The sequence below is a fragment of the Lolium perenne genome, chromosome 2, assembly GCF_019359855.2.
Source record: "Lolium perenne isolate Kyuss_39 chromosome 2, Kyuss_2.0, whole genome shotgun sequence".
Classification (NCBI taxonomy): Eukaryota; Viridiplantae; Streptophyta; class Magnoliopsida; order Poales; family Poaceae; genus Lolium; species Lolium perenne.
Window position 1 is genome coordinate 317,492,368 of NC_067245.2, and position 576,716 is coordinate 318,069,083.

At 45.3% G+C, this 576,716-nt stretch overlaps 6 protein-coding genes, 3 long non-coding RNA genes and 8 pseudogenes across 12 annotated transcripts; 8 read left to right on the top strand and 9 right to left on the bottom strand.

Annotated features, from left to right (window-relative positions):
* Positions 1 to 55,410: 55,410 nt before the first annotated feature.
* LOC127336715 (kinesin-like protein KIN-14I) lies at positions 55,411 to 62,872 on the bottom strand. Of its 2 annotated transcripts, XM_051363549.2 has the most exons (14): positions 62,397 to 62,870; positions 60,656 to 60,728; positions 60,161 to 60,292; positions 59,784 to 60,013; positions 59,373 to 59,700; positions 58,295 to 58,394; positions 57,981 to 58,162; positions 57,767 to 57,882; positions 57,559 to 57,661; positions 57,040 to 57,192; positions 56,788 to 56,958; positions 56,461 to 56,667; positions 55,744 to 55,908; positions 55,411 to 55,678 (listed from the first exon to the last, which is right to left on the bottom strand). In XM_051363549.2, exons 1-14 carry the CDS (start codon positions 62,513 to 62,515, stop codon positions 55,430 to 55,432), a joined length of 2,328 nt encoding a protein of 775 aa, XP_051219509.1. In that variant the 5' UTR covers positions 62,516 to 62,870; the 3' UTR covers positions 55,411 to 55,429. The 2 variants fall into 2 exon arrangements, with proteins under 2 accessions (XP_051219509.1, XP_051219512.1); XM_051363552.2 differs by lacking the exon at positions 55,744 to 55,908 and having other exon boundaries at positions 62,397 to 62,872.
* Positions 62,873 to 63,098: 226 nt separating this feature from the next.
* LOC127336710 (4-coumarate--CoA ligase-like 1) lies at positions 63,099 to 350,760 on the bottom strand. 3 transcript variants are annotated; one of them, XM_071826809.1, is made up of 6 exons: positions 349,685 to 350,760; positions 65,637 to 65,829; positions 65,132 to 65,274; positions 63,689 to 63,756; positions 63,454 to 63,556; positions 63,099 to 63,311 (listed from the first exon to the last, which is right to left on the bottom strand). In XM_071826809.1, exons 1-6 carry the CDS (start codon positions 350,720 to 350,722, stop codon positions 63,180 to 63,182), a joined length of 1,677 nt encoding a protein of 558 aa, XP_071682910.1. In that variant the 5' UTR covers positions 350,723 to 350,760; the 3' UTR covers positions 63,099 to 63,179. The 3 variants fall into 3 exon arrangements, with proteins under 3 accessions (XP_071682910.1, XP_071682911.1, XP_051219505.1); XM_051363545.1 differs by lacking the exons at positions 63,099 to 63,311; positions 63,454 to 63,556; positions 63,689 to 63,756; positions 65,132 to 65,274; positions 65,637 to 65,829 and adding exons at positions 342,891 to 343,323; positions 343,466 to 343,568; positions 343,701 to 343,768; positions 345,127 to 345,269; positions 345,632 to 345,824; XM_071826810.1 differs by lacking the exons at positions 63,099 to 63,311; positions 63,689 to 63,756 and having other exon boundaries at positions 63,452 to 63,556.
* LOC127336714 (uncharacterized) lies at positions 190,664 to 198,952 on the top strand. The gene is made up of 3 exons (XR_011752839.1): positions 190,664 to 191,191; positions 192,120 to 192,202; positions 198,845 to 198,952. It is a non-coding gene; the product is annotated as an uncharacterized lncRNA (long non-coding RNA).
* Positions 213,357 to 220,496, top strand: LOC127336713 (patatin-like protein 1). The gene is made up of 5 exons (XM_051363548.2): positions 213,357 to 213,714; positions 214,493 to 214,495; positions 219,218 to 219,395; positions 219,508 to 219,669; positions 219,786 to 220,496. Exons 1-5 carry the CDS (start codon positions 213,407 to 213,409, stop codon positions 220,362 to 220,364), a joined length of 1,230 nt encoding a protein of 409 aa, XP_051219508.1. The 5' UTR covers positions 213,357 to 213,406; the 3' UTR covers positions 220,365 to 220,496.
* A 23,496-nt stretch (positions 350,761 to 374,256) lies between the features above and the next one.
* Positions 374,257 to 378,170, bottom strand: LOC127336702 (N-acylphosphatidylethanolamine synthase-like; annotated as a pseudogene).
* Positions 378,171 to 379,446: 1,276 nt separating this feature from the next.
* LOC127336706 (flavanone 3-dioxygenase 3-like) lies at positions 379,447 to 381,882 on the top strand (annotated as a pseudogene).
* Positions 381,883 to 396,060: 14,178 nt separating this feature from the next.
* Positions 396,061 to 399,991, bottom strand: LOC127336698 (N-acylphosphatidylethanolamine synthase-like; annotated as a pseudogene).
* Positions 399,992 to 401,254: 1,263 nt separating this feature from the next.
* LOC127336705 (flavanone 3-dioxygenase 3-like) lies at positions 401,255 to 403,690 on the top strand (annotated as a pseudogene).
* A 14,232-nt stretch (positions 403,691 to 417,922) lies between these two features.
* On the bottom strand, positions 417,923 to 421,844 carry LOC127336701 (N-acylphosphatidylethanolamine synthase-like). Its single transcript, XM_051363542.2, has 5 exons — positions 421,554 to 421,844; positions 420,750 to 420,877; positions 419,871 to 419,956; positions 419,615 to 419,752; positions 417,923 to 418,606 (listed from the first exon to the last, which is right to left on the bottom strand). Exons 1-5 carry the CDS (start codon positions 421,793 to 421,795, stop codon positions 418,319 to 418,321), a joined length of 882 nt encoding a protein of 293 aa, XP_051219502.1. The 5' UTR covers positions 421,796 to 421,844; the 3' UTR covers positions 417,923 to 418,318.
* Positions 421,845 to 423,133: 1,289 nt separating this feature from the next.
* On the top strand, positions 423,134 to 425,715 carry LOC127336704 (flavanone 3-dioxygenase 3-like; annotated as a pseudogene).
* A 14,006-nt stretch (positions 425,716 to 439,721) lies between these two features.
* LOC127336700 (N-acylphosphatidylethanolamine synthase-like) lies at positions 439,722 to 443,651 on the bottom strand (annotated as a pseudogene).
* Positions 443,652 to 444,933: 1,282 nt separating this feature from the next.
* LOC127336703 (flavanone 3-dioxygenase 3-like) lies at positions 444,934 to 447,461 on the top strand (annotated as a pseudogene).
* A 1,441-nt stretch (positions 447,462 to 448,902) lies between these two features.
* LOC127336709 (uncharacterized) lies at positions 448,903 to 450,634 on the top strand. The gene is made up of 2 exons (XR_007873489.2): positions 448,903 to 449,298; positions 450,405 to 450,634. It is a non-coding gene; the product is annotated as an uncharacterized lncRNA (long non-coding RNA).
* A 13,480-nt stretch (positions 450,635 to 464,114) lies between these two features.
* On the bottom strand, positions 464,115 to 468,020 carry LOC127336699 (N-acylphosphatidylethanolamine synthase-like; annotated as a pseudogene).
* Positions 468,021 to 468,286: 266 nt separating this feature from the next.
* LOC139836194 (uncharacterized) lies at positions 468,287 to 474,142 on the bottom strand. The gene is made up of 2 exons (XR_011752840.1): positions 473,946 to 474,142; positions 468,287 to 469,712 (listed from the first exon to the last, which is right to left on the bottom strand). It is a non-coding gene; the product is annotated as an uncharacterized lncRNA (long non-coding RNA).
* LOC127336707 (flavanone 3-dioxygenase 3) lies at positions 469,344 to 471,905 on the top strand. Its single transcript, XM_051363544.2, has 3 exons — positions 469,344 to 469,586; positions 470,782 to 471,020; positions 471,126 to 471,905. Exons 1-3 carry the CDS (start codon positions 469,344 to 469,346, stop codon positions 471,694 to 471,696), a joined length of 1,053 nt encoding a protein of 350 aa, XP_051219504.1. The 3' UTR covers positions 471,697 to 471,905.
* Positions 474,143 to 489,038: 14,896 nt separating the features above from the next.
* On the bottom strand, positions 489,039 to 490,842 carry LOC127330759 (2-oxoglutarate-dependent dioxygenase 21, chloroplastic). The gene is made up of 3 exons (XM_051356863.2): positions 490,571 to 490,842; positions 490,197 to 490,435; positions 489,039 to 489,989 (listed from the first exon to the last, which is right to left on the bottom strand). Exons 1-3 carry the CDS (start codon positions 490,700 to 490,702, stop codon positions 489,362 to 489,364), a joined length of 999 nt encoding a protein of 332 aa, XP_051212823.1. The 5' UTR covers positions 490,703 to 490,842; the 3' UTR covers positions 489,039 to 489,361.
* Positions 490,843 to 576,716: the final 85,874 nt, after the last annotated feature.

Consider the following 576,716-nt stretch of genomic DNA (forward strand, 5'->3'; position numbering starts at 1 on the left):
TTTGGGTGGCACTCCTTCCAACCTTTACTTTCACAAACCATGGCTAACCGAATCCTCGGGTGCCTGCCAACAATCTCATACCATGAAGGAGTGCCTTTTTATTTTAGTTTTATTTAGATGACACTCCTCCCCACCTTTGCTTTCTCAAGCCATGGCTAACTGAATCCTCGGGTGCCGTCCAACAATCACATACCATGGAGGAGTGTCTTTTTTTTTGTAAAATTATGGAGGTTAATTAATTGGGGCTGGGAACCCCATTGCCAGCTCTTTTTGCAAAATTATTGGATAAGCGGATGAAGCCACTAGTCCATTGGTGAAAGTTGCCCAACAAGATTGAAAGATAAACACCACATACTTCCTCATGAGCTATAAAACATTGACACAAATAAGAGGTAATAAATTTTGAAATGTTTAAAGATAGCACTCAAGCAATTTACTTTGGAATGGCGGAGAAATACCATGTAGTAGGTAGGTATGGTGGACACAAATGGCATAGTTTTTGGCTCAAGGATTTTGGATGCATGAGAAGTAATCCCTCTCAATACAAGGCTTAGGCTAGCAAGGCTATTTGAAAAAAAACACAAGTATGAACCGGTGCAGCAAAACTCACATAAAAGACATATTGCAAGCATTATAAGACTCTACACCGTCTTCCTTGTTGTTCAAACACTTTACTAGAAAATATCTAGACCTTTAGAGAGACCAATCATGCAAACCAAATTTTAACCAGCTCTATGTATTTCTTCATTAATAGGTGCAAAGTATATGATGCAAGAGCTTAAACATGAGCACAACAATTGCCAAGTATCAAGTTATTCAAGACATCATACCAATTACTACATGTAGCATTTCCCGTTTCCAACCATATAACAATTAACGAAGCAGTTTCAACCTTTGCCATGAAAATTAAAAGCTAAGAACACATGTGTTCATATGAACCAGCGGAGCGTGTCTCTCTCCCACACAAACATTTATTCAAACAAAAACAAAAACAAAAACATACAGACGCTCCAAGTAAAGTACATAAGATGTGACCGAATAAAAATATAGTTTCAAGAGAAGGAACCTGATAATTTGTCGATGAAGAAGGGGATGCCTTGGGCATCCCCAAGCTTAGATGCTTGAGTATTCTTGAAATATGCAGGGATGAACCACCGGGGCATCCCCAAGCTTAGACTTTTCACTCTTCTTGATCGTAGTATATCATCCTCCTCTCTTGACCCTTGAAAACTTCCTCCACACCAAACTCAAAACAACTCATTAGAGGGTTAGTGCATAATCAAAAATTCACATGTTCAGAGGTGACATAATCATTCTTAACACTTCTGGATATTGCCCAAAGCTTCTTAAAATTAATGGAACAAAGAAATCCATTCAACATAGCAAAAGAGGCAATGCGAAATAAAAGGCAGAATCTGTCAAAACAGAACAGTCCGTAAAGACGAATTTTAAAGAGGCACCAGACTTGCTCAAATGAAAATGCTCAAATTGAATGCAAGTTGCGTATATATCTGAGAATCACTCACGTAAATTGGCATAATTTTCTGAGTTACCTACAGAGAATTAGGCCTAAATTCGTGATAGCAAAGAAATCTGTTTTTGCGCAGTAATCCAAATCTAGTATGAACCTTACTATCAACGACTTTACTTGGCACAACAATGCAACAAAACTAAGATAAGGAGAGGTTGCTACAGTAGTAACAACTTCCAAGACTCAAATATAAAACAAAATTACTGAAGCAAAATAAACACATGGGTTATCTCCCAAGAAGTGCTTTCTTTATAGCCATTAAGATGGGCTCAGTAATTTTAATGATGCACTCGCAAGAATTAATATTTGAAGCAAAAGAGAGCATCAAGAAGCAATTTAAAACACATTTAAGTCTAACCCGCTTCCTATGAAAAGGAATCTTGTAAATAAACAAGTTCATGAAGAGTAAAGTGACAAGCATAGGAAGATAAAACAAGTGTAGCTTCAAAAATTTCAGCACATAGAGAGGTGTTTTAGTAACATGAAAATTTCTACAACCATATTTTCCTCTCTCATAATAACTTTCAGTAGTATCATGAGCAAACTCAACAATATAACTATCAAATGAAAAACTCTTATCATGAGTCTCATGCATAAAATTATTACTCTCCACATAAGCATAATCAATTTTAGTTGTAGTGGGAGCAAATTCAACAAAGTAGCTATCATTATTATTCTCATCATCAAATATAGGAGGCATATTGTAATCATAATCAAATTTATCCTCCATAACAGGCGGCAACAAAAGACTACTATCATTATAATCATCATAAATAGGAGGCAAAGTATCATCAAAGTAAATTTTCTCCTCAATGCTTGGGGGACTAAAAAGATCATGCTCATCAAAGCCAGCTTCCCCAAGCTTAGAATTTTCCATATCATTAGCAACAATGGTGTTCAAAGTATTCATACTAATATGTTCCATGGGTTTTTTAATTTTCGGATCAAACCATCCATGTCTTAACTCAGGAAAAAGAATAAAAAGCTCCATGTTGCTTTCCATTATGCCAAACTAGTGATAAACAAGAAACAAAAAGATGCAATTGCAGGATCTAAAGGAAATAGCTTCGAGTACTTACAACGGCGAAAATAGCTTAGTAGCCGAGATCCGGAGTGTGAGTACCTTTTACCTTTCCTCCCCGGCAACGGCGCCAGAAAAGTGCTTGATGTCTACGCACACTCCTTTTCCTGTAGACAGTGTTGGGCCTCCAAGAGCAGAGGTTTGTAGAACAGCAGCAAGTTTCCCTTAAGTGGATCACCCAAGGTTTATCGAACTCAGGGAGGAAGAGGTCAAAGATATCCCTCTCATGCAACCCTGCAACCACAAAGCAAGAAGTCTCTTGTGTCCCCAACACACCTAATAGGTGCACTAGTTCGGCGAAGAGATAGTGAAATACAGGTGGTATAAATAAATATGAGCAGTAGTAACGGCACCAGAAAATAGCTTGATGCTACAACTGGCGTGCAGTCAATGGTGGTAATATTGCAAAGTGCAATGATGCAAGAAACAAGAAACAAGCAGTGATAGCAGTATTTGGGAACAAGGCCTAGGGATCATACTTTCACTAGTGGACACTCTCAACATTGATCACATAACAGAATAAATTATAAATGCTATACTCTACACTCTCTTGTTGGATGATGAACACCACTAATTGTGTAGGATTGCACGAACCCTCAATGCCGGAGTTAACAAGCTCCACAATATTCGATATTCATGTTTAAATAACCTTAGAGTGCATGATAGATCAACACAACTAAACCAAGTACTAACATAGCATGCACACTGTCACCATCACACTATGAAGGAGGAATAGATCACATCAATACTATCATAGCAATAGTTAACTTCATAATCTACAAGAGATCACAATCATAACCTACGCCAAGTACTACAAGATGCACACACTGCCACCATTACACCGTGCAGGAGGAATAGACTACTTTAATAACATCACTAGAGTAGCACACAGATAAATTGTGATACAAAACACATTGCAATCATAAAGGGATATAAATAAGCACTTCACTATGTCATTCATAACAATGAATAAGTATTCTGTGAAATATAGCCTAAGAGACCCACACGGTGCACACACTGTCACCTTTACACACGTGGGACAAGGAGTCTCCGGAGATCACATAAGTAAAATCCACTTGACTAGCATAATGACATCTAGATTACAAGCATCATCATATGAATCTCAATCATGTAAGGCAGCTCATGAGATTATTGTATTGAAGTACATAGGGAGAGAGATGAACCACATAGCTACCGGTACAGCCCTTAGCCTCGACGGAGAACTACTCCCTCCTCATGGGAGACAGCAGCGTTGATGAAGATGGCGGTGGTGTCGATGGAGGAGCCTTCCGGGGGCACTTCCCCATCCCGGCGGCGTGCCGGAACAGAGACTCCTGTCCCCCAGATTTTGGGTTCGCGATGGCGGCGGCTCTGGAAGGTTTCTCGTACCGTGGTTTTTCCATATCGAAGATTTAGGTCGAGGGGCTTCTTATAGGCGAAGAGGCGGCGTCAGAAGGGGTCTGGGGCCACCAGACACTAGGGCGGCGCGCCCCCTGGGCCGCGCCGCCACCATGTGTGGGTCCCCTGTGGCCCCTCTCTGGCGGCTCTCGGGTGTTCTGGAAGCTTCGTGCAATCCTAAGATGTTGGGCGTTGATTTCGTCCAATTCTGAGAATATTTCCTTACTAGGATTTCTGAAACCAAAAACAGCAGAAAACAGGAACTGGCACTTCGGCATCTCGTCAATAGGTTAGTTCCGGAAAACGCGTAAAAACAATGTAAAGTGTGAATAAAACATGTAGGTATTGTCATAAAACAAGCATGGAACATAAGAAATTATCGATACGTCGGAGACGTATCAAGCTCCAGCCATAGCACCTGGCCCGTGACTCTATGCATCTACAACCTTCCTCCTTGGTTGTGCATGAAGCGGAAGTTCATTATGATATCAGTGCTCATCCAAGGTCCGAAGCAACCCGACAACGACATCGATGTGTACCTAAGGTCATTAGTTGATGAACTCTTACAGTTGTGGGGCAGACTTGGAGTATGTGTGTGGGATGAGCACAAAGAAGAGGAATTTGACCTACGAGCGTTGCTTTTCGTAACTACTCCCTCCGGTCCTATTTAATTGACTCGGATTTAGTACAAAGTTGTACTAAGTTTGAGTCAATTAAAAGAGACCAGAGGGAGTATCAATTATTGGCATGCTCTTAGTAACATTTTGGGACAGACAAATAAGGGATACAATGCATGCACGCATTGCTTACATGAGACTGAAAGTATATATTTGGGTAATTGTAAGAAGAATGTGTACCTGGGGCATCCTCGATTTCTTCCCCGATATCATAACTTAAGAAAGAAAGGCAAGCATTTCAACGGCATGGCAGATCACCGACCGAAGCCTATGGAACGTACTGGTGCTGATGTATTTGATATGGTCAAGGATTTGAAAGTCATCTTTGGAAAGGGTCCTGGCGGACAATCAGTTCCGCAGGGAGTTGACGGGCACGCACCCATGTGGAAGAAGAAATATATATTTTGGGAGCTAGAATATTGGAAAGTCCTAGATGTCCGCTCTGCAATCAACGTGATGCATGTTATGAAGAATATTTGCATGAACCTGCTAAGCTTCTTGGGCGTGTATGAGAAGACCAATGATACAAATGAAGCACGGCAGGACCAGCAACGTTTGAAAGACCCAGAAGACCGGCATCCGGAATGGTTTCAAGGCCGTGCCAGCTACGCTCTTACCAAAGAAGAGAAGGTCATCTTTTTTAAATGCCTGAGCAGTATGAATGTCCCGTCTGGCTTCTCGTCGAATATAAAGGGAATAATAAATATGACGGAGAAAAAGTTCCAAAGCCTGAAGTCTCACGACTGCCACATGATTATGACGCAATTGCTTCCGATTGCTTTGAGGGGGCTCCTACCGGAAAATGTTCAGTAGCCATTGTGAAGCTATGTGCATTCCTCAATGCAATCTCCCAGAAGGCAATCAATCCAGAAGATCTACCACAGTTACAGAACGATGTGGTCCATTGTCTTGTCAGTTTCGAGTTGGTGTTCCCACCATCCTTCTTCAATATTATGACGCACCTCTTGGTTCACCTAGTCAAAGAGATTTCCATTCTCGGTCCTGTATTTCTACACAATATGTTCCCCTTTGAGAGGTTCATGGCAGTATTAAATAAATATGTTCGTAACCGTGCTAGGCCAGAAGGAAGCATCACCAAGGGCTATGGAAATGAGGAGGTATTTGAGTTTTGTGTTGACTATGTTCCTGAACTTATCAGATTACAGAATACCCTCAACTGCTTCTCTACCCTAGAGAATGATTCGATGGAGAAGGATAAATGGTCTTTGATGTGGATTTGGAATTCTGCTTGCTTGCCAAAACACAAATTTTTCTTTTGGCTGCTCTTACAAGACATGCTGAATACTAAAGAGCTTATGAAACAAAAAAAATTCTTTGTGGACAATCAAAGATGTGTACTATGTGATGACAATGCAGAGGAATACATGACCCACCTTTTCTTTGAGTGTGACTTCAGCAGAAATTTTTGGTGGAGAATTGGGATTGAATGGAACACTGACCTTGATATTATTGATATGGTCACTGAAGCAAATGAAAGAACCAGCCTCAGTTTCTTTAAAGAAGCCATGATGGTGGGATGCTGGAGTATATGGAATCAGAGGAACAAGATTATCTTTGATAATGGCCAGAAGGATATTGAGCTTTGCTATGCTTTCTTTAAATTATCTGTGTCTCAAGTTAGGCATAGGGTAAAGCCTGGCCTTAAAGAAGGCATGCAAGATTGGATTGACAATTTGTAATTTTCTTTCTTTGAGACCAGAACATTGTAAATATGTTTTTTATATATAAAAAATGAAAATGGCGCAGTGGGGGCCTTCCCCACTGTCTTTGTCTTAAAAAAAAATGTTCCTGAACTTAAGCCGATTGGTCTTCCTCAATCGCGGCACGAGGGGAGACTAAGTGAAAAAGGCACGATCGGAAGGAAATCAAAGATATGTATGGACGGCCATTCTATGACTAAAGCACTGATACGTCTCCGACCTATCGATAATTTCTTATGTTCCATGCCACATTATTGATGATATCTACATGTTTTATGCATACTTTATGTCATATTTATGCATTTTCCGGCACTAACCTATTAACGAGATGCCGAAGAGCCAGTTGCTGTTTTCTGCTGTTTTTGGTTTCAGAAATCCTAGTAAGGAAATATTCTCGGAATTGGACGAAATCAACGCCCAGGGGCCTATTTTCACACGAAGCTTCCAGAAGACCGAAGAGGAGACGAAGTGGGGCCACGAGGTGGCCACACAACACGGCGGCACGGCCCAAGCCCTGGCCGCGCCGGCCTACTGTGTGGGCCCCTCGTGACGCCCCTTGACCTGCCCTTCCGCCTACAAATAGCCTTCGTCGCTAAACCCCCAGTACCGAGAGCCACGATACGGAAAACCTTCCAGAGACGCCGCCGCCGCCAATCCCATCTCGGGGGATTCAGGAGATCGCCTCCGGCACCCTGCCGGAGAGGGGATTCATCTCCCGGAGGACTCTTCACCGCCATGGTCGCCTCCGGAGTGATGAGTGAGTAGTTCACCCCTGGACTATGGGTCCATAGCAGTAGCTAGATGGTCGTTTTCTCCTTATGTGCTTCATTGTCGGATCTTGTGAGCTGCCTAACATGATCAAGATCATCTATCTGTAATGCTATATGTTGTGTTTGTTGGGATCCGATGGATAGAGAATACTATGTTATGTTGATTATCAATTTATATCTATGTGTTGTTTATGATCTTGCATGCTCTCCGTTATTAGTAGAGGCTCTGGCCAAGTTTTTACTCTTAACTCCAAGAGGGAGTATTTATGCTCGATAATGGGTTCATGTCTCCATGAATCTGGGGGAGTGACAGAAACCCCTAAGGTTATGGATGTGCTGTTGCCACTAGGGATAAAACATTGATGCTATGTCCGAGGATGTAGTTATTGATTACATTACGCACCATACTTAATGCAATTGTCTGTTGTTTGCAACTTAATACTGGAAGGGGTTCGGATGATAACCTGAAGGTGGACTTTTTAGGCATAGATGCATGCTGGATAGCGGTCTATGTACTTTGTCGTAATGCCCAATTAAATCTCACTATACTCATCATATCATGTATGTGCATGGTCATGCCCTCTCTATTTGTCAATTGCCCAACTGTAATTTGTTCACCCAACATGCTATTTATCTTATGGGAGAGACACCACTAGTGAACTGTGGACCCCGGTCCATTCTTTTACATCGAATACAATCTACCGCAATACTTGTTCTTTACTGTTCTCTGCAAACAATCATCATCCACACTATACATCTAATCCTTTGTTACAGCAAGCCGGTGAGATTGACAACCTCACTGTTTCGTTGGGGCAAAGTACTTTGGTTGTGTTGTGCAGGTTCCACGTTGGCGCCGGAATCCCTGGTGTTGCGCCACACTACATCTCGCCGCCATCAACCTTCAACGTGCTTCTTGGCTCCTACTGGTTCGATAAACCTTGGTTTCTTACTGAGGGAAAACTTGCCGCTGTACGCATCACACCTTCCTCTTGGGGTTCCCAACGGACGCGTGTTGTACGCGTATCAAGCTCTTTTTCTGGCGCTGTTGCCGGGGAGATCAAGACGCGCTGCAAGGGGAGTCTCCACATCCCAATCTCTTTACTTTGTTTTTGTCTTGCTTTATTTTATTTACTATTTTGTTTGCTGCATTAAATCAAAACACAAAAAAATTAGTTGCTAGTTTTACTTTATTTGCTATATTAAAAACACAAAAAAATTAGTTACTTGCATTTACTTTATTTACCTTTAGTTTATTTCATCATGTTTCCTCCTAAGTTCACCCTAAAAGACATACCGGTAGGACGTGGATCTATAATTGGGAGAGATAATATAGAAGAATTTTTCACTCATGTTAGTACCGTTGAAGATTTTGAAGATAGACACTTGGTAGAACTTGCTCCTACTTATGAAATTGCTGCTGCTTCTTTAGTTCGCATGTTGGAAACTAAATTTGTTAATCTCAATCCTATAATCCAACACATGTTTCTTACACTCGGTGATATGGAAGAAGGGGAAAAGAAAGATTTTGTTTTAGAAACCCTTCTTAAAGAATTTGGTGGTGTAGCAAGAGAGGCTAGAAAGGTCTTTATTAAATATAAGATGCTTGGCTCTTATACCAATTTTGTTAGTATCCTTGAAAAGATGGACATGGAGAGAGTAAGGTACACTAATAATATTAATGATGGTGGGGAGATTAAGACAACAATACCTTGTAAGCTCCTAGGAATGAGTGACGCTCTAGAAAATAACTATGGTTGGCTTGTACCTGAAAATTTGTTTGACGAGGATAGCAAACCTAAGAATAATGAAAAGGGAGCCTCTAAAACTCACATAGATAAGATAAAATGCATAGTTGAGAAAACTCCAAACCCCGCTGTAGATGCACCATCTTTTGATAACACTTGATACACACTTTCTGCGCCTAGCTGAAAGGCGTTAAAGAAAAGCGCTTATCGGAGACAACCCATGTTTTTACTACAGTACCTTTATTTTATATTTGAGTCTTGGAAGTTTTTTATTACTGTAGCAACCTCTCCTTATCTTAGTTTTGTGCATTGTTGTGCCAAGTAAAGTCGTTGATAGTAAGGTTCATACTAGATTTGGATTACTGCGCAGAAACAGATTTCTTTGCTGTCACGAATCTGGGCCTAATTCTCTGTAGGTAACTCAGAAAATTATGCCAATTTACGTGAGTGATCCTCAGATATGTACGCAACTTTCATTCAATTTTAGCATTTTCATTTGAGCAAGTCTGGTGCCTCAATAAAATTCGTCTTTACGAACTGTTCTGTTTTGACAGATTCTGCCTTTTATTTCGCATTGCCTGTTTTGCTATGCTTGATGGATTTTTCGATTCCATTGACTTTTAGTAGCTTTGTGCAATGTCCAGAAGTGTTAAGAATGATTATGTCACCTCTGAACATATAAATTTTGATTGTGCACTAACCCTCTAATGAGTTGTTTTGAGTTTGGTGTGGAGGAAGTTTTCAAGGATCAAGAGAGGGAGATGATACAACATGATCAAGGAGAGTGAAAGCTCTAAGCTTGGGGATGCCCCGGTGGTTCACCCCTGCATATTTCAAGAATACTCAAGCGTCTAATCTTGGGGATGCCCAAGGCATCCCCTTCTTCATCGACAACATTATCAGGTTCCTCCCCTGAAACTATATTTTTATTCCATCACATCTTATGTGCTTTGCTTGGAGCGTCGGTTTGTTTTTGTTTTTGTTTTTGTTTGAATAAAATGGATCCTAGCATTCATTGTGTGGGAGAGAGACACGCTCCGCTGTTGCATATGGACAAGTATGTCCTTAGGCTTTACTCATAGTATTCATGGCGAAGGTTGAATCTTCTTCGTTAAATTGTTATATGGTTGGAATTGGAAAATGATACATGTAGTAATTGCTAAAATGTCTTGGATAATGTGATACTTGGAAATTGTTGTGCTCATGTTTAAGCTCTTGCATCATATACTTTGCACCCATTAATGAAGAAATACATAGAGCTTGCTAAAATTTGGTTTGCATATAATTGGTCTCTCTAAGGTCTAGATAATTTCTAGTATTGAGTTTGAACAACAAGGAAGACGGTGTAGAGTCTTATAATGTTTACAATATGTCTTTTATGTGAGTTTTGCTGCACCGCTTCATCCTTGTGTTTGTTTCAAATAACCTTGCTAGCCTAAACCTTGTATCGAGAGGGAATACTTCTCATGCATCCAAATCCTTGAGCCAACCACTATGCCATTTGTGTCCACCATACCTACCTACTACATGGTATTTCTCCGCCATTCCAAAGTAAATTGCTTGAGTGCTACCTTTAAAATTTCCATTCTTCACCTTTGCAATATATAGCTCATGGGACAAATAGCCTAAAAACTATTGTGGTATTGAATATGTACTTATGCACTTTATCTCTTATTAAGTTGCTTGCTGTGCGATAACCATGTTCCTGGGGACGCCATCAACTACTCTTTGTTGAATATCATGTGAGTTGCTATGCATGTCCGTCTTGTCTGAAGTAAGGGCGATTTACCACTCATTTAATGGTTAGAGCATGCATATTGTTAGAGAAGAACATTGGGCCGCTAACTAAAGCCATGAATCATGGTGGAAGTTTCAGTTTTGGACATATATCCTCAATCTCATATGAGAAAATTAATTGTTGCTACATGCTTATGAATTAAAGAGGAGTCCATTATCTGTTTTCTATGTTGTCCCGGTATGGATGTCTAAGTTGAGAATAATCAATAGCGAGAAATCCGATGCGAGCTTTCTCCTTAGACCTTTGTACAGGCGGCATAGAGGTACCCCTTTGTGACACTTGGTTGAAACATGTGCATTGCGATGATAATCCAGGTAATCCGAGCTAATTAGGACAAGGTGCGGGCACTATTAGTATACTATGCATGAGGCTTGCAACTTGTAGGATATAATTTACATAACACATATGCTTTATTACTACCGTTGACAAAATTGTTTCTTGTTTTCAGAATCAAAGCTCTAGCACAAATATAGCAATCAATGCTTCCCTCTGTGAAGGGCCATTCTTTTACTTTTATGTTGAGTCAGTTCACCTATTTCTCTCCATCTCAAGAAGCAAACACTTGTGTGAACTGTGCATTGATTCCTACATACTTGCATATTGCACTTGTTATACTACTTTGCATTGACAATTATCCATGAGATACACATGTTATAAGTTGAAAGCAACCGCTGAAACTTAATCTTCCTTTGTGTTGCTTCAATACCTCTACTATGAATTTATTGCTTTATGAGTTAACTCTTATGCAAGACTTATTGATGCTTGTCTTGAAGTACTATTCATGAAAAGTCTTTGCTTTATGATTCATTTGTTTACTCATGTCATTTACATTGTTTTGATCGCTGCATTCATTACATATGCTTACAATAGTATGATCAAGGTTATGATGGCATGTCACTCCAGAAATTATCTTTGTTATCGTTTACCTGCTCGGGACGAGCAGAAACTAAGCTTGGGGATGCTGATACGTCTCCGACGTATTGATAATTTCTTATGTTCCATGCCACATTATTGATGACATCTACATGTTTTATGCATACTTTATGTCATATTTATGCATTTTCCGGCACTAACCTATTAACGAGATGCCGAAGAGCCGATTCTTTGTTTCTGCTGTTTTTGGTTTCAGAAATCCTAGTAAGGAAATATTCTCGGAATTGGACGAAATCAACGCCCAGGGGCCTATTTTCACACGAAGCTTCCAGAAGACCGAAGAGGAGACGAAGTGGGGCCACGAGGTGGCCACACAACAGGGAGGCGCGGCCCAAGCCCTGGCCGCGCCGGCCTACTGTGTGGGCCCCTCATGACGCCCCTTGACCTGCCCTTCCGCCTACAAATAGCCTTCGTCGCGAAACCCCCAGTACCGAGAGCCACGATACGGAAAACCTTCCAGAGACGCCGCCGCCGCCAATCCCATCTCGGGGGATTCAGTAGATCGCCTCCGGCACCCTGCCGGAGAGGGGATTCATCTCCCGGAGGACTCTTCACCGCCATGGTCGCCTCCGGAGTGATGAGTGAGTAGTTCACCCCTGGACTATGGGTCCATAGCAGTAGCTAGATGGTCGTTTTCTCCTTATGTTCTTCATTGCCGGATCTTGTGAGCTGCCTAACATGATCAAGATCATCTATCTGTAATGCTATATGTTGTGTTTGTTGGGATCCGATGGATAGAGAATACTATGTTATGTTGATTATCAATTTATATCTATGTGTTGTTTATGATCTTGCATGCTCTCCGTTATTAGTAGAGGCTCTGGCCAAGTTTTTACTCTTAACTCCAAGAGGGAGTATTTATGCTCGATAGTGGGTTCATGTCTCCGTGAATCTGGGGGAGTGACAGAAACCCCTAAGGTTATGGATGTGCTGTTGCCACTAGGGATAAAACATAGATGCTATGTCCGAGGATGTAGTTATTGATTACATTACGCACCATACTTAATGCAATTGTCTGTTGTTTGCAACTTAATACTGGAAGGGGTTCGGATGATAACCTGAAGGTGGACTTTTTAGGCATAGATGCATGCTGGATAGCGGTCTATGTACTTTGTCGTAATGCCCAATTAAATCTCACTATACTCATCATATCATGTATGTGCATGGTCATGCCCTCTCTATTTGTCAATTGCCCAACTGTAATTTGTTCACCCAACATGCTATTTATCTTATGGGAGAGACACCACTAGTGAACTGTGGACCCCGGTCCATTCTTTTACATCGAATACAATCTACCGCAATACTTGTTCTTTACTGTTCTCTGCAAACAATCATCATCCACACTATACATCTATTCCTTTGTTACAGCAAGCCGGTGAGATTGACAACCTCACTGTTTCGTTGGGGCAAAGTACTTTGGTTGTGTTGTGCAGGTTCCACGTTGGCGCCGGAATCCCTGGTGTTGCGCCGCACTACATGTCGCCGCCATCAACCTTCAACGTGCTTCTTGGCTCCTACTGGTTCGATAAACCTTGGTTTCTTACTGAGGGAAAACTTGCCGCTGTACGCATCACACCTTCCTCTTGGGGTTCCCAACGGACGCGTGCTGTACGCGTATCAAGCACACCACACGGTTCTACAAAATTCCAGCTTGGTGGCTCCGTACTTCGAGGAACACAATAATATTTTACGCTCGAACAACCCAGGGAAGCCTGAATCCCGGATTACAAAGGCCCACATGGAGAATTTCGGCAGTTGGTTGCGAAAACAATTAATGAGTGACAATGATGTTGAAGATCACCTGTACATGTTGGCCAAGTCACCATCTTCGACTATATCGACTTTCCAAGGGTACGAGATAAATGGGAATACATTTTACACGACCGCCCAAGATAAAAAGAGCACCAACGAAAATAGTGGTGTCCGCTTTGATGCAGCAACCGAGAATGGGCAAAAGGTCACATATTATGGTTACATAGAGGAGATATGGGAACTTGACTATGGACCCTCCTTTAAGGTTCCTTTGTTCCGGTGCAATTGGTTCAAGCTAACAGGAGGTGGGGTAAAGGTGGACGAGCAATACGGAATGACAATGGTGGATTTCAATAATCTTGGTTACCTTGTCGAACCATTCGTCCTAGCTAAATATGTTGCTCAGATTTTCTATGTGAAGGACATGAGTAGCAACCGAGGAAAAGGGAAGATAAGAAAACGAGTACATCATGCGATGATCCAAAGCGCCACATAGTTCTTTCAGGGAAAAGAAACATCGTGAGAGTGGAGGACAAGATTGACATGTTAGAAGATTATAATAAGTTTGGTGAAATTCCGCCCTTCAAAGTGAACACTGACTCAAGCATTAGGTTAAATGATGAGGATGCTCCATGGTTACGGCACAATCATAAGCAAGGAACACAAGGGAAGAAATGATGTGTAATAATTTATTGTAACAAACTTTGTTGAGGAAAATGTGTTCCAAACTTTGTATGGATCATGTGAATTATATTATCTGTGATGTGTTTGGATCAGCCCCCTTTTCTACTGGCCCGCCGCCGCTTCCCCATGCCACGTGTCGCTGCCGCTTCCACGTGCCTCGCCCCGCCGTCGTCACCGTGCGATGTGTCGCTGCTGCTTCCACGTGTCTCACCCCGCCGTCGTCGTCGTGCCACGTGTAGCCGCCGCTTCCATGTGTCGCCAAACTTGCCGTGTCGCTTCGCGCGCGCTATAAAGCGCCACGTGCGCGCGCAACCAACCGCCATGGAAACTTCACCTGCCGCTTCCCCGAGCCACGTGTCGCCGCGGCCTCCGCTCATTCGTCTCCGGGATGCCGCCGTGCCGCCGCGGGTCATCCGGTTTCCGTGCCGTCCGAGCGCGTCCGAACGGTAGATTCTACGCCGAGATGCGTGCCGGTCGCTTCCTCCTCACCCTCGGCACGTACAACATGCCGGAGCTGGCGGCGCGCGCTTACGACACGGCCGCGTGGTGATTTTGGCGGCCACGGACATGAACTTCCCGGACGTCGAATCGCTAGAGGAGGCAGAGTTCCTCGCGCGAGCGCCGTGCCTCGTCGATGACGAGGACCATCGCCGCCACCACCAGGTGCAGCGTAGGATCGCCATCGCCGAGAATGACGAGGAGTTAATGCACCAGTGGAGGGCGCAGTTTCCCAGCAACGTGATAACACCGACGCGTTCTTCGCTAACCTCAGGGCACAGCGCAGGTCCGACAGGTGCCACCGTCGGGCCGTCGCCGAGTTCAAGCTCGACAACCTGAATACAATTTGGGCCAACAACGACCCTCGGTGGGACAAAATTTGGACCGAGACAACCTCCGACGACGAGTAGACTAGATTAGTCGTTTATCTATTTTAATTGTATTTTCAATGTTTTTTAGACTATGTTCGATCTTCTATGTTCTACAAAAATGTGTAACCTTTAGTCCATTTTTCAATAGACAAATTTGCCATTTTCATTTTCTATCGGTGGGATAAGGACGCATGTGTAACGCGGGACTAAAGATGTCGCTCAAGTTTTCTATGTGAAGGACATGAGTAGAAAATCGAAGAAAAGGGAAGATAAGAAAATGAGTACATCATGCGATGATCCAAAGGCCTAGGAGTACATCTTGGAATGTTGGATTGATTTAGTCATACTCCTGCCTAGGCCTATAATATGCATACTCGTAGTCTTCGTAGTCGCCGCTGTTGTACTGGTAGTCGCCGCCTTCTAAGTTGCCACCATCGTCGTCGCTGCCGTCGCAGTCGTCGTCGTTGTCATGGGGCGGCGCTCGTGGCTCGAACCTCGACTTGTACTGAGGGTAGCGCAGGCGGGGGATATCGCCGGCCGTGATGTAGTCCATGTCGCTCTGTAGAGTTCGGCCGCCCCACCATAGCCGACGGCCGGCCTCGTGGAAGTTCCCAGGAGGCAGACCGTCCTCCTCATACCTGGCGAGCGCCCTCTCACACCGATTGATGAAGAAGATGAAGGAGATATGCCCAAGAGGCAATAATAAAAGTGGTTATTATATATATCTTTATGTTTATGATAAATGTTTATATACCATGCTATAATTGTATTAACCGAAACATTGATACATGTGTGATATGTAAACAACAAAGAGTCCCTAGTATGCCTCTTAACTAGCTTGTTGATTAATGGATGATTAGTTTCATAATCATGAACATTGGATGTTATTAATAACAAGGTTATATCATTATATGAATGATATAATGGACACACCCAATTAAGCGTAGCATAAGATCATGTCATTAAGTTATTTTCTATAAGCTTTCGATACATAGTTACCTAGTCCTTATGACCATGAGATCATATAAATCACTTATACCGGAAAGGTACTTTGATTACATCAAACACCACTGCGTAAATGGGTGGTTATAAAGGTGGGATTAAGTATCCGGAAAGTATGAGTTGAGGCATATGGATCAACAGTGGGATTTGTCCATCCCGATGACGGATAGATATACTCTGGGCCCTCTCGGTGGAATGTCGTCTAATGTCTTGCAAGCATATGAATAAGTTCATAAGAGACCACATACCACGGTACGAGTAAAGAGTACTTGTCAGTAGACGAGGTTGAACAAGGTATAGAGTGATACCGATGATCAAACCTCGGACAAGTAAAATATCGCGTGACAAAGGGAATTGGTATCGTATGTGAATGGTTCATTCGATCACTAAAGTCATCGTTGAATATGTGGGAGCCATTATGGATCTCCAGATCCCGCTATTGGTTATTGGTCGGAGAGAGTACTCAACCATGTCCGCATAGTTCGCGAACCGTAGGGTGACACACTTAAGGTTTGATGTTGAAATGGTAGAACTTGAATATGGAATGGAGTTTGAAGTCTCGGATGGGATCCCGGACATCACGAGGAGTTCCGGAATGGTCCGGAGAATAAGATTCATATATAGGAAGTCATATTCCAAGTTTGGAAATGATCCGGTGCATTTATGGAAGGTTCTAGAAGGTTCTAGAAAAGTCCGGAAGAAATCACTTTGGAAGGCAGAGTCCCGAAGGGACTCCACCAACCATGGCCGGCCAACCCTAGGGGTGGAGTCCCAGGTGGACTCCACCTAAGGTGGCCGGCCACCCCCTCCCAAGGAAAGGTGGGAATCCCACCTCAAGTGGGAGTCCTAGCTTGGGTAGGTTTCATGTCATATGGAAGGTTTTGGTTTGGGGTCTTATTCGAAGACTTGTAGACCAACTCTTGGGTGTTCCACCTATATAATGAGGGCCAAGGGGAGGGGGCTGGCCACCCCAACACCACAAGGTGGCCGCACCCCTTAAGTGGCCGGCGCCCCCCTCTCCCCAAACCCTAGCCGCCCCACTCCTCCTTCTCTCCCGCACGCTTAGCGAAGCTCCGCCGGAGTTCTCCACCACCACCGCCACCACGCCGTCGTGCTACCGGATTCAAGAGGAGCTACTACTTCCGCTGCCCGCTGGAACGGGGAGGTGGACGTCGACTTCATCAACACCGAACGTGTGACCGAGTACGGAGGTGCTGCCCGATCGTGGCACCGTGATCAAGATCTTCTACGCGCTTTTGCAAGCGGCAAGTGAACATCTACCGCAGCAACAAGAGCCTCATCTTGTAGGCTTTGGAAATCTTCAAGGGTGAGTCTCGATCATCCCCTCGTTGCTACCATCTTCTAGATTGCATCTTGGCTTGGATTGCGTGTTCGCGGTAGGAAATTTTTTGTTTTCTATGCAACGAATCCCTACAGTGGTATCAGAGCCGTGTCTATGCATAGATGGTTGCACGAGTAGAACACAATGGTTTTGTGGGCGTTGATGCTCTTGTTATCTTTAGTTTGAGTACTTTGCATCTTTGTGGCATAGTGGGATGAAGCGGCTCGGTCTAACTTTACATGACCGCGTTCATGAGACTTGTTTCTCGTTCGACATGCAACTTGTATTGCATAAGAGGTTTTGCGGGTATCTGTCTCTCCTACTATAGTGAAGATTCAATTTACTCTTCTATTGACAACATTAGTATCAACGTTGTGGTTCATGTTCGTAGGTAGATTAGATCTCTCTCGAAAACCCTAAACCACGTAAAATATGCAAACCAAATTAGAGACGTCTAACTTGTTTTTGCAGGGTTTGGTGATGTGATATGGCCATAATGTGATGATGAATATGTATGAGATGATCATTATTGTATTGTGGCAACCGGCAGGAGCCTTATGGTTGTCTTTATATTTCATGTTGAGTAGTATTTCAAAGTAGTTGTAATAGTTGCTACATGAGGTGAACAACCATGAAGACGGCGCCATTGACCTTGACGCTACGCCGACGATGATGGAGATCATGCTCGAAGATGATGGAGATCATGTCCGTGCTTTGGAGATGAAGATCAAAGGCGCAAAGACAAAGGGGCCATATCATATCACATATGAACTGCATGTGATGTTAATCCTTTTATGCATCTTATTTTGCTTAGATCGCGACGATAGCATTATAAGATGATCCCTCACTAAAATCTCAAGATAATAAAGTGTTCATCCTTAGTAGCACCGTTGCCAAGACTTGTCGTTTCGAAGCATCTCGTGATGATCGGGTGTGATAGAATCAACAAGTGCATACAACGGGTGCAAGACAGTTTTTGCACATGTGGATACTAAGGTGGCCTTGACGAGCCTAGCATGTACAGACATGGTCTCAGAACACGTGATACCGAAAGTTAGAGCATGAATCATATGGTTGATATGATGAACACTTTGAGTGTTTGCCATTGAAATTACACCTTGTCTCGTGATGATCGGACTTAGGTGTGGTGGATTTGGTTCGTGTGATCACTAAGACAATGCGAGGGATACTGTTTTGAGTGGGACTTCACCTAGATTTTTAATTATGTTGAATTAAAATTTGAACTCAATTTGTCATAAACTTAGTCTAAACTTTTGCAAATATATGTTGTAGAGATGGCGTCCCCAATCAATTTTAACCAGTTCCTAGAGAAAGAAAAGCTTAAGAGCAACGGTAGAAACTTCACCGACTGGTTCTGTCATGTGAGGATCTTCCTCGCTGGCGGAAATCTGCAATATGTACTTGCTACACCGCTAGGTGACCCTCCTGCAGAAACTGAAACTGAGGAAGTAAAGAATGTTTACGCAACTCGGAAAGGTCGGTACTCTCAAGTACAGTGTGCCATCCTGTGCAGTCTGGAATCCGATCTTCAAAAACGTTTTGAGCACCACGATCCTCATGAGTTGGTCAATGAGCTGAAAGCTATATTTGAGACTCATGCGGCCGTGGAATGCTATGAAGCATCGAAACACTTTTTCAGCTGTATGATGGAAGAAGGCAGCTCCATTAGTGAGCACATGCTCGTTATGACCGGGCATGCGAAGAAACTCAGTGACTTGGGAATAGTGATTCCTAACAGACTGGGGATTAATCGTGTCCTTCAATCACTGCCACCAAGTTACAAGAACTTTGTGATGAACTACAATATGCAGAACATGAACAAGGAGTTACCTGAACTCTTTGGCATGCTAAAATCTGCTGAGATTGAGATCAAGAAAGAGCACCAAGTGTTGATGGTCAACAAGACCACCAGTTTCAAGAAACAGGGCAAGTCTAAGGGGAAATTCAAGAAGGGTGGCAAGAAAGCTGCCACGCCTCCTATGAAACCTAAGAACGACCCTAAGCCTGATGCTGAGTGCTATTACTGCAAGGAAAAGGGACACTGGAAGCATAATTGCTCCAAGTATCTGGCTGATCTGAAGAGCGGCCTTGTCAAGAAGAAGAAAGAAGGTATATCTGATATACATGTTATAGATGTTTATCTCACTGGTTCTCGTTCTAGTACCTGGGTATTTGATACTGGTTCGGTTGCTCATATTTGTAACTCGAAACAGGAACTAAAGAATAAACGAAGACTACTGAAAGATGAAGTGACGATGCGCGTTGGAAACGGATCCAAAGTCGATGTGATCGCTGTCGGCACACTTCCTCTACATCTACCTTCGGGATTAGTTTTAAGCCTAAATAATTGTTATTTTGTACCCGCGTTGAACATGAACATTATATCTGGATCTTGTTTAATGCAAGACGGTTGTTCATTCAAGTCTGAGAATAATGGTTGTTCTATTTTTATGAATAATATCTTTTATGGTCGAGCACCTGAAAAGAATGGCTTATTTCTGTTAGATCTCGATAGTAGTGATACGCATATACATAACATTGATGCTAAGCAAATTAAATTGAATGATAATTCTACTTATATGTGGCACTGTCGTCTTGGTCATATTGGAATGAAACGCATGAAGAAACTCCATACCGATGGATTACTTGAATCACTTGACTTTGAGTCACTTGATAGATGCGAAGCATGTCTAATGGGAAAAATGACTAAGACTCCATTTTCTGATATAATGGAGCGAGCTACTGACTTATTGGAAATCATACATACCGATGTGTGCGGACCAATGAGTGTAGCATCGCGCGGTGGTTATCGTTATGTTCTAACCTTCACAGATGATCTGAGTAGATATGGGTATATCTATTTCATGAAACATAAATCCGAAACTTTCGAGAAGTTTAAGGAATTCCAAAGTGAAGTAGAAAATCAACGTAACAAGAAGATTAAATTTCTACGATCTGATCGCGGAGGTGAATATCTGAGTTATGAGTTTGGCATGCATTTAAAGAAATGCGGAATACTTTCACAATTGACACCGCCGGGAACACCACAAAGAAACGGTGTGTCCGAACATCGTAATCGAAATCTCTTAGATATGGTTTGTTCTATGATGTCTCTTACTGATTTGCCGTTATCATTTTGGAGTTATGCATTAGAGACAACCGCATTCACTTTAAATAGAGCACCATCAAAATCCGTAGAAATGACACCGTATGAATTATGGTTTAATAAGAAACCTAAGCTGTCGTTCCGTAAAGTTTGGGGTTGCGAAGCCTATGTAAAGAAGTTACAACCGGACAAGCTAGAACCCAAAGCGGAGAAATGCGTCTTCATAGGATACCCTAAGGAAACTATAGGGTACACTTTCTATCATAGATCCGAAGGCAAAATCTTTGTTGCTAAGAACGGAACCTTTCTTGAGAAAGAATTTCTCACTAAAGAAGTGACTGGAAGAAAAGTAGAACTCGATGAGATTGATGAATCTTTACTCGTTGATCAGAGTAGCGCAGTATCGGAAACTGTTCCTGTACCGCCTACACCGGCAACAAAGGAAGCTAATGATAATGATCATGAAACTTCGAACGAGGAAACTACTGAACCTCGCAGATCGACAAGGGAACGTGCCACTCCTGATTGGTATGATCCTTGTCTAAATGTCATGATTGTGGACAACAATGATGAGGACCCTGCGACGTATGAAGAAGCGATGATGAGCCCAGATTCCAACAAATGGCAAGAAGCCATGAAATCCGAAATGGGATCCATGTATGATAACAAAGTATGGACTTTGGTAGACTTACCTGATAGCCGCAAGGCTGTCGAGAATAAATGGATCTTCAAGAGAAAAACAGATGCTGATGGTAATATTACTGTCTATAAAGCTCGACTTGTCGCAAAGGGTTTCCGACAAATTCAAGGAGTTGACTACGATGAGACTTTCTCACCTGTAGCGAAGCTAAAATCTGTGAGGATTTTGTTAGCAATAGCTGCATTTTTCGATTATGAGATTTGGCAGATGGATGTCAAAACGGCGTTCCTTAATGGAGACATTGAGGAAGAGTTGTATATGGTACACCCCAAAGGTTTTGTCGATCCTAAAAATGCTGACAAAGTATGCAAACTTCAGCGTTCAATCTTTGGACTGAAGCACGCATCAAGAAGTTGGAACCGACGCTTTGATAAGGTGATCAAAGACTTCGGGTTTATACAGTGTCATGGTGAGGTCTGTATTTACAAGAAAGTGAGTGGGAGCTCTGTAGCATTCCTGATATTATATGTAGATGACATATTATTGATTGAGAATGATATAGAACTATTAAGCAGTGTAAAAGGTTATTTGAATAATAGTTTTTCAGTGAAAGACCTTGGTGAAGCATCGTATATATTAGGCATCAGGATTTATAGAGATAGATCAAGACGCCTAATAGGGCTATCACAGAGTACATACCTGGACAAGATTCTAAAGAAGTTTAGAATGGACGAAAGTAAGAAAGGGTTCTTACCTATGTTACCAGGCAAGGTTTTGAGTAAGACTCAAGGACCGGCTACGGCAGAAGAAAGAGAAAGGATGAGTAATATCCCCTATGCCTCGGCAGTAGGATCTATCATGTATGCCATGCTATGTACTAGACCGGATATAGCACATGCTGTTAGTTTGAATAGCAGATATCAAAGTGATCCAGGAATGGAACACTGGACAACGGTCAAGAATATCCTGAAGTACTTGAAAAGAACTAAGGATATGTTTCTTTGTTATGGAGGTGACCAAGAGCTCGTTGTAAGCGGTTACACCGATGCAAGTTGGAACACTGATCCTCATGACTCTAAGTCACAGTCTGGGTACGTGTTTATATTGAATGGTGCTGCGATGGTCGGGCAAGCTCGAAGCAGTGCACGGTGGCGAAGTCTTCAACAGAATCAGAGTACATAGCGGCTTCAGAGGCTTCATCAGAAGCGGTATAGATGAAGAGGTTCATTGTAGAGCTCGGTGTGGTTCCTAGTGCATTGGACCCACTAATCATCTACTGTGATAACATGGGTGCCATCGCCAATGCACAAGAACCAAGGTCACACAAGAGGCTGAAGCATATCAAGCTGCGTTACCACTCAATTCGCGAGTACATCGAAGATGGAGAAGTAAAGATTTGCAAAGTACACACTGACCTGAATGTAGCAGATCCGTTGACTAAAGCTCTCCCTAGGGCAAAGCATGACCAACACCAGAATGCCATGGGTGTTAGGTACATTACAATGTAATCTAGATTATTGACTCTAGTGCAAGTGGGAGACTGAAGGAGATATGCCCAAGAGGCAATAATAAAAGTGGTTATTATATATATCTTTATGTTTATGATAAATGTTTATATACCATGCTATAATTGTATTAATCGAAACATTGATACATGTGTGATATGTAAACAACAAAGAGTCCCTAGTATGCCTCTTAACCAGCTTGTTGATTAATGGATGATTAGTTTCATAATCATGAACATTGGATGTTATTAATAACAAGGTTATATCATTATATGAATGATATAATGGACACACCCAATTAAGCGTAGCATAATATCACGTCATTAAGTTATTTGCTATAAGCTTTCGATACATAGTTACCTAGTCCTTATGACCATGAGATCATATAAATCACTTATACCGGAAAGGTACTTTGATTACATCAAACGCCACTGCGTAAATGGGTGGTTATAAATGTGGGATTAAGTATCCGGAAAGTATGAGTTGAGGCATATGGATCAACAGTGGGATTTGTCCATCCCGATGATGGATAGATATACTCTGGGCCCTCTCGGTGGAATGTCATCTAATGTCTTGCAAGCATATGAATAAGTTCATAAGAGACCACATACCACAGTACGAGCAAAGAGTACTTGTCAGGAGACGAGGTTGAACAAGGTATAGAGTGATACCGATGATCAAACCTCGGACAAGTAAAATATCGCGTGACAAAGGGAATTGGTATCGTATGTGAATGGTTCATTCGATCACTAAAGTCATCGTTGAATATGTGGGAGCCATTATGGATCTCCAGATCCCGCTATTGGTTATTGGTCGGAGAGAGTACTCAACCATGTCCGCATAGTTCGCGAACCGTAGGGTGACACACTTAAGGTTTGATGTTGAAATGGTAGAACTTGAATATGGAATGGAGTTCGAAGTCTCGGATGGGATCCCGGACATCACGAGGAGTTCCGGAATTGTCCGGAGAATAAGATTCATATATAGGAAGTCATATTCCAAGTTTGGAAATGATCCGGTGCATTTATGGAAGGTTCTAGAAGGTTCTAGAAAAGTCCGGAAGAAATCACTTTGGAAGGCAGAGTCCCGAAGGGACTCCACCAACCATGGCCAGCCAACCCTAGGGGTGGAGTCCCAGGTGGACTCCACCTAAGGTGGCCGGCCACCCCCTCCCAAGGAAAGGTGGGAATCCCACCTCAAGTGGGAGTCCTAGCTTGGGTAGGTTTCATGTCATATGGAAGGTTTTGGTTTGGGGTCTTATTCGAAGACTTGTAGACCAACTCTTGGGTGTTCCACCTATATAATGAGGGCCAAGGGGAGGGGGCCGGCCACCCCAACACCACAAGGTGGCCGCACCCCTTAAGTGGCCGGCGCCCCCCTCTCCCCAAACCCTAGCCGCCCCACTCCTCCTTCTCTCCCGCACGCTTAGCGAAGCTCCGCCGGAGTTCTCCACCACCACCGCCACCACGCCGTCGTGCTGCCGGATTCAGGAGGAGCTACTACTTCCGCTGCCCGCTGGAACGGGGAGGTGGACGTCGACTTCATCAACACCGAACGTGTGACCGAGTACGGAGGTGCTGCCCGATCGTGGCACCGTGATCAAGATCTTCTACGCGCTTTTGCAAGCGGCAAGTGAACGTCTACCGCAGCAACAAGAGCCTCATCTTGTAGGCTTTGGAAATCTTCAAGGGTGAGTCTCGATCATCCCCTCGTTGCTACCATCTTCTAGATTGCATCTTGGCTTGGATTGCGTGTTCGCGGTAGGAAATTTTTTGTTTTCTATGCAACGAATCCCTACAGAAGATCTCCCAAGTCTGCTGGTTGTCGGGATGCCTGCGGGGATTCATCCGCTGCTCCGACGTGAGGTCGAGGTAGTAGTGGTTCGTGATGGACGCCCGACGCGCAGTGCCCTGAGGGACGGGAGGGACCGACACGCCTCCGGCGCTTAGGCTCCAGCCAGCGGGGACGCAGTAGCCCGGTGGGCAAGGGTAGTTCGAGGCACAAAGCTCCTCCACCTGCTGGTAGGTTAGAGTAGGTACGGTGGAAGTCATGAGAGACTGATGAGAGATTGTAGAGATGTGATAATGCTGGTCAAGCCGGGCTACATATATATAGTGGGAAATGGTAGGAAAAAATGTGGACGGGAAGACAGGAGGCGGGAAGAAATGGCGGGAAGAAGAGGAATCCAGAGCTGGTCATCTAACATTTAGTCCCGGCTGGTGGGTGCAACCGGGAGTAAAGGTGGTTTTTGTGTCATCTAACAAAACTGTCGTTGGGATAAGGACGTCTGGGTAAGCTTTAGTCCCGACTGGTGGGTGCAACCGGGACTAAAGCTGTCGGCAGGATAAGGACGCGTGGATGGACGCACTACTCGATCAGATAAAGCATGTAGCGCACGAAGCCCTGTCGGAGGAACAAGACAAAGCAGAAGTGGCGCCGTGCCTATAAAAGGAGCATCGATACTCCTTGGCAAGCAGACCAACAAGACAACCTAGCAAGTAGGGATAGTTTCATCCCCATGGATGGAGAAAAGGGTTGGGAAATCTCCCGCGGTGTAGCTTCTCGAAGATGTCGTTGGTGCACACGCCCTACGGCATCTTCGGAAGTTGCGCCTCGGGAAAATTTTCCTGCAAGCCCGTGAAAGACTCCATCTCCTCTAACAGTGTTGGGGAAAGGGTTGGCAAATCTCCCGTGGTGCAGCTTCTCGAAGATGTCGTTGGTGCACACGCCCTACCACATCTTCGGAAGTTGTGCCTCGGGAAAATTTTCCTGCAAGCCCGTGAAAGACAGGAGGCGGGAAGACAGAGACGGGAAGAAATGGCGGGAAGCGGGGGGCGGGAAGACAGGAGGCGGGAAAACAGAGGCGGGAATAAATGGCGGGAAGTGGGGGGCGGGAAGACAGGAGGCCGGGACGACAGAGGCGGGAAGAAATGGCGGGAAGACAAAGGCGGGAAAAAATGACAGGAGGCGGAAAATTATTTGTATTTTTTATGATTTTTAAATGAATTAGCTTTATTTTTCTGATTTTTTTGATAAATTATTTGTATTTTTCTGATTTTGAAATGAATTAGTTTTATTTTTCTGAATTTTTTGATATATTATTTGTATTTTTAAGTTTTTGAAATGAATTAGTTTTATTTTTCTGAATTTTTTGATATATTATTTGTATTTTTAAGATTTTGAAATGAATTAGTTTTACTTTTCTGATTTTTTTTGATATTTTTTTTGTATTTTTACGATTTTTAAATAGATTAGTTTTATTTTTCCAAAGTTTTTGATATTTTTTTTGTAATTTGAAATGAATTTTAATTGGAAAATACCTTTAGTCGCGGTTGGTGAGACCAACCGTGACTAAAGGGTCTTTTCGCGGGAACCAAAAATCCGGCGACCAACCGCGACTAAAGGTCGCATGTACAAAACTTCGCGCGGCCGTTCCGCGCCGATCAGTTCTCTTCTCCATCACTGCATCGCCACTGCTCGCGCCGCGCTGCCCCCGGAGATCGACCTGCTCGCGAACGACGCCGCGCCGCCGCCCCCGGAGTCACGCCGCCGTCATCCGTCGCCGCCGTCGTGTACGTCGCCACCGCTGTCGCCCTTTTTCCCTCTCTGCATCGCCGTCATCGCGCGCGTGTCCTCTCCCCCTGACGGCTACCGGCCGCGTCGCTCGCCATCTCCGACCGCGCCGCTAGCTCGCTCGCGCCTCTCCGTCGTGTGTCCTCGTGGCGCGCCGCCCTCCTGGCAGGGCTCGACGCCGGTGCCCCTCGCCGCGCGCGCGTGCCCCCCTCGGCAGCGACGAAGAGAAGGGAGAGAGAGGGAGAGAACCAGAGAAGGGGAAGAGAGAGGGGCCGCCGACCGGCCAGTTTTTTTTGTAGGAGAGAGAGAAACACACAGACCCCGCGCGTATACGGAGGGGGCAGCGAGGGGGCGGCGCACAACTTTGTGCACCGCCCCCTTCGTATACACGCGGGGTCTGTTTCTCTCTCCTCTCTCTCCTCACAACACCGACCCCGCGCGCGCGCCATCGATCGCCGCCGTGCATTGCCGCCTCCGCTGTCGACACCATCGTCGTCCGTCGATCGCCTCAAACGTCGCCGAACGCCTCTAACACCGCCGAACGCTAGCTTCCGCCCTCTCGATCCTATATGGCGTATACTTAGGGTTTAGGGTTAGGGTTCTCGCCGTCCCCTCGCCACCCTATCCGTATACGTGTGCCCCTCTTCTCCGCCCTCCTCGCCGCCCTCTCGATCCCTATAGGTGTCGTCCTCGCCACCACCACCCCCCCCTTTCGCCAACATTCGGTGTAGCCACACCGCCCCCTTTCGCCACCATTCAGAGTAGTTCCGCCACCACGCACGTCCTCACGCGCAACAATAATGTTTATACAATTAATTTTTACAGATTAGGTTTCTTTACTTAATTAGTTTTTACTACATGTCTTCAGGAGTGACATATGGCGGGTGATAAAGACCCGATTATGGATAACTATGATGCGGAGGCCGAAGCACATATAAACACAATCATAAACGGTGAAATTCCCCATGTGCCGACAGAAGATGAAGAAGACGATGTTTCTTCTTATCTAAACCTTGACGGTGAAGGTGAAGGCGAAGGTCAAGACATGGACATTGTTAACACGTTTGCCGGACGGCAAACGAGAAGCAACGATCTCGAATTGCAAGCAGCCACCTCCGGCGAGGTATATATATACATTGAGCCTCTTGTGATACAGGTTTACTTATTTTAATAAATATGTATTAACGCGATTCTCTTTCTTTTTTTAGCCCTCTGGATCGTTGAAAATCAAGTACAAATCCGCGTGGCAAAACCCAAACGATGAAACAAGGAGAAACATTGACCATCGATGTTGTCGATGAACGAGGCAGGCCGTTGGAGCCCAAAAAGCAGTATACAAAGTTTATCAACCAATGCAGAGTGGTTGTTAGAGACAACGTCCCGATCACCCTCCAGGAATGGAATGAGCCAATCAAGGCACATGTTGGTTTCAGTTTTGTCAACAAGAGAATGAGAAAAGATTGTTGGAGAAAACTCATGGAACATTTCATTCTACCTCCGGAATTCAACTAACACGATGAAGAGGGTAACGTGGTTCCGGATGGACGTGAGAGGAGGAGGCTAGTCAAAGAGTTCGCTTATAGGAAGATGGTCGAAGCATTCCGGAACTTCAAGAAAATTTAGCCCGTGACTATGTCTCGCAGAAGAAGACTCCGGATTTCAAAGGACAGTATGAGAAACTGAAAGATGTTTTGCCTGAATTTGTGAAGCAAAAGCAATCAGATCATTTCAAGGCCATATCAGAAAAAATAAGGCAAATGCGGCTAAGAAAGAGTAATATCATATTATGGGGCCAGGAGGATATTGCACTTCAGAGCCTAAGTGGGAGAAGATGGAGAACGACCTAAGGGCGCGAGGAATCCCTCTAGGTACAGAGGGATGGGACCCACAGGCCAAAAGCTGGTGGTACGGGCATGGGGGGTCGCTAGACCCGGAGACAGGGAGGTGTGTTCACTAGAAGAAAGTGTTTACTCCCACCGCCGCCCTTATTAAAGCAATGGCCAAAGCTCAAGCGGGGAAGATCAAGTTCAACAGAGAGAACGATGCGCTGACAATAACCCTCGCGAATCCTGAACACCCAGCACGTGTACGAGGCAAAGGCGTCATTCCATGGAAAGAAGGGTTTACCGTAAGAGAAAGACGGAACGGGATGCAGATCGTATGGGGAGGATGGAAGTGGAACTATTTGAGGTGAATAAGATGGTGCAGGAACTAGTAAAAGACATATGATTGGAAGGGCCGCATGAAGATCGTGCAGCGGATGTCGGAAGTCAGCAGCGGAGAAGCAGCATGGCTTCCACGGAGGCCCCGGCTGGTGCTAATGCACCCTTGGCCCCGGCTGGTGCTAACGCACCGATGCTCCATATTGGTGCACCGGAGCCTCGCTACCCCGTGGACGATGTACATGAGATGAAAGATTGTGAGCTGCATTATCCAATGGGAACATTTCCATGAAGGTGGTGATCGGCAGCGCTTTACCTTGTATACCTGGAGCACTCCACCAGAACAATCCCATTGCAGATGGCTATGCTCGTGTCATGGTGGATGACATAGTCCAAGGGATTGAGGACCTGCAGATTGACTATGCTACACCCGAAGGGTATGTGAGACTTCCAGATGTCAAGCGCCAAATCGTTCTATGGAAAAAGAAGTACATCAAGTTTCCAGGCGAGGCGCCAAGGCCACCGACCCCGTGGAATCACCCAACAAGTCCACCCCCCTCCGGTGGTGGTGGTGGTCCACCTACACCTCCTACACGTCAGCCGACGCCGCCCCCCAATCCACCTCCGGCGGGTAAGCAGACGCTGCCCCCCAGTCCACCTCCAGCGGGTAAGCAGACGCCCCCCAGTCCAACTCCGGCGGGTACGCCGCCACCCAGTTCACCTCCGGTGAAGAAGCAGAAGCAGGGGGTTACGGGGGGCAGCAAGGCAACCCCCTCCTGGACTATTAACCCGGAACCTTATGTACCTAAGACCACCAGGGTACCAATGCCATCACTGAAGCCTCTCCTCCAAAGACCTTGGGAACTTAGTGTCCAGGAAACCGATGTGGCCGCGGCTGCTCACCATGAGAAATTTAAGGCGGAAGTCAAGTCGAAAAAAGAGCATGAGCCCAAGCCGGTATATACTGAGAAGCAAAAGAAGTGGGTTAAGGATTTTTTGACGACACCGTCCCAAATCCAGCAGAATCTGTTAGACGACTATGAACGTGAATTTCTTAGGAAAAAATCATTACGGGAAAAAGCCTTGGTGGCGGAGAAGAAAGCAAGTAAAAAATGCGGGAAACAAGTTTCCTAGCTCGGGGAACATACAAAACAATCGACCCCCCCGCTCAAAGTGGAAGCCGTTCCTTCCGTTGGGCGTCCCTCAGAGCTGATATGGACAAGGACATGGAACTATTGGACCCCGCTATCCTAGCAGCTGCTAGCGCACAAGGAATGACTGTAACGGCGGCCAAAAAATGAGGGGCCGAGTTCGGTATGACTCTTCGTGCATTGTTAGGCCTTGAGGAGTGAGGTGGCATTTACATATGTGCTGAATGGGCCTCTCGTCGAGTCTACGCAGGAAGCGAGTCTACCACACAAATGCGAAAGCTGCTATATTGGTACATGTATTTCATAAAAAATAAGGCCGGCAAAGAATATATTTATGCGGAAGTTAGAGAGGAGCATCACTTCAAACATTACTATGTACAAGTTCATATGAGTGAATTGTTCCAGTTGTTCAATCTGTGTGATCTCGACAAATCTATCCCGAGTTGCTACGTTTTGTAAGTGATCGATTTATTTCTATAATTAAATCTCTCCTCATCTCGTTCATTGCCTGCACTATATTGTCCTAACTATATTCTTGTGTACGCTATTATGCAGAATGAACCTTGGGGAATGCAAAAGAAGAAACATCCTTGATGTTGGGTTCATTGACCCACAAATCATTAATGGACATGTGTTAGAAAATCGCCCCCAAGACGTGGAGAGAGTCATGTACAAGTTTCTTACAATGCAAGAACTCAAAAGTGATATTCTATTTTCTTACCATTTTAGGTAAGTGTTTCTATCTTGTGCATATTCTTTTTTGTTTACTCCATGTTATGTCTAATCGATGAGTTATGCATGACTGTGCATGTAACGTGTCCACAGGTTTCACTGGATTCTGCTAATAATTCAATTTTACAACTCCAGAGTTAAAATCATGGACTCTCTGAATATGGATCCAAAGCATTGGCTCAGCATGAGATTAATGCTGCAAAAGTAATTATTTTCAATTATTTGCGCACTATATTAGCCTCTTTCATTCATTTCCTGATATCAAGTAACTAATAACTCCCTTGTTCATTTAATTTCTTTGCCCTGCAGGGTTTGGAAACGGTTCAAAGATAACATAACCGGTGAATTTGAAGATCAACTAACATTTAGAAGGTTAGCTCATGTTTCAACTCAGCAAAAGGGGACCAATATATGTGGATACTATGTTTGTGAGTTCATCCGGGGACTCACCTCCGAGCGGAGGGCTCGAGATATCAACTTGCGGAGGTGTGACTTGCGGGATAAGCTTGATCCAGAAGCTCGCTTCCGACCAATTCAAGAGGAGTTAGCAGGATTTTTGATGAGGGAGGTCCTCAATCCTAATGGTCAACTCTATTACGAGGACGACGAATTCTAATGCATCTGACATCCACTTGATAATCGTATATGGAAACTTGTTTGAAGTTGTATATGGTCACCGGCGGCCCGAGATTGAATATTATATATTCCTCTTGAATTGTTCTTGTTTGAAATTTCAAAGTTGTTTGAAATTGTATATTCATATGCATAAACGTGTAACGTGTATATAGTAGCGTAGAATATGTGTACTGAAACTTCTTTAAAATTAAAATAAAACACAAAATAAAATATAAAAGAAATGAAAACACAACTAAATAAAACCAGATTTAGGGGGGTTTAAACCCTAAACTTGCGGAGACCTTTAGTCCTGGTTGATCTAGCCAACCGCGACTAAAGATCCTCCGCCCCGATGAACGCCTGCACCCCACGTGGATGGGCATTTAGTCTCGCATAATTAGTCCCGGTTGCGCAAGAGAGACTAAAACCCATTACCAACCGGGACTAAAACCCCTTTTTCTACTGTGCTAGTTCCCCGAGTTCGCCTCCAGCGACACCCATTGGACAATGTATGGTAGCTCCAGTTTGGCATTCCTTTTTCTTCGAGGTTTTCACGCTTTCTCATGCCTGGTGCATTTAGAACAAGTTATTTAACATGACCCCTAGTAGGAGTTACTGACATGAGCATTTAAAAACAGATCTCAGCATGCCAGTTCATGTAGTACTAGTCATGAAGGACCACAAAGCTCTCGATTGACAATTCAATTTGAGTTTCACTTCAGCCATATGTAGCTGTAACATCTCTTCACAATATTCATATTTGGCCCGATTGTAGCTGTAACATCTCTGCAGCAAGAGCCATGTTTTCCAGAAAAAATGTTACGGGAAATTTTCCATGCTCATTTGGTGCCTAAACAAAAGTGGGTTCGTGATCATAAAACCAAGGGTGGTCACACTGGCACATAGTTGAAATGTACGGAGGGAGTAGATACAATCAAATGGTAAACAGAAAACACCGTTCACAACCAAATATGTAGACATGGAATTGGATCCACCCACTTAGAGCACCTCCAGCCATTAGAGCACCTCCAGCCATTGGCGCTCCCCACATCGAACTTCTAGCCGCCCCCCCAAGCTAGACGCCCGAAGATCGGCGCTTTTGGCTTTAGTTTCACAAATAAACTTAAAGTTTAACGAATTTGAAAAATTCTAATATTCGGCTTATTTTTACAAATAAACGTTACAGTTCAACAAAGTAAGCAAATAATTTAACAAGTTTTGAAACAAATCAAATGGAAATTAATTGGTGTTGCTTCGAAGCCTCCATATGTGCTCCACCAGCCTGCATCTGTTGATGCATTGTGGAGTCTTAAATCTCCTGATACATAGCGATGAACGAAGCCCATGATGCCGACACCTGGTAATTAGGCTGTGCAAAAGGACCCTCTCTGTCATATGGTGCAGCTTGCTCGCTGGAGGAAATGGATACTTTCTCTCATTCTCAATAATCATGTTGTGTAAGCACACACAACAGTTCATCACCCCCCCCCCCCCCCTCCCCACATCTGATCTTTGGACCAAGTCATAGCGGGTAACCAGAGTACAACAAATCTCTGCTGGAGGATACCAAATGCACACTCGACGTCCTTTCGACAACCTTCTTGTTCCTTGACAAACTTCGTCTCCTTCCGGAGGACGGGGCTTGAGATAATCTTCACAAATATTGCCCACTTTAGATAGATACCGTCTGCAAGATAGTATCCGTTGTTGTAGTGCCAGCCATTGATCACAAAGTCAATCGAGGGAGCATGACCCTCAACAAGCTTGGAGAAGATCGACGAGCACTGTAAGACGTTGATGTCGTTGTTGGATCCCTGCACACCAAAGATGGAGTGCCAAATCCAGAGATCATGGGTAGCCACTCCCTCAAGTATCACATTGCAGCCTTTTTCGTGACCCTTGTGCATTCCCTGCCAGGCAAACGAATAGTTATTCCATTTCCAGTGCATGCAGTCAATGCTTCCAAGCATCCCGGAAATCCTCGAGCTTCATTGAAAGCGAGGATCCGGGCATTGTCTTCGACAATGGGTGATCTCAAGTAGATGTCCCCTCCGTTTAATTTTGACCTTGTTATAACTTTGAGGGACGCTGACGCTGCTACCTGATGGGTTCCGGATGTTAGCCTCCTTGTACGAGAAACTTGAGATATCTTGATTTTTTTACCCGTGATATTGCGGGATACTTGCCTTCTTTCAATCCCTTATGTTTGATTTTACATTTTAAAAGTTGAGGGACGCTGCTGGCTGATTGGTCTCCGATATCAGCCTCCCAGTACAAGAAACGTGTAATCTCTTGATTATTTTGCCGGCAATAAACAGTGTATTTCGCTCTGAGCTATTGCAAACGGATAAATTAAATATTTATTTATACATAAACAAACGTATATGTTGAATCTCCTTGTTTTTTGTTTTTTCCGAAGCATAAGACTTTCCTGTTTTGGAGTGGGCTGATAGTTCGAAGGTCCAAATGGCCACATGCATCCCCAATTGAAATATTTGTCACTTCCTTTTTTGGCGGCAATAGTTTTGCCAATCCTCTTTGGAATCAGAGAAAGACATGATACTTCAAATCAAGAAGGTTGCAATTCTCTTTCTGCAAAGGTTGTATTTCTAGATAGCTAAGGTGGATTCGAACATGTCGTGGTTCAAGCAGCTCAGGTAAGCTTTCTTGCCCTGATTAATGGAAGTTGTGTATAGCAAGGTCAAGACATGTGGCTCGGTGTAATGAATCTATTTGAATCATGTTGTGGGTTCAATCTGCTAGGTCTCTAACGTCTCAGCCAAAATACAAATTAAGTCCTTTGTTCTAAAACGGAAATGAAAATTAAGATGAACACAAACATTTGTTACCACAATAGCTAATCATAGATACATAATTGCAAAGAGCAAAATCTTGCCACAGTTTTACCACCCATACAGTTAATTAGCAGTTCAGATAAGATAATCTTATATAACTATTACTACAAATGTATTTGCTAAGGGCTTATGGGACAACAGAACTATACAACCAGGAACTTCATGACCAGCATGTCATAGTGCCATCGACAGATCTTGACCTTGAACTTTGATCCAATGCGAAGTTTGGTACCGTCAATGAAAAATTTCCACCTAGAAGTAACAACCAAGCGGCCATCTGTGGGACTGATGGAGTATCGTCCCTCCACGGTGAGACCTTCACTCTTCATGACGAGGGATATCTAACCCTTCTGCTGGCATTGAGATTCTTAGAGATACTTTTAGGAAATTTCTGATTCAAAGCAAGAGATAGCACCAAAAATTAGTCAATGGCAGTAATGCACTAAACCATGTGAGGCTTTGAGCAGAGAACACATCAAGATAAGAGCAGTTATGCTGTCATATACTCACGAACATAGCCTTCAGATGCATCCTGGTCACCACACGGGTGGATATTGCTATGACCTCAGACCTCGGTGATCTGGCTGGGGCAGGTGCAGGAGCCTGTGCTGGTACACGAGCTGGTGCTGATATAGGAGTCTGCTAGGCAGGTGTAGTAAACGGGGCCTCTAAAGGAACCGGTCCTGATGCAGGAGCGTGCTAGGAAGGTGTAGTATAGGGGGTCTCTACAGGAATCGATGCTGATGTAGGGGCCTATTGGGTAGATACAGTAAACGGGGCTAGTACAGAAACATGTGCTGATGCAGGCGACTGAGAAGCCGGTGCCGGTGCTAGTGTCGGTGCCCTTAGTGACATCCGTTCCTGTTCCGTCAGGGGATCTGAAGCTTTGATCATGTTAGACTCAGCTAGCTAGAACAGAGAGAATGGTTTAGAACAACTGTTTGGAATGCAGTAATTGAAGGATATGAGTACAAGAAAAGTTACATATTATATATTTGGAAGTGTCTCCAACTCTGTAAGTAGTTACGTATATCTGCCCTTTTGAGTTTCCGATCCTCAGTTCGTCGCCCTTCTTTAGACCGTAGTCAAACGCGAATTTTCTCCAGTCATGTCCAAACAAATATGTGATGGCCTGCGTCTTGTAGACATACACCTCACAGACCGTGTAGGTGTTCATCGATTTTCCATTTCCATGCATAGTGAAAGACCCATCATGCGGACACATCTGGTTAATCATTGGACGAAGTTCACAAGGCAAAATCTGCATGTGAAAATTGATACTAAGGTAAGAAGCAGGAAGAATGAAAGTAAGACTTTACTATACGCAGATTCATGCTAAACCAGTGAGAATACATACATGTAACTCCGCGAAGGAGTTATTATAAAGGTAGATAGAGCCATAAGAGGTGTTATACGTGGGGTATGTACATGGACCCGCCATATTCCCGCAATCTCGGCATCGGGATGGTGAAGGAAACATGGGCGGACTACTGGTGCGTAGCGCTGAATGTAAGTGGAAGAATTAGGTTGTGTAAAGAGCATAATTCAGAGCAATGCAAATGTTGATAGAAGAAACCAAAAGAACTCATGGGAGTGCAAACTAAAGAGTGAAAATTTAGTGTATGATGAATATAAGCAAGCTAATTTGGTGTTTTCGAATTCCAAAAAGCATTAGATAGAGCCGCTGATAATATCAGACATAAATCATGGCATGTATATGTGGCTTAAGAAAATATACCCGAACCCTTGGATGGTTACATCCCGACTGGTGCTTGGACTTGAGCTTATATACGCATCCAGAAGGTGGGGCTGACACTAACTTGGTGGCAGCCTGCAGATGCCTCATTAGCAGCAGTTGCAATCCTTTTGACCAATAAAGGCTTAGCAGTTTCATTCTGCATATGAAAAATTGAATAGCAACAAACATCAGCAGTGATATACAGGCCCGTCCATGGGGCAGTGCGGGCTGTGCGACCAAACTGGGCCCCTGAAATTTTGGGGCCCCCAAATCCCAGCCCAGGCCTGCACTCTATCAGTGTCCCAGCGAAATTTTCCAGACCATAATTTCCCTGATGGCCCAACAGCAGCCCACCTAAAAGTCCAGTTCTGAAACGACAAACAGTCCTCTCGAATCACGAGCCTCACCCGCGCTGTAGGTTTCGCGATCGGTCTATTATGAAAACCAAACAAGAAAATGAATCGCTCTAGCCCACGTCTTCCAGAACGGTCGCCCTGAAAACCAAACAAGAAAATGACCGGAAAAAACATCCAGATGCCATCAGCCAATAGCCGGTCGCCCTGCGTCCCTGCATGCAGCCTAACCGGATGCTCCATTTGATGGATCGATAGACGACAGGAGACTGTCCCGATTTGGTTTTGCCAACGCCGTTTCAGTCTGTTTCTTCTAAACTCCAAATCAATCTACCATGTCAGACAAGCAAGGTTTGATCCTATTATCTATTTTTTGTAAAACTAGAATACTCAACTGATTGGCTTATTCGGTGCTCGTAAAAGATTTCATGTAGAATATAAGGTTAGTTCATTTCTTTTGCTTATGATTTTAGCATTAATATTAATAATAAAGTGAAAACATGCTTTACTTAAATTAGGTATTTAATAAAAAAAATTAAAAATAGGGCTCTAGTTTGCATTTTGCACTGGGGCCCCAAATTCCTGGAGACGGCCCTGGTGATATTGAATGAATCTATGAGACACTGATACATATAGTGCTGGATGTAACTGGAAGAATAGGGTTGTGTGTGTTTCTGAACTTTTGGTAAGCATTAGACAAAGATGACATCAAACATATAAAGATCAAATCATGTATGAGAATTAAGAAAATATAACTGCTTCCTGAAAAGGATACCGCCCAACTGGTTCGTGGTCTTGTTCTTGTAGAGGTTTTCATAAGATGGTGGCGGCACCATCGTCTTCACAACATCCTCTTCAGGATCATTTTTTATCCATTTGAGTAGAGGCACAAAAGTTTCATCCTGCATATGAATAGCAACAGAACTCAGCATTGATATCTAATAAATCTATGAGACATACTGATCCATATAGTGCGAGTTGTAAGTGAAAAAATAGGCTTGTGCATAGACAACAGTTCACAACAGTGCAAATGATTACAAAAGAAACCAACGAAACTCAACAATTTTTATACTAGATGAGAAAGACTGAAAACAAAAAATTTAGTGTATGATAATTGTAAGCAAACGTGGTGTTTCTGAACTTTCGGTAAGCATTAAAGCCAACAATAATTAAACATACAATAATAAAATCATGTATGTGGATTAAGAAAATATACCAGATTCATTAAAAGGTCACCACCCAGCTGGCCCGTAGCCTCGTGCTTGTAGACGTTTTCAGAAGATGGTGCTGGCACCATCGTCCTCACATCAGCCTCATCAGCCTCATTTTTTATCCACTTGAGTAAAGGCGCAACAGTTTCAGCTTGCATATGAATGGGAACAGATCTCAGTAGTGATATTGAATGACTCTGAAACAGACAGATGCATATAGTGTCGGATGTAAGTGGAAGAATATAACTGTTTATAGACAACAGTTCACAACAATGCAAGGGTGTGTTCGGTTCAGAAACGGCGTGGAATGGAACGGTTCCATTTCAGTGAAATGGAATGGTTCCATCCCGCGTTCAGTTTGGATAAAAATGGAGGAACGGAATGGTAACTTTTTTGTTCGGATGGAAAAATTGGAGAGTAGACCAAATCGAGGTTAAACTAATATTTTGTCTCAAAATTGTAATTAACAATAAAAAATGACATTTTAATATCAAAGTCATAATTAACAGCACCTAATGGTACTTTTAATCTAAAAATCGCAATTAACATTGTTTTTTTTGTTGGGTTAGGGGAACTTGGAGAGTAGATGAACATTAGTGTATGATGATTGTAAGCAAATGAATTTGGTGTTTCTGAACTTTTGGCAAACATTAGATAAAACAGACATCAGACAGACAAAAATCAAGACATGTATGTGGATTAGAAAAATATACCATATTCATTAAAAGGTCACCACCCAGCTGGCGCGTGGCCTTGTGCTTGTAGAGGTATTTAGAAGTTGGGGTGACATCAACATAATGGCAGCAACCTCATCAGCCGCAATTTTGATCTTCTTTTTGAGTAAAGGCCCTAAAGTTTCAGTCTACATATGAATAGCAAAAAATAAACCCCAGGAGTGATATTGAATTACTATATGAGATAGACTGATGTATATAGTGGATGCTCTTAGCCTTTTGCACCATGAACACTAGCTATGGATAGCCAAAAAAATAGTTGACTCAGCTTTGTCTAGATATGCATGTACTACCTCCATCCCAAAGCTTAAGGCTTATTTCTTTTTGAGAAGTCAAACCACGTAAAGTTTTACCAAACTTTTAGAACATTCTATCAACAAATATAATATTCTATAGATACCGTAGGAAATAGATTTCATTATCTATTTAATAATTTTTGGTAAAAGTTTGGTCAAACATAGCATAGTTTGACTTTCTAAAAATACTATAAGCCCTAAGCTTTGGGATGGAGGTAATAGTATCTAGAGCTAAGGCACATCTAGATATATCTGTATCTACAAATAGTTGAGTCAATTAATTTGGATCTGAGGAAGTATCAGATTCAGACTACATCATGGTAAGTTGGTTAAAAATATTTACCCCTGGGCGGTCCCTACCCAGTTCGGCAGTGGCATTTCGCTTCTTGTGTTGCAGATCGGGTCACGCTCCTGCAGCAGGTGGGGCTTCTTGTTTCACATAGCCTCAGCACGGAACCTGGAGGTACCAACCTGATACAGAGAATATAGAGCATGGTGTCACAAAGCCTTTAAGCACAAACGACTGAAGACATGTGCTACTTTAAGCATCTTCCATCACAGAAATAGATTGAGGATGCAGACAAACACTTAAAAGAAAAATAGTGGATAAGCAAAAAAAAAAGTACCTGCTTTGCGTAGGGGTGGAATCGAGCCGAGCCGAGTCGGTTCGTGGCTCGGCTTGTCCAGGCTTGAGGAAAGTTGAGCCGGGCCTGGCTCGACTTGCATCACAAACAATTCCAGAAAAGAGGCTTGTCGAGCTCGAGCCAAGCCTCGAGCTTTGAGCTTTGTGTCCACCCCTAGCTTTGCGGGTATGGGCGTAGCTAAGGCTCAGCCAACTGCCCCACATGCGTGGTGACCTTACGCTCCGTTGTCCCCCCGAGTTCTTTCTTTTCCTGTAGAAGCTGACAAAAGATACAGTGAGGATCAGCAGAAAACTACAAATGTTGCAAATATCGATAAATAAAGAAAGAACACCCCAATCCAAGCAAAGGTAGCCCCCGCCCCGCCCCCATCCAGAAAGACACCTCTTCTCCCAGAATGGGAAATGCTCCTAGCTAGGCAGCAAGATCTCGAGGTGAGCAAACCAATCTTGAGAAAGGAAAGAACATTACTAGTAGTACATAATCCACTTGGTCTAGATGCAGCTTGCCACTCTGCTTGTGACGGTAAAGCACACGTCCGTTGGGAACCCCAAGAGGAAGGTATGATGAGTACAACAACGAGTTTTCCTTTAGTAAGAAACCAAGGTTATCGAACCAGTAGGAGATGAAGATCACGTGAAGGTTGTTGGTGAAAGAGTGTAGTGCGGCGCAACACCAGGGATTCCGGTGCCAATGTGGAACCTGCACAACACAATCAAACTACTTTGCCCCAACTTAACAGTGAGGTTGTCAATCTCACCGGGTTGCTGAAAACAAAGGACTAAACGTATGGTGTGGAAAATGATGTTTGCTTGCAGAAAATAAAAGAGAACAATGATTGCAGCAGGTTGTATTTCAGATGTAAAAGAATGGACCGGGGTCCACAGTTCACTAGTGGTGTCTCTCCAATAAGATAAATAACATGTTGGGTAAACAAATTACAGTTGGGCAATTGACAAATAGAGAGGGCATAACAATGCACATACATATCATGATAACTACTATGAGATTTACTTAGGGCATTACGACAAAGAACATAGACTGCCATCCAGCATGCATCTATGCCTAAAAAGTCCACCTTCGGGTTAGCATCCGCACCCCTTCCAGTATTAAGTTACAAGCAACAGACAATTGCATTAAGTACTGTGCGTAATGTAAACAATACAAATATCTTTAGACAAAGTATTGATGTTTTATCCCTAGTGGTAACAGCACATCCACAACCTTAGAACTTTCTGTCACTGTCCCAGATTCAGTGGAGGCATGAACCCACTATCTAGCATAAATACCCCCTCTTGGAGTTACAAGTATCAACTTGGCCAGAGCCTCTACTAGCAACGGAGAGCATGCAAGATCATAAACAACACATATAAGATAGATCTATAATCAACTTGACATAGTATTCCATATTCATCGGATCCCAACAAACACAACATGTAGCATTACAAATAGATGATCTTGATCATGATAGGTTGCTCACAAGATCTAAACATGATGGCATAATAGGAGAAGACAACCATCTAACTACTGCTATGGACCCATAGTCCAAGGATGAACTACTCACGCATCAGTCCGGAGGCGGGCATGGTGATGTAGAGCCCTCCGGTGATAATTCCCCTCTCCGGCAGGGTGCCGAAGGAGATCTTCTGAACCCCCCGAGTTAGGGTTGACGGCGGCGGCGTCTCTGGAACTGTTCTGGTATTTTGGCTCTCGGTGCTAGGGTTTTCGGAGACGAAGGAATAAATAAGCGAAGGGGCAGCGTCGGGGGAGCCAGGGGCTCCCTCCCCACATCTTGGCGCGACAGTGGGCCCCCCCGCGCCGCCCTATGGGGTGGGCCCCCTTCTGGCCTTCTTCGACTCTTCTTCGGTCTTCTGGAACATTCCGTGGAAAATAGGCCCATGGGCTTTTGTTTCGTCCAATTCCGAGAATATTTGTAAACCAACTTTTCTGAAATAAAAAACAGCAGAAAACAGGAACTGGCACTGTGGCATCTTGTTAATAGGTTAGTCCCAGAAAATGCATAAAAGTATTACAAAGTGTGAATAAAACATGTAGGTATTGTCATAAAACTAGCATGGAACATAAGAAATTATACATACGTTGGAGACGTATCAAGCATCCCCAAGCTTAGTTCCTACTCGCCCTCGAGTAGGTAAACGATAAAAAGAATAATTTCGGAAGTGACATGCTACCAACATAATCTTGATCAATACTATTGTAAAGCATATGAGATGAATGAAGTGACTCAAAGTAATGGTCTATAGTTTGCTTAACAAAAATATAATGACTAAACAACTGAATCATATAGCAAATTTTTTTCATGAATAGTACTTTCAAGACAAGCATAAAAAAGTCTTGCATAAGAGTTAACTCATAAAGCAATAGATTCTTAATAAAAGGTTTTGAAGCAACACAAAGGAAGATTTAAGTTTCAGCAATTTCCTTCAACTTTCAACATGTATATCTCATGGATAATTGTCAACACAAAGTAATATGATGAGTGTAATAAGCAAGCATGTAACAATCAATGCACACAGTGACACAAATGTTTGCTTCTAAGATAGAAAGAAGTAGGTAAACTGACTCAACATAAAGTAAAAGAAAGGCCCTTCGCAGAGGGAAGCAAGGATTAAATCATGTGCTAGAGCTTTTCAAGTTTTGAAATCATAAAGAGAGCAAAAAAATAAAGTTTTGAGAGATGTTTGTTGTTGTCAACGAATAGTAGTGGGCACTCTAACCCCCTTGTCAAACAGACTTTCAAAGAGCGGCTCCCATGAAGGACGTTATCTCTACCAGCAAGGTAGATCACCCCTCTTCTTTTTTGTTTACACATGTATTTTAGTTTTATTTATAGATGACACTCCTCCCAACCTTTTGCTTTCACAAGCCATGGCTAACCGAATCCTCGGGTGCCTTCCAACATTTCTCATACCATGGAGGAGTGTCTATTGCAAAATTAAGTTGCTTACTGATAAATCAGGGCAAAACATGTGAAGAGAATTATTAATGAAAGTTAATTAATTGGGGCTAGGCACCCCGTTACCAGCTCTTTTTGCAAAATTATTGGATAAGCGGATGTATATGCCACTAGTCCACTGGTGAAAGTCAGCCCAACAAGATTGAAAGATGAAACACCACATACTTCCTCATGAGCTATAAAACATTGACATAAATAAGGAGTAATAAAGTTTTGAATTGTTTAAAGGTAGCACATGAAGTATTTACTTGGAATGGCATAAAAATACCACATAGTGGGTAGTTATGGTGGACACATATGGCATGGGTTTTGGCTCAAGGTTTTGGATGCACGAGAAGCATTCCCTCTTAGTACAAGGCTTTGGCTAGCAAGGTTGTTTGAAGCAAACACAAGTATAAACCGGTACAGCAAAACTTACATAAAAACAAATTGCAAGCATTATAAGACTCTACACAGTCTTCCTTGTTGCTCAAACACTTTTAACAGAAAATATCTAGACCTTAGAGAGACCAATCATGCAAACCAAATTTCAACAAGCTCTACGGTAGTTCTCCACTAATAGGTTTAAACTACATGATGCAAGAGCTTAAACATGATCTACTTGAGAGCTCAAAACAATTGCCAAGTATCAAATTATTCAAGACAGTATACCAACTACCACATGAAGCATTTTCTGTTTCCAACCAAATAGCAATAAGTGTTGTGGCTTTCAGCTTTTGTCATGAACATGAAAAATAAAACGAAGAACACAAGTGTTCAAATGAAAAAGCAGAGAGTGTCTCTCTCCCACACAAGTATGTTAGGATCCGATTTATTCAGAGAATGAAAATAACAAAACGAAAATAAAAGCACACATACGCTCCAAATAAAGCACATAAGATGTGACGGAATTAAAATATAGTTTCACTAGAGGTGACCTGATAAGTTGTTGATGAAGAAGGGGATGCAAGGCATCCCCAAGCTTAGACTTTTCACTCTTCTTGATAATATTATATCATCCTCCTCTTTTGATCCTTGAAAACTTCCTTCACACCAAACTCAAAGCAATCTCATTAGAGGATTAGTGCATAATCAAAAATTCACATGTTCAGTAAGGACACAATCATTCCCAACACTTCTGGACATTACCCAAGGTTACTGAAATTTAATGGAGCAAGAAACCCACTCAAACACGGTAAAAGAGGCAATGCGAAATAAAAGGCAGAATCTGTCAAAAACAGAACAGTCCGTAAAGATGAATTTTTTCGAGGCACTTAACATGCTCATATGGAAAAGCTCCAGTTGAATGAAAGTTGCGTACATATCTGAGAATTACTCTTGAATTTTTTCAGAATTTTTTAGATTTTTGTACAGAGAGAAAAGCTCAAATTCTTGACAGCTAAAAATCTATTTCTGCGTAGAAATCTAAATCTAGTATCAACTTTCTATCAAAGACTTTACTTGGCACAACAATGCAAGAAAATAAAGATACAAAGGTATTGCTACAGTAGTAACAAGCACTGATACGCGTACAACACGCGTCCGTTGGGAACCCCAAGAGGAAGGTGTGATGCGTACAGCGGCAAGTTTTCCCTCAGTATGAAACCAAGGTTTATCGAACCAGTAGGAGCCAAGAAGCACGTTGAAGGTTGATGGCGGCGAGATGTAGTGCGGCGCAACACCAGGGATTCCGGCGCCAACGTGGAACCTGCACAACACAAACCAAGTACTTTGCCCCAACGAAACAGCGAGGTTGTCAATCTCACCGGCTTGCTGTAACAAAGGATTAGATGTATAGTGTGGATGATGATTGTTTGCAGAAAACAATAGAACAATATTGCAGTAGATTGTATTTCAGTAAAGAGAATTGGACCGGGGTCCACAGTTCACTAGAGGTGTCTCTCCCATAAGATAAACAGCATGTTGGGTGAGCAAATTACAGTTGGGCAATGGACAAATAGAGAGGGCATGACCATGCACATACATATTATGATGAGTATAGTGAGATTTAATTGGGCATTACGACAAAGTACATAGACCGCTATCCAGCATGCATCTATGCCTAAAAAGTCCACCTTCAGGTTATCATCCGAACCCCCTCCAGTATTAAGTTGCTCACAACAGACAATTGCATTAAGTATTGTGCGTAATGTAATCAGTAACTACATCCTCGAACATAGCACCAATGTTTTATCCCTAGTGGCAATAGCACATCCATAATCTTAGAGGTTTTTGTCACTCCCCCAGATTCACGGAGACATGAACCCACTATCGAGCATAAATACTCCCTCTTGGAGTTACAAGCATTTACTTGGCCAGAGCATCTACTAGTAACGGAGAGCATGCAAGATCATAAACAACACATAGATATAAATTGATAATCAACATAACATAGTATTCTCTATTCATCGGATCCCAACAAACACAACATATAGAATTACAGATAGATGATCTTGATCATGTTCGGCAGCTCACAAGACCCGACAATTAAGCACAATGGGGAGAAGACAACCATCTAGCTACTGCTATGGACCCATAGTCCAGGGGTAGACTACTCACACATCACTCCGGAGGCGACCATGGCGGTGTAGAGTCCTCTGGGAGATGATTCCCCTCTCCGGCAGGGTGCCGGAGGCGATCTCCTGAATCCCCCGAGATGGGATTGGCGGCGGCGGCGTCTCTGGAAGGTTTTCCGTATCGTGGCTCTCGGTACTGGGGGTTTCGTGACGAAGGCTATTCGTAGGCAGAAGGGCAGGTCAAGGGGCGTCACGAGGGGCCCACACCATAGGTCGGCGCGGCCAGGGCTTGGGCCGCGCCGCCCTATAGTCTGGCCACCTCGTGGCCCCACTTCGTCTCCTCTTCGGTCTTCTGGAAGCTTCGTGGCAAAATAGGACCCTGGGCGTTGATTTCGTCCAATTCCGAGAATATTTCCTTACTAGGATTTCTGAAACCAAAAACAGCAGAAAAACGACAGCGGCACTTCGGCATCTTGTTAATAGGTTAGTTCCAGAAAATGCACGAATATGACATAAAGTGTGCATAAAATATGTAGATATCATCAATAATGTGGCATGGAACATAAGAAATTATCGATACGTCGGAGACGTATCAGCATCCCCAAGCTTAGTTCCTGCTCGTCCCGAGCAGGTAAACGATAAACAAAGATAATTTCTGGAGTGACATGCCATCATAACCTTGATCATACTATTGTAAAGCATATGTAGTGAATGCAGCGATCAAAACAATGTATATGACATGAGTAAACAAGTGAATCATATAGCAAAGACTTTTCATGAATAGTACTTCAAGACAAGCATCAATAAGTCTTGCATAAGAGTTAACTCATAAAGCAATAATTCATAGTAAAAGCATTGAAGCAAAACATAGGAAGATTAAGTTTCAGCGGTTGCTTTCAACTTATAACATGTATATCTCATGGATATTGTCAACATAGAGTAATATAATAAGTGCAATATGCAAGTATGTAGGAATCAATGCACAGTTCACACAAGTGTTTGCTTCTTGAGATGGAGAGAAATAGGTGAACTGACTCAACAATAAAAGTAAAAGAATGGTCCTTCGAAGAGGAAAAGCATCGATTGCTATATTTGTGCTAGAGCTTTTGATTTTGAAAACAAGAAACAATTTTGTCAACGGTAGTAATAAAGCATATGTTTCATGTAAATTATATCTTACAAGTTGCAAGCCTCATGCATAGTATACTAATAGTGCCCGCACCTTGTCCTAATTAGCTTGGACTACTGGGATTATCGCAATGCACATGTTTTAACCAAGTGTCACAAAGGGGTACCTCTATGCCGCCTGTACAAAGGTCTAAGGAGAAAGCTCGCATCGGATTTCTCGCTATTGATTATTCTCAACTTAGACATCCATACCGGGACAACATAGACAACAGATAATGGACTCCTCTTTTATGCATAAGCATGTAGCAACAATTAATTTTCTCATTTGAGATTGAGGATATTGTCCAAAACTGAAACTTCCACCATGGATCATGGCTTTAGTTAGCGGCCCAATGTTCTTCTCTAACAATATGCATGCTCTAACCATAAGGTGGTAGATCGCTCTTACTTCAGACAAGACGAACATGCATAGCAACTCACATGATATTCAACAAAGAGTAGTTGATGGCGTCCCCAGGAACATGGTAATCGCACAACAAGCAACTTAATAAGAGATTAAGTGCATAAGTACATATTCAATACCACAATAGTTTTTAAGCTATTTGTCCCATGAGCTATATATTGTAAAGGTGGAGAATGGAAATTTAAAGGTAGCACTCAAGCAATTTACTTTGGAATGGCGGAGAAATACCATGTAGTAGGTAGGTATGGTGGACACAAGTGGCATAGTGGTTGGCTCAAGTATTTGGGTGCATGAGAAGTATTCCCTCTCGATACAAGGTTTAGGCTAGCAAGGCTATTTGAAACAAACACAAGGATGAAGCGGTGCAGCAAAACTCACATAAAAGACATATTGAAAACATTATAAGACTCTACACCGTATTCCTTGTTGTTCAAACTCAATACTAGAAATTATCTAGACCTTAGAGAAACCAAATATGCAAACCAAATTTTAGCATGCTCTATGTATTTCTTCATTAATAGGTGCAAAGTATATGATGCAAGAGCTTAAACATGAGCACAACAATTGCCAAGTATCACATTATCCAAGACATTTTAGCAATTACTACATGTATCATTTTCCAATTCCAACCATATAACAATTTAACGAAGAAGAAACTTCGCCATGAATATTATAAGTAGAGCCTAAGGACATACTTGTCCATATGCTACAGAGGAGCGTGTCTCTCTCCCACAAAGTGAATGCTAGGATCCATTTTATTCAAACAAAACAAAAACAAAAACAAACCGACGCTCCAAGAAAAGCACATAAGCTGTGATGGAATAAAAATATAGTTTCAGGGGAGGAACCTGATAATGTTGTCGATGAAGAAGGGGATTCCTTGGGCATCCCCAAGCTTAGACGCTTGAGTCTTCTTGATATATGCAGGGGTGAACCACCGGGGCATCCCCAAGCTTAGAGCTTTCACTCTCCTTGATCATGTTGTATCATCTCCCTCTCTTGATCCTTGAAAACTTCCTCCACACCAAACTTAGAACAACTCATTAGAGGGTTAGTGCACAATCAAAATATACATGTTCAGAGGTGACATAATCATTCTTAATACTTCTGGACATTGCACAAAGCTACTGAAAGTCAATGGAATCGAAATATCCATCGAACATAAAAAAACAGGCAATGCGAAATAAAAGGCAGAATCTGTCAAAAACAGAACAGTTCGTATTGACGAATTTTATTGAGGCACCAGACTTGCTCAAATGAAAATGCTCAAATTGAATGAAAGTTGTGTACATATCTGAGGATCACTCACGTAAATTGGCATAATTTTCTGAGTTACCTACAGAGAATTTTGCCCAGATTCGTGACAGCAAAGAAATCTGTTTCTGCGCAGTAATCCAAATCTAGTATGAACTTTACTATCAACGACTTTACTTGGCACAACAAAACACTAAACTAAGATAAGGAGAGGTTGATACAGTAGTAAACAACTTCCAAGACACAAAATAAAAACAAAGTACTGTAGTAAAAACATGGGTTGTCTCCCATAAGCGCTTTTCTTTAACGCCTTTCAGCTAGGCGCAGAAAGTGTGTATCAAGTATTATCAAGAGACGAAGTGTCAACATCATAATTTGTTCTAATAATAGAATCAAAAGGTAACTTCATTCTCTTTCTAGGGAAGTGTTCCATACCTTTCTTGAGAGGAAATTGATATTTAATATTACCTTCCTTCATATCAATGATAGCACCAACAGTTCGAAGAAAAGGTCTTCCCAATATAATGAGACAAGATGCATTGCATTCAATATCCAAGACAACAAAATCAACGGGGACAAGGTTATTGTTAACGGTAATGCGAACATTATCAACTTTCCCCAAAGGTTTCTTTGTAGAATGATCAGCAAGATTAACATCCAAATAACAATTTTTCAGCGGTGGCAAGTCAAGCATATTATAGATTTTCTTAGGCATAACAGAAATACTTGCACCAAGATCACATAAAGTATTACAATCAAAATCTTTAACCTTCATCTTAATGATGGGCTCCCAACCATCCTCTAGCTTTCTAGGAATAGAGGCTTCGCGCTCTAGTTTCTCTTCTCTAGCTTTTATGAGAGCGTTTGTAATATGTTGCGTGAAAGCCAAATTTATAGCACTAGCATTAGGACTTTTAGCAAGTTTTTGCAAGAACTTTATAACTTCAGAGATGTGGCAATCATCAAAATTCAAACCATTATAATCTAAAGCAATGGGATCATCATCCCCAATGTTGGAAAAAAATTCAGCAGTTTTATCACAGTGGTTTAGCTTTTAGCAGTTTCAGGCAGTTTCTCGCGCTTTACATTAGAAGTGGAAACATTGATAACACCAATTCTTTTATTAGTATTAGTAGGAGGTGCAGCAACTTGTGTAGCATTAGCATTACTAGTGGTGGTAATAGTCCAAACTTTAGCTATATTATCTTGTTTTTCATTTTCTTCTCTTTCCCACCTAGCACGCAATTCGGCCATCAATCTTATATTCTCATTAATTCTAACTTGGATGGCATTTGCTGTAGTAACAATTTTATTATGATGATTTTCATTAGGCATAACTTTTGATTTCAAAAGATCAACATCAGCAGCAAGACTATCGACTTTAGAAGCAAGTATATCAATTTTCCCAAGCTTTTCTTCAACAGATTTGTTAAAAGCAGTTTGTGTACTAATAAATTCTTTAAGCATGGCTTCAAGTCCAGGGGGTGTGTTCCTATTATTATTGTAAGAATTCCCATAAGAATTACCATAGCCGTTGCCATTATTATAAGGATATGGCCTATAGTTGTTACTAGAATTGTTCCGGTAAGCATTGTTGTTGAAATTATTATTTTTAATGAAGTTGACATCAACATGTTCTTCTTGTGCAACCAATGAGGCTAACGGAACATTATTAGGATCAACATTTGTCCTATCATTCACAAGCATAGACATAATAGCATCAATCTTATCACTCAAGGAAGAGGTTTCTTCGACAGAATTTACCTTCTTACCTTGTGGAGCTCTTTCCGTGTGCCATTCAGAGTAATTGATCATCATATTATCGAGAAGCTTTGTTGCTTCACCAAGAGTGATGGACATAAAGGTACATCCAGCAGCTGAATCCAATAGGTTCCGCGAAGAAAAATTCAGTCCTGCATAAAAGGTTTGGATGATCATCCAAGTAGTCAGTCCATGGGTTGGGCAATTTTTAACCAAAGATTTCATTTTTTCCCATGCTTGTGCAACATGCTCAGTATCCAATTGTTTAAAATTCATTATGCTACTCCTCAAAGATATAATTTTAGCAGGGGGATAATATCTACCAATAAAAGCATCCTTGCATTTAGTCCATGAATCAATACTATTCTTAGGCAGAGATAGCAACCAATCTTTAGCTCTTCCTCTTAATGAGAAAGGGAACAATTTTAATTTTATAATGTCACCATCTACATCTTTATATTTTTGCATTTCACACAATTCAACAAAATTATTGAGATGGGCAGCAGCATCATCAGAACTAACACCAGAAAATTGCTCTCGCATAACAAGATTCAGTAAAGCAGGTTTAATTTCAAAAAATTCTGCTGTAGTAGCAGGTGGAGCAATAGGTGTGCATAAGAAATCATTATTATTTGTGGTTGTGAAGTCACACAACTTAGTATTTTCAGGAGTACCCATTTTAGCAACAGTAAATAAAGCAAACTAGGTAAAGTAAATGCAAGTAACTAATTTTTTTGTGTTTTTGATATAGCAAACAAGATAGCAAATAAAGTAAAACTAGCAACTAATTTTTTTGTATTTTGATTTAGTGAAGCAAACAAAGTAGTAAATAAAACTAAGCAAGACAAAAACAAAGTAAAGAGATTGGGATGTGGAGACTCACCTTGCAGCGTATCTTGATCTCCCCGGCAACGGCGCCAGAAAAAGCTGCTTGATACGCGTACAACACGCGTCCGTTGGGAACCCCAAGAGGAAGGTGTGATGCGTACAGCGGCAAGTTTTCCCTCAGTATGAAACCAAGGTTTATCGAACCAGTAGGAGCCAAGAAGCACGTTGAAGGTTGATGGCGGCGAGATGTAGTGCGGCGCAACACCAGGGATTCCGGCGCCAACGTGGAACCTGCACAACACAAACCAAGTACTTTGCCCCAACGAAACAGCGAGGTTGTCAATCTCACCGGCTTGCTGTAACAAAGGATTAGATGTATAGTGTGGATGATGATTGTTTGCAGAAAATAGTAGAACAGTATTGCAGTAGATTGTATTTCAGTAAAGAGAATTGGACCGGGGTCCACAGTTCACTAGAGGTGTCTCTCCCATAAGATAAACAACATGTTGGGTGAACAAATTACAGTTGGGCAATTGATAAATAGAGAGGGCATGACCATGCACATACATGATATGATGAGTATAGTGAGATTTAATTGGGCATTACGACAAACTACATAGACCGCTATCCAGCATGCATCTATGCCTAAAAAGTCCACCTTCAGGTTATCATCCGAACCCCCTCCAGTATTAAGTTGCTAACAACAGACAATTGCATTAAGTATTGTGCGTAATGTAATCAGTAACTACATCCTCGAATATAGCACCAATGTTTTATCCATAGTGGCAACAGCACATCCATAATCTTAGAGGTTTCTGTCACTCCCCCAGATTCACGGAGACATGAACCCACTATCGAGCATAAATACTCCCTCTTGGAGTTACAAGCATCTACTTGGCCAGAGCATCTACTAGTAACGGAGAGCATGCAAGATCATAAACAACACATAGATATAAATTGATAATCAACATAACATAGTATTCTCTATTCATCGGATCCCAACAAACACAACATATAGAATTACAGATAGATGATCTTGATCATGTTCGGCAGCTCACAAGACCCGACAATTAAGCACAATGGGGAGAAGACAACCATCTAGCTACTGCTATGGACCCATAGTCCAGGGGTAGACTACTCACACATCACTCCGGAGGCGACCATGGCGGTGTAGAGTCCTCCGGGAGATGATTCCCCTCTCCGGCAGGGTGCCGGAGGCGATCTCCTGAATCCCCCGAGATGGGATTGGCGGCGGCGGCGTCTCTGGAAGGTTTTCCGTATCGTGGTTCTCGGTACTGGGGGTTTCGCGACGAAGGCTATTTGTAGGCGGAAGGGCAGGTCAAGGGACGTCACGAGGGGCCCACACCATAGGTCGGCGCGGCCAGGGCTTGGGCCGCGCCGCCCTATAGTCTGGCCACCTCGTGGCCCCACTTCGTCTCCTCTTCGGTCTTCTGGAAGCTTCGTGGCAAAATAGGACCCTGGGCGTTGATTTCGTCCAATTCCGAGAATATTTCCTTACTAGGATTTCTGAAACCAAAAACAGCAGAAACAAAGAATCGGCACTTCGGCATCTTGTTAATAGGTTAGTTCCAGAAAATGCACGAATATGACATAAAGTGTGCATAAAACATGTAGATATCATCAATAATGTGGCATGGAACATAAGAAATTATCGATACGTCGGAGACGTATCAAGCACCTTGACCCAAATATAAAACAAAAATTGCAGAAATAAAATAATGGGTTGTCTCCCATAAGCGCTTTTCTTTAACGCCTTTCAGCTAGGCGCAGAAAGTGAAAATCAAGTAACATCAAAAGAAGAAGCATCAACATCATAATTTGTTCTAATAGTAGAATTAAAAGGCATCTTCATTCTCTTTCTAGGGAAGTGTTCCATACCTTTCTTAAGAGGGAATTAATATTTAATATTTCCTTCTTTCATATCAATAATAGCCCCAACGGTTCGAAGAAAGGGTCTTCCCAAAACAATAGGACAAGATGCATTGCATTCAATATCCAAAACAACAAAATCAACGGGGACAAGGTTATTGTTAACCGTAATGTGAACATTGTCAATTCTCCCCAGAGGTTTTTTATAGAATTATCAGCAAGATTAACATCCAAATAATAACATTCCAAAGGTGGCAAGTCAAACATATCATAAAGTTTCTTAGTAATAATAGAAATACTTGCACCAAGATCACATAAAGCATTACAATCAAAATCATTGACCTCCATTTTAATGATGGGCTCCCAACCATCTTCCAACTTCCTAGGGATATAAGCTTCAAGTTTTAATTCCTCTTCCCTAGATTTAATTAGAGCATTTGTAATATGTTTTGTAAAGGCAGAAACTCAATTCGGCTTCCGGGTGCGTATGATCCCTCTACCATAAAAACATATTTCCAAGTGTTAAAAAAATTTGACAAAAAAATTTACATGTACATCTCCATAATATATGTGTATTCGTCAAGTTTCACTAAAAAAATGATATTTTTTGTCGTCTAAGCGAAAAAGAGAAAATTTATCTTGTGATAAGTCTTCGTTTCAGCACCGAATTTTGTCTTTTTTACACATGCCATATGACATGCCAATTTTTCATGAAACGACTTTGTGAGCGCATAGCACATGAAGGTGTACGTGCGAAATTTTTGTTTCAATTTTTTTGACATTTTAAAATGCGTCTAACATGTATTTCAAAATAAAGGGAGCATATGCTCCCATGTGCCAAAACATCACTCCCAAGTTTATAGCACTAGCATTAGGACTTCTAGCAAGTTTTTGCAAGAATTTAATAACTTCAGAAATATGACAATTATCAAAATCAAAATCATTATGATCTATAGCAATGGGATCATTGTCCCCAACACTTTGAAAAATTTCAGCACTTTTATCACAAATAGTTTCAGCAGTTTCAGGCACTTTTGCACGCTTTGTAGTATAGCGCTAAAGGCGTACAAATCATAACATAGATAGTACATACTACACCAGCAGAACATAAGAGTACGAATCATAAAGTAGCTCAATATTTTGAATCAGGGCTAGGTGGTCTTGAGACTATCCGAACGCCCCTGATGACCTTCGAACGTGCATCCACTTCAACGCAAAGTTGTGTACTCGGTACATGGCCTCCTTCTGTAGGCTGGATAATCTCAGGTGCATCATCTTCATCTATGAAAGGCTCATCATCAGTACCATCCACGGGTGCATCAGAACCTAAAGAAGTTATACAATCGGTAGCATCAAGGTGCATCTATCTCTTCTGCTGATAAATCGCATGGCCCGAAACCTCAGGTGTAGCTGTCTGATAATCATCTTCATGGTTATTATCAAACTGAGATTCATCTTCAACTCTCCGATCAAACTGAGAGACCTATTCAACTCTATGCTTCTGCAATTAGTACATCAACCGATTAGAAAAACATCTAAGAGATGCAACCTGAACAAATGTCGTTTTACAGATTTACCTTCTCATCTGGCATAGCACATGTCCCAGAGCTGTAACCTGTTTCATGAAGCAAGCGTTTTTTCTCTCCTTCCCGTTCAACCATCTGCAACAAGTTAAATTTGAGTACAGAACATTGCACAGTAATGCAAACTATTGATCAAAACAGCGGCATCATCAATATAAATAATTAACTACATATGCCAGCACACATATAGTGTGAGCAAGATCGCTTCTCCCGCTTGTCCTAGGTGATCTGGATGCTAAATATCTACTTCTCTCGCTAAAGGATCATGATATGGTTCACCATGATAAACCCACCTAACATACGTGCAGTCCATCTCAAAAATGTGGAAACAATCTTCCACTACATGGTGAGGCCTCTTCTCACCATTCATACATGTGCAGCACGGGCAATACACATCCAGGTTGTGATCTTCATGAGCTCTAACAAAGCTCATTCGCCCTAAAACAGGGTCGATTCATCGTCTTCCGCGTTCGCCGCTAGAATGCAAGCTATCGCCCCCGTCCACCCTGCCGCAGCTTGGTAAGTACTCTAGCCCGTTTGATCGCGGTGTTTCTTTAGTCGTGTTTTTAATAGTTATTTGCAGATCTCATATGATATTAACTTTTTTGATGTGTTGCTTCGCAGGAAGTTGGTTTTAGTATTGTACAAAAGCATTATCCAGCCGTTACCATCCTGTCTATTCTACTGACACAAGTGTGCATCCACACATTGATAGACGTATACCCCTTCATTTGATGCCAAAGTTTTTTTTTACTGCTTCTATTTTCACACTGCTTTTATAGTCATGTTATGGGCATTTATAATCTGGTTGCTCTTATACCACATCATTAACTCACCGCTAGCTGCTAGTTGTTTTCTCCTGCCTGCTATTGTCACACTGTTTTTATAATCATGCTATGTGCATTTTCAATCTGCTTGCTCTTATACCATGTTATTGGCTATTAGAGATGTAGGGCCTAGATGGTAGCATCTCTAAGGATGTTTTTTTCTCGATCACACCATCTCGTTCACGTTCTCCGATCGAGCATTTTACGTTGCAGACTCATGAGACCCTTATGTCATTCTCTATGTACAATCAATTTTTTTTCATGGAGTTATATTTGTCACCTGATATTAGGTCACTTGCATTTTCTTTCGATCTCGTGCCGCCTTGAAAACGTTGAAACCGCTGCTGTAAAATGGGACCCGCATATATGTCATCCTGTATGAACAATAAACCTTTTCTTTCTTGGAATTTTTTTTGGCACGTCAATTTGGCCACTTGCATTTTTCTTTCGATTCCATGCCACTCTGGAACGTTGAGACCGCTACTGCAAAATGGGACCCATATATCATCCTCTATATACAATAAAAGTTTCTTTTCTTGGATTTTTTTGCTCATGTATTTGCTCACTTGCCTTTTTCTTTCGATCTAATGCCACCTCTGAAACTTTGAGTAAGTTGCTAGCTAATGCGACCCACATGTTATCCTCTATGTATAACAAAAGCTTTTTTCTTGGATTATTTTTGCTCCTGATATTTGGTCACTTGCATTTTTTCTTTCGATCTCATGCCGATTTTGAGACGTTGAGACCGCTGCCGTAAAATAGGACCCATATATCATCATGTATGTATAATAGAAGTTTTTTCTTAGATTATTTTTGGCTCTTAATATTTGGTCACTTTCCTTTTTTTCTTTCGATCTCATGCCTCTTTTGAAATGTTGAGAAAGTCGTTGGTTCATAGGACTCGCATGTCATCCTCTATGTACAATAAAAAAAATCTTGGATTTTTTTTCATCTTCTGATTTTTGGCTATTTCTATTTTATTTTGATCCCCTGCCATCTTGAAAACATTAAGCTGTTGGCTCTTGGGTCCGCATTTATTCTTCTATGTACAATAAATTTTTTATTTTTTGGAGTTACTTTTTACCCTTAATTTCTAACTACTTTTTTTTTGATCCCCTGTCGCCTTGGAAAGGTTGAGACCACTACTGCAAATGGGACCCAGATGTCACTCTATGTACAATAAAGCTTTTTCTTGGATTAGTTTTGGCTCATATTTGGTCAATTGCATTTTACTTTCAATATCATGCCACCTTTGAAAGCACGCTACTGGCTCATGAGTCCCACGTATCAGCCTTTATGAACAATAAACATTTCCTTTCTTGGAGGTATTTTGATCCCTAATTTCTAGATATTTGCTTTTTTTTTCTTTCGATTCAATGCCGCATTTAAAACGTTGAGAACGCCGCTGGCTTTGATCCCACATGTCAACCTCTATGAACAATAAACCTTTTCTTTGTTGAATTTATTTTTAGCCCATAATTTCCATCCTTAATTTATTTGATAATTCTTTTGATGCATCAAGCTCTTTTTAACATGATTTCAACTCCTCCTCAAGCTTAGTTAACATCTTTTCAAACACAAGATAAATTAATAAACCAAAGCATCTTTCGAAATATATGTTTGGCCACTGAAGTAAGAAGCAAGCCATCCTACAAAACTCAACTCTAAATGTACATGATTGTTTAAGAATACCTCAATGCTGTTGTTGACACTGCCTACGGTTGTCAGAGTATCTCTTTCAGAATGGTTTCCAATTACTTCTAATTTAGAGTTGTTTTCTTGGCCATGCCCACTTGTTAATCTGCTCTCCAGCCTACTTTTCCCCACCAACGCAACCTAATAAAACAGCAAGTTAGATGATTGAAGCAATTTAACTACGCAAATTGTATATCAACATATACCTGCAAAGACGAATCCTTTTCATCACATAGAGATTTTAGCTTATCCCGCTCACTTGATACTTCTTGAATGATATGACGTTCAGATTGTAAGGCATCTCTTAGCCCTTCCAATTCTTCTTGCATCTCTCTTTCTTGTTTTGTCTTTCTTTGTAACTCTTCCCGCAACTAAGAATAATAAAAGGGCAATCATGTACTTAGATGGCTAACCATGTACAAAGATAATAACACTCTCCAATACAACGCAAGACAATTGCTAGATTTTAAAAACATCACCAAACTATTACTGGAATTTTCAGTCGTTTAACTCTTTATGAAAAAAGTCATGGACTGAAAATTGAAAAGCACTTGGGAACACTACAAATTAGTGCCCTGACGTCCAAGTGGCTCAACTTTGTCTACATACAAACACATTTAAGTTATAGATACATCCATATCTAGATAAAGTTGAGTCATTTAGTTTGGGCGGAGGGAGTAGCTAATAATATCAAATATTCATTAGTTAAATGCACGGTATATAAACCTTTTGGCCTACTATTCGTTCATTATAACTTGCAATCCAATGGCAGAGAAATGATTTTGATTTTAATGTTACACTAAAACAGAATCTCTAGTATGCTAGAACATTATTTACAAGGTAATGGGTTATTTGTCACAAAGTTTTGAACTCTAAACACCATGAGGCACCTTGACTGTTTCTTCATGAACAAAATAACTCACCTGGTCTGCTTTCTTTTGAGACTCATCAATTTCTCTTGACAATTCTTGGACACGTTTGTCATACATTTCAACATTTCCTGGCTTGTCTGCTTGAGAAACATCATTTTGAGAAACCATGATAGTAGCAGAGCCAGAGCGCGCTTTTGAATATCTAGGGAGCATCACATCCTTTATATGTGTTTGAAGTGCTACACATATTTCTTCACCCTAAAATGCAAGCACTTGGTTAATTTGGCCCAGTAAAATGGTTATATCGACAGCTTTATGTGATATAACAAGATGGACTAAGCGATGATGTACTATCTCCTGTGAGGAGTAAAAAATAACCTGCTTAGTTTCAAACTGAAAGATATGAAGAACAGGAGCAACTCTCATCTTAAAGAAAACAGCAACTCTCATCTTAAAGAAAACAGCAGTATTGCTGCTCCCAAATTGCTTTATGTCTCTCAGCTCTGCAGAATGTAGGTATTCCTTAGGAACCGGACGAAAGAAGTGAACCTGCGTTAAAGCGGAATTACAAGATCAGCCTCAACTGGAAGAACAGATACACATGTTTTACCATATGATAAGGCATCCTACCCCGCGCTTGTTTATTCCCAAAATGATTCTTCCAGGTAAAAGTCCTATTGGATCATCAATTTTCCGAACGCTGAAGAAAACTGAATTGCCATATAGAAGAGTCCTTAAGATTCTGAGAAATTGGTTCCTTGCATCATCTTTTGACAAGTGTTCCTGGATGCAACAGCAAAGTACGTGGGTGATTGAGGTATCGCATATTCTTTCTAATGCAAATTTAGATCATAAAATTTACTACTCCCTCCAAGTATCAGCATGGATCGAAGGGAGTATTTTATCAGCACATGCATCAAAACTAAAGAAAATCATATCTAACTGGAATTTAAAACAATATCACTTTATTACATGTTAGTAAGGTGTGTGATGCATCTACACATACAGTCACTGTTATAATCAGTGCAGAACATGGAAGTCAATAAGAAAGATGTGTTAAAAATCAAGTAAAAAACAAAAAGTCATATGATGTGTGATACATCTAAGGTTGCTCCGAAATAGCATAAAGTTGCAGAGCTAGATGAATACCATTAACTGATAGCGTGAGATGATGTCAAGCTCCCAGTCTCGCTTTGCTCTAGTAATTGCAACTTGTCTAGGTAGAAACCTCTCTAGAAGAGATATCCATTCGCTAGTAAGAAGAAAAATGGCATCTCAGGAAAGAGATAGGATGAATTATTAAGAAAAGACTATATTGACAAACAAAATAAGAGATCAGGCAGAGCCTTTTACGTACACACAGGACTCAGGATTTTCAATGAATCCAATCTCGACCCATATTTGCAGAGCAGTGAGTTGTGCAGCATCATCCCTGCCTACTGGGTAGTTCCCCAAAATATAATCATGTTGTAACTGCAGAACGAGGGCATTAGTTAGCGCTATCTTGGAAGCATGATTATGTGCATGGCCTAAGGGTTGTAAGTACTTCAACTGGCTCTGCAAACCAGTACCTGGACATATGATAGCTGAACGAACATCGGATCAGTCACAGCCTCATCAGACTCGCGAAAGAGGCGTTTCTTAAATACAAGCTTGCAGTGCAAAATTTCTCCTTTGTTGCGATCCTTAGCTGACTTGAATTCAGATAGCAAGTCACCAATGTATTTGTTATCGTCTAATCCGATGTATTCCTCTGCATGCCAAAAAGTAATAAATGCATGTGCTATGTGAGAAACTTCCATTAATTTATATATTTCCTAAACCCACATGCACTAAGTCAGACTGAAGAGGGAAAAGCGTGCGAGTTGAAAATGAAAAGAAATACCGTTGCCAACTTCTGAAGATTTTGATCCATTAACAATCTTTCGACACTCAAAAAGACTGAAACTAGAATATACTGAGAGTTTGATAATGCCAGCAAGTTCCTGTAGTCATGGAATAGTTTGTTTACACGGAACTTACAACTTCAAGTATAAAAGAAAAGACAAGGAGCTCACAAATTTGCAGCCAAAGCCTAAATAAAAAGTACAACAAGGGAACATGCAAAGAATACTCTGACACTACTGGGATGTGACACATTGTTGAATATCCACTATTTGGTCAACCAGAAAGTACATCTAATGAATTGAAGTCAAATAATGTTCCACTCAAGGATAACAAAGTCTTCTTGTATTAGAGTTCATACTTCATAATATTCGGGAAATAAGTAAGTAGCAGTGTGTCTGCATGACACAGAGCACAAAGTACAACACTTTGTAAAGTTGAGTAACCGTGCTTTCAACCTTTGGAACTTCCCTGAGTGTTGATGATAAGTTGATAACAAAAATGGTCAAAAGCATTTTGTTAGAACTGGTCAAAATTCATAATGACACCTTAACTACAGCCTAATTCTATCCCCTAACGGTGGTTATGCTCAGTCACTTGGTCACGAGGTATCTGAAATTCTGAACAGAGAACAAGTCTTCAGACTGTGGATAGACACCTAGTAGCAATGAGCAACATGCCAAGTGAAACCAGCCAACAGGTTTGATTTGAAACTATTGCCGAGTTGTTCTGGCCAAACGTACGTTCAATCTATGAATGAACAACTTGTATTAAGTGCATCCTTCTGGATAGCACCTTTATGAATATATTTGAGAGGAAATAGTCATGACTTTACAAAACTGGAAATCAACTACAATGAACCACCATGTGCACAGCAAGAGGTAAGTATGTAAGTTATGACTATCCAGGCCCATTATGTGGTCAATATCATTCTCGTTATACCAAAGGTGACAATGTTCAACCAAAATTGCATATATGCCATGCAATGCTCTGGATCTGACTAGGTACATTCTTCTAAAGGGTCATTTGGTACCTATATCAGTTCCAAACCACTAATAGCTTAGGAGAAATGCGGATACCTCAACAGCATCAGCAACAGTTGTTGCCATGTCGTATTTAATCTCTTCAAATGTTTCATCCAAGAAAAATACAATTGTTGTAAGCTTCCGGCTGGTTAAAAGTGTTTCAATCTCTTCTCGTGCAGGAATTGTAACCCGTGGGCCTGCCTTAACCGAACGTTTTAACACATTCAGTGTGTTCAATGCTAGAACTCGAACATCAGAATCAGTTGTGGCTCCATGAGCAATATAGTGAACATACTCAGACAAGTATGCCCCAATATCTTTGCTTGGTGGCATGGAAGATGCGCATAAATACATTAGCTCCCAAGCTCTTATCAACCAGCTCCTGTAAGAATAACAAAACTATGATTCCTATACTAAGTCTGAAATCAACATGTGCTTGCTACACATTAGAAGCCCAATACTTACCGACCGGGATTGTTACGTGTTTGTTTTGAAAGCTGGGCAAAGAGCTCATCTCGAAGTTCAGAACGCTTCAAAGTATGCTTATAAAGCTTTGCAACTAGTTCAATTCTTTCTTCCAAACTTATTATTGAAGGTGAATCGATGCCCATGTACTTTAATATGACATGGAATAATTTAATTGAGTGGCTTACAAGGTCGTTAGTTACTTTCAGTAATGAAGTTGGAATAGGATCCTGCGAAAGAGAGAACAGAGAAGCATTAAATTGATATAAAAAAATATGTTAAAATGACATCATAAGCATTTTGAGTAAGAGAACTTGCTCAGAAATTAGATTGTAGCCAAATGATCTCATACAGGGAATGGGGTTCAACAACATTACCTTTTGGAAGCACAACATATCTTCCAAAGTGAACTTCTCACGAACTTGCGGACCCACAGATTTTTTAATAAAGAACCCACGCTTTCCGGATGATTGGATCTGTTTTTGCATTGCTTTAAGAAATCCCTCCACCTGTTATATTTCAGCACTAAATTTAGCATGGGATAATGTGGATATGGAACCATATTCGTGCTTACTAACTAATGCAGAATAATTATAAACTAATAAATCTGATCCTACTGAAATGTTGTGGTGCATCTATAAAATGATTATAGCAATGCTTGCATTGTGAAAGAAAATACAAGAACGCAGAGAGACCCAACCAAATATTAAAGCATAACTGTTACTTGTATTTGAATGGTAGAGTTAACATTTCGCAAACAAGCATCGGCACCTCTTAACTAGCAACTTTCTAGAGAAGAACGATGAGATTTCTATCGTCTGTTCAGAAGTGCCATGAGATATATGACATCACTGGGTAAAGGAGGCGCGTACCTGGAACCTATCGATCAGCGGGATTGCTCCAGCAAGCTCCGGAGGTATTGGCATGGACAAAGTTGACGGAGTACTGAAAAAAGGAAGCAGCCCAAAGAGTAAACATGGATCCACCACATATCATTATGCAAGGAAAGGAAATGTGACCCGCAAGACAATACACTGGATGGTAACACTGTCTCCAGTCTCCAATCAAAGAAATGGAATGGGGTGGTGTCACTGACATCTCTAGATTATTACACCATCTTGTATATGCTTAATTTTCTTTCTTCCGTTCGTGTTTTCTTTGTGGTGGGATGCATCGACCTACCTCGGGCCATTCTAAACACACAAAAGACCAATGAACTAGTACTCCATGGAAACACTTATGTGTGTCATGTTACCGTATATAAAGACTGTTATTTTTCACTAGAAAAAAAACTGTTGCAATCATGTATAACATAGAAATGCAACTAGAAAAGGAATAGTTGCAACCAATATGTAACTGGTAAAATTTTAGTTGCAACATAAACAAAAATGAAAAAAATATCAGTTGTAAACCACGTACAACTCAAAAAGCTCAGTTGCAACCCATGCATAACTGGAAAGATCTCAGGTGCAACCCACATGCAACTGAAAAAATCTAAGCTGCAACTCATGTGTAACTGGAAAAATCTCAGTTACAACCCACATACAACTAAAAAAGTGTCAGTTGCAACCCATGTGTAACTGAGAAAATCTCAGTTGCAACGCACGTGCAACTGAAAAAATCTCAGTTGCAACCCACATGCAACTAAAAATAAACTCAGTTGCAACCCACCTGCAACTAGAAAAATCTCAGTTGCAACCCACATGCAAGTAAAAAAAAACTCAGTTGCAACCCACATGTAACTGAAAAAAAATCTCAGTTGCAACCCACATGGAACTAGAAAATCCTCAGTTACAACACCATGCAACTAGAAATAATATTATAGATGTGCAACGACAAAATCTCAATTGTGACCCGCATGTAACCGGCAAAATCTCAGTTACGACCCACATAAAACTAAGGAAATATTAATTGCAATCCACACACAATAGAAAAATCCCAGTTACGATGCAACGTAAGGCCGAAGGATGTTTTCTCGGTTTCAACCCACTTATGGTTTTTTTCTGCAAAGGACAACAAGGGAGGACACAAAGATCAACAAACCCCAAAAATTTGCAAAAGGTTACATTTTTTTTGAGAATATGCAAAAGGATACATGTTACAAAGGCATCACAAGAAGCAAAGCAAGCAGCCCGCCACAAAGCAGCGGACACAATAGCCCAAGATAAAGCAATAGCGAGCAGGCAGCCCACGACCAAATTGTTTTTTTTTTTTTTTTTTTTTGCATGTGATGTGCATGCCAGTGGAAAGATGGTAGTCTACGTCACAAAACATGAACTAAATTGCACAAATATTAAAGAAGTAATCAAATGGTTAATCAGGTGACTGAGATTTATTAAATCTCAGACGCTTGAGAACTAGCAATTCCGATATAAAAAACCACTTTCTCCAGTTTAGAAAATAACCACTAAACTGGTACCTAAACCGTTTAACAAGCAGCGAGGTAGGCCAGGATTAAGGAGCCAACAGACGGAACCACTAAACAAATACGTAGATAAAATCTACTTCTGAACCCAACTTTTCAGGTACTTTCCAACAGGCGGGGGAAAATAGCGACGTGGCTATACGAGACGGCGGGCGGGCGGCCGGCGGAGGAGGCAGGCTGGCACTCACGGCGGCGCGAAGTTGTAGCTGGAGCCGAGCAGCGGCGTGGCAGCGGCGGACGGGGTGGTCCCGCCGTTGCTGCCGCCCCCGCCGAGCTGCGCGGCGGGGCCCGCGCCGCCATCCGCCATCTGGCCTCTCCGCTTGTCGGCCTCCAGAGCTTTGAGGGCCGGGACGTGCGCCGCCTGTCAGGCCGCAGCTCCCATCCACCGACCAAGCTCTAGCAGCGGCCGACGGCGAGCAGCCAGATCCAGAGGCACGGGGAATGGCGAGCAGAGGCGGGGAGGGAGAGATGGCGCGCGTGTAGGACGACGGTGCTGTGGCAGAGCGAGAAATGGAGCAGAGCAGATCCCCCGCAATGCGCGCGGCGGACGGCGATATAACTAAGCAGGAGCTCGCGGCGGCACGCGGTAGGGGCTCACGAGGGGAGGCAGTAGTAGTGGCGAGAAGGGCTTGGTTCGAGAACAAGCGAGCACGGGGATACTTACAATTCGACTGAGATAGCACATACTATGCATTCTTTGTATAGATAGATGTAGAATACATATAGCCATAACCCATTCATATTCATTCTTTGCATTCCTTGTATAGATAGTATACAATATATAGCACACAATGGCACATTTGCCGAACAATGTCACAAGCTAGCAAACTTCTGTACAATGTTGAGATTCACATTCGTGTTGCATCACACACGGTGTACAAAAGTCGAAAGTGCGGTTCCGGAACCTCCTAACGTTGCACAGCTGTGAAATTTTAAATTTAGCAGCAAGAATTGCTCAAGCAGCAGATTTGCTATAGTTTGGACGATCTGGCTAGTTCCGATCTGACTTGAGCGATGAGCTCTCTTCTCAAAATCTTGCCTGCAGCTGACTTTGGTACGCTCTCCACGAAGGTAACCCTCTTCAACCTTTTGTAGTATACGACCTGAGATGTGATGTAAGTTAAACAAAATTACAAGTGCATTACCATGGGCAGTACGCAGTTGAGGCATGTTTTATGCTAGTGATGGTGTTCCATTACAGATACTCCATGGCCAAAGTTTAGCAGAGTCCGTAGTCAGCCTCACCTGACTTTCAATAAATTTTTGGACATCAACTTCAATCAATGAACTGGAAGGTGATCGCACAACATAGGCGATAGGAACTTCGCCTGCTTCAGTATCAGGAAACCTTGAAACAAGCACAACTCCAAGTCAAGAGATAAGAAACAGAGACAAACGAGCCCAAACCGACAAGGATGCAAAATTTTGTACTCAAAAGCTGCTAGAGACAATTAAATAAATTTTAAGAAGCGCAACATACGGGATAACGACAGCATCTAGAATCTCTGGATGAGACAAAATTAATCCTTCAAGCTCATCAGGTGCAATCTACAAAATGATCAAGAAAACAATAGTGCAAAAGGATGAGTTCCCATCGCGAGAATTAGGTTGGGTACTAGCACAAAAAGGTTACTATTCAGACAACACAAAAGACCATCATGCTCACGTTAAGAAAAATAGGACCGTTGTTAAAAAGCTTTTTTTTGTGAAACTTTAAAGTCTTGAAGTCATGGACTATGTAACACCATATCAGTGATGTTTGGGCCGTTTGACTACATATTGAACAGAGAAAAGCAATATACGAAATATTGTTGTTTATATGGGGCATGTACAAATGGCTCCCGAGTTATAGGGAGATCTTTTGTTGAAATATTCGAATTAGGAATTTGAAAGTTTCAAAAAAATTGGAATTCTCAATGATGAAACCTACTAATTTTCTCAAAACCAATCCAAAATTCATTGGATTTTAGCCTAAGTAAAAATGTCAAATGTGTGGATCTAGGTCTGGTGAACAATGCACATTTTCAAAACTTGAAAATTTGTCAGATTGCCATTTTAGGTAGCTTAGAATACAACGGATTTTTAATTAAGATTTTGCACACGGGTAGAGTTCAACATTACCCGCACTTAGGGTTTTTGTTCTGAATTTTTTGGAACTCGTATTTAATTTTTTTAAACGTCCACCATGGAGCTCGTGCTTCATTCATGATTTCGGTGGGTATATGACCGTTTTTGGCTTAAAGATCATGCGTGCAATTTGTATTCCTCCAACTGTGCCTTATAATATGAAATTCAATGTTGGCCAACGACTACGATTGAGCCATTGTAAACAAAATCCTTTCTGCTCATTGTTTGTACTCCCGCTGTCCCATGAAGTTTGTCTCAGATTTGTCAAAATTTGGATGTATCTAGACACAAAATAGCATCTAGATATATTTAAATTTTGACAAATATCGGACAATCTTCATGGGACATAGAGAGTAGAAACAATGAGCATGAAGGCTTCAAATTTTGACAAATTCCAGACAACCTTCATGAAACGAATGAAGTATCTGTCTTCAGAAAATCCCCGCTCCCTTATCCTCCTCAGGCCAGCCAGTAAAACTGTGCTTAACCTTAAGCACTTCATGCAACTAATATCAATTTATATTTACTGCATTAACAGCGCTGCAGCAGGCACACATTAAATTTTAAATGGACCCTAACTATGTTGAAACTGATCAACAGACGTTCCCCAAACATTCAGTTGCCAAATCTTCATCAATTAGTACTAAATCTGTCTATTAAAAACAAACATTAGCTTGTCTAGGTGATGAAGGCCAAGGCACAACTGCAATGTATTCTTCTAGTTATGGTTGTTGTATTTTATCTCAAGATTCTATCTACCACTAGAGAAAAAAAAACGAGTATTTCTGTAGGGTACCTGGAAACCTTTGTACTTAATCAGCTCTTTAAGTCTATCAACAACATAAAGCTGGCCTTCTTCGTCAAAGTATCCAAGATCACCAGTATGCAACCACCCTTGCTTGATTGTGAAGTCAGTAGCTTGCACATTGTTGAAATACCCTAGAGAAAATTGACTCAATACTCGAATGATTGTAAAGAAGTGATGCCCCAATACTCCCTTTAGGACTAAATATATGGAAAATTTCTTGTCGGTGCAAAATAGTATAGAAATTTAAATAATAGTTTATTCATGATCACTAGAGTTTCATGTTAAATAAAATCACCAGGTACATTGTCAATAAACATGTGAAAGAAAAACATTTCATTTTTTACCTCGTTGTTTAACTAAAAAAGACCACCAATTACTAAAGTTTCATTGTAACATCATTTACACTAAGGTTGGTATTATGTCATTGTTGATCAAGCAAATGATGCATGACTGTTTGATCTCATAACACATGGTACAAGAACTAGATTTTCACCTTGCATTATATGTGGTCCTTGTACGCAAATTTCTCCTAGTTGATTCGGTGGCAGATGTTTTAGTGTCTCTACATCGACAACTTTTCCTTCAACACCAGTGGCAAGCACTCCAGTTGACCCAAATCGACGAGCCTTCCCATTTGTTGGGAATTCAAATGATATTATCCCACAAGTTTCAGTCATACCATAGCCCTGCCAGAGGATCACAACACACAATATAACATGTGAGCATGAGAATAAAGGCATAGTACTACATGATACAAGCATCTCCAAAGCTTACCAAAAAGGTGGAAATCTTAGCCAAAAACTGCTTTTTAATGGGTAATGTGGCAAAAGAAAACTGCTTCAACAACATAACGAAAAGTGGTTCCACACCCATATTTTTTTTTGGATAATAACCAAAAATTTGACTCCAAATACCCATATATGGGTAAGACCAGCCAATGACCCATATGTGTAGAAAAATTGGGTGGGAGAGCCAAACCGTCGCTCCTGGAATTTTTTCCTTGTCCCTCCCATGGTCGCCCGACCATGCCACCTCGCCATGAACGGCCTCACACACCTCCCACAAGCCTCCTCTGATCCCTTCCAACCCGCTCTTGCCATACAGGAGGGCACCTCCTCGAGCTACATCAGAACCAATGCCGCTGATGGTGCCCACAGCTTTGTTGCGCACCGCTAGCTCTCGCCGGCGGTGCGCTCATGGTGTTCGGCCAAATGGCCACAAGGCAAGAGAAATTTCAAACTTTTTTATACTAAATTTCATTAGAGTGTGAATATGTACTAAATTTTAGGCAAATACACAGTTCATTTCATGATCATGATATAGTTTTTATGCCAACATTGGTCTATATATGTTATAATTTAGTAGATTCATTTAAATTGCATAGGCGTATAAATTGATTGAAATTGCATCGGTTCATTGATTGAAGTTGCATAAGCATGTATAATTTACTAGATTGATTGGAATTTCTTGTCATAGAAATTTATGTATGTATTTTCTAATTTATGTGTCTTTGCATATAGTATACGGATAATGTGGTTGTCGTTGCCTATTCGACGGTACCTCGGAGGAGGGATCCTCACGAGGGGGAGAAGAAGTAGGGGCCATAGGGCGGAGAGTCCTCGGGACGGTGGTACGCGATTTACCCAGCTTCGGAACACCTGCACGGAGACAGGGCCTAATGCTGCTTGTCTGGAATTATCTGGGCGCTTTCGCGTTGTTACAATGAGTTGTGGTTGTGCCCCTTAGGGCTCCCAGGATCCGGCTTATAAAGGCGCACGAATCCAGGGTTTACATGGAGAGTCCTAGCCAGATTACAGGTTGCCTAACTACGGTACAATGTCTTGCCGGGTACGTCAAGGATCCGCCTTCCACTTACGTCGTACTGGATCCGGGTTCCTCGTGGGCCTCCATGGATCCGGCCTCCTCGGAAGATCGGCTAGGATCCGGCTCCCTGATCCTGGGCTGGACTTCATCCTTCACGATCAACAGCAACTGGGCCGCCCGATGGGCCGCACGCCACATCACCGTCTGTGGGCCACCCGGGCTTGCCGGATCTAGGCACTGTCGATGGTACACCCATGAACTATACCCACAACAGTAGGCCCCAGAGTTCTCCGAGATTCACCTCTGGTTTCCGCCTTGGTTGAGCTTTGTGTCTTCCAACATTCCTCTCGGTAACACGGGGAAACTTGAAGAACTCCAACTTCATTTTTTCTTCTTTCCAACTTTTAGTCGGAAAACTCCTTCATCCCGCGGGACTTCATCCATCGACAGTATTGTTACAACGTGTCTCCAGGTTACTTCCCTGCTGAGATAACGGTTGATAATTTTTAAACTTCTACCCGGAACCTCGAAAAGTTCAAACGGTTCCGCCAATCTTGGCGCCATTTTCGGGCGATCTGAGCGGTAACTTATCCTTAGCCATTTTTACCGCTTAGGGTTTACGACACATGTCAGCCATCCAACGGCGCGACGCTTGCGTTCCGACCACAGGATGCGGAGCACGAATCTCCTCCCACGGCCTATAAATATCTCACCGTTCACCCTAATCTCTCATTCACCTCCCTTTTCACTTCTCACCTCAGCGCCGCCTCCGAGCTCCTCCTCCGCCGTGCCGAAACCCACCGGAAGATCGCCGGAGTTCGAGCGCCACCGTGAGCTGTTCATCTAGTTCATCGAGTTCTTAAGTCCGGCGAGCCACCGCAGCAAAAACTTCACCGCCGGCGACTCCGACCACCGCGGACTCCATTCCGGTAAGTCCTTCGAGCTCCACCTTCTGGCCGTGCTTGGTAGGGATGACTAGGGTGTCAACATTGGATCCGGCTAAATATAGTCAACTCGCATTTTCTTTGTAGATGTCTTCTTCAGCTCCGACTCCCTCATCCGAGCCGATCATGGCGCAGCCAATCTCTTCCGCCCCTCCTCCCTTTGTTCCAGTTCATCTGGAGCCCTCAAAGGATTCCGGCAAGAACATCGAGGGATCAGCCAACCCGGAAGAAACCGCGGGAGCTGAACAAATGGAGAAGAAAACGGAGGAGGCAGCCGCCAAAAAATCCAAGGCTCGCGCGCGAGACAGCGAAGCCAAGGGGAAGTGGTGGCCCTGCACCACCACGGAAACTGAACTCCGCAACTTCGAGGCGGAGGGATTCTTGAGGCCCGGATCCTGGCGTACGGTTCCGGGTTCTCTGACTCCTGCTCCTGAAGCCGGAGAGATGGTGGTGACCAAGGCGCTCATCGAGCGGGGCTTCTCCTTTCCGCCCAGCGATTTCTTCACGGAAATCCTGAAGGCGTACGGGCTGCAGCCCCACAACATATCACCAAACAGCATACTGGCCATAAGCAACCATGTGACGCTGTGTGAAGGCCACCTCCGGATAAACCTGGATCTGAAGTTGTTCCAATATTATTTCTCCGTCAAGAAGGAGATGATCGCTCAAACCTCCTCGCTAGCTACCTGCGGGAGTATCACGTTCAAGCTCCGCCCTGGACGCGTCTACCCGCCAACTGACCGCCATGAGTCTGTCCGTTACTGGTCCAGAGGCTTCTTCTACTTGAAGGACATTTCTGATCCGACAAGTTCTAGAGTGCTGCCGGATTTCAAGGACGGCCCCCCCCAGCGAGACACCTGCCTGGTCCCAATGCCCTCACTTCTCCGAGTCGCCTCAGCTAACAAGGGCGGTTCGGTGGATCTGTAAATTGACAGAAGAAGGCCTGACAGGCAAGGACCTGACTATGTCGTGGTTCACGAAGCGGATCCAGCCACTCCAACATCGGGATCGCCTGATGTACCACTACACGGGGCGTGACGACCTCATGCGCGTGTCCAAGGACAACCTTTCCGCCGACGCGTTGGACAAGCGGATCCGGGTGCTGATTAAAGTTCCGCGTGATCTTCATATCCATGCGTGTAAAACTGATATCTACACGAACGGATCCGGAACCGCGGTAAGTCTTTTTGCTTACCAGCAGATTCTTTATTTGCTTGTGCTATTTTGTCTAAGGACTTTTGCCTTTGCTTGCTTAGCTTGAAGCCCTCGAGGAGAAGGACCTCGGAACCCTAACCAGAGTTCCTCATAGCGGAACCACTGATCCTGAGGCCGCATCCGACGCGGAAGCTCCCGAGGCTTCGACTCCTGCCAAGCGGAAGAGAGCCGCGCCCTCCGGCCCAGCTCCAAAGCGTGCCCGCGAAGCGCCAACCGCTGCGGCTACCCGGAAGCTTGAGAGGGAGAAACAACGCCTCAAACTTATTGACACCAGCAAACAATCTCAGCCAAACATCGCACGGTTTTTTGCCCCCTCTGCGTAAGTGCTTGCATTCCGACAACGAACTTAAATCTGCATGCATTCCGGCTTAATAATATACTTTCTCACGTTGCGCAAACAAAGTTCCAGAAGCAAGCCCCCCAAGAACCCAAAGAAGAAAGCCAAACCGTCCCCTGCCTCGATGCCAGTTACCCCAGAGGTGGAGGTTCCGCCCAAAGCCACCGCAACTGCTGCTCTGGAGAAAGATGCCATCAACGTTGATGACCTCCCTGAAGAGCCTGTGGTGGGATCCGACAAGGGCGCCTCCTCGTCCCATCCTCCGCCAGAAGAACCAGACGTTACTTCGACTGAAGCTCCGGCTAAGGATGTCGAAAGGAAGTTAAAACTGAGCGGTGCAACTGGTACTCCCCAGACGCACCCGCAATTTTTTCCAGTTCTCACCAAGGTTCCCCTGTCGCAGCGCCACGCGGAACTCACGAAGATGATGGAAGAAGTATGGGGGAATCCTGAGACGGAGCAGAAGGACCTTGCTGCCTTCGAAGATGGAGTCCGGGTCTTCTTTGCAAAGCACAAGCACTTGCGCCAGGTAACACCAGCCCCCAAGCATTGGTTTAGGCTTTTCCGAATAACAAGCGTGAACTGATGCTTTACTTGTATGAACTTCAATTTATCTTCATGTCCAACGCCCGAATGTAATATTTCCGGCTAACCTTTTTTGTTTGCTTCACAGAACACTCGCAAGCTACATGATGATCTGCGCGTGCATGTGCTAGAGCAGAAGGCGGAGATTGAGGCGCTGCATAAGAGGGACGCGGAGAGCCAAAAGGCAATTTCCATCTTGGAAACTCGCCTGAAGAACCTCGAGGGTAAAGATTCCGACTGACCTCAGGCTTCTCAACGCATTCTCTCTTTGAAAAAATATTATTGTTTGAGTAATTTGCTTGTGCTTTCCGCCTTACAGAAGAACGTGCCAAACGCCCATCCATCGACGAGCTCTCCGCGGAGCTCGAAGTTTTAAAAACTGAGCATTCCTCCCTCCATAAATTCCTCAAGGAGTCTTCCGAGAAAGAGACCAAGGAGAGAAGAGAGCGCGAAGAAAAGCACGCCAAGGAGCTGTCGGAACTTGCCGAGAAGCTGAAGACGAGCAACCAGAGGGTCAAAATTCTGGTGTCGAAGTCGAAAGCTTATGAGACAGAGGCGGAAAATATTGACAAGATGATCTTCCGTAAGGACTTTATATTCTTCCGCCTTCGTTACTGCATTCATCCCGGCTGATACCTGGAAATTGACCATTCGATTCTTCCGACAGCATGTCTTGGATTCGAATGGCCGCCGAAATCTCCGCTCTCTAGGACTGAAGCGTATGAAGAAGCGTGCAATTCCATTGATGACCTCTTTGAGGCTTGTCGGGGCATTGCCGAATCTTTGTCACTGAAGAGAGCCCGCACCACCCTAATCGACAGGATGACGAAGCTTATGCGGGTGGTGCCGGAACTGATCAGGGACTGGCAAGAATCTTCCGCGCGCGGAGCCGCCTCCATTGCCTTAGCAATGTGCAAAGCACACTTCCCTACCATGAGCTTCGCTTCCATCACGCGCGGAGTTCCCAAGGGCACCAACATTAAGGCAGCTCTCGCGGAAACCAAGGGGTACGACACACTGTTTGCCAGGCGAGTTGATCACTCGTTCTGGTACAAGAAGAACGCTCCCCCTCCTGGTTTCTCCGACAACGAAGAAGACGAAGATGAGGAAGACGCAGAGGAAGGATCCGGGTCCAGCACCCATCGCTCCGACGAAGATTCCGGCCAGGGCTCCGGCAAGGACGATTCGTACCAAGCCTCGGAGGAAGATGGTCAATCCTCCGAGTGATTCCTGAAAAACAATTGAATGCATCATTTTGGCCCCATCGAGGGTTTGTAATATAACTTAAATATTCTTAAGTAGCTAGGAACGAAACAAATGCATGTGGGCGGAAAACTTATCCTGCGATCCGTTTAATATATGTGTGCATGTTTCGTTTATTGGAAAAGCAAGTGCTAGTTTCTAAGTTTTCCGGCTTGTTCACTTGACCTTCCACGAGCCGGAAAACCTTTAGCCGAAAACGCTCTCCTGCGGCGACGAAGCCTAATGGCGATCCGTCAACAACCGCGGAAACGAGCCCCCAGCCGAGGTGCTGGAAATCGCTACCAGGAATCCGTGAATTCGCAACAAAAAAAACTTGTCCACCAGAAAACTTAAGCTCACGTCCTCAAGGACGATTTTGAAAAAATCACAACTTTCATACACGCTTAGGCGGAAATCTCCAGCTCTGCGGTTTTATTAGGAAAACTTTACATGATCTAAAAATGAACAACTAAAGGAGGTAAAAGACTCAAAGAGTGAACCATATGCTTTATTTCATTGATCATGTATAACTGTTACAAAGTATGTAAAAACTGCTAAGTGTGGAAAGGACGTAGCTGTGCTATATTCCAGGGGCGATCTGTTTCATCGTAAATGTCACCCGGATCCTCCCGTTTACGTTTCCGGTGCCAATTGGCAGGTCTATCTTTCAACTCACGGAAATCAACGAGGTAATAAGATCCGTTATGCAGCACTTTGCTGATGACGAAGGGTCCTTCCCATGGAGATTGCAACTTATGCTCTTTCACCTGTCGAAGACAGAGGACCAGGTCTCCAGTTGTAAACGAGCGATTCCGAACTCGACGGCTATGATAGCGTCGGAGTTTCTGCTGGTAAATGGTGGAACGCTGGTCAGCTAAGTTCCGAGCTTCTTCAATCAGGTCCACAGAAAGCTGTCTGGCCTCGTCAGCTGTATCTTCATTGTAGGCGGAAATTCGCGGGGAGTCGTGGATGATGTCGGAAGGAAGTACAGCTTCGGATCCGTATACTAGGAAGAAAGGGGTGAACCCGGTTGATCTGTTAGGGGTAGTTCGCAAACTCCACAGAACAGAATCCAACTCCTCGGCCCAAGCTCCGGCTGCGCGTCGCAGCGGCTCTCGACCTGCCCGTTAGACTGCGGATGTGCCACAGATGCCAGGTCTAGCCGGATCCCAAGGTCATAACAATAATCCTTGAGTTCTCCTTGTGCGAAATTCATACCATTGTCTGTGATTATGCTGTGTGGGATGCCATATCTCACTACGAGGCTGCAGATGAATTTTAGTGCTGTAACACCATCAGCTTTTCTCACTGGCTTTGCCTCGATCCACTTACTGAACTTATCAATAGCGACCAAGAGGTACTCAAAACCGCCAGGAGATGATTTTTTCAGCTTTCCAACCATATCAAGCCCCCAGACCGCGAACGGCCAAGTGATAGGGATGGTCTTGAGCTCCTGAGCCGGAGCATTTGGCTGGGTAGCGTAATATTGACAACCTCGGCAAGTTTTTACTAATTTCTCAGCATCTTCTTTGGCTGTGAGCCAGTAAAATCCTTGCCGAAAAGCTTTTGCAACGAGGGACCTAGGAGCGGCGTGGTGCCCGCAATCACCAGCATGAATCTCTCTGAGGATTTCAATGCCATCTTGATGTGAGACGCATTTCAAGAATACCCCAATTGCACATCGTTTGTAGAGCTGTCCATCAACTATTGTGTAGGATCGTGCTCGTCTGGTGATCTGTCGCGCGAGGACCTCATCCTCCGGCAACTTCTGATCAATGAGGTAATCCAGGAAAGGCTGTGTCCAAGCCGGAATGACAACCATCACCTCCTTAGCCGGAGACACTGCCACCTCTAGTTTTTCTGGGTCAGCGCCCTTCACCGAAGGTATCCGTAAGTGCTCGAGGAAAATTCCGGGAGGGATGGGTTTCCTGCCGGATCCAAGCTTGGATATCATATCTGCTACTGTGTTATCATCTCTCCTGACATACTTGACTTCGTATCCGAGGAAACACTTAGCGATCTCATCAACTTCGTCTTTGTAAGCCGCCATGACGGAGTTTCTGGCGTTCCAGGTTCCGGCTACTTGTTGTGCCACCAGGTCAGAATCTCCGCAACATATGATGTGCTTGATCCCAATTTCCTTAGCGATGCGCAGACCGTGTAGTAGAGCCTCGTATTCCGCCATATTGTTTGTAGCTTCGAAGTGAATCTGCAGAATGTACTGCAACTCTTCTCCGGTAGGGGACTTCAGTGTGACTCCGGCTCCTGAGCCTTGATGCTGCTTGGATCCGTCAAAGTGCATGACCCAAGTTTCTGGTTCCGGCTCAAGTTCGGCATCCGGAGCTTCTGTCCAATCAGCGACGAAATCCGCCAAAATCTGAGATTTGATCGCAGTCCTAGCTTTGTAATTTATGTCGAAGGCTGATAGTTCTATGCCCCATTTTGCTGTCCGTCCTGTTGCGTCAGCGTTGTTGAGAATGGTTGACAATGGAGCTTTGCTCACAACTGTCATTGGATGCTCCTGGAAGTAGTGCCTCAGCTTCCGGCTACCTAAGAACACTCCATAGGCTAGCTTCTGAAAGTGAGGATATGTCTGTTTGGATTCCGTCAGCACCTCACTAATGTAGTAGACTGGCCTCTGGACTCCGTATTCATGACCTTCTTCCGTTCGCTCCACCACGATGACGAGGCTGATGACCTTATTGGTGGCTGCCAGGTAGAGGAGCATAGGCTCTGATTCAGCCGGAGCTGCCAAAATAGGTGGGGAAATGAGTAAATCCTTCAATCCCTGAAGTGCCGCATTTGCGGCGTCGTCCCAGACAAATTTGTCCATTTTCTTCAGCAGTTTGTAGGGAGGTAGTGCCTTCTCGCCAAGACGGCTAACAAACCTACTGATTGCTACAACACAACCAGTTAGTCGTTGCACATCTTTGAGACAAGTTGGCCGTTTGATGCACAAGATTGCCATGATTTTTTCCGGGTTTACTTCGATGCCTCTATGAGAGACTATGAAGCCAAGGAGTTTTCCGGCTGGCACGCCAAAGACGCACTTAAGCGGATTCAACATCATCTTGTACCGTCAGAGATTTTCAAAGATTTCTGTGAGGTCGCTGATCAGGTCGGATCCTTTCCGGGTCATGACCGCGATGTCGTCGACGTAAGCGTGCACGTTCCGGCCAATTTGGTCCTTTAGGCACCGCTGCATCGTACGTTGGTAGGTGGCACCTGCGTTTTTCAAACCAAAGGGCATGGTGACGTAGCAGTAAGTACCAAAGGGTGTGATGCATGAGGTCGCCTTTTGGTTGGACTTCTTCATCCGGATCTGATGATACCAGGAATATGCGTCAAGAAAACACAGAAGTTACACCCTAGCCGTCGAATCAATGACTTGGTCAATGTGCGGCAAGGGGAACGGATCCTTCGGACAATGCTTATTCAAGCCGGAGTAATCGATGCACATTCTTAGTATTTCAGAATTCTTTTTGGGTACAAGGACGGGATTTGCGACCCAATCAGTATGGATAACTTCTATTACAAAACCTGCCTCTAGTAGCTTTGCTAGTTCCATCCCTATGGCGCGGCGCTTCTTGTCACCAAAGCGTCGCATAGCTTGCTTCACCGGTTTGGCCCCCGGATTTATGTTGAGGTAGTGCTCGGCGAGTTCCCTTGGTATTCCGGACATGTCAGAAGGTTGCCATGCGAAGATATCCATGTTAACTCGGAGAAACTCGACGAGCGCGCTTTCCTATTTGGGGTCCATGTTGGCTCTGACTGACACCTGTTTGGAGCTATCTCCGACCTTGAGGTCGACCTTCTTGGTGTCTATCGCGGCCCTGAACGAGTTTTTCTGCTCGGAGATCTGTTTCTTCGTGGTCTGCATCTCAGTCGGATCCACCGCGGCTCTGTAGCCTTGCAACTCCTCGTCGGATAACACAGATTCTGCGAAGGCTGCTTCACCAACTTCGCACTCTCGAGCTTTTTTGTAGTCTCAGGATATGGTGATCATACCTTTAGGACCCGGAATCTTGAGCTTATTGTAGATGTAGCACGCCCTTGCGTGAAACTTGTGATAGGTGGGCCTGCCGAAAATGACGTGGTAGGAGCTTTCGAAGGGCACAACTTCAAACGTGATCATTTCTTCGCGGAAATTATTAACATCGCCGAAGGCCACGGGAAGTCTGATACTGCCCAGGGAATTGGCTTTTTTACCCGGAACCACACCGTGAAACTCAGTGTTGCTGTGCTTGAGTTGTTCCTTGGTAAGCTGCATCTTCTCCAGAGTCTCCAGGTACATGATATTCAAGCTGGCTCCGCCATCCATAAGGCACTTGGAGAAGTAATACCCATCAATGCGGGGACTCACAACCAAGGCGTAACACTCTTTTGGGATAATGGTTGGATGATCCGCCCTGTCAAACGTGCAAGGATTTTCCGACCACCTGACATACAGCGGCACAGCCGGAACTGTGGCATTCAGGATCCGGAGAGCTGATTTGCTTGAACGGACTGTGGGCATTTCGAGGAAAGTGTGGTATGCGCCATCACTCTTTTTGACGAAGGGGTTGGGTTTGTTTGCTGCGGAAGCCTCTTTAGGATCCGGCGAAGCATCATCCTCATCCATCGCTTCGGAACTATCCTCATCCTTTTCCTTGTTCTTGCCCTTGCCTCCTTTGCCGCGTGGGCGGTGCTTCCGGGCTCGCTTGTATCCTGCTTCCGGGTCGCCTTTTAGATCATTGACCCACTTGCAGTTCCGGTTAGTATGGGAGGACTTGCCAGTAGCCGGATCCATATGGGCCAGGCACGGCATGTCCCAGTATTCTTCATACATTTGGGGAGCACGGAATCCAGCAGCTGTGACCTCGTCAGTGCGCTGTTGACCCCTGCCGGCTCCGCCTCCATGTCCGCGGCCTCTTCTGCCTCCTTGACCTCCGCGTTGGAACGCCATGGCGACCATGTCGGATCCACCGCTCTTCTGGTCGTCGGGGGGATTTTTCCGCTTGTTGCTGTTGCTGCCGCCATTATCACGATTTTTCTTCTGTTGGTGGAGGGGTATGGCTGTAGCGGCTAGTTCTCCTCCTGCGTCGTCATCGGCGGCGGAGTGAGTACTTGCAATGCCAATCATGTCATCCAACGTTAACTTGTTTTCATTGTTCAGGCAAGTAAGCTTGTGCCGGAGTAGTCCTCCCCTTTGGAGTCCACCGATGAAGGCGTGCATGGCTGTGCTATTATCCACATTCTCACACTCGTTCCTGGTTGCTAACCATCGTGTGAGGAAACTCCGTGATGTTTCACCTTTCTTCTGGATACAGGCTTGCAAATCGCTTGCTGTGGCAGGTCTTTTGTAGGTGCCTCTGAAGTGCTTCTCGAAGGCTATCTTCAAGTCAAACCAACAAAAGATGGTGTTTTTCGGGAGGTTGCTGAGCCAAGTACGAGCTGGGCCAATAAGGTACAACTGGAGCATGTGGCAAGCGATTCTCTGGTTCCCTCCGGCGAAGCTTACTGCATTGAAGTAGTCTTCGATCCAGGTGTCGGGCCTTTCGCTGCCATCATAGTGCTTCAGATTTCCGGGTAACTTAAGGTTCAAGCCTTTCGGATATGGCTCCTCTCGGATCATCCTGCCAAAGCACTTTGGGCCAATGTACTCAGATCTGTACTCGTTGAGATGTTCCCTTGCGTCGCGTCGGCCGGAGCGGGGGGACTTCGAGCGAGAGCGAGATCTCCGGCCTCCGGCCTCCGCCTCCGCCTCCGCCTCCTCCACTGGGTGGTGGGGAGGGAGATTTGCGAGGGGGCCTGTGGGACCTTTTGCTTCCGCCTTCGGATTCGCCACGCCCATCACGCTGCTGACTCCGGCTTCGGTGGCTGCCTTCCCGATGATGGCTATCGCCTCCGTCGTTCCGGCTTCTGCGGGGCTCCGGCTCGCGTTCTTCATTCCGGCTTCGACGAGGTTCCGGCGCATACTCCGTGTTCCGGTTCCTCTGAGGGGCCACGTTGTCGCGGATATTGATTCCGCCAGGCCCATGGGGCCTGGTGTTTCCGACTGGACTACGGCGGCGAGGAGGCGGAGGAGGCGCCTGGCGTCTTGGCGGAGGTGACGGGTTCCGGTACTTGTCTCTTCCAGTGTACATCGGATCCTTTCCCTTTCTTGGGTCCGTCGGAGGTGTTTTCGATGGTACCGGGATCGGATTTGGATGTTCTCTGATCCTTCTTCTGCGCTCCGTGGATCCGGTGCGCGATTCATTGTCACGATGCTGTCTTCCGGAGGCGTCCTTCTGCGCGGTGGATGCACATATATCCGGGTTGGATTCCAACCTGCGCGAAGTGTCAGCCTTACTCTGCTGCTTCATTGCTGAAGCCACCAGCGTGCGGAGGTGTGCGATGTCGATTTCCTCATCTTGCTTGGCCAAGATCTCCGCAGCTTTCTTCATATTGTCCTTTGGAGTGGCGAGCGGCTGCTGGTTCGTGGGAGTTGCAAAGTTGATCTTTCGAGGGCCAATGGCCTCCCGGCGGATTCTATCTGCCTCCTTACCAGCGTCCTCCATCATGGTTTCCCACCGCGCTCGGAGTTTCTTAGCTTCTTCCAAGCATTTTGCGGCTTCGCGCTCTCTCTTGAGGAAACTTTCCATCACTGCTCCTGCCTCTTGCCTTTCTTCCAGCATTGCTGCTACAGTGTTGGCAAATACTTGGGCGGTGGCCAGCATCTCCTTTCTTTTCGCTTCTAGAACTTCAGGATTGGCAGCTTCGTCCGAGGTTATGGGTTTATTGAGGATTTCCGAGTGGGCGATGGCACCTCGGCCGGCCTGTTCGACGAGCTCATCTGCGGTCATGTATTCTGTGTGGCCGGAGATGTGTCCTTCTCCGGATTCCGGGGCGACGTGGTAGCGAGGCCGCGAAGGCGGAGTCTCCGAAGTGGACGGATCCCGGAGTCCAACGGCGGTCGGGGTTTCTTCTTCAGTTTCCTGCTCCAGCCCAGTTATGGTTGCAAGGACCTATTTAGGCGGAGCGGACTCTGCTTCAGCTGCCTCCTCATCTGCCAACTCTTTCATGGCTCGGTCGTACTCCTCTGTGTTCATGGTGGAAACATCATCTGACTCTGGGCTCAAATTGCCCAGGATTGATTATTCTTTGTCTCCGGCATCCTCTTGCTGACCCGGGGCGTCGCTGTCTCCGGCAGCCTCCTGCTGATCCGGGGCGTCGATGTCTCCGGTAGCCTCAACCTGCATGGATCCGGCTTCCTCCGGAGGAGGAGTGGTTCCTGCGGTATGTGCGAGGAAGTGCACGAAGTGGCACCTTTGCTTCTCTAACACCTGGGAGACCCAGGCGGATCTGCATTGGTCTTCCACCGTAATTTCCTGCTCAGGGGCGGATTGGGTGGGCTTTGAAATTTCTGGATCAGAGGCGGAACCTTCCTTAGGAAGCTCCTGCGTCTCAGATTGGATCTTCGCGACAGCGTCCTGCTCAATGGCGGTCGCGTCAGCGTGGCTTACCATAGCGTTTTCGTCGGAATCGGCGGTCTCGCCGATGAAGATGTGAATCCCGCCAATTGGGACTATGGAGAGCTTGACGGGGTTTGTCCTAGCCGGAATCCAGCACTCGTCCTGAGGGACGATTGGAAAGTTACCGGCGTACAAGACGCGCCCCACGGCGATGGTGTCGCCGATGCCTCCGAAGGTAGAACCCTCCCGGTTCCGGCCTCCAGACGCCGTTGGCCCCACGGTGGGCGCCAACTATCGTTGCCTATTCGACGGTACCTCAGAGGAGGGATCCTCACGAGGGGGAGAAGAAGTAGGGGCCATAGGGCGGAGAGTCCTCGGGACGGTGGTACGCGATTTACCCAGCTTCGGAACACCTGCACGGAGACAGGGCCTAATGCTGCTTGTCTGGAATTATCTGGGCGCTTTCGCGTTGTTACAATGAGTTGTGGTTGTGCCCCTTAGGGATCCCATGATTCGGCTTATAAAGGCGCACGAATCCAGGGTTTACATGGAGAGTCCTAGCTGGATTACAGGTTGCCTAACTACGGTACAATGTCTTGCCGGGTACGTCAAGGATCCGCCTTCCACTTACGTCGTACTGGATCCGGGTTCCTCGTGGGCGTCCACGGATCCGGCCTCCTCGGAAGATCGGCTAGGATCCGGCTCCCTGATCTTGGGCTGGACTTCATCCTTCACGATCAACAGCAACTGGGCCGCCCGATGGGCCGCACGCCACATCACCGTCTGTGGGCCACCCGGGCTTGCCGTATCTAGGCACTGTCGATGGTACACCCATGAAGTATACCCACAACAGTGGTCTTTCCCCCTTTCACTTGTGGTGATGCACCGTATATTACTTAACCATTTGCACCACAAGAAACACCATCAAAAGAATTTGCACAAGATGATGTTGCATCACAAGAATTTCCACAATGAAAGGACGAGATGTCGCCTAGAGGGGGGGGGGGTGAATAGGCGTTTAAAAACTCTTACGGATTTGGCTTGTAAGAATGCGGAATTTAAACTATGTTTATTCTACAAGCACAAACCCTAAATATGCTAGGCTCACCTAGGTGCAACAACAACAACTAGAGCTAAGCAAGATAGGCACAAGATATATGTAGAACAAGTGATAGCAAGATATATGTACTTCAAGCACGATGGCTATCACAAGGAAAGTAAGCTCGGGTATAGAAATAACCGAGGCACGCGGAGACGAGGATGTATTCCCGTGTTCCCTTCCTTTGCAAGAAGGTACGTCACGTTTGGAGGAGTGGAGGTCCCACGAAGGATTCCCCAACGCCACGAAGGCTCACCCTATTCTCCGAGCCAAACCCACGAAGGATAATGGCCCTTTCCTTATGGTTAGCTTTTCCTCCACTCCGGAGATGGCAAGCTCCAAAACCACTTCACAAGCTCCACGAAGGAGAAGCCCGGGCCTCTTCACAATCTTCCTTGAAGAGATCACCGGAGCACCAACCACCAAGCCAACTAGGAGGTCTCCCTCCAAGAGTAACAAGCTCACGGTCTCTCACTCGAACTAATCGTGGTGGAGAGCTCAACACTATGCAATGATGCAAAGCAAGAACACTAGAGGTGTTCAAATCCTTCACACTCAAATCCCACCCAAGCAACAAATGCTAGGATGAGATTAGAGAGGAAGAACAATGGAGGAAATCAACAAATGACTCCAAGATCTAGATCCCAAGAGTTCCCCTCACTTAGAGGAGGAATGGATTGGATGAGGTTGTAGATCTAGATCTCCTCTTTCAAATGCCCCAAGAATATGCAAGAATCATAGGAGGGAAGGGAGAGGAAGCAAGCTCAAGAGGTTCAACAATGGTGGTCAAAAACGTGCTCAAGAACCCTAGATAACTGTTGGGGAAGAAGCCCCTTTTATAGCCCAAGGGAAGATATAACCGTTGGGAGCAGATCTGTGAGATTTTCGTGCAACCTGGTTTCAACCGGGCCAAACCGGGCCTGAGACCGGGCTGCCTGGCGTAGGAGCTGGTCGATCGGGCCACAGACCGGGCCGCCTGGTGAGAGGGCTGGTCCGACCGGGCCAGGCACCGGGACGCCTGGCGTGAGAGCCGGTCCAACCGGGCCACAGACCGGACCGTCCGGTCCAAACCGGACCACAGGCCGGGCCAGCACCGGGCGAAGCTGAAAACTAATCTGGAATGAGCCCGGTGTGCACCGGTCCTGGGGCCGGTCGGAACCGGGCCAGCCGGTGCCACGGCCGGTCGGCCGGGCCTATGGCCGGCCTGAGGCTGAGCAGCCCTTTTCTATAAAATAGAAAATGCTCCCGAACTCCGATTGAGATGAAACCAATTTTGTTGGAAAGATAACGACGAATAGAACCCTAACAAAAATTGGAAATATGGAGACTCCTCACAGAATATTTTAGATGATTCTACAGAGGGAGTCTCCCACCGTCAAGAAACGGTGAAGTCGTCCAAACTCGAAAACGCAATAGAAGATGCATGCGGATTCCGTTTTCGATGAACTTGGGCTTGTTGTAAAGCTAGCAACAAGCTCAAGAACCTCACACAGAGAAACACCAAGAAGCAATAGGGATATGCAAAGTATTAAGCTCCCTAAGACGATGTGATCAAGTTACCCAACCGAAAGCCCCTCTTGATAGTGCGGCTATCTATCCTATAATCCGGTCTCCCATCAACCACCTTGAGACCGGTAAAAGGAAAACCTAGCAAGGCCATACCTTTACCTTGCGCATCCCGCTTGATCTTGATGATAACTCTTCAAGCTCCACTCAAGCCAGAATGCCTCATTTGATCATTGTTGCTTCGTGAAGACTCACAAATGCTCCCCCATACACCATGCTGGGAAAGCTCCATTGATGCACATCTTCACATGTCCATTATCACCAAATGGACGGCAAGCTCCAAGCATATGATCTTCTTGAGATGCTCATCTTAAATTTGCCCAACTCAACCTTGATGACGATCACCACTTGATGTCATCCTCTCATGGGCTATATGAGATCTCACTTTTGATGCATGCCCATGGAAAGATACCATACCACATGACTTTATGTGGCACATTCTTCATGCTTCATGTGTTGACCAAACTTGAATCTATTCTTCACTCTTTGTATTGGTCAACCTTGTATCTTCTCATGCTCTATCATACTATCTTGAGGTGTATAAAGAATTCTTCATTTGTTTGCATGCTCTAAATCTTAGTCAACCATAGCTCAACTTATGAGACTATCATGACACCGACTTAGAGCCATAACTTAAATTCTTCACTTGGAATCAAGCACTCAAGATCTTGATCATCCATTGCTTATCACATAAGCTAGAGCATGGCTAATATTGAGTTCCACATAGGAACTCCATCTTCATTTCTTCTTCTTGATCATATCACATATATGTCTTCAAATCGATGATCTTGATGCCAATACTCAAGGTATATCTTTATCTTCATGGCATCCATACTTGAATCCAACACATGGACTACAAGTAGTACCTATGGAATATTCTTTCATATAAACTCAATGAAAACATTAGTCCATAGGGGTTGTCATTAATTACCAAAACCACACATAGGGGCAATATACCCTTACAATCTCCCCCATTTTGGTAATTGATGACAATCACAATAAGAGGGTTTATATAATGAATATTAGAAACAAGTATGCAACTTATCCGAGAATAAGTTGTATACAAGAGGTTGTATTTGATATGGTCAAGTAACACGAAGCTACTAGTCCATATCAAAACCAACTCTACTCACACAACTACAACTAATGCAAGGGATGTGAGTAGAACCAACATATATAGAGCAAACTCCCTCACAATGTATGCACGTGTGATGAACATGAATTCATTGCATACATTGTCAAGAATAAACTTTGGGACAGTTTCCACTATATATATACAACCATGCAAGATATATAAATATGGAATGCATGAGAGGTAAAACACTTAAGCACAAACCAAACTTAAGTATAAACCATTTCCCTTAAACCCTCTAAACTTCTCCCCCATTGGCAACAAGTGCCAAAATGGGTTAAAATTTTAGAAAGCCAATATAATATGAGTTCCTCCCCAAGGTGCGCATTTCTCATAATTTGAGTGGAATCAAATGCACATATCCAATGATGAATACTTGAAGGAAGTCAAACTATATTGAGGATCAAAGATTGCACAAGGATAACATGGTGAAGAAAGCTTTAACAAATAAAGCAAGCAATCAAAGATCCAATTGGACAAACAAAGATATCATGATAAGAGAGATATAGTGCTCTAAATAAAATAAGGAAGCTCCCCAAGGTTCGTGCACAATTTATAATGTTTGCATTTGAATACAATATGCACAAACATGGAATCCTCACTCCCTCTGTATCATTTAGAACACAACCAAGATAAAGAGAATATGCTTATCAAGAACAACTTGTGTCCAACAATTATGAGATATGAGTGCATGAAGAAAAACAAATAAACCAAGCACTCATAAATCTTCTTTACCAACACCACTGAAATCAAAAGGATAAAAAGATGGTCGGCAAAGAACAAGGATATCAAGGTGATGGATTAACGCTCTTATGTATATAAGTTTCTAAAGTGGACAAAGTGATCCATAAAGAAACATGCACACACAAGAGGTTAATAAAATAAATAAGACAAGATATCCAAGAAGAAGTCATAAAATATACCAAAGGATGTTTGCTTAATAAAGCATATATATAGCCTATGGCTCCAATTTTCACTTATGGTATATGAATGAGCTTCAACCAAGAAAATCTCAAAAACATAGCAACTAACAATAAGGGAAGTAAAGCTAGTTGGAATGTTTTGAGAAAGGCAACAAGTATCACAAATACGGATTTATTTCGCAATTTCATCAATATTGCACATAAGAGCTCTTTGAGGAATTGATATGCAATAGATTGCTAGAGGGCATATTTGAGATAGGTGAATCATAAACATGATTTATATATATATTCCTATCGTATGCATCTTCTCAAATTACTCAAATGTACAATAAGAAGTTTTTCTTTTAAAAGGATTTTTCAAGAACCGCAATATTTTCGAAATAAAGAATTTCATGCCAAGATGCAACCTACAAGAGGTTGGATGCTATATGAGTATGCATGAATAAGATACTTGTTACCGAGGTAGCAATGGCATGATGTAGTTAGTAGATACGAGTTCATCGATCATCCTAGCTTGACTCCAATTCTCATATGGTGATAACACCTTCCTTATAGATGAGACAAGCCTCCATTGCATCTCCAATGTACCTAAAACAACATTCAAGTACATCTTGGCCCCCAAACTTATTGGGTCCAACATGGTTAGACTAACCACAATATATAGGACACACTCCATATAAATATGTGCATATTTAGATGAAATTTGAATTTCATGCACATCTTAGCCATTTAGGATTTGATGGAGTATATTCTATATAATGGATCAAAGAAAGCAAGCATGCTACACATATAAACAAATTACATACAAGCACACATAAAGACTTTAAAGATCCAAGGAAGACACATTTTGGACAAAACACCAAATGAATTCAAGAAGGCATAAAGGTGTGACCAAACAAATTTGTTGTCCAAATTATATCAAAGAAGCAAATCACAAAAGATTTGTTCAACAAAGTTCAACAAATGAACTAAGAAGAAATTATTGAGCATAAAAGATGAATATAAAACAAACATGCTCAAAGATTTATCTCATTCAAACAAATAAAACATAGAAGAAGGAATGAGATAGCAAACTCTCAAAAGAGCAAGGTTCGAACAAATAAACCAAACTCTCTACACTTTTCACAATGGCACAATGTACCGTAAAGAAAAGGTTTGTCTTCCAAAACAAATACTTGATATGAATCAAAAGAATTTATCAAAAGATTTTTCAAAGGGACATGGAAGACACATGGGAGCAACAAAGATTTCTTGGAAATAAAATAAGGCAATAAGAAGCAATCCAAGGTGAAGGTGATCCATAGATTCAACCACATACAAGGTTATCAATTGTCAAAGACAATGAGTATATTGGAAATAATTTTCGGTGGTGTATTGACAATGATAGTAAGGATCATCTTCACAATAAATGGCATAGGATTAATATATATAGGATTAAGCACTATGCACAAATGAAGATTCTTGATAGCTTCAACTAGTCAAACAATCACGCACGGCAATGATTAGAATAGCTTGAAGCAAACGGTATCCCAAATAAGATATAGAGATATGTATTTGAGGAAAACCGTACCAAGAATTTCTTACTCAAACAAGAATCCATAAGATGAGCAATAAAAGATTTTTAATAAAAGTGTAAGCTTGTTTGAGCAACCATGCCACTTAGGAATAAGATAATTAAGAGTATCAACTCTAAGTGGCATAACCTCATATGCTCACATTTTCTAGGTTTGTGATATGTACAAAACATATTACTCCCCCATAATGTGATAAAGTATTTCTTCTAATCAAGAGGCAATTAAAATCGACTAGAGATGATTAATGGACATTTAGAATTTGAATTTCTCATGAGTATGACACACCACATAGTGACTAGATAATCTTGCAATATCAATACTAAGTGGTGGTACCCATGTACACACATTTTAAAGGAAGAGAGATGCACAAGGCATATCACTCCCCCAAAATGGGATGTTCCATTAATCACTCAAAGAGAGCCAAATAAGATGTCATCAAGATGCATTAGGCTCAAAACAATACACAAGTAGATGATGAGTCAAACAAACATACTTGAATACACAAGATAGGTAAGTAAGACACAACACCTACAAACACATATTTGGTACAAAACCAAACATGCAAAGGGGCAAGTAACTTACAATAAATATGATGAGTTGAAGTATAAGTTACCGCAAGGAGGAACATTGGATATAAGATATAGATGATAATCCTTATGACTTGGCTTAATAAAGATATAATATATGAAGATCCCTTAATTCTTCATGAAGTAGCCAAGTCTCCAATGCCCTCCACCTACACCTATTGGTCAAGTTTGAGCTTGTTGGTCCCCAACCAAGTTGGGTCCTAAGAGGTTAGTCACAATAGGCTTGGCAACCCAAATGGTTCTTTTCTTGAAACCACTTTGAGTTCCAACAAACTTGGCAAACACATTGCCATCCTTATCATTCCCTAGAGAATAATCATCATCAACAATTATAGGGTTAGATAAGGTACCACTTAAACATGAAGAAGCAAGGTGCCCCTTCTCACGGCATAAGTAGCAAGTGTTCCCCTTTCTCTTCTTTATTGATTTCTTCTCTTGGGGAACTTTATCTTGATTCTTCTTGGGAAGTGGCATATCTTCAACTTGAGGTCGAGCTTTATCTTGAGCTTGACCTTGTGGCCGTTTCCCTTGTTGCTTCTCACTCAAGTGCTTCTTCTTCTTCAATGGGCATGATCTAACATGATGCCCTTGAACCTTGCACTCGAAGCAAACCAACTTGGCGGGATCCTTGACTTTGTCTTGGCCCTTCTTCTTGTTGCTCTTGCTCTTGGACTTGTTCTTGTTATTGGAGTTGAATCCAAGTCCACTCTTGTCATTGGGGGATTGTTGCGCACTCAACATCTTGTCAAGTGTGGATTTCCCTTCATGACGCTTTTCCAAGTCTTTCTTCAAAGAAAGGACTTGGGCCTCGAGCTCTTTGATTTCCTCTACATGGTTAGTAGAAATACAAGTACTAGAGGAAGTAGAAGCTTCATTGTTAGAGCAACAAGGCAAAGCAAGTAATCCAACACAAGGTGTATCACTAGTTTGACTAGAAGGATTACTAGGACTAGCACATGGCAATATAGCATTTTGAGTAGAGGTTGTGCTAATGTCCACATGAGGCTCACAAGATGTTATCTTAGTGATACTTGCCTCATGAGCTAACTTTAGCCCATCATAGGAGATTAGAAGATCATTATGAGAGCCCGAGAGCTTTTCATGACTTTCTTCCAATTTCCTATAATTGCTAGTTAGCAACTCAAGTTGAGCCCTTAGCTCAACATTCTCCTCTAAGGTAGATGCTTCACAAGAAGTAGAGTTAGTAGCACAACCATCATCAATAGGATTTTCCTTTTCAAGCTCAAGGGATTCAATTTTTTGTGTGAGAAGGAAATTAGTATGCTTCTCATTGTTCAACTCATGCCTGAGGAGATTGAATCTCATTCTCCCATTTTCAACATGGGACTCCAACTCCACTATGGTTTCCTTGTATTTATTCAAGGTTTCCATAGAGTGTTCGAGACTAGCACGAGCTTCTTTATTACCATGAAGAGAAGCATATACCATAACCATCTCATTCAACAAAGTATTATATTCTTCATCACAATTATCATCATCATCATCACTCTCCTCATTAGAGGATGTGTTAGGAGTCAAAGTAGGAGATACCTTTGATCCATTTGCCATAAGGCACATGTGCATACCGGAGGATGAAGATGAGGATATTCTTGAATCCCTATTTGAAATCGTGTCTTGATCCATAGAGTGTTCGGTTTCCTCTACATTGTTAGTCAACAAACAACTAGAGGAAATAGAAGCATTTTGATTATGGCAACAAGACAAGGCAAGCATATCATCATGGGATTTATGTAGGGAGTTTATACATGATATGCAAGGACTATCAACACTAGCATGTGAGACATTTTTGGTGCTAGATGTGTCTAGGTCCAAAGATGAAACATTGCAATGGGATAGAGATGAAGGATCACAAATAGTGAGCACAATATCAACATTACAATTTCCATCACCACTCACCATGTCATTACCTTGTGTCTTGCAACACGTTGGTAAAGTGGACGAAGATGATAAATCATCGCGGCCGGAGGTGGAAGCAACTTGGAGCTCTTCATGATGTGAAGGGGAAGAGAGCTCCTCGGAGACACCACCGACCAAATGAGAAATGGATCCACCAAACATTTCTTTAAGCTTGATCCACATCTCATGAGACGACTTTCGCTTTATATATATCAAGAACCTACGAAAATCTGGTCTCAAGGAGAATGAAAGCTCATTAGATACTTGAGCTTCAAGATGTAAGTTTTTCTCATCCTCTAAAGATAGGTTTTGAGGATCCATCGGAGGAGAAAAACCTACATCTAGAAATCGCTCTATATTTGGACACAAGGTCCGAAGATTACAAAGCAAGCTATTTCTCCATAAAAGATAATTTGTGCCATCAAAGATAATTGTGTCATTGTGCACTATATTACTAGCCGACATCTTTACTCTCAAGGCGGTGAAGCCTTAAACAAGGAGAGACCTTGCTCTGATACCAATTGAAAGGACGAGATGTCGCCTAGAGGGGGGGGGGGGGGGGTGAATAGGCGTTTAAAAACTCTTACGGATTTGGCTTGTAAGAATGCGGAATTTAAACTATGTTTATTCTACAAGCACAAACCCTAAATATGCTAGGCTCACCTAGGTGCAACAACAACAACTAGAGCTAAGCAAGATAGGCACAAGATATATGTAGAACAAGTGATAGCAAGATATATGTACTTCAAGCACGATGGCTATCACAAGGAAAGTAAGCTCGGGTATAGAAATAACCGAGGCACGCAGAGACGAGGATGTATTCCCGTGTTCCCTTCCTTTGCAAGAAGGTACGTCACGTTTGGAGGAGTGGAGGTCCCACGAAGGATTCCCCAACGCCACGAAGGCTCACCCTATTCTCCGAGCCAAACCCACGAAGGATAATGGCCCTTTCCTTATGGTTAGCTTTTCCTCCACTCCGGAGATGGCAAGCTCCAAAACCACTTCACAAGCTCCACGAAGGAGAAGCCCGGGCCTCTTCACAATCTTCCTTGAAGAGATCACCGGAGCACCAACCACCAAGCCAACTAGGAGGCCTCCCTCTAAGAGTAACAAGCTCATGGTCTCTCACTCGAACTAATCGTGGTGGAGAGCTCAACACTATGCAATGATGCAAAGCAAGAACACTAGAGGTGTTCAAATCCTTCACACTCAAATCCCACCCAAGCAACAAATGCTAGGATGAGATTAGAGAGGAAGAACAATGGAGGAAATCAACAAATGACTCCAAGATCTAGATCCCAAGAGTTCCCCTCACTTAGAGGAGGAATGGATTGGATGAGGTTGTAGATCTAGATCTCCTCTTTCAAATCCCCCAAGAATATGCAAGAATCATAGGAGGGAAGGGAGAGGAAGCAAGCTCAAGAGGTTCAACAATGGTGGTCAAAAACGTGCTCAAGAACCCTAGATAACTATTGGGGAAGAAGCCCCTTTTATAGCTGCGGGGACCCCGGACTAGCTGTCCGAAATACCCGTTATGTATACCGTTCACGATCCCATGATCAGTGCGCCGTGAACACATAACCGAACTGATATTAGAATTACATCATCCATTACAAAGCGGAATAAGAAAATTACAATAAGGTCTCATGACCAAACTTTACATAATAGCCTCGAAGGCCTAATCTAATCACCAGAGTAGCGGAATCACTTCAGCAGCGTAGAGCCCAAGTCATCTACCTTAACCCTACAGGCAACTGACTGGGAAGACGTTCCTAGCTCGCACAGACGTCGTCAACTCCTTCTTCATTTGTCGAATTCCTCCAAGTCTGGCCAAGTAAATAGCCAGGGACAAAGCCGTGAGTACATTGGAATTGTACTCGCAAACCATCAAGAAGGTAATTTGCAAGAAATTGCAAGATAACAAGTGCTAATCTAAGATGACAAGAGGGAAGAGCTAATTTCTCTTGTGGAAATAGCATGAAGAAGAGAAGCAGTTTCTCTTGTGGATATAACATGAGAAAGAGAAATAGTTTCCCTCGTGGATGTAGCATCCCAACATCACAGTTGAAGGGGACACTAAGAAGGTTCTATGACATCTCTATATCTCTGTTTGAAGAAGATACTTCAAAAGAGTTCCACAACATAAAACACTAGGATGGGGTAACCCAATTTATTTATCCTTCCCGACCATCTCCATATGGTCGACACAACCTTTCCCGTACCCTTCCGGTACTTCAAAACAGGTTCTTTCCTTTCATTTGCCAAACAATTTTTGTAAACCAAAACTCATCAGGCTAAGCAACAGCCATTCCAACTGTCCATGACCGCGGACGCGGCTATTCGAATAGATTTGACTCTGCAGAGTTTGCACACTTTCCCCACAAGATCCGCGAGTTTATCATGTGGGCATCATCCCCGCATATCAACTATGCCATGACAAAAACTCGGACATAGCCTTTCGCCTACTCGACTTAGCACGGGATCCTACCCTATGGAGTATGTACCTCCCCGGCACCGTGGCAGCTCACCTCACTTTGAGCGTGGCTCCACCGCCAAGCCAGGAGACCCATAGTGTCTTCCGGACGGGTAGCCCCGAAGGCATCCCGTTATACTATTGTCTCCACCAACGACAACCCGGACTCGGGGGTAACCTTACCCTTGTATAGTTGTGCGGTGTCCCATGCTGAGAAGAACAAACTACGAGCTAAGCCCCGTGCCCACGTTGGGGTAATGTGGTTGCGCTAGTTAATTGGCATGGGTGAATACTTAGACGCCAAAGTTTTCATAAACACAACCACTTTCTCATCCTCATCATCTTTGTCAAATCTTTTCCTTTCATAAACATCCACTCGAGTAAATTCGACTTACCCAAGGTTTTATCAAAACTTTTACAACAAGGTAAACCTTGAGGGTTTCCCAACCTAAAGTTTCAGGATGGAACTAACACATCATATGGCCGTGATGAATTTCATCATGCCAATAGGAAAATTGATAGAGGTAGAGTCAAAGGAGTCATACTTGCTTAAGGTAAGCATGCATGTTGTCAACATAAGAGGGGTAACACTTTCAGATTTGTGTCATTAACCAACAATATATAGGAAGAGGTGTTGGGGATCAACACACTCTACATACCCGAGGTGGGTAGGCATACTCTTCCCGAGGTGAGAGTACACCAAGATCATGAAGACACTTATCAATTCACTAGAAGGGTGTATGCGAGTGAATTGGCAAGTAGGGTAACATGCTCAAAGTAAGCATGTGAAGATAACCAAGTAAGGTGGCATACTATGATTATTTATATTACACAACACTCATTAAGAGGTGTATAAGATATGACCAAGAGTATTACCATGCTTAAGATTAAGCATGCATGACACAAATGGAGAATAACACACCATAGATCAAGGAATAAGAATAATAACAAAGTGTCAACAATATGTGAACAATAATCAGAGATCAATAGATGGCTTGCCTTGGTTGGCTTATTTGTCCCTAGACTTCTTCAACTCCATCGAATAATAATTCCAACAATATAAATAAAATCCTCGTCCGATTCCACTTCTTCTTCTTCTCCGGAATTGTTCGCATCTATCGCCGAAAAATGTAAAAGGAACACAATCAATCACATTGTACCAACAAAACAACATTCAACAATCAACAATCAAAAGCTAGCCACTCTACAAAGGGCTAACATACAAAGGATTTATGGTTACTACAAAACAACTCTTTAAAAGAAAACCAATTTATTTCACTTAAGAAGAGCATGCGAGCCTCACAAATTAGCAATTGCCCCCTTGGGGTACCACCATGGCATAGATGAGTTACCCCCTGGTAGTTAACACCATAAAGAGGACAAGTGCATTAGTTTGGTAACAAAAACATTCATATTTTACTTTCAAACATTTTTTGGAAAAGTAGAAATCAGTTTTCCTAAATTAATTTGCTCACTTAACACTATACAAAAATAGGAAGCAAGTAAGATACCACACCTTTTAAAATCTTAAGCAAAACAATAGAACTAATTTTAAGTTGCAGAGGTTTTGTTTTGCAAGCATAAAACAAAGGTTGACCATTTCTAATAAAAGAGATGGTTAAAGGTTTTAAAATAAAACAAAAAGTTTTGGTCCAACAACTCATGTAGCACACACATGTTATTATCCGTAACCAATATGCATGAACAGAGACTAGCAGTATTTTTCCTAGATGACCAGTACTAAAACAAGATTAACCCAATTGGATTCACTCGAAAAGGTTAATCCTATAATTTTAGGAATTTTCTTGAATCTGACTGTACAGAAAACAAGATCTGTATGCCAAAAATCGTAGAAAAATCCTAAAAATATGAGGTCAGTTGCCTCTGAAAGGTATTGACAATAAGGTTCTAATGCAATTTGTTTCACTCACAAATTCATCCCCAAGCTCCTGGTGTAAACAGACAAAGTCAGATCTGACCAAAACTTGATCTGTGCACCATTTCAGTTTTATGAGGGCATTTGAAGTGAAAATAATGGAAAAATGAAGCTATAACAGAGGGCTCTCACCCAAAGTTGAGTTTGCCCAAAAATGTTTTGTAAAAAAAATTTAATCTAACAAACAGTGAATCTGCATGTTTTCAGAACTTTCTTTACCGAGGAAGATTGAAAGCGAATTTGAGGGTGGAACCAACGCCAAGTTGTAGATCTTTCCTCTGGTTACCCGTGGAACTTTGAATCACTCGATTCGGAGCTATACACGATTTTTGACGGATTTTACAAGTTCGTACAGAATCTGAAACAGCAAGATAGAAGAAATTACTGCATGGATTTGAACGAACTTTGGTCAAGAACTTCAGATCTGAGGATAGGTGAAGCTTCTCCATGCTTGGTTCAACATGCACCTGCATCAAGATCCAATCTTGTGAGAGGGGAAAAGAGAAGGAGAGCTGGATTCATCTAGGGTTAGGGGAGAAAGAGAGAGAGGGATGCTCTCATGGTGACCAAGGGAGAGGAGGAGCTTGAGGGAGGAGGAGAGCTTCATCTTGGAGAGTTTTTCATGGCCATGACCGGCCAAGGTAGCTAGGAGGAGCAGCATTTTCGTGGGGGAGAGGTAGGAGAGGGATGGGAGGGAGTGGAGGAAGGAGTGGAGAGTGGAAAAGTGAGAGCAAATGAGGAGGGGGTGGCCGGCCAAGCTCCTTTATATAGAGGGAGAGGGGGTTGGCTGCCTCCTCATTGATTGGGTTGGTTGGGAGGTAGCCTCTTCATTGATTGGGTTAGTTGGGAGGCTGGCTTATGGGAGAAGGATTTGACCCAAGCTGAATTCATTAGTGGCATTGGGAAGGGACAAAGGAGGAGAGGCTTCCCAAGGTGGAATAATTATGTGAGAGAGAGAGAGAGAGATGGAGAGGCATGATGCATGTGTGCCATGCATGGCATGGCCGGCCAAGTTTGTGGCCATGCACAAGTGATCATCTAGAGAGTATTGCCACACATGCATGACACCCAAGGTTGAGTGTATCGCATTTTGCAAAAATGGTGGCCTAAAGAGATATAGAATTTTAGGTAAAGTGATACTAATGCACAAGGGTGCTAAAGTAGATGGTGGTGGCATTCTGACCTGATAAAAGATGTGTCCAAGAGATGATGGTGGTGATGGTGATTTAGACAATGGTAGAGCAAGGCTAGGAGAGATGGTGAGTGAAGTAACCATATACTCACAAGGATGAATATGGTGACATAAATCATCAATTCATGATGTCAAGGTGATGATGGAAAAAATAGAGTAGTGAGATGGGCATGATGAAATATAAGTTGTTCTTCAAATAAGAGGTCAATTGGGAGTGGTTTGAATTACTCCCTGAGTCTAGGGTTATTTGAAGGGAGTTCATTTGAAAGTATCAAATGATCATCCACTTGACCAAGAATTGGAGGATGAGGGGATACAATGTGGTAAATCAGAGATGTGCATAAGATGTGCATGAGTTGCCATTTGAAATAGAGTTCAATTGAAAGGTATAGGATACACCTCAATTGTCTAGAGACAATTGGGAATGAACCCAAGTGGAATGGAATTTGAAAATGTTGAGAGAAAACTAGTTGGAACATAGGAGGTCAAAATGTTCTACTTACTTTCTCAAGTAAAGTAGAGTTTTTCTCAATTGTAAAATAAGCAAGAGGAAAACAAGAAATGGTATAGGTACCATAAGCAAGCTTTTTTTTTGTTAAAAAGGAAGCAAAATAGAAAATAATGTTTTTTAGAAATCAGTACTTGGTAGAAATGGGATGAAAACAAAACCCATTTCAGTTCCTTGTTTTCTTTGAAGAGAAATCTTGAAAAGATTTAATAAAACTAGAAGTAGTTTTGTGATCAAAACTAGAGAAGGAAAAACAATAGGGTTTTTGAGAAAGAAAACTAATTCAGGGAGGAGTGTTCTCTAGGGTAGAAGGTGGCTACAAAATGTACCCATCATTCCCACTCTTGGTTTTGTGAAGATTAAACTTGAATAAAAACAAGAGGTAAAAGTGAAGGAAGTGATCTTGAGGTTAAACATTGGATAGGGTACAAGATCAAGTGAATATAAGAGTTGCAAGGGTAGAATGGGACATGCAAGACGTGGAAGTTGCAGATGGTGATGCATAGATGAGATCCATGCATTGAGGTTACCAAAAACAGTTGTGGGTGCTTAGAGAGCAACTGCCAAAGTTTGAATTGTCTAGGGTTTTGACTAGGGTATAAAAGAAGGATGTGATGAGGGGTAGATGATCCCAAGTTTTGAATCAAGGATGATTTGATCTAGATTAAAACACCAAGAGGAATTTCAAGATGGCACCCTCATGTTGCCATCAGGAGAAGGGTTTGATGTAGTAAAAAGGAAAACAATTTTTCCTAAGCCACACATGTGTTTTATTAGGTGAGTTGTTTGTTTTACCACTAGAGATGTCGTTCTTTGGGGTAGCTCAAGTCAAAACTCAACAAGAAATTCAATACAATACATCTACCAACAGATCAAGGCAATTCATCTAATTAGTCTTTAGAAAAAGTTTTTGTTCCCCCTAATTTTTGCGTTAAGGACAACTAAACAGGGTTGCGAAAGTTGGGGTGTGACAATAGCCCAAGTGAAGATATAACCGTTGGGAGCAGATCTGAGAGATTTTCGTGCAGCCTGGTTTCAACCGGGCCAAACTGGGCCTGAGACCGGGTCGCCTGGCGTAGGAGCTGGTCGACCGGGCCACAGACCGGGCCGCCTGGTGAGAGGGCTGGTCCGACCGGGCCAGGCACCGGGACGCCTGGCGTGAGAGCCGGTCCGACCGGGCCACAGACCGGACCGTCCGGTCCAAACCGGACCACAGGCCGGGCCAGCACCGGGCGAAGCTGAAAACTAATCTGGAATGAGCCCGGTGTGCACCGGTTCTGGGGCCGGTCGAAACTGGGCCAGCCGGTGCCACGGCCGGTCGGCCGGGCCTATGGCCGGCCTGAGGCTGAGCAGCCATTTTCTATAAAATAGAAAATGCTCCCGAACTCCGATTGAGATGAAACCAATTTTGTTGGAAAGATAACGACGAATAGAACCCCAACAAGATATGGAGACTCCTCACAGAATATTTTAGATAATTCTAGAGAGGGAGTCTCCCACCGTCAAGAAACGGTGAAGTCGTCCAAACTCGAAAACGCAATAGAAGATGCATGCGGATTCCGTTTTCGATGAACTCGGGCTTGTTGTAAAGCTAGCAACAAGCTCAAGAACCTCACACAGAGAAACACCAAGAAGCAATAGGGATATGCAAAGTATGCAAAGTATTGAGCTCCCTAAGACGATGTGATTAAGTTACCCAACCGAAAGCCCCTGATGACAAGAGCTCGAACAAGGATGATGAAGGAGTGGCCTCCATCGCAGTCTCCACTCCTTCCCACTCGCTCTTTGACTCACCAAATGAGAACCTCGTCATCAACAACTCCCGTTGCCTCATGGCAAAGGCGTCTTCGGAGGTATCATCCTCTCCCAAACCTACTTCCTCATCTTATGCTATTGATGATGCCACTAGTCTTGCTATTAAGCAAGAGGTTGTGGGTTTGGGTGCTTTTCTCACTAACATGCAAGGGGATACCAAGACGCACGTTGAGGCTTTCATGGCTCAACTTGGGGCAGCTCAAGATCTTCTTGAGGAGAAGGAGAGGCTTGAGAGAGAGGCGGCCGATGAGATTGCCTCTCTCACTCAAGCACATGAGGAGGAGCATAACTTACGTATTTCTCTTGAAGCAAGTGTGTTGAATCTAGAAGTGTCTAATAATGCCATCATCTCCCAACTCACCAAGGATCGAGATAATGCTCTTGCCTTGGTGGGAGAGCTCAAGAAGGAGAGGCTTTCTCTTGATGATGACCACACTAAGTTACTTGAGGAATTGGAAATCCTCACCAAGGAATACAAATCCTTGGAGAGTAAATTTGCAATTCTCTCTAAGTCAAGTGATCATCCTCAAGGGGAAGCTCACAAGGAGAAAGAAGTTGAAGTGCCTAACTCTTGTTGTGACGAGCTTGTAGATCAAGTTGCCTCCTTGAAAAGGCATAATGCTTTGCTCTTGGAGGTCAATTCCCTCCAAGAAGAAGCTTTGGATGAGTACTATCGCTTGAGCAAAGAGAAAGTATCGTGTTGCAATCATGAAGAAGAGATCGCAGCTCTAGAGAGGACCAAGGCCAAGCTCTTGGAGTTGAATGGGATGTAAAATGAGTCCTTGATGGAGTGCATCCGCATGAGCAAAGAGAAGGTTATGTGTTGTGATCATGAGGATGAGATTGCCACCTTGAAGAGGAATAAGGCCAAGCTCATGGAGATCAATGCAATGCAAGAGGAAGCCTTGAAGGAGTACTTCCCCTTGAGCAAGGACCAAGTTTGTTGCAATCATGAAGATGATATCGCCACATTGGAGAGGCACAAGCGCTTGCTCTTGAAGATGAACTCTCTCCAAGAAGATGCATTGAAAGAGCATTTCTGGGTGAACAAGGAGAAGGAGGTCCAAGTGTTTGATATCACTCATCCTTTCCCGGAACATGAAGATGAAGTCAATCGTTTGAATGCCAAGATTGATAGGCTCCAAATCCAAGCCACTTACTTGGAAGGAGTCCTAGAAGCTAAACATGGAGCCAATGAGGGCTCTAGCAATGAAGGAGGTGTGGTTACCAAGCCAAAGAGGAAGAGAAGAAGAAGGACCAAGAAGAAGAAGAACAAGAAGGACATTGGTATTACCCGTGAGGAAGGTGACTCTAGCCCAAGGATGGGTGGAGTCCCCGACCCCACCACAAGAGGCTATGCCGGGGCTAACAACCCATCTCATGTTCCTTTAATTGATTACCATGGTCGTATTCGTGCTCGTTTCGTTGGTCCTTATGAGGAAAATGTTGATTGGACTATTTGGGTTCCCAAGCCCCTTGTTACTAACATGATAGGACCCATTGAGAAATGGGTACCTAAATCCAAGACTTGATTCCTTGTAGGTCTATGCTTCCGGTGGTGCTAAATGGGTGGTGGATAGTGGATCCACAAGTCATATGACCGGAAGCAAGAACATTGTTGTCGACCTCGAGCCATCACATTCTACCGTATCTTATGGCGACAACACAAGCTCAAAGGTATTGGGTCTTGGCAAGGTGGTAGTCACACCCGACATCTCACTCGTGAATGACCTCCTTGTTGAGACCCTTGGTTACAATTTACTTTCCGTTCATCAAATTACACGCATGGGTCTTTGTACCTTTTTCGATGAACATATGGTGGTCCTCTTGTGGAGCAAGACACTCCGTGTAGCCTTTGTTGGATATGTGGAGAGCGGGTTGTATGTGGTCGACTTCTCCGGAAAGACAACTTCATCCGCTCTTTGCCTATTCGCTAAAGGTGACAAGGGTTGGTTATGGCATCGCCGACTAGCCCATGTCAACATGAGGACTTTGCAAAGTCTTCACATGGGGGCCACATTCTAGGACTAAAAGAAGATGTTTCTTTTTACAAAGATCGTGTTTGTAGGGCATGCGTTGAAGGAAAAATGCATGGAGCTCCTCACAAGGCCAAGACGACTATATCTACCACAAGGTGTTTGGAGATCCTACATGTTGATCTCTTCGGTCCACCGTCTCATGAAAGTCTTGGAGGGAAGAAGTATTGTCTCGTCATCGTCGACGACTATTCAAGATATTGCTGGGTATTCTTCTTCAAGTACAAGAGTGAGACTCAACGGACCATGATGGAGTTTGCCAACCAAGTTCAACGCAAGTACGACACCACGATTCTAGCAATAAGAAGCGACAATGGTACGGAGTTCAAGAACTACACCTTGGATGATTTTCTTGGTGAAGAAGGCATTCAACATCAATACTCCGCGACCTATACTCCCCAACAAAATGGGGTCGCCGAAAGGAAGAATCGAACCTTGATTGAAGCCACTAGAACCATGATGATGGAGGACAAGTCCAACTACAACTTTTGGGCGGAAGCTATCTCAACCGCTTGCCATGCCACTAATCACCTCTACTTTCGCAAGGGCTTAGAGAAGACACCATATGAGATCCTCACCGGTAATAAGCCCAATGTTTCCTACTTCAAGGTCTTCGGATGCAAGTGCTATGTGCTCATTAAAGATGTGCGTCTATCCAAGTTTGATTCAAGAGCTCAAGAAGGTATCTTTGTTGGCTATGCAACGGATTCTCACGCCTATAGAGTCTTCAACAAGTCAAGTGGACAAGTTGTGGAATCTTGTGATGTGACATTCGGTGAAGAATATAGTTCCCTTGAAGAGCGAAGTGCTTCTTGTGAGAAAGGAGATGCAATTTCCCCGGAGGCCATTGGGAGGATGGGTGTTGGTTTCTACCGACCTCAAGAGCTACCTCCAATGTGCGCCGGGGAAAGACCAAGTTCTACTCAAGTAGAGCCATCTACACCACAAGGCCAAGCTTCCTCAAGTGAACAACCAAGTGCAAGCCAACCGCTACAACAACCTCAAGATCGACAACAACAACAACCGCAAGCTCATCAACAACAACAACCTCCACCAAGTGATCAAGGCCAAGCGTCAAGTTCTACTTCGGACGTCTTGAGGTCGAACATCCTGGATACTACATCTCCTAACTCCCCCGAGTCGTCCGAGTCTCATGATGATGTCCCTACCATGAACAATAATGGTCAAGGCGAGGACCCAAATAATGATGAAGATCAAGAAGCCTCCCAGGAATCTATTCCCGAGATCAACACTCGCCGTGAAGATCCTATATCAAGACATCTACGCCTCAAGTCTCATTCCTTGCAAAACATCCTTGGAGATCTAAAGAGCAAAGTTTCCACCCGGAGGCAACTAGCAAACTTTTGCGAGCATCACGCTTTTGTATCCATGGTGGAACCACTCAAGGTCTACGACGCGCTTGAAGATCCCGATTGGTTGATAGCAATGCAAGAAAAACTCAACAACTTCAAGAGGAATGATGTGTGGACACTTGTGAAGCGCCCGGACCATTGCCGCAATGTTATCGGCACTAAATGGATCTTCAAGAACAAGCAAGATGAATATGGCATCGTCATCCGCAACAAAGCACGTTTGGTGGCCCAAGGATTCTCTCAAGTTGAAGGAGTGGACTATGGCGAGACATTTGCACCCGTTGCTAGACTCGAGTCTATCCGTATCCTTTTGGCCTTTGCCGCTCACCATGGTTTCAAGCTCCAACAAATGGATGCTAAGAGTGCTTTTCTCAATGGTCCTTTACATGAGGAGGTATATGTGAAGCAACCCCTGGGTTTCGAGGATCCACACTATCCGGAACACGTCTTCAAGCTAAACAAGGCTCTATATGTTCTCAAACAAGCTCCTAGAGCTTGGTATGAGCATCTAAGAGAATTGCTTGAAGACCGTGGTTTCCAAGTGGGGAAAATCGATCCCACTATTTTTACTAAGAAAGTCAATGGGGAGCTTTTCATATGCCAACTCTATGTAAATGACATTATTTTTGGATCTACTAACACCATGTTAAATGATGAGTTTGCTAAGTTGATGACCGATAGGTTTGAGATGTCAATGATGGGGGAACTCAAGTACTTTCTTGGGTTTGAGATCAAGCAAATGCGCCAAGGCACCTTCATCAATCAAGCAAAGTACATTCAAGATATGCTCAAGCTCTTTGATATGAAGGGAGCCAACGGTATTGGAACTCCCATGCACTTGAAGTGCCAACTCACCCTCGACGAGACCGGCAAGGTGGTGGACCACAAGCTCTACCGTTCCATGATAGGTTCGCTTCTTTACCTTTGTGCTTCCCGTCCAGACATCATGTTGAGTGTTGGTATGTGTGCATGATTTCAAGCAAATCCGAAAGAAAGCCACCTTGTGGCGGTAAAGAGGATCTTCTGGTATTTGGTTGATACCCCAAACTTTGGTCTATGGTACCCGAAGGACACAGATTTCTCTTTGTGTGGATTCACCGACTCGGATTGGGCGGGAGACAAGGTTGATAGGAAGTCCACATCCGGTGCTTGTCACTTCCTCGGGTGGTCTTTGGTGTGTTGGTCTTCTAAGAAGCAAAATTGTGTCTTCGTCTCTACCGCGGAAGCCGAGTATGTTGCCGCGGCGAGTAGTTGCGCTCAGATTTTATGGATGAGGCAAACCTTGCGGGATTATGGAATTGAGTATAGCAAGGTCCCTCTTTTATGCGACAATGAGAGTGCCATCAAGATCGCCTACAATCCGGTACTCCATGGCAAGACAAAGCACATTGAGATAAGGAACCACTTCATTCGGGATCACATTGCTCGGGGCGATATTGTTCTATCTTTCATTGGCACCAAGGATCAATTGGCGGATATTTTAACGAAGCCTTTGGATGAGAAGAGGTTCAGTGAGTTGAGGCATGAGCTTAATATCATAGATCTGGCGAATTTTGCTTGCCCGTCGTGAACACATACCTCTCTCTAGCTAATGTCTTGATGGAAAGCACGCATGAACATAGGGGGAGTGCGGTTTAAACTTATTGAGCTATCCCTCCCCCCATAATGCATAAAGCAATCAAAAACATACTCTATTTGTCAATCAAGTGACTAATGAGCTTCATGTTGAGTATTAGTTGTGAGTCCTAGATACATTTACGTGACCTCACGCTATTATACTCTTACACGGTGGCCTCAGCCACCAACTCCTCCTTGAGGAGTTTTTGTGTTCTCTTTGGTTCTTCTTTATTTTCTTTAAGTTTATTTTGCTTTCTTTTGCGTTTGCGTTTGGTTTTGGTTTTTGTTTTTCTTTATGTTTCTTTGTGGGAGATTCACCCAAGCTTGGCTTTTCATGTTGATTGTTGGAAGCTTGGTTGAGTAGTACCTTACTAGTTTCTTCATCTAATCCCAAGCCATTCCCTACATCTTGAGCCATTTCCATCTAAAAGCACAAGCCTACACCATAATCTGGGTTTCCTGAATTTTGGCAACCGGTACTACCGGTGACCAGGCCAGTACTACCGCACATGTGCAGTGTCCTCACAAGTGTCAGGATTTTTCCCTGGAGCGGTACTACCGCCTGGGGTACCAGTCAGGTACCGGGAAGCGGTACTACCGCTTTTGCGATCGGTACTACCGCTTTCGGATTTGACTTAAGGTACCGGGTCGGGACGGATCTATCCAATCCCCCACTTTTCCCAACCCACCTCTAGTCAAAGGCGGCACCCAAGCTCAAGGAACCCGAGGAGACCGGCCCCGATCTCCTCCTCCGGCCATCCCCGGCCAAATCTCCTCCGTGGAGAAGCTTCCCCACCTTCTTCCCCGCCATGGCCTCTGGTATGAACTCGAACCTCCCTCTCTAGGGTTTGTTGGATTCCCTAGATGAATAGTCTAGGGTTTGTTGGAGTTCTTGGTGGAGATTCATCCTAGAAGGCTTTTCCATGAGTAGGGATACTAGCTAGCAACATCATGTGAAGTTTGTGACTCAATGCCATGGACCAAAAACTAGATCTAGTGGTGCTGTGCTCGAGCGTGACCGGTACTACCGGTTCAAGCGGTACTACCGGACCTGGTTGCGGTACTAACTCTTAGTGCAAAATCTCACTGATGTTGCTTGTTAGTGTCCTATGCGTTGCAACTCCAAGGCTTGTGCACTTAACCCCTATTCCCTCTACAACCTATGCTGTTCACAGGATCATCCAAGCCCCGTGGCGCCAAAGTGAGGAATCCTCCCGTCCCTCGTCGCCAAATGGATGAAGAAGAAGAAGAGATCATGTCTCCAAGGACTACCAAGCGTCAACGAGCAGCTGCAGCCGCAGCCATGAAGAGGACCACCACAGGACCCGTGAAGCGTATGGATGAGCTCACCAAGAACCAATTCTTCGAGATTCGCAAGGTCAATCCGTACTTGGTGGAGAAGAATCATCGGCTGTGCCCCAACTCCTACTTCTATCACCAAACTCAAGAAAGGATCTACAACGAGATATATGGCAAGAAGGAGTTCAATTGCTGCCCCCAATGTTCTATAAGCATGGAGAAGCTATCCTCGGAGCCTGAGTACTTTGGTGAAGCACAAGAGATTTGTGAGGAGATTGGACTTGTCACCTTGATGACCTTCACTCACAATTACTCCAAGGAGGTAATTTGCCAATTCTATGCCACTGTGATGTTCCTTGAGGATGAAAATGGTGACCGCTCTCTCAAATGGATGACCAAGGAGCATGTCATGGAGGCCACTTGGGCAGAGTTTGCGGAGGGTATTGGTTACCAACTTGCTCACAATGATATCAACTCCTTCCGGATCCATCTTCAAAACAAGCCCATGAGCAAGGACAAAATGGTCAACCTCTACCTCCCCGGGCGTGTGCTTTGCGGCAGTGCGTATGACCTCCTCCCCACCTATGACATCATGAACCGCATCTACCGCAACACCATCAACCCCAAGCATACCAATAAAGATGAAGTTCATGGTTTTCTCGTCAACCTCCTTGTGCGCAATCAAGAGAACAAGGGCAGCGGCAAGCAATTGGACGTCATGGACTACATTTGGCATGAGATGCGTGATTGTGCCTTCCTCCGCAAGCTCCCCCAATATGCCCCATACATCATGAGGCTCATTTGCCTCAAGTGGGATGAAGCTCGCTGTGGAAACCTCCTCACTCAATGTGGCCCGCTCACCACTCACCGTGTGCGCAGCCCCATCATCAAGAACCACTCGCTGCCAAGGTATGGTCCCAAAGCTCCCAAGGACAAGGAGGAAGAGGAGGCCGATAGCGATGACTCCGACTTTGTGCCGCAATCTTTCAAGACTAAGGGGTTCTTTGCCAAGCTAACCGCGCGCCTCAAGAAGTCCTTTTGCTTCAAGGAAGACCTCCAAGACAAGTTGTATGATGCCCATGTGCAAAACAAGAAGATCCGTCGACGCCAAAAGGCCATGATGGTTCATATGAGCATTCTCGTCTCCGATGGCTCCGAGAACATCATCACCCCTCCCGAGGAGTGGAAATCCAAGCACAAGTGAACAAGGTCCGAAGACTCCATCCCCGAGCACCCTTCTCCACCACCTCATGGAAAAGGACATGTTCAAGATGAAGATGAAGACGAAGATGAAGGTGAAGACGAGGAGTTTGGAGATGATGAGGATGAGGAGGACGAGGAGGAGGATGATGAGGATGACGAGTGATCTTCTTGGGATGCTAGCATGCTTCCTCTCTCTTTTGGTGTTCCGATGCCAAAGGGGGATAAGTTGTTCTATTAGGACGGGTATTTGCATGGGGATGCCAAGGGCTTGGTGCTTTGTTTTGGTCTTTTCGGCCTTGGCATCACATTTTATCCCTAGTTATTCGAGAAACTCTATTCGGTGCTTGATACTTTGCTACTCTATTCGTGGATCTCCCGGTTTGTAATAAGACCTATTATGGTAGCCTATGTTGGTTTCGGTATTCATCTATTGTGGCTATACCATCTCTATGGAGGCATAATTGTTGGAGTTTGGGTTTTCTCAAGGCAAAGGTATGAATCATACACTCAAACTCCATGGATCGAAATATGTTGCCTCTATGTTGTGCATATGCTATATAGACATGTCATATATCCTTGTTGCATATGTGCTCAGTTTGTAGAGTCTAGGGGGAGTTATGTCTCTAAGGATGTGTGTATTAGTATTCAAATGCATATTCAAACTATGCACGCATCTAGGGGGAGCTCCGTCTATTTTTTACAAATCTAGAATCGTATCATAATATCTTGTACTATATTGCAAATTCTTATGTTATCATCAAACACCAAAAAGGGGGAGATTGAAAGAGCAAAATCTATACCTCGTGTTTTGTATGTTTGATAACAACACTAGAATGAATTTCACCGTGTGCATAGTTTTCTTTGGATAGATTTGCAGGTGCACGGTGCCCTCGCTGAACGCATCAGGATCGGAAGACTCAAGCGTAGCTTATAGGTTTTCTGGTTTTGTGTGTATGTGTGTGTGTCGCGAGGTGACGTGGTTGGAGAGGAAAAGAGGAAAAACCAGTTTCAGCTTGACTGGTACTACCGGTACCAAGAGCGGTAGTACCGCTATCGCTATTGGTACCGGTCACCAGTACCGCAACAGGCTTTGCACGAGGGAAGGGCTCACAGTATGCATTACGGTACCTTGACGGTACCTCGGCCGGTAGTAACGCTCCCAAGCGGCACTACCGCCCAGGTACCGCTTTGGTACCGTAACTGCAAGCTACGGCACTACCATCTTGGTACCGCCATGGTACCGGGAGGGAGTCTGGGACTCGCAGAGACCCTGCCGGTACCTTGACGGTACCGGCAGCGGTAGTACTGCTTTGAGTCCCACGTGGCAGAGCTGTAGGCTCTTCTCGAACCCAGAGCGGTAGTACCGCTTACCAGAGCGGTAGTACCGGTCATGCGGAAACTGGACATAACGGTTGGATTCGGGGGGCCCTATAAAAGGGGCCCTTCTTCCCCAGCTCATTTTAACTCTTCTCGCTCTCTCTCCTCCATTGTTGCTGAGCTCAATTTCTTGAGGATATCCCTCTCCATCCATCCAATCTTGCTCATATTTTGAGGAGTGGTGGAGGAGGTCCCGATCTATAGTTCTATCAAGAGAGATTTCGCCAATACCACCTAGTCCTTAGTGGATCTTGATATTAGGGTTCCTCTTGTGGAATCCCTTGAAGATGAGCTCCTATGGAGGCTAGCTTGGAGTTGTGCTAGCCCCATAGGGTGTTGGGAGCCTCCGTCGTTGTGGAGCTCTCCCCAACCTTGTGAAGGAAACGCCGGCTCGACCGGCCTTGATAGTGGAAGAGGGAAAGCTCCTTCGTGGGGTTTTCTCGAGGAAGAAGGTGAGGCATGTGTGGCCGTCGGACCTGTGTGGTCCGCACCTCCTCAACGCAGACGTACTCCTTTGGGAGGAACTGCGGGAAACAAACCTCGTGCCTCGTCTCCGCTTCCCCCGGTTGTCCCTCTCCCTCTCTCTACTCCTTTACCATTTCCTTTGCATGTCATCTTGCATCGCATCATACTAGGGTCACCATAATCATCAAAGTTACCACCTTTACTTCCGCACCGCACATAAAATTGAAAAAGACATACAAATAGTGTAGCGACCATTCACCCCCCTCCCCCCTCTAGTCGTGCTACCGATCCATTCACCTGGCGACAACGTCTTTGTGTTTTCCGCAAAATGACATGGCTAACTAATCAAAATTGAAAATTATTAGTATTTAAAAATAAAATCACGGAAAAATTTGGCATGAACTTTGCTAAAAATGGACATACGGAGTGCTAGAAATTTGTCGAAATGGAAATTAATCAACATTCCAACAAAACATCAACAACTCATATTCCTGTAAAACATCAAGTATATCCATGTACGTAATCACCACAACCAATGAAATATATATAATGCAATCGGCAACTCATACGGGCATTTCATCGAACAGGTGAAGGGCGTGTAGTGCATACCGGGTGGGGACAGGTGAGGGAGCGCGGCGCGGCGTGGCGTGGAGGCAAGGAGGTGCGGTGCGGTGTGGTCGGCGGCAAGGAAGGGCGGCGCGGTCGGCGGCCGGCGACGGTGAGGCGCGGAGCGGCGGGGGTCAGAGGCGCGGTGCGTGCGGTCGTCCAAAGAGATTGGCGGGGCGTGACAGATTTGTGAACCGACCGGGGGGCGGGGGGACTGAAATGCGTATCTGGGAATTTTGGTTTAAGTCAATATAATAGTAGAGGGCTGCACAGGGGTACGCTGCCATTATTTGTCGCTCCACTCTGCCCGTGAACTACTAGCCGCATGCCGGAAGCGTCGCACGTTGCGGATAAATTCTGTGCCCAGGCGCAGGTGGGGCACACTTACTAGTCGCGTGCAATAGCTGGCTGCTAACACTACGACACTACTAGTCGTGTATTTTTTTTTTTGGCTCGTTGCTACAAAGAGCATCCGCGTGGGCTGGCAAGTGCCCGCTACCATTAATCGAGTTCCTATAGCCTTTTCTCTACTAGTGCTAGTACGGCCTTATACATGTGGGTATATTACCTACTCATTTCTTGCCAATTCAACATGTAACGTCGCTATTTTTTTTATTTATGATTTAGCGTATTAAATTGTGATTTCAAAAATTTGATAATTGGCATGTACTAAACTATCTATTATTGAGTTGGTACAATCGATTTCTTTTACCAAAAATGCTATCCATAAATATAAAATTGCAAATAACATGTGTGTTATTTGAGCTACCCGTTGGGTATGAGCATGGATAAAGTTTTACATCCATTGGTATGGATATGAATAGAATTTCACCGGCCTCTCTCTCCCTCGTCGCCGGCGGCCATGGTGGCCGGTGATGGGTGAGAGGGGGGGTCTGGTTTCTAGTAGTTTTTGGTTCTTTCTTAGTTAGTTTTCTCCCAGCAAATAAAACGGTGGCCGGATCCAGATCCATGGTTTCTCTACCTCAAGCTTTTCTTCCTCATCTGCGTAGCAACGAGGCGGAGGGTGCGAGTGAGGGAGCTGGTGTTTCCTATGCCGGCACCTCCCTGCTGGTTCCATGGCGAGGATTTTCTTCGGATTTCCTTGCTCCCATGTTCCTTTCTATTTCTTGCTGGAATAAATTCGAGTTGGATGTGTGTTGTTCTCTCTGTCCTTTTCTTTCTTTGGCCATGGTGGCCGAGAAGGAGATTCTCGGAGGGATTCTGCTCCCTAGCTTGGTGAAGTTCTGCCCCAGTTCCATTCGCCTGTGTCGCCGAGGTGGTGGAAGGGCGAAGGGGGAGTTGGGATCTTGTGCTCCATGGGAAGACAAGGCTGATGCTACTGACGGAGTTCATGATTCCAACCAATTTGTTGGGGATAATTTGATGCAGTTGAAGGCCCTTCAAATCTCTAGCTTTCTCCAAGATCTTGGCAGCTCAGGCACAAATGGGAAAACTATGGGCATGGTCAGCGGCGGACTTACCGTCTGGGCACCCTGGGCACGTGCCCAGGCTCGTCACGGCCGCTTGCATGTACTTCAGCGAGGCCCCTAGGCTGCTAGGCAAAGTATGTAGCTGGAAGCCTGGAACGTCATGAATTAGCTGCTAAATACGTGTATCAGTTTAATTGGGCCAACATAGGCCTGTTCGGTTCCCTTCCATCATAACTTGGACCATTTCGATTCATACTCCATAGGCTGCTCATGCTTAGGAAAACAAGCGGAAGTGGCATCGATCGATACGTATGTTTCATACACTCTGTAATTGTTAAAAAAAATAAGCCACAAAAAATCGGAAAGACAAATATCCTACGCCTAATTAGCACATTATTATTGGTATGCTCCATTATCTCCAATATATTTATATTTCAATGCATTGCTATATAATTTATTTACTATTATATTTTTCTACCTAATAGATTCTCGGTGGTGTGTGCGCGGTTGAACAATGAAATGTGCATATTGAACTTGTATTCGCTGCTTGTCAAAAGTTTGGCCGTGTCATTATGTGTGGGAAATATTCAGCAGGATATTTGTTACTTCAATTCATGTTTCTACTTCTGTGATCTATGAAAGATTATTGATTGTATTCACACGATATTTACACAAATATATGATATGCGTCGTTCTTGGTAAATCAAATTGATTTTTTTTATTTGCGGTGTGCCCAGGCTTTGAAAAATTGCTAGGTCCGCCACTGGGCATGGTACTGATGCATTTGATCCAAGGATTGAGCAAACTGTTGCAGGTGAATCTGTACCTGCACACAAGGGTGAGGTGCACCACTTGTTGTGCTGCCCCAGGCTCCTGTGATGCCCGTGTGCTGGAGGCCTTTGGGTTCTGCTGGCTGCAACCTTATGAAGCTGTCAAAGGATGATGTGGGAATGCTGATTCGTTCATGTTTTGGGTCGACGCCGGTGCTTCTGAATATTCAATGGCGTCCTCGTGCTCTTCGGTTGGTCAGCGCATATCAGTTGCCTATGCTTAGAATGGTTTAGCCTAGATGTTGCACATCATACATAATGCAAGTTGCTGTTCATGCTGCCTATTCAATCTTCATGCCGCTCGAGTTGATTCGCCGGAAACGGGTGAGAGCGTTTCCGTTGTCGCTCCTCAGATTTGGCGGAGAAGATATCTTGGTCTTGAGCTCGGTGATGCCTCTGTTTGATCTACAGCTCAACCCTCTACCTCGGTCGAGTCATCCAACGCGATTGCCGGTTGAGCCGCTGGCTCTACGGTTGGAGACTTCGCAGAAGGCCCCTGGAGAATGCGATTGCAGGTTCTTCGAGTCCGAGTTCTCACCGGACACCCTGGCAGGCTCCGATTGCATTCTTCTGTTTAGGTTATGTGGTTCCTCAGCAACTTCTCTTCCACGTGTGCTTCTAGACACTAGATGTTTAGGCTCTGGTTTTCAGAGCACGAATATTTGGTTTGAGCTGTGTTGTAATACTGTTCAATCTTAATATAAAAAAAGAATAGAATTTTGTGCTCATTAACTATACACGTATTGGTATAGTATTGGTTTGTCCTAGCCATATCCCCATATTGCCCTTCTTACGCTTGAAGGTTCTCGGAGGAACCTCGTGTATAAGAGCATCTTCAACAGACATCACCGCACGCTAGGGTCGTGATTATACAACGTCGTTTTCTCAGTTTTAGCGCACGTGTTTTCGAATCGCTTCACCAGACGCTGCAATGTTTAGCGCTCATAAATCGCGTCTATTTCAGACGCAGGCACTGTAAAATGCAGCGCTTTTCTCAAAAAAAAAATGCAGCGCGTTGACACATGCACAAACAGAAAACAACAACCAAAAAATGCTATGGAGATCAAACACAATCAAATAAATTAAATATAAATAGTTTATTAAAACGGTATGGAATAAAAATTTATTTGTTAATAGAACAAACTGTGAATAAATGCAATATAACAACTACAAATGAGATATAATTAATTACTGATGCCCATTCCATGTCCACCACTCTTCGATCAGATCATTCTGAAGATCAAGATGAGTTTTCTCCTTCTGAATAGCTTTGTAGGAGGCAATAAGCTTAGCAACTCTCTCTTCTCTCCTATGCACTCGAACTGGTCGGCCCATCAACTCATAGTGCAAAGAACATGTCGTACTACTTGAACTCCTCTGCAATTCTCTTGAACAAGTTGATGCTCATCCGAAAATAATGACGAAAATAGCTCTCTGAAAATGTGGCATTCTCCGCAAAATAGTTACGCATCAGCTTCTCGGGTCCTTCTATCCGCTCCCGCCAAAATTTATGTCGACCGAGAATCGGAACTACCCTGCTTCGGTCTCTTCCTTGCGCGCATCATAGCATTGCCATCTCTTATTCTTCTTGAATATTCCATTCTTCATCGGATGAATTATATGAAGAGCTCATCTATCCATGAAGCGCAACAAATTCAACAAACGAACTAAAAAATCTAATTCAAAGAAAGCCAGCGCATTCCTTCGAACACCTTGCGGGCGCTCCGGATGCAGCGAGGTCACGACGGCGATTTGGCGACGGCGGAGCGGCGATTCGGACGCCTGGATGCGCGGCGGCTGCAGGGAAGTGGCGCCTCGTCGTTTTTCCGCGTCAGAGTCGCCTGGTAGGCGACGCGAATCCGCCGGAGGAGAAAGGGGAGGAGGTTTCGGTTGCGCACGGAAGTTTCAGAACGGCAGTTGGACTTCGCGCGCTCGCCTTTTCCTTTACCACGCGCGGTGCCACATGCGCCAAATATCCAGTATGTTGAGCCGCAATTTCACACGCTGGGAAACAATTAACGCGCCGCGCATCTGTTGGAGCGAATTATTTCGGTGCTGACGCACTAAACTGGCGGTTTTTACCACATGGACGCCTTTTAGCATGTCTGTTGGAGATGCTCTAATTACTTTTCCCAGTTGTTAGCTCGTAACTCCTTTCTTCCTGTTACCTAAATACCTCTATGTTGCTGCGATAAACAAAAGAAATCGAATTAGTGTGTTCAAGTTGAGGTCTGAACAACTCTGCCGGCATTTGGCAAACTCAGAATATTTAACATCACTAGATTTTGGGTCGTGGCTTGTCCCGTTTTCAGTATAACGCTATGGTAAGCAACAAGACATGTCATGGCATCTAATATCAATTGATCATTTGTAAACAGCAAACATGCAGCCGTAGAGAACGCATGCGAATATACAGTATAACATATAATGGTGGCAGTTTAAGTTAGAGCAAAACACATTGCTCTTTCGTACATAAGGTTCACAGATATAAAAGTCTTCATCAAATAGAAGTCTTTCATACATAAGGTCCATACATAACGCTGAGATAATAACTAACTGGCATGTTCTTCCACAGACACCCAAGGCGGCTCAATAAAGTGTAAACCCTCGAAAGGGTATCTGGTATTGCTTAATCCTTTTTTACTTAAGAAAATTTCAGCTTTGAGGGTCTATGAAAGCACAAGCGTAACTAATATAAAGAAAATATTATTACAAATTCAGTGCATAATTGTATTTATGACTCTCTAGAAAAAAATAGGAAACGTGGTCATTTAATATTTGTCGTGACCTCTAGGGACTAACCCAACCCGGGCTTACACAAGACTTAATAATAAATCAAGCAAACATCAACAATTATTTCTACCAGTTTTTTTGCGAAAAGTTCACCAATCTATTCATATTCCTCAATAGATGTACAAAGAATCCCAAAAGTAATAAAAATTACAAACATATCCCTGGATCACCTTGCGATGACTACAAGTACTCGAGTGACCGAAGGCGCGCAGTCGTCCTCACCCCTCCCTCACTAGAGTCAGGCAAAGTATGCTATTGTAGAGCTTATTGTAGTAGATAGATATGAAGTCGTCGTGCTAGGACCCCAAAGAACCAATGCACAAGAGCAGAAATCGCCGTCGATGAAGGGAAGCGTGCGTAGATAAGAAGGAACATCGACCATAACCAGGGATATCTGCCGGATACGCACCTCCACACGCCCTCCCACGATGCTAGTTGACGCACCTCTAGGACGAGGGCTAGATGGGGAGGACTATATTCCATCTTTAGAGAGCCACCGCCGCCACGCCTTTCTGAAGAGCCAAATCCGGCGCTCATCGGTGCTGCTCACACCGCGCTTGATCCGCCATTATGCGTGGAGGAGCTCAACCCGTTCGTCGACCTGCGCGTACGTTCTCCTCGCTTTCTGAATTTTCTTTTCTATCTACCTTTGGCCGGGGCGTAAAAATGACGAATTTGCAACCAATCTCAATCTCGATGCACAGGAAGACCGCAGAGGCCTTTGGAGACTTCAAGAAGATGCCCATCAACATCGTCGGTAATACTACCCACCTATCTACTGAGAGAATTTGCATCATCCCATCGAAAAACTTAGGTTGGACCTGACCAACACGTTTATCTGAACCAATCGACATCTCGTAGGGAGGGACTGTCAACGCCAAGTGCGACATCGCCAAGCTCCTCGCAAATTCCATAATCCACCGCTATATCTGCAGCAAGGACATTCTGGAGGACGTGCTCGGCGGAAGGGACATCCTCACCGCATTCCGAAAATCTGATGAGAAAGGATACCTCGAAGTCAAGGTGCCCTCTCTCTTTCTCCGAAAGACATTCATCCAGTCATAGCACCATTACGTGTATGAATATGCACCTGAAACTTTTTGTCGGCATACGAGGGGCTAAGCAGCTCACGTACATGGGAAACCTCATGCTTGCCGCGGCGACCACGGCGCCGTCATGCACTCCACAACATGTATGTCAGTATGCTTGCCCATGCAGACATACCTTAAGTACATTCTGTTAGCTTTTAATCTTGATTTGTATTTGCATGTTTATTTCTGTTCTGCATGTAGTCAAGTAGCTGTACATGTGTAGTTCAGTTTTTAGCAAGGCATGCAAGGTGAGATGCTAATGCCTCCGTGCGAGGCGGAGAGCATGGCGAGATGCCGTTGGCGGCGAGAAGCCGCTCTGCATGTACTGGTTATTAGCTGCAAATACGTGTGTGGCTAAGGTTCCTAGAGGGATTCTAGGAGATCATGTCAGCTGCTAATGGGTTAGTCGTGCATGTGTTAGTGGCCGGTGTTAGTGCGAGAGTACAGGGTGCCCAGATTGTTAGTGGATGCATGCACCGTGGAGTGTTTAGTCCTTGTATAAATACCCCTTTGAGTGAATGGAAAAATGGCTGTGAGGGCTGAAGCAAAATGTAGTATCTGTGTTGGCCAAGGAAAAGTGTCATGTGCAAAGCCATTGGTCCTCTTCCTTGGTTGGGTGAGTGTGTGTGTATTTCTCAACCTGTGTGTTCGTTGTGAGAAAAACAAGAGACAACAGATTGTGAGTGAGAGAGGTAGAAGAAGATAGGGGCTGAGAGATTCAGCCCCATCACATTCTTTTGTCACTAACCATTGAATTTATGATCTAATTCAGGGTTTTCTAATGGTTGTGCAAAGTTGTGTGTCGAGTTTGTCCTAGAACTTTTTGTCGGCATACGAGGGGCTAAGCAGCTCACGTACATGGGAAACCTCATGCTTGCCGCGGCGACCACGGCGCCGTCATGCTCTCCACAACCTGTATGTCAGTATGCTTGCCCATGCAGGCATACATTAACTACATTCTTTTGTCACTAACCATTGAATTTGTGATCTAATTCAGGGTTTTCTAATGGTTGTGCCAAATCTCAACTCTCAAGAGCGATACTGAGAATAACTGTATAGGTATGAGGCTATCTTGTACACACAAACGTGTATCTGAATTGTTGTGCTCTTGACTACTGAATTGTTGCTTTTTCGCTGCCTAGATGGGGATTTTATTTTCTATATTGTGCTTCGAGCTATTCAAGTTGGCTCGGAAGTAAGTACTGTATGTCTTTGCTGGGTTTGTATCGTTTTGGGTATCATTGCATTGCTCTTGACTACTTATTATATCACCGCGCACCTTAATTTTTGTCTTTAGCTTTCCTTTCCTCGATCAATATTATTGCTAGAAAATGTCTAATTCATATTTTGCTGGCACCTTAATCCTAAGTAAGGACATGTCATCTCTAACTCTAGCTTGATAAGATATTTTAGATGGTCTAGCCCTCTAGATGTAGCCTCGGTTCTATTCAGATCTTGTTTCCAGTCAATATTCAGTCTTGGCCAACAGTTCTGACTGAAAAGGCATGTGAAAAAATTTCAATAGCTTCTTCCCCCTTGGAACAAATGGCACAGCTGAACACCTGACTAATGCTGTGCGATCTTTTTTGTTAACTTGGCAAAACAATCTGCCCCGTTAGGGGGATTGGTTACATGTTATATAGGATGGAAAAGCCCCATCAATGGCATGTACATGGAAGGTGCCAATCATGGTGGTGTACTACACCATACACGTTGGACACAATAAAGGAAAGTACAACGGTAATGTCTAGCCTGCTAAGGCAGGTCTAACGGTATTGTCTAACACCCCCCCTTAATCTAAGCCTTGGAAGCTATGGAAAGGTTGAGATTACGTTGGAATTCTTCAAGGAGCTTGACCGGCAATGCCTTGGTAAAACCATCAGCAATTTGATCTCTGCTTGACACGAACCGAATAGCAAGTAATTTTCTGGCGACCCTTTCTCGAACAAAATGAAAATCAATCTCAATATGCTTTGTGCGGGCATGAAATACTGGATTGGCGGATAAATATGTGGCGCCAAGATTGTCACACCACAAACAAGGTTTTTGTTTGAGGGAAACACCAAGTTCTTTGAGCAAGGCCTCAACCCATATTTATTCAGCTGTAGCATCTGCAAGTGCTTTGTATTCCGCTTCAGTGCTAGAGCGTGAGACAGTGGCTTGTTTGCGGGCACTCCATGAAATGAGGTTAGGACCGAAGAATATAGCAAATCCGCCAGTGGAGCGCCTATCATCAAGACACCCCGCCCAGTCTGCATCTGAAAAACCACTAAGAAGAGTAGATGAGGACTTCTGAAAAGTTAGGCCGACCTTTAGTGTACCATGAACATATCGGAGGATGCGCTTAGCTGCTGTCCAATGAGCTGTAGTTGGGGCATGAAGGAATTGACAAATTTTGTTAACTGAAAAAGCTAGATCAGGACGAGTCAAGGTTAGATATTGTAATGCACCAACAATACTCCGATAGTGTGTACTATCTTCAGAGCCAAGAGGTGTCCCATCATGCAACGCCAGTTTATCAGAGCTGGATAGTGGTGTGGGGGTGGATGTGCATTTGAGCATGCCAACACGTGCAAGGAGGTCTTGTGCATATTTTTCTTGAGTTAACAATAGTCCGTCCGATGTCTTCTTGACTTCAATGCCTAGAAAGAAATGCAAGTCGCCAAGGTCCTTGAGAGCAAAGTTTTCACCCAAGTCACGAAGCAGCGCCGAAGTAGCCTGTGTAGATGAGCTTGCAACAATAATATCATCAACATAAATTAATAAAAACATAGTGATACCTGACCTATGATAGATGAAGAGGGATGTGTCGGCTTTGGATGTTTTAAATCCGAGAGCAAGGAGCTTGGAGCTTAATTTGGAGTACCATGCACGGGGAGCCTGCTTGAGACCGTAGAGGGCTTTATCCAGTTTGCAGATATGATGCGGAGCGTTTGGATTTTCAAACCCAGGTGGTTGTTTCATGTAAACTTCCTCTTCCAGAACGCCATGAAGAAACGCGTTCTTAACGTCCAACTGTCGGAGGCTCCATCCCCTGGAAACTGAAAGTGCTAGAACAAGTCTAATAGTAGCTGCTTTCACAACTGGACTAAAAGTATCCTCATAATCAATACCATATCTTTGTTTGAAACCTTTTGCGACTAACCTTGCTTTATACCTGTCGATGGTGCCATCAGCATTTTTCTTGATGCGGTAGACCCACTTGCAGTCAATTAAATTTTTGTTCGGAGTAGGAGGAACAAGGTGCCATGTTTTGTTTTGAAGTAAGGCATCATATTCTTCTTGCATAGCATGACGCCACTTGTCATCATGAAGTGCCTCGGAGGTAGTGCGGGGTTCTCCTGTAGAGGTAAGCATGCCATAGCGAACTGTACCATCAGTGTAAATTTTTGGATTGCGGATACCTTTTTATAGGCGTGTGCGAGGTTCAGCCGCAGGAGGTTGTACAGGATCCGAGTCCGCAGAGGATCCAGAGGAACCAATGCTGCTGGGTGTGGATCCCGGTGCAGCAGGAGAATCCGGCGCAGATGATCCGGGGTCGCTGTGTGTGGCCGTTGGCGTTGAAGAAGGCGATGCAGAAGATCCCGGGGAGCTGACCGCGCTGGATCCCGCACCAATCACGGGCTGCTGCGGGGGCCCGCCATGGGACCGTTGCGGAGACGTGGTCCGCGCGGACGCGGAGGGCGCGGTCGACGCGCGCGTCTCGGCGGGAGACGTGGCCCCTTCCTGGCCACGCAGCGAGGCCTGCGCAGATGCAGGCGGAGATTCAGCGGGCGTGCGGCCCGCAGATCCTGACGATGCGGAGTTTGAGGGCGCCTGATCCGAGGAGGATTGGCTGCCAGGAGAATCATTTCCAGGATCAGTGCTGTTGTTGGTACTTTCTTCCGAAACGGAATGTCCTCCATTTTGAGCATTTTCTTCACTAGTGTCGCTGATTGCTTCTCTGGAAGTACTAGTACTGCTTTGTGGTGTAGCAGCGCCACTGTTTTCAAGTACCTGCAAATGGTCAATGAGAGGTACAGCATGCATGTGATCATGATTAGGCATTCCCTCAAAGCTAGGTGGGATTGTTGATAATTCTTTTGGGAGAAGAAGAATTTCTTCACGAAGACGGGAACCTGCGTTGGGATGAAGTGAAGCAAAAGGAAAAATATTTTCGTCGAACACCACATCGCGGGAGATATAGACACGTCCGATGGATGTGTCAAGACATTTGACGCCTTTGTGGAGAGGGCTATAGCCAAGAAAAACACACCGTTTGGAGCGAAAAGATAGCTTCCGTTTGTTATAGGGACGGAGATTTGGCCAACAAGCGCATCCAAAAATGCGAAGAGAGTCATAAATTGGTTTGATATTGAGAAGTTTTTCGGTTGGTGTTTGAAAATTGAGAACTTTGGTAGGAAGTAAATTGATAAGAAATGTAGCTGTTAAGAAGGCCTCATCCCAAAATTTGAGAGGCATAGAGGCGTTGGCTAGTAAGGAGAGACCAACTTCAACGATGTGACGATGTTTACGTTCCGCGGAACCATTTTGTTGGTGAGCATGTGGGCATGAGACATGGTGTGTGATACCAACTTTTTGAAAAAACGAATGGAGTTTTTCATATTCACCTCCCCAATCAGTTTGCATAGTGATTATTTTTCGACCGAATTTGCGTTCAACTAACTGTTGGAAATTAAGGAAGACTTGATAAACATCGGATCGCTTTTTGAGCAAATATATCCAAGTAAATTTGCTAAAATCATCAATAAAGCTTACATAATACGAATGTTTTCCAACAGAAGGAGGTGCCGGACCCCATACATCACTAAACACTTGTTCCAAAGGAAATGTGGAAACACTAGTGGAGATTGGATATGGTAATTGATGACTTTTTGCTTGTTGACATGGATCACACACATATGGATTTATTTCATGCGAGTATGGAAGATTATTTTTCCTAAGAATTTGTTGAACAACAAACGAAGATGGGTGTCCTAGTCGACGATGCCATGTGGACGAAGATGGCTTGTGAGTGACGAAAGCATGCTTGCCAGTTCCCGTGGAGGTTGGAACTAGAGGATATAGACCATCATGACATGGCCCTTTAAACAGGATGTGCTTCGTGGCTTGGTCCTTAATCAAAAAGAAGAATGGGTGAATTTCGACAAAGGCATTGTTGTCTAAGGCAATTTTATGAGCAGATAATAAGTTTTTGGTAGCACTAGGAACATGTAGAATATTTCGAAGATGAAGCGAGCTATGAGGGGTATGCAAAATCGAATGACCAACATGTTTAATTGCCATACCTTGACCACTAGCATTGTGGACTTGATCGTGCCCCTTGTATTGTTCACGGGTGGAGAGCTTGTTCAATTCGCCGGTGATGTGATCCGTGGCACCGGTGTCCATATACCAGTTTGTGTCAACACCATAGGACATCATGTGCGCACTTTTGTCCTTGGTGTGGGAGTCATCATCATCATCACCATCAGCGTAGCGCCACCAGCAATCCCTTGCGGTGTGGCCAGGTTTCTTGCATATTTGGCACAGAAGATCTTGATGTGGTGATGGCGCACGCCCACGGCCACGACCGCGGCCCCCCATGGGCGGCGGACGGCGACCATAGTTGTTGCCATCGTGTCGACGTGGAGGGCGCCCACGGAAATGGTGGTTGTAGCCACCGGCGTGATGTTGATTGTAGCCGCCCCCTTGGTGATGGTTGTTGTAGCCACCCCGACGAGGGCCGCCACCACGAGAGGCGGCGTTTGCTGAAGACGTGAAGGTGCCCGCCCCCTGCCCTGATTCGGACAGCATTTGCTGCCGGTAATCATAGGCAGAGAGCTGGTTGCAGACGTCCGTGAAGGAGGTGGCGGGGTTGGCGTTGGCGGCGGCGACAATGGGATTGTATTCGCCATCAAGACCAGCGAGAAGATACTCCTTGAGTTCCTCATCGCTGATCACACGACCTGCAGCAGCAAGTTCAGATGCATACCCTTTCATTTTGGAGATAAACGCGGTGGCGGTCATGTCGAGCTTTTTGGTGTTGACGAGGGCTGCCCGCAGCATCCCTATACGCGCCCGAGATTGTTCCTTGAACAGCGCGTGGATGGTGCGCCATACGTCCGCGGCGTGCTCGAGGCCGAGGACATGGGCGAGGATGTCTTGCGAGAAGCCTTTGAGCAAAAAGCTCATGACTTGCTGATCTCGGGCGATCCAAACCCCGTATGATGGGTTCGGGATCTTGGTCTTGTTCTTTTCTTCATCCTCAACCTCCAAGGTTTTCGCGGGTGCGGGATCGGAGCCATCGAGTAGCTCCATGACCTGCGCACCTCGCAACGCCGGGAGAACTTGTGCTTGCCAAAACAAGAAATTCTCACGGGTTAGTTTTTCTGGCGGAGGAGCCCCTAGGGCCGCCGCCAATGAAGTTCCTGCGGAGGACGCCATGGGAGGGAGGGAGCAGCGATTTTTTTGTTGGTGTTCTTCTGGTCGGTGGAGAGGGGATCAGTTGGACGTAGGTGGAAGAGTGGCTCTTGATACCATGTTAACTTGGCAAAACAATCTGCCCCGTTAGGGGGATTGGTTACATGTTATATAGGATGGAAAAGCCCCATCAATGGCATGTACATGGAAGGTGCCAATCATGGTGGTGTACTACACCATACACGTTGGACACAATAAAGGAAAGTACAACGGTAATGTCTAGCCTGCTAAGGCAGGTCTAACGGTATTGTCTAACATTTTTAACATTTTTTTTTTGTATTTAGCTGCAGCTAATATTAACAAGCTTTCGCCATGAATTATATTTGGAAATCCATGTGTATGAGGAGGGAGCAGAGAGTTGCCTGAAGCAAAAAAAAAAAAAAAGAATTTCTTTGGGGTGTACTTAGATCCCCATGTATATGACTATATGTCATTGTGCAGCTCATGATCAACCAGGTTATTTATAATGTTCTTGATCTGGTACAAATCTTCAAAGGCTTCAGGTGATAGCGGCATTTGAAATATGTTCCCACACTCACCAGAGGCACAAAGATCAGTCACATCGATATCTATAGATAAGAAAACATACACGCGTATTGGTTAACCATCAAGCCATTGTTCCAATCGTCCTTCCAAAATAAAATAGATGTCTCTAAACCCATTGAATATGTAGTGATAAATCTGTATTTGGGAGAAAATTCATAAAAAATTTCCTCTCGAATTGAAGTAAAAAACTATGTATTTGGGGGCATGATGACCGTAGAGTGGAGTAACAATAACATAGCTGAAGGTAAGGACGTCGAGGCTGAATCGCGCGGCCAGAATCGGAGTTACCCGACAGCCACCACCAGGATGTGGGTAGAGAGGCGGGAGTGACCACGAACAGCCAGATCCATGGTCTCTTATGGAGGATGGACACAACGACGACGGTGTGGCGCCGGTGTCTGGCGATGAGCCTACTAGGTGTGGTCCCCGAAGGTCGCCGAATGCGGAACTGCGGCGGTCCTCGCACCGGTGATGGAGAGGCAGGGGAGGGACCGGTCTCCGCTCGGTCTTCTTGAGAGAGTGGTGGAGCTCGATAAAGTGGGTGAGCTCGGGAGAGAGTGAGGAGGCGGCCGGCTTTACATCGTTCACATTCCTTTTCTGCAAAGGGTTTTCAGAAAAAAGTGTTTGTATTGTGTAACCTGTAACTAATAAGATTTTATTGTAATTCTATTTTTGTTTGGTAGCAATTTTTGTCACAAAGCTTTATTTTATTAATTGCACATGTTATCTTGAGTATAAATTGGTCTATGTTTAGAAAGAGACACAAAAGATAAAGAAACTCCAAAAAGGGTCAACACAAACAAAAAATAAAAAATGACACAGTGCAATACCTATCTTTCTTTCACACATCCTCACTTTTGAGTCTATCCATGGTTCGAGCATAGGAAGTTTAGCAGCCATTTGTTAGTAGAAATAGCAAAGCTAGAGAGCACAGGTGTTGTTTCAAGTGGTACACAAAATAGCATTATATTGTCGTAACCAAGATCATCACAAGTTCACATGCATATAGAGTAACATCAGTCAGATTCATGCATGAAAGGTAAATTTAATTCTTGCTCTTGTCCTTATAATAAATACTCTCTAGCTTTTATGACGATACATAGCTCCCTAAAAAAATTAACATCCTCACCACCGGCATGCCGATGGAGTTTTTTACCCAAGCCATTACTGACCATTTGCTAAGCCCTTTTGTATTTTTGACACAGAAGGTTACGATCCAGGGTTGTCTCCTGATATTTTATGAATATTAAAGTATTGTTTGTACTAATCAGAAAAGAAGTATTCCTTCAGTTATACCTGTGTTTGCAGCACCCACATTTTATGAGACAATAATATATCCAAAATGAGAGGTTGTTGAGTTGACGGCCCAGAACACTGGTGTGGGACTTATCGCGGAAGAGTAACAAGAAGACCTAGAACTTGGAACCACGAACATGCACAACAATGCAGTCTTGTTATTGCGTTCGGTATTATCATGTTGTAGTACATTATAATATCCATGATTTGTTTTGTAGTTTCATAGTGAGTTGTGAATTATATATGTCCACCGAGAAATGGAATTGAGACCCGTTGCAACGCACGGGCATTTTTACTAGTCTAAAAAAAATCAAGAAATGGATCCCTCTCGGCAATGACCGGGATCCACCACGCCTCCATGGCCCTAAGGACACATGAGGCAAGGCAGATCAGTGGCAGCTTGGACGGGAGGCAGGAAACCCTATTCGCAAGTGTCCCGGGCATTGGAAATGAAGGGACAAGCAAGAACGAAAACTAATTCTTTCTACCGGTTGTGTAGTCCTTTTTACACTTCAACCTGCATGTGGTACCAAATGAGTCAAAATATAAGATCAAATAGGAACTCACCTAAATCAATCTCCATGAGCATTCAGGAAACATATTGTGCATACTAAACCTTATTCAACTTGACCCAAGAAATAATAATGTGATTTCTTTCCAGAAACACAACAGATGGTAGCTACAAAAAAACACCAGCAGTATTAGAAACACAAAGCAGCATATGTATTGTGCAAATTGTTCCATTACACCCTAAGGTAGTGTATTGTGCAATTCACTACTAGGGAAAATCATATCAGTGGCGCACCAGCTTTTGGTATCAATAGCGCACCACCAGTGCGCCATTGCTAGCATGCCACTGGTAAGCGCACCATCTAGTGTGCCACTGGTAAGGCACGTACCAGTAGCGTACTACAACTAGTATGTGGTAGCATGTCTCTGTATCGATTAGATAGGGGAGCGGACAACAAAGGGAAACTGGCACGGGGCCACCACGTGCAGTGCTGCTGATGTGGTCTTTTTTAAACCAAGAAATGGCCTAGGTGCTTTTCATTAAAAACAGCGGTGCGGTACAGATTACAAATCAAGAGGTCCACAACATATAGGACTATTACAAACTGTACCTTAACATATACAAAAAGAACCCTGAATAAAAAGAGGAAAACGCGATCAGGTCCTACGCGACCAAAGACGAAAGACTTTTCGAGAGATCTCTTCCAAATCACCGGCAAGAGATCGGCCAATATGTGGCGCCGCATCTCAACAAAATTCTGCTACATGTTGGGCCTAATGGTGGAACTGTCATTTTGGGGAAGAAGAAAGCTGCCTCTTTTGCGGTAGAGTGGGCAGTTGTTTCAAGGTTAATCTATTTATTCGTTCGAGTTTACATGTTAATCTCAAGATAAGGTTAGCCCTAAAACGGGGGTGACGCGTAGCCGTGAGTACTTGGAGGTGATGCGTCGATGAGGTCAATGCGCGGGAAGCGGGCGGCTCGGTTTGGCATTGTGCGGGCTTCTTCGCGGGATCTGGCCGCTGGCGATGGGACGAGGGCCAGGGAACTATCGGTGGTGCATGAGTGGCCAAGGCGCCGATGCGGTTTGCTGCTGCTGTTGCTAGCTCATGGTGTTGAGAAAGTGTGGTGGAGTCCGAGAGGAGCAGCGCCATCACCATAAGGTCGTCAGAGCTTGGTCGGTGATGGCCATCTGCAGCGGAGCTCCACAGTTTCAAAAATGGAATAGGACAATGATAAAAAAAAGTAGAACAAGAAGAGGCTCATGAGATGCGCCACATTACCCGGAGCACGGTAGTGTGGTCGTTGTCACCGGAGGAGTACCAGGGTGGCCGGATACTTCGTCGGAGCAGGGAAGGCAGAGACGTAGACGAGGTCGATTTAGGGCGGCTCAAGCCGATTCACATGGCTAGGAGGTAGCAGAGGTTGAGTAGGAGCTCCTAGGGTCTTCGGTGGGGCGCGGGGTTGCTGGTAGAGATGGCGCAATCGAGGTTTTCAGGACCCCATCGGCGACCTTGGATGCAACCGGTGGCCGCGTGAGGGCTGGATCTGCCGTCCTGGACGTCATCATCGATGTCGTCCTGAAGGCGATGTAGGTTTGGTGGCGGCTGGTGGAGGAGGACACACGGGCATCTAGGGTTAGGGCAGGGGAGTCGAGTGGGGGAGAGGGCAAGGTGTGTGAGGGAGCGAGTGGGCGGTATGTGCATTGCATGTTAGGTGAGAGGGGTGGGTCTTTTTCTTTTCCGTTTCCTTTTGTTTTGTTTTGGATTTCGGAAGGAACGGGTGGGACTCGAGACCGAAGGTCCAACTGGTAAGTGGGGCAACCCTACCTAGCCCCACCCAGAAATAACAGTGGTGTACCATCTATAATGGTGCACCACTGGTAAGTTTCTACCAGTGGCGTACTGTAGTGTGGTGTGCCACATGTATATAGCAGTGACGCGCCACAAGTACAATGTGCCATTGGTATGAAACTCACGAATAGTTACTTTTTTAGTAGTGATTGAAGCACAACCTAAATTATAATATCGTAAAGTAGACCTGCCAACTAAATATGTACACTGGAATTAGCATTGCACAAACCTAACCCGCGAAAGAAACCACATGACCAAAGGACCAGAAAAAAAGGTAAACCCACAGAAAACCATGTCCTATTTTTTTTGGGTAATGCAAGACATATCTATGAGTAGATAATAACTCAAACCGAGCACTATATGTACTTCCCATGTTACAGAAAAGAACCATAATGTATAACCGTATATAAGCTGGTTTGAAAAATATTAATAAAATCGACAACTCTATAAGAGTATTTAACGTTAGCATAACCATTTATTTTGATATGACTATGATTTGATTCCACAAGTGAGTAACTAGACTGCACCAATGGCATTGTAATACATACATTTACCGATGGGTAACAAAAGATAAAGATGCCACTTAGAAGTGCTTAATCAGAGGGGTCAAGGCTAATGAAAGTTTGATTCGAGCACAAATATTTTATCATGTGATGAAAATGCATTTCAGTAGGCGGGTCAAAGAAGATAAAGATTTTGGCATTGGCCCAATGAAGTTCCCGCTTATCACAACACCCACAAATAAGAAATAATCTCAGTATGAACAATCTCTAGAAAAGAGGCACCAAAGCAATAAGCTAGTTTGATGAAAAGTTCATGTTAACAAGGATGTAGAAGTAGGACAAGTGGGATAAGTGGGATAGGTGTGTTGACTTCCATTTTACTATATTTTAGACTCTAGGCTCTCTTTTTTGCTTCTTAATAAATCCGAATTTGATTATCCCACTTACACATCCCTATATGTTAAGCATATCCACCTTGTCATCGGAATAAAAGTAAACAGTTCTAGTGTAGGGGGGTGGAAAGGACTGAAAAAAAGAGTACTCACTTGGTAGTGCAGGTGTGGAAATATATGCTGGTAAGGATTTCTGTGACAGAACGGAAAAAACAAAAGATTGAAATAAAATGGAATACTGGTGACTACCTTAGGCTCCATCATATCCTATCTGCATTGAGATGAAAACAAAAGTTAGAAAAATTGTGGTATTATCAATGTCCACATGTACCCGCAAGAAAATTGTTCTTGTGAGAATAGTCTACCATGAATTAGAGGAGATGAGTCAACCCATATAACCAAAATCTATAGAATATTGTGTAGTTTTTAATACAAAGGAAAACATGCATAAAACTGAAAAAGATGAATCCAAAACAAAACTTAAAGATGGCGTGTTATATTAATCAACATGACATCTGGAGAAACCATGTGGTGCTTCATAGGGCCAAACTAATGGCAACACTACCTGCAGAATTGCAACTAATTAAGTAGAAAATAAATCAGTAGAATTACATGAAAAAAAGTAGGTACATCACTAGCTAACAATACATGTAGACACCTCTATAAGATCTAGCATATATAGTCTTATCCAAGTAAAGAAACTTCAGAAAAAACATAAACCACATAAGAGATAAAGTGACCAGATCACTCACCATTTTTGACTCATACTTCGATGTGAGGCATATTGATTTCTTCCAATATCAAAGTGAACCTGAAATATGAGCACAATAAAATAGTAAAACTGAAAGTAGTAAACTAAGGGAATATCCAAATATCAAATATTATGTCGGAGTGTGGGAAGGGCAATAAGCATACTAACAACAATTTTCAAACAGAATAACAGAGAACTTGATGTGTTACCAATCACCGTAAACAAATTATGTGAAGCACATAAACATGCGAAGACAAAATTAATGTTTATAACTCTTCAAGTCAGGAAGGGTATAATATGAACCAAAATGACTACAATAACTTCAGCGTTCCTAAACTACAATAGCATGCATATATAACATCTCCAATAGTTTGATAACACATAGAAATTAAGTTTACAGCATACCATCTGAAATATCCGAGTGCCTTCGCCTGCATCATCTCCAAGTCGCTATGGGATTATTTTTTAAATATTAAATAGGAGATGCACAATCATATGAAGAATTGTTGCACCCAGAAACACAAGAGCAGTCGAGTTACACCCAGAAAACACCTTGCTATTTATGATATCTTTTACTTCGGCTGAATGTGGCATTTCATGTGGAATAAAATCAAAATAAAAAGGTTCAATGTTCAATAAAAACTTACTTTTAAATATTTTTAAGAATTATTTTGTTACACATGTATCTATTATGTCTTCTATCTCTAAATAGGAGACCCCCACTACAAGATTTTCCTGGTTTCTCCTTCCTCCACGTCATCACAATTTCCGTGTGTATGCTCCACTGCTCACGGTCTCAAACCTAACGACCCTGCTTATCGTCCGCTCAGTAACCTCTGTTGCATGTTCGCCTCCACTAAATACTTCAGCGGAAACACAAAGAAGAACCCATGAGTCACCGGTCTCTATTACGCCTTAAATGCAAAATAAACTGATGGAGGCAATTGATCCGGCACCCCACTCACATTTAAAGACCAGTTTCGACTATCATCGTGAAAGGATCGTATGACACCTAGAGGGGGGGGGGGGGGGGTGTGAATAGGTGTAATCTCAAATTTAATACTTTTTCAATTTAGGCTTGACACAAAGGTAAATTCTCTAGATATGCAACTATGTGAATTTACCTATATGACAAGATACAAGCTAAAATACAAGATACAAGTATTAAATGCGGTGAGAGGATAGAGGTAACCGAGGTGGAGCACACGGAGAGGCGATGATATGATTCCCGTAGTTCCTTCCTTGTAAAGGGAAGTACGTCTACGTTTGGAGGGGTGTGCTGCCACGAAGGCCAACCAACGCCACGAAGGCTCACCCAGTTCTCCGGTAAGCAACGCCACAAAGGCCTAGCCCACGCACCACTAAGCGGTTGCCTTGAGGTCGCAACCGGCACCTTTACACAAAGCTTGGGGCACACATCCACAACCAAATTGGAGGCTCCCAAGATGTAACCACGAAGCTTTACACGAAGAGTAGCTTCGAGGTCACCTCACAAAGATTCACTAAGAATGTTGATGAAACACAAATTCCTTTGGTGGAAGAGTAGATCTAGGTCATCTCTATCAAATCCTCAAGTATGGTGGAGTTTGAGTGGAGGAGTAGAGAGATCTAGGCGATTTGAGCTCAGCAATGGAGGTACAAGATTTGCAATTTCGTGGGTCAAGTCCATTGGAGTAGAAAGGGTAATTTATACCCCCGTGGAGGGGATCCTACCATTGGAGACCTGTGACCGGTAGTACCGGCCAGGTTGGTCCGGTACTACCGGTCATTGCATCGACGTGGCGCGGGGGTGAAGGAGCCGCGGAAGGGAGAGGGGAGGCCGGTACCTCTGGCCGTGATCGAGCGGTACCTCCGACCGAGCCGGGGCGGTACCTCTGGCCTCGGTACCGGTCGCTGTACCGGCGAGCGCCCCAATTCCCCTGGAAGGTTACTGGAAGCCTCTCCCCTTCAGCGGTACCAAGGGCGGTACCGGAAGTGGAGCCTCCGGCCGTGGCCGGGCAGTGGTACCGGCCGCACCCGGCGGTACCTCCGGCCACTGGCCCCTCCATTTCTTTCTTCTTTTTTCCTTTTCTCTTTCTTTTCTTTACTTCTTTTCTTTCTTCCAACCGACCTCACAAGTGAAGATCATTCCATTACCCTGCCATACCAACTTCAAGCTCTTCAACTTTTGGGCAAATATAATCATTGCTAAAACCTTCAATTCTTATACAAAATGATTAGTTAAACATAGCCGTTGTCATCAACACCAAAACCACCTACTTAAGGAGATATGTTCTTTCAATCTCCCCCTTTTTGGTATCTTGATGACAACATAAGATTTGCATAAGAATTGAAATTGAGCATAGTTTATAAAAAGATATAAGCTCCTCCTAGACATGTGCATCCATTTGACATTGCATTTAAACAAAGAGCACATCATCTAGGATCAAAACTCTCTAACATTTTATAGACTTACTAACAAGTGCAAGATTCAAAGAATAATCAATCAAATTCATATCTTGCACTTAGGTAGAGATATAGCATATATGAGTAAAGACAAGTGTTGAGTTTAGAGATCATACCACAAATAGTCCACTTAGTCTTTACCATAGATAGCTAGATAGATAGCAAATGTCTCACACATAAATAGATAGCATATGTCTCACACACATAGATAAGGTCCATAAAACATAACGAGATAGTTCACAACACCTAATAGCCATAAGTCACAAGCATAAAGAGTCAAAGAAAACGCAAGCTTGTGACTTCCCATGCAAATCCCGTGAGTAACCTAATAGAACTCTGCTCCCCCTATGGCATCAAGACGCCAAAAAAGTTGAAGAGAGATGCTAGCGTCCCATGAGCCTCAAAGGAAGTCACTCATTTCTTCGGGAGAAGTGTAAGAGGGTCTGGCTGCACCATCATTTCACTGACTGTGAGGAGAGATCCACAGGTGCTTAGGAATGATATTCTCTTCAGATCCTGGAGGAGTGATGGCGTGTGCTTATCGTACGCAGACTTCACACTGTTGGGGAACCCCAAGATGAAGGTATGATGAGCACAGCAACAAGTTTTCTCTCAGTAAGAAACCAAGGTTTAATCGACCAGTAGGAGAAAGGCATGACTTCTGAAGGTGTTGCTAGCTGACTAGTGGCAGGGCGCACTACCGGCGTTAGCAACAACGTGGAACCTGCACACAACACAACCAAAATACTTTGCCCCAACTTACAATGAAGTTGTCAATCTCACCGGTTTTGCTGAACACAAAGGATTAAATGTATCGAGTGGAAGGAGATGTTTGCAGTAATAAAAGAGAACAGAGCTTACAGTAAGTAAACATAGCAGGATTGCAGTGGTTGAATTTATCAGTGTAAAGGAAAGGACCGGGGTCCACAGTTCACTAGAGGTGTCTCTCCATAAAGATAAATAACATGTTGGGTGAACAAATTACAGCTGGGCAATTGATAGAATATTGACCATACATGACAAGATGATTACTATGAGATTCGTTTGGGCATTACAACATAATACATAGACCATAATCCAACTGCGTCTATGACTAATAATCCACCTTCCGGTTATCGTCCGAACCCCTTCCAGTAAGCAACAGATTATCGCATTAAGCAATGTGTGTAAAGTAAACAATAGAATTACCCTCGGATAAAACATTGTTGTTTTCTCCCTAGTAGCAACAGCACATCTACAATCTTAGAAGTTATTGTCACTCTTCCAGAAAACTAGAGGCATCACTACAACACGATTAGGCGTACAACAACAGATAGCTCGCAATGATGCCAACATGCATATCTATGGTCCATGCCCCCACATCCCCACGTCTAATTGTTTTTTTCCTTTAGAGACTACTATGTCTTTTAACTCATCCCCACGTCCCTGGCCTAGGCATCCCAACTCCCGATCCCATTCACCCTTGTCCATAACCCTAGCCGCAATGCATCGCGATCTCCATCGCTGCCACAATTCAAGACGTCAAGCAGCCATCAATCTCCCATCCTCTCCGACTACCCCTCGCCTCGGCCCTCTTGATGTTCTGTTGGTGTCGCTGTTCGACGACCATACGAGGCGGCGGCCACGCACTGAACGGTGAGGCAGCGGCAGGGGAGGGAGGGGGCAAGGAGAAGGGGTCGGGCAGCGAAGCAGAGCACGGGGGTGAGGCCTACCAAAGGGAAATCCAAGTGCGAGTTATGTTTTCCCCCTTTAGATTGTTGTCTCCAGGTTCGTTGTACAGGTTGTGCGACCACACTCGGCAGAGACGGCGAAGTTTGGGCTTATCCTCCACGCCAAGTTTGCTCATCCATCAGGCTGATCTAAGCCTCTCACACGATTCTCTCTCATCGCATGCAAGGAACGTCCTCGCCCAGTCTCCTTTTTCAAATCAGACCGTATGCTGCTGTTGATATGAAAAGATGAAATACTGTGTAACATATCGCAACCACGGACTATTTATCTTCACTAGTAGAAACAAGGGCTTTGGTTTTTTGCTCCAAAGAGCTTTTGCACCGGATTTGGCATGAACCGGTGCTAAAGGGGGTCATTAGCACCGGTTCGTGCGGTCTGGACGTCCATGGGACCCGCCTGGGCATTTGCACCGGTTCGTGCCGTATCTTTAGCACCGGTTCGTAACATGAACCGGTGCTAAAGGTTCGTCGCCAGGCACGTGGCAGCCGCGGAACCTTTAGCACCGGTTCGTGTTACGAACCGGTGCTAAAGATAGCTCATTAGCACCGGTTCGTAACACGAAACGAACCGGTGCTAAAGCTCCCTTTGCCCTATATATTGAGCTCACCCCCAACCAGCCCACTCACTTCATTTTTTCTTGGAGGAAGGTGTGTGTGTTGAGTGCTTGCTTGCTTTTCTTTGCCATGCACATAAGGTGCTCGATGAAATGTCTGAGAGAATGATGCCGCTTGATTTTATACAAAACAAAAATGATATGAGGTGCCGGAGCGACACTTAAGCTTTCTCCTCTTTCTTCCCTCCTCGATCAAGGTTAAGCAACTTTACCCTTTCATTTTTACGGTGCTAATTTTCACTATTTATATATATTATGATGTTTTGTAATGGTTTTTTGGTAAACTTAATTATTTGATGTAGATGAACCGGTGGCAATGGATGTACGTTGACCGACGCCTACCCGAGTTTACTTCGGGCTTGGATTATTTTATCCGTGTGGCTACGAAAAACCCACATGCGGATGGTTTTATATGTTGTCCATGTGTTAGTTGCCGGAACTTAACGCAATACCCTGACTGGAAAGTCATTCACTCCCACCTGCTTTGGAAAGGTTTCATGCCCAGCTATAATTGTTGGACCAAGCATGGAGAAAGAGGAGTTATGATGGAAGACAATGAAGAAGAAGAAGAAGAGGATGATGATATGTACCCTAACTACGGTGATACTGCAACGGGGCATGATGAAGATGAAGAGGCAGGAGGAGGTGAAGATGAAGAGGCATCAGATGAGCCCGTTGATGATGATCTTCGTCGGGCCATCGCTGATGCACACAGAGAAGCAGAAACTGAAAACGAGAAGCGAAAGTTAAAGGGCATGTTAGATGATCACAAAAAAAAGTTATACCCAAATTGCGAAGATGGCAACACAAAGCTCGGTGCCACACTGGAGTTGCTGCAATGGAAGGCAGAGGCTGGTATATGTGACAAGCCATTTGAGAAGTTACTGAAAATAATGAAGAGGAGGTTTCCAAAGGATAACGAATTGCCTGACAGTACGTACGAAGCAAAGAAGGTTCTCTGCCCTCTAGGATTAGAGGTGCTGAAGATACATGCATGCATTAATGACTGCATCCTCTATCGCGCTGAGTACGAAAATTTGGAAAAATGCCCGGTATGCACTGCACTGCGGTATAAGATCAGGCGAGATGACCCTGGTGATGTTGAGGGTGAGCCCCCCAGGAAGAGGGTTCCTGCCAAGGTTATGTGGTATGCTCCTATAATACCACGGTTGAAACGTCTGTTCAGAAATAAAGAGCATGCCAGGTTGTTGCGATGGCACAAAGAAGACCGTAAGAAAGACGAGATGCTGAGACACCCCGCTGATGGGTCGCAGTGGAGGACAATCGATAGAGAGTTTCCGGACTTTGCAGATGACGCGAGGAACTTAAGGTTTGGTCTAAGTACAGATGGAATGAATCCTTTTGGGGAGCAGAGCTGCAGTCATAGCACTTGGCCTGTAACTCTATGTATCTATAACCTTCCGCCTTGGTTGTGCATGAAGCGGAAGTTCATTATGATGCCAGTGCTCATCCAAGGCCCAAAGCAACCCGGCAACGACATTGATGTGTACCTACAGCCATTATTTGAAGAACTCTTACAGTTGTGGACCAAACCAGGTGTACATGCATGGGATGAGTACAAACAGGAGTCATTTAACCTACGAGCGTTGCTTTTCGTGACCATCAATGATTGGCCTGCTCTTAGTAACCTTCCAGGACAGACAAACAAGGGATACAATGCATGCACGCACTGTTTAGATGAGACCGAAGGTGCATATTTGAATAAATGTAAGAAGGTTGTGTACCTGGGGCATCGTCGATTTCTTCCAAGGAGGCACCCTGTCAGAAAGAAAGCAATCATTTTGGAGGTGAGGCAGATCACCGGGAGAAGCCTGAACTCCGTACTGGTGATGCTTTACTCGATATGGTCAAGGACATAAAAGTAATCTTTGGAAAGGGTCCTGGCGGTCAATCTGTTCCGAATGACGTCGCTACCGGACACGCACCCATGTGGAAGAAAAAATCTATATTTTGGGAGCTACCCTATTGGAAAGTCCTAGAGGTCCGCTCTTCAATCGACGTGATGCACGTGACGAAGAATCTTTGCGTGAACCTGCTAGGCTTCTTAGGCGTGTATGGGAAGACAAAAGATACACCAGAAGCACGGGAGGACCAGTATCGTATGAAAGTCCCAAAAAATAAGCAAGAACAGAATTACAAGATGGATACATGGAATCGCTTAAGTCCTGCCAGCTACGCTCTTACCAAAGCAGAGAAGGAAATCTTTTTTGAAGTCCTTTACAGTATCAAGGTGCCGTCTGGCTTCTCATCAAATATAAAGGGAATTATAAATATGGCAGAGAAAAAATTCCAAAACCTGAAGTCGCATGACTGCCACATTATTATGATGCAGTTGCTTCCGGTTGCACTGAGGGGGCTTCTGCCGGAAAATGTTCGAATACCCATTGTGAAGCTATGTGCATTCCTCAATGCAATATCTCAGAAGGTAATCGATCCAGCTAGTCTTCCAAGGTTACAGAAGGATGTGGTGCAATGTCTTGTTAGTTTTGCGTTGGTGTTTCCACCATCTTTCTTCAATATTATGACGCATCTCCTGGTTCACCTTGTCGAAGAGATTGCCATCCTCGGTCCTGTATTTCTACACAATATGTTCCCCTTCGAGAGGTTCATGGGGGTCTTAAAGAAATATGTTCATAACCGTGCTAGGCCAGAAGGAAGCATCTCCAAGGGCTATGGAACAGAGGAGGTCATTGAGTTCTGTGTTGACTTTATTCCTGACCTTAAGTCGATTGGTGTTCCTGAATCGCGGCATGAGGGGAGACTAAGTGGAAAAGGCACGCTAGGAAGGAAATCAATGATATGTAGGGACGGGATTTCTTTCACTCAAGCACACTACACAGTTCTACAAAGTTCCACCTTGGTGGCCCCGTATATCACTGAACACAAGAATATTGTACGCTCCCAACACCCGGGGCAGTCAGAAGACTGGATTACACATAAACATATGCAGACATTCGGCGGTTGGCTCCGAACACATCTCATTAATAACAACGATATTGGAGATCAGTTGTACTTGTTGGCCGGGTCACCATCTTCGACTGTAGTGACTTTCCAGGGGTACGAGATAAATGGAAATACCTTCTACACGATCGCGCAAGATAAAAAGAGACCAACCAAAACAGTGGTGTCCGCATTGATGCAACAAACACTAACAGTGGGGAAAAGGACACATATTATGGTTACATAGAGGAGATATGGGAACTTGACTATGGACCTTCTTTTAAGATCCCTTTATTTTGGTGCAAATGGTTCAAGCTGGATGGAAAAGGGGTAAAGGTAGACCAGCTGTACGGAATGACAATAGTGGATCTCAACAATCTTGGTTACAGCGACGAACCATTCGTCCTAGCCAATGATGTGGCTCAGGTTTTCTATGTGAAGGACATGTCCTCCGGACCGAAGAAAAGAAAACATAAGGAAACGAGCTCATCCGATGAGCCAAAGCGTCACATAGTTCTTTCAGGGAAAAGAACCATCATGGAAGTCGAGGACAAGACAGACATGTCAGAAGATTATAATAAGTTTGCTGAAATTCCGCCCTTCACAGTGAACATTGATCCAACCATCGCATTAAATGCTGAAGATGCTCCATGGTTACGGTCGAAGCGATCATAATGTATTATTATCATGTACCTTGAGCTCATATTGTGAAGCATTTGTTGTGATGTATCAGTAACATTGGTCGTTTGACCTAAATGCCATGAAACCTCGAACACGGTAGCCCATATTGTGAAGGATTTTTTGTGATGTATGCAATTATCCAAGTTTATTATTTTTTCAGATACACAGGTTGGGAAATTATCCATCTTAGGTGGTCCATTATTTTTGAAAAATGTGTTGGTACCAATGTGAAACTTTAATTTTCGTGCGATGAAATGGAAAACTTCCTGGTCATTGCCTCTCCTCTCTCTGCTTGCGGGAAGAGTTCTCGGGCGGAGCTTCTGAAGATGTCTAAGATGGCCGGCCATCTAAGACATCTTCGAGAAGCTCCGCCGGAGAGGCTCTTTCCTTCGAGGTCGCCGTCGTCGGGTTATATACCAGCTCCCGGGAAGCCCTCCTTACCCTGAGCTACTGGTTGTTGGGTGTATACTAGCAGCTTCCGAGCGGGACTCCTAGCTTGCTTGCGGGAATAGTTACTCGGGCGAAGCTTCCGAAGATGTCTAAGACGGCCGGCTATCTAAGACATCTTCGAGAAACTTCGCCGGAGAGGCTCTTTCCTTCTTGGTCGTTGCCTCTCCTCTCTCTGCTCTCGGGCTGCTCTCTCTACTCTCCCCGGAGGGGCTATATATAGCAATGTGCCTCCAGATAACCCCCCCTCAGATGAGGCCACCCCAGATAAGGCAAACACCAGATAAGCCTCCCCCAGATTTAGCCCCCCCCATCTTTAGCACCGGTTCCAGCCAGGAACCGGGATAAAAAGGGTATATAAACTAATCCACCATCTTTAGCACCGGTTCCAGCCAGGAACCGTGATAAAAGGGGTATATAAACTAATCCACCATCTTTAGCACCGGTTCCAGCCAGGAACCGGGATAAAAGGGGTATATAAACTAATCCACCATCTTTAGCACCGGTTCAAGCCAGGAACCGGGATAAAAGGGGTATATAAACTAACGACAACGACTTTATTGAAATTTAACAAGATACATTAACTAAACTTAAACTAAAACAACGACAATGACTTTATTGAAATTTAACATTAACTAAATTTAAACTAAAATAACAACTTCTACTAGTTCTTCCGCGCATCCACTGCTGCCCTCCTGGCTGCCGCCCCCTGCCGCAGCTCCTCCTCACGACAACGCTTATGCATCTCCTCACTATCCAGATCCACCACACGCGGCCACTTATGCAGCTCCTGGAGACTCTGCCTCTCAAATGCTTCTATGGTAGCCGCTAGCGCCGCCTCCTCCCACTCCTCTATCTCTACGAGCTGCGGGTCCACCTCATCCGCTGCTGCCCTCCTGGCTGCCGCCTCCTGCCGCAGCTGCTGCTGCAGCTCCTCCCACTCCTCTATCTCCGCGAGCTGCGGGTCCACCTCCACCGGCGGCGGGTGCGGCTTTGGGGGCATTGTGAAATGGGCTAGGGTTCGGTGATGTGAGTGAAGTGGGAGAGATGGGGGCGTACTATTTCTAGAGGGCGTGTAGGCGGGAAATCTCCGCGCTGCGCGTCGTGGCGGGAAAATATCCCGCACGGCGTCGCGTGGCGGGAAATATCCCGCGCGGCGTCATGGCGGGAAAATGTCCCGCGCGGCGTCGCGTGGCGGGAATATCCCGCGCGGCGGGAAAATATCCCGTGCGGCGTCGTGGCGGGAAAATATCCCATGCAGCGGGAAAATATCCCGCGCGACGTCGTGGCGGGAAAATATCCCGCGCGGCGTCGTCGCGGGAAAATAACTTGCGCGGCGTCGTGTCGGGAAAATATCCCGCGCAGCGTCGTGTGACGGGAACCTATCACGCGCGGCGTCGTGGCGGGAACCTATCCCGCGCGAAACACCGAAAAAAAAGGCGGCAAAAACCCAAAAGGCAGCCAAAAATTGGGCCTTTTGCACCGGTTCGTGGCTGGAACCGGTGCAAAAGACCCTTTTGCACCGGTTCCAGCCACGAACCAGTGCAAAAGGCCTCGACTATTAAACTGCCGCGCGCGCCCACCTTCTTCCCCAATTTCATTCGCGCGAGGAACTGTAAACACGCCGTCAGGCTGCCCGAATTTGGAGCCGCGCCGCCGCCGCCGTTCGGCCGCCTCCCGCGTCGCTGCGCCGCCGCCGCCAGCGCTACCGCCTCCTCCGCTCGTCGCGCGCGCCACCTCCGCCCAGCGCGTCGACGCCGTTCGCCCTGGCCGGCCTCCTCCTCGCAGACGACGCCAACGCGCGCGCCGCCGCGCCAGCGCCGCCGCCCCGCGCCGCCTTCTTCCCCGGCCCGGCCGCCGGCAAGGAAAGGTGAGGCCGGCCGCCCCAAAAATCCGATTTTTTTTAAGTTTTTTGTTTTGGTTTTTGTTTTAATTAGTTAGATCAATTTAGTTAGATAAATTTTAGTTAGATAATTTAGTTAGATTTATTTAGAAAATTTTAGTTAGAAAATATTAGTTAGAAAATTTAGTAGTGAAATAGTAGTGAAATTTAGAAATTTTAGTTAAATTTATTTAATAAATTTTAGTTAGATAAATTTTAGTTAGATAATTTATTTAGATTTATTTAGAAAATTTTAGTTAGAAAATATTAGTTAGAAAATTTAGTAGTGAAATAGTAGTGAAATTTAGAAATTTTAGTTAGATTTATTTAATAAATTTTAGTTAGATAAATTTTAGTTAGATAAGTTTTTGTTAGATAAAAGGTAGTGAAATATTTATAATGTTAGAAATATTTGTTAGATAAAAAAGTATGTGTTAGAAAAAAGTAGTAATATTTGTTACTAATATATATTCATAAGTACTTTATTCAAATTCAATATTATATTTGTTAGTTTGCATACGATGCCGCGCCCGCCGCGTCCTGGAGCAAGGACAATTTTAGAGCAGATGCAGCTGATGGGGGAGGTTCGGGACTGGGCTCCGCCGGGGTGGCACTGGGAGGTGTTATCTTCCGGGGCGCGCACCTTGGTGCGGAATCCGGGTCCCGTCGTTGACCCGGATATTCTTTGGTGGAGTTTGGCTGATACGTCTCCAATGTATCTATAATTTCTGATGTTCCATGCTTGTTTTATGACAATACCTACATGTTTTGCTCGCACTTTATAATGATTTCATGCATTTTCCGGAACTAACCTATTAACAAGATGCCGAAGTGCCAGTTCCTGTTTTCTGTTGTTTTTGGTTCCAGAAAGGCTGTTCGGGCAATATTCTCGGAATTCGACGAAACAAAGACCCATTATCTTATTTTTCCCGGAAGACCCTAGAACACCGAAGGAGAGTCGGAGGTGGGCCAGAGGGCCACCACACCATAAGGCGGCGCGGCCCCAGGCCTGGCCACGCCAGCCTATGGTGAGGAGGCCCCAGGCACCTCCCTGCGCCGCCTCTTCGCCTATAAAACCCCTTTCGACCTAAAAACGCGAGACGAATCGACGAAACTTCAGAAAGACTCCAGGGGCGCCGCCGCCATCGCGAAACTCCGTTTCGGGGGACAGAAGTCTCTGTTCCGGCACCCTGCCGGGACGGGGAAGTGCCCCCGGAAGCCATCTCTATCGACGCCACCACCTCCATCATGCTCCGTGAGTAGTTCCCCCATGGACTACGGGTTCTAGCTGTAGCTAGTTGGTACTCTCTCTCCCATGTACTTCAATACAATGATCTCATGAGCTGCCTTACATGATTGAGATTCATCTGATGTAATCGGTGTTGTGTTTGTTGGGATCCGATGAATTGTTACATTATGATCAGTCTATCTATATAAGTTTGTGAAGTTATTGTTGCTGCAATCTTGTTATGCTTAATGCTTGTCACTAGGGCCCGAGTGGCATGATCTTAGATTTAAGCTCTATAATTATTGCTTAGATTGTATCTACAAGTTGTTTGCATATGTCTATGTTCGGAACCCGAGGCCCCAGAGTGACAGCAACTGGGATAACTGGAGGGGATGGCTTAGATATGAGGATCACATGTTTTCACCAAGTGTTAATGCTTTGCTCCGGTGCTCTATTAAAAGGAGTACCTTAATTACCAGTAGATTCCCTTAAGGCCGGGCTGCCACCGGCTGGTAGGACAAAAGATGTTATGCAAGTTTCTCATTGCGAGCACGTATGACTATACATGGAAAACATGCCCTACATAATTAATATTCTTGATGTTCTGTCTTAATGATATTTCAATCCTATCAATTGCCCAACTGTAATTTGTTCACCCAACACTTGTTATTGGAGAGTTACCACTAGTATAGATAGCTGGGAACCCCGATCCATCTCTAATCATCATATACTCGTTCTATATGACATTGGAAGTAGTATCAACTATTTTCTGGTGCCATTGCTACTGTGTTACTACTACTGCTGCTGTGTTACTGTTACTATTGCTCTCATATTACTGCTGCTTTCACATCACCCCTGTTACTAGTGCTTTTCCAGGTGCAGCTGAATTGACAACTCAGTTGTTAAGGCTTATAAGTATTCTTTACCTCCCCTTGTGTCGAATCAATAAATTTGGGTTTTACTTCCCTCGAAGACTGTTGCGATCCCCTATACTTGTGGGTTATCAAGACTATTTTCTGGCGCCGTTGCCGGGGAGGCATAGCTCTACTCATAAGTTCACCTGGGGAGTACACTCTACCTCTCTCTCTGTTTTTGTTTTATTTTATTTTGTTTTGCTTAGTTTACTTTTGTCTAGTTCATTTTTGCTTAGTTTATTTCTGTCTAGTATTATTTTTCTTAGTTTACTTTTGCTTAGTTTCTTTTTGTCTTGTTTTATTTTTCTTATATACCCAAAAATCCGTAAAAATTTGAAAAATCAAAAAATTAAAAACTGTTGTTATGGGAGAACCCACAACCTATTTGGAGCTTATTGAAATATATAATAATTATAGAGAATCTAGAACGGGTAAAGTCATGAGTGCTGTGACCAAAAAATTGAATACAATTGCTAAAATCTTGCTTAAACGCCATGATATAAACTGTTGCTCTCAACAGGATACTAAACATCTTAAATTTCAATGTGGCTTTAGTGAGGAAGTTTTAATTAAGAACTATAATTGTAATAGCTATATTCATTTTGGGTTCGAAGAAGTAGAACAATTTATCTTATTTATGGGAGCCTCTGAGATAGAATCCTTCATGGTTAAAAATTATGAAACTTGTGTTGTTTGTAAGGACCTTAAAGATTATGTCTCTTCTATCCTTGATTTTTGCATAGAAAGTTACAGCAATAATCCTTATATCATTGATTATAAAGAGAGACTCATTAATGCACAAGAATGCACTCACAATTTGCAGGAACCAGTGGAAGCAGAAATTGATGAACCTGAAAGCTCATTGGATGAAAAAGAGGAGGAAATTGATGAACCTGAAAGCTCATTGGATGAAAAAGAAGAGGAGAGTGATGAACAAAAGGAGGAAGAATGGATTAGCTACCCATGCCAACCTTCTAATGAGAGTAACTCTTTATCTCTTACACTATTTGATTGTCCTCCATGCTTACCAAAGGAGGATGAATGTTATGCTCTTGTGGATTCTCTTGAAATATTACCTATGAGTAAAACTTGTGAGAATAATTATGCTACTGTTATCTATGATAATCCATGCTACTTTGATAAATCTTATGATAATGCTATGTTTGTGCCTGATGTCGAAATGCATGGTACTAAAGAGTTTTGCTTGGCAAATGTTTATGATAAATCTCTAGATGATGGTCCTATGCTACTTGATAATATTAATTGTACTACTAATGAAAATGGGATTGGAGATATCTTGACTTTATCTAGGAGTCCCATATCTTTTGAGAATGATCAATCATCTTGTTATATTATTGATAAAAGTGGGTTTGAAAGTTTTAATCCCACTATTTTTGAGCTTGATAAAAATTATGTGTTTGTAGATCATGAAAAGCATGCTGCATGTGATAGTTATATTGTTGAGTTTGATCATGATGCTACTGAAAATTATTATGAGAGAGGAAAATATGGTTGTAGAAATTTTCATGGTACTAAAACACCTCTCTATATGCTGAAAATCTTGAAGTTACTCTTGTTTTATCTTCTTATGCTTGTCACTTTGTTCTTCATGAATTTATTTGTGTACAAGATTCCTATGCATAGGAAGCGGGTTAGACTTAAATGTGATTTGAACTTGCTTTTTGATGCTCTCCTTTGCTTCAACTCTTATTTCTTGCGAGTGCATCATTAAAATTGCTGAGCCCATCTTAATGGCTATAAAGAAAGCACTTCTTGGGAGATAACCCATGTCTTTATTTTGCTACTATTTTGTTGTGTCTTGGAAGTTGTTACTACTGTAGAAACCTCTCCTTATCTTTATTTTATTGCGTTGTTGTGCCAAGTGAAGTCTGTAATAGAAGGTTGATACTAGATTTGGATTTCTGCGCAGAAACAGATTTCTATCTGTCACGAATTTGAGTAGCCCCTTCTGTAGGTAACTCAGAAAAATCTTCCCATTTATGTGAATGATCCTCAGATATGTACGCAACTTTCATTAGTTTTGAGTTTTCTGATTTGAGCAACGGAAGTACCTCTTAAAAATTCGTCTTTACTGGCTGTTCTGTTTTGGCAGATTCTGTCTCTGTTTTTTGCATTGTCTCTTGTGGACTTTAAGTAAGGCTTTCTAGACGTGGAGAGCTATAGCTAATGTTTTATTGAGTTCTTGCAATGTGTCACTACAGGACTAAAGTGGATTAAATTTTTTTTTGAGTACTAACCCCTCTAATGAAGTTTATGAGAAGTTTGGTGTGAAGGAAGTTTTCAAGGGTCAAGAGAGGAGGATGATATATGATCAAGAAGAGTGAAAAGTCTAAGCTTGGGGATGCCCCCGTGGTTCATCCCTGCATATTTCAAGAAGACTCGAGCGTCTAAGCTTGGGGATGCCCAAGGCATCCCCTTCTTCATCAACAACTTATCAGGTTTCTTCTATTGAAACTATATTTTTATTCGGTCACATCTTATGTGCTTTACTTGGAGCGTCTGTGTGCTTTTATTTTCATTTATGTTTGAATAAATTTGGATCCTAGCAATCCTTGTGTGGGAGAGAGACACGCTCCGCTTTTTCGTATGAACACTTGTGTTCTTCGTTTTTCATGTTCATGGCAAAAGGTTAAAAGCTGCTGCATTTATTGCTATTTGGTTGGAAACAGAAAATGCTTCATATTGTCTTGAATAATTTGATACTTGGCAATTGTTTTGAGCTCTCAAGTAGATCATGATTAAGCTCTTGCACCATGTAGTTTAAACCTATTAGTGGAGAACTACCGTAGAGCTTGTTGAAATTGGTTTGCATGATTGGTCTCTCTAAGGTCTAGATATTTTCTGGTAAAAGTGTTCGAGCAACAAGGGAGATAGTGTAGAGTCTTATAATGCTTGCAATATGTTCTTATGTAAGTTTTGCTGTACCGGTTCATACTTGTGTTTGCTTCAAACAACCTTGCTAGCCAAAGCCTTGTACTGAGAGGAAATGCTTCTCGTGCATCCAAAACCTTAAGCCAAAACCTATGCCATGTGTGTCCACCATAACTACCTACTATGTGGTATTTTTCTGCCATTCCAAGTAAATACTTCATGTGCTACCTTTAAACAATTCCAAAGTTATTATCTCTTATTTGTGTCAATGTTTTATAGCTCATGAGGAAGTATGTGGTGTTTTATCTTTCAATCTTGTTGGGCAGCTTTCACTAATGGACTAGTGGCTTCATCCGCTTATCCAATAATTTTGCAAAAAGAGCTGGCAGCGGGGTTCCTAGCCCCAATTAATTAACCTTCATTAATAATTCTCTTCACATGTTTTGCCCTGATTCATCGGTAAGCAACTTAATTTTGCAAATAGACACTCCTTCATGGTATGTGAATGTTGGAAGGCACCCGAGGATTCGGTTAGCCATGGCTTGTGTAAGCAAAAGGTTGGGAGGAGTGTCATCCATAAATAAAAACTAAAGTACATGTGTAAACAAAAGAGAAGAGGGATGATCTACCTTGCTGGTAGAGATAACGTCCTTCATGGGAGCCGCTCTTTGAAAGTCTGTTTGATGAGGGGGTTAGAGTGCCCACTACCATTCGTTGACAACAACAAACACCTCTCAAAACTTTACTTTTATGCTCTCTATATGATTTCAAAACTTAAAAAGCTCTAGCACATGATTTAATCCCTGCTTCCCTCTGCGAAGGGCCTTTCTTCTACTTTATGTTGAGTCAGTTTACCTACTTCCTTCCATCTTAGAAGCAAACACTTGTGTCAACTGTGCATTGATTCTTACATACTTGCTTATTTGCACTCATCATATTACTCTGTGTTGACAATTATCCATGAGATATGCATGTTGAAAGTTGAAAGCAACTGCTGAAACTTATATCTTCTTTTGTGTTGCTTCGATGCCTTTACTTTGAATTTATTGCTTTATGAGTTAACTTTTATGTAAGACTTTTGATGCTTGTCTTGAAAGTATTATTCATGAAAAGTTTTGCTATATGTATTCTATTTGATTAGCAAACTATAGATCGTTGCCTTGAGTCACTTCATTCATCTCATATGCTTTACAATAGTATGATCAAGGTTATGTAAGTAGCATGTCACTACAGAAATTATTCTTTTTATCGTTTACCTACTCGAGGGCGAGTAGGAACTAAGCTTGGGGATGCTGATACGTCTCCAACGTATCTATAATTTCTGATGTTCCATGCTTGTTTTATGACAATACCTACATGTTTTGCTCGCACTTTATAATGATTTCATGCATTTTCCGGAACTAACCTATTAACAAGATGCCGAAGTGCCAGTTCCTGTTTTCTGTTGTTTTTGGTTCCAGAAAGGCTGTTCGGGCAATATTCTCGGAATTCGACGAAACAAAGACCCAGTATCTTATTTTTCCCGGAAGACCCCAGAACACCGAAGGAGAGTCGGAGGCGGGCCAGAGGGCCACCACACCATAAGGCGGTGCGGCCCCAGGCCTGGCCGCGCCAGCCTATGGTGAGGAGGCCCCAGGCACCTCCCTGCGCCGCCTCTTCGCCTATAAAACCCCTTTCGACCTAAAAACGCGAGACGAATCGACGAAACTCCAGAAAGACTCCAGGGGCGCCGCCGCCATCGCGAAACTCCGTTTCGGGGGACAGAAGTCTCTGTTCCGGTACCCTGCCGGGACGGGGAAGTGCCCCCGGAAGCCATCTCCATCGACGCCACCACCTCCATCATGCTCCGTGAGTAGTTCCCCCATGGACTACGGGTTCTAGCTGTAGCTAGTTGGTACTCTCTCTCCCATGTACTTCAATACAATGATCTCATGAGCTGCCTTACATGATTGAGATTCATCTGATGTAATCGGTGTTGTGTTTGTTGGGATCCGATGAATTGTTACATTATGATCAGTCTATCTATATAAGTTTGTGAAGTTATTGTTGCTGCAATCTTGTTATGCTTAATGCTTGTCACTAGGGCCCGAGTGGCATGATCTTAGATTTAAGCTCTATAATTATTGCTTAGATTGTATCTACAAGTTGTTTGCACATGTCTATGTTCGGAACCCGAGGCCCCAGAGTGACAGCAACTGGGATAACTGGAGGGGATGGCTTAGATATGAGGATCACATGTTTTCACCAAGTGTTAATGCTTTGCTCCGGTGCTCTATTAAAAGGAGTACCTTAATTACCAGTAGATTCCCTTAAGGCCCGGCTGCCACCGGCTGGTAGGACAAAAGATGTTATGCAAGTTTCTCATTGCGAGCACGTATGACTATATATGGAAAACATGCCCTACATAATTAATATTCTTGATGTTCTGTCTTAATGCTATTTCAATCCTATCAATTGCCCAACTGTAATTTGTTCACCCAACACTTGTTATTGGAGAGTTACTGATACGTCCCCGACGTATCCATAATTTCTGTCGTTCCATGCTTGTTTTATGACAATACCTACATGTTTTGCTTGCACTTTATGATGATTTCATGCATTTTCCGGAACTAACCTATTAGCGAGATGCCACAGTGCCAGTTCCTGTTTTCTGCTGTTTTTGGTTCCAGAAAGGCTGTTCGGGCAATATTCTCGGAATTGGACGAAATCAACGCCAAACCTCCTATTTTTCCCGGAAGGCTCCAGAACACCGAAGAAGAGTCGGAGAGGGGCCAGGGGGCCACCACACCACATGGCGGCGCGGGCCAGACCCTGGCCGCGCCGGCCTAGGGTGTGGCGCCCCCAGGTGCCCCCCTGCGCCGCCTCTTCGCCTATAAAATCCCTTTCGACCTAAAAACGCAGTACCAATGGACGAAACTCCAGAAAGACTCCAGGGGCGCCGCCGCCATCGCGAAACTCCAATTCGGGGGACAGAACTCTGTTTCGGCACCCTGCCGGGACGGGGAATTGCCCCCGGAGCCATCTCCACCGCCGTCTTCACCGCCATCTTCACCGCCATCGCTGCCTCCATGATGAGGAGGGAGTAATCCACCCCCGAGGCTGAGGGCTCCGCTGTAGCTATGTGGTTCATCTCTCTCCCATGTACCTCAATACAATAATCTCATGAGCTGCTTTACATGATTGAGATTCATATGAGTTTTGTATCACAATTTATCTATGTGCTACTCTAGTGATGTTATTAAAGTAGTTTTATTCCTCCTGCACGGTGTAATGCTGACAGTGTGTGCATCCGTGTTAGTACTTGGTTTAAGCTATGATCATGATCTCTTGTAGATTGCGAAGTTAATTATTGCTATGATAGTATTGATGTGATCTATTCCTCCTACATATGCATGAAGGTGACAGTGTGCATGCTATGTTAGTACTTGGTTTAGTCTATTGATCTTTCATGCACTCTAAGGTTACTTAAATATGAACATTGAATTGTGGAGCTTGTTAACTCCGGCATTGAGGGTTCGTGTAATCCTACGCAATGTGTTCATCATCCAACAAGAGTGTAGAGTATGCATTTATCTATTCTGTTATGTGATCAATGTTGAGAGTGTCCACTAGTGAAAGTCTAATCCCTAGGCCTTGTTCCTAAATACTGCTGCGTTACTACTGCTTGTTTACTGTTTCACTGTGTTACTACTGCTGCAATACTACCACCATCAACTACACGCCAGCAAGCTATTTTCTGGCACCGTTGCTACTGCTCATACTTATTCATACCACCTGTATTTCACTATCTCTTCGCTGAACTAGTGCACCTATTAGGTGTGTTGGGGACACAAGAGACTTCTTACTTTGTGGTTGCAGGGTTGCATGAGAGGGATATCTTTGACCTCTTCCTCCCTGAGTTCGATAAACCTTGGGTGATCCACTTAAGGGAAAACTTGCTGCTGTTCTACAAACCTCTGCTCTTGGAGGCCCAACACTGTCTACAGGAAAAGGAGGGGGAGCGTAGACATCAAGCTATTTTCTGGCGCCGTTGCCGGGGAGGAAAGGTAAAAGGTACTCACACTCCGGACCTCGGCTACCAAGCTATTTTCCGCTGTTGTAAGTACTCGAAGCTATTTCCTTTTGATCCTGCAATTGCATCTTTTTGTTTCTTGTTTACACTAGTTTGGCATAATGGACAACAATGAGCTTTTTACTCTATTTCCTGATTTAAAACATGGATTGTTTGATGCGAAAATTAAAAAACCTATGGAATCTTATTTGCATGCTGGTAGTAATATTAGTATGAACGCTTTGAACACCATTGTTGATAATGATATAGAAAGTTCTAAGCTTGGGGAAGCTGGTTTTCATGATCTTTTTAGTCCCCCAAGCATTGAGGAGAAAATTTTCTTTGATGATACTTTGCCTCCCATATATGATGATTATAATGATAGTGGTCTTTTGGTGCCACCTACTATGGAGGATAAATTTGATTATGATTACAATATGCCTCCTATATTTGATGATAGCTACTTTGTTAAATTTGCTCCCACTACAACTAATAAAATTGATTATGCTTATGTGGAGAGTAATAATTTTATGCATGAGACTCATGATAAGAATGTTTCATTTGATAGTTATATTGTTGAGTTTGCTCATGATGCTACTGAATATTATTATGAGAGAGGAAAATATGGTTGTAGAAATTTTCATGTTACTAAAACACCTCTCTATGTGCTGAAATTTTTCAAGCTACACTTGTTTTATCTTTCTATGCTTGTTGCATTATGCTTCATGAATTTGTTTATTTACAAGATTCCTATGCATAGGAAGCATATTAGGCTTAAATTTGTTTTGAACTTGCTTCTTGATGCTCTCTTTTGCTTCAACTACTATTTCTTGCGAGTGCATCATTAAAACTGCTGAGCCCATCTTGATGGCTATAAAGAAAGAACTTCTTGGGAGATAACCCATGTGTTATTTTGCTACAGTACTTTGTTTTATATTTGTGTCTTGGAAGTTGTTTACTACTGTAGCAACCTCTCCTTATCTTAGGTTTGTGTTTTGTTGTGCCAAGTGAAGCCTCTAATCGAAGGTTGATACTAGATTTGGATTTCTGCGCAGAAACAGATTTCTATCTGTCACGAATCTGGGATGTTTTCTCTGTAGAAAAATCAGAAAAATATGCCAATTTACTTGCGTGTTCCTCAGATATGTACACAACTTTCATTAGTTTTGAGTTTTCTGATCTGAGCAACGTAAGTATTTATTAAAAATTCGTCTTTACGGACTGTTCTGTTTTGACAGATTCTGTCTTTTATTTCGCATTGCTTCTTTCGCTGTGTTGGGTGGATTTCTTTGTTCCATTACCTTCCAGTAGCTTTGAGCAATGTCCAGAAGTGTTAAGAATGATTGTGTCATCTCTGAACATGTGAGTTTTTGATTATGTACTAACCCCTCTAATGAAGTTTATGAGAAGTTTGGTGTGAAGGAAGTTTTCAAGGGTCAAGAGAGGAGGATGATATACTATGATCAAGAAGAGTGAAAGCTCTAAGCTTGGGGATACCCCGGTGGTTCACCCCTGCATATTCTAAGAAGACTCAAGCGTCTAAGCTTGGGGATGCCCAAGGCATCCCCTTCTTCATCGACAACATTATCAGGTTCCTCCCCTGAAACTATATTTTTATTCCGTCACATCTTATGTGCTTTTCTTGGAGCGTCGGTTTGTTTTTGTTTTTGTTTTGTTTGAATAAAATGGATCCTAGCATTCACTTTGTGGGAGAGAGACACGCTCCGCTGTAGCATATGGACAAGTATGTCCTTAGTTTCTACTCATAGTATTCATGGCGAAGTTTCTTCTTCGTTAAATTGTTATATGGTTAGAATTGGAAAATGATACATGTAGTAATTGCTATAAAAGTCTTGGGTAATGTGACACTTGGCAATTGTTGTGCTCATGTTTAAGCTCTTGCATCATATGCTTTGCACCCATTAATGAAGAAATACATAGAGCATGCTAAAATTTGGTTTGCATATTTGGTTTCTCTAAGGTCTAGATAATTTCTAGTATTGAGTTTGAACAACAAGGAAGACGGTGTAGAGTCTTATAATGTTTACAATGTGTCTTTTATGTGAGTTTTGCTGCACCGGTTCATCCTTGTGTTTGTTTCAAATAAGCCTTGCTAGCCTAAACCTTGTATCGAGAGGGAATACTTCTCATGCATCCAAAATACTTGAGCCAACCACTATGCCATTTGTGTCCACCATACCTACCTACTACATGGTATTTTCCGCCATTCCAAAGTAAATTGCTTGAGTGCTACCTTTAAATTTCCATTCTTCACTTTGCAATATATAGCTCATGGGACAAATAGCTTAAAAACTATTGTGGTATTGAATATGTACTTATGCACTTTATCTCTTATTAAGTTGCTCGTTGTGCGATAACCATGTTTACTGGGGACGCCATCAACTACTCTTTGTTGAATTTCATGTGAGTTGCTATGCATGTTCGTCTTGTCTGAAGTAAGAGAGATCTACCACCTTATGGTTAAGCATGCATATTGTTAGAGAAGAACATTGGGCCGCTAACTAAAGCCATGATCCATGGTGGAAGTTTCAGTTTTGGACAAATATCCTCAATCTCATATGAGAAAATTATTAATTGTTGTTACATGCTTATGCATAAAAGAGGAGTCCATTATCTGTTGTCTATGTTGTCCCGGTATGGATGTCTAAGTTGAGAATAATCAATAGCGAGAAATCCAATGCGAGCTTTCTCCTTAGACCTTTGTACAGGCAGCATAGAGGTACCCCTTTGTGACACTTGGTTAAAACATGTGCATTGCGATGATCCGGTAGTCCAAGCTAATTAGGACAAGGTGCGGGCACTATTAGTATACTATGCATGAGGCTTGCAACTTGTAAGATATAATTTACATGATACATATGCTTTATTACTACCGTTGACAAAATTGTTTCTTGTTTTCAAAATCAAAGCTCTAGCACAAATATAGCAATCGATGCTTTTCCTCTATGGAGGACCATTCTTTTACTTTCATTGTTGAGTCAGTTCACCTATTTCTCTCCACCTCAAGAAGCAAACACTTGTGTGAACTGTGCATTGATTCCTACATACTTGCATATTGCACTTATTATATTACTCTATGTTGACAATTATCCATGAGAAATACATGTTATAAGTTGAAAGCAACCGCTGAAACTTAATCTTCCTTTGTGTTGCTTCAATGCCCTTACTTTGAATTATTGCTTTATGAGTAACTCTTATGCAAGACTTATTGATGCTTGTCTTGAAAGTATTATTCATGAAAAGTCTTTGCTATATGATTCACTTGTTTACTCATGTCATATACATTGTTTTGATCGCTGCATTCACTACATATGCTTTACAAATAGTATGATCAAGGTTATGATGGCATGTCACTCCAGAAATTATCTTTGTTATCGTTTTACCTGCTCGGGACGAGCAGAACTAAGCTTGGGGATGCTGATACGTCCCCGACGTATCCATAATTTCTGTCGTTCCATGCTTGTTTTATGACAATACCTACATGTTTTGCTTGCACTTTATGATGATTTCATGCATTTTCCGGAACAAACCTATTAACGAGATGCCACAGTGCCAGTTCCTATTTTCTGCTGTTTTTGGTTCCAGAAAGGCTGTTCGGGCAATATTCTCGGAATTGGACGAAATCAACGCCAAACCTCCTATTTTTCCCGGAAGGCTCCAGAACACCGAAGAAGAGTCGGAGAGGGGCCAGGGGGCCACCACACCACATGGCGGCGCGGGCCAGACCCTGGCCGCGCCGGCCTAGGGTGTGGCGCCCCCAGGTGCCCCCCTGCGCTGCCTCTTCGCCTATAAAATCCCTTTCGACCTAAAAACGCAGTACCAATGGACGAAACTCCAGAAAGACTCCAGGGGCGCCGCCGCCATCGCGAAACTCCAATTCGGGGGACAGAACTCTGTTTCGGCACCCTGCCGGGACGGGGAATTGCCCCCGGAGCCATCTCCACCGCCGTCTTCACCGCCATCTTCACCGCCATCGCTGCCTCCATGATGAGGAGGGAGTAATCCACCCCCGAGGCTGAGGGCTCCGCTGTAGCTATGTGGTTCATCTCTCTCCCATGTACCTCAATACAATAATCTCATGAGCTGCTTTACATGATTGAGATTCATATGAGTTTTGTATCACAATTTATCTATGTGCTACTCTAGTGATGTTATTAAAGTAGTTTTATTCCTCCTGCACGGTGTAATGCTGACAGTGTGTGCATCCGTGTTAGTACTTGGTTTAAGCTATGATCATGATCTCTTGTAGATTGCGAAGTTAATTATTGCTATGATAGTATTGATGTGATCTATTCCTCCTACATATGCATGAAGGTGACAGTGTGCATGCTATGTTAGTACTTGGTTTAGTCTATTGATCTTTCATGCACTCTAAGGTTACTTAAATATGAACATTGAATTGTGGAGCTTGTTAACTCCGGCATTGAGGGTTCGTGTAATCCTACGCAATGTGTTCATCATCCAACAAGAGTGTAGAGTATGCATTTATCTATTCTGTTATGTGATCAATGTTGAGAGTGTCCACTAGTGAAAGTCTAATCCCTAGGCCTTGTTCCTAAATACTGCTGCGTTACTACTGCTTGTTTACTGTTTCACTGTGTTACTACTGCTGCAATACTACCACCATCAACTACACGCCAGCAAGCTATTTTCTGGCACCGTTGCTACTGCTCATACTTATTCATACCACCTGTATTTCACTATCTCTTCGCCGAACTAGTGCACCTATTAGGTGTGTTGGGGACACAAGAGACTTCTTGCTTTGTGGTTGCAGGGTTGCATGAGAGGGATATCTTTGACCTCTTCCTCCCTGAGTTCGATAAACCTTGGGTGATCCACTTAAGGGAAAACTTGCTGCTGTTCTACAAACCTCTGCTCTTGGAGGCCCAACACTGTCTACAGGAAAAGGAGGGGGAGCGTAGACATCAGTTACCACTAGTGTAGATAGCTGGGAACCCCGGTCCATCTCTAATCATCATATACTCGTTCTATATGACATTGGAAGTAGTATCAAGTATTTTCTGGTGCCATTGCTACTGTGTTACTACTACTGCTGCTGTGTTACTGTTACTATTGCTCTCATATTACTGCTGCTTTCACATCACCCCTGTTACTAGTGCTTTTCCAGGTGCAGCTGAATTGACAACTCAGTTGTTAAGGCTTATAAGTATTCTTTACCTCCCCTTGTGTCGAATCAATAAATTTGGGTTTTACTTCCCTCGAAGACTGTTGCGATCCCCTATACTTGTGGGTTATCAGTTGCGTGGGCCACAGTCGTTTCAGAGGGAGCCAGCGCCGCCGGAGGTGGTAGCTCAGCATATTAGAGAGGAGGACGAGCACGTTCACTGTTACCTGTATGCGTTAGACACCAGGTATACGGGCGGATGGTCTGTTTTGCAGGGATCTCATGTTAGCTATGATCTTGTTGTTGTTCCGTGGCTTTGGGTGTTCAGCCGGCGCGGCTCAGGACCCGGTCGGCGCCGTTGAGAGGTTCTAGTGATGTATTATGGTTAAATAAAAATGGAGCTATATGTGTAACTCAGATCTTTGATTATGTATTGAGCATTATCCTTAATTAGTACCTATATATATGTGTAACTCTAATATTTGATCATGTATTGAGCATTATTCTTAATTACTGCTTCGTTGTGTTTATAGCATTAGAATAACTTGTAAGTCTTTGCAGAAACTATGGAACGAGACCTAGAAAAAGAGTACATCGTCGAGGACATTATCCGTGGTGATGACGATATCACCTCTCTTTACCTAAACCAATCCGGCGAGGGAGACGAGCGAACCCGTGGAGACGGCTCCGGTGAGGGAGACGAGCGAACCCGTGGAGACGGCTCCGGTGAGGGAGATGAGCAAGACCACCGTGGAGATCGCTCCGGTGAGGGAGAAGGTGACGACTCCGAGGAAGAAGCTCACGGCGCCGAGGTGTATATATATTAATTAACCAAGCCTCCAGATTTGTGCATATACATATATTAACGTTGTTTCTTCTTTTAGACCTCCCGATCAACAAACTCTACTGGCAGAACTAAACGAGGCGCGGCCAGAAAGATGGAAGACCATGAAAGGTGCACCATCACGGAAATCGTTGTAGATGGCGAACCGATTTCTCCCAAGGCTCACGCAAAAAAGTTTGTAAGTCAATGCGGAGTTATTGTTAGGGACACCATCCCAATCACCACTCAAGAATGGAAGAAACCTGCAAAGGGGGATAAAGGAGTTACTTATGTTGACACGAGACCCAAAAATCTGATGTTTAGGAAGCTCCTGGTAAATTTCATCTTACTGGAGCCAGCTGACTCTGATAGTGAGAATGACAGGCCAGACCTTGAGGATCCCGAGCTGAATAGCGTACAACGAAGAGTCAAGAAGTGGGCTCTTAAGAAGATGGCAATACAGTTCAACGACTACAAGAAGAAATTGGACACCTTCTTTGTCAAGAAAAACAAGACTCCGGATTTCAACGACCCCTATGAGAAGATAAAAGACCACTGGGAGGCATTTGTGAAGTACAAGACATCAGAGAGGGCAAAGAAAAGGTCAGTCACAAATACGAAAAATGCTACTAATAAGATGTACTTCCATACCATGGGGCGAGGAGGCTACAAGGCTGGCAGGCCTAAGTGGGAGAAATGGGAGAACGACCTAATTGAAAAGGGGATCCAGCTAGAGGTACTGAAATGGAACCAGCGGTCAAGGGATTGGTTTTACGCGCATGGGGGCACGTTGGACGCACAAGGGCACTGTATATATACACCAAGACATCAGGAAAACCCACTTCCCATCGAAGCCTTTAGAAATGTTGCAAATGAAGTTGAAGAGGGGAAGTTCCGTCCCGAAAGAGAGAAGGACCAGCTCACACGCGCCCTTGGGAATCCTGAACACCCAGGACGAACACGAACCATACCAGGTGGCAAGCCGTGGTGTATTGGGTTTCCTGCAGAAATGAAGAAATATCCCGATAGAAGCCGTCAGAGGAAAAAGGATGTGGTTCAAGAACGCGTTGCTAAGCTAGAGGAGCAAGTGAGGATGATAATGTCAGGCTCAGTCACCCAACCTCAAGCTAATCCGCAGATAGAAGAAGCTGCATTCGATGCTACCGGCTAGGGATCTCAGCGGAAAAGCAGTGTGGCTTCCACGGAGCTGCCGGGTGATGATGCAGATGTGGTTCTGCAGATGGCTCCTCGCTACCCTGTGGATCAGCCGATGGTTCCTCCCTCCCCTGTGGATCCGTAGATGGCTCCTCGCTACCCTGTGGATTATATCACAGAGTCGACACCTTGTGAGCTACATTTCAAAACGATGGGCTACTTAACGCTCAAGGCGGCGATTGGCTATGTCTTACCGCCAGTACCTAATCAAAGATACCACTTCAAACCGGTTCCACATGGCTACGCTGTTGCCGGGGTGGATCAAGTTATGGATGGGTATGGGCCGCTGAGGCTTGACAACCCTGCCGGTGAAGGGGATTTGCTAGAGCTGGGAGAAGCCAAGAACATTACAGTTCTATGGTGAAAGGAATTCATTGTGATTCCGGGTTGGAAGGCGCCAACAAGGTCTCCATCGAGCCAGCATTCTCCACCGATGCAGCCATCTCCAGTGCGTCAGCCTTCTCCATCGGCGCGTGAGCCTTCTCCGCCGCCGCAGCCCACCACTCAGTCTAAGAGCAAAAAGCGGACCGCTCCGGCAATGAGTCATACCCGATCACCGAAACGCAAACAAGAGCCCCTCCCAAGAGTGCCTAAGGTTCCTCCCAAGAGACCTTATGACTATACAAATGAGGAAAATGACAGGATCGCAAAGGAACAACACATGAAATCCATGTTTGGCAAGAAAAAGCCCCAGCCTGAGCCCGAGCCGCCTATATCGAAGGAAAAAAAGTTGAAATTGCTGAAGTTCCTTCATCAACCTGAGCCAAGTCTTTCATCGAACTATGACCGGTCTATTCGCAAGTCAAATGTGGTAGCAAAAGAGCGGTGGGAAAAAAGTAAGGAAGAAGGGAAACCAGTTCCCCAGCTTGGAACCCAGAAAAACTCGTGCCCCCCGCTCCAAGTGTATCCCGATGTCCTACAGTGCCTTGATCCGATGATGGTAAAACTATACAAAGATGAGGCAGATGCGGCCGTTATGAGTATTCCTGAGTACTTAAGCTGCATCGATTTCATGATCACGGGTGATGTCCAAATAGCATACCAGTACAAGTACATGCAACCTCTTGTCAAAGCTGAGGAGTTGCCTCATCTATCAACACAACTGCGAAGACTGCATAATTGGTACTTGGATGCATGTAAGGACGGTCAGAACTGGATCATGGTGGCAATCAAAGATGAGCACTACGGGCGAACTGACGTGATGAACATCGAATTTTGTGAATTATTTTAGTTATTCAATCAAGACGCCCTCGACAAATCTCTGCTGAGTGCCTACTATCTGTAAGTATTATTTATGTAATTAAGTCTCTACCGCGGCTCGTCCATTGCATGCATATAACTATACTCTCACTATATTATGCAGAATGAAGATCCGTGAATGCCGCAAGGGGCAAATCTATGATCTTGGGTTCATTGACCCATATACCGTGAATGGGTATACTGTCGACAACTCTCCCAAGGACACAGAGAATAACTTGGTATATGCCTTAAGGAAAAAATCATACAAAAGGGCAATACTATTTCCTTACAACTTCGCGTGAGTGTTACTGTCTTCACACATTAAATCTTTTTTGCTTACTCCATGTGTTAAGTGTAATTGATGAGTTATGCATATATATATATGTGTCCGCAGGTTTCACTATATCCTGCTAGTCATTGAACCTGACACCAGAGTAGTAGAAGTCATGGACTCGAAGAGTAAACCCCTTGAGGCGTGGGGGGACATGGCTGATATCCTCCAGAAGGCTTGGAAACGGTTCGCCAACAAGGCTCCGGGTTTACGGAATAAAGAGCTTCGAATAAAACCTGTACCGGTAAGTACTACTAGCTAGGTCGCGCATCTCTTTGATTCTAGTTTCAATACCATTATTATCATCCTTGATTATTATTTTGATTGAACTTTGTTCTCGTAAAGTGCTTGAGGCAAGAGGACGGGAATAATTTATGCAGGTTCTACGTTTGTGAGTTCATTCGCCAGAATACCCACCATGTGACCAAAATTTTGGAACAACTTGATGTACGTAAACAACATTCATGACTTTATTTTATCACCTTCTGTTTCATTCACATACACATACACACACACACACACACACACACACACACACATATATATATATATATATATATATATATATATATATATATATATATATATAGGTCTGCTATTCTCGAACCGGTTCGAGAATAACTATTCTCGAACCCTTTCTGAACTTCCCGGTACATGGATCTGAACTTCTTCTTCCATGAATCTGAACTTCCCGACGGACTTCAATATTGTACAAGGCGAACTTCCGAAACTTCAGTCTAGTTTGAAGTGAACTTCAAAAAATATAGCGAACTTTCGTCGCATCTGAACTTCTCTGGAACCACTTGTGAACTTCCGGGTGTTTCCTAGTGAACTTCTCGACGGAATACCAGAATTGCATGTTCGTGCGGACAGTATTTTCATGTTAATTTTCAAACTGCTTATCGGATGGATGCGTACAATATATCGTTGGATTCGTACGGAAATTTCGCAACTTTTCCGTGTTCAGTGTTTTCCCAAATTCTGTATTGTTTAAAACTAATTTGAAATATACAAAACAACGTTTTCACGGATTTCTCTATTTTCGTGCAGTTTTGGTGTTCTGATTTTCAAACCGTTTATCGGATTGATGCGTGTGATATGCCGTTGGAAAGCTACTAACTAGGCGCACCTTTTTCATGAAGAACACTTTTCCAAATTCTTTACCGTTTGAGAGCAGATTTGAGAATACTTGATTCCGCTTTTGAAACTTCTCGGTTTTTTGTACAGTTTTTTGGGGATTTTTTCCGAACCACTCGTCGGAATGTTCCAAGTGATATTGCGTTGAAAAGATATTGATTAGGCGCAGCTTTTTCATATTGAACATTTTTCCAAATTCTGAACGGTTAAAGTTTAATTTCAGAGATATGTAAAATCGGAGATAACGCCGACACGGCAACATTTTGGTATTGGCTCATCTAGATTGATTAGGTGAGGCATTGCGGTGTGTTGGAGTATTAATAGGGTTATATTAGTGCTAATTTTACGTAGCGTCGGTCGATTTGCCCAATAAGAGGTTGTACGAATGATTTCTATGCATATGATTTCCGTCAAAAAAAAATACAGTGCTCGAATATGGAAGTGAACTTCTCGATATATGTTAGTGAACTTCCGATCGCAGTATAAAAGTTTCAAGCATGCTCAAAATATACTTCCTACATGTGTAAAGTGAACTTTCGCGCCGATACAAAGTGAAGTTTGACAAAAGAAAATCTCCAGAAGTTCAATTTTGTACACCCTGCAAGTTTACGTTGCAGCTTAATGGTGTGTAATTGTTTTCCAACCAGTGCAATTAGTGAACTACTAAGGGCACTCGAAGTGAACTTTTTTTTTGGTTTCTTTGAATGCAAGATTTTATAGGTCAACTTTGAGGTGTAATGGTTTATGAGCAATTTACTATATATTAAATTATTTTATAATTTATTTCTGTTTTCATAGTATTTCTCCGTCTAGACTTTGAGGTTTTATATGGTCAAGTTCTGAAGTTCTAAGTGTCACTTCGATTACTCATTTGCATCTGCTTGGAGCCCTGGTGGTTGGACATTTTGCCACCGGGAATCAAGACAGGACATGCCGGGTGTGGAACGAAAGAAGTCTCTCTGTCCTACGGGATAGGACCTACAACGGCAGCCTGATTCAGTATGACCGCCACTAGGCTTGATGAACTGAACTTGCCAATAAATTAAAAGTGAACTGCATTTTGTCAGGGTATTATCACCACTACAATTTTTACACATAGCAATTGTGAACTTTCAAGTGCATATGAATTGAACTCCACTATAGAAGAAAACAAACTGCCCGAATGGAATAAGCTTTCTAAGATTTGTAGACAAAGAGGTTCACTGTCCTCTCTCAAAAAAGTTGAAATGTCAATATACACACAACTGAACCGTCGAGATACACAAAAGTGGATTACTCAGATGCGGAGCTGAGCTCGTCCGTTGCTGATGGCCTGGACAAGCACGTCTACAACCAGCCAAATCCAAGAACATCTTAATAAGATACCAGCAGGAAAGGGATATGGGGCAGCAGCAGGACTGGAGGTCGCCAACTCCTATGGATGCTGACCTACGGCATCACAACTCCAACTCAATCGCAAAGTTCAAGAAAGTTATCCAGAATCTCCTATCATGCTCATAAGTTCAAACACCAATGCGAATTCAAAATAATCTTCAATATGAGATCATGTCCTTTTGAAGATCCACATCTGCACAATTATATAATCCAATATGAATAGCTGATTTTGAAATTTTAATCATAATAGTTCAACTTCTTTTAAATGGGTGATTTGGATTGTATGTAAGCATGTAAACGTTAAAATCAAATCACAGGGACTTTACATGCTTCATAAACTATGCAGATTCGTAGACATAAGAGAGAGCTATTTCATTGGTGATGGTTGGATCATAAAATATGCACACTAGAGAGTTCACATGGAAATGAAATGCAGTACTAAAATTAGCATGCAACATAAACTCACGTAGACCAGAGTGAACTTGAAATATAACCAAAGTGAACTTCAGAAAGATTTTTTGTTTTTATAAATTGAAGAGTTAGTTTCTATTTTTTATCTGACTATTTAGTATGAACAAATGAACTTTTTCACGTGGACGAATTAAAATTCCTAGTAAATGTACTGAAATTCTCACATGGACAAAGTGAACTTCATATAACATTATATACTTTTCTGAGAAAAAATGTGATTCTGTGTGTAGGACAAAGTGTACCTCTAATTTTATCTACCAAACTTCTGTGATTTTACATAGCAAACTGATGTAACCTGAATAGTGAACTCATGTTTTCTTTTTCTCTAGAAGAACTGTTGCATTTTTATCACACTGGACTTCTCAAAACAATAATAGTAAACTTCATAGCTGCAGACACACTTTTGTATTTTTTGTTTGAATTTAATTTTTTGTGGTGTGCTTTTAGACTGAAATAGTGGGAAAGATAAATAAACTCCCGGAAGATATAAAAGGAACTCCCAACTTTGAATATTCATGTTACCTTCCAGCAAATAAAAATTCCATGTAGACGAATTGAACTTTATGAACATAATAACGTAAACATCTCACACAGTAGCTAATGGATTTCTATATTTTATACAGAGAAAAAACATTATAAGAGCAACAAATACGAAGCAAAGAAAATCAATCAGACTAAGCTTCTCGAAGTGTACTCTGGTAAACGTAAAGTAACTCTGACAATATATGAAGTGTACTTCTTGATAATTGAAAAAACTATATGCAAAACGAACTTTACAGGACATCAAGGAGGGGAGATGAACTTCCAGGATAAATTAAGTGAACTTTTTTGTGCTATGTAAATGTGAACCATTTTCTAAGCAGTTGAAATAAACTTTTTTGTTGACGAAAGTGAAACCCCTGTTGAACTAATTGAACTTCATAAATATATAAAAGTGATATGTAAACTTCTACAAAATGATATGTAAACTTCTCTTTGTAAGCAAAATGAACCTCTACATTTTATTTCTTTCCTGCTTGTGGTTTTAACTAAAAAGGTAGACAGAATAAACTTCCTGATAATAAAGACGAACTTCCTTTTCTGAATAATGTGAACTATACTAGTCCATACTTAGGTTGGACAAGCGAACTTGCATTTTTAATAAAAGCGAACTTCACAGTCTATGAAACAATAAATTTTCAAACAAAAATTAGTAAACTTCATATGTGAACTAGGTGAAATTGTTTTTATGTGCAGCTAATGCATCAATGGAAACTGCACGACGGCTAATACATCGCTAAAGATCCAACAGCATATCATGAGCAATGATGAACTGTACCACAACATATTTGCTACTGTACTGTTTAACTGAACGTTTTTCCCCTCACGCAGTGAACTTACCCTAAAAAGAGATGTGAACTTCATAGCCATGTAGTGAAACATGGCACAACATTCCTAGTGGATATTCCATCAAATAAGTGTGATCCGACTTGCTGCAAGAACATTTCCCTTATGCTGATCTAACAAAAGACTAAATCTAATCAGGATCAAATTGATCTTACTTGGACACTTGACTAGATGAAAGTTCGGAAGTGAGAAGGGTTGTTATAGCTCCACCTAAACTATGTCCAGTTACATACAATGTTGAATTTCTAGGAAATAAAATGACCCTTGCGAAAATATGAGACCCAGTTCACAATAATATATAAGAAAATCATGAAACAGATTTATTTCAGAAAACACGTATGTTGCCAGCAATAGAACTGAACTTTTGTAAAGATGCAAGCATACTGTTACAACTGAATGAATTACTGCCTAAAAAAAAAAAATTGAACTCCCTTTTGGTCCTAATCCGACTGCTATAAATAACCAAGAGATCCGCTCGATGCTGCACTCAGGAATATGAGAAAACTACCTGAGCGACCTGCTGCTTCGTGCCCTGCTCGTGATCAAGCTTTACGATCCATCTGCAGCAGTACAACATGATTTTTTACAATCACCAAAAATGCTATAGGGAATAAAAGTGAAAGCTAAGCAACTACCATACAATTTAATCTGCACTTCAATTTAGAAATACAACACAAGTAAAATTGAACATTAAGGATGTACGAGCATATTTAGATTGAACTCTCAAAATATTTTCCCAACATATATGAAGCTGAACTTGAATAGAGAGAGAAACTGAACTGCAATGCAACAGCAGGTTATCATTGACAAGAGGCTCCAGTAGCTGGTGAACTTCGTGACAATAAAATCTGAACTTTTCCCGTGTTGATGAGTTATAAGTATTTGCCGAAAAAAATGAACTCTCCGCGCCAGATGAGATGAACTTTTCCAGCAAATAAACTTGAACTTCGCTTTGTGTTCTTTTTTAAATTAAGGTGCAATACTTTGTGTGTTTTGCCTAAAACTGACGCGAACAAAACAAATTTCCCGTAAATAGAGCGTGAACTTCGTCTCTTCGCTATGTAAACTTTTAGTTTTTTTTTTTTGCTGATTGTTTTATCATTTTTAGTATACTACATTGATGAATTTTTTTAACACTCATTTTTCCTAGATTCGAATTTCCAGGATTAAAAATAATGAACTTCATCAGAGGAAGGAGGGGTGAATGTAAGGGTGCTGCCTACCTTCCCCATTGTGGACTCCCAAAGCGGCGCTCCCTTGATATATTTATCAGAAAGTGAACCTGTCAATAGAAAAGAAGTGAACTTATATTAGTATTGTTTTTACAATCAAACTCCTTTTTGCTAATCAAATTGTTCCAACAAAAAATCATTTACACAAAAGAGGTGAACTTCACGTTAATACAATACTTAACTTTTCTAGCTACCAAAAACTTCATCAAAAGCTGGTTTTTTACTAGTTCTTCTAATTAACATTCCATTGTACTTGAAAACTCCTGAAACCAAAAATACTTGCTTTGCAACTGACAGAACAGAAACGAACGACCAAATTGGGACAACAGAGAGCGGAGACCAGGATATTTTATTCCAATTTCATACTATTATACTAAATCTCTTTCATAACTTCCCTAATTTTCCATCTCAGCAACCCCTACAGCCATTATCATGTTATCTAAGTAGAGGAGATCGTCTCGTACACAATCTGCAACGATGCAGACATCAATAGTATTTGGCCTAATTGAGCTTCTCACAATTAACAGCAGCAATCCCCAAGGATGATGTAGTGAACTTCGTGGTAGAAAAATGTGAACTTTTCTTCCTCATGAATAAATTTCTACTTTTTGCCAATCAAAAATGGTGAAATCCTACGACTGATGAAGGGAACTCCACCGGCAAACAAAATGAACTTGACATGTGCATGTTTTTCACCCTCACTTGTTTGTGTGTTTTAAGTGAGCTACTGAACTCCATGTCTATTAGTAAATAGATGTACACTAGTAGTCTAGTACTAGCTCAACTAGATGATCTAGTACTCCAGCATGTTGAGCCAAAAAATATATGTAGTGCCTAAACACCTCAGGCCATACGACTTAAACTTATCCCTTAAATAAATAAAAATGAACTTCACAGCGAACACCTCTTTTGTTTCTCTTTTGAACTGAAAGAGACATTATGAAACAGCCACCCGGAAAATAATAAGGGAATTTGCCAATGGTGAACTACTACTTTTTTGGGTACCAGCCCGAAGGCATCAATCTCTATTTCTATGTGTCAAATAGATACAAAGGAAGCATCAAAGAACATAGAAACTCTAGAGAAAAACTAGTAAACAACATCAATGCATTGGCTAATTAATCAACGGATCAAGCTGCTGCTTTTGCTACTGCTCAGCTCACCGCTGCAATTGCACGAATGCAAACAAATCAGGAAGTAGGGGCTCACCAGGAGAACTAAAACAACACGTCAGTACAGACCACGCGAGTGTGCATTGGAGGCGAAACAGCCGGCAGTTTGGCCTGAATCCACAGCCCTTCCGGCCTGACTGTCCAACCGAGTTAAGACTGCAACAACAGGTGAGCGAGGCAGGAATTCAAGGGGAGGGCAGAGGCCACCAGTGAGTCCCGTGGGAGGTTGGGGAAGGCCCGCGCAGGGCTGGGTACCAAATTGGATGCAGGGGAGTTCACGGCGGGCGCACGCGAAAGCCCAGGCCCCGCACCCACGAGAATCCACGCCGGGAAGGAGGGGAGGCTGTCGTGCAGGAGGCCGGTGGTCGGTGAGGCGGGCGTGGAGGAGGTCCACATCGCCGGCGACCGTGGGGCGGGGCGACGCGGATGAGATCTCCGGTCAGCGAACGCCGGGTCAGCGAACGCCGCAGAACATAGGGGCGGCGCCGGCCACCGGCTGGAGCACGCAGCGGAGGAAGGCATGGAGGCGCCGTCGGGGAAGAAGGTGCTGCGGGATTAGGGCCAGGTGCGCCGTGCCCCGTCGGTGGGAAGAAGGTGGGGCGGCGGGGCGGCGGTGCGGGAGGTGGGCGGCGGCAGCACGCGGGCGGGAGGTGGGCGGCGCCGCGCGGGCTGGAGGTGGGTAGCGGCCGCGACGGTAGTAGGTGGCCGGGCGCTCGATCTGTTCGTGGTCGTGGTGGGGCGGGCAGCACGATGGAAGTTCGTTTACGGGTCGGGTGGGTTTTTTCCTTTATTGGTCCGGGTTGGTTTTAGGGGTTCGAGAATAGCTATTCTAGAACCCCTCTTAAGGGGGGTTCGAGAATAGTTGAGCTCTATATATATATATATATATAGTGTGTTGTGCACAGCTAGCCACAATGGTAGCCCACTATTTTGGATATATATATATATATATATATATATATATATATATATATATATATATATATATATATATGTCTACATCAACTTTCAAAATAATTTCTATTCAATATTGGATGGCGGCCGGCACATAGTATTCTCCGTCTGGAGCTATGACTTGCTGAAGTAAGAATCCCGCCAGTTCTTCTTGAATTGCTCGTACACGCTCGGTTGCTAGAAGACCGTCCCGCAACCGTTGGATCTAATAATTTCAAGAAGGTACGGTGATCAGTATATATATATACTGATCATATATATATATATATATATATATATATATATATATATATATATATATATATATATATATCCAAAATAGTGGGCTACCATGGTGGCTAGCTGTGCACACCACACCATCCGTTGGATATACATCATACTTTACCGGATGTACACTTGGGATCACATTTTGAAAACAGAAGCAGATGACGCCGTCTCCAACACAGCTGTCCGAGAGCACAAGTTTCAAATTCTGATTACACATCCATTACTTGCAATACAGTTTGCAATACACATATTGCTCAGCTACCAATGTAAGAAATACCGCTATGCAAACTGTACAGCACTATGAAATACAAATCGGCAGATATGACTACCCCAACACCGTTTCTCTTTTGGTAGCCAGTACACACATTCATCTCTTTCCAAAATTCTGGAACACAAGATTCGTTTCTTCATCTGTTTATGTTTCTTCATCTGTTTATATTGTATGCACTTTGCATGGTCAGTTTTAAGGTTCATATGATATGCAGGTTCGATGGTCTTATCCATTTCTGGCTGCTGCAGCGATGGTGATGTCGTCGAGCTCAAGGTTTCTCGGCAGCGCGGGGCCTTCGAGGAATGCGCCAAGTTCTGCTACAACACCATCATCACGCACAACCTCGTCCTGGTCCAGTGTGCAGCCGCCCACCGCGGAAAGCTCGGGATGAGCTCGACTCCTCTTCGCTTCCTCCGCCTTTGGAAGGACAAAACTCACCGTGCTCCGTTGCGAGGAGCTCGGCCTCACTCCCTGCTGCGTGCATGCCATTGCCGTCCTCATCTCCACACCTAATGCCGCCGCCATGCCCGCCAAGTTGAGGTCGGCACCGGCATCGCTGTAGTGTGCACAGAATGTGTCCGAGCTCGGCGTCGACATTTACTGGCGCAATAGGGTGGCCGTCAAGTCGACGGGCGCCATCCCCGAGAAGACCGTCGGTGACGCGCTTAAGCGTACGAACGCTGCTGGCTGCCCAACGTCGCCAAGGACGGGCTATCCGCGGAGTGGCCGTTCGGTGACACCACTCTTGCACCAACGACAACGTGGAGCTGATCACGACCATGCAGCTGCTCATGCTGGAGAAGATTGCGAGCCTTCTTCTGGTGGGCAAGGATGCTGTCTCGTGTGCATTCCTCCTCATGCTCCTCAAAGCGGCCAGCACCCTGTACAAGCCTACAAGGCCAAGCAGGTGAGGATGGCTGCGAACACAAAGCGGATGCTCATGAAGCTATGGCTGCTGGCTAGGAGCATTACTGTCGACCAGCATTAGCAACCGATGGTGCAGAGCAGTTACCAAACACCGAGCAGCAATGTTTTGGTCGATCTGCCAAGTTATTATGCTCCTAAATCTGAACAAAGTTTTGCCATGGACGAAAGAAACAAAGAAAAACGGCAAGTGCCACTACGTGCTGCATGACTGGGCAGTAAGTTTTGACACTGGATTTCAACAATCCATCAGTTTGCTTCGCTGAAAGTGATGCTGATACATTCTCTATCCTTATTTTTTTGTCCGCACTTTGCATTTTCTTTGAGACTTTCCCCTGTTAAATTGTGGGGTTTGTTGTGTACATTGATTTGATGTTTCAGATCGATCAAACCAAAAGCAAGTGATGTCCTCATTTCTGTCTACATGATTTTAGTAGATTCCCTAAATTATTGTACGGGTTACAATTAGATGTTCATTTTGTATTGTATTGAACATATCAGTATCAGTCAGTCTTGTAGTTTACGAATGCTATTTTTCCTGGCCGGTTGGAACGGGAAGGGGCTCTGCCGGCGGCGGCGGTTGGTGGGCAATCAGAGGCGCTCTTAGAGCCCTCTCCACTGATCACCCCTCCATAGACACAAGTTTGTTTATCAATGCATTATCCGCTGTATAGTGTTTGCTTCATCTGCAGTGGTCTTGTGAATTTTTGCCGAGTAGAAAGGAGTGCGTTCTATAAGTAACATTAGCTATGCAAGCTAAAGAGCCAATCCTCACTGAGGGTGTAGAATTAACGCAGGCTTCATGTGTATTCTAAAAGGTAGATTCATCATGTGTATTCCCAAAACGTTGCTTCATCATGTGTATTCTAAAACGTAGACTAATTTGTATTACAGTCGAGGTTGCAGTAACATAGCTCAGATTGTACACTATAGAATACAACTATCAATTCTTGCCAGCATGCTAACGGCTGGAAACGCCCCAACATATTCCGTTAGGTGATTCCACTGATAGCTATAGGAATCTTGATCCCTTGATTTTCTTGCACACTATATCCAATGGCCAGTGGTGGGTGCATAGCTAGCCACCATGGTAGCAAATCCGCGTCGTATATATATATATATATATATATATATATATATATGCATGAACGTGTGTCACTTCGATCGATATATGTAATATAATGGTTTCCTATATATATGTGTCTGCATTATAACGTGTTTCGAATGGAGGCAGAGTCTGCCGCGGCAGCGTTTTAGTGTAAATTTCCTGCCGCGGCAGCGTTTTAGTGCAATTCCCTGCCGCGGCACACCAAAACCCTGCCGCGGCACAACCCTACGAACCGGTACTAAAGGTCCTCCGCCGGCGCTCCACAGCGGGCCACGTGGTGCCCCCTTTAGCACCGGTTCGCAACTGAACCGGTGCAAAAGGGAGGATTTTTTGCACCGAATCGTTTGCACCGATTTGGCATCCGGTGCATATGGCCTTTTCGAACCGGTGCAAAAGCCCTTGTTTCTACTAGTGCTTGTGATCGATCACTGGTTGTTTCTTGGAGCAATTGTCATTCAGTATTGGATAGTGTTTTTTGCTGGAATTCTAGAATTTTAGTTGGATTTCAGGGTATTACTTCTTTCTGCTATGTGTGATTGGTAGCAGAATTTAATCTTGAAGCCCACTGTTAACAAGGCTCCTCTCCGTGCCCCATCACAATACTATCTAGCACTTTGAAACCAATCGCAATCATGCAATAAGTAATCTAGTGGTTAGTTTTGTGCCAACCAGTTTTTTTACATTTGTACTGGTGATTGCATTCTTTATTCTTCGACGGGTTAACCTACCCTATTTTGCATTCAGCTACCTGCAGTAGTAACTAGTAAGACCATGTTTGCTAATTCTCTTATCAACCCATTCTGCTAAAAAAAAATTAATATGCTGCATCCAGCATATCACGTTGCGTGCAACTTATACTTTGCAGTTACAAATGGCAACTAAGTGATTGATACTGCATGGCCAGTCAGATGGCCAGTCTGACAATATATATGACGTGTATGAGTGATAATTTCTATATTCAAACTTCAGATTTCTAATGATTATTTAAAATGATGTTACTTCTGGCTATTAGCATGATTTTCAGAACAAGAAGAACTCAAAAGTGGCCAACCCAGCCCTGCTATTTTTGTAATGTACACACACGCCTTTTTAATATGTTGTTTCTGACATTTACTTGCATTGGACATTGGCGTTTAACATGATATCTTTTGTAGAAACAACAAAGCGGTTCACTAAGTTGGTTGGGTGCCGGCTCACTAGCAGTAAGAGTGCTCAACTTTCTTCCGTACATGATAACATGTAAATAAATTTTGTTATATCAATTATTTGCTCACGTTCATCCTTCTATTTAGTTTCACTTGATGTGAATGGTAATATCATAGACATTAGTTTAATTCTGATTACATTTTTTCTTGAAACTAATCGATTTTATTCTAGTTTTCTTTCCGGATGACGGGCATGAGCAAACCAATCCTTACCTTTTGTTTTTCTAACAGATAGACAACAATAAATTATTCTTGAAGAGCCTATCAAGCGGAATCAAGGACGTTGCTCTTGCTACAATTATAACTTGTAAGTTGCGGTCTAAAATATAAACTTGATGGTGCTGAAATAACAAACCAGATATGGGTTGTACATGTCAATGCCACACTTCTACGTGACTATCTTGGTAACACAACAGGAACAAAAAAATTGCATGGCCTTCAACCTTTGTACGTGACTATTTTACCATCTCGCTACTTGCATCATGTGATGTTTCTACCACTGTTGTGTTAATAATTTGGCCTTATTCTTGTAGACTCAAAATATAAATGGATGATGACATGGGTGACAAGTTGAATGGAAGGAGGACAATGTTGTTGATGTTGGATAATGTAACTTCACATCTCTGCATCTTTTGTTATCTTGAGTGGAGAGAAATGATGTTGTAAACATTATATTTATATATGTATCTGGTGGATGGAGTTCCTCTTGTAATGCTAATATTTTAATCCAATATGCAATATGTTTCTATTCTCTATGAATAGTGATATTGAATTTCTCACTTCACGTATGTCTTGAAAGCAATTCAAGATAATTGCTGAAAAAATTAATATTATGGATCGCATACGTGGACCACTGCTTGAAAGAGTTGCATATATTTAAATGATAAAATTAATATTATACGTGTCATGAATTCAATCCAGCACTACAAGCACCAACATCTGTAAGTGTTTCCCACCCTTAGTTTTAAACGTTGCAGCCTAGCAACGCCAATGTTACCAACGGACCTATATGCGTTGCATTGTACCCTTGCAACACCCAAAAACGCAACGCATCATTATCCGTTGGTAGAGGCACTAGCAACGCCTATATTGGCATTTAGATATAGATATATGCGTTGCAGTAGGAGGGGTCTTGTTGTAGTGCATGAACCTACTATCGAGCATAAATACCCCTCTTGGAGTCACAAGCATCTACTTGGCCAGAGTATCTACTAGCAACGGAGAGCATGCAAGATCACAAATAACATATGACATGAATATATAATCGACCTCAACATAGTACACAATATTCATCGGATCCCAGCAAACACAACATGTAGCATTACATAAAGATGATCTTGATCATGTAGGGCAGCTCACAAGATCAAAGCATGAGGCACAAATTGGAGAAGACAACCATCTAGCTACTACTATAGACCCATAGTCCAGGGATGAACTACTCACGCATCACTTCGGAGGCAGACATGGCGATGTAGATGCCTCCGGCGATTATTTCCCCCTCCGGCAGGGTGCCGGGAAGAGCTTCAGAACCCTCCCGAGATGGGTTCTGCAATGGCGGCCGTGACGGAACTTTTCGTGGATGGAGGCTCGGGTATTCAGGGTTTTCCCGAGATCGTGATTAAATATGCGGAGGGGCGATGTCGGTGGAGGCCAGGGTGGCCCACACCACCCCTAGGCGCGGGCCAGGGTTAGGCCGCGCCTAGGGCTAGCGTGGCCGTCCTGCTGCCCCCTTCGACTCCCCTCTGGACTCTGTCTTCGTCACGGTAAAATATTGACTTCGGCTTTTGTTTCGTCCAATTCCGAGAATATTTCCTGTACAACTTTTCTGAAATACAAAACAGCAGAAAATAGGAAACTGGCACTGTGGCATCTTGTTAATAGGTTAGTGCCGGAAAATGTAGAAAAGTGCAACGAAGTATGAGCAAAACATATATGAATTGGTGTAAAACAAGCATGGAGCATCAAAAATTATTGATACGTTTGAGACGTATCAAGCATCCCCAGGCTTAACTCCTGCTCGCCCTCGAGTAGGTAAGTGATAAAAAAATAATTTTTGAGGTGACTTTAAGCCAACACAATCTTGATCAAGTATTGTAAAGCATTGTGAGCTGGGATCTAAGTACTCTAAACATAGGCATGATAGATATAACTCTAACAATAGAACTTAGCAACTATGTTATAACATGAGAAGTAACTCAAACAAAGGATCATGAATAATAGTGCATTGAAAGCAACTGTTTGTTTATGAGCATAGAGTAAACATAACAAAGTGGTACTCAACATGTCCTTTATGGAGTAGCAAAACATAAATGCTAGGACACCTTCAAAGTTCAAAGGGTGACTAGATACAAGTAATTCAAGAACAAGCAATAGTCATAATCATGAATCAATCAATAAAAGTTTGGGACTATGCACATTGCACTAAGAATGACAACTATGCTCTCTTAATTGGTGCATAAAGAAGAAGGTGAAGACTCAACATAAAGGTAAACGAGAGGCTCTTTGCAGAGTAAGCAAGATTACCAAGTTTTATAAACCTTCCAAAAAGTATGGTACCCATTAGCTTTGAGCTCTCATTACCCCTATCATAAGCATCTTGAATGGTTAAAGTTAATGTGAATCAAATATGAGCTATATGCTTGACAAATCACAAGTTGAAAATCTCATGCCCCTTGAATACGAGTACCTAAACCTCATGCTACTCAACTTAGGTCCCAAATAAGTTCTTGTCATTGTAAGTATACATGTATCATTGAGAACCGCCAATGGGGTACCTCTTGCCCGATGATATGGAGGTACTCTTGTAGGAGCAATCCCATGCCAAAATGACAAGACAAACAGACAATGCGCATCTCAACGATTTTTTATTTACTATGGGTATAGCTTTTTATTGAAAATGCTTCATAGGATGCTCAGTATGGTTCACTGTAAATTTCCACCATGAATGATGCATGGCTTAGATTAGCGGCCCAGGCGTTTCTCTAACTCATATACAAACTCCATGGACTTACAAGTTTCCATATTATTTCGCACCGCTAGGCATCCATAAACAAAAGAACATGACATCAACTAAATATGAATAAGTGCAATGTTGAAAGCATTCCCCATGAAAGCATGGTTATGCTAACTCCCAACTTGCAATTTGCAAACATATAAACTTCATAAGATAGTCACAATGATCAAATTTATTAACCGCAAGAAAGTAAATGTGCCATCAAGTTCGTGAGAGCTTTACTGACTAATTTTCTCATGCCAAAATTTAATTTAGAAGATAAATAAAAACATGATGAATATACTTGGAATAGCAATAATGCTACTAGGTAGAAATGGTGGACACAATTGGCAAACTTTGGTTATTGGTGGTTGGATGCACGAGTAGAGTTCATACTCAGTACAAGCGGAGGCTAGCAAAAGACTGGAAGCGACCAACTAAGAGAGCAATAATGACCATAATCATGCATAGCGACAAAACATTATCAATCAAAGCATAAAGTGATATTACAAGTCAAAAACTAAATGATCATAGAGGCTTTAGTTGACTGGTTATAGTCATAACATGGTATAAGCATGTGCCAAGTCAACCCAATAAAGCATCAAAGGAGAATACCACAATATTATGCTTTTATGATAAAACAACACATGATTCTTTCAATGGCACATTATGCACTCTCAGCTATTTGAGACAAGTCATGCTACAACAATAAATACTAAGCATATGACAAGAATAACATCCAACATGACATGCCAAAGTCTATGCCGCATTGTAGACAAGCTTCCTTTTGCATCACTATTGTAATGAAACATTTTACTCGTATCCAACACCAATCAACTTATTTGAAATAACTCTCAGAGATTAAATACAATATGGACCAGAGAGATAATCATATAGAAATAAAGAATACTAACGAGCTCTGAACAAAATTCAAGTGAAAGAATGTAACATCCCAGGATTTGGGGTTACAAAAATAGAGGAAACAGATGTGTGCATTGCATTCATGCATAGAAAATCCGGGGAATTTTCACGCTTTTAAACAAACCCTGTCACAGTAACTGAAGTTTCACTTGACTTGATGGAATTGAAGTAGCTCATCAAGTCAAGTGCTATAAACCTCAATGTGACCTTTGCTAAAACCTTGTTTTGGGTAGATATGAATTGATCTATGGGTTAGATCAAATGGAACTAAAACTAACCCAATAACACATTAATCAAGGATCAACTACTTGATCATATAAAAGATCATAATATGGTATTCCTTGTCATAACATATGAACATCTATTCAACTGCAAATCAAGTAACAATAAAATGGAGAAACTATTCTTGACTTATCTTTTCCATGTCGTAAACTAACATATGTTCTTACCATGAACCCCATGGTATTCATTCCACTTCATTCTTGGATTTATGACAAGGAGATCAACTCTAGCATTGTTCTCTAGTTTCCTTATTCTATTCTTCTCTATCCAAATTAATATGTATGAAAAAATCTAGAGAAGAGAGAGTTCTAAATCTATTAGAGAAGTAATGCAATGTCAACACTTGAGCCAAACCCTTGGATATATATCCATATGCTCACATCATCATCTTTAAGAATAACCCTAGGATATTATTCAAGACATTTCCTAGAAAGGGAATCCATTTATATTAACCATAGATCTTGATGATCACATCATTATCTTTGGAGTATAACATTAGAGTATTATTAAGTCATTCCAAAATGAGAGAAACCATTCATACAGTTTTAGCTCTACCTATTAAAGGATCAAGGATAACTTTTGAACTAAAGCATTGAGGTATAATTTATCTCATCTTGAGCTGGTGAGATAATCCAGTATTAAATTGAACAAGACCATATCCATGAATTGATGAAGTAAGAAGGAGACTAATCCAACCAATATAGCCAAGTGGAGACTTAACTTATTCATACTTAAGGAGATATTATGAGTACCTCATACACCCTAGAGTAATCTTGTCTATGTAAAATGCTCAAGCTGAAGTGTTACACTCAAGTTATTTGAACAAGCACTTGATCTTGGGGATGAGAGTGAAATCGTCTTAATTGAACCTTTGGAAAGCCAAAACCCTTGATCATCACAACTTGGTAATGATCATAAACCCTAGGAATTGAGGTGAGAAGCTATTGAGAATGAGTTGATTATGCTTAATGCATGATCATGCTTTGCAAACATATTAGTATTAGATAAGACTTTACATGGTAAGCAGATATCATCCATCACATGAAATCATAGGGAGATCACTAGTAAGCAACCCTAGATTTGTATCTCAATCCTAACTTGTGAATCACCTGGTGATCATGATTAGAATCCTACCACATCTATATTCCACTTGTTCCTCAATTAATGAACATAAGAAAAACCTAGTGCTAAATCCTATAATTAAACCCATGTGTGGTGATCAATGACTCATCCTTATAACCAAGACCAAACCCTAGTCAGCTTAACATGGTATCAACACCCACATAGAACCTATGCCTAAACCTTAACTTGTGCATCACTTGGTGGTCACATGTATACTCTAATTAAGACCATACCCTAAACTCAAGTACTAGTACAATAATTAGTTGATCAATCCTAGTATTAAACCCTATCTTTAAAACCATGATATTTAACCAAACACTTATTATATTTTACTCAAGCTTCTGAAACAAGTAAGTACAAAACTGAAAGGTATTCAAACCCTAGTTCTAAGAAAATATATCTTCTTGTGGGAACAATAATAAAACCTCTTAATGATTTTCAATATATTTATGAATCTATAATATCAAAATCGGAGCAACCCACTAAGTTGAATTCTCTTAACATGCAAGCACGCCACATCAGCGGTCCCACAATATCACACCACTAGCGTCCATGTCATCACATGCATGCAGTAATCGGCTAATGTCATTTATTATGTTTCTTTAATGTAATTGGCTAAACTTTTCTTTTCGTTTCCTGACCCCATGCGTTGGAAACGAACAGTATCGAGAATTAATCAGCAAGGCATGCAATCAGGCGAAATTAATCACTGAGCCATACCATCAGGTGGCCACCTTTCTATTTCCGTAGATTGCTTGGGAGAATTAGCAAGAGCCGCAAGAAAATCGTGCCACTTCATGTATAAATACCACTGCGTGGTGCAACCTCAGTCAGCCCCCATTGATATCACATCCTCCTGACATTCAACGCCACTCCACTCAAGCTTATCACTGCGGCCGTCGTGCCCAACGTCTACGAGACGTCGACTCTCCAATTTAGGCGCAGGACAGTCCTCAAAGATGAGGCGTTTGCAGATTTCACGCATGTAGTTCCCATCTGGCCAATCATCTATTGCAGGGTGTTTCTGTTCTGGATTTCTTTGGAGAAACAAGCGCCGGCACGGCAACATCCTTTCCGTTGGAGATCACGAATTACCACCAATTTGCAGTACCAGCGTCGCTCTTTTCCTTCTAAGTAAAAAAATGCAGATTTGTTAAACTAGCTAGCCGCAAGCGGAGCCACCCTTACCAAGTCTGCCGAGTTTTTTCAATTCAATTTCGCACCTTAGTATATGGGTCATATGGTGTTTTCATTTTACCTTAGGAAGATCCCTGCTCAATTCAACCATATGGTGGTATCTGCAGCATTTGGTCAACTCATAGATAGAGGCTGGTATGAATATGCCAGTTTTTTCTGAGATATGTAATACGAGTAAATACTTTTTTCATCTATACTTTATCATGAAATTTTTTGTCTGTGCTTCTTAGTTTCAGAAGTACATCTTGAACTCATAACGAGATTATATACACCTTTTTGCTCATCCCCCCGCCTGTGCGATCAGTTTTGCACAGCTGATGCATACAAACATGGGCACCTACCATACTTTCTTTTAAAACTTTTTTATGTATTTTCTGTGCCACAATAGTTTTACATTATACTATGTGTAAATCATTTGATCATCCAATAAATTATTATTGTTGTTTCAAATTATATTGAATATTCATTCATCAGGCATTTAATGTGTTGGGATATTGTCATTGCAAAAATATAATGTGCCTTCTACCAAAACTAGAATATTTTTTTAACCATCAAGTTCGATTAAATTTCCGCAGCAACGCGCGGGGAATCGTCTAGTTTTATATTAATTGTGGTTCTAATTTTATATAACCCAATGTAGTTGTATAAAGTACTTAGAGATGTTTTTAATTATTAGCCGAAATTTATGCCTTTGTGCTTGTAGTGCAATGATAATTGTGAAACTTCTTTATGATTAAGTGACTTGTCAGAAATAAACCATAGTGATTAAGGCTATCACATATTTTGAGGCAATATTTTAACTAATAATTTGATCAATAAAATATGAGTTATATGTCACCAAAAATATACCGTGAATTTCATTTGAAATAGTTTGCAAATGTTGGTCCAATTATTTGTTCTGAAATATGCATTAGGCCTATATATGAAAATGGAGTTAGTCTCCACTCCCCACAATTGGTCCAATTATCTTCCACGAAACGTCCTCTTTTTCCCCACAGGTCAGACACTACGGGAACCAGCGGAGGGGCCGACGGCCGGCGGCCGTCGGCACAGCATCACCTGCCGTCGGCCCACGTCTGTGCCGACGGCCGCCGTCGGCACACCGCCGTCGGCACAGTATCGCCTCGGCACAAACTGGCTCGACGTCGGCCCAGCCTTTGCCGTCGGCACAGACTCCAGCCCGACGGTCAAACGACGCTGTCGGCACAGTAGCCGTCGGCACAGTCAACATGGGGCCCGCGGAGCGTCTAACGGCCGTTAGGTCAAGGGAGGTACTGTGCCGACGGCCAAGCCGTCGGCCTAGACACTGCCATCGGAGGACCAGAGGCTGCCACGCGTCCACGCCCCTGCTGCTGTGCCGACGGCCAAGCCGTCGGCCCAGACACTGCCATCGGAGGACCAGAGGCTGCCACGCGTCCACGCCCCTGCTGCTGTGCCGACGGCCAAGCCGTCGGCCCAGATGCTGCCATCGGAGGACCAGAGGCTGCCACGCGTCCACGCTGCTCCTGTGCCGACGGCCAAGCCGTCGGCCGGCCCAGTCCTTCGCCCGACGCGCCGCCGCCGCTCCGCGCTGCCGCCGCTGGGCGCACCCTTCCTGTGCGGACGGCATAGCCGTCGGCACAGCCCCTGCCATTTGGCACGTCCAGGGGGCTGTGCCGACGGCTATGCCGTCGGCACAGACCATACCATTTGGTTTCCCGCTGCATTTCCTGGCCCAAAGACAAAGACGCACAGCATATATAGCAGTAATATACATTCAAATGCATCACAAATGTTGCACAGCACATAATCATCATCAAATGTAGCAACAACATCATCGTGATACAAATATGTGTCATGTAGCACACACAATCATCATACATCGTCGACACATGGCACACACGATCGACGCACACCCGCTAGACACCTAGCTAAGGGAAACTAAGATCAGGGGGTCCGACTCGTAAATTCAGGCGTCCGGCCTTTGTCGAGGTAGACCGAAGTAGAACCATGGCCTGAACCATCGCCAGCAGGTGAAAACCCTGAAGCACCGGGAGAATGGCGGCCGGGGTGCATCGGTGTGCCCTCGCGCGACGAACCAGGAGAGGGTCGGTTCCGCGAACTTCCCGTGCCCTACATGTTTGAGAAGAGTTAGCATCTTACACATGGGAAAGGAAAGCGGTGAGAACTGGTTAGGCACAGGACTTACCGGAGTCCGTGCGTAGTATGTGGCCGCGAAAGCTTCCCTCGATGGGCACACTGGAGTCGGCCCCGGCCTAGGTGGCTCCTCTTCCGGAAGTGCGATCCTCTCTCCAGTCTGGAAGAACGTCCTGACCGGCCTGCAAGATAGTTTAGATGTCAAGCGCCGCAGATATAAAAAAAGGGGAGGTGGGACTTGTCATGTCTTCGAACCATAAAAGATTGGAACTTACACGACTCGTCGCCTCCTGGTACTCTTCCCAAGCCGCTCTCTTGAGGTCCCACTCTGCTACAACCGTCAAATAGTTCTCATAAGCGGCCGCGTAGGCGGCCTCAAAGTGAGCCTACAATTTCCAAGAAAAGGAGTCATGTCACTTTAGCCATTCAGGGATGAATGTTGGAAAGAAGATGGAAATGAGAAAACTTACATCCGTACGACGGCAGCCGAGGAGGCGCGACCGGTGGGTCGCCGGCGGTGAGGGTAGACCTGATCTGCGTGAGGGTCCTCTGCGGCTTGATCACCCCACTAAGAAGCTTCGTGCGGCCATGCTCCGTGCCGCTCCCCGCCACCATAATCGCCGTCAAGTCGGTCTCCTGCTCAATAGGATCATCCACCTCCGGATGAAGACCCTTGAACACCGAGCAGTACTTGTCCAACTCCTCTTCGGCAAAGCCGTAGTACTCGGGCAGCGAGGGCTGAGGCTGGCTCAGATCGGGCTGCTTTAGCCTTCATCTTACGCCACCCTCCGACCTCGGTGCGAGGCTCCCCGAGTTCCGCCTCCCGCACAAAGAAGATAAATGTTATGTGTATCAAGTAGTAATATGAGGGGAAATAAATGCAAGTTGTTCCATGTAGATATGGACCTTGTGCTTCCTGTAGCGCTCAGTGCTGCGGCTTCCCGCACTGTGTGTTCCTCCAGTGCCCCGGTTTGCCTTGTTGCGCGCGCTCTTGGCGTTGAAGTCGGCGTCTTCGCCAACCCACCTCGCTACCAAGGCCTCAAATGCGTCTTCCTTATTCTCGCACCATAGGGGCATAACCTGAAAAACCAAAACTCATTTGAAGAACACATAATGCAATCCCAACTATGCAGCAACATAGAGTCTCATTGAATATTTACTTACCTTGAAGTAATCTTCCTTTGTCATCTGAGGATCGTCCCTGATATTGTCAGCTTTCTTGACCCTCGTGCCCCGCTTCAGCCTTGAAGTGCCCGATGCAGGTATGCTTCGATTGTACCACCGTTGCCTTGTCAACCTCTGACAAGCCCTAGTCAGTACCGCCTTCCCTAGCTCAACCATATCATCAGGCACCTTATAATGGGTCTGCAATCATGCATAAGAATAATTGTGAGAGAGACATGAGTTAGCATAGTGTGGTCATCAACTATGAAGTAAACTCGAGAAGCATGCTTTACCCAAAACTTGGTGTACACGGCGTCAGAAGCTGTCCCAAAGCCCGGGCAAGGAGCTGCCTCATAGTCCGCCCAAGTCTCGGCTAGCTTCTTCTCGCCGCCGGGGACCGGAGTGTAAAAGCCCGGCCAGTACTGCCTAATAAGAGCTCCAATCATGCTCGACGGCTGGCGAACCCCCTTGTCATATGTCCAATTGCTGCACAATAATCAAAACATTAGTATGCCAATCAGTTATGCACAATAATGAAAACATTAGTACATAGCAAAATGAATCTAAATGTTCAAAATTAAACTTACTCTTTTTCGTTCGGGATGATGAGGGCTTTCGCATCCTGGCTAGTAGGCTCCCTCCTCTCATCAGGGACTTGCGCTTCACCACGAATGCGCAACTTCTTCGGCGCCATCTCCCTCTCCGCCTCCTCGTCCTGCCCCTCCACCTCCATCTCCACCTCCATCTCCACCTCCATCTCCCCCTCAGTAGACTGTGTGTGAGCGGACTGGGAAGCCACGTCGCCGTGCGGCAGGGTATGTCACCAAGGAAAGGTCCACCTCCACCTCGTCCTCGTCCTCCACCTCCACCTCGTCCTCGTCCTCCACCTCCGCCTCCGCCTCGTCCTCCAGCTCGTCCTCCACCTCCACCTCGTCCTCCACCTCCACCACGTCCTCCACCTCCACCTACACCTCCACCTCCAACTCCACCCGTGTCATCGTCCGCGTAACGCGAGCTGGCACGCGTTGGTCTTCCACTTCTAGTGGTCCCGGTGAACTTCTGTTGGCTCATACTCTTCAAAATGGAGGTCATGGATTGCTTGCTTCCGCTCATATTGATCAATCACCTGCATTGACAAAGAGTAAACAAGTAAGCATTCATGCCTTAATAAAATGTAGACACTAAGCAAAAAATAGATACTAAGCATAAGAAGCATATTGAAAAATAGATACTAAGCATAAGAAGCATATTGAAAAATAGATACTAAGCATAAGAAGCATATTGAAAAATAGATACTAAGCATAAGAAGCATATTGAAAAATAAATACTAAGTATAAGAAGCATATGGAAAAATAGATACTAAGCATAAAGGCATAAAGGACCCTCACCTCGAATCATCACTATCATAATGAGGCATTGGGTTCTCATAACGAGGCATTGGGTTCTCATTTTCACTATCACTTTCAGTATCATGTGAGTAATGAGGTTGGGTGGGAATGTCCGGTGGAGTCTCATCATTGAACCCATTGCCCTCATGTAACTTGGTGAGCATTTGTATGTCCTTTAGGTCCACCACCTGCTTCACCATGAAGATGTGCCTCGTTTCCGAGGTCCTCAAGACCAATTTCTATTTCGAAATCCCCAAAGTTCTCTTGCTCTTGATAAAAAATTCCCTCGTATGTTACAGGGTCAATGTTGTTGTAATCCTCGTCGGAGGGCATGGGTAGCTTACCATGTGGTGATACCTTGAACACGACTTCCCAGCCTTTGAGGTACTCCTTTTGACATGGGTAGGGCAAATAATAAACTTGCTTGGCTTGGTGAGCCACAACAAAGACATCGGCTCCGCTATAGCAGGTTGAAGGCCTAACTTCCACTAACCCAATGGAAGGAGTGCTTCTCTCACCAACTTGTGGGTCGAACCGGTGGCATTTGAACACAACGAGATTGAGTTGTATGTTTGTCCTATTGAATGTCAGCTCGTATACATTCTCTAACCTTCCGTAGTATTCTATGTCATCGGAACCTTTGGTGAAGACCCTCGTATATAGAGGGGTTGGGTAAGGCCGATTCTTCAGGACAAACGCTGTATGGAAGCGATACCCATTCACATAGTACTTCTCATACATTGAGATTCTACGGTTGCAACTCGGGAAACACATCTCAGCTCATCCGTCATCTCAACGTTGGGATCACCTCCCTACAAATTCAGTTCAAATTGTTTCTTTGCATTAGTTACGTGTAATAAGAGGGACAAGTCACGGATTGCAAAAGTATTGGATAAAAGGGACTTGTTAGAAATTACTTTTTCGTAGAACCAATCCAGGAATTTTTTCTTTAAGGACGACTCTCTTTCAAAAGAATCTCCATCTCCGCATCGAGGGATCCGTCGATCTCGTCCAATATTCATCCTTGTATTGGCTAAAAGGAAGAAAAACGTATTAGACCAAAAAAAATCGAAAGTTACTAATAGCAAAGTAATTTGTTCACCATTTTACCTTATGAATTTGAGCACTTCTTGCATGTTCGTAACCACATAAAACATTATGCAATCTTTCTCTTCCTTTGTCAAGATGCCCTTTTTAGAGGCACCAGCCTTGCCACCGTGACATTTGAAGAGGAGGAGCTTGGGGTCATGCTTGGGCTCGTCGATATTGTACCGAGATATCGGGTTATGCATAGTGGGAACATCATCCGCATAGTACGTTGTCGTGGCGTCTGCCATCTCCCGGAGGATAGTTGCCTCAGCTATGCATGATTCAATCTTATTTTTGTTGCCACATTTGTTTCGAATATACTTGAACTCTCTCTCAATGCAAAACTGCCAACGATACTGCACCGGTCCACCCAAGAGTGCCTCGTTCGCAAGATGCACAATGAGATGTAACATCGGAGTAAAGAAACCTGGTGGAAAGATCATCTCTAACTTGCATAACAACTCCGGCACTTGATCATGCAACTTCGCAATCACCGACTCACATATCTCGCTAGCACAGACCGTGCGGAAGAAATGGCTCAACTCCGCAAGCACTACTTGACATGCTCGGGGAGATACCCTCGAACCATCACCGGCATCAGTCGCTCAATCCATATATGATAGTCGTGACTCTTGAGCCCGTTTACTTTTCCTGTTGTAAGATTGACTCCCTTACTCATATTCGAACGGATTCGGGGCGCCGGGGACCAGGGCGGCGGGGCGCAGAGCCGCAGACGCGGTGAGCCGGCGGAGCAGGGGAGGAGGAGGCGGCGACGGTGAGGTGGAGGCGACGGCGGGGTTGGCGCAGCGGCGGCGGCGGGCGGGGTTGGTGGAGGCGGCGGCGGGCGGGGTTGGTGGAGGCGGCGGCGGCGGGCGGGGTTGGTGGAGGCGGCGGCGGCGGCGGGCGGGGTTGGCGGCGGCGGCGGGCGGCGGGTTGGTGGGAGGCAAGTGGCGGCGCGGGTTGGAGGAGGCGGCGGGCGTGCGGGTCGGCCGGCCCGGCACTTAACTAACTCGGGCCGGCGACGGCTAGGGCCGTCGGCACACTTTTTTTTTTTTTTTCTTTTTTCCTTTTTATTTCTATTTCTATTTTTATTTTTTCTTTTTCTTTTTTCCTTTTTATTTCTTTATTTACTTTTGTAGTGGTTGCTAGGAGCTGAGCGCGCGGGGTGGAGGAGCTGAGGGTGGCGACACATAAAATGACTCCGACACATAAAATGACGCCACACATAAAACGGGGCCGCCGGGACATGCGGTATCCCAGTTCCGTCTTTTGCAGTGGTTACTAGGACACATAAAATGACGCCACGCGGCTCCGCTCGATTTTTTGGCTCCGTTTGCTTTGCCAATCGCGCAAAACGGGCCGCCGGACATGCGGTATGGCCGCACCGGGCGCTGCGTTGCACCGTCCGCCAACGCGCGAAACGGAAAACATTTCGCACATAAAATGATGCGTCCTAGACCTAAAACCATTTTTCCCTCCATTTATTGAGCGAAGGAAAGTGTCGCCCCAGTTCAAATCCGGTCAGTTTCCAGCGGATTCGGCGGGGCACCGCAGGAAGCGGGTGGGATTCCCAGATGGCTTCCGCGCGCATATGGCATGTGATAGGTGGTGCGTAGGAGGTATCCTACCGCTGCGCGGAGGTCCCGCGCGATACTGAAATGCGCACCATGTAGCTGCTTCACAAAAAAAAGCCCTTCCGGCACCCCGAAAATGGAAAAACCGTCGCTAGTGGTTCGGATTGGAAATCCGCGACCGGGGCCTTGCTTCCCATCCTAGGGCCCACGCACGTGCCAAATATGGCCTCGTTCCGACAAACTATGTGGTGAAACGGGCCGTTTCCTACTCATTTCCCCTAAAAGCCTTAGAACTCCGGACGAGATAGCCCTGTTCGTGAAGGGTTCTCCAAGATAATTGCTGTATCCCAGTTCCGTCTTTTGCAGTGGTTACTAGGACACATAAAATGACGCCACGCGGCTCCGCTCGATTTTTTGGCTCCGTTTGCTTTGCCAATCGCGCAAAACGGGCCGCCGGGACATGCGGTATGGCCGTACCGGGCGCGCGGTTGCACCCGTCCGCCAACGCGCGAAACGGAAAAAATTTAGCACATAAAATGACGCGTCCTAGACCTAAAACCATTTTTCCCTCCATTTATTGACCGAAGGAAAGTGTCGCCCCGCTCAAATCCGTCGCTTCAAATGGATTCGCGGGGCACCGCAGAAGCGGGTGGGATTCCCCGGATGGCTTCCGCGCGCATATGGCATGTGATAGGTGGTGCGTAGGAGGTATCCTACCGCTGCGCGGAGGTCCCGCGCGATACTGAAATGCGCACCATGTAGCTGCTTCACAAAAAAAAGCCCTTCCGGCACCCCGAAAATGGAAAAACCGTCGCCCGTGGTTCGGATTGGAAATCCGCGACCGGGGCCTTGCTTCCCATCCTAGGGCCCACGCACGTGCCAAATATGGCCTCGTTCCGACAAACTATGTGGTGAAACGGTCCGTTTCCGACTAAATTTCCCTAAAAGCCATAGAACTCCGGACGAGATAGCCCTGTTCGTGAAGGGTTCTCCAAGATAATTGCCGTATCCCAGTTCCGTCTTTTGCAGTGGTTACTAGGATACATAAAATGACGCCACGCGGCTCCGCTCGATTTTTTGGCTCCGTTTGCTTTGCCAACTGCGCAAAACGGGGCCGCCGGGACATGCGGTATGGCCGTACCGGGCGCGCGGTTGCACCCGTCCGCCAACGCGTGAAACGGAAAACATTTAGCACATAAAATGACGCGTCCTAGACCTAAAACCATTTTTCCCTCCATTTATTGAGCGAAGGAAAGTGTCGCCCCAGTTCAAATCCGGTCAGTTTCCAGCGGATTTGGCGGGGCACCGCAGGAAGCGGGTGGGATTCCCAGGATGGCTTCCGCGCGCATATGGCATGTGATAGGTGGTGCGTAGGAGGTATCCTACCGCCGCGCGGAGGTCCCGCGCGAGCATGCGAAATGCGCACCATGTAGCTGCTTCACAAAAAAAAGCCCTTCCGGCACCCCGAAAATGGAAAAACCGTCGCCAGTGGTTTGGATTGGAAATCCGCGACCGGGGCCTTGCTTCCCATCCTAGGGCCCACGCACGTGCCAAATATGGCCTCGTTCCGACAAACTATGTGGTGAAACGGGCCGTTTCCTACTCATTTCCCCTAAAAGCCATAGAACTCCGGACGAGATAGCCCTGTTCGTGAAGGGTTCTCCAAGATAATTGCCGTATCCCGATTCCGTCTTTTGCGGTGGTTACTAGGACACATAAAATGACGCCACGCGGCTCCGCTCGATTTTTTGGCTCCGTTTGCTTTGCCAAGCGCAAAACGGGCCGCCGGACATGCGGTATGGCCGCACGGGCGCTGCGGTTGCACCCGTCCGCCAACGCGCGAAACGGAAAACATTTAGCACATAAAATGACGCGTCCTAGACCTAAAACCATTTTTCCCTCCATTTATTGAGCGAAGGAAAGTGTCGCCCAAGTTCAAAACCGCTCAGTTTCCACCGGATACGGCGGGGCACCGCAGGAAGCGGGTGGGATTCCCAGATGGCTTCCGCGCGCATATGGCATGTGATAGGTGGTGCGTAGGAGGTATCCTACCACTGCGCGGAGGTCCCGCGCGATACTGAAATGCGCACCATGTAGCTGCTTCACAAAAAAAAGCCCTTCCGGCACCCCGAAAATGGAAAAACCGTCGCCCGTGGTTCGGATTGGAAATCCGCGACCGGGGCCTTGCTTCCCATCCTAGGGCCCACGCACGTGCCAAATATGGCCTCGTTCCGACAAACTATGTGGTGAAACGGGCCGTTTCCTACTCATTTCCCCTAAAAGCCATAGAACTCCGGACGAGATAGCCCTGTTCGTGAAGGGTTCTCCAAGATAATTGCCGTATCCCAGTTCCGTCTTTTGCAGTGGTTACTAGGACACATAAAATGACGCCACGCGGCTCCGCTCGATTTTTGGCTCCGTTTGCTTTGCCAAGCGCAAAACGGGGCCGCCGGACATGCGGTATGGCCGCACCGGCGCGCGGTTGCACCTGGCCGTCGCCAACGCGCGAAACGGAAAACATTTAGCACATAAAATGACGCGTCCTAGACCTAAAACCATTTTTCCCTCCATTTATTGAGCGAAGGAAAGTGTCGCCCTGGTTCAAATCCGGTCAGTTTCCGGCCGGATTCGGCGGGGCACCGCAGAAGCGGGTGGGATTCCCGAGATGGCTTCCGCGCGCATATGGCATGTGATAGGTGGTGCGTAGGAGGTATCCTACCGCTGCGCGAGGTCCCGCGCGATACTGAAATGCGCACCATGTAGCTGCTTCACAAAAAAAGCCCTTCCGGCACCCGAAAATGGAAAAACCATCGCTGCTGGTTCGGATTGGAAATCCGCGACCGGGACCTTGCTTCCCATCCTAGGGCCCACGCACGTGCCAAATATGGCCTCGTTCCGACAAACTATGTGGTGAAACGGGCCGTTTCTACTCATTTCCCCTAAAAGCCATAGAACTCGGACGAGATAGCCCTGTTCGTGAAGGGTTCTCCAAGATAATTGCCGTATCCCAGTTCCGTCTTTTGCGGTGGTTACTAGGACACATAAAATGATGCCACGCGGCTCCGCCGATTTTTGGCTCCGTTTGCTTTGCCAAATGCGCAAAACGGGGCCGCCGGACATGCGGTATGGCCGCACGGCGCGCGGTTGCACCCGTCCGCCAACGCGCGAAACGGAAAACATTTAGCACATAAAATGACGCGTCCTAGACCTAAAACCATTTTTCCCTCCATTTATTGAGCGAAGGAAAGTGTCGCTTCAAATCCGGTCGGTTTCCGGTGATTCGGCGGGGCACCGCAGGAAGCGGGTGGGATTCCCAGATGGCTTCCGCGCGCATATGGCATGTGATAGGTGGTGCGTAGGAGGTATCCTACCGCTGCGCGGAGGTCCCGCGCGATACTGAAATGCGCACCATGTAGCTGCTTCACAAAAAAAAGCCCTTCCGGCACCCCGAAAATGGAAAAACCGTCGCTCGTGGTTCGGATTGGAAATCCGCGACCGGGGCCTTGCTTCCCATCCTAGGGCCCACGCACGTGCCAAATATGGCCTCGTTCCGACAAACTATGTGGTGAAACGGGCCGTTTCCTACTCATTTCCCCTAAAAGCCATAGAACTCCGGACGAGATAGCCCTGTTCGTGAAGGGTTCTCCAAGATAATTGCCGTATCCCAGCCCGTCTTTGCAGTGGTTACTAGGACACATAAAATGACGCCACGCGGCTCCGCTCGATTTTTGGCTCCGTTTGCTTTGCCAACTGCGCAAAACGGGGCCGCACGGACATGCGGTATGGCCGCATCGGCGCGCGGTTGCACCCGTCCGCCAACGCGCGAAACGGAAAACATTTAGCACATAAAATGACGCGTCCTAGACCTAAAACCATTTTTCCCTCCATTTATTGAGCGAAGGAAAGTGTCGCCCCAGTTCAAATCCGGTCAGTTTCCAGCGGATTCGGCGGGGCACCGCAGGAAGCGGGTGGGATTCCCAGATGGCTTCCGCGCATATGGCATGTGATAGGTGGTGCGTAGGAGGTATCCTACCGCTGCGAGAGGTCCCGCGCGATACTGAAATGCACACCATGTAGCTGCTTCACAAAAAAAAGCCCTTTCGGCACCCCGAAAATGGAAAAACCATCGCCCGTGGTTCGGATTGGAAATCCGCGACCGGGGCCTTGCTTCCCATCCTAGGGCCCACGCACGTGCCAAATATGGCCTCGTTCCGACAAACTATGTGGTGAAACGGGCCGTTTCCTACTCATTTCCCCTAAAAGCCATAGATCTACCCCTATAGCTTTCTCCGTGTGACGGTGTAACAATGGATTTTTTTATTTGCTTTGGTTTGTTTAGGACATATGTACATGGGAAACCATAGGTTGGGCTTACTTTACCTTAAAATAGGCTCCATTTTAGCCGTACTGTGAGTTTGCACATACGTATCCCGGATTTTCACCAAGTGCTGGCCCATGTCTGCGAAAATCGTCAACGCCGGGTACATGCAAGGTTAGCCAAACCCTACATCACACTTGTGCACATATGCTAGGGACATATGCAAGTTTTTAAGCGGTTCCGACGCTCCGCTGATCTGTATCTTCGGAAACCCTAGGGTGGGGACCCCGCAGATCTACCCCTATAGCTTTCTCCGTGTGACGGTGTAACAATGGATTTTTTTATTTGCTTTGGTTTGTTTAGGACATATGTACATGGGAAACCATAGGTTGGGCTTACTTTACCATAAAATAGGCTCCATTTTAGCCGTACCAGGAGTTTGCACATACAGATCCTGGATTTTCACCAAGTGCTGGCCCATGTCTGCGAAAATCGTCAACCACTGGTACATGCAAGCATACCACAACCCTACATCACACTTGTGCACATATGCTAGGGACATATGCAAGTTTTTAAGCGGTTCCGACGCTCCGCTGATCTGTATCTTCGGAAACCCTAGGGCGGGGACCCCGCAGATCTACCCCTATAGCTTTCTCCGTGTGACGGTGTAACAATGGATTTTTTTATTTGCTTTGGTTTGTTTAGGACATATGTACATGGGAAACCATAGGTTGGGCTTACTTTACCTTAAAATAGGCTCCATTTTAGCCGTACCAGGAGTTTGCACATACAGATCCTGGATTTTCACCAAGTGCTGGCCCATGTCTGCGAAAATCGTCAACGCCGGGTACATGCAAGGTTAGCCAAACCCTACATCACACTTGTGCACATATGCTAGGGACATATGCAAGTTTTTAAGCGGTTCCGACGCTCCGCTGATCTGTATCTTCGGAAACCCTAGGGTGGGGACCCCGCAGATCTACCCCTATAGCTTTCTCCGTGTGACGGTGTAACAATGGATTTTTTTATTTGCTTTGGTTTGTTTAGGACATATGTACATGGGAAACCATAGGTTGGGCTTACTTTACCATAAAATAGGCTCCATTTTAGCCGTACCAGGAGTTTGCACATACAGAGATCCCGGATTTTCACCAAGTGCTGGCCCATGTCTGCGAAAATCGTCAACGCCGGGTACATGCAAGGTTAGCCAAACCCTACATCACACTTGTGCACATATGCTAGGGACATATGCAAGTTTTTAAGCGGTTCCGACCCTCCGCTGATCTGTATCTTCGGAAACCCTAGGGCGGGGACCCCGCAGATCTACCCCTATAGCTTTCTCCGTGTGACGGTGTAACAATGGATTTTTTTATTTGCTTTGGTTTGTTTAGGACATATGTACATGGGAAACCATAGGTTGGGCTTACTTTACCATAAAATAGGCTCCATTTTAGCCGTACAGAGTTTGCACATACGTATCCCGGATTTTCACCAAGTGCTGGCCCATGTCTGCGAAAATCGTCAACGCCGGGTACATGCAAGGTTAGCCAAACCCTACATCACACTTGTGCACATATGCTAGGGACATATGCAAGTTTTTAAGCGGTTCCGACACTCCGCTGATCTGTATCTTCGGAAACCCTAGGGCGGGGACCCCGCAGATCTACCCCTATAGCTTTCTCCGTGTGACGGTGTAACAATGGATTTTTTTATTTGCTTTGGTTTGTTTAGGACATATGTACATGGGAAACCATAGGTTGGGCTTACTTTACCATAAAATAGGCTCAATTTTAGCCGTACCAGGAGTTTGCACATACAGATCCTGGATTTTCACCAAGTGCTGGCCCATGTCTGCGAAAATCGTCAACGCCGGGTACATGCAAGGTTAGCCAAACCCTACATCACACTTGTGCACATATGCTAGGGACATATGCAAGTTTTTAAGCGGTTCCGACGCTCCGCTGATCTGTATCTTCGAAACCCTAGGGCGGGGACCCCGAGATCTACCCCTATAGCTTTCTCCGTGTGACAGTGTAACAATGGATTTTTTTATTTGCTTTGGTTTGTTTAGGACATATGTACATGGGAAACCATAGGTTGGGCTTACTTTACCATAAAATAGGCTCCATTTTAGCCGTACCAGGAGTTTGCACATACAGATCCTGGATTTTCACCAAGTGCTGGCCCATGTCTGCGAAAATCGTCAACGCCGGTACATGCAAGGTTAGCCAAACCCTACATCACACTTGTGCACATATGCTAGGGACATATGCAAGTTTTTAAGCGGTTCCGACGCTCCGCTGATCTGTATCTTCGGAAACCCTAGGCGGGGACCCCGGCAGATCTACCCCTATAGCTTTCTCCGTGTGACGGTGTAACAATGGATTTTTTTATTTGCTTTGGTTTGTTTAGGACATATGTACATGGGAAACCATAGGTTGGGCTTACCAGGAGTTTCCACATACAGATCCTGGATTTTACCCCTATAGTCTATAATCTGCCTGAGTTTTGGGACCATTCCCACCCTCCGATGCTCGATTTCTGACGACACACAATAATGATACACTTAAGAACTTGAGACCCACACACGTCACTAGTAGGAAAAGCCTCATCAGTGGCGCACGAAAATTCGATTCTGTGGCGCATGGAGGGTGCGCCACAGAAACGTCGCCACAAAAATAAGCTTTCTGTGGCGCACCTGGCCGTGCGCCACAGAATTAAGGTTTCTGTGGCGCACTTGTTGTTAGGTGCGCCACGGACATGGGTGCGCCACAGAATTGGTTTTTAGTGCGCCTGCGTAATTTGCTTGTATTATACACGATTTTGTTCGCTCGCTATACACATGCGGTTTATAGACAGCAATACAGATACACGGAGGTTATATACAAGAACATTCAGATATAATATAAATATCATGTACATTGCACAGATATAACATAGACATCATCATCACATTACTTAGAACCCGATCGAGATACATATATAGTGGCAAGTGTCAAATGTTTTGCATACAACTCTTAATTCATACAAAATTCACAATTTCAAGATACAAAGTAGTCTTCATCCGGTTCCTCCTTTGCTCCGTCATCTCTACCCACCAGGCTCACTTGCATCGGGGTCCTTCATCCAGTTCCTACTATGATGAAAATGGAAGAAAGTGAGACCAACAAGTCCGATGCACAAGAGAAATGGAATAAATGCCTCATACATTGTTGGTCAACACAAATATTAACATTCAGGGACGGTGTAAGTGAGACCAAGTCCGATGCACAAGAGATTGATATTTGTGCTATCTTACCAGACTCACTTACGCCGCCCCCGAGTGTACGGTGACCAAACATTTTAATCATCGGCATTTTGAAAATCTCAAAGCAAATGGAATGACAAAATGGAATAAGTGCCTCATACATTGTTGGTCAACACAAATATTAACATTTAGAGATGGCGTCAGTGAGGCCAAGTCCGATGCACAAGAGATTGATATTTGTGCTATCTTACCAGGCTCACTTACGCCACCCCCAAGTGTACGGTGACCAAACATTTTAATCATCGGCATTTTGAAAATCTCAAAGCAAATGGAATGACAAAATGGAATAAGTGCCTCATACATTGTTGGTCAACACAAATATTAACATTTAGGGATGGGGTAAGCGAGGCCATGTAGGATGCACAAGAGATTGATATTTGTGCTATCTTACCAGGCTCACTTACGCCACCCCCAAGTGTACGGTGACCAAACATTTTAATCATCGGCATTTTGAAAATCTCAAAGCAAATGGAATGACAAAATGGAATAAGTGCCTCATACATTGTTGGTCAACACAAATACTATGGTCGAAACCATAGTTGCAAAGATACACCGCCGTATACTTTGCGGAAGGGCCCCTTTCCCGGTTGGCGTTCCGTCAACGGGTGCTTGACGACACAACAACGCCGATCTGCATCTCCGGCGCAGAACCACGCCAGTCCCTCAGCATCCCGATGCGTGAACGAGTCCTTGATGCAAAGACCGTGCCGGCCTGCCCAAAGATTATGCCGGGCCGTGTTGCCGCGCTTCAAACCGTGTGTCCACTGATCGACACGGCCTGAAGCACGACAACAGGGGTCGGCATGATGCTAGGGAGGCTGGCACCGTCTTCGCATTAAGGACTCGTTCACGCATCGGACGGCGAGAGAAGAAAAGTGGTGCTGCGCCGGAGAGGCATGTCGGCGTTGTTGTCTCGTCAAGGACTCGTTCACGGAACGGCGGCTAGGGAAAGGGGAGCTCGTCTACAAAGTATATTGCGGCGTATAGGTGACCAAACATTCTAATCATCGGCACTAAAATGGAAGAAAGAGCCAAGTGGTATCTCAACTAGATATCATATGCCTCATACTTTGTTGGTCGAAAGAAATATTAACATCCCGGGATGGCGTTAGTGAGGCCAGGTAGGATGCACAAGAGATTGATATTTGTGCCATCACACCAGGCTCACTAGCGACACCCCGGAGTGTACAGTTGACCGAACATTCTAATCATCGGCACTAAAATGGAAGAAAGAGCCAAGTGGTATCAACTAAATGGAATGCCTCATACTTTGTTGGTCGAAACAAATATTAACATCCAGGGATGGAGTAAGTGAGGCTGTAGGATGCACAAGATATTGATATTTGTGCCATCACACCAAGCCTCACTTGCTCCACCCCGAGTGTACGAGTGATCGACCAACCATCTAATCATCGACAAGTAAATCACTTGGGGTAATGTTAAAATGTTTGTCTCCATGTTTGGGAGACATTTTTAATATTGGAGTCTAGCTAATGGAAATCAAGAACTAGTCTTGATCTCCAAATGGTGATTAGAGGGAATTTATTCATCTTAAGCAACATTAGGGACAAATGGGATCATGCAAGGGACTTGGGTCATTTGGATCATAAGGCATCAATTAAGGAGGCAACCAGGGACAAAGGGAAACATTTGATGATCCATTATCATAGGCACAAAAGCAAAGCAACTTTTTCCCCTCTAATCTAGCTAGAGTCCTTAAAAGAAATCCATCATAAGCATGGTCAAATACACATATAAAGCATTTGGAGAGCAAACAAGCAGTAGCCATATCACTCAATCCAATAATATAGTAATTTGGATCATAAGGCATCAATTAAGGAGGCAACCAGGGACAAATTAAGGGAAACATTTGATGATCCAAAGAAGTGCATGACACTTTGAGCTACCCAAGAATAAAGGCCAACAAAGTGGATAAACATCTGCTCAACCATTTCTTGCACTAGAGGAAAAGTAACCAACATTGAAACTTGAATAGTCAAGTGACACTACAAGGTCATTTGGATCATAAGGCATCAATTAAGGAGGCAACCAGGGACAAAGGGAAACATTTGATGATCCATTATCATAGGGACATAAGTCAAGATGCTCAAACACACATAGCATGCATGGAGCAAGATGCTCCAAAGGGATTATTCATCACTTGGTATATAGACCAAGTGATGCTGCAAAAGAGAGGCCAATCAAGAACCAAGTAAATCCAAGAAGTGATAGATATGCCTAAACAAGCAACAACACATAGCATATCCCAGCCTAACTGAGATGAGACAAGTCTTGGTAGCCAACTGAATCACCTAGCACCACCTAGCCTTTTAAAACCATCAGAAACAGTCCTTTTTCTTCAAAGGATACCACAGTGGCATTCATTTACATGATCCCCTACTGTGGATATCTCTATTTTCATCAAAGCCAACACAAGAAATAGAAATTTATCATTACTCAGTTGAGTTCAAAACAAAGCTAAGACATCACTGGCTGAGCTAAGACATCAAGCTTCCCCACTAATCAGAGCATTATAAGCATACCATAAGCTCACAAGAATCCATCAAGTAAATCATCAGGGGTCCAAAAAACTTGGGGTCCAAAAACTAATCCCAACAGAGAATTACTTGGGGTCCAGAAAACTAATCCTGTGCCAACCAAGAGCAACTATAAATATGTATGTATACAAGCCCACCGGTAGCATTTCATGCATTTAAATTCCTATGAACCAGTTAACCTCACCGAGCACAACAAGCATTTAAATGAACAAGTAGCATCAAATTCCTATGAACCCATCAAGAAAATTGTTAACAGCTTAACCTCACTCGAGCACAACAAATGAACCAAATAGTAATAAGCCATCAAGATTAACAGTTAACCTCACCGAGCACAACAAATGAACCGGTGTAGCATCAAATGAACCAACCGAGCAGCAATGCATCACTAGCAGCAATGCATCACTAGCAGCAATGCATCCAGAGCCAACAAATGAACCAAAGTAGCATCAAGATTAACAGCTAAGCATCACTAGCAGCAATGCATCAAGATTAACAGCCTAAGCCCACCAAGAGCATCAAGATTAACCAACCGAGCAGCAATGCATCACTAGCAGCAATGCATCCAGAGCCAACAAATGAACCGGTAGCATCAAGATTAACAACTAAGCATCACTAGCAGCAATGCATCAAGATTAACGACTAAGCCCACCAAGAGCATCAAGATTACCCAACCGAGCGAGCATTTCGTCGAGCACGTTGTGCTCGCGCGGGGGAGGAAGAGGGAGGGGAGGGGAGGGAGCTCACCGACGATTTGGAGAGTCGTGGAGGAGCTCACCGACGACGACGGCAGGGGTGGAGGTCGCGGCGGCTCCTCCACCTTGACGCGGCGGCGGCTCCTCCACCTTGACGCCGCGCCGGCCCTCCTCCTCCACGCCGCAGCGGCTTGTGCTGCTGGTGGCGGGGATGGGTAGAGCGTGGCGGCATCCGGCCCTCGCGGAGGAAGGCGGCGGCGGCGACAGCGACGGCAGCGCTCGCCATGGAAGGCGGCGGCGTGGGGAGAGAGGGGAGAGAGGGGAGAGGAACTGTCTGGCGAGGGAGGGGTACGGCCTTGATATAGACACGTTATTTCTGTGGCGCATCCAGACAAGTGCGCCACAGAAAACAGTATTTCTGTGGCGCACCGAGGCCAGTGCGCCACGTAACACGTTTACGTGGCGCACCAGGTGCAGTGCGCCGTAGAAAAGGTAAGACCAATGGTTGGGCGTGGCAGGATGTGGGCCCCACCAAGTTTTTGTGGCGCAGCGTTTCGTAGTGCGCCACAAAATTAAGCTATTTCTGTGGCGCACCCAGTATGGTGCGCCACAAAATAATATTCTGTGGCGCATTTTTAGTGGTGCGCCACAAAACTAAGCTTTGCCTATAAGGGTTTTCCTACTAGTGCGTAACTAGACCCACACACAAACCAAAACACTTAAAGAACTAGACCACACACAAACCAAAGCACTTAAAGAACTACACCCACACACGAAGCAAAGCACTTAAAAACTACACTACTAACACACAAACCAAAACACTTAAAAAACTAAACCCACACACGAACAAAGCACTTAACACTGGGTCGACACATGACCCGTTAGACACATGGACTCGACACACACACATACTAATCAGTTCTCGAAATCTTCGTCCTCGCTAGGGGTGTCCTCTGAAGCGGTACTTGAGAGGTACGAAAACCACCGTTCATCATTTTCCCCCCATGTCGACGCCTCTCCTTTGGCGTACTCCGCGTCATATTCGGCCCTCCTCTGCCGCTTTCCCGCCCTCCTCTCTCTCCTGTACGCCTGCTTCTCCTTCCAGAATGCGCGCGTGGCCGCGACGTCTCCGGGATGGTCTCTGCGCCACTGTGCCATGAACTGCTCGTCCGCCTCGGTGGTATCAATCCGCCGCTGGCCATCTCTGAACCGCTGCGCTTCACCCTCTGAGCGAAGTAGCGGCTCAGTAGAGAGACTCTCGGCTTCCGCCAGAGACCTGACCTCCGGGAAGTTCAATTCGTGGCGCGACCGGCCAAACCTCCAAGCCGCAACGTCGTATGCGCGGGCAGCAGCCTCCTTCGTGTAGAAGGTGCCGAGCCACACACGCACACCACCGGCGGAGATTTCGGACGCGAAATGGCCCGCAGCCCGCTGGCGAACGCCGATGAAGCCCGTGTTGCTACGGCGACGAGGAGCCATCTCGACGGCAGCTGAGCTCAGAGGATTCTGTGGTGTTTTTTTGGATGAGAGAGTTGATGAGGAGAGAAATGTTGTTGCTGATGTTAGTGTTGAGAAGACATGGCTATATATAGGACGACGAGGGCTGAAACGGCGGGAATAATTGGCGGGAGAGAATGGGCGCGAGAAGAATGGCGGGAGGGAAGGAGGGGGAAAAATGGCGGGAACCTGTGCCGACGGCCTGGCCGTCGGCCTACAGAGGACGTCGCGCGCAACAAAGGCGCGAATAAGGGCGGGACGAAGGAAAATTTGGCGGGGAAGCAGAGACGACGGCCTGGCCGTCGGCCCACTTCACGCCGATTGCCACCTGCTGACGCCGTTGTCGGTGGCTGTCTGTGGCCCCACCATATGACCATGTGCCGACGGCTAGGCTACGTGCCGTCGGCACAGATAGTGTTTGTGCCGACGGCCAAAGTGTGCCGACGGCGGCCGTCGGTCCTGGTGGTTCTGTGCCGACGGCCAGGCTGTGCCGACGGCTACTTTGCTGGGCTGACGGCGAGCGAGGCTGTGCCGACGGCGGCCGTCGGCACAGATTCTGGCCGTCGGCACGTCGGCGGGTTCCCGTAGTGAGAGCGGGCCGTAATTTTTTTTTGTCCAGCACTAGTCTCCAATGGAGGTAGTGTCTCCGCTCCCATCTAGTCTAGTGTAGAAAGTAAAAAAGGTTCTCTCCGCTCCCAGGAATTCACCAAAATTAGATCGCGAATTCTCTCCCTCACGTACAAATCGAGCTTCAATTGGAGAAATAGGCACTCGATTTGGAGGATCATGCCGGACGGCCGGCCGGAAGAGTGTGAGCCAGTGTGGACCTTTCGGTCGGACCAGGATCTCGAGTTTTGCGGTGATTATTGGAGCTAAAGGCCGGCGATCTGCCGCTCGTGTACCTACATAAGATAGAGGCCGGACTGGTGCCTTCTGCCTGGTGTTGTTGTGCATCGGCGAGGACGCTGCCAAGAATTGGTACCGTCCTGTTCTTTCTTATTTCCATTCTGCAATGAGAGTACCAATATATTCTGTTGTGATATCAAACGATGCTCCTTTTTTCTTTTTCCTCTCATTTTCTTTTGTAGAGTCAATCTGAGTGTGAGCTTCACATGGTTCTCTTAGGTTCAGGGAGAATCTGTTTAGTTTTAGTTTTGCTTGTGTCATATATAAAGATGCCATAATGTTAATATTAGTCTTTCTTTGTCATAGGTTTGACTGCTTACCTGCAGGATTCCATTATTATTTAGATTCGAGGCCATAAGCTTGATATTCAGTGTTCTCCCTGTATACAGAAAAATATTTTTTTATCTGCACCAAAAGTTTCGCAGTCATTGGATAGATCTAGCCTAAAATTGTCTCAGCCAGATATCGATTACCTGACTTCTATCCATCTATTTTAGAAAGAATAGATTTTTGGTAATTAGAAAAGGAAAACGTATTCAAAATTCAATTGTTCAATTATGATAACCTTTATGTTACTAATATTGGGTTAGTGGTTTTATATTCCAGTATAGCCGATTGCGGCTGTCATTTTATTAATATTAAACCCGCAAAAAAAAATTAAGCAACACATTTCGAATGAGATAGAATCGGGAAAATAACTACATATGAAGTACTCCCTCCGTCCTACATACATCCAAATTTGGATAAATCTAAAACATCTTTCATGGAACGGAGAGAGTGACAAATTTTGTGATGAAACTAACTCCATCTGATTTGTTCTCGCGCTCTCATTATGCGAGACAAAAGGGAAATCTCTGCAGACAAAGTGAATGGACTGTGGAACACTGATTTAGCACTCAAAGTATTTCTAGCAACAAACTGTGAAACGGAGCTGGAGCATACCCTATTAGCTATATCATGCGTGTAGAAACTTGATACCAATTAAGATTTGCGATTACAGGAAAGACAAAAGATAAGTATTGGAATTGAACCTGCCAATATGAGGAACTGCTTCACTGCGAGCCAGTCTTGTATCCCTGAGAGGTATGAAATTTTTAATATGAATAGTATGTATGCCCTTCTATTTAGTCAATTTCCTCTATTTGAGCATATATGTATTCAAAGAAACACTATGTTATTAATAGTAGTGAAATTCAAAACAGATGCTATTTCAACGCAAATATGCACTCTTTTATGGAACATAGAGATCTGTGTAGATACTTTCCTCTGATTGCTTAGGTATATAAATATTTAAAGAAACACTATATTTCGAATAAAAATAGAGAAAATAGATGTTTGAGCAACCACTATTTCCTAATATTTGATGCTTAACTTTTTCCCATGAGGTCTCAATAATTGGATTCCTTAAATAGAAGTCACCACCAAGGATTCCATGCCAAGAACTGAGTAAGAGCAAGTCTGCAAAATATCACAAATCATCAATAGTACTTTCAGTAACATAAATCCCAATATTCTTGCACATGCTGGATAGCATAAAATCATTCTTTACCTTTGAACTCCACTCCGATATATGACCAGTTCCACCAAATGGTCTCTCGCTACTCTTCTCATTTTTATGCTCAAAATATCCCTTAGAGTTCTGTCGATTGACTAAAACCATATCTTGTTTGCCACTGGAGCCTCATACCATAGTATTAGGGATGCATTTTTCAATTTTTTTTGCCAAGTGTGTACATTGTCCGATGTCACATTTTGACTCTTTTATAAGGATATGCGGAATGCGGAACGTTGAGTGGGTATTTCTACCTCCCTGTAGAAGCAGGGCTGCAATACAACACGACGCTACTGATAGTGCTACCTTATTTATATGTAGTGAGAAATCGCATGCATTTTCATCGTTTAAACATGTCTTCCACCATAAATTCCCTTCCATATAAATTTACTTATTTTTGTAATCACAAAAGTCACATGGTGTTGTAGTTTGATCGAGAAATCAAATGCTAATGGAGGAAAACATGCAACCTAAATGCTTTTATTTTGTTATGCCTCATTAGAAAAACATATTATTTGTTCCTAATTAAACGTTACACCAGAAATTCTGTTAGAAAGAAGAAAAAACTATCTGCATGTTCTATCGCTAGGAGTAATCAGAGAAAAAGAACATCCTAGATAACACCTTAGCCATGATAATTATCATGAAACAAAGAAAACCTGATGTCTCTAGCAACCATGATCATTTGAACGGATATGGTGATATTTTGTATACCTAGTGAAGAAGCAACTGAAATGACAAAGCCCTTCATTGCCAGGTCCAAAGTCCATACTCCAGAGCGCTTACATCACCAATAAAACCATGGTATGTTATCCTAATGCTTGTACCTTGGTTGTAGAATACAAACCTACAAAATAAGAGAAAATATAATACTTCTGAAGATATATCTCTAGAGACGTCTCTAGAGCTAACAGGAAAAGAGAAATCATACTGAACTACAGAAGGCAAACAAATCCGTATCAGAATAGTTCCTAGCTACTAATATACTACTTTTTACCTCCATATGCAGAATGAATTAACTGTTTGCTACTTTGGTAGAGACTAAGAATGAATCAAGTGTTTGCTACTTTGGAAGAGACTAAAACTGTGTCGCAAAACTCACAGAGACAGAAATTTAAACTGTGGTCAAGGTTACCGGTGCTAGGGCCCCCAGGAATATCTTTGACCGCGATGCGCTGGTACCAGGCGCGCGGCGCTTGCTTCAGGCCATACAAGGAGCGCGAGAGCAGGCACACATGCTCGGGGTGATCGGCGTCGATGAAGCCGGTGGGCTGCTGACAGTACACCTGCTCGGAGAGGTGTCCATGAAGAAGGCGTTGGAGACGTCCATCTGATGCACCGGCCAAGCTCGAGAGGCGGCGAGGTGCAGCACCGTGCAGATCGTGCCCAGTTTGACAACCAGGGCAAATCTATCCGTTAAGTCGACACCGGCGCGTTGGCGGAAACCGTGAACCACCCAACGTGCCTTGTAGCGCTCGAGAGTCCCGTCAGGCTGTAGCTTGTGCTTGAAGACCCACTTGACGGTGATGACGTTGGCGCAAGGGGGACGAGGAACGAGCGCCCAAGTCTGATTGCGCTGCAGCGCGTCGAACTCTTCCTGCATGGCCGCGTGCCAGTGAGGGTCTCGAAGGGCAGCCCGAGCGGAGGTGGGCACCGGAGAGAGGGCCGACGAGGGCGCCGATGTAGAGGCCGCGCAGATGTACTCGGTGGAGGGGTAGCGAGTGGATGGGCGACGCACACCCGTGCGAGCACGAGTGATGACACCCACGGGAGCGGGGGGCGGAGTGTCGGCACCCGAGGTGGAGGTCGACGCAGCTGGCGTCGAGGCGGGCGACGCAGCCAACGTCGAGGTGGAGGACGACGCGGCTTTGGTCGAAGGCGCGGATGGTGTCGACGAGGACGAAGTCGACGCGGATGGGGACTGAGGCGCATGCCCGGGCGCTGGAGGAGCCGGCGGGGCGGGCGCCGAGGCGGGCGCGGCGAGGGCGGCCCGGCGTCGTCCAGGTACGGCCTCAAGCGGGGCCGCATGTGTCGCCGTAGAGGTCGCCAATACTCCCTGCTGAAATGGAAAAACCAACTCATCAAAGTAAACGTGCCTCGAGGTGATCACACGATGATAGACCGGATCATAGCAGCAATAGCCCTTGGTGTTGGCAGGGTAGCCAAGGAACACACAAGGCAGGGAGCGGGGGGCGAGCTTGTGGGGCGCGGTGGCGGTGGTGCTAGGGTAGCAGCGGCAGCCGAAGATGCGGAGATCGTCATAGGACAGAGGCGCACCAAAGAGGAGATGATGCGGCGCGTAGTGCCAGCGGGAACGGCAGGGACGGATGTTGATGAGAATAGTAGCGGTGGCAAGGGCATCGGGCCAGAACCGTGGGGGCATATACGCGTGGAACAAAAGGGTGCGAACATAATCGTTGAGAGTGCGGAGGATGCGTTCAACACGACCGTTTTGTTGAGAGGTGTAGGGACACGTTAGACGGAAGACGGTGCCATGGGAGGCGAGGAGGGTGCGAAAGGTGATGTTGTCGAACTCTTTGCCGTTGTCAGTTTGGAGAGCATGGATGGGGCAACCGAATTGGGTGGAGACGTAGGTGAAAAAGGAGGCGAGGGGGGTGGAGACGTCTGACTTGCGGCGCAGGGGAAAGGTCCATACAAAATGCGAATAATCGTCTAAAATCACAAGATAGTAATTAAAGCCGGAATTACTCGGAATTGGCGAGGTCCAAACATCACTATGAAGTAACTGAAAAGGAAAAAACGCTACTGTGGAGGAGGAACTAAACGGAAGGCGAACATGTTTGCCGAGACGACATGCTTCAAAAGAATGAGCATCCATTTTATTGCATGTAAAAGAAAATCCTCTAATTATTTGACGGAGAGTGGTGGAGCTAGGATGGCCGAGGCGCGCGTGCCAGAGGTCGACACCGGCGGAGAGGGAGAGGCGGCTGGTGGTGCTGGCGGCGGTGGTGGAGGATCCGACAGGGTACATATCGCCAGAACTGTCACTGCGGTGGAGTAGCATCCGGGTACGACCATCCTTTACAGAAAAACGAAAGGCGTCAAATTCCAGAGTTACAGAATTATCACGAGAAAGAGAACGGACAGAGACTAAATTCTGAATTAATTCAGGAGAGACGAAAATATTATTGAGAGTGAGAGGAGTGGAGTTAGAAGGAAAAGAGGCGGAGTCGGTGTGAGTAATAGGAAGAGCATGACCGTTGCCAACGATGATGCGAGACAAAGTGGAAGTGGGAAAAGAAGTGGAAAGGTTACCGGGGTGAGAGGACATGTGCGCGGAGGCGCCGGTGTCCATGAACCAGTCACCGCCGCCACCATAGGAGCCAGCGGTGGGGGCGATCTGGAGAGCGTTCAGCAACGCGGGATCCCACTGAGTCGATGACGGCGGAGGCGCGGGGTAGTAGGCGGGTGATGGCGCGGGGTAGTAGGCGGGTGATAGCGCGGTGTAGGGTGCAGGCGCGGTTGTCCCCGCAAAGAATGCCTGATGGTTGGCCGGGCGCGAACCCAAGATGCTCGGGTAGGGGGCGCGCGGCACGGGCATCGTGTAGGCGTGGACAACCCCGGTCCAGGGGTTGGTGGCCGTCATTCAGGGCGGTGTCGGGGCGGCCTGCTGCGGTGGGCGGGGCGGGGGTGGATTGGTGGTGCCCCTGTTGCCTCCGTTGCCCCCGTTGCCGCGCCGCCGCCGACGATGACTGCCGTTGCCTCCGTTGCCGCCGTTGGCGGGAGGCGGATAGGCCGGGCTGCTGAGGCGCGGAGAACGCGGGCGGGGTCGGGGCCGGTGCGCGGGAGGCGCCGTGGGCGACGGAGTCGTGGAGGTGCGGGAGAGGCCGGCGGCAAAGGCGGTGTGAGTCGCCCGGGCCTGCAGATGCTTCAGCCGCCACAGCTTGCTCGAAGGTTGGGGTGGTGCGCAGTGTGAGGTTGGAGGCGGCATTGCTTAGATATTCGCCGAGTCCTGCCGACAGCGTGGAGAGGCGAATCTTGTCATCGATCGGGAACTCCAGGTCGCGTAGCTCGTTGGAGAGGGACTTAAGGCGGAGGAGGTAGTCATCGAGGGAGAGATCGTTCTGGTGGGTGCCGAAGAACTCCTACCGGAGGAAGGTGACCCGCTGGAGCTTGTTGTCAGTGAAGAGGCCGGTGATCTTGGTCCAGACCGTGCGCGCGGAGTCGCCGTCCTTGACGACGGTGCGGAAAATCTCATTGGATACGGTCTGGAAAAACCAGCGGATGATGGTGGCGTCGATCGCCAACCAGTCGGGGTCGTGGGGCATGGCGAGGAGGTCGATGGTTCCATCGACGTGGTCGAGGAGATCATACTCGCGGAAGATAAGCCCGAAGTACGTCTTCCACGGAAAGAAGTTAGTAGCTGTGTGGGAGAGCTTCACCGGCACGCGCTCGACGATGGGGACGTCGCGGATGACGGCGACGGAGGGGCCGACGAAGGGGTTGCTGCTGCGGGAGTGGGAGGAGTTGAAGGGGTCGGATGGTCCGGAGGAGGTGAACCCGTCCATGGTGAAGAGGCAACGGAAGCGGAGCCGGCAGCGCCTGAGGAGGAGGCGGCGGCTGGGTGGAGCTCGCGGCTATGGCGGCGCCGAAAGGAGGCGGCGGCAGCAGTGGCTAGGTTAGGGTTTTGGTGGATCGGTTAGGCTGATACCATGTAGAGAGATTATGGGAGATTGCACAGCTCCAATAGGGCCGGCTGTCACGTATATATATAGACAATTACAGGGTACAATCCTATGGTTACACGGAGACCTACTGTAATACAAGTACATCTCAACAGGATCCTACCGTTTCGATGTGTTCTTGCAAATAGACACATAGCTACTAGTGCTGAATGCCCAATCTGCTCTCAAGGTACGGAAGATATCCAGCATGCGCTCTTTACTTGCATGCGTGCAAAGGAGGTTTGGAAGGCCTTGAATCTGGAAGAAGAAGTGAAAAGGGCCTGCAATGAGGATCGTTTGGGATCGGTTACTCTCGAACACCTAGTGTGTTTGAAGCCTAATCAAGTACAGTCAGACGAGTTGACCCACCCGGACCTTGCAGCAGTCGCAGCGTGGTACATATGGTGGCAACGACGGCAGGTAGTCAATGGGGACCACGTACAATCACCTGAACGAACGGTGGTGGCCATCAGGGTGTTAGTGAAAAATTATTCTCGAGCAAAATCTTCTAAGTATAAACCAAAGTCGACACACAAGTGGATGAAACCATTACATGGGCTTGTCAAGATTAATGTAGATGCATCCTTTTCGGCAGAAACAATGACATGAGGAACATGGGCTGTTATCCGAGATGAATGGGGTCACTTTGTTGCAGCGGCGACATGGTTCTTACCGCATGTGAGCAGTGCGTGCTCAGCAGAAACCCTAGCGCTGAGAAACGGTCTTCACCTTGCTAGTCATCAGGGATGCTACCGAATTGTGGTCGAGTCAGATTGTGCAGATGTCATTGAAGCAATGCTGACAGCGGGAATTCACTTTGGACAAGATGTTGCAATCATCGCTGAATGCCATCAACTAGCGTCACAATTCGCAAAGATAACTTTTCAGCATTGCCCCCGCGAGGGCAATGAAGTAGCAGATCTCCTGGCAAAGAAGGCTTTTTAGTTCGTAGAACTCAGCGGTTTGGGATGATAACGTTCCTGATTTTATTTCATCTTCCATTGTAAATGACACTGCTATTATCTGATGAATAAAGTCGTTACCTTTTCAGAAAAAAGTCTAGCAGGTTGTCTAAAAAAACTGAAACTATCGAGCGACGAGTTAACACCCGAAGGCTGCTACATCATCCATGACTTCAGTATCTTCAGATTTTTAGATTGCACTTCTTTACGTATGGGTTTTTAGATTTTATTTCGCAGTATCGATTTTAGATCGTTTACACATAGTTGCTGCAAGGAGATTATTTTTGCAATATTTGCTCCGACTGCTATGTCTTCGATAATGGTGATTCATACGTTTGGCTCTCCATCGACGTCGACTAAGCTTTTTGGTTATTTTATTGGTGGTGGTACTCTTGTAGGTGTTGATTGGCTAGTTTAATGGTTGTGCGCATGTAGCATTGGCATTACGGCTCAAATTAAAATTATGAAAGAACCTTCATTGGTATTATAGATCTATGGTTTGATATCTATCTTGATTTGTTTTCAGAAAAATACAAAATTGTGTCCTAGAAGAAGGAAGAGTTTGAAGACCTTGAAGATTTGCTCATTTTTTATATTTTGGTTTGTAATCATTGAAGTCAGCTCGCGTATCTCAACTATATACTATTTATTATAAAAAATATTCTTCTCTATGTTTTAGAACTTCAATTTGTTTTTTCAGATAAACAAATGAAAATATTATGGCAGAGAAAGGACTCGAATTCACTAGCTGGAAAAAAAGAATCGATCTGATCGGCCATCATACCGCTAGAATCTACTTCCTCTTTTCCAAAACAGAAAATAATTTGTGGTCAAAATCAAACTATTTGAAGTTTGACAAACTATATAGAATAATATAAAAATCTATAATACCAAATGCACACAATATAAAAGTATACTTCGCGATTGTTCTAACAATATTGGTTTACGATTACAAATGTTGACATCCTTTTCTATATAGTTGGTCAAAACTTTAACAAATATACGTTTTATCAATAATTATATGCATACTATTTCAGGAAGAGTAAACCGCACTAGCGGTCCCAATTCTTTTCTCGCCCCTTCACTTTAGTCCCTATTCTTTAAAATTGAACGTCTAGGTCCTAAATCTTTTATAAGTGATTCATTGGAGGTCCTAAATCGGTCTGGCCAGTGTTGACTTGTCTATGTGGTGTTTGACCACTACCACGTTGACAGTGGAGCCCTCGAGACGTACCGGCCGGACTAGCAAATTTGCCAAAAGGCCCACTATTTTGTAATTCTTTCAGAGCCAGGGCAGATGGGCCCACCACCACCACCGCTGGGTACTCCCGCCGACGTACTCCGGTGAGGTAATGGTGCCTCTGGCGAGAAGACGGGACCTGGCCGTGCCGCACCACCCGCTCTGCCGGAGGGCGAGGAAGCTCACAGCGAGCCCCCGTGGAGGACGGCCAGGAGGATGGCGCGAAGGAGAGTCGCGCGGTGGGGGGCGGGAGGGGAGGATGGCGTGGGCGGATTCCAGTTGGCCTCCATCGCGAGCACCGACGAGGCTAGAGGGAGCGCACAGACGTGCGCGGCGGGAGGAGATTGGACGGGGCGGCGTCCGACCGGAGATGGGGAAGAAGTCGTCGGGGCGGCCAATTCTTGGCGCTTTGGTTCGATTCCTTGCACCATAAGGGGGAGGATGTGGAGGCGGTCCTGCTGGGCGATTTGGAAGAGCCTGGGAAGGACCGGGACGGCACCACGACATCGGATTGGAGGACGACGACTTGGCCGGAGCAGGGGACGACGTGCGGTTGAAGCAAGGGGACCCGCGGGCGATGTGCGGGTTGACCAGGGGATGCGGCGCGGGTGGAGCTGGGGCGGCGCCGTCCCCAAGCCGCGAGCATGCTGCACCGCCGGCGACGTGCTCCGGCCGATGAGTCTGCGCGGTGACGTGAACAACATCTCTTGAGGGCTTATTTGCAAATATGGAGGGTGACTGGTACGCCTCCCGGGTCCCACTGTGGACGTGGCATCGGTCAACGCGGGTCAAACCAGTTTAGGACCTCGCGTGAGCAACTAACGATAGAATTAGGACCTGTATGTTCAATTTCAAAGAATAGGGACTAAAGTGAAGGTGCGGAGAAAGAATCAGGACCGCCAGTGCGGTTTACTCTTTCAGGAATCAGGAAGTAGTTTGCATCTGGCTCGGTATAAACTTATAATATTGGCGCATAAAAGCACCAAATTCAAATTTATGGGGGCAAATCCTATATGCCGACCAGGTCGGTGGTTACCGCGCGCCGCACACCCCCGCGTGGCGCGGTATGGGCAGGCTTGGTCGGCCCAGTTCGTGTTATTTTTTGTTTTTTGTTTTACTTTTGTTTTCTGTTTCTTTTACTTTTGTTTTCTGTTTCTTTTTTCGTTCTTAAGATTTAATTTTTAAAATTTAAATAAATTTTAAATGTAAAATGTTCTATCTCAAATATTGGAAAAAAATTCAAATTCAAAAATTGTTCAAGTATAAAAATTATTCAAATGCGAAAATTGTTCAAATTCGAAAATTGTTTAAATATGATATTTTTTCAAATTCGAAATTGTTCAAATATAAAAATTGCTCGAATTCGAAAATTGTTTAAATTTAAAGTTGTTCAAATTTTAAAAATGTTCAAATTCGGAAATTATTCATATATAAAAAATAATAAATTTTAAAAATGTGTTCCAATTTAAAATTTGTTCCAATTTGAAAATTGTTCAAATCTAAAAAAATAAAAAAGATGTTTAGGAACTGAAACAGTCGTTCGAAATCGTGGGCCGGGCCCAACAACGGCTGGGGGTGACAAGGTATTAACTTGTCAATGCCTACAGATTGTAGACTAGGGTTTTAGCGGAAGTAGAGGGCAAGTAGATCTCGAGGGTTTCAGCCGGAAAGGTACTCGACTGCTAGAAAAACTAGGGTTATGTTGACAATGAATCGATCCTCTCTTTGTCCCTCGACTCCCCCTTATATAGGAGGCGGAGCCGAGAGTTTCGTGATGTACAAGTTTACCAAGATCGGGAGACTCTCCGAATTCGTCCCGTAATAGTTACAAGCTCTTATTCCTAATACAATTCTATCTTTCCAAATATGTCGAGACTTAATTGGTCTTTCGGGCTTCATATTCTTCGAGTCATGGGCCTTCAACAAAACCCCGGGTACCTTCTTCGGCAGGCCCATTGGGAATGCCTATGTCAGGGGGGTGTGCGGCTCCTCGCTCGCCACCGAGTAGGTCGGTGTAAAGCACCCCCCATTTATGGGGAGCAGCTAACCATCACCATCGCTAAGGGGAAACCGTTAATGGGCCTGGCCCATTAGTTTGGTTGTTTCAAAATTTCCCAAATTCAAAATTTCTTTAGATTTGAAATTTGCTCAGAATTGAAATTTTCTCATATTCGAAAATTGCTTACATTTCAAATTTGACCAGATTCGAAATTTGCTTAGATTTAAAAATTGCCCAGATTCGTAATTTACTCAGATTTGAAATTTGTTCAGATTAAAAATTTGCTTACTTTGAAATTTGTTCGAATTTAAAATTTGTTAAAAAAGAAAAAAGAAAATTCGTAAAAACCCGAGGCCTACTGGCTCCCTGCCTGTTGATGGGCCGCAGCCCAAAACTTCCCATTTGTTGAAACCACGCGGGCGATGGTTTATACAGGATTCGCCCCATCCCCATTTATCGGACCCCAAAATTTGGGTCCTCCTCCCTGACGCCCGCGCGCCAGGGTTCTTTCCGTTCGCTTAAGCAACGCATGTTGGGCCGAGCGCCTATGTAGGCCTATCGACGCGCATCCTAATGCCCGCACGGAATCTTGGAGGACGCTACTCCTTGTACACAGACTTCTGGGCGAGATTGGTATTTAAGCTGGTCGGTAGCATCTTGGCCGCTCGAGGTGGGACTAAACAAGACAGCCCGAACTGTGTTGCGTTGACTGGCTGGCTGTTGCTGACATGTGCTGCTCCTGCGCACTAAATGCCAGCTAGCTGTTCCCGCTCGCTGGCTGCTCGTGTGTATGCAGGTCTTGCATGGAAAGAGAGCATACTACTGCACGCTTCACTGATTGGTCTGCTTTTCTCTTCACACATACTCCTACGTACCTTGGAAATCCAAACTGGCTCTCGGGTCTATTTGCTCTCCCTACTTGAACCAACCAGCAGACGACAGTTGGTCCCCCGGCTGTGTATATGCTCATGTATTGGATTTCGTATCCAGATTATTGAACAGTAGTATTAAGCTCAGAGTCCAGCACATTTATTACCAGCCGCTCGCCACAGGTGCCAGATGACCCAAAAGACGTGCCGGGCTAGACGACACTGATGAAACACTTGTACAACACGGTACCGGAAGCCGGCGACATTTTATGGAGTGGTGGTCGGAGACGGATAGTGGAAATGTAGTCGTCCTCTTGGACGAAACGTCGGCGGCTGTGCCAGGTCCGGCTCCAAATGAGTAGAACTACGACAGTCTCGAAGACGCATTAGCCTCCTCCAACTACGACGATGGCATGGAGAGCATGACCTACCGGGCCTTCTATTTGTTTAAGATTTTTAATGTTTTAATTTAAATTGCACAATCTTTTGCAAAAAAAATTAATGAACTTCTATGTCTATTTAAATTTATGAAGTCTTCAAAGAAAACTTAAATTTTTGGTGGCTGATATTATGGGACTCCCCAATGTGGAACGGCCGGCCCTATTCTTAAATTTATGAAGTTTTCAAAGAAACTTAAATTTTAATGTATGAACAATGTTATATAAGCACTGCTGCTGACGCTTATTTGGGAATCACAAGTAAAGATGCTCTAAGGATGATTTTAATTATCCCCTAGCCGAAAAGAAATTCCATTGCTTTATACGGGAGAGAGTCTGCTCATGTTTTTCCGTCGTAAATCCACAAACCACAAGGCTGCAAAAAGGGAATTCTCGTTGGATATATATAAATCTGTACCACTCACTCCCCTTTTTTTTTGCTGTTGTTAATTACGAGGATGCAATTTCACGAGTCATTATATACCGACGGTACAGGAATGGCCTGCCCACGCCACGTTCATCTCTCTACCCCTGGTCCATTACATCTCATACGATTCACGTACCTGTAACCAATTTTCTACCCATATGTATTCCTTCACCAAAATCAAGTGGCACACCACCCAAACTGGCTCCCGGGTCTATTTGCTCTCCCTACTTGAACCAACCAGCAGACGACAGTTGGTCCCCCGGCTGTGTATATGCTCATGTATTGGATTTCGTATCCAGATTATTGAACAGTAGTATTAAGCTCAGAGTCCAGCACATTTATTACCAGCCGCTCGCCACAGGTGCAAGTACAGACGACGGACGAACGTGTTGGACCAACGTAAACGTCTGGTACCGGTTTCGCTTGAGCATATCCGAAAACAAAAACAAAAAAGCTGGAGCATTAAATTACACGAGTTCATAAATGATGGAACCTTTTACCTGCAGCTTACTTAAGAGCATCTCCACCGGCGGTCCCGATAGCGGTCCGATAGCGTTTTGAGGGCCGGGAGCGAAAATGGGCTCGCACCGGCGCGCCCAAACGGCGCCGGCCAATTTTCGAGCCCAATAGAATCGCCGGCAACCCCGTGCCGGCCCTTCGCCAAGGGCGCGAATCAGGCGCGCCGGCGCTTCGCGGAACGACGGTTTTCGCGGGTGGGGGCGCCTTGTCAGCGAGAAGACGCGGCGGTTCGCATCGGAAACGACGCGGGGAGGTTGGTCATCGGCGTTAATGGCCTCCCATGCGGAAACCCAAACGGCGAGGGCGGCGACTGGCCATGCGGCGTCCACCTACCTTACCCACGCGCCTTCAATGCGCGTCCGCCGCCTCCCTTAAAACCCCACCGGCGACAGAGTAACAAGTACAGGACTAGACATGATAACAAAATAAATTAAATGCAAGTAACTAATTTTTTTGTATTTTTGATATAAAGAAAGCAAACAAGACAGAAAATAAAATAAAGCAAGACAATAAACAAAGTAAAGAGATTGGGTGTGAGAGACTCCCCTTGCAGCGTGTCTTGATCTCCCCGGCAACGACGCCAGAAAATATAGCTGCTGACGTGCGACGGGGATTGCAACGGCGCTAGAAAGTAGCTTCCTTGTGACGGTAAAGCACTCGTCCGTTGGGAACCCCAAGAGGAAGGTGTGATGCGTACAGCAGCAAGTTTTCCCTCAGTAAGAAACCAAGGTTTATCGAACCAGTAGGAAATGAAGGCCACGTGAAGGTTGTTGGTGGAGGAGTGTAGTGCGGCGCAACACCAGGGATTCCGGCGCCAACGTGGAACCTGCACAACACAATCAAGATACTTTGCCCCAACTTAACAGTGAGGTTGTCAATCTCACCGGCTTGCTGTAAACAAAGGATTAAACGTATGGTGTGGAGAATGATGTTTGTTTGCAAAGAACAGCAGAGAACAATGATTGCAGTAGATTGTATTTCAGATGTAAAAGAATAGACCGGGGTCCACAGTTCACTAGTGGTGTCTCTCCAATAAGATAAATAGCATGTTGGGTGAACAAATTACAGTTGGGCAATTGACAAATAGAGAGGGCATAACAATGCACATACATATCATGATGACTAATATGAGATTTACTTAGGGCATTACGACAAAGAACATAGACCACTATCCAGCATGCATCTATGCCTAAAAAGTCCACCTTCGGGTTAGCATCCGCACCCCTTCCAGTATTAAGTTGCAAACAACAGACAATTGCATTAAGTACTGTGCGTAATGTAAACAATACAAATATCCTTAGACAAAGCATTGATGTTTTATCCCTAGTGGCAACAGCACATCCATAACCTTAGAACTTTCTGTCACTGTCCCAGATTCAATGGAGGCATGAACCCACTATCGAGCATAAATACCCCCTCTTGGAGTTACAAGTATCAACTTGGCCAGAGCCTCTACTAGCAACGGAGAGCATGCAAGATCATAAACAACACATATATGATAGATCAATAATCAACTTGACATAGTATTCCATATTCATCGGATCCCAACAAACACAACATGTAGCATTACAAATAGATGATCTTGATCATGATAGGCAGCTCACAAGATCTAAACATGATAGCACAAGAGGAGAAGACAACCATCTAGCTACTGCTATGGACCCATAGTCCAAGGATGAACTACTCACGCATCAGTCCGGAGGCGGGCATGGTGATGTAGAGCCCTCCGGTGATGATTCCCCTCTCCGGCAGGGTGCCGGAGGCGATCTCCTGAATCCCCCGAGATGGGATTGGCGGCGACGGCGTCTCCGTATGTTTTCTCGTATCGTGGCTCTCGGTACTAGGGTTTTCGCGACGGATAGAATATATAGGCGAAGGGGCAGAGTCGGGGGGCCCACCCCATAGGGCGGCGCGGCCAGGGGTGGGGCCGCGCCCCCCTAGGGTGTGGCCGCCTCGTCGCCCCTCTTCGTCTCCTCTTCGGACTTCTGGAAGGCTCTGTGGAAAATAAGACCGTGGGCTTTTGTTTCGTACAATTCCGAGAATATTTCCTGTTTAGGATTTCTGAAACCAAAAACAGCAGAAAATAGGAACTGGCGCTTCGGCATCTTGTTAATAGGTTAGTGCCGGAAAATGCATAAAAATGATATAAAGTGTATATAAAACATGTGAGTATTGTCATAAAACTAGCATGGAACATAAGAAATTATAGATACGTTTGAGACGTATCAGCGTGTTTTTCGGCTCACACGGGGCGTTCCATGATTCGCCGGTGGGTTTCTGAGTCCAATAAAACCGTCGGTAACCCTTGCCCATCCTACAGATAGGGTGTGAAAGGGCGCGCCTACGCCTTGTGCCACGTAGGTTTTCGATAGTAGCGTTGTCCTGGCAGCGACACAAACTCCACGTTACATTTTAAATGACCGCGTAGAGGAGGCTGATTCTTGTCTTCAATGAACGTGTTGGTTTCCGAGGCGGCAATATGGCGGGATACCACCAGTTCGCTCCACACGGCAACGACAGAGCTGTCGCCGTCTTCAATGCGCACACCGTCCTCAATTATAACCCCACCCTTCTTTGCGTGCCCTTCTCCATTCATTCTTGTCGTTCCTCCAAAAACCATCACCGCCACCCACCTTCTTCTCGGCGATGGCACACAACCACGAAGTCGGGGGCAACGGTGCCGGCGGGCTGGGACGATGAGCACCGCCCAGCACCGCCTGCTAAACCTCAATCTTGTGGAGGCGGCGGTGCATCAAAAAGTGGCCTCCTTGTGATGCGGTATTATCGGCTGCCACACGGTTGTCACATGTATAACGGTGGGTATGTGGTTTCACCGTTGCTGGAGGGGGCATAGCTCCGCGCCCTGATCATGGAGCGAGCGTAGCTGCCCCAGTAGCAGCTGAACGACCCAGCACGGGGGCCGAACATCCAAGAGTGGTTGGGCGTGTTCCAGGGCAAGGGAGAGGTGAAAAGAGCCTGCTTCGCCATCGCCGACTCCGAGCGGTTCAACCGCATCGGCCGGTGAGCGTGGTGGCACGAGTAAGATGTCAACCAAGCGTTCACCGCGCATGGTCACCACCCCCGACACGACCACATTTTCCAGAGAGTGTCCTTTCCCGCGTAGTCCCGACCAGGTTCAAGCTCGTCCAGATCGGTGTCGTGCCATCGTTCCTTGCCGTACCCGCCACCACAAACCTCTAGTGGAATGGTCATCCTTGAGGCACCGCACGGGCTTTCTTCTGCCCCGACGCCGGTGCCCTTCGCTCGAAGAAAGAGGAGCATTCGCCGCCACACGAGTGCATGTACCTCCGGGCTCCCGAAGAAGGAGGTGTCCATGAAAAAGGAGAAGGTCGTCATCCTGGTGCTGCCACCATCAAGGGAGAAGAAGTGGTGGGACATCGAGCTCGAGATCTAAGCGATGCACCATGTGCCAGATGACCCAAAAGACGTGCCGGGCTAGACGACACTGATGAACCACTTGTACAACACGGTACCGGAAGCCGGCGACAATTTATGGAGTGGTGGTCGGAGACGGATAGTGGAAATGTAGTCGTCCTCTTGGACGAAACGTCGGCGGCTGTGCCAGGTCCGGCTCCAAACGAGTAGAACTACGACAGTCTCGATGACGCATTAGCCTCCTCCAACTACGACGATGGCATGGAGAGCATGACCTACCGGGCCTTCTATTTGTTTAAGATTTTTAATGTTTTAATTTAAATTGCACAATCTTTTGCAAAAAAAAATAATGAACTTCTGTGTCTATTTAAATTTATGAAGTCTTCAAAGAAAACTTAAATTTTTGGCGGCTGATATTATGGGACTCCCCAATGTGGAACGGCCGGCCCTATTCTTAAATTTATGAAGTTTTCAAAGAAAACTTAAATTTTAATGTATGAACAATGTTATATAAGCACTGCTGCTGACGCTTATTTGGGAATCACAAGTAAAGATGCTCTAAGGATGATTTTAATTATCCCCTAGCCGAAAAGAAATTCCATTGCTTTATACGGGAGAGAGTCTGCTCATGTTTTTCCGTCGTAAATCCACAAACCACAAGGCTGCAAAAAGGGAATTCTCGTTGGATATATATAAATCTCTACCACTCACTCCCCTTTTTTTTGCTGTTGTTAATTACAAGGATGCAATTTCACGAGTAATTATGTACCGACGGTACAGGAATGGCCTGCCCACGCCACGTTCATCTCTCTACCCCTGGTCCATTAAATCTCATACGATTCACGTACCTGTAACCAATTTTCTACCCATATGTATTCCTTCACCAAAATCAAGTGGCACACCACCCTATGCGCTAGTGGACCAATCACCACGCGGGAGCACGTGCGCCCGAGAGCCAAATCGCTGCTCCCAGCTCGTAGCTGCTTGTGTCACACTTATGAAAAAAAAACATGCATGTATACACATATAGAGAATAGTACCCAAAAATTCCTATCTTTTAGACCAAGCATATAGTCATATGTAAAAAATGAGCATAAAAATTATAATTTGCACAAACTTTAAAACCAAGATAAAATATCTGAGGGGAAAAAATCATTTATAATGCACTCGGAGATATCTAAGGAAACATGCCCCTGAATTATGAGGAACAAGAATATTGCGTCCGAGGAACACATTTCGTCTAATCGGCGAAGAAAAATATTGCGCCAGAGTATCCTCCCATCTATTTGAGAACAAGAGCCTAGACGGAGGGGAACAACATCCTAAACATGGAGGAACAACAACCTGGACGGAGGGGAACAACAGCCTAGACGGTGGGGAACAACATCCTAGACGGCTGGGAACAACAACCTGAACGGAGGGGAACAACATCCTAGACGGTGGGGAACAATAACCTGAACGCAGGGGAACAACTACCTAGACGGAGGGAAACAACAGCCTAGACGGTGGGGAACAACATTGTAGACGGTGGGGAACAACAATTGAACGAAGGGGAACAATAAACTGGACGGAGGGGAACAACAGCCTAGACAGTGGGGAACAACATCCTAAAAGGTGGGGAACAACAACCTAGATGGAGGGCAACAACAACATAGATAGAGAGGAACAACAGCCTAGACAGTGGGAACAACAAACTACACGGAATGAAACAACAACCTAGATGGAGGAGAACAATAGCCCAACCGATGGGGAACAACACATCATAGGCGGTGGGGAACAAGAGCCAAGACGGATGGGAACAACAACGTAGATGGTGTGGAACAACGTAGACGGTAGGGAACAAGAACCTAGACGGTGGGGAACAAGAGTGTAGTCGGAAGGGAACAACAACCTGAATGGAGAGAAACAAACAACCTAGACAGTGGAAACAACAACCTACACATAGGGAAACAAAGAGCCTAAACATAGGGAAGAACATCCTAGACGGTGAAAAACAACAACATAGACGGAGGGAAACCACATCCTAGATGGAGAGCAACATCATAGACGGAGAGCAACAACAGGGGGAGAAATAAAAGCCTTGACTGAATGGAACAACAACTTAGCTGGAAAAAAAATGTAAAAAAGAGGAAAGAAAAAAGCCATGTGTAGAAAAGAATGTAAAAATGAAGAAATAATGTTAAAAGAAATAAAATCGTGTGAAAGGAGAAAAGGAAAAAATATCCTATCTAAAATTACAAGAAAACATAAGTGCAAATGAGAAAGGAACGTGCGTAGAGATATGGGAAGAGCGCGCACTATTAAACAGCAACACCCGACGAGCGCAGTGGCTAGACCACCGATCGTCCAAACAGCGGAGGCCGGTTCGAATCCCTCACGCTAGTTAGCATGCACGGTTTCAGCATCGTAGCATGATACCTTCCGTCGAGCACCTTCCATACTACCAAAGCATGCATCACCGGATCGTCCTCAACACCCGCGCCCAGTCTACAGTGGTGGTGCGAACCGCCGGCTGAGAAAGCATATTGCTGCTTCCAGCATGTGAAAACCAGAGCCAGATGTCCGGTGTTCCTTCTTCCACTGCATGTCTTCAGTTAACCCATTCAAACATTTTTCTTGGCCTGAAACTGTATACTTTGCGCGCTCTCTCACTCCAAAAATAGGGGCAGCGCACGGTAACCGCACAAGCCAACGTTCCAGCCACTCGCTCGTCCCCGATCGCAGTAGCAATCAACATCCGATGATCATTGATATCGATCTACACAATTCACATCTTGAGTGGTGATCGATCTTGTTCATCTTCTTGATCGTCGATCGATCGGGGTGCCACTGGTCTTTTGACGCCCGCGGTGGGGTACGTCGATGGCGGCGAGCTACGCATGCCGGCGTCCCTGCGAGTCTTGCAGCACGAGGGCGATGGCGGGGAGTGTCGTCGGCCAGCCGGTGGCGCCGGGGCAGAGGGTGACGATCCTGACCATTGACGGTGGCGGCATCCGAGGCCTCATCCCAGGCACCATCCTCGCCTTCCTCGAAGCCAGGCTGCAGGAGCTAGACGGGCCGGACGTGCGCCTGGCGGACTACTTCGACTGCATCGCTGGGACGAGCACTGGTGGGCTCATCACCGCCATGATCACCGCGCCCGGCAAGCACAGGCGCCCGCTCTTCGCCGCCAAGGACATCAATCGCTTCTACCTCGAGAACGGCCCATACATTTTCCCCCAAAGGCGAGTCTCTCCATAGATTACTGTTTCGTGGACGAAAACGTACAGACAATCTCATCAATCTGACCTGAAGTGGAGACGGAGTTTTGGCCTTGGGATGGAGCGCCCTCCGCCTCTGCCGGCTAGGCGGCCGGCGGCAGCCGCTCCCCTGTAGCCAGCCCAGCCCCAGCGTCCCCTTGCACCACCATCAGGACCAGTGATGACCTGATGGGCCTTTACCGTGAAATGTCGTTATATCGTGCACGCTAGTTAGCATGCACGGTTTCAGCATCGTAGCATGATACCTTCCGTCGAGCACCTTCCATACTACCAAAGCATGCATCACCGGATCGTCCTCAGCACCTGCGCCCAGTCTACAGTGGTGGTGCGAACCGCCGGCTGAGAAAGCATATTGCTGCTTGCAGCATGTCGTGAAAGGAAAACCAGAGCCAGATGTCCGGTGTTCCTTCTTCCACTGCATGTCTTCAGTTAACCCATTCAAACATTTTTCTTGGCCTGAAACTGTATACTTTGCGCGCTCTCTCACTCCAAAAATAGGGGCAGCGAACGGTAACCGCACAAGCCAACGTTCCAGCCACTCGCTCGTCCCCGATCGCAGTAGCAATCAACATCCGATGATCATTGATATCGATCTACACAATTCACATCTTGTGTGGTGATCGATCTTGTTCATCTTCTTGATCGTCGATCGATCGGGGTGCCACTGGTCTATTGACGCCCGCGGTGGGGTACGTCGATGGCGGCGAGCTACGCGTGCCGGCGTCCCTGCGAGTCTTGCAGCACGAGGGCGATGGCGGGGAGTGTCGTCGGCCAGCCGGTGGCGCCGGGGCAGAGGGTGACAATCCTGACCATTGACGGTGGCGGCATCCGGGGCCTCATCCCAGGCACCATCCTCGCCTTCCTCGAAGCCAGGCTGCAGGAGCTAGACGGGCCGGACATGCGCCTGGCGGACTACTTCGACTGCATCGCTGGGACGAGCACTGGCGGGCTCATCACCGCCATGATCACCGCGCCCGGCAAACACAGGCGCCCGCTCTTCGCCGCCAAGGACATCAATCGCTTCTACCTCGAGAACGGCCCATACATTTTCCCCCAAAGGCGAGTCGCTCCATGGATTACTGTTTCGTGGACGAAAACGTACAGACGATCTCGTCAATCTGACTGAAGTGGAGACGGAGTTTTGGCCTTGGGATGGAGCGCTCTCCGCCTCCGCCGGCTAGGCGGCCGGCGGCAGCCGCTCCCCTGTAGCCCAGCCCAGCCCCAGCGTCCCCTTGCACCACCATCAGGACCAGTGATGACCTGATGGGCCTTTAGCGTGAAATGTCGTTATATCGTGCATGCTAGTTAGCATGCACGGTTTCAGCATCGTAGCATGATACCTTCCGTCGAGCACCTTCCATACTACCAAAGCATGCATCACCGGATCGTCCTCAGCACCCGCGCCCAGTCTACAGTGGTGGTGCGAACTGCCGGCTGAGAAAGCATATTGCTGCTTGCAGCATGTCGTGAAAGGAAAACCAGAGCCAGATGTCCGGTGTTCCTTCTTCCACTGCATGTCTTCAGTTAACCCATTCAAAAAAATTTCTTGGCCTGAAACTGTATACTTTGCGCGCTCTCTCACTCCAAAAATAGGGGCAGCGCACGGTAAGCGCACAAGCCAACGTTCCAGCCACTCGCTCGTCCCCGATCGCAGTAGCAATCAACATCCGATGATCATTGATATCGATCTACACAATTCACATCTTGTGTGGTGATCGATCTTGTTCATCTTCTTGATCGTCGATCGATCGGGGTGCCACTGGTCTGTTGACGCCCGCGGTGGGGTACGTCGATGGCGGCGAGCTACGCGTGCCGGCGTCCCTGCGAGTCTTGCAGCACGAGGGCGATGGCGGGGAGTGTCGTCGGCCAGCCGGTGGCGCCGGGGTAGAGGGTGACAATCCTGACCATTGACGGTGGCGGCATCCAGGGCCTCATCCCAGGCACCATCCTCGCCTTCCTCGAAGCCAGGCTGCAGGAGCTAGACGGGCCGAACGTGCGCCTGGCGGACTACTTCGACTGCATCGCTGGGACGAGCACTGGCGGGCTCATCACCGCCATGATCACCGCGCCCGGCAAGCACAGGCGCCCGCTCTTCGCCGCCAAGGACATCAATCGCTTCTACCTCGAGAACGGCCCATACATTTTCCCCCAAAGGCGAGTCTCTCCATGGATTACTGTTTCGTGGACGAAAACGTACAGACAATCTCGTCAATCTGACTGAAGTGGAGACGGAGTTTTGGCCTTGGGATGGAGCGCCCTCCGCCTCCGCCGGCTAGGCGGCCGGCGGCAGCCGCTCCCCTGTAGCCCAGCCCAGCCCCAGCGTCCCCTTGCACCACCATCAGGACCAGTGATGACCTGATGGGCCTTTACCGTGAAATGTCGTTATATCGTGCACGCTAGTTAGCATGCATGGTTTCAGCATCGTAGCATGATACCTTCCGTCGAGCACCTTCCATACTACCAAAGCATGCATCACCGGATCGTCCTCAGCACCTGCGCCCAGTCTACAGTGGTGGTGCGAACCGCCGGCTGAGAAAGCATATTGCTACTTGCAGCATGTCGTGAAAGGAAAACCAGAGCCAGATGTCCGGTGTTCCTTCTTCCACTGCATGTCTTCAGTTAACCCATTCAAACATTTTTCTTGGCCTGAAACTGTATACTTTGCGCGCTCTCACACTCCAAAAATAGGGGCAGCGCACGGTAACCGCACAAGCCAACGTTCCAGCCACTCGCTCGTCCCCGATCGCAGTAGCAATCAACATCCGATGATCATTGATATCGATCTACACAATTCACATCTTGTGTGGTGATCGATCTTGTTCATCTTCCTGATCGTCGATCGATCGGAGTGCCACTGGTCTGTTGACGCCCACGGTGGGGTACGTCGATGGCGGCGAGCTACGCGTGCCGGCGTCCCTGCGAGTCTTGCAGCACGAGGGCGATGGCGGGGAGTGTCGTCGGCCAGCCGGTGGCGCCGGGGCAGAGGGTGACGATCCTGACCATTGACGGTGGCGGCATCCGGGGCCTCATCCCAGGCACCATCCTCGCCTTCCTCGAAGCCAGGCTGCAGGAGCAGGACGGGCCGGACGTGCGCCTGGCAGACTACTTCGACTGCATCGCTGGGACGAGCACTGGCGGGCTCATCTCCGCTATGATCACCGCGCCCGGCAAGCACAGGCGCCCGCTCTTCGCCGCCAAGGACATCAATCGCTTCTACCTCGAGAACGGCCCATACATTTTCCCTCAAAGGCGAGTTTCTCCATGGATTACTGTTTCGTGGACGAAAACGTACAGACGATCTTGTCAATCTGACTGAAGTGGAGACGGAGTTTTGGCCTTGGGATGGAGTGCCCTCCGCCTCCGCCGGCTAGGCGGCCGGCGGCAGCCGCTCCCCTGTAGCCCAGCCCAGCCCCAGCGTCCCCTTGCACCACCAGCCTCCGTTGGCGCTCGACCAGAGCTCTAGCGCCACCGCAACCGCGCCCCCAGTGCGCAGCACCAGGTCCCATCCCGCGTGCAGCGCCATTCCTGCCGCGCACGTCCACCCCCTGCCCACGGCCGCTCGTCGCCCTGGCGGCTCCTCCAGTCCTCCTCGGTTGGTCCCTCCGTCGAGGGTGGCGGCGCCGTCGCCGCTCGCCGTGCTCGTCTCGCTGCTTGGTCTGGTCCAGGTGAAGTTTTCCAGGACTACGTCCTCTCTCGTTTCTCCACGCTCCCATCCTTCAGTCCCGGTGACCCCCCCCCCATTTTCGTCGCCGTGCTTCTCCCCCACCTACATGGAGAGCATCCTCTCCTTCTGGTCTCGGTGAAACGCAGCTCTCGCCTGGCCTCCAAGGAGTTCCAGCTCTACAAGCCGGTTGAGGTGCGCGCCATGAAGAGTCGGGGGCTCAAGGATGCGCTCGACGGGTGCATCGCCGTCCTGCAGAAGCAGGTGCGGAAGCACGACGCTTTCTCGGCGGTGACCAAGCGTGCTGTGGATGCCCTCTCCGCCATGATCTGTGCTTCGTCGGTGCCCTCCGGTTCCGATGATTAGATGGCTCCCTGTGTCCCTGCTCCGGCGCCGCTGCTGCCGGCCCATGATGGATTGAGCACCTGCTGCTCGGTTCCGTCCTCCCCATCCTCACCTGTCCTCCTTCGAGATCGCCGATGCCATTGGCAGCTCCGATGGGATTCTAACTGCCTGGGACCCCAACCAATTCTCTTTAGTGGCCTCCCGTCGCAATCTCCCTAACCACCACCCTGCATGCAGTCCTCGCTCTCGATCTTGTTGTTGCGGTTACCAACATCTACGCCCTAGCCGATCACTTCCTTTCCTCCACCTTCCTCTCCGAGCTCGAGTCCCTTGGCCCCCTCTTCCCCATCCCCTGGCTTGTTGTGGGCGATTTCAACCTCGTCCGCGACCCCAGTGACAAAAACAACGACAATTTCGACCTGTCTCTGGTGACAGCTTTCAACAATTCTATCTGTAGACTTGCCCTCTTCGAGCTCCCGCTTCTCGACCGACTTTATACTTGGTCCAACAAAAGAGATGCGCAGGTTCTTGCTAGGCTCAATCTCGCCCTTTTAAACCAAGCTTGGAATCTAGCTCTTCCCAACTCTTCGCTCTCCTCCCTCCACCGTCCAACCTCTGACCATGTCCCTCTTCTTATCACTGCCTCCACCACCATCCCTAGAGCCTCTTGTTTTCGTTTCGAGAACGCTTGGCTGTTGGATCCCCTTTTCCTCCCCACCACCCTCCCTGCCTGGACCATGCCTGCTGTCGTGGATGATGCGGCGGGTGACCTCGCCGCTCGCCTGAAATCCTTCCGCACTGCTACCAAGGTTTGGAAACGCCCCCACCTTTTCAACCCCAAATTTGAAAATAACTGCAAGTTCCTTATTGATATGCTTGATCTGTTTGAGGATACTCGGATGCTCTTCGTGGATGAGCTCTCGCTGTGTGTCTTGTGCAAGTCGACGCTCGAGCATCTGGTGCTGCAGCAAGCTGCTCGGTAGAAACAACGCGGCAAATTTAGAGTGGTTTCCGAAGGGGACGAGAATTCGCGCTTCTTCCACGCTCGCGCCTCGCAACGTCTGCGCCGCAACTCCATTCGTGCGCTAGATGTTGATGGCGTGACCATCGTCTCGCACGAGGCCAAAGCCGCCGCCCTCTTTTCCTTCTACAACAACCTGCTGGGGCGGCGCACGGAGGACACCTAGGATTTTGACATCGATGAGCTCTACAATGGCTGCCCCCATATCGACGGGGCTGCCCTTGTTGGGCCGTTTTCGGCCCAGGAAATTGAAGCGTCCGTCAACTCGCTGGATCGTGCAAGCACTCTGGGCCCTGATGGGCTTGGGCCTAGCTTTTACCGCGCCGCTTGGGCCACCATCAACCCTACCTTGCTTGGCCTCTTCAAAAAATTCCACTACCGTGCGGCAGATCTTGAACGCATCAACAAGGCGCACGTGGTTCTCCTTCCCAAGCTCACCGGCGTTCTCACTCCGGCCTCGTACCGGCCAGTTTCGCTCCAGAACTGCTCCATCAAGGCTATCTGCAAGGCTCTGACGACCCGGCTCCAGCGACGCATTGGCGCGATCATCGACGTGGACCAGACTGGCTTCCTCTCTGGCCAAAGCATCTCCGAAAACTTCATCTACACGACGGAGCTGGTCCAGACGTGCTTTCGCCGTTGTGCCCCCTGCATCGTCCTCATGCTAGATTTCGCCAAGGCCTCCGACTCCGTCAGCTGGGCCAGTCTACGCTAGATCATGCTCACGCGTGGCTTCCCCGTCCTCTAGTGCGATTGGATGGACTCCACCTTCGCGTCCTCCCGCTCCGCCGTCCTGCTTAACGGCGTGCCGGGGCAGTGGATTCACTGTTTGCGCGGGCTACGGCAAGGCGATCCCCTCTCGCCGTATCTCTTCCTCATCACGATCGACGTCCTCCAGCGGCTTGTCTGTCGTGACGACGTCGTCCAGCACCCCCTCGTCGACGCCGCCCCTACCCGGTGCTCCAATATGCCGACAACACGCTCATCATCCTTCGCGTCGACGTGGGAGCGGCGCAGCGGCTTCGTCTCCTCCTTTGCCAATTCGAGCGCGCCACCGGCCTCTGCATCAACTATGCGAAGAGCACACTCGTCCCCATGCATGTGACGCCTGCCGTCCTCGCCGGCATCCAGGACATGCTCCAGTGCAGGCTGGAAGGGTTTCCCCAAACCTACCTGGGGTTGCCGCTGTCGGCGGAAAAGCTTCGCCTCACTGCGTTCGGTCCGCTGATCGCCAAGGCGGACAGATACCCCTCGGGATGGCGCGCGCTCCTGCTCTCCTCCGGAGGGCGCCTGGTGCTCTTGAACGCCATCCTCGACACACTCCCCACTTTTTCCATGGGGGCTCTTGAGATGCCACTAGGGGTGATCGCTGCTCTGGACCGGCTTCGCTGCACTTTCCTCTGGGCTGGCTCTGATCGCGTATCCGGAGCGAAATGCTTGGTGGCCTGGGACCTTGTCTGTCGCGCGAAGGAAGAAGGTGTCCTGGGCGTGCGCTCCCTTGTTGAGCAGAACGCTTGCCTCCAAATCAAGGTCCTGCACCGGCTGCACTCTGTGACGGACGCGTCGTGGCCTCGTTGGGTGTGGACAAGTCTAGACGGGGCTCCTCTTGACCTAGTGGGGAGAAACGCCTCGCTCTACGGCTCTCACTGGACCTCCCTCCTTCGTCTTCTTCCGCTCTACCGCAGTGGCTCGCGAGTGCACCTTGGCAACGGCGCGCGCACCGCGTTCTGGTTGGACGCCTAGTTGTCGTCGGGGCCCCTCGCAGCAGTGATGCCCGAGCTGTTCTCCGACTGCACGCTCCCTTGTGCCACGGTTCGCCAAACTCTCGCAGACGGCCTCGACAGCTCTCTGGTGCCACGTCTCTCCTCCACCACCGCCCTCCAAAGGAGCTCCCTTCTCCTCACCCTCCGCGACAGTCGCCTCGTCGAGTCTCCCGACGGACGCTCGCTGCCTCTTTGTGCCAAGAGTGGCGGCGTCCTGCGCACCTCCGCTCTCTACAAGCTCTGCACCATTGGCGGTGAGAGCGATGCCCACTTCGAGTTTGTTTGGCGTAATTGGGCTCCTTCCAAGGTCCATTTCTTCGCTTGTCTTCTTGTGCGGGGACGCATGCAATGCCGCGCCAACCTCCATCGCAAAGGGATCCTCGCCATGGCGGACAGCGGGTGTCCCCTCTGCCCTGCTCCCTTGGAAACCCCCCACCACATCGTGTTTGAGTGTCCCTTTGAGCAGCAATTCTTGGCTGCGATGGGCATCCGGCCCGACCCTGCTCTCTCGGCATCCAACACGGCCATGTGTGCGCTGCCGTCGTCTGCGCCTCCCGCCACCGCCTCCACCCTCCGCCTTCTTTTCCTGTGGCACTTGTGGAAGCACCGTAACGGTGTGGTATTCGAAGGGCTCCCTCCCCCTCTTTCGCTGCTGCGCAAGTGCTGCCGTGATGCTGCCATCCTCTGGCGTGCTAGGCTGCCTATGGAGCACTGCGCCGATGTCGATCTTTGGCTCACCTATTTCCTCCCAGAATGACCATGTTCTGCTCCCTAGTTTTTTTTATAAAGGACGCTTTCATTACTATTATGGAAAAGCATTACACCCGGCCTCTGCATAACAAGATGCACACGCCGCACACACGCAAAGTATCAGTGTAGCGCACACACGTAGTAACAGTCTAGTACAAAACTGAAGGAACAACAACATGGAAACACGCCTAAGACGCAGAAGGCTCTATCCGTAGATTATGCCGCTATCCATGTTGGAAAAAAATATCCTTCGCCACATCTTCTAACCGTGTAGATACCTCCATAAAGAGGTCTCGACTCTCTGTGCGCTGAAGCAAAGACCACGAACGGAGCAAAGCAGTGGATCGGTAGATAACATGCAAACAGGAAGAATTAATGTCATGGAAAATCTTGTCATTTCTACATTGCCAAAGCGACCAAATAATCGCAATCGCCCCCACCCGAATAAAAGTTTTATACCTATGTTCCACCCCATTGAGCCAACTGCCAAAAAAATTAGCAACGCTCTGAGGTGGGTACAAGGTAGAACCTATTTGGGTTATTGACCATATAGATCTCGCAAATTGACACTGGAAAAAAAGGTGATTGATCGTCTCATCATGTTGACAAAAGACACACTTTTTACTACCTTGCCAATTACGCTTTACAATATTATCCTTAGTAAGAATTACCCCCTACGAAGATACCAGCAAATACCTTTGTTTTTAATGGTATCTTCATAGACCAGATTTTTTTATTATTAACAACTGGCGTATCAGATTGGATTAGCGCATTATACATTGAATCAACAGAGAATTTGCCACTCTCATTTAGATTCCATCTAACCACACCAGGCCCATTCGTCAACTGAACCCTTTCAAGTCGTTGAAGCAACGTATTCCAGGATACGAGCCTGGGACCTACAAGATCCCGTCTGAATGGCATATCAACCGGCGAATCTTGCATCACCATTGCAATGGTATCAGATTTGTGGCGTACGATACTATATAAAGCTGGATATTGTTGCCGAAGAGTGGTATCTGCTCCCTAGTTGGTTGTTTTTACCCCGAGCTCGCCCCCTCTTTGCGTTGGGCGTTGTCTCCCCCTCCCCCCTGTACTTTGCTGCCACACGGGTTCAGGCGGGAGCCTTTGTGCTCTCCCGGGTAAACAACAATCAAAAAAAAAAAAATCTGACTGAACAGTGATTGATTGACGGGTCGTTAGTTGTGTCAGGAGTGCGCTCGCGGCTGTGATCGCGTCGCTGCGGCGGCCGCGGTACACCGGCAAGTACCTGCGCGGCAAGATCAGGGACATGTTGGGTGACACGAGGATCTGCGACACGCTCACCGACGTCGTCATCCCCACCTTCGATATCAAGCTCCTCCAGCCCATCATCTTCTCAACATACGACGTACCTATGCTAATTTAAAAGTTTCGACAACTCATGATTATGATCCTATCGATTCGATCCATCGTGGATCAAAACCGGCATTAGGCTAAAAAAAAGTGGATCGATCATGCAGGCCAGGAGCATGCCCCTGAAGAACGCGATGCTAGCCGATGTCTGCATCAGCACATCCGCCGCTCCGACCTACCTCCCCGCCTACTACTTCCAGACCGCAGACGACAACGGCAAGACGCGCGAGTACAACCTCATCGACGGCGGTGTAGCGGCCAACAATCCGGTACGTAGCTAAATGTCCCTATGCCAGATGTTCAGTACATGGTGCCTTGCCTGAGCGCAAATGCTTTACCAGCTGATCACTAATTAAATTGTTTGATTGTGCGCGTGAGATCGCAGACGATGGTTACAATGACGCAGATCACCAAGAAGATGATTTGCAAGGACAAGGAGGAGCTGTACCCGGTGAAGCCGTCGGACTGCGGCAAGTTCCTGGTGCTGTCCATCGGGACGGGCTCGACGTCCGACCAGGGGCTGTACACGGCGGAGCAGTGCTCGCGGTGGGGCATCATCCGGTGGCTGCGCAACAAGGGCATGGCACCAATCATCGACATCTTCATGGCCGCCAGCTCGGACCTCGTGGACATCCACGCCGCCGTGCTCTTCCAGTCGCTGCACAGCGACGGCAACTACCTCCGCATACAGGACAACTCGCTCCGGGGTCCGGCGGCCACGGTGGACGCGGCGACGCCCGAGAACATGAGGGAGCTCGTCAGGATCGGCGAGCGGATGCTGGCTCAGCGTGTGTCGAGGGTGAACGTGGAGACGGGGAGGTACGAGGAGGTGCAGGGTGCCGGGAGCAACGCCGACGCGCTTGCCGGGTTCGCCAGGCAGCTCTCCGAGGAGAGGAAGACCAGGTTCGGGCGCCGGCGCAGGAGTACCATGCGTGGGGCTGGCTGTTCGAGATCCAGCTGCTGATCTTGTAATTTCCTTATGTGTGCCAACGTCTCAGCAATCGATGTACAGATAGATCTTTTTTTTTGCGGGATCAACACCGATGTTGTCCTGTTAGTGATGATGGATTAAAATTTAAACGCCATATTTTTACTAGCTAGGGAGCGGAGGCTTTTTTTTTCCGATAAAGGGAATATATATATACTATTAAATTGAAATAGGTGACCGCCTGGTGTCATACTTGGGCTTCTTTTTTCTATTTTCATCTGGCCCAGAGAAAAAGCGGCCCAACTCTTGATTGGCCGGTATGCTAATCTGATTCTCTTGCCATAGCCGTTTTATTGTCCACTCCGATTTGGCCGGGGTAAATATCACATGCATATACGTATTGCAGTCTGATCCGATCTGCCCAATTCTCATTTGTTAGTGTTCGACTTGAACTCCTTCGTTATTGTTCGACTTGAGCTCGTTTGTTAGTGTTCGACTTGAACTTCAAGTCCAACACGTACGTTCTATGCATTGTTAGTCTTAGCCATTCCTAATAGGAGTATGCAAATTCTTGTTATGGCTATTTACCAACACATAAGTAATACATATGCGCGTGAGTAGCCCGTAGGGTGGCGCGAGCCAGCGACGCAGACGTGCGCGCGGTCGGAAGGTTATGTCGGAGGAGGAGCTCAGCGGAGTCGGCAGGCGACGTGGAGGAGCGCGACGCGGGGCAACCGAAGCTGGGCGCGCGCGTATATGCATACTCATGTATACCGGCACGGCGGGCCGCTGGTGCGGGCGGAGCCGCTGCTTGCCGATGCGGCACGACCAGGTCAACGTAGGAGTGCGGGGCGCAGGGGCTGCATGCGTGCTCGTGCCGCTAGCCTGGTTGCTTGGCTTCATGTGTGCGCACGCTAGCGTGTGCCGGCCGACCGCTGCTTTACTGCTGCCCTACTGCTTTGCCGCCGTGGCATCCTTGGCTGTCAGTTGTGCCTTCAGTGCCTTCTTCCGGTAGCGCGGCAGAGGAGCGGCGCGACGGCGGGCGGCAGAGGAGTAACATCGTGGGGGCGGCGTGACGGCGGGCGGCAGAGGAGTAACATTGTGGGGGCGGCGCGACAGATGAACATCATTGCAGGTGGAGAGCGAGTCGTATTCATACACCATATTTTCCATCCGTACCAAACTGCGGCTGCTGCTGTGGTCCTAAACTCAATAGCTTAGGCCAATAAAAGCTTGCCATCTGCCCGGAGCAAATGCCTCCCGGTTCAACCTCGACTTTTCCGTACGATCCTACCGCTAGGAATCGATCAATACAAAGCGAAAAAAAAAAAAATCCACTTTCATCGTGCTTGAAACGCACACGCCGCTAGAAATCGATAAATACAGCGAAGCGATTATGACAAAAAAAAAAATCCAACGATCTAGAGAGATGCCAATGCACGAGCCACTTGGCAGCCCTACAATACGCACAGTACACAATAAGGAGCGCAGAAAAGTGAGAGGAAAAAAAATTAGATTCATGAATTTGACTATTTATGAATTTTAAATATATATTTTTTACCCAGAAAAAACATTATTTGAAACTTTACGCACAAAGAAATATTGTGATGTGGTCTAGAACATGGCGAACCGTCGTGATGTTGCATGATTGTTTCTGCCAAACACAGTTAAACAATGTTGACTCTACCTTTGAAAGCATCTTAAACATAAGAGCCAATATTATTTACACTCTAATGTACTTTGCAAATTTTGTAAAACATTAACATGGTTATATCAATTTATTTCGGAAATAAGTGACTCGGATTTGTCTATTTGCATGTATCTAAACACTAAAATACATCTAGACATACGTAGATCTTGAAAAATCCAAATCACTTATTTCCGAGCGAAGAGAGTATTGAATTTGTGTAAAGTTTAATACTCCCTTTGACCGTAAATACTTTTGACATATTTTAGCCTATCTTTTACAATTTGCGACAATAGTTGTTTCATCGGGCCGTAGCAACGCACGGGCACTATGCTAGTTATACCTAGTCTCTGTAACAACGCAACACCCTAATGGCAATACAGATGCACACAGCTAAAAAAGAGAAAAGAAAACTGAGAAATAAAAGTCCTGTCACAGTATCCTAGGTCTAGCAACAGCAATACATCCACCACAAAGACAACACCTGAAATACAGACTCTCCAAAAGCGACGCCTCCAAAAAGGGAACAGTGCACCAGCGCCGTCATCGCTCGATCAAAGATCTTAGGTTTTCACCCTAAAGATAGTCACCGCTCTCAAAACAATGCCTCCAACAAGGTCATTGCCAGGCACAACCAGTTAAGACCAGACCTTGGGTTTCACCCTAAAAGGTAGGATTCTGAACTTCACCTGTGCTGCCGCCCCCACTTTCATACCACTGCTGCGAATCCCGGAACACCAAGCAAGTTCCTCACCATCACGAAGACTTGGACCTTCTTTAGCTAATCCACCAATCCCGCCTTCATGATATTCTCTGCTTCTGACTTCACCATGGATCCAAAGTCACTTGATGTCAACTCAGGGCAGAGCTTCACGCCGCTCCCTCTGAAACCAAACGGTTGGAATAAAATCATGGGTGCGCGCGACCGAATACCACCCGAACCTGTGAACTCCAGGCAAAAGATGCACTGTTCTATTCGCTATCGGAGCCTTCCGGAACTCATCACTCCGGCTAGATGAAGAAAAATCGGCATCCAGAACGTCTTCATCTTCGCGAAAGAAGAACCCTAGGACCACCACCATGAAAGCCAGAACGGACGGCCCCACACCGCTGCCATGACTGGGAACCACGGTCCATCTTCCTCCTCCAACTCGGCCGGTGGAGGCCGGCAGCTGTCGAGACAGCGGCTACGCACGCCCATGACGCGGAGACGGCTGGCTGCTGCCCGCCAGGATAGCCTGGCCGAGCCTCATTGCCGCCGCCTCACGACCATGTACCTTGCCACCGCCGCTCGGTCCCGCTCCCGCCCTTCCGCCCGGCCGAGTTCCGCCACACCACCGCGTCTCCCGCCATGATCCACGTGATGTAGTCGAAGGCCACCACCACCAGACCCGCCGTCCACCGTCGCCGCCCCTGAAAGACCCCGCCTCCGCGCGAAGGGGAGTCCATGGGCGCGCCACCACCGCCCCTGCCTTTGGCAGCCGGACGCGGCCACCACCGTCGACCCCGATGGCGGCAGCGGCCGGGAAAAGGAAGATCAGCTGCCTTTTCTAGGGTTTGGGTCGTCGCCGGGAGCCGCCTCGCGCGAGACGACCAGGGGCGAAGATCGGATGGGGAGGGAGGAGAGGGGGAGGGTGTAGGGGAGATGCTGGAGGGAAGGGTTGGGTGGGGAGGGAGGTGGCGGCTGGGTGGGGAGGGAGGTGGCGGCTGGGTGGTAGGCAGGCTACGTATCCTAGAAGCTCGATAGTTTTTTTTTTTTGAGAATTCAACACTTTATTGATTAACCAATAACATTACAAAGTTCAAACCGGATACAATCCGGAACAGAATTGCGGAAAAAAGGACTACCAAAGTGTTGAACTCGACGAGCTAAAACATGTGTTGAATTATTAAGCAAACGACTAATATGATGAACAGTCACTGAAGACATAGTTGCAGCCATTGCTTTAATGTCCTCCACAACGACACCAATTAGAGATCGATCTCGTGCAGAAGAGTTAATGCGCTGAACCACAGAGATGCAGTCCGAGGCCAAGATGACTTTGTTCAAGCCTTCATCACGAGCAAGGGTCAATGCACACCTTACGGCTAGTGCTTCTGCAATTTCTGGCGGTGTAACCTCATCAAGAAGTTGGTTGCAAGCAACCAAACAATTGCCGATGTGGTCCCTGATCACGACGCCTACCCCCATCCGATTCGAAGAAGAGAACAAAGCTGCATCGACATTTATAAAGACCGTACCTTCCGGCGGCGGAGACCAACGAGGCGGAGTAGAGGTCTCACGACTTTGGACAACAAGTTTTTTGAAGAGATGCAACAGTATTATGTGAATATAAGCCTTGATCTGCTCGGCTAGACTGCGAGGATGTTTCATCTTCTCATCATTGCGGACTGCATTCCGATGTTCCCACAGGTGCCAACATGTCACAGCCAAAGTGACAGCTTCTTGATCGCTTGATCGATCCAAGAACTCAAAGAGCCATGCCTTCGACGAGGTGAAGGTGCTACGGCCCAACTTGACCGCAAACTCCTCCCCCACTGATCAGGGGGGGAGCCGAAGCTATATTGCTCATACATGGTTAGGCTTATCTCCCCTGTTTAACCACGTCCTTTAGCCCTTGAAGGCGTTCTTAGACGCTAACTTTTTGGTGAAAACAATTACTCTCTCCGATCTAAATTTATTAACGCATCAAATGTTGCATAAAATCTGTATAGATTCAATGAATATGCATCAACTACTAGTTTGGATCAGAGGGAGAATCTTTCTTTGCAGGGAAAAAATTTCAGTCCTTTTTAGCATAACACATCAGTCTTAGAATCTTCTTTTAGGGCTTTTTTAATTCATAGGATTGGTATAGGAATAGTGTAGGATTTAGATTCTATAGGAATATTTTCTACACTAGTTGTTTGATTCATAGGAACATATCCTATAGGAATCTTGTAATGCAAATCCTATATATAGGAATAAAACATTAGGTCCTACCTCATGGAAAAATTCCTTTGGCACAATCAAACACAACTTAATGACTCATCTTCCTATAGATTTAACTAGCCATGACATCCCAATCCTATGCTTTTCCTATTCCTATGATTTTCCTATCCCATGAATCAAAGGAGGCCTTAGAATTTGTGGCTTTGTCATTTAGTTGCCCTTCATTGGATTCCCTTTTCTTTTTGAGAATGCCCTCCATTGGATTCCTGTTGCGCCCGGAGTACCATTTGTCTAAGATTATCGGCCCAATTACTCAAAGGCTTCCATGAGCTGTACAAGACTAGATTTTTCAATAAAGGGAATATATTAATATCGATAGATACCAATTACACCTAACTTATGCAACAACGCAATACCCCAATGGTAATACGGATGCACACAACAAAAAAATGAAAAAGAAAACTAAGAAAAAGAAGTCCCGCTACGGTACTCTAGACCTAGCAACAACAGTACAACCACCACCAAGACATCACCTGAAATCCAGGCTCTCCACCAGCGACGCCTCCAACAAAGAAACGGTGCACAAGCACCGTCATCGCCCGATCAAAAGATCTAAGGTTTTCACCCTAGAGATAGCCCCCGCTCTCAAAACAATGCCTTCAACAAGACCATTACCAGGCACAACCAATTAAGGCCAGACCTTGGATTTTCACCCTGAAAGGTATGACTCTGACCTTCACCTGTGCTGCTGCCCCCACTTGCATACTGCTGTTACAAATAGATATAAAGACAACAGAAAAGGCGGGTGACTGGGGAGAAAACAATAGTCGCCTTTAATATTGTTCGGTTTATTTAAATCGAAAAATTCAGATCCTCCAATTTGCAGCCTATAGCCCTCGGTTGCAGCATATTTTTTTGGGTTGCAACGTAAAATATCATCCGAATTATCACAACATGGTAATACACCCACAAAGCAAAAAAAAGGGGTATATATAACAAATCCCACTAGTAGTGGCAAAAACATTAAAAAAAGTGTGTTGTCACATGCAACATGATACACCAACACATGCAACATATGCGATCAACATACAAATATCACTAAAATACGTTTATAGCATTAAAGAGTGGAATATATTTTTGCATTTTCTGTTCTTTGATATTTTGATATTTTCATGCACTCAAATATTGTTTGGTTTATATGTTCTAATGTCTCCTCTAAGTTCATTGGTTAACAATAGCTAGCTTTCAAAATAAGATGATATCATCCTTTCAAAACAGAGTCCAAAACTTCAAAAGTCGCTGCTCTTGAGAATCTAAACCATTTGGGCATATGGGTTGTTTCGACGAAACATCACATTTTATATATGAAGATTTTATTCGATGGTGCATTTCACAATAATGTTTACTGTGCTTTACATTAACATGATTAATTCAAATTTGCTTACTACTGGGTAATGCATTTTTACATTAATGTGTATTGTTATTTTGGACTTGTTGCCTGCCAAAATCCACCGGCGAGCAGCGACGAGCAACACGAAGAGCCGGGAGGCTCCCAGGACTGCTGGTGGGCCCTGGTCCCTCGGGCAACGGCCCGCAAAACTCCGGCACGCGTCCTGGCTGTTGCGAGGGCGTGCCACCTGACCTATACCTGGTCAGGAAGGTGATGGATTGCTTCAATTATTTCCTGCATGGCAGACACGTAAACATTAAATCCGAGCCTCGATCGGCTCTCAGGTTGCCCTGTGAATCGGCTCAAAGAGCCGATCGACCCATGGTTCGTACTGGATCTACGATAACATGGGGGTCCTGCTTAATCAAAACCAAGTTAAATCGACCTACGACAGTCTAGGGTTTTCACCGCATAATCGGAACGTCCTACACGTAATTGAGCCTGGTAGATACGAAAGATAACAGAAAACTAGTCCTGGAAAAGGCCTAAAAACCAACATAAGGTCGATTCTCGGAACATCCCCTCTAGGATCGGCAAACCATACCTTACGCACTACTGGATCATTCAACCCGTTTGCAAGGCCTAACCATGCGGATATCAAACTAATCCTTGGAGAACAAGGAACAACCATAACAGATCAGATCTACTAAAATAAAGACTAAGCAAGTTGCTACCTTTACACCTAAGATAGGTGCCAAGGCAGCTAGATATGTAGGGGTCGCCTAACTAAGCAAACATATCAAAATAAGCATCGACGTTAGCCCCAACACATCCAAGATAACAGTGTTACTCGCCATCAAAAAGGCTTCAGTACAAGCAACACAAAATAGCGAATAAGCGATCGCCCGAGATCGCAAGATGCGATCTGGGCAGCATGGCGCTTACCCGGAAGAAACCCTCGAAACAAGGGGTGGCGATGCGCCTAAGTTGTGTTTGTTGTGAACGTGATCGTCTCCTTTCTTCAATAACCCTAGGTACATATTTATAGTCCGTGGACTTCCTATTTTCGGAATAAACCTAACTGTGTACGAACTAAACTCTATCTCGTAATCTACCATAATGTACAGATACACGGGCAATCTAGCCCAAACTCTCGCAGGAGGCCGATTCAGAAACACTTTATGTGCATATCCTCTAAGCCCATCTCAATCACGGCCCAACTCCCAATGTGGCTAAAATCCGTGTATAACACATGCCCCCCTGGTTTTGGCAATGATAATTCCAAAACCACTCTGTTTTTCTCCATCGGGTCACGCGTTGCAGAGCAGAATCGCTACAGTGCCCTTCCATCATGATGCCTTGCCTTCTCAACTTCTCCGTATTGCACGATTTGACAGTTTTGGCACCGCGTCCTCGGAAACCGCCACAGCATTGAATCATCTATCACTACATCCCCTTTATTTAATCTCATTCGAGCAGTTCGCCTCCACATCCTCTTGCTCCACATTAGCAATCGAAACTCCCCTCCTCTGCAACCATGGACTCCTCCTCTTCCTCATCGGGTCTCTCCTTCCAATCCTACTCCTCCCGTGAGCCGACGCCGGAGTACGACCCGATAGCGGCGTACGAGGCCCTCGCCCCACCGCATTGGGACGAGGCGGATTGGGATTTCTCTGTCGGGCCAGAGGATGACGAATCCTTGACCGACGGGGAAGATGACCTCCAGTTCCTCATTGACGGGGAGTTGGAGGGAGAGAGCGACGACGACGCCTTCTCCTGGGGCGAGGACATCTCCTCCGAAGAAGAGGACGAAGCGGAGGACACCTCCTCCGACGAGTACCCGCCGGCGAAGCGCTTCCGCGCCGGGTCGGAGGACGACGATGACGACGACGAAGACGAAGAAGAAGCCCCTGCCGGCGGCTTCAATAGCAGCGACGAGGACGTCGCCGGCAGCAGCGCCGATGGCAGCACGGACGGCGACGACGAGGGCAGCGACGGCAGCGGCGGCGTCGGCCCCTAGACTAGGGACTACTAGAATAGGGCTAGTAGTAGTTCATTAGGTAGCAGATCTTCCTTTTGTGAGCAATCGGCTCTTGTTTGTAAAAAACCCTCTTGATCAATGAAGAATGCTTCCATGTCTAATTTTTCCGATTGTCAAAGTAGGTCAACGCACAAAGAGCTGATAGCAACGCATCGGTCTTTTACCATAAAACGCCAGTAAGGCCAGGTTTCAAACGGTAACCTGCGACCCTCGTCCAGAGGACCAAACTCAGATCCCCAATTGCTCATCGAACAAATTCAACTCGCGGCGACGCGAACCCAGATCCCTAATCGTGCAGATTCATATCCGTCAGCAAATCAAATGGCGGAATCGTCCAACGCCACCGCAACAATCTCTGGCCTGAAGGTAACCTTTAACTGCCCCCGGCCATCCGAGCATAGTGTTAGAATTAATAGTAAACATCTGAATTAATGCCTTATTTCACCATTAATTTTAGGTATCAGACATTCTGTTGCCGCATCCTTCTCTTCAAAACTCCCTTTGTCTTGGCCCCCGAACTGTCGAGAGTCCTGCCCATCTGATTTCTTGCGAGGCCAATAGGATTCCCTTCGTGAACCAGAACTTAGATTTAACTTCTTGGGCCGACTGCTTACGAGCCTGGCCTAACCCTCCTGAAGATTGGGTTTCCTGGTACAGTAGAGTATCCAAAACTCATCAGTCAAAATGGGAAACCATAGGAATAGCCGATGCTCTGTCCTTATCATTGTCTCCCCTTGAGAAGCATGAAAATCTTCTAAAAACCATCGGCTACTTCTGGTCTGATGCCCTGAACTGCTTCATGTTTGGCCACGGCCCCATGACACCAACTCTGCTAGATGTGGTAATGATCACTGGCCTAGACGTCACATCCCCCAGCCCCTCTGCTTTTATGCTGCCAAAGGTTCCCTTCAAACTCTCTTCCAAAACAGAGTGCACAAATTGGGGTGCTTACCTTCGACGCCATATGAAAAATAAAGGCCCTGTAACAGAGAAAGAACACACGGCTTTCCTGAATTTCTGGTTGGAACACTTTATATTCTGTGGCCTTTCACTTGCTCCGACCAAGAATTATCTTCCCTTGGCCTATGAACTTGCCCGAGGCACCCAGCTTGGCATCGGCAAACTGTTCCTTGGAGAGGTCTATCGATATCTCCAACTAATGTCTGTCAAATTATTTTCTCAACGGACAGTCAAAACAGGAGGTCCCTGGTGGTTTATTCAGCTATGGGCTCAGCTGTATTTCCAGAACCATGTCCCAAACTTCCTACTTTTGGCCAATTGCACCTTTCCAGATGCTAACGGGAAGCAGATCCGATGCACTAGCTACGGCCAAGCCTTGTATAGCCTTCCGGGTAGTAAACTGATCCCCAAGGAAGCATCAAAATGGTTCAGGATCTTCTTCCAAGGCCTGGACAATCCTCTCTTCTTCCCTTACACGGAATCTGAAAATTTTGAAAATCCAGTCTCCTTCAGGCTAGACAGCTTTGCCGATGACACCAGCACCCGGCAATTGTATTCCACCATGATCCGTCCCTGCTTCCTTCCAGTTGGCATGAGCACATCCAACAGAATAATCAAACCTGGTTATGAGTCCTATCAGCCGGTCGTAACAGCCCGGCAGTTTGGTCTTGGGCAGGTGTCTCCTCACTTCTTTCTCCATCACTTAACAGAGAGCAGAGCTGATTTGCCCGATATCCTCACCGGTCAGAGGTGTTACTCTTTCTTTGATGCTCTAGCCATCCCAATCCCCAATAACCTCTCTTTCACTTCATCAACCGACGGTTTTGAGACCTGGTGGTCCATGTGGAAAACTCATGCCTTCAGGAGAGCTCTGGGACCGTTGCTGAGACAACTCGATGCCGAATATGATATCCCCACAGAACAGGTACTACCACTCGCAAATTTTCTTGAAGTGGCTTATAATGATTTTTATAACCTTGCTCTGTCTCCTTGCAGCAACAAGATGGTCCAGAACCTACACATGATGACGAATCCCCCTTTGAATTCCTCCCACCGGCTCCGGTAGTCCTCTTCTGCAAAAGCTCGCCACCCTTGAAAAAGGTCGTGATGCAGAGCCAGCCGATTCCACCAGAATCGGCTCCCAAGAGCAAAGTCTCTTCCGGGCCAGCTGCCCCCCGAGCCCCAATCAAGGCGAGAACGGCAGTGAAGAAAGTAGCCGCCAGGAAAACTTCGAAGCGCCGGAACCCTTCCCCAGATCAAGAGAGCTCGCACGTACGTTGATCCATGCACTGACTGGTTTCATCTGTCCTCATGGGCTTCTGCAAGCATACTTGTGCTTACTAACTCTTCTTTTATAGGCTTCCACTGAAGACAACTCCAGCGAGGAAACACAATCCAATCGAGGGGATTCGAGCTCAGGCAACTCTGGGAAAATCACCACGCCGAGCCAGCCAGATTTGCCACCATCGGCTTCCAGGAAAAGATCAGTTCCTGAACCTGTTGTCCCCCAAGCTCCAATCAGGGAGGGGCAGGGCGGTCAACGCACCACGAGCCGATGCATCAAGAAGGCTCGAAAGGAGCCGCAAGCCCCTTCATCAAACCAAAAGGCCTCAAATGTAATTATCCTCCATACTCTCCCCGGTTCATCTTTCTTGCTAATCCATTGCTGCTCGTATCGGCTAACCACCTCCTTTGCAGACTGATGACACTTCTAGTGGGGGAGTCGAGGAAGTATTGATGTCCTCCGCAAACCTGGATCCAGCAATCCCTATAGGTGCTGTTGACAAGATTGCCAATTTGGCCAAGCCCCCAGCTCAGGAGAGGTATACTCCTTTCGTTTGGCTTGCCCTTCCGTTTTGCTGGATACTGACGCTGTTTATGTTTGTCAGGGTTATGACCTCTTGGGCTTGCTAACGTTCGACCCTGAATCCATCGAACCAGCTCCTTGCGATGAACCACGACCCAGCGCCGTCCAATGTCAATTCCAGCGTCTCAAAGCCCTGCTTTCCTCCTCGATCGAGACGTTGGTCGAAGACCCCGCGGAAGTGAAGAGTGTTCTTGAAGAAATCCAGCACCACCTCCCGGTAACGTTGCAGGTGAAACTCTGGCCAGTTGTGACTCTGTCTGCCTACAGGTCAAGGGTGAAGTTGGCTCGTCAGAGAATCGATCTACGCCACGCCCAACTTCCGTTGAAAACCGATATTGCAGACAAATGTCAGCGGCTCAACGTGAAAAAGGCGGCCCTAGATGCCAAAACTGACACCTCTGTCAGCACCGCCGAACTTGAGACCCTGCGAAAGGAATTGGAGGACCTTGAAGAGAGGGTCCAAGCAACCAAACAGCTCATTTCTGATAAGTAAGCTCTCATCGCCCGCTCCCAAGAAGAAGCAGAAGGCCTCAAAGCTCAGCTGAAAACTGATCTGGCAGAAATATGTGACTTGCACAAGCAGCTAGTGACGGGCAAGGACGAAGATGATGAGGCTGAGATCGCCGAGGTGGATCGTGTCCGTGCTGACGCCCTCCGTGCCTTCGAGGCATTCCTTCCATAGAGCCTATCCATGTAACCTGACAACTGCTCGTAACAGCTTGTACCTCTAGAGTCGATGGCTGCGCATCGGCTTTTTAATCTAAAGTCGATGTCTGTGCATCGGCTGTACTTTATGTCCTGTTGCTTTGTATATTTTTCTAAAGTCGACGTCTGTGCATCGGCTATGCTTTATATATTTATTGTTTTTTTACCGGCCGATTTCATGCATCGGCCCCCATGTTTCACTGTCCGTCATCCCACATACTTGGGAAATATTTCTTAGGATGCTGACCATTGACAGCCACTGGAAACTTCACACCGCTCAGCTCCTCAAGCATGTATGCGTTACCCTTTAAAACTTGGTCGACCCTGTACGGCCCGTGCCAATTTGGATACCATTTACCATACACTGCATCCTTAGTCCCCAACGGCAACACAGCTTCCCATACCAGATCACCAACGTGGAACTCCTTTGGTCTCACCTTCTTGTTATATGCGCGAGCTACCTTGGCTTTGTTCTCTTTAATTTTCTCAAGCGACCAAAGTCTAAGTTCCGTTAGATCCTCAATACTATCACTCATCAGGGTTGCATATTCTTCAGTTGTTAGATCATTCTGAAATGTAACGCGTCTCGACCCAGCCGTGATTTCCCAGGGCAATACGGCTTCTTGTCCATAGACCAGATGGTATGGCGAGGTTTTTATCGCTCCATGACATGACATGCGATAAGCCCACAAAGCCTCTGACAGTACCTCGTGCCAACATCTAGGGTGCTCATCGACTTTCCTCTTAATCAGCTTGATAAGGCTCTGGTTGGACGCTTCAGCTTGCCCATTTGCTTGAGCATAGTATGGAGATGACCGGATCAACTTAATTCCCATGTCCTCGCAGAACTTTCTAAACTCGCGAGAAATGAAGACCGAACCTCCATCGGTCGTGATCGTCTGGGGAATCCCGAATCTATGAATGACATGTTCCTTCATGAAATTGATAACATCTTGTGATGCCACTGACTTCATAGGGACGGCTTCCACCCATTTAGTGAAATAATCTGTAATGGCCAAAATCCAATTATGGCCTTTGCTCGATGGAGGATTGATTTTGCCGATCATATCCATACCCCACCCTCGAAATGGCCAAGGCTTGATGATGGGGTTCATCGCTGATGCGGGTACCGTCTGAATTTTCCCAAACATCTGACACGCTTGACACCCTTTATAGTATTTAAAGCAATCCCCAAGCATGGTGGGCCAATAAAACCCCGACCGCCTGATCAACCATTTCATCTTATGAGCCGATTGGTGAGTTCCACAGGCGCCTTCGTGTACCTCGTGTAAGAGCCGATTCGACTCGGCTGGTCCCAGACATTTGAGAAGTAACCCTTCCAAAGTCCTGTAGAACATGTCATCTCCTATAAGGACATACTTCATGGCCTTGTACCTTATCCGTTTAGGTGCCCCCCGAGCCGAATCTTTCAAGTAATTGAAGATATCGGCTCTCCAGTCATCCGGTTCCAGGAACTGTACCCGAACCTCGGCTCCACCTGCTACGTCCTTGTAGCCTGATGCCATCTGTGCGAGATCGTTGGCCTCAGTATTTTGCGACCTCGGGATCCAACTGAAATTTATGTACCTAAATTGTGCCATCAGCTCACGGCATTGCATCCATAATGGGAAGAGCGACTCGCTCTCGCATCTGTAGTCTTCCGTGAGCTGGGAAATCACCAATTTGGAGTATCCAAAAATTTCCACCGCTTCTGCCCCGACCTCCAAAAGCAACTCCATTCCCTTGCGTATTGCCTCATATTCAGCGACATTGTTGGTGCAAGGAGTAGGTAGCCTGATGGAGAAGGAATAAGTTGCCCCCCGGGGCGACACGAGTAGAATGCCGATGCCGCAACCATCATCACAAGCCGATCCATCGAAGAACATGGCCCATGCACGCACAGACAGTGCTGCTATATCAGTGTTGATTCGTTCAGCAATAAGATCGGCCAACGCTTGTCCCTTGACTGCTTTCGCAGGCTGATACCGGAGATCAAATTCCGATAATGCAAACATCCACTTACCGAGTCGGCCTTTCAACACAGGAGCCGACAGCATATGTTTGATGACATCTGATTTGCAAATGATGACAATTTCCGCTGACAGCAAGATGTGATGAAGCTTGGTGCAGGTAAAAAATAGGCAGAGGCACAACTTTTCGATCTCAGGGTACCTAGTCTCTGCATCCAACATCCTTCTGCTGAGGTAGAAAGCAACTCTCTCCAGACCATCATAAAGTTGGACCACTACTGAAGCGATGGAAGTGTCAGCTACTGACAAGTAAATATAGAATGGTCTGTCTTGCTGGGGCGGAACCAACACAGGTGGCTTCGTTAGATACTCTTTAATCTCGTCAAATGCTCGCTGTTGCTCTGCCCCCCAGCGAAACTCCTCATCAGATTTAATTTTTACCAGCCCCATGAACGGCTCGATTCGTCGTGACAGATTGGAGATGAACCTTCTGACGAAGTTGATTTTGCCGATGAGACACTGGAGTTCCTTCTTCGTGGTAGGCGGTTTCATTGTTCGCACTGCCTCCTGACTTTTCAGGCCGATCTCAATTCCGCGTTCATGAACCAAGAAACCCAAGAATTGACCGGCCGTCACACCAAAAGCACACTTCTTTGGATTCATTCTTAGCCCGAATTTTCTAGTTCGGTCTAGGATGCGTCGCAGATCCTCCAAGTGTCCTTTTACTGAAACAGACTTGACTACCACGTCATCAATGTAAACCTCCACCAACTTGCCGATCAGATCATGAAAGATGTAATTCATGGCTCTTTGGTACGTTGCACCGGCATTTTTCAGTCCAAATGTCATGACTACATATTCAAACAAGCCCACTGAACCTGGTACTCTGAATGCAGTCTTGTGTATATCTTCTGGAGCCATAAAAATTTGGTTGTAACCGGCATTACCATCCATGAAACTCAAAACCTTATGACCAGCAGCTGCATTGATCAATGTCTCTGCTACCGGCATTGGGTACTCATCCTTTGGAGTGGCTCTATTGAGATCCCGAAAATCTATGGCGACGCGCCATCGGCCGTCCTTTTTCTGTACAGGCACGATACTAGAAATCCACTCAGCGTACCTGCATGGCCTGATGAACCCGGCGTTCAACATTTTCTCGATTTCTTTCTTGACTTCTTCTAAAATTTCGGCCTTCATTTGTCGTGCTCGCTGTTGGAACGGCCGAAATCCTTTCTTAAGAGGGAGCCGATGCTCAATGATGCTCCTGTCTAACCCGGGCATCTCTGTGTAATCCCAGGCAAAGCAATCTGGGTACTCTTTCAACAGCGCTATCATCAGGCCCCTCAGATGTGGATCTAGCTTTTTGCTGATAAATGTTGGTCGCGGCTTATCCCCAGGACCAATGTCAATCTCTTCTAGCTCATCAGCCGATGTAAGTCCATACCCTAGCTTTCCGTCGCCTGTTAGATCGATGCTGAACACAGGCAAAACGTATGGGGAGGATAAATTGGGCCGATTGCTGGAATCGGCCCCCCTTTTGATTGTATTGCTCAATGAAGGTTTACAACTTATTTGTGCTCTGCTACGGGAGGGAGTCTCCCTACCACAACTACGTGACATGCTTGAGGTGAGATCATTGCTTTTTATATTTTGGGGCCGATCGCAGGGATCGGCCTTGCCACGTACGTCCATTGACTTTGCTCTTGCTACTCTGTCAGGCCGGTGGATAAGACCAGCCTCACCCCATTTTTTGTAGCTTCGATGCGCTCACAGCCGTCCAAACAGACTCCGGAAATCGGCTCTTGGTCGTCTGCGTCCCAAATATTCATGCCAGCTATTGAGATCTCGACTGAGTCATCTGCATGAACGACTTCCGCTTCATCTCCATCCCACTGTATCAGGCATTGGTGCATTGTGGATGGAATGCAGCAGTTGGCGTGAATCCAATCCCTCCCTAGCAGGACAGCGTAGGTGCTTTTGCTGTCGACGATGAAGAATGATGTAGGGATGGTTTTTCGGCCCACGGTTAGATCCACGTTCAGAACGCCTTGCGTTTCTGATGCTTGGCCGTTGAAGTCGCTTAGCGTGACGTTGGTTTTGATCAGATCTGCGTTAGAGCGTCCCAAACGCCGTAGCATGGAGTATGGCATTACATTGACTGCCGCTCCCGTGTCAACCATCATCTTGCTGACAGGCTGCCCGTTGATATAACCTCTCAGGTACAGGGCCTTCAAATGTCTGTAGCTCTTCTCTCGTGGTTTTTCAAAGACAACTGGCCGTGGGCCGCAGTCGAACTGTGCCACCGGCGCTTCTTCGATTCTTGGAGCACAAAACTCTGACGGAAGAATGAACACCATATTTGTGCCAGCCGATGCCTTCGCATCGGTTTTTACTTGTTTGGGGCGCCATTCTTTCTTCTGTGGACGCATCTCCGTGTCCAAGGTTTGCTGAATTTTCACGGCCAGATCGGGCCACGCTTTCCTCAACGTGTGCAGGCACTGCGCCTCGGCTTCCTCCAAGGTACGTAGCCGCTGAACCCTACGCTTTTGGGAGTGACTGAGTCCATCAGGGCACCACCTTGGCCGGTGGTATCTATCTTCTTCTTCATCTTCGGACTCCTCAAAATCTTCCCATCGAGATGACCCAGCTCGCCTGTTCTGAGATGGGAGAGGCCCTAGACGTTTGAACACTGAAACCTCACCTGTGTCCTCCTTCTGCTGCCTACATTCCGGGCAGTTGTCGATTGTAGGCAATCGGCTCATACCTGAGTCCCAGCAGTGCTTAAAGAAAGGACAATCCCAGTGTCTGTCCATGTCTTCCTGCTCTCTTGACTTCCCCTTAGCGCGACGCTCATATCCTTCGTCGTCTCTATCATGCCGACGATATTTTCCATTGTCTACATTAAACCGACGATATCTTTCGTCATCTATATCGTACCGCCGGCGTCGATCGTACTGACGCTCATATTTGTTAAGGAGATGCTCGGAGAGCGGTCGTTGATACCGCACGTTCCTCACTTGTTCCTCGGTGATGTACCGTCTGTCATCATATCGGGGCCGGTCACGTGGGCCGGCCTCCTCTTTTTCCTTGCCACGGGGGTGACCGTTTTCTTCTTTATCCCTGCGATGGTGGTACACAGGCCCTGCCATGTTAACACCGAATGAGAAATCTAGCTGACGCCTCGTGGAGAGATTATGCTCCACCATGTTGACGCCAGGAAACGGTTGCGTGTCCACCTTCATGGCAAACTGACCAAAGATCAAACGGCCTTGTTCTATCACCGTTTGGATCTGCCGACGCAACTCTTTGCAGTCATTAGTGATATGGGTGAATGAGTGATGCCACTTGCAGTACGGCCTCCCGTTCATCTCTTGCGCCGTAGGGATTTTATGGCCTTCGGGTAACTTCAGCTGTTTTTCCTTAAGTAATAAGTCAAATATTTGCTCAGCTTTGCTCACATCGAAGTCGAACCCTTTTGCAAGCCCTTGTTGTTTCACCCATTTGCAGGACACGGGATCTGCCCCCCGAGCCCATTCAGCCACGGCTACTTCCTGGTCTTCTGCAGAGTCCCCAACTTCTTCTGCCTCGACCAGGCCTATCGGTCGTTTGAACTTGTCTTGGTACAATTCTGGGTGGCGCTGCTCATACAATGTTAATTTCTGAGCCAGGTGCGCCAGCGAATTGTACTCTACTTGGAAAGCCAGATCCTTGATCGGCGCTGCGAGGCCCAACACTGCCAGATCGACTGCTTCTTTCTCAGTTAAACGAGCCGAATAACATCGGTTCTTGACAGTCCTGAAACGCTGGATATATTCCGCCACCGTTTCTCCACGCTTCTGCCGCACCTGCGCCAGATCGACAATGCCAGCCTCGGTAGCTTCTGAGTGATATTGAATATGAAATTGCTCTTCCAGCTGCTTCCACGTCCGGACTGAATCTGGTGGCAACGAGGTGTACCACCCAAAAGCTGGTCCTGTGAGAGATTGCGCAAAAAACCTTATGCGCAACGGGTCAGATGCTGAAATCATGCCCAACTGTGCCAAATATCGGCTCACATGCTCAATCGAGCTAGACCCTTCTGATCCATTGAACTTTGAGAACTCAGGGAGCTGATACTTGGGCGGCAGTGGAATCAAATCATAATCATTGGGGTACGGCTTGGAATAGCCGATTGTTCTCCTTTTTGGTAGGATGCCGAACTGGTCTCTCAAGATTGTACTGATTTGTTCCACGGTATTAGCCGCAGGGGCTGAGCTTTCATGACTCATTCCGGTGGCATATTTAGCTAGCCACGCCTGTTTATCGGCATCCGCTCCAGAAATCCCTCCTGTTACAATCTGGTTCGTGCGTGTCAAGTTATTGCAGTCCGACACGTATGTGCACACGTATCCATGTGGGATCTCTTTAGGCGGCTCTTGCAGGAACTGGCAATCGCCAGGATCGCCTCCAATCTTGTAGACGACGTATGCCGGTGAGCCCGGCGGCTCTGGAGCTGCAAACGCGAATGGCAGCTGCGGTCTGGTTTGGAACGGTATCTCTCCTTGGTGAGTTCCTAGGGCAGGCCCTGACGGAGAGTACTGATGCTTCATGATTTCCTGAACCACACGAACCGCAATGCGCTCGAAGGCGTTTACCAGGCTCTCAGAATGACGGTGTAGAGAATGAGCCACCATATAATTAACTTCCTGGCGCAGAGCTCTGGTGCGTTCTTCTGAAGGGGTAGACAGATCCACTTCATCGAGAACGCCATCAGGTGAGAACCCTTTCCACCTAATGCCATGTGTACGGGTCCTCTCGAAAGAGCCGATGAGATCGGCTTCGAAGATAGCTTTAATCTCATCATATTTCTTCTTGTGCTCCTCAGGCAGTTCTTCGTACGTGATTAGTGCGCCTGCCATCTCAGCTGCAGATGTCGACGCAGTGGCTGTAGAAGGTCCCACCGGGCGTGCCAGAATGTGTTGCCTGCCAAAACCCACCGGCGAGCAGCGACGAGCAACACGAAGAGCCGGGAGGCTCCCAGGACTGCTGGTGGGACCTGGTCCCTCGGGCAACGGCCCGCAAAACTCCGGCACGCGTCCTGGCTGTTGCGAGGGCGTGCCACCTGACCTATACCTGGTCAGGAAGGTGATGGATTGCTTCAATTATTTCCTGCATGGCAGACACGTAAACATTAAATCCGAGCCTCGATCGGCTCTCAGGTTGCCAAGTGAATCGGCTCAAAGAGCCGATCGACCCATGGTTCGTACTGGATCTACGATAACATGGGGGTCCTGCTTAATCAAAACCAAGTTAAATCGACCTACGACAGTCTAGGGTTTTCACCGCATAATCGGAACGCCCTATACGTAATTGAGCCTGGCAGATACGAAAGATAACAGAAAACTAGTCCTGGAAAAGGCCTAAAAACCAACATAAGGTCGATTCTCGGAACATCCCCTCTAGGATCGGCAAACCATGCCTTACGCACTACTGGATCATTCAACCCGTTTGCAAGGCCTAACCATGCGGATATCAAACTAATCCTTGGAGAACAAGGAACAACCATAACAGATCAGATCTACTAAAATAAAGACTAAGCAAGTTGCTACCTTTACACCTAAGATAGGTGCCAAGGCAGCTAGATATGTAGGGGTCGCCTAACTAAGCAAACATATCAAAATAAGCATCGACGTTAGCCCCAACACATCCAAGATAACAGTGTTACTCGCCATCAAAAAGGCTTCAGTACGAGCAACACAAAATAGCGAATAAACTGATACTGCCCAGATAGCAAGATGCGATCTGGGCAGCATGGCGCTTACCCGGAAGAAACCCTCGAAACAAGGGGTGGCGATGCGCCTAAGTTGTGTTTGTTGTGAACGTGATCGTCTCCTTTCTTCAATAACCCTAGGTACATATTTATAGTCCGTGGACTTCCTATTTTCGGAATAAACCTAACTGTGTACGAACTAAACTCTATCTCGTAATCTACCATAATGTACAGATACACGGGCAATCTAGCCCAAACTCTCGCAGGAGGCCGATTCAGAAACACTTTATGTGCATATCCTCTAAGCCCATCTCAATCACGACCCAACTCCCAATGTGGCTAAAATCCGTGTATAACAGGACTGTTGACTAATACACTCTTGGACTGTATTTGTGGACAATATGTACTGCATTATGGACAAGGTCCGTCACATTTTTGGAAGAGTGCACTATTATCGATATAGTCTCTTGAAAATTGCAAAATTACTTAACTTTTTCCCAACAATAAAACAACAAATATACAAGATAAATATAGTAAACAAGATAAGTGATAAAAGTGAAAGAGAGATACTAGCTAATGGTAGTTAGCATCTCCTCCTTATACACTAATTAAGGGTTAGCTATCAAAAGGTTTGGACATGGTGATTCTGCTCTCGAGCTCATATAGTCCCGATTCGTGATTGGGTCGTTTGAGCATCGGATGATGTGCCAATGTATTGCTTTGGATGGATACGGCTCACCAAAAATTCTGGTATCCTAGTCGGATATTTTGGGCCTGAGGTGGGGACATGGTCCAGTACCGCTAGCCCGTAACTGTGACATGGGCTTGTGCCGTAGAACAGAGTTGAACAGACTTGCAGTTTCCTCGCTAAAGCTCCCAGGTCAATAACTCAAGATGCAGCCATGGCGATGAGGGGTGAGCCGGCGTCGCCGCCTACCTGATCTCGCTACACCCGTCTCCTCTCCCAGCTCCGTGACCGGATGCGGGTTTCTCTCCCTGCCATCTCTTTTTTTTCCATACCGAAGTCTCTCGCTGCGAGGCGTCGAGGCGCCCGCCATCCCCGTCAGCCACGTCCTGCATCGAAGTTGAAGTTGTGCGGCTCCATGGCTCCGGCAACCTCTCCGGCCGAGGTGGAAGTCGACCTGTATTGGCCTCCTGCTGATGGCTGCATCTCCGACAACCTCTCCGGCCGAGGTTCTACCGTGCTTGCGCCGACGGGGCTGACGCGGAGTCGCTGCAACCTGCAGATCCCCAAAGGAGATAGGCGGTTTCTCTCCAGACATGCTTCAGCTTGGATGGATTGATGTAGCGGAGACGACGGTGAGCTCATTAATGAGCTTTGATGTGCTGGTCAGTGCACTGTTCATAATAATCAATACTTTGAAAAATACATGAATAAATACACTGAAATGTCAGAGAGATGGTGAACCTGATTGGTCTAGAAATAGGGAGTATCTGAGCCCGAGATCAGATAGGCATTTCCGGCTTTTCTAAACATAAGTCTTCCGAATTTTATCTAAGGCAATGCCTTGATCCCTCTGATGTGCCTACGAGTCAATACTAACACATGTCGGGAGGCATCGAGATTAGATTATCTGGGAGCTAGCTAGCTCGTCTTGGGCATAAGAAGACCTTAGTCGATGTAGACGGACTCGTTATAAGATTCTTAGCTAGTGAACGGTGTACTCAGGAGTCGATTTCTTCTAATAATTAGGATGATCTACTAAATTTTCTGTTGGACTTATCTAATTACCTTCCGCCATAACAAGTTAGCACATTGGACTTTTTGTATAGAACTACAAGGAAAAACATCAAAACTCGGATACAAAAGGGAATGACTCTTCGTGAATTATTCAAAGCAAGACTTACTCCCTCCGTCCCATGAAACATGTCTGAGATTTGTCAAATTTTAGATGTACCTAGCTACTATTTAGTGTCTAGAAGCATCCAAATTTTGACGAACCTCTGACATGTTCCTTGAGACGGACGGAGTACAACTTTTGGGCATCATCATTACAAATTGAATGAATGTTAGCATAAAGCCTCAAACACAAATCAACAGAAATGGAGAAGTAAAGAAACACAAAAGGCTACAAACATGTCACCAATACATACATGCGATAACAACGGCGGGATGCATCACGCTGGTAATGTACATGCATACATTCAGAGCCTCCTCCCGGGGTCATTCTTGTTCCTCGAAATAGGCTTTAGTTCCGCTTTATAAATAAAGCAACGACCATACAAGAGTTCACGAACCAAAAAGAAAATGCTGGGGCAACAACATAACATGCCCAACGAAAAGGTAAGATACAACGCTCGAAAAGTAAGGAAGAATGCCACGGAACGACACAACGAAAAGATGCCACAACCTATGCGCCCTCCGAATTTGTCCCACCATGCTACTTGCACCCCCGATCCCCAAGACAGCACCTCCCAAGAAGGGATGCGACGTCGCAACTACGCTACTGCCCGGATCAACGAGCTGATCCTAGGGTTTCCCCCGGTACTCCAAGGAGAGTGTATGGAGGAAACCTCGACGCCATCCAAGGAGGAATGGCGACACCCTAAGGCGCCGCCGCGTCGATGCCGGACCAGCCAGCAGGAATTTCTCCTGTTCCCCTCAACCACATCCCCAAAGGATCGAAAGTGCAGCAGCCGAGCGAAGAAGCACACACACGGACACGGACGGATGCAGCATCTAAAGGGTGGCATAGCAAACAGACAACACTGCAGCCCACAGGGCTCAGGCCCAGAAGGGCCCTTAAGCAGCCACCAGATCTAGGCCCGCCTGACCCAAATCTGGCCCGCAAGCTAGTTGTGGTCACCGGCGCCGCCGCGCTGCCGCCTGCCACCTGCACCCACCCAGCACCCGAGCGTGGCATCACTTCGCAACCGCCATCTCCTCTGTTCGCCAGCATGGGCGTCCTCCGTTGAACACCAGCATCTCCCGTCGTGGCCCGCACCGCGTGGAGCCACCGTCGCGACGCTGCCGACATATCTAGGCCCGTCTGGCTAGATCCGGCACGCTGCGCGCTCTGCAAACCCAGCCGTGAGGGCGCCCGTGACTCTGGTCGGTGAGCCGCCTGCCCACCACCAGCACCACAGCTCCCCGAGCCGCACGCCCGACAGCCAGCGCCGGCCACCACCGTCACCCGACCGCCGGAGAAGAACACCTCCAGAAGCTACACCGTCGCTGTCGACTCCCGCGAGGAAGAAGCCACCGCCGCCGAGCCCCGCCGCCTCCAGCACGAGGAACCGCCTCGCCGCGACACGCCGGCCCACTGCGCGAGGAGTCGCCGGTTCGTCCCCTTGGTCTGCCTACGCCAGGATGGGAGCGCCCCGCACCTCCATCTTGCGACCAGGGACCAAAGATCCGTCGCCGCCAGCACCGCAAGGGCTTTGCCCAGCGGCGCCGGTGGAGGGAATGGGCTAGGAGGGCTGGAGGCTAGGATCATTCTTGTTGATGAAGGCTTGCCCGATTCCAGGGCTATGCCCTGGATTTGATGGGCGGATGTCGTCATTGACTATGGGGCCCTCGTCGCCGTGGATTTCCATGGAGTGAGCCACGGCACCTTTGACCATTCCCTTGGTCAAGGCTCCACTGCCCTGAGACAAGCCATTCATGGTTGGTAAGAAGCCACCATTGGGTGAAAGTGCAACAGCAAAACCAGACGGTGAAAATTGGCTAAGCATATAAGGTTTTTGGATTGTTAGATTATTAGGCAATTTCCGTGTGGGATTAATTACCGAAAACAACATGACAGATGCACAAGCATACTTAACCACACACATCAGACTAAGCACATGCATCAGATCTGAAGATGGAACAAGTAGCAGTGCAAGGTAAGAGAGGAAAAGCACGTACATCGCGACCGGGAAGGTCGCACCAGCAGCAGCACCATGGTCATTGTTGATGTCGCCCATGGTGTAGTCGGATTTGTCGAGGAAGCAGTCGAACCGGCGAAGATGAACACGAAGAACAGCGAGCAGTCGCGCCGAGACGCTCCCCAAAAACCTTATCGCCCATATCCCGGTGCAGGATCTCAACGAACGGAGTTTCGGAGGCCTGCTCTCCCGGATGGCTGTGCACGCAAACGCCGGGATGGGGAATACTAGAGAGTAGCGTTGCAAAAAGAACTTCTTCGTGCGAGAGGCAGACTAGAGAGTTCTGGTTGTATTTCTCCAGATCTGTTCTGTCTCATGGTATAGCCTGGGAGGAGAGCCGACCCGACCGCGTTGCCACGCGTAGGAAGGCAGGGACACGCGCCCAGCCAGGGACACGCGGCCAGCATGCACATGCAGGTCGACACTTACCCAACTCAGTTGGTGCACCAAGCAAAAATTTAGGCTTCCTTGAGTGTGTCTCGAACTCGAACTCGAGTCACGAAACACGACGTGCGTGACGAGGCGAGGCGGGACGGGCGGAGGAGGAGTGCGCGAGGGCTCCTTCTATTCTCACTCACTTGGAAGGACTAGAACAACATCCCTTATATACCACTCCAACTCCCTCCCAACTAGCAATGTGGGACTAAACTTTGTCCTCCAAGGCTGTCCCAAGCTGCCAACATGATGGGCCTTGAGATTTCAGGAATTGTAGACTACATGGGCTGCCTTACTAGGCTGCAGCCCATCTACATTCAACAATCCCCCACCAGATCTCAGAATCACATCAGATGGCACGTTAGTTCCATTCGCTGTTTAATATACATGTACTTCAGTGGAGACTGTTAAGTTGAACTTCCACCTAGGCAAGAGGCTACGTTTGACTACAACTGAACAATGGACTATGCCTTGAATTGTCAGCCTTGTGCAGCAAGTTTCACTCAATGCCGGCACGGTACTAGGCTACCATAGCCTTCCCCTCGGGTGGAGCTTATAAGTCATACTCCTCGGCCCTTCATGAGCTTACTAGAGATTCACCTAGATCTCCCACACTGTGACCAGCTGTGTCACTCATATAGGTGTGTTCTTCAAAGATTGCCCTGTAGGACAGCGTCTTCGCTCATCAAGAGCCGCACAGAACACATTAAGACATTATCAACCTGCCTTACAGTAACTATGAGAGCATTTGCATCTGCAACGGAGTGGGGGTATGTAAATTATTCTCTCAACTCAGTTGCTCCGGTTTGTTTTCCCAAGTCCTACTCCACGGAATTTCCGATCACATAGGTTGGGTTACCCCCTCGGCAACTCACGTGGGTCTCAAACCCATCTCCCTCGATGCAAGGTGTATCATGTTTCTTGATAGTCCTTTGTGAAAGGATCTGCCAGATTCTTAGCACTTTGGACATAATCCAATGCTATCAATCCGGAGTTTTTCAGTTTTCTGACAAACTTCAATCTCCTCTTGACATGTTTGGAACTTTTCATATTATCCTTAGAACTTTTCACTTTGATTATCACAGTTCATGAGGATAGCCGGTATTGGTTTTTCAACCATAGGCAAGTCCATCAAGAGATCACGAAGCCATTCCGCTTCGACAGTAGCTGTATCTAATGCTGTGAGTTCTGCTTCCATAGTTGACCTCGTTAAGATGGTCTGCTTGCAAGACTTCCAGGAAACAGCGCCACCACCAAGAGTGAAAACATATCCACTTGTGGCCTTCATCTTAGCATCTGAAATCCAATTGGAATCACTATACCCTTCAAGTCCTCTTGGATACCCGGTATAATGAATTCCGTAACTCATGGTTCCCTTTAGATAGCGCATCACTCTCTCAAGAGCATGCCAATGATCATCTCCCGGGTTGGCCACAAACCGGCTAAGTTTGCATACAGCAAACGAGATATCAGGCCTCGTAGCGCAAGCTAAATACACGAGTGAACCAATGATTTGAGAGTATCTCAATTGATCTCTAGTTGCCTTTTCATTCTTTCGAAGCATTACACTAGGATCATAAGGTGTGAGAGAAGATTTGCAATCAGCATAACCAAATCTGCTCAACACCTTCTCAACATAATGAGATTGCACAAGTGTAATCCCATTATTCCCATCTCTCAATAACTTGATGTTTAATATAACATCGGCTTCTCCAAGATCTTTCATCTCGAAACACTGAGATAAGAAGGTTTTGACCTCCTCAATCACTTTGAGACTTGTTCCAAAAATTAGTATGTCATCCACATACAAACATAGGACAACTCCCTCACCCCCACCATGGCGGTAGTACACACATTTGTCGGCTTCATTAACAACAAAGCCCACATATGTTAAAGTTCTTTCAAACTTCTCATGCCATTGTTTGGGCGCTTGTTTAAGACCATACAAAGATTTCTTTAATTTACACACCTTTCTTTCTTGACCTTTTAGTACGAAACCATCAGGCTGTTTCATGTAAATTTTCTCATCCAACTCTCCATTCAGGAAAGCTGTCTTAACGTCCATTTGATGAACGAGAAGACCGTGTGAGGCAGCCAAAGACAATAGTACTCTAATTGTGGTCAATCTCGCCAAAGGTGAGTAGGTATCGAAGAAATCTTCGCCTTCCTTTTGGGTATAGCCTTTGGCTACAAGCCGAGCTTTGTACTTCTCAATAGTACCATCAGCTCGAAGCTTCTTCTTAAATACCCATTTGCACCCTACAGGTTTGCACCCATAAGGACGCTCGGTTAACTCCCACGTTCCATTACCCAAGATGGAATCCATCTCGCTTTGAACTGCTTCCTTCCAGTAGTCTGCATCAGGAGATGCGAGAGCTTCTGAAATGGTAGTGGGAGTATCATCCACGAGATACACAATGAAATCATTACCAAAAGAATTTGCAGTCCTTTGTCTCTTACTCCTCGTTGGAGCTTCATTGTCATGCTCATCAGAATCTGAACTCTCATCATCAGATTCGCTAGACTCCTTAGGAGTTTCATGAATTGGATCAGATTCCAAACTAGACATGCCATGCATATCTCTCAAAGGAAATATATCCTCAAAGAATGTAGCATCTCTTGACTCAAAGATGGTGCCAACATTCATTTCGTCAACTCCAGATTTCACCACAAGAAATCTATAAGCTATGCTATGGGTAGCATAGCCAAGAAAGACACAGTCCACGGTTTTTGGTCCAAGCTTTCGCTTCTTGTTGATCGGCAAATTCACTTTAGCCAAACAACCCCAAGTTCGTAGGTAGGAGAGTGTTGGTCTTTTCTTTTCCCATTCCTCATATGGGGTAATCTCTTTATTCTTGGTTGGAACACGGTTTAGGACATGACACGAAACCCGAAACATCTAACATGGCGTTAACCAAATCTGTTAGAGTACGGTTTTTCCTTTCCGCAATCCCATTAGATTGTGGGGAATTGGGAGGCGTCCTCTCATGGATTATACCATGTTCCGCACAGAATAGATTGAACTCATTAGAAAAGTACTCTCCACCACGATCGGACCGAACCCTTTTTTATCTTTCTTTCAAGTTGGTTCTCAACTTCAGCCTTATAGATTTTAAAGAAATCAAGAGCCTCATCTTTAGTTTTCAGGAGATACACATAACAATACCTAGTGGAATCATCAATCAAAGTCATGAAATATTTCTTTCCACCTCTTGTCAACTCACCATTCATCTCACATAGATCTGAATGTATGAGCTCTAGTGGTGCCAAGTTTCTTTCCTTCGCAGGCTTGTGAGGCTTGCGGGGCTGCTTTGCTTGCACACAAGCATGGCATTTAGAGCCTTTGACAAAGGTGAATTTCAGAATTAAACTCATATCAGCAAGCCGCGTCATACAACCGAAATTAACATGAAAAAGTCGTGAATTCCAAACATCAGTCTCATTAACACTAGTGCTTACAAGGTTCACAACATTATTACAGAAGTCTTCTAGAGAGAAGCGAAACATTCCCTCACATTCATAACCCTTTCCAACAAAGGTTCCATACTTAGACAAATACAACTTTATTGGACTCAAACACCAACTTAAACCCATCTTTCATAAGAAAGGAGCCACTAACGAGATTCTTCTTGATAGAAGGGACATGCAGCATGTTCTTCAGTTGCACGATCTTCCCCGAAGTAAACTTCAGATCTACCGTGCCAACACCACGAACAGTAGCATGTAACCCATTCCCCATCATTACTGAGGAACCTCGGGCTTGATAAGAGGTAAACATGGAGATGTCAGCACACACATGAACATTACCACCTGTATCAACCCACCATTCTGTGGGTTGAAACACTGAAAGAACAGTAGGTAATATATTACCATACCCGGTAGTTCCTTCCTGTGTGTTGCCAATGACCATGTTGACGGAATTTGAGTTCTGTCCAGCCTGACCTTTCTTTCTTTTGCGTTGTGGACAACGATGAGCCCAATGGCCCGTCTCGCCACACACCCAGCAAGGATCTTTCTTCTCCGTTTTCCCCTTCTTCTTGAAGTAGGTAGTCTGGGAGACTCCCTTGTTCTTTCCCTTGGACTTGTGGGCATTTTTCTGCACCATATTGGTAGCAGAACATCCCTCGATTGCTCCAGTGTGTTTTTCTTTTGCCCTCGCCTTCTCCTCAACATCCAGAGAGCCCATGATATTCTCAACAGAGAACTCATGCCTCTGATGTTTCAGAGAAGTGGAAAAGTTCCTCCATGAAGGGGGAAGCTTAGCGACAATGCATCCCGCGACAAACTTGTCCGGTAGCACACACTTGCGGAGCTCAAGTTCCTTTGCCATGATCTGTATCTCGTGAGCATGTTCTACTATAGATCGGTTCTCAACCATTCTGTAGTCATTGAAGTGCTCTATAGCATACAGTTCACCTCCGGCATCGGCTGCACCAAACTTAGCGTCTAGTGCATCCCACAGTTCCTTCCCATTTTGGATGTGCAAATAAGCATCAACCAACTTGTCTCCAAGCACACTTAGGATGGCACCCACAAAGATTACGGTGGCATCCCCGAACGCTTTATCCTCTTCAGGAGTAAGCGGACCTCTGGGAGTACCTTTCGCAACTCGGTGCACGCCCATAGAAGTGAGCCACAAGAGGGTCCAATTCTGCCATCTCTTGAAATGAGAACCCGTAAACAGGCTCGGTTTGAGCGCAGCAGCAAAACCAGACGGTGAAAATTGCCTAAGCATATAAGGTTTTTGGATTGTTAGATTATTAGGCAATTTTCGTGTGAGACTAATTACCGAAAACAACATGACAGATGCACAAGCATACTTAACCACACACATATCAGACTAAGCACATGCATCAGATCTAAACATGGAACAAGTAGCAGTGCAAGGTAAGAGAGGAAAAGCACGTACATCGCGACCGGGAAGGTCGCACCAGCAGCAGCACCATGGTCATTGTTGATGTCGCCCATGGTGTAGTCGGATCTGTCGAGGAAGCAGTCAAACCGGTGAAGATGAACACGAAGAACAGCGAGCAGTCGCGCCGAGACGCTCCCCAAAAACCATATCGTCCGTCTCCCAGTGCAGGATCTCAACGGACGGAGTTTCAGAGGCCTGCTCTCCCGGACGGCTGTGCACGCAGACGCCGGGATGGGGAAGACTAGAGAGTATCGCAGCAAAAAGAACTTCTTCGTGCGAGAGGCAGACTAGAGAGTTCTGGTTGTATTTCTCCAGATTTGTTCTGTCTCCTGGTATAGCCTGGGAGGAGAGCTGACCCGACCGCGTTGCCACGCGTAGGAAGGCAGGGACACGCGCCCGACCGCGTTGCCACGTGGCGAGCATGCACATGCAGGTCAACACGTACCCAACTCAGTTGGTGCACCAAGCAAAAAATTTAGGCTTCCTTGAGTGTGTCTCGAACTCGAACTCGAGTCACGAAAAGCGACGTGCGTGACGAGGCGGGGCGGGCGGAGGAGGAGGAGTGCGCGAGGGCTCCTTCTACTCTCACTCACTTGGAAGGACTAGAACAGCAGCCCTTATATACCACTCCAACTCCCCCCAACTAGCAATGTGGGACTAAACTTTGTCCCTCAAGGCTGTCCCAAGCTGCCAACGTGATGGGCCTTGAGATTTCAGGAAGTGTAGACTACATGGGCTACCTTACTGGGCTGCAGCCCATCTACATTCAACAGTTACATTGGCCACATGGTATGTTTAACTTTAACTTGGCCGAACTTGATGGTTATTATACACAGGAACAATATGTGCAAGCAGGCTAAATAAAATGATACCACCTTCTTCCTGGTATCGTATTGCTGTGCACTCATTGTGTTAGCTTTGTCCGCTTTGTAAGAGGATATCTTTGACAGCTTGTATCTTGCGGGCCCATATTTTTTGCTTTACTAACTGAAACTTGGGATACGGAACAAACAGTTCTTCTTGAAAATGGCGTGGATACATTAACTATTTTTTTCGCGAAAAAGCTTTGCGTTTTGATGTATTGATAAAAAAAGAAGTTATATGTACAAATCTAAAGAAGGACCAACACCGCGCCATAGAACTCGACCCAAAAGACCTAATCTAGGGAGTAATTGGCGAAGACCATGGCCACTGCGTCCGCCCACCGTCGCACCTCAGCTCGGATGGTATCGACTAGGGAAGTCACCGATGGGCGTGCATTGTCGAAGACTGCAGCGTTCTGATTCTTCCATATCCACCATACAGTAAGCATGATGAGCGGCGAGGTGTCCTTGCGTAGCTGGTGAGGGACGGTTCGCACCACCAGCGACGACCACTCCACGAAGTTACCCTCAGTCGTGGATGGCCCTGAGGTGGATCGAATCCACCCAGGACCTCATACCAGATAGTCCACTAGTAGAGAACAACCCTTTTGTCCAGCACCCCTGGGAGCAACAGTCTCGGTTATTAAACGGGCCGGAACCAGTGAGGGGCATTGGTCCTGGTTCGTTCGGCGCGGAGCGACCCCACCCTCTGGTCCCGGTCCGTTTGGGGCCTTTGGTCCCGGTTTGTATTACAAACCGGGCCTAAAGGGGTTGCAGCAGGGCGTGGCAGGCCGTGTCAGGCCCCGATGGCCTCTAATCCCGGTTGGTATTACCAACTGGGACCAAAGGCCTACCCTTTGGTCCCGGTTTGCCTTACCAACCGGGACCAAGTGCCCATCTGCCAACATATACCTTGCCCCTGCCCAACTATGAGCCACACTTATTCATTTTTCACTTGTTCGCACAAGAGGGGTGTATGTTGCTTTGCCCTCTTCATATGCACAAGAGGTGTTCGATGAAATGCCTAAGAGATTTTGCCACTTGAGTTCACACAAAACAAGGCACACTTAACTGTATTTTTTCTTCTCCATCGAGGTTAACAACTTTATATATCCTTCCATCTGTCATTGATAAAATGCATGTGTATATATATATACATCGTTTCACTAATCATGATGTTCTGTAATGGTTTTTGATAAGCTTAATTATATCATGCAGATGAATCGGCAATGGATGTACATTGACCGACGCTTCGACGAGTTCACTTAGGGCCTGAGTAATTTTATCGCCGTGGCTGAGGCAAACAAACATGGTGGCTTTATGTATTGTCCATGTGTTAACTGTAAGAATGTCGTAAATTACTCTTCCTCGAGTACCATTCACACCCACCTGCTGCTGTCCGGTTTCATGCCCCAGTACAATTGTTGGACCAAGCACGGAGAAAGAGGGGTTATGATGGAAGACAATGAAGAAGAAGAGGATGATGACATCTATCCCATGTTCCCTGAATACGGTGATACTGCAGAGGGGGGTTGTTTTCCATCAGAAAGCAATGAAGACAATGAAGCTGAAGATCAAGAGGCACCAGCCTGATGTTGATGATCTTGGTCGGGCCATTGCTGATGCAAGGAGAGAATGTGAAACTGAAAAGGAAAGGTTGGCCTTCGACCAGATGATAGAGGATCACAACAAATTGTTATACCCAACTTGCGAAGATGGCCGTAAAAAGCTAGGTAGCACATTGAAATTGTTGCAATGGAAGACAGAGAACGGTGTCACTGACTCAGGATTTGAAAAGTTGCTGAAAATAATTAAGAAGAAGCTTCCAAGTGGTAACGAATTGCCCGCCAGTACGTACGAAACAAAGAAGGTTGTTTGCCCTCTAGGATTAGATGTGCAAAAGATACATGCATGCATTAATGACTGCATCCTCTATCGCGGTGAGTACGAGAATTTGGATGCATGCCCGGTGTGCACTGCATTGCGGTATAAGATCAGACGAGATGACCCGGGTGATGTTGAGGGCGAGCGTCCCAGGAAGAGGGTTCCTGCCAAGGTTATGTGGTATGCTCCTATAATACCACGGCTGAAACGCTTGTTCAGAAATAAAGAGCACGCTAGGTTGTTGCGATGGCACAAAGAAGACCGTAAGAAAGACGAGATGTTGAGACACCCTGCTGATGGGTTCCAGTGGAGAAAAATCGATAGAGAGTTCCCGTACTTTGCAGAGGATGCAAGGAACTTAAGGTTTGGTCTAAGTACAGATGCCATGAATCCTTTTGGAGAGCAGAGCTGCAGCCATAGCACCTGGCCTGTGACTCTTTGTATATATAACCTTCCTCCTTGGTTGTGCATGAAGCGCAAGTTCATTATGATGCCAGTGCTCATACAAGGCCCGAAGCAACCCGGCAACGACATTGATGTGTACCTGAAGCCATTAGTCAAAGAACTTCTACAGCTGTGGTCCATAGCAGGTGTACCTGTGTGGGACGAGCACAAGCAGGAGGAATTTGACCTACGAGCGCTGCTTTTCGTAATCATCAATGATTGGCCTGCTCTTGGTAACATTTCAGGACAGTCAAACAAGGGATACAATGCATGCACGCACTGTTTAGATGAGCTCGAAGGTGAATATTTGGATAAATGTAAGAAGGTCGTGTACCTGGGGCATCGTCGATTTCTTAGCATACCCATCCCGTAAGAAAGAAAGGCAAGAATTACAACGGTGAGGCAGATCACCGGAAGAAGCCTGCCCACCGTAATGGTGCTGATATATTTGGTATGGTCAAGGATCTAGAAGTAATATTTGGAAAGGGTCCTAACGGACGGTCTGTTCCGAATGACGCTGCCGGATACGTGGCCATGTGGAAGAAGAAATCTATATTTTGGGATCTACCCTATTGGAAAGTCTTAGAGGTCCGCTCTTCAATCGATGTGATGCACATGACGAAGAATCTTTGCGTGAACCTGCTAGGCTTCCTGGGCGTGTACGGGAAGACAAAAGATACACCAGAAGCACGGGAGGACCAGCAACGTATGAAAGACCCCAAAAAACTGCATGAGACAGATAAAGGACGTCATTACTCCAGCTACGCTCTTACAAAAGCAGAGAAGGAAATCTTTTTTGAATGTCTGAGCAGTATCAAGGTCCCGTCTGGCTTCTCCTCCAATATAAAGGGAATAATAAATATGGCAGAGAAAAAATTCCAGAACCTGAAGTCTCATGACTGCCACGTGATAATGACGCAGTTGCTTCCGATTGCATTGAGGGGGCTTCTACCGGAAAATGTTCGACTGCCCATTATGAAGCTATGTGCATTCCTCAATGCAATTTCTCAGAAGGTAATCAATCCATAAATTCTACCGAGGTTGCAAAATGATGTGGTCCAATGTCTTGTTAGTTTTGAGCTGGTGTTCCCACCATCCTTCTTCAATATTATGACGCATCTCCTCGTTCACCTGGTCGATGAGATTTCCATTCTCGGTCCTGTGTTTCTACACAATATGTTCCCCTTCGAGAGGTTCATGGGAGTCTTAAAGAAATATGTTCATAACCGTGCTAGGCCAGAAGGAAGCATCTCCAAGGGCTATGGAACAGAGGAGGTCATTGAGTTCTGTGTTGACTTTATTCCTGACCTTAAGCCGATTGGTGTTCCTGAATCGCGGCATGAGGGGAGACTAAGTGGAAAAGGCACGCTAGGAAAGAAATCAATGATATGTAGGGATGGGATTTCTTTCAGTCAAGCACACTACACAGTTCTACAAAGTTCCACCTTGGTGGCTCCGTATATCAATGTACACAAGAATTTTGTACGCTCCCAGAACCCGGGGCAGTCGGACGATTGGATTACACGTGAACACATGTCGACTTTCGGCGGTTGGTTGCAAAAACATCTCATGAATGACACCACTATTGGAGATCAGCTGTACTTGTTGGCCCAGACACCATCTTCGACTGTAATGACTTTCCAAGGGTACGAGATAAATGGGAATACATTTTACACGATCGCCCAAGATAAAAAGAGCACCAACCAAAACAGTGGTGTCCGCTTTGATGCAATAAATAACAAAGGCCCAAATGACACATATTATGGTTACATAGAGGAGATATGGGAACTTGACTATGGACCTTCTTTTAAGGTCCCTTTGTTTAGGTGCAAATGGGTCAAGATAACAGGAGGCGGGGTTCAGGTAGACAAGTTGTATGGGATGACAACAGTGGATCTCAACAATCTTGGGTATAGAGACGAACCATTCGTCCTAGCCAAGGATGTGGCCTAGGTTTTCTATGTGAAGGATATGTCTGCCAAACCAAGAAAAAGGAAACATAAGGAAACGAATACATCATACGATGAGCCAAAGCGCCACATAGTTCTTTCTGGAAAAAGAAACATCGTGGGAGTGGAGGACAAGACAGACATGTCAGAAGATTATAATAAGTTTGATGAAATTCCACCCTTCACAGTGAACATTGACCCAAGCATCAAGTTAAATGATGAAGATGCTCCATGGTTACGGCCGAAGAAGGTTCAATGATGAAGATGCTCCATCATCAAGTAAATTGAAGAATGTTCATGGCACAAATGAGTATCTCAACATGGCAATCAATTTCCCATTTATTTTTGTGTAATCATGTAACTGTATGTAAGATATTAAAAGTGGAGATGGTTGGCTTTTTGTACCATATATATAGGGAGATCCCCCAACACTGTTAGAGGAGATGTAGTCGTTCACGGGCTTGCGGGAAAATTTTCCGAGGCGGAGCTTCCGAAGATGCCGTAGGGCATGTGCACCAACGACATCTTCGAGAAGCTCCACCACGGGAGATTTCCGAACCCTTTCCCCAACACTGTTAGAGGAGATGGAGTTGTTCACGGGCATGCAGGAAAAATTTTCTGAGGCGGAGCTTCCGAAGATGCCGTAGGGCGTGTGTACCCACCAGCCGGGACTAATGGTTGCCCGTACGTCCTTATCCCGCCGATAGTTTGGTACATGGCTTCTAAAACCACCTTAGTCCCGGTTGTACCCACCAGCCGGGACTAAAGGTTAGATGGTCCAGCTATGGCTTCCTCTTCTTCCTCCATATGCTCACCACCAGCTCTGGGTTCCTCTTCTTCCTCCTCCTCATCATCAGCGTTAGCCACGATGAAGCCACCAGCTCTGGGTTCCTCTTCTTCCTCCTCCAGATTAAGCCCCCCATCTTTTGACCCGGTTTGAGCCCCCCACCCGGGATAAAAGGGGTATATAAACTAAATTTAAACTAAAACAACCGACAATGACTTTATTGAAATTTAACTAGATACGTTAACTAAATTTAAACCAAAGTAACGACTACGACTTTATTGAAATTTAACTAGATACGTTAACTAAATTTAAACTAAAATAACGACTTTGACTAGTTCTTCCACGCATCCGCTGCTGCCCTCCTGGCTGCCGCCTCCTGCCGCAGCTGCTGCTGCAACTCCTTCTCACGAAGACGCTTATGCATCTCCTCACTATCCAGATCCGCCACACGCTGCCGCTTATGCAGCTCCTGGAGACTCTGCCTCTCAAATGCTTCTATGGTAGCCGCTAGCGCCGCCTCCTCCCACTCCTCTATCTCCGCGAGCTGCGGGTCCACCTCATCCGCTGCTGCCCACCTGGCTGCCGCCTCCTGCCGCAGCTGCTACTGCAGCTCCTCCCACTCCTCTATCTTGGCGAGCTACGGGTCCACCTCCACCGGCGGCAGGTGCGGCTTTGGGGGCATTGTGAAATGGTCTAGAGTTCGGTGAGTGATGTGGGAGATGGGGACGTAGGAGCTATTTATAGAGGTGTCATGGCGGGAAACTTTCCAGCGCGGCATCGTGGCGGGAAACTTTCCCGCGCGGTATCTTGGCGGGAAACTTACCCACCATATGTTATTTTTTGATTTGAAATAAGGCGGGAAATGAAATTATTTGAAAAAGTCACTTCATATTCAAATTCATATTCATAAGTTATTCAAATTCATATTCATAAGGAATGTAAATATTTAAATGTTCATAATGAATAAATTATACTTTTATTACATAGAGATTTCTTTTCTGAACATTTTGATATATCATATGTCATTTTTTTGATTTGAAATAAGGCAGGAAACGAAAATTATTTGAAAGGGCACATCCAAATTGGCCTTTGGTCCCGGTTCGTGCCACGAACCGGGACCAAAGGGTAATTTTGCGCGGGCAGTGAACAGCCCGAAAAAAGGCCTTTGGTCCCGGTTGGTGGCACGCACCGGGACCAAAGGGGCCTTTGGTCCGGTGCGTGCCACCAACCGGGACCAAAGGGGGGCCTTTGGTCCCGGTGCGTGCCAACAACCGGGACCAAAGGGGTCGCGCCCTATAACTGCTCCCTCTTCATCTCCGCGCGGAATCAATCGCGCGGAGGAACTGTCGAGCGCCGCCAGGCTGCCGCTCCTCCTCTCGGTCGCCGACGCCGCCGCGCACGCCACCGCCGCCGCCGCCGCCATGCGCCGCCACCCTCCGCGCGCATCGCCGACCGCCCGGGCCGCCTCTCCACCTCACATCCGAGCTCCTCCGTCCGTGCGCCGCCGCCGTCCGGCCGCGTCGCCTCCACGCCGCACCGCCCTCCTCCACGCCGTCGATGCCCTCCTCCACGCGTCGCCGCCCTCCTCCACGCCGGTAAGCCCCCCTCTCCCTCTCCTCCGGCCGGCCGCCGGCCGGCATGCGTTGTGTGTATTTTTGTTTTTATTATTATTTTTGTTAGATTAATTAGTGTAGTGAATTAGTAGTATTGGTAAATTAGTTAGAAAAATATAGTTAGTGTAGTGAAAATTATATGTTAGTGAAATTTATAAATAATTATATGTTAGTGAAATTTAAAAAGTAGTGAAATTTATATGTTAGAAATATTTGTATGTTAGAAAAAAGTAATATTTGTCCATTAAATTTTATTAGTTAGAAATATTTGTTAGTAAAAAAGTAGTGAAATTATATATATATATATGTTACAAATATTTGTTAGATAAAAATATTTAAAAAATAGTATTAGTTAGAAATATTTACATATATGATTTAGTTTTCGTAGCTACGATGCCGCGCCAGCCGCGTCGTGGAGGGTCCGTTCTGGACCGGATGCTGTTGATGGGGGAGGTTCGGGACTGGGCTCCGCCGGGGTGGCACTGGGAGGTGTTATCTTCCGGGGCGCGCACCTTGGTGCGGAATCCGGGTCCCATCGTCGACCTGGATATTCTCTGGTGGAGGTCGCGTGGGCCACAGTCGTTTCAGAGGGAGCCAACCCCACAGGAGGTGGTAGCTCAGCGCATTAGAGAGGAGGACGAGCACGTTCGCCGTTGTTATCACCAGAATTTGACCGAGTCAGAGGTGGGCCGCGATCAAGATGGATTTGAAGAATATACATGGAAGAAATACGTGAATTGGCCTGTTATGCAAAGTTTGGGCTAGTTGGCCCGTGTATCTGTAATATAGTAGGATACGTGTCGGTTAGTTAGAGTTTGTCTCGTGCACGGTGGGGATTATTCCCACGTTAGAAAGTCCCTTGGACTATAAATATGTATCTAGGGTTTATGAAATAAACAACAACCAACGTTCACCACAAATCAATCTCGGCGCATCGCCAACTCCTTCGTCTCGAGGGTTTCTACCGGTAAGCATCATGCTGCCTAGATCGCATCTTGCGATCTAGGCAGCACAAGCTTATTTCGTTGTTCATGCGTTGCTCGTACTGAAGCCTTTTTGATGGCGAGCAACGTAGTTATCTTAGATGTATTAGGGTTAGCATTGTTCTTCGTATCATATGCTGTCGTAGTGCAACCCTTATGCATCTAGCCGCCCTTACACCTATTTTAGGTGTAGGGGCGGCACCCCGCTTGATCATTATTTAGTAGATCCGATCCGTTACGGTTGCTCCTTGTTCTTCAAGGATTAGTTTAATATCTGCAATAGTTAGGCCTTACAAAGGGTTGGAGGATCCAGCGACGCGTAGGGTGTCGTTTGCTAGCCCTAGACAGGATGTTCCGAGGATCAACCTCGTGTTGGTTTTTAGGCCTTGTCTAGGATCGGCTTACGATCACCGTACGTGACCGCGAGGCCCAATCGTGAGTAGGATGATCCGATTATGCGGTGAAAACCCTAAATCGTCGTAGATCGTTTTAGCTTTATCTTGATCAAGCAGGACCACCATATATTCGTGCACCTCGTACGAATCATGGGTGGATCGGCTCCTTGAGCCGATTCACAGGATAACCTGAGAGCCGATCGAGACTCGTATTTAATGTTTATGTGTATGCCATGCAGGAAACTAAGCGAGGCATCTCCATCACCTTCCTGACCAGGTATAGGTCAGGTGGCACGCCCTTGCACCAGCATCGGACGTGTGTACCAGAGGCTTTGCGGGCCGTCGCTCGGAGGGACCAGGGCCAGCCGCAGCCCTAAGTTGTTCCCGGCTCTACTGTGTTGCCCGTCGCTGCTCGCCAGTGGGTTTCTGACCGCAACACATTCTGGCACGCTCGGTGGGACAAGCTTCGTCATCAACCACATCGCCATCTACATCTGAGATGGCGGACGGCACCCCAGTCACGTACGAGGATCTGACCGACGAGCTCAAGAAGAAGTATGACGAGGTCAAAGCAATCCTCGAAGCCGACCTCATCGGCTCTTTTCACAGAACCCGTTCACATGGCATCAGGTGGAAGGGGTTCTCGCCTGATGGTGCGCTCGATGGGATAGACCTCTCTGCCCCGTCAGAAGAACGCACTAGGTCCCTACGTCAGGAGATCAACTACATGGTGGCTCACTCGCTACACCGCCACTCTGAGAACCTGATGAACACTTTGGAGCGTGTCGCTCTTCGGGTGATCCAGGAGATCATGAGGCACCAGTACTCTCCGTCAGGACCAGCTCTCGGGACACACCAAGGAGAGATGCCACTCCAGTCCCGTCCACCGCTGCCATTTGCGTTGGCAGCACCAGAAGTGCCGAATTCACCGGCATTCGTCGTCTACAAGATCGGTGGTGACCCTAGCGACTGCCAGTTCTTGCATGAGGCGCCTAAGGAGATCCCTCACGGGTACATGTGCACGTACGTGCCAGACTGCGGTAACTGGGCGCTCACAAACCAGGCCGAGACAGCAGGGACTTCTGGAAAAGCAGGAGGAACGTCAGCGACAGATCTTGAGAAGCAGACGTGGCTAGCTAAATATGCCACCCCGACGAACCTCCAGAGCTCAGCTCCTGCAGTTGGCTCAGAGCTAGAAAAGCAAGCATGGCTGGCTAAGTACGCCACCCCGGCGAATCTTCAGAGTTCGACTCCTGCAGCCAGCACCGCGGATCAGATCAGCACGATTCTGAGGGACCAGTTCGGCATGGTGCCGAAAAGGAGGACAATCGGCTATTCCAAGCGGTACCCCGATGAATACGAGTTGGTCCCGCTACCACCCAAGTATCGGCTCCCTGACTTCTCCAAGTTCAGCGGATCAGATGGTTCCAGCTCCATCGAGCATGTGAGCCGATATTTGGCACAGCTAGGAACGGCCTTAGCGTCGGATCCACTGCGCGTGCGGTTCTTCGCACAGTCCCTCACGGGATCGGCTTTCGGGTGGTACACTTCGTTGCCACCGGACTCGATCCGGACTTGGAAGCAGTTGGAAGAACAGTTCCATATGCAGTTTCACTCAGAAGCTTCCGAGGCCGGCATTGCCGATCTAGCTCAAATACGTCAGAAGCGTGGAGAAACCGTGGCGGAATACATCCAGTGCTTCAGAAATCTGAGGAACCGATGTTATTCGGCTCGTGTGACTGAAAAAGAAGCAGTCGAGTTGGCAGTGGTGGGCCTTGCCTCACAAATCAAGGATATGGCCTCCCAAGCAGACTACCCTTCACTGGCGCACATGGTTCAGAAACTGTCGGCATATGAACAGCGCCATCCGGACTTGTACCAGGACAAATTCAAGCGTGCGGTAGTCCTGGTTGAGGCAGATGAAGACGAAGGCTCTGCGGGAGATCAAGAGGTAGCAGTGGCTGAATGGACTCGGGGGACAACCCCCGTGTCCTGCAAATGGGTTAAGCCACCAGGACCGCCCAGAGGGTTTGATTTTGACGTGACCAAAACTGAGCAAATCTTCGACCTCTTACTCAAGGAGAAGCAGTTGAAGATACCCGAAGGCCTCAAAATCCCCACGGTACAGGAGCTGAACGGAAAGCCATACTGCAAATGGCATAACTCGGTCTCCCATGCCACCAACGACTGCAGGGTGTGGCGTCAGCAGATCCAAATGGCGATAGAACAAGGACGTCTGATTTTCAACCAGTACGCCATGAAGGTCGACACCCACCCCTTCCCCGCCGTTAACATGGTGGAGTACACTTACCCTGAAGGTTGCCAGCCAGGATCCTCGTTCAGCATCAACATGGTAGGACCTGGGCACCACTCTGGCAAGGATGGAGACGAGGGCAGCCACTCTCGTAGCAAGGACACAGAGGAGGCCGCTTCACGCGATCGGCTCCGTCACGACGGCAAGCGCTACGTCACAGAGGGAGAAGTGAGGAACATAAGATATCAGCGACCTCTCTCTGATCACCTCCTCAATAAATATGTGAGTCAATATAGCCAACGCCGATGATCCAGCGACGATGATGAAAGAGATCGTCTGGATAGAGAAGCCAGAAGACATCGTCGGCATGATCGCGATGAGGAGGAGTACGAGCGCCGTGCCAAGGAAAAGTCAAGGGAACCAGACGACGAGGATAGGCACTAGGACTGTCCCTTCTTCAGACACTGCTGGGATTCAGGAATGAGCCGATTGCCTACAATCGGCAATTGCCCAGAATGTAGACAGAAGAGGAAGGATGCAGCTAGTGTGTCCGTGTTCAAACGTCTAGGGCCTCTCCCACCACAAAGCAAACGCGCTGAGTCCCCTCGGATGGAAGATTTCGAGGATTCGGAAGACGAGGGAGAAGAAGAAGAAGACAGGTACCACCGACCAAGGTGGTGCCCTGATGGACTCAGCCGTTCCCAAAAGCGTAGGGTTCAGCGATTGCGCGGCTTGGAAGAAGCTGAAAGGTTATATCTGCACACGCTAAGGAAGGCGCGGCCTGATCTGGCCGCGAAGATCCAGCGAACCCTAGATGAAGAGGGTCGACCACAAAAGATGGTGTGGCGCCCCAAGCAAAGGAAAGCCGATGATGAGACATCGGCCGGCACAAACATGGTGCTCGTCCTTCCGACGGAGCTTAGTGCTCCAGGATTACACGAGGCACCCAATTTGGACGACTGCGAGTGCATCGACGTGATGAAGGGCAGGGTTAGGCTGGTCTTATCCACTGGCCTGACCGTGTAGCAAGAGCAAACCGATGAGCAAATGTGGCGAGGCCGATCCTTGGGATCGGCCCCCAAAGGTATATGAAGGAAAGGCACAACGCCTTCATTGAACACTTCGATCAATATGGAGGCCGATTCCAGCAATCGGCCAAAATTATCCTCACCACATGTTCTGCTTGTATGCAACGTCGATCTACTGGGCAGCGGTTCACGTCGGCTGATGAGTCAGGGAAAATCAACATTGGTCCTACCAGAGCCGACGTGCAAATACAGTGCCTTGGCTAAACTACAGAGCCGATATCTGCAGTTACCTGACAGATTCGGCTCGGGGGGCATCTAATCATCAGATGAACATGTGTGCAGTGAAACATTGGGGGCCGATTAGAGAAATTGGCCAGTAAAAAAAAATCAGCATCACGATATACAGCCGATGCAAGGACATCGACTTTAGAACTAAGAAACAAAGCCGATGTACAGCCATCGACTCTAGTACAGTTACACAAGACCTACCGGCTATGTGCTCAAGGCTCAGATTTTCGCCAGGGTGGTTTTCAGTTCGGCTTCAAGAGCTTCTGTTTCCTTGAAGGGAATGTACGATTGAAGGTCAACGGGGAATCGCTCAATGTTTCATCTACAACATCGGCGTTCAATGGAAGAAAGCTGATCAACGGGGGCAAGTTTGGCTGACTCTTCATGGTGGCTGTCTCGGATTACCAGATTACCTGAGGTCAAAGCCTTTTTGTTTGACCTGTGCATCCTCGCCGGTATCCTCGCCTTGATTAAGGCTCGGGGGGCAGCTGGCCCGGTAGATGCTTTGTTTTAGAAGCCGATTGAGGCGTCATCGGCTGAATCCTTCATTGCAACCTCCTTCAAAAATGGTGAGTTCATGCAGAAGAAGATCGTTGGGCCTGGTCGGAAGAGTTTAAAGCCTCTCCTGAAGACTTCACATTATCCACCAGATCTCAAGGTCATCAGTTGAAGAATTGAAGGATGGATTTTAAAGGACCGATGCGTTGCTATCGGCTCATTACGCATTGGCTAAGGGGACAAATCGGCTAAATCAGCATAAAGGACATCGGCAAAATCAAAGGAAGTTTTTCATTGATAATAAGATTTCTTATAAAGAGAAGCCGATGGTTCAACAAAAAGGGACAGATTACTACTGCTGATCCTATGCTAGTAGGTCCCTACTCTAAGGGCTGTTGCTGTCTTCGCCGTCGCTGGGGTAGCCGCCGTCATTGCTGCTGTAGACGAGTTCCTCGTTGCTACTACTGTGACCTTCAGCGGAGGCTTCTTCCTCGTCATCGTCATCGTCCTCATCTGACCAAGCCCAGCCACGGATGCGCTTTGGCGGCGGTTCGTCGGAGGAGGTGTCGTCCTCCTGTTCCTTCTTCGTGTCGGAGAAAATGTCTTTGTCTTCGTCATCCTCTTCTTCTTCTTTGGTGATGGAGGTGAATTTACCTCGGAAGGGAGGGTCGTCGTCGTCGCTCTCCGCCTCCAGTGCTCCGTCAATCAAGAACCGGAGGTCATCCTCCCCGTCAGTTAGGGGCATGGCCCCATCTGACCAGACAAGGTCCTCGCCCTCTGGCACGAAATCGAAGTCCCACTCCCGCTCGTCCCAATGCTTGGGAGCATGCCGGTTGTACGCCTCCATCTGGTTGTGCCCTGGAATCGACTCGCTTGAGGAAGAGGATTGGAGAGGAACGGAAGAGGAGGAAGAAGACGACATGGCTATGGAAGGAGAGGGTTTTTTGGCTAACGGCTAATTTGGAGCAGAGGGATGAAGAGGTGAACTGTTCGATGCTTTAAATAAAAGGGGATGGAATAGCGATTTATTGCTCGAGCAGTTTTCGAGGAGGTGGAGCCAAAATTGTCAAATCGTGCAGAGAAGTTCAGAAGGCAAGTCCTCATGATGAAGAATACTGCGACGGTTCTGTTCTGCCACGACATGACCCGACGAAGAAAAAGCAGAGTGATTTTGGAATTATCGATTCCAAAACCAGGGGGGCATGTGTTATCACCAGAATTTGACCGAGTCAGAGGTGGGCCGCGATCAAGATGGATTTGAAGAATATACATGGAAGAAATACGTGAATCGACCTGTTATGCAAAGTTTGGGCTAGTTGGCCCGTGTATCTGTAATATAGTAGGATACGTGTCGGTTAGTTAGAGTTTGTCTCGTGCACGGTGGGGATTATTCCCACGTTAGAAAGTCCCTTGGACTATAAATATGTATCTAGGGTTTATGAAATAAACAACAATCAACGTTCACCACAAATCAATCTCGGCGCATCGCCAACTCCTTCGTCTCGAGGGTTTCTACCGGTAAGCATCGTGCTGCCTAGATCGCATCTTGCGATCTAGGCAGCACAAGCTTATTTCGTTGTTCATGCGTTGCTCGTACTGAAGCCTTTTTGATGGCGAGCAACGTAGTTATCTTAGATGTATTAGGGTTAGCATTGTTCTTCGTATCATATGCTGTCGTAGTGCAACCCTTATGCATCTAGCCGCCCTTACACCTATTTTAGGTGTAGGGGCGGCACCGCTTGATCATTATTTAGTAGATCCGATCCGTTACGGTTGCTCCTTGTTCTTCAAGGATTAGTTTAATATCTGCAATAGTTAGGCCTTACAAAGGGTTGGAGGATCCAGCGACGCGTAGGGTGTCGTTTGCTAGCCCTAGACAGGATGTTCCGAGGATCAACCTCGTGTTGGTTTTTAGGCCTTGTCTAGGATCGGCTTACAATCACCGTACGTGACCGCGAGGCCCAATCGTGAGTAGGATGATCCGATTATGCGGTGAAAACCCTAAATCGTCGTAGATCGTTTTAGCTTTATCTTGATCAAGCAGGACCACCATATATTCGTGCACCTCGTACGAATCATGGGTGGATCGGCTCCTTGAGCCGATTCACAGGATAACCTGAGAGCCGATCGAGGCTCGTATTTAATGTTTACGTGTATGCCATGCAGGAAACTAAGCGAGGCATCTCCATCACCTTCCTGACCAGGTATAGGTCAGGTGGCACGCCCTTGCACCAGCATCGGACGTGTGTACCAGAGGCTTTGCGGGCCGTCGCTCGGAGGGACCAGGGCCAGCCGCAGCCCTAAGTTGTTCCCGGCTCTACTGTGTTGCCCGTCGCTGCTCGCCAGTGGGTTTCTGACCGCAACAGCCGTTACATGTACGCGTTAGACACCATGTATAGGACCGGATGGTCAGTTATGCAGGGATCTCACATTAGCTATGATCCTGTTATTATTCCGTGGCTTTGGAAGTTCAGCCGGCGCGGCTCAGGACCCGGTCGGCGCCGTTGAGAGGTTCTAGTAGTGATGTATTAGGGTTAAATAAACATGGATCCGAGCTATGTATGCATGTAACTGCACTATCTGCTTTCACTACATTATCGATCCTTAATTAATAACTATATATGTAACTCCAATTTCAGTTTTCTGCATTATCCTTAATTAATATCTATATATGTGATCATATGATGGTTCCTATAACTTGCAAGTCGTTGCAGAAAGCATGGAGGGACGCAGAGACGAAGCCCAAGAAGAATTCATGGCTAACCTCATAGCCAACGGTACTCTGGATGATGGCGGCGGCGGTATTCCGGATGATGGCGGTGACGATGTCACCGCAACTTTTTTGAATGACTCCGGTGAGGGAGCGGAGAATATTGAGCGAAGAGAAGATGGCTCCGGTGAGGGAGCGGAGAATATTGAGCGAAGAGAAGATGGCTCCGGTGAGGAAGAAGATCATAATGGCTCCGGTGATGGAACCATAGTTATCACCGAGGTATATAAATTAAGCCGCTGCTGACTAGATGCATTAACTAATTTGTATTGACGATGAATTATTTCTTTTTTAGCCCTTCGGATCGAGCAATTCTTCTGTAAAGTCGAAGCGAGGCCCGACCAAAAGGTTGGCCGATGGTGTTAAGTACGACATCACCGAAATCGATCAGAGTGGTAAACCGACTGCTCCCGATAAGGCTGCAAAACATTTTATAAGTCAATGTGGAGTGCTTGTTAGGGACTGCATCCCGATCACCGTTCGAGAATGGCACAAGCCGAAGGGAGAGTCTGATGAAGCAGGTCATTATATCGATGATGTAGCCAAACGCAGCCTTTTGACTAAGCTCATGGCAAATTTCAACCTACCTCCAGAGGAGAATGTCGATAGAAGGGCACAGATGGAGGAGGCAGTCAATGACTTTGCTCTAAAGAAGATGGCCGAACTATTCAAGAACCACAAGAAAAGATTGCACAGCCTTATCAAGAAAAATAAGACTCCGGACTTCCGTGCAGGGTACGAGAAGGTAAAAGATCACTGGGCCGAATTCGTGAAGTACACCACGGAGTCAGAAGAATTTAAGAAAAGGTCGGCAATAAATAAGGAAAATGATGCGTTGAAGAAATATCACCGAATTATGGGTCCAGGTGACATAGGCATCCCCAATGGGCCTGCCAGAGAAGGTACCCGGGGTTTATTGAAGGCCCACGACCCGAAGATTTATGAAGCCCGGAAGCCCAGTTAAGAAATAGTTTGGAAACATAGAGTTGTAATAGGAATAATGACTTGTAAATCTACGGGTGGAACTCAGAGAGCCCCCCGGAATTTGTGACCGTGTGTAATATGAAACCCTCGGCTCCGCCTCCTATATAAGGGGGAGTCGAGGGACGAAGAAATCATCGATTCATTGTCAACATAACCCTAGTTTTTCTAGCAGTCAAGTACCTTTTCCGGCTGAAACCCTCGAGATCTACTTGCCCTCTACTTCCGCTAAAACCCTAGTCTACAATCTGTAGGCATTGACAAGTTAATACCTTGTCAATTGGTGCCGTCTGTGGGAACTAGAGGCGACAAGGAGCTGATCTCGATGGCACGTTCAACATCGTCGACATCTTCGGTGGCAAGCAACGCGATGGATGGAGGTAAACGGATCGAAACTGATCTAGTCGATTTTATTCCTCACCCGCCCTCCCGTGTGGATGCATATGCGTATCTGGTGGAGCCCATGGAGATGGCGTTCGGAAGTTTCCACTTCCGCGTCGGGAAGGAAGGATCTCACCGTCTCGTGGTACCGAATTCTTCGGGATCATTCGCGGTTGATTCTGACTTCTCGGGATTGGCGTCATCGTTCGAGTCAAGCGAAGAGGACATCTCGCCGTCAATCTTCACCAAGCCCGCGTCAAGCGGAAAATTAGTCAAGATCTTCAGCAACATGTCCTTCGGGTCGTCTGCGGACTCCAATATAAGCAGTGACTCAGATAGTGTCGATAGTTTCATCGACAAATCTACCCTTATTCGGGAGGTCTTCGCCGATCGTTACGACGGTGTCACCAACCCAGAAGAAAACAAATCAGGGCCAACATATCATCAAGTATACGTGATTGGCGAGTCCAGCCATCCGGAGAACGAAACATCAGAGGCTTTCGATGATTTGGGAAATCCATACGTCGATCCCGCTGATCTTACACGAGGTTTAGGGACCAAATATGTCGGGACTACACCACGCCAGAAGTTGCAGCTACTACAAGCAGCTTGGGATAGAGCGACAGCAGCCTTAAACGGTACCAACCCGTTGACTACCGCCGCGACGGTGGAAGAGTTGCAAGCGTACCAATATAGGCTCGCACGTGCTGGTCGAGAACTGGAGAAACAAAGGGTGATACTGGAGCAAAGAAAGGCAGCAGCTTCCGCGTCGAGTAGGCGTAGAGCTGAGCTGAGTCGACAATCAGGAACTTCCGGAGGTAGTCACAGAGAAGCTCGCAACATGGCAAGATCTCGGCTGCACAACATACCTGAAGGCGAGAGGGAGCATCTGGTCCAAAACCTCGACATGTCCTTTATGTCGATAGACACAAGAGGAAACATCATCCCCAAAACACCGGAAGCCGGATATATGGCGACTCAGGCTTACATACTGGCATCCAGGCCACCTCCCGGAGATCCAAGGGAAGCGTTGTATAACATGGCTATGGCAGGAGTTGGAGTCATGGGGACAGCGTTCGCAAGTACAAGCACACCTCCCGAAGGCGTGGCAAGACAAAATAGTACACGACCCACAGTAGTGGTTCAGGACCCTCCGAGAACGTCGGCAAGAGATACAGCCACACAGGCACGGGTCGACAGGGCGCGACAAGAAAGGAGAGAACGTCGGCACTCACCAGAGGTCGATGATGAGGATATGTGTGGTCTCCCCTGTTTTACTCGAAGAGTTCGTAAAACACGGGTCCCGTCTGGGTTTAAATTACCCGACAACTACAAGAAGTTCGACGGATTGCAAGATCCTGAAGACTGGTTGGTGGATTACCTGGAGACAGTCAAGCTTACGGGTGGAACCAAAGCAACTGCCATGCAGAGCATCCAGGTACACTTGAGTGGAGCAGCGCGATTGTGGATAAAAAAGTTACCACCTGGATCTATCGACAGTTGGGAAACCTTCGAGGACATGTTCGTAAAGAACTTTTTATCTACATGCAAGAAACCTACGTCAATAGAGCAACTAAGAGCTTGTCGACAGAAATATGACGAGTCGATGAGGACATACATCCAGCGGTGGAACATTATCAAAAACTCGGCAGAGAATATATCTGATGAAAGAGCGATAGATGCGTTCGTCGCCGGGATCAGGAGGAAGGATTTAGTCGAGGACTTGGGAAGGACTAATCCAAAAACAATATCGGCACTCATGGAGATAGCGAATCGTTGGGCAGATGGAGAAGATGTTGTTCACAACAAGCGGCATAGGTCGCCTGAGGATGACCGTAACCGAAATATTCAAAATAGACGACGTTTTTCTCGACAGTTCCCAGATTATGACGGTCCCGACCAAATATCGGCCGGCTTCCGAGGGAATATTGAAGGAAACAGTCGAGATGACTCTCAAAAGAGCGGTGAGCACCGTAGCGATTACAGGGATGGCCCTCGTCCCAATAGGCAAAATAATGGTCCAAGGTTCCAGAGGCCATATATATCTCCCGAAGATATGTTGAACGGACCGTGCCAAATGCACTTCTACCTCGACAATAACGGGAAGAGACAGTCGGGACATTTGCAAAAGGACTGTCGTACCTTCCAAGTATTGAATAGGTACGCAGGGCATGTCAATACACAGGCAGCAAATAGAAACCCCCAGGGGCCAAGGAGTGAGATTCATCTCCCACATCCTCCCGCAATCACGGACGAAAATCGACACCAGTTGCAAATAGCGGCAGCTCCAATGAATGGTCCCTATATCAACACCAATGGGGAGGTATCGATGATTCAGAAGGGCAGGCCATCCAATAGAGCTCAAAAAGTAATTTCGCGACAAGTCTTTATGGCAGAGAAGATGCCTCCACCAACAATTGAATACCTGAATTGGTCGGGGCAGGGCATCGGCTTCACCATAGCGGACCACCCGCAGCAAGTTCCTCGACCAGGACAATCGGCTTTGATCCTGCCGGTGGTGATTGCAGGATTCGACGTTTCACGAGTGTTCATAGATGGAGGCAGCAGCTTGAACCTCATATATGCAGATACTTTGAGGAAAATGAATATATCCTTGGCGAATCTGACACCAACCGACACGCGTTTTCATGGTATTACACCAGACAAGCCAAGTTATCCATTGGGAAAGATCAGTCTCGACGTTCAGTTTGGAACCCCAGAGAATTACAGGAGAGAGAAGCTGGAATTTGAAGTCGTGGATTTCCCGTCACAGTATCATGCTTTGCTAGGGCGACCGGCGTATGCCAGGTTTATGGCGGTACCATACTACACATACTTGTTATGGAAGCTCCCTGGACCTAAGGGTCCGATCACAGTAAAAGGAAGCTTCGCACTAGCGGATAAGTGCGACAAGGATTTTCATCGGCTGGCAGAAACTTTCGGGATGCAAGCGGAATATCTGGCGTCAAAGCTGACAACGGACTACGACGTGTTGCCAGATGGAGGGAGGCCGCTCAAGGAACCAACCTTTGATACCACGAAAAATTCAAAGGAAGTGCAGATACACCCGACAGATCCCAAGAAAACGACAGCTATCGCCACAAATATGGACTTCGCATAGGAAAGCGCGCTCATCGAGTTCCTCCGTGAGCGCTGGGAAATCTTCGCATGGTGTCCAGCTGACATGCCAGGAGTACCCAGGGAACTTGCCGAGCACCCCCTTAACTTGGATCCATTGGCCAGGCCAATCAGACAACCTTTGCGGCATTTTTCGGAACCAAACCGCAAAGCAATGCTGTCAGAAATTAATCGACTCAGAGAAGCTGGATTCATCAAAGAGTTACATACAGAAGCCACGTGGGTAGCTAACCCAGTGCTGGTCCCGAAGAAAAACACGGAGGTCCTTCGCATGTGCGTCGACTTCACGTGTCTCAATAAACATTGTCCAAAGGATCACTTTCCCCTCCCGAGGATCGATCAAATTATCGACTCCACAGCAGGCTGTGAACGTCTTTCCTTCCTGGACGCTTATTCTGGTTATAACCAGATCCGACTAAAAGAAGAAGACGAAGTCAAAATAGCTTTCATAACACCCTATGGCGTGTTCTGCTATAGAACAATGCCTTTCGGGTTAAAAAACGCGGGAGCAACATATCAGCGGATGATGCAAAAGTGTCTCGCCACGCAGATTGGCAAGAACGTCCAAGTATACATCGACGACGTCGTCATTACAACAAAGCAGGGTTCAACCTTGGTTGAGGACCTCAAGGAAACTTTCGACAATCTCGATAAGTTTTGCCTCAAGCTGAACCCGACGAAGTGCTCTTTCGGCGTCCCTGCAGGAGAACTTCTCGGGTTTCTGGTGTCAGCAAGAGGAATCGAGGCTAACCCAGAGAAAATTCAAGCTATAATAACAATGCGGAAGTCAACCAAGCTAAAGGAAATACTGCAATTAACTGGGCGAGTCGCAGCTTTGAGCAGATTCGTCGCCAGACTGGGAGAAAAGACGTTGCCATTTTACGCCCTGATCAAGCAAGAAGAGAAGTTCGAGTGGAATGAAGAAGCAGACAGAGCCTTTGAGAACCTCAAGCGCACAATCTCAACACCTCGAATATTGGTGGCGCCTAAGGAAAAGGAACCCCTCTTGTTATATATTGCAGCCACACCTCAGGTGGTCAGCACAGTACTTGTGGTCGAGAGAGAAGAAGAAGGGAAACTCCATGGAGTTCAGAGGCCGGTGTATTTCATCAGTGAAGTTTTATCGCCTTCAAAACAGCGGTACCCGCATTATCAGAAGTTGGCATATGGAGTGTTCACAACTGCAAGAAAGTTGCGACACTATTTTTCGGCGCACCCGATAATAGTGGTCAATGAGGCGCCTTTGTCAAATATATTAAACAATCCAGAGGCTACGGGTCGTGTCTCCCTTTGGGGAATAGAACTTTCCCCTCGGGACATCACGTACGAAAAAAGAAAAGCAATAAAGTCGCAGATCTTACCAGACTTTGTCGCAGAATGGATGGAGCTGCAAAGCACGGGACCTCCAGACTTGTCGAGAACATGGACCATGAACTTCGACGGGTCCAAAAGGCTAGAAGGAGCTGGAGCAGGCGTGAAATTAGTATCACCTCAGGGAGATAAGTTGAAGTATGTGCTACGGATGACGTTTCCTAACACGTCTAATAACGAGGCGGAGTACGAGGCACTCATACACGGGATGAAGATGGCAAAAGCTTGCGGCGCAACCCGGCTAAAGATATTCGGAGATTCTCAACTAGTGGCTCAACAGGTGATGAACCAGTGTGACGCAGTCAACGACAGCATGATAGCATACAAGGAGGTATACAACGAACTCGAGAAACTTTTTGATGGGTGCGAAGTGAATCATATTAGCAGACTCAGCAACGATGAAGCCGACGTTTTGGCAAACGTCGGGTCGCAATGTTTGGCAAGACCACCCGGCGTATTCTGGGAGGAGATAAGTGAAAGATCAACCAAGGCGAAGAAGCAGCCAACGAAAAAGGAGAAGCTCGAAAAAGCCTTAGGGGCTCCACCAGCAATAGAAGTAAGTACATCGGGAGATGAAGAAAAGTCACATGAGGTGATGGTGGTGCAGGTCCCTTGGATGCAGGTATATGTTGCATATATTTCAAGGAAAGAAATACCTGAGGATCCAGTAGAAGCAAGGCGAATTATTCGACGGTCCAAGGCTTTCACTGTGGTTAAGGGCGAGCTTTATAAGCGAAGTATATCGGGCATCTTGCAGCGATGTGTCACGCCCGAAGAAGGTCGAGTACTCTTAAAAGATGTGCATGAAGGAGTGTGCGGATACCACGCAAGCAGTCGAGCTATCGCAGCCAAGGTTTTCAGAGCAGGGTTCTACTGGCTAACAGCAATCGAAGATGCAAAGGACATAGTACGTACCTGCGACGCATGCCAAAGGTTTGCCGTGAAACCTCATTCTCCGGCAGCAGAGTTGATGCCAATACCGTTGTCGTGGCCCTTTGCTCAATGGGGTCTCGATATGGTGGGCAAATTGCATAAGGCGTGGCCAGGAGGATACGAGTATATGCTTGTAGCTGTCGAAAAGTTTACTAAGTGGGTTGAGGCAAAGCCAATAAACTCGCCAGATGCAGCATCGGCGGTCAAGTTTATCAAAAGTATCGTTTTTCTGTTTGGAGTTCCTCATAGCATCATCACAGACAATGGCAGCAATTTTACCTCCAAGGAATTCAAAGCATATTGTGCAGAGGTAGGCATCAAGTTACATTTAGCGTCGGTGGCGCACCCGCAAACCAATGGACAAGTCGAAAAAGCAAACGGCATCATCTGCAGCGGCATCAAGAAACGCCTGTTAGCACCATTGGAGAAAGCTCGACACACTTGGCCAGAGGAGTTGCCTAGCGTGTTATGGAGCATACGGACGACGCCCAATACAGCGACACAAGAAACTCCGTTTTTTCTGGTTCACGGAGCTGAGGCAGTGCTACCAATAGAGATAGAACACAACTCCCCGAGATTGGCGGTATTTAATGAAGAAACTTCGAGAAAGGCACTGGAAGATGATGTGGACGCACTCGATGAAGCTAGAGATGAGGTGCTGTTAAGAGTTACCTAATATCAGCAAGACCTGAAAAATTATCAGAGTCGATGTTTGCGCCCAAGATCTTTTCAAATTGGCGACCTCGTTCTTCGGCTTACTCAGGACAGCCACGAAAAATTCGAGTCACCATGGGTGGGACCATACATCGTTACATAGGTGATCGCAGGAGGAGCGTAAAGAATAAAGGACAAGAAAACAGGGGTCGCAGAGCCAAATCCATGGAACGTGGCGCAACTTCGGCGTTTTTACGCATAGGAGTCAAAATATAGATGCATGTAAACATACAATGTATAGAAACGCTCGCGAGTTTTCAGACGCACTCTTTTCCTTTCAGGGCACCGAGTGGGGCTGGAAGGTTTTTAATGAGGCAGGCTCACGATGCTGCAATATAGTAAAAATATTGGTGATATAAATCTTTTTCTTCGACATGCTCAGGGGCTTGCAACCCGCGAGTTACACAATATATACTCGGTCTTTACAATATAGACTCAATCAATTTGCCTTGGTTTAAAAACCTCGCAAATAACATAACTATACTCGTGGCTAAAGGAAAAAATACATAGCTCTCGTAACTTACAATATGTTTCTCACAATATACAAGATATCTATGTATTTCAGGAAAAAATTGACAGAAGGAAAAGAACCTCAATCATCCCCTAAAAGGTCATCTATGTTTACCCTCTCTTCTCCCGCAGAAGCACCCATGGAATCAGCATAATGGCTGTCTGTGAATTATGCAGCATCCATCCAAAGAAGATCGTCAATCATCCTTTCGGCTATGGGTGTCACTACTTCGTTGATCTTGTCGACGTTCCTCTTTCGCTTCTTTAAGCGTTCGTGGCAAAGATCAACAACGTTGGACATATCAAGTTTCGGGTAGCAGATCTGGAGCATGATCATAGCATACCTAGCACCAGCCATCAATTGAGCCTTCACAAATCCGTCAACTCGCTGAACACTTTTAAACTTGTTTATCAGGTCGGGCAGAGTCTTGGGTTGCAGATTCCGAGGAAACATGGCGTTGTAAACCATGGAGAGTGTCTTTGTGCAGAAGTCGAGATATTCCCGAACCTGGGAAGCACGATCTTGAAATCGTACAATTTGCCGGGTTCGGTTCGGAGAAGACCAAAAGCTGGAGTTGTTCTGCTGAGCAAGACGAACGAGAATCTCGGTCCTCGCATCAACACGCTGGTCTTCGGTAGCAGCATCCAAGAAAGAACCTAACCGTATCAAAAAATATGAGGACCGAAAAACTCGTATGCAAAGTAAGTAAAAGAACGCATGAGGTGAGACTTACCCGCCATATCCAGACTTGCATCAGTCAGCAGGTCAAGCATATAATTCTCTCGAGACGTAGCTTGCAAAGCCTCGGCAACGGCAGCATCTTTTAACTTCAAAGCCTCTTGAGCCTGCTGAAGAGCCATTTTTTCCCGCTCGGAAGATTTGTGGGATTGTTCCATGACAATAAGGGATTGTTTCTTCATGGCCTGGAGTTGTTGTCGAAGTTCAGCTATTTCTAGTTGATTCAGGTTCACAGACGAAGAATCATCCAGTAAAACGTCGTCAGCTATCCGTTTGGAGTAAGAAGTCACAGGGGAAGCAGAGGATGGTCCAGCAGTCTTAGAGTAGTTATCAAATATCAACTGGAAGAAATAAAATATCGACATCAATAAACAAACAGTGGATCATTCCTTTTCATTGATAAGTGGGGATATTTACAAGTGATGGTCCATTAGAAAAGGTCAGCTCCTAGCGAGTCGACAAAAATAGTCGCATATCGTAAAGATATCGACATCTATCAAAAGAAAGACAGAGGAGTAAGTTGGTCTACTTGACCTCCAGCCTGGTGGAACTGGAAGGAGTAGCTGGCTTGTATCCGAGGAAGGAGAGAATCTTCTTCGAGTGCGGTTTGGCGGCCTTGATTAGAGACTGCCATTTCTCCTTGTTCATCCTCTTCATCTCGCCAGTCTTCGCCCAGTCGATGCTTTGCTGGGCCTCGGCAACCAAAGCTATGGTGCCTTCCACGCCGATCTTCAAGTTCTCTTGCCGGAAAGCAAGTCCAAGATCTTCCTCAGGGATAAACTGCTTGGCGAGATCGGCGAAGGCCTCTGGTTGTTTTTTCTTCGGGAAGAAGTAGGGGAAGAGGCGCGTAAACACGGTCCGCGCATCAGCAATGCTGCGGTGCGCCAGATCCCCATGAATTTCAAGGAGGGAAAGGGCGTCGACGAGACGGTCCCCTTCAGGCTCCTGCAGTTCGAAGTCTTGACCCATTTTTCCTGCTGAAACAAAGTGCGGGTTATCAACAAATATAAGGACACATCTTGGAAGGGACTCGAGAAAAGTGCTTAGTAAACTTACTGGCAAAGCGCCAATTTTGCAACTCAAGGCGGCCGATGATAGCTTCTTCACGTGCTATCTATTGGGTTGTCTTCTCGCTTAAGGCATTTTCAGCTTGGTGAAGCCTCTTCCGAAGATCCCCAACAGAGGCAGCGTCTTCTTCGGCCTTCTTGCAAGCCTTTTTGCTCTGCTCAAGATTGGCGGCAAGATCATCGGCGCGTTTGTTGGCTTTGGCGAGAGCCTCTATCGGACGGAAACAACGCAAGAAAGACAAGTAAAAAATAGCAATATAATCTACGTGATAACGAGTAAAAACATCACAATCGTATAAAGGCTTACCTTTCAAGTCTTCGACAGTGTCACGGTACCCAATAAATTGAGTACCAAGACTGATGAAGTGCTTCATCAGAGGCTGTAGAAAAAGAGGTGATAGAAAGGTTGAGAGGAAAACTCGACTAAAGACACACAAAAAAGAAAGAGGTGATAGAAAGGGTACTTACATCATCCAAGGAAGGAGTCGACGAACTCCCGGCCAAGACGCCTTGTTCTTCGCCAAGTTCAATCCTCGCTTTCTTCGGCTCGGGGGCTGGCGACAGGAGTCGACATTTCTAAGCCCTGATGAGGGGGCGAGGCTTCCTCCGTCGCACGGCGAGTTTCCGAAAGAACTAAAGTTTGTGACGTGCTCGTCGGAGCAGTCACATTGGCAGCGGGTTCTTCCTCTTCTTCGCCACTGTCCACGAAAGAGAATATGAGAATATTCTAACAATATATAAAAAGAAAAAGAAGGCAAGATACCTTACGAGCTAATGAGGGCATCAACGTAAGGGTCGAAGGCACCCTCCTCCTCAGGGGAAGCTTCCTCGGCAGGTGACCCGCTAAGCTTGGAGGTGCCGGAGTCTTCGACATCACCCCTTTTCCTATTGCTCCGGGGGGGAAACAGTGGAAGGAAGAGAATGTGCTGACTCAGAAGCCTCCGATTCAGTCTCTCTTTCAGAGGAACCCGCGGATTTGTGAGATCCAGCGATTTCACTCTCAGGGCGAGAAGTACCCTGTGCATCATCGGCAACGATGACTCGATCTTCGACCTCCCCACCTTCAGGAAGGGGAGGCAGGGAAGACAAAACTTGGCGTTTCTGAAGAAAATAATCAACAGAAAAAGCTCAGCAAAATAGTAGTCGAATCAATAAAAACTTGGGAGGACAATTTATGCAAAATAATAGTCGGAGCAATAAAAACTCGGGAGGACAAGTCATTTACCTCAGGAAGGGGATTGACGCTGTTGAAAGGCTCTACTCGGCAAGAAGATGGAACCGAGTCTTTCTTGCTTAACGATGAAACACGACGGACGAGCTTCTCCAAGTCCTTCACAGAAAGATCTTCGGATATGCGGTCGACGTCTTTATCGCCAGCATACAGCCACAAAGGGTTTTTGCAAGCCTGCAGAGGCTGCACCCTAATCCTAAGGAAATGCGCAGTAATTTGGATACCCGACAATTCTTTGCCTCGGGTATTCTGCAGCTCATGGATTCGCTTCATCAGCGCCTCTGTCGCCGTTTTCTCTTCTTCGGTGGCCTCTGCATCCCAGGATCGGCGGCGAAGGATTTTTGCGCTACCGTCGAAGGGGGCGATGTTGTATTCCAGCGAGTCGGGGCACTCCTCGCGGACATATAGCCATCTCCTGCGCCACCCTTGGATGGAGTCGGGGAATTTGACGTCGAAATACTCGACGTCAGGGCAGATACAGATAACAATACCACCTATGTTGTAGGCGATATTGTGGGAGCCGTTGCGGCGAAGGTAGAAAATGCATTTCCACAGGGCCCAATTAGGTTGGATCCCGAGAAAGCACTCGCAGAGGGTGATAAAGATAGAAATATGAAGGATGGAATTGGGAGTCAGCTGGTGCAGCTGCAGCCCATAAACAAAGAGCAATCCACGAATGAATTCGTAGATTGGAGAAGAAAGTCCGCGGATGAGGTGGTCGACGAAACTGACCCGGTATTGGATAGGAGGCGATGGAAAGCTCTCAGCGCTGGGGAAGATCAGCGCGTCCTTCTTCTTCGTCAGGCCCAGCTTCTTCATCAAGTTGATGTCTTGGTTGGAGATCTTGGACCTCTCCCACTCCGCAGCTACCAGATCTTGCGACGCCATGCTAGCTTCGGGGGAGGTGTGCTTGGTGAGTTTCGACCGCGGTGGCATCTACAATGGCGTAGGTGAGAGTGGGAGTGTGGTTGAGCTCAGGAGATTTTGTTTGCAGTGGAGGATTTTTGGAGAGAGAGCAGAGATGCGGCGCAGCGAAGGGGAGAACGGAGGAGGAAGACGATCCTTTATAGAACGCTTGCGAATCGACGCACCATTGGATACAATAGTAATGGACTAGATGTTCTACACGTGGCTCACAAGGGTAAAAACGTATTTTCACTGAGATGGAACTGGACAGGCGCTACAGCGCGCGTGCCAGAAAAAGTGGAGGATGTGTGCCCCCACTTGCGTAACGTGTCAAATTGCCGCAGATTTTGGGTCCACCAGTCAGTGATAGGACAGAACTCGTGTTTTCCCGATACAGGGATCGTGGCTATCGTCAGCACTGATGTCACTTTGACAAAGGAAAATCTCGACGACGGTGGTATGAAAATTGGTGACAAAATAGAAGTGATGATAATTTCGAGAGCCTTTGATCAAATACAAGTTTTTGATCAAATGCTCAGGGGCTACTTTGGAAAAAGGAAACCTCGAGTTTGGTAAGAAAGAAAAGGCGAGAGCCTATGATCAAATGCAAGCATTTGTCCATAGGCTCGGGGGCTACTCCCATCGGGAGCGCTGGTCGCGCACCCGATAAATATGAAAGATTTCAAAAGGTTGTCAATATAGCGACAAAGAAGATGTTAAAACGGTGAGCCTACAACCAAGCACAAGCACTTGGTTGTAGCCTCGGGGGCTACTCCCATCGGGAACGCTGTTCGCGTGCCCGATGAAATTATAAAAGACATGGTGAGCATATTTCGAGTTATACAAATAACTTCATATACTCCCATCAGGAGGACAGGATAAAAAATATATGCAAGTCATCTGGTGACTCGAATAAATGTGCTATTCCAACACCCGAAAAAGCACTCGACAATATATTCTCAGAGTGCCTCAGTCGCAAATTAATCTCTGAATGCCGCAATACTTTGCGAAGGTAAGTCCCCGGGATCCGTCCTGTGCGGCATGGCACCGCCTCTGACGGCGCTTAGCTACTTTTTTCCGTGTCAACAGATGCGAAGAAAAATCCTAACGGACGCGTTAGGTACCCGATAAAACTATGACTGGAATTCGACATTTGGTAAGACCTTAAGCGGCGCATGTCGAATTACACCAGTATCCCGAGATCATGTCCAGGGACGTGATCTTGAAGTAGGTGTTGGTGGATTGCCACAAGAGCAGTTAACTAGTACCTGATCCGTCAGATGAACTAGCCCCTATTACCATTATCCCTGCACAATATATGATTGGATGTTTAAAAATATATGATCAACTCGAAGAAGTTGTGTCAATTCGAAGAAGTTATATAGAAATTATAAAGTTGGAGATTTTCCCCAATGGGCCTGCCAGAGAAGGTACCCGGGGTCTATTGAAGGCCCACGACCTGAAGATTTATGAAGCCCGGAAGCCCAGTTAAGAAATAGTTTGGAAACATAGAGTTGTAATAGGAATAATGACTTGTAAATCTACGGGTGGAATTCAGAGAGCCCCCCGAAATTTGTGACCGTGTGTAATACGAAACCCTCGGCTCCGCCTCCTATATAAGGGGGAGTCGAGGGACGAAGAAATCATCGATTCATTGTCAACATAACCCTAGTTTTTCTAGCAGTCGAGTACCTTTTCCGGCTGAAACCCTCGAGATCTACTTGCCCTCTACTTCCGCTAAAACCCTAGTCTACAATCTGTAGGCATTGACAAGTTAATACCTTGTCACCAGGTGGCTACAAGGCTAACCGGCCTAAGTGGCAGGCAGCTGAGGCGGAACTGGTCAACAAAGGGATCCGATTAGGGACACACGGTTGGACCGAACGGTCGAAGGAGTGGTTCTACGGGATTGGGGGAAGGTTGCACCCAGAAACAGGGAAGTGTATCTATAATAAAGAACATCTGAAGCAACCCATTCAAGCCCTTGAACAAGCACATAGGGACGTGGAGGAGGGGAGGTTCCACCCCTAAAGAGAGAACGACGAGCTGACACGCGCCCTTGGGAACAAAGAACACAGCGGACGAACACGAGGCACAGAAGGCTCTGCTGGCATGCTACAGGGATTGCAACGGCACCAGGAAGTAGCTTCCTTGTGACGGTAAAGTACTCGTCCGTTGGAAACCCCAAGAGGAAGGTGTGATGCGTACAGCAGCAAGTTTTCCCTCAGTAAGAAACCAAGGTTTATCGAACCAGTAGGAGTCAAGGAACACGTGAAGGTTGTTGGTGAAGGAGTGTAGTGCGGCGCAACACCAGGGATTCCGGCGCCAACGTGGAACCTGCACAACACAATCAAGATACTTTGCCCCAACTTAACAGTGAGGTTGTCAATCTCACCGGCTTGCTGAAAACAAAGGATTAATCATATGGTGTGGAGAATGATGTTTGTTTGCAAAGAACAGCAGAGAACAATGATTGCAGTAGGTTGTATTTCAGATGTAAAAGAATGGACCGGGGTCCACAGTTCACTAGTGGTGTCTCTCCAATAAGATAAATAGCATGTTGGGTGAACAAATTACAGGTGGGCAATTGACAAATAGAGAGGGCATAACAATGCACATACATATCATGATGACTACTATGAGATTTACTTAGGGCATTACGACAAAGTACATAGACCGCTATCCAGCATGCATCTATGCCTAAAAAGTCCACCTTCGGGTTAGCATCCGCACCCCTTCCAGTATTAAGTTGCAAACAATAGACAATTGCATTAAGTATGGTGCGTAATGTAATCAACACAAATATCCTTAGACAAAGCATCGATGTTTTATCCCTAGTGGCAACAGCACATCCACAACCTTAGAACTTTCTCACCCTTGTCCCAGATTCAATGGAGGCATGAACCCACTATCGAGCATAAATACTCCCTCTTGGAGTTACAAGTATCAACTTGGCCAGAGCCTCTACTAGCAACGGAGAGCATGCAAGATCATAAACAACACATATATGATAGATCAATAATCAACTTGACATAGTATTCCATATTCATCGGATCCCACCAAACACAACATGTAGCATTACAAATAGATGATCTTGATCATGATAGGCAGCTCACAAGATCTAAACATGATAGCACAAGAGGAGAAGACAACCATCTAGCTACTGCTATGGACCCATAGTCCAAGGATGAACTACTCACGCATCAGTCCGGAGGCGGGCATGGTGATGTAGAGCCCTCCGGTGATGATTCCCCTCTCCGGCAGGGTGCCGGAGGTGATCTCCTGAATCCCCCGAGATGGGATTGGCGGTGACGGCGTCTCTGGAACTTTTCTCGTATCGTGGCTCTCGGTACTAGGGTTTTCGCGACGAAGGCTTTAAGTAGGCGGAAGGGCAGAGTCGGAGGAGGCACGGGGGCCCCACCCCACAGGCCGGCGCGGGCCCCTCCTTGGCCGCGCCGCCTTGTGGTGTCGGCCCCTCGTGGCCCCACTTCGTATCCTCTTCGGTCTTCTGGAAGCTTCGTGGAAAAATAAGACCCTGGGCTTTTGTTTCGTCCAATTCCGAGAATATTTCCTGTGTAGGATTTCTGAAACCAAAAACAGCAGAAAACAGCTACTGGCTCTTTGGCATCTTATTAATAGGTTAGTGCCGGAAAATGCATAAAAATGATATAAAGTGTGTATAAAACATGTGAGTATCATCATAAAAGTAGCATGGAACATAAGAAAATTATAGATACGTTTGAGACGTATCAAGCATTCCCAAGCTTAGTTCCTACTCGCCCTCGAGTAGGTAAACAATAACAAGGATAATTTCTGAAGTGACATGCTATCATAATCTTGATCAATACTATTGTAATGCATATGAGATGAATGAAGTGATTCGAAGCAATGGTAAAGACAATGATTAAACAACTGAATCATATAGCAAAGACTTTTCATGAATAGTACTTTCAAGACAAGCATCAATAAGTCTTGCATAGGAGTTAACTCATAAAGCAATAATTCCTTAGTAGAAAGTTTTGAAGCAACACAAAGGAAGATATAAGTTTCAGCAGTTGCTTTCAACTTCAACATGTATATCTCATGGATAATTGTCAACACAAAGTAATATGATGAATGCAAATAAGCAAGTATGTAGGAATCAATGCACACAGTTGACACAAGTGTTTGCTTTTAAGATAGAAAGAAGTAGGTAAACTGACTCAACATAAAGTAAAAGAAAGGCCCTTCGCAGAGGGAAGCATGGATTGCTATATTTGTGCTAGAGCTTTTATTTTGAAAACATGGAAACAATTTTGTCAATGGTAGTAATAATTCATATGTGTTATGCATAAGACATCCTATAAGTTGCAAGCCTCATGCATAGAATACCAATAGTGCTCGCACCTTGTCCTAATTAGCTTGGATTTCCATGGATTCTCATTGCATTACATATGTTTCAACCAAGTGTCACAAAGGGGTACCTCTATGCAGCCTGTACAAAGGTCTAAGGAGAAAGTTCGCATTGGATTTCTCGCTTTTGATTATTCTCAACTTAGACATCCATACCGGGACAACATAGACAACAGATAATGGACTCCTCTTTAATGCATAAGCATTCAACAACAGATAATATTCTCATATGAGATTGAGGATTGTTGTCCAAACTGAAACTTCCACCATGGATCATGGCTTTAGTTAGCAGCCCAATGTTCTTCTCTAACAATATGCATACTCAAACCATTTGATCATGATAAATCACCCTTACTTCAGACAAGATGAACATGCATAGCAACTCACACGATATTCAACAAAGGTGAAATAGTTGATGGCGTCCCCAGAAACATGGTTACCGCTCAACAAGCAACTTATAAGAAATAAGATACATAAGCTACATATTCAATACCACAATAGTTTTTAAGCTATTTTTCCCATGAGCTATATATTGCAAAGACAAAGAATGGAATTTTAAAGGTAGCACTCAAGCAATTTACTTTGGAATGGCAGAGAAATACCATGTAGTAGGTAGGTATGGTGGACACAAGTGGCATAGCTTTTGGCTCAAGGATTTTGGATGCACGAGAAGCATTCCCTCTCAGTACAAGGCTTTGGGCTAGCAAGGTTGTTTGAAGCAAACACAAGTATGAACCGGTACAGCAAAACTTACATAAGAACATATTGCAAGCATTATAAGACTCTACACTGTCTTCCTTGTTGTTCAAACACCTTTACCAGAAAATATCTAGACTTTTAGAGAGACCAATCATGCAAACCAAATTTCAACAAGCTCTATGGTAGTTCTTCATTAATGGGTGCAAGGTACATGATGCAAGAGCTTAAACATGATCTATTTGAGCACAACAATTGCCAAGTATCAAATTATTCAAGACAATATACCAATTACCACATGTAGCATTTTCTGTTTCCAACCAAATAGCAATGAACGAAGCAGTTTCAACCTTCGCCATGAACATTAAAAGTAAAGCTAAGAACACCAGTGTTCATATGAAACAGCGGAGCGTGTCTTTCTCCCACACAATGAATGCTAGGATCCGAATTTATTCAAACAAAAACAAAAATAAAAGCACACAGACGCTCCAAGTAAAGCACATAAGATGTGACGGAATAAAAATATAGTTTCACTAGAGGTGACCTGATAAGTGGTCGATGAAGAAGGGGATGCCTTGGGCATCCCCAAGATTAGATGCTTGAGTCTTCTTGAAATATGGAGGGATGAACCACGGGGGCATCCCCAAGCTTAGACTTTTCACTCTCCTTGATCATATTGTATCATCCTCCTCTCTTGACCCTTGAAAACTTCCTCCACACCAAACTCAAAACAAACTCATTAGAGGGTTAGTGCATAATAAAAAATTCACATATTCAGAGGTTACATAATCATTCTTAACACTTCTGGACATTGCACAAAGCTGCTGAAAGTTAATGGAACAAAGAAATCCATCCAACATAGCAAAAGAGGCAATGTGAAATAAAAGGCAGAATCTGTCAAAACAGAACAGTCCGTAAAGACGAATTTTTTAGCGGCACTTAACAGGCTCAGATGAAGAGGCTCAAATTGAATGAAAGTTGCGTACATATCTGAGGATCATTCATGTAAATTGGCAGATTTTTCTGAGTTACCTACAGAAGGGGCTACTCAAATTAGTGACAGCAAGAAATCTGTTTCTGCGCAGTAATCCAAATCTGGTATCAACCTTACTATCAAAGACTTTACTTGGCACAACAATGCAATAAAGTAAAGATAAGGAGAGGTTGCTACAGTAGTAACAACTTCCAAGACTCAAATATAAAACAAAAGTGCAGAAGTAAAATAATGGGTTGTCTCCCATAAGCGCTTTTCTTTAACGCCTTTCAGCTAGGCGCAGAAAGTGTGTATCAAGAAACATCAAGAGAAGAAGCATCAACATCATAATTTGTTCTAATAATAGAATCAAAAGGCAACTTCATTCTCTTTCTAGGAAAGTGTTCCATACCTTTCTTGAGAGGAAATTGATACTTAATATTACCTTCCTTCATATCAATAATAGCACCAACAGTTCGAAGAAAAGGTCTTCCCAAAATAATGGGACAAGATGCATTGCATTCAATATCCAAGACAACAAAATCAACGGGGACAAGGTTATTGTTAACCGTAATGTGAACATTATCATTCCTCCCCAAAGGTTTCTTTATAGAATTATCAGCAAGATTAACATCCAAATAACAATTTTTCAATGGTGGCAAGTCAAGCATATCATAAAGTTTCTTAGGCATAACAGAAATACTTGCACCAAGATCACATAAAGCATTACAATCAAAATCATTGACCTTCATCTTAATGATGGGCTCCCAACCATCTTCTAACTTCCTAGGAATAGAAGTTTCAAGTTTCAATTTCTCTTCTCTAGCTTTAATGAGAGCATTTGTAATATGTTTTGTAAAGGCCAAATTTATAGCACTAGCATTAGGACTTCTAGCAAGTTTTTGCAAGAAATTTATAACTTCAGAGATATGACAATCATCAAAATCTAAACCATTATGATCTAAAGCAATGGGATCATTGTCCCCAATACTCTGAAAAATTTCAGCAGTTTTATCACAAACAGTTTAATGAGCTTTTAGCGTTTCGTGCGCTTTTGCACGCTTTGCATTAGGAGTAGAAACATTGGTAACACCAATTATTTTACCATTGATAGTAGGAGGTTTAGCAACATGTGAAGCATCAACATTACTAGTGGTAGTAATAGTCCAAACTTTAGCTACATTATTCTCTTTAGCTAGTTTTTCTTCTCTTTCCCACCTAGCATGCAATTCAGCCATCAATCTAATATTTTCATTAATTCGAACTTGGATAGCGTTTGCTGTAGCAAATGACTTAATATCTTTATCTTCATTAGGCATAACTTTCAGTTTTAAAAGATCAACATCAGCAGCAAGACTATCAACCTTAGAAGCAAGAACATCAATTTTACCAAGCTTTTCTTCAACAGATTTGTTAAAAGCAGTTTGTGTACTAATAAATTCTTTAAGCATGGCTTCAAGACCAGAGGGTACACTCCTATTATTGTTGTAAGAATTCTCATAAGAATTAACATAACCATTGCCATTATTAGAAGGGTATGGCCTATAGTTGTTACCAGAATTATTCCTATAAGCATTGTTGTTGAAATTATTACTTTTAATGAAGTTCACATCAACATGATCTTCTTGAGCAACCAATGAAGCTAAAGGAACATTATTAGGATCAACATTAGATCTACCATTAACAAGCATATACATAATAACATCAATCTTATCACTCAAGGAGGAGGTTTCTTCAACAGAATTTACCTTCTTACCTTGTGGAGTCCTTTCAGTGTGCCATTCAGAGTAGTTGATCATCATATCATCAAGAAGTTTTGTTGCAGCACCCAAAGTGATGGACATAAAAGTACCTCCAGCAGCTGAATCCAATAGGTTCCGCGAAGAAAAATTCAATCCTGCATAAAAGGTTTGGATGATCATCCAAGTAGTCAGTCCATGGGTAGGGCAATTCTTTACCAAAGAATTCATTCTTTCCCATGCTTGGGCAACATGTTCTTTATCCAATTGCTTAAAATTCATAATGCTACTTCTCAAAGATATAATTTTAGCAGGAGGATAATATCTACCAATGAAAGCATCTTTACATTTAGTCCATGAATCAATACTATTCTTAGGCAAAGATAGCAACCAATCTTTAGCTCTTCCTCTTAAGGAGAAGGGAAACAATTTCAGTTTTATAATATCCCCATCTACATCCTTATACTTTTGCATTTCACAAAGTTCAACAAAATTATTAAGATGGGCAGCAGCATCATCAGTACTAACACCAGAAAATTGCTCTCTCATAACAAGATTTAGTAAAGCAGGTTTAATTTCATAAAATTCTGCTGTAGTAGCAGGTGGAGCAATAGGAGTGCATATAAAATCATTATTATTGGTGCTAGTGAAATCACACAACTTGGTGTTCTCAGGAGTATTCATTTTAACAGTAGTAAAAATAAGTAAAGCAAACTAAATTAAATAAAGTAAATGCAAGTAACTAATTTTTTTGTGTTTTTGATATAAAGAAAGCAAACAAGACAGAAAATAAAATAAAGTAAAGCAAGACAATAAATAAAGTAAAGAGATTGGATGTGAGAGACTCCCCTTGCAGCGTGTCTTGATCTCCCCGGCAACGGCGCCAGAAAAAGAGCTGCTGGCGTGCTACAGGGATTGCAACGGCGCCAGGAAGTAGCTTCCTTGTGACGGTAAAGTACTCGTCCGTTGGGAACCCCAAGAGGAAGGTGTGATGCGTACAGCAGCAAGTTTTCCCTCAGTAAGAAACCAAGGTTTATCGAACCAGTAGGAGTCAAGGAACACGTGAAGGTTGTTGGTGAAGGAGTGTAGTGCGGCGCAACACCAGGGATTCCGGCGCCAACGTGGAACCTGCACAACACAATCAAGATACTTTGCCCCAACTTAACAGTGAGGTTGTCAATCTCACCGGCTTGCTGAAAACAAAGGATTAATCGTATGGTGTGGAGAATGATGTTTATTTGCAAAGAACAGCAGAGAACAATGATTGCAGTAGGTTGTATTTCAGATGTAAAAGAATGGACCGGGGTCCACAGTTCACTAGTGGTGTTTCTCCAATAAGATAAATAGCATGTTGGGTGAACAAATTACAGGTGGGCAATTGACAAATAGAGAGGGCATAACAATGCACATACATATCATGATGACTACTATGAGATTTACTTAGGGCATTACGACAAAGTACATAGACCGCTATCCAGCATGCATCTATGCCTAAAAAGTCCACCTTCGGGTTAGCATCCGCACCCCTTCCAGTATTAGGTTGCAAACAACAGACAATTGCATTAAGTATGGTGCGTAATGTAATCAACACAAATATCCTTAGACAAAGCATCGATGTTTTATCCCTAGTGGCAACAGCACATCCACAACATTAGAACTTTCTCATCACTTGTCCCGATTCAATGGAGGCATGAACCCACTATCGAGCATAAATACTCCCTCTTGGAGTTACAAGTATCAACTTGGCCAGAGCCTCTACTAGCAACGGAGAGCATGCAAGATCATAAACAACACATATATGATAGATCAATAATCAACTTGACATAGTATTCCATATTCATCGGATCCCACCAAACACAACATGTAGCATTACAAATAGATGATCTTGATCATGATAGGCAGCTCACAAGATCTAAACATGATAGCACAAGAGGAGAAGACAACCATCTAGCTACTGCTATGGACCCATAGTCCAAGGATGAACTACTCACGCATCAGTCCGGAGGCGGGCATGGTGATGTAGAGCCCTCCGGTGATGATTCCCCTCTCCGGCAGGGTGCCGGAGGTGATCTCCTGAATCCCCCGAGATGGGATTGGCGGTGACGGCGTCTCTGGAACTTTTCTCGTATCGTGGCTCTCGGTACTAGGGTTTTCGCGACGAAGGCTTTAAGTAGGCAGAAGGGCAGAGTCGGAGGAGGCACGGGGGCCCCACCCCACAGGCCAGCGCGGGCCCCTCCTTGGCCACGCCGCCTTGTGGTGTCGGCCCCTCGTGGCCCCACTTCGTATCCTCTTCGGTCTTCTGGAAGCTTCGTGGAAAAATAAGACCCTGGGCTTTTGTTTCGTCCAATTCCGAGAATATTTCCTGTGTAGGATTTCTGAAACCAAAAACAGCAGAAAACAGCAACTGGCTCTTCGGCATCTTGTTAATAGGTTAGTGCCGGAAAATGCATAAAAATGATATAAAGTGTGTATAAAACATGTGAGTATCATCATAAAAGTAGCATGGAACATAAGAAATTATAGATACGTTTGAGACGTATCAGGCTCCGTTCCGTGGAAGTATGGCTTTCCTTCGGAAAGGAAGAGATTTCCTGATAAAAGCCATGCGAGGAGAAAGGCATGGGAAACAGACCGCATAGCGTCCTTAGAGAATTCTATGAGCGCCCTTCAAGCCACCGTTGCCCAAGTAACCCAAGTACTTACAACCCAGATGGCTCAGGGGCAGCATGTAGATGCTGCATTACTCGATGCTATCGTCCCGCTGCAATCTCAACACCGAAAAAGTAGCGTGGCTTCCACTCAGCAGGATAATGATGATGAACAGGTGATCGAGCCTCCTCGCTACCCCCCCCCCCCGTGGATGATCTCACTGAGAGCCGTCCTTGTGAGCTGCATGTTAAATGCGCCAACCTATCCTTCAAGGCGGCGGTCGGCAATCTCTTACCTACAAGAACTTACCATTGCCGTCCGGTCCAAGACGACTATGCTGTTGTGATGGTGGATGAAGTGATGGTAGGATATGAGCCGTTGATCCTTGAGCAGCCTGTAGGTGAAGATGGGGAAATCAATGAACTGGGAGAAGCCCTTAGAACCACCGTTCAATGGCGGAAGGAGAACATTGTGTTTCCAGGTTCGAAGCCAAGCAGGCCACCTCCAGCTCATCCTCCGCCACCTCCGCAGCCTGAGTCTCCTCCGCGTGATGATTCTCCTGTGCGTGATGATGATTATTCTCCTCTGCGTGATAAATCTCCTCTGCGTGAGCAGTCTCCTCCGCGTGAGCGGTCTCCTCCGCATGAGAATACTCCGCCGCCTCCTCCTCGTCAGGAGACTCTGCCGCCAAGTATGCAACCACCTCAGCAAAAGAGAAAGAGTATCGCGGCAAGTATTAAAGCTTCGAAGAGATCATTAGCTCCGAAGAGGTCCAAGACTCCAGATTTGTTACCATATGAGAAGACTGATGAGCAAACCGACGCAGTCGTAGCCGCCGATGTGAAGGCGTTTTTTGCGCCGAAGAAGCCTCCCCCAAAGGTGTATATAGCACCGAATACAATGAAGCACTTTGTCGAGACGAGACAAAAGAAAGCTGAGTTGGCATGTGATTATGACCGCTCTCTTGGACAGTCCTCTAGAGCGAGAAAAGCGAAAAAATTGCCCAGCTCGGAGAGCAGGAAAATCAGTCGCTACCCCCCTTCGTCGTGCAGTCCTATGATGATCCAGAGATGGCATCGATGATCGAACGGGCGGCTAGAGGGTATGGAGCAGATGTTCTATATGAAGATTACTATTCAATGGCTAGAGTCGTAAACAAGTATCAATGCGGACATGATCTCGTCAAACCTGGCCAGCTCGCGTGTCTAGGGACTCAGATGCGAAGGTTGCATGAATGGTACCTGCACGCCTGTCGGAACTCGGATCGCTACCTCACGGTGGCAGTTAGAGATGAGCATTACTTCCGGGGGAAGGAGGAGATAAACCTTGAGTTTGAAGACGCCCTCGACAAATCTATCATCAGTTGCTACTGCCTGTAAGTGATTTATTTATGCAATTAAGTCTGTAGCTCAGCTCATTCATTTGCACTAACAATTATCCTCACTATATTCTTTTTGTACGCTATATATTATGCAAAATGAAGATGCTCGAATGCAAAAGAGGCAAGCTCTATGACATCGGGTTCATTGACCCAAACACCATTCATGAAGTTACGGTTCGACGGTACGCCAAGGACACAGAGGACAACTTGCTCCGGTTTTTACAGAAGCAAGGAAACAAAGAGGAAATATTCTTTCCTTACAACTTCAAGTGAGTGTTATAATTGTCTTACATACATTCGATGTCGCTTACTCGATGTGAAGTCTAAATAATCCGGTGAGTTATGCGTGTGCAGCTTCCACTATATTCTCCTAATCATTAAGCTTAACAAAGGAGTAGTACTTGTCATGGACTCGAAACGTAAAGAACATGGGGAATGGGCGAACATGGCTGCCCTGCTCCAGAGGTAATTTCAATCAATATCGTATCGGCATCTTCATCTGTTCTAATTCGATGATATCATCAACTAATCAATAACTCATTTAACTCATTTTTTCTTTGCCGGGCAGGGCTTGGAAACGGTTCACCAATACTGTTTCGGGTAAATGGAAACCGGAGCTTACATTTAAAGATCACCCTGTAAGTAGTACTATATATATAGCTATGTCCGCGAATCTCTTTAATATTTTGTTTCAATACCATGCTTGATTATTAGTTTGATCGAACTATTTTTTCATAAAGTGTTTGAAGCAGGAACCCGGGAATAACTTATGTGGATACTACGTCTGCGAGTTAATTCGCGAGATGACCTGTCACAGGGAACCGGACGAGGCTATATCCGCCATTCGTGTACGTGAACAATTTTTTCGTAAAGTGTTTGGAGCAGGAACCCGGGAATAACTTATATTGATCTCCTTTTTTTAAACTTAGATGGAACGCCTGCGGGACTCTCTCCTAACGGAGGATCGCATACGAGCAATTCGAGAGGAACTTGCGGGATTCTTTCTTACCGAGGCCATAGCTCCAACTGGAGAATACCATCGGGAGTTCGTATTTATGAATTATTAGGGATATGAATAGATATGGTACCTTTGGTCCCGGCTTTATATATTGTAAACATGCATCACTTGTACTGTATTTCATGACGATGTCTATATATACATGACGATGTTTGTGGTTTCTTGAATGAAGTATGCATTGCAGATTTGAATGAATAATTTAAAACCGTGAAACGCGGCAGAGAAACGGCCATTTTCTCTGCCACCGCAGAGACCCTCCAGTCCCGATTCGTCTCACGAACCGGGACCAAAGGTCCTCCACCACGAGCCCCCTGGCCGCACCACGTGGCGGGACCTTTGGTCCCGATGTATATTTGAACCGGGACCAAATGGTTGACCCTTTAGTCCCGACTGATTGGTCCCGGTTCAAAAACCGGGACTGAAGGCCCAAATGGACCGGGACTGTAGGCCCATTTTCTACTAGTGGTCCTTGAGAAGGGGACATCCAGTGAGAATGTGCACCATAACTAGGCTCCTCGGATTGGTCGCACAGCGAGCATCTCGTCGCATGTGGTAACCCACGACGCGTGAGCCGCTCGCTCATCCAACACCTATCAAGTCAAGCCAGCTATATGCAAAACTCCACCCTAGGCGACACCCAATATTTCCATTTCAGCCTCCACAAGCCTAAGGCAACCACTCCCACGAAGAGGGTGTTGTAACACGAATGGGAAGAGTATTGTTCATCCGTCGTCCAGCACCATATTAGTCTATCCGGTTCTGTCAATAGTTGCACGCTCCTAAGGCTGCACCACAACTGGACATACTAGAGGGCCAGAGCGCTAGGCGCGCAAACTATGTATGTGATCTACCTGCGCTCCACCAGCTACCGTCCGCTGCCTCCTGCGGCGTTTAGGGATCAACTCATAGACTTTCAGCACAATCTCCTCCTCTCAGAATAGGGTAGACGGACACTAATGCACTACATTGCAACTTAAATGTTTGGTGGTTGTAGTGCTTGATGTATATATATTTATTTCTACATAATATTTATGTATATAACTTCCCCGCATAAAAGAGGTAGGTCCCTTGGGACATTGAGATACTCTTGGAGGGGGTATTTTGACTATTAGCTTACCAATGAATGGTTCCCCTCGTATAAGAATAAATTTTAAATTGTAATCTTTTTCATGGTCAACTTAGCAATATAACTTGATGGTCAATGATAATTATTTCATCATAGATGGTTAAACTTAGCAATGTATAATTTCCCAGTAAGATCTGGTAGTATGACCTATATTTTTTTTACCAGAAGTAGTATACATTAACGTTTAAATCTTTAAATATTCTATCACGTTCTTTTATAAGAACTCTAATTTACTTCTCATTACAAGAAATGTACTTGATGTTTTATCTTTTATCATATTTTAGAATGAGAGAGCCTTATTCATGTTACTTAATTAAAAATATGTTTATCCAATCACGACTAATCCGGTTGCACATCTTTTGCAAAACTGTCCCAAGGAAACCACTTCCATCGATCGTAATAGGCTGAGGGCATCGGGGCATGGTATAGGAAAAGAGTGGATATCAAAAGCGCATTCATATGTGGACTTTTAATGGTAGCTCAGGCAGGTGTGTGTGCATGCGTGAGCATGGTGTGTCTTAATGTACATCTTTGTAATTCGGAAAAGAATGCGAGGGAGCAACTCGTTAGAGCAATTCCAATAGTATAGCCAACTCTTGGCTATAACAAGATGTCATATCATTTGTAGTCATCATATAGCTAATATGTACAATAGTTGGCTATAAGAATGTACTACTTTACTAATATATGGCCCACCTTTCACTCTCACAAGGTGCCTAGGAGCACGTGCAAGAGCTGGCTATTACATAGTAGCCCACCTCCCTTCTCTCTCCTCTTCTCTCTCCTCCAACTCATCTAAAATATATTATTTAATGTCTTATAGTCAGCTGACTGGACTCTATTGTACTTGCTCTTAAGGAACTTGCAACGCTTCAAACAATAAAATCCAACTACCTTCATAATTGGAATCTGCCACCAACTATGCTATATGGGCAGCTAAGCCTAGATGCTATCCAAATATGTCTATTAGCATGTCTGAACTCTGAAGGGACATTTATGACCTACATTTTACACCTTAAACAACAGATGTACATAAACCAGTTGTCTCAGTCATGTGCATGCGGTCCGCAACCTTTTGACCAACAACGGAATATCACAGTAGTATGTTTTTGTCGGGGAGATCTTAAGGATATTCTAAGCTGATGCCCAAAGTAAAGCAAAGCCAAGTAATCAGTAATCAGTTCCGGGCGGATGGGGAGGGGCATAAAGTTAAGTAACATTGGTTACTATTCAATTAAGCTTTAAAGTGATGGAATCTACACATACAGGGAGTATATTCTCCCATGTATAGCATCTTCAAATTACTATGAGAGCAATCGTCAGTAGAGAGAAAATTGTTTTTTTTTTGTCTTCGTACATCTTTTATTTGTTTAGATTCACTCAAGTTTTATACAAGTACATGCAAATTCATGGATGCAGTATATGAAATATCATATGACCTGACCCCCGCACATTTTTTTATCATGTGACCTGAACCTCTACAGAACTTCTAAATCCGAAAATTTCACATTTGTTTTGCATTGTTTGTTCGAACACAAATACTCATATTTTTGGGTATAAATTTAAAGATTTGTAGGTTATATTATACACTACACCCATGATGCGATCTGGAAAGCTTTTTCATCGTCTTCATACGCTGGTCGTGCCTCTGAAGCCTTCATACTGAAGCACCCTGAAGAATCGGACAACATCCATGTGGTGACCTGAAGTTTGAGGCTTCAAGCAAAAAGATGGGAAGAAAAAGAGGTTCCTTGATGAAGCATGATGCTATCTGGTTTATCCTGTTTTAGCTGGAGTCGAGTGTGTTTCTAAGTAGCTGTCGTTTAAAATTTTGAGATGTTTTTGTCTAAGGCCTCCAGGTACTGGTGGGATGGATCTATGCTAAAACCTTGATACATTGTTATGTTTCATTTTCAATGAAAATGGAGCTGGGGAGCACTCCCTGTTCATCTGAAAAAAAAACTACACCCATGATTTTTTTCCCCTATAATTCTTACGAAATCTGCAGCACCCTTAACCCGCAACACAAAATGAGAGTAAGTTTAAGACCTTACGTTCTGGTCACTAGTTTGTTTTAATTTAATTGCGCAATACAAATATAAAATGTGACTACAGTTCAACCACGCAGCAACAGTACGTACATTGAGCAAAGAATCTCGATGCTCGGCTGTATTATTGGAATCTCTTCCTAAAGTTGAGGCCGCAAGTGAATCTTGGAGAATCTTTGAACCCCACTGAGTGTTAAGTATATACTCATACTCTATAGTCTATATACATCTCTAGTGCCTAGTTGGTACTTTCGCTGCCTTTCTTTGCATACTATTTAGTTTTTTTTTTTTTAGATGTGCATACTATTTAGTTAGATGCGCCGTCAGGCATCTCATGCATGCATGCTTGCCCTTGGTGACTCTGAAGTGCCATTGTGCTAACTGAAGACGGCCTAGTTTCATATTTAGTAGGACCAAAACAAAAGTTCATGGCGGCTTAAGTGGCTCTTAGAACTGACTAGGGACATCAGAACTTGAGCAGACAAAGTTGGTAGACAGCCAGTGGCATCTCATGCTGTGTCGTGGGAGCTGAATGCTTCCAAGCAGATATCAAGTTTATATAGCTACGTACGTATCGGTAGAGCTGTCGTCTGACAGTTATGTTGTGTTATATATTAGACTACCAAGTACTAGTGGCGAGTTTAATCATGCTTCTGTACGAACTTTTTTTTGCTTTTGGACTAGTAGTACCAGACTACAAACCATTTTTCTTACTCTAACTTGGAGTTGTACTTGATCGACTTGAAAAATAGATTGATGGGTGGACCCTGAAAAAACCTTCCCAACTGCTGAATCAGGTTGAGTAAAATACTGTAGCAGCAGATCCTCTGGGAGTCTGGGGTAGCTGGCCAGTGCATGCTAGGGTACGTAATTTGTTAAGGCAAGTTGCCAATACTCTCTCCATTCACGATTAACTTGGGTTCTGAGTTCAGTTAAAATCAATTTTTGCAAATGTTTACTAAATACTATACAGAAAAAATCATCACCTACAGTATATAATCAGTATTACTAAAATTCTGAAATATGTTTCATATTATATGAATGTTGTATAATGGATATTTATATTTTTATTACATATTTGGTTAAATTTCATGAAGTTTGACTTTAACTAAACTTATAACGCATTGTAAATAAAAATAGATGGAGTAACTAGATGTCGTCATGGTGAACAGACAGATGTCATGGGATGGCTTAAGTTGGGGCCGAATGTGCGCTAGAGGATCCGAGGGAGGGTTCGGTTATCAGAAAAGATACCGGTTTGTATTGATGAACTTAGCCGATGGCCAGAGGTTGAAGACGTACGGTACAAAACCTTGTCAATCTGTCTCTACTACTCGATGAATCCTCCCGCGCAGGGGTGTGCCCCCTCTCCTTATATAGGGGAGAGGGTGGCTTACGAGGGAAGAAACCCTAATGGCATCTTTGATGAGCTAAACTACTATATAAAGCTACTTTGGCCTCGGATGACACCGGTATCGTCTTTAAACAGGGGCTGATGACCTCCTCCGGTTTCTTTTACGTCATCAGCTCCTTTGGCGCTAGGGCTTCGATTAAAGCTGAAGTGCTTCGCTCATAAAGTGCCTTTAGTCCTTGGAGGAATCTTTGACTAAAGTGCCGACATGCTACAGTGATCCTGTACCGGTTTTGCCGGTACCTTTACCTCTGAGTTCCGGTACCTTGATCCTGGGTAACATGAACTCTTTATTCTGCATACTCCGGTATACCCCTCCAGGGATACCGGTTTGTTCCAGCTTCCCTTAGTTAAACTTAGCTTTAGAATCCGGATCATTCTTTGATCCGGTTTACTGCTACCATTTTATGGCTTATTTGCCATAGTCTTGGCCTACCGGGGGCCATCCCCTCGACATTAGTTCCCAAAGCTGGTATAGTCCGGCGGATTCTAGCCGACGGGCCATGCCAGGTTCCCTCTCCAAACGTACCGGATTAATCCTTCTGGTTTCCATTTAGACGCATCCGATCTCTTGCCGGAACCACTTAGCCAACCGGCCTCTGTAGAGTACCTCCGGCTTCTTTTGCCGGTTTCCTTGCCATTAAGGCTTACCTCGACGAAGTCGAGAATAACTCGAAACCTGCGCCTGTCAGAGACATGCGCACTATACCTGGCGCGCCAGTGTCAGACGTCAAATCCTTCGTCTCCCGCGCGCGGTTAATGCATCACAGCGGATCCTTGTGACTCTGCGTGTGGCCACCTCTAGCGGCGCGTGTATTTTGGTGCCGCGTGGCGGCCCATGAGGCGAAACGGTGCGGGCTGCGCTGTTTTTGGCCCACGAACCCCTCCTCTATTTAAGGGAGCGACGGTTCCTCGTTGTCTTCACGCTTTCACTCAGCCCTTCGCCAACTTCCTGCGCCCTTAGCCCCATGAGCACTTCGCGCCGCCGCTCGTCGTTCTGCCCGAGATCTCCGGCGAAGCTCCGCGGAGACGCAGTGCTCGTGCTTCGCCATCCTCGCCAAGCTTGTGCTCCGCCATCCCTTCTCTGCCCAGAGAGGCACTGCCCCTCTCGATCTGCACCTCCACTCGCCATCGCCGTCCTCCTTTCCAGCGAACTCCGGCGAAACCTCAACCCCGACGGTCCGAAGGACTTCCGCCGGCCGACCCCAGGTCAGTAATCCTGGATCTGGTTCTCTCTTCTTCTTTCTGTTCTTCAGGGAGCGGTAGTGTATTTACTTTCTTTTCCTTTGCATTTTTTCTTATGGCTAGATCTTCGCGAAGAAGTAGATCTGGGGAAAACTGTTTATAGGTAGTTCCAACACTTAGTAAAACATGTCGTCCGAAGAAACCGGCGGGCAGCTTTCCGGAAGCACCCAATTCAGCGAATCCCCCGAGATCTCCTTGGGGGAGGAGCAATCCGTCGAGCAAGCTTCCGACGGGCTCGAGGAGGACCTCGCCCGGATGGAAGAAGAATCCGGCGAGCGTGGGGAAGAAGCCGGTAGCTCGGGTCAAGCTTCCGACGTGAACCCCGCGGCTTATTCCCACGGGGCCTGGAAAGGCTCCGACGTTAAACAAGCCGAAATCGATTGGCTCTACCGGTCCAGAAGGATACCGGAAGAGGTGCTTTACCGGATCCCTGGCAAGGAGCTGGTGCCTTCGCCCGAGCCAAGCGAAGTTGTGGTCGTTGCCGCCCATTTTGATCGCGGCTTTGGCTTACCGGCGTCGGATTTCTTCCGGCGCTTTCTTGATTTCTATGAACTTCAACCCCACCATCTTCCGGCCAACGCCATTTTTTACCTTTCTTCTTATGTCTCTTTCATGGAAGGTTTTGTCGGCCTTCTACCTACCGTTGATACTTTTGCTTGCTTCTATAATCTCCGGATAAAATCGATCCAAGATAAGAAGCTTCCGAACCCCAAACCTATCGTCCAGTGCGGGGCGTGCATACTTACGCCTCGCCAGGGGAGCCCCTTTTATAAGTTTTCCGGTCTCGAATCTTGCCGGGCCTGGCAGCAGACCTTCTTTTATGTGAGGAACTCTGGCCCCTCAGATTTCATCAACTTGCCAGCCTACGTTCCCGGCGCCCCGACCAGAGCCAACTGGAAATATAATCCCAAGGACGGGCATGTGGAGACTAACCGGATTATCCAGTACATGAAGGAGCTCAACAACAACACTAACATCAGCTCTGACGACATAGTGCGCGCGTTTCTCTCGCGCCGGGTTCTGCCCCTGCAGCGCCGCACTCATAAGATAGGCCAAATGTGCGGCCGGAGGGATCCCACAAGGATCACCACTATCGGTCTGCGCAAATCCGATGTGGTCCTCAAAGCCAAGCAGATTCGCAAGACTAAGATGCCGGTAGACTGGAAGTGGGGCCTCCAACCCCTCAGCCGGAAACGCCCTCCTCCGTCCCAAGTAAGAGCTTGGGGAATCCGGAATAATGTTTCCGGTATGTTTTAACCTGTAATCTGACTTGCTTTTTCTCATGTACTGGAACGCTTTCCTCGCATCCTTGCCGAGGTTCCGGAATCTTTCGAGCCGAAACGCTTGTTTCTGGACGACGTGGATCCTGATCCCTACGTGCCCGGAAACATTCATAAGATGGGTCCAACGCACTCCCGGCGCCCCGGTAACTTTTCTGCTCAGAATCCGGCAAATGCTTCCGACACTGACGACGATGTTGTTGTCCTTGAGGTACTTTATCTGCTTTCCTTCTTATATTTTTTCTTTGTGAGGCCAGCTACAGCTGACCAAAACCCCCAGGTGGTGGAGCACGTGACCCCCCTCGCTGTGGAGGTGGGCGATCCTCCGGCTCCTAGAGTCCGTAAGGCTCCGGCTTCGGATGCCGGTCCCAGCGCCGAGCCCGCACCCAAGCGCTAGAAGAAGGGAAGTGCTGGGCCTGCCGGGAGGAAGCGCAAGCACGACATTCCGGTCTCCTCCGGCTAAATGCCAACTTCATATCTTTCCGGCTTACCTTTGTACTCGCCCGTTTCTGCGGTTGACTCTTATATTTATTTTTCAGACCCGCTCTGGAACTTACCAGGAGCGCGACCGGAATGAGGCCGAAATCCTCCAAGGACAAGGCCCAAGACCCTCCTCAACAAAGCCCGGCACGCTCTGGTGCCAGCAAAGCTCCATCCTCCCCTCGGGGAGGTAAAACAAGTTCAGGGCGCGCGGCCCCAAAAAAGAAACATCTCCGCGCGGAGGAGGACACTTTTTCCCCTCTAGATTATGAAGACAACGGCGCCAGCAACACGGGCGCCGGAACAAAAGAAACCGGGCGGTCGGAACCTTTGGTTCCATCTGCCCCCGAGAAGACCCGGCAAGCATCTGCCGCTTCCCCTCCTAAGACTTCATCCTCTGCACCACCGCCAGCCTCTTCACCGGCCAAGGATGCTCCCGTGCCTCCACCTGCCTCTGCCGCCAAGCCTCCTCCCGTTCCACGGAAGGGCTCCCGGCAGGGCACAGAGGTCACCGCCGAGCAGCTCTCCAGTGCTGTCGCTGCCGTGGCGGCTCCAGCCAGCGGTTCTCAGGCCCAAGCTCTCGTCTTGCATACCGGGCGCGCCGCCGTCACCGTCAGCGAGAAGGTCTCAGCTCAGCTGGGCCAGATCGTCAAACTAAATCGTGGCGAGACCAATTTGGGCTCGCTCCAGCGGTATGTTGACAAGTGGAATCTGGCGGACCTTACCGATGCCACCCTTGGCGTCGGTAAGGACAAGAAGCTGGTGGTTGACGCCCGCGGCCCCCGGAACACCGTGCAGCACCTGGCCCGGCTCAAGCAGGCTGTGCGGGAGCTTGACAACGCCTGGCATGATACCCACAACAACATGCTGGTAAGTTCCTTATCTGAATTTAAACTTCTTTCTTTGCGCCGGATTGCTCTCAACCCAAATGTTGTAGATATATCCTCATAGTCCCCGAGTTTCGGGTTAAGCACGCAGTACTTAGCGCGAAACTGCACAGAACAAACCGGCATAGCTAGTCCCCGAGTTTCGGGTTAAGCACGCAGTACTTAGCGCGAAACTGCACAGAACAAACTGGCATAGCTCACTGTTTCTTTTCAATTCTTGCAGGGCGTGTTGAACTCATGCAAGGAGCTCTTCGAGGAGCTGCTGTGGGAGCACCGCGACCACACCGAGGCCTTTGGCGCGCTCCAGCTATCTCACAGACAATGCCAAGGTTTGTTTTAGCCAACCGGCTTCTTTTGTACCGGCCTTTTTCTTTGAATTTCCTTAAAAGGTTTCTTTTGCGCAGCCGTCCTGCCGACATCTTCCTTCGATGACCTTACCGGCCAGGTTGCCACGCTTAAGGGTGAGCCGGATCTGCCGATTTGTTTTTTCCGTCGTTATCTTCTTCCACGAACTCCATCCATTCCGGATTTCAGCTGAAAAGGAGAAGCTGTCCCTTCAGCACCAGCAAGAGCTAAAGGCCCAGCGGGATGAAACCGCTAAACTCAAGGACCAACTGGTCCAAGCTGGGCTGCAGCACGTGAAGGCACTGACGGAGGCCATTGCTGCCAGTGATGCCAAGGTGGAGGAGGCCAAAAAACACTTCGCTGAGGCCGAAGGGGAGCTGCGCCGGGAGCTTGAGGAGGAGAAGAAGCTGCGAGAGATGGAGCGGGACCGGAATGCTGTTCTTGTGGCGGCCCAGGTTTCCCTTGGTCAAATGATCAAGGATACCGACGCCAAGGCCCTGAGTAAGTGTTCTTGCCCCTTGCTTATAAGCTTTATTCCTTTGCCGGTTTGTTCTCACACCGGTTTTTTTTTTCGATTTTTCCGCAGGGCTGTTTCCGGACTCCCAAGAGCGCGCGCAGTCTACCGTTGCCAAGCTCCGGAGCAAGAATTTGTTTCCGGACGCCGACGCTGCCTGGACTACGGAGGACCACCTTGCCGCCCTGTACTCCCGAATTAGCCATATGAGGGCTGTCGACCGGCATCTTGGCGAGCTACCGGCGGCCGCGCTCAAGATCTTTAAGCGCCTCTGGCCCAAGGAGCCCGTGCCGGATAACCTCACTCTTCTCGCCGAGAAGCTTTAGGACGCCGGTAGGAGGCTCAGTAAGTGGCGTCATTCCGCCGCGCGTGCTGGTGCTGATGCGGCGCTCCGGTTCGCTTGCTCATGGTACGAGGAACTGGACCTGGACGCCTTGCATAGCATGCGCGGGGATGCTCCCACCGACACGGTCCCGGAACTGACTGCCAAGCGCCGCGACCGCGCTTACCGGATTGCCCATTACGCCTCTACCAGCGACTTCATTCCTCCTCCAGCTGACATTGTTGAAGAATTTACTGATGACGAGGGAGAAGAAGAAGAAGCCGGAGAGGACGAGGCTGAAGCTGAACTCCTAATCTCTGAGGAAGCAGCCGCTGGCAATCTGGAGCAAGCCCCGGAATCACATGCTGAAGGTCAACAAACCTCCGAAGCTCCTGCCATTTCTGGACAAGCCCCGGAGAGCTCATCTCCGCTTTACCTGTGAACTCTTTGCCCTGACTTATGAAAAACAAAGCTGTTAAATTTCCCCCGGTATGCCGGGGTGGGGAGATGTAAAACTCTAAGTCCTTTTGGTTGTGTGAAACTGAAGTAGTCGTTAGGTTTGCATGCTTGACTCTTTAAGCCTATATGCTAAACCGACAAGTTGGTTTGATCGACACCCTTCGGTTTGTTTTGCTTTTTTATCTTGCATGGTGAAGATTTCGGATTCATTCCTGAATTCAATCCGATGCACGCTTGGTTCTTTTGCTTTGGCTCTGTCTACCTCTTTTGGGTGTTTGACGTATGAGGCCCAAAGTTCTTTTGCCAAGCAAGCATTTTTCTCGAACTTAGAAAAAACTCGAAACTTTTCACAAAAAACTGGTATAACCGGGGTTAGTTAAACTTTCTTCGGATTGTTTGTTCTCGGTTTCTTTTTCGTTTTTCACGTGTCAAATCTTTCCGGTTTGTCTTGCTTGCCATGAAGCTGGGTTGCGGACAGCAGCAAAGTCGAAGATTCACCTTCAGGTTTAGCACACTACTAAACCGGAAAGGAAAGTTTCAAACAAATAAACCGGTATACGGAAAAAATAAACATGTTGCATACGATTCCGGTAGAGGCAGTCCCCGAGATACATTCGAGGTGCCGGATCTTTATTCATAGCAAATAAGGTACAAAAATGAACTTCTTACATCACTTCCTTAGGAATAGAAAGGGCGAAGTAGAGCTATGTTCCACGGGCGCTTGGTTTCCTCTCCTGACCTGTCCTTCTTTCCTTCCTTTGGTTCATGTGCATCGATCAGATAGTAGGCATCATTGTGCAGAGCTTTGCTCACAATGAAAGGCCCTTCCCACGGAGGTGAGAGTTTGTGCCGTCCTTAGTGCGCTGCACTAGACGTAGCACTAGGTCTCCTTCTCAGAACACCCTCGGGTTTACCTTCCGTCTATGATAGCGTCTGAGGTTTTGTTGGTATATGGCCGATCTTGCCAAAGCTAGCTCTCTTTGTTCTTCGAGCAAATCGACATCATTTTCTCGGGCCTCTTTTACCTCTTCTTCGGTATAGAGTTGAACTCGTGGTGAGTCATGGATGATGTCGGTTGGTATGACCGCTTCTGCTCCATATACCATGAAAAATGGTGTGTATCCGGTAGACCGGTTTGGTGTGGTTCTTATGCTCCACAGCACTGATGGTAGTTCATCAAGCCAACATCCTAGCATTTTTTCGAGTGGCTCGATAAGCCTCGGTTTGATACCGGAAAGCACGAGTGCATTTGTTCTTTCCACTTGCCTGTTTCCTTGCGGATGTGCCACTGAGCATACATCCAACCGGATGTTATTATCGTCACAGAACCATTTGAACTCTCCTTGAGCAAAGTTTGTTCCGTTATCAGTTATGATGCTGTGCGGGTAACCATACTGCAGGATGACATCTTTCAAGAACTTGACAGCAGTGTGTCCGTCGCACTTTCCGATAGGCTTGACCTCAAGCCATTTGGTAAATTTATCGACCATCACCAAGATGTGGGTCATGTTTCCCCTCGCCGTTTTGAATGGTCCGACCATATCCAGGCACCAAACAGCGAATGGCCAAGTTATCGGTATGGTCTTTAAACCGGACGCTGGGGTATGATTTTGCTTGGCGTACCTCTGGCACCCATTGCATTTCCGGACTAAGTCCTCAGCATCCTCCAAAGCCGTGGGCCAATAGAACCCATGCCGGAACACTTTTGCCACCAGTGCCCTGGATGAGGCATGGTGCCCGCACTCCCCTTGGTGAATTTCCAGGAGCATTTCCTTTCCCTCTTCCGGTTCCACACATCGTTGGAGGACACCAGTAACACTTCTCTTGTACATTTCACCATTGATGATGGTGTAGGCCTTGGACCTCCTTTGAATCCTCCTCGATTCGGTTTCATCAACCGGCAAGCTGCCGTTGACTAGGAATTCCTTAATAGGTTTTACCCAGGTTGGTGCTTCCCGAACCAGAAAAACTGGCACGTCGATCTCCATGTAATCCACCATCATAGTTTCTTCCGGTTTTGATCCCGAAGTCTCCGGGCTAGATAGAGCAGTCCCCGGGTTTCCTTCGTCAATGTCCATTGGCACCACATGGGATTCCGGTATGAAAATTGATTCGGATTCCGGACTCGGTTTAATCGACGGTTTCCTTAGGTGAGCTAAGGCTATTCCGGAAGGAATCTCTTGTCTAGATGAGCCCAGCTTGGAGAGTGTGTCCGCGGCTTCATTTTCTGCTCGCGGTACATGGTGAAACTCGCAGCCCTCAAAGAATCCGGCAATCTTCTGCACATGAAACCGGTATGCGGCCATGTTGTCATCCTTCGCATCCCAATCTCCGGAACACTGCTGCACCACTAGATCCGAATCGCTGTAGCAAATGACCCGGTGTGCTCCGATTTCCTTTGCGACCTTGAGCCCATGGATCAAAGCTTCATACTCAGCGACGTTGTTTGACGCCCTGAAGTGTATCTGCAGCACGTATTTCAAGTGATCACCTTTTGGTGAGGTGAGAACCACTCCTGCACCGAGACCTTCCTTGAGTTTGGACCCGTCAAAGTGCATCCTCCAGTAATCCACATCCGGTTTGGGTGGCTTGTATTGCGCCTCAGCCCAATCAACCAGAAAATCCGCCAAAGCTTGTGACTTTATAGCATCTCTTCTTTCGTAAGCCGGTACGTAGGGTGACAGCTGAATCGCCCATTTGGCAATCCGGCCACTAGCATCTTTATTGCCGATAATTTCCGAGATAGGTGCCTCGCTCACCACTTTCATCGGATGCTCTTCAAAGTAGTGCTTGAGCTTAGTGACGGCCATGAACATGCCATAGGTCATTTTTTGGAAGTACGGGTAGTTTTGCTTTGAGAGGGAAAGCACCTCGCTCAGGTAGTATACCGGCCTCTGCACGGTTTTTCCTTCCTCCTCTCTTTCTACCACAACCACAACACTCACAACCCAGTTTGTTGCTGCTATGTAAAGCAACATGGGTTCCCTTTCCAAAGGTGAAGCCAATATAGGAGCTGTAGCTAGCATTTTCTTTAGCTCCTTGAACGCTGCGTCTGCCTGTGGGGTCCAAACGAACGTATCCGATTTTTTCATTAAGGCATAGAGCGGCAAAGCTTTTTCCCCGAACCGGCTTATGAACCGGCTTAAAGATGCCAGGCTTCCGGTAAACTTTTGCACATCTTTGAGGCATTGAGGTAAGCCCATCCGTTCGATGGCCCGAATTTTTACCGGATTAACCTCTATACCGCGGCTTGATACCAGGAAACCGAGAAGTTTTCCGGTAGGAACGCCAAAAGTGCATTTTGCCGGGTTAAGTTTCATCCAGAACCTTCGCAAGTTGTCAAACATTTGCCTCAGATCATCGATTAGAGTATCTTTTACTTTTGTTTTTATCACGACATCGTCGACATAGACTTGCACATTTTTACCGATTTGATCATGAAGGCATTTTTGCATGCAGCGCTGGTATGTTGCGCCAGCATTTCTCAAACCAAAAGGCATAGTGACATAGCAATAAGCTCCGTGCGGGGTAATGAACGCAGTCTTTATTTGATCCTTCTCTTTCAGGGGAATTTGGTGGAAACCGGAATAAGCATCCAGGAAAGACAACAGTTCACAACCAGCGGTGGAATCGATCACCTGATCAATCCGGAGTAGCGGGAACGGATCCTTGGGACAGGCCTTGTTCAGGTTTGATGTAGTCAATACACATGCGCCACGCTTTCGGAGCCTTGGGGTCTTCTTCTTTCTTCTTCTCGACCAGCACCGGATTGGCTAGCCACTCGGTATGCAGTACTTCCACGATGAAACCGGAAACCAACAACTTTGTCACTTCCTCTCCAATGATCTTCCTCCTATCTTCAGCAAACCGGCATAAAGGTTGTCTCACCGGCTTCGCATCCTTCCGGACATTCAGAGAGTGCTCAGCCAACTCCCTCGGTACACCCACCAAGTCATCAGTAGACCAGGCGAAGATGTTCCAATTCTCACGGAGGAAGTTGATGAGCGCGCTTTCCTATGCCTCGCTCAGGCCGGCACCGATACGAACGGTGCGCTCTGGGTAAGCCAGATCCAACATGATGTCCTTGGTCTCCTTTGTCGGCTTGAAAGCCGGTGTGCCAAGCTGGCCGCTCATGGCCGCTAAGTTCAGCTGAGAGGATTGAGCCAGCGCGACTGCGGTTTGCATTCTCCTTTTTTCTTCCGCTATCACCAGTGATTCGGCCAGATTTGATCTGGCGGAAGCAGTTTCCAGTGACACTTTGTAGTTTCCAACCACGGTCAAGGGACCGTTGGGTGCCGGCATCTTCATCTTGAGGTAAGCCGTATGAGTTGAGGCCATGAACTTAGCCAATGCCGGTCGCCCCAGCAATGCATGGTAAGGACTGTCGAGATCAACCACTTCGAACAGAATGTTCTCAACGCGGCAATTATCATGCCCGCCGAACAGCACATCAACCCGGACTTTGCCCATTGGCGAACAGGACAATCCCGGAACGATGCCGTGGAAAGTCGTGTGACTTGGCTCCAGCATGTTTGGAGTTACGCCAAGCGTATGCATGGTGTGCCGGTACATGATGTTTATGCTACTTCCATTGTCCACCAGCACTTTGCTGAACCGAACCCGCGACGATGGCCCGTGCATGATCGGATCCACCACCAGAGCGTATCCGCCCGGATTCGGCATCACTTTTGGATGATCTTTAAATGACCAAGTAATTTCTTGATCCGACCACAGCATGTATTTCGGTACCGCCGGTATCACCGCATTCACTTCCATGGAACATCGATGCACACTTTGCCGGTCTCTTGGCTCAGTTACGAATACGACACATCACATATCCGGATCTTGGTAAACATTCTGGCCCAAAGGTGCCGGCGGCGGAGCATGATTATTGCCCTGCGCCACCTGATGAACTTCTTGCTGCTGCTGCGGCCAGTTCTGCGGAGCAAAAACCGGTTGTGCATTTGCCCCGGTTAACGGTGGCGGTGGTAGCAATGCATCAGAGCCTTGAATTTTGGCATCTTTCACTGCGCCCTTTATCATCAGGTATTTGGTCCAAGAGCAATCTTTCGTCAAATGATTTGCCGGCTTCGCTGGGTTAGGAGTGTGCCACTGGCACAGTTGCTCCATTGCGGATTCCATGGTATATTTTGGCTGATCATGCCAAGGTTTTTTCTCCACCCATTGTTTCTTTTTCCCAGCCCACGGCTGGTTTCCGGTTTTCTGTCTCTGGCTGCTACCAGCCCCTGAGTTATCCTGCACAGCGGCAACTTGTTGCATTCCATATCTTCTATCTGGAAAATCTTCCCTTCTTTTGTTGTGATGGTTGTTCCGGTATTGATCTTGACGCGGCGGGTTTTTTGGCGATGGATCACCCGCGATTGCTGATTGCATTGGATCTCCCAATGCGTAGCTATCCGCCACCCGGATCATTTCGGCCAAAGTTGTCGGCATGTTTCTTTGTAACTTTTGCCACAACGGTGAGCCTCTCCGGCACACATTACAGAACCAAGCTATGGCCTGCGCTTCTATCACACCCTCGCAGGAGTTTCTTGTGTTGTTCCACCGGGTCAGATATTCCCGGTCTGTTTCATTGTCACACTGCTGGCACATGGCGAGCTGCTGCGGTCTGTTTGGCCTCCGGTATGTACTGCTGAAGTTGCTCACGAATGCTTCCTCAAAATCAAGCCATCCGTTTATGCTTCCGGCTGGCAAATTGTTCAGCCAGATACGTGCCGGTCCTACCAGGAAAGACGGTATGATTCTCACCGCCCAACGTTGGTTTCCTCCACCGGTTGTGGTTCCTCCGCCTCCAGCAACGTATACCGTTGTGACATAGTCTGCAAGCCAATCTTCCGGCTTAGTGGTACCATCATAAGTTTTTGTATCACGGGGCAACTGAAAGTTACGCACCGGTGGTTCTTCCCTCATGATCCCGGGGCCAAAGCACTTTGGGCCCGGCGGTCCCTCAGACTCAATCATCTCGGACAAGTATACTATGTCCAATCTGTGCCGTGCATCGCGTTCCGGTAAGCATCTTTCCCCGACGCGTTCTCCCAAGGGATTACGGTGGTATCCGGTTCTTTCCAACCCGGAATCAGCTTCATCATACCGGTTTGGCATTGTGCCGTTACCTCTTGGGTATCTTGGTGGCATTTCGTCACCGGCATACGCCGCTCTGGGCGCGCGATAATTTTGCCCGGTTTCGCCTTTCCCGGCATAAGCATTTCCGGCATAGCCGTTTCCGGCGTATCCTGCCCCTTGGCTTTTTCTACCGGCATCATGTTGCTCGGCTTTTTGTTTTCCGGCCAGAACCGGATCATACACAGTCATTTGCTGCGCATTCACATCTTTTTCTTTTCTCCTGTCCGGATGGGGGGACGAGGCCTGCCCATGCGACTTGCTTCCGGCATTTCTTGCCGAACGCATGGATTGCGATGCCGCTTTGTTATTGCGTGCCATCTCAGCATTTTGTGCCTCAATTGTATCAAGTAACTCTTTTACCCTAGCTTGCTGTTTTGCTAGAGCGTCACCGGTTAGCGATTCACATGCTTCTACTGCAGCCCTAGCAGCTTTCAAAGTTTTATCCGGACTGTTGTACTTAGGTCTTTCTATCATGCTCAAAGATACCGACGCGCTCTTACTGGAAAGAACTTCCTGGCGCAGATCCTGATCTAAGTTACGACCTCTAAGCCGGTTTCCCGCTACTCTAGCAGGGTTCGCGCTAACCGAAGCAAAGCCATGTGCAGCGTTATACTCACGTAGGGTCAGGTTGAGCTCTTGCTGGGCTCGGAGGACATCCGCTCCGCCGGAGAGCAGCTTCTGCCGTTGCGCCTCCAGTTCGGCATGGGCGGCCGTGGCGTCGGCGTTGTGCGCGATGGGCGTGGCCAAGACGCTCATGGCCGCTTGCAGCGGGGTTGTTGCTGGTGGCGCGGTGGATGTACCAGCGACGATCTCGTCGCGCCCGGTGGGCGGCTTGGCCGTGCGCGTGGACCTGGTTTGCCCAGCACCTTCCTCTGCGGCTCCTTTGCCGGCGCCTCCCGCGCCAGCTGTCATCACCTCGAAGCTGCCAGCGGCGCGACCGGAGCGTGGCCCGCGAGCAGCTGAAGACCTTGGCGGGTCCAGCGCCACCAGCACCAGCGATGGGTACTGGCGCTCCGGCACGGTCCCGAAGTAGATGCGGTGGAAGCCGAACTCGATGATGCGGCCGTTCTTGGGGAAGTGGCCGGCGTTGGCGAAGCAGCCCGCGTTGTCGTTGACGAAATCCAGCGAGCCGAGGAGCTGAACGAGGCCAGAGACCACACGCTCGCCAGAGACGGTGAGGATGCCCGCCCGGATATGAACTCCAGCAAACGCAGCTGCTGGCCCCACGGTGGGCGCCAGCTGTCGTCGTGGTGAACAGACAGATGCCATGGGATGGCTTAAGTTGGGGCCGAATGTGCGCTAGAGGATCCGGGGGAGGGTTCGGTTATCAGAAAAGATACCGGTTTGTATTCATGAACTTAGCCGATGGCCAGAGGTTGAAGACGTACGGTACAAAACCTTGTCAATCTGTCTCTACTACTCGATGAATCCTCCCGCGCAGGGGTGTGCCCCCTCTCCTTATATAGGGGAGAGGGTGGCTTACAAGGGAAGAAACCCTAATGGCATCTTTGATGAGCTAAGCTACTTTGGCCTCGGATGACACCGGTATCGTCTTTAAACAGGGGCTGATGACCTCCTCCGGCTTCTTTTACGTCATCAGCTCCTTTGGCGTCAGGGCTTCGATTAAAGCTGAAGTGCTTCGCTCATAAAGTGCATTTAGTCCTTGGAGGAATCTTTGACTAAAGTGCCGACAGGCTACAGTGATCCTGTACCGGTTTTGTCGGTACCTTTACCTCTGAGTTCCGGTACCTTGGTCCTTGGTAACATGAACTCTTTATTCCGCATACTCCGGTATACCCCTCCAGGGATACCGGTTTGTTCCAGCTTCCCTTAGTTAAACTTAGCTTTAGAATCCGGATCATTCTTTGATCCGGTTTACTGCTACCATTTTATGGCTTATTTGCCATAGTCTTGGCCTACCGGGGGCCATCCCCCCGACACTAGAGGATGTGACAAAACTCATTTCGGAGGGGAGGCAATTGCGCCTACAAACGCATATGGAGAATAGCACAACTGGATCAATATATCTTAAGTGTCACACCTTTAGTCATTCTTTGAAATATGTTGAACCGGACTGTAGCACGGCGGTTGAGCTATACTATCAATGAGGAACCCACATGTTTGACTCCATTCACTAGGAACGTGTTTGGTAGGTTGGGCCAATTTTTGCGCTCTGTGGGGGCATGCTCCGGGGTGTTAACCCATTCGGAACGAGCTTTGTGCCACTTTTGGCACTTCTTTTTGTAGCCTTTGAAGCGTTTTCCTGCACTATCTTGGCAACTAACCCCTCTTTGTTTGGTGGCCTGCATAAAGCCCATTTTGGCTCTCTTGATGCACAATATTGTTGTTTGATTGCACACATGAGACTTTCATACTCTTACGATGGTTTAAATAAGGTGAGATTACCATGCCATTGCATGTTATATTCGACCATAGAGGAACCAAAAGAACAAGAACTAACAATCACCTCGATCGGGAAGCTGATGATGAAATCTTTCACCCTATTCGGTTATTCCTGATCTGATCCTTCTTCTAAAGGCATAGCTAGAATAGGAATTGGTTGATGCCATAGCCTGAATAGCCATAGCCTGATCGGCCAAGAAGCTTGATCTGGTACCCCTCTAGTGCCTCCTCAAAAGTATCATACTCTCTGCAACCGTTGTTGGAGAAACCATTGACTTTCTCTTGGTAGATCCTCCAGTAATTGTAGATTCATGGATGTCTCCCTTTGAAAACCACTGATGGTGTTGGGACTCCAAGTGCAGAGTGTTGTGTCAGCAGAGTATTTTTTCCACAAGGGTGACTTGATGGTTTATATCGAACTCTCGGGAAACTGAGCAAAGAGTATTCTCGTCTCTCTTCTTCTAGCAATCCTGCAAAGTAAAATAAAACCCTTGTGTCCCAAACTCCACCGTGTAGTTGTCAAACACAAGGTTTCGTGTAAGTAAACAAAACACAAGTAAAAATAAAGTGAGTAAAACTAGATAAAATAAAGTAACTAAGTAAAAACAGTAAATGGGTTGATTGTTTTGGGTGTTTTGGATGCAAATAAGAAAACTAAATGTTCTTGTGTTTTCGGATTAAAATAGTGCAACAAATAGAAAACAAGATAAAAGCAAGATAACGGTATTTCTTATGATAAAAAGTTTACCGGGGTTCATGGGTTCACTTGACTATTCTGTCTTTTAAGTTGTAGTGGACAACTAGCAATTCATCAATGAGATATGAGGATGCAAAATAATAACATGTGAAAAATACCTATTCATATGGGCATCACGTCCTAACATAGAGATGATGCAACACATCTCTCTTATACTTCACAAGAAAGGGAAAACTCCATGCAATTTTGTATTAAGAATTAACAGAGCATAGCCATAAATACTATGACATGATGTTTGAATATCAAATATCCTACCTTGAATAAAGGTGATCATCACTTTTGTCACATGATGAACATAGCACATGCATTCACTTTATCCCTAGTGAGGTAGCAAAAGAAAAGGCAAAACCATAATAGATCATGAATTTGTTGTCACTATTCAATCACTAAAACCATGCTACTCCATCTAATGCACACATCACCCCACACACGCTCTTGCATAGATATTGGATCAGAGCAAATACTTAAGAACATGGTACATAATATGCATCTATCAATACTAGGGATGGCAATGGGTATCCATGACCCGCGTACCCGCCGGGTAAAAACCCAATAAAAGTACGGGTATGGGATAAAATATTACCCATGGGTTTGTAAATAGGAAAATATCATACCCATCAAATAGAGCTACAGGTATGGGATGGTAGAACCCATACCCACATACCCATTTACCCATCTAAATTTAACTAGTGGGTCATTGTAATATTCTAAACTACTTAATTCCCACAAATATGGCCATAATCATGTAGGGCAGCTCATATGGCACTAAGAACTATGAAGAACATGAGAGAAATAGATCAATCTACTGCCACAAACCCGTAGTCCAGAGGTGGACTACTCCCCCTTGATCATGGTGATGATGATAAAGACGTTGGAGAAGGTGGAGATCCCCCCGGCGGTGATCCCAGTGGAGTTTCCCCCACCAATCTTCTCTGTTGTAGGCTTCTGTTTTCGTGTTTCTGTCTTCTGCGGTGCTCTCCTCCCAAGAATTCTTCGGGGCCATATATATAGTGATTTTTAGGTCAAAATACGTCGATGGGCGAAAGAATCAGGTCAATTGGGTGATCGACTGTCGAAAGAGGTTGGGTGGCGCGCCCAACATGTTTGGGCGCGCCACCTGCCTTCTTTTGGGCCTCAGGCCCATCCATGCCTCCTCCATAGTTTCAGGGTGCTTCTCCCGATGAAAAAATGACGCTCCAAAAATCTCAGGTTAATTTGACTCTGTATAGGTCTCTGAAAGTATAAAATACGCGAAACAGGGTTTTCCTATTCTACAGAGTTATAAACCAAATAAAGGAGATCATTGGTAAATCCCCATAAATCAATGTAATACACGTTATTATCATCATATATGTTGCAAATATGTGGGAATTAAATATGATAAAACACAAAGTTCATGTATGCATTTTACATGCATCAACCACGTACCACTAAAATACCACAAGAAGAACAAGTAAGGAAAATGATCATAAGAATCAATGAAGTCATAAGAAAGCATCACAAGTTCACACCACACCAGTAACTAAGAGGAGCACGCATGGCCATTACCAAAAGTGGATCACAAGTTCATCCTACTAGTACAACTATGGTGTGAACCTACCACCACAACAAAAGTGGGTGTCATCCAGACACTGCAAGTTCACCGTCGCATCTGGGGTTAGTATATACCACCTCATGAAAATATACACGCCATCAGAAGTTTTAAGCCCTAGATACAACAAAAATGTACAAAATCATCATCACCTCCATGCATGCATCCCCACCGCCATGCCCGAAGGCCACAATTACATATTGTAGTTGTGCAAGGTAGTCATCAATGATGGATGAAATTGTGCTAACCGAGAAATGGGTATTGTAGTGCTCAGCCTCCAGCATGATGCATTTGGTCTCCTCGCACCACTGAGCTCCGCTAAGATCATCGAGGCTGCTAATGGTGATCTACCTAACCCTCCACTTCCTCAGGTGGTAGTACACATGAGTTGAGCTAACTTCAGCACCGCAGTGGTCCAAGAGAGCCTTGGACATGATAGTCAGATGAAATTCTTTGAAGCCCTTGTCAGTTTGCACACCACTCTTGATGAACTCGCACATATTCTCCAGAACGAAGCTAGACATGAATGGGATCCATTTTATCGTCCCCTCTGTGCAGCCTTCATCGCCTACTCTGCATTAGTGGGTACTTCGTTTTTGTCCTCTTTGTGGTGGCAATCCTTGCCGCCACCTCTATCGTGACCATGGCGATGAGGCTATCCACAAGGCCCTCCGACACTGGCACATCCGACAGTTGGGTCTCAGCAAGGGATGTGAACCATGCACTTGTGAGGGGATCTGCGACTCCCCAAAGCAAATCATCGCCTAGATAAATTTGTCGCACATGAAGTCCTACAATCACCACGTGCCACAAATCAATACAACACTAGCAGATCTAACACTACACAAATTGCACAGCCACTAATCAAGTACCAAATACATGAATCTACATTACTACAAACAAAAAATTGGAAATGCTAAGTAAAGTTTCATCAACTACCAGTACATTTGGACAACACCAACCCTACATCACCGATGAACAAGCAATACACATGCAAAACCTAGACAGATCTGCCCTACCCCTAGAAGATCTAACCTAGTATACCAAACTGGCAGTGTGGTAACTTACAGTCATGAGTGGAGGTGAAGGAGAATTTGAGGAGGAAGACGAAGTAGCCTTGCTGCATGATGGCTCGTAAAACGACCACATTATCTCCATCTGAACCGGGATATTTTGTTACAATATGCATTAAATATATTTCTAGACCCACGAATAAATGCTAATCAATTACAAGATGTGCAAATCCTCTAATTCATTTGTTTTGTGCAGAAATGGAAGAAATTAGGAAGAACCCAAGGGAATTTAATGAAGAATCGTGGGTTGGAATCATCACCAAGTCAACTAGGATCGCGAGATGTCTCACATACACCCTCCATTTCAATGAATAGGACCCCTTTGTTTTCCATGTTTTTTTATTTGACCATGGATTACTTCAAATATATAACATTGGTGGTATAAAATTAGCATAGTTAGAAAATGTTTTCAATACAAATCCAATGATACAAATTACGTACAATATAATGAATATTTTGTTGCTAATTTTTTTGTCAAAGTTCGTCTTGGAATACATGTGCACCTTATTGATCGAAATGAAGGTAGTAGGACCTAACGACCAGTGGTACGGTTAACCGTACCATGTGTCGGTGGCTCTGTCTCGTCAAACCCAATATAAGACATGAAGAGACCTAGGCCATTTTACGAACACACACAGACAAAAATGGCATTCAGTTGTGAGATCATATCTCATCTGCACCAAAGCCTCTAAGCTGCCGTCGTTGACTTTTGAACGCTTCATCAAGGTCATCACCTTCTTCATCCCCTCTTCATCTACTTGTAATATATATTTGATATATGATTGTCTGCATTGTAAGACACGTTATTCATCTCTTTGAGATTCATTATACAATGTTTACTATTGTTGATCTGATAATGTTTGAGTAGTCCACTTGGGCTATGGGCTGAGACCTAATCCTTGCAGCAATATGTGCATCTAACTTCTAATGATATATTGTGCAATATGGGAGTAGAGATCCATTACATGTCTTACATCTTTTTATCTCGATCTTGAAGGTTTGACAGGTGCCCAAATCAACGAGAGAGGTAAATATATTAAAGTTTGAGTAGACTTAAGTTGCATGATTCGGCGCTATGATCAGGTTATAGTATTCATGGTTCAATAGTGTGGTTACATCTAGGGCACAAAGGTGATGTCACAAAACTTAAAGCTATTGTCGGATTCTTCTTAATACCAAGACTCCTTGTGTCATGCGAAGGAATTCAGGGTGGAAAATTGATCCATGAAAGCCGCGGCAGGCGGCATCCTAGTGCACATTAGCATGCACTTCCCACATCAATCTTGTGTCTTTTACCTTGACTATGATATTGTACATGTGTGCTTCATTTTATGTTTTAAATCCCATCTACTAACGCACAGGAGGAACCTCATGCCCATGCCTATCTCGAATCATCGATACACAATCATACACAAGAAAACATTGGTCCTATAAGACAAGAATTAAACAAATACTAGAAGTATGTCTCGCCTGAGTGACGTTACACTAAAAGCAATTTTCCCGTGGATTCAGTAACCTAGGGTATCTATGGAAAAAAGATTTAATACTGCAATTTGTTAATCCGGATTGAAGTTATCACCACCATCGCTGACCGGAATTTGGTGTGTCGCTTACCTGCTCTGGAACAAGAGATGGAGCTTGAAAATGGGGTGAAATGGAGGGTTTGGAATCAGGTGGTGAGAGTGGAGGGTAAAAATAGGGGAGGGCATGAGGCGGGAATTGACAGAATCCTTCCCACCCACTTTTTCCCTTTTTTCCACATCGTGCATCACCTCCTGCCATCTCCAACCTCGGTAGTGCTCGTGCAGACAAAGATGTCTTTTTGCATCGATGAAGCGTGAGACGAGGGTGGCTCCAAAGGAACGACCGATTCGGGCGTTCATCCCGGGTCTGACCCAAGGGTGAGAACCGTGCGGGCCACAAAGCAGAGGGATGCCGGGTAACCAATCAACCCTATTTCATCTCCCAGGGCATGTATGGAGGAGGTGCGACCTACCAAACACGGCCTACAGGAGCAATGATATTTCCCATTTGTTTCCTGCCCTGAAATCGTCTGATTTATTGGTTGAAAGATATTTGTGAACATAATATTATATTTCACTAATTTGAACTCCTGCTCCACCTCATAGAAGTTTCATAATTTCATACAAGTTTCAGAATAGATCGTAGCAACAAACGTTTCATTTAAGTAAAACATATTTTCATTGTGGCTTTCACAACATGTTTCATAATTTTTGCACGGGATCACTAAAAAATAATCCAGATTGGAGAAATTTATGAAATTTGGAATGAATAACTCTCACAGAAGTATCATGAGTTAATTTTGATAAATAATAAGATTTTTTTAATGTGTCTTACCACGGAGCATCTCTGGTAGATCCCATGAAACATGCAAAACCTTAAAATAACCAACATTTTACGGGTTTAAGCAAAAAAAAATTACAGTTTCCAAGTCCTGCAAACTAGGCCGGTCCCTATTTTTTTAAGGTGATCCTTAAATGGATCCTTCTATACCTTGTATCCTGAGTTATTGGTTTTCCAGTGTACCTCCAATAACTGGACGTTTGGCGGGAGAGAACTTTCAGCTTGTGGGCCTCCCGTCCTCGCTGTGGCCACTGCCAGAGGTCACTTACGGCCATCCCCGCTGTTGTCGCTCCAGTTCAAGCCAATTTTTGGAATGGTGCCCTCGCCACACCACGATTATTGAACTCGATCTCGTGGTTGGACTATCGTGTCAGACGGAGCTAGGTTGGCTAGGATTGGGACGGGTCAAGTCGAAGATGGCCATGCGATGGCGCCCTATGCTAGGATTATTTTTATGAAAATTTAACTAGGCTTATAGTGTGTCTAGGCTTGATGAAAATCTTAGGTTTGCCACTATTTAAAGGGAGGGAGTGAGTATTTGAACATGGGGTGCACGTATTGCATGGGTGCTTAGGGCATCTCCAACGCTGCGACCCAAACGGGCGAGCCCGCGCATCCGTTTGTGTCCGTTTGGATGGGCGCGCGAACAGCGGCCGGCGTCCGCTCAGCATTTTGGGTCGCGCGCTGCACCCAACGCGGCCAGATATGGGTCGCGGCCATAGAATTTGGCATTTGGCCTTTAAATTCAATATAAGGAATATAAAATCATAAAAAAATATAAATAAGTTTACATGCTCAAGATTTATTACATAAGATTATTGTCAACATATTCAATGAAAAAGTACTTATTCAAAATGAACATGTAAAATGATACAAATGTCCTAGGCATTGTTTTTTCGGGATTTTCTTCATTGTTGTTGTTTGCAGCATTGTTGCCAACATGCGTCCACATGTGCTCAACCAAATCAGCCTGGAGATGGTTGTGAACTGTTTGATCCCGAATTTCGTGATGCACATGAAGGATATCCTGGAATGATGCCAGACCACCCAACTCTCCCTGGTCATCCCAGTCATTATCAAACAGTGAATCATCCCGCTCTACCTCAACAATCATGTTGTGCATGATTACACAAGCGGTCATCACCTCCCACAGAGTTTGCACACTCCATGCTCTAGCAGGGTGCCTGACGATAGCCCAATGAGCTTGGAGGATACCAAACGTCTGCTCGACATCTTTTCGGGCTGCCTCTAGCTCTTTGGGAAACCTTGCCTCCTGCTCTGAGTTGGGACTGTTGGAGATATGCCCAAGAGGCAATAATAAAAGTGTTTATTGTTATATCTTAGTGTTCATGATAAATGTTTACATCCCATGCTATAATTGTATTAACCGGAAACATTAATACGTGTGTGTTTTGTAAACATAAAAGAGTCCCTAGTAAGCCTCTTGTTAAACTAGCTTGTTGATTAATAGATGATCATAGTTTCATGATCATGAACATTGGATGTTATTAATAACAAGATCATTTCATTAGGTGAATGATGTGATGGACATACACCCACAGTAAGCGTAGCATATGATCAAGTCATTAAGTTCATTTTGCTTCAAGCTTTAAGATACATAGTAACCTAATCCTTCGACCATGAGATCATGTTAATCACCTACACCGGATGGATGCTTTGATGACATCAAACACTACTTCGTAAATGGGTAATTATAAATGTGGCATTAAGTGTTCGGAAAGTATAGGTTGAAGCGCGTGGATCAATAGTGGGATTTGTCCATCCAAATGACGGATAGATATACTCTGGGCCCTCTCGGTGGAATATCATCCAATTAGCTTGCAAGCATGTGACTGGCTCACAAGGGATGTCATATCACGGTACGAGTAAAGAGTACTTATCGATAACGAGGTTGAACTAGGTATAGAGATACCAACAATCAAACCTTGGATAAGTAAAGTATCACGCGACAAAGGGAATCGGTATTGTATGTTAATGGTTCTTTCGATCACGAAGTCATCGTTGAATATGTGGGAGCCATTATGGATCTCCAGGTCCCGCTATTGGTTATTGATCGGAGAAGTGTCTCGATCATGTCTGCATAGTTCACGAACCGTTGGGTGACACACTTAAGGTTCGATGTTGTTTTAAGTAAATATGGAATATGGAATGGGGTTCAAGTATTGTTCGGAGTCTCGGATGGGATCCAGGACATCACGAGGAGTTCCGGAATGGTCCAGAGAATAAGATTCATATATGGGAAGTCACATTCCAAGTTTGGGAATGGTCCGGTGAATTTATTGAAGGTTCTAGAATCATCCGGAACAATTCACTATGGCAGGTGGAGTCCAGCCCTAGCCGACCCACCAAGTGGGAAGGTGGAGTCCATGGTGGACTCCACCATCTTGGCCGGCCACAAGAGAAGGAAAGGGAGGAATCCCTCTTCCTCTAGGTTTCCCAATTTGGTAAGTTTTGGAGCTAGACTTCAATGTGGTTTTGGGGCAAACCCTAGGGATTTCCACCTATTTAAAGGGGAGAAGAGGGGAGGGGCTGGCCACTACTTGGCCGTACCACCAAAGGAACCAAGAGCCGGCGCCCTAGCCCCCTCCCTCTAAACCCTAGCGACTCCCTCCTCCTCATATCTCTCGCACGGCTACGGTGAAGCCCTGCTGGAGTTCTCCACCACCACCGTCACCACGCCGTCGTGCTGCCGGGATTCCGAGGAGGATCTACTACTACCGCTGCCAGCTGGAACGGGGAGAAGGACGTCTTCATTGACACCGTACGTGTGACCGAGTGCGGAGGTGCTGCCCGATTGCGGCACCGTCAAGATCTTCTACGCGCTTTTGAAAGCGGCAAGTGATCGACTACATCAACCACGAGATTTATCTCGTTAACGCTTAGCGATCTTCGAGGGTATGATGATCTCATCTCGTTGCTACCATCTACTAGATTAGATCTTGGCTTGTTATTCGTTCTTGCGATAGGAATTTTTTTGTTTTCTATGCTACGAATCCCAACAGGGACGACGGATTGTCTTCACGAGTGTAGCCCAAAGTGGATAGATACCATCATCAAGGTAGTACCCCTTGTTGTAGTGGTGGCCATTGATCTCAAAATCCACATCAGGGGACTGGCCGTGCGCTAGCCTATCAAACACCGGAGAGCGCTGCAGCACATTGATGTCATTGTGCGAGCCGGGCCATTCCGAAGAATGAGTGCCAAATACATGTGTCATGTGAAGCAACAACTTCAAGAATCACTGTGCACCCCTCAGAATGGCCGATGTACGCCTCTGCCAACCAAAGGGGCAGTTCTTCCACTCCCATTGCATGCAGTCTATGATGCAAGCATCCTAGGAAACCCCCTGGAAGCGTTGATTGACAACAGATGGGTTGTGTCCTCTGCATTAGGTTGCCACAGATATTGTTCACCGAACACAGCGATCACTGCTTTGCAGAACCTGTACATCGCTTCCAAGCAGCTGGACTCGCTCATTCGGATGTACTCATCTACGTAATCACCGGCAATACCATATGCGAGCATCCTAATCGCTGCCGTACATTTCTGATACGAAGAGAGGCCAACCTTGCCAATTGCATCCTCTTTGGCGAAGAAGTAGTTGTCGTAGACCTTGACGGCATCCATTATCCGGTGGAACAACGGTCTGGACATCCAAAAATGACGAGGAAACAAGGCCGGCGTGAACAATGCCTTGTGGATGAAGTAGTCGTGGAAGAGCATGTCGTGGCCCATTCTCTTTTGCGGTCCAAGGCCGCCGCGCGCCCGGGCAAGGACCCCCGGTACACGGGGATCTGCGCGACATTGTGCTCGTGGATGATCAACGCAGCCTCCGTGAGAAAGTCGTCCTCGGACTCGTCGTCTGAGGACGTTTCGATGAAGTTCTTGAAGAAGAACTCGTCGTCGTTGTCCACCATGATCTACAGATGAAATGGGACCAATAATTAGTTCGCCCATTTCATCGAACACCTCGCAGGCGGGGGCAATCCAATGCCTCCGTAGGGACCTGCAGGCAATGGCCGTCCCGGCCGACTTGCGGCCTGGAAGCACGGTGCACGAGAGCTCACCTCTGGCGGCAACGGCGAAGCTGATGACGGCGGGAGGTCTCGCGACGGCGGGAGGACTACAACGTCGGCGGCGGCGTCCTCCGACGCTGCAACGAGGCCGCGAAAGCACAAGCGAAAGCGCCGGCCGCGTCCTATGCTGACGCACCGCTTGTCGGCGTCTCGACATCGGTGGCCGACATCGACAGCGGTCGCAAATCGCCTGTCCTGGGGTGGCGGCGGAGCGGGGAAAGATGTGTGCGAGGGGGCTGTGTTTTGGGAGGCAGACAGGCGGGCTAGGGGAGGACAAGAGAGGATGTGCGAGGCCAGCCCCCGGTTTCTGCGGCCACGCAAACGAGGCCCAGATTTGGACCGGGTTTAGGTCGTCCCGGACGCCGCGGTCATCCGTTTTAGGGATGTGTCCGCACACTGGACCCCGTTTTTATCCGATTAGACCCATCCAAAGCGCGGACGCGGGATAGATCGTCTAGTTGGAGATGGCCTTATACAAATCGGGTGGCCGCCGTCCTGATTTAACGTGCAGCGCACAGACCTGGTAGCGCGCGCCTAGCTGGTGCATGCGCACGTGAAGAAGCTAGCATGCATGCATGCGCCGTTGATGACTTTGGAGTTTGGAGCTGCGTGCATGTGCATAGATGCATGCCCCGCCGCCACCTCCCCGTGCCCGTGGGAATATTCGATTGAGGCTGCAGGAACTGTGCGGAAGGGGATTTGGTACACCCGAGCACCAGTGCTCCCGCCATGTGTCTGTGTGTGACTCGTTGCTGTCAGCCTTGATATCTGTGCCAGAATAGATTTTCATGGAATAAGAGCAGCTGAAATATACAAATACAAGAGGATACGTAGGGTAAAACAGTGGGTACTGCAGAATGTAGGTGGGAATGTGGGATCCTCAATTCAGGTGTGCTAGCATGCTGAAGCTAAGGGACTGCTGTTTTTTTTATTGTTGTGGTCGCTGCGCGCGCACTGATACTTGACTGCCAGCAGTAAATGTCAAAGCGAGCGGGCTAGGCTAGTGCATTTAGAACAGGGAGCAATTAGAGCTGTGGAAACTAATAAGACAGCATCTTAATTTATTTATCAGTACAAAAATGGCTGCTACAACTGAACTACTGATACTGACGCACACATTGACACTAGACGACTAACTGACAAAAGAATGCGACCAACGTAAACTCTGGGCACTAGACCTAACCTAACACTAGTTGACTCATGCTAACCACACGGCTGATGCTTCATTATTGCCTTCCAAACACGCTCCAGTTCATCTGGATCAGGATGATTTTTGGTTATTATACATAAATGTGAAAATTATCGCTCTAAAAAATGAAAAAATAACTTGTTTTTTATTCCATATTTACCCTTTTTGTGTAGATTACAAATGATAATATATTTAGACAAAACCTGTACGATGCACCGTAGATTTGTAGAATTTTCTTAGAATTTTTTAAAATTCTTTTTTTTTGCAGGGGAGAATTTCTTAAGATTCTAAAATGTTGATTTCATATTTTTATCTAATGCCTCAATGGAGCTAGGAACGGGGGACCTAATACCATTTTTCGCTTCGCAAAAAAGCCATGGTCTGAGAGCGTTTGTGATATTTAATCCTATGTTGGAGCACTGTGTATGACACAACTATGAGCAGCGGTTGAGAAGTCTATACTCTGCAAATGGTTGCAGGCGGCAGCATGCTGCCAAGGCACTGACACGGTTGCTGTGGCACAACATTAAATGAGCACCTCAAGAAAATACAGCTCCCCTCAGTTTCCTGGATAAAATACCTGAACATATACACTAAACAAACTACAGATGTACAGTGGACAGGTTGAGCAAACGAGTGGTCGAGAATACTCCACATTGGCGAGATCACTGATGCTCGTGTGCTAAAAGAACTTTTCGGAACTGTGCCTACTACTTACTTTAAGTTACTTTAGGGCTTAATTTAGCGTCTCATGCACTCTAGACAGATTTCCAGCCGACATTCCGTCCGGGTTCCTGCTGCCTATCTTCTCAGCTGTCACGCCCCCTAGCTCTTGATTCTCCTCTACATGTTGCTAACTTTTTATGTATACCACACATATACCGAGTATTGAGTGCAAATTGGTATGCATGACAAAAAAAAAATAGATTTCCTTCTTGAGATGGAAAATGTAAGGTTTCTGATCATAAAAATTTAACATTCTTTACAGAGAAGATTCTCCAGGGCAGTAACCCCACAAAATTCCATTCCAATTCTCTTGTATCAAACGGGTGGGTAATCATGAATTTATATAACTAGTGAACTTTCAAAACCTTGATCTGTGCCACTACTTAATGTGTACTAACTCTGATTTTGGTGAATAAGACGCACACGTATTGACAAACTTTGACCAAGAAAACTGAGCAATCAAATCTTGATTGTACTGTACATAATTAGTATCATTCGATTCTTATTGAAAAATATTTTCTAATGATGTTAATTTTATACCAATAATTTTAATACTATATTTAGAGTAATTCTAATTAAAGATAAAACACACAAAACGAGGATGTCTTATTCATTGAAATGGAGGGAGTAACACATTTTGGGAACTAGAACGATACCCTGCGCGTTGCAGCGGGTATCTCTTTAAAAAATGTAATTGAACACATAAAACTTGGTTTATAGAATATGCAATATTTAGTTGGCCATAATAGTTGAGACACTAAATTTAATAGCCATGAAATGGATAAGTATTTGAAAATTTCAAGATTGTTATATTTCAGAGGTGTACGTGATTGATTTAGATAAGGTGAAATCAACCAACTGTAGAACCAAATGATATGGGTGGCTTGCATGAAAAATGCATGCACATTGCGGCATTACGTTTTTAAAAATATCTTGTATGGTTACATATATAAGAGCTCATAATTAACACTGAATTTAATTCACAAAGAGTTTATTTGGTTGCCAAAATTATTTGGTGTTCAAGTTGCACATGACTTAACTATGTAATGATATAGCATGAGGGTGCGATATTATCAATCGAGTGGCAAATAAAAAAGAATGACATTGTTAGTTTAATGGTTAAAATAGATAATCTAAATATCTTGCATGTAGAGATAGATAATAAATAAGGACTACTATTAGTGGGATGAGATGGACAAATGATTGGCTAAGGAAGTAGATGATGTGGATAGCTTGCATGTTGAGATAGACAAATATTAATTGCACTTAGTGGGGTTTTGTTTTATAAGAAGTATAGATCAGTTATTGAAAAGTGCAAACATAATTTTCTCTCAAGAAACCACAAAGTTTGCGCTTCGATCCATTGATAGAAAACTGTAGTTACAAGCCGAACTAAAAAAATAAAAACCGACCAAACAAGACAAGACCCCGACTAACATTCCCAAGATAGACATTATAACCAACTCCATCAAAAGATCCACAGCCTAGATGAAATCGACACAACTACACGGAACACATCAAATGTACTAACATCTCCGCCACAAGAGTAGAGAATCCAACTCCGCAAAGAAGAACTTGTCCACTTTAGCGGTGGAGAGAAGGCATAAAGTCAATGATGTCGTGGACCGCCAGCTTCACACAATGTCCTCGCAGCACTGAGTAGACCAGATTCAACATGGACCAACATGTAAGGGTAGGTGGCCCCAGCAAGCCGAAAAGGCACGAAAGACACCTCGCGACAATTCAGAGGCCCCCAAAACCACCAGCCATCGGGAGTCACTTGCATCCTTAAGACTGCACAACCACACCTCGCCACACCCATCATCCCTCGAAACATATGCCCACAACCCTCTGCTGATACCCATCGAACGCCCTGAAAATCACCAGACTATTGAAATCACCCGTATCCTGAAAGCACATCATCGTCTGTAACTGTCCGTCGATACCCATCAAGTTATCTCTTTCTTTAGAGAAATGATGAATTGGAAAAATCTGAGAAAACGGCCAAAGCATCCTGGAAGGCGTAGAATCAAAATAATTTTGAGATCTTTTTGAGAAGTTAACGTTCATCTATTTTAAACAGATAGATTATTGTCAAGAGTAAATTTCCTTCTTCTTCTTTCAAACCCCCCCCACCCCCCCCCCCCCCCCCCCCCTTCACGTGAAGGACTCTGCAATTGCAACTCACATATTGTCGTGCTCTGGCCCTACATCCATATTCTGTGGAGTATAATGTAGAACAGTACTGTGCATCTTTACTATTAAACTGAAAAGCGACCGTGGTACGTCGCGGTTTTTTTGCAATTTAGCCCCTGACAAATTGAGAAATCAACCCGACGTACACCATGTCGCCCCGGTAGAAAACAACACGGGGCAGGTCGGAGGAAGCAGGGCTGCAGCGAGATCTCAGGCGGTCCGGCGGAGGCAGGTTACCAAGCCGTCAGCGGGAGATCTAGATCTCGGGCGGTGCAGGATCTTTCCGGCGGAGGCAGATTACCATGCAGTTGGCAGGAGACCCGGTGCGGGATCTGTCCGGCGGCGGTAGATTACCCGGTCATCGGCGGAAGACACAGACAAAACATGGCGATCCACGGAGGCAGAGGGAGGCCGCGCGCAGAGAGTCGCGTGGGAAGCGGTCGACGCGGGTCAGCTCGGGGAACAGGGATCCTCCTCTACGGCCGTGGGGAACAGGGGATTAGGGGTAAAGCTTGTGCTACTGATTGCTATAGCTTAATTTACGGGCAAGCCAAAGAACTGGAAAGAATCCAATCACCGGTCATGAGAAAGGCATGAGGTTTCGTCAACAAAAGAAACGAGTCTTTTTTTGCTTCTTTTTCAGAAGAGACATGTACAGATGACTGTGGTTAGGTTGGTAGTTTACTTTTACACGCAAAGGTAATTTACCGGATGAACCAACAGCTTATTAGAGCATCTTCACCGGCGGCCCTTAAATAGGCGCCGGCACTGCCGTATAGGGTTCAATAGAATTTAAAACTTAAAATAAAATTTTAAAAATGATATTGATACGAAATTTGAACGAAATTTATACAAAAGTAACTCAAATTTAAACTACAAAACTAAAAGAAACATCTAGCGGCGCCGTGAGTCGAAGGCGCTGAAGTCCAGGTCGTCGCCTTCGTCGACGTCGTCGCTGGATAGCCCAAAGGACCAGTCGTCGGTGGTGGCCTTCTCCTCCTTTGGCGCCGGCAGCTCGGAAGGCCCGGCGAGGTTGACGAAGTCGGCGCCGTGGTCCCTGGCGGACCACACCGCCGCCTGCCACGGGTCCATCGTGATCTGCCGGTAGTCCTCGTCGACAGAGCGGCCGACGATGAAGTTCTGGCTGGGGAACTCCTCCGGGTCATCGCCGCCACGGAGGGCGGGCCGCCTGCGCCACCACCTCCATCTCCCACCATTGCTTCTTCTTCGCCGGCGGAAGTGGTGGCGAGGCAGCGACGTCCTCCTCCTTAAGGCGGTGGCCCGACCCTGTCGTCCGACGGGCCGAAGAAGAGGACGCGCGCCTCGCCCTGTCGCGGATGATGACGCCTCCTCTCGCTGACAAGGCGCCCCCACCCACGAAAATCGTCGAGTCGAGATCTGCCGATAGTCCTCGTCGACAGAGCGGCCGGCGATGAAGTTCTGGCCGGGGGGAACTCCTCCGGGTCATCGCCGCCACGGAGGGCCGCCTGCGCCACCGCCTCCATCTCCCACCATTGCTTCTTCTTCACCGGCGGAAGTGGTGGCGAGGCAGCGACGTCCTCCTCCTTGAGGCGGCGGTGGCCCGACCCCGTCGTCGACGGGCCGAAGCAGAGGACGTGTGCCTCGCCCTGTCGTGGATGATGACGCCTCCTCTCGCTGACAAGGCGCCCCCACCCACGAAAACTGTCGAGCCGCGAGGCGCCGGCGTGCCCCATTCGTGCCCTTCTCCAAGGGGCCGGCACGGGGTTGCCGGTGCTTCTATTGGGTTCGAAAAAGCGCTGACGATATTTGGGGCGCACCGGTGTGAACCTATTTTCGCTGATGTCCGCAAAACGCTATCAGGGTCGCCGGTGGAGATGCTCTTAGCATGCACGGAAATAATAAGTGATAAAAAATGTTATAGATAAAAATAGAAGTTATATGAATGAATTATTTAACTATATTGTGCCAACAAAAAAAGTTAGGTATAAAGGAAAACATGACATAATTTTTTGAATTGGGAATTGTAAAGATGAAACACAACAAAGAAAAAAAAGTGACTTTCTAACTATATTTTCAGGAAAATTGCAAGTCAATATTTAAGATTTTTACGCAGCAACGCGCGGGCATAGGGCTAGTATTCCATATTCCCGTTGTCCTTTGACGTGGGTTAGGTATCTAGTCTCCTATAAATAGGGGCACAGGACACGGTAAGGGTTGCATCCATCGATCAATAGCTAGCTAACTAAGTTGAAGTCTTTAGCTAGCTCTCTTTAGTTCGTCTCAGCTCACTAGCTCTTTGCTCGCTGCCCCATTCTTCTTGTGAAAAAAATGGCCATGAGCCATATCAGCAAAGTTGTTCTACTTGAAGTGCTAATCCTTTCCTCTCAATTCATGTTTTCTCACGGCAAAACTCCGACGAATGGAGTGACAGATGGCACGGTCGCTCATACAGAGGGTGAAGGCGACTTTGCGGGTGCGACTGACGACGTCCGGCCCTCGAACCCAGGCCACAGCCCAGGTATCGGACATGAATTTGTCAACAAGAAGCTTGGGAGAAAGCTACTTGCAGTTGCTCGTTGCTGATGATCAGTGATGAGTTTCATCGATCCATGATGTATTTAGATACGCACTTTTGTTGGTGGTTAGTTTTAATTCATTCATTCAGCGTTTGTCCAGTTTAATTTGAGCTTCAGGTCCGTCAATTTGCTTGTTTTCCAACCACAAATGTAATGGAGGAAAATTGAAATTTGTTGCATCATTATGTGCTGTTATGATGTTATCATCATCTTGCGTCTATATATAGAGCCAATGTAACCACGACATTAGGTATTTAGGTATATGGTCTATGTACGCTTGATCGATCATATATCGATTAGCACATGCATGCACGTACGCTTCTCCGTACACGTACGTACGCCGTGCCATGCTCGATCACTTACGTGCACACCTGACATACAGATACAGTACATGCAGGTGTGTTGTCTCGAGATAAACACAGTGTACCTACGGACGCGGTCCCGTGTGATCCCATCAGCGTAAACTATAGCGCCTAGTAAATGATTTAAGTAGTAGCAGGTCATCAGGGTGTGCATGAACGCCAAAGCGGAGAAGAGAATCCTATATATACCTTGTGAGAATGTGAGGCGAGAGGATGTCTAGCGGACATTACCTAATGCTGACCCTCGATTGCTAGACCTAGGAAAGGGCAAACAGCCGTTTGGAAACATTTCACAAGTTATTGGACGCAGCTAGGGTCAAGTAGATCAGATGGCCAGGGTGGGTGCTCCTTTGAGCAAATGCATCCGAACGCTTTTTAGCATTTAGGTTAGTTATTACTTGACAAGCCATTCACCAGGGCTGCTGTGACCAAGGTGCGGTCGAGCGAGCGTCTTAGGGCTCAACCCAGCGATGCTACTCAACTGGAGAGGGCGATGGAGCTAGCTCAACGTCGATACTCCCAACCGATTCCATTTCGAATCTTAAGTTTTACATTTTGTTGTTTACAAATGATAAAATTATAGACGAGGCAAGTAAGTTTGGGGTGTGTTTGGTTGAGGTCACCAAGTGAAATGTAATGAAATGGTTCCACACCTATAGTCCGTTCGAGTGTTTAGTTGAGAAATGGAATGGAACGAGGTGGTTCCGTCAAAACAGAATATACCCTATAGACTCGGAATGCATTCATACCTTCAAATTGGTGGAATCTCTCCGTTCCTTTATGCTAAAGACACGCGTGCTCACCCACCACCTCTCTTCTCTTACAACTTTTTCTGCTAAACGCACCCCATGCATGCTCACATATTCTATTCTTAGAATCAGTTCATTCCACTCTCCAACCAAACACAGGAATGGAACCAACCCATTATATTTTTCAGTTCAAACCAAACACGAGGATGGAATCAACCCATTCCTCTGGAATGAAACCATGACATTACATTCTACTTGGTTACCAAACCAAATACACCCTTGGTGTTTCGTTAGGTCAATCGTCATCACAAATAAATGATTCTGCTACTTTAATCAAAGATACAAAGATAGATAGAACCCTAACTGTACTTCAGAAAACTTTCGAGAATGCATAAAACAAGAAATTGTTGGTATCCAAAATCTCGAACCTATGTGAAGATTTAATTAATGAAGAGACCAAGCAGCTAGAAAATCATCATATAGATGACCTAGTTGAACTGCAAAGGTTCCTCATGGACAAAAGAAAAAAAATGATGTATCTAATCTTCGTCAGAGCAATACAGGTGCAGAATAAACAAAAAAATATATAATATGCAGGGTCTAAACGGAATGACGTGGAACAACGAGGGTTTTCACGATCCTAACAAGAATTTGTTTGTTCATGAGATAGTTAGGGAGCAGAAATTAGATTTCGTTGCCTTATTGGAGACAAGAAGATCTAACTTTGTTGTTCCTTTTTTGAAGCACCTAGCAGTGGGGTCGGATTTTTCAAGGTTTTATTTACCACCTCATAGACGCTCTAGGGGCATTTTAATTGGTATTAATTCGGCCATCCTGCTAGTTAAAAGGGTTGAGATGGCCAACTTTTGGGTCAAAATTTATCTACGATGTCAAAATGATGGCTTTGAGTATGTTTTGGTTCCAATATATGGTGATGCCCAAGATTCACACAAACTAGAATTTCTATCTGAGTTGCGTCACATGTGTGATGAGAAGCCACTTCCTATGTTGGTAGGAGGTGACTTTAATATTATTCGTCAAAGAGAATAAAAGAATAACAAAAAAAATTAACGCATGCTCGCCCTTTGTTTTTAATGCGATCATAGGAAACCTTGACCTACGAATAATAGCTCTCTGAGGTAGGCAATTCACATGGGCAACCCATTGGGAGTTGCCCACATATGAAAAGCTTGATCGGATTATATTAAGTGTTGAATGGTAATAGAAGTTCCCCTTGGTAATGGAGCATGCTCTCACCCATAAGGGGCCAAATCATACTCGACACGTTACTAATTGACTTTACAAATCAGGCTCATTTAGGAAAAAAAACATGTGTTTCTCTTTTGAATTGTCCTGGTTGAGACAAGAAGGTTTCTACAATATGATGGCAGTCGAATGGGATGTTGTGTCATATGGTAATTCAGCCACAAATATATGGCAAATAAAATTAGACATCTTCGCCGATTCCTTAGAGCATGGGCAAAAAATCTTAGGGGTAAATATAAAAAGAGAAGGAATTCTTTGGCTGCAATTGATGAGTTAGACTTTAAGGCTGTAACTCTGGCACTCTATGTTGTTGAGTGAGAGGCTATGAGGTATGCCAACAAATGCATTAATAAACTCACAGAAGATGAGGAAACTAATTGGGCCTAGGGAGCTAATTAATAAGGTCAAACACGTTCAAGAAAGGGGAAATAATTTAAAATACTTCCACCATATTGATAATGTGAAGCATAGGAAGAAGAAAATTTTCCGTTAGAACAAGATGAATGAACCATTGTGGGAGAGAACAATACAAAGGCATATGCTACATTATACAACAAGAAACTTTTTGGCACACTGGTTCCAAATAGTTTCTTCATAATGGAAGGTAACAATCATGATATAAAACACCTCTCTGATCAGGAGATTGGCATTCTTACAACAAACTTCACCGAGTAGGAATTGTTTAATGCCATCTCTCGAATGGAGCATAATAAAGTGTCAAGACCAAATGGGTTCCCGGCGGAGTTCTATCAAACTTTTTGGGAAGTCATTAAAGTTGATCTAATGGCTTTGTTTGCCCAGTTTGCAAACAAGAGAGTTACCTTTGTTCAAGTTTTGGGCCATTACTCTCTTACGCAAGAAACAAGTTGTGGTACAAATACAACAATATGTACCCATTTACCTTCTTAATGTAAGCTTCGAGGTTTTTACAAAGGTAGCAACTAATCGCATTGCTGGGATATCTCATAAGGTGATTAGACCTACTCAAACGGCTTTCATTCATGGATGACATGTCCTTGAAGGGAAGTTGTTCTTCATGAAACTATCCATGAATTTCCTAGGAATAAAATAGATGGGATTCTTTTTTAAATCGATTTTGATAAGGCATGTGATAAAGTTAAATGGACATTTCTGCAACAAGTGATGCGCATGAAAGTTTTCTATCCAATATGGTCCAAATGGATTGAAGACTTCGTGCAAGGTGGAAGCATTAGTATTAGGGTCAACGATTATATTTGCCACTACTTCCAAACGAAAAAGCTTAAGGCAAGACTATCTATTGTCTCCTGTGATTTTTAAGATTGTTGCAAATATGTTGGTCGTTCTTATTGCTAGAGCAAAGGAGGATAGTAAATTTGAAGGTCTAATTACGTATCTTGCTGGTGGAGGGGTCTCTATTTTGCAATATGCATATGGACGACTGTCGGTGCTACTATTGATATGAGAGATGGGATTATTAAATATCAATTCCCACTCAAGAAAGGTATAGAACACTTCCCTAGAAATAGAAAGAAGTCATCTTATGACTCTATTATTAGAACAAATTATGATGTTGATGCTTCTTCCCTTGATAATACTTGATGCTCGCATTTTTACTGCGCCTAGCTGAAAGGCGTTAAAGAAAAGCATTTATGGGAGACAACCCATGTTTTATTTACAGTAATTTTTTCTTTTTGTTGAGTCTTGGAAGTTATTACTACTGTAATGACCTCTCCTTATCATTTTTATTTCGTTTTTGTGCCAAGAATAGCCTCTAATTGGAAGAAAGTAATGTTTGGGAAAGTTGCCGTCCTCAAAACAGATTATGTGCTGTTACCATAAAAATTGTAAAATAGCCAGAGCGTAATTTTGAGCTTTCATTTTTTATGCATATGCCCCAGGTTATTATCTAACTTAAGTTTGTTGAACATTTTTCGAAATAAGCAACAGCGCATTTTTGGAAATTTCGATCTACCTGCTGTTCTGTTTTGACAGATTTCTGCACTATTTGCATTTGCCTCTTAAATCTCTTTCCTTTTGAGTTCTTTTGATCAGAGAACTATTTGAAAGGTTGCTACAGTAGCTTATTCACTAATAGATGTTTGATATATGTTAGTACTGAACACAAGTGGATTCGTTTAATTTGATTGTACTAATGCTGCAATGAAGAATTATGCGAAGTTTTTGTATGAAGAAAGTTTTCAAGTGTCGGGAAAGAAGAATGATGTGATGATATGAAAAATGGACAAAAGCTCAAGCTTGGGGATGCCCCTGCACCCCAAGACATATTAAAGAGGTACAAGCGTCAAAGCTTGGGGATGCCCAAGGCATCCCCTCTTCATCAACAAAGCAACACGTCATCTCTCTATACGCTATATTTTTATTGCTTCATACGCTATATGTTGTTATTGGAGCGTCTTTATTTTTGTTTTTAGTTTAGTTTAGTTTTATTTGCTGTAGCATATGTTGGATCCCGGCACATTTGTTTTGGAGAAAGACCCGCTCCTTTTTAATTGCATAGAACGCTCTAGTTTTCGCTTTTATTATTCTGCGAGTGTTCTAGTTTTCGGGTACTGCGTTTAGCTCTTGTTCTTTCACTTGAATTTTGTTCAGAGCACGTTAGTATTCTTTATTTATGTATGATTAGCTCTCTGGTCCATATTGTATTTCATCTCTGAGAGTTATTTCAAATAAGCTGATTGGTGTTGGATACGAGTAAAATATTTCATAACTATAGTGATGCAAATGGAAGCTTGTCTAGACTGTGGCATAGACTTTGGCATGTCATGTTGGATGCTATTCTTGTCATATGCTTAGTATTAATTGTTTTAGCATGGCTTGTTTCAAATGGCTGAGAGTGCATAATGTGTCATTGAAAGAATCATGTGTTGTTTCTCTCATAAAAGCATAGTATTGTGGTATTCTCCTTTGATGCTTTATTGGGTTGACTTGGCGTATGGTTATAACATGTTGTGACTGTAACCAGTCAACTAAAGCCTCTATGATCATTTAGTTTTTGTTTTGTAATATCACTTTATGCTTTGATTGATAATGTTTTGTTGTTATGCATGATTATGGCCATTATTGCTCTCTTAGTTGGTCGCTTCCTGTCTTTTTGCTAGCCTTCACCTGTACTGAGTATGAGCTCTACTTGTGCATCCAACCACCAAAAACCAAAGTGCCAATTGTGTCCACCATATCTACCTATATGTGGTATTTCACCGCCACTCCAAAGTAAATTGCTTCTGTGCTACCTTTAAACCTTCAAAAATTATCACCTATTTTGTGTAAATTATAGCTCATGGGAAAGTAGTCTAAAAAATGTTGTGGCAAGTATTATATCCTATGCATTTTTAGTTCTTATAAGTTGCTTGTTGTGTGATAACCATGCTGTCATGGGGAACACCATCAATATGTTTTTGTTGAATATCATGTGAATTACTATGCATGCTCATCTTGTTTGAAGTAAGGGATATTTACCATGAGTTGCAAAGATTTGAGTATGCATATTGTTAGAGAGGAACATTGGGCCGCCAACTCAAGCCATGTTCACATGGTGGAAGTTTCAGCTGGGCAAAGTCCAAATATCTGTTGTCCTTGCTTTTCTGGTATGGATGTCCAAAAAAGTTGAGATTCATCAAAATTGAGAAATCAAATGAGATCCATCTCCTAAGGACCTTTGTACAGGAGGCAAGGAGGTACCCCTTTGTGGCACTTGGTTAAAACATATGTATGCGATGAAAATCCATGGAAGTCCAAGCTAATTAGAATAAGGTGTGAGCACTATTGGTATATTATGCATGAGGCAAGCAAACTTATAGGAAGTAATTATGCATAAGTCATACTATTTATCACTACCGTTGACATAAGTAGCACCTCTCAAAATAAATATTTTCAACACTTCTATTGCTTTCAAAATAAAAAGCTCTAGCACATGGGTAATCACTGCTTCCCTCTGCGAAGGGCCTTTCTTTTACTTTTATGTTGAGTCTTCATCTTCTACCTTATGCACCGATTATGAGAGCATAGTTGTCATTTTAGTGCAATGTGCATAGTCCCAAAATTATTATTGATTGATTCATCATTGTGCTATTGCTTGCTCTCAAATTACTTGTATCTAGTCACCCTTTTAACTTTGAAGGTGTCCTTGCATTTATGTTTTGCCATTCCACAAGGACATGTTGAGTACCACTTTGTTATGTTTACTCTATGATCATAAACACACAGTTGCTTTCAATGCACTATTATTCATGATCCTTTGTTTGAGTTACTCTTTATGTTATAACATAGTTGCTAATTTCAATTGAATCATATCTATCATGCCTATGTTAGAGTACTTAGATCCCAGCTCACAATGCTTTACATGCTTGATCAAGATTGTGTTGGCTTCATGTCACCTCAAAAATTATTTTGTTATCACTTACCTACTCGAGGACAAGCAGGAGTTAAGCTTGGGGATGCTGATACGTCTCAAACGTATCTATAATTTTTGATGCTCCATGCTTGTTTTACACCAATTCATACATGTTTTGTTTACATTTCGTTGCACTTTTACATGATTTCCAGCACTAACCTATTAACAAGATGCCACAGTGCCAGTTCCCTGTTTTCTACTGTTTTTGTATTTCAGAAAAGTTGTACAGGAAATATTCTCGGAATTGGACGAAACAAAAGCCGAAGTCAATATTTTACCGAAACGAAGACGAAGTCCAGAGGGGGGACGAAGAGGCACACCAGGGCGCCCACACCACCCCTAGGCGCTGCCTAGGGTTGGCCCGCGCCTAGGGCAGGTGTGGGGCCCACAGGCGCCCAACCGACCTCAATCCTCTGCCTATTTATATATCTTCTCGGGAAAACCCTGGATACCGGAGCCAAAATCCATGAAAAGTTCCGTCACGGCCGCCATTGCCAAACCCATCTCGGGGGGTTCTGAAGCTCTTCCCGGCACCCTGTCGGAGGGGGAAATCATCGCCGGAGGCATCTACATCGCCATGCCCGCCTCCGAAGTGATGCGTGAGTAGTTCATCCCTGGACTATGGGTCCATAGCAGTAGCTAGATGGTTGTCTTCTCCACTTTGTGCTTCATTTATCGATCTTGTGAGCTGCCCTACATGATCAAGATCATCTTTATGTAATCCTCTATGTTTGGTTTGCTGGGATCCGATGAATGTTGAATACTATGTTAAGATTGATTATATATTCCATATGTTATTTGTGATCTTGCATGCTCTCCGTTGCTAGTAGAAACTCTGGCCAAGTGGACACTTGTGACTCCAAGAGGGGGTATTTATGCTCGATAGTAGGTTCATGCCTCTAGTAATATGGGAGAGTGACTTTATAACTTCTAAGGTTGTAGATGTGCTGTTGCTACTAGGGATAACCCAACAATGTTTTATCCAAGGGTAACTCTATTGTTTACTTTACACACATTGCATAATGCGATAGTCTGTTGCTTGCAACTTTATACTGGAAGGGGTGCGGACGCAAACCTGAAGGTGGATTATTAGTCATAGACGCAGTTGGATTACGGTCTATGTATTATGTTGTAATGCCCAATACCAAATTATGATAGTAATCATCTTGTCATGTATTGATCGATATTCTGTCAATTGCCCAGCTGTAATTTGTTCACCCAGCATGCTATTTCTTTATGGAGAGACACCTCTAGTGAACTGTGGACCCCGGTCCTATTTCCTTTACTGATAAAAATTCAACCGCAATCCTGTTCTGTTTACTTTCTGCAAACATCTCCTTCCATTCAATATATCTAATCCTTTGTGTTCAGCGAACCGGTGAGATTGACAACCTCACTGTAAGTTGGGGCAAAGTACTTTGGTTGTGTTGTGTGCAGGCTCCACGTTGTTGCTGACGCCGGTAGTGCGCCCTGCCACTAGTCAGCCAGCAACACCTTTAGAAGTCACGCCTTTCTCCTACTGGTCGATTAAACCTTGGTTTCGTACTGAGGGAAAACTTGCTGTTGTGCTCATCACACCTTCCTCTTGGGGTTCCCCAACAGCGTGTCCGCATACGTCGAGTACACGCCATCAAGTACTTTGATCTCATCTTACAATGCTTTTAGAATAACTTGATCAAGATTGTGTTGGCTGCATGTCACCTCAAAAATTATTTTGTTATCGCTTACCTACTCGAGGACGAGCAAGAGTTAAACTTGGGGATGCTGATACGTTGCAAATGTATCTATAATTTTTGATGCTCCATGCTTGTTTTACACCAATTTCTATATGCTTTGTTTCATTTCGTGATAGTTTATACATTTTCTGGAACTAACCTATTAACAAGATGCCACAGTGTCAGTCCATGTTTTATGTTGTTTTGGTATTTCAGAAAAGTTGTACATGAAATATTCTCGGAATTGGACGAAACAAAAGCCAAACCTACTATTTTTCCCGACCCGAAGACGGGGTCCAAAGCAGAGACGGAGAAGTGCTGGGAGGTGGCCACACCATGCCTAGGCGCGGGCCACCCCCTGGCCCTGCCTAGGGGTGGTGTGGCCCTCCCGGGCGCCCACCGACCTCGACCTTCTGCCTATATATTTCCTCCCGACGCAAAAATCCAAAATTAATCAGCCTCCATCCACGAAAAGTTCCGTAGCTCCGTGCTGTCTACAACTGGCGCGTGGTTGACGTGGGAGGTAGAAATCTCTGTGGTGTAGCTTTTCTTCGTTTCCCGGCAACGGCGCCAGAAAATAGCTTGATGTCTACGCACGCTTCTTTCCTGTAGACAGTGTTGGGCCTCCAAGAGCAGAGGTTTGTAGAACAGCAGCAAGTTTCCCTTAAGTGAATCACCCATGGTTTATCGAACTCAGGGAGGTAGAGGTCAAAGATATCCCTCTCAAGCAACCCTGCAATTACGATACAAGAAGTCTCTTGTGTCCCCAACACACCTAATACACTTGTCAGATGTATAGGTGCACTAGTTCGGCGAAGAGATAGTAAAATGCAAGTGATATGGATGAATATGAGTGGTAATAACAATCTGAAATAAAGATGGCAGCAAGTAAACATGTAGCAGAACAGTAAATAAACGGTGTTTCGATGCTTAGAAACAAGGCCTAGGGATCATACTTTCACTAGTGGACACTCTCAACATTGCAATCATAAAGGAATATAAATATAAGCACTTCACTATGCTATTCTGAACTACTCTCTGGCGGGATAACGAACACTAATTCACCGTGTAGGGCTGCAAAAGCAAACCTTAAAGATGTATTCCCAAGTACTAATAAACACCCCACGCTGTCACTGTGAGCATTCGTAGGAGGTACTAACACACCACAATTTCATAGAGAAATCCAACTCAAATCATAACTCAGTGAATAAGTATTCTGTGAAATATAGCCTAAGAGACCCACACGGTGCACACACTGTCACCTTTACACACGTGGGACAAGGAGTCTCCGGAGATCACATAAGTAAAACCCACTTGAATAGCATAACGACATCTAGATTACAAAGCTCATCATATGGATCTCAATCATGCTAGGCAAATCATGAGATCATTGTATTGCAGTACATGGGAGGGAGAGATTAACCACATAGCTACCGGTACAGCCCTTAGCCTCGAGGAAGAACTACTCCCTCCTCATCATAGGAGTCAGCAGCGTCGATGAAGATGGCGGTGGTGTCGATGGAGATGCCTTCCGGTGGAACTTCCCCGTCCCGGCGGCGTACCGGAACAGAGACTTCTGTCCCCCGAATCTTGGCTTCGCGATGGCGGCGGCTACGTAACTTTTCTCGTATCGTGGCTTATTGGTTTAGGGTTTTCGCGACGGAGTCCTTAAGTAGGCGGAAGGGTAGCCTCGGAGGGGCCCTGGTGGGGCCACACCATAGGGGGGCGCGCCCAGGGCCTTGGCCGCGCCGCCCTAGCATGTGGGCCCCCCTGGCTCCTCTCTGGTCTCTCTCCGGTGTTCTGGAAGCTTCGTAGGAAAATAAGATACTGGGCATTGATTTCGTCCAATTCCGAGAATATTTCCTTACTAGGATTTCTGAAACCAAAAACAGCAGGAAACAGGAACTGGCACTTCGGCATCTTGTCAATAGGTTAGTTCCGGAAAATGTATCAAAACGATATAAAGTGTGAACAAAACATGTAGGTATTGTCATAAAACAAGCATGGCAATTATAGATACGTTGGAGACGTATCAGCATCCCCAAGCTTAGTTCCTACTCGCCCTCGAGTAGGTAAACGATAACAAAGATAATTTCTGAAGTGACATGCTACTTACATAATCTTGATCATACTATTGTAAAGCATATGAGATGAATGAAGTGATTCAAAGCAATGGTAAAGACAATGAGTAAACAACTGAATCATATAACAAAGACTTTTCATGAATAGTACTTTCAAGACAAGTATCAATAAGTCTTGCATAAGAGTTAACTCATAAAGCAATAGATTCAAAGTAAAAGCATTGAAGCAACACAAAGGAAGATATAAATTTCAGCGGTTGCTTTCAACTTCAACATGTATATCTCATGGATAATTGTCAACACAAAGTAATATGATGAATGCAAATAAGCAAGTATGTAGGAATCAAAGCACACAGTTGACACAAGTGTTTGCTTCTAAGATGGAAAGAAGTAGGTAAACTGACTCAACATAAAGTAAAAGAAAGGCCCTTCGCAGAGGGAAGCATGGATTACTATTTTTGTGCTAGAGCTTTTATTTTGAAAACATGGAAACAATTTTGTCAACGGTAGTAATAAATCATATGTGTTATGCATAAGACATCTTATAAGTTGCAAGCCTCATGCATAGTACACCAATAGTGCTCGCACCTTGTCCTAATTAGCTTGGATTTCCATGGATTCTCATTGCATAACATGTGTTTCAACCAAGTGTCACAAAGGGGTACCTCTATGCCGCCTGTACAAAGGTCTAAGGAGAAAGTTCGCATTGGATTTCTCACTTTTGATTATTCTCAACTTAGACATCCATACCGGGAAAACATAGACAACAGATAATGGACGCCTCTTTAATGCTTAAGCATTCAACAACAGATAATATTCTCATAAGAGATTTGAGGATTAGTGTCCAAACTGAAACTTCCACCATGATACATGGCTTTGGTTAGCGGCCCAATGTTCTTGTCTAACAATATGCATACTCAAACCATACAACTCATGGCAAATCACCCTTACTTCAGACAAGACGAACATGCATAGCAACCGACATGATATTCAACAAAAGTTGATGGCGTCCCCAGAAACATGGTTACCGCTCAACAAGCAACTTATAAGAAATAAGATACATAGCGACATATTCTTTACCACAATAGTTTTTAAGCTACTTTCCCATGAGCTATATATTGCAAAGACAAGGAATGGAATTTTAAAGGTAGCACTCAAGCAATTTACTTTGGAATGGCAGAAAAATACCATGTAGTAGGTAGGTATGGTGGACACAAGTGGCATAGTTTTTGGCTCAAGGTTTTGGATGCACGAGAAGCAATCCCTCTCAGTACAAGGCTTTGGCTAGCAAGGTTGTTTGAAGCAAACACAAGTATGAACCGGTACAACAAAACTTACATAAGAACATATTGCAAGCATTATAAGACTCTACACTGTCTTCCTTGATGTTCAAACACCTTAACCAGAAAATATCTAGACTTTAGAGAGACCAATCATGCAAACCAAATTTCAACAAGCTCTATGGTAGTTCTTCATTAATGGGTACAAAGTACATGATGCAAAAGCTTAAACATGATCTATTTGAGCACAACAATTGCCAAGTATCAAATTATTCAAGACATTATACCAATTACCACATGAAGCATTTTCTGTTTCCAATCATATAACAATGAACGAAGCAGTTTCAACCTTCGCCATGAACATTAAAAGTAAAGCTAAGAACACCAGTGTTCATATGAACAAGCGGAGCGTGTCTCTCTCCCACACAAGCATGAATTTATTCAGAGAATGAAAATAACAAAACGAAAATAAAAGCACACAGACGCTCCAAGTAAAGCACATAAGATGTGACCGAATAAAAATATAGTTTCACTAGAGGTGACCTGATAAGTTGTTGATGAAGAAGGGGATGCCTTGGGCATCCCCAAGCTTAGATGCTTGAGTCTTCTTGAAATATGCAGGGATGAACCACAGGGGCATCCCCAAGCTTAGACTTTTCACTCTTCTTGATCGTATTATATCATCCTCCTCTCTTGACCCTTGAAAACTTCCTCCACACCAAACTCAAAACAATCTCATTAGAGGGTTAGTGCATAATCAAAAATTCACATGTTCAGAGAGGACACAATCATTCCTAACACTTCTGGACATTGCACAAAGCTACTGAAAGTTAATGGAACAAAGAAATCCATCAAACATAGCAAAACAGGCAATGCGAAATAAAAGGCAGAATCTGTCAAAACAAAACAGTACGTAAAGACCAATTTTTCTGGGGCACTTAACTTGCTCAGATGAAAATGCTCAAATTGAATGAAAGTTGCGTACATATCTGAGGATCATTCACGTAAATTGGCAGATTTTTCTGAGTTACCTATAGAAGGGGCTACTCAAATTCGTGACAGCAAGAAATCTGTTTCTGCGCAGTAATCCAAATATAGTATCAACCTTACTATCAAAGATTTTACTTGGCACAACAATGCAATAAAATAAATATAAGGAGAGGTTGCTACAGTAGTAACAACTTCCAAGACATAACAAAACAGTAGCAAAAATAAAAACATGGGTTATCTCCCAAGAAGTGCTTTCTTTATAGCCATTAAGATGGGCTCAGTAATTTTAATGATGCTCACATAAGGATGAGAGTTGAAGCAAAGAGAGCATCAAAAAGCAAGTATGAAACAAATTTGAGCCTAACCCACTTCCTATGAAAAGGAATCTTGTACACAAATAAATTCATGAAGATCAAAGTGACAAGCATTGGAAGATAAAACACGAGTAACTTCAAAATTTTCAGCATATAGAGAGGTGTTTTAGTAACATGAAAATTTCTACAACCATATTTTCCTCTCTCATAATAATTTCCAGTAGCATCATGAACAAACTCAACAATATAACTATCACATAAAGCATTCTTATCATGAGTCTCATGCATAAAATAATTGCTACTCCCAACATAAGCATAGTCATTCTTATTAATTGTAGTGGGAGCAAATTCAACAAAGTAGCTATCATTATTATTCTCATCATCAAATATAGGAGGCATAATATAATCATAATAAACTTTATCCTCCATAGTAGGTGGCACCAAAATATCACTATCATTATAATCATCATAAATGGGAGGCAAAGTATCATCAAAGTAAATTTTCTCCTCCATGCTTGGGGGACTAAAAATATCATGCTCATCAAAACCAGCTTCCCCAAGCTTAGAATTTTCCATAGCATTAGCAACAATGGTGTTCAAAGCATTCATACTAATAACATTGCTACTATCATGCAAATAAGGTTCCATAGGTTTTTTAATTTTTGCATCAAACAATCCATGTCTTAACTCAGGAAAAAGATTAAAAAGCTCACTGTTGTTTTCCATTATGCCTAACTAGTGTAAACAAGAAACAAAAAGACGCAATTGCAGGATCTAAAGGAAATAGCTTCGAGCACTCACACACCGGCAACAGTGTTAGGAAATAGCTTAGTAGTCGGAGGATGTGAATACCTTTTACCTTACCTCCCCGGCAACGGCGCCAGAAAATAGCTTGCTGTCTACAACTGGCGCGTGGTTGACGTGGGAGGTAGAAATCTCTGTGGTGTAGCTTTTCTTCGTTCCCCGGCAACGGCGCCAGAAAATAGCTTGATGTCTACGCACGCTTCTTTCCTGTAGACAGTGTTGGGCCTCCAAGAGCAGAGGTTTGTAGAACAGCAGCAAGTTTCCCTTAAGTGAATCACCCAAGGTTTATCGAACTTAGGGAGGTAGAGGTCAAAGATATCCCTCTCAAGCAACCCTGCAATTACGATACAAGAAGTCTCTTGTGTCCCCAACACACCTAATACACTCGTCAGATGTATAGGTGCACTAGTTCGGCGAAGAGATAGTAAAATGCAAGTGATATGGATGAATATGAGTGGTAATAACAATCTGAAATAAAGATGGCAGCAAGTAAACATGTAGCAGAACAGTAAATAAACGGTGTTTCGATGCTTAGAAACAAGGCCTAGGGATCATACTTTCACTAGTGGACACTCTCAACATTGCAATCATAAAGGAATATAAATATAAGCACTTCACTATGCTATTCTGAACTACTCTCTGGCGGGATAACGAACACTAATTCACCGTGTAGGGCTGCAAAAGCAAACCTTAAAGATGTATTCCCAAGTACTAATAAACACCCCACGCTGTCACTGTGAGCATTCATAGGAGGTACTAACACACCACAATTTCATAGAGACATCCAACTCAAATCATAACTCAGTGAATAAGTATTCTGTGAAATATAGCCTAAGAGACCCACACGGTGCACACACTGTCACCTTTACACACGTGGGACAAGGAGTCTCCGGAGATCACATAAGTAAAACCCACTTGAATAGCATAACGACATCTAGATTACAAAGCTCATCATATGGATCTCAATCATGATAGGCAAATCATGAGATCATTGTATTGCAGTACATGGGAGAGAGAGATTAACCACATAGCTACCGGTATAGCCCTTAGCCTCGAGGGAGAACTACTCCCTCCTCATCATAGGAGTCAGCAGCGTCGATGAAGATGGCGGTGGTGTCGATGGAGATGCCTTCCGGGGGCACTTCCCCGTCCCGGCAGCGTACCGGAACAGAGACTTCTGTCCCCCGAATCTTGACTTCGCGATGGCGGCGGCTGCGTAACTTTTCTCGTATCGTGGCTTATTGGTTTAGGGTTTTCGCGACGGAGTCCTTAAGTAGGCGGAAGGGCAGCCTCGGAGGGGCCCTGGTGGGGCCACACCATAGGGGGGCGCGCCTAGGGCCTTGGCCGTGCCGCCCTAGCGTGTGGGCCCCCCTGGCTCCTCTCTGGTCTCTCTCCGGTGTTCTGGAAGCTTCGTAGGAAAATAAGATACTGGGCGTTGATTTCGTCCAATTCCGAGAATATTTCCTTACTAGGATTTCTGAAACCAAAAACAGCAGGAAACAGGAACTGGCACTTCGGCATCTTGTCAATAGGTTAGTTCCGGAAAATGTATCAAAACGATATAAAGTGTGAACAAAACATGTAGGTATTGTCATAAAACAAGCATGGAACATCAGAAATTATAGATACGTTGGAGACGTATCACTCCGCCGCCATCGAAGACAAGTTTCGGGGGATAGAAGTCTCTGTTCCGGTACCCTGTCGGTACGGGGAATTTCCCCCGGAGCCATCTCCATCGACTCCACCGCCATCTCCATCGATGTTGCTGACTCCCATGATGAGAAGGGAGTAGTTCTCCCCCGAGGCCGAGGGCTTTACCGGTAGCTATGTGGTTTATCTCTCTCTCCCATGGTATGATCTTTATGTGATCACGAGCTTTCTAATCTAGTTCAATAAGTAGATGTTACTCTTCATCTATTATGCTACTCAAGTGGTTTTATTATTGTGATCTCCGGAGACACCTTGCCCCACGTTGTGAAGGTGACAGTGTGCGCACCGTGTGTATCTCTTAGGCTAAAGATTACAAAAATATTTATCATGAGTTATAATTTGAGTTGGATGTCTGTATGAAATTGTGGTGTTTGTTAGTACTATCTTTGGATGCTCAAAGTGACAGAGTAGAGTGTCCCTAGGTTTGGAACGCGAACTTTAAGGTGTGCTTTTGTAGCCCTATGCGGTGAATTGGTGTCCGTTATCCAACCGGAGAGTGGTTCAGAGTAGCATAGTGAAGAGATGATATTTATGTATTCAATTATGATATCATTGTTGAGAGTGTCCACTAGTGAAAGTAAGATCCCTAGGCTTTATTTCTAAGCATTGAAACACCATTTATAACCAGTTCTGCTACATGTTTGATTGCTGCCATTTTTATTTCAGATTGCAATTACCACTTATAATCATCCATATTACTTATATTTCACTATCTCTTCGCCGAACTAGTGCACCTATACACCTGACAAGTGTATTGGGTGTGTTGGGGACACAAGAGACTTCTTGTATCTTAATTGCAGGGTTGCTTGAGAGGGATATCTTTGACCTATACCTCCCTGAGTTTGATAAACCTTGGGTGATTCACATAAGGGAAACTTGCTGCTCTTCTACAAACCTCTGCACTTGGAGGCCCAACATTGTCAAGAACAAAAGCGTGCGTAGACATCAATGATGTCATGGCTGACCAGGCCGACGCGGGCGTTGGCAAGAAGAAGGGGGAGATCCATAGGATCAGCGGCTTTACCGACAAGAAGGACCTCATGCTCTCCGATTCTTGGTTGGCCGTTAGACAAGACTCTATATGCGGCGCCCAGCAAAAAGGCAAAGTATATTGGCCAAAGGTGAACCAAGAATTTCATGAGAAACATCTGCACAAGCCCTACCTGATTTACAGCACCCGCAACAAAGAGTCCATAAAAAAGAGGTGGGACTACATCAAACAAGAGACCATGTCGTTAGCCATCTAGAGAGCGGCGTAGGCGTTGTGGTAGTGGTAAGGGCACCGACATCATCATTCCATCAATGCACATGCATTGGCATACCCAACAATCCCAACATTTTACATTTGTAGGTGCCCCGATCCTTGGAGTATTTCGAGGCAAAAACATAAGGGGTACCACATGGTCCAGTGTTGGAACGTGTTGAAGGAGGCTCCCAAGTGGAGTCTAGACATTGCGGCCCACATGGCCAACATCTAGAATGGCATAGTCGGGGTCACGGTAGGCGTCGATGGAGAAGACGAGGCTTCTAGCCAGAATATGCTTCCATCTCATCCAAGGGGCCACAAGTCCACCAAGGCTGTTCTCGCCCGTGAGGCTTCATCCATTGCGTTGAGCGAGACCTTGAAGTCGATGATGGACAAGTCTCCAGGACGCCATGGCCAAAAGGGACGAGAAGAAGCGTCGGGAGAAGGAGGCCTCTACTGCCATCTACATCAACCTCACCAAACAAGCCATAGAGGTCAAAGTCTTGATGCGGAGGCCAAGTCTCGCGGAGAGGACAACCGGATCATGCTCGCCGACTTAAGCACCATGGATGTGAACCAAAGGGCTTGGTTCGAGAAGAAGCGACCTGGAATCTAGCAACGGTACGCCTGATCGCCCGTGTCTACGCTGAGCACTACGGCCTCCTTGTACCTATGCTACTCATAGCTCTGTCGTGCCCCTTTTGGATCTTCAGTTAGTACTGAATTTGGCGTATTTTGAACTAGTTTAAATTTCTTCTTTTTGTGATGCATTTGTTTGATTCAAATACACTTGGCCTGGACGGACAAAATGCGTCGAACCGCTGGGCTACCCCGACGCAACCAGTCATTCAAGATCGGGCAGTAACTTCGTGTCCGCGGCCAGATCCAAACAAACGATAGACAGACACTTTTGGATCGGACCGCTGGATATGCCCTCAATGAATCAAGAAATTGTAGCTGAGCTCTTGACAAGGAGGAACAATGACATTTTCTGTGTACTCGGTACCTAGCTAGCAGAAGTCTCGGTACTAGACTACTAATGATCTATTCGATTCTTCAGGACTTTCTGCCTCCAGTTTGAGAAGGGAACTCCGGAGAGGAGTTACGGAAAGATGACGTACACAGATCCTTCACTGATTCAACTGACGTTGCCTCCTGCCAGTAACGTTAAAAAATTCTAGCCATCTAGGATTCTCCCGAGACAGATTCTCAGGCACGATTTCGCTTCTGCCCTTCAGCACTTTCGGAGAGAGAACGTTTGGTTTTCGCATCATTTCCAGTAGCCAATTTTTTGGCGCATGAGCACGGGGATACTTACAATTCGACTGAGAACTAGCACATATGCATTCTTTGTATAGATAGATGTAGAATACATATAGCCATAACCCGTTCATATTCATTCTTTGCAGATAGTATACAATATATAGCAGACAATGGCACATTTGCCGAACAATGTCACAAGCTAGCAAACTTCTGTACAATGTTGAGATTCACATTCGTGTTGCATCACACACGGTGCACATAAGTGTAAACTGCGGTTCAGGAATTTGTGAACCTCCTAATGTTGGACAGCTGTGAAGTTTTAAATTTAGCAGCAAGAATTGCTCAAGCAGCAGATTTGCTATAGTTTGGACGATCTGGCTGGTTCCGATCTGACTTGAGCGATGAGCTCTCTTCTCAAAATCTTGCCTGCAGCTGACTTTGGTACGCTCTCCACAAAGGTAACCCTCTTCAACCTTTTGTAGTATGCGACCTGAGATGTGATGTAAGTTAAACAAAATTACAAGTGCATTACCATGGGCAGTACGCAGTTGAGGCATGTTTTATGCTAGTGATGGTGTTCCATTACAGATACTCCACGGCCAAAGTTTAGCAGAGTCTGTAGTCAGCCTCACCTGACTTTCAATAAATTTTTGGACATCAACTTCAATCAATGAACTGGAAGGTGATCGCACAACATAGGCGATAGGAACTTCGCCTGCTTCAGTATCAGGAAACCTTGAAACAAGCACAACTCCAAGTCAAGAGATAAGAAACAGAGACAAACGAGCCCAAACCGACAAGGATGCAAAATTTTGTACTCAAAAGCTACTAGAGACAATTAAATAAATTTTAAGAAGCGCAACATACGGGATAACGACAGCATCTAGAATCTCTGGATGAGACAAAAGTAATCCTTCAAGCTCAGCAGGTGCAATCTACAAAATGATCAAGAAAACAATAGTGCAAAAGGATGAGTTCCCATCGCGAGAATTAGGTTGGGTACTAGCACAAAAAGGTTACTATTCAGACAACACAAAAGACCATCATGCTCACGTTAAGAAAAATAGGAACGTTGTTAAAAAGCTTTTTTTTGTGAAACTTTAAAGTCTTGAAGTCATGGACTATGGAACACCATATCAGTTATGTTTGGGCCGTTTGACTACATATTGAACAGAGAAAAGCAATATACGAAATATTGTTGTTTATATGGGGCATGTACAAATGGCTCCCGAGTTATAGGGAGATCTTTTGTTGAAATATTCGAATAAGGAATTTGAAAGTTTCAAAAAAATTGGAATTCTCAATGATGAAACCTACTAATTTTCTCAAAACCAATCCAAAATTCATTGGATTTTAGCCTAAGTAAAAATGTCAAATGTGTGGATCTAGGTCTGGTGAATAATGCACATTTTCAAAACTTGAAAATTTGTCAGATTGCCATTTTAGGCAGCTTAGAATACAACGGATTTTTAATTAAGATTTTGCACACGGGTAGAGTTCAACATTACCCGCACTTAGGGTTTTTGTTCTGAATTTTTTTGAACTCGTATTTAATTTTTTTAAACGTCCACCATGGAGCTCGTGCTTCATTCATGATTTCGGTGGGTATATGACCGTTTTTGGCTTAAAGATCATGCGTGCAATTTGTATTCCTCCAACTGTGCCTTATAATATGAAATTCAATGTTGGCCAACGACTACGATTGAGCCATTGTAAACAAAATCCTTTCTGCTCATTGTTTGTACTCCCGCTGTCCCATGAAGTTTGTCTCAGATTTGTCAAAATTTGGATGTATCTAGATATATTTAAATTTTGACAAATATCGGACAATCTTCATGGGACATAGAGAGTAGAAACAATGAGCATGAAGGCTTCAAATTTTGACAAATTCCAGACAACCTTCATGAAACGAATGAAGTATTTGTCTTCAAAAAATCCCCGCTCCCTTATCCTCCTCAGGCCAGCCAGTAAAACTGTGCTTAACCTTAAGCACTTCACGCAACTAATATCAATTTATATTTAATGCATTAACAGCGCTGCAGCAGGCACACATTAAATTTTAAATGGACCCTAACTATGTTGAAACTGATCAACAGACGTTCCCCAAACATTCAGTTGCCAAATCTTCATCAATTAGTACTAAATCTGTCTATTAAAAACAAACATTAGCTTGTCTAGGTGATGAAGGCCAAGGCACAACTGCAATGTATTCTTCTAGTTATGGTTGTTGTATTTTATCTCAAGATTCTATCTACCACTAGAGAAAAAAAAAACGAGTATTTCTGGAGGGTACCTGGAAACCTTTGTACTTAATCAGCTCTTTAAGTCTATCAACAACATAAAGCTGGCCTTCTTCGTCAAAGTATCCAAGATCACCAGTATGCAACCACCCTTGCTTGATTGTGAAGTCAGTAGCTTGCACATTGTTGAAATACCCTAGAGAAAATTGACTCAATACTCGAATGATTGTAAAGAAGTGATGCCCCAATACTCCCTTTAGGACTAAATATATGGAAAATTTCTTGTCGGTGCAAAATAGTATAGAAATGTAAATAATAGTTTATTCATGATCAGTAGAGTTTCATGTTAAATAAAATCACCAGGTACATTATCAATAAACATGTGAAAGAAAAACATTTCATTTTTTACCTCGTTGTTTAACTAAAAAAGACCACCAATTACTAAAGTTTCATTGTAACATCATTTACACTAAGGTTGGTATTATGTCATTGTTGATCAAGCAAATGATGCATGACTGTTTGATCTCATAACACATGGTACAAGAACTAGATTTTCACCTTGCATTATATGTGGTCCTCGTACGCAAATTTCTCCTAGTTGATTCGGTGGCAGATGTTTTAGCGTCTCTACATCGACAACTTTTCCTTCAACACCAGTGGCAAGCACTCCAGTTGACCCAAATCGACGAGCCTTCCCATTTGTTGGGAATTCAAATGATATTATCCCACAAGTTTCAGTCATACCATATCCCTGCCAGAGGATCACAACACACAATATAACATGTGAGCATGAGAATAAAGGCATAGTACTACATGATACAAGCATCTCCAAAGCTTACCAAAAAGGTGGAGATCGTAGCCAAAAACTGCTTTTTAATGGGTAATGTGGCAAAAGAAAACTGCTTCAACAACATAACGAAAAGTGGTTCCACACCCATATTTTTTTTGGATAATAACCCAAAATTTGACTCCAAATACCCATATATGGGTAAGACCAGCCAATGACCCATATGTGTAGAAAAATTGGGCGGGAGAGCCAAACCGTCGCTCCTGGAATTTTTTCCTTGTCCCTCCCATGGTCTCCTGACCATGCCACCTCGCCATGAACGGCCTCGCACACCTCCCACAAGCCTCCTCTGATCCCTCCCAACCCGCTCTTGCCATACAGGAGGGCACCTCCTCGAGCTACATCAGAACCAATGCCGTTGATGGTGCCCACATCTTTGTTGCGCACCGCTAGCTCTCGCCGGCGGCGCGCTCATGGTGTTCGGCCAAATGGCCACAAGGCAAGAGAAATTTCAAACTTTTTTATACTAAATTTCATTAGAGTGTGAATATGTACTAAATTTTAGGCAAATACACAGTTCATTTCATGATCATGATATAGTTTTTATGCCAACATTGGTCTATATATGTTATAATTTAGTAGATTCATTTAAATTGCATAGGCGTATAAATTGATTGAAATTGCATCGGTTCATTGATTGAAGTTGCATAAGCATGTATAATTTACTAGATTGATTGGAATTTCTTGTCATAGAAATTTATGTATGTATTTTCTAATTTATGTGTCTTTGCATATAGTATACGAATAATGTGGTCTTTCTCCCTTTCACTTGTGGTGATGCACCGTATATTACTTAACCATTTGCACCACAAGAAACACCATCAAAAGAATTTGCACAAGATGATGTTGCATCACAAGAATTTCCACAAGATAATGGAGAGGGTTTTGTTGGAGGAAGATGGCAAGGGTTTTGTCAGTGAACCAACTTCACGAAGGGCGGTGCGAGGAACTAATTTCACTAAGAAAGAAAATGGCGCCTCGTGCAATGCATGTAGGGGTGCAAGTATATATCCCATCGTGGGGATTGAACAACAAAACCCATATTGGGAGTGTTTCCATGACCAAAATCGACTTCACCCCAAGAGGGAAAGGACTCAAGTTTCTCCCCAACACCGTTTGCGAAACATCAACACCAACAGTTTTAAATGGTCGTGTTGCTTGGCTCAAGTTGACTATATCAATCGAACTAGGACTAATGATCAAGATAAACTATGCAGAATATCTAGTTTTTTTGTATGCATAACTTGGTTATTTTATGCTCAAGTTGGTTCTGTTATGCATACTTGGTTCTTTTATCTGTAGATCAACATTGCTCAAAATTTATTCATGAGAAAACTAAAGAAGAAAGGTGGGCAAATCTTTCACTTTACACCATTGGTGGGTACTTCTTGAGAATGATGAGAAACGGAAGAACTTCTCCATCAGCAAAATCCATCTACCTCGACTGGGGAAGGGTTGGCTTTTGACACCGATGATGAAGGCTCAAGCAGTCCCACTCCTAGCTATTTCATCGGTAATTAGAAAGAGGCCCGATGAGAGAAATAAAGCCAAAGAGATGAGGGCAAAGTGATGTGACAATTTGTACAAGGAGTCATTGGCAGGGCCGGTCCTAGGATTTTGAGGGCCCGGGGCGAAATTAGAATTTAAGGCCCTAGCAATAAAACTTCAGGAATTTTGTTGGGGCACGTCCGCATGAAGGCGCGACGCAACCCAAATCGTTGAAATTTGGAACAAGAGGATGTGATTTCCGAATTCCTGCCACCACCTCAAAACTTTTGATTGGGTCATGTAAATTGTTGCCACGCTATATGTCAGTTCTAAAGCTTATATTGTACAGGTAATAGCCGTGGACGCGGTGTGGTCTCCTCTCGCTTTTGTGCATAGCCACGTAGTGTCAGCGATGAATCATCCTCAACTCTTGTTCGAACGACACGTAACGTGCGGATAAGAATTAGACAAGTATACTAGCCATGGCTTGATGTTTCGCCTTTTTTAAAAATTGTTTATCCTCAAACAAATCAACCAACATGCTCGACTCGAAAAAAATGTGTCGATTGGGTGCTACATTCCCTGGATCAATCTATAGGCCAGAATCTATCCCAAGACTCTATCACACCGGCCCCACACAGTTACTCAATTTATACTTTTTTTTAGGGGGACTCAATTTATACTTAACTAATAAGTTTAAAAAGCCCAAGCTAACTGAAGGAGAGAAAAGACCAAGCGAACCAAAGGAAAAAAGGGCCCATCTTGCAGCCCACGTAACGTTTCGTTTTCTTCTACCTCGGAAAGAAACTCCCATCCGCTCCGATGGCGCCGCCGCACATCAGCCGCCTGTGCTCCGCTACTGCATAAGCCTGAGAAAGCTGTGAGTTGGGGCCCCTCTTACTCGCGGGCCCAGGGAAGCCGCCCCGCTCGCCCCCCCTCAGGGCCGGGCCTGGTCATTGGAGAACAATAATGGCGGTGAGGAATGAGCTCGCCTCCGAAAGACGGGAGTTGAGGAACAAAGAAATTCAGGAGAACAAGGAGGCCATGGAGACGAGATTGGGGGCCAAGGAGAGGAGGGCGGCGGCCGAGGAGAAGAAGGCTGAGATGAGAAGGGCCGACCTTACTTGGAGCTACTTCGTGACCAAATCTTGATTTCAAGAGGGTACGGGGGAGACAATGGTGGTGGTGGCTTCAATGAAGAGGGTGGTGCCATTTCAAGATGTTGTTTAATGCACATATAAACTATCATTTTGTGGTATTGTTCTATATGCACCCATGAACTTTTATTTTGCGTTGATGATGCACTTTGTGACTTGTGAGATACACTTCGCTACCAGTTCTATGATTGAATTATGCACTTTTATGATGGACTTGTAATTTTCCTATTTATGCTAAATTGTTTAATTATCTCGTGTAGAAATTTATAGTTAGTTCGAAGGATATATGCTATATGTTGAAGAGTAGTGGGAATTGCTCCCAAATAAGCAAAACAATTTTGGGTATCCAACGTATAGGTAAGCTAGAAAAGCAGGTTTTTTTTTTGCTTACCCAAACCGCCTCTCTCCATAACCCATAACCAGTTTGCTTATCCAAATTATGGGTAAGCTATTGAAGATGCTCTAAGGAGTGCGTAGGAAATCACTTAGCAGCTTAAGATTAGTTTTGAAATTGGCTACAAAGATTGCTAGCATCAGGTTGCATGTACTTCCTTTGCTCACTAATATAAGACACATTAGATATTTGAAAGTAGACTAGATACAAGCAAAATAACTGAATCTATACACTAAAAATAGATTAAATGTAGACTAAAGTGAGTGAATCTAAAAGAAGCTTATTTTTTTTTATAAAAGAGAACGAAGGAAGTAGTTCTCTAAACAAATTGGTTCAACTGCCAATGCAATTAGAGGAAAAACTCTTCTTCCCTGTGGACCACGCATTTTATTATTATGGGGCAACATATATTTCTATTCCTAACTTGATACTACTATTATGAAATAACTGTAGGACGCTGATCGCAAAGGTACCAGGGGTAGTAACACAATATACTCCCTCCGTGTCCATAAATATAAGGCCACGTCGTTTTTTTAAATATAAGTTATATGTAATTTAAATAAAAATGTACCATTGCAAAGTTTATTGAAATGTGGATGAGATGATATAGTTTAAATGACATGCAACTCATATTTGAATTGTGCACTTTTTATGATGGATCTCTGACATTTGAATGTCACTTTCCAGTTTCCAACCGCCAAATGAAGCTGCACAGGACAGCTTACCTGTACAATGTCGGCGTTTGGGAAGTTTTTGGCCACGACCTCCATGACGTCCTTGCCGAGCGGCGCGGCAGCAGACAAGATGAACCTGAGCGAGCTGAGATCGTGGCTCCCGCTCATCCCCTGCTTGGCGAGCGCGATCATCACCGGCGGCACGCACAAGAGGTGGGTGACGCGGTACCGCTCGACGGCCCGCATGACGGTGTCCATGGCGAAGCTGGACATGACGACGACGGCGTTGCCGCGCTGCAGCTGTGCGAAGGTGATTACGGCGAGGCCGAAGATGTGGAACATGGGCACGAAGCAGAGGCACACGTTGGCGCCATCCCCGCGCTGATCTTGGTCGGATGTGGTCATAGTGGAGGTTGCGATGAAGTTGCGGTGCGTGAGGATGACCCCCTTGCTCTCCCCCGTGGTGCCCGAGGAGTAGAACAGCGCGGCCGTGTCGCTCTGCTTTGTCGGCGGGCGGCGGTATGCGGTCTCATCGACGCCGGAGACGAGGTCGGAGTAGCGGGTGACGTTCGGGGTGGCCGGGACAGGTGGGGAGGTGGGGATGTCGGAGTCGAGGAGGATGACGGGGAGGTTGAGGCTGGCGACGGTGGGGAGGAGGTCGGGCACGGTGATGAGGAGCTTGACGCGGGCGTCGGCGGCCTGCTTGGCGATCTCCCGCGTGGTGTAGAGCGGGTTGGCGGTGCTGGCGACGGCGCCGAGCGCGGTGGCGGCGAAGACGCAGACCGGGTAGAGGACGCAGTTGGGTGCGACGAGGAGCACGGCGTCGCCGGGGCGCACCCCCGCGCGTGTGGAGAGCGCGACGGAGGTTGTGCGGACCGCCGAGCGGAGGGCCGCGAAGGTGAGGGACCGGCCCGTGGCGGCGTCGACCAGGGCGAGCGCATTGGGGCAGGCGTCGGCGCGGCGGAAGAGGAGGTCCGTTATGGTGAGGTTTGGGTCCGACGGGATCGGCGCCACCGGGCGCGGCGAGCGGTAGATGCCGTCCGCGCCGTAGCCGGCGGACGGCACAGCCGTTGTTGTGGTCGTCGCCATCGCCGCTCTGGTTCCTGGTCTAGTTTGTTTGTGTCTGTCAGCTCAGCCGCTTGCGTGGTCATAATCAGAATCGATATATCCATCCTCAGTGGATCGTGATCGTATGATTTTAGAATTCATGGATGCGCTCATTCGTACGAGGTCAGTTTGAACTACCGTTTGAAGGCATAGCCTAGCGGTTGAGATGGGCTGACGCATCCCCGTCTATCTAGGTCTGTTTCACACACACAAGTGATGTGTAATTGTAGAGAAACTCGTTTTCTCTTAGCGGGGGAAGGATTATTTCTGTTTTTTTTGGGAAGTCACCCTTCTTTCCCTTCGCTCTCTCTACTCCAACTAAGCAAAAATCTGACATGACGATGGTAAGAAAAGGCTAACGTTAGCCCATTTTACATGCTTTGGATTTCTTTCCCTTAAAAGTGTATACCTATTATGTTATCCTTTTGCGAGAGTCAGTTCCCTAATGTAGCCCTTTTTTCTGTGGAATGAAATAGATGCATCACTTTTTTTGTGCATCCCCATTACCTAGTACACTCGCTCCTTCACGCGCTCTTGACTACATACCAAAACAAGGTTTGCCTTTTGATTTAAACGTGCATGGTGATCGGCTGACTAGTCGGAATGCATGCATGCCTCAATTTTGACAAAACTGGCCCTCAGGGCAATCTATCTCATAAAATTGTGATGCTAAAAAGTGCTCGGAGGCCATGGAACATATTCGAGCCTCCCGTCTCTTTCAAAATAAATAGATGCATTATCTCTTTGGCGAACGTGTTCCTTCTCACGCGCTCTTGACTCTCGAGCAAAGTTCTCTTGATTAAAAATGCGGACTCATCGACTGACTTGTTGGAATGTCTTCCTTGAAAGAAAAGCAAAAGACTTGTCCTCGTTGGAATGTTGCATGCACAGGTTCGCTGTTGCACAACCTAGCTCTACAAAAAAATCATTCGGGGGCAAAAAAACACGATTGTGCGGCACTAGGCAGCCACATGCGAGGTGCTCTCTCATGTTTCCGTGGAGGAAGATGATGGAGCTCACCTTGGAGGCGAGTCCCCCAAATAAGCGTGGCCACCTTGAAGTATGGGAGTGTTGGGGTGGTGAAGTCCCCTCTGGTCGGCCATGGAGTCAAGGAGAGGAAGAGAAAATGTACGTCGCCCTATGCATCTTCAAGCTAGAAGATGAGGATTCTACTGCAACATCGAGCTTACCACGTGGTGGACATGTTTGCCTCTGTGACTTTGATTGCAAGGGTGGCCCTTCCAGGTGCCATGGTAGCGTTCTGCTCCACCTCCCGTTCAAAGACCCTTCCTAGAGTGATGTGGGCATAATCCTTCGGGTACTCAACATTGCCATACCCGGTGCAAACTATGAAGCTGGACCAGCACAAGGACTCGACAAGCTGGACCTGCACACGCCTCAACTTGGACTACAAGGAAAGAAGACTCCAATACGAATCTTACTAGGACTCTTGTAAACCCTAGCTTGGCTGATATATAAAGCCAGGCAGGGGCACCCCTTAGAGGGGGATATTCAGAAACACAAATCATAGAGGCGACACTCCTAGACACCGCAACCCGCGGATTAGAACTAGACTAGATCCAACAACTCCGCATATGGCGGCCCCCTGTATACATATTTTCATATACTGGATTGCTAGCAGGACGTAGCGATCCTCCACCGCGGGGACGTGAACCTGGGTACGTCGTGTACCGCCTCGCTCCCGGAACTTCCGTCGTCGCCTTTCTCTAAAACCCAAGCCCCTCATGGTGGGCATTGCCGAGGAACCGCCTCGTCAATTGGCGCCGTCTGTGGGAATAGCGACGGCTGGATTTTATAATCCGAGCGAGATCCATCGTCAACTACTTCGGTCAGATTGCATCTGGCCAGCTGCGTGCTTCAAAGGTCGTCACCACCGGCAGCTATGCCATGGAAGTCAGTCGACCTGGCAGCCGCCCTCATCATCCAGGTCACATTGGGAAGACGGCCACGTCATCGAAATCCTGGCAGCAGCCGCCGTATTCTCATCGGCGAGACTTCAGTACATATCGGTTGCATCTTGCATGTATGCTTTCGCGGTTACAAAAGTTACCGTCCAAGAGCGCAGCACCAAATCGTACAAGTTTCAAGAAGAAGGGAGTCTAATCAACGCGCGAGTAGCAGATAGCATCACGGCGGTAATGCTCGGCAGCTGCTGCAATACTTGCTTCGGCAGTCACCTCGCGTAACCGGCGGGCCAGTCCAGACCAGATTGATCAATACACACCGCAAGTTTCGTGACCCATACCAATCAGCCGAGCTCATGCTGGACTCGGTCACGTAGAAGGAAGAAGATGAGACCAAGCCAACTACGACAAAAACAGACGATCGTTCCAACAAGGAAAGAAAGAAAAACGGAGAAGCTGCTGAGATCAAGAGATGAAATTACATACCACAGGTCTTTATGCGTGTGCATGGACTAGGCTGTCGTGTGCATGGATTCAGCGGCAAGGATGCTAATCACATGCACAAGAAACCAATCAAGTTACGGCCACGTGCAACACGGAGCGGCAGCAGCTCCTGGTAATAGAATTCTCATCTCGTTGGGATCCATCTACGTCTACCGCAAATTCAACAGCCGAGCATCGGCTACGGTTGGAGGACCCACGTATTTGCACCGCGCATCCGATACCAGAACCAGATTGAAACAAAAGCTTCGGCTACTCCACCCGGTCGACCGCGCCAGCTGTCGCGCAATTGCCGTACTCGGGGGCTTGTGTGTCATAGACCCGACATTACGGACTAAATATATTCGGGTACTCACCTGTCGCGGGTCCGCTACATCGACTGCGTCCTCTTCATTGACCACGTCAGCTAGGCGTTGCATGGACTATCATTGGTGGCGCAATTATTTCGGCTGCGCCCGTCGCGTGACTTATCTTGGATGGCGCAATTATTTCGGCTGCGCCCGCCGCGTGAGTTATCTTGGATGGCGCAATTATTTCGGCCGCGCCCGCCGCCGCGTGGATTATCTTTGATGGCGCAATTATTTCGGCTGCGCCCGCCGCGTGACTTATCTTGGATGGCGCAATTATTTCGGCTGCGCCCGCCGCATGGACTTTCTTTGGTGGTGCAACTATTTCGATTGCCTCGCTACAACAGAACTAAGTGTTCCTCTTCCTTTCGCCACACCCGATGAATGGGGAGGCGCCATTACATCGTTACCTCCGGTACTCTCAATTACTCGGTGGATTTATTTTCCCGACTCAGTGGATTTAATTTCTTCATCACCTATGGTTATCAATGGATTTATCTTCTTCGGCTCTGGATATATGTTCTCCCGATGCACTCTCGGGTCGGTGGATTCATCATCTGGAATATTCAATGGATATCATATTATATAATATTGACCCGATGCGCTCCTGTCGGGAGCGCTTGAATCATTCGGGGGCTCATGGATTATCTTTGAATTATTGAGTACTGGAATTCAAAGAAATATGAAGACTCCTTACACTATTACTCCCATCGGGAGCGCCGGTGTGCTGGAATTACTTGGGGACTCTTTGAAGATCGCCGGTGCGCTGGTTCGCCGGAATTCAAGGAAGATATGAAGACTCCTTACTCCCAACGGGAGCGTCGGTTCACTAGAATTCAAGGAAGATATGAAGACTCCTTACTCCCAACGGGAGTGCCGGTTCACTGGAATTCAAGAAGATATGAAGACTTAAGTTTTGTTTCTTTGAAAAATTGCAGTAATTCGGGACACCCGAACTACATCGTCAGGAACTTTGTTCGTATATTACAACGAATATCGGTTCGATGGAAAATACGCCCAGAGATTGCACTCTAAAAAGCCTCTGAAATTACGAGTGCTATGATGCAAAATCAACGGGGATCTTGCTCTTTTCCTTTGCTATAGATGCCTCAAAGAGTGCCGCAGATAGCAAGGATCATGAAACAACGGGGACCTTGTTCTTTTCCTTTGCTATAGATGCCTCAAAGAGTGCCGCAGATAGCAAGGATCATGAAACAACGGGGACCTTGCTCTTTTCCTTTGCTATAGATGCCTCAAAGAGTGCCGCAGATAGCAAGGATCATGAAACAACGGGGACCTTGCTCTTTTTCTTTGCTATAGATGCCTCAAAGAGTGCCGCAGATAGCAAAGATCATGAAACACGTACGAAAACGACCCACGCTCGATACTTTAAACTACAGAAGTATCAAAGAGCGACGGAGTCATCGGCAGATCTAGTGCCACCGATCTATTCGGGAGCTGCTGTCAAGTCATGCATCGGTTGAAAGCAAAGTTGCACATACAACAGGTTTAGCAAAACCTGCAACACGAGCTGATCACTCAAATAAATTTGCTGCCGATAAACTTACAAACAATGGCATCAACGATGCCCAAGGAGCATTAAGAATTGCCCCTTGAAATAAAAAAACAATGTGTCAACGGCACCTGAAGAAAACTATAAACATCGGGTTGCTCGACTTGAGTCTACTCACGGTTGCAAGCATCAGTGCCCAGACTCGGGGGCTACTTCCATCGGGAGCGCTGGACGCGCACCCGATAAAATTATCGGCTCCTCCAGGATATCACCCAAATCGTCGGCTCCTCCTGGGTATCATCTGAATTATCGACTCCTCCAGGATATCACCCAAATCGTCGGCTCCTCCTGGGTATCATCTGAATTATCGACTCCTCCAGGATATCACCCAAATCATCGGCTCCTCCTGGATATCACCCAAATCATCGGCTCCTCCTGGATATCAACTTCCAAATCATCAATTCCTCTATCTATGATATCATCAGAGTCATCGGCATCATGTTCTTGGAACTCGAGGACATGTACGGTATTCGACTCAACATTTTTTAACACCCTATACATGACTATTTCATATTCATCTACAGGCTCGGGGGCTACTCCCATCGGGAGCGCTAGTCGCGCACCCGAGAAAAAGATGGCGACCTCGCCAACAAAGAAGAATAAAGTTGAAGACGTCGGCATCAACAATCAAGATCTTCGAGTAGTACAACTTGAGTCTATGTGTGGATGCAAGCACCCGCTGATACCTCTCAAACGTATCTATAATTTCTTATGTTCCATGCTAGTTTTATGACAATACTCACATGTTTTATATACACTTTATATCATTTTTATGCATTTTCCGGTACTAACCTATTAACAAGATGCCGAAGCGCCAGTTCCTGTTTTCTGCTGTTTTTGGTTTCAGAAATCCTACAAAGGAAATATTCTCGGAATTGGACGAAATCAACGCCCAGGGTCTTATTTTTCCACGAAGCTTCCAGAAGACCGAAGAGGATACGAAGTGGGGCCACGAGGGGCCGACACCACAGGGCGGCGTGGCCAAGGAGGGGCCCGCGCCAGCCTGTGGGGTGGGGCCCCCGTGCCTCCTCCGACTCTGCCCTTCCGCCTACTTAAAGCCTTCGTCGCGAAAACCCTAGTACCGAGAGCCACGATACGAGAAAAGTTCCAGAGACGCCGTCGCCGCCAATCCCATCTCGGGGGATTCAGGAGATCACCTTCGGCACCCTGCCGGAGAGGGGAATCATCACCGGAGGACTCTACATCATCATGCCCGCCTCCGGATTGATGCATGAGTAGTTCATCCTTGGACTATGGGTCCATAGCAGTAGCTAGATGGTTGTCTTCTCCTCTTGTGCTATCATGTTTAGATCTTGTGAGCTGCCTATCATGATCAAGATCATCTATTTGTAATGCTACATGTTGTGTTTGGTGGGATCCGATGAATATGGAATACTATGTCAAGTTGATTATCAATCTATCATATATGTGTTGTTTATGATCTTGCATGCTCTCCGTTGCTAGTAGAGGCTCTGGCCAAGTTGATACTTGTAACTCCAAGAGGGAGTATTTATGCTCGATAGTGGGTTCATGCCTCCATTGAATCTGGAACAGTGACAGAAAGTTCTAAGGTTGTGGATGTGCTGTTGCCACTAGGGATAAAACATTGATGCTTTGTCTAAGGATATTTGTGTTGATTACATTACGCACCATACTTAATGCAATTGTCTGTTGTTTCCATCTTAATGTTTGGAAGGTGCGGATGCTAACCCGAAGGTGGACTTTTTAGGCATAGATGCATGCTGGATAGCGGTCTATGTACTTTGTCGTAATGCCCTAAGTAAATCTCATAGTAGTCATCATGATATGTATGTGCATTGTTATGCCCTCTCTATTTGTCAATTGCCCACCTGTAATTTGTTCACCCAACATGCTATTTATCTTATTGGAGAGACACCACTAGTGAACTGTGGACCCCGGTCCATTCTTTTACATCTGAAATACAACCTACTGCAATCATTGTTCTCTGCTGTTTTTTGCAAACAAACATCATTCTCCACACCATACGTTTAATCCTTTGTTTATAGCAAGCCGGTGAGATTGACAACCTCACTGTTAAGTTGGGGCAAAGTATTTTGATTGTGTTGTGCAGGTTCCACGTTGGCGCCGGAATCCCTGGTGTTGCGCCGCACTACACTCCTTCACCAACAACCTTCACGTGTTCCTTGACTCCTATTGGTTCGATAAACCTTGGTTTCTTACTGAGGGAAAACTTGCTGCTGTACGCATCACACCTTCCTCTTGGGGTTCCCAACGGACGAGTACTTTACCGTCACAAGGAAGCTACTTTCTGGCGCCGTTGCAATCCCTTCTGCGTCAACAGCAGCTACTTTTCTGGCGCCGTTGCCGGGGAGATCAAGACACGCTGCAAGGGGAGTCTCTCACATCCAATCTCTTTACTTTGTTTATTGTCTTGCTTTACTTTATTTTATTTTCTGCTTTGTTTGTTTTCTCTATATCAAAAACACAAAAAAAATTAGCTACTTGCTTTATTTTATTTTCTGTCTTGTTTGCTTTCTTTATATCAAAAACACAAAAAAATTAGTTACTTGCTTAACTTTATTTAATTCAGTTTTGCTTACTTATTTTTATTACTGTTAAAATGAATACTCCCGAGAACACTAAGTTGTGTGATTTCACTAGCACCAATAATAATGATTTCATATGCACACCTATTGCTCCACCTGCTACTACAGCAGAATTTTATGAAATTAAACCTGCTTTACTAAATCTTGTTATGAGAGAGCAATTTTCTGGTGTTAGTACCGATGATGCTGCTGCCCATCTTAATAATTTTGTTGAACTTTGTGAAATGCAAAAGTATAAGGATGTAGATGGGGACATTATAAAACTGAAATTGTTTCCTTTCTCCTTAAGAGGAAGAGCTAAAGATTGGTTGCTATCTTTGCCTAAGAATAGTATTGATTCATGGACTAAATGTAATGATGCTTTCATTGGTAGATATTATCCTCCTGCTAAAATTATATCTTTGAGAAGTAGCATAATGAATTTTAAGCAATTGGATAATGAACATGTTGCCCAAGCATGGGAAAGAATGAAATCTTTGGTAAAGAATTGCCCTACCCATGGACTAACTACTTGGATGATCATCCAAACCTTTTATGCAGGATTAAATTTTTCTTCAAGGAACCTATTGGATTCAGCTGCTGGAGGTACTTTTATGTCCATCACTTTGGGTGCCGCAACAAAACTTCTTGATGATATGATGATCAACTACTCTGAATGGCACACTGAAAGGACTCCACAAGGTAAGAAGGTAAATTCTGTTGAAGAAACCTCCTCCTTGAGTGATAAGATTGATGTTATTATGTCTATGCTTGTTAATGGTAGATCTAATGTTGATCCTAATAATGTTCCTTTAGCTTCATTGGTTGCTCAAGAAGAGCATGTTGATGTGAACTTCATTAAAAATAATAATTTCAACAACAATGCTTATAGGAATAATTCTGGTAACAACTATAGGCCATATCCTTCTAATAATGGTTATGGTAATTCTTATGGTAGATCTGTTTTGCCTAGTGAGGAAAAGATGCTGGAAATTGAAAGAACTACTAAGAGCGTTATGCAATCAAAATATGAGCAAAATCAATTGTTTACTAAAACTATGAATGAACAATCTGCCTTGTTGAAAAATATAGGGAATCAACTTAAAAATTTGAATATGGAAATTTCCGGTTTGCAAACTAAGCTTTCAAATGCTGAAAACCGAATCTCATATATGTCTGAGTCACAATCTTCTTTAATTAATAAAATGGCTGCTAAACCTGAGGATAATGATAACAAAATTGTTACTACAGCAAACGCTATCCAAGTTCGAATTAATGAAAATATTAGATTGATGGCTGAATTGCATGCTAGGTGGGAAAAAGAAGAAAAATTAGCTAAAGAGAATAATGTAGCTAAAGTTTGGACTATTACCACCACTAGTAATTTTGATGCTTCACATGTTGCTAAACCTCCTACTATCAATGGTAAAATAATTGGTGTTAGCAATGTTTCTACTCCTAATGCAAAGTGTGCAAAACTGCTCGAAAGCGCTAAAGCTACTGAAAGCGTTTGTGATAAAACTGCTGAAATTTTTCAGAGTATTGGGGACAATGATCCCATTGCTTTAGATCATAATGGTTTAGATTTTGATGATTGTCACATCTCTGAAGTTATAAAGTTCTTGCAAAAACTTGCTAGAAGTCCTAATGCTAGTGCTATAAATTTGGCCTTTACAAAACATATTACAAATGCTCTCATTAAAGCTAGAGAAGAGAAATTAAAACTTGAAACTTCTATTCCTAGGAAGTTAGGAGATGGTTGGGAGCCCATCATTAAGATGAAGGTCAATAATTTTGATTGTAATGCTTTATGTGATCTTAGTGCAAGTATTTCTGTTATGCCTAAGAAACTCTATGATATGCTTGACTTGCCACCATTGAAAAATTGTTATTTGGATGTTAATCTTGCTGATAATTCTATAAAGAAACCTTTGGGGAGGATTGATAATGTTCACATTACGGTTAACAATAACCTTGTCCCCGTTGATTTTGTTGTTTTGGATATTGAATGCAATGCATCTTGTCCTATTATTTTGGGAAGACCCTTTCTTCGAACTGTTGGTGCTATTATTGATATGAAAGAGGGAAATATTAAATATCAATTCCCTCTTAAGAAAGGTATGGAACACTTCCCTAGAAAGAGAATGAAGTTTCCTTTTGATTCTATTATTAGAACAAATTATGATGTTGATGCTTCTTCTCTTGATGTTACTTGATACACACTTTCTGCGCCTAGCTGAAAGGCGTTAAAGAAAAGCGCTTATGGGAGACAACCCATTATTTTATTTCTGCAATTTTTGTTTTATATTTGAGTCTTGGAAGTTGTTACTACTGTAGCAACCTCTCCTTATCTTTACTTTATTGCATTGTTGTACCAAGTAAAGTCTTTGATAGTAGGGTTGATACTAGATTTGGATTACTGCGCAGAAACAGATTTCTTGATGTCACGAATTTGAGTAGTGATGTCTACGCACGCTTCTATTCCTGTAGACAGTGCTGGGCCTCCAAGAGCAGAGGTTTGTAGAACAGCAGCAAGTTTCCCTTAAGTGAATCACCCAAGGTTTATCGAACTCAGGGAGGTAGAGGTCAAAGATATCCCTCTCAAGCAACCTTGCAATTAAGATACAAGAAGTCTCTTGTGTCCCCAACACACCTAATACACTTGTCAGATGTATAGGTGCACTAGTTCGGCGAAGAGATAGTGAAATACAAGTAATATGGATGAATATGAGTGGTAATAGCAATCTGAAATAAAGATGGCAGCGAGTAAACATGCAGTGGAACAGTAAATAAACGGAGATTCGATGTTTGGAAATAAGGCCTAGGGATCCTACTTTCACTAGTGGACACTCTCAACATTGATCACATAACTGAAACTACTCTACACTCTCTTGTTGGATAACAAACACCATTCATTGTGTAGGGCTACAAGAGCTCCCTCAAGCCGGAGTAAACAAGCTCCATAACATTCGGAATTCATATTTAAGTAACCTTAGAGTGCATGATAGACCATTGCAATTATACCGAGTACTAACATAGCATGCACACCGTCACCGTCAGGCTATGAAAGGGGGAATAGATCGCATCAATACTATCATAGTAATAGTTAACTTCATAATCTACAAGAGATCACAATCATAACCTACACCAAGTACTACATGATGCACACACTGTCAACATTACATCATGGAGGAGGAATATACTACTTTAATAACATCACTAGAGCAGCACATAGATGATATTCAACTAGATCACAAAGAGAGAGATGAACCACATAGCTACGGTAGAGCCCTCAGCCTCGATGGAGAACTACTCCCTCCTCATCATAGGAGTCAGTAGCGTCGATGAAGATGGCGGTGATGTCGATGGAGATGCCTTCCGGGGGCACTTCCCCGTCCCGGCGGCGTACCGGAACAGAGACTTCTGTCCCCCGAATCTTGGCTTCGCGATGGCGGCGGCTCTGGAACTTTTCTCGTATCGTGGCTTTCCTTTAGGGTTTTCGCGACGGAGGCTTTAAGTAGGCGGAAGGGCAGCCTCGGAGGGGTCCTGGTGGGGCCACACCATAGGGGGGCGCGCCCAGGGCCTTGGCCGCGCCGCCCTGGCGTGTGGGCCCCCCTGGCTCCCCTCTGGTCTCTCTCCGGTGTTCTGGAAGCTTCCGGAAAAAATAAGATGCTGGGCGTTGATTTCGTCCAATTTCGAGAATATGTCCTTACTAGGATTTCTGAAACCAAAAACAGCAGAAAACAGGAACTGGCACTTCGGCATCTTGTCAATAGGTTAGTTCCGGAAAATGCATCAAAACGATATAAAGTGTGAACAAAACATGTAGGTATTGTCATAAAACTAGCATGGAACATCAGAAATTATAGATACGTTGGAGACGTATCAGCATCCCCAAGCTTAGTTCCTACTCGCCCTCGAGTAGGTAAACGATAACAAGAATAATTTCTGAAGTGACATGCTACTTACATAATCTTGATCATACTATTGCAAAGCATATGAGATGAATGCAGTGATTCAAAGCAATGGTAAAGACAATGACTAAACAACTGAATCATATAGCAAAGACTTTTCATGAATAGTACTTTCAAGACAAGCATCAATAAGACTTGCATAAGAGTTAACTCATAAAGCAATAGATTCAAAGTAAAAGCATTGAAGCAACACAAAGGAAGATATAAGTTTCAGCGGTTGCTTTCAACTTCAACATGTATATCTCATGGATAATTGTCAACACAAAGTAATATGATGAATGCAAATAAGCAAGTATGTAAGAATCAATGTACAGTTAACACAAGTGTTTGCTTCTAAGATGGAAGGAAGTAGGTAAACTGACTCAACATAAAGGTAAAAGAATGGCCCTTCGCAGAGGGAAGCATGGATTGCTATATTTGTGCTAGAGCTTTTATTTTGAAAACATGGAAACAATTTTGTCGACGGTAGTAATAAATCATATGTGTTATGCATAAGACATCTTATAAGTTGCAAGCCTCATGCATAGTACACCAATAGTGCTCGCACCTTGTCCTAATTAGCTTGGATTTCCATGGATTCTCATTGCATAACATATGTTTCAACCAAGTGTCACAAAGGGGTACCTCTATGCCGCCTGTACAAAGGTCTAAGGAGAAAGTTCGCATTGGATTTCTCACTTTTGATTATTCTCAACTTAGACATCCATACCGGGACAACATAGACAACAGATAATGGACGCCTCTTTAATGCTTAAGCATTCAACAACAGATAATATTCTCATAAGAGATTGAGGATTAGTGTCCAAACTGAAACTTCCACCATGATACATGGCTTTGGTTAGCGGCCCAATGTTCTTCTCTAACAATATGCATACTCAAACCATACAACTCATGGCAAATCACCCTTACTTCAGACAAGACGAACATGCATAGCAACCCACATGATATTCAACAAAAGTTGATGGCGTCCCCAGAAACATGGTTACCGCTCAACAAGCAACTTATAAGAAATAAGATACATAGCGACATATTCTTTACCACAATAGTTTTTAAGCTACTTTCCCATGAGCTATATATTGCAAAGACAAGGAATGGAATTTTAAAGGTAGCACTCAAGCAATTTACTTTGGAATGGCAGAGAAATACCATGTAGTAGGTAGGTATGGTGGACACAAATGGCATAGTTTTTGGCTCAAGGATTTTGGATGCACGAGAAGCATTCCCTCTCAGTACAAGGCTTTGGCTAGCAAGGTTGTTTGAAGCAAACACAAGTATGAACCGGTACAGCAAAACTTACATAAGAACATATTGCAAGCATTATAAGACTCTACACTGTCTTCCTTGTTGTTCAAACACCTTAACCAGAAAATATCTAGACTTTAGAGAGACCAATCATGCAAACCAAATTTCAACAAGCTCTATGGTAGTTCTTCATTAATGGGTACAAAGTACATGATGCAAGAGCTTAAACATGATCTATTTGAGCACAACAATTGACAAGTATCAAATTATTCAAGACATTATACCAATTACCACATGAAGCATTTTCTGTTTCCAATCATATAACAATGAACGAAGCAGTTTCAACCTTCGCCATGAACATTAAAAGTAAAGCTAAGAACACCAGTGTTCATATGAACAAGCGGAGCGTGTCTCTCTCCCACACAAGCATGAATTTATTCAGAGAATGAAAATAACAAAACGAAAATAAAAGCACACAGACGCTCCAAGTAAAGCACATAAGATGTGACGGAATAAAAATATAGTTTCACTAGAGGTGACCTGATAAGTTGTTGATGAAGAAGGGGATGGCTTGGGCATCCCCAAGCTTAGATGCTTGAGTCTTCTTGAAATATGCAGGGATGAACCACGGGGGTATCCCCAAGCTTAGAATTTTCACTCTTCTTGATCGTATTATATCATCCTCCTCTCTTGACCCTTGAAAACTTTCTCCACACCAAACTCAAAACAAACTCATTAGAGGGTTAGTGCATAATCAAAAATTCACATGTTCAGAGGTGACACAATCATTCTTAACACTTCTGGACATTGCACAAAGCTACTGAAAGTTAATGGAACAAAGAAATCCATTCAACACAGCAAAAGAGGCAATGTGAAATAAAAGGCAGAATCTGTCAAAACAGAACAGTACGTAAAGACGAATTTTTTCGAGGCACTTAACAGGCTCAGATGAAAACGCTCAATTTGAATGAAAGTTGCGTACATATCTGAGGATCATTCACGTAAATTGGCAGATTTTTCTGAGTTACCTACAGAAGGGGCTACTCAAATTCGTGACAGCAAGAAATCTGTTTCTGTGCAGTAATCCAAATCTAGTATGAACCTTACTATCAAAGATTTTACTTGGCACAACAATGCAATAAAATAAAGATAAGTAGAGGTTGCTACAGTAGTAACAACTTCCAAGACACAACAAAACAGTAGCAAAATAAAGATATGGGTTATCTCCCAAGAAGTGCTTTCTTTATAGCCATTAAGATGGGCTCAGCAATTTTAATGATGCTCACATAAGGATGAGAGTCGAAGCAAAGAGAGCATCAAAAAGTAAGTTCAAAACACATTTAAATCTAACCCACTTCCTATGCATAGGAATCTTGTACACAAATAAATTCATGAAGAACAAAGTGACAAGCATTGGAAGATAAAACAAGAGTAACTTCAAAAATTTCAGCATATAGAGAGGTGTTTTAGTAACATGAAAATTTCTACAACCATATTTTCCTCTCTCATAATAATTTCCAGTAGCATCATGAACAAACTCAACAATATAACTATCACATAAAGCATTCTTATCATGAGTCTCATGCATAAAATAATTGCTACTCCCAACATAAGCATAGTCATTCTTATTAATTGTAGTGGGACCAAATTCAACAAAGTAGCTATCATTATTATTCTCATCATCAAATATAAGAGGCATAGTATAATCATAATAAACTTTATCCTCCATAGTAGGTGGCACCAAAATATCACTATCATTATAATCATCATAAATGGGAGGCAAAGTATCATCAAAGTAAATTTTCTCCTCCATGCTTGGGGGACTAAAAATATCATGCTCATCAAAACCAGCTTCCCCAAGCTTAGAATTTTCCATAGCATTAGCAACAATGGTGTTCAAAGCGTTCATACTAATATCATTGCTACTAGCATGCAAATAAGGTTCCATAGGTTTTTAAATTTTCGCATCAAACAATCCATGTCTTAACTCAGGAAATAGATTAAAAAGCTCACAGTTGTTTTCCATTATGCCTAACAAGTGTAAACAAGAAACAAAAAGATGCAATTGCAGGATCTAAAGGAAATAGCTTCGAGCACTCACACACCGGCAACAGTGCTAGGAAATAGCTTAGTAGTCGGAGGATGTGAATACCTTTTACCTTACCTCCCCAGCAACGGCGCCAGAAAATAGCTTAGTTGCCGGGGACCGGAGTGTGAGTGCCGTTTACCTTACCTCCCCGGCAACGGCGCCAGAAAATAGCTTGATGTCTACGCACGCTTCTATTCCTGTAGACAGTGTTGGGCCTCCAAGAGCAGAGGTTTGTAGAACAGCAGCAAGTTTCCCTTAAGTGAATCACCCAAGGTTTATCGAACTCAGGGAGGTAGAGGTCAAAGATATCCCTCTCAAGCAACCCTGCAATTAAGATACAAGAAGTCTCTTGTGTCCCCAACACACCTAATACACTTGTCAGATGTATAGGTGCACTAGTTCGGCGAAGAGATAGTGAAATACAAGTAATATGGATGAATATGAGTGGTAATAGCAATCTGAAATAAAGATGGCAGCGAGTAAACATGCAGTGGAATAGTAAATAAACGGAGATTCGATGTTCGGAAATAAGGCCTAGGGATCCTACTTTCACTAGTGGACACTCTCAACATTGATCACATAACTGAAACTACTCTACACTCTCTTGTTGGATAACAAACACCATTCATTGTGTAGGGCTACAAGAGCTCCCTCAAGCCGGAGTAAACAAGCTCCACAACATTCGGAATTCATATTTAAGTAACCTTAGAGTGCATGATAGACCATTGCAATTATACCGAGTACTAACATAGCATGCACACCGTCACCGTCAGGCTATGAAAGGGGGAATAGATCGCATCAATACTATCATAGTAATAGTTAACTTCATAATCTACAAGAGATCACAATCATAACCTACACCAAGTACTACATGATGCACACACTGTCAACATCACATCATGGAGGAGGAATAGACTACTTTAATAACATCACTAGAGCAGCACATAGATGATATTCAACTAGATCACAAAGAGAGAGATGAACCACATAGCTACGGTAGAGCCCTCAGCCTCGATGGAGAACTACTCCCTCCTCATCATAGGAGTCAGCAGCGTAGATGAAGATGGCGGTGATGTCGATGGAGATGCCTTCCGGGGGCACTTCCCCATCCCGGCGGCGTACCGGAACAGAGACTTCTGTCCCCCGAATCTTGGCTTCGCGATGGCGGCGGCTCTGGAACTTTTCTCGTATCGTGGCTTTCCTTTAGGGTTTTCGCGACGGAGGCTTTAAGTAGGCGGAAGGGCAGCCTCGGAGGGGTCATGGTGGGGCCACACCATAGGGGGCGCCAGTGGCCTTGGCCGCGCCGCCCTGGTGTGTGGGCCCCCCTGGCTCCCCTCTGGTCTCTCTCCGGTGTTCTGGAAGCTTCCGTGAAAAATAAGATGCTGGGCGTTGATTTCGTCCAATTCCGAGAATATTTCCTTACTAGGATTTCTGAAACCAAAAACAGCAGAAACAGAAGCGGCACTTCGGCATCTTGTCAATAGGTTAGTTCCGGAAAATGCATCAAAACGATATAAAGTGTGAACAAAACATGTAGGTATTGTCATAAAACTAGCATGGAACATCAGAAATTATAGATACGTTGGAGACGTATCAAGTAGCCCCTTCTGTAGGTAACTCAGAAAAATCTGCCAATTTACGTGAATGATCCTCAGATATGTACGCAACTTTCATTCAATTTGAGCTTCTTCATCTGAGCCTGTTAAGTGCCTCGGAAAAATTCGTCTTTACGGACTGATCTGTTTTGACAGATTCTGCCTTTTATTTCACATTGCCTCTTTTGCTATGTTGGATGGATTTCTTTGTTCCATTAACTTTCAGTAGCTTTGTGCAATGTCCAGAAGTGTTAAGAATGATTATGTCACCTCTGAATATGTGAATTTTTGATTATGCACTAACCCTCTAATGAGATTGTTTTGAGTTTGGTGTGGAGGAAGTTTTCAAGGGTCAAGAGAGGAGGATGATATAATACGATCAAGAAGAGTGAAAAGTCTAAGCTTGGGGATGCCCCCGTGGTTCATCCCTGTATATTTCAAGAAGACTCAAGCATCTAAGCTTGGGGATGCCCAAGGCATCCCCTTCTCCATCAACAACTTATCAGGTCACCTCTAGTGAAACTATATTTTTATTCCGTCACATCTTATGTGCTTTACTTGGAGCGTCTGTATGCTTTTATTTTTGTTTTTGTTTGAATAAATTCGGATCCTAGCATTCTTTGTGTGGGAGAGAGACACGCTCCGCTGTTGCATATGAACACAGGTGTTCTTAGCTTTATTTTTAATGTTCATGGCGAAGGTTGAAACTGCTTCGTTCATTGCTATTTGGTTGGAAACAGAAAATGCTTCATGTGGTAATTGGTATATTGTCTTGAATAATTTGATACTTGGCAATTGTTATGCTCAAATAGATCATGTTTAAACTCTTGCATCATGTACTTTGCACCCATTAATGAAGAACTACCATAGAGCTTGTTGAAATTTGGTTTGCATGATTGGTCTCTCTAAAGTCTAGATATTTTCTGGTTGAGGTGTTTGAACAACAAGGAAGACAGTGTAGAGTCTTATAATGCTTGCAATATGTTCTTATGTAAGTTTTGCTGTACCGGTTCATACTTGTGTTTGCTTCAAACAACCTTGCTAGCCAAAGCCTTGTACTGAGAGGGAATGCTTCTCGTGCATCCAAATCCTTGAGCCAAAAACTATGCCATTTGTGTCCACCATACCTACCTACTACATGGTATTTCTCTGCCATTCCAAAGTAAATTGCTTGAGTGCTACCTTTAAAATTCCATTCTATGCCTTTGCAATATATAGCTCATGGGAAAGTAGCTTAAAAACTATTGTGGTAAAGAATATGTCGTTTATGTATCTTATTTCTTATAAGTTGCTTGTTGAGCGGTAACCATGTTTCTGGGGACGCCATCAATTTTGGTTGAATATCATGTGAGTTGCTATGCATGTTCGTCTTGTCTGAAGTAAGGGTGATTTGCCATGAGTTGTATGGTTTGAGTATGCATATTGTTAGAGAAGAACATTGGGCCGCTAACCAAAGCCATGTATCATGGTGGAAGTTTCAGTTTGGACATTAATCCTCAATCTCTTATGAGAATATTACCTGTTGTTGAATGCTTAAGCATTAAAAGAGGAGTCCATTATCTGTTTTCTATGTTGTCCCGGTATGGATGTCCTCAAGTTGAGATCTATCAAAAACGAGAAATCAAATGCGATCTATCTCCTTGGACCTTTGTACAGGCGGCATAGAGGTACCCCTTTGTGACACTTGGTTGAAACATATGTAATGCAATGAGAATCCATGGAAATCCAAGCTAATTAGGACAAGGTGCGAGCACTATTGGTATTCGATGCATGAGGCTTGCAACTTATAGGATGTCTTATGCATAACACATATGATTTATTACTACCGTTGACAAAATTGTTTCCATGTTTTCAAAATAAAAGCTCTAGCACAAAAATAGTAATCCATGCTTCCCTCTGCGAAGGGTCTTTCTTTTACTTTATGTTGAGTCAGTTTACCTACTTCTTTCCATCTTAGAAGCAAACACTTGTGTCAACTGTGTGCATTGATTCTTACATACTTGCTTATTTGCACTCATCATATTACTTTGTGTTGACAATTATCCATGAGATATACATGTTGAAGTTGAAAGCAACTGCTGAAACTTATATCTTCCTTTGTGTTGCTTCAAAACTTTCTACTAAGAATTTATTGCTTTATGAGTTAACTCTTATGCAAGACTTATTGATGCTTGTCTTGAAAGTACTATTCATGAAAAATATTTGCTATATGATTCAGTTGTTTAGTCATTATCTTTACCATTGCTCCGAATCACTTCATTCATCTCATATGCTTTACAATAGTATTGATCAAGATTATGATAGTAGCATGTCACTTCAGAAATTATCCTTGTTATCGTTTACCTACTCGAGGGCGAGTAGGAACTAAGCTTGGGGATGCTTGATACGTCTCAAATGTATCTATAATTTCTTATGTTCCATGCTAGTTTTATGACAATACTCACATGTTTTATATACACTTTATATCATTTTTATGCATTTTCCGGTACTAACCTATTAACAAGATGCCGAAGCGCCAGTTCCTGTTTTCTGCTGTTTTTGGTTTCAGAAATCCTACAAAGGAAATATTCTCGGAATTGGACGAAATCAACGCCCAGGGTCTTATTTTTCCACGAAGCTTCCAGAAGACCGAAGAGGATTCGAAGTGGGGCCACGAGGGGCCGACACCACAGGGCGGCGCGGCCAAGGAGGGGCCCACGCCGGCCTGTGGGGTGGGGCCCCCGTGCCTCCTCCGACTCTGCCCTTCCGCCTACTTAAAACCTTCGTCGCGAAAACCCTAGTACCGAGAGCCACGATACGAGAAAAGTTCCAGAGACGCCGTCGCCGCCAATCCCATCTCGGGGGATTCAGGAGATCACCTCCGGCACCCTGCCGGAGAGGGGAATCATCACCGGAGGACTCTACATCATCATGCCCGCCTCCGGATTGATGCGTGAGTAGTTCATCCTTGGACTATGGGTCCATAGCAGTAGCTAGATGGTTGTCTTCTCCTCTTGTGCTATCATGTTTAGATCTTGTGAGCTGCCTATCATGATCAAGATCATCTATTTGTAATGCTACATGTTGTGTTTGGTGGGATCCGATGAATATGGAATACTATGTCAAGTTGATTATCAATCTATCATATATGTGTTGTTTATGATCTTGCATGCTCTCCGTTGCTAGTAGAGGCTCTGGCCAAGTTGATACTTGTAACTCCAAGAGGGAGTATTTATGCTCGATAGTGGGTTCATGCCTCCATTGAATCTGGAATAGTGACAGAAAGTTCTAAGGTTGTGGATGTGCTGTTGCCACTAGGGATAAAACATTGATGCTTTGTCTAAGGATATTTGTGTTGATTACATTACGCACCATACTTAATGCAATTGTCTGTTGTTTCCAACTTAATACTGGAAGGGGTGCGGATGCTAACCCGAAGGTGGACTTTTTAGTCATAGATGCATGCTGGATAGCGGTCTATGTACTTTATCGTAATGCCCTAAGTAAATCTCATAGTAGTCATCATGATATGTATGTGCATTGTTATGCCCTCTCTATTTGTCAATTGCCCACCTGTAATTTGTTCACCCAATATGCTATTTATCTTATTGGAGAGACACCACTAGTGAACTGTGGACCCCGGTCTATTCTTTTACATCTGAAATACAACCTACTGCAATCATTGTTCTCTGCTGTTCTTTGCAAACAAACATCATTCTCCACACCATACGTTTAATTCTTTGTTTACAGCAAGCCGGTGAGATTGACAACCTCACTGTTAAGTTGGGGCAAAGTATTTTGATTGTGTTGTGCAGGTTCCACGTTGGCGCCGGAATCCCTGGTGTTGCGCCGCACTACACTCCTTCACCAACAACCTTCACGTGTTCCTTGACTCCTACTGGTTCGATAAACCTTGGTTTCTTACTGAGGGAAAACTTGCTGCTGTACGCATCACACCTTCCTCTTGGGGTTCCCGACGGACGAGTACTTTACCGTCACAAGGAAGCTACTTTCTGGCGCCGTTGCAATCCCTGCCGCGTCAACAGCACCCGCCCATAGACTCGGGGGCTACTCCCATCGGGAGCGCTTCGCGCACCCGACAGAAAGAAACTTCGACTCTACATCAAGCACAAGATTCAACAGATGATCAAGACATTCGGACGAAGATAACTTTAGTCCCTGCCCGAAGCTTCACTTCGGCCAGACACTCGGGGGCTACTGATGTGGGCATAACCCTTCGGGTACTCGACATTGCCATACCCGGTGCAAACTATGAAGCTGGACCAGCACAAGGACTCGACAAGCTTGACCTGCACGCGCCTCAACTTGGACTACAAGGAAAGAAGACTCCAATACGAATCTTACTAGGACTCTTGTAAACCCTAGCTTGGCTGATATATAAAGCCAGGCAGGGGCACCCCTTAGAGGGGGATATTCAGAAACACAAATCATAGAGGCGACACTCCTAGACACCGCAACCCGCGGATTAGAACTAGACTAGATCCAACAACTCCGCCTATGGCGGCCCCCTGTACACATATTTTCATATACTGGATTGCTAGCAGGACGTAGCGATCCTCCACCGCGGGGACGTGAACCTGGGTACGTCGTGTACCGCCTCGCTCCCGGAACTTCCGTCGTCGCCTTTCTCTAAAACCCAAGCCCCTCATGGTGGGCATTGCCGATGAACCGCCTCGTCATAGAGCTTCCCGTAGGTATCAACGCCTTCTCACCATCAAGTGGTACATCCGTGACGGTGTCAAGGTGGCCGACGATGGAGGCTCGCCGTCGGTACAGAGGACCGAGGAGTCGATCGCGTTTTCTCCTGTATTTTGGAGGCTCTTTGTGCAATAGTTCATGCCATTAAAATGTATACCGCCTTTCCCAGAAATGTATACCGCCTTAAATATGAGATGGAGCTTACCCTCCCTTCTTCAAGAAAAAAAAAAGATAAAAGAACAGAAGCGTGCATAAAAAAGGTCGTGTAAATCGAGAAGGTTAGGTTGCTGGAAAGCTAAGGCCCAACTCCATCTCCACTACCGGCCCGTATAATAAGTCGATTCGAGGCCAACTCCAACCTCTGACCGGTACAGTACAGATTCCTCTTATTTCGGCCTAGGGTAGAAAAAAAAGAAGTTTCGACCTGCGTCCGCCATCTGGAAGGATGTCGCTTTCGCCGAAGCGTGCGCGCCATCAGGCCATCGCTCCGGCTCCCTCTGCCGACGACAGGTCTCGATGGACGTCCCTGCACGCGGACATGGTCCGGCTCATCGGCTGGCGGGTGCTGCTGGCCGGAGACCTGCCGGACTACGTCCGCTTCCGCGCCGTGTGCGCACACTGGCGGTGGAGGACCGTCTGCCCGCGCGGCCAGGGTATCGCCGACCCGCGGTTCCATCCGCGCCGATGGAGGATCTCGCAGGAGCGGCATGGGCTCGGCCCCGGCGACGACGGCAGGAAACGCTTCGTCAACGTCTTCACCGGAGCCTCCGTCTGCCTTCGGCTTCCTCTTCTCGCTGACCATGCCGTCCTTCGATCGGTCGAGGGCCTCCTCCTAGTGCGCCGGGAAGGGCCGGGCCGACGCGACGTGCGCCTCCTCAATCCTTTCACCGGCGACGCCGCGGTTGCGGAGCTCTCGCCGTCCATACCCTATGGAACTTCATACCCATTCGAGCTATCCACGGAGGACGGCCGAACAAAGACATGGTACTACCAGCTGGGGCACGCTTACAAGACCCCAAACAGTCCATGGACACCAGCACCCCCATTGACACATAAACTCGTTTGAGTTGACTTAGTTTTATACCTCAAGCCAGCCAGGTGAATTGAAGATGCAACATCCAACCATTGCTCATCCTGATTGCCCTATTGTGTTTGCCAGAGACGGCCGGACCGAGGCAACATACATCTCCTCAACCCTTTCGATCACCGGCGACATTGCAGCTGCCGAGCTCTCACCCGTCATATCTACTGAAACTGTCGACGGAGTCAGCGCCCAAGTGACACATAAAATCGCTCGAGTTAAAAAAAAAGGGCAGCCCGGTGCGTGAAGCTCGGTGAATTGAAGATATTGTGGGATTTTTAATTCGCTTGAGTTGATTTATTTTATTTTATACGTGAAGCTAGGTGAATTGAAGATATTGTGGGATTTTTAATTGTTCGTCAATTCCTGTGTAATGTGAGCATGTTGGTTTCCACTCTACACATGATTTTTTTATTTTCTACGTGAAGCTAGGTGAATTGAAGATATCGTGGGATTTTTAATTGTTCGTCAATTCCTATGTAATGTGAGCCTGTTGGTTTCCACTCTACACATGAATGCTGAAACAAAATCATATGTTGTTGCAGGTGAGTAAAATACTAGTAGATGGTAATTAATATTAAGGCCTGGAGGTGAAGAAGGATTAATTGTTAGTATAACGTATTGGTAACCTAGGCTGGCACGTACAACTTATTGTTAAATGATCTTTATGTAAAACTCATCACAACAAAAGACAAGAATATGAGTGTTGGTGGTTCAGATAAATATGATTTGGTAGCAAATGTAGTGACCATCAATCAGAGTCAGGTTGTCTGAACTATAATTCTCTAAACTGCTTCTATCGTACATTTAGGCAGGTGCGATGTTCAACCATTACTCATCCTGATTGCCCTATTGTGTCTGCATCATCTTAAACTAGCTAGTGGAGCTATATCCGATTCCAAACCAACCCAACAAGGTACTAGAGAAAAAATGATCAATGTTGCTTCTGGTTCAAAAGCGCTTTCCTCAACCCCTCCATCACAGACCGGATCCTCTCCGACATGATCTTCTGGTAAAGCCATCTCTGCGCTGCCTCGTCTAGCGGCCAGCCCTTACTTTCAAACGATGTCTTAGCTTATCGTTGCTGCTACCTGCTTTAAGCTCGGCAGATCAAATTCTACTGGTTCCCCCACAATAATTTGTATCTCCTTGCCGCAGATCGAGAGGCAATGGTGGACGGTGCCCAAAGAATGATTTCTCTGGCATGACCTACAGTCCAGCAGGGAGATAAGAAATCTTAGTTTTTTTTTTGACGGTGCAAATCTTAGTTTATCAAACGGAATACAGATGAACTAGAGCTGGGGGTCATGTAGTTCATGAACAAGCAAAAAAACCAAAATACACCATTGTAGCAATAAACCATATTTCATCAAGAGTACTATGTATAACATCTAACTTCAAATGTTCCTCATCAATGCAGTGCAAATCTAAGAGAAATAACACCGAAGAAGATTTTTCATTTTACCAAAGAGAATGCGGATGAAATAGTGCTGGTGCAACTCATTGAATAAGAAAAGAAAGATCGACACACACAAAACTGTAGCAATATATCATCTTTAATTAAGAGTACTGTGTGCAACGTTTCATTTCAAATGTTCCTTGTCAGTGCAGTGCAAATCTGTAAAAAAAATGATGGTATCTCAGAGATACAGAGATTTCCATATACCTTTTCAAAACCAGTGTGAATAATAGGCAAAGCTACTGGGGTTACAGGTGCTCGCACAATAAGACTGGCAGTTGCCCACTTCAGTCGTCTGATTGGCTGGTGATCTTGGGCTTGAGGGAATGAATGCAACTGTTTGAATATGTCATGACGAAATTTACAATCAAATAAAGGCCAGTATTTGCAAACATAAGCACACCATCTGTTAATGACAGAATGACTGATACTGAAATGAAGAATATGATCAAAACAGGTCACCCAAGAGCCAAAAATTCACGTCCGTAATATTAATCTCTTTGAACATATTGGCAACATAGGCTGGCATGTACAACTTATTGTTATGTAAAACTCATCATAACAAAAAGACAAGAATATCAGTGCTGCTGGTTCAAATAAATATGATTTGGGTGCAAATATAGTGACCATTAATGACAGTCAAGTTGTCTGAACTCTAATTGTCCTAACTGCTTCTATCGTACATTTAGGAAGGTGCAATGTCCAACCATTACTCATCCTGTTTGCACCTATTGTGTTCGCATCATCTTAAACTAGCTAGTGGAGCTATTAGCTATATCTGATTCCGAACCAACACAACAAGGTACTGGAGAAAAAATGGAGGCCCTCCGTCCTTGGCCCATTGTGGAAGAACAAAATGATCAATGTTGCTTCTGGTTCAGAAGCGTTTTCCTCAACCCCTCCATCACAGACTGAATCTTGTCCGACATCTTCTGGTAAAGCCATCTCTGCGCTGCCTCGTCTAGCCCCTCAGGTGTGATGGTCGGCCAGCCCTTCCTTTCAAACGATGTGTCTTGGGGTATCGTTGCTGCTTCCTGCTTTAAGCTCGGCAGATCAAATTCTACTGGTTCTCCCACAATAATTTGTATCTCCTTGCCGCAGAGGGGCAATGGTGGACGGCGCCCAAAGAATGATTTCTCTGGCATGACCTACAGTCCAGCAGGTGGATGTTAAAGTAGCACAAAAGAAATCTTAGTTTTATCAAAGGGAATAAGCTGGGAGTCATTAAGGGAGATGTTCATGAAAAAGTAAAAACCTGACACACAATACTATTGCAATAAATCACATTTCATTAAGAGTAGTATGTATAACATTTAACTTCAAATGTTCCTCACCAATCCAGTGCAAATCTAAGAGAAACAACAACGAAGAAGATTTTCATTTTATCAAAGAGAATGTGGATGAACTAGTGCTGGGAGTCATGCAATTCACTGAATAAGAAAAGAAATATCGACATACACCACTGTAGCAAAAATCATACAGTATTTCATTAAGAGTACTATGTATAACATTTAACTTCAAATGTCCTCATCAATGCAGTATAAATCTAAGAGAAATAACACCGGAGAAGATTTTTATTTTATCAAAGAGAATGTGCATGAACTAGTGCTGGGAGTCATGCAGTTCATTGAATAAGAAAAGAAAAATCGACATACACCACTGTAGCAATAAATCATACAGTATTTTATTAAGAGTACTATGTATAACATTTAACTTCAAATGTCCTCATCAATGGAGTGGAAATCTAAGAGAAATAACACCGAAGAAGATTTCCATTTTATCAAAGAGAATGTGGATGAACTAGTGCTGGGAGTCATGCAATTCATTGAATAAGAAAAGAAAGATCGACATGCACCACTGTAGCAATAAATCATAGTATAACATTTAACTTCAAATGTTCCTCATCAATGCAGTGCAAATCTAAGAGAAATAACACCGAAGAAGACTTTCATTTTACCAAAGAGAATGCTAATGAACTAGTGCTGGGAGTCAGGCAACTCATTGAATAAGAAAAAAAAAGATTGGCACACACCACTGTAGCAATATATCATCTTTCATTAACAGTACTGTGTGCAACTTTTGATTTCAAATGTTCTTTGTCAATGCAGTGCAAATCTAAAAAAACGATGGTATCTCAGAGATAAGAAAAATTTCCATTATACCTTTTCAAAACCAGTGTGAATAATAGGCAAAACTATTGGGGTTACAGGAGCTCGGATAATAAGACTGGCAGTTCCCCACTTCAGTCGTCTGATTGGCTGGTGATCTTGGGCTACTTTTCCTTCAGGGAATGAATGCAACTGTTTGAATGTGTCATGAGGAAATTTACAATCAAATAAAGGCCAGTATTTGTAAACATAAGCACACCATCTGTTAATGACAGAATAACTGATACTGAAATGAAGAATATGTGCATACCCAGCTGCCAGTGCTAAGCACTTCAAGGGCTTCATTCATATGCTCTTGATAAATTCCAGCCCCTCTTGTGATCGGCACACATTTTCCTGTGCATACAATTAGTTTTCAGTAGCAAAATCATCAAATTATGTGATACACATCTATGTTGACACTGCCTTGCAACAGAACCTGAAAATGCAAGAATAAAGAAAAAACACAAGCACTCAGCATCTAAAGTACCAATTGAACTAGAGGTCAGATGACATAGATGTTAGCTTATCATCGTTTATGTTATACTAGCACAAAGCAAGGCAAGCATCATATCATTTCATTTGATATATGTAGTAGTACTGAAAAAGAAACATGCAATTTCATGGTAAATGCATACTATATGGAAAATGTGAAATACAGAACAAATATACAGTAAGCAACAACATACATAGTGCTTGGAAAAGTTTGATGTTTTTTAGTTAACTTTCTAGAGCTAGTCTTGATAGTGAGTGTCATAAATTAGGACCTCTTAGGTAAACAAAATATCTATGACAGTTGTTAGCGGCTCTGTACACATGATGTGAGTTAGCATAGTAGCAACTCCAAACTACGACGGTATTTGCATTTTAAATGAAAACATATAAGTGAGAGCGAAAAGGCCTATTTATTAAATGGGGTTACCAGATGCTTAACTAAAGGATGCAATAAAATGGCACTGCTATAGCAACATTTCTTATCTTGAAATTGACTACAATCCACGCCGGAGCACGCTGCACAGCATGAGTTAGAACAAGCGAAAGTGATGTTTCGGGGAGATAACTAGGCCAACATGATGATATGTGACAATGTACCATACTGAGTATCATAATACGCAATATAAATAATAAAGAAGCACAAGGAGCCTCACCGACTCTAAACATGTAAGACATGAATGCATTTCTGAAGCAGATATCCTCAGCTGTCAACACCCATCTTGCAAGCTTCGCATCTGTAATAGGGAAACCCTTGAATCCCCACATAAACGGGTCATCTATCCTGTACAAAAAGTACAAGTACAGGATAGCCTCGAGGTTACCAAAACTCCGGACACACAAGAAGCGTATATAGAAAACAATATATGCCGCACTAGTTCGTAACATCTGGCACCTATCCATGGCACGTGTACAATACACCAAATGCTAAGACAACACATCATATATAAGATAGATCTGTCTTGTCGATTGCATACACGGCTTCTAGAAAATCACGATTTCAATCTACACTAAGTCGATGTGGCATGTAAAAAAGAGAGCAATATGCGCCTTCGTGAAATTTAACTAAAATTTCAACACTTAAATTGAAACCCAACATGTGGACGCCTGCTGGCCGATGAGGTTTGTCGAAAACTCTGAATTATAACTGCAGAGTATCTGAGTTCTAATAATGGTTCATAGAAATCCACTACTCATGCTGTTGACCAATAAACCCCAATGAACAGACACGACTGAATGCAATAGCATCAATCCTAAAAGTAAATGGCATCAGCGAAGGGCTCTATTTGCAGGTTACCGACCCACGCAATTTGCACAGATTCGCAACCGGGTGCTGCCACAAGGACAGATCAGAATACTCGCACAAACAGCAACTCCGATCTCTCCGCCTAAATCTAGCTCGAAGCCATTAACAGTAAGAGTAATACGCGGGGTGGCGGGGCGAGAGAGCGGAGACATACGTGGACATGTGGTTGCTGACGGTGAGGAGCGGCGTGCCGGGGGCCGCGACTTGACGACGCGGTGGAGGGCGTCGGCGTTGTGGACGGTGGTGGTGTTGAGCAGCGCCATGTACGCCTTGGCGACGGTGCCGATGGCGCCGATCACCGCGGCGCGCGGGACGCCGCCCAGGTGGCCGGCGCGCCCCGCCCACCGCAGCGTCCGCGCCGCCGCCGCCGCCGCAGCGTCGGCTGACGCCGCCATCTTTTTACCCTCTTTGTCCTTTCTTCTCGCGTGTTTTTTTTTCCTTCTGCTCCTCTGCTGCCGTGTTGGTCGTGGACGGCGGCGGGCAGCGACCCTTTTTCTGCGGCGTGGGCCGCGCGCGGGCGGTGACCTGGGCCCGGCCCGTATCAAGTGCAACAAAACTCTTGTGTTCGATCGTGGGCCGACCTGCCAGCGGTTATTAGGCCTCCCGAATTTGACGTGAACTGGAGAGGATGTACTACAATGTTCTAGGGGAAGACTGGATAAGCTGTTCCGTTTACTTACAGTTAACCCGAGTGCTAAAAAGTGCACGAGTGCTATTTAAACTTAGAAAATGCAAAGCATCACAGATGCCATATGTTTCAGTCCCAAGACAGGTGGCTTCACACGAACCACCAGCCAAAGCATCCAAACCCTGGAACTTGAACACCTTATAACCAAGTAAAAGAAAAACATGGCAGAAAGTTCCATGGTGGACACGTCTGCTGCAAGATAGTAAGCACGGACGAGGCTCATCCACATCCACGGTCTCTGCTACTACAAAGTTTATTGCCACTAATTGGTAACAGGGCAGCCTACGAGAAGCGCCAGAAATAGCTTTTTTTCGGTGGCACTGCACCAAACAATGAGCTAACCAAAGCTTCCATTCAGATTCAGACCGGCAGCAGCTTCTAGTGCCCTCCATCAGCCCCTCCTGGACAGGCACCAGAAACACAAACGGAAGCAAGTTGCCGCTGTTATTCCCATACGATGCTTGTAGTTGAGTCACACGAAAAATCCCCAGTTGCACTTCAACGCGTAAGCAGGAAGAAAGAGTGCAGTGGACGAGAGCGACGCCACCATCCGGGACACTGCCAAAATCAAGCTTTTTCGGACCCTCATACTTGCACCAGGAATCCAGCGTCCATCAGCACAACCCTGGACAGCAGCAAAAACATTGGCAGAAAACAAGTTGTGTCCATATAAGATATTATCGGTATTGCCATTATTGTTGCCTAATTTCTAAACAAAAACCAGTTGCTGAGTTGCATAACAGGAGCAAAAGAGTAGGCTGAAAAAAACGGCCGAGCCTGGAGCGTAGTGTTAAGATATAGTGTTAAGATACTCCAATTTGCCTATGCGGCGGCACACAGGCGACATGCATATTCCCAACGTAGGACCCGCGAAGGAGCTTCCCCTGGACCAGTAATAATAAATATATTGCCAAGTGCATGCATGGATGGTGATGGATGGCTTGACCTCTCATTTGGAGTGAGCACTGTCCAGGTGAGGAGGATCAGAATGTGTATACCGTATTGGTATGCCTGCAGAGGGATGCAGACAGTGGTTTCCTGGGTTACCTGGAATGGACCTGCCTATAAGTAGATGCTATCCCATAGGACAACACTTCATCCTGTTCTGATTCTGGATAGTAAGATTGGACTCTGGTGCCTGTACACTGGTGGTCAGTCAACATGTCTGATGACTCAAAGAGTGTCCCTCAGGAACAGCTGCCATCAGATGACCTCCATCCGCCGCCAATGCCGGTGATCAACCTGGGTCACCTCATTCTTGAACCCGAAACACGATCCGGCGTGGTAGAAGATATCGCCAAAGCATGCCATGATCTTGGGTACTTCCAGGTATGCTCCCCGAGAACATTTCTTGTTTTTTTTTTCCTTTTACCTTGTCATTTCTCTCATTGTCCAAACTCACATGGTTAACATTGCCACTTGTGCACACTGTGCTAGAATGTAGATCAAGGAAGCTGACCTGTAATGGAAAATGTGAGGAAATTAAACTAGATTTGCCATTGCAGAAACGTTCCAAAAAGGGCTAGGAGGACTTTCTTTCAAATCCCGCAGCTAGTTGTGACGGTGTCGTATTTGTTAGTACACGCAGAAGATTCTGACAGGAGCATGGTTTGATGAGCTCCATTCCCACTTTTGGCCCCAAAATGAGGAGTTTGAGCTATGTATAACTAGGTGTATATAGAGTATAACAGACCGCACACATAATTGTATGAGACAATGACGACTGTCTGAAACTAGATCAAATGGAGGACGACCAGTTCCTTTATGTCGCTTGGTTGCAGGGAAACTGACAAATAGAATGACGCGGGAAAGTTCAATGCCCATTTCGCCATTCAGTAGTCCAGTATTCATGGGAATGACAAAACTACTAATTGAAGCTCACTTTAGTACTCACAAATGGTAGATATTCCTATACCTGTCGCATTCTTTATATTTTTTCTCTATGTGCACATATCCAGAAAGCATTGCGCTTCATGTAAATTTCTTTTTATCTGTAAATCCGTCTTCATTAATTTAACGTACAATATGTAACAGAAACCTTCTACAGTCCATATGCAAAGCATTGGTTTTCTTCATTATTAGTCAACAGTTGGTCAAAGTTGTAAACCTGTAACAAGGAAGCAAACATTATTACTGACTGGTTTCAAGTTTAGTTCCTGGGTCCATGTAGGCAGAACAAGGAAGCGAACAGTATTACTGTGGTGTGTTTTCTGACAAAGGTGATCTTCCATTAATGGAAATAAAAAAGCCAATTGATACAAAATGTGCGTTATGTGCATCTAAAAATGCTCAAGCTTCAAGTTTCAAACATAAGGAATGTCAAGGTTCTCAAGGATTAATGATTAAAACATATGAGAAAAGAAAAGAATTCGTCAGAATGTTTCTTCTTCTGATTAAGTAACTACATAATAGGATAACTTAAGCTACTGTGTTTTCCTAGAACCCTTGTTGGACACTAACTAGCAGGTGGTAAGCAAAGAAAGAAAGCTTATATGTGTATCCAGTCTCTGATGATTCCTCCATTTTTGCAGGTTATAAACCATGGGATCAATCAATCTGTCATGGATGGTGCTTTTGAAGCAGCTTTAGATTTCTTCAAACTGCCAAGTGAGATAAAGGAAGAGTTTGCATCAGACGACCTTCGACAGCCTGTTAGATATGACACCAGCTCAAAGGATGGCATTAGTATGTCAAGGGCATTCCTAAAGCATTATGCCCATCCCCTCAGTGATTGGATGCAATATTGGCCAGAAAAGCCACCAATCTACAGGTAAAAGATCATCTTACAAAATCTACTTACATTCTCAAACTACAGAACTAAATGTGTGTGTGTTTCTGTAAGAGCCAGAATAACTCCATTTTTGTTTACTGAAAACAGGAAACACATGGGAAATTTTGCTGTTGAAGTAAGGAGGGTGGCTTTGCAGCTCATGGAGGCAATACTTGAAGGCCTGGGATTGGGCAAGGATTACCAACATGAGAAATTTGAAGAAGGATTGCAGCTAATGTCAGTGAATTGCTACCCTAAAGAATCAGAAGGTGATGTGGCGATAGGGCTGGCACCGCATTCTGATTACGGATTCCTTACCATCTTGCTCACAAGTTGTCGGGGCCTGGAGGTCGTTGATCGCAACAGCAACAGCTGGAAAGTGGTACAGCAACTTCCACATGCATTGAATGTCCACGTAGGAGACCACATGGAAGTTCTGAGTAATGGTCGAGTAAAGACTGTTGTGCACCGTGCTCTTCTGAATCCTGAAGAAGAAAGGATCTCTATAGCTAGCATCCTTGGTTTTGCACTGCATGAGAAGGTCGCATGTGCCAAAGAGCTAGTGGATGAACAAAATCCCAAAAAGTACAAAGAGAGCAGTTTCAACGACTTTCTAGATTTTCTCACAAGTAATATGGACAACAAGGACAGGAACTTTCTTGGGAGCATTAGGATGTGAGGAGCATAATTACTAATTGAGGTATAATCTTTACTTGAAGCCCCAAAGCAGATGCTATGAGAAGCTCTACGCTTACAAAGATTCCCCCTGTCTGTTTGGATTACTTATCTGTAATAGTTCTAAATCATGTATCGGTAGTTTGTTCCCATGTTTTTTTTTTCCCTTTCATCGTTATATTGTAACTGGTCTGTAACAGGTAAAGAAAAATCCACCATGTAAATTTATCCAGTACGATGTATTGTACTATGTTAAAACTTTCATGTTACATGGATGAATTACTTTCTTCTTTGAAAGAAAACTGTAGGGGGAAGCCGTAATGAATTCTCCCTCACTTCCTTCAATGTTTTGACTCTACATGCCACATGAATGGATATATGTCACTTTGATATCGGCATGCAACTTGTAATAGTACCACTCCTGACAGATGCCAGCTTTTAGTTTGCCAGTCTCTCCCTTCGTGACATACTTAGTTTAGTGGTTTAATTGTTTTGCAAATTTTCCAGAGGAAACCAAATCGAAAGTTAAACCCCGACTCGGTCTCGAACACCAGCAAAATTCAGTTAGAAAGGAGATGGTAACCCAACCAAAGTCCAAACTAACGTCGCTAAGCTCACATCAATCCTTGGCAAGGCTGGTCCCCCTAATGCGGGATTAAAGTAGCATGAATGCGGTTTCATTCTGGTTCCTAAAATGTAGGGTTGGGAAATGGAAGAGGAATATGAAGATGAAGAGGAACCTTCCTTAGCAGCACATTCTGAGTGCCAAGTGCCCAATTGGAGTGGTAATAGGGGAATTGTCCTGGAGAGCGCCTAAACCCTGCCTCCAGAGACCCCAACTTGGTAGATGTTGGCACATATACTACTAGGAAAACTAAAGAATTGAAGGACCATGCGATCCATTGCAAGCTTACACACCAAAAACTCTGCATAATAAATAGTTAAATACGCTACGCCCTCGTCCTGTCGTCCACCTTCCTTCGGACCACAACCTCTTCCTGCCCGCTGTTGGCGGCTACAAAAACGCCTCGAGAAGGACCCGTCTACGGGGAGCTCGGCATCGGCGGGGGTGAGCGGATCTAAGAGACACCGGCGCCATACCGTGCCCAGAGAGTTAGAAGTAGCGGGGAGATAGGGCGGCTCCTACTAACCCGCGCGGTGCCGTTGCCGAGGAAGCAGATGTAGGCAAGGTGTAATATGGGGAGGCGTCGGGACGTACCAGTACCGGCGGCGAGATCCCGGGTCGCTGCTCCGCCGCCACACACCGGCCGTTGAGGCATTTCGGCGGCGTGTCACTGGAATCGCCTGCGCCGGTAATGCTTCCGATCTTCCCAGCAATGGCCGCAAATCCGGGCTGGCCTGGAATGAACTCGAGAGTTGGGCTGGGCCTGAATCCAAAGCCTTTCCACGACAGGCCGCCGACTCGAGAGTTGTACCTCGCATTAAATGAGTGATTGACACGTGGCAGATGTAGGACGCAAGCGCGCAACAACCAGCCACGCGGGCGAGAGGGCATGCAAGAAGTACAGCTACGCTCGAGCGAGCACAACTACGCTCGAGCGAGTATACATCCGCGCGGACGAGTACACCGAGGTTTCGTCCATCCACGGGAGGTAGCTAGCAGGAGCACAACTTTCTGAGATCTAATTTTGTAAACGTGATGACGTATATCACGTGCACATATACCGTCCCGAGTACACCGAGGTACAACTATATCAAAGTACAAGTACAACTCAATGAACATCTAACTACACTTGCGTATAACACACGAGTACAGTTGCACACACAGGTGAGTACAAATACAATAACGCACACGAGCAGGTACAGTCGCGCACACGAGTAAGTACAGTCGCGCACACGAACGAGTACACGTACAGTCGCGCACACGAGTAAGTACAGTCGCGTACACGAACGAGTACAGGTACACTCGCGCACACGAGTAAAGGAAAAAATGCAGCAAATACATTCAAAACAGAAATACTAATCAGTTAGGTACACACCACGAGTATAACCATAGTAGTATAGGAAGTACAAAAAAAGTATCTTAAAACCTATCAACATGGGATCTAGTTTTAAAAATCTCGACGAGAGGGTCTCAAAAGTGAAAACGGTTCGTAATTTAAACTTACGGTTCTCAAGATATTTCATTTTGAAAAAACGAATCTAGGAAAAAAAAGGGAAAAACTGACACAACCCAGCTCCCATGTCTTCTCTCTCCTTTCTCATCCCTACCTTGCTTCCCCTTGCGACACGTGGCGACCAGGGAGATCACTTCCCAAGAATTTTCTGGCACCACAGCGCGCCACTTGTCGCGTGCGGAGCGAGTTGTCTTCCCTTCGCGAAGATCGGCCTTTTTCTAACGATTTCGCAAATTCGGCGATTCCTATACCCTCGTTGCGTCTGTTAGGGCATCTCCAACGGGACGACGCAAACGGACGCTGAGCGACCGTTTGCGTCCGCGGAGACCGAAAATGCGTCTGGGCCCTGCTCAAGCGAGGCGACGCAAAGTGACCGGGCCGTCCGCGGCGACGCCAAACTGGCCTAAAAATTCGCCAGGTTTTCGTCTCCGCGGTCACGCCGATTGTCCGCCAAAAAATAAGTCGGACCGGCGCGTCGCGGGCAGGGGAGGCCGATAACATTCCCGCCAAAGGGCCATTCCCGCGCGAAAAATCAAAGTAGACCGGCGCCAGTAGTCCAGAAGCGATGGACGTCCTCGCCGCCGCAGCCACAACCATGGATTCCGAGGGAACCCTCGCACCCGCCGCCGCCACAGACTCCCCCCATAGCCACGACCATAGCGACAATGGAGGCCGCAGGTCCGGCGGACGCAAAGCGTGCCGCCACTGGCTAAGAAGGGCTTCAATATGGTCCATTGCTGGGACAAGCTGAAGGGCGCGCAAAAGTGGCAGACAAGCTTTGCGGCCTACGATGAAGCTGTGAAGAATGGGACATCGGTTAACGTCGATGGCGAAGACGACGATCATGGCCATCATTGACAAGGGATTAACTCGTCAATGCCTACGTATTGTAGACTTAGGGTTTCGTAAGAAGTAGAGGGCAAGTTGATCTCGAAGGTTCAGCCGAACAAAGGTGCTCAACTCAATATTACGGTGGCTAGGTTACAATGATTCGGTCCTTTCTTTCACCCTCGACTTCCCATTTATAGGCGAAGCCGAGGCTTTTCCTTATCGTACAAGTTACAAATTGCCGGGCCGCGTTGGGCCTTTCCTTATATTGATACAAGTTTCCTACAATAACTCTAGCTAGCTTCCTAATCCGAGGACCTCCAACCTCCTGGGCCTCCAAAGCTTCGGGTCCATGGGCTTCCTGCTTTCCTGTGGACCTGGGGTACTTATTCGACATGCCCTGTAGGCATACCTATGTCAGTAGCCCCCAAGATTTTACTTGAGTCGTAGAGTCGAGTGAAATCTCCATCTTGTATCTGTTTAACAATACTTTCGATTTGTATTCAATTTTTACCCAATGTCTATATTGTACAGGGATAATGGTAAATGAGGCTGGTTCATCTGACGGATTAGGTACCAGTTAATTGCTCTCGTGGCAAGCCCGCATAAACCTATTTCAAGTTCAAGTTCCTGGACTCGAACCTGGGATACTGGTATAATTCAATACGTGCCGCTTCAGGACTTACCGTGAATCGAATTCTAGCTATTTTATCGAGTACCCAACGCGTCCGTCGGGATTTTTTTCACATCTGTTGATGTGGATAAGGTGGGAGAACGCATTCCTGTGCGATTCCACGCCACACAGGACGTATCCTGGGGTCTTACCTTCGTAACCCCTTTTGCGAGTCACGACATTTAGAGTTTTTATCGCAGCAGGCGCGCTCTGAGAATATATTGTCGAGTACCTTTGAGCGACTGATGGAATACTCCATTTCTTCGGGTTGATGTACTATATTGAATAATATGTTGACTCCCGATAGGAGTACATGACGAGTTACATGTAACTCGAAGATGTACGTAGATTGATTAAGATTCCTCGGCTTCATTCTATATTGTCTTGTCAATATTCTTTCTTTCTACTTCCGATGGAAGTAGCCCCCGAGGCTACATCCGAGTGTTTGCACTTAGGTGTAGGCTCAACTTTTGCTATTTAACCAACTCTATATTTTCATCATCATTACTTCGTTTTATCAGGAGTATATTCAACACTGCTGATAAGAGTAGCCCCCGAGCATATGGACGGGTGCTTGCAGCTGGACATAGGCTCCCGATTTGTACTTCTGACCATATATTGTCTTGGCAACTCGAAGATTTATTCAATCATGACGTCGATGCTGACGAAAAACCATGTGTTGTCACCTCGGGAAGACACGTACGCTGCTGGACCACCGTTTTGTGGGTCCAAAATCTCTGCTCTTTCCCCACGTCGCGCAAGTGGGCTTGCACGTTCTCCGACATTCTCGGCACGCTCGCAGTAACTTCCTTATTTCCAAAATAAACAGTAAACAAAGTAGCTATCATTATTATTCTCATCATCAAATATAGGAGGCATAATATAATCATAATAAACTTTATCCTCCATAGTAGGTGGCACCAAAATATCACTATCATTATAATCATCATAAATGGGAGGCAAAGTATCATCAAAGTAAATTTTCTCCTCCATGCTTGGGGGACTAAAAATATCATGCTCATCAAAACCAGCTTCCCCAAGCTTAGAATTTTCCATAGCATTAGCAACAATGGTGTTCAAAGCGTTCATACTAATATCATTGCTACTAGCATGCAAATAAGGTTCCATAGGTTTTTAAATTTTCGCATCAAACAATCCATGTCTTAACTCAGGAAATAGATTAAAAAGCTCACAGTTGTTTTCCATTATGCCTAACAAGTGTAAACAAGAAACAAAAAGATGCAATTGCAGGATCTAAAGGAAATAGCTTCGAGCACTCACACACCGGCAACAGTGCTAGGAAATAGCTTAGTAGTCGGAGGATGTGAATACCTTTTACCTTACCTCCCCAGCAACGGCGCCAGAAAATAGCTTAGTTGCCGGGGACCGGAGTGTGAGTGCCGTTTACCTTACCTCCCCGGCAACGGCGCCAGAAAATAGCTTGATGTCTACGCACGCTTCTATTCCTGTAGACAGTGTTGGGCCTCCAAGAGCAGAGGTTTGTAGAACAGCAGCAAGTTTCCCTTAAGTGAATCACCCAAGGTTTATCGAACTCGGGAGGTAGAGGTCAAAGATATCCCTCTCAAGCAACCCCGCAATTAAGATACAAGAAGTCTCTTGTGTCCCCAACACACCTAATCCACTTGTCAGATGTATAGGTGCACTAGTTCGGCGAAGAGATAGTGAAATACAAGTAATATGGATGAATATGAGTGGTAATAGCAATCTGAAATAAAGATGGCAGCGAGTAAACATGCAGTGGAATAGTAAATAAACGGAGATTCGATGTTCGGAAATAAGGCCTAGGGATCCTACTTTCACTAGTGGACACTCTCAACATTGATCACATAACTGAAACTACTCTACACTCTCTTGTTGGATAACAAACACCATTCATTGTGTAGGGCTACAAGAGCTCCCTCAAGCCGGAGTAAACAAGCTCCACAACATTCGGAATTCATATTTAAGTAACCTTAGAGTGCATGATAGACCATTGCAATTATACCGAGTACTAACATAGCATGCACACCGTCACCGTCAGGCTATGAAAGGGGGAATAGATCGCATCAATACTATCATAGTAATAGTTAACTTCATAATCTACAAGAGATCACAATCATAACCTACACCAAGTACTACATGATGCACACACTGTCAACATCACATCATGGAGGAGGAATAGACTACTTTAATAACATCACTAGAGCAGCACATAGATGATATTCAACTAGATCACAAAGAGAGAGATGAACCACATAGCTACGGTAGAGCCCTCAGCCTCGATGGAGAACTACTCCCTCCTCATCATAGGAGTCAGCAGCGTAGATGAAGATGGCGGTGATGTCGATGGAGATGCCTTCCGGGGCACTTCCCCATCCGGCGGCGTGCGGAACGAGAGACTTCGTCCCCGAATCTTGGCTTCGCGATGGCGGCGGCTCTGGAACTTTTCTCGTATCGTGGCTTTCCTTTAGGGTTTTCGACGGAGGCTTTAAGTAGGCGGAAGGGCAGCCTCGGAGGGGTCATGGTGGGGCCACACCATAGGGGGCGCGCCCAGGGCCTTGGCCGCGCCGCCCTGGTGTGTGGGCCCCCCTGGCTCCCCTCTGGTCTCTCTCCGGTGTTCTGGAAGCTTCCGTGAAAAATAAGATGCTGGGCGTTGATTTCGTCCAATTCCGAGAATATTTCCTTACTAGGATTTCTGAAACCAAAAACAGCAGAAACAGAAGCGGCACTTCGGCATCTTGTCAATAGGTTAGTTCCGGAAAATGCATCAAAACGATATAAAGTGTGAACAAAACATGTAGGTATTGTCATAAAACTAGCATGGAACATCAGAAATTATAGATACGTTGGAGACGTATCAAGTAGCCCCTTCTGTAGGTAACTCAGAAAAATCTGCCAATTTACGTGAATGATCCTCAGATATGTACGCAACTTTCATTCAATTTGAGCTTCTTCATCTGAGCCTGTTAAGTGCCTCGGAAAAATTCGTCTTTACGGACTGATCTGTTTTGACAGATTCTGCCTTTTATTTCACATTGCCTCTTTTGCTATGTTGGATGGATTTCTTTGTTCCATTAACTTTCAGTAGCTTTGTGCAATGTCCAGAAGTGTTAAGAATGATTATGTCACCTCTGAATATGTGAATTTTTGATTATGCACTAACCCTCTAATGAGATTGTTTTGAGTTTGGTGTGGAGGAAGTTTTCAAGGGTCAAGAGAGGAGGATGATATAATACGATCAAGAAGAGTGAAAAGTCTAAGCTTGGGGATGCCCCGTGGTTCATCCCTGTATATTTCAAGAAGACTCAAGCATCTAAGCTTGGGGATGCCCAAGGCATCCCCTTCTCCATCAACAACTTATCAGGTCACCTCTAGTGAAACTATATTTTTATTCCGTCACATCTTATGTGCTTTACTTGGAGCGTCTGTATGCTTTTATTTTTGTTTTTGTTTGAATAAATTCGGATCCTAGCATTCTTTGTGTGGGAGAGAGACACGCTCCGCTGTTGCATATGAACACGGTGTTCTTAGCTTTATTTTTAATGTTCATGGCGAAGGTTGAAACCGCTTCGTTCATTGCTATTTGGTTGGAAACGAGAAAATGCTTCATGTGGTAATTGGTATATTGTCTTGAATAATTTGATACTTGGCAATTGTTATGCTCAAATAGATCATGTTTAAACTCTTGCATCATGTACTTTGCACCCATTAATGAAGAACTACCATAGAGCTTGTTGAAATTTGGTTTGCATGATTGGTCTCTCTAAAGTCTAGATATTTTCTGGTTGAGGTGTTTGAACAACAAGGAAGACAAGCAGTAGAGTCTTATAATGCTTGCAATATGTTCTTATGTAAGTTTTGCTGTACCGGTTCATACTTGTGTTTGCTTCAAACAACCTTGCTAGCCAAAGCCTTGTACTGAGAGGGAATGCTTCTCGTGCATCCAAATCCTTGAGCCAAAAACTATGCCATTTGTGTCCACCATACCTACCTACTACATGGTATTTCTCTGCCATTCCAAAGTAAATTGCTTGAGTGCTACCTTTAAAATTCCATTCTATGCCTTTGCAATATATAGCTCATGGGAAAGTAGCTTAAAAACTATTGTGGTAAAGAATATGTCGTTTATGTATCTTATTTCTTATAAGTTGCTTGTTGAGCGGTAACCATGTTTCTGGGGACGCCATCAATTTTGGTTGAATATCATGTGAGTTGCTATGCATGTTCGTCCTTGTACGAAGTAAGGGTGATTTGCCATGAGTTGTATGGTTTGAGTATGCATATTGTTAGAGAAGAACATTGGGCCGCTAACCAAAGCCATGTATCATGGTGGAAGTTTCAGTTTGGACATTAATCCTCAATCTCTTATGAGAATATTACCTGTTGTTGAATGCTTAAGCATTAAAAGAGGAGTCCATTATCTGTTTTCTATGTTGTCCCGGTATGGATGTCCTCAAGTTGAGATCTATCAAAAACGAGAAATCAAATGCGATCTATCTCCTTGGACCTTTGTACAGGCGGCATAGAGGTACCCCTTTGTGACACTTGGTTGAAACATATGTAATGCAATGAGAATCCATGGAAATCCAAGCTAATTAGGACAAGGTGCGAGCACTATTGGTATTCGATGCATGAGGCTTGCAACTTATAGGATGTCTTATGCATAACACATATGATTTATTACTACCGTTGACAAAATTGTTTCCATGTTTTCAAAATAAAAGCTCTAGCACAAAAATAGTAATCCATGCTTCCCTCTGCGAAGGGTCTTTCTTTTACTTTATGTTGAGTCAGTTTACCTACTTCTTTCCATCTTAGAAGCAAACACTTGTGTCAACTGTGTGCATTGATTCTTACATACTTGCTTATTTGCACTCATCATATTACTTTGTGTTGACAATTATCCATGAGATATACATGTTGAAGTTGAAAGCAAATCGCTGAAACTTATATCTTCCTTTGTGTTGCTTCAAAACTTTCTACTAAGAATTTATTGCTTTATGAGTTAACTCTTATGCAAGACTTATTGATGCTTGTCTTGAAAGTACTATTCATGAAAAATATTTGCTATATGATTCAGTTGTTTAGTCATTATCTTTACCATTGCTCCGAATCACTTCATTCATCTCATATGCTTTACAATAGTATTGATCAAGATTATGATAGTAGCATGTCACTTCAGAAATTATCCTTGTTATCGTTTACCTACTCGAGGGCGAGTAGGAACTAAGCTTGGGGATGCTTGATACGTCTCAAATGTATCTATAATTTCTTATGTTCCATGCTAGTTTTATGACAATACTCACATGTTTTATATACACTTTATATCATTTTTATGCATTTTCCGGTACTAACCTATTAACAAGATGCCGAAGCGCAGTTCTGTTTTCTGCTTTGTTTTTGGTTTCAGAAATCCTACAAAGGAAATATTCTCGGAATTGGACGAAATCAACGCCCGTGGTCTTATTTTTCCACGAAGCTTCGGAAGACCGAAGAGGATTCGAAGTGGGGCCACGAGGGGCCGACACCACAGGGCGGCGCGGCCAAGGAGGGGCCCACGCCGGCCTGTGGGGTGGGGCCCCCGTGCCTCCTCCGACTCTGCCCTTCCGCCTACTTAAAACCTTCGTCGCGAAAACCCTAGTACCGAGAGCCACGATACGAGAAAAGTTCCGAGACGCCGCCGCCGCCAATCCCATCTCGGGGGATTCGGAGATCACCTCCGGCACTCGCCGGGAGAGGGGAATCATCACCGGAGGACTCTACATCATCATGCCCGCCTCCGGATTGATGCGTGAGTAGTTCATCCTTGGACTATGGGTCCATAGCAGTAGCTAGATGGTTGTCTTCTCCTCTTGTGCTATCATGTTTAGATCTTGTGAGCTGCCTATCATGATCAAGATCATCTATTTGTAATGCTACATGTTGTGTTTGGTGGGATCCGATGAATATGGAATACTATGTCAAGTTGATTATCAATCTATCATATATGTGTTGTTTATGATCTTGCATGCTCTCCGTTGCTAGTAGAGGCTCGGCCAAGTTGATACTTGTAACTCCAAGAGGGAGTATTTATGCTCGATAGTGGGTTCATGCCTCCATTGAATCTGGAATAGTGATGAGAAAGTTCTAAGGTTGTGGATGTCTTGTTGCCACTAGGGATAAAACATTGATGCTTTGTCTAAGGATATTTGTGTTGATTACATTACGCACCATACTTAATGCAATTGTCTGTTGTTTCCAACTTAATCTTGGAAGGGGTGCGGATGCTAACCCGAAGGTGGACTTTTAGTCATAGATGCATCTTTGGATAGCGGTCTATGTACTTTATCGTAATGCCCTAAGTAAATCTCATAGTAGTCATCATGATATGTATGTGCATTGTTATGCCCTCTCTATTTGTCAATTGCCCACCTGTAATTTGTTCACCCAATATGCTATTTATCTTATTGGAGAGACACCACTAGTGAACCTGTGGACCCCGGTCTATTCTTTTACATCTGAAATACAACCTACCGCAATCATTGTTCTCTGCTGTTCTTTGCAAACAAACATCATTCTCCACACCATACGTTTAATTCTTTGTTTACGCAAGCCGGTGAGATTGACAACCTCACCGTTAAGTTGGGGCAAAGTATTTTGATTGTGTTGTGCAGGTTCCACGTTGGCGCCGGAATCCACGGTGTTGCGCCGCACTACACTCCTTCACCAACAACCTTCACGTGTTCCTTGACTCCTACGGTTCGATAAACCTTGGTTTCTTGCGAGGGAAAACTTGCTCTTTGTACGCATCACACCTTCCTCTTGGGGTTCCCGACGGACGAGTACTTTACCGTCACAAGGAAGCTACTTTACGGCGCCGTTGCAATCCCTGCCGCGTCAACGGCACCCGCCCATAGACTCGGGGCTACTCCCATCGGAGCGCTTAGCGCGCACCCGACGAGAAAGAAACTTCGACTCTACATCAAGCACAAGATTCAACAGATGATCAAGACATTCGGACGAAGATAACTTTAGTCCCTGCCCGAGAAGCTTCACTTCGGCCGGACACTCGGGGGCTGATGTGGGCATAACCCTTCGGGTACTCGACATTGCCATACCGGTGCAAACTATGAAGCTGGACCAGCACAAGGACTCGACAAGCTTGACCTGCACGCGCCTCAACTTGGACTACAAGGAAAGAAGACTCCAATACGAATCTTACTAGGACTCTTGTAAACCCTAGCTTGGCTGATATATAAAGCCAGGCAGGGGCACCCCTTAGAGGGGGATATTCAGAAACACAAATCATAGAGGCGACACTCCTAGACACCGCAACCCGCGGATTAGAACTAGACTAGATCCAACAACTCCGCCTATGGCGGCCCCCTGTACACATATTTTCATATACTGGATTGCTAGCAGGACGTAGCGATCCTCCACCGCGGGGACGTGAACCTGGGTACGTCGTGTACCGCCTCGCTCCCGGAACTTCCGTCGTCGCCTTTCTCTAAAACCCAAGCCCCTCATGGTGGGCATTGCCGATGAACCGCCTCGTCATAGAGCTTCCCGTAGGTATCAACGCCTTCTCACCATCAAGTGGTACATCCGTGACGGTGTCAAGGTGGCCGACGATGGAGGCTCGCCGTCGTCGATGCAGAGGACCGAGGAGTCGATCGCGTTTTCTCCTGTATTTTGGAGGCTCTTTGTGCAATAGTTCATGCCATTAAAATGTATACCGCCTTTCCCAGAAATGTATACCGCCTTAAATATGAGATGGAGCTTACCCTCCCTTCTTCAAGAAAAAAAGATAAAAGAACGAAGCGTGCATAAAAAAGGTCGTGTAAATCGAGAAGGTTAGGTTGCTGGAAAGCTAAGGCCCAACTCCATCTCCACTACCGGCCCGTATAATAAGTCGATTCGAGGCCAACTCCAACCTCTGACCGGTACAGTACAGATTCCTCTTATTTCGGCCTAGGGTAGAAAAAAAAGAAGTTTCGACCTGCGTCCGCCATCTGGAAGGATGTCGCTTTCGCCGAAGCGTGCGCGCCATCAGGCCATCGCTCCGGCTCCCTCTGCCGACGACAGGTCTCGATGGACGTCCCTGCACGCGGACATGGTCCGGCTCATCGGGCCGGCGGGTGCTGCGGCCGGAGACCTGCCGGACTACGTCCGCTTCCGCGCCGTGTGCGCACATGGCGGTGGAGGACCGCCTGCGCCGCGCGGCCAGGGTATCGCCGACCCGCGGTTCCATCCGCGCCGATGGAGGATCTCGCAGGAGCGGCATGGGCTCGGCCCCGGCGACGACGGCAGGAAACGCTTCGTCAACGTCTTCACCGGAGCCTCCGTCTGCCTTCGGCTTCCTCTTCTCGCTGACCATGCCGTCCTTCGATCGGTCGAGGGCCTCCTCCTAGTGCGCCGGGAAGGGCCGGGCCGACGCGACGTGCGCCTCCTCAATCCTTTCACCGGCGACGCCGCGGTTGCGGAGCTCTCGCCGTCCATACCCTATGGAACTTCATACCCATTCGAGCTATCCACGGAGGACGGCCGAACAAAGACATGGTACTACCAGCTGGGGCACGCTTACAAGACCCCAAACAGTCCATGGACACCAGCACCCCCATTGACACATAAACTCGTTTGAGTTGACTTAGTTTTATACCTCAAGCCAGCCAGGTGAATTGAAGATGCAACATCCAACCATTGCTCATCCTGATTGCCCTATTGTGTTTGCCAGAGACGGCCGGACCGAGGCAACATACATCTCCTCAACCCTTTCGATCACCGGCGACATTGCAGCTGCCGAGCTCTCACCCGTCATATCATACAAGCTGTCGACGGAGTCAGCGCCCAAGTGACACATAAAATCGCTCGAGTTAAAAAAAGGGCAGCCCGGTGCGTGAAGCTCGGTGAATTGAAGATATTGTGGGATTTTTAATTCGCTTGAGTTGATTTATTTTATTTTATACGTGAAGCTAGGTGAATTGAAGATATTGTGGGATTTTTAATTGTTCGTCAATTCCTGTGTAATGTGAGCATGTTGGTTTCCACTCTACACATGATTTTTTTATTTTCTACGTGAAGCTAGGTGAATTGAAGATATCGTGGGATTTTTAATTGTTCGTCAATTCCTATGTAATGTGAGCCTGTTGGTTTCCACTCTACACATGAATGCTGAAACAAAATCATATGTTGTTGCAGGTGAGTAAAATACTAGTAGATGGTAATTAATATTAAGGCCTGGAGGTGAAGAAGGATTAATTGTTAGTATAACGTATTGGTAACCTAGGCTGGCACGTACAACTTATTGTTAAATGATCTTTATGTAAAACTCATCACAACAAAAGACAAGAATATGAGTGTTGGTGGTTCAGATAAATATGATTTGGTAGCAAATGTAGTGACCATCAATCAGAGTCAGGTTGTCTGAACTATAATTCTCTAAACTGCTTCTATCGTACATTTAGGCAGGTGCGATGTTCAACCATTACTCATCCTGATTGCCCTATTGTGTCTGCATCATCTTAAACTAGCTAGTGGAGCTATATCCGATTCCAAACCAACCCAACAAGGTACTAGAGAAAAAATGATCAATGTTGCTTCTGGTTCAAAAGCGCTTTCCTCAACCCCTCCATCACAGACCGGATCCTCTCCGACATGATCTTCTGGTAAAGCCATCTCTGCGCTGCCTCGTCTAGCGGCCAGCCCTTACTTTCAAACGATGTCTTAGCTTATCGTTGCTGCTACCTGCTTTAAGCTCGGCAGATCAAATTCTACTGGTTCCCCCACAATAATTTGTATCTCCTTGCCGCAGATCGAGAGGCAATGGTGGACGGTGCCCAAAGAATGATTTCTCTGGCATGACCTACAGTCCAGCAGGGAGATAAGAAATCTTAGTTTTTTTTTGACGGTGCAAATCTTAGTTTATCAAACGGAATACAGATGAACTAGAGCTGGGGGTCATGTAGTTCATGAACAAGCAAAAAAACCAAAATACACCATTGTAGCAATAAACCATATTTCATCAAGAGTACTATGTATAACATCTAACTTCAAATGTTCCTCATCAATGCAGTGCAAATCTAAGAGAAATAACACCGAAGAAGATTTTTCATTTTACCAAAGAGAATGCGGATGAAATAGTGCTGGTGCAACTCATTGAATAAGAAAAGAAAGATCGACACACACAAAACTGTAGCAATATATCATCTTTAATTAAGAGTACTGTGTGCAACGTTTCATTTCAAATGTTCCTTGTCAGTGCAGTGCAAATCTGTAAAAATGATGGTATCTCAGAGATACAGAGATTTCCATATACCTTTTCAAAACCAGTGTGAATAATAGGCAAAGCTACTGGGGTTACAGGTGCTCGCACAATAAGACTGGCAGTTGCCCACTTCAGTCGTCTGATTGGCTGGTGATCTTGGGCTTGAGGGAATGAATGCAACTGTTTGAATATGTCATGACGAAATTTACAATCAAATAAAGGCCAGTATTTGCAAACATAAGCACACCATCTGTTAATGACAGAATGACTGATACTGAAATGAAGAATATGATCAAAACAGGTCACCCAAGAGCCAAAAATTCACGTCCGTAATATTAATCTCTTTGAACATATTGGCAACATAGGCTGGCATGTACAACTTATTGTTATGTAAAACTCATCATAACAAAAAGACAAGAATATCAGTGCTGCTGGTTCAAATAAATATGATTTGGGTGCAAATATAGTGACCATTAATGACAGTCAAGTTGTCTGAACTCTAATTGTCCTAACTGCTTCTATCGTACATTTAGGAAGGTGCAATGTCCAACCATTACTCATCCTGTTTGCACCTATTGTGTTCGCATCATCTTAAACTAGCTAGTGGAGCTATTAGCTATATCTGATTCCGAACCAACACAACAAGGTACTGGAGAAAAAAATGGAGGCCCTCCGTCCTTGGCCCATTGTGGAAGAACAAAATGATCAATGTTGCTTCTGGTTCAGAAGCGTTTTCCTCAACCCCTCCATCACAGACTGAATCTTGTCCGACATCTTCTGGTAAAGCCATCTCTGCGCTGCCTCGTCTAGCCCCTCAGGTGTGATGGTCGGCCAGCCCTTCCTTTCAAACGATGTGTCTTGGGGTATCGTTGCTGCTTCCTGCTTTAAGCTCGGCAGATCAAATTCTACTGGTTCTCCCACAATAATTTGTATCTCCTTGCCGCAGAGGGGCAATGGTGGACGGCGCCCAAAGAATGATTTCTCTGGCATGACCTACAGTCCAGCAGGTGGATGTTAAAGTAGCACAAAAGAAATCTTAGTTTTATCAAAGGGAATAAGCTGGGAGTCATTAAGGGAGATGTTCATGAAAAAGTAAAAACCTGACACACAATACTATTGCAATAAATCACATTTCATTAAGAGTAGTATGTATAACATTTAACTTCAAATGTTCCTCACCAATCCAGTGCAAATCTAAGAGAAACAACAACGAAGAAGATTTTCATTTTATCAAAGAGAATGTGGATGAACTAGTGCTGGGAGTCATGCAATTCACTGAATAAGAAAAGAAATATCGACATACACCACTGTAGCAAAAATCATACAGTATTTCATTAAGAGTACTATGTATAACATTTAACTTCAAATGTCCTCATCAATGCAGTATAAATCTAAGAGAAATAACACCGGAGAAGATTTTTATTTTATCAAAGAGAATGTGCATGAACTAGTGCTGGGAGTCATGCAGTTCATTGAATAAGAAAAAAAAAGATTGGCACACACCACTGTAGCAATAAATCATACAGTATTTTATTAAGAGTACTATGTATAACATTTAACTTCAAATGTCCTCATCAATGGAGTGGAAATCTAAGAGAAATAACACCGAAGAAGATTTCCATTTTATCAAAGAGAATGTGGATGAACTAGTGCTGGGAGTCATGCAATTCATTGAATAAGAAAAGAAAGATCGACATGCACCACTGTAGCAATAAATCATAGTATAACATTTAACTTCAAATGTTCCTCATCAATGCAGTGCAAATCTAAGAGAAATAACACCGAAGAAGACTTTCATTTTACCAAAGAGAATGCTAATGAACTAGTGCTGGGAGTCAGGCAACTCATTGAATAAGAAAAAAGATTGGCACACACCACTGTAGCAATATATCATCTTTCATTAACAGTACTGTGTGCAACTTTTGATTTCAAATGTTCTTTGTCAATGCAGTGCAAATCTAAAAAAACGATGGTATCTCAGAGATAAGAAAAATTTCCATTATACCTTTTCAAAACCAGTGTGAATAATAGGCAAAACTATTGGGGTTACAGGAGCTCGGATAATAAGACTGGCAGTTCCCCACTTCAGTCGTCCTGATTGGCTGGTGATCTTGGGCTACTTTTCCTTCAGGGAATGAATGCAACTGTTTGAATGTGTCATGAGGAAATTTACAATCAAATAAAGGCCAGTATTTGTAAACATAAGCACACCATCTGTTAATGACAGAATAACTGATACTGAAATGAAGAATATGTGCATACCCAGCTGCCAGTGCTAAGCACTTCAAGGGCTTCATTCATATGCTCTTGATAAATTCCAGCCCCTCTTGTGATCGGCACACATTTTCCTGTGCATACAATTAGTTTTCAGTAGCAAAATCATCAAATTATGTGATACACATCTATGTTGACACTGCCTTGCAACAGAACCTGAAAATGCAAGAATAAAGAAAAAACACAAGCACTCAGCATCTAAAGTACCAATTGAACTAGAGGTCAGATGACATAGATGTTAGCTTATCATCGTTTATGTTATACTAGCACAAAGCAAGGCAAGCATCATATCATTTCATTTGATATATGTAGTAGTACTGAAAAAGAAACATGCAATTTCATGGTAAATGCATACTATATGGAAAATGTGAAATACAGAACAAATATACAGTAAGCAACAACATACATAGTGCTTGGAAAAGTTTGATGTTTTTAGTTAACTTTCTAGAGCTAGTCTTGATAGTGAGTGTCATAAATTAGGACCTCTTAGGTAAACAAAATATCTATGACAGTTGTTAGCGGCTCTGTACACATGATGTGAGTTAGCATAGTAGCAACTCCAAACTACGACGGTATTTGCATTTTAAATGAAAACATATAAGTGAGAGCGAAAAGGCCTATTTATTAAATGGGGTTACCAGATGCTTAACTAAAGGATGCAATAAAATGGCACTGCTATAGCAACATTTCTTATCTTGAAATTGACTACAATCCACGCCGGAGCACGCTGCACAGCATGAGTTAGAACAAGCGAAAGTGATGTTTCGGGGAGATAACTAGGCCAACATGATGATATGTGACAATGTACCATACTGAGTATCATAATACGCAATATAAATAATAAAGAAGCACAAGGAGCCTCACCGACTCTAAACATGTAAGACATGAATGCATTTCTGAAGCAGATATCCTCAGCTGTCAACACCCATCTTGCAAGCTTCGCATCTGTAATAGGGAAACCCTTGAATCCCCACATAAACGGGTCATCTATCCTGTACAAAAAGTACAAGTACAGGATAGCCTCGAGGTTACCAAAACTCCGGACACACAAGAAGCGTATATAGAAAACAATATATGCCGCACTAGTTCGTAACATCTGGCACCTATCCATGGCACGTGTACAATACACCAAATGCTAAGACAACACATCATATATAAGATAGATCTGTCTTGTCGATTGCATACACGGCTTCTAGAAAATCACGATTTCAATCTACACTAAGTCGATGTGGCATGTAAAAAAGAGAGCAATATGCGCCTTCGTGAAATTTAACTAAAATTTCAACACTTAAATTGAAACCCAACATGTGGACGCCTGCTGGCCGATGAGGTTTGTCGAAAACTCTGAATTATAACTGCAGAGTATCTGAGTTCTAATAATGGTTCATAGAAATCCACTACTCATGCTGTTGACCAATAAACCCCAATGAACAGACACGACTGAATGCAATAGCATCAATCCTAAAAGTAAATGGCATCAGCGAAGGGCTCTATTTGCAGGTTACCGACCCACGCAATTTGCACAGATTCGCAACCGGGTGCTGCCACAAGGACAGATCAGAAGTACTCGCACAAACAGCAACTCCGATCTCTCCGCCTAAATCTAGCTCGAAGCCATTAACAGTAAGAGTAATACGCGGGGTGGCGGGGCGAGAGAGCGGAGACATACGTGGACATGTGGTTGCTGATGGTGAGGAGCGGCGTGCCGGGGGGCCGCGATCTGACGACGCGGTGGAGGGCGTCGGCGTTGTGGACGGTGGTGGTGCTGAGCAGCGCCATGTACGCCTTGGCGAGGGTGCCGATGGCGCCGATCACCGCGGCGCGCGGGACGCCGCCCAGGTGGCCGGCGCGCCCCGCCCACCGCAGCGTCCGCGCCGCCGCCGTCGCCGTCGCCGCAGCGTCGGCTGACGCCGCCATCTTTTTACCCCCTTTGTCCTTTCTTCTCGCGTGTTTTTTTTTTCCTTCTGCTCCTCTGCTGCCGTGTTGGTCGTGGACGGCGGCGGGCAGCGACCCTTTTTCTGCGGCGTGGGCCGCGCTCGGGCGGTGACCTGGGCCCGGCCCGTATCAAGTTCAACAAAACTCTTGTGTTCGATCGTGGGCCGACCTGCCAGCGGTTATTAGGCCTCCCGAATTTGACGTGAACTGGAGAGGATGTACTACAATGTTCTAGGGGAAGACTGGATAAGCTGTTCCGTTTACTTACAGTTAACCCGAGTGCTAAAAAGTGCACGAGTGCTATTTAAACTTAGAAAATGCAAAGCATCACAGATGCCATATGTTTCAGTCCCAAGACAGGTGGCTTCACACGAACCACCAGCCAAAGCATCCAAACCCTGGAACTTGAACACCTTATTACCAAGTAAAAGAAAAACATGGCAGAAAGTTCCATGGTGGACACGTCTGCTGCAAGATAGTAAGCACGGACGAGGCTCATCCACATCCACGGTCTCTGCTACTACAAAGTTTATTGCCACTAATTGGTAACAGGGCAGCCTACGAGAAGCGCCAGAAATAGCTTTTTTTCGGTGGCACTGCACCAAACAATGAGCTAACCAAAGCTTCCATTCAGATTCAGACCGGCAGCTCTAGTGCCCTCCATCAGCCCCTCCTGGACAGGCACCAGAAACACAAGCGGAAGCAAGTTGCCGCTGTTATTCCCATACGATGCTTGTCGTTGCGTCACACGAAAAATCCCCAGTTGCACTGCAACGCGTAAGCAGGAAGAAAGAGTGTAGTGGGCGAGAGCGACGCCACCATCCGGGACACTGCCAAAATCAAGCTTTTTCAGACCCTCATACTTGCACCAGGAATCCAGCGTCCATCAGCACAACCCTGGACAGCAGCAAAAACATTGGCAGAAAACAAGTTGTGTCCATATAAGATATTATCGGTATTGCCATTATTGTTGCCTAATTTCTAAACAAAAACCAGTTGCTGAGTTGCATAACAGGAGCAAAAGAGTAGGCTGAAAAAAACGGCCGAGCCTGGAGCGTAGTGTTAAGATATAGTGTTAAGATACTCCAATTTGCCTATGCGGCGGCACACAGGCGACATGCATATTCCCAACGTAGGACCCGCGAAGGAGCTTCCCCTGGACCAGTAATAATAAATATATTGCCAAGTGCATGCATGGATGGTGATGGATGGCTTGACCTCTCATTTGGAGTGAGCACTGTCCAGGTGAGGAGGATCAGAATGTGTATACCGTATTGGTATGCCTGCAGAGGGATGCAGACAGTGGTTTCCTGGGTTACCTGGAATGGACCTGCCTATAAGTAGATGCTATCCCATAGGACAACACTTCATCCTGTTCTGATTCTGGATAGTAAGATTGGACTCTGGTGCCTGTACACTGGTGGTCAGTCAACATGTCTGATGACTCAAAGAGTGTCCCTCAGGAACAGCTGCCATCAGATGACCTCCATCCGCCGCCAATGCCGGTGATCAACCTGGGTCACCTCATTCTTGAACCCGAAACACGATCCGGCGTGGTAGAAGATATCGCCAAAGCATGCCATGATCTTGGGTACTTCCAGGTATGCTCCCCGAGAACATTTCTTGTTTTTTTTTTCCTTTTACCTTGTCATTTCTCTCATTGTCCAAACTCACATGGTTAACATTGCCACTTGTGCACACTGTGCTAGAATGTAGATCAAGGAAGCTGACCTGTAATGGAAAATGTGAGGAAATTAAACTAGATTTGCCATTGCAGAAACGTTCCAAAAAGGGCTAGGAGGACTTTCTTTCAAATCCCGCAGCTAGTTGTGACGGTGTCGTATTTGTTAGTACACGCAGAAGATTCTGACAGGAGCATGGTTTGATGAGCTCCATTCCCACTTTTGGCCCCAAAATGAGGAGTTTGAGCTATGTATAACTAGGTGTATATAGAGTATAACAGACCGCACACATAATTGTATGAGACAATGACGACTGTCTGAAACTAGATCAAATGGAGGACGACCAGTTCCTTTATGTCGCTTGGTTGCAGGGAAACTGACAAATAGAATGACGCGGGAAAGTTCAATGCCCATTTCGCCATTCAGTAGTCCAGTATTCATGGGAATGACAAAACTACTAATTGAAGCTCACTTTAGTACTCACAAATGGTAGATATTCCTATACCTGTCGCATTCTTTATATTTTTTCTCTATGTGCACATATCCAGAAAGCATTGCGCTTCATGTAAATTTCTTTTTATCTGTAAATCCGTCTTCATTAATTTAACGTACAATATGTAACAGAAACCTTCTACAGTCCATATGCAAAGCATTGGTTTTCTTCATTATTAGTCAACAGTTGGTCAAAGTTGTAAACCTGTAACAAGGAAGCAAACATTATTACTGACTGGTTTCAAGTTTAGTTCCTGGGTCCATGTAGGCAGAACAAGGAAGCGAACAGTATTACTGTGGTGTGTTTTCTGACAAAGGTGATCTTCCATTAATGGAAATAAAAAAGCCAATTGATACAAAATGTGCGTTATGTGCATCTAAAAATGCTCAAGCTTCAAGTTTCAAACATAAGGAATGTCAAGGTTCTCAAGGATTAATGATTAAAACATATGAGAAAAGAAAAGAATTCGTCAGAATGTTTCTTCTTCTGATTAAGTAACTACATAATAGGATAACTTAAGCTACTGTGTTTTCCTAGAACCCTTGTTGGACACTAACTAGCAGGTGGTAAGCAAAGAAAGAAAGCTTATATGTGTATCCAGTCTCTGATGATTCCTCCATTTTTGCAGGTTATAAACCATGGGATCAATCAATCTGTCATGGATGGTGCTTTTGAAGCAGCTTTAGATTTCTTCAAACTGCCAAGTGAGATAAAGGAAGAGTTTGCATCAGACGACCTTCGACAGCCTGTTAGATATGACACCAGCTCAAAGGATGGCATTAGTATGTCAAGGGCATTCCTAAAGCATTATGCCCATCCCCTCAGTGATTGGATGCAATATTGGCCAGAAAAGCCACCAATCTACAGGTAAAAGATCATCTTACAAAATCTACTTACATTCTCAAACTACAGAACTAAATGTGTGTGTGTTTCTGTAAGAGCCAGAATAACTCCATTTTTGTTTACTGAAAACAGGAAACACATGGGAAATTTTGCTGTTGAAGTAAGGAGGGTGGCTTTGCAGCTCATGGAGGCAATACTTGAAGGCCTGGGATTGGGCAAGGATTACCAACATGAGAAATTTGAAGAAGGATTGCAGCTAATGTCAGTGAATTGCTACCCTAAAGAATCAGAAGGTGATGTGGCGATAGGGCTGGCACCGCATTCTGATTACGGATTCCTTACCATCTTGCTCACAAGTTGTCGGGGCCTGGAGGTCGTTGATCGCAACAGCAACAGCTGGAAAGTGGTACAGCAACTTCCACATGCATTGAATGTCCACGTAGGAGACCACATGGAAGTTCTGAGTAATGGTCGAGTAAAGACTGTTGTGCACCGTGCTCTTCTGAATCCTGAAGAAGAAAGGATCTCTATAGCTAGCATCCTTGGTTTTGCACTGCATGAGAAGGTCGCATGTGCCAAAGAGCTAGTGGATGAACAAAATCCCAAAAAGTACAAAGAGAGCAGTTTCAACGACTTTCTAGATTTTCTCACAAGTAATATGGACAACAAGGACAGGAACTTTCTTGGGAGCATTAGGATGTGAGGAGCATAATTACTAATTGAGGTATAATCTTTACTTGAAGCCCCAAAGCAGATGCTATGAGAAGCTCTACGCTTACAAAGATTCCCCCTGTCTGTTTGGATTACTTATCTGTAATAGTTCTAAATCATGTATCGGTAGTTTGTTCCCATGTTTTTTTTTTCCCTTTCATCGTTATATTGTAACTGGTCTGTAACAGGTAAAGAAAAATCCACCATGTAAATTTATCCAGTACGATGTATTGTACTATGTTAAAACTTTCATGTTACATGGATGAATTACTTTCTTCTTTGAAAGAAAACTGTAGGGGGAAGCCGTAATGAATTCTCCCTCACTTCCTTCAATGTTTTGACTCTACATGCCACATGAATGGATATATGTCACTTTGATATCGGCATGCCACTTGTAATAGTACCACTCCTGACAGATGTCAGCTTTTAGTTTGCCAGTCTCTCCCTTCGTGACATACTTAGTTTAGTGGTTTAATTGTTTTGCAAATTTTCCAGAGGAAACCAAATCGAAAGTTAAACTCCGACTCGGTCTCGAACACCAGCAAAATTCAGTTAGAAAGGAGATGGTAACCCAACCAAAGTCCAAACTAACGTCACTAAACTCATATCAATCCTTGGCAAGGCTGGTCCCCCTAATGCGGGATTAAAGTAGCATGAATGCGGTTTCATTCTGGTTCCTAAAATGTAGGGTTGGGAAATGGAAGAGGAATATGAAGATGAAGAGGAACCTTCCTTAGCAGCACATTCTGAGTGCCAAGTGCCCAATTGGAGTGGTAATAGGGGAATTGTCCTGGAGAGCGCCTAAACCCTGCCTCCAGAGACCCCAACTTGGTAGATGTTGGCATATATACTACTAGGAAAACTAAAGAATTGAAGGACCATGCGATCCATTGCAAGCTTACACACCAAAAACTCTGCATAAATAGTTAAATACGCTACGCCCTCGTCCTGTCGTCCACCTTCCTTCGGACCACAACCTCTTCCTGCCCGCTGTTGGCGGCTACAAAAACGCCTCGAGAAGGACCCGTCTACGGGGAGCTCGGCATCGGCGGGGGTGAGCGGATCTAAGAGACACCGGCGCCATACCGTGCCCAGAGAGTTAGAAGTAGCGGGGAGATAGGGCGGCTCCTACTAACCCGCGCGGTGCCGTTGCCGAGGAAGCAGATGCAGACAAGGTGTAATATGGGGAGGCGTCGGGACGTACCAGTACCGGCGGCGAGATCCCGGGCCGCTGCGCTGCCGCCACACACCGGCCGTTGAGGCATTTCGGCGGCGTGTCACTGGAATCGCCTGCGCCGGTAATGCTTCCGATCTTCCCAGCAATGGCCGCAAATCCGGGCTGGCCTGGAATGAACTCGAGAGTTGGGCTGGGCCTGAATCCAAAGCCTTTCCACGACAGGCCGCCTACTAGCGAAGAGCCCCTCCCTTGTGTCTATAGCAAATTCGGGGTACCATTAGAAAAAGACCCAACTTTAAGAAGGGAAACATCTTCCTCGCATTAAATGAGCGATTGACACGTGGCAGATGTAGGACGCAAGCGCGCAACAACCAGCCACGCGGGCGAGAGGGCATGCAAGAAGTACAGCGCGGGACGCGCGCACAACTACGCTCGAGCGAGTATACATCCGCGCGGACGAGTACATCGAGGTTTCGTCCATCCACGAGAGGTAGCTAGCAGGAGCACAACTTTCTGAGATCCAATTTTGTAAACGTGATGACGTATATCACGTGCACATATACCGTCCCGAGTACACCGAGGTACAACTATATCAAAGTACAAGTACAACTCAATGAACATCTAACTACACTTGCGTATAACACACGAGTACAGTTGCACACACAGGTGAGTACAAATACAATAACGCACACGAGCAGGTCTGATCGCACACGAGTAAATCTGATCGCACACGAACGAGTACACGTCTGATCGCGCACACGAGTAAATCTGATCAGCGTACACGAACGAGTACAGGTACACTCGCGCACACGAGTAAAGGAAAAAATGCAGCAAATACATTCAAAACAGAAATACTAATCAGTTAGGTACACACCACGAGTATAACCATAGTAGTATAGGAAGTACAAAAAAAGTATCTTAAAACCTATCAACATGGGATCTAGTTTTAAAAATCTCGACGAGAGGGTCTCAAAAGTGAAAACGGTTCGTAATTTAAACTTACGGTTCTCAAGATATTTCATTTTGAAAAAACGAATCTAGGAAAAAAAAGGGAAAAACTGACACAACCCAGCTCCCATGTCTTCTCTCTCCTTTCTCATCCCTACCTTGCTTCCCCTTGCGACACGTGGCGACCAGGGAGATCACTTCCCAAGAATTTTCTGGCACCACAGCGCGCCACTTGTCGCGTGCGGAGCGAGTTGTCTTCCCTTCGCGAAGATCGGCCTTTTTCTAACGATTTCGCAAATTCGGCGATTCCTATACCCTCGTTAAATGCGTTAGGGCATCTCCAACGGACGACGCAAACGGACGCCGAGCGACCGTTTGCGTCATGAGACCGAAAATGCGTCTGGGCCCTGCTCAAGCGAGGCGACGCAAAGTGACCGGGCCGTCGCGGCGACGCAAACCTGGCCTAAATATGCGCCAAAGTTTGCGTCTCCGCAATCACGCCGATTGTCCGCCAAAACTTACGTCGGACCGGCGCGTCAGTGGCAGGGAGGCCGATAACATTCCCGCCAGTGGCCATTCCCCGCGCGAAAAATCAAAGTAGACCGGCGCCAGTAGTCCAGAAGCGATGGACGTCCTCGCCGCCGCAGCCACAACCATGGATTCCGAGGGAACCCTCGCACCCGCCGCCGCCACAGACTCCCCCCATAGCCACGACCATAGCGACAATGGAGGCCGCAGGTCCGGCGGACGCAAAGCGTGCCGCCACTGGCTAAGAAGGGCTTCAATATGGTCCATTGGGACAAGTGAAGGGCGCGCAAAAGTGGCGAGACAAGCTTTGCGGCCTACGATGAAGCTGTGAAGAATGGGACATCGGTTAACGTCGATGGCGAAGACGACGATCATGGCCATCATTGACAAGGGATTAACTCGTCAATGCCTACGTATTGTAGACTTAGGGTTTCGTAAGAAGTAGAGGGCAAGTTGATCTCGAAGGTTCAGCCGAACAAAGGTGCTCAACTCAATATTACGGTGGCTAGGTTACAATGATTCGGTCCTTTCTTTCACCCTCGACTTCCCATTTATAGGCGAAGCCGAGGCTTTTCCTTATCGTACAAGTTACAAATTGCCGGGCCGCGTTGGGCCTTTCCTTATATTGATACAAGTTTCCTACAATAACTCTAGCTAGCTTCCTAATCCGAGGACCTCCAACCTCCTGGGCCTCCAAAGCTTCGGGTCCATGGGCTTCCTGCTTTCCTGTGGACCTGGGGTACTTATTCGACATGCCCTGTAGGCATACCTATGTCAGTAGCCCCCAAGATTTTACTTGAGTCGTAGAGTCGAGTGAAATCTCCATCTTGTATCTGTTTAACAATACTTTCGATTTGTATTCAATTTTTACCCAATGTCTATATTGTACAGGGATAATGGTAAATGAGGCTGGTTCATCTGACGGATTAGGTACCAGTTAATTGCTCTCGTGGCAAGCCCGCATAAACCTATTTCAAGTTCAAGTTCCTGGACTCGAACCTGGGATACTGGTATAATTCAATACGTGCCGCTTCAGGACTTACCGTGAATCGAATTCTAGCTATTTTATCGAGTACCCAACGCGTCCGTCGGGATTTTTTTCACATCTGTTGATGTGGATAAGGTGGGAGAACGCATTCCTGTGCGATTCCACGCCACACAGGACGTATCCTGGGGTCTTACCTTCGTAACCCCTTTTGCGAGTCACGACATTTAGAGTTTTTATCGCAGCAGGCGCGCTCTGAGAATATATTGTCGAGTACCTTTGAGCGACTGATGGAATACTCCATTTCTTCGGGTTGATGTACTATATTGAATAATATGTTGACTCCCGATAGGAGTACATGACGAGTTACATGTAACTCGAAGATGTACGTAGATTGATTAAGATTCCTCGGCTTCATTCTATATTGTCTTGTCAATATTCTTTCTTTCTACTTCCGATGGAAGTAGCCCCCGAGGCTACATCCGAGTGTTTGCACTTAGGTGTAGGCTCAACTTTTGCTATTTAACCAACTCTATATTTTCATCATCATTACTTCGTTTTATCAGGAGTATATTCAACACTGCTGATAAGAGTAGCCCCCGAGCATATGGACGGGTGCTTGCAGCTGGACATAGGCTCCCGATTTGTACTTCTGACCATATATTGTCTTGGCAACTCGAAGATTTATTCAATCATGACGTCGATGCTGACGAAAAACCATGTGTTGTCACCTCGGGAAGACACGTCTGCCAGTGGACCACTGTTTTGTGGGTCCAAAATCTCTGCTCTTTCCCCACGTCGCGCAAGTGGGCTTGCACGTTCTCCGACATTCTCGGCACGCTCGATAACTTCCTTATTTCCAAAATAAACAGTAAACAAAGTAGCTATCATTATTATTCTCATCATCAAATATAGGAGGCATAATATAATCATAATAAACTTTATCCTCCATAGTAGGTGGCACCAAAATATCACTATCATTATAATCATCATAAATGGGAGGCAAAGTATCATCAAAGTAAATTTTCTCCTCCATGCTTGGGGGACTAAAAATATCATGCTCATCAAAACCAGCTTCCCCAAGCTTAGAATTTTCCATAGCATTAGCAACAATGGTGTTCAAAGCGTTCATACTAATATCATTGCTACTAGCATGCAAATAAGGTTCCATAGGTTTTTAAATTTTCGCATCAAACAATCCATGTCTTAACTCAGGAAATAGATTAAAAAGCTCACAGTTGTTTTCCATTATGCCTAACAAGTGTAAACAAGAAACAAAAAGATGCAATTGCAGGATCTAAAGGAAATAGCTTCGAGCACTCACACACCGGCAACAGTGCTAGGAAATAGCTTAGTAGTCGGAGGATGTGAATACCTTTTACCTTACCTCGACAACGGCGCCAGAAAATAGCTTAGTTGCCGGGGACCGGAGTGTGAGTGCCGTTTACCTTACCTCCCCGGCAACGGCGCCAGAAAATAGCTTGATGTCTACGCACGCTTCTATTCCTGTAGACAGTGTTGGGCCTCCAAGAGCAGAGGTTTGTAGAACAAACAAGTTTCCCTTAAGTGAATCACCCAAGGTTTATCGAACTCGGGGAGGTAGAGGTCAAAGATATCCCTCTCAAGCAACCACTGCAATTAAGATACAAGAAGTCTCTTGTGTCCCCAACACACCTAATACACTTGTCAGATGTATAGGTGCACTAGTTCGGCGAAGAGATAGTGAAATACAAGTAATATGGATGAATATGAGTGGTAATAGCAATCTGAAATAAAGATGGCAGCGAGTAAACATGCAGTGGAATAGTAAATAAACGGAGATTCGATGTTCGGAAATAAGGCCTAGGGATCCTACTTTCACTAGTGGACACTCTCAACATTGATCACATAACTGAAACTACTCTACACTCTCTTGTTGGATAACAAACACCATTCATTGTGTAGGGCTACAAGAGCTCCCTCAAGCCGGAGTAAACAAGCTCCACAACATTCGGAATTCATATTTAAGTAACCTTAGAGTGCATGATAGACCATTGCAATTATACCGAGTACTAACATAGCATGCACACCGTCACCGTCAGGCTATGAAAGGGGGAATAGATCGCATCAATACTATCATAGTAATAGTTAACTTCATAATCTACAAGAGATCACAATCATAACCTACACCAAGTACTACATGATGCACACACTGTCAACATCACATCATGGAGGAGGAATAGACTACTTTAATAACATCACTAGAGCAGCACATAGATGATATTCAACTAGATCACAAAGAGAGAGATGAACCACATAGCTACGGTAGAGCCCTCAGCCTCGATGGAGAACTACTCCCTCCTCATCATAGGAGTCAGCAGCGTAGATGAAGATGGCGGTGATGTCGATGGAGATGCCTTCCGGGGGCACTTCCCCATCCCGGCGGCGTACCGGAACAGAGACTTCTGTCCCCCGAATCTTGGCTTCGCGATGGCGGCGGCTCTGGAACTTTTCTCGTATCGTGGCTTTCCTTTAGGGTTTTCGCGACGGAGGCTTTAAGTAGGCGGAAGGGCAGCCTCGGAGGGGTCATGGTGGGGCCACACCATAGGGGGCGCGCCCAGGGCCTTGGCCGCGCCGCCCTGGTGTGTGGGCCCCCCTGGCTCCCCTCCGGTCTCTCTCCGGTGTTCTGGAAGCTTCCGTGAAAAATAAGATCTTTGGGCGTTGATTTCGTCCAATTAAGAATATTTCCTTACTAGGATTTACGAAACCAAAACAGCAAGTAAAACAGAACCGGCACTTCGGCATCTTGTCAATAGGTTAGTTCCGGAAAATGCATCAAAACGATATAAAGTGTGAACAAAACATGTAGGTATTGTCATAAAACTAGCATGGAACATCGAAATTATAGATACGTTGGAGACGTATCAAGTAGCCTTCTGTAGGTAACTCAGAAAAATCTGCCAATTTACGTGAATGATCCTCAGATATGTACGCAACTTTCATTCAATTTGAGCTTCTTCATCTGAGCCTGTTAAGTGCCTCGGAAAAATTCGTCTTTACGGACTGATCTGTTTTGACAGATTCTGCCTTTTATTTCACATTGCCTCTTTTGCTATGTTGGATGGATTTCTTTGTTCCATTAACTTTCAGTAGCTTTGTGCAATGTCCAGAAGTGTTAAGAATGATTATGTCACCTCTGAATATGTGAATTTTTGATTATGCACTAACCCTCTAATGAGATTGTTTTGAGTTTGGTGTGGAGGAAGTTTTCAAGGGTCAAGAGAGGAGGATGATATAATACGATCAAGAAGAGTGAAAAGTCTAAGCTTGGGGATGCCCCCGTGGTTCATCCCTGTATATTTCAAGAAGACTCAAGCATCTAAGCTTGGGGATGCCCAAGGCATCCCCTTCTCCATCAACAACTTATCAGGTCACCTCTAGTGAAACTATATTTTTATTCCGTCACATCTTATGTGCTTTACTTGGAGCGTCTGTATGCTTTTATTTTTGTTTTTGTTTGAATAAATTCGGATCCTAGCATTCTTTGTGTGGGAGAGACACGCTCATTGTTGCATATGAACACGAGGTGTTCTTAGCTTTATTTTTAATGTTCATGGCGAAGGTTGAAACTGCTTCGTTCATTGCTATTTGGTTGGAAACAGAAAATGCTTCATGTGGTAATTGGTATATTGTCTTGAATAATTTGATACTTGGCAATTGTTATGCTCAAATAGATCATGTTTAAACTCTTGCATCATGTACTTTGCACCCATTAATGAAGAACTACCATAGAGCTTGTTGAAATTTGGTTTGCATGATTGGTCTCTCTAAAGTCTAGATATTTTCTGGTTGAGGTGTTTGAACAACAAGGAAGGCAGTGCGAGTCTTATAATGCTTGCAATATGTTCTTATGTAAGTTTTCTTTGTCTGGGTTCATACTTGTGTTTGCTTCAAACAACCTTGCTAGCCAAAGCCTTGTCTTGAGAGGGAATGCTTCTCGTGCATCCAAATCCTTGAGCCAAAAACTATGCCATTTGTGTCCACCATACCTACCTACTACATGGTATTTCTCTTGCCATTCCAAAGTAAATTGCTTGAGTGCTACCTTTAAAATTCCATTCTATGCCTTTGCAATATATAGCTCATGGGAAAGTAGCTTAAAAACTATTGTGGTAAAGAATATGTCGTTTATGTATCTTATTTCTTATAAGTTGCTTGTTGAGCGGTAACCATGTTTCTGGGGACGCCATCAATTTTGGTTGAATATCATGTGAGTTGCTATGCATGTTCGTCTTGTCTGAAGTAAGGGTGATTTGCCATGAGTTGTATGGTTTGAGTATGCATATTGTTAGAGAAGAACATTGGGCCGCTAACCAAAGCCATGTATCATGGTGGAAGTTTCAGTTTGGACATTAATCCTCAATCTCTTATGAGAATATTACCTGTTGTTGAATGCTTAAGCATTAAAAGAGGAGTCCATTATCTGTTTTCTATGTTGTCCCGGTATGGATGTCCTCAAGTTGAGATCTATCAAAAACGAGAAATCAAATGCGATCTATCTCCTTGGACCTTTGTACAGGCGGCATAGAGGTACCCCTTTGTGACACTTGGTTGAAACATATGTAATGCAATGAGAATCCATGGAAATCCAAGCTAATTAGGACAAGGTGCGAGCACTATTGGTATTCGATGCATGAGGCTTGCAACTTATAGGATGTCTTATGCATAACACATATGATTTATTACTACCGTTGACAAAATTGTTTCCATGTTTTCAAAATAAAAGCTCTAGCACAAAAATAGTAATCCATGCTTCCCTCTGCGAAGGGTCTTTCTTTTACTTTATGTTGAGTCAGTTTACCTACTTCTTTCCATCTTAGAAGCAAACACTTGTGTCAGCTTGTGTGCATTGATTCTTACATACTTGCTTATTTGCACTCATCATATTACTTTGTGTTGACAATTATCCATGAGATATACATGTTGAAGTTGAAAGCAACTGCTGAAACTTATATCTTCCTTTGTGTTGCTTCAAAACTTTCTACTAAGAATTTATTGCTTTATGAGTTAACTCTTATGCAAGACTTATTGATGCTTGTCTTGAAAGTACTATTCATGAAAAATATTTGCTATATGATTCAGTTGTTTAGTCATTATCTTTACCATTGCTCCGAATCACTTCATTCATCTCATATGCTTTACAATAGTATTGATCAAGATTATGATAGTAGCATGTCACTTCAGAAATTATCCTTGTTATCGTTTACCTACTCGAGGGCGAGTAGGAACTAAGCTTGGGGATGCTTGATACGTCTCAAATGTATCTATAATTTCTTATGTTCCATGCTAGTTTTATGACAATACTCACATGTTTTATATACACTTTATATCATTTTTATGCATTTTCCGGTACTAACCTATTAACAAGATGCCGAAGCGCCGATTCTGTTTTCTGCTTGTTTTTGGTTTGAGAAATCCTACAAAGGAAATATTCTCGGAATTGGACGAAATCAACGCCCGGGTCTTATTTTTCCACGAAGCTTCCAGAAGACCGAAGAGGATTCGAAGTGGGGCCACGAGGGGCCGACACCACAGGGCGGCGCGGCCAAGGAGGGGCCCACGCCGGCCTGTGGGGTGGGGCCCCCGTGCCTCCTCCGACTCTGCCCTTCCGCCTACTTAAAACCTTCGTCGCGAAAACCCTAGTACCGAGAGCCACGATACGAGAAAAGTTCCAGAGACGCCGTCGCCGCCAATCCCATCTCGGGGGATTCAGGAGATCACCTCCGGCACCCTGCCGGAGAGGGGAATCATCACCGGAGGACTCTACATCATCATGCCCGCCTCCGGATTGATGCGTGAGTAGTTCATCCTTGGACTATGGGTCCATAGCAGTAGCTAGATGGTTGTCTTCTCCTCTTGTGCTATCATGTTTAGATCTTGTGAGCTGCCTATCATGATCAAGATCATCTATTTGTAATGCTACATGTTGTGTTTGGTGGGATCCGATGAATATGGAATACTATGTCAAGTTGATTATCAATCTATCATATATGTGTTGTTTATGATCTTGCATGCTCTCCGTTGCTAGTAGAGGCTCGGCCAAGTTGATACTTGTAACTCCAAGAGGGAGTATTTATGCTCGATAGTGGGTTCATGCCTCCATTGAATCTGGAATAGTGACAGAAAGTTCTAAGGTTGTGGATGTGTTGTTGCCACTAGGGATAAAACATTGATGCTTTGTCTAAGGATATTTGTGTTGATTACATTACGCACCATACTTAATGCAATTGTCTGTTGTTTCCAACTTAATCTTGGAAGGGTGCGGATGCTAACCCGAAGGTGGACTTTTTAGTCATAGATGCATCTTTGGATAGCGGTCTATGTACTTTATCGTAATGCCCTAAGTAAATCTCATAGTAGTCATCATGATATGTATGTGCATTGTTATGCCCTCTCTATTTGTCAATTGCCCACCTGTAATTTGTTCACCCAATATGCTATTTATCTTATTGGAGAGACACCACTAGTGAACTGTGGACCCCGGTCTATTCTTTTACATCTGAAATACAACCTACTGCAATCATTGTTCTCTGCTGTTCTTTGCAAACAAACATCATTCTCCACACCATACGTTTAATTCTTTGTTTACAGCAAGCCGGTGAGATTGACAACCTCACTGTTAAGTTGGGGCAAAGTATTTTGATTGTGTTGTGCAGGTTCCACGTTGGCGCCGGAATCCCTGGTGTTGCGCCGCACTACACTCCTTCACCAACAACCTTCACGTGTTCCTTGACTCCTACTGGTTCGATAAACCTTGGTTTCTTGCGAGGAAAACTTGCTGCTGTACGCATCACACCTTCCTCTTGGGGTTCCCGACGGACGAGTACTTTACCGTCACAAGGAAGCTACTTTCTGGCGCCGTTGCAATCACTGCCGCGTCAACGGCACCCGCCCATAGACTCGGGGCTACTCCCATCGGGAGCGCTTAGCGCGCGACGAGAAGAAACTTCGACTCTACATCAAGCACAAGATTCAACAGAGATGATCAAGACATTGGACGAAGATAACTTTAGTCCTGCCCAGAAGCTTCACTTCGGCCAGACACTCGGGGGCTACTGATGTGGGCATAACCCTTCGGGTACTCGACATTGCCATACCCGGTGCAAACTATGAAGCTGGACCAGCACAAGGACTCGACAAGCTTGACCTGCACGCGCCTCAACTTGGACTACAAGGAAAGAAGACTCCAATACGAATCTTACTAGGACTCTTGTAAACCCTAGCTTGGCTGATATATAAAGCCGAGTGGGCACCCCTTAGAGGGGGATATTCGAAACACAAATCATAGAGGCGACACTCCTAGACACCGCAACCCGCGGATTAGAACTAGACTAGATCCAACAACTCCGCCTATGGCGGCCCCACATACACATATTTTCATATACTGGATTGCTAGCAGGACGTAGCGATCCTCCACCGCGGGGACGTGAACCTGGGTACGTCGTGTACCGCCTCGCTCCCGGAACTTCCGTCGTCGCCTTTCTCTAAAACCCAAGCCCCTCATGGTGGGCATTGCCGATGAACCGCCTCGTCATAGAGCTTCCCGTAGGTATCAACGCCTTCTCACCATCAAGTGGTACATCCGTGACGGTGTCAAGGTGGCCGACGATGGAGGCTCGCCGTCGGTACAGAGGACCGAGGAGTCGATCGCGTTTTCTCCTGTATTTTGGAGGCTCTTTGTGCAATAGTTCATGCCATTAAAATGTATACCGCCTTTCCCAGAAATGTATACCGCCTTAAATATGAGATGGAGCTTACCCTCCCTTCTTCAAGAAAAAAAAAAGATAAAAGAACAGAAGCGTGCATAAAAAAGGTCGTGTAAATCGAGAAGGTTAGGTTCTTTGGAAAGCTAAGGCCCAACTCCATCTCCACTACCGGCCCGTATAATAAGTCGATTCGAGGCCAACTCCAACCTCTGACCGGTACAGTACAGATTCCTCTTATTTCGGCCTAGGGTAGAAAAAAAAGAAGTTTCGACCTGCGTCCGCCATCTGGAAGGATGTCGCTTTCGCCGAAGCGTGCGCGCCATCAGGCCATCGCTCCGGCTCCCTCTGCCGACGACAGGTCTCGATGGACGTCCCTGCACGCGGACATGGTCCGGCTCATCGGCTGGCGGGTGCTGCTGGCCGGAGACCTGCCGGACTACGTCCGCTTCCCGCGCCGTGTGCGCACACCGGCGGTGGAGGACCGTGCGCCCGCGCGGCCAGGGTATCGCCGACCCGCGGTTCCATCCGCGCCGATGGAGGATCTCGCAGGAGCGGCATGGGCTCGGCCCCGGCGACGACGGCAGGAAACGCTTCGTCAACGTCTTCACCGGAGCCTCCGTCTGCCTTCGGCTTCCTCTTCTCGCTGACCATGCCGTCCTTCGATCGGTCGAGGGCCTCCTCCTAGTGCGCCGGGAAGGGCCGGGCCGACGCGACGTGCGCCTCCTCAATCCTTTCACCGGCGACGCCGCGGTTGCGGAGCTCTCGCCGTCCATACCCTATGGAACTTCATACCCATTCGAGCTATCCACGGAGGACGGCCGAACAAAGACATGGTACTACCAGCTGGGGCACGCTTACAAGACCCCAAACAGTCCATGGACACCAGCACCCCCATTGACACATAAACTCGTTTGAGTTGACTTAGTTTTATACCTCAAGCCAGCCAGGTGAATTGAAGATGCAACATCCAACCATTGCTCATCCTGATTGCCCTATTGTGTTTGCCAGAGACGGCCGGACCGAGGCAACATACATCTCCTCAACCCTTTCGATCACCGGCGACATTGCAGCTGCCGAGCTCTCACCCGTCATATCTACTGAAACTGTCGACGGAGTCAGCGCCCAAGTGACACATAAAATCGCTCGAGTTAAAAAAAAAGGGCAGCCCGGTGCGTGAAGCTCGGTGAATTGAAGATATTGTGGGATTTTTAATTCGCTTGAGTTGATTTATTTTATTTTATACGTGAAGCTAGGTGAATTGAAGATATTGTGGGATTTTTAATTGTTCGTCAATTCCTGTGTAATGTGAGCATGTTGGTTTCCACTCTACACATGATTTTTTTATTTTCTACGTGAAGCTAGGTGAATTGAAGATATCGTGGGATTTTTAATTGTTCGTCAATTCCTATGTAATGTGAGCCTGTTGGTTTCCACTCTACACATGAATGCTGAAACAAAATCATATGTTGTTGCAGGTGAGTAAAATACTAGTAGATGGTAATTAATATTAAGGCCTGGAGGTGAAGAAGGATTAATTGTTAGTATAACGTATTGGTAACCTAGGCTGGCACGTACAACTTATTGTTAAATGATCTTTATGTAAAACTCATCACAACAAAAGACAAGAATATGAGTGTTGGTGGTTCAGATAAATATGATTTGGTAGCAAATGTAGTGACCATCAATCAGAGTCAGGTTGTCTGAACTATAATTCTCTAAACTGCTTCTATCGTACATTTAGGCAGGTGCGATGTTCAACCATTACTCATCCTGATTGCCCTATTGTGTCTGCATCATCTTAAACTAGCTAGTGGAGCTATATCCGATTCCAAACCAACCCAACAAGGTACTAGAGAAAAAATGATCAATGTTGCTTCTGGTTCAAAAGCGCTTTCCTCAACCCCTCCATCACAGACCGGATCCTCTCCGACATGATCTTCTGGTAAAGCCATCTCTGCGCTGCCTCGTCTAGCGGCCAGCCCTTACTTTCAAACGATGTCTTAGCTTATCGTTGCTGCTACCTGCTTTAAGCTCGGCAGATCAAATTCTACTGGTTCCCCCACAATAATTTGTATCTCCTTGCCGCAGATCGAGAGGCAATGGTGGACGGTGCCCAAAGAATGATTTCTCTGGCATGACCTACAGTCCAGCAGGGAGATAAGAAATCTTAGTTTTTTTTGACGGTGCAAATCTTAGTTTATCAAACGGAATACAGATGAACTAGAGCTGGGGGTCATGTAGTTCATGAACAAGCAAAAAAACCAAAATACACCATTGTAGCAATAAACCATATTTCATCAAGAGTACTATGTATAACATCTAACTTCAAATGTTCCTCATCAATGCAGTGCAAATCTAAGAGAAATAACACCGAAGAAGATTTTTCATTTTACCAAAGAGAATGCGGATGAAATAGTGCTGGTGCAACTCATTGAATAAGAAAAGAAAGATCGACACACACAAAACTGTAGCAATATATCATCTTTAATTAAGAGTACTGTGTGCAACGTTTCATTTCAAATGTTCCTTGTCAGTGCAGTGCAAATCTGTAAAAAATGATGGTATCTCAGAGATACAGAGATTTCCATATACCTTTTCAAAACCAGTGTGAATAATAGGCAAAGCTACTGGGGTTACAGGTGCTCGCACAATAAGACTGGCAGTTGCCCACTTCAGTCGTCTGATTGGCTGGTGATCTTGGGCTTGAGGGAATGAATGCAACTGTTTGAATATGTCATGACGAAATTTACAATCAAATAAAGGCCAGTATTTGCAAACATAAGCACACCATCTGTTAATGACAGAATGACTGATACTGAAATGAAGAATATGATCAAAACAGGTCACCCAAGAGCCAAAAATTCACGTCCGTAATATTAATCTCTTTGAACATATTGGCAACATAGGCTGGCATGTACAACTTATTGTTATGTAAAACTCATCATAACAAAAAGACAAGAATATCAGTGCTGCTGGTTCAAATAAATATGATTTGGGTGCAAATATAGTGACCATTAATGACAGTCAAGTTGTCTGAACTCTAATTGTCCTAACTGCTTCTATCGTACATTTAGGAAGGTGCAATGTCCAACCATTACTCATCCTGTTTGCACCTATTGTGTTCGCATCATCTTAAACTAGCTAGTGGAGCTATTAGCTATATCTGATTCCGAACCAACACAACAAGGTACTGGAGAAAAAAATGGAGGCCCTCCGTCCTTGGCCCATTGTGGAAGAACAAAATGATCAATGTTGCTTCTGGTTCAGAAGCGTTTTCCTCAACCCCTCCATCACAGACTGAATCTTGTCCGACATCTTCTGGTAAAGCCATCTCTGCGCTGCCTCGTCTAGCCCCTCAGGTGTGATGGTCGGCCAGCCCTTCCTTTCAAACGATGTGTCTTGGGGTATCGTTGCTGCTTCCTGCTTTAAGCTCGGCAGATCAAATTCTACTGGTTCTCCCACAATAATTTGTATCTCCTTGCCGCAGAGGGGCAATGGTGGACGGCGCCCAAAGAATGATTTCTCTGGCATGACCTACAGTCCAGCAGGTGGATGTTAAAGTAGCACAAAAGAAATCTTAGTTTTATCAAAGGGAATAAGCTGGGAGTCATTAAGGGAGATGTTCATGAAAAAGTAAAAACCTGACACACAATACTATTGCAATAAATCACATTTCATTAAGAGTAGTATGTATAACATTTAACTTCAAATGTTCCTCACCAATCCAGTGCAAATCTAAGAGAAACAACAACGAAGAAGATTTTCATTTTATCAAAGAGAATGTGGATGAACTAGTGCTGGGAGTCATGCAATTCACTGAATAAGAAAAGAAATATCGACATACACCACTGTAGCAAAAATCATACAGTATTTCATTAAGAGTACTATGTATAACATTTAACTTCAAATGTCCTCATCAATGCAGTATAAATCTAAGAGAAATAACACCGGAGAAGATTTTTATTTTATCAAAGAGAATGTGCATGAACTAGTGCTGGGAGTCATGCAGTTCATTGAATAAGAAAAGAAAAATCGACATACACCACTGTAGCAATAAATCATACAGTATTTTATTAAGAGTACTATGTATAACATTTAACTTCAAATGTCCTCATCAATGGAGTGGAAATCTAAGAGAAATAACACCGAAGAAGATTTCCATTTTATCAAAGAGAATGTGGATGAACTAGTGCTGGGAGTCATGCAATTCATTGAATAAGAAAAGAAAGATCGACATGCACCACTGTAGCAATAAATCATAGTATAACATTTAACTTCAAATGTTCCTCATCAATGCAGTGCAAATCTAAGAGAAATAACACCGAAGAAGACTTTCATTTTACCAAAGAGAATGCTAATGAACTAGTGCTGGGAGTCAGGCAACTCATTGAATAAGAAAAAGATTGGCACACACCACTGTAGCAATATATCATCTTTCATTAACAGTACTGTGTGCAACTTTTGATTTCAAATGTTCTTTGTCAATGCAGTGCAAATCTAAAAACGATGGTATCTCAGAGATAAGAAAAATTTCCATTATACCTTTTCAAAACCAGTGTGAATAATAGGCAAAACTATTGGGGTTACAGGAGCTCGGATAATAAGACTGGCAGTTCCCCACTTCAGTCGTCTGATTGGCTGGTGATCTTGGGCTACTTTTCCTTCAGGGAATGAATGCAACTGTTTGAATGTGTCATGAGGAAATTTACAATCAAATAAAGGCCAGTATTTGTAAACATAAGCACACCATCTGTTAATGACAGAATAACTGATACTGAAATGAAGAATATGTGCATACCCAGCTGCCAGTGCTAAGCACTTCAAGGGCTTCATTCATATGCTCTTGATAAATTCCAGCCCCTCTTGTGATCGGCACACATTTTCCTGTGCATACAATTAGTTTTCAGTAGCAAAATCATCAAATTATGTGATACACATCTATGTTGACACTGCCTTGCAACAGAACCTGAAAATGCAAGAATAAAGAAAAAACACAAGCACTCAGCATCTAAAGTACCAATTGAACTAGAGGTCAGATGACATAGATGTTAGCTTATCATCGTTTATGTTATACTAGCACAAAGCAAGGCAAGCATCATATCATTTCATTTGATATATGTAGTAGTACTGAAAAAGAAACATGCAATTTCATGGTAAATGCATACTATATGGAAAATGTGAAATACTGAGAACAAATATACAGTAAGCAACAACATACATAGTGCTTGGAAAAGTTTGATGTTTTTTAGTTAACTTTCTAGAGCTAGTCTTGATAGTGAGTGTCATAAATTAGGACCTCTTAGGTAAACAAAATATCTATGACAGTTGTTAGCGACTCTGTACACATGATGTGAGTTAGCATAGTAGCAACTCCAAACTACGACGGTATTTGCATTTTAAATGAAAACATATAAGTGAGAGCGAAAAGGCCTATTTATTAAATGGGGTTACCAGATGCTTAACTAAAGGATGCAATAAAATGGCACTGCTATAGCAACATTTCTTATCTTGAAATTGACTACAATCCACGCCGGAGCACGCTGCACAGCATGAGTTAGAACAAGCGAAAGTGATGTTTCGGGGAGATAACTAGGCCAACATGATGATATGTGACAATGTACCATACTGAGTATCATAATACGCAATATAAATAATAAAGAAGCACAAGGAGCCTCACCGACTCTAAACATGTAAGACATGAATGCATTTCTGAAGCAGATATCCTCAGCTGTCAACACCCATCTTGCAAGCTTCGCATCTGTAATAGGGAAACCCTTGAATCCCCACATAAACGGGTCATCTATCCTGTACAAAAAGTACAAGTACAGGATAGCCTCGAGGTTACCAAAACTCCGGACACACAAGAAGCGTATATAGAAAACAATATATGCCGCACTAGTTCGTAACATCTGGCACCTATCCATGGCACGTGTACAATACACCAAATGCTAAGACAACACATCATATATAAGATAGATCTGTCTTGTCGATTGCATACACGGCTTCTAGAAAATCACGATTTCAATCTACACTAAGTCGATGTGGCATGTAAAAAAGAGAGCAATATGCGCCTTCGTGAAATTTAACTAAAATTTCAACACTTAAATTGAAACCCAACATGTGGACGCCTGCTGGCCGATGAGGTTTGTCGAAAACTCTGAATTATAACTGCAGAGTATCTGAGTTCTAATAATGGTTCATAGAAATCCACTACTCATGCTGTTGACCAATAAACCCCAATGAACAGACACGACTGAATGCAATAGCATCAATCCTAAAAGTAAATGGCATCAGCGAAGGGCTCTATTTGCAGGTTACCGACCCACGCAATTTGCACAGATTCGCAACCGGGTGCTGCCACAAGGACAGATCAGAATACTCGCACAAACAGCAACTCCGATCTCTCCGCCTAAATCTAGCTCGAAGCCATTAACAGTAAGAGTAATACGCGGGGTGGCGGGGCGAGAGAGCGGAGACATACGTGGACATGTGGTTGCTGACGGTGAGGAGCGGCGTGCCGGGGGGCCGCGACTTGACGACGCGGTGGAGGGCGTCGGCGTTGTGGACGGTGGTGGTGTTGAGCAGCGCCATGTACGCCTTGGCGACGGTGCCGATGGCGCCGATCACCGCGGCGCGCGGGACGCCGCCCAGGTGGCCGGCGCGCCCCGCCCACCGCAGCGTCCGCGCCGCCGCCGCCGCCGCAGCGTCGGCTGACGCCGCCATCTTTTTACCCTCTTTGTCCTTTCTTCTCGCGTGTTTTTTTTTCCTTCTGCTCCTCTGCTGCCGTGTTGGTCGTGGACGGCGGCGGGCAGCGACCCTTTTTCTGCGGCGTGGGCCGCGCTCGGGCGGTGACCTGGGCCCGGCCCGTATCAAGTTCAACAAAACTCTTGTGTTCGATCGTGGGCCGACCTGCCAGCGGTTATTAGGCCTCCCGAATTTGACGTGAACTGGAGAGGATGTACTACAATGTTCTAGGGGAAGACTGGATAAGCTGTTCCGTTTACTTACAGTTAACCCGAGTGCTAAAAAGTGCACGAGTGCTATTTAAACTTAGAAAATGCAAAGCATCACAGATGCCATATGTTTCAGTCCCAAGACAGGTGGCTTCACACGAACCACCAGCCAAAGCATCCAAACCCTGGAACTTGAACACCTTATAACCAAGTAAAAGAAAAACATGGCAGAAAGTTCCATGGTGGACACGTCTGCTGCAAGATAGTAAGCACGGACGAGGCTCATCCACATCCACGGTCTCTGCTACTACAAAGTTTATTGCCACTAATTGGTAACAGGGCAGCCTACGAGAAGCGCCAGAAATAGCTTTTTTTCGGTGGCACTGCACCAAACAATGAGCTAACCAAAGCTTCCATTCAGATTCAGACCGGCAGCAGCTTCTAGTGCCCTCCATCAGCCCCTCCTGGACAGGCACCAGAAACACAAACGGAAGCAAGTTGCCGCTGTTATTCCCATACGATGCTTGTAGTTGAGTCACACGAAAAATCCCCAGTTGCACTTCAACGCGTAAGCAGGAAGAAAGAGTGCAGTGGACGAGAGCGACGCCACCATCCGGGACACTGCCAAAATCAAGCTTTTTCGGACCCTCATACTTGCACCAGGAATCCAGCGTCCATCAGCACAACCCTGGACAGCAGCAAAAACATTGGCAGAAAACAAGTTGTGTCCATATAAGATATTATCAGTATTGCCATTATTGTTGCCTAATCCCTAAACAAAAACCAATTGCATAACAGGAGGAAAAGAGTAGGATGGAAAAAACCGGCTGAGCCTGGAGCGTAGTGTTAAGATATAGTGTCAAGATACTCCAATTTGCTTATGCGGCGGCACACAGGCGACATGCACATTCCCAAGGTAGGACCCGCGAAGGAGCTTCCCCTGGACCAGTAATAATAAATATATTGCCAAGTGCATGCATGGATGGTGATGGATGGCTTGACCTCTCATTTGGAGTGATCATTGTCCAGGTGAGGAGGATCAGAATCTGTATACCGTACTGGTATGCCTGCAGAGGGATGCAGACAGTGGTTTCCTGGGTTACCTGGAATGGACCTGCCTATAAGTAGATGTTATCCCATAGGACAACACTTCACCCTGTTCTGATTCTGCATAGTAAGATTGGACTCTGGTGGTCAGTCAACATGTCTGATGACTCAAAGAGTATCCCTCCGGAACAGCTGCCATCGGATGACCTCCACCCGCCGCCAATGCCGGTGATCAACCTGGGTCACCTTATTCTTGAACCCGAAACACGATCCGGTGTGGTAGAAGATATCGCCAAAGCATGCCATGATCTCGGGTACTTCCAGGTATGCTCCCCGAGAACATTTCTTGTTTTTTTCCTTTTACCTTGTCATTTCTCCCACTGTCCAAACTCACATAGTTAACATTGCCACTTGTGCACACTGTGCTAGAATGTAGATCAAGGAAGCTGACCTGTACATGGAAAATGTGAGAAAATTAAACTAGATTTGCCATTGTAGAAACGTTCCAAAAAGGGCTAGGAGGACCTCCTTTCAAATACCGCAGACATATTTGTTAGTATACGCAGAAGATTCTTACAGGAGCATGGTTTGATGAGCTCCATTCCCACTTTTGGCCCCCAAATGAGGAGTTTGAGCTATGCATAATTAGGTGTATATAGAGTATAACAGACCGCACACATAATTGTACGAGACAATGGCGACTGTCTGAAACTAGATCAAATGGAGGACGACCAGTTCCTTTATGTCGCTTGGTTGCAGGGAAACTGACAAATAGAATGAAGCGAAAAGTTCAAACCCATTTCGCCACTCAGTAGTCCAGTATTCATGGGAATGACAAAACTACTAGTTGAAGCTCACTTTAGTACTCACAAATGGTAGATATTCCTATACTTGTCGCATTCTTCATATTTTTTCTTTATGTGCATATATCCAGAAAGCATTGCGCTTTATGTAAATTTCTTTTTATCTGTAAATCCGTCTTCATTAATTTAATGTACAATATGTAACAGAAAGCTTCTACAGTCCATATGCACAAGCATATGTTTCTTCATTATTAGTCAACAGTTGGTCAAAGTTCTAAACCTGTAACAAAGTCTAAGCTTACTCATTAATGGCTGGTTTAACTCTAGTTCCTGGGTCCATGTAGGCACAACAAGGAAGCGAACAGTATTGCTGTGGTTTGTTTTCTGACAAAGGTGATCTTCCATTAATGGAAATAAAAAAACCAATTGATATAAAATGTGCCTTATGTGCATATAAAAATGCTCAAGCTTCAAGTTTCAGTGTTTCACACATAAGGGATGTCAAGGTTCTCAAGGATTAATGACTAAAACATATGAGAAAAGAAAAGAATTCGTCAGAATGTTTCTTCTTCTGATTAAGTAACTACATAAAAGGATAACTTAAGCTACTGTCTTTTCCTAGAACCCTTGTTGGACACTAACTAACTAGCAGGTGGTAAGCAAAGAAAGAAAGCTTATATGTGTATCCAGTCTCTGATGATTCCTCCATTTTTGCAGGTTATAAACCATGGGATCAATCAATCTGTCATGGATGGTGCTTTTGAAGCAGCTTTAGATTTCTTCAAACTGCCAAGTGAGATAAAGGAAGAGTTTGCATCAGACGACCTTCGACAGCCTGTTAGATATGACACCAGCTCAAAGGATGGCATTAGTATGTCAAGGGCATTCCTAAAGCATTATGCCCATCCCCTCAGTGATTGGATGCAATATTGGCCAGAAAAGCCACCAATCTACAGGTAAAAGATCATCTTACAAAATCTACTTACATTCTCAAACTACAGAACTAAATGTGTGTGTGTTTCTGTAAGAGCCAGAATAACTCCATTTTTGTTTACTGAAAACAGGAAACACATGGGAAATTTTGCTGTTGAAGTAAGGAGGGTGGCTTTGCAGCTCATGGAGGCAATACTTGAAGGCCTGGGATTGGGCAAGGATTACCAACATGAGAAATTTGAAGAAGGATTGCAGCTAATGTCAGTGAATTGCTACCCTAAAGAATCAGAAGGTGATGTGGCGATAGGGCTGGCACCGCATTCTGATTACGGATTCCTTACCATCTTGCTCACAAGTTGTCGGGGCCTGGAGGTCGTTGATCGCAACAGCAACAGCTGGAAAGTGGTACAGCAACTTCCACATGCATTGAATGTCCACGTAGGAGACCACATGGAAGTTCTGAGTAATGGTCGAGTAAAGACTGTTGTGCACCGTGCTCTTCTGAATCCTGAAGAAGAAAGGATCTCTATAGCTAGCATCCTTGGTTTTGCACTGCATGAGAAGGTCGCATGTGCCAAAGAGCTAGTGGATGAACAAAATCCCAAAAAGTACAAAGAGAGCAGTTTCAACGACTTTCTAGATTTTCTCACAAGTAATATGGACAACAAGGACAGGAACTTTCTTGGGAGCATTAGGATGTGAGGAGCATAATTACTAATTGAGGTATAATCTTTACTTGAAGCCCCAAAGCAGATGCTATGAGAAGCTCTACGCTTACAAAGATTCCCCCTGTCTGTTTGGATTACTTATCTGTAATAGTTCTAAATCATGTATCGGTAGTTTGTTCCCATGTTTTTTTTTTCCCTTTCATCGTTATATTGTAACTGGTCTGTAACAGGTAAAGAAAAATCCACCATGTAAATTTATCCAGTACGATGTATTGTACTATGTTAAAACTTTCATGTTACATGGATGAATTACTTTCTTCTTTGAAAGAAAACTGTAGGGGAAGCCGTAATGAATTCTCCCTCACTTCCTTCAATGTTTTGACTCTACATGCCACATGAATGGATATATGTCACTTTGATATCGGCATGCCACTTGTAATAGTACCACTCCTGACAGATGTCAGCTTTTAGTTTGCCAGTCTCTCCCTTCGTGACATACTTAGTTTAGTGGTTTAATTGTTTTGCAAATTTTCCAGAGGAAACCAAATCGAAAGTTAAACTCCGACTCGGTCTCGAACACCAGCAAAATTCAGTTAGAAAGGAGATGGTAACCCAACCAAAGTCCAAACTAACGTCACTAAACTCATATCAATCCTTGGCAAGGCTGGTCCCCCTAATGCGGGATTAAAGTAGCATGAATGCGGTTTCATTCTGGTTCCTAAAATGTAGGGTTGGGAAATGGAAGAGGAATATGAAGATGAAGAGGAACCTTCCTTAGCAGCACATTCTGAGTGCCAAGTGCCCAATTGGAGTGGTAATAGGGGAATTGTCCTGGAGAGCGCCTAAACCCTGCCTCCAGAGACCCCAACTTGGTAGATGTTGGCATATATACTACTAGGAAAACTAAAGAATTGAAGGACCATGCGATCCATTGCAAGCTTACACACCAAAAACTCTGCATAAATAGTTAAATACGCTACGCCCTCGTCCTGTCGTCCACCTTCCTTCGGACCACAACCTCTTCCTGCCCGCTGTTGGCGGCTACAAAAACGCCTCGAGAAGGACCCGTCTACGGGGAGCTCGGCATCGGCGGGGGTGAGCGGATCTAAGAGACACCGGCGCCATACCGTGCCCAGAGAGTTAGAAGTAGCGGGGAGATAGGGCGGCTCCTACTAACCCGCGCGGTGCCGTTGCCGAGGAAGCAGATGCAGACAAGGTGTAATATGGGGAGGCGTCGGGACGTACCAGTACCGGCGGCGAGATCCCGGGCCGCTGCGCTGCCGCCACACACCGGCCGTTGAGGCATTTCGGCGGCGTGTCACTGGAATCGCCTGCGCCGGTAATGCTTCCGATCTTCCCAGCAATGGCCGCAAATCCGGGCTGGCCTGGAATGAACTCGAGAGTTGGGCTGGGCCTGAATCCAAAGCCTTTCCACGACAGGCCGCCTACTAGCGAAGAGCCCCTCCCTTGTGTCTATAGCAAATTCGGGGTACCATTAGAAAAAGACCCAACTTTAAGAAGGGAAACATCTTCCTCGCATTAAATGAGCGATTGACACGTGGCAGATGTAGGACGCAAGCGCGCAACAACCAGCCACGCGGGCGAGAGGGCATGCAAGAAGTACAGCGCGGGACGCGCGCACAACTACGCTCGAGCGAGTATACATCCGCGCGGACGAGTACATCGAGGTTTCGTCCATCCACGAGAGGTAGCTAGCAGGAGCACAACTTTCTGAGATCCAATTTTGTAAACGTGATGACGTATATCACGTGCACTATATCAAAGTACAAGTACAACTCAATGAACATCTAACTACACTTGCGTATAACACACGAGTACAGTTGCACACACAGGTGAGTACAAATACAATAACGCACACGAGCAGTCTGATCAGCGCACACGAGTAAATCTGATCGCGCACACGAACGAGTACACGTACAGTCGCGCACACGAGTAAGTACAGTCGCGTACACGAACGAGTACAGGTACACTCGCGCACACGAGTAAAGGAAAAAATGCAGCAAATACATTCAAAACAGAAATACTAATCAGTTAGGTACACACCACGAGTATAACCATAGTAGTATAGGAAGTACAAAAAAAGTATCTTAAAACCTATCAACATGGGATCTAGTTTTAAAAATCTCGACGAGAGGGTCTCAAAAGTGAAAACGGTTCGTAATTTAAACTTACGGTTCTCAAGATATTTCATTTTGAAAAAACGAATCTAGGAAAAAAAAGGGAAAAACTGACACAACCCAGCTCCCATGTCTTCTCTCTCCTTTCTCATCCCTACCTTGCTTCCCCTTGCGACACGTGGCGACCAGGGAGATCACTTCCCAAGAATTTTCTGGCACCACAGCGCGCCACTTGTCGCGTGCGGAGCGAGTTGTCTTCCCTTCGCGAAGATCGGCCTTTTTCTAACGATTTCGCAAATTCGGCGATTCCTATACCCTCGTTGCGTCTGTTAGGGCATCTCCAACGGACGACGCATAACGGACGTGAGCGACCGTTTGCGTCCGCGGAGACCGAAAATGCGTGCAGGCCCTGCTCAAGCGAGGCGACGCATAAAGTGGCCGGGCCGTCAGCGGCGACGCAAACCTGGCCTAAATATGCGCCGAGTTTGCGTCTCCGCGGTCACGCCGATTGTCCGCCAAAACTTACGTCGGACCGGCGCGTCAGTGGCAGGGAGGCCGATAACATTCCCGCCAGTGGCCATTCCCCGCGCGAAAAATCAAAGTAGACCGGCGCCAGTAGTCCAGAAGCGATGGACGTCCTCGCCGCCGCAGCCCACAACCATGGATTAGGGAACCCTCGCACCAGCCGCCGCCACAGACTCCACCCATAGCCACGACCATAGCGACAATGGAGGCCGCAGGTCCGGCGGACGCAAAGCGTGCCGCCACTGGCTAAGAAGGGCTTCAATATGGTCCATTGCTGGGACAAGCTGAAGGGCGCGCAAAAGTGGCAGACAAGCTTTGCGGCCTACGATGAAGCTGTGAAGAATGGGACATCGGTTAACGTCGATGGCGAAGACGACGATCATGGCCATCATTGACAAGGGATTAACTCGTCAATGCCTACGTATTGTAGACTTAGGGTTTCGTAAGAAGTAGAGGGCAAGTTGATCTCGAAGGTTCAGCCGAACAAAGGTGCTCAACTCAATATTACGGTGGCTAGGTTACAATGATTCGGTCCTTTCTTTCACCCTCGACTTCCCATTTATAGGCGAAGCCGAGGCTTTTCCTTATCGTACAAGTTACAAATTGCCGGGCCGCGTTGGGCCTTTCCTTATATTGATACAAGTTTCCTACAATAACTCTAGCTAGCTTCCTAATCCGAGGACCTCCAACCTCCTGGGCCTCCAAAGCTTCGGGTCCATGGGCTTCCTGCTTTCCTGTGGACCTGGGGTACTTATTCGACATGCCCTGTAGGCATACCTATGTCAGTAGCCCCCAAGATTTTACTTGAGTCGTAGAGTCGAGTGAAATCTCCATCTTGTATCTGTTTAACAATACTTTCGATTTGTATTCAATTTTTACCCAATGTCTATATTGTACAGGGATAATGGTAAATGAGGCTGGTTCATCTGACGGATTAGGTACCAGTTAATTGCTCTCGTGGCAAGCCCGCATAAACCTATTTCAAGTTCAAGTTCCTGGACTCGAACCTGGGATACTGGTATAATTCAATACGTGCCGCTTCAGGACTTACCGTGAATCGAATTCTAGCTATTTTATCGAGTACCCAACGCGTCCGTCGGGATTTTTTTCACATCTGTTGATGTGGATAAGGTGGGAGAACGCATTCCTGTGCGATTCCACGCCACACAGGACGTATCCTGGGGTCTTACCTTCGTAACCCCTTTTGCGAGTCACGACATTTAGAGTTTTTATCGCAGCAGGCGCGCTCTGAGAATATATTGTCGAGTACCTTTGAGCGACTGATGGAATACTCCATTTCTTCGGGTTGATGTACTATATTGAATAATATGTTGACTCCCGATAGGAGTACATGACGAGTTACATGTAACTCGAAGATGTACGTAGATTGATTAAGATTCCTCGGCTTCATTCTATATTGTCTTGTCAATATTCTTTCTTTCTACTTCCGATGGAAGTAGCCCCCGAGGCTACATCCGAGTGTTTGCACTTAGGTGTAGGCTCAACTTTTGCTATTTAACCAACTCTATATTTTCATCATCATTACTTCGTTTTATCAGGAGTATATTCAACACTAGCCGATAAGAGTAGCCCCGAGCATATGGACGGGTGCTTGCGGTGGACATAGGCTCCCGATTTGTACTTCTGACCATATATTGTCTTGGCAACTCGAAGATTTATTCAATCATGACGTCGATGCTGACGAAAAACCATGTGTTGTCACCTCGGGAAGACACGTCTGCCAGTGGACCACTGTTTTGTGGGTCCAAAATCTCTGCTCTTTCCCCACGTCGCGCAAGTGGGCTTGCACGTTCTCCGACATTCTCGGCACGCTCGCAGTAACTTCCTTATTTCCAAAATAAACAGTAAACAAAGTAGCTATCATTATTATTCTCATCATCAAATATAGGAGGCATAATATAATCATAATAAACTTTATCCTCCATAGTAGGTGGCACCAAAATATCACTATCATTATAATCATCATAAATGGGAGGCAAAGTATCATCAAAGTAAATTTTCTCCTCCATGCTTGGGGGACTAAAAATATCATGCTCATCAAAACCAGCTTCCCCAAGCTTAGAATTTTCCATAGCATTAGCAACAATGGTGTTCAAAGCGTTCATACTAATATCATTGCTACTAGCATGCAAATAAGGTTCCATAGGTTTTTAAATTTTCGCATCAAACAATCCATGTCTTAACTCAGGAAATAGATTAAAAAGCTCACAGTTGTTTTCCATTATGCCTAACAAGTGTAAACAAGAAACAAAAAGATGCAATTGCAGGATCTAAAGGAAATAGCTTCGAGCACTCACACACCGGCAACAGTGCTAGGAAATAGCTTAGTAGTCGGAGGATGTGAATACCTTTTACCTTACCTCCCCAGCAACGGCGCCAGAAAATAGCTTAGTTGCCGGGGACCGGAGTGTGAGTGCCGTTTACCTTACCTCCCCGGCAACGGCGCCAGAAAATAGCTTGATGTCTACGCACGCTTCTATTCACGTAAACAGTGTTGGGCCTCCAAGAGCAGAGGTTTGTAGAACAGTGACAAGTTTCCCTTAAGTGAATCACCCAAGGTTTATCGAACTCGGGGAGGTAGAGGTCAAAGATATCCCTCTCAAGCAACCACTGCAATTAAGATACAAGAAGTCTCTTGTGTCCCCAACACACCTAATACACTTGTCAGATGTATAGGTGCACTAGTTCGGCGAAGAGATAGTGAAATACAAGTAATATGGATGAATATGAGTGGTAATAGCAATCTGAAATAAAGATGGCAGCGAGTAAACATGCAGTGGAATAGTAAATAAACGGAGATTCGATGTTCGGAAATAAGGCCTAGGGATCCTACTTTCACTAGTGGACACTCTCAACATTGATCACATAACTGAAACTACTCTACACTCTCTTGTTGGATAACAAACACCATTCATTGTGTAGGGCTACAAGAGCTCCCTCAAGCCGGAGTAAACAAGCTCCACAACATTCGGAATTCATATTTAAGTAACCTTAGAGTGCATGATAGACCATTGCAATTATACCGAGTACTAACATAGCATGCACACCGTCACCGTCAGGCTATGAAAGGGGGAATAGATCGCATCAATACTATCATAGTAATAGTTAACTTCATAATCTACAAGAGATCACAATCATAACCTACACCAAGTACTACATGATGCACACACTGTCAACATCACATCATGGAGGAGGAATAGACTACTTTAATAACATCACTAGAGCAGCACATAGATGATATTCAACTAGATCACAAAGAGAGAGATGAACCACATAGCTACGGTAGAGCCCTCAGCCTCGATGGAGAACTACTCCCTCCTCATCATAGGAGTCAGCAGCGTAGATGAAGATGGCGGTGATGTCGATGGAGATGCCTTCCGGGGGCACTTCCCCATCCCGGCGGCGTACCGGAACAGAGACTTCTGTCCCCCGAATCTTGGCTTCGCGATGGCGGCGGCTCTGGAACTTTTCTCGTATCGTGGCTTTCCTTTAGGGTTTTCGCGACGGAGGCTTTAAGTAGGCGGAAGGGCAGCCTCGGAGGGGTCATGGTGGGGCCACACCATAGGGGGCGCGCCCAGGGCCTTGGCCGCGCCGCCCTGGTGTGTGGGCCCCCCTGGCTCCCCTCTGGTCTCTCTCCGGTGTTCTGGAAGCTTCCGTGAAAAATAAGATGCTGGGCGTTGATTTCGTCCAATTCCGAGAATATTTCCTTACTAGGATTTACGAAACCAAAAACAGCAGAAAACGAAGCTGGCACTTCGGCATCTTGTCAATAGGTTAGTTCCGGAAAATGCATCAAAACGATATAAAGTGTGAACAAAACATGTAGGTATTGTCATAAAACTAGCATGGAACATCAGAAATTATAGATACGTTGGAGACGTATCAAGTAGCCCCTTCTGTAGGTAACTCAGAAAAATCTGCCAATTTACGTGAATGATCCTCAGATATGTACGCAACTTTCATTCAATTTGAGCTTCTTCATCTGAGCCTGTTAAGTGCCTCGGAAAAATTCGTCTTTACGGACTGATCTGTTTTGACAGATTCTGCCTTTTATTTCACATTGCCTCTTTTGCTATGTTGGATGGATTTCTTTGTTCCATTAACTTTCAGTAGCTTTGTGCAATGTCCAGAAGTGTTAAGAATGATTATGTCACCTCTGAATATGTGAATTTTTGATTATGCACTAACCCTCTAATGAGATTGTTTTGAGTTTGGTGTGGAGGAAGTTTTCAAGGGTCAAGAGAGGAGGATGATATAATACGATCAAGAAGAGTGAAAAGTCTAAGCTTGGGGATGCCCCCGTGGTTCATCCCTGTATATTTCAAGAAGACTCAAGCATCTAAGCTTGGGGATGCCCAAGGCATCCCCTTCTCCATCAACAACTTATCGGGTCACCTCTAGTGAAACTATATTTTTATTCCGTCACATCTTATGTGCTTTACTTGGAAGCGTCTGTATGCTTTTATTTTTGTTTTTGTTTGAATAAATTCGGATCCTAGCATTCTTTGTGTGGGAGAGAGACACGCTCATTGTTGCATATGAACACGGGTGTTCTTAGCTTTATTTTTAATGTTCATGGCGAAGGTTGAAGCGCCGTTCATTGCTATTTGGTTGGAAGCAGAAAATGCTTCATGTGGTAATTGGTATATTGTCTTGAATAATTTGATACTTGGCAATTGTTATGCTCAAATAGATCATGTTTAAACTCTTGCATCATGTACTTTGCACCCATTAATGAAGAACTACCATAGAGCTTGTTGAAATTTGGTTTGCATGATTGGTCTCTCTAAAGTCTAGATATTTTACGGTTGAGGTGTTTGAACAACAAGGAAGGCAGTGTAGAGTCTTATAATGCTTGCAATATGTTCTTATGTAAGTTTTCTTGTCTGTACCGGTTCATACTTGTGTTTGCTTCAAACAACCTTGCTAGCCAAAGCCTTGTACTGAGAGGGAATGCTTCTCGTGCATCCAAATCCTTGAGCCAAAAACTATGCCATTTGTGTCCACCATACCTACCTACTACATGGTATTTCTCTGCCATTCCAAAGTAAATTGCTTGAGTGCTACCTTTAAAATTCCATTCTATGCCTTTGCAATATATAGCTCATGGGAAAGTAGCTTAAAAACTATTGTGGTAAAGAATATGTCGTTTATGTATCTTATTTCTTATAAGTTGCTTGTTGAGCGGTAACCATGTTTAGGGGACGCCATCAATTTTGGTTGAATATCATGTGAGTTGCTATGCATGTTCGTCTTGTCTGAAGTAAGGGTGATTTGCCATGAGTTGTATGGTTTGAGTATGCATATTGTTAGAGAAGAACATTGGGCCGCTAACCAAAGCCATGTATCATGGTGGAAGTTTCAGTTTGGACATTAATCCTCAATCTCTTATGAGAATATTACATTGTTGAATGCTTAAGCATTAAAAGAGGAGTCCATTATCTGTTTTCTATGTTGTCCGGTATGGATGTCCTCAAGTTGAGATCTATCAAAAACGAGAAATCAAATGCGATCTATCTCCTTGGACCTTTGTACAGGCGGCATAGAGGTACCCCTTTGTGACACTTGGTTGAAACATATGTAATGCAATGAGAATCCATGGAAATCCAAGCTAATTAGGACAAGGTGCGAGCACTATTGGTATTCGATGCATGAGGCTTGCAACTTATAGGATGTCTTATGCATAACACATATGATTTATTACTACCGTTGACAAAATTGTTTCCATGTTTTCAAAATAAAAGCTCTAGCACAAAAATAGTAATCCATGCTTCCCTCTGCGAAGGGTCTTTCTTTTACTTTATGTTGAGTCAGTTTACCTACTTCTTTCCATCTTAGAAGCAAACACTTGTGTCAACTGTGTGCATTGATTCTTACATACTTGCTTATTTGCACTCATCATATTACTTTGTGTTGACAATTATCCATGAGATATACATGTTGAAGTTGAAAGCAACTGCTGAAACTTATATCTTCCTTTGTGTTGCTTCAAAACTTTCTACTAAGAATTTATTGCTTTATGAGTTAACTCTTATGCAAGACTTATTGATGCTTGTCTTGAAAGTACTATTCATGAAAAATATTTGCTATATGATTCAGTTGTTTAGTCATTATCTTTACCATTGCTCCGAATCACTTCATTCATCTCATATGCTTTACAATAGTATTGATCAAGATTATGATAGTAGCATGTCACTTCAGAAATTATCCTTGTTATCGTTTACCTACTCGAGGGCGAGTAGGAACTAAGCTTGGGGATGCTTGATACGTCTCAAATGTATCTATAATTTCTTATGTTCCATGCTAGTTTTATGACAATACTCACATGTTTTATATACACTTTATATCATTTTTATGCATTTTCCGGTACTAACCTATTAACAAGATGCCGAAGCGCCAGTTCCTGTTTTCTGCTGTTTTTGGTTTCAGAAATCCTACAAAGGAAATATTCTCGGAATTGGACGAAATCAACGCCCAGGGTCTTATTTTTCCACGAAGCTTCCAGAAGACCGAAGAGGATTCGAAGTGGGGCCACGAGGGGCCGACACCACAGGGCGGCGCGGCCAAGGAGGGGCCCACGCCGGCCTGTGGGGTGGGGCCCCCGTGCCTCCTCCGACTCTGCCCTTCCGCCTACTTAAAACCTTCGTCGCGAAAACCCTAGTACCGAGAGCCACGATACGAGAAAAGTTCCAGAGACGCCGTCGCCGCCAATCCCATCTCGGGGGATTCAGGAGATCACCTCCGGCACCTGCCGGAGAGGGAATCATCAGGAGGACTCTACATCATCATGCCCGCCTCCGGATTGATGCGTGAGTAGTTCATCCTTGGACTATGGGTCCATAGCAGTAGCTAGATGGTTGTCTTCTCCTCTTGTGCTATCATGTTTAGATCTTGTGAGCTGCCTATCATGATCAAGATCATCTATTTGTAATGCTACATGTTGTGTTTGGTGGGATCCGATGAATATGGAATACTATGTCAAGTTGATTATCAATCTATCATATATGTGTTGTTTATGATCTTGCATGCTCTCCGTTGCTAGTAGAGGCTCTGGCCAAGTTGATACTTGTAACTCCAAGAGGGAGTATTTATGCTCGATAGTGGGTTCATGCCTCCATTGAATCTGGAATAGTGACAGAAAGTTCTAAGGTTGTGGATGTGCTGTTGCCACTAGGGATAAAACATTGATGCTTTGTCTAAGGATATTTGTGTTGATTACATTACGCACCATACTTAATGCAATTGTCTGTTGTTTCCAACTTAATACTGGAAGGGGTGCGGATGCTAACCCGAAGGTGGACTTTTTAGTCATAGATGCATGCTGGATAGCGGTCTATGTACTTTATCGTAATGCCCTAAGTAAATCTCATAGTAGTCATCATGATATGTATGTGCATTGTTATGCCCTCTCTATTTGTCAATTGCCCACCTGTAATTTGTTCACCCAATATGCTATTTATCTTATTGGAGAGACACCACTAGTGGCTGTGGACCCGGTCTATTCTTTTACATCTGAAATACAACCTACGCAATCATTGTTCTCTGCTGTTCTTTGCAAACAAACATCATTCTCCACACCATACGTTTAATTCTTTGTTTACTGACAAGCCGGTGAGATTGACAACCTCACTTTGTTAAGTTGGGGCAAAGTATTTTGATTGTGTTGTGCGGGTTCCACGTTGGCGCCGGAATCCCTGGTGTTGCGCCGCACTACACTCCTTCACCAACAACCTTCACGTGTTCCTTGACTCCCTCTGGTTCGATAAACCTTGGTTTCTTGCGAGGAAAACTTGCTGCTGTACGCATCACACCTTCCTCTTGGGGTTCCGACGGACGAGTACTTTACCGTCACAAGGAAGCTACTTTACGCGCCGTTGCAATCCCTGCCGCGTCAACGGCACCCGCCCATAGACTCGGGGGCTTCGCACATGGGGAGCGCTTAGCGCACCCGAAAGAAGAAACCGACTCTACATCAAGCACAAGATTCAACAGATGATCAAGACATTCGGACGAAGATAACTTTAGTCCCCTGCCCGAAGCTTCACTTCGGCCGGACACTCGGGAGCTGCGATGTGGGCATAACCCTTCGGGTACTCGACATTGCCATACCCGGTGCAAACTATGAAGCTGGACCAGCACAAGGACTCGACAAGCTTGACCTGCACGCGCCTCAACTTGGACTACAAGGAAAGAAGACTCCAATACGAATCTTACTAGGACTCTTGTAAACCCTAGCTTGGGCTGATATATAAAGCCGGGCGGGGGCACCCCTTAGAGGGGATATTCGAAACACAAATCATAGAGGCGACACTCCTAGACACCGCAACCCGCGGATTAGAACTAGACTAGATCCAACAACTCCGCCTATGGCGGCCCACATACACATATTTTCATATCTTTGGATTGCTAGCGGGACGTAGCGATCCTCCACCGCGGGACGTGAACACTGGTACGTCGTGTACCGCCTCGCTCCGGAACTTCCGTCGTCGCCTTTCTCTAAAACCCAAGCCCCTCATGGTGGGCATTGCCGATGAACCGCCTCGTCATAGAGCTTCCCGTAGGTATCAACGCCTTCTCACCATCAAGTGGTACATCCGTGACGGTGTCAAGGTGGCCGACGATGGAGGCTCGCCGTCGATCTGAGAGGACCGAGGAGTCGATCGCGTTTTCTCCTGTATTTTGGAGGCTCTTTGTGCAATAGTTCATGCCATTAAAATGTATACCGCCTTTCCCGAAATGTATACCGCCTTAAATATGAGATGGAGCTTACCCTCCCTTCTTCAAGAAAAAAAAAGATAAAAGAACGAAGCGTGCATAAAAAGGTCGTGTAAATCGAGAAGGTTAGGTTCTTTGGAAAGCTAAGGCCCAACTCCATCTCCACTACCGGCCCGTATAATAAGTCGATTCGAGGCCAACTCCAACCTCTGACCGGTACAGTACAGATTCCTCTTATTTCGGCCTAGGGTAGAAAAAAAAGAAGTTTCGACCTGCGTCCGCCATCACGGAAGGATGTCGCTTTCGCCGAAGCGTGCGCGCCATCAGGCCATCGCTCCGGCTCCCTCTGCCGACGACAGGTCTCGATGGACGTCCCTGCACGCGGACATGGTCCGGCTCATCGGCTGGCGGGTGCTGCTGGCCGGAGACCTGCGGACTACGTCCGCTTCCGCGCCGTGTGCGCACAGCAGCGGTGGAGGACCGTCTGCCCGCGCGGCCAGGGTATCGCCGACCCGCGGTTCCATCCGCGCCGATGGAGGATCTCGCGGGAGCGGCATGGGCTCGGCCCCGGCGACGACGGCGAAACGCCGTCAACGTCTTCACCGGAGCCTCCGTGCGCCTTCGGCTTCCTCTTCTCGCTGACCATGCCGTCCTTCGATCGGTCGAGGGCCTCCTCCTAGTGCGCCGGGAAGGGCCGGGCCGACGCGACGTGCGCCTCCTCAATCCTTTCACCGGCGACGCCGCGGTTGCGGAGCTCTCGCCGTCCATACCCTATGGAACTTCATACCCATTCGAGCTATCCACGGAGGACGGCCGAACAAAGACATGGTACTACCAGCTGGGGCACGCTTACAAGACCCCAAACAGTCCATGGACACCAGCACCCCCATTGACACATAAACTCGTTTGAGTTGACTTAGTTTTATACCTCAAGCCAGCCAGGTGAATTGAAGATGCAACATCCAACCATTGCTCATCCTGATTGCCCTATTGTGTTTGCCAGAGACGGCCGGACCGAGGCAACATACATCTCCTCAACCCTTTCGATCACCGGCGACATTGCAGCTGCCGAGCTCTCACCCGTCATATCTACTGAAAGCGTCGACGGAGTCAGCGCCCAAGTGACACATAAAATCGCTCGAGTTAAAAAAAGGGCAGCCCGGTGCGTGAAGCTCGGTGAATTGAAGATATTGTGGGATTTTTAATTCGCTTGAGTTGATTTATTTTATTTTATACGTGAAGCTAGGTGAATTGAAGATATTGTGGGATTTTTAATTGTTCGTCAATTCCTGTGTAATGTGAGCATGTTGGTTTCCACTCTACACATGATTTTTTTATTTTCTACGTGAAGCTAGGTGAATTGAAGATATCGTGGGATTTTTAATTGTTCGTCAATTCCTATGTAATGTGAGCCTGTTGGTTTCCACTCTACACATGAATGCTGAAACAAAATCATATGTTGTTGCAGGTGAGTAAAATACTAGTAGATGGTAATTAATATTAAGGCCTGGAGGTGAAGAAGGATTAATTGTTAGTATAACGTATTGGTAACCTAGGCTGGCACGTACAACTTATTGTTAAATGATCTTTATGTAAAACTCATCACAACAAAAGACAAGAATATGAGTGTTGGTGGTTCAGATAAATATGATTTGGTAGCAAATGTAGTGACCATCAATCAGAGTCAGGTTGTCTGAACTATAATTCTCTAAACTGCTTCTATCGTACATTTAGGCAGGTGCGATGTTCAACCATTACTCATCCTGATTGCCCTATTGTGTCTGCATCATCTTAAACTAGCTAGTGGAGCTATATCCGATTCCAAACCAACCCAACAAGGTACTAGAGAAAAAATGATCAATGTTGCTTCTGGTTCAAAAGCGCTTTCCTCAACCCCTCCATCACAGACCGGATCCTCTCCGACATGATCTTCTGGTAAAGCCATCTCTGCGCTGCCTCGTCTAGCGGCCAGCCCTTACTTTCAAACGATGTCTTAGCTTATCGTTGCTGCTACCTGCTTTAAGCTCGGCAGATCAAATTCTACTGGTTCCCCCACAATAATTTGTATCTCCTTGCCGCAGATCGAGAGGCAATGGTGGACGGTGCCCAAAGAATGATTTCTCTGGCATGACCTACAGTCCAGCAGGGAGATAAGAAATCTTAGTTTTTTTTTTGACGGTGCAAATCTTAGTTTATCAAACGGAATACAGATGAACTAGAGCTGGGGGTCATGTAGTTCATGAACAAGCAAAAAAACCAAAATACACCATTGTAGCAATAAACCATATTTCATCAAGAGTACTATGTATAACATCTAACTTCAAATGTTCCTCATCAATGCAGTGCAAATCTAAGAGAAATAACACCGAAGAAGATTTTCATTTTACCAAAGAGAATGCGGATGAAATAGTGCTGGTGCAACTCATTGAATAAGAAAAGAAAGATCGACACACACAAAACTGTAGCAATATATCATCTTTAATTAAGAGTACTGTGTGCAACGTTTCATTTCAAATGTTCCTTGTCAGTGCAGTGCAAATCTGTAAAAAAAATGATGGTATCTCAGAGATACAGAGATTTCCATATACCTTTTCAAAACCAGTGTGAATAATAGGCAAAGCTACTGGGGTTACAGGTGCTCGCACAATAAGACTGGCAGTTGCCCACTTCAGTCGTCTGATTGGCTGGTGATCTTGGGCTTGAGGGAATGAATGCAACTGTTTGAATATGTCATGACGAAATTTACAATCAAATAAAGGCCAGTATTTGCAAACATAAGCACACCATCTGTTAATGACAGAATGACTGATACTGAAATGAAGAATATGATCAAAACAGGTCACCCAAGAGCCAAAAATTCACGTCCGTAATATTAATCTCTTTGAACATATTGGCAACATAGGCTGGCATGTACAACTTATTGTTATGTAAAACTCATCATAACAAAAAGACAAGAATATCAGTGCTGCTGGTTCAAATAAATATGATTTGGGTGCAAATATAGTGACCATTAATGACAGTCAAGTTGTCTGAACTCTAATTGTCCTAACTGCTTCTATCGTACATTTAGGAAGGTGCAATGTCCAACCATTACTCATCCTGTTTGCACCTATTGTGTTCGCATCATCTTAAACTAGCTAGTGGAGCTATTAGCTATATCTGATTCCGAACCAACACAACAAGGTACTGGAGAAAAAAATGGAGGCCCTCCGTCCTTGGCCCATTGTGGAAGAACAAAATGATCAATGTTGCTTCTGGTTCAGAAGCGTTTTCCTCAACCCCTCCATCACAGACTGAATCTTGTCCGACATCTTCTGGTAAAGCCATCTCTGCGCTGCCTCGTCTAGCCCCTCAGGTGTGATGGTCGGCCAGCCCTTCCTTTCAAACGATGTGTCTTGGGGTATCGTTGCTGCTTCCTGCTTTAAGCTCGGCAGATCAAATTCTACTGGTTCTCCCACAATAATTTGTATCTCCTTGCCGCAGAGGGGCAATGGTGGACGGCGCCCAAAGAATGATTTCTCTGGCATGACCTACAGTCCAGCAGGTGGATGTTAAAGTAGCACAAAAGAAATCTTAGTTTTATCAAAGGGAATAAGCTGGGAGTCATTAAGGGAGATGTTCATGAAAAAGTAAAAACCTGACACACAATACTATTGCAATAAATCACATTTCATTAAGAGTAGTATGTATAACATTTAACTTCAAATGTTCCTCACCAATCCAGTGCAAATCTAAGAGAAACAACAACGAAGAAGATTTTCATTTTATCAAAGAGAATGTGGATGAACTAGTGCTGGGAGTCATGCAATTCACTGAATAAGAAAAGAAATATCGACATACACCACTGTAGCAAAAATCATACAGTATTTCATTAAGAGTACTATGTATAACATTTAACTTCAAATGTCCTCATCAATGCAGTATAAATCTAAGAGAAATAACACCGGAGAAGATTTTTATTTTATCAAAGAGAATGTGCATGAACTAGTGCTGGGAGTCATGCAGTTCATTGAATAAGAAAAGAAAAATCGACATACACCACTGTAGCAATAAATCATACAGTATTTTATTAAGAGTACTATGTATAACATTTAACTTCAAATGTCCTCATCAATGGAGTGGAAATCTAAGAGAAATAACACCGAAGAAGATTTCCATTTTATCAAAGAGAATGTGGATGAACTAGTGCTGGGAGTCATGCAATTCATTGAATAAGAAAAGAAAGATCGACATGCACCACTGTAGCAATAAATCATAGTATAACATTTAACTTCAAATGTTCCTCATCAATGCAGTGCAAATCTAAGAGAAATAACACCGAAGAAGACTTTCATTTTACCAAAGAGAATGCTAATGAACTAGTGCTGGGAGTCAGGCAACTCATTGAATAAGAAAAAAAGATTGGCACACACCACTGTAGCAATATATCATCTTTCATTAACAGTACTGTGTGCAACTTTTGATTTCAAATGTTCTTTGTCAATGCAGTGCAAATCTAAAAAAACGATGGTATCTCAGAGATAAGAAAAATTTCCATTATACCTTTTCAAAACCAGTGTGAATAATAGGCAAAACTATTGGGGTTACAGGAGCTCGGATAATAAGACTGGCAGTTCCCCACTTCAGTCGTCTGATTGGCTGGTGATCTTGGGCTACTTTTCCTTCAGGGAATGAATGCAACTGTTTGAATGTGTCATGAGGAAATTTACAATCAAATAAAGGCCAGTATTTGTAAACATAAGCACACCATCTGTTAATGACAGAATAACTGATACTGAAATGAAGAATATGTGCATACCCAGCTGCCAGTGCTAAGCACTTCAAGGGCTTCATTCATATGCTCTTGATAAATTCCAGCCCCTCTTGTGATCGGCACACATTTTCCTGTGCATACAATTAGTTTTCAGTAGCAAAATCATCAAATTATGTGATACACATCTATGTTGACACTGCCTTGCAACAGAACCTGAAAATGCAAGAATAAAGAAAAAACACAAGCACTCAGCATCTAAAGTACCAATTGAACTAGAGGTCAGATGACATAGATGTTAGCTTATCATCGTTTATGTTATACTAGCACAAAGCAAGGCAAGCATCATATCATTTCATTTGATATATGTAGTAGTACTGAAAAAGAAACATGCAATTTCATGGTAAATGCATACTATATGGAAAATGTGAAATACAGAACAAATATACAGTAAGCAACAACATACATAGTGCTTGGAAAAGTTTGATGTTTTTTAGTTAACTTTCTAGAGCTAGTCTTGATAGTGAGTGTCATAAATTAGGACCTCTTAGGTAAACAAAATATCTATGACAGTTGTTAGCGGCTCTGTACACATGATGTGAGTTAGCATAGTAGCAACTCCAAACTACGACGGTATTTGCATTTTAAATGAAAACATATAAGTGAGAGCGAAAAGGCCTATTTATTAAATGGGGTTACCAGATGCTTAACTAAAGGATGCAATAAAATGGCACTGCTATAGCAACATTTCTTATCTTGAAATTGACTACAATCCACGCCGGAGCACGCTGCACAGCATGAGTTAGAACAAGCGAAAGTGATGTTTCGGGGAGATAACTAGGCCAACATGATGATATGTGACAATGTACCATACTGAGTATCATAATACGCAATATAAATAATAAAGAAGCACAAGGAGCCTCACCGACTCTAAACATGTAAGACATGAATGCATTTCTGAAGCAGATATCCTCAGCTGTCAACACCCATCTTGCAAGCTTCGCATCTGTAATAGGAAACCCTTGAATCCCCACATAAACGGGTCATCTATCCTGTACAAAAAGTACAAGTACAGGATAGCCTCGAGGTTACCAAAACTCCGGACACACAAGAAGCGTATATAGAAAACAATATATGCCGCACTAGTTCGTAACATCTGGCACCTATCCATGGCACGTGTACAATACACCAAATGCTAAGACAACACATCATATATAAGATAGATCTGTCTTGTCGATTGCATACACGGCTTCTAGAAAATCACGATTTCAATCTACACTAAGTCGATGTGGCATGTAAAAAAGAGAGCAATATGCGCCTTCGTGAAATTTAACTAAAATTTCAACACTTAAATTGAAACCCAACATGTGGACGCCTGCTGGCCGATGAGGTTTGTCGAAAACTCTGAATTATAACTGCAGAGTATCTGAGTTCTAATAATGGTTCATAGAAATCCACTACTCATGCTGTTGACCAATAAACCCCAATGAACAGACACGACTGAATGCAATAGCATCAATCCTAAAAGTAAATGGCATCAGCGAAGGGCTCTATTTGCAGGTTACCGACCCACGCAATTTGCACAGATTCGCAACCGGGTGCTGCCACAAGGACAGATCAGAATACTCGCACAAACAGCAACTCCGATCTCTCCGCCTAAATCTAGCTCGAAGCCATTAACAGTAAGAGTAATACGCGGGGTGGCGGGGCGAGAGAGCGGAGACATACGTGGACATGTGGTTGCTGACGGTGAGGAGCGGCGTGCCGGGGGGCCGCGACTTGACGACGCGGTGGAGGGCGTCGGCGTTGTGGACGGTGGTGGTGTTGAGCAGCGCCATGTACGCCTTGGCGACGGTGCCGATGGCGCCGATCACCGCGGCGCGCGGGACGCCGCCCAGGTGGCCGGCGCGCCCCGCCCACCGCAGCGTCCGCGCCGCCGCCGCCGCCGCAGCGTCGGCTGACGCCGCCATCTTTTTACCCTCTTTGTCCTTTCTTCTCGCGTGTTTTTTTTTCCTTCTGCTCCTCTGCTGCCGTGTTGGTCGTGGACGGCGGCGGGCAGCGACCCTTTTTCTGCGGCGTGGGCCGCGCTCGGGCGGTGACCTGGGCCCGGCCCGTATCAAGTTCAACAAAACTCTTGTGTTCGATCGTGGGCCGACCTGCCAGCGGTTATTAGGCCTCCCGAATTTGACGTGAACTGGAGAGGATGTACTACAATGTTCTAGGGGAAGACTGGATAAGCTGTTCCGTTTACTTACAGTTAACCCGAGTGCTAAAAAGTGCACGAGTGCTATTTAAACTTAGAAAATGCAAAGCATCACAGATGCCATATGTTTCAGTCCCAAGACAGGTGGCTTCACACGAACCACCAGCCAAAGCATCCAAACCCTGGAACTTGAACACCTTATAACCAAGTAAAAGAAAAACATGGCAGAAAGTTCCATGGTGGACACGTCTGCTGCAAGATAGTAAGCACGGACGAGGCTCATCCACATCCACGGTCTCTGCTACTACAAAGTTTATTGCCACTAATTGGTAACAGGGCAGCCTACGAGAAGCGCCAGAAATAGCTTTTTTTCGGTGGCACTGCACCAAACAATGAGCTAACCAAAGCTTCCATTCAGATTCAGACCGGCAGCAGCTTCTAGTGCCCTCCATCAGCCCCTCCTGGACAGGCACCAGAAACACAAACGGAAGCAAGTTGCCGCTGTTATTCCCATACGATGCTTGTAGTTGAGTCACACGAAAAATCCCCAGTTGCACTTCAACGCGTAAGCAGGAAGAAAGAGTGCAGTGGACGAGAGCGACGCCACCATCCGGGACACTGCCAAAATCAAGCTTTTTCGGACCCTCATACTTGCACCAGGAATCCAGCGTCCATCAGCACAACCCTGGACAGCAGCAAAAACATTGGCAGAAAACAAGTTGTGTCCATATAAGATATTATCAGTATTGCCATTATTGTTGCCTAATCCCTAAACAAAAACCAATTGCATAACAGGAGGAAAAGAGTAGGATGGAAAAAACCGGCTGAGCCTGGAGCGTAGTGTTAAGATATAGTGTCAAGATACTCCAATTTGCTTATGCGGCGGCACACAGGCGACATGCACATTCCCAAGGTAGGACCCGCGAAGGAGCTTCCCCTGGACCAGTAATAATAAATATATTGCCAAGTGCATGCATGGATGGTGATGGATGGCTTGACCTCTCATTTGGAGTGATCATTGTCCAGGTGAGGAGGATCAGAATCTGTATACCGTACTGGTATGCCTGCAGAGGGATGCAGACAGTGGTTTCCTGGGTTACCTGGAATGGACCTGCCTATAAGTAGATGTTATCCCATAGGACAACACTTCACCCTGTTCTGATTCTGCATAGTAAGATTGGACTCTGGTGGTCAGTCAACATGTCTGATGACTCAAAGAGTATCCCTCCGGAACAGCTGCCATCGGATGACCTCCACCCGCCGCCAATGCCGGTGATCAACCTGGGTCACCTTATTCTTGAACCCGAAACACGATCCGGTGTGGTAGAAGATATCGCCAAAGCATGCCATGATCTCGGGTACTTCCAGGTATGCTCCCCGAGAACATTTCTTGTTTTTTTCCTTTTACCTTGTCATTTCTCCCACTGTCCAAACTCACATAGTTAACATTGCCACTTGTGCACACTGTGCTAGAATGTAGATCAAGGAAGCTGACCTGTACATGGAAAATGTGAGAAAATTAAACTAGATTTGCCATTGTAGAAACGTTCCAAAAAGGGCTAGGAGGACCTCCTTTCAAATACCGCAGACATATTTGTTAGTATACGCAGAAGATTCTTACAGGAGCATGGTTTGATGAGCTCCATTCCCACTTTTGGCCCCCAAATGAGGAGTTTGAGCTATGCATAATTAGGTGTATATAGAGTATAACAGACCGCACACATAATTGTACGAGACAATGGCGACTGTCTGAAACTAGATCAAATGGAGGACGACCAGTTCCTTTATGTCGCTTGGTTGCAGGGAAACTGACAAATAGAATGAAGCGAAAAGTTCAAACCCATTTCGCCACTCAGTAGTCCAGTATTCATGGGAATGACAAAACTACTAGTTGAAGCTCACTTTAGTACTCACAAATGGTAGATATTCCTATACTTGTCGCATTCTTCATATTTTTTCTTTATGTGCATATATCCAGAAAGCATTGCGCTTTATGTAAATTTCTTTTTATCTGTAAATCCGTCTTCATTAATTTAATGTACAATATGTAACAGAAAGCTTCTACAGTCCATATGCACAAGCATATGTTTCTTCATTATTAGTCAACAGTTGGTCAAAGTTCTAAACCTGTAACAAAGTCTAAGCTTACTCATTAATGGCTGGTTTAACTCTAGTTCCTGGGTCCATGTAGGCACAACAAGGAAGCGAACAGTATTGCTGTGGTTTGTTTTCTGACAAAGGTGATCTTCCATTAATGGAAATAAAAAAACCAATTGATATAAAATGTGCCTTATGTGCATATAAAAATGCTCAAGCTTCAAGTTTCAGTGTTTCACACATAAGGGATGTCAAGGTTCTCAAGGATTAATGATTAAAACATATGAGAAAAGAAAAGAATTCGTCAGAATGTTTCTTCTTCTGATTAAGTAACTACATAATAGGATAACTTAAGCTACTGTGTTTTCCTAGAACCCTTGTTGGACACTAACTAGCAGGTGGTAAGCAAAGAAAGAAAGCTTATATGTGTATCCAGTCTCTGATGATTCCTCCATTTTTGCAGGTTATAAACCATGGGATCAATCAATCTGTCATGGATGGTGCTTTTGAAGCAGCTTTAGATTTCTTCAAACTGCCAAGTGAGATAAAGGAAGAGTTTGCATCAGACGACCTTCGACAGCCTGTTAGATATGACACCAGCTCAAAGGATGGCATTAGTATGTCAAGGGCATTCCTAAAGCATTATGCCCATCCCCTCAGTGATTGGATGCAATATTGGCCAGAAAAGCCACCAATCTACAGGTAAAAGATCATCTTACAAAATCTACTTACATTCTCAAACTACAGAACTAAATGTGTGTGTGTTTCTGTAAGAGCCAGAATAACTCCATTTTTGTTTACTGAAAACAGGAAACACATGGGAAATTTTGCTGTTGAAGTAAGGAGGGTGGCTTTGCAGCTCATGGAGGCAATACTTGAAGGCCTGGGATTGGGCAAGGATTACCAACATGAGAAATTTGAAGAAGGATTGCAGCTAATGTCAGTGAATTGCTACCCTAAAGAATCAGAAGGTGATGTGGCGATAGGGCTGGCACCGCATTCTGATTACGGATTCCTTACCATCTTGCTCACAAGTTGTCGGGGCCTGGAGGTCGTTGATCGCAACAGCAACAGCTGGAAAGTGGTACAGCAACTTCCACATGCATTGAATGTCCACGTAGGAGACCACATGGAAGTTCTGAGTAATGGTCGAGTAAAGACTGTTGTGCACCGTGCTCTTCTGAATCCTGAAGAAGAAAGGATCTCTATAGCTAGCATCCTTGGTTTTGCACTGCATGAGAAGGTCGCATGTGCCAAAGAGCTAGTGGATGAACAAAATCCCAAAAAGTACAAAGAGAGCAGTTTCAACGACTTTCTAGATTTTCTCACAAGTAATATGGACAACAAGGACAGGAACTTTCTTGGGAGCATTAGGATGTGAGGAGCATAATTACTAATTGAGGTATAATCTTTACTTGAAGCCCCAAAGCAGATGCTATGAGAAGCTCTACGCTTACAAAGATTCCCCCTGTCTGTTTGGATTACTTATCTGTAATAGTTCTAAATCATGTATCGGTAGTTTGTTCCCATGTTTTTTTTTTCCCTTTCATCGTTATATTGTAACTGATGCATGTAACAGGTAAAGAAAAATCCACCATGTAAATTTATCCAGTACGATGTATTGTACTATGTTAAAACTTTCATGTTACATGGATGAATTACTTTCTTCTTTGAAAGAAAACTGTAGGGGAAGCCGTAATGAATTCTCCCTCACTTCCTTCAATGTTTTGACTCTACATGCCACATGAATGGATATATGTCACTTTGATATCGGCATGCCACTTGTAATAGTACCACTCTGACAGATGTCAGCTTTTAGTTTGCCAGTCTCTCCCTTCGTGACATACTTAGTTTAGTGGTTTAATTGTTTTGCAAATTTTCCAGAGGAAACCAAATCGAAAGTTAAACTCCGACTCGGTCTCGAACACCAGCAAAATTCAGTTAGAAAGGAGATGGTAACCCAACCAAAGTCCAAACTAACGTCACTAAACTCATATCAATCCTTGGCAAGGCTGGTCCCCCTAATGCGGGATTAAAGTAGCATGAATGCGGTTTCATTCTGGTTCCTAAAATGTAGGGTTGGGAAATGGAAGAGGAATATGAAGATGAAGAGGAACCTTCCTTAGCAGCACATTCTGAGTGCCAAGTGCCCAATTGGAGTGGTAATAGGGGAATTGTCCTGGAGAGCGCCTAAACCCTGCCTCCAGAGACCCCAACTTGGTAGATGTTGGCATATATACTACTAGGAAAACTAAAGAATTGAAGGACCATGCGATCCATTGCAAGCTTACACACCAAAAACTCTGCATAAATAGTTAAATACGCTACGCCCTCGTCCTGTCGTCCACCTTCCTTCGGACCACAACCTCTTCCTGCCCGCTGTTGGCGGCTACAAAAACGCCTCGAGAAGGACCCGTCTACGGGGAGCTCGGCATCGGCGGGGGTGAGCGGATCTAAGAGACACCGGCGCCATACCGTGCCCAGAGAGTTAGAAGTAGCGGGGAGATAGGGCGGCTCCTACTAACCCGCGCGGTGCCGTTGCCGAGGAAGCAGATGCAGACAAGGTGTAATATGGGGAGGCGTCGGGACGTACCAGTACCGGCGGCGAGATCCCGGGCCGCTGCGCTGCCGCCACACACCGGCCGTTGAGGCATTTCGGCGGCGTGTCACTGGAATCGCCTGCGCCGGTAATGCTTCCGATCTTCCCAGCAATGGCCGCAAATCCGGGCTGGCCTGGAATGAACTCGAGAGTTGGGCTGGGCCTGAATCCAAAGCCTTTCCACGACAGGCCGCCTACTAGCGAAGAGCCCCTCCCTTGTGTCTATAGCAAATTCGGGGTACCATTAGAAAAGGTAAACACTATCTATCGGAGTCCGATGGAAGAGAATTCTCGGACCTCTCCAACGACGTCCATTTCGTTGGGATCCAACGGACTGGGTTTCCACTTGATTTTTTTTTTCGTTAACCGTGCAGGTTCGCCAACCAAAAATCCCGAAACTTCTGGTCATAAACACCTTCCAGATCTACCCCAAATCTCGTTCAAAAAAAGATCTACCCCAAATCACGCCGCCGAGCAACTCGCCTCCTCATCGCTCTGCTCTGGGAAATCATCGTACCAATTGCTCCAGCCGTGCCGCTTGTTTCCCTCGAGATCGTCACCTCCCCCTGCACCTCACTCACTCGTGCGCCGGCAACACGCGCGGCGCTCCGCCGCGAGCAGATGTCGTTGGGGCATCACAAACGGGCGGTTTGCGCAGGTGGTGCGAGAGACGACTTAACCATGCCGTCTAAGCTACCATCCGGCGACCAAATCTGCAGGCCATAGACTGCTTCCACTGCTCACTTCAGCGACTACACGATCCGGGGAGAGAAGGTAACAGGAACAGACCTAGGTCCCCATGTTTGCCTAGTTTCAGAATTTTCTGAACACCCGATCCTTTTAGTCCTCTGCTATTTGAGATTGTGAAACCAAATTTAACATCCGGTCATATATTTTGCATCTTCTAGGTTGTAGATGTTTACGTGGTAGTATTAGTCATGTTCATGTTGCTACAAACTTTTTTTCTACTTGCATGTATGCTTCATAGCCGATTTGTATACCATACACCGAAGCTCCCATGGTACGCATGTACATCTGGTCAGCGATGGCAGAAGGTCCAGCAAGCTCCACCAACTAATATCAGGTTTAAAAAAAAAACTAATATCAAGTTCCCATGTAGCTCTATATTTCAGTTTCTATGGTTTGAATTACAAGCCTAGCTACAAACATACCACTTGATCCACTGATTATTTGTTCGTATGATTTAGGCTCACAATATTCACTTGTTTTACTCACAGTTTTGATTACCTACATCTTTGCAGCGTCATGGTATTTTTAGTTTATAAATTTATATGCTTCCACTAGGTTCATAAATAATTAACTGCTAAAGAGATTCGGTGCTTCATATATATGCAATATGTGCTTCTCATGTCTAGATCAATTGATTGGCACGACAGCCATGCTTCATAAGTTTGTATCCATGCTTCAGTACCCAGAATTTGTCCGGAAGCATCCCCATTTGCAAAAATCGTAATTTCTATAGTGCTTGTGCGAGTTATATATGCTATGATGGCATCAAATCGCTGCTTAAGTTTTTCTACTTGATTTTTTTCCTTCAACTTGTGCCATTGTGTGGTGCTCTCATTGTACAGTAATTTTGCTTCAACGGCTATGAGTATGTGCTTCCAATGATGGCATCAAATCGCTGCTTTACGCCGGCCAAGTTTTTATACTTGATTTTTTTCTTCAACTTGTGCCATTGTGTGATGCTCTCGTCGTATAGTAATTTTGCTTCAACGACTATGAGTCTGTGCTTCCACTGTGTGTGTTTGCTTCACTGGTGCTTCAACATTTCTTAGTGCTAGGGTGTGCTTTGTGTTACTAAGTGATGCTTCTATTATATAAACATAATTTTGTCTAACCTGATTCTGGTTGTATAGGCAGTGATGTTGCTATACTGCCGAGTACGCCGCAGCTGGGACACAAATGCCTTATTGAGGAGGATCTTGCAGCGCATGGGAGATCATCCAGGATCAACCCATACAACGGTCAATAATACTGGTTAGGGAGAAGTGAGAAAAGTGTTGTTGTAATAGTGTTTAAATCTGTCACTACAAGAGTTGTGATTATTTGTTTAAATCAAATAATGTGTATATTGCTTCGTGTTTCATGTCGTGCTTCCACATATTTTTTGCGAAGAAAATATTTGCATCAGATTGAAATTTGTTTTCGTTGCATCAAAAGATGTATTAATAGATCAAAAATACTAGCATGTATAAATAAATATTTCTATTGGTTGTAGAAAAAATATTCCATGATGCGAACAATATGTCACTAGCGCCACAAAAATGATGCTTCTATTTGTCAAGATGAGTGCTTTCTTGATCCAAAAACATGTCGCCATTTTAAATGAATGGAGGTTGAAAAATGTTGATTTCATCGATCAAGATGAATGCTTCAGTCATCAAGAAAAATGCATATTGAAAATACAAATGTTAATTATTTTTTACATTTATTTTGTTGGAAACGAATTACTAGAAGCATGCTCCCATTATTTTTGAAGCATATTTATATTTAGTTTGAAACATCAAATAATATTGAACACAAAATTTGCTTGGAACCAAATAAGGAAACGGATTGATCTGCTCGAAAACACGGTTTATTAGAATAATTAGTTGCCTAAAAATCTGAATCATTTTAGGAAGCATTTAGTACGAAACAAATTAGAATTCACAATTACTTCGGATCCCCAGATCTGTTTCACAAAAATATGAAATCTGGCCCACGATTTGTGGAGGTAGTCACGCGCGGGGATGGTTCATAATTGGGACGGCTTCAACATCGTGCGGCCATGGTCTACTCGATCCTACGGCCACAGCCAGGTCCAATGGGAAGCAATCCGTCGGGTTCCGATTCCTAGCACTGCCCATTAGAAAAAGACCCAACTTTAAGAAGGGAAACATCTTCCTCGCATTAAATGAGCGATTGACACGTGGCAGATGTAGGACGCAAGCGCGCAACAACCAGCCACGCGGGCGAGAGGGCATGCAAGAAGTACAGCGCGGGACGCGCGCACAACTACGCTCGAGCGAGTATACATCCGCGCGGACGAGTACATCGAGGTTTCGTCCATCCACGAGAGGTAGCTAGCAGGAGCACAACTTTCTGAGATCCAATTTTGTAAACGTGATGACGTATATCACGTGCACTATATCAAAGTACAAGTACAACTCAATGAACATCTAACTACACTTGCGCACGAGCAGGTACAGTCGCGCACACGAGTAAGTACAGTCGCGCACACGAACGAGTACACGTACAGTCGCGCACACGAGTAAGTACAGTCGCGTACACGAACGAGTACAGGTACACTCGCGCACACGAGTAAAGGAAAAAATGCAGCAAATACATTCAAAACAGAAATACTAATCAGTTAGGTACACACCACGAGTATAACCATAGTAGTATAGGAAGTACAAAAAAAGTATCTTAAAACCTATCAACATGGGATCTAGTTTTAAAAATCTCGACGAGAGGGTCTCAAAAGTGAAAACGGTTCGTAATTTAAACTTACGGTTCTCAAGATATTTCATTTTGAAAAAACGAATCTAGGAAAAAAAAGGGAAAAACTGACACAACCCAGCTCCCATGTCTTCTCTCTCCTTTCTCATCCCTACCTTGCTTCCCCTTGCGACACGTGGCGACCAGGGAGATCACTTCCCAAGAATTTTCTGGCACCACAGCGCGCCACTTGTCGCGTGCGGAGCGAGTTGTCTTCCCTTCGCGAAGATCGGCCTTTTTCTAACGATTTCGCAAATTCGGCGATTCCTATACCCTCGTTGCGTCTGTTAGGGCATCTCCAACGGGACGACGCAAACGGACGCTGAGCGACCGTTTGCGTCCGCGGAGACCGAAAATGCGTCTGGGCCCTGCTCAAGCGAGGCGACGCAAAGTGACCGGGCCGTCCGCGGCGACGCAAACCTGGCCTAAATATGCGCCAGGTTTGCGTCTCCGCGGTCACGCCGATTGTCCGCCAAAACTTACGTCGGACCGGCGCGTCAGTGGCAGGGAGGCCGATAACATTCCCGCCAGTGGCCATTCCCCGCGCGAAAAATCAAAGTAGACCGGCGCCAGTAGTCCAGAAGCGATGGACGTCCTCGCCGCCGCAGCCACAACCATGGATTCCGAGGGAACCCTCGCACCCGCCGCCGCCACAGACTCCCCCCATAGCCACGACCATAGCGACAATGGAGGCCGCAGGTCCGGCGGACGCAAAGCGTGCCGCCACTGGCTAAGAAGGGCTTCAATATGGTCCATTGCTGGGACAAGCTGAAGGGCGCGCAAAAGTGGCAGACAAGCTTTGCGGCCTACGATGAAGCTGTGAAGAATGGGACATCGGTTAACGTCGATGGCGAAGACGACGATCATGGCCATCATTGACAAGGGATTAACTCGTCAATGCCTACGTATTGTAGACTTAGGGTTTCGTAAGAAGTAGAGGGCAAGTTGATCTCGAAGGTTCAGCCGAACAAAGGTGCTCAACTCAATATTACGGTGGCTAGGTTACAATGATTCGGTCCTTTCTTTCACCCTCGACTTCCCATTTATAGGCGAAGCCGAGGCTTTTCCTTATCGTACAAGTTACAAATTGCCGGGCCGCGTTGGGCCTTTCCTTATATTGATACAAGTTTCCTACAATAACTCTAGCTAGCTTCCTAATCCGAGGACCTCCAACCTCCTGGGCCTCCAAAGCTTCGGGTCCATGGGCTTCCTGCTTTCCTGTGGACCTGGGGTACTTATTCGACATGCCCTGTAGGCATACCTATGTCAGTAGCCCCCAAGATTTTACTTGAGTCGTAGAGTCGAGTGAAATCTCCATCTTGTATCTGTTTAACAATACTTTCGATTTGTATTCAATTTTTACCCAATGTCTATATTGTACAGGGATAATGGTAAATGAGGCTGGTTCATCTGACGGATTAGGTACCAGTTAATTGCTCTCGTGGCAAGCCCGCATAAACCTATTTCAAGTTCAAGTTCCTGGACTCGAACACAGGATACGGTATAATTCAATACGTGCCGCTTCAGGACTTACCGTGAATCGAATTCTAGCTATTTTATCGAGTACCCAACGCGTCCGTCGGGATTTTTTTCACATCTGTTGATGTGGATAAGGTGGGAGAACGCATTCCTGTGCGATTCCACGCCACACAGGACGTATCCTGGGGTCTTACCTTCGTAACCCCTTTTGCGAGTCACGACATTTAGAGTTTTTATCGCAGCAGGCGCGCTCTGAGAATATATTGTCGAGTACCTTTGAGCGACTGATGGAATACTCCATTTCTTCGGGTTGATGTACTATATTGAATAATATGTTGACTCCCGATAGGAGTACATGACGAGTTACATGTAACTCGAAGATGTACGTAGATTGATTAAGATTCCTCGGCTTCATTCTATATTGTCTTGTCAATATTCTTTCTTTCTACTTCCGATGGAAGTAGCCCCCGAGGCTACATCCGAGTGTTTGCACTTAGGTGTAGGCTCAACTTTTGCTATTTAACCAACTCTATATTTTCATCATCATTACTTCGTTTTATCAGGAGTATATTCAACACTGCTGATAAGAGTAGCCCCCGAGCATATGGACGGGTGCTTGCAGCTGGACATAGGCTCCCGATTTGTACTTCTGACCATATATTGTCTTGGCAACTCGAAGATTTATTCAATCATGACGTCGATGCTGACGAAAAACCATGTGTTGTCACCTCGGGAAGACACGTCTGCCAGTGGACCACTGTTTTGTGGGTCCAAAATCTCTGCTCTTTCCCCACGTCGCGCAAGTGGGCTTGCACGTTCTCCGACATTCTCGGCACGCTCGCAGTAACTTCCTTATTTCCAAAATAAACAGTAAACAAAGTAGCTATCATTATTATTCTCATCATCAAATATAGGAGGCATAATATAATCATAATAAACTTTATCCTCCATAGTAGGTGGCACCAAAATATCACTATCATTATAATCATCATAAATGGGAGGCAAAGTATCATCAAAGTAAATTTTCTCCTCCATGCTTGGGGGACTAAAAATATCATGCTCATCAAAACCAGCTTCCCCAAGCTTAGAATTTTCCATAGCATTAGCAACAATGGTGTTCAAAGCGTTCATACTAATATCATTGCTACTAGCATGCAAATAAGGTTCCATAGGTTTTTAAATTTTCGCATCAAACAATCCATGTCTTAACTCAGGAAATAGATTAAAAAGCTCACAGTTGTTTTCCATTATGCCTAACAAGTGTAAACAAGAAACAAAAAGATGCAATTGCAGGATCTAAAGGAAATAGCTTCGAGCACTCACACACCGGCAACAGTGCTAGGAAATAGCTTAGTAGTCGGAGGATGTGAATACCTTTTACCTTACCTCCCCAAAGAACGGCGCCAGAAAATAGCTTAGTTGCCGGGGACCGGAGTGTGAGTGCCGTTTACCTTACCTCCCCGGCAACGGCGCCAGAAAATAGCTTGATGTCTACGCACGCTTCTATTCCTGTAGACAGTGTTGGGCCTCCAAGAGCAGAGGTTTGTAGAACAGCAGCAAGTTTCCCTTAAGTGAATCACCCAAGGTTTATCGAACTCAGGGAGGTAGAGGTCAAAGATATCCCTCTCAAGCAACCCTGCAATTAAGATACAAGAAGTCTCTTGTGTCCCCAACACACCTAATACACTTGTCAGATGTATAGGTGCACTAGTTCGGCGAAGAGATAGTGAAATACAAGTAATATGGATGAATATGAGTGGTAATAGCAATCTGAAATAAAGATGGCAGCGAGTAAACATGCAGTGGAATAGTAAATAAACGGAGATTCGATGTTCGGAAATAAGGCCTAGGGATCCTACTTTCACTAGTGGACACTCTCAACATTGATCACATAACTGAAACTACTCTACACTCTCTTGTTGGATAACAAACACCATTCATTGTGTAGGGCTACAAGAGCTCCCTCAAGCCGGAGTAAACAAGCTCCACAACATTCGGAATTCATATTTAAGTAACCTTAGAGTGCATGATAGACCATTGCAATTATACCGAGTACTAACATAGCATGCACACCGTCACCGTCAGGCTATGAAAGGGGGAATAGATCGCATCAATACTATCATAGTAATAGTTAACTTCATAATCTACAAGAGATCACAATCATAACCTACACCAAGTACTACATGATGCACACACTGTCAACATCACATCATGGAGGAGGAATAGACTACTTTAATAACATCACTAGAGCAGCACATAGATGATATTCAACTAGATCACAAAGAGAGAGATGAACCACATAGCTACGGTAGAGCCCTCAGCCTCGATGGAGAACTACTCCCTCCTCATCATAGGAGTCAGCAGCGTAGATGAAGATGGCGGTGATGTCGATGGAGATGCCTTCCGGGGGCACTTCCCCATCCCGGCGGCGTACCGGAACAGAGACTTCTGTCCCCCGAATCTTGGCTTCGCGATGGCGGCGGCTCTGGAACTTTTCTCGTATCGTGGCTTTCCTTTAGGGTTTTCGCGACGGAGGCTTTAAGTAGGCGGAAGGGCAGCCTCGGAGGGGTCATGGTGGGGCCACACCATAGGGGGCGCGCCCAGGGCCTTGGCCGCGCCGCCCTGGTGTGTGGGCCCCCCTGGCTCCCCTCTGGTCTCTCTCCGGTGTTCTGGAAGCTTCCGTGAAAAATAAGATGCTGGGCGTTGATTTCGTCCAATTCCGAGAATATTTCCTTACTAGGATTTCTGAAACCAAAAACAGCAGAAAACAGGAACTGGCACTTCGGCATCTTGTCAATAGGTTAGTTCCGGAAAATGCATCAAAACGATATAAAGTGTGAACAAAACATGTAGGTATTGTCATAAAACTAGCATGGAACATCAGAAATTATAGATACGTTGGAGACGTATCAAGTAGCCCCTTCTGTAGGTAACTCAGAAAAATCTGCCAATTTACGTGAATGATCCTCAGATATGTACGCAACTTTCATTCAATTTGAGCTTCTTCATCTGAGCCTGTTAAGTGCCTCGGAAAAATTCGTCTTTACGGACTGATCTGTTTTGACAGATTCTGCCTTTTATTTCACATTGCCTCTTTTGCTATGTTGGATGGATTTCTTTGTTCCATTAACTTTCAGTAGCTTTGTGCAATGTCCAGAAGTGTTAAGAATGATTATGTCACCTCTGAATATGTGAATTTTTGATTATGCACTAACCCTCTAATGAGATTGTTTTGAGTTTGGTGTGGAGGAAGTTTTCAAGGGTCAAGAGAGGAGGATGATATAATACGATCAAGAAGAGTGAAAAGTCTAAGCTTGGGGATGCCCCCGTGGTTCATCCCTGTATATTTCAAGAAGACTCAAGCATCTAAGCTTGGGGATGCCCAAGGCATCCCCTTCTCCATCAACAACTTATCAGGTCACCTCTAGTGAAACTATATTTTTATTCCGTCACATCTTATGTGCTTTACTTGGAGCGTCTGTATGCTTTTATTTTTGTTTTTGTTTGAATAAATTCGGATCCTAGCATTCTTTGTGTGGGAGAGAGACACGCTCCGCTGTTGCATATGAACACAGGTGTTCTTAGCTTTATTTTTAATGTTCATGGCGAAGGTTGAAACTGCTTCGTTCATTGCTATTTGGTTGGAAACAGAAAATGCTTCATGTGGTAATTGGTATATTGTCTTGAATAATTTGATACTTGGCAATTGTTATGCTCAAATAGATCATGTTTAAACTCTTGCATCATGTACTTTGCACCCATTAATGAAGAACTACCATAGAGCTTGTTGAAATTTGGTTTGCATGATTGGTCTCTCTAAAGTCTAGATATTTTCTGGTTGAGGTGTTTGAACAACAAGGAAGACAGTGTAGAGTCTTATAATGCTTGCAATATGTTCTTATGTAAGTTTCTTTGTCTTACGGTTCATACTTGTGTTTGCTTCAAACAACCTTGCTAGCCAAAGCCTTGTACTGAGAGGGAATGCTTCTCGTGCATCCAAATCCTTGAGCCAAAAACTATGCCATTTGTGTCCACCATACCTACCTACTACATGGTATTTCTCTGCCATTCCAAAGTAAATTGCTTGAGTGCTACCTTTAAAATTCCATTCTATGCCTTTGCAATATATAGCTCATGGGAAAGTAGCTTAAAAACTATTGTGGTAAAGAATATGTCGTTTATGTATCTTATTTCTTATAAGTTGCTTGTTGAGCGGTAACCATGTTTCTGGGGACGCCATCAATTTTGGTTGAATATCATGTGAGTTGCTATGCATGTTCGTCTTGTCTGAAGTAAGGGTGATTTGCCATGAGTTGTATGGTTTGAGTATGCATATTGTTAGAGAAGAACATTGGGCCGCTAACCAAAGCCATGTATCATGGTGGAAGTTTCAGTTGGACATTAATCCTCAATCTCTTATGAGAATATTACTCGTTGTTGAATGCTTAAGCATTAAAAGAGGAGTCCATTATCTGTTTTCTATGTTGTCCCGGTATGGATGTCCTCAAGTTGAGATCTATCAAAAACGAGAAATCAAATGCGATCTATCTCCTTGGACCTTTGTACAGGCGGCATAGAGGTACCCCTTTGTGACACTTGGTTGAAACATATGTAATGCAATGAGAATCCATGGAAATCCAAGCTAATTAGGACAAGGTGCGAGCACTATTGGTATTCGATGCATGAGGCTTGCAACTTATAGGATGTCTTATGCATAACACATATGATTTATTACTACCGTTGACAAAATTGTTTCCATGTTTTCAAAATAAAAGCTCTAGCACAAAAATAGTAATCCATGCTTCCCTCTGCGAAGGGTCTTTCTTTTACTTTATGTTGAGTCAGTTTACCTACTTCTTTCCATCTTAGAAGCAAACACTTGTGTCAACTGTGTGCATTGATTCTTACATACTTGCTTATTTGCACTCATCATATTACTTTGTGTTGACAATTATCCATGAGATATACATGTTGAAGTTGAAAGCAACTGCTGAAACTTATATCTTCCTTTGTGTTGCTTCAAAACTTTCTACTAAGAATTTATTGCTTTATGAGTTAACTCTTATGCAAGACTTATTGATGCTTGTCTTGAAAGTACTATTCATGAAAAATATTTGCTATATGATTCAGTTGTTTAGTCATTATCTTTACCATTGCTCCGAATCACTTCATTCATCTCATATGCTTTACAATAGTATTGATCAAGATTATGATAGTAGCATGTCACTTCAGAAATTATCCTTGTTATCGTTTACCTACTCGAGGGCGAGTAGGAACTAAGCTTGGGGATGCTTGATACGTCTCAAATGTATCTATAATTTCTTATGTTCCATGCTAGTTTTATGACAATACTCACATGTTTTATATACACTTTATATCATTTTTATGCATTTTCCGGTACTAACCTATTAACAAGATGCCGAAGCGCCAGTTCCTGTTTCTGCTGTTTTTGGTTTCAGAAATCCTACAAAGGAAATATTCTCGGAATTGGACGAAATCAACGCCCAGGGTCTTATTTTTCCACGAAGCTTCCAGAAGACCGAAGAGGATTCGAAGTGGGGCCACGAGGGGCCGACACCACAGGGCGGCGCGGCCAAGGAGGGGCCCACGCCGGCTGTGGGGTGGGGCCCCGTGCCTCCTCCGACTACTCGCCCTTCCGCCTACTTAAAACCTTCGTCGCGAAAACCCTAGTACCGAGAGCCACGATACGAGAAAAGTTCCAGAGACGCCGTCGCCGCCAATCCCATCTCGGGGGATTCAGGAGATCACCTCCGGCACCCTGCCGGAGAGGGGAATCATCACCGGAGGACTCTACATCATCATGCCCGCCTCCGGATTGATGCGTGAGTAGTTCATCCTTGGACTATGGGTCCATAGCAGTAGCTAGATGGTTGTCTTCTCCTCTTGTGCTATCATGTTTAGATCTTGTGAGCTGCCTATCATGATCAAGATCATCTATTTGTAATGCTACATGTTGTGTTTGGTGGGATCCGATGAATATGGAATACTATGTCAAGTTGATTATCAATCTATCATATATGTGTTGTTTATGATCTTGCATGCTCTCCGTTGCTAGTAGAGGCTCGGCCAAGTTGATACTTGTAACTCCAAGAGGGAGTATTTATGCTCGATAGTGGGTTCATGCCTCCATTGAATCTGGAATAGTGAGAAAGTTCTAAGGTTGTGGATGTCTTTGTTGCCACTAGGGATAAAACATTGATGCTTTGTCTAAGGATATTTGTGTTGATTACATTACGCACCATACTTAATGCAATTGTCTGTTGTTTCCAACTTAATACTTGGAAGGGGTGCGGATGCTAACCCGAAGGTGGACTTTTTAGTCATAGATGCATCTTTGGATAGCGGTCTATGTACTTTATCGTAATGCCCTAAGTAAATCTCATAGTAGTCATCATGATATGTATGTGCATTGTTATGCCCTCTCTATTTGTCAATTGCCCACCTGTAATTTGTTCACCCAATATGCTATTTATCTTATTGGAGAGACACCACTAGTGAACTGTGGACCCCGGTCTATTCTTTTACATCTGAAATACAACCTCTGCAATCATTGTTCTCTGCTGTTCTTTGCAAACAAACATCATTCTCCACACCATACGTTTAATTCTTTGTTTACTGACAAGCCGGTGAGATTGACAACCTCCTTTGTTAAGTTGGGGCAAAGTATTTTGATTGTGTTGTGCAGGTTCCACGTTGGCGCCGGAATCCCTGGTGTTGCGCCGCACTACACTCCTTCACCAACAACCTTCACGTGTTCCTTGACTCCTACTGGTTCGATAAACCTTGGTTTCTTACTGAGGGAAAACTTGCTGCTGTACGCATCACACCTTCCTCTTGGGGTTCCCGACGGACGAGTACTTTACCGTCACAAGGAAGCTACTTTCTGGCGCCGTTGCAATCCCTGCCGCGTCAACAGCACCCGCCCATAGACTCGGGGGCTACTCCCATCGGGAGCGCTTCGCGCACCCGACAGAAAGAAACTTCGACTCTACATCAAGCACAAGATTCAACAGATGATCAAGACATTCGGACGAAGATAACTTTAGTCCCTGCCCGAAGCTTCACTTCGGCCAGACACTCGGGGGCTACTGATGTGGGCATAACCCTTCGGGTACTCGACATTGCCATACCCGGTGCAAACTATGAAGCTGGACCAGCACAAGGACTCGACAAGCTTGACCTGCACGCGCCTCAACTTGGACTACAAGGAAAGAAGACTCCAATACGAATCTTACTAGGACTCTTGTAAACCCTAGCTTGGCTGATATATAAAGCCAGGCAGGGGCACCCCTTAGAGGGGGATATTCAGAAACACAAATCATAGAGGCGACACTCCTAGACACCGCAACCCGCGGATTAGAACTAGACTAGATCCAACAACTCCGCCTATGGCGGCCCCCTGTACACATATTTTCATATACTGGATTGCTAGCAGGACGTAGCGATCCTCCACCGCGGGGACGTGAACCTGGGTACGTCGTGTACCGCCTCGCTCCCGGAACTTCCGTCGTCGCCTTTCTCTAAAACCCAAGCCCCTCATGGTGGGCATTGCCGATGAACCGCCTCGTCATAGAGCTTCCCGTAGGTATCAACGCCTTCTCACCATCAAGTGGTACATCCGTGACGGTGTCAAGGTGGCCGACGATGGAGGCTCGCCGTCGGTACAGAGGACCGAGGAGTCGATCGCGTTTTCTCCTGTATTTTGGAGGCTCTTTGTGCAATAGTTCATGCCATTAAAATGTATACCGCCTTTCCCAGAAATGTATACCGCCTTAAATATGAGATGGAGCTTACCCTCCCTTCTTCAAGAAAAAAAAAAGATAAAAGAACAGAAGCGTGCATAAAAAAGGTCGTGTAAATCGAGAAGGTTAGGTTGCTGGAAAGCTAAGGCCCAACTCCATCTCCACTACCGGCCCGTATAATAAGTCGATTCGAGGCCAACTCCAACCTCTGACCGGTACAGTACAGATTCCTCTTATTTCGGCCTAGGGTAGAAAAAAAAGAAGTTTCGACCTGCGTCCGCCATCTGGAAGGATGTCGCTTTCGCCGAAGCGTGCGCGCCATCAGGCCATCGCTCCGGCTCCCTCCCGACGACAGGTCTCGATGGACGTCCCTGCACGCGGACATGGTCCGGCTCATCGGCTGGCGGGTGCTGCTGGCCGGAGACCTGCCGGACTACGTCCGCTTCCGCGCCGTGTGCGCACACTGGCGGTGGAGGACCGTCTGCCCGCGCGGCCAGGGTATCGCCGACCCGCGGTTCCATCCGCGCCGATGGAGGATCTCGCAGGAGCGGCATGGGCTCGGCCCCGGCGACGACGGCAGGAAACGCTTCGTCAACGTCTTCACCGGAGCCTCCGTCTGCCTTCGGCTTCCTCTTCTCGCTGACCATGCCGTCCTTCGATCGGTCGAGGGCCTCCTCCTAGTGCGCCGGGAAGGGCCGGGCCGACGCGACGTGCGCCTCCTCAATCCTTTCACCGGCGACGCCGCGGTTGCGGAGCTCTCGCCGTCCATACCCTATGGAACTTCATACCCATTCGAGCTATCCACGGAGGACGGCCGAACAAAGACATGGTACTACCAGCTGGGGCACGCTTACAAGACCCCAAACAGTCCATGGACACCAGCACCCCCATTGACACATAAACTCGTTTGAGTTGACTTAGTTTTATACCTCAAGCCAGCCAGGTGAATTGAAGATGCAACATCCAACCATTGCTCATCCTGATTGCCCTATTGTGTTTGCCAGAGACGGCCGGACCGAGGCAACATACATCTCCTCAACCCTTTCGATCACCGGCGACATTGCAGCTGCCGAGCTCTCACCCGTCATATCTACTGAAACTGTCGACGGAGTCAGCGCCCAAGTGACACATAAAATCGCTCGAGTTAAAAAAAAAGGGCAGCCCGGTGCGTGAAGCTCGGTGAATTGAAGATATTGTGGGATTTTTAATTCGCTTGAGTTGATTTATTTTATTTTATACGTGAAGCTAGGTGAATTGAAGATATTGTGGGATTTTTAATTGTTCGTCAATTCCTGTGTAATGTGAGCATGTTGGTTTCCACTCTACACATGATTTTTTTATTTTCTACGTGAAGCTAGGTGAATTGAAGATATCGTGGGATTTTTAATTGTTCGTCAATTCCTATGTAATGTGAGCCTGTTGGTTTCCACTCTACACATGAATGCTGAAACAAAATCATATGTTGTTGCAGGTGAGTAAAATACTAGTAGATGGTAATTAATATTAAGGCCTGGAGGTGAAGAAGGATTAATTGTTAGTATAACGTATTGGTAACCTAGGCTGGCACGTACAACTTATTGTTAAATGATCTTTATGTAAAACTCATCACAACAAAAGACAAGAATATGAGTGTTGGTGGTTCAGATAAATATGATTTGGTAGCAAATGTAGTGACCATCAATCAGAGTCAGGTTGTCTGAACTATAATTCTCTAAACTGCTTCTATCGTACATTTAGGCAGGTGCGATGTTCAACCATTACTCATCCTGATTGCCCTATTGTGTCTGCATCATCTTAAACTAGCTAGTGGAGCTATATCCGATTCCAAACCAACCCAACAAGGTACTAGAGAAAAAATGATCAATGTTGCTTCTGGTTCAAAAGCGCTTTCCTCAACCCCTCCATCACAGACCGGATCCTCTCCGACATGATCTTCTGGTAAAGCCATCTCTGCGCTGCCTCGTCTAGCGGCCAGCCCTTACTTTCAAACGATGTCTTAGCTTATCGTTGCTGCTACCTGCTTTAAGCTCGGCAGATCAAATTCTACTGGTTCCCCCACAATAATTTGTATCTCCTTGCCGCAGATCGAGAGGCAATGGTGGACGGTGCCCAAAGAATGATTTCTCTGGCATGACCTACAGTCCAGCAGGGAGATAAGAAATCTTAGTTTTTTTTGACGGTGCAAATCTTAGTTTATCAAACGGAATACAGATGAACTAGAGCTGGGGGTCATGTAGTTCATGAACAAGCAAAAAAACCAAAATACACCATTGTAGCAATAAACCATATTTCATCAAGAGTACTATGTATAACATCTAACTTCAAATGTTCCTCATCAATGCAGTGCAAATCTAAGAGAAATAACACGAAGAAGATTTTTCATTTTACCAAAGAGAATGCGGATGAAATAGTGCTGGTGCAACTCATTGAATAAGAAAAGAAAGATCGACACACACAAAACTGTAGCAATATATCATCTTTAATTAAGAGTACTGTGTGCAACGTTTCATTTCAAATGTTCCTTGTCAGTGCAGTGCAAATCTGTAAAAAAAATGATGGTATCTCAGAGATACAGAGATTTCCATATACCTTTTCAAAACCAGTGTGAATAATAGGCAAAGCTACTGGGGTTACAGGTGCTCGCACAATAAGACTGGCAGTTGCCCACTTCAGTCGTCTGATTGGCTGGTGATCTTGGGCTTGAGGGAATGAATGCAACTGTTTGAATATGTCATGACGAAATTTACAATCAAATAAAGGCCAGTATTTGCAAACATAAGCACACCATCTGTTAATGACAGAATGACTGATACTGAAATGAAGAATATGATCAAAACAGGTCACCCAAGAGCCAAAAATTCACGTCCGTAATATTAATCTCTTTGAACATATTGGCAACATAGGCTGGCATGTACAACTTATTGTTATGTAAAACTCATCATAACAAAAAGACAAGAATATCAGTGCTGCTGGTTCAAATAAATATGATTTGGGTGCAAATATAGTGACCATTAATGACAGTCAAGTTGTCTGAACTCTAATTGTCCTAACTGCTTCTATCGTACATTTAGGAAGGTGCAATGTCCAACCATTACTCATCCTGTTTGCACCTATTGTGTTCGCATCATCTTAAACTAGCTAGTGGAGCTATTAGCTATATCTGATTCCGAACCAACACAACAAGGTACTGGAGAAAAAAATGGAGGCCCTCCGTCCTTGGCCCATTGTGGAAGAACAAAATGATCAATGTTGCTTCTGGTTCAGAAGCGTTTTCCTCAACCCCTCCATCACAGACTGAATCTTGTCCGACATCTTCTGGTAAAGCCATCTCTGCGCTGCCTCGTCTAGCCCCTCAGGTGTGATGGTCGGCCAGCCCTTCCTTTCAAACGATGTGTCTTGGGGTATCGTTGCTGCTTCCTGCTTTAAGCTCGGCAGATCAAATTCTACTGGTTCTCCCACAATAATTTGTATCTCCTTGCCGCAGAGGGGCAATGGTGGACGGCGCCCAAAGAATGATTTCTCTGGCATGACCTACAGTCCAGCAGGTGGATGTTAAAGTAGCACAAAAGAAATCTTAGTTTTATCAAAGGGAATAAGCTGGGAGTCATTAAGGGAGATGTTCATGAAAAAGTAAAAACCTGACACACAATACTATTGCAATAAATCACATTTCATTAAGAGTAGTATGTATAACATTTAACTTCAAATGTTCCTCACCAATCCAGTGCAAATCTAAGAGAAACAACAACGAAGAAGATTTTCATTTTATCAAAGAGAATGTGGATGAACTAGTGCTGGGAGTCATGCAATTCACTGAATAAGAAAAGAAATATCGACATACACCACTGTAGCAAAAATCATACAGTATTTCATTAAGAGTACTATGTATAACATTTAACTTCAAATGTCCTCATCAATGCAGTATAAATCTAAGAGAAATAACACCGGAGAAGATTTTTATTTTATCAAAGAGAATGTGCATGAACTAGTGCTGGGAGTCATGCAGTTCATTGAATAAGAAAAGAAAAATCGACATACACCACTGTAGCAATAAATCATACAGTATTTTATTAAGAGTACTATGTATAACATTTAACTTCAAATGTCCTCATCAATGGAGTGGAAATCTAAGAGAAATAACACCGAAGAAGATTTCCATTTTATCAAAGAGAATGTGGATGAACTAGTGCTGGGAGTCATGCAATTCATTGAATAAGAAAAGAAAGATCGACATGCACCACTGTAGCAATAAATCATAGTATAACATTTAACTTCAAATGTTCCTCATCAATGCAGTGCAAATCTAAGAGAAATAACACCGAAGAAGACTTTCATTTTACCAAAGAGAATGCTAATGAACTAGTGCTGGGAGTCAGGCAACTCATTGAATAAGAAAAAAAAGATTGGCACACACCACTGTAGCAATATATCATCTTTCATTAACAGTACTGTGTGCAACTTTTGATTTCAAATGTTCTTTGTCAATGCAGTGCAAATCTAAAAAAACGATGGTATCTCAGAGATAAGAAAAATTTCCATTATACCTTTTCAAAACCAGTGTGAATAATAGGCAAAACTATTGGGGTTACAGGAGCTCGGATAATAAGACTGGCAGTTCCCCACTTCAGTCGTCTGATTGGCTGGTGATCTTGGGCTACTTTTCCTTCAGGGAATGAATGCAACTGTTTGAATGTGTCATGAGGAAATTTACAATCAAATAAAGGCCAGTATTTGTAAACATAAGCACACCATCTGTTAATGACAGAATAACTGATACTGAAATGAAGAATATGTGCATACCCAGCTGCCAGTGCTAAGCACTTCAAGGGCTTCATTCATATGCTCTTGATAAATTCCAGCCCCTCTTGTGATCGGCACACATTTTCCTGTGCATACAATTAGTTTTCAGTAGCAAAATCATCAAATTATGTGATACACATCTATGTTGACACTGCCTTGCAACAGAACCTGAAAATGCAAGAATAAAGAAAAACACAAGCACTCAGCATCTAAAGTACCAATTGAACTAGAGGTCAGATGACATAGATGTTAGCTTATCATCGTTTATGTTATACTAGCACAAAGCAAGGCAAGCATCATATCATTTCATTTGATATATGTAGTAGTACTGAAAAAGAAACATGCAATTTCATGGTAAATGCATACTATATGGAAAATGTGAAATACAGAACAAATATACAGTAAGCAACAACATACATAGTGCTTGGAAAAGTTTGATGTTTTTTAGTTAACTTTCTAGAGCTAGTCTTGATAGTGAGTGTCATAAATTAGGACCTCTTAGGTAAACAAAATATCTATGACAGTTGTTAGCGGCTCTGTACACATGATGTGAGTTAGCATAGTAGCAACTCCAAACTACGACGGTATTTGCATTTTAAATGAAAACATATAAGTGAGAGCGAAAAGGCCTATTTATTAAATGGGGTTACCAGATGCTTAACTAAAGGATGCAATAAAATGGCACTGCTATAGCAACATTTCTTATCTTGAAATTGACTACAATCCACGCCGGAGCACGCTGCACAGCATGAGTTAGAACAAGCGAAAGTGATGTTTCGGGAGATAACTAGGCCAACATGATGATATGTGACAATGTACCATACTGAGTATCATAATACGCAATATAAATAATAAAGAAGCACAAGGAGCCTCACCGACTCTAAACATGTAAGACATGAATGCATTTCTGAAGCAGATATCCTCAGCTGTCAACACCCATCTTGCAAGCTTCGCATCTGTAATAGGGAAACCCTTGAATCCCCACATAAACGGGTCATCTATCCTGTACAAAAAGTACAAGTACAGGATAGCCTCGAGGTTACCAAAACTCCGGACACACAAGAAGCGTATATAGAAAACAATATATGCCGCACTAGTTCGTAACATCTGGCACCTATCCATGGCACGTGTACAATACACCAAATGCTAAGACAACACATCATATATAAGATAGATCTGTCTTGTCGATTGCATACACGGCTTCTAGAAAATCACGATTTCAATCTACACTAAGTCGATGTGGCATGTAAAAAAGAGAGCAATATGCGCCTTCGTGAAATTTAACTAAAATTTCAACACTTAAATTGAAACCCAACATGTGGACGCCTGCTGGCCGATGAGGTTTGTCGAAAACTCTGAATTATAACTGCAGAGTATCTGAGTTCTAATAATGGTTCATAGAAATCCACTACTCATGCTGTTGACCAATAAACCCCAATGAACAGACACGACTGAATGCAATAGCATCAATCCTAAAAGTAAATGGCATCAGCGAAGGGCTCTATTTGCAGGTTACCGACCCACGCAATTTGCACAGATTCGCAACCGGGTGCTGCCACAAGGACAGATCAGAATACTCGCACAAACAGCAACTCCGATCTCTCCGCCTAAATCTAGCTCGAAGCCATTAACAGTAAGAGTAATACGCGGGGTGGCGGGGCGAGAGAGCGGAGACATACGTGGACATGTGGTTGCTGACGGTGAGGAGCGGCGTGCCGGGGGCCGCGACTTGACGACGCGGTGGAGGGCGTCGGCGTTGTGGACGGTGGTGGTGTTGAGCAGCGCCATGTACGCCTTGGCGACGGTGCCGATGGCGCCGATCACCGCGGCGCGCGGGACGCCGCCCAGGTGGCCGGCGCGCCCCGCCCACCGCAGCGTCCGCGCCGCCGCCGCCGCCGCAGCGTCGGCTGACGCCGCCATCTTTTTACCCTCTTTGTCCTTTCTTCTCGCGTGTTTTTTTTTCCTTCTGCTCCTCTGCTGCCGTGTTGGTCGTGGACGGCGGCGGGCAGCGACCCTTTTCTGCGGCGTGGGCCGCGCTCGGGCGGTGACCTGGGCCCGGCCCGTATCAAGTTCAACAAAACTCTTGTGTTCGATCGTGGGCCGACCTGCCAGCGGTTATTAGGCCTCCCGAATTTGACGTGAACTGGAGAGGATGTACTACAATGTTCTAGGGGAAGACTGGATAAGCTGTTCCGTTTACTTACAGTTAACCCGAGTGCTAAAAAGTGCACGAGTGCTATTTAAACTTAGAAAATGCAAAGCATCACAGATGCCATATGTTTCAGTCCCAAGACAGGTGGCTTCACACGAACCACCAGCCAAAGCATCCAAACCCTGGAACTTGAACACCTTATAACCAAGTAAAAGAAAAACATGGCAGAAAGTTCCATGGTGGACACGTCTGCTGCAAGATAGTAAGCACGGACGAGGCTCATCCACATCCACGGTCTCTGCTACTACAAAGTTTATTGCCACTAATTGGTAACAGGGCAGCCTACGAGAAGCGCCAGAAATAGCTTTTTTTCGGTGGCACTGCACCAAACAATGAGCTAACCAAAGCTTCCATTCAGATTCAGACCGGCAGCAGCTTCTAGTGCCCTCCATCAGCCCCTCCTGGACAGGCACCAGAAACACAAACGGAAGCAAGTTGCCGCTGTTATTCCCATACGATGCTTGTAGTTGAGTCACACGAAAAATCCCCAGTTGCACTTCAACGCGTAAGCAGGAAGAAAGAGTGCAGTGGACGAGAGCGACGCCACCATCCGGGACACTGCCAAAATCAAGCTTTTCGGACCCTCATACTTGCACCAGGAATCCAGCGTCCATCAGCACAACCCTGGACAGCAGCAAAAACATTGGCAGAAAACAAGTTGTGTCCATATAAGATATTATCAGTATTGCCATTATTGTTGCCTAATCCCTAAACAAAAACCAATTGCATAACAGGAGGAAAAGAGTAGGATGGAAAAAACCGGCTGAGCCTGGAGCGTAGTGTTAAGATATAGTGTCAAGATACTCCAATTTGCTTATGCGGCGGCACACAGGCGACATGCACATTCCCAAGGTAGGACCCGCGAAGGAGCTTCCCCTGGACCAGTAATAATAAATATATTGCCAAGTGCATGCATGGATGGTGATGGATGGCTTGACCTCTCATTTGGAGTGATCATTGTCCAGGTGAGGAGGATCAGAATCTGTATACCGTACTGGTATGCCTGCAGAGGGATGCAGACAGTGGTTTCCTGGGTTACCTGGAATGGACCTGCCTATAAGTAGATGTTATCCCATAGGACAACACTTCACCCTGTTCTGATTCTGCATAGTAAGATTGGACTCTGGTGGTCAGTCAACATGTCTGATGACTCAAAGAGTATCCCTCCGGAACAGCTGCCATCGGATGACCTCCACCCGCCGCCAATGCCGGTGATCAACCTGGGTCACCTTATTCTTGAACCCGAAACACGATCCGGTGTGGTAGAAGATATCGCCAAAGCATGCCATGATCTCGGGTACTTCCAGGTATGCTCCCGAGAACATTTCTTGTTTTTTTCCTTTTACCTTGTCATTTCTCCCACTGTCCAAACTCACATAGTTAACATTGCCACTTGTGCACACTGTGCTAGAATGTAGATCAAGGAAGCTGACCTGTACATGGAAAATGTGAGAAAATTAAACTAGATTTGCCATTGTAGAAACGTTCCAAAAAGGGCTAGGAGGACCTCCTTTCAAATACCGCAGACATATTTGTTAGTATACGCAGAAGATTCTTACAGGAGCATGGTTTGATGAGCTCCATTCCCACTTTTGGCCCCCAAATGAGGAGTTTGAGCTATGCATAATTAGGTGTATATAGAGTATAACAGACCGCACACATAATTGTACGAGACAATGGCGACTGTCTGAAACTAGATCAAATGGAGGACGACCAGTTCCTTTATGTCGCTTGGTTGCAGGGAAACTGACAAATAGAATGAAGCGAAAAGTTCAAACCCATTTCGCCACTCAGTAGTCCAGTATTCATGGGAATGACAAAACTACTAGTTGAAGCTCACTTTAGTACTCACAAATGGTAGATATTCCTATACTTGTCGCATTCTTCATATTTTTTCTTTATGTGCATATATCCAGAAAGCATTGCGCTTTATGTAAATTTCTTTTTATCTGTAAATCCGTCTTCATTAATTTAATGTACAATATGTAACAGAAAGCTTCTACAGTCCATATGCACAAGCATATGTTTCTTCATTATTAGTCAACAGTTGGTCAAAGTTCTAAACCTGTAACAAAGTCTAAGCTTACTCATTAATGGCTGGTTTAACTCTAGTTCCTGGGTCCATGTAGGCACAACAAGGAAGCGAACAGTATTGCTGTGGTTTGTTTTCTGACAAAGGTGATCTTCCATTAATGGAAATAAAAAAACCAATTGATATAAAATGTGCCTTATGTGCATATAAAAATGCTCAAGCTTCAAGTTTCAGTGTTTCACACATAAGGGATGTCAAGGTTCTCAAGGATTAATGACTAAAACATATGAGAAAAGAAAAGAATTCGTCAGAATGTTTCTTCTTCTGATTAAGTAACTACATAAAAGGATAACTTAAGCTACTGTCTTTTCCTAGAACCCTTGTTGGACACTAACTAACTAGCAGGTGGTAAGCAAAGAAAGAAAGCTTATATGTGTATCTAGTCTCTGATGATTCCTCCATTTTTGCAGGTTATTAACCATGGGATCAGTCAATCTGTCATGGATGGTGCTTTTGAAGCAGCTTTAGATTTCTTCAAACTGCCAAGTGAGATAAAGGAAGAGTTTGCATCAGATGACCTTCGACAGCCCGTTAGATATGACACCAGCTCAAAGGATGGCATTAGTATGTCACGGGCATTCCTAAAGCATTATGCTCATCCCCTCAGTGATTGGATGCAATATTGGCCAGAAAAGCCACCAATCTACAGGTAAAAGATCATCTTACAAAATCTACTTACATTCTCAAACTACAGAACCAAATGTGTGTGTGTCTGTAAGAGCCATCATAACTCATTTTTGTTTACTGAAAACAGGAAACACATGGGAACTTTAGCTGTTGAAGTAAGGAGGGTGGCTTTGCAGCTCATGGAGGCGATACTTGAAGGCATGGGATTGGGAAAGGATTACCAACATGAGAAATTTGAAGAAGGATTGCAGCTAATGTCAGTGAATTGCTACCCTAAAGAATCAGAAGGTGATGCGGCGATAGGGCTGGCACCGCATTCTGATTACGGATTCCTTACCATCTTGCTCACAAGTTGTCGGGGCCTGGAGGTCGTTGATCGCAACAGCAACAGCTGGAAAGTGGTACAGCAACTCCCACATGCATTGCATGTACACGTAGGAGACCACATGGAAGTTCTGAGTAATGGTCGGGTAAAGACTGTTGTGCACCGTGCTGTTCTGAATCCTGAAGAAGAAAGGATCTCTATAGCTAGCATCCTTGGTTTTGCACTGCATGAGAAGGTCGCCTGTGCCAAAGAGCTAGTGGATGAACAAAATCCCGAAAAGTACAAAGGGAGCAGCTTCAATGACTTTCTAGATTTTCTCACAAGTAATATGGACAACAAGGACAGGAACTTTCTTGGGAGCATTAGGATGTGAGGAGCATAATTACTAATTGAGGTATAATATTTACTTGAGCCCAAAAGCAGATGCTATGAGAAGCTCTACGCTTACAAAGATTCCCCCTGTCTGTTTGGATTACTTATCTGTAATAGTTTTAAATCATGTATCGGTAGTTTGTTCCCATGTTGTTTTCCGCTTTCATCGTTATATTGTAACGGGTCTGTAACAGGTAAATAAAAATCCACCATGTAAATCTATCCAGTATGATGTATTGTACTATGTTAAAACTTTTTTTTTTCGAGAGTACGCCAAAGTCGTACCATATCTTTATAGAAGGCAGAAGTTTGAGTACAAGAACGGCACCACTCGCTACAAGCAACGAGCGTAACCTCACACAACGCCGGCTACAGACCAAACAACCACAACACAAAGAACCTGTCCTAAGCAACAAACCAAGCCACGTCTCGACCGGCGTGAAGCACCTCCGAAGAGGAACGGCTCCCAAAGGAACTTCCTTGTCAACGCACCATCCGAAGGAGATCAATGGCGGGACTTGGACGGATCCCAGAAGCTGTCCTCCAGAACATGAACATGCCAGCAGTGACGTGCATAGTGCCTTGATGAACTGCCATGGACCGCTGCGACGCCGGATTGAAGCCGCCAAGGACCTGTGCACCGTGTCTTCATACCCGATGCTCCCAACAGAGTTACGACGTCGAAGACGCCACCATCGAGCCGATCCGCGGATCGAGGCTTTCGCCCGAAGACAACATCCAGCTCCAAGCAGGTTATGGGGACTCCGACACTCCTCGGCGGCGCCTCCAAGGAGGGGAACGACACCCGCGGGCGCCGTCGCCGCCGGCCCGACTGAGCCAAGCTAGACTTTCGTCCGAGTCATCGCAAGCCTCCCCAACCCCCGGAACTGGGGCATACCGTCCGTGAGGACTCGCACCGCCGCCGTCGCAGCCCCTCGTCGATGAAGTTGCAAAAACCGCAGAACTCCGAAACACCCACCGCATGGCTGAAGGCTAGGCGAAGACCCCAACTCCGACTCCATCCCGGCGAGGCACCACAACCTTCACACCCGCCGGCACGAAGCACTGCGGCCAACACTCCCGCTCCTCTGGCTTGGGCTGGGTAGCCCTCCACGAACGCTACCCACTCCAGGCGAGACGTCCCTCCCAGCCACCCCACCCGCCAGACCCAGATCGGGCCCGCAAGCCCAGATCGGGCCCGGGCCGCCAGCTTCCTCCGCCCGCGATGCCGACGAGGAACACCGCAGGAGCGCCGGCCAAGGGGGCGGCGGGCCTCTGCTCGCCAGGGCGTTCCCTGGCCGAGGCCTCCGCGCCGCCGCCACCCAACCTGCCGCTCCCAGACGCCCCTCACGACGCCGCCGCGCCGCCACGACCTCCCTCCTCGCCCACCTCGCTGGGATCTCCTCTCCGCTCGACCCCTCCGCCACGCACCACCGGGGACCACCGCACCCAGCGCCGCCGACCGCTCGCGCCACCTGCGCCGCCCTTCGACGTCCATGTCATAAATTTACACATGGATGCATTACTTTCTTCTTTGAGAGAAAACTGTAGGGGGAAGCCTTAATGAATTCTCCCTCACTTCCTTCAATATTTTTACTCTACATGTCACATGAATGGATATATGTCACTCCAGGGCATGCTACTTGTAATAGTACCAGTTCTGATAGATGTCAGTTTTTAGTTTGCCAGTCTCTCCGTTCGTGACATATTTATTTTAGTAGTTTAATTGATGTGCAAATTTATGACATTTCCAGAGGAAACCAAATCGAAAGTTAAACCCCAACTAGGTCTCAAACAGTAGCAAATTTTAGTTAGAAAGAGATGGTAAATGGGGGAATTGTCCTGGAGGGCGCCTAGACCCCAACTTGGTAGATGTTGGCAGTTGGCACATATACTACTAGGAAAACTAAAGAATTCAAGGAGCACGCGATCCATTGCAAGCTTACACACCAACTAACTCTGCATAAATATGTCCCGCCCTCGTCCTGTCGCCCACATTCCTTGGAACCACCACCTCTTCCTGCCCGCTGTTGGCGGCTACAAACGCCGTATAAGAGCCTCGAGAAGGACCCGTCTACGGGGAGCTCGGCATTGGCGGGGGTGAGCGGATCTAAGGGACACCGGCGCCAGACCGTGCCCACAGAGTTAGAAGCAGCGGGCAGATAAGGCGGCTTCTACGAACCCGCGCGGTGCCGTCGCCGAGGAAGCAGATGCAGCCACGGGGTAATATGGGGAGGCGTCGGGACGTACCAGTACCGGCGGCGAGATCCCGGGCCGCTGCGCCGCCGCCAAACACCGCCGTCCCGGCCGTTGAGGCATTTCGGCGGCGTCTCACTGGAATCGCCTGCGCCGGTAATGCATCCGATATCTTCCCAGCAATGGCCGCAAATCCGGGCTGGCCTGGAATGGACTCGAGAGTTGTGGTGGGCCTGAAACCAAAGCCTTTCCACGACAGGCCGCCTAGACTAGTGAAGAGCCCCTCCCTTCTGTCTATAGCAAATTCGGCTGTTCCTATTTGACGCTCGGTTGCGTCTGTTAGAGGCGCAATGCATACGTCAATTCCTTCAGCGCGGACGTCGGGCCGGCCCATTTTGTCGGTGATGGGGATGGAAGAAGGTGCCACGAAGGAAGAAGGCGACCATGCGCCCCACCTCGCCTGAGACGGTGTAGAGCAGCTAGGCGCGGCGTCATGGGCGGAGGTGAGGCCGAAAAACTTAGGGTTTTGGGTGTGGGGCTCACCGAAGAACTTAGGGGAGGGTGGGGGATCGTCGGAGAACTTATGGAAGGGTGGGTGTAGTGCGGGTGAGTGCTCGCCGAAATTGGAGGAGCTTTAGAGGGAAGGCGGGGGTGGCGGTGGCTGTGGCTCGGGTAGGGTGGCAAGGCGGTGCGCGGGAGCGTCGGCGGCCACGGGAGGCGGGTGTAGGCGGTTGTGGCCGGCTGCAGAGGCGGGGGCTAGCAGCAGCGATCAATCACGGAGATGAGGAAGACGGTGCGATGCGAAGTGGGCCTGTTGTGGGTATACTTCATGGGTGTACCATCGACAGTGGCTAGATCCGGCAAGCCCGGGTGGCCCATAGACGGTGATGAGGCATGCGGCCCATCGGGCGGCCCAGTTGCTGTTGATCATGAAGGAAGAAGTCCAGCCCAGGATCAGCAGGCCGGATCCGTACCGACCTAGGAGTGACCCGGATCCAGGGAGGCCCATGAGGAACCCGGATCCAGTACGACGTGTATGGAAGGCGGATCCGTGACGTGCACGGCAAGATATTGTACCGTAGCTAGGCTGTCTGTAATCCGGCTAGGACTCTCCATGTAAACCCTAGATCCGTGCGCCTTTATAAGCCGGATCCCGGGAGCCCTAGAGGCACAACCACAACTCATTGTAACAACGCGAAAGCGCCCAGATAATTCCAGACAAGCAGCGATGAGGCCCTGTCTTCGTGCGGGTGTTCGAAGGCTGGGTAAATCGCGTACCACCGTCCCGAGAGCACTCCGCCCTATGGCCCCTATTTCTTCTCCCCTCGTGAGGATCCCTCCTCCGGTGTCACGTCGATTAGGCAACGACGGTTGGCGCCACCGTGGGGCTGTGGCGTACGGAGGCCGGAACCGGGAGGGTTCCGCCATGGGAAGCTACGACGACACCATCGGCGTGGGGCGCGTCCTTTACGCCGGGAATCTGCCGATCGTCCCTCCGGATGAGTGCTGGATTCCGGCTAGGACAAACCCCGTCAAGCTCTCCATCGTCCCAATTGGCGGCATTCACATCTTCATCGGGGAAACCGTCGATTCCGACGGAAACCCACTGGTAAGTAACGCAGACGCGACCGCCGCAGAGCTGGACGCTGTCGCTAAGATCCGATCTAGATGCAGGAGCTTCCCAAGGAAGATTCCGCCTCGGATCTGGAAATTTCAAAGCCCACCCAATCCGCCCCGAGCAGGAAACAAAGGTGGAAGACCAATGCAGATCCGCTGGGTTTCCCAGGTGTTAGAAAGCGAGGTGCCACTTCGTACACTTCTTGGCCCATACCGCCGGAACCGCCCCTCAAGAAGACGGAGCTGGTCCTGAGCGGTAGAGGCACCGGAAAACGGCGCAGATCCGGATCAGGCTCAGCTTGTCGGAGAAAGCGAAGCTCCGGTTGAAGAGTCGATTTTGGGCAATGCGAGCCCAATTTCCGGCGACACCCCGTCCACGGAATCCGATGACCGTTCGCAAGATAAGGGAGTACGGATACGGCGATCAGCCTGAAGTCGACTCCGCCCAGCCCAAGCGAGGTTCTCGCAACGGTAGCGTGGCTGGGACAAAGCTGGATCCGGAGACCAAGTCAGCCAATCGACCCCCAACCATCCCATCAAGGATCTCCAATGTCTCGGGTGCGACCCCAAAGGGATTCTCCCTCGGAGGAAATCTTGTCGGCGAGAGGAGGTGGCCGCGCGAGCAGTTCTTAACACACCTATAACCCCGGGCGACGCCGCAGATCTGGAGGCCCTAGAGACCGCCGAAAGGAAATGCTGGCCACGGCCAAGAGGCTCGCCGATACCGAAGCTGCGTTAAGGATAGGAAGCGCAGATCATGCAGCCTGGACGGAAAACTTCGAGAGACAGGATCGCGAGATTGCTGCCACACTCGAGCAGGTCAAGAGCATGAGGGCTGAGTGGGAGGTAAAGATGACCTATGCGCAGGCGGAGGCCGATCGAATTGTTAGAGAAGCAATTCCGCCTCGCGAATACCCTTCAACACGCCCGCAGATCACCAGCCTGGAAACTCCCAAGGACAACATACGAAAGCAGCGGAATTGCTGAAGAAGAAGGACGAAGAAGTTGACATCAACTATCTCCGCACACTTGTCGCTTGACAATGCAGCGGCGAGCAAGGCGAGATACTTCACGCAGGTTGGAATCCAATCCGGATAACTGTGTATCTACCGCGCGAAGGACGATGAATCGCACACCGGATCCTCGGAGCGCGAGAAGAAGGGCCAGGGAGCACCCAAATCCGATCCCCGTTCCGTCACGAGACGCCTCCGTCGGATCCAAGGAAGGGAAAGGACGCGATGTACTCCGGAAGAGACAAATACCGCAACCCCTCACCTCCACCCAACGGTTACCCGCGACCCCCTCGCCGCCGTAGTCAGCCGGAAACACCAGGCCCGTAGGGCATGGTGCGCTTGTTATCCGCGACAACGTGCCGCCAAGAAACGAGAAACGAGGAGCGCTCGCCGGAACCTCGCCGGAATCAGAACAATGTTCATGAGCCCGAGCCCGGGAGGAGTCGGAATGAAAACCGCGGTCCGAGCCTCGCCGGAACCGCGATCCGAACCTCGTCGGAGCCGGGACCCGAGCCTCGTCGGAGCCGTGACCCGGAGCCTCGCCGGAACGACCAGGGCAGCCAACGCCAAGGCGAAGGCAGCCACGGGAGCCGGAGTCGGCACCGGGAAGGCCGAGGAGATTCGGATGGCGGAAGCAAGAAGTCGGACCGCCCACCTCGCAGGTCTCCCTCACCACCACCTAGCGGTGGCGGCGGAGGTGGAGGCGGAGGCAATGGCCGGAGATCTCGCTCTCGCTCCAAGTCTCTCGCCACGGCTCGCGCGACGCGCGGGACCGCCTTAACGAATCTGGAGAACCGACTACATTGGTCCAGAAGTGCTTTGGCGGGATGATTCGAGAGGAACCAAAGCCAAGGATGAACCTCAAGCTACCGGAAATCTGAAGCATTATGATGGCACCGAAAGGCCGGATACCTGGATTGAGGATTACTACAATCTGTAACCTTCGCCGGAGGAACCCCTAACATCGCTGCCGCATGCTCCGATTGTACCTTGTAGGTCCAGCCCGGATGCGGCTCGGCGACCTCGAGAAGAACTCCATCTTTTCTTTGGTTCGACACTGAAGAACGCTTTTGAGAAACACTTCGGGGGCACCTACAAGAGACCTGCCACAACAAGCGACCTACGGGCTTGCATCCGGAAGAAGGGCGAAACATCAAGGAATTTCCTCACCCGATGGTTGGCATGCGAGAAACGAGTGCGAGAACGTTGACAACCGCACGGCAATGCACGCCTTCATTGGGGGCTTGCGGCGAGGAGGATTGCTGCGACACAAGCTAACCTGCATGGTCAATGCAAATCAGCCGACGTTGGATGACATGATCACCATCGCTAGCGATCACACCGCCGCCGATGACGACGCAGCGGTGATCTCGCAGCCACGGCAATCCCTGCACCAACAAAAGAAGAACCGTGACGGCGGCGGCAGCGCAGCCATAAGCGCAAGAACCACGATGACCAGAAGAGTGGCGGATCCGAGATGGTCGCCATGGCGTTTCAACGCGGAGGTCCGGAGGCGGAAGAGGACGCGGACGCGGAGGCGGAGCCGGCAGGGGTCGGCAGCATACCTCCGAGGTCAGCTGCTGCCGGATCCCGCGCACCGCAAACCTATGAGGAGTACGAGAGACATGCCACTGCCTGGCCCATGCGGATCCGGTTACGGGAAGTCCACTCATACCAACCGCATAGCGCAAGTGGGTCAATGATCTAAAGAACGACCCGGAGGCCGGATACAAGCGCGCCGGAAGCACCGCCCTCGCGGAAAAGGTGGCAAGGGCAAGAACAAGGACAAGGAGGACGATAGTTCGAGGCGATGGATGAGGATGATAACTCGCCGGATCCCAAGGCGGGATCCGCGGGAAAATCCAACCCATTCGACAAAAGAGCGTGGGGGCTTACCACACTTTCCTCGGAACCCCAACGATGCGCGCCTCCAAGTCAGCTACCGGATCTGAACGCCATAGTTAAAATTTGTGCCGCGATACGTCAGTGGTCGGAAATCCCGTGCACATTTGATCGGAAGGATCATCCCGCAATTGTGCCGAAGGAATGCTACGCCTTGGTTGTAAGTCCCCGCATCGATGGGTATGACTTCTCCAAGTGCCTCATGGATGGTGGAGCTAGCACGAACATCATGTACCTGGAGACTCTAGAGCGGATGAACCTCACCAAGGAACAGCTCAAACACGGCACCACCGAGTTTCATGGCGTGGTTCCGGGTAAGAAGGCGAACTCCCTCGGCAGCATCACACTTCCCGTGGCTTTTGGCGATGTTCATAATTTCCGCGAAGAAAGATCACGTTTGAAGTTGTGCCCTTCAAGAGCTCCTACAACTTCATATTAGGCATGCCAACCAACCACAAGTTCAACGCAAGAGCGTGCTACATCTACAACAAGCTCAAGATTACTGTTCCTAAAGGTATGATTACAGTATCAGGAGATTACAAAAAGCTCATGAGTGCGAGTTAGGCGAAGCCGCCTTCGCAGAATCTGTGATATCCGGAGAAGAGGCGAAAGGCTACGAGCCGCGGTGGATCCGGCGAAATGCGGACCACCAAGAAGCAAATCTCCGAGCGAGAAAACCTCCTTCAAGCCCGCGATAGAAACCAAGAAGCATGACCTCATCCCAGGTGACTCTTCCAAGCAGGTTTCAGTCGGAGCCAACATGGACCCCAAATAGGAAAGCGCGCTCGTCGAGTTCCTCCGCGCTAACATGGATATCTTCGCATGGCAACCTTCGACATGTCCGGAGTACCTAGGGAACTTCGCGAGCACTACCTCAACATAAATCCGGGGCCAAACCGGTGAAGCAAGCTATGCGACGCTTTGGAGATAAGAAGCGCCGCGCCATAGGAATGGAACTAGCAAAGTTACTAGAAGCAGGTTTTGTAATAGAAGTTATCCATACCGATTGGGTCGCGAATCCCGTCCTTGTACCCAAAAAGAACACTGAAATACTAAGAATGTGCATCGATTACTCTGGCTTGAACAAACATTGCCCGAAGGATCCGTTCCCCTTGCCGCGCATTGACCAAGTCATTGATTCGACGGCGGGGCGGAACTTCGTGTTTTCTTGCTGCGTATTCCGGGTATCCTCAGATCCGGATGAAGGAATCCGACCAAAAGGCGACTTCATTCATTACCCCCTTTGGTACTTACTGCTATGTTACTATGCCTTTTGGTTTGAAAAATGCAGGTGCTACTTACCAACGTACGATGCAGCGGTGCATGAAGGACCAAATTGGCCGGAACGTGCACGCTTACGTCGACGACATCGCGGTCATGACCGGAAAGGATCCGACTTGATCAGCGATCTCACGAAACCTTCGACAACCTCCGCGGTACAAGATGATGTTGAATCCGCTGAAGTGCGTCTTTGGCGTGCCGGCCGGAAAACTCCTTGGCTTCATAGTCTCTCACGAGGCATTGAGGTTAACCGGAAAAGATCAAGGCAATCCTGTGCATCAAAAGGCCAACTTGTCTCAAAGATGTGCAACGACTAAGCGGTTGTGTTGCGGCAATCGATAGGTTTGTTAGCCGTCTTGGCGAGAAGGCACTACCTCTGTACAAGCTGCTAAAGAAAGCAGACAAGTTTATGCAGGATGATGCGGCCGATGCAGCTCTTCGAGGGTTGAAGGAAATACTTACCTCCCCTCCTATCTTGGCGGCTCCAGTGAGTCGAGCCAATGCTCCTTTACCCGGCAGCTACCAACAAGGTCATCGACCTCGTCATCGTGGTGGAGCGAAAGGAAGAAGGTCATGAATATGACGTCCAGAGACCTGTCTACTACATTAGCGAGGTGTCGACGGAATCAAAACAGAGATATCCTCACTTTCGAAGCTAGCTTATGGCGTGTTCCAAGGCAGCCGGAAGCCGAGGCATTATTTCCAAGAGCATCCGATGTGATCGTGAGCAAGGCTCCGCTGTCAACAATTCTCAACAACGCTGACGCAACAGGACGTACGGCTAAATGGGGCATCGAATTATCCGCCTTCGACATCGCTTACAAGCCAAGGACTGCGGTAAAATCTCAGGTTCGGCAGATTTCGTTGCAGATTGGACAGAAGCTCCGGATGCAAGTCCGGAGCCGGAACCGAGAAACATGGGTCATGCACTTCGACGGATCCAAGCAGCATCAAGGCTCGGGAGCCGGAGTCACCCTGAAATCCCCTACCGGAGAAGAAGCTGCAGTATGTTCTGCAGATCCACTTGAAGCTACCAACAACATGGCGGAATATGAGGCTCTACTACACGGTTTGCGCATCGCTAAGGAAATTGGGATCAAGCACATCATATCTTGTGGAGATTCCGACCTGGTGGCACAACAAGTAGCCGGAACCTGGAACGCCGAAATTCCGTCATGGCGGCCTACAGACGAAGTTGATGAGATTGCCAAGAGCTTCCTCGGATACGAAGTCAAGTACGTCGGGAGAGATGATAACACGGCGGCGGACATGCTATCCAAGCTCGGATCCGGCGAAACCAATTCCGCCTGGCATTTTCCTGGAGCATCTCCGGATACCCTCGATTAAGGCGCTAACCCGGAAAACCCAGAGGTGGCGGTGTCTCCGGCTAGGGAAGTGATGGCTATCATTCCGGCTTGGACCCGGCCTTTCTGGACTACCTCATCGATCAGAAGTTGCCAGAGGACGAGGTCCTCGCACGACAGATCGTCAGACGAGCAAGAACCTACACAATAGTTGATGGACAGCTCTACAAAAGAAGTGCAGCAGGGGTATTTCTTAAATGCGTCTCCAATCAAGATGGCATTGAAATCCTCGAGAGAGATCCACGCAGGGGCTGCGGGCATCACGCCGCTCCCGAGATCACTCGTTGCAAAAGCTTTTCGGTTAGGTTTCTATTGGCTTACTGACTAAAGAAGACGCTGATAAAATAGTCAAGACCTGCCGAGGTTGTCGATACTACGCTACTCAACCAAACGCTCCAGCCCAAGAGCTAAAGACCATACCTATCACCTGGCCATTTGCGGTGCAGGGGCTTGATATGGTTGGTAAGTTAAAAAGATCATCTCTGGCGGTTTTGAGTACCTCTGGTCGCTGTTGACAAGTTCAGCAAATGGATCGAGGCTAAGCCGGTGAGAAAAGCCGACGGTGCTACGGCACTAAAATTCGTCTGCAGCCTCGTGATGAGATTCGGCATCCCTCACGGCATAATCACAGAGATAATGGCACGAACTTCGCTCGAGGAGAATTGAGGGATTATTGTGAAACAATGGGGATACGACTGGACCTCGCATCTGTGGCTCATCCACAGTCCAATGGTCAGGTTGAAAGGGCTAACGGCCTAATATTATCAGGAATTAAACCACGCCTTGAAGGACCGCTGCGACGAGCAGCTGGAGCTTGGGCTGATGAGTTGGAGGCTGTTACGGAGTTTACGAACTACCCCTAACAGATCAACGGGGTTTACCCCTTTTTCCTGGTATACGGATCCGAAGCCGTGCTTCCCTCCGACATCATCCACGATTCACCGCGAGTTTCCGCCTACAATGAAGAAACAAATTGACGAGGCCGAGACAGCTATCTCTGTGGACCTGATCGAGGAAGCTCGGAACTTAGCAGACCAGAGATCCGCCATCTACCAGCAAAGCTCCGACGTTATCACGGTCGTCGAGTTCGGAAACGCTCCTTCATGGCGGGAGACCTGGTCCTCCGCCTTCGACAGTGAAAGACCATAAGCTGCAATCTCCATGGGAAGGACCCTTCGTCGTTAGCAAAGTGCTTCATAACGGGTCGTACTACCTTGTTGATTTCCGCGAGCTAAGGGATAGACCTGCTAATCGGCACCGGAAACGCATAGCGTGAGGATCCGGATGACATCTACGATGAAACAGATCGCCCCTGGAATATCGCACAGCTACGTCCTTTCTACACTTAGCATATATTTTCCGAGTTATAAACTCTGTAATAGTTATACATGATCAATGAAATAAAGCTTCTGGTTCACTCTTTGAGTCTTTTACCTCCTTTACTTGTTCATTTTAGATCGTGTATGTTTTTTCCGACTAAAACCGCAGAGCTGGATATTTCCGCCTAGGCGTGTATGAAAGTTGTGATTTTCAAAATCGTCCTTTAGGACGTAAGCTTAAGTTTTCTGATTAAGTTGTTATCTGCTGCAAACTCGTGGATTCCTAGTAGGGATTTCCGGCACCTATGCCTCGGGGCTTGTTTCCGCGGTTATGGACGGACTGCCATTGGGCTTCGTCGCCGCTGGCGAGCGTTTCCGGCTAAGGTTTTCCGGCTCGTGGAAGGTCAAGCGAGCAAGCCGGAAAATAACGAAGTCAGCACTTGCTTTCCGACATAAAACAGAAACATGCACATAATATTTAACGGATAGCAGGATAAGTGTTTCCGCCCCATGCATTATCGTTTCGTTCCTAGCTACTTAAGAATTTAGTCTTATTACAAACCCACTCCGGGGCCAAAATGATGCAACTTGTTTCAATGTTTCAAACAGGAACTCTACTCGGAGTCCTCCTCTTCAGATTCTTTGGTAGGCTGGAGCCGTCGTCGCTGCCACCGGATCCGGCTTCGAGTCTTCTCCCGAGTTTTCTCCGGAGTGCTCGCTGCTTGGATCCGGAACCGTCCCCATAAAACTCTGGCTCGCCTGCTTCCTCCTCTGCATCGGAAAAACCTTCGGGCAGATCGTGCTTGTTGTACCAGAACGAGTGATCCACTCGCCTGACAAACAGCTCTTCATAGCCTTCAGTTTCCGCGAGGAGGGCGCTCATGTCGGAACTCTCGGGGGCTCCGCGTGCAACTTGCGCCAGGTTGAGTGAGGGGAAGAAAGCCTTGCAGGTGGCCAGGACTAAGGAGGCGGCTCCGCGGCGAAGACTTCTGCCAGTCCTTCATGAACTCCGGCACCTGTCGCATAAGTTTGGTCATCGTGTCGACAACTGTGGTTTTGGCTTTCTTTAGCCGCAGAGCCGTGGCAATCCCGCGACAAGCTCCAAACAGCGCATCAATTGAGATCCGCGCTTCATCGTACGCCTCCGTCCTCGTCAGGTTTGAGTCCTTTGTCCACTCAAAGCCAAGGCTTACTGTGAAAGAAAGAGGTTCAGTTCCGTCAAAAGAAAACATGCAAGGTGGTCGGAGCAACGACGCGGAAAAATGCTTACGGAAGATAAGCTTGTCAATGGCTTCCGCCTCCGCTTCCCGGGGCTTTGTTCTTGGCAATCGGGGAGAGCACGCGGCCTTGGCTTTTCTCCGGCTTGTCGATCATTTCCGCCTTCTCACGGGCGTGCTTCTCGGAGAGCTCCTTCCTCGCCTCAGTCTCTTTGCTTGAAGATTCTTTCATGAAGTTTTGGAGGGACTCGTTCTCCGCCTCAAGCACCTTGACCTTGGCGGAAAGTTCATCAAGCGAGGAATGCTTGGCAGTTTCTTACGAAAGCAGAATTGAACATGTTATGCACCCCGAACAAGCTGTCGGCGCAAAACAAAAAGTGAAGATCCGGATCTCGTACCTTGAAGTCGGGTCTCAAGCAGCTGGATAGCCTTTCGGCTATTTTCCGCGTGTTCGCGCAGTCCCTCGATCTCCTTGATTTGCTCCGGCACGTGAATGCGCAAATCTTCGTGCGATTTCCGCGTGGGTGAGAAGCGACGAGAGAGAGTCGGATATTAAAATGCGGGGGCTGGCAAAGATTTCGAAGACTTGGCGAAGATTTCAAATTTCCGCCTAACGGTACATTTTGAGAAGCATCGGCTAATACATGTTACACGGAACTATATCACCCAATGCTTGGGGGCTAGTATTACTGCCGCACTTCCTTGTGCTTGACGAAAAATTCCTTGAGCTGTCCTCCGATTCCGCGAGATAACCCACCTCTTCCTCCGGCTTCCCCCATACCTTGTTCAGCATGGCGGAAACTTCCGCGTGACGCTCTGCGAGTGTAAGTTTTGGAGGGATGGAGTTGGCTCGAGGTTGACGCGGGTCGCATTGGTAACTTGGAGGAGCTTGGCCTTTTGCTCTTGCTCCTCATCGGTAGGTCCCGCGAAAGCGGAACTCCAGTTGATCTGGTGGAGGCACGGGTAAGGAGGTCCTGCGGGCGGAGTCGCCATGGTGGGCAGGGTCTTCGGAAGGTCATCGAGGTCAATGATGTCCTTCGGATTTGGCTTGTCGGCGAGATGAAGCCTTAGGCGGAACTTCCACCTCGGGAGTGATAGGGAAGGAAGCCGGAGATGGTTTGACTTTCTTCTTGATGACCCTTGGGGCCTTGGGAGGTTGGCTTCCGGAACTTCAGGAAAAGTATACAAGTATAAGAGCAAGTGTTAAACCAGAACTTGGGTCTCGGAAGAAGACGCTTACCGGAAGGCTTGAAAAAGTGCTTGGATGGCAGGCTGCCCTTTGTTGCTGGTATTAATCAGCGCGGCGCTTCTTTTCCGCCTCAGCTTTCCGGGTAGCCGCGATGCTGAGCGTTTCGCGGGGCGTTTCGCGTAAGGGCTGGAAGGGGCTGGTTTCTTCCTCTTCGCGGGACGTGGAGCTTCGAGGAGCTTCCGCCTCGACGTGGCCTCCGGATCCGCGTGGCCGGTGGATGGGACTCGGAGGAGAGTTCGAGCTCATTTTCCTCAAGCGCCTCGAGCTAGTTCAAAATTACACTTAGCAAAAGTTTGAAGAAAAACGATAAACCAAAGTCAAGACGACGTACCGCAGTTCCGGTTCCCTCCGTGTGAATGTCTTTGTTGCATACGTGAACGTGGAGTTCACGTGGGATTTTGATGAGGACCGGATCCTCTTGTCGATGGCGTCGGCGGAGAGATTATCCTTGGTGGCGCGCATCGGATCGTCGCGCCTGTGTATTCAAACATCGGGCGGTCCCTGTCTTGCAGCGGCTGGATCCGCTTCGTGAACCAGGAAAGGGTTAAATCCTTCCCTGTAAGCCCCTCCTCCGTGAGCTTGCGAGATCCGCCCGACAGCGCGGGTCAGTGTGGCGAGTCGGAGAAGTGGGGGCGATGCGTCCAAGACGGAAGCTCGGTGGCGGGGCAGTTCTTGAAAGGCGGTAGCTTCTTATCGCTCGCGGGGTCGGAGACGTCCTTTAGATAGAAGAAACCCCAGACCCGGTATCTCGCGGATTCATGGCGGTCGGTGGGGGGATAGACGCGACCCGGGCGGATGATGAAGGTGATAGATCCGCAAGTCGCCAACTCGGAAGTTTGGCGGATCTTCTCCTTTTTGACAGAGAAATAGTATTGGAAGAGGGGAAGCTCGGAGTTACCCGGAGGTGACCTTCGCGAGAGAGCGACGTGGTTCTTGATGGCGAGCACGCTGTTCGGAGATATATTGTGGGGTTGGAGTCCATACGTCTTCGAATCTCCCGGAAGAAATCGAAGGCGGAAATGAAAATCCGCGCTCCACCGGTGCCTTCGTCACCACCATCTCGTCGTCCCTTGGAGCCGGAGCTGGTTCATCTGGGCTGTCCTCCAGCCTTCCGGGTTGCGGTGAAGCCCTCCGACTCGAGATTCTTCAAGTCCATCTCGGTGGTGGGGCGGGGCCACCACTTCCCCTTAGCTTCGGAATCGCGCTTTCGAGCTTTTGACTTCTTGGCGGCTTCTTCGTTTGCTGCTCCGACTGGCCCGCCCTGCAGGTTTTCTCCGGGTGCGCGGAGGTCCCCTCGCCTCCTTGCCGGAATCCTTTGAAGGGTCCAGCCTGATGGGGACAAAGGGAGGAGGGGCGGAGGAAATTGGCGTCGCCATGATCGGTTCCGAGCTCGGAGGCGGAGTCGTCGAAGACATCTGAAGAAAAAAGGTTGGCGGAAATTTTCCTTAGTCGGATCTCACTTCGTCTTCCCCAAATCTATCCCTACCAACTACGGCGCGAAGTTTGAGCTCGAGGTTTTACCGTAATGGCGCGTGCGGTGGTCGGAGTTGCCGGCGGCGAGTTTTTCCGCGCGGTGGTTCGCCGGAGTTAAGAACACGAAGAACACTGCGGCGGAGGGCTCGCTCCGGCGATGCTCCGGCGACTTTCCGGTGGTTTCCGGCGCGGCGGAGGAATGGCTCTCGGGCGGCGCTCGGAAGAGAGGTAAGAAGGGGGTGAATGAGGTGAGAAGGGGTCGACGGCTGATATTTATAGGCAGAGGGGATGAGATTCGTGTTCCGCATCCTGTGGTCGGAACGCAAGCGTCGCGCCGTTGGATGCGTGACACGTGTCCCAAACCCTAGCGGTAAAAATGGCTAGAGATAAGTTACCGCGCGGATCGCGCGAAAATGGCGCCAGAATTGGCGGAACCGTTTGAGTCTTTTAAGATTCCGGGTAAGTGCATGAAGATAAGTTGGCTCTTGTTCGCGAGCAGGGAGTAACCCGGAAATGTTCTTTGGAACGTCGATGGATGAAGTCCCGCAGGATGAGAGCATTTTCCGGCTATAAGTTGGAAAAAGAATAAAATGCAAAGTTTGAGCTCTTCAAGTTTCTCCGCGTTGCCGACGATGCCGGAAACCTAAGGAACAAGCATGGCGGAAGCTGCAGGTGAAACTCGGAGAACTCTGGGGGCTACTGTTGTGGGTATACTTCATGGGTGTACCATCGACAGTGGCTAGATCCGGCAAGCCCGGGTGGCCCATAGACGGTGATGAGGCATGCGGCCCATCGGGCGGCCCAGTTGCTGTTGATCATGAAGGAAGAAGTCCAGCCCAGGATCAGCAGGCCGGATCCGTACCGACCTAGGAGTGACCCGGATCCAGGGAGGCCCATGAGGAACCCGGATCGATGCGACGTGTATGGAAGGCGGATCCGTGACGTGCACGGCAAGATATTGTACCGTAGCTAGGCTATGCCTTAATCCGGCTAGGACTCTCCATGTAAACCCTAGATCCGTGCGCCTTTATAAGCCGGATCCCGGGAGCCCTAGAGGCACAACCACAACTCATTGTAACAACGCGAAAGCGCCCAGATAATTCCAGACAAGCAGCAGTAGGCCCTGTCTTCGTGCAGGTGTTCCGAAGCTGGGTAAATCGCGTACCACCGTCCCGAGAGCACTCCGCCCTATGGCCCCTATTTCTTCTCCCCCTCGTGAGGATCCCTCCTCCGGGGTACAGTCGATTAGGCAACGACAGGGCCGACCCATGTGCTCTTTTCTTCACGCGTCGATCTGGAGTGAAGCTAGCGGCTCGATTTGGAGGTGGCCTAAGAGAGTAGCTAAGTAGCCCATTAGGGCCGCGCGTTGACGAACCAACTCGACGTGATTATTGCAAACTCTAACCGAGGGTGCTCATATGAACACCCGACATGGAACCCTAGACGGATCGATTCCATCCTCATGCTAACATTAGTCGCGATAGCCAACTTGCAACAACCTATTGTATCTCTCCAACCAATACACACAAGCAGGAAGTAGACCTTTTACTATGTAGAGGGGCTGAACCTGAGTAAACCCTTGTCCAGTGAAATCTCAATCCGTAGATGGCTATGTGTCCCTTGCTCTGCACCTATCAAGCGCTACCCATGTAGCATCTGTCGTGGTCACATCAACAACATACTGGATCTGGAGTGAAGCTAGCGACTGAATCTGGAGGTGGCCTACGAGAGTAGCTAAGTATCGCATTAGGTCTGCGAGTTAACTAACCAAATCATTGTGATTATTGTAAACCCTAACGAGGGTACTCATATAAACACCTGTGGAACCCTGGGTTGGTCATGTCCTGCCTACCAGCATTATCAAAAGATACACTTGTTATCAGTAGTTTCTACGGTTAGTTTCTGACATAGGAAGTGTATAAACACCCGTCGTGGAACCCTTGATTGGTCATGTCCTGCCTGCCAGGATTATCAAAAGATACACTTGTTATCAGTAGTTTCTACGGTTAGTTTCTGACATAGGAAGTGTAGTAGTGTACTAACTAATTTTAGGTCTGCCGGTGACATAGGTATGTCGAATAGGTCTGCCGAATAAAGTACCCGAGGTTATCTGGAGGCCCATGACCCAAAGCATTGAAGGCCCAGAAGCCCATAGATCCTCGATAAGGAAAACAGAGTTGTATTAGGAATCATGTAGCATAATAGGAAAGGCCCAATATGTCTCTCGACAGTTTGTAACTTACACGACACGGAAAGCCTCGGCTCCACTTCCTATATAAAGGGGAGCCGAGGGAGAAAGAAAGGATCGAATCTATTGTCAACACATGTCGTAATTTCTGAGTCGAGCACATTTTTGGCTGAACCTTCGAGATCTACCTGTACTCTACTTTCTACGAAACCCTAAGTCTACAATCCGTAGACATTGACAAGTTAATCCCTTGTCACCCGGAACTGGCCAACTTTACAAATTCATTAGAGAAACATGATATTTGTGCGGCAGATCCTCCTAGCTAGTCTTTTTATTGCTCTATGAACTCTGTTTTCTCTTTGAACACCATTCGTGAATTTGTAACGGATCTTTGTGTGGCTGTGTGCATCTTAGTTATGCAGATGCGCGCCGGGTATATAATAAAATGCCCATTTTTGAAAAAAATTAGAGAAACATGATAAACTTGGACATGACCCCCTCGATGCCACACAATACATCTCATGTGAAAAAAGAAATTGCGATAAAAAGAATTAACTGGTACATATGTATGACTTCACTGACCAACACATGGTGTAGGACCAAACAACCCTGCAAGCTTCCTTTGAACCTCCTTTTGATAGAAGAGAGACGCGAGCTATACTGCATTTCTCCAAAGAAAGAAAAGGCGAAATAAAATGCAACCTTGCCAATCACACGTCTATCCAGCTCTGCTGATACCATACTCCCTTATTTGTACTAATATACTTGGTAATTGAGGCATAGGTAAACGGTTCAGTTCTCTGGCATCAAGGCACAGCCAATTGGACACTTGTGTGAAGAGTCTCATTCAGCTATGCCTTAATGTAGCAGAACCAATGCGTTCTTCATCTTTATAAGCAGCTGTGTCGATCTTGAGGGTCTGGACGAACCTCCGGTATGTTTTGACGTTTGTGGGCAGGAAGTCGAGGAAGTCACGGAAGCTGCTCTCCCTGTACATCTTGGGGTGGCCCTCATCGACGAGCTCCTCGGCGCATTCGACGTTTTCATCCATTGCTACACCATGGATGCTGGCAATAGAAATCCTGGCTTCATCGGTATTAAGGATTGCCCGGTGCATAAGTGACCTGAGCCGGCCATTGCTCAGCACCTCCAGGTGGTCACCGAGATGGACATGGAGAGCCCCCGGGATGGCCGGGACCGGCGTCCAGGCATGGTCGTCGTGGTGCATCACCTCGAGCCCCGGGGAGCTCTGCAGCAGGATGGTGATGAAGCCGTAGTCGGAGTGAGGCGCCAGCCCGACAGTGTCGCCTGCCAGCGATGATCCCTGTGGGTAGTTGTTGAGGGCCACGAACTGTAATCCTTCTCCAAGTTTGTCGTGCAGGTACATTGACCCTAGTCCCAGGCCCTGCACAATGGCTCCCATGAGCTGCACTGACAGACTCTGTATTTCCACGGAGTACGTTCCCATTTTCTCCCTGTTGGTAGTAAATTTTAAGACTAATTAATCTCATGGTAAAAGCAGAGCATGATCCATCTCTGTAGCTGTAGACTGTAGGAGAGTCGTGCACAAATTGATGTGAAGGTCGTTTTCCGGCTGATAATTTATACAGTTATGTTGTTGCAGAGGTTGAATGTAATTGATATCTTCTTGATACTAATATATTTTTTCAATTAAAAAATACCTATATGTTGCAGGTTGCATTGGCCATAAGTTTATCCAGTCGTCCAGGGGATTGGCGTAGTGCTTGAGGAAGGACCTGGACTTGCTGATCCCGTCCCTCGAGGTCGTGTCGTACCGGACCGGGCTTCGGATGTCATCTGACGCGTGCACCTCCTTGTATCCTGTAGACATGTCGAAGAACTCGGAGGCGGCTTCGAGGGCACCGTCCATGACGATCTTGCTAACGCCGTGGTTTATCACCTTGAGGTTAGTACAACATGATGATGTATCAGTATTGGCATCTTTGGGAGTAGTATACACATTGTCGCTTGTTTTGAAAGAAGAAGAAGAAGAAAACAGGGGCATGCATGTGTGGTGTGCACGTGTAACTCTAACCTGGAAGCAGCCGTGATCGAGGCACGCCCGCGCAATATCCTGGACGACGAGGGCCCGTGCGGCGGGGTCCTTGTCGCCGAGCAGGGCAATGTTGATCACCGGCAATGCTTGCTGCCGCTGGTGGCTTGCCATGACGCTGATGGTCCTCGGCAAGAGGCCCCTAAAGGCGGCGCCCAGAAGAGAGGAGAAGAGAAGAGGCAGACACACGCTCGCTCTCTCGCTCTCTACCTCTTGTAATTATTATAAACGCTTCCAATGATCCCCATATGGATTCTCGGAGTGTGGATTTATAAGCTGGATCTGATAGCCAGATAAGCAGTAGCAGCAGAGGAAGCAACCTAATCAGATAGCCACTAGCCAGATAGGGATGGGTAGATAGCCGTCCGCACCACGATCCTCCTACTGGGCACTGGGCAAAATATAAAACGCACCTGCTGTGCGCGTCCGCTTTTGGTTCTTGACAGCTGAATACCGGATGGTTCCGGTCCAGGAGCAGAGGCCCCAATTGCATATGAACACCAGGTGTGCAGATGAGAGATGATCACGACACCCCTTTTCGCACGGCAGTGGTCGCAAGCTCTGCTGCGGGTGCGAGCGACTGCGACCATGCAGGTATGAGCCGTGAATCTTTTCTCTCTCCCACTTGCGTCCCGCACTCCCGCTTCGTGCCGAATGTTGATCATTCTGGATAGTGCTATTTTCGCATTTTCTTAATCATGTTTTTGTAGCGGATTTAGATCATGTCAGACGCGGTTTTTAAATACGGATTATATCAGACTGCGGATGTGAAACGGATTCGGGACGGAGTCGGATCAGAAAAACGGACAATTGAGAAATTATACACATAAAATTAGAAGTATGTTTCTTTTATGTACAAAATGTGAGCAGAAAGTGTATACTATAGCCAACCCTGCACACTTGTCCGTACAAACAAAGCAAATTGCATGCTAGTTGGGTCGACTTGTTCTGGATACTTAGGGTTGGGTTAATTTTATCACATTATCCACTTTGGGGACCTCGGATAATCCGCAAAAAAAAAAAAAAACATCGAACAATTTCATAATTTCATATTCGTTGGATATTACCAATATGGGGCGTGCTTCAGTGTCCCCCCCCCCCCCCTCCAACCGAACTTGAAGGGGGTAGACGTGCGTTTGGTTCGTGACCAGAAAATATGGATGATCCCATCCCAAGAACTGAATATTTCTGAGAAAGGCTGGACCATATGATCTGTGAATTTCATGACTAATCTCACTAGCCACCTGAGAATCCATCGCCGTCGACGCGACTCCGACACCTACCACTGTCGTATGTCTGGCTCCCCGGCTCGGCGGCGGCCACCATGTCGCGGCGAGCGGTGGGCTTGTTTTTCCGTGTGGCTCCCCAACTCGGCATCAACAACCTCCAGGGCACGGTGAGCGGCGGGATTGATTTTCAACGTGGCTCCCTAGCTCGGCGGCGGCGGCCTTCATGGCATGGCGAGCAGCGAGCTTGCTACGTCTGCGCCACACCCAGTCGACAGAAACGGCCTCACTAAATACGTGCGGGCAGTGACCTTGCTAGGCATGGGTAGGCGGCCGCTCCGCTAGGTCCGGCCTCTGCCACGAAGGGAAAAGGACCCGTTAATTACATATTAACCGGTGTGTTAATAGCCTATTTATCCTTTTCTATTAATCGTTAATTTAACATATTTTATCCCATCCTATCTCGTACATATTTGCCCATGAACCAAACACACACGTTAAGTCAACCCAGGAAGGGGTATCAGCAGATCCTAGCCGTCTAAATAGAACAAAGTTTAGAAAGAGGGGGACACCGGAGCAATAGCCTACCAATATCACCGCTGGATACAGTGGTGGAGCTAGCTCAGGATCAGAGGCTGGGCAAGATGCGAGGGAAAAAAAGCGGCCAAGCATAGCAGCGGTTGCCCAGCCAAAAACTATTTTAACCAGCTTTCTCTACTTGACCTTCAAAGACATGCACAATGGGAGCCCGGGCAGCTGCCCAGGCTAGCCGGGCCCTGGCTCCGTCCATGGCTAGATATCCGCTTGACCAATATCTACATCTATATCTGTATTCATATCTGGAGAATTCCTAACGATACATACTATATCTTAACATGGGATGTGAATGTTGAGTTGGAGCCATACGTGTGTGCATGGAGATTGTGAATCATGGCAGGCTATCGTCCACCTAGCCTTGCTGGGCTAGGCTTCAGCGCATCAGAAAATATCTAGTCTAGCTTCTAAGGGCATGGTAGGCTTGATGGGAATGGAAAACATCGCCAGGTTGGCAGAGCCAATTTGGCTGAGACGGCAAGGTTGCAATAGCGAGTTATACCAGCTGCACACTTGTTCGTGCAACAAACCAAATTGCATGCGTACATAGTTTGGCCAATAAACTAACTATGTTGTAGGGATATTTGGGTCGCAACAATTTTATCAGATTATCCTCTTTAGGCATCTTAGATAATTCGTAAAAGATATTGGATATTATCAATACCATACTTGCTGTCAAATCAGCCGGATATTCGCTTGACCAATATTTACATATGTATCAAAAGATAGATTATCAAAAGTACATATCTATATACCTAATAATAAAGGAGCTAATGTTTCCTTGGTTTGGTCCGTCACTTTACGCTTTCGTCCGCCGCGAAGTGCGCCTTCTTTCGTCCCACCATCCAGAGTTTGGTTGTAACACGTTGTAGGTCACATATATTTGTGAGGCTAGACCGTGTACAAGGATGACTCGATCGAGTGGAGCATATCCTTACCGGGTAAGTAAATGAAAATCGTTGTTGTCTCATGGAAGTCGGCGTGCCCCTAGCGATATATATTCCACCGTGCCGCGACGACCTTTCTCATGAAAACATTGTACGTCCTGACTCCCTCGACCGAGGCATCGAGCATAGCCCATTGTTTCGTCTGTCGTCGGCCCAGTTTTATTTTACTTCTTGGCAACAAACTGGCTTGTTCGATCTGAATCCAGTTGTCCTGGATCGAGCCGCTTTAGGGAGGCGACGCTTGGGAGAGGAATCCCACGCGAGCGGCGCTGAGCAGGCGTTCCCGACCGTGTTGATCTATCTGGTTCATCTCCAAACCGAGCTTTTCGTCGGTATAGGAAGTCCCGGATCGACGGGCCTGCTTCTACGAAGCTACGAAGCCTGCGATGCCTCGCCGGATCATGATCAAGTCGCCGCTCGCCGAAGTTGCCTCGCCGAAGTTGCCGCCACGGCGGATACTGATCACTGGTGCCGCCCGCGCCCGTCGACCCAGTTTCATGCATGCTACCGCGACCTGATCACGTACTGGCGCCGCATCCCGTCGAGTCGTCGACCCAGTGGAGAGGACGAATGATGATCAGCAGTCGAGCCAGCAGTTGCTAGCTGAGCTCACCGGACGCCTTACATGGTTGTATTTTACCAACTAATTTGTTGATTGTACTTAGAACTCTAGAACTCATGGTTGAAGTGATATGAACATACCGATCCAGGCCATCAACTGCGTCCAGGAATAGTTAGCGAGCGCGAGCATGTCGTGCGCAAGTACATGCGGGCTTAACTTGTACAGTTGTACCCACGATCGTGCTGAAGGAGACGTCCACATGCAGCGCCTGTACATACCCGCGCGCGCCTAAATCAAGCTTTTTGTAGCCCTCTTCCTCACATTTATACATTTATACATGGCACTATTACAATTCAACAAGCCTGATATTGTGATGTCCATGGATAATCCATTGCTCATTGTTTACAATCTAACTTTAATGTTTTGTTTCTCTCAAATAAAGAAACATATACAGTTGAAAATTTGCAGGCTGAAACACTTTTACAATTAAAGTGTAGACAATACTTTGGATTTTTTAATACTCCAAAATGTGTGTATATAAGATTTTATTTTCACATTTATACATTGCACAATTTTTTTTTCAAACACCTGATCTATAGTATTGATCATCAACAAAGTTTGAAGGTTTTTTACTTTTTAGTTTGGGAGAAATAAAATGAGGAAATTTGTGTAGGAGTATACGTGGTCATCTAAAACTTCTATGATAAGATTTTAACACCATCTTCCGTGCAACGCACGGGTATTTTTCCTAGTGTATCTTTAAAAAGGAGACGGATGCGAATTTAGAGTGAAATTATCTATACCATTAATAGCCCTAAGTGTTTGTAGGGAGATTTTTTATCCTCACGGGCTGTTTCCCCTAGCCTTGCTGGGCTAGGCTGAGCGTTCGGGAGCAGAAAATCACTTTTGCTTGGGTGTCTTCCTTTCTTTCAAATTTTGGTGAACTGAAACACATGAATGACCAGGATCTCTTCATACCTCTTTGTAACCAGAGGTGCATTGATTAAAAGTAAGTAAAAAAATATAAGTATAAGCTCTAGAGTAATCCATACGGTCCATTTAAATCTATATTATTCAGACAACGGTGTACGCTGAAAACTGAAACACCCGTGGGGGTAAAATATTCCGTCGGCCACATATATCGGCTGGTAGAAACATTGAGTACACCAAATATATCTATATAAGAGTACATAGGGCTTAATGCGGATTTTTGCACGCTAAAAAAAAGGTAACGAGGAAAACTTACCCCTTCAAGGTGAGGGGGACACCAAAGCAAGCCTCGCAAAAAATATCTTCCTTCTCAGGGCAAACTGGTGGTGAGCAAGGAAAACATCACTGAGCTGGGAGAACTAATTTGGCATGATCTCGTTGCCCAAGCGTGCTGTAGCCAGGCTAGCCATGATGAGAAATAGAACCAAACGTTCCTTTACGTGAGGCTATGGCTATCAGCATAGAGGATGTGGGGTTTCCGGTTTTGGCGTCGGCAAGCTGACAAAGCACCTCTTCTTGGGGAAACCCACTGGGCTGCTTTTCTTTTCTGTTTCGTAGAAAACTAGGTATCATATTTCGACTTCTTTCGCAATTGTTCTGTCGTTGTTCGTTAGCATGGAAAATAATGTGTGGCCCAGACTCCATTCTTCACTGCCAACGCCACATACGAACCACAACTTCCTGACTTCCTTTTGACTCAACTTTTTGCTAATTACTCGCACAACACACGCAACTTTAGCTCGATGGCAGAAACAAAATGTGTGGTTCACAGTCCATAGTTTGGTGCAACAAGAGTCCTTCACAAATACGATCCTGCACAGGCCTCTCCCTTGTGGCGACACATGGGGATTCCGTGCATCCCTCCGTTTTCTAGGCTGGGGAATGGGGATCCATCTGCTACCGGAGAAGCCGCTCCTCGTCGAGAGGGGATATTCTGTAACTAGTTGTGGGTGCATCTTTTTTTTTGTAACACTTGCATATTTAAAAAATATATAAACTAAAACTCTGGATATACATTATATGTTGTAGCCTGTGCATCTGTGCATATTATCATATTTTTGGATGAAATTTCACGCAGAAGATACAACATAACATATGTCCAAAATTTCAGTCTACACTTTTCAAAAACTTAGAAGTGTCAAAAAAGAAGGTGCACCCGCAACTAGTTTCGGATTGGAGTATTTCCGCTCATCAGTTATCTCACATGAGCATACAAAAGTTAACTGAGAGAGCACACACTTAGATTTTCATCATTTTATGCCGACATGTAATTACGTCATTATAGGCGTAAGATGGACCAAAGCTTGTAAATGCCGTGGTATAGGCAGCTAATATAGGCATAATTTACCGCATCCTGGTCAATCCGTCCCGTTAACTGGTCAATCACGTCTCTCTGATTGGTGCAGCCACTACGGGAAAAACGCTCGTTGCCGTGCAACCAGCTTTTGCCGTGTGCTCGCACATGGCAAAGAGTACTTTGCCGTGCAACGCAAACAAAAGCGCACGGCAACAAGCAACGCACGACAAAGACGACCTACGGCACACGACAAAGATCAAGCGCACGGCAAAGCCTCAGCAAAGCGCACGGCAATGAAAAAACGCACGGCAAAGAGAACAAGGCGTTGCCGTGAGAGGTCCTTTGCCGTGCGCAAGGCCCTGCCGCACGGCAAAGGCTGCTTTGCTGTGCGTAATGCACAGTCGCACGGCAAAGGCTGCTTTGACGTGCACATTTTCCTTTGCCGTGTGCCTTGTGGCACTTTCTCCTTTTTCTTTCTATATTGTACTTATTTTAATGCTTATATTTATTCTTGAAATATGAAAAGTACCACATCTTGATTAATGCAATGTTTATACCATATTTTTTCAATACGACAAGTACTCTAAGTCCTTACTCCCCCTCCAACATATCAGGGTTTCGGAGTAAATAATCCGCGTTCGGGGATTCTTCCAAGTGTTATCGCCTGAAAGAGAGAAATGCCACACATGGGAGCTATGCCTTGCACCATTTGGTGAATCACACCTTCCACCACACTTTCACACATATCCTAGGTCCACATGCAAGTTTTGGTGGCATTCCGGTGCTCCGGCGGTCATTCCCCCCGAAAACGGTGGTCTGCGTGCCTCGGGGGGTCTACCCGCCTAGATTTCACCGCGCGAGGTTCCACCAACATACTTTTTGATAGGTTTAGTTTTGATTAGGCCATATACACATGGAAAGATAGGTTTGGCACACTTTGGCACATTATAGCCACCGGGATACCCGCAGCGGGACACTTCAGCCTACAAATCGAGGAATCTTCCAAGTTCTATCGCCTGAAAGAGAGGAATGCCACACATGGGAGCTATGCCTTGCACCATTTGGTGAATCACACCTTCCACCACACTTTCACACATATCCTCGGTCCACATGCAAGTTTTGGTGGCAATCCGGTGCTCCGGCGGTCATTCCCCCCCCCCCCCCCGAAAACGGCGGTCTGCGTGCCTCGGGGGTCTACCCTCCTAGATTTCACCGCGCGAGGTTCCACCAACATACTTTTTGATAGGTTTAGTTTTTCTTAGGACATATACACATGGAAAGCTAGGTTTGGCACACTTTGGCACATTATAGCCACCGGTATACCCGCAGCGGGACACTTCAGCCTACAAGTCGAGGATTCTTCCAAGTGTTATCGCCTGAAAGAGAGGAATGCCACACATGGGAGCTATGCCTTGCACCATTTGGTGAATCACACCTTCCACCACACTTTCACACATATCCTAGGTCCACATGCAAGTTTTGGTGGCATTCCGGTGCTCCGGCGGTCACCCCCCCGACAACGGCGGTCTTCGTGCCTCGGGGGGTCTACCCCCCTAGATTTCACCGCGCGAGGTTCCACCAACATGCTTTCTGATAGGTTTAGTTTTGTTTAGGCCATGTACACATGGAAATCTAGGTTTGGCACACTTTGGCACATTATAGCCACCGGTATACCCGCAGCGAGACACTTCAGCCTATAGGTTGAGGAATCTTCCAAGTGTTATCGCCTGAAATAGAGGAATGCCACACATGGGAGCTATGCCTTGCACCATTTGGTGAATCACACCTTACACCACACTTTCACACATATCCTAGGTCCACATGCAAGTTTTGGTGGCATTCCGGTGCTCCGGCGGTCATTCCCCCCCCCCCCCCCCGTAAACGACGGTCTGCGTGCCTCGGGGGGTCTACCCCCTAGATTTCAACGCGCGAGGTTCCACCAACATAATTTTTGATAGGTTTGTTTTTCTTAGGCCATATACACATGGACAACTAGGTTTGGCACACTTTGGCACATTATAGCCACCGGTATACCCGCAGCGGGACACTTCAGCCTACAAGTCGAGGATTCTTCCAAGTGTTATCGCCTGAAAGAGAGGAATGCCACACATGGGAGCTATGCCTTGCACCATTTGGTGAATCACACCTTCCACCACACTTTCACACATATCCTAGGTCCACATGCAAGTTTTGGTGGCATTCAGGTGCTCCGGCGGTCATTCCCCCCGATAACGGCGGTGTGCGTGCCTCGGGGGGTCTACCCCCTAGATTTCACCGCGCGAGGTTCCACCAACATACTTTTTGATAGGATTAGTTTTGTTTAGGCCATTTACACATGGAAAGCTACGTTCGGCACAATTTGGCACATTATAGCCACCGGTATACCCGCAGCGGGACACTTCAACCTACAAGTCGAGGAATCTTCCAAGTGTTATCGCCCGAACGAGAGGAATGCCACACATGGGAGCTATGCCTTGCACCATTTGGTGAATCACACCTTCCACCACACTTTCACACATATCCTAGGTTAACATGCAAGTTTTGGTGGCATTCCGGTGCTCCGGCGGTCATTCCCCCCGATAACGGCGGTCTGCGTGCCTCGAGGGGTCTACCCCCTAGATTTCACCGCACGAGGTTCCACCAACATACTTTTTGATAGGTTTAGTTTTTCTTAGTCCATATACACATGGAAAGCTAGGTTTGGCACACTTTGGCACATTGTAGCCACCGGTATACCCGCAGCGGGACACTTCAGCCTACAAGTCGAGGATTCTTCCAAGTGTTATCGCCTGAAAGAGAGGATTGCCACACATGGGAGCTATGCCTTGAAACATTTGGTGAATCACACCTTCCACCACACTTTCACGCATATACTATGTCCACATGCAAGTTTTGGTGGAATTCCGGTGCTCCGGCGGTCACCCCCCCGATAACGGCGGTCTGCGTGCCTCGGGGGGTCTACCCCCCTAGATTTCACCGCGCGAGGTTCCACCAACATACTTTTTGATAGTTTTAGTTTTTCTTAGGCCATATACACATGGAAAGCTAGGTTTGGCACACTTTGGCACATTATAGCCACCAGTATACCCGCAGCGGGACACTTCAGCCTACAAGTCGAGGATTCTTCCAAGAGTTATCGCCTGAAAGAGAGGAATGCCACACATGGGAACTATTCCTTGCACCATTTGGTGAATCACACCTTACACCACACTTTCACACATATCCTAGGTCCACATGCAAGTTTTGGTGGCATTCCGGTGCTTCGGCGGTCATCCCACCCGAAAACGGTGGTCTGTGTGCCTCGGGGGGTCTACCCCCCTAGATTTCACCGCGCGAGGTTCCAGCAACATACTTTTTGATAGGTTTAGTTTTTATTAGGCCATATACACATGGAAAGCTTGGTTTGGCACACTTTGGCACATTATAGCCACCGGTATACCCGCAGCGGGACACTTCAGCCTACAAGTCGAGGATTCTTCCAAGTGTTATCGCCTGAAAGAGAGGAATGCCACACATGGGAGCTATTCCTTGCACCATTTGGTGAATCACACCTTACACCACGCTTTCACACATATCCTAGGTCCACATGCAAGTTTTGGTTGCATTCCGGTGCTCCGGCGGTCATTCCCCCCCGATAACGGCGGTCTGCGTGCCTCGGGGGGTCTACCCCCCTAGATTTCACCGCGTGAGGTTCCACCAACATACTTTTTGATAGGTTTAGTTTTTATTAGTCCATATACACATGGAAAGCTAGGTTTGGCACACTTTGGCACATTATAGCCACCGGTATACCCGCAGCGGGACACTTCAGCCTACAAGTCGAGGATTCTTCCAAGTGTTATCGCCTGAAAGAGAGGAATGCCACACATGGGAGCTATGCCTTGCAACATTTGGTGAATCACACCTTCCACCACACTTTCACACATATACTAGGTCCACATGCAAGTTTTGGTGGCATTCCGGTGCTCCGGCGGTCATCCCCCCCCGATAACGGCGGTCTGCGTACCTCGGGGGGTCTACCCCCCTAGATTTCACCGCGCGAGGTTCCACCAACATACTTTTTGATAGGTTTAGTTTTTATTAGGCCATATACACATGGAAAGCTAGGTTTGGCACATTATAGCCACCGGTATACCCGCAGCGGGACACTTCAGCCTACAAGTCGAGGATTCTTCCAAGTGTTATCGCCTGAAAGAGAGGAATATCACACATGGGAGCTATTCCTTGCACCATTTGGTGAATCACACCTTACACCATACTTTCACACATATCCTAGGTCCACATGCAAGTTTTGGTGGCATTCCGTTGCTCCGGCGGTCATTCCCCCCCGATAACGGCGGTCTGCGTGCCTCGGGGGGTCTACCCCCTAGATTTCACCGCGCGAGGTTCCACCAACATTACTTTTTGATAGGTTACTTTTGTTTAGGCCTTTTACACATGGAAAGCTAGGTTTGGCACACTTTGGCACATTATAGCCACCGATATACCCGTAGCGGGACACTTCAGCCTACAAGTCGAGGAATCTTCTAAGTGTTATCGCCCGAAAGAGAGGAATGCCACACATGGGAGCTATGCCTTGCACCATTTGGTGAATCACACCTTCCACCACACTTTCACGCATATCCTAGGTCCACATGCAAGTTTTGGTGGCATTCCGGTGCTCTGGTAGTCATCCCCCCCGATAACGGCGGTCTGCGTGCCTCGGGGGGGTCTACTGACGTGGGCATTACCCTTCGGGTAACCGACATTGCCCTATCCTGTACAATCTAGTTGGAGGCCCATGAAGGCACTTGAAGGCAAGGCAGGCCACTTGGATGGCGCACCAGAAGGTTCCTTGGCGGGCAAGACAAGGAAGGAGCCGAACAAGGAAAGTTTAGATTTAGAACTACTGTAAATCTAGTCGTACTCGGTTAGACCTCTTGAGACCTGGCCTCCTATACAAAAGGCCAGGAGAGGGGCTGCCGAGCGACACGATCAATCATAGCAATCTTAGCCACCAAAAGTCTAGAGCTAGGTCGCCGCAGCACTTAGCCTCTCGACGAGATCTCAGCCGAATCCTTCGGCACCCCATTGTAACCCAATATCTTCATAATCAAGATCAGACAGGCAGGACCTAAGGGTTTTACCTCATCGAGGGCCCCGAACCTGGGTAAATCACTCTCCCCGCTTGTCTGTGAACCGATGTCTCGTGTCAGCCTACAGGATTCCATCAACCCTAAGCCCCAATCGAAGGGCATTGCCAAGGAGTACCCTCGACAATTGGCGCCGTCTGTGGGGACCCTGTCGGCACAAGATCGGTCATCGGCAGAACCAGTCATGTCATCAGAAGCTTCATCGACACCATCATCGCCAAGTCTGGGAAGCCCGATTCGCTACGGCCCCTATGAATTCACCCCGCACAGCGACTCGTCTCGCTCGACCTTTTCTGATCTACAAGGAAACATGGAGATGACCTTCGGCAGCGTCCACTACAGCGTCAACTCAGAAGGAGTTCTTCGACTGCTGGAACCACTCGCCTCCATATCAACAGGTCCAAGCGCGTCGTCATCAGTCGACCTTTCGGCTGGTCTGACAGGCTCCACGAACTCGCCCGCGCCATCGACTCCTCGTTCGACGTCTGCCATGTCGGTTGGATCCGACAATCCCGCCTCTTCGGAGGTGACCTCATACTACTGCTTGAACTGCGATACCAGGCACGGGCTAGGATCAAGCGACACACCGTTCATCTGCAATGCCCAGTACTCATCGGGATAGGATAGTGTTGACAACATCGTCCAAGGTGCCACCCGAAGAACGGCACACCACCAGGTTTATGTTGCCAATAACACGGGAAACACAAGGAACAGGGGGGACGGAGATCACACCCCCCGCTCCAGCAGACGAGCAAGTTTTGGAAACAACGCTAGTAACAACAACAGCGATTACACCATCGCATAGGAGGAGTGGGCAGCAGCCAAGGCAGCCGTGCTTAACAACACACCGCTCCCCGCAGGAACTTCGGTTGGAACCCTCAACGCTTATCGCTCCATATTGGAGAAAAATCGGGAGCGCCTATCAAAAGAGCAAGCCACCCTCGAGAGACGCCTATCTGCTGCAGACCAATCTAGTGAACGACGGAGAGGCTCGCGAGGAAGCGGCTCTCGAAGCACTCAAGGGGCAGACAAGCACCGATCAAGATTATCCAGACTCTCGGAAGATGACGCCAAAGAGATAACGTCGAATCTGACCAAGTCCTTCATGACCAAGGACACCGCGGGTATGCCACGGCCAAAAACCGTTGCGGGAGCAACCGCCAATCTCGCAGCATACCTCATCAATCAGCGCCCTGAAGGTTCTATGGCTCAAGCCCATCGAGGTGCCCTAGAAAGTCTTGCAATATTGGGAGACAACCTGGTCCCGCGGAAGGAAAAGACCACGTTACAGGCCAGCGGCTCAAAGCATCACGCGAGAGACGCTCGAGACGAAATCGCCCAGAGCAGAATCGACAAAGCAAGGCGACGACGCGCCGCTAGGGAGGAATATGACAGTGATTCTTCGAACGAGAGCCAGGAGAACGACGACGAGCTAAGGGGGGGCCGATTGTTTAAGCTACAAAATCCACGAGGCGATGCCACCCAGAAAGTTCAAACCTACCCCTACTGACGCCGCCAAATACGATGGGAAGCAGGAGCCGAGTTCCTGGATAGATGACTACTTGCAGACTGTGATTCTGCACAAGGGAAATCAGATAGCAGCAATGCAATGCTTGCAGCTTTACCTGAAGGAGTCAACACGAGCTTGGTTAAGAGGCCTGCTGAAGGGTTCCATCAAATCATGGGACGACTTAGTAGACGCTTTCGTTGCCAATTTCCAAGCAACATACAAAAGGCCCGTCGGGATTGAGGAGTTACGGCATTGCCAACAAAAGCAGAAGGAATCGATGTGCGTGTACATCGGGAGATTCACAAAGCTCCTAAATGCTGCCGAAGATGTTTCTGTCGACAGAGCAATCGACGCCTTCAGCGATGGCATCCGACGTGAAAGCTACATAGAGGAACTCGGGCGCAAAAAGCCAAAAACCATAACCAAGTTAATGGAAATCGCCAACAGCTGGGCTGATGGCGAGGACAACTTACGAAAGCTGCGACAGCGCAGTGATGACGAAGACGATGACCAGCCGAAGCACGACTCGGGTGGATGAAGGGATCGCCACAAGAAGAGGAAAAACCGCAGCTATGACGATAGTAACCTGGTAGCCGCAGGATACTCTGATCGGCAGGACGATCGGTATGACTACAGACGAGACGATCGGCAGGATGGCAATCGGAACAACTCTGGAAACCGTGGCAATTAAAACCACGACCATAGAGGACTCCCGAACTACCCTACGCCGAGCAGATCAACGCTCCCTGTTACTTGCACTCGTACGTTGATTCTAAGGACAACAAAACAAAGTCAAGCCACTTGCTCAGAGATTGTAGGCAGTTCATTGACATGCAGAAACTCATCCAGCAGCAACAGCCACCACCGCCACCACCACCACCTCCACCGCAGCATCAGGTCCAGCAGGCTCAACCTCACCAACCCAATGAGGCGTTTCCACCACCACGTGGGCAGATGAGCATGATCCACAGGACAGGTGTTTCGAGAAGAGAAATGAAGAAGCTCACTCGAGAAATCAATCTGGCAGAAAGTATCATGGCGAACGTCTCTGAATATGTCGAGTGGTCGTCTCAGAACATTACGTTCAGCCGAGCAGATCACCCGATGACCATACCAAAACCAGGACACGCTGCCTTAGTAGTCGAGGCGCAGGTCGGGGGGTTCAAGATGAGCAAAGTCTTCATGGATGGTGGAAGTGGACTAAACCTGATATTCGTCGACACAATCAAGAGTATGGGGATCACCATGAGAATGCTAGAAGAAACAGACACATGTTTTCATGGGATTCTCCCCACTTCACCGGCGTACTCTCTTGGTAAAGTTTACCTGAATGTCGTCTTTGGAAAACCCGACAACTTCAGGAAGGAAAAGATCAAGTTCGAAGTCGTGAACTGGGAATCGCAGTATCACGCTATACTCTGAAGACCAGCTTATGCCAAGTTCATGGCTGTACCGCACTACGCATACCTCAAGCTGAAAATGCCTGGGAGCAACGGGACAAACATCACAATCTATGGAAGTTTCTCACGCTCGGACAATTGTGATCGTGACTTTCAGAGGATTGCTGCAAAGTTTGGCTGAAACAGGAAATTACCGATCTTCCTTCCAAGTCATCGTCACGCGATAATAAGGGAGAAGAACGTGTCAGAGGAGCGAAGAAGAAGCCAGCCGACCTTGCTCTAGAAGCTTCGGCAGCACAAACTTCTGCAGCAAAAGCTTCGGCAGCAAAAGCTTCGGCAGCTGATGGCACAGAAGACATAGGAGACATCAAGACACTGGCAATCGCTGTCCAGACCCCGGGTGAAATCAACGATGCTTCGATAACCACTAATGTGGTGGACAAGCCAGAAGATGAGAAGAACCCCTTCCTTGCTTAAGCGGTTCATTAGTGTTTAGTTTTCCCTTTTCTTTTAAACAGGGCTCTCCTTTTTTCGCCCCTTAGTCCAGTTTTTCTTTTATTAATGAGAACTTAAGTTTTGATTCCTTGAAAAGCATTGCAGTAATTCGGAGCACCCAAACCGCATCATCATAAACCTTGCTTACGCCCCTTGGCGAATGACGGTGCAACGTAGTACGCGGCAAGAGATCGTGCTCCGAAAAAGCCTCTACGAGTGCTAAAGGATGCAAAATAAACAAGGGCGCTAACCTTTCCCTCCGCTATAGATGCCTCTACGAGCGCCGTAAATAGCGAGAGTTTGGAAATACATATGACCCAACCCACGTTCGATATTTCAATTGTGGAAATATCATAGAACAACGGGCTCATCGGCTGAGTTAATGCACCTGATATATTCGGGAGCTGCTCTCCGAACATACATCGGTTGAAAGCAAAGTTGCACATACAACGGGTTTAGCAAGACCTGCAACACGAGCTGATCACTCAAAAAATTTGCTGACCAACGAATGCACATACGTTTACACGGGCAATTAAGATTTGCTCCTTCTAAATTTGCCAACGGCACTGACGCGCTCGTGGATCCGCTTGTTCTCTTCAGCACGGTTCAGAGCTATGACTAGCAAAAGAATCAACGGAAGATCAGGCAATACGTTTTTGACAAAGAGTAATGAGCACAAGGACCAGGGAACTTACAGTTTAAACTTTCAGTGGCCTTATGCAGTTCAGTAAGAGCATAGCGCTCTACGTCGGCTGCAATCTCGCCCTTCTTCTTGATAATGGCAGCCAAGGCATAGGTATTGCGCAGATCCTTTTCCATCTGCGCGATCCGATTCTTCATATGCTGGATTCGATCATCTTCAGAAAGAGCAACCGAAGAATCGTCAACAAATGCAAGCACTGGGAAAACCTGCAAGGAATAGCGTCAAAGGCATGACGGATCGCTTCGCATCAACATCAGAAGGTACTCCCATCGGGAGAGTGATACGTCCAAAACGTATCTACTTTTCCGAACACTTTTGCTATTGTTTTGCCTCTAATTTGTGTATTTTGGATACAACTAACACGGACTAACGCTGTTTTCAGCAGAATTGCTCTGGTGTCTCGTTTTTGTGCAGAAATTCAACTTTCGAGAAAATTCTCGGAATTTATACCAAAGGGCCTATTTTACCAGAAGAATTACGGAGCCAGAAGGGCAAGCCAGGTGGAGGCCCGAGGCCCCCACACACTAGACCGGCGCGGCCCAGGAGGGGGGCGCGCCGCCCTACTGTGTGGCCTCCTCGGCTGGCCTCTGACGCCCTCCTCTAGACTACTAAAAGGTTTCGATCTAAAAACACGAGGAGAGAAGTCGAAGTCGCCAGAAACCCTCCAGAACGCCGCCACATCGCGAAACTCCATCTCGGGACCAGAAACTCCGTTCTGGCACTCCGCAGGGACGGGGAATTGGAGGAGATCATCGCCATCATCACCACCGACGCCTCTCCATCGACCAGCCATGTTTCCCCCATCCATGTGTGAGTAATTCCCCCGCTGTAGGCTGAAGGGGATGGTAGGGATTGGATGAGATTGGTCATGTAATAGCATAAGATTGTTAGGGCATAGTGCCTAGTGTCCGTAATTGGTACTTTGATGATATTGTTGCAACTTGTTATGCTTAATGCTTGTCACTAGGGCCCGAGTGCCATGATCTCAGATCTGAACATGTTATTGTTTCATGATGATATGCATTGTTTTATGATCTTACCTGCAAGTTGTATACACATGTCGTTGTCCGGAACCCGAGGCCCCAAAGTGACAGAAATTGGGACAACCGGAGGGGAAGGCAGTGATGCGAGGATCACATGTGTTCACGGAGTGTTAATGCTTTGCTTTGGTACTTTATTAAAAGGAGTACCTTAATATCCAGTAGATTCCCTAGAGGCCCGGCTGCCACCGGCTGGTAGGACAAAAGATGTTGTGCAAGTTTCTCATTGCGAGCACGTACGACTATATACGGAACACATGCATATGGATTGCTTAGTACTTGGACACCGTTTTATTATTATCTGCAAATTCCCTGCTTTGATTGTTACATGAGTTTCTCTCATCCATGCAACGCCCGTCATCCATCCCTGTGCCTACAGTATTTTAATCCTGTTGTTTACTATAATCACTACTGTTGTCTTTGTTACACTGCTGCTGATATTTCACCACTGCTACTGCTATCAAACTGTTACTACTGATAAACTCTTGCGAGCAAGTCTGTTTCCAGGTGCAGCTGAATTGACAACTCCGCTGTTAAGGCTTTCAAGTATTCTTTGTCTCCCCTTGTGTCGAATCAATAAATTGGGTTTTACTTCCCGCGAAGACTGTTGCGATCCCCTATACTTGTGGGTCATCAAGACTATTTTCTGGCGCCGTTGCCGGGGAGCATAGCTTTATTTGGAGGTTCACTTGGATTGATATTGTTCGCTGCAAATTCTCCATCATGGGTAAATCTCGCGATTCTGAAGTCGCCATATTACCATCCACTACAAGAAAAGGTACAACTCTGAGTACCTCTGCTGCTCTTGATTCACCATCTATGATAAGTCAACTTGTTTCACCACCGCAAGCTTCACTTGTTGGTACTTCTGCTGAATCTGAGAATTCTCATAATATTGATGATGTTTCTGCTGTGCTTGATGATAGTGGTTCATTGGGATCCTTTCTAGGTGCTACAATTGCTAGGTCTAGACAAATTGAAAATACTGAAACTCCTAATGAAAATGCAGCCACACCTGTTAATTCAGCTGAGTCTGTTGATTATTTTAGTGATGATCCTGATGAGGATTATGTGGAGCTTAATGATGATTTTATTGATAAATGCAATGCTATCACTGATGCAAGAAAAATTAAAAAGTTTGTCGCACAACATACTGTTAGATATAAGCTATCTCCTGATCCTAAATTTGCCACATCTCCTTGATACGCGTACAGCACACGTCCATTGGGAACCCCAAGAGGAAGGTGTGATGCGTACAGCGGCAAGTTTTCCCTCAGTATGAAACCAAGGTTTATCGAACCAGTAGGAGCCAAGAAGCACGTTGAAGGTTGATGGCGGCGGGATGTAGTGCGGCGCAACACCAGAGATTCCGGCGCCAACGTGGAACCTGCACAACACAACCAAAGTACTTTGCCCCAACGAAACAGTGAGGTTGTCAATCTCACCGGCTTGCTGTAACAAAGGATTAGATGTATAGTGTGGAAGATGATTGTTTGCAGAGAACAGTAAAACAGTATTGCAGTAGATTGTATTTCAGTATAGAGAATTGGACCGGGGTCCACAGTTCACTAGAGGTGTCTCTCCCATAAGATAAACAGCATGTTGGGTGAACAAATTACAGTTGGACAATTGACCAATAAAGAGGGCATGACCATGCACATACATATTATGATGAGTATAGTGATATTTAATTGGGCATTACGACAAAGTACATAGACCGCTATCCAGCATGCATCTATGCCTAAAAAGTCCACCTTCAGGTCATCATCCGAACCCCCTCCAGTATTAAGTTGCTAACAACAGACAATTGCATTAAGTATTGCGCGTAATGTAATCAGTAACTATATCCTTGAACATAGCACCAATGTTTTATCCCAAGTGGCAACAGCACATCCATAATCTTAGAGATTTCTGTCACTTCCCCAGATTCACGGAGACATGAACCCACTATCGAGCATAAATACTCCCTCTTGGAGTTACAAGCATCTACTTGGCCAGAGCATCTACTAGTAACGGAGAGCATGCAAGATCATAAACAACACATAGACATAACTTTGATAATCAACATAACAAGTATTCTCTATTCATCGGATCCCAACAAACGCAACATATAGAATTACAGATAGATGATCTTGATCATGTTAGGCAGCTCACAAGACCCGACAATTAAGCACAATGGGGAGAAGACAACCATCTAGCTACTGCTATGGACCCATAGTCCAGGGGTAGACTACTCACACATCACTCCGGAGGCGACCATGGCGGCGTAGAGTCCTCCGGGAGATGATTCCCCTCTCCGGCAGGGTGCCGGAGGCGATCTCCTGAATCCCCCGAGATGGGATTGGCGGCGGCGTCTCTGGAAGGTTTTCCGTATCGTGGCTCTCGGTACTGGAGGTTTCGCGATGGAGGCTTTAAGTAGGCGGAAGGGCAGGTCAAGAGGCGGCACGAGGGGCCCACACTACAGGCCGGCGCGGCCAGGGCTTGGGCCGCGCCGCCCTGTAGTCTGGCCACCTCGTGGCCCCACTTCGTCTCCTCTTCGGTCTTCTGGAAGCTTCGTGGCAAAATAGGACCCTGGGCGTTGATTTCGTCCAATTCCGAGAATATTTCGTTACTAGGATTTCTGAAACCAAAAGCAATAAAACAAAGAATCGGCACTTCGGCATCTTGTTAATAGGTTAGTTCCAGAAAATGCACTAATATGACATAAAGTGTGCATAAAACATGTAGATATCATCAATAATGTGGCATGGAACACAAGAAATTATCGATACGTCGGAGACGTATCAGCATCCCCAAGCTTAGTTCTGCTCGTCCCGAGCAGGTAAAACGATAACAAAGATAATTTCTGGAGTGACATGCCATCATAACCTTGATCATACTATTTGTAAAGCATATGTAGTGAATGCAGCGATCAAAACAATGTATATGACATGAGTAAACAAGTGAATCATATAGCAAAGACTTTTCATGAATAGTACTTCAAGACCTGCATCAATAAGTCTTGCATAAGAGTTAACTCATAAAGCAATAATTCAAAGTAAAAGCATTGAAGCAACACAAAGGAAGATTAAGTTTCAGCGGTTGCTTTCAACTTGTAACATGTATATCTCATGGATATTGTCAACATAGAGTAATATAATAAGTGCAATATGCAAGTATGTAGGAATCAATGCACAGTTCACACAAGTGTTTGCTTCTTGAGGTGGAGAGAAATAGGTGAACTGACTCAACAATGAAAGTAAAAGAATGGTCCTCCATAGAGGAAAAGCATCGATTGCTATATTTGTGCTAGAGCTTTGATTTTGAAAACATGAAACACTTTTGTCAACGGTAGTAATAAAGCATATGTATCATGTAAATTATATCTTACAAGTTGCAAGCCTCATGCATAGTATACTAATAGTGCCCGCACCTTGTCCTAATTAGCTTGGACTACCGGATCATCGCAATGCACATGTTTTAACCAAGTGTCACAAAGGGGTACCTCTATGCCGCATGTACAAAGGTCTAAGGAGAAAGCTCGCATTGGATTTCTCGCTATTGATTATTCTCAACTTAGACATCCATACCGGGACAACATAGACAACAGATAATGGACTCCTCTTTTATGCATAAGCATGTAACAACAATTAATTTTCTCATTTGAGATTGAGGATATTGTCCAAAACTGAAACTTCCACCATGGATCATGGCTTTAGTTAGCGGCCCAATGTTCTTCTCTAACAATATGCATGCTTAACCATAAGGTGGTAGATCTCTCTTACTTCAGACAAGACGGACATGCATAGCAACTCACATGAAATTCAACAGAAGGTAGTTGATGGCGTCCCCAGTGAACATGGTTATCGCACAACAAGCAACTTAATAAGAGATAAAGTGCATAAGTACATATTCAATACCACAATAGTTTTTAGGCTATTTGTCCCATGAGCTATATATTGCAAAGGTGAATGATGGAATTTTAAAGGTAGCACTCAAGCAATTTACTTTGGAATGGCGGAGAAATACCATGTAGTAGGTAGGTATGGTGGACACAAATGGCATAGTGGTTGGCTCAAGTATTTTGGATGCATGAGAAGTATTCCCTCTCGATACAAGGTTTAGGCTAGCAAGCGTATTTGAAACAAACACAAGGATGAACGGCGCAGCAAAACTCACATAAAAGACATATTGTAAACATTATAAGAATCTACACCGTCTTCCTTGTTGTTCAAACTCAATACTAGAAATTATCTAGACCTTAGAGAGACCAAATATGCAAACCAAATTTTAGCATGCTCTATGTATTTTTTCATTAATGGGTGCAAAGTATATGATGCAAGAGATTAAACATGAGCACAACAATTGCCAAGTATCACATTATCCAAGACATTATAGCAATTTACTACATGTATCATTTTCCAATTCCAACCATATAACAATTTAACGAAGAAGAAACTTCGCCATGAATACTATGAGTAGAGCCTAAGGACATACTTGTCCATATGCTACAGCGGAGCGTGTCTCTCTCCCACAAAGTGAATGCTAGGATCCATTTTATTCAAACAAAAAAAAAAACAAAAACAAACCGACGCTCCAAGAAAAGCACATAAGATGTGATGGAATAAAAATATAGTTTCAGGGGAGGAACCTGATAATGTTGTCGATGAAGAAGGGGATGCCTTGGGCATCCCCAAGCTTAGACGCTTGAGTCTTCTTAGAATATGCAGGGGTGAACCATCGGGGCATCCCCAAGCTTAGAGCTTTCACTCTCCTTGATCATGTTGCATCATACTCCTCTCTTGATCCTTGAAAACTTCCTCCACACCAAACTTAGAACAACTCATTAGAGGGTTAGTGGACAATAAAAATTAACATGTTCAGAGGTGACACAATCATTCTTAACACTTCTGGACATTGCATAAAGCTACTGGACATTAATGGATCAAAGAAATTCATCCAACATAGCAAAATAGGCAATGCGAAATAAAAGGCAGAATCTGTCAAAACAGAACAGTTCGTATTGACGAATTTTATCGAGGCACCAGACTTGCTCAAATGAAAATGCTCAAATTGAATGAAAGTTGCGTACATATCTGAGGATCACTCACGTAAATTGGCATAATTTTCTGAGTTATCTACAGAGAAAACAGCCCAGATTCGTGACAGCAAAGAAATCTGTTTCTGCGCAGTAATCCAAATCTAGTATGAACTTTACTATCAACGACTTTACTTGGCACAACAAAACACTAAACTAAGATAAGGAGAGGTTGCTACAGTAGTAAACAACTTCTAAGACACAAAATAAAAACAAAGTACTGTAGTAAAAACATGGGTTGTCTCCCATAAGCGCTTTTCTTTAACGCCTTTCAGCTAGGCGCAGAAAGTATATATCAAGTGTTATCAAGAGACGAAGTGTCAACATCATAATTTGTTCTAATAATAGAATCAAAAGGTAACGTCATTCTCTTTCTAGGGAAGTGTTCCATACCTTTCTTGAGAGGAAATTGATATTTTATATTACCTTCCTTCATATCAATGATAGCACCAACAGTTCGAAGAAAAGGTCTTCCCAATATAATGGGACAAGATGCATTGCATTCAATATCCAAGACAACAAAATCAACGGGGACAAGGTTATTGTTAACGGTAATGCGAACATTATCAACTTTCCCCAAAGGTTTCTTTGTAGAATGATCAGCAAGATTAACATCCAAATAACAATTTTTCAATGGTGGCAAGTCAAGCATATTATAGATTTTCTTAGGCATAACGGAAATACTTGCACCAAGATCACATAAAGCATTACAATCAAAATCTTTAACCTTCATCTTAATGATGGGCTTCCAACCATCCTCTAGCTTTCTAGGAATAGAGGCTTCACGCTCTAGTTTCTCTTCTCTAGCTTTTATGAGAGCATTTGTAATATGTTGCGTGAAAGCCAAATTTATAGCACTAGCATTAGGACTTTTAGCAAGTTTTTGCAAGAACTTTATAACTTCAGAGACGTGGCAATCATCAAAATTCAAACCATTATAATCTAAAGCAATGGGATCATCATCCCCAATGTTGGAAAAAATTTCAGCAGTTTTATCACAAGCAATTTCAGCAGTTTTAGCAGTTTCGGGCAGTTTCTCGCGCTTTGCATTAGAAGTGGAAACATTGCTAACACCAATTCTTTTATTATTAATAGTAGGAGGTGCAGCAACATGTGTAGCATTAGCATTACTAGTGGTGGTAATAGTCCAAACTTTAGCTACATTCTTCTCTTTAGCTAGTTTTTCATTTTCTTCTCTATCCCACCTAGCACGCAATTCAGCCATTAATCTTATATTCTCATTAATTCTAACTTGGATGGCATTTGCTGTAGTAACAATTTTATTTTCAATATCCCTACTAGGCATAACTTTCGATTTCAAAAGATCAACATCAGAGGCAAGACTATCGACTTTAGAAGCAAGTATATCAATTTTCCCAAGTTTTCTTCAACAGATTTGTTAAAGGCAGTTTGTGTACTAATAAATTCTTTAAGCATAGCTTCAAGTCCAGGGGGTGTGTTCCTATTATTATTGTAAGAATTCCCATAAGAATTACCATAGCCGTTACCATTATTATAAGGATATGGCCTATAGTTGTTACTAGAATTGTTCTGATAAGCATTGTTGTTGAAATTATTATTTTTAATGAAGTTTACATCAACATGTTCTTCTTGGGCAACCAATGAAGCTAACGGAACATTATTAGGATCAACATTAGTCCTATCATTCACAAGCATAGACATAATAGCATCAATCTTATCACTCAAGGAAGAGGTTTCTTCGACAGAATTTACCTTCTTACCTTGTGGAGCTCTTTCCGTGTGCCATTCAGAGTAGTTGATCATCATATTATCAAGAAGCTTTGTTGCTTCACCAAGAGTGATGGACATAAAGGTACCTCCAGCAGCTGAATCCAATAAATTCCGCGAAGAAAAATTTAGTCCTGCATAGAAGGTTTGGATGATCATCCAAGTAGTCAGTCCATGGGTTGGGCAATTTTTAACCAAAGATTTCATTCTTTCCCATGCTTGTGCAACATGCTCAGTATCTAATTGTTTAAAATTCATTATGCTACTCCTCAAAGATATAATTTTAGCAGGGGGATAATATCTACCAATAAAAGCATCCTTGCATTTAGTCCATGAATCAATACTATTCTTAGGCAGAGATAGCAACCAATCTTTAGCTCTTCCTCTTAATGAGAAAGGAAACAATTTCAATTTTATAATGTCACCATCTACATCTTTATACTTTTGCATTTCACATAGTTCAACAAAATTATTAAGATGGGCAGCAGCATCATCAGAACTAACACCAGAAAATTGCTCTCGCATAACAAGATTCAGTAAAGCAGGTTTAATTTCAAAGAATTCTACTGTAGTAGCAGGTGGAGCAATAGGTGTGCATAAGAAATCATTATTATTTGTGGTTGTGAAGTCACACAACTTAGTATTTTCAGGAGTGGCCATTTTTGCAGTAGTAAATAAAGCAAACTAGATAAAGTAAATGCAAGTAACTAATTTTTTTGTGTTTTTGATATAGCAAACGAGATAGCAAATAAAGTAAAACTAGCAACTAATTTTTTTGTATTTTGATTTAGTGCAGCAAACAAAGTAGTAAATAAAACTAAGCAAGACAAAAACAAAGTAAAGAGATTGGGATGTGGAGACTCCCCTTGCAGCGTGTCTTGATCTCCCGACAACGAGCGCCGAGAAAAAGAGCTTGATACGCGTACAGCACGCGTCCGTTGGGAACCCCAAGAGGAAGGTGTGATGCGTACAGCGGCAAGTTTTCCCTCAGTATGAAACCAAGGTTTATCGAACCAGTAGGAGCCAAGAAGCATGTTGAAGGTTGATGGCGGCGGGATGTAGTGCGGCGCAACACCAGAGATTCCGGCGCCAACGTGGAACCTGCACAACACAACCAAAGTACTTTGCCCCAACGAAACAGTGAGGTTGTCAATCTCACCGGCTTGCTGTAACAAAGGATTAGATGTATAGTGTGGAAGATGATTGTTTGCAGAGAACAGTAAAACAGTATTGCAGTAGATTGTATTTCAGTATAGAGAATTGGACCGGGGTCCACAGTTCACTAGAGGTGTCTCTCCCATAAGATAAACAGCATGTTGGGTGAACAAATTACAGTTGGGCAATTGACAAATAAAGAGGCATGACCATGCACATACATATTATGATGAGTATAGTGAGATTTAATTGGGCATTACGACAAAGTACATAGACCGCTATCCAGCATGCATCTATGCCTAAAAAGTCCACCTTCAGGTTATCATCCGAACCCCCTCCAGTATTAAGTTGCTAACAACAGACAATTGCATTAAGTATTGCGCGTAATGTAATCAGTAACTATATCCTTGAACATAGCACCAATGTTTTATCCCTAGTGGCAACAACACATCCATAATCTTAGAGATTTCTGTCACTTCCCCAGATTCACGGAGACATGAACCCACTATCGAGCATAAATACTCCCTCTTGGAGTTACAAGCATCTACTTGGCCAGAGCATCTACTAGTAACGGAGAGCATGCAAGATCATAAACAACACATAGACATAACTTTGATAATCAACATAACAAGTATTCTCTATTCATCGGATCCCAACAAACGCACCATATAGAATTACAGATAGATGATCTTGATCATGTTAGGCAGCTCACAAGACCCGACAATTAAGCACAATGGGGAGAAGACAACCATCTAGCTACTGCTATGGACCCATAGTCCAGGGGTAGACTACTCACACATCACTCCGGAGGCGACCATGGCGGCGTAGAGTCCTCCGGGAGATGATTCCCCTCTCCGGCAGGGTGCCGGAGGCGATCTCCTGAATCCCCCGAGATGGGATTGGCGGCGGCGGCGTCTCTGGAAGGTTTTCCGTATCGTGGCTCTCGGTACTGGGGGTTTCGCGACGGAGGCTTTAAGTAGGCGGAAGGGCAGGTCAAGAGGCGGCACGAGGGGCCCACACTACAGGCCGGCGCGGCCAGGGCTTGGGCCGCGCCGCCCTGTAGTCTGGCCACCTCGTGGCCCCACTTCGTCTCCTCTTCGGTCTTCTGGAAGCTTCGTGGCAAAATAGGACCCTGGGCGTTGATTTCGTCCAATTCCGAGAATATTTCGTTACTAGGATTTCTGAAACCAAAAACAGCAAAAAACAGCAACTGGCACTTCGGCATCTTGTTAATAGGTTAGTTCCAGAAAATGCACGAATATGACATAAAGTGTGCATAAAACATGTAGATATCATCAATAATGTGGCATGGAACACAAGAAATTATCGATACGTCGGAGACGTATCACTCCTATAAATATTAAGGATAAAGATTATGATTTTTCTCTTGATCTATCTCATATAGCTATTGTTGAGAAAACACCCTTTTGTGGTACTGAAAAAGAAAGTGCTGTAGAACACATGAATGAACTTTCTTCTATGAGTAGCTTGTTTTCTGATGATGTCAAGTTGCGCACTTATTTTGTTGCTAAAATTTTTCCTTTCTCATTAAACGATGATGCTAAAACTTGGTATAATAGTTTGCCTCCTGGTTCTATTAATAGTCCAGGTGATTTGCTTGATGTTTTCTTTCAGAAATACTTTCCTGCTAGTGCTCAACATGCTGCTTTACAGAAAATTTATAGCTTTGACCAGGAAGATGGAGAGAAATTGCCTGAAGCATGGGCAAGATTTTGCTCTCTTATCAGAGCTCGACCTGGACATGATTTGGAAAAGCATGATTTACTTGATATATTTTATAGTGGACTAACCGTTGAGTCTAGAGCATATTTGGATAGTTGTGCTGGTTGTGTTTTTAGGAAAAGAACTCCAGACGAAGCTGAAGAATTATTGGCTAAAATAGGCCGGAATCATGATGATTGGACTACACCTGAACCAACTCCGACGCCGATATTGAAGAAGAGGGGTTTAATTAAATTAAATGATGAAGATATGAGGGAAGCCAAGAAGTCTCTTAAGGAGAAAGGTATTAAATCTGAATATGTGAAGAACTTAGCTCCCATAGAAGATTTATGCAAGATAATTCCCCCTTCGTCCATGATTGAGGTAAACTCTCTTCAACGCTTTACTAGGGAAGATATTCCGTATTCAAAACCTCCTGCTCAATGCTTAGATGAGTTTGATAATTATATTGTTAAGCAAGAAAATTTTAATATGAGAGTAGAGAATCATCTAATGGAAAATTCTCAAGCTATTAGCAATTTGCATGATATTGTGGAGAGAACCTCCAATGATGTTAAGATGCTTGTTAAACATTTTCAAATAGTTCAAACTCAAATTCATCAACTCACTAAAGTGCAAAATGACTTGTTAAAAAATAATTCTAAAGAGAAACATGCTTATGAACTAACAACTAGAGGCGGTGTTTCTACCCAGGATCCTCTATATCCTGAAGGGCATCCCAAAAGAGTTGAACAAGATTCTCAACGAATTGAACCTAGTGCTCCTTCTAAGAAAAAGAAGAAGAAACATAAAACTATTGTAGAATCCTCTGAACCTGTTAATGATCCTAATAGTATTTCAATTTCTGATGCTGAAACTGAAAGTGGTAATGAACATGATAATGATAATGATAAGAATGATGCTTCTGATAAAGAAGAAGTTGAAGATGAACCTGAAAAGCATGCTAAAAATAAAAAGTATACTAAAGAAGATTTTATTGCTAAGAAACATGGTAATGAAAGAGAACCTTGGGTACAAAAGCAAATGCCTTTTCCTGCTAAGAAACTAAAATCAAAGGAAGAAGAACACTATAATAAATTTTGTGATTGGATAAAACCTTTATTCTTGCAAATCCCTTTGACTGAAGCTATTAAATTGCCTCCTTATTCAAAGTATATGAAAGGTATTGTCTCTAACAAAATGAAAATTCCTAATGAGGAGATTTCCACTATGCTTGCTAATTACTCTTTCAATGGCAAAGTTCCAAAGAAGTTAGGCGACCCAGGTATACCAACTATTCCTTGTTCTATTAAGAATAATTATGTTAGAACTGCTCTATGTGATTTGGGAGCAGGTGTTAGCGTTATGCCTTTTTCTCTTTACAAGAGACTTTATTTAGATAAGTTGATACCAACTGATATATCTTTGCAAATGACTGATAAATCTACTGCTATTCCTATTGGTATATGTGAGGTTGTTCCTGTTCAAGTTACTAATAACTGCTTGATATTAACTAATTTTGTTGTGTTGGAAATGCCTGAAGATGATAATATGTCTATTATTCTTGGGAGACCTTTTCTTAACATCGCAGGGGCTGTTATTGATTGCAATAAAGGAAAAGTTACTTTCAATGTTGATGACAAGGAGCATACCGTTTATTTCCCCAAGAAGATTGATAAAGTATGTGGAGTTAATACAATTTCTAATGTGAGAACTATCAAAATTGGAGCTATTGATTGTCCTATATATGAACCTAAAGAAGGATATCAAAATATCATGATTGGATCCATATCAATACAATTCAAGGTAACATGATTGATTTGAGGTTTATTTCTTCTTATGCTATGTAAAATTTATTTGGTGGCAAGACTTGATCAACCTTGTTAACAAATACTTTTTATATGCATAGAGGAGCTAAACAACATTTCTTTCTTCTTCCACTTGTTTTACTTACTGTAGCAATACCTTTGTATCTTTACTTTATTGCATTATTGTGCCAAGAAAAGTCTCTAATGGAAGGTTGGTGGTAGATTTGGATTTCTGCGCAGAAATAGATTTTTAGCTGTCACGAATTTGAGTTTTTCTCTCTGTAGGAGAATATAAAAATTCTGTAAAAATTCACGTGTGATCCTCAGATATGTACGCAACTTTCATTAGTTTTGAGTTTTCTGATTTGAGCAACAGAAGTACCTCGAAAAAATTCGTCTTTACTGGTTGTTCTATTTTGGCAGATTCTGTCTCTGTTTTTGCATTGTCTCTTGTGGACTTTAAGTAAGGCTTTCTAGACGTGGAGAGCTGTAGTAATGTTTTATTGAGTTCTTGCAATGTGTCACTACAGGACTAAAGTGGATTAAAGTTTTTGAGTACTAACCCCTCTAATGAAGTTTATGCGAAGCTTGGTGTGGCAGAAGTTTTCAAGGGTCAAGAGAGAAGGGTGATATAATGTGATCAAGAAGAGCCAAAAGCCTAAGCTTGGGGGGAGGTATATCGGCATCGCTCATTCTTTGCATATTATGGTTGCTGGATACTTGTATATACTTGTTTAGTTTCTTAAAGTGGTTTTCTAATAAGAGGGAGATGATATTTGGGGAAGTGCTGCCTGAAAACAGATTCTGGACTGTTACCAAAAATATTCTCAAAAACAGCCAGAACGTTATTTTGCGAAGCCAATTTTTGTGCATGTTCCCCAGGTTGTTATATAACTTTCATTAGTTGAACACATTTCGAGCTGAGCAGCGGAAGAATTTCTTAAAAATCGATTACTGTACTGCTGTCAAGTTTGACGAATTCCTGCTGTTTTGTGTTTATGTGGCTTTTCTAGTTTTCATTTTCTTGTTTTTGCTTTGTTTCTTTCCTAAAACACAAAAAGACCAAAAATATTTCTGTTGTTTCTCTTCACCATTTGCTTATTTTGGTTTCTTGCTTTTACTTTGCTTTATTTGCTATCGTTGGTTTGCTATAAGAAAATCCAAAAAGATTTTGCTTTGATTGCTTGTTTCCTTTTGTTCTTGTTTCCAATTCGAAAACACCAAAAATATTTGCTGTTCTTCTTTGGTTTTGTAAAGTTCATTATGAGTTCAAAGGTCTTCGGTGGCTGGAGCGTGGTTTTCATTTCATATTATCCAAGCTACACAAGTGAAAGGCAATAATGACGATCTACGACAATTCGACTGTGGTGAGAGGCTGGTATGAACTCTATTTGTTTACATTTTTGTACATATACTCATCCATGTGAGCATGCTTGGTTGGTTCATGTGAGGTATATGTCATTTAAGAAAGTCTAGTAGTTCATGATCTCTCATGTTTAGCTCCAATTTATTAATATGAGTAGCATGTCATGGATGCTTGCTTGCATTGTTTTATTCATAAATAGGTATGACATTGTGGTATCCTCCTCTGAATAATTCATTTGAATCGACTTGGCACATGCTCACGCATGCATATGACTGAACAAAAGTCAATTAAGCCTCGATGATTTACTTTGCCTCAGAGTTCTTGTATCACTTTTATGCCCCCGTTAATTTATTTTGCCGCAAGCATGATTATGACAGTGACTGCTCTCTTGATTTGTCGCTCCCCAGTCTATTGCTAGCCTTCACTTGTACTGAGCGGGAACACTGCTCGTGCTTCCAAACCCCTGAAAACCAAGTTGTTCCAAAGTGTCCACCATAAATACCTATGCATGGCATTTCAAACCATTCCAAGTAAATTCTCACGCGCTACCTTTAAACCTTCAAAATGCTTCTCAATTTGTGTTAATGTTTTATAGCTCATGAGGAAGTATGTGGTGTTTATCTTTCAACCTTGTCATTTACTTTTGACGGACTTTCATAATAAGAGCTAGCAATGGGGTGCCCAGCCCCAATTAATAACTTCATTAATAATTCTCTTCACATGTTTTGCTCTGATTCATCAGTAAGCAACTTAATTTTGCAAATAGACACTCCTCCATGGTATGAGATTGATGGAAGGCACCCGAGGATTCGGTTAGCCATGGCTTGTGTAAGCAAAGGTTGGGGGGAGTGTCACTCATAATAAAAACTAAAGTACATGTGTAAACAAAAGAGAAGAGGGATGATCTACCTTGCTGGTAGAAATAACGTCCTTCATGGGAGCCGCTCTTGAAAGTCTGGTTGGCGAGGTAGTTGGTGTACCCATTACCATTCGTTGACAACAACAAACACTTCTCAAAATAATTTTACTCCTGTTTTAAAAATGAAAAGCTCTAGCGCATGTTAATCCCTGCTTCCCTCTGTGAAGGGTCAATCTTTTACTTTCATGTTGTGTCACCATCCTTTCTTTGAGCACTTTCTTGAGAGCACAACTGTCATTCTGAGTATAATATGCTTGTCCCAAAATATGACTGACTGTGGTATAACTTTGATGCTTTTATCTTTGACAATCTCTATTTCTAGTCTTTCTATGAACCTCATAGGTGCCTGAGCATTTATGTTTTGCTGATCAAATACGGGCAAGCGAGATACCACTTTATCATATCCTTTTATGAACATTGCAATCCTGCTGATAGACATGATTCATGATGCTTACTATTAATTTGTTGGTACCTTTCCATGATTGACATAGCTATTGGATGATCCTATTTGCATGTGTCTTATTATGAATTGCCTGAGTACTTGTCCATATCATGAGAATATTTACATCATATGAGCAAATGTGTTCGTGAAAGTTCTTTTATCGCACTCAGTTGTTAACTGAATTGCTTGAGGACAAGCAATAAGCTAAGCTTGGGGGGAGTTGATACGTCCAAAACGTATCTACTTTCCCGAACACTTTTGCTATTGTTTTGCCTCTAATTTGTGTATTTTGGATACAACTAACACGGACTAACGCTGTTTTCAGCAGAATTGCTCTGGTGTCTCGTTTTTGTGCAGAAATTCAGCTTTCAGGAAAATCCTCGGAATTTATACCAAAGGGCCTATTTTACCAGAAGAATTACGGAGCCAGAAGGGCAAGCCAGGTGGAGGCCCGAGGCCCCCACACACTAGGCCGGCGCGGCCCAGGAGGGGAGCGCGCAGCCCTACTGTGTGGCCTCCTCGGCTGGCCTCTGACGCCCTCCTCTGGACTACTAAAAGGTTTCGATCTAAAAACGCGAGGAGAGAAGTCGAAGTCGCCAGAAACCCTCCAGAACGCCGCCACATCGCGAAACTCCGTCTCGGGACCAGAAACTCCGTTCTGGCACTCCGCCGGGACGGGGAATTGGAGGAGATCATCGCCATCATCACCACCATGTTTCCCCCATCCATGTGTGAGTAATTCCCCCGCTGTAGGCTGAAGGGGATGGTAGGGATTGGATGAGATTGGTCATGTAATAGCATAAGATTGTTAGGGCATAGTGCCTAGTGTCTGTAATTGGTACTTTGATGATATTGTTGCAACTTGTTATGCTTAATGCTTGTCACTAGGGCCCGAGTGCCATGATCTCAGATCTGAACATGTTATTGTTTCATGATGATATGCATTGTTTTATGATCTTACCTGCAAGTTGTATACACATGTCGTTGTCCAGAACCCGAGGCCCCAAAGTGACAGAAATTGGGACAACCGGAGGGGAAGGCAGTGATGTGAGGATCACATGTGTTAACGGAGTGTTAATGCTTTGCTCCGGTACTTTATTAAAAGGAGTACCTTAATATCCAGTAGATTTCCTAGAGGCCCGGCTGCCACCGGCTGGTAGGACAAAAGATGTTGTGAAAGTTTCTCATTGCGAGCACGTACGACTATATACGGAACACATGCCTATGGATTGCTTAGTACTTGGACACCGTTTTATTATTATCTGCAAATGCCCTGCTTTGATTGTTACATGAGTTTCTCTCATCCATGCAACGCCCGTCATCCATCCCTGTGCCTACAGTATTTTAATCCTACTGTTTACTATAATCACTACTGTTGTCTTTGTTACACTGCTGCTGATATTTCACCATTGCTACTGCTATAAAACTGTTACTACTGACAAACTGTTGCGAGCAAGTCTGTTTCCAGGTGCAGCTGAATTGACAACTCCGCTGTTAAGGCTTTCAAGTATTCTTTGTCTCCCTTTGTGTCGAATCAATAAATGGGGTTTTACTTCCCGCGAAGACTGTTGCGATCCCCTATACTTGTGGGTCATCAGAGAGTGCAAGTGAAAATATCATAACAAGGGTGTACTAGCAACATTGCTAGCACGGAGTTTATTACAAACATAAGTTTTGCAACAGAACATTGTTTCACATCAATTCAAAGAGAATTTTGTTACAAAAATCAAGGGGCTTGGGTCTGAGTCGATAAACTGGGGCCAACCGATGTTTTCCTTGATGAAACCAGCTCAAGGAGCTGGCATGCACACTTAAGGGTTGACGTTTTGAAGATGCTTAAATCAATGAACCGCCCATCTTGCTCTTTCGGCAGCTCCCTAGACATCTCTTCGATATCGGCCTTGAAGCCATGACCCATCATAAGTTGGAAGGCTAGGAGGGCACCATAGGTACGCGAAGTGCGTTTGAATACCTCGATAACCTCCTTGGTGTCGACTGCGAAGGCATCGATCAGCTGCCCCAGAGTCTTGTCTTGACTGATCTTGGGGAAGATCATCGAGTGCATCCACGCCATGGCACCTTTGCCCTTTTCAAGAAGCTCCTGTGTAAGCTGGTGGGAGGCGAGAGTCATCGACACACCGTTTGCCGGAGAGTTGTTTGGAATCTTGTCCAAGGCATTGGCAGGGATGTCGGCGGCCTCTGCAAGAGAATGAAATAGAAAAGATTAATGACAAAGAATCGAATTCATAAGCGCAATAATCGACAAAGAAGCATAAAAGAAATTACCAAGCAAAGCCAAGGAAGACTGGCGAAGAAGTTCATCTTTTTCAGTCGCCCGAGCCTCGGCGACCAGCATAGACGCTTCCTCCTCTTTCAGCTTCTCCTTCAGCTTGCCCAGTTCCTCCTTCAGGGAGTCAACCTCTTGGCGAGCTGCGGCGGCTATTTTGACTGCGCCGTCCAACTTTGAGGAAGAAGATTTAACTTCCTTCTGCAGCCGAACCTTGTCTGCTTCCAGGGAAGTAAATTGGGAGGCGAAGGCCTCCAAAGAAGATATAACGCCCCGTGATACGCGTACAGCACGCGTCCGTTGGGAACCCCAAGAGGAAGGTGTGATGCGTACAGCGGCAAGTTTTCCCTCAGTATGAAACCAAGGTTTATCGAACCAGTAGGAGCCAAGAAGCACGTTGAAGGTTGATGGCGGCGAGATGTAGTGCGGCGCAACACCAGGGATTCCGGCGCCAACGTGTAACCTGCACAACACAAACCAAGTACTTTGCCCCAACGAAACAGCGAGGTTGTCAATCTCACCGGCTTGCTGTAACAAAGGATTAGATGTATAGTGTGGATGATAATTGTTTGCAGAAAACAGTAGAACAGTATTGCAGTAGATTGTATTTAAGTATAGAGAATTGGACCGGGGTCCACAGTTCACTAGAGGTGTCTCTCCCATAAGATAAACAGCATGTTGGGTGAACAAATTACAGTTGGGCAATTGACAAATAAAGAGGGCATGACCATGCACATACATATTATGATGAGTATAGTGAGATTTAATTGGGCATTACGACAAAGTACATAGACCGCTATCCAGCAGGCATCTATGCCTAAAAAGTCCACCTTCAGGTTATCATCCGAACCCCCTCCAGTATTAAGTTGCTAACAACAGACAATTGGATTAAGTATTGCGCGTAATGTAATCAGTGACTACATCCTCGAACATAGCACCAATGTTTTATCCCTAGTGGCAACAGCACATCCATAATCTTAGAGGTTTCTGTCACTCCTCCAGATTCACGGAGACATGAACCCACTATCGAGCATAAATACCCCCTCTTGGAGTTACAAGCATCTACTTGGCCAGAGCATCTACTAGTAACGGAGAGCATGTAAGATCATAAACAACACATAGATATAAATTGATAATCAACATAACAAGTATTCTCTATTCATCGGATCCCAACAAACACAACATATAGAATTACAGATAGATGATCTTGATCATGTTCGGCAGCTCACAAGACCCGACAATTAAGCACAATGGGGAGAAGACAACCATCTAGCTACTGCTATGGACCCATAGTCCAGGGGTAGACTACTCACACATCACTCCGGAGGCGACCATGGTGGCGTAGAGTCCTCCGGGAGATGATTCCCCTCTCCGGCAGGGTGCCGGAGGCGATCTCCTGAATCCCCCGAGATGGGATTGGCGGCGGCGTCTCTGGAAGGTTTTCCGTATCGTGGCTCTCGGTACTGGGGGTTTCGCGACGAAGGCTATTTGTAGGCGGAAGGGCAGGTCAAGGGGCGTCACGAGGGGCCCAGATGACAGGGCCGCGCGGCCAAGACCTAGGCCGCGCCGCCCTGTAGTCTGGCCACCTCGTGGCCCCACTTCGTTGACTCTTCGGTCTTCTGGAAGCTTCGTGGCAAAATAGGACCCTGGGCGTTGATTTCGTCCAATTCCGAGAATATTTCCTTACTGGGATTTCTGAAACCAAAAACAGCAGAAAACAGCAACTGGCACTTCGACATCTTGTTAATAGGTTAGTTCCAGAAAATGCACGAATATGACATAAAGTGTGCACAAAACATGTAGATATCATCAATAATGTGGCATGGAACATAAGAAATTATCGATACGTCGGAGACGTATCAGCATCCCCAAGCTTAGTTCCTGCTCGTCCCGAGCAGGTAAACGATAAACAAAGATAATTTCTGGAGTGACATGCCATCATAACCTTGATCATACTATTTGTAAGCATATGTAGTGAATGCAGCGATCAAAACAATGTATATGACATGAGTAAACAAATGAATCATATAGCAAAGACTTTTCATGAATAGTACTTCAAGACAAGCATCAATAAGTCTTGCATAAGAGTTAACTCATAAAGCAATAATTCAAAGTAAAGGCATTGAAGCAACACAAAGGAAGATTAAGTTTCAGCGGTTGCTTTCAACTTATAACATGTATATCTCATGGATATTGTCAATGTAAAGTAATATAATAAGTGCAATATGCAAGTATGTAGGAATCAATGCACAGTTCACACAAGTGTTTGCTTCTTGAGGTGGAGAGAGATAGGTGAACTGACTCAACAATAAAAGTAAAAGAATGGTCCTTCAAAGAGGAAAGCATCGATTGCTATATTTGTGCTAGAGCTTTGATTTTGAAAACAAGAAATAATTTTGTCAACGGTAGTAATAAAGCATATGTATCATGTAAATTATATCTTACAAGTTGCAAGCCTCATGCATAGTATACTAATAGTGCCCGCACCTTGTCCTAATTAGCTTGGACTACCGGGATCATCGCAATGCACATGTTTTAACCAAGTGTCACAAAGGGGTACCTCTATGCACTTTGTACAAAGGTCTAAGGAGAAAGCTCGCATCGGATTTCTCGCTATTGATTATTCTCAACTTAGACATCCATACCGGGACAACATAGACAACAGATAATGGACTCCTCTTTTATGCATAAGCATGAAGCAACAATTAATTTTCTCATTTGAGATTGAGGATATATGTCCAAAACTGAAACTTCCACCATGGATCATGGCTTTAGTTAGCGGCCCAATGTTCTTCTCTAACAATATGCATGCTCTAACCATAAGGTGGTAGATCTCCCTTACTTCATACAAGACGAACATGCATAGCAACTCACATGATATTCAACAAAGAGTAGTTGATGGCGTCCCCAGTGAACATGGTTATCGCACAACAAGCAACTTAATAAGAGATAAAGTGCATAAGTACATATTCAATACCACAATAGTTTTTAAGCTATTTGTCCCATGAGCTATATATTGTAAAGGTGGAGAATGGAAATTTAAAGGTAGCACTCAAGCAATTTACTTTGGAATGGCGGAGAAATACCATGTAGTAGGTAGGTATGGTGGACACAAATGGCATAGTGGTTGGCTCAAATATTTTGGATGCATGAGAAGTATTCCCTCTCGATACAAGGTTTAGGCTAGCAAGGCTATTTGAAACAAACACAAAGATGAAGCGGTGCAGCAAAACTCACATAAAAGACATATTATAAACATTATAAGACTCTACACCGTCTTCCTTGTTGTTCAAACTTAATACTAGAAATTATCTAGACCTTAGAGAAACCAAATATGCAAACCAAATTTTAGCATGCTCTATGTATTTCTTCATTAATGGGTGCAAAGTATATGATGCAAGAGCTTAAACATGAGCACAACAATTGCCAAGTATCACATTATCCAAGACATTTTAGCAATTACTACATGTATCATTTTCCAATTCCAACCATATAACAATTTAACGAAGAAGAAACTTCGCCATGAATATTATGAGTAAAGCCTAAGGACATACTTGTCCATATGCTACAGCGGAGCGTGTCTCTCTCCCATACAGTGAATGATAGGATCCATTTTATTCAAACAAAACAAAAACAAAAACAAACCGACGCTCCAAGAAAAGCACATAAGATATGATGGAATAAAAATATAGTTTCAGGGGAGGAACCTGATAATGTTGTCGATGAAGAAGGGGATGCCTTGGGCATCCCCAAGCTTAGACGCTTGAGTCTTCTTGATATATGCAGGGGTGAACCACCGGGGCATCCCCAAGCTTAGAGCTTTCACTCTCCTTGATCATGTTGTATCATCTCCCTCTCTCGATCCTTGAAAACTTCCTCCACACCAAACTTAGAACAACTCATTAGAGGGTTAGTGCACAATCAAAATATACATGTTCAGATGTGACATAATCATTCTTAACACTTCTGGACATTGCACAAAGCTACTGAAAGTCAATGGAATCGAAATATCCATCGAACATAACAAAACTGGCAATGCGAAATAAAAGGCAGAATCTGTCAAAACAGAACAGTTCGTATTGACGAATTTTATTGAGGCACCAGACTTGCTCAAATGAAAATGCTCAAATTTAATGAAAGTTGCGTACATATCTGAGGATCACTCACGTAAATTGGCATAATTTTCTGAGTTACCTACAGAAAATTTTGCCCAGATTCGTGACAGCAAAGAAATCTGTTTCTGCGCAGTAATCCAAATCTAGTATGAACTTTACTATCAACGACTTTACTTGGCACAACAAAACACTAAACTAAGATAAGGAGAGGTTGCTACAGTAGTAAACAACTTCCAAGACACAAAATAAAAACAAAGTACTGTAGTAAAAACATGGGTTGTCTCCCATAAGCGCTTTTCTTTAACGCCTTTCAGCTAGGCGCAGAAAGTGTGTATCAAGTGTTATCGGAGGATGGTGCATCAACAGTGGGATGCGGAGTTTTCTCAACCAGGCATAGTATATTAGATACATAAGTTTTAGCGTCCCCCTTTTCACTGGTCTTGGGCTTGCTACTCTCATCAAACAAATTTTCAGGAACAAGCCAAGCATAGTTATTTTCTATTGCATCATTCATCGCTAGGAGCTTACATTGTATTGGTGCTTTGATCTCCCCACCATCATTAATATTATTAGTGTACTTTATTCTATCCATATCCATCTTTTCAAGGAGACTAACAAAATTGGTATAAGAACCAAGCATATCATATTTAGCAAAGACCTTTCTAGCCTCTCTTGCTATTCCACCAAATTCTCTAAGAAGGGTTTCTAAAACAAAATCTTTCTTTTCCCCCTCTTCCATATCACCGAGTGTGAGAAACATGTGTTGGATTATAGGATTGAGATTAACAAATTTAGTTTCCAACATGCGAACTAGAGCAGCAGCAGCAATTTCATAAGTAGGAGCAAGATCTACCAAGTGTCTATCTTCAAAATCGTCAACGGTACTAACATGGTTGAAAAATTCTTCTATATTAGTTCTCCCAACTATAGACCCGCGTCCTACCGGCATGTTTTTTACGGTAAAATTAAAAGGGAACATGATGAAATAAGTAAAGTAAATACAAGTAACTAATTTTTTTGTGTTTTTGATATAGCAAACAAGATAGTAAATAGAGTAAAACTAGCAACTAATTTTTTTGTATTTTGATTTAGTGCAGCAAACAAAGTAGTAAATAAAACTAAGCAAGTCAAAAACAAAGTAAAGAGATTGGGATGTGGAGACTCCCCTTGCAGCGTGTCTTGATCTCCCCGGCAACGACGCCAGAAAAAGTGCTTGATACGCGTACAGCACGCGTCCGTTGGGAACCCCAAGAGGAAGGTGTGATGCGTACAGCGGCAAGTTTTCCCTCAGTATGAAACCAAGGTTTATCGAACCAGTAGGAGCCAAGAAGCACGTTGAAGGTTGATGGCGGCGAGATGTAGTGCGGCGCAACACCAGGGATTCCGGCGCCAACGTGGAACCTGCACAACACAAACCAAGTACTTTGCCCCAACGAAACAGCGAGGTTGTCAATCTCACCGGCTTGCTGTAACAAAGGATTAGATGTATAGTGTGGATGATGATTGTTTGCAGAAAACAGTAGAACAGTATTGCAGTAGATTGTATTTAAGTATAGAGAATTGGACCGGGGTCCACAGTTCACTAGAGGTGTCTCTCCCATAAGATAAACATCATGTTGGGTGAACAAATTACAGTTGGGCAATTGACAAATAAAGAGGGCATGACCATGCACATACATATTATGATGAGTATAGTGAGATTTAATTGGGCATTACGACAAAGTACATAGACCGCTATCCAGCATGCATCTATGCCTAAAAAGTCCACCTTCAGGTTATCATCCGAACCCCCTCCAGTATTAAGTTGCTAACAACAGACAATTGCATTAAGTATTGCGCGTAATGTAATCAGTGACTACATCCTCGAACATAGCACCAATGTTTTATCCCTAGTGGCAACAGCACATCCATAATCTTAGAGGTTTCTGTCACTCCCCCAGATTCACGGAGACATGAACCCACTATCGAGCATAAATACCCCCTCTTGGAGTTACAAGCATCTACTTGGCCAAAGCATCTACTAGTAACGGAGAGCATGCAAGATCATAAAAAACACATAGATATAAATTGATAATCAACATAACAAGTATTCTCTATTCATCAGATCCCAACAAACACAACATATAGAATTACAGATAGATGATCTTGATCATGTTCGGCAGCTCACAAGACTCGACAATTAAGCACAATGGGGAGAAGACAACCATCTAGCTACTGCTATGGACCCATAGTCCAGGGGTAGACTACTCACACATCACTCCGGAGGCGACCATGGCGGAGTAGAGTCCTCCGGGAGATGATTCCCCTCTCCGGCAGGGTGCCGGAGGTGATCTCCTGAATCCCCCGAGATGGGATTGGCGGCGGCGGCGTCTCTGGAAGGTTTTCCGTATCGTGGCTCTCGGTACTGGGGGTTTCGCGATGAAGGCTATTTGTAGGCGGAAGGGCAGGTCAAGGGGCGTCACGAGGGGCCCAGATGATAGGGCCGCGCGGCCAAGACCTAGGCCGCGCCGCCCTGTAGTCTGGCCGCCTCGTGGCCCCACTTCGTTGACTCTTCGGTCTTCTGGAAGCTTCGTGGCAAAATAGGACCCTGGGCGTTGATTTCGTCCAATTCCGAGAATATTTCCTTACTAGGATTTCTGAAACCAAAAACAGCAGAAAACAACAACTGGCACTTCGGCATCTTGTTAATAGGTTAGTTCCAGAAAATGCACGAATATGACATAAAGTGTGCACAAAACATGTAGATATCATCAATAATGTGGCATGGAACATAAGAAATTATTGATACGTCAGAGACGTATCACCTCGCAGGTCCTTAAGGAAAGGGGAAAAACAGATGTTTGACAAAGAATCATTAAACAAGGCACATTCAGGGAAATTCGCGTTGTAATCGAAAAAGACTTACATGTTTTCCTGAAGGAGGGGTCGTGGCGGCAGCAGTTGAAGGGACATCTTTCCCCCTAGAGAGGGAGGAAGCAGTCGATACCTGGGCCGCGGGGGCTGCCATAGGAGCCGAAGCTGCGGAAGCCGCGACGTCCAGCGGAGCAGCGCCAGATTTGGCTTTCTTAGACTGAGGTTCGATGAAACCTTCGTCACTGCGAAAGGAAATGGTTGACAAGAATTATGAAAGAAATGCGAGTGATAAAGGCAAAATATGAATTCTAGGAAGAAGGCACTTACATGTCGAAGAGATCGTCTTCATCGGCAAAGCCGCCGGTTGATCTCTTCGCGGGTGAAGCTCTGGTCTCCTCCACAGCTGCATTAACAAAGGCATCACGATCAGCGTTTTCATCACGCACTGATCCCGCTGTGTCGCAAGCTTCATTGGCTGAGGAAGGAAGATAGGTGTGGATAGCTTCAGAATCTATCGGGTCATCGTGTTCGTTCTTTGGGCCCGTGTACTCGGCAGTATGAAAATCAACAGGGGCTGAGGAACCTCTTCCCTCGGATGTATCGTTTGGCAAATCATGAAGGTTTCCAGAAACTATGGGGATCTGTCGAAGAAAAGAATGAATAAGAACAATAGTAGTTGTGTCGACAAACTGGAGCAGGGTAATAAGAGTATGAGAAGGAAAATTTACCTCTGCCGGTGGATGGTCGGCATCAAGAGGAGAATAAGAGGATATCAATGGATCGAGTCTTCCTGACTAAAGAGAGTGAGGCGACGAACTTCATCAAGCAGCTCCTTTTCCGATAGTTCAGCAATGTTTATCCTGGTTTCATCCTTTGGACCCGAATACAACCACATTGGACGAACCCTGGCCATGACTAGTTGGACTCGACGTTTTAAGAACACCGCGGCCACCTCTGTGCCGATCATAGTTTGGCCATCGGCTTCTTTGATCCGAAGGAATTTGGCAAATAACTCGTCGGCTGCTGTCCTTTCGTCGGGAGAGAGGATGTTCTTCCAAGAATGCCTAGGCTTGGCTTCAAGGACGTCGGCAAAGCAAGGAAGCTGAGACTCGGTTGTTGAGGAATCCTTAACATAAAACCATTTCAGTCTCCATCCTTGCACAGATTCTCTAATTGGGAAACTGAAATAGTTGACCCTGAACGGACTACAAACCCTACTCCCCCAGTGACAAAAGATCCATTGCTACTGCTGTATCTCTTTATGAAGAAAATTTTCTTCCACAAACCAAAGTGAGGATCGATGCCCAAGAACGCCTCACAGAAGGTGATGAACACAACAACGTGGAGGATTGAGTTAGGAGTGAGTTGCCACAGTTGAATTTCGTAAGTCCGCAGAAGACGATGAAGGAATTCGTGGGCAGGAAGCGAGAAGCCGCGATACAAGAACGACAGGAACATCACGGTAAAACCAGCAGGGGGATTGGGCCGAGAAATTGCCTGGAAGAATCACATTCCCCTCGTCGGAGGAGATTAACCCGAGGCTTCGGTCCCTCTTCTCATCACGCTTCGTGATGGAGGACGCTAGCCAGTCTCCGGGTTTGGCTATCGAGCTTGGCGGCGCTGGCAGCGCCGGAGCTGGGGGAGGAGCATCTGGAGCGCTCCTCTTCGGAAGATTTGAGGAGGCCTTGGTGGCGGCGCCACCGCTCGTGGAGCCTGCGGCGGCAGTAAGGTTCTTCTTCTTCACCATTGCAAGATCTGGAGAAGATCTGAAAAGCGGTGGTGGCGGCGCAGCGGTTGTGAGAGAGAGGAGGAAGAAGGACATGAAGATGCTACGGTGAATATGGCAGAAGACTAAAGATTTTGTCCTCTGAAGATTTTAAGAAAGGGAGAACTTGAGGATTGCATGGGCACGTGTCGTTGCTGCCAGTTCATTAAGGGGACCTTTTTCCGTTGGTGGTCGCGGAAATCGAGGAGGCGCCTTGGTAACCGTACGAGAAAGGCGGATATTACTTAAAAATAGGGCCAGGCAGAGGAAGAATGGGCCCAGCAGGTCGCGTCTTGTCAGTCAAAATCAAAATGTCAGTAACGTCATCAGTGACGTCGTGAGGAATGCTCGAAGCATTCGAAGGAATGGAAAAAGTATCGGATGGTGAACTTGAGTCTATGCACGGATTGCGAGCATCCGCACTTAGACTCGGGGGCTACTCCCATCGGGAGCGCTGGACGCGCACCCGATAAAATGAGGACTCGAAGATATTCCTGTGAAGAACCGACTGAAGAAAAAGATGATTGTTCAGCTCGAGTCTGCACCCGGTTGCAAGCGCCCGTGCCCAGACTCGGGGGCTACTCCCATCGGGAGCGCTGGACGCGCACCCGACAGAAATTTTTTGCACTCCAGGATCATGCCCGGGGACTTGATTCTGTGTAGGGTAACGTTGTTTTGCCATCGGCAGTTAACCAGCAAAAGTTGGGCACGTTACTCATTATCCCTTACGCGCGGAAATTATATCGGATGACCTATGAAGACTTGCAGAAAAACTTTGGCAGAGCAAAACGTTCGAGTGGTACAACTTGAGTCTGCGCACGGATTGCAAGCATCCGTACCAAGACTCGGGGGCTACTCCCATCGGGAGCGCTGACGCGCACCCGACAAAAGAAGATGATGCTGATTCAAGATGAACAAAAAAATCAAGGAGAAGAACAATAAGAGGAGGCATGCTTTAGTCTCTACCCGAACTATTTTCGGCTAGACACTCGGGGGCTACTGACGTGGGCATTACCTTTCGGGTAACCGACATTGCCCTATCCTGTAAAATCTAGTTGGAGGCCCATGAAGGCACTTGAAGGCAAGGCAGGCCACTTGGATGGCGCACCAGAAGGTTCCTTGGCGGGCAAGACAAGGAAGGAGCCGAACAAGGAAAGTTTAGAATTAGAACTACTGTAAATCTAGTCGTACTCGGTTAGAACTCTTGAGACCTGGCCTCCTATATAAAGGCCAGGAGAGGGGCTGCCGAGGGACACGATCAATCATAGCAATCTTAGCCACCAAAAGTCTAGAGCTAGGTCGCCGCAACACTTAGCCTCTCGACGAGATCTCAACCGAATCCTTCGGCACCCCATTGTAACCCAATATCTTCATAATCAAGATCAGACAGGCAGGACGTAAGGGTTTTACCTCATCGAGGGCCCCGAACCTGGGTAAATCGCTCTCCCCGCTTGTCTGTGAACCGATGTCTCGTGTCAGCCTACAGGATTCCATCAACCCTAAGCCCCAATCGAAGGACATTGCCGAGGAGTACCCTCGACATCTACCCCCTAGATTTCACCGCGCAAGGTTCCACGAACATACTTTTTGATATGTTTAGTTTTTTTAGGCCATTTACACATGGAAAACTAGGTTTGGCACACTTTGGCACATTATAGCCACCGGTATACTCGCAGCGGGACACTTCAGCCTACAAGTCGAGAAATCTTCGAAGTGTTATCACCCGAAAGAGAGGAATGCCACACATGGGAGCTATGCCTTGCACCATTTGGTGAATCACACCTTCCACCACACTTTCACACATATCCTAGGTCCACATGCAAGTTTTGGTGGCATTCCGGTGCTCCGGCGGTCATTACCCCCGATAACGGCGGTCTGCGTGCCTCAGGGGGGTCTACCCCCCTAGATTTCACCGCGCGAGGTTCCACCAACATACTTTTTGATAGGTTTAGTTTTTCTTAGGCCATATACACATGGAAAGCTAGGTTTGGCACACTTTGGCACATTATAGCCACCGGTATACCCGCAGCGGGATACTTCAGCCTACAAGTCGAGGATTCTTCCAAGTGTTATCGCCTGAAAGAGAGGAATGCCACACATGGGAGCATTACATGTTTTCCATTGCATGTTACTGACATCACAGCAACACAATGTAGGCGGATATGGAAGAAAGGGAACGGAGGAACCAAAAGGAGAAGATGCAGATGCAGCAGCAGCTTAGGGAGAGCATGCAGATGCAGCAGCAGATGTTGCAGCAGATGCAACAACAGCAGCAGATGTTCCAGCAGATGTTCATGAACCAGGCCATGCTGACTTCCCCGCCGGGGAGTAGTGCTCCTAGCACGTCGTGTCCTCCTATCTTCCCCAACTGGGTAAGTGGTTAACTAAATATCTCGGTCTCAATCTTGTTTGTTGTCTAACCGAACATTGGATATTGCAGCCCGCGCCTGATCCACACATGTTGGCACTCCTCTAGCGACCGCCAAGTCAGAGCCCGCTGACACCTGGGTTGACCGTCAACAATACGGGCATCATCCGGAGCCTGCAGCAGTTTCTAGGTGAGTTCTCCTACACTTCTAATTCTTCCATACCATGTCACTTGTGAATTTTAGACATTCAACCATGTCAATGTTAGCCATTATGTTCAATTTTAGCTATTCCATGTTAATTTTAGTCATTCCATGTCATTTTTAGCCATTATCTTGAATTTTAGCCATTTTATGTCAATTCTAGCGCTTATGTTCAATTTTAGCCATTTCATGTCAACTCTAGCTCTTCAGTGTCTTACATTCAATTTTAGCCATTACATGCCATTTATGCATCTATGAACTTGTAGGAGGACAAGGAGATGGAGGACAAGGAGGTGGAGAAGGACAAGGAAGTGGCCATGGAAATGGCGAAGGTTGATGTTGGTTGTATGGGTTTGTTGTGCGACTTGGAACATTCTATGTTGGAGTCTTTGTTGTTGGAGACTTTGTTGTTGGAGACTTCGTTGTTGGACTATATGGACTATTGTATGGACTTGTTGGACTATTATGTATGAACTTTGTTGTTGATGATGTGCAAATGCTCTATATACTATGCTATATATGTATGAGGATATATATTTTTATTTGTGTATTGCATATGCAGAGATTAATAGAGAAACAGAGAAAATCTGGAATTTTTTCAGCATCTTTGCCGTGCATATGCACACGGCAAAGGCAGAAGCACACGGCAAAGGCCTTCTTTGCCGTGCACATACACACGGCAAAGGGGGCCTGCTGTGCACTGCGCTGCTGTGGCTGTCCTGCTGGGCTACCTTTGCCGTGCGGGGTAGAGGCGAAGCGCACGGCAAAGCCGAGCGGCTTAGAGGTGAAGCGCACGGCAAAGGACACCACATGGCAAACAGCTAAGCCGTACGCAAAGAATGCCGCTCGGCAAAGCCTGCCCAGCACACGGCAAAGCTAGCCCGCACGGCAAAGGCTTTGCCGTGCGATTTTCGCTTGACGCACGGCAAAGACGGCTTTGCCGTCCAAATCTTTGCCGAGCAATCTTTGTCGTGCACGCACGCACGGCAAAGACTTTTCCGAGCAGATTTCGGCCTTTGCCTTGCGTTTCGGCTGCACGGCAAAGCCTAGTTCTGCCGTAGTGAGCCCACCAGTGCCAAGCCTATCTTTTTTATCTTCCACTCGACAATAATTGTCTCTCTCCACATCTCTCTCGGTGAATCCATAGAATTTAGCGGTCAAGGCGTCTGGCTACTGACACGAAGACTATAGTTGTTGGGACGTGCCTTGAGATGTGCTCAAATTGGTTGATAATTTTAGAGGAGTGGTTGTTAAGCATCTTAAGCTCGGCTAGGGTGGATTGCTGAATGGTAGTAGTCAGCCGATTAAGTATAGGCTTCCTAGTTTGTATTCGTTGTTAGAAGTATATGTAATACGGAAGGGTATATATGAATTAGACTAGAACTTATAATCTTATACTTTAAATATATCCCCTCCTTTATACCTCTATATAGGAAACTTCTAGCTGGTGGTTGAATCGCTTGGGCGGTCAGTTTTTGACATATCGTGTGATCCTCTATTTTCTAATCACTAAAAGAGAAAATGCATGGTTGTCTCCTCCTTTTACTTTCAAATGGTAACATATTGGTCCTCTATTCTCCAATCACTAAAGGACAAAATGCATGACTGTCTCCTCCTTTTTGTTTCACATGGCAACCCAAAGATTCCGTGACATCCATTCTTTTCTTATTCATTTGCTTGCATGTCTTCCTAATTAGCCCCCTAATCACGCATGGTCATGCATCCATCTCTTAACGGCACCAAACATTCAAAATGTTTTATCTTTTTTAAATGACTATTTCGATTTTAAATCTGCTTTCATCAATAAATTGGTCTCGACAAGATCTTTAAAACTAGTACTGTGTTAATATGTTTTGACAACTTCTTTTCGGGTAAAAAGTTATCAACTCTTTATATGGGAGTTATCAATGGTAAATGTAAAAAAGTTAGCAACCCCAGAAATAATTTCATTTGGAATATTTTAATGATTTTTTAACTTACAAGTTATCAAAAAAATATGTTTTTATCTTATTTGCACACAAAACCCAAAAACAATCAATCATTTACTGCTTTTACTTAGTTTAATTTACTTGTCTAGTTCATTTTACTTGTGGTACTACTTTATTTTACTATTACTAATACGAAATCTTGTGCTTGACAATCACATGGTGGAGTTAGGGACACAAGGATTTATTTTATTTTGCAGGATTGCTATAAAAAGAGAGGGAGAGATAACTCTTTACTCAATTGCCCGAGAGTTCGATATAACCCTTGAGTCACCCTTGTGGGAAAAATACTCGCTGACACAATAATCTACACTTGGAATCCCAATATCATCACTCTCCCACATAATTTCATAGTGGGGAGATGAGTGAATACAATGGCCAGTAGCCGGTTCCTCTGTGTTAACACAAAAGAATAGTGTGCAATGATCAGATATTGGTAAACGTTAGGGGCTTCACCAAGGTCATTGGAAACATATCACGACATGCCATATCAACACAAGAACCGTCTGGATGGAACCGTACATTTTGCACTCTTATTCTTCGATTATCATATGTGAACGATGCTCCTGAGAAACCAAGATCCATCAGTTCACACAGGGACAAAGTATCTCTATAAGCTAGCATTTGTGCCTCTCCACGAAGTAAGTTGGAAAAATGATCATGTTACCACATTGCTTCATTGAAGTTTCCACATACGAGCCAAAGCAACTGGGATTGGGCTCTCTGCTAAGACAACTTCGTCCACATCAAGTGTCTATTTTCCACTCTTGGATCGCCATACATAAAGGTTGCTTGTCAAGTCAGATATTCTCAAAGGTCCATAATGAAAACATCAATAAACCTTCCATTTACTTCAAGGATAGTCAGTTGTAGGGATTCATCCTGGAATAGTGCCAATCCACCAGTCAGGCCATCACTACTTACGCTGGCATAAGCCCCCAGAGCCGGTCTTTCTCTCAACTTTCTAGATTTGTCTACCACTTGTCTAGTTTCACATAAGAAGACAATCTTAGGGGATTATCCTTGCATAAGTCTATGAGCTCTCGAACTGTCCAGCGGTCCCCCTCCCCCGATAGTTCCATCAGAGTAGATTCATTGAGACGGGTGGCGCTCCGTGCCGGAGCCCGCCAATTCAGAGTTTTTATTTGCCTTATTGTTACCTTTACTGTCAAGTGACTCATTCTCATTGTACTCGCCATCATCCAAACCAGAATCCCCAGCCATTGTCTTCTCACATGGTATAGTAAGTAGAACCATGGCCCTTGAGTTGCCATCCTCAGGCACATCGATATCGTCCGCCATGTAATGCCAGCCTTTTCCTTGCTCATTTATCTCTATCCACCATATTGATATCACCAGGTTTCCTTGGGCTCGTACCAATATCCTTAATATCTTCCTTCCTCATCCATGACACCTTGAGTTGCATAAGCTCGGCCACCTTGCTGTCCTCTACGAAACCCCGGGTGGCATTCTCTAGACCGGCCTCCAAAACCTCTCATTGGGTCAGGTTCACCACATCTTCTATTGGGAGGGGGTCAGCATAGAGTCGTGTGCCAACTTCATGTCCTTTCAGTATGGATACATTGCCACATTCTTCATATTCATGACCCAACAAGCCACAAACCTCGCAAAAGCGACCTAACTTCGCATATCTGTGCAGGAACATCACCTTTTCCCCATGTCTCGCAATGGATACAAATCTGAGCAAGGGTTCACGTACGTCATGCCGCACACGAACTCACATGTAGTCCACATAGACACTCGGGCCTTCATATATATTGGATCTGCATAATTTTCCCAGCTTTCTTCACACGTGAAACATGCACATACTCGAGCTCAATCGATTCAGCCTTGCTCAACCCGTTATACGTTCTATCAGCACCTCCGGAATAGCCACGGAACTTGCTCCGCAACATGTTTACAATCTTCCCAGCAGAACACCCGCGCATTGAAGAGATTCACACCTAGCTTCCTGAACGTGGCGTAGGTTCCACGCTCCACGCATCTCGGAGTAGAAGGCCAATTGCCTGAAGATGTTCCCTATATGAACTCTCATGATCGCAAGACAACGTGTGCCTTCCAAAATCTCCTCCTCAGCATCATCAACGATCACATCGTCAAAGTCCTCTTCTTGTAGACCCAGGTGCTCCAGGAGTTTATGAATCTCTGGGATCTTATGTTGTTGTACCCCTCCAGATGTTATGAACGCAACGTCCGCTGTCATAGATGTACGTCGTCGGGGATAGTGTAGACGCTATTGGTACAGTTAAAACCCTAAGAAAACCTCAGGCGCGGTGCAAAGACAAAAAAATGATACGAATTCTAGCTCTTTGATTTTGTGGTGAGTGCTATGGATCTAGAGGCACCTACCCTAGCTATTGGGTGTTGGCATATCTGGGATGCCAGAAAATGATGCAAGGAATGATCAATCTGAACCCCACCCCCAGAACTTGAGTGCGAAGATTATTGCATATATTCAGATGATTGTGCATCACTGCTTCAAGCCTAAACCAGGCACAAGACGTGAGTCCAAAAAACCTCGATGATGAACTCCGCCGCCGCCTGGGGAGGTGCTGGTGAACGTGGATGCTGCCCTTTTTCCCGATCACCAATGCATGGCAATGGGTGCAGTTCTACGTGACAGCAATTGATCTTGCATTGCTGCTGCTAGCGAGCCGATGGTTGGCTTCGCTTTCCCCGAGCTCGCAGAGGCCTTGTCGCTTCTGCGTGCGATGGAGATTGCCAGGGAAAAGGGTCATGACAAGGTTATCTTCGCCTCCGACCGTCTGTCATTAATTCAGCGGATCTCTTCGGCAAGCCTGGATCGGTCTTCGGTTGGATCAGTGGTGTTGGGCATCAAAAAACTTGCAATGGGTTTTTCTTCCGTTGCTTTTCATCATGTTAATCGCTCCCTCAATGAAGCGGCACATATTTTGGCTAGGACTTGCGATGTCACTAGCAATGGTTTTATCTCTAGTTTAGTCCCGGAATGTATTCGGAAGACTCTTTGTATTGATATTATGTGATCAATAAAGTGCCGTGTTAATTTTTTTAAAATGGGATAGATACATCGCTCGGAGATCAGAAGAGGAATTCTCATCAGACACGCCGCCGGGAAGAATAGGGAACCCTAGTCGCCGCCTAGGGGAAGAAAACTCCGTTGAACTATACATCTTTAATCTTAGCTAGGTCGATGGTAGCTCGGCTCGGCTCTTTAGCACAATTGTATTTGAACAAGCAAAATGAATAGCTATAGTATCTTGCAACTCTGTCTTGTTTAGATCCATAGCTTGGATCAACTCGCTATACATCGAGTTCGAGCCAAGCCCAATAAGACTAGTCACAATGGGAAGTATCATACACTAGTATCATGCATATGATACTAGTTTATGATACTAACCCCACAATGCATAGTATACTCTTTATTGATCACATAATATCATAGTATCATCATATTTAATGTTTTGTAGTATCATCATATTTAATGTTTTGTAGAATCTCAATGCAAATATGTGTACATGATGTGTTTGCCATTAAGTTTTCTAGTTTTACGTGCTATGATATGGTATCATATTATGATACCACTCTCATCTCCAGCTGCTCAACCTTGCTCCCAAAACTAAATCTTGTGGCGGGCTGGGTCTCCCAAACCTCCAGCTGCTCAACCTTGCTCTACGCTGCCGTTGGGCATGGCTGCAGCGAGTTGACATGACCAAGGCCTGGGCGGAGTTCGACCTCCAGATCCCCGCCCTGGCCCGAGCCATTTTTGAGTCTGCGACGGCGGTCGTTGTGGCTAACGACGAGAGAGCCTTGTTCTGGAAGGATCGCTGGCTACAGGGCGCCAGGGTGGTGGACCATGCGCCAACTTGGTGGCCATGATCCCGGCCCGGAAGGCCAAGGTCCGCTCGGTCAAGGATGTCCTGGCCGGTGAGTGGCTGCGGGATTGCGGACCAGATATTAGTCCCGCTGCAGTGGCAGAGTTCTTTCACTTGTGGGGCATCCTCGCTGGTTACACACTGGTACCTGAGCAAGAGGACGCCTTTGTGTGGCGCTGGTCGGCGGATCGGTTATTCTCCGTGAAGTCGGCATACTCTGCTTTCTTTGCTGGGACCGTGGTGGCGCCAATTGCTTCGGATATTTGGCGCTCAAGGGCGCCGTATAGCTGCAAGTTCTTCGCTTGGTTGGTGTCTCACAATAGATGTTGGACGGCGGACAGGCTGCAGCAGCGCGGCTTGCCAAGGCCGGCCACTTGCCCCCTTTGTGACCAGGACCAGGAGACGCTCCAGCACCTCCTGCTTGGTTGCGTGGTCTCTCGTGAGGTATGGGCTTGGGTGCTAGCATGGTGGGGCAAGCTGGAGTGGATGCCCGACGTGGACACGGAGGTTGTGCCCTGGTGGACCTCGCTCAGTTGCACCAGATCTGTGAGGAGGGATATATGGACGGCTATCATTTTGGTTTTCTGGTGTATCTGGAGGTATCAGAACGAGGTGGTGTTCAATGGCGCCACCCCCGCAGCGGCGACCATTAGGCATAGGATTAGGGAGGAGTACCAGAGGTGGCGTGTAGCCAGGCTTTTCCGCTCGGAGTCCTTTGGATTTCCCGAGCCTTTTCCTTTTTCGTGGAGAGATGGAGATTAGGTTTTCCTTCAGTAGGGGAGCTGCCACCCCATGTTGGTAGTGATACATGTGGTTCGGGCTTTCTTGCCCTTTCTTCTATATGATTAGTACACCTTCCAGGGTGTATTCTAATTTTTGATACCACTCTCATCTCTCACCTCATTAATTGATGTGCCACATCAGATTTTTACCAACATGACATGTATGATACTACTTATGATGCTTGTCGTCGTGGTGAACAGACAGATGCCATGGGATGGCTTATCTTGGGGCCGAATGTGCGCAAGAGGATTCGGGGGAGGGTTTTTGGTATGGATGGAGAGGTTTCCGGATGGATTCCTCAAGAACTTGGCCTTGGCCAGAGGTAGAAGAAGAATAACACAAGCACAATGTCACCTCTAGATCTCTCTATTTCTTGTTCATACAAGCTTACAGGTTATGGGATGTAGAATCTCTCTTACACTACTAGGAAAAGGGCAATCAGTGGCGCACCACTTTTACCCGTCAGTGGCGCACTAGTGGTGCGCCACTGTTATCACGCCACTGCTAAGTTTTAGTAGTGGCGCACTAGTGGTGCGCCACAACTACCCTAAGTAACAGTGGCGCACTACGTGGTGCGCCATTGACAAGTCCAGTGATGCGCCACTATTACCCCAAAGGGGTGCGCCACTGTTGTTCTGCAGTAGTGCGCCACAACTCTATGGTTTCGGTGCGCTACTGCTACCTCCTGGGGTGCGCCACTGTTATGGCGTTCTGGTGCGCCATTGCTACCTGTACAAGTGCGCCACTGCAGTCTCTCAGACGTGCGCCATTGCTGGCAGCAGCGGTGCGCCACTGCTACTTTCGAAAGGGGATCAGAGAGTAGTGCGCCACAAGGTCCAAACTAGTGCGCCACTGCTACTTATTGGTCGTGCGCCACTGATGGTCCTCTAGTGCGCCACTGCTAGTATTTCGTTTTTATTTTTTGTATTCCTGGCAGGTATTTGTACAGGTTGTATATCACACTATAACAACACAAATACAGTATATATAACATATATAAGCAGCTAGCACAGTATACCAATACATAGTCCTTCACATTAGCCTCCATGATTCACAAGATTTCAAATATTAGATAAGTGTTACGGTGTTACAAGTCACAAATGAGCTAGTGGTTACACAAGGTCGATCATCTAAACTAGCATCACATAGAAGAGAGCTAGAGTCACTACTAGCACCGTCCCGATGAAAGTGGTCTTCATCCGGTTCCTCCTCCGCTCTGTCCTCTCTCCCGCCAGATAGCGTGCGTATCTGTCTTCGGCCTCCGCTCTAGTGGTGTACCCTTTGTAGCTGTTACCGCTAAAACGGTGAACCTGTCTCCGACACTCCTCCCAGTCGTTGTAGACTCCGGGAACCTTGCCCTTGTACACGACATACCACGTCATATCTGCACATATATGAACAAGCCAAAGAAACATTAGTGCACGCTCATAGATGTTTGCAACGAATAAGAGCAAACTCAAAAACGATCCAAGTATTATGAACTAAATGGAATGCCTCATACATTGTTGGTCGAAACAAATATGAACATCCCGGGATGGCGTTAGTGAGGCCAGGTAGGATGCACAAGAGATTGATATTTGTGCCATCACACCAGGCTCACTAGCATCACCCCGGAGTGTAGTGACCACAAAATTTAATCATCAGCCAATGCAATTAAGAAGTGCAAACTCAAATAAGAGACAAGTAGCTAGTATGAACTAAATGGAATGCCTCATATTTTGTTGGTCGGAAAAAATATTAACATTTAAAGAAGGGGTAAGTGAAACCAAGTAGGATGCACAAGAGATTGATATTTGTGTCATCGCACCAGGTTCTTGGCCCCTCCTCCAAGTGTATAGGTGACCAAACATTCTAATCATCGGCATTCTGAAAAACCAAAGCAAATGGAATGACGATGGCCTCATACATTGTTGGTCGAAACAAATATGAACATCCCGGGATGGCGTTAGTGAGGCCAGGTAGGATGCACAAGAGATTGATATTTGTGCCATCACACCAGGCTCACTAGCGTCACCCCGGAGTGTAGTGACCACAAAATTTAATCATCGGCCAATTCAATTAAGAAGTGCAAACTCAAATGAGAGACAAGTAGCTAGTATGAACTAAATGGAATGCCTCATACATTGTTGGTCGAAACAAATATGAACATCCCGGGATGGCGTTAGTGAGGCCAGGTAGGATGCACAAGAGATTGATATTTGTGCCATCACACCAGGATCACTAGCGTCACCCCGGAGTGTAGTGACCACAAAATTTAATCATCGGCCAATGCAATTAAGAAGTGCAAACTCAAATAAGAGACAAGTAGCTAGTATGAACTAAATGGAATGCCTCATATTTTGTTGGTCGGAAAAAATATTAACATTTAGAGAAGGGGTAAGCGAAACCAAGTAGGATGCACAAGAGATTGATATTTGTGTCATCGCACCAGGTTCACTGGCCCCTCCTCCAAGTGTATAGGTGACCAAACATTCTAATCATCGGCATTCTGAAAAACCAAAGCAAATGGAATGACAATGGCCTCATACATTGTTGGTCCAAACAAATATGAACATCCCGGGATGGCGTAAGTGAGGCCAGGTAGGATGCACAAGAGATTGATACTTGTGCCATCGCACCAGGCTCACTTGCGTCACCCCGGGGTCCTCTGTTGACCAAACATTTCGTACACACATCATGGAAAACAGCCAATTTGTACACACATCATGGACATAACATCATCATACCTAACATCGTAGCTTCATACAATTTAAGATAGAATTCAAACAACACGAAGCAACGAAGATAGAGTTGACAACACTCTAAGTTCTAACTATCGGTGTCCGAGCCGGATTCGCCGGTGTGGGGGTAGTGCACACGGCAGGCGGTGTCATCGAACACCTTGACGATCATCTCGCCGTCCCCCTCGTACAGGAAGGTGAGCTGGCAGCCGGGCTCGAGGTGGAGGTCACGGGTGAACTTGTCCCACCCCGTGTGCAGGTACATCTTGCCCTGCCCGTCGAACAGGACCTCCACGGGACAGCGGCAGAAGTTGCAGCTAGCCTCCCGTAGCTGCAAGTGCGCCGGCTCGACGCCGTCGACGAACTCGGCGAACTTGTCTGGTAGCCTCTTGATGCCGAGTGGGTCGTCGTCGATGCGGAGGAGGAACTCGAAGCAGCGTTCCTCATGCGAAGACGAGGAGGATGCAGGTGACGGTGACCGTGGGGCCCTTGCTGCTCCACCGCGGCGGCCCCTTCCCCGGCCCCGGGGCGCCCGAGACCGCGGCCTCGACCGCCTCGCCGGCCACCGGGACCGGCCATCCTACATGTTTACATTTTTGAACCATATTACGATCCATTCCACTAACAAAATTGGGCATGACCTATGCTAATTTATGTACATATGAGTGCCCCATTTTCGCCGAAACGGAAATGAATCAACATTTCGGCGATAATGGGCAACTACGTCGATCCTGCACAAGAATATGTCACCATATACACCAGCTGAGCACCATGGCACATGTACAATTGTTCCTCATATACACCAGCTGAGCACCATGGCACATGCACAAGAATATGACACCATATACACCAGAGCATCAACAAAGCAAGCAGCAAGCTAGTAGCGACTAGTAGCAAGAAGGCTAGCGATGCATCAACAGCAAGCAGCAGCAGCTAGCAGCATGCATCAACAGCTAGCAGCAGCAACTAGCTAGCAGCATGCATCAACAACAAGCTACCTGTCTGCAAGTGCGGCGGCGGTCCTCTGCGGCGGCGTCAGCGGTCGAGGGCGGCGCGGCGTGCTTCTCCAGCTGCTGCTCCAAGGTGCGCGTGGAGGTCAGGGCGGCGCGGCGTGCAACAACTAGTGCTGTAAACATCAAAATGAACACTGTGAGCATCAATATAGTGCCATGCTTCTTCTTCATTACTAATTCTTTTGCAGTTAAATCAGCAGTAGTATGTTGTAAGGGAAAACCATAGACTTCCCAAAATAGCAGCAGCAACAAGCAAGCACATAGGAGCAGCAACAAGCAAGCACATAGCACAGTGGATGAACCTAAGCTACTGAGGAGCAACTAGGTAGCAGCAGCAGTGGATGAACCTAAGCTACTGCCACCTAAACCTAAATTTCCTAAACCTAAATTTGCTACTGCCACCTAAACCTAAATTTCCTAAACCTAAATTTGCTACTGCCACCTAAACCTAAATTTCCTAAACCTAAATTTGCTACTGCCACCTAAACTAAATGAAACTGCTAACAAGTTAGTTTAGATTTGGCCTATTTCACTCTAAAAGGGTAGCTCTTTATTTTTTTTATGAAGGAAATGCTCACTGGTCGGTGCACATAGCCATTTATCTATATGTTTTTCCTTCAAATTAAGCCAATGCACCTAGCAGCACCTCACCTAGCAGCACCTCACCATGCTAACAAGGAACATTTTTTTTCGTAGACAGATCAACTAACAGCCTAATATGAATTTTAGTTCAGCACCTAACAGCACCTAACAGCAGCAGCACCTAACAGCAGCATCAAGCAGCAGCACCACCAAGCAGCACCACCAAGCAGCAAGCAGCAGCAGGAGTAGCACCGGCTCGAGGGGGAGCACCGAGCAGCAGCAGAGGAGGTACCTAGCAACTAACAACCTAGCAACTAGCAAGTAACAAGCACATAGCAACTAGCAGTAGCAAGCTAGCAAACACATATGCATCATGATACATTCATCATGATCACAAACCACTTGGCATTTTGAAGGTTTGCCAATGGGCACATAGCAACTAGCAGTAGCAAGCTAGCAAACACATATGCATCATGATTACTGAATTTTTTTTACACTTGTTACAATAACTCTCTCTCACTCTCTACATACATCATACCCAATGTACATAAATAACACACAGTAATTCATAGTAGTTTCAAAACAAAAAATTATGTTAGTTTTTTCACAAAATATAACCGTGATCCAATCTGGAAGAGACAAACAATTTAACAAGAGCAAATGTACACTCCAAATGTGAATATTCAAGGAAAAATCCCACGAAGTAGAACAGAAAAATCACACACGATGCATCAGATCTGACCAAAATCGAATTTGTAATCTCTAATGTTGGATCCCCAAAGTACTGTGGCTGCTGCTGCATGCCATGGAGTCGAACTCCTTCAACCCGATCTGCCAAGGGCGAGGGTGTGCTCGGTGGTGGCCTTGAAGAACACGGACCCTTGGTTGGACGGCGCCAGCGGCAGGTGCTTACCGGCCTCGAGCTCACGCGCCCTGGCCGGCACTGTGTACTCAAGAACAGCAATTGGGGAGGAAGGACAACTTGGAATGGTGGAGTTGGGCGAGGCGGCGCGCGGATGACGGGGAAGGCAGAGTCAGGCGGGGGTGACGCTGTACGGCGGAGTTGGGCGGCGAGGAGCAGGGACAGCGGAGGTGGCGTCAGCGCGTGGACGGCGGCGGCGGCGCAGGAACCCTACCGATGTTGCTCTGTTTGTCGCTACCGTGGCGTAGGAACGTGGGTGGGGCCCCGAAAAAGAAGACGGCGGGCGGAGGGAGACGCAGGGAAGAGGGAGGAGGTACCTGTCGGGCCGGGGTGGCGAGGAGAGGAGGGCGTCGCCGGGGTGGCGGTGAATCGAGGGGGAGGCGGCCGCCGGCGGGGAGGTGAATCGAGGGGTACCTGCGCGACGCCGCTGGGGTCTGTTCGCTCGCATCGCCTGGGGGAGGGGCGGCCGCCGGCGTCAGAGAGGGGGCACCGTGGATCGAGATTGTACTGGGGAAGAATGGGCAATGGAGGATGTGGTCGGGACGGCCGGGGGAATTTCGGCTAAGTCCCAGACACTCTTAGCAATAGCGCACCTCTAGTGGTGCGCCACTATGTGGCTTAGCAATAGCGCACCTCTAGGGGTGCGCCACTACCACTTTATGTCTAGGTCAAAAGAAAAACGCGTGGGGATTTGACATATTCCGATTAGTACCGTACTGGCTCTGTCCCTGGTTGGTTTGTGCCAAACCTTGCCGGCCAGGTTCAAACCCTGGCGGCCCCATTTTTTTCATTTTCTTTTTAAATTGATTTAACACTATAATAAACATCCAAAATAGCACAATACACCAAAATAAAAGGCATAAATAATTATAATTATGTAGAGTATTTAAAATACTATAGAATCTAGAAAATATCCAAAAATATAAATTATATGTCTATTTTGATCGGTACAATGTGTAGATTAACAATATGACATCCATTATTCATACAAGTAAATGATACATAATTATCTTTTCACAATCTTCTTGCCCTTCTTTCTCGCAGTTGAATAATTTAGCCCCGGAACTCCTAGACTTCTTCTCTTGAATGGACGGCCTTTAGGTAGGGTGGTCCTGCTTCTTCTTGTTGTGTATGGTTCTTCATCATCGTCGTCGTCATCTTCCATCTTCGGATCGCCGTACTGGTCAAAGTCTAGCTCGTTGGCGGCTCCATCCATTCCGATGATGCTCCTTTTGCCTCTCCTCACGACAACACGGCTGGGCTTTTGCGGGTCGGTAATGAAGAAGCATTGGTCCACTTGGTAAGCTAGTACCCATGGCTCATATTTCGCGGTGACCTTTGCGCCCGCTGTCTTGGATTTGGCTTCGGGTATAACCATGGTGGTGAAATGTCGGTCTTCTTTTACGACGTTCTTGGCCCACCCGACACGGAACATCGGCACATTCTCTCCGGCGTAGCTCAGCTCCCAGATCTCCTCGATCTTTCCGTAGTATCTCTGCTTGATGTCACCGGTGTAGGACTCCATCGTTACCCCGGAGTTCTGATAATCGCTCTTCATGTCCTTTTCCTCGGTGTAGAATGTGTAGCCGTTGATATTGTACGCCTGAAATGTCATCAGGTTGTGTTCGGCGCCCTGTGACAAGGTGAAGATGAGTTTTTCTTCCGCAGAAGAATCCTCGTCTATAGGGTACGTCAGCATCTTGTCCTTGAACCACCGCGTGAAGGTTGAGTTGTGCTCTTTGATTATATCTCTGTCCGTCCTCTGTTGGCCCTGATCATTGTACGTCGTGGCGATGAAGGTTTTGTGCTCTACCACCCAAGGATCGACCACGTCTATGTGTTGTAGCGCGACTAGGTTTGCTCTTTCAAAGTCGGCGATTCGACCCTTGAAGTCGACATGCATTTCGCGGCTACCCTCGCGGTGACCCCATCCAGCGAGCTTCCCGAGGTGCCTGTTTACGGGCAGACCGACGGGATTCTCGATTTCTAGACAACTCGTGCAGAAGGAGATGCACTCTTCGGTCAGAAAGCCCTTGGCTATGCTTCCGTCTGGACGTGCCCTGTTGCGAACGTACCCTTTGATGACACCATTCATCCTTTCGAACGGCATCATGCTGTGCAGGAACGTCGGCCCCAGTTGGATGATATCCTCCACGATATGTACCAGCAGATGCACCATAACGTCGAAGAATGCGGGCGGGAAGTACATCTCAAGCTCGCACAGTATCACCACAATCTCTTCCTGTAGCCTTCTAAGTTGCCTCACGCCAACAGAATTCCGATAGATGACGTCGAAAAAGTTGCATAGGCCAAAAAGCGTTTCACGGACGTGCGCGTCCATGATCCCACGGATTGCAACCGGAAGTATCTGCGTCATCAGCACGTGACAGTCGTGAGACTTCATCCCGCTGAACCTCTGCTTCGCTTTGTCTAGGTACCTGCTTATCTTCCCCGCGTAACCGTAAGGAAGTTTTACTCCTAGGAGACTGTCGAAAAACTGCTCGATCTCCTTCTGACTTAGAGTGAAGCACGCGGGGGGCAGTAATATTCGATCTTTTTGGCCTTTTTGCCCTTGCGACGACTTTGCGTGTCCTCCACCTCATCATCGTCATCGTCATCATCATCATCATCATCATCATCATTAGGGCGTCCCGCGTGAAGCTCCTCCCTGATCCCAATTGATTGCAAGTCGTACCTTGCTTTCGGCCCATCTTTGGTCTTCTCTGGCATGTTGAGGAGGGTACCAAGCAGACTCTCGCACACGTTCTTCGTGATGTGCATGACATCAAGGCTGTGAGGCACACAGAGGATCTTCCAGTACGGCAAGTCCCAGAAAACAGACCTCGTCTTCCATACCTTAAGCAGCGGCTCCGGCGCCTTTCGCTTCTTTCCCGGCGGTGGGCACTCTTTCCAATTTTTCAATAGCTCGTCTATTTGCTCGCCGCTTCTCGTACGTGGCCGTCTTCATGGTTCGTCTTGACCATCGAACAGATCCTTGCGTTTCCTCCATGGGTCGTCCTCGCGAAGCCACCTTCGATGTCCCATGAACACCGTTTTCGAGGACCCAGGATCTCTATCTAGCTGGCGGTACGTTGTGTCGTCCATACACCTGACGCATGCATTGAATCCGTGGACCACCTGCCCCGCGACATATCCGTAACCGAGAAAGTCGTGCACCGTCGTGAGCAACGCGGCTCTCATAGGGAAATATTCTTCTACGGCGGCGTCCCACGTGTTGGCAGGCGCGTCCCATAGCGTGGCTAGCTCCTCTTTCAGAAGCCCCATATACAGATTGATGTCGTTCCCTGGTTGTTTCGGCCCTTCAATTAGCATACTCATTTGAATGTACTTCCTCTTCATGCACAACCAGGGGGGAGGTTGTACATCCACACAAACACGGGCCAGGTGCTATGCGTGCTGCTCTGGCTGCCAAACGGATTGACTCCATCGGTGCTCGCGCCCAGCCTTATGTTCCTAGGATCGTCCCCAAATTCTGGGTACTCGAGGTTCAACGCATTCCACTGGCTAGCATCCGAAGGGTGTCTCAACATCCTGTCCTTTTTCTTTTTCTTCGGATCATCTGCGTCATCTTCACCCTTCCTCATCTCCGCGTGCCAGCGCATTAGCTTTGCTTGCTTAGGATCCGCAAAATACCGCTGCAGACGAGGAGTGATCGGAAAGTACCACACCACCTTCCGAGGAGCTTTCTTCCCCTTCTTGTACCAACTGACGCCGCACACCGGACATATGGTACACTCCGCGTGCTCGTTCCGATAAATGATGCAATCGTTCAAGCACACATGGTATTTCACATGCGGTAAATCCAGAGGACACACGATTTTCTTGGCCTCCTCGATACTAGTCGGACACGTGTTACCTTTGGGAAGACGTTCCTGCCAGAATAACATGTTGTCGTTGAAGGATGTGTCCGTCATTCTGTGCTTTACCTTCATCTCCAGAGCCATGAGCGTTACTTTCAGGCGGGTATCCTCCGGCCTGCATCCTTCATACAATGGAGTAACCGCGTCTACCTCCAGTTGATCCATCTTGGCTTTCTCTCGGGCGGCAGCTCTTGCGTTACTCGTCTGCTTGAGAAGCAGCTCTTGAAGATAAGGGTCCTGCACCCAGTCCATCGACGATGGTCCATCGTCTTCATCTTCATGATCGTCATGATGACCTCCATCTTGATCTTCCTCATCATCAGGTCCAGGATCTCCTACATTGTGATCATGATCATCTCCGGGATCTTCTACATCCTGATCATGTCCGAGATCTTCTACATCCTGATCACCTCCTTCATTATTTGTTGTTGAAATCCCATGGACAAATTCATAATCATCTTCGTCGCCTTCCCACCGATAGCCATCCATGAAACCACGCATGAGAAGGTGGTCCCGCACCATATCGGCTTTAGGGTCCATAAGGCTCGTCAGCTTGCATCTTCGACACGGACATCTTATCTCCTTTTGGTTATTTCTAATCATCTCGGCTGTCGCGGCTTTCAAAAACCTATCCACAACGCCTTCGCTCATCATGCGGACCATGGTCGCCTGCGGGTATAGAGAAAATGGATATCTTAGCATACCAAAAGAAAATGTTCGCATGACCTTCCCTAAAAATAGGACATATGTATATGCGTAGTATGCCCAACATTCGCCGAAATGGAAATGAATCAACGTTTCGGCAAAATATTGGCAACTCCATCGCATTTCAAATCCCTGCAAACAAAAACACATGCAACACATGTGTGGAGGCTTCGCATATACAACACATGTGGATCCGGAGGCTTCGCATACAACACACATGCACGTGACGCTTTTCGCGCATGCGCACAACACACATGATCATCGAGCTTCGCACATAACATATGTGCACACACACGTGTACGTGACGTGTGTGCAAGACGATCATATCGGAACCGGTCATAGACAAAGCATAAAACCAACAAAGTTACCGATACGGCGAGACCTAGAGTGTTGGATGAGGTAAAAAGTTGAGATTGAGTAGGGTATTGAGCTAAGAAAGCTTCACCATTACTTACCTATGAAGAAAATTAAGTTTACCAACTTAATTTTGGTGAATGAAGAGGTGAAAATGAGGTGGGAAGGAGGGGCAACACGACCAGATCCAGATTTGGTGGGAGAGTGTTTGGGGAAAGTGGGTGGCACATGTGAGTGGAGGGGTTAAAAGCAGGAAATGGTCCCAGGTTAGCAGTGGCGCACCACCTAGCCGTGCGCCACTGCTAGGGTGAGATATCAATGGCGCACTGCTATGTGATGCGCCACTGCTCACCTGGTACCTGCACCACGCGCCCCTGCCCAACATAGCAGTGGCGCACCCTGTTGGTGGTGCGCCATAGCTACTAGTGGCGCACCACGAAAGTGCGCCATTGCTAAGGACCTCATCTCTAAAGGTGCCCTGGTCACCTCCTTGCAGTGGCGCACCACGACGTCGTGCGCCATAGGTAAGCGAAGTAGCAGTGGCGCACCACTCAGACGTGCGCCACTATTAGGTTGGGGTAGGAGCTGACCTCCTGCCAGTATTTAGCAATGGCGCACCACAAACAAGGTGCGCCACTACTACATTTGTAACAGTGGCCCACCATTTTTTGGTGCGCCACTGCTAAGTAGTAGTGGCGCACGACCACCATGGTGCACCACTGATGTCAATCTTACGGCTAGGCCTTTTCCTAGTTGTGTTAGGACGTGCCCGCGAAGGGCTGTGCCCCCTGTGATGACCCAGCGTACCACTGCATGGTGTAGTACACAAGTCGTTGACATAACACAAGTGAAACACCGTTCCACTCATATTACATCTCTCAGAGTGGTACAACAGAAACATATGCAAGTCCAAGGTATGTCTATAGAAGGATACACGAACTGTTTACATAAGATCAACACAACCTCCTACTTTACAGTGAGGTAAAACTTCAAATAAAGCTCCAGAAGAACGACTCGTAGTCTATCTTATGGCTAACTCAAGTTTAAGAGCAAATTGGCTTGCTATAGAAATCTAGCTACTTAGGTGCTATGATTAGGGAAAGGTTCCCTTTTATTACTAGTCTAGGTTTCCATTATAGCTGATACAGAAGTTGACTCCATTGACTTCTTTGATCGGATTCTTCATCTTGTTGCAGTTGACTCCTTTGTCTTCGAGTTCCACGGTAGTTTCTCCTTCGGTGCCTTGATCTAAGAAGGGGGTTCAAATGGGATAGAATGAGTACGAGCGTACTCAGCAAGTTCATATTACGAAATAGGTGTATCATGCACTAGCTACAGCCATAGACCAGAAAGTCATAGGCCAATGCAAGTTTTCATAAAAATTTCTTCAAAAGGTTTATTTTATTCAGAAAACTATGCCCGTCAGTCTTCACAGGTTGAACAGAACTTCGTGGAGTTCCTTTCCTTCCGCGTTCGCAGTTCCCTTCCCGGAACAGGGAGTGACAGTCACAATTCTTGATACCCTCTGCAGAGGTGCGTTACTTTACCCCATAAGAGAACTTATCCTTGTTGCCGGCCGAGAGTATGTCCTCGTCCACACTTCCTTTGGTGTGAGGCCCAGTATAAGAACCAAGCCAATCACTGCCTTCTCCGCGACCCTGCAAACCCACCCTTTTGTCCACCCGTACACCCCCGGTAGACTTCTCCCGATAATACGGCTTTACCCACGGTGTACGTCAGACAATCCATCATAGACCGTAGAGCTCAACATCACACACGGATGGGGATTTAAAAGGCTATCCCAACCTACGGCAGTGCCTCCAACACCCCGCAGCTCTACCAGTCCGTTGGCGTGCAGAAGGGAAAAGATACAGCTGACTTCCCCAGAGCCATTGTAGATCTTATGGATAACGCGATATGTACAGCGCTAGAATCACTGGACGGCATTGGTACTTAGTCCTAGATGAGTAGTACCCATGCAATGGAACCTCCACCATATCAACACATACCATGGTTCCATTGCCCACCACATAGTCATATTCATAATTGTAAAATAATACTTTGCTTTTCAATGCATGAGTGATAAGTATAGTACTTTGCATATAGTTTGATACAAATAATCCAATGACATGAGCAAGCGATGAACTTGCCTTTCTTGACTGCAAGATTATGCAGGCAAAAGCTTCGATACGTGATAACTCCAAATGCTGAAATACCATCATCGTCCGGTAAGGACAATGTTTAAAGAACTGGCAAAGATGCTATAATGCATAGTATGAGATGCAATCGTTCCGAGCGTAATCTAACCTCGATGATTTAAGTTTGATGAGTTGTAAAGATTTCTTTAGGGTGTGTTGCACCTTTAGAATGGTTCTCAAACAAGGTTCTTGTTAGGGTTTGGTTATATTAGCATCATAAGCAAGTGATATAAGACATCATAACAATCATACTTATAAAGAATAATAGTGGAATAATATGTGAAGAACAGTTGTCAATTTTAAGTTCTACAGGACATGGTTTGATGATTACTTATATTATACTTCAAAAGAATAACTTTTGAAGAACATGTTGTTTAAGAAATAAGAAGTATTTCAAATAAGAACTATGGCTTCTATGGTTTGATTGACATTTGTACTTCAAAAGAATAAATTTTGAAGAACAGGTTAAATAAGAATATGAACTACTATATATAGGAGATATGTAACTCTAGGGTTTTACTATTGGGTTCATTTAGTTTCACTAATAAGAACTAGTTGGTTCTTAACTTGGAATGGGTTTCTATATAGCAAGTGAATGTTCGAGGACGTCGCCTAGAGGGGGGGTGAATAGGCGGTGTGGCAAGTTTTAGCCTTTTCCAATTTTAGCGCAACGGAAGGTAAATGTGATAGCTTTGGCAAAGGTGATGTTCCTACAATGATACTAGGACAATTGCAACAAGTAAAGGAATCAACAGGATAGTAAGAGTAAGGTGCGAGATAACCGGAGGACGCGGAGGCGAGTCGAGGTTTGTTTACCGCAGTTCCTTCCACAACAGGAAGTACGTCTGCGTTGAGGAGGTGCTAGTCTCACACAAGAGACTAGACGGCCACACCACGAAGGAAGGCCTCACCTTCTTCCTCGAGAGAGCTCCACGGAGGTGCTCTCCCACTTCCACTAAGGCACCGGTCGTGGCGGTGATTCCTTCATAAGGTTGGGGCGAGCTCCACACACACAAGGATGCTCCCAACACCCTATGGAGCTAGTACATCACCAAGCTAGACTCCATAGCTGCACATCTCCAATGTCCCACTATAGGAACTCATCCAATGCTCCACACAAGGAACCCTTCCAATGCTCCACCAAAGGAACGCTACCAATGCCCCACGAAGGAACCCGTCCAATGACCCACGAAGGAACCCTTCCAATGCCCCACAAGAGGAACTCTTCCAATGCTCCACTAAGGAACCCTGTCACCAAGATCCACTAAGGAAGAACACACACACCCTACGAGATCGAAACCCCGGAGAGAGCACAACCCATGCACCTAATGCAATGGTTAAGAACACCACTAGGATGTCCAAGTTCTTCTCTCCCAAATTCCAACAAAGCTAGAAGAAGAAATTGGGGGAATAAGGGAGGAAGAACAAAGGAGGAGAAACACCAAGAAACTCCAATATCTAGATCTAGCAAGATCCTCTCACTTAGAGGAGGATTCAATTGGTGAAGCTCTAGATCTAGATCTCCTCTCTCCTTTCCCCCAAAAATATGCAACAAATAGTGGGGGTATCAAGAGGAGGAAGAAAGAACCCAAGGTCAACAATGGAGGAGAGAGAGTGGAGGTGCAGGGTTAGTTTGGGCGGAGGTGGAAGAGAGGTATAAATAGGGGCTGCAAAATATAGCTGTTGGGGCTGAGAAAACGGTCAGATTCGTGCCCAAAGCGGTACTACCGCTTGTCGGAGCGGTACTACCGCTCGCGCACGATCTGCGCAAAAATCAGATCTGAATCGGGCCAAACCGGTAGTACCGCTGTCTGGGGCGGTACTACCGCTTGTGCTGAGAAAACTGCATCTGAGAAAGAAGCAAAGAGAGAGAGAGGCAGACATCAAATCAGTGCAGTGCATGCAATAGCAGGTGGAGCCGTGAAGCAGCGGTGTAGCAGCGGCAGCAGTATGCATGCAGGGCCAGCGTGGCAGCAGCAGGCGCAGCAGCATGCAGCAGCGAGGCGAGAGCGGGAAAGGGCGCGGTGAGCGGGGATGGCGCGTGAGCCTCTCCTGCGCGGGAGGGCCACGGCCGTACGGAGGTCAACGCCTCCATGCTCGATCGAGCGGGAGCGTGCCTCGAGCGTGGCCTGGCGCGGAGCGGGAATCGAGGCGAGCGGGCGGCGGCGGCCTGGGCAAGTGGTGTGGGCTGGCGGCGGCCCAGCGCGGTGATGGCAGAAGGAAGGAGAGAGGCAGGAAAAAAGAAAAAGGAAAATGGGCTGGCCGGTACTACCGGGCCCGGTACCGGCCTGGTACCGTAATTGAGTTACGGTACTACCGGCCTGGTACCGGCCCGATACCTCTTTGAATCCAGTAAAGAAAAATGCGCGTGCGGTACCTAGCCCGGTACCGCCTGCGGTAGTACCGCCCGGCCCAATAATGATTATTTTCGTTTTCTTTTTCCCTGCAACACGGAAAACGCAATATCTTGAGCTAGGAAGATCAGAATGACATGAAACCAGTTTTGTTGGAAAGAGGGGGACAAGAGCTACCTTCTCACATGATAAAATCATGGAAAAGAGTGAGTGATGATTTTCTCATGGTCATAGAGGTGTAACCTCTCAATACGGCATATCGGGAAAATCATCACTCTCGCCTATGCAATATGTGATGCAACCGAAATCCGTTTCATGCATAAGAACCAAGAAGAACCAAGAACGCGATGCAATGCATGCAAGGTTTGAGCTCTCTCCGATGATACGACCCACTATCCTATCGAGCACAAACCTAGTCCTTGCGCGTTCTTCTCGAGTTGCCAAGCTCCGTCTTCACCCTTGTCCATGCCACCGTCTTCCTCCAACATACACGCCACCGTCTTCTTTCATCTTGTACGCACGCCACCGTCTTCATCTTTAACGCCGTCTTCTCTCTTCATCTTCTACGCCATCTTCTCTCTTCATCTACAACACCGTCTTTGTCTCTCTTCGACACCATCTTCATCATTGTAGTCCGTCTTCTCCATCTTACAACCTTGAGTCCAACATGACTATGGACTTGACCTAAGATTGATTCTCAACGCAACCGTTAGTCCATAGGGATTGTCATCAATTACCAAAACCACACATGGGGTAAAGGACTTGTTCTTACAATCTCCCCCATTTTGGTAATTGATGACAATCTCTTTGAGAGGGTTTATATATGGAATTTAGCGAACAACCCAAGTTGAATATTTAGAACAAACTCCCCCATAATATATGCATGTGTGAATGAACTTGAATTTCATTGCATATACCGGCAATTAACGCCTAGCGGAGTATCCTCTAAATATTCAACCATGCAAAGCAACGAATACAAGGCATGAAAGGCAAATGCTTAAGAACACAAAATCAATTCCCTTAAACCCTCCAAACTTCTCCCCCCATTGGCATTAATTGCCAAAATGGACGAAAGGTTTGGAAGGCCAATATAGTGAGCGTTCCTCCATGAGTTGTGGATTTCTCATAATTGTGAGTGAAATCAAATGCACATATTCAATGACGAATATTTGGAGGAAATCAAACTATATTGAGGATCAAAGATTGCAAGAGGATGTGAAGGTGAGAAATGAAGCAAGCAATCAATGAACCAACACAATGCTCTAAGTAATTATGTGGAAGCTCGCCAAAGTTTGTGCACAAGATAAACAATTTGCATTGAAGAATAAGGTGCACAAGCATGACATCATTACTCTCACAAGACCACTCAAAGCATGTGCCAAAACCAACTATGAGTGCTTGAAGATGCAAATGTATAAAATGAGCACTCATAGCCAAGTTCTTTGTGAAGTCATCAAAGAGTGAAATAAGAATGAAGGAATAGACTCCAACAAAGAGGGATATCAAAAGATATGCACCATCTCTTATGTGTATAAGTTTCTCTAAGTGGACAACATCACGGAGACATTTATTCACAAAGAAACATGCACACACAAGATAGGTACAAGAGAGATAGAGCAAGATATCCAAAACAAGTATGCTCAAGGGCTTATCTCATGTTAAGACTCTAAACCAAATGTAAGAAATGAGATAACCCACTCCCAAAGAAAGCAAGGTTCTAAATAAACCAAACCCTCAACACTTTTCATGATGGCACAAAAGTACCGAAAAGGAAAGGTTTGTCTTCCAAGGTCAAAATCTTGAAACAAGGAAGTGTTCTAGCAAACATAGAAGAGCTCCCCCAAAATTAGTGCACCATTTAGAATTTTGCATTTGAATACAAAATGCACAAATGCGGGATTTGCTCAATCATGTTTGTCAAAACACCAACAAGGTTCAAGTGAAATAAGGAGATCCAAAAGAAGCAAGGAAGACAAATGGGAGTCTAACCCACAAGGACAAGTTCTTGGCAAGAAATGAAGCAATTGAGCACATGAGCCAAGTGTGAGGATGATCCGGAACAATACTACACAATTTATTACCAATTGTCAAAGGACAAGAGGTGTATAGGAAATCTTCATATGTAGTTTGTGAGTATGTCCAAGATTATCTTCACAACAAGAAGGCAAATGGTAAAGTGGGATTTGTTTGAACACACATGTCATATAGGAACAAGATAATCTCTAATATCAACTCTATGTGACACAACCTCAAATGTTCACATTTTCTAGGCTTGTGAAATGCACATGGCACAATACTCCCCCATAATGTGATAAAGACATTTTCCGTGCAAGAGGCAAATAAGAACCAAGTGAGATAATTAATGGACATTATAGGATTTTAATTCATCATGTCACACATTTTAGGATTGTGAAATGCACGGAGCATATCACTCCCCCAAAATGGGATAGTCCATTAATTTCTCACATGAGCCATCAACTAAGATATGAACAAGATGCAATAGGCTCAACAAAGAACAATTGTACATGGTGTGCCACCCAACAAGAAAGAAACAAGATAAGCAAGTAGGAAGCACAACATACACAATCACATGCAAGGCACAAAACCATCACATGTAAAAGGGGAGCGAGTAACTTTTCAATGTAAAGGAGTTGAGCACTCATTACCGCAAGGAGGTGCATGGGTAAAGGATAAGAGGAGTACAACTTGACTTGAGGAAGTGAGAATGATGAAGATTCCCTTGTAGGATAACGTTGCATAGAAAACAAAAAATTTCCTATCGCGAACACGCAATCCAAGCCAAGATGCAATCTAGAAAACGGTAGCAACGAGGGGATGATCAAGACTAACCCTTGAAGAGATTCCAAAGCCTATAAGAGTAGGCTCTTATTGCTGCGGTAGACGATCACTTGCCGCTTGCAAAAGCGCGTAGAAGATCTTGATCACGATCGCTTCCGGCGCCACGAACGGGCAGCACCTCCGTACTCGGTCACACGTTCGGTTGTTGATGAAGACGACGTCCACCTCCCCGTTCCAGCGGGCAGCGGAAGTATAGCTCCTCTTGAATCCGACAGCACGACGGCGTGGTGTCGGTGGCGGTGAAGAAGTTCGGCGGAGCTTCGCTAAGCTACGCGGGATATATGGAGGAGAGGGGGGCGGCTAGGGTTTGGGAGGGGGTGGCCGGCCACTTCAATGGGGCGGCCAGCTTGTGGTCTTAGGGTGGCCGGCCCCCTCCCTTGGCCCCTCATTATATAGGTGGATCCCCAAGTGTTGGTGTCCAAGTCTTCGAATAAGACCCGAACCAAAAACCTTCCATAAGAGGGGGAAACCTAGCCCAACTAGGACTCCCACCAAATGTGGGATTTCCACCTCCCATGTGGGGGGTGGCCGGCCCCCTAAGGGGAAGTCCACTTGGGACTCCTCCCCCACTAGGGTTGGCCGGCCATGGAGGTGGAGTCCCATGTGGACTCCACCTTCCTTGGTGGTTTCTTCCGGACTTTTCTAGAACCTTCTAGAACCTTCCATAGAACCTTCCGCGACATTTTAATTCACATAAAATGACATCCTATATATGAATCTTATTCTCCGGACCATTCCGGAACTCCTCGTGATGTCCGGGATCTCATCCGGGACTCCGAACAAATATTCGAACTCCATTCCATATTCAAGTACTACCATTTCAACATCCAACTTTAAGTGTGTCACCCTACGGTTCGTGAACTATGTGGACATGGTTGAGTACTCACTCCGACCAATAACCAATAGCGGGATCTGGAGATCCATAATGGCTCCCACATATTCAACGATGACTTTAGTGATCGAATGAACCATTCACATACGATACCAATTCCCTTTGTCACGCGATATTTTACTTGTCCGAGGTTTGATCTTCGGTATCACTCTATACCTTGTTCAACCTCGTCTCCTGATAGGTACTCTTTACTCGTACCGTGGTATGTGGTCTCTTATGAACTTATTCATATGCTTGCAAGACATTAGACGACATTCCACCGAGAGGGCCCAGAGTATATCTATCCGTCATCGGGATGGACAAATCCCACTGTTGATCCATATGCCTCAACTCATACTTTCCGGATACTTAATCCCACCTTTATAACCACCCATTTACGCAGTGGCGTTTGGTGTATCAAAGTACCTTTCCGATATAAGTGATTTACATGATCTCATGGTCATAAGGACTAGGTAACTATGTATCGAAAGCTTATAGCAAATAACTTAATGACGAGATCTTATGCTACGCTTAATTGGGTGTGTCCATTACATCATTCATATAATGACATAACCTTGTTATTAATAACATCCAATGTTCATGATCACGAAACCATGATCATCTATTAATCAACAAGCTAGTTATACAAGAGGCTTACTAGGGACTCCTTGTTGTTCACATAACACACATGTATCAATGTTTCGGTTAATACAATTATAGCATGGTATGTAAACATTATCATAAACACAAAGATATATAATAACCATTTATTATTGCCTCTTGGGCATATCTCCAACAGTCTCCCACTTGCACTAGAGTCAATAATCTAGTTTACATTTGTAAAGATATAACACCTTGGCCTTCCGGTGTTTTATCATGTATTGCTCACGGGAGAGGTTTTAGTCAATGGATCTGACACGCTCAGAAACGTATGTATTTTGTAATTCATTTGTGTCTCAACGCATTACTCATTTCCAAATGAGTCGGCATTAAATATGTTTGATCTTCTGGTGGAACCTTAATTCCGCTGTCTGAAATATGTCACTAATATTGTCACACACAATATAGCTTCAAAATTACGACTCATTTTAACTACACCAAGTTCTCAAAGAACCTCTTGACTTCAACATCCTTTGTTATTTGTCAAAACAATGACATATTCTGCCTTCTTTTGTAGAATCCGTCACAATATTTAGAACTCTTCTAAATCTAGCATAGACAACTTCTAGCTCTTTGTGCTACTTTTTAAAACAACACTTAGTCTAATTTGAGATTGAAATTTAATTTTTATATGTGACAAAACAAATATCGGTGTAATATCTTAAAGCGATTTGTTTGTCATTACTCATACAAAACTATATATCCTTGGTTCTTCTAAAGTACTCATGGATATTCTTACTGTTTATCCAATGATCATCACATGAATCATTCTGGTATATGCTCTTAACCATTTAGAGCATAGGACATCTGATATTGTACATATAATTCGTGATCTAAAATCACTCATGTGTTTTTACTCATTGAGTGTCAGATACACTCAAGTCTTGTTAAACCTTCACATGACAAGAACATTTTCTTAATATTTCTATATTGAACTACTTCAATATCCATCATATGTACTTTGACTTAAACTTATTTATGTGTTTCAATCTATCTTCATAGATCTTGACACTAAATTTGTTTCAGTCCATATCCTTTCATTGAAGTTAATTCTCAATGAAACCTTTTAATCAAGTATATAATTACATCATTTATAACCACCTATATGTCACCTACATAAAGTATCATAAATGTGTCTTAGCGCTCCCACTTAATTTCTTGCAAATGCAAGCCTCTTCATCGTCTCTGATGAAATCAAAAACTCTTTGACTATTTCATATGGTGAAGATTCCAACTCCGTGATACTTACTTCATCCAATTGAAGCTTGTATACCTATCTAGTATTCCACGGACCAGCAAAACTCTTGGTTGTATCTTGTATACATACTTCTGTTAAGTAGTGTATTTTGCCATCCTACTAGCATATCTCATAAAAGAAATATGTAGTGATTACTAGAATAATCCACATAGACTATAAGCATTGCTACGGAAGATCTAATCTTATCGTATTCAACTCTTTGAACTTTGTCGTAAACAATTTTTCGACAAGTCAAGCTTTCTTCAAGGATATTTCATCCAAGTCTATCAAGTTCATAGATCCATTTACTTTCATAAAGTATTCATCTATCTTGGATTTCATGGCGCATGGCCATTTTAACGGAGTCAGGGCCCATCATAACTTCTTTGTTTGTAGTTGGTTTATCATTGTTCAAAATCAATCCTTTGTCCACAAATCATTTATTTGATCACAAAGTAAACCATACCTACAAGGTTCAATATGTACTTCGATCTCCATGACTAAAACACTTTGTAGTCATGGGAGCCATGATCGTTGTGGCCGCTTCCGAAACCAATTCCGATGCTGCGCTACTCTGATCATTATGCTCAGGTTCATAAACCTTATCAAATTATATTGTCCTCCCACTCAAATACTTCACTAGAAACAATTTCTCGGAAATAAGAAACATTGACAAACACTTTTGTCTTTGTCTCGTGGGAAGAATTCCCAATCAAATTTCTGGGATAACCAACAAAGACATTCATCCGATTTTGGTTGTAAACTTATTTACTTATGCTATGCATACCAAAATTTAAGAAAAGACTATCAGGTTTCTTACCTATGCCATAACTCGTATGGTGTCATTTCAACGGATCATGATGATGCTCTATTTAGTGTAAAGGCGGTAGTCACTAAAGCATAATCCACAAAAATATAATGGCGTCATAATATTTTATCTCATCATTAATCCAACAAGGTTTGGATACATCTCTCGGATACTATATCATCATTATGATACTCCAAGAAATGTGAGTTGTAGAACACTTTCATGAATCTCTTAGATGTTCGCTAAAACTCGTAATTCAAATATTTCCACCATGATCCAATCATAGATCTTTGACTTTTCTATTACGATGATTTCCACTTCATGCTGAAATTTATTTGAATCCATTCAAATGTTTCAAACTTCTTCCTTATTGAATATATTCACATATATATACTCAATTCATTGTTGAAAGTTTTCATGAAGTAGAAGAATCTCCCGCACACAACTATGCCCAGTGAACCACATACATCATCATGTATTTTTTCACTAAGTTAGTTGCCCGTTCAACATTTGGCCTATGAACGGTATTTTAATCATTCTCTTTAGAAAAGATTTGCAAGCGCCAAATGATTCAAAAATCAAATGACTCCAAAAATCCATTTGCATGGAGTTCCTTCATGCGTTTCTTTCTAACATGACCTAAATGGCGGTTCCACAAATAAGTGGAATTCAAATCATTTGCCTTATGGCATTTTAGCGTCAGTTTTATGTATGTGTGTTTCACCATTAAGATTTATAATAACTTATCCATCGTACATGGAGTAATGTCATAATTTGAACAACTCATTGTTTTCATTTGACCAGAGCAAAATAACAATTATTAAGTTCTTTATTATAAATTCTAAGGGCTAGATAGAATGTTAATGACGAACATAATAACACTTTATTTTGTTCCAGGCGTGCATTCTTATCATATTCCTTGTTAGTCACTTAGGCCATTGTATTCTTGTATTGCGTTGTTTTGTATGACACTTCATACCAACCAATTATAGTACTAATACCCAAGAATTTCATTGTATGACTTAACTAGGAATACAACCATAACATGTATATCATTTATATACACCTGAGCTAGACTTTCTAGTCTTTTCTGATCTTTTTGCCAGAATATCTTTTGCAGTTTCTCTTTTAGCTTTCCTCATTATTCAGAAAAACATTTCAACATCAATAACTTCTAGGTTTGTTGGTCAAATACCAATAACCTTGAGGTTCTTAATTTGAAGTTGATCATCATATGACAAGTGTTCTAGATTTCACTTATTAGTAACTATGATGAACAATTTCACTCATAATTTTATCCATCAATTCATGACAACTTTTTGAGACCATGTCTGTACATGCTAGGCTCATAAAGTTTAACCTTAGTATTCGCATGTGCAAATCTGGCTTGCACCCGTTGTATGCACACGTAGAATCTATCACACCCGATCATCACGTGATGCTTCGATACGACGAGTCTTAGCAACGGTGCATACTAAGGATGATAACTTCATGGATATGCGAATATCGTTAGTGCCCCAATAGTTGGAGGATTGTGACGCCTGGCGTCTTCAACCTTCATACATTCCCATAAAACTTATGAGTTTATGTAGTCTCACCAAATTATATTCTATCATCTTGCAATAAGGTCTTAGATATCACATATATCTCATACCTTGATTATTTCTGAAAACTAAATTTTCAGCTCCTTACTTTTCAAACAGATTTGAACTTCAAGTTTTACGGAGACAAGATAACTTTAGTTACAAATTGAAACCATAGCTCTTTGAATCAACAATGTGAGGTTTACTAAAAGTTTGCAGTAGGACTTAATCAATTCTTGATTCTTTAACAATACGGTACCAATCCGTAAAGTTTCTTGTCAGATTTTAACAGTATTTCTATCTCAATAACAAGACTAGCGCATAGTAGAAAACGGATGCCAATACTACAAAATTAATTCAAAATACTACTAAGACTATGTTTATGATAATTAGTTCATGTTCTAATCTAATTACTAATGAACTCCCACTTAATACAATCATCCCTCATAGTTGTTAAGTGGTACACGATCCAAATCCACTACACCAAAACCGATCATCACGTGAGATGATGTAGCTTCAATGGTGAACATCAACATGTTGATCATATCATCCATATGACTCGTGTTCAACCTTTCGGTTTCCGTTGTCCCGAGGCCATGTCTGTACATGCTAGGCTCGTCAAGCAAACCCAAGTATTCCGCGTGTGCAACATGGCTTACACCCGTTGTATATGAACGTTGAATCTATCACATCCGATCATCACGAGATGCTTCGAAACGACGAACTTTGGCAACGATGCATACGAGGGGAGAACACTTTATTATCTTGATATTAATGTGAGGGATCATCTTATAATGCTACCGTCGCGATCTAAGCAAAATAAGATGCATAAAGGATTAACATCACATGCAATTCATATGTGATATGTTATGGCCCTTTAGTCTTTGCGCCTTCGATCTTTATCTCCAAAGCACGGACATGATCTCCATCATCAACGGGCATGATCTCCATCATCATCGGCGTAGCGTCAAGGTCCATGGCGCCGTCTTCATGGTTGTTCACCTCATGTAGCAACTATTACAACTACTTTGAAATACTACTCAACATGAAATTTAAAGACAACCATAAGGCTCCTGCCGGTTGCCACAATACAATAATGATCATCTCATACATATTCATCATCACATTATGGCCATATCACATCACCAAACCCTGCAAAAACAAGTTAGACGTCTCTAATTTGGTTTGCATATTTTACGTGGTTTAGGGTTTTCGAGAGAGATCTAATCTACCTACGAACATGAACCACAACGGTGATACTAGTGTTGTCAATAGAAGAGTAAGTTGAATCTTCACTATAGTAGGAGAGACAGACACCCGCAAAGCCACTTATGCAATACAAGTTGCATGTCGAGCGTGGAGCAAATCTCATGAACGCGGTCATGTAAAGTTAGCCCGAGCCGCTTCATCCCACTATGCCACAAAGATGCAAAGTACTCAAACTAAAGATAACATAAGCATCAACGCCCACAAACCATTGTGTTCTACTCGTGCAACCATCTATGCATAGACACGGCTCTGATACCACTGTAGGATAACGTTGCATAGAAAACAAAAATTTTCCTATCGCGAACACGCAATCCAAGCCAAGATGCAATCTAGAAAATGGTAGCAACGAGGGGATGATCAAGACTAACCCTTGAAGAGATTCCAAAGCCTATAAGAGTAGGCTCTTATTGCTGCGGTAGATGATCACTTGCCGCTTGCAAAAGCGCGTAGAAGATCTTGATCACGATCGCTTCCGGCGCCACGAACGGGCAGCACCTCCGTACTCGGTCACACGTTCGGTTGTTGATGAAGACGACGTCCACCTCCCCGTTCCAGCGGGCAGCGGAAGTATAGCTCCTCTTGAATCCGACAGCACGACGGTGTGGTGTCGGTGGCGGTGAAGAAGTCCGGCGGAGCTTCGCTAAGCTACGCGGGATATATGGAGGAGAGGGGGGCGGCTAGGGTTTGGGAGGGGGTGGCCGGCCACTTCAATGGGGCGGCCAGCTTGTGGTCTTAGGGTGGCCGGCCCCCTCCCTTGGCCCCTCATTATATAGGTGGATCCCCAAGTGTTGGTGTCCAAGTCTTCGAATAAGACCCGAACCAAAAACCTTCCATAAGAGGGGGAAACCTAGCCCAACTAGGACTCCCACCAAAGGTGGGATTTCCACCTCCCATGTGGGGGGTGGCCGGCCCCCTAAGGGGAAGTCCACTTGGGACTCCTCCCCCACTAGGGTTGGCCGGCCATGGAGGTGGAATTCCATGTGGACTCCACCTTCCTTGGTGGTTTCTTCCGGACTTTTCTAGAACCTTCTAGAACCTTCCATAGAACCTTCCGTGACATTTTAATTCACATAAAATGACATCCTATATATGAATCTTATTCTCCGGACCATTCCGGAACTCCTCGTGATGTCCGGGATCTCATCCGGGACTCCGAACAAATATTCGAACTCCATTCCATATTCAAGTACTACCATTTCAACATCCAACTTTAAGTGTGTCACCCTACGGTTCGTGAACTATGTGGACATGGTTGAGTACTCACTCCGACCAATAACCAATAGCGGGATCTGGAGATCCATAATGGCTCCCACATATTCAACGATGACTTTAGTGATCGAATGAACCATTCACATACGATACCAATTCCCTTTGTCACGCGATATTTTACTTGTCCGAGGTTTGATCTTCGGTATCACTCTATACCTTGTTCAACCTCGTCTCCTGACAAGTACTCTTTACTCGTACCGTGGTATGTGGTCTCTTATGAACTTATTCATATGCTTGCAAGACATTAGACGACATTCCACCGAGAGGGCCCATAGTATATCTATCCGTCATCGGGATGGACAAATCCCACTGTTGATCCATATGCCTCAACTCATACTTTCCGGATACTTAATCCCACCTTTATAACCACCCATTTACGCAGTGGCGTTTGGTGTAATCAAAGTACCTTTCCGATATAAGTGATTTACATGATCTCATGGTCATAAGGACTAGGTAACTATGTATCGAAAGCTTATAGCAAATAACTTAATGACGAGATCTTATGCTACGCTTAATTGGGTGTGTCCATTACATCATTCATATAATGACATAACCTTGTTATTAATAACATCCAATGTTCATGATCACGAAACCATGATCATCTATTAATCAACAAGCTAGTTATACAAGAGGCTTACTAGGGACTCCTTGTTGTTCACATAACACACATGTATCAATGTTTCGGTTAATACAATTATAGCATGGTATGTAAACATTATCATAAACACAAAGATATATAATAACCATTTATTATTGCCTCTTGGGCATATCTCCAACATCCCTAAGTCTTCATGAGTTAGTCAAGCCTCCATGCCCTCCACGTGTACCTATTGATCAAGTTTTGGCTTGTTGGTCCCCAACTAAGTTGGGTCCTAAGAAGTTAGTCACAATAGGCTTGGCAACCCAAATGGTTCTTTTTGCGAAACCACTTTGAGTGCCAACATATTTGGCAAACACATCGCCAACCTTATCCTTATGTAGAGAGTAAGCCTCATGGATCAAGATAGGGTTGGATGAGTTACCGCTAGTGCAAGTGGAGGAGATGTGGCCCTTCTCACGGCATATGTAGCATCTTCTTCTCCTCCCCTTCTTCTCACTTGATTTCTCCACAACGGGAGCCTTGGCTTGATCCTTCTCGGTTAGCGGCCCTTGTTCAAGTTGAGGTAGACCTTGAGCTTGGCCTTGAGGTAGACCATGAGCTCCATCTTGAGGCCGCTTCCCTTGTTTCTTCACGCCAAGTGGCTTCTTCTTCAAGGGGCACAATCTAACATGATGCCCTTCAATCTTGCACTTGAAGCACACAATCTTGGCGGGGTCCTTCACATGTCCTTGGCCCTTCTTCTGCTTGTGCGAGGTGGACTTGTTCTTGTTGTTGGAGTTGAATCCAAGTCCACTCTTGTCATTGGGGAATTGCTTCCCCTCATGACCCTTTACCAAGTCCTTCTTAAAGGAAGAGACTTGGGCCTCGAGCTCTTTGATTTCCCCTACATGGTTAGTAACAACACAAGTACTAGAGGAAGTGGAAGATTTATTGTTAGAGCAACAAGGCAAGGTGTGTAATTCACCACAAGATATAGCAATAGTATGGGTGGGTGATTTACTAGCACTAGCACATGGAATTGTAGAACAAGGCATAGAAGGTAGTTCACCACAAGATAAGTCAATAGCATGAGTGGGTGAACTAAAAGCACTAGCACATGGCAAAATAGCATTTTGAGAGGTAGTGCTAGTACTCACATGAGGCACACACGATTTTACCTTTGTCATGATAGCCTCATGGGCTAACTTTAGCAAATTATGAGAGACTAGAAGATCATCATGGGAGCTAGAAAGCTTTCCATAGTTCTCTTCCAATTTCTCATAATTGCTTGTTAGCAAAGCAAGTTGAGCCATTAGCTCAACATTCTCCTTTAAGATGGAAACTTCACAAGAGGTAGAGTTAGTAGCACAAGCATTATCAATCATAGTACAAGGAGAAGGCAACTTAGCAAGCTTTATTAGGTTGAGAGTTTTAAATTGCTCAAGAGACTCGGTGAGTTTGATGAGCTCACTCTCAATAGCCCTAGAGCTACTTTTGAGAAGCTCAAAATCCTCAAGGAGTTTATCATTAGCACTGACTAGCTTCTCATTTTTAATTTGAAAATCATGTGCCACCTCTAAAGCTCTATCATGAGATTCCCTTTCCATAAGTATCCTCATAGCAAAGTTCTCTTCAAGAGTTTCTTTGGTGGCATCTTGTTCTTTAAGAGCTTTACCAAGTTTTATAATCTCGTGTGCATACTCGCGCTCATGCTCTTCCTTTTTCTCAATAAGTTTTGTGCTCTTAATGGCAAAATTGAAGATTTCCATGAAGTTAGAGCGAACAAGTTTCTTCTTAGGAAGAGCATGATACACCGACTCTCCCAACTTGTTTAAGGAAGCAACATTAAGTCCTTCCATATCATCATCCTCATCATCACTAGATAGATAGGGTTCCAAGGAAGGAGAAACCTTAGAAGCCTTAGCCATAAGGCAAGTGTAGGAACCGTGCGATGACGAAGAAGATGAACTCCTTGAAGCTCCATCCAAGATCTTGTCTTGGCCCATAGTATCTTTGGTTTCCTCTACATTGTTAGTCCAAATACTAGAGGAAAGCAAAGTATCTTCATTATGGCAACAAGACAAGAGAAGCATATCATCATGGGATGAAGATATGCAAGGACTATCAACACTAGCATGTAAATCATTTATAGTGCTACAAGTGTTAAAGTCCAAAGATGAGACATTGCAATGGGATAGAGAACAAGAATCATCAAGAGAGCGCTCACCATCAACAATGCAATGTTCATCACCACTCACCATACCATTACCTTGTGTCTTACCACACGTTGGTGAAGTGGAAGGAGTGTGATCATCTTCAATGGTCTTGGATCCACCATATGTATCTCGAAGCTTTGTCCAAACCTCATGAGCACTCCGGAAGGGCGCAATGGAGGAAATCACTACATGACTCACAACACGGCAAAGGACTTTAGTAGCTTGAGCATCTAGATAAGAGTTTTTCTTCTCCTCAAAAGTTGGATTTTGTGGATCCTTGGGAGGAGAAAAACCCATATCAAGAATTCGCTCCACACGTGGGTGCATGTCCCTAAAATAATCAACCATGTAGAATTTCCAAGCATCATAATTAGTGCCATCAAATGTAAAGGGAGAAATGTGCACTAATCCTCTAGCCGACGTCATACTCTCTAGGCGGTGAAGCCCAACAAGATAAGAGAGCCCTAGCTCTGATACCAATTGAATGTTCGAGGACGTCGCCTAGAGGGGGGGGGGGTGAATATGCGGTGTGGCAAGTTTTAGCCTTTTCCAATTTTAGCGCAACGGAAGGTAAATGTGATAGCTTTGGCAAAGGTGATCTTCCTACAATGATACTAGGACAAGTGCAACAAGTAAAGGAATCAACAAGATAGTAAGAGTAAGGTGCGAGATAACCGGAGGACGCGGAGGCGAGTCGAGGTTTGTTTACCGCAGTTCCTTCCACAACAGGAAGTACGTCTGCGTTGGGGAGGTGCTAGTCTCACACAAGAGACTAGACGGCCACACCACGAAGGAAGGCCTCACCTTCTTCCTCGAGAGAGCTCCACGGAGGTGCTCTCCCTCTTCCTATAAGGCACCGGTCGAGGCGGTGATTCCTTCACAAGGTTGGGGCGAGCTCCACACACACAAGGATGCTCCCAACACCCTATGGAGCTAGTACATCACCAAGCTAGACTCCATAGCTGCACATATCCAATGTCCCACTATAGGAACTCATGCAATGCTCCACACAAGGAACCCTTCCAATGCTCCACCAAAGGAACGCTACCAATGCCCCACGAAGGAACCCGTCCAATGCCCCATGAAGGAACCCTTCCAATGCCCCACAAGAGGAACTCTTCCAATGCTCCACTAAGGAACCCTGTCACCAAGATCCACTAAGGAAGAACACACACACCCTACGAGATCGAAACCCCGGAGAGAGCACAACCCATGCACCTAATGCAATGGCTAAGAACACCACTAGGATGTCCAAGTTCTTCTCTCCCAAATTCCAACAAAGCTAGAAGAAGCAATTGGGGGAATAAGGGAGGAAGAACAAAGGAGGAGAAACACCAAGAAACTCCAAGATCTAGATCTAGCAAGATCCTCTCACTTAGAGGAGGATTCAATTGGTGAAGCTCTAGATCTAGATCTCCTCTCTCCTTTCCCCCAAAAATATGCAACAAATAGTGGGGGGATCAAGAGGAGGAAGAAAGAACCCAAGGTCAACAATGGAGGAGAGAGAGTGGAGGTGCAGGGTTAGTTTGGGCGGAGGTGGAAGAGAGGTATAAATAGGGGCTGCAAAATATAGCTGTTGGGGCTGAGAAAACGGTCAGATTCGTGCCCAAAGCGGTACTACCGCTTGTCGGAGCGGTACTACCGCTCGCGCACGATCTGCGCAGAAATCAGATCTGAATCGGGCCAAACCGGTAGTACCGCTGTCTGGGGCGGTACTACCGCTTGTGCTGAGAAAACTGCATCTGAGAAAGAAGCAAAGAGAGAGAGGCAGACAACAAATCAGTGCAGTGCATGCAATAGCAGGTGGAGCCGTGAAGCAGCGGTGCAGCAGCGGCAGCAGTATGCATGCAGGGCCAGCATGGCAGCAGCAGGCGCAGCAGGCGCAGCAGCATGCATCAGCGAGGCGAGAGCGGGAAAGGGCGCGGCGAGTGGGGATGGCGCGTGAGCCTCTCCCGCGCGGGAGGGCCACGGCCGTACGGAGGTCAACGCCTCCACGCTCGATCGAGCGGGAGCGTGCCTCGAGCGTGGCCTGGCGCGGAGCGGGAATCGAGGCGAGCGGGCGGCGGCGGCCTGGGCAAGTGGTGTGGGCTGGCGGCGGCCCAGCGCGGTGATGGCAGAAGGAAGGAGAGAGGCAGGAAAAAAGAAAAAGGAAAATGGGCTGGCCGGTACTACCGGGCCCGGTACCGGCCTGGTACCGTAATTGAGTTACGGTACTACCGGCCTGGTACCGGCCCGGTACCGCTTTGAATCCAGTAAAGAAAAACGCGCGTGCGGTACCTAGCCCGGTACCGCCCGCGGTAGTACCGCCCGGCCCAATAATGATTATTTTCGTTTTCTTTTTCCCTGCAACACGGAAAACGCAATATCTTGAGCTAGGAAGATCGGAATGACATGAAACCAGTTTTGTTGGAAAGAGGGCGACAAGAGCTACCTTCTCACATGATAAAATCATGGAAAAGAGTGAGTGATGATTTTCTCATGGTCATAGAGGTGTAACCTCTCAATACGGTATATCGAGAAAATCATCACTCTCGCCTATGCAATATGTGATGCAACCGAAATCCGTTTCATGCATAAGAACCAAGAAGAACCAAGAACGCGATGCAATGCATGCAAGGTTTGAGCTCTCTCCGATGATACGACCCACTATCCTATTGAGCACAAACCTAGTCCTTGCGCGTTCTTCTCGAGTTGCCAAGCTCCGTCTTCACCCTTGTCCATGCCACCGTCTTCCTCCAACATACACGCCACCGTCTTCTTTCATCTTGTACGCACGCCACCGTCTTCTTTCATCTTTAACGCCGTCTTCTCTCTTCATCTTCTACGCCGTCTTCTCTCTTCATCTACAACACCGTCTTTGTCTCTCTTCGACACCATCTTCATCATTGTAGTCCGTCTTATCCATCTTACAACCTTGAGTCCAACATGACTATGGACTTGACCTAAGATTGATTCTCAACGCAACCGTTAGTCCATAGGGATTGTCATCAATTACTAAAACCACACATGGGGTAAAGGACTTGTTCTTACAGCAAGTATTGGTAGGGTTGTTACCATGGTTTCCCATATACATCATATCAGAGGATGGTTATTAAGATGGTTCCATAGGTTTGCTATTAGGTTTACTATGGCTTCGTATTGGCTTTACTAAATAATCTCTAATGGTTTCTAAGCTAAGTGGCTTATCATTTCCTAAGTAGGGTTTAGTTGAATAGGAGCATGTGTTGTGAATTGCTACCCAAGGTTGATAATAGGGTTCATCATTAGGGTTCTACTTTGGTTTGATGGTTGAGATTGATCTTAATGGTATGATATATAGGAGTGGTGATCAATGGTACTAATCCAATTAACAAGTTAGGGTTTATCCCTAAGTGATACTAATTGGTTATACCAAGTTTATTCAAAAACAAAGACATGGAATGATGACTCATGTGAATTGGTTCTATGTTGGTGGATCATGACTTGTATTTGTTGGTCACATAATAAGGTTCTCTATGTAAGGTGAAATTCACATGATCACATGTGATAAGCAACTAGGGTTTTAGGGTTTAACATTTTGACATGATCACATAAAATAATGGGATCCAGATTCTAACTTATAATAAAACTAGGGTTTCTAAATTATGATCCAATTCTTAAAGTAATACTTGGAATTAGAATTAATGTGATTAAGTACTTGAAATAAAGTTATTAATAATTTTAACATGCTATTAACTTTTAGAGGGTTTAAGAATTAAAATAATTACTAGTTAGGGTTTAATTAGAAATCAGGGTTTCCTAATTATTGTTAGGTTTTAAAATAATGAGTTGTTAACTAAAGATGTTTAAGTAAATAAGTTTTGAATTACCAAAATAATATTGGCATATAATATTTTCTTGAGTTATTATTATTTACAGAAAATAGAAAATAGTAATATGCAATTTAGGGTTTATGAATTACCACTAATATTTAAGTTAATGTAAATATGATAAAGAAAATTAATCTTAACATTTTACTTAGTTACTAAATAGTTAAAATTTAATTTTGAAACTTCACTAATTATTGAATTCAAATTGTATTTTAAATAATTGATAAGGCATAATTAATAAATAAAAAAATAAGTGAATTTTTATTTTGTCACACATTTTTGTTTTATATTTTATTTGAATAGAGTTTATTTTTGTGAGCATTTTGATGTATTATTTATAATTTTCTGAGTTGAAATGAATTTTGTATGATTTTACAAAGTTTCAGTGATTTTCTGGAATTTGAAATTAAACCTAATTACTAAACATACCCGTTCACTTATACCCGCAGAAACTGACTGGTGGGACCAAGGCACACGTCGACTGCCACGTTGGCGTGGACCGAGTCAAAAGACTAGGAGACACACCGGCCACACCACCTCGCCGGTCAATGACCGCCGGTGGTCAGCGCACGATGGCGCCGCCGTTTTAGTGCCTCCCCGGACGGACTACTGGGTGTTTTCGACTCCTCTCGATCTACTGAATATGATGGTGTAGTCACACAACCCCTAGGATCACCAGAACGACGAAGGTGGCCAGGTGTGGCGGCAGTGAACTCCGGCGAACTATGAATCCGAGCTATGGGGCACGCGAGGATGAGCTAATGAGTTCCAGAGGTGCGTATTCTCACCCAGATGTTGAAGGTATGCTCGATGGAGACGATTGGTGACCGTGGTGAGCAGTATCTCGTGGATCCCGGCGATTTGCTGCGGAAGGGAAACTCGAAATTCTCTTCACTCCCTGGATGCTAACTTCCTTCTGGAGGTTCTATGTGCTGTGACGCTGCTCCTCGACTCCCTACCGAGCGCCAGGGTGTTCCCAATCGACGGCGTGGTGTGAGTCGCCGGCGACAGGAGGTGATGGTGTATGGAAGATAGAGAGAGTTTGAGAGAGAACGATGAGGTGCTTCGGGTAGCTAGGGTTCTGGAGATCCTCCTGGTGACTTTATAGCCCAAGCAGCGCACTGGTCGATGGCAATTTCTCGCCGAAGGCCGGGATGCTGTGGAGGCGATGCTAGGTTTTCGGCACTAATCTCTGTGTATTCGGATAGGCTCGGACGCGGTTGAGCTCCAGAGTAGCTTTGGTTCCAAGTTGGCGTCCGGCGGCGTCCTTATCTGCAGCGAGGAGGTGGCAGAGGCTCGTCGGCGTCGTGTCATCTGCAGGGAAAGAGAAGAAGACGACGCCCCTCTCCTTGTTTCGTGCCAGAGACTAAGAGGTAAATGACCTGGGCTGTTTGGTTCGCGGGCTGGGCTACTCCTGGGCCATGGCTTTGGGCTGCTGCGGCTGTCCAGCAAGGTAAGGCCTGGCAAGGTAAGCTCTCTCCTTTTCTATTTCTGTTTTAAATTTTCTGGTTTGAATTCAAATTTGATTTCTGCTATGTTTTGCAGGTTCTAAATTATTTGAACAGTAGTATAATTTGATAATGATGCTTACTGCATTATGTTGTTGTTTAAATAAACATTTAGTATTTGATTAAATTTGTGTTCTTTGGAGGCACAAGTTAGAAATGCAAATAGATATGAATTTTAGGATTCAATTCAATTACTTTAAATTCAGGAATCAATTCTGTTTTAAAGGATCTGAAATTGAGAACATGTGAAGGTGAACATATTCTATTGTGCTAGTGTTTATTCATAGTGATTACTCACATATAATTTAATTATAACTAGAGTTTGAACAAATGGAAAAAAGGTATGGAATTGGTGTATGATTTTATGTGGAGATTTGTTTCTAAGGGTTTAACAAAATGGTTGGATCAACTCTATATTCACTACTCTTGCTTAACAAACTCTTGTTTGAACTATTTAAAATGAATCCTAAACTCATCAGGGTTAACTCTCTTGCTGAGGTGGTGCTATTTTATAAATACTATTAATTTGGTTCACTTAGGGAAAGTGTTTGGATAACAAAGTAGAATAGGGTGTTGGTTTCATTCTACTCACCAAATGGCATTTAGTCCTTAGGTATATATGGCTTGGTTGATACTTGTGATCTATGATACACAAGTTAGGACATAATATTTTATGTAGATTGGTTCCACATGACAAGGTTTATGGTTTTGGAAATACTTCACTATTTGAAGTATTAAATAGGCATGAGGCATGGCAGGGCTCTACTTATGATCCAAAGTGATACTTAGATTAAAATTCAAATATGGCCTAGGGTTTTAGTTATGATCACCAATGTGACACACAATTAGGATTAAGATATGGTACAAGCTTTGATCATGTTTTAGTGACTAGGGTTATCCTCCTCACTTAGGTAGAATTATGGTATCAAGGCAATGCTAGGTTTGTCTCAAATGTTTGGATAGACAAGGTTTAAATACCATATCAATACTACACAAGGCATGAGTTTTGGCCTGGATTAACTACTATTGATATATTTATCATTTCATGTGAAGAATGAGATCTATGGATCAAACATATAGGTTTAACTTATCATCTCAATTTATAAGGCAAGATCATGCATTAGACATGATCAACTTATTCCTCACTAATGTCTCTTCTTTAATACCTCTCTCAATTCATTCACTTAGGTTCTTAGGGTTTATGATCATCACCCAATTTATTATGATCAAAGTATTGGCCTCATAACAATTCATTAGTGAATTATGGTTCTCTCTCCCAGATCAAGTATAAGTCCATATACTTGAGTATACCTCTTTAGGTTGAGCTCTTCTGAATAGGTAGGGTTCCTCTAGGGTTTATGATCATTACCAAGTTGTAATGATCACAACACTTGCCTCTCTATAATTACTAGAAGAATAGGTTCTTACTTACCATCAAGTGTGAGCTAGGTCAAGTAGGGTTTAACACTTGACTTATATTTCTTTATAGCATTGATTAGTATTAACAAGTACCTCAATTGGATAAGGTTTAAATAGTAATCTAGGTTCTATACAATGGATAGAATAAGCATATGAATGATTCTCTCCTTTCTCTAGGTTTAATGGTATGAGTTGGGAAACAAGGTTGGAATGGTAAAAGTTAATGAAGAATGAACATGACTGTCCTTGGCTTGGGTTCAAGCATTGTGGTTGAAAAGATATACCATGTGACTCATGGTAGGAACATTTATTTAGTAGAAAACATTGAAAGGATATGTAAAGAATAGTTTCTTAATTAATTGAGTTCTTTGATTCATAGTTGAATAATTATTCATGTGTTGTTGTAAGGAATGGCATGTTGAGATCCTTTATAAGATCTTGTAATTGATCCTTACTTAAGGTGTTGTTTGTTGTAAAACTAATTCTATTTGATCTAGCCCATAGATCAAATCATCTCTACCCAAAACAAGGTTTTAGCAAAGGTCACAGTGAAGTTTATAGCGCTTGACTTGATGATCTACTTCAATTCCAGCAAGTCAAGTGAAACTTCAGTTACTATGGTAAGTTTTATTTGAAAGCGCGAAAATTCCCCGGATTTTCTTTGCATGAATGCAATGCACACTTTGGTGTTCTCTCATTTTATTGCCTCTAAACCTGGGATATTACAGCCTCTCCCCCTTAAACTGAACTTCGTCCCGAAGTTCGAACGCTCTCATGTTTCGGAACGTGGAACTGACTTGAACAGATCACCATCCTTCAAACTCCATAGTGATCTCACTAGATATAATTGAATATATCCCTTGTCCAGATCCTTCCTGAAGTCTTCTGATGTCTGGCACTGATAC

Bases quoted from the DNA above. Each gene is read 5' to 3' on its own strand.
- LOC127336715 (XM_051363549.2), bottom strand. From the start codon at position 62,515: ATGGCGGATGGCGGCGCGGGCCCCGCCGCGCAGCTCGGCGGGGGCGGC. The intron at 57,883-57,980 runs GTACTGGTTTGC...CTCGTTCTGCAG, and splicing joins TTCAGCTATCATATGTCCAG to TTACAACATGATTATATTTT. The intron at 56,959-57,039 runs GTAGGATGCCTT...GCTTTAACGCAG, and splicing joins TGGGAATAAACAAGCGCGGG to GTTCACTTCTTTCGTCCGGT.
- LOC127336713 (XM_051363548.2), top strand. From the start codon at position 213,407: ATGGCGGGGAGTGTCGTCGGCCAGCCGGTGGCGCCGGGGCAGAGGGTG. The intron at 219,396-219,507 runs GTACCTATGCTA...TCGATCATGCAG, and splicing joins TCATCTTCTCAACATACGAC to GCCAGGAGCATGCCCCTGAA. The intron at 219,670-219,785 runs GTACGTAGCTAA...GTGAGATCGCAG, and splicing joins GTGTAGCGGCCAACAATCCG to ACGATGGTTACAATGACGCA.
- LOC127336710 (XM_071826809.1), bottom strand. From the start codon at position 350,722: ATGGCGACGACCACAACAACGGCTGTGCCGTCCGCCGGCTACGGCGCG. The intron at 65,830-349,684 runs GTAAGCTGTCCT...ATCCTCTGGCAG, and splicing joins CAAACGCCGACATTGTACAG to GGCTATGGTATGACTGAAAC. The intron at 65,275-65,636 runs GTGAAAATCTAG...AATTTTCTCTAG, and splicing joins AGGACCACATATAATGCAAG to GGTATTTCAACAATGTGCAA.
- LOC127336701 (XM_051363542.2), bottom strand. From the start codon at position 421,795: ATGGCGGCGTCAGCCGACGCTGCGGCGGCGGCGGCGGCGCGGACGCTG. The intron at 419,957-420,749 runs GTGAGGCTCCTT...TTGTATGCACAG, and splicing joins GTCTTACATGTTTAGAGTCG to GAAAATGTGTGCCGATCACA. The intron at 418,607-419,614 runs GTATAATGGAAA...GCTGGACTGTAG, and splicing joins TTCACACTGGTTTTGAAAAG to GTCATGCCAGAGAAATCATT.
- LOC127336707 (XM_051363544.2), top strand. From the start codon at position 469,344: ATGTTATCCCATAGGACAACACTTCACCCTGTTCTGATTCTGCATAGT. The intron at 469,587-470,781 runs GTATGCTCCCGA...CCATTTTTGCAG, and splicing joins ATGATCTCGGGTACTTCCAG to GTTATTAACCATGGGATCAG. The intron at 471,021-471,125 runs GTAAAAGATCAT...TACTGAAAACAG, and splicing joins GAAAAGCCACCAATCTACAG to GAAACACATGGGAACTTTAG.
- LOC127330759 (XM_051356863.2), bottom strand. From the start codon at position 490,702: ATGGCAAGCCACCAGCGGCAGCAAGCATTGCCGGTGATCAACATTGCC. The intron at 490,436-490,570 runs GTTAGAGTTACA...ACTAACCTCAAG, and splicing joins TCGATCACGGCTGCTTCCAG to GTGATAAACCACGGCGTTAG. The intron at 489,990-490,196 runs GTATTTTTTAAT...TACTACCAACAG, and splicing joins ATGCAACCTGCAACATATAG to GGAGAAAATGGGAACGTACT.